Source organism: Nuphar pumila, chromosome 17, assembly GCF_984573655.1.
Source record: "Nuphar pumila chromosome 17, dmNupPumi1.hap1.1, whole genome shotgun sequence".
NCBI classification, from domain to species: domain Eukaryota; kingdom Viridiplantae; phylum Streptophyta; class Magnoliopsida; order Nymphaeales; family Nymphaeaceae; genus Nuphar; species Nuphar pumila.
This window is the reverse complement of record NC_143265.1, coordinates 41,841,743-42,418,458: the sequence shown is the minus strand read 5'-3', so window position 1 is coordinate 42,418,458 and position 576,716 is coordinate 41,841,743. Positions and strand designations below refer to the sequence as shown.

The 576,716-nt window shown below is 35.3% G+C and overlaps 3 non-coding genes across 3 annotated transcripts; all 3 read right to left on the bottom strand.

Annotated features, from left to right (window-relative positions):
* Positions 1-70,312: 70,312 nt before the first annotated feature.
* LOC149811915 (small nucleolar RNA R71) lies at positions 70,313-70,415 on the bottom strand. The gene has a single exon (XR_016428640.1). It is a non-coding gene; the product is annotated as a small nucleolar RNA R71 (small nucleolar RNA).
* Positions 70,416-119,611: 49,196 nt separating this feature from the next.
* Positions 119,612-119,714, bottom strand: LOC149811914 (small nucleolar RNA R71). Its single transcript, XR_016428693.1, has one exon. It is a non-coding gene; the product is annotated as a small nucleolar RNA R71 (small nucleolar RNA).
* A 43,145-nt stretch (positions 119,715-162,859) lies between these two features.
* Positions 162,860-162,962, bottom strand: LOC149811913 (small nucleolar RNA R71). Its single transcript, XR_016428692.1, has one exon. It is a non-coding gene; the product is annotated as a small nucleolar RNA R71 (small nucleolar RNA).
* Between the last annotated feature and the right edge of the window lie 413,754 nt (positions 162,963-576,716).

Below are 576,716 nucleotides of genomic sequence, written 5' to 3'. Positions count from 1 at the left end.
GAGTTCTGAAGGAGGTTGGAGGGTGTAAACACCCCAAATTTTCACTCACCCTCTCGACATCGCCCTCAATCGGCACGTGTCAGTTCTCCAGAAGCAATGAAGGGCAAAATAGTCATTTTCCAAGATTGAACCTTGAAGAAAGTCCTAAATCTCATTCTTGAGCCTCAAAATTTCTTTATTTAGGTTCAGAGACATCTTCAAATTGCAAAATTTCAAAATCCTCTTTCTGGACAAAAGTTAGAATTTTCAAGTCCGAGCTCAGAGTGACATTTCACTGAAACATGTCTTTGCATCGCATTGCATGAACACTTTGCATCATTTCATTACATAGCATATCAGTTTGAGATCCAGAACTCCTGATTTGCAAAATTATCCATCCAGATTTGATGTTTAAACTTTTTATTGATTTTTAAAACCCTGGGTATTCAAAACTACCAAATTTTCCCATTTTACCCCCAGGACTTTGAATTACAAAAATTTTCTCAACAAAACAATCTGGATATTTGGATATTGATTTTAAAGATTTTATCTCAAAACTGTTTTTGCAAAAGATTTTAAATCTCTTTACAAATTTTGTTTTTACATTTATCCATATTTTTGCCCTGAAAACCCAATTTTTCCAAATTCTTGAAAAAAACAAAAAAAAAAAACAAAAAAAAAAACAAAAACAAAAAAAAAAACAAATAAGGTTTTATCTCGTATCTTCAAATAAATGGAGCGGGACCCACCCGAAATCCATACCAATTTGCAAATTTTCTTTTTTTATTTTTCTCAATATTATTCATTTTTAGTTAGTGGGCCCACACACATGTGGCACCCCACTTGAAAATAAAAGATTTGCAAAAACAAAATAAAGCTTTATTTTCAAAAGGATTTTAAAAGTGAATTGAGGTGGCATTTCCATAAAAGCCTCTCATTTATTTCCTTTTTATTTTATTTGTTTTAATAATTTTTTTTTTTTTTTTTTAGAAAGAGGCAGCCTTAAAGTGGCACAACCGAACTTCCAAAAAAAAAAAAAAATATAATATAATAAATTTACCTAAAACTTAGGTAAATGAAGCAAAGTTTTGAAAAAAACCAAGATACGCTTTTTTTTTTAAAAAATAGCAAGTTTTAAAAATTCGGTTACAAAACTTTCAAAAAGTTTTCAAAAAAAAAAAAAAAGGAAGAGAAAAGGGTAACGGAAAGGAAAACCTGCGTTTTTTTTTTTTAAGAGGGGAAAGTTTCTTTTTAAAAAGGGGCAAAGGATTCACGAAAAAGGGGGGATTGACGGTTTTTCTTTTGGGGATTTCTGCAGGGATTTCATCCTGGACGTGTGCTGGCTTTCCCCGATTTTTTTGATTCAGCCCAGCCACCAAGCCTTGCAACGATTGCCATCACCCTTCAGCCAACAAAGACCCAGCTCATTCCCATCTTCTTCAACTCATTTCATTCAGCCTTCAGCCCACCATCCTTCAGTCGACAGAAGATCCAGCAGAAAAAGGGGCTGGGCCGATTGATTTTGGGGGATTTTCTGTTCTTATTGCAGGTGATTCACAAAGCTGGGGAGCATTTCCTTCAACCCAAGAGACTGCCATCATCCTGCAGCCCAGCCAACAGAAGCTATAGCCAGCTTGAACCGCCCAACAGAAAAGAACGACTCTCATTTGTTGTTTACAAGAGTTACACACTGCAGAACGTTGCTGCCCTTTTTCCTTCAGCCCACCAGCAGTAAGAAATCCAGCTGGCGATTCCTCCATCCAGTGTGAAGACTATTCACCTTTCAGTCCAGCACGGGTCTTCTTATCAAACGTGAAGCTGCCCTCTTCCTTCCCCTTCTCCGTCCCCTGACTCCTCTCCCGATTTCGTGGAAGTTTTGATCCATCCCAGCATACAAAGGAAGCATCTTCTTTCTGGTCTCAAGCCCAGCCAACTGTTGTCCGTCCCCTTTAATCCAGCCAGCGTTTCCCTCTTTCCTTCAACCTCAGCAGGGAATCAATCCCTGCTTGTTGGATGCAAAGAGCATCGATCCAGCATTGCCTCTTTCCTTCAAATCCAGCCATTAGCTCCTTCACGTTGCCTTCAGACAGCAATAAGCCCTACGTTGCAGCCTCTTCTTCAGCCTATCAACAGGGTATACAACAGAGATCAATCTAGCCATCAGAGCCTTGACATTGCCTTCATACAACAGGTCGTCTCATCCTTCACTAGTTCCAGCAGCAGAGAGCCATCTTTTCCTGCCATTTACAAACCCATTGGAAGCGAAAGATCTGCAGAGCTGCTGCTCATTTCTCCAGCCCAGCAGTAAAGCACGGTTTTTTTTTTTTTTTTGTCTTCATTGGCTGATTGCAAGGCTCATATAGTGCAGGAATTTACAAGGTAATGCAAAGTTCTGATTCTTTCATACTTGCATTCAATTTTATCAAATAAAAAAAAAAAAAATCTTATTTGCATTTGGTTAGCTTGAATAAACGTAAGGTGAATATCCATTTATGACTTTATCTTCAGCACAGTAGCAAAAATTCCTTAATGTATTTATTTGAAGGAAGAGCTGTATTTGATGTTTCTACTGGAAATAGATGATGGATTACATCTACAGCCACCTAATGCCAGCTTGTCTCATGCTTCTAGATTCATGTTGGTTTTCATAATTTCATCATTCATTTGTTCAATGGAACTGGGCATGATTTCATTCCAGGAATATGCTTGTGTTTTTCCTTGCATTTACTAAACATTTTTCAATGATATTGCTATCAACATTGTTTATCATGCTTGAGTTTTAAGAAGAGTCTTTGCAGCCAGCATTCTATGTTACAAGCTTAGTGGCAGTTGAGATTCTCTGTGCTCACGATGGAGTTCAACAAACAGTAGATACATTTGATGTCTCCTGTGGTCTAAGTTTGGGAAAATATACAACTCTTGTGTTGCTGAAATTTTTAGCTTCAAAGATGGGCTCAAGCTTGTGAAGTTGAGAGGTGAAGCTATGCAGGAAGCTGCAGATGAGTTCAATTATTATGTGATGTAGCAAATGAAAAGCCCATGACCAACCTTCATCAAATTCTTGCAGAATTTGAATCACATACCCATACTTAGATATATCATTTATATACACAACCTTGTTACAATTTTATGGAAGACAGCCCATTGTTCCCACAATGCAAATTTTTTTACACATCACATTATGTGTGGTATTTATCATCTTCTGCAGGTATGCAGTCTTGATAATCGGCTATGTTCATGAACGGATATATCCATATCCGTTCATGATCTATCTGCCCTCTTTGGCGTGCTTCATTACTGATATATGGAGAATCTCTATACCCGATTTTGTTGCGAAATATGTTGTAATTTGTGAAATATGACTGTGTAAAATTGCCTACAGAAAATGTATATATCTGTATTTTCTGGTTTTACCCATTATATGAATTTTCCATTTATATGTATATGTTTCCCATTACATGTATATATATTTATACATATATATATATATCTATTGTATATCTACCTATATGTATACGTGTATATGTATATATGGATATATATATGTGTATATATATGTATAGATATACTTATATATATATATATATATATATATATATATATATCCCTTCATGAGTATTTGCTATTACATGTATTTTTCTTTTCTCTTACTCTTGTAAATACATCATCATTTAATTTATGAAATTTTTGTTTAGCTGGATGTTTAAAATTCTGGTTTTATGAAGTTATGGCTGGAACTTTCTCATTTGATGTTCAAAATTTCTGTTTTATGAAGCTATGGCTGGAACATCACCCTTGGTTTTATGAAATTTTGCTTAGCTTAGTGCTAAATTCTTGTTTACTATATCACTCCATTTGCAGCACTAATTCTACATATAATTTCATCATTTTCCATGACATTTTCACCTATTCACCAAGCTTTCATCTCTTTTTCATGATATCTTTGAAATAGCCCATGATGCTTCTACAACCCATTTCATGCACATATTCATTTTCTGCTGCAAGTGTGCAGTCTTGATATTTAGCCATATTCATGAACGGATATCTCTATATCCAATCGTGATCTCCCAACCATCTTTGGTGTGCATCATTATGGATATATAGGGAGGCTCCATACCCATTTTTGCTGAAAATTGCATTATAATTTGAAAAGTATAGTTGTGTAAAATCACCTATAGAAACTGTATATACCTGTAATTTCTGGTTTTACCTATTATATGTAATTTCCATTAGTATGTACATATTTTCTTATTATATGTATATATATATATATCTATATATATATATCTATATATATTTATCTATATGTATACGTATATATGTATATATATATATATGTATATATATATACATAGATATATACTTATATATATATATATCTTCATGTGCTCTTATTTCCATGTATGAACATCCATATATTTTCTCATATAGTTACACCTCCATCGTTACATGACATTTAGCACCTATTTTAGCATTTTGATATATGTATATGTCTCTTCGTTGTATATATTATATATATATATGTCCATTTCCTTGTTTATTTTGTACTAACTCTCATTTTGCAGGAAAATCTAAAAGATGCAGATTCCTTGGATCCATTTCAATTTTATGTTACTTTATGTTATGCAATGTAACAATCTAATGTAAACCTTGGAATAAGATTTATTTTTACTGCTTAGATTAGGTCGCATCTCATATAGTTTGATTTCAGTAATATCCTGATTCTATGATGTATATATCTCAATTTTCAAAACCCACCGTGGATGAACACGAATGGCACGTGCACCAACTCTTAGAGAGTTGATGAACTCGGTGGAGTCCATATTTACGGCCCTAGTCGGAATATGGACGAGACCCAGATCCATCATCTCTCTACCAGTCACATTGAGCCTACACTCTTAGGCTATCTTGAAAATGCACCTCATATTTCCAATGTTTTCAAAATATTGTGAATTAACTCAAATAAACCCTGAATATATTCATGGCCACAGTCAGAATATATGAAGGATTTACTTTGGCTTAATCCACATTTTTCCAATAAAATTTTCAGAAATATTTTCAAAAGTGCATTCATTCATTCACATCATCTGAATCATTTGTTTTTTTTTTCTCATGATTTTCTCAAAAGATTTTCACTTCATGGAATCGATTTTCTCAAGAGACTATGATGATATTCGGAGTTGGATTTCCCAAATCAAATGTTTTCCTGTGATTTTCCTTAAAAAGTTATTTCCTTAAGATTCTTTTCAAAGGAGTTTCTCATTTTCTAAAAAATCCAAATTGATTTTCAGATATTTCAAAAAACCAGATTCTCAGGATTCCAATTTCCCAAGTTCTGAATTTCCTTCTCCAAAGAGTTTTCCTACAAATTTTCCATCATTTTCCTAAGAAAATTCTCAAAGTTCAAGTTTTCCTGAGAAGTTCTTTCCTTTCAAGTATTCATCTTTTCTCAAGAATTCCTTCCAATTTTCCCGAGATTCTCATTTCTTCATAATTTTCCAAGTCTTTATAACTTTCTCAAACTTTTCCTGAGATTCTCATTTCTTCATGGTTTTCCAAGTCTTTCCAAGCTTTCTTAAAATTTTCCCGAGATTCTTATTTCCTCATGGATTTCCAAGTCTTTCTAAACTTTCTCAAAATTTTCCTGAGATTCCCATTTCTTCATGATTTTCAAATCTGACAAACTTTCTCAAGATTTTCTCGAGATTCTCATTTTTTTCATGATTTTCCAAGTCCTTATAAACTTTCTCAAGATTTTCTCGAGATTCTCTCTTCTTCAAGATTTTCCAACTCTTTATAAACTTTCTCGAGATTTCAAACCTTCTTCGTCTGAGTTTTTCTGAGAGATTGATTTCCATCTTTTTCCTGAGAAATGCTTTTCAACTCCAAATGTTTTCTAAGCATACATCATATTTTCCAACTTGCATTTTACAAAATTGCATAGCACATGCCTGAATTCTCTGTGCATTTAGGATAGAACACCATTTCGATGATTTTACTAAGTCAAGCACAATTTTGGTCCTTGGTTCGATTACCCCTGTTAAAGGCGGCAGGAACGGTCGAACCTCGTACCGACAGGTCGAGCTCCATCCCATGGATTTTCCCGCAATTTTCAAAACGGAGGCGAGTATTTCAAAACATTTTCCAAAATTCGGTCAAGTTTGAATCGCGAAAGCATTTCCCTCTCTCTTTCGCAAGGAAGGGAAGACGGGAAAATTTTGCGACGATAACAGGTTTGGCGACCGTGATGGGACCTGTCCTTGTCTGACTAAAATTGTGCTTGACTTAGTTCAATTATCGAAATTATGTTCACAAAATGTCAGCTTTTACTTTCAATATCATGTGAGCCTAGGAGCCTAGATTTTGACCTAGCTGACACTGATTGCATATAGACTAGGCATGGTTTGGTAGGACCCGATTGAGGAGATATTTTCATGTTCCCATAGACTTAGGTCTAAATACAACTCTCCTCAATTTAGGATCTGAATGCAAACAATGTATGCTTCTTCAAAGATTTTCAAAGTCTATCTCTCTAGGATTTAGAGCCCTCTATTTCTGGCATGTGATCATTTTTCAAAATCTCCATTACCTATTATTACCCGGTCTTCACGTTGCTGGGCTCTCTTCCAGAACCCTAGTTCGGGACAGAGCCTCACAACTGGGCCAATGATTTGGGTTAACACCCCCCTACCACGTACCGCGGGCCACAGTCCGAAGTATATCGGTAGGCGCTCAAGGATGTTGGAAAACCTTACCTTAGAACCGGAGTTGAAATTATATGCCACGTACCTCGAATTTCGGTTCGGGTATATCGGCATAACTGGATTGGACGAAGATGATCTAAACCTAGAGTTAGGATTAAGGTCCTACAGCTATTTTTCAAATTGATGCATCTAGAGTCAGCCTTTTAGGGAATGTTGTATGCGCATAAATGTTTGTGCAGGATGTGATTGTATGGGTGTTATTTCTTCAATTCTTTATATTTCCCAATATTTTTTCAACTCATTAGGTCTTTTTCAAAATATCCTTATTTTCCACAAGGTCTTTTTCTCAAACCCTGGAAGATTTTCCCAAATATCTAATTTTTTTTTCAAAACCCCAGGTGATTTTACATTCTACCTTTCCACTGGATCTCAAATTTCTAGCTGCATTTTATCCTGCCTGCAAAATTTTTCAAAATTTCTCATATTTTCCTAAGTCTCATTCTGAGTCTTTCTCTGTTTTCAGTTCGATGGCATCCAGTCAAGTCGATCCTATCTTTCCTGAAGGTCACATCTCCTTCGAGGTGCGACAAGGTCGTCCTGAACATCGAGCCCTTAGCACCGGAACTTTCATTCCCCGGTGGTATTATTCCTGGCTAAAGAGCTTTTCCCGAATGTTCCCGGACCATTTGAGCGAGTGCGGATTAGAACTGGCGTCAGCAGTCGGAAAGCAGACCATCAATGGCAACTTGATCCATGCAATGGCGGAGCGATGGAATCCTCGGACGTGCACCTTCTGGTTCCCATGGGGAGAGATGACCGTTTTAATGGATGAATTTTCAGAAATCATGGGGTTGCCAGAACCAACCGGTCAACCAAGCGATCCATTAGAACATCAATTCTTGATCAATGTCAAGGGTTTAGACCCCCGAGACTCCTTAGCTCGTATGACAGGCCGCCGATCTTGGCCCCTGATCCAGTTAGAAGGAAATGAATATGTTGACCTACTAGAGTTATACCGCCAGTACGGGACCTTCGTCGAAGTCAGCTCGTTATCAAGAACAGCCAGAGAAAGGATTCAGAATGCAATGGTTCTGTGCACTGTAGGATTATCCCTCTTCCCAGATGGACAGAATTACATGGACATCAGAATAATCCAGCTTATGAGAAGATGGGGAAGTCGGCAAACCAATCGTCTTTCTATAGCCATGGCAGCGCTCGCCTTCCTATATCGAGGTCTGACTCGATTCTCACTTGGAGAATCTATCTTAGTTGAAGGATGTATCTATGCGCTTCAATCCTGGTTCTTTCAGCATGTTCCAGCCCGAGCAAGCTCTTTTAGATACAATGGACAAGAGCTCCTTCCAGTGGCCCAGTACCGGTCTATGATCAACAACATTCAAGAGGATGACGTAGTTTGGGACTATTTTGATCGACAACTATTTCCTCCTAGATACACCTATGCTTATGGTAAGAGGTTCAAGTTACTGGGCCCATTCTTCTGCACTTACTACCAACCAGAGAGGTGTGTCCGGCAGTTCTCCCAGAGACAGCAGTACGTCGAAGCCCGATTGTTATCAGGTGTTGTGGCAGAGTTTGATCTCACCTCCGCGCAATGGTTCGGGGCCTATCATTCTGCCCGCTACGGCTGGGATTCCTTTGTCTCTCTTAAAAATTTTCCTGGTCCTAGAGTGTCTGCTGATTATCGTGAATGGTGGCAAATTGTCTGTCCTCCACCTCTTTGTCAAGATCAATAAAATCATGTTTTCTCATTTTAATAAGATTCTCTCTTTTTCTATTATGGCTTGATGACCTCGCCTAGGTAACAAGGCATATTTTCGTTGTTTGTTTCTCGTGCCAAGAATTAACAACACAATTGTCGTGATTCTCGCGACGACTCTGTCCCTAGTAATGGGATATCTTCTTCAAATTGTCTACCATATTTTTCCAAAAGCCAATTCCTTCATAATCTAATCAGGTCTTTGCCCTACAGGAGAGCATCCACAGCAAAATCTGAGAGCATCCATAACATTTGATGGTTCAGACAAGATCAGGCAAAAGAACAACGGCATCGCAATACTCGTCAGCCTCAGAAGAAGAGATGGGCTCTCCCCGATTCGAGAAGAGTCAAGAGCAGCAACGAGAGGATGATGGCATAGACCCTCAAATGTACGCCATGTTCCGAAAGATGATGAATAAAATGATGAATGAACAGGCTGGAACTAGTGCAGAAAAAAATCAATTCAGAGAAAAGTTCCACGGACATAAGAATGAGAAAGCTCCCAAAAAGCAGATTCAGTCAGAAGAAATCTCAGATGAATCCGAATCAACTGAAGACACTGAGGAAGAATATGAGGTGCCTCCGGCATTTCAGAAACGTGGCCGAGAACAAAGGAGGAGCCGCAAAGCAAAGAATCAAGTCACAGAAGAACCTCTGCAGTCACAATTCAGGGAAATGGCCCGAGTTGTTAAGGATCTCCAAGCCCGCGACAAGGGCAAGAAAGTCTTCACCAGTGAGGACTTCTATGACGGCTTCGAAGGGGATGACGATCTCGAAAATCTTCCCCGAAAATTTATCAAGTTCGATGGTTCTGGCGATCCGAAAGCCCATCTCGCCACTTTCTTCGCAGAGTGCTCAAGATTCAAGAGAAATAACAGAGCACTGTTCCTGTGTTTCCCTCATAGCTTGGAAGGAGTTGCAGCTAAATGGTATGCTGAGCATATCAATCCCATCGAGCTCAAGGAGTTCGATAAAGTGGTGAATTTATTTATTGAACGCTTTTTGTTCAATACAGAAGCGCTCCCGACATTAAGTCATCTCTGCAGTCTGAGGCAGAATGAGAATGAAAAAGCACGGGATTTCATTCACAGGTGGAGGTCAGCCTGTAATAAAATGAGAGATCCCATTTCAGAAAGGCACGCCCTGTCCCTAATCCTCAATAACTTTTCGCAGCCGTTAAGAGGATTAATCTCTACCGCACCGTCCAGGACCTTCATTGAATTAACTGAGCGAGCAGAATGGCTCGAGCTGAGCGTAGAAAATGGAGTCTATGAAGGCTTCACTTTTTCCAAAAATAACCCCCAAGGTGAGCAGAAGAAGAAAGCTCACTTCACCTTCTCTGCCAACAATAATAACAACAATAGCCGAAATCAGTACAAAGGGCAGAAGAAAGATTACTGTTACGGCGCAGGCAATCCCAACAATAAAGGAGATCAGAAAATGAAGCCTGTTCCTCAGTTCAGCAAGCCTTCTTAGCAAGACCAAGGGCCTAAATTGCGTGAAAAAGTTAAACATGAAGGATGGAGTTATGATCGAAAATTCACTCCTCTCGATCAATCACTCGAAGATGTGCTCGAGTATATGTTGTCGAAGGAAATGGTCAAATTACCGAGGTTGGCTGATCCCCCTGTGCCTATGGGGAAATGGAAGGATCAATTCTGCAAGTTCCACAGAACAGTGGGACACAGCACTGAGAATTGTTTCGTTCTCAAGAACATTGTGCAGGATCTTATCGATAAAAATCTATTGGTAGAAGGAGAAGAAGAAGAAAAAATGGACATTCTTAAGCAGCCTTTTCCTTCACACACCACAGCAGTAGTATCTGCCCAACCATTTCTGCCACATGAGCGCATCAAGCCATGTTCTGCACAAGATCTTCAAGTTCAACATCAGGTATCAGTACTTCGACAAGCAACTCCTGATTCTAAGAAAATGGATCTAATCTCAGCATTGGGTAAGATGAAAGTCTCCGAAGCATCGGTAAAGTCAGTCCCCAAGGCAAAGGGACTTCCTGATTTTCTCAATCAAATCATCAAGCCCAAGCCGGGGAATTCAAGTCAGAAGCCTCTGACCGCTTTGTCCAATATTTCCATTTTTGACTTGGCCAAAAGTTCCTGCAAGCATCAGCAAGTACTGGACGATCTGCTCAGAAAAATCAAAGTTAAGCCCAGTACCACTCCTGAAGACATGGCACAAATTGTGAATTCAGCCATGACTAATGCGCCGATCACTTTCTCAGATGAGGACCTTCCAAAGCCTCATTCCTTTCACAATAATGCTCTTTACATCGTCGTTCGGGTCAGGGGAATGACAGTACCCCATGTGCTAGTAGATGGAGGTAGCAGCCTCAATATATGTCCTGAAATGACCGCAAAGGCGCTAGGCATTAAGGAAGAAGAATACATTCCAGACCCTATTACCATCTATGGGTTTGACAATCATGGTCAGATGGCTAAAGGGAAGATATTCCTGGAAGTATTCATTAATTATTCGGTACATTCCGTGCTTTTTCATGTGGTCAATGTGCCACCCACCTACAATTTGCTGCTCGGAAGGACATGGATTCATAATGCAAATGCAGTGCCTTCCACCTTACATCAATGCGTAAAATGGTCAAAAGGTGGAATGATTACAACTGTGCTCGGAGAGGACCCAGAAGAAAGGCTCCCACAGCCTATGATACCTCGACCATCATTTACTGCAGATATTCCTAGCATCAGAGAGAATGAAGAAATCAGTCTCAAAGAAAGTCAGGAGATACTCCAGGCAACATCAGAATTATCCCTGCACACTGTAGCCATGACCCGATGGAAAGGTCCCAAGTTCTTCAAGATTGGAGGTCGTGTCAGCTACGACATTGTCAAAGATCATCCATTGTTTCCCCAATTTATGAAAGCAAGAAAGGGATTTGATTTACTTCTGAAGCATGGTTATCAACCCTTTAAAGGACTGGGCAAAAATGAAGATGGTCGTGTCGAGCCAATGATCCAAAAGCATCATCCCCACAGGGCAGGACTAGGGTTTTTCGGCGGAAACTCACCAAAGAAGACTGTTTTTGTCAGAGGGGCACATTGAGAATCGTTGTTGCATTTCCTTCTATTCCTTTCAAAATAAATGTCTCCATGTCTTTTATCAATTCAAATCAATAAAATGTCAATTTTCTCTGTTTATCTGGGTGTCATCTGCCTCTTTTGTCTCTACATTCTCATTTTATAACTCAATGTCATTTTATGCATAATTCTTTTTGAGGGTGTGTCGTATGATGGACGATTTTTCCTGAATCACATTTCTTATCCAAAATTTCAGGAATGTCTTCCCGAGCAATCAAGAAACTCGTTATCAATCCAAAGGTTTTCCAGAAATCGGCAGCAATTCACCGAGTCAAAGCAAGCACAGGAGACAGCAAGGTTGCAAAGCAGTTAGATGATTATGCAGAATTTGACCCGTCTCTTCAGGAATTACCAGAATTCACCTCAGTTCAGAAGCAAGATGAACCATCTGCTCTAGTACAAGATCCTACTGAAGATGTCAATATCGGCTCAGAGGAATATCCCAAGATTCTCAAGATCGGTATCAGTCTAAGTCCGGAAGAGAAAGAAAGACTTACAAATTTTCTCAAGCAGCATGAAGAAGTGTTCGCATGGACATATGAAGATATGCCGGGTTTAGATCCCAAATTGGTCGAACATCGACTCGTTTTGAAGCCGGATGCTAAGCCAGTTAAGCAAAAGCTGAGAAAAATGGATCCTAGAATAGAGCAACAAGTCAAAGAAGGACTTGAAGATCTGCTCAAAGCAGGATTTATCCGACCTATTGACTATCCAGATTGGTTAGCCAATATCGTCGTTGTCCCAAAGAAAAGCGGCAAAGTCAGGATTTGTATAGACTTCAGAGATCTCAATAAGGCAACTCCGAAAGATGACTATCCACTGCCAAGCATTGATCTTTTGATTGACAGCACAGCAGGACACGCCATGTTCTCCTTCATGGATGGATATTCCGGCTACAACCAGATTAAGTTGGCCGCCCGCGACCAATCTAAAACTTCCTTTACTACGCCTTGGGGCACTTTCTGCTATACGGTTATGCCTTTTGGGCTCAAGAATGCTGGAGCAACATATCAACGGGCAATGGCTGTTATATTTCATGATCAAATGCGCAAAATCATGGATGCGTATGTTGATGATATTCTCGTGAAATCTAAAAAGGGAGAAGATCACCTCGAAGCCCTTGATCAAGTCTTTAAGAGACTCATTCTTTACAAGTTAAGGCTTAACCCGCAAAAATGTGTCTTTGGAGTCGAATCAGGCAAACTGTTGGGTTTTCTGGTCAGTAAAAAGGGAATTGAAGTTGACCCGGCCAAAGCCAAGGCTATCATTGATATGCCACCCCCGAAAAATCTCAAAGAGTTGCGTAGCCTTCAGGGACGCATGCAATCAATCCGGCGATTTATTTCCAACTTGGCGATGAGATGTGAACCTTTCAACCACTTGCTCAGAAAAGGAGTGAAATTCGAATGGGGACCAGAATGTCAGCAATCGTTCGATAGAATCAAGAAGTATCTTCTCAATCCTCCAATCCTGAAGCCGCCAGAATTGGGAAAACCTCTTCTGTTATACATCTCAGTCAATCAAGTCGCATGTGGCGGATTCTTGGCACAATACAAAGAAGGCAGCCTGATAGAGCACGCCATTTATTATGTGAGTAAGACTTTCATAGATTATGAAAAGAAATACTCTCATATAGAGAAGACCTGCCTAGCTCTGGTATGGATGTGTCAGAAGCTAAGACACTACCTGTTGGCATCAGAAGTCAAAATCTTGTCTAAACTCAATCCTCTCAAATACATCTTGGAGCAACCTTTTCTCAGCGGACGAGTCGCCAAATGGCAAGTCTTATTGATGCAGTATGACTTAGAATATGTTTCACAACAATCAATCAAAGGCCAAGCAATTGCAGATCAATTGGCAGATTTTCCTCTAGTAGAAGAGGTGAAAGCCGAAGATGACTTTCCTGATGAGCAAATTTGCAATATCCAGCAATCTCCAGTCTGGAATCTATTTTTCGATGGTTCTAAGAATATGGCCGGAATAGGCATCGGAATTTTATTAATCACTCCTGAGAAGGAGATGATTCCATTTTCCCTCAAGTTAGATTTTCAATGCACTCATAATATGGCTGAATATGAAGCCCTAATTCAAGGTCTAAAGATTCTACTAGACTTCAATGTCAAGAGAGTACATGCCTACGGTGACTCATTACTTGTTGTCAATCAAGTTCGAGCCGAATGGCAGGTCAAAGATCAGAAGTTGTTTCCCTATCAAAAGATTGTTTCAGCTCTTGTCAGCAAGTTTGAAGAATTTCAGTTATTCCACATCAAGAGAGATTTTAATCAAGTAGCCGATAGTCTCGCCAGTTTAGGCTCCATTATAGCATTCAAAAATGGAGAATCTTGTCGCTCTTTTGAAATTGGCAGACTTGACCAACCTGCTTTCATTCCAGCAGAACAAGTAAACCAAGCTGAGCAAAGGAAAAAGCCTTGGTATTACAACATCAAAAATTTCATAGAAACTGGCGAATTTCCTCCAGAACTCTCAAAGAAAGAGCAACGAGCAATCCAGCGTATGTCTACTCGATATTTTATTTTGGCCAATGTCCTCTATCGTCGTGGATTCAGTTCAGAGTATTCCAGATGTTTAGACGAAGATGAAGCCAAAGAAGTCGTGCGAGAAGCACACGAAGGCATTTGTGGTGGCCACGTCGGTTACCAAACCCTTGTCAAGCAAATCATCAGAGCAGGTTACTACTGGAAGACTATGCAACAAGACTGTTATCATTATGTGAAGAAGTGTGTGCAATGCCAGATACACGCACCTTCCATCCATGCTCCGGCAACTTATTTACAGTCTGTTGTCTCTCCATGGCCATTTTCTATGTGGGCCTTCGATGTCGTAGGTCCCATCACTCCTTCAGCTTCAAATGGCCATAAATATTTCCTTGCTGCAACAGAATATTTCACCAAGTGGGTAGAAGCTATCACTCTTCGCACAGTAGAAGGCCGACACGTGGTCTCTTTTATTCACAAGAACATCCTTTGCCGTTTCGGCATCCCACATGACATTGTGTCAGACAATGGCAGTCATTTCAAGAATGAAAAGATGAAAACATTCTGCTCAAAATTCAAGATCTATCACCATTTTTCCGCTCCATATTATCCTCAAGGGAATGGTCAGGCAGAGGCCACCAACAAGATTTTAATTCGTATTTTGGAGCGAACTGTGGAAACAGGCCGTGACTGGCATGAGAAAATCCACGACGCACTATGGGCCTATCGGACCACCATTCGTACACCAACGAATGCTACCCCATCAGAACTGGTCTATGGAACAGAAGTAGTGTTGCCGCTACACGTTCAAAAGCCCGCTTTGAAATTTGCATCGCTTCTGCAATTACCCCTTGATCAATGCCAGCAGCAGCGACTAGTGCAGCTAGACTTACTCGACGAGAGAAGGCTAAAAGCAGCAGAGCATGCTCAATCCTATCGCCAGAGAGTAGCCAGGCAATATGCGAAATCTATCATCGAAAGAAGATTCAAAGTCAATGAGTTAGTGCTTCGATCCACAGCTTATCTCAAGCATCATCCTGGCGGTAAATGGTCGCCAAATTGGGAAGGCCCATATGTCGTCAAAGAAGCATTACCCCGCAACGCATATCGGCTCATCAATGCCGATGGGGTAGAATTGCCAGATCCTATTAACGCGCGACATTTGAAAAAGTTTTATACTTGAAACATTTATTCTTCTCTTGTAAATCCTTCCTGTTTCCTTCAGATAATGATCCAACCTTCTTTCCCAGTTACACTAGGGGCATTTTTAAATTTTTGTTCTGTATGCAGGCAAGATAAACAAATTTCTCATTTCATGCACTTGTGCATTCATAGGCATCAATTCATATTCATTTGCATTCAACTGCATGAACAACAATCCAGTCAGTATTGGGATTTCAACAAACAGTCCCATCACAATTCCTAACGATTCAAAATCAAAAGGTCATCACCAATACTGAACCAAAAACCCAGCGCTCGGACTGGTATTATTCCAAAATCCAGTACTCAAACTGGCACATTTTCAAAAATCCCAATTTTTCAGAAAACCGAGTTCCGACTCGGGTTTTATTTCAAATCATTTTCATTGGTTGATCCGGGTTCCGACTCGTGATCTCTGTATTTCATTCGAGCTTTGACTCGAATTCATTATTCTCATTTGTTTATCCAAGTTATTTCGATCATCAGAGTCTGTCAGTTGCTCAAAATTCGATGTTTTGCCCTCTAAATTCCAATTTAAATATTCAAATCAGGCAATTCTCCAATTTCGACCTCTGGGTCACCCAATTTTCAATTCTCAATTTCAAATACCAATTTCCAATTTTGACCTTCGGGTCAATCAATTTCCTACCTTCAACTTTCGGGTCAATCAATTTTTGATCTGTTGGGTCGCCCAATTTCCGAAATTTCGACCTTTCGGTTAACCAATTCCAAATTTTCGACCTTCGGGTCAATCAATTCTCAATTTCGACCGTTAGGTCATTCAATTCCCAATTTTGACCCCAGAGTCACCCAATTTTCAATTTCAAATTCCAATTCTCAAATTTCGACCTTCGGGTCACTCAATTTCCAAATTTCGACCTTCGAGTCACATAATTTCGATCTTTTGGTCAACCAATTCTCAATTTCGACCGTCAGGTCATCCAACTTTGACCTTCGGGTCAATCAATCTCAATATCTAATTTCAATCATTTTCTCTTGCGAGAGACCCTTTTTAGGGAGAGTTCGAGGGAGCTCATTCTTTTTGCATGCTATCCAACTCGTTCACTTAGCCCCTTTTCAGGGAGAGTTTGAAGGGACTCGCGTCTTTGTGAACCGTTTGCAAAACAATTTCCAATTTCACACAAGAAACCCTTTTAAAGGGAGAGGCTTGACGGAGACTCGCTTTTCTTGTGACCCCCCAATTTCATACTAGGCCATTTTCGTCATGAAAGACCCTCTTTGCAGGGAGAGTGTGATGGACTCGTTCCTTTCATGACCCAATTTTCAGACCTCACTATTTTCGGCCCCCTTTCCATAAGAGAAGCCTAATATTAGGGAGCTTTGACGAAAGCTCAATTTCTCTTCGAAAGTTCGTTTTGCAAACACCTCCTCTTCAGGGAAGAGAGGAGTATTTCCCATTTCCCATTCAGGTAAGGGCCAAGCCTGAGTCTCTCTTTTTGGGGAAAAAGAGAGAAGAATCTTCGTCACGGATGTGTTGAACCGGACTTTAAATACTCACTTTCACCAAGGATTTCAAGAAAATTTTGTCAATTTGTCAATCAATTGTTGATCTCAGAATCTTTATTGCACAAATCTTTATTTCAGTTTACCTTCAGCATCATTTCCAAAAGAGTGAAGCTTTCGCGAAAAGAGATTCAAAACTCAAATTCTTTCTATCGGCCAGCCAAAAGGATGAAGGATAAATCCTCGATATGGCCAGCAAAGAAAATTCAATGTTTTGCAAAGCCATGGATGATCGATATTGATCGCAGTCAATGGCGCATCTTTAAAGGCTATTCTTGTAAAGACGAGGCAGTTGAAATATCCTGAGTGCTAGAAAAGAGAGCATTTACCCAAGCCTTGTCTCCTCAGAATCATCTAAGCTGCAATTAAGTATCCGCAAAAGGGATCTCTCACCTGTCATCAAGATGAAGGCGAATTAGGCGAGTCGACCCCCGGGGCCAAAGAAGATTCGAAACATCTCCAAGATGACGGAGTTTGTGACGGATCCTTCCAGGGAAGGTCCAAAGCACTGTCAAGATGAAGGCAGATGCGATGAACCTCTCGACAATCCCTAAAAGATATTTAATTTCAGCTATCATCCAAAGATCTCTAGCCAAGAAGCCAATATCGTCAAAGAAGGATCGAAACATCTCCAAGTTGAAGGAGTTTGTGACGTACCCTTCCCAAAAGAGAGCAAGAAAGGAAAAAGAGACAGAGAGAAAGTCAGAACATCTCCAAAATGAAGGAGAATATAGCCAAAACACCAAAGAGGCCCAAAAGAGTGCAGAAAGATTATCAAGAGAGAAGCTCTCAGGATATCAAACTGCCAAATCTATCAAGAATCCTCTTTAATCTTGTGAAATTCTATTATCAATACTCTTTCATCAACTGCTTTCACAATATCAAATTCTCTTTCTTGTTCATATCAAGGAAATTGATAGCTTCCTTGAAGAAGGTCAATTGCAAGCAATTTGGATTTCAAGTCTCGATTCTACGAAGTGAACCTTGTTTGGAGGTAATACTTTGGGTAGAAAAGAAAGAATATCTTTGCAACAATGTGCAACATTTTCAAAAATTTCGAATCAACAGCAAAATTTCCAACATTTTGACAATATTTTCTAGTCATCCTGACGTGAAGCGAGAGCTTGATGTTCGTTTTCGATGCATCCTGACACCAATTTTAATCCCTCTGAAGGACTTGATTCCTTCCCTTCTTTGAGAGCATGAACTCTCAGATTGCACACTTCCCTGTGTCCCCACTGTCCCATCATAGACAGTCCCATTTCGGTTCGAGGTCGAACCAACAATCATTTGTCGCAAAAGGTAATTTCAAAAGCTATTTAGTCTCAGCAATGAGACACCCAAAATCAATCCTTTTTCAAGCTTTAGGGACCCCATTTTCTTTCCTTTTGCAAAACCCCTGTCGGATTTATTGTGCAAAATCCGAAGGTTCCATCACGGTCTCTTCTTTCGAGGATTCCATCCATTTTCCACCCGATCAGGATAAGGGTATAAACCTGAGCCTCATTCAAAGAGGTATTCCATTTTTCCACCCGATCAGGTTAAGGGTATAAACCTGAGCCTCATTCAAAGAGGTATTTCATTTTTCGCCCAATCAGGTTAAGGGTGCGAACCTGAGTCTCACTTCGATGAGATATTCCATTCCCCAATCAGGTCAAGGGTTGAAACCTGAGCTTTGTTCCATACGAGATATTTCTGTCCCATCCAGGTTAAGGGCATAAACCTGAATTTCACTCTCACAGAGTGAGTCTTTTCTCTCCATTCTTCGCTTCATATCTACCATTTTCCTCGGGCTAATTTCCTCACACCCAGTCAGATCCTTCCAACTGGGGCATTTTTTTTTTATATATAGCCCAAATTTGGTGTGTTTTCTTTGCCACTAAGCTCGGCCATAAGCCGGCTTAGTAGCAAAGAGGGGCATCTGTAAACACCCCAAATTTTCACTCACCCTCTCGACATCGCCCTCAATCGGCACGTGTCAGTTCTCCAGAAGCAATGAAGGGCAAAATAGTCATTTTCCAAGATTGAACCTTGAAGAAAGTCCTAAATCTCATTCTTGAGCCTCAAAATTTCTTTATTTAGGTTCAGAGACATCTTCAAATTACAAAATTTCAAAATCCTCTTTCTGGACAAAAGTTAGAATTTTCAAGTCCGAGCTCAGAGTGACATTTCACTGAAACATGTCTTTGCATCGCATTGCATGAACACTTTGCATCATTTCATTACATAGCATATCAGTTTGAGATCCAGAACTCCTGATTTGCAAAATTATCCATCCAGATTTGATGTTTAAACTTTTTATTGATTTTTAAAACCCTGGGTATTCAAAACTACCAAATTTTCCCATTTTACCCCCAGGACTTTGAATTACAAAAATTTTCTCAACAAAACAATCTGGATATTTGGATATTGATTTTAAAGATTTTATCTCAAAACTGTTTTTGCAAAAGATTTTAAATCTCTTTACAAATTTTGTTTTTACATTTATCCATATTTTTGCCCTGAAAACCCAATATTTCCAAATTCTTGAAAAAAAAAAAAAAAAAAAAAACAAAAAAAAAAACAAATAAGGTTTTATCTCGTATCTTCAAATAAATGGAGCGGGACCCACCCGAAATCCATACCAATTTGCAAATTTTCTTTTTTTATTTTTCTCAATATTATTCATTTTTAGTTAGTGGGCCCACACACATGTGGCACCCCACTTGAAAATAAAAGATTTGCAAAAACAAAATAAAGCTTTATTTTCAAAAGGATTTTAAAAGTGAATTGAGGTGGCATTTCCATAAAAGCCTCTCATTTATTTCCTTTTTATTTTATTTGTTTTAATAATTTTTTTTTTTTTTTTTTAGAAAGAGGCAGCCTTAAAGTGGCACAACCGAACTTCCAAAAAAAAAATATAATATAATAAATTTACCTAAAACTTAGGTAAATGAAGCAAAGTTTTGAAAAAAACCAAGATACGCTTTTTTTTTTAAAAAATAGCAAGTTTTAAAAATTCGGTTACAAAACTTTCAAAAAGTTTTCAAAAAAAAAAAAAAGGAAGAGAAAAGGGTAACGGAAAGGAAAACCTGCGTTTTTTTTTTTTAAGAGGGGAAAGTTTCTTTTTAAAAAGGGGCAAAGGATTCACGAAAAAGGGGGGATTGACGGTTTTTCTTTTGGGGATTTCTGCAGGGATTTCATCCTGGACGTGTGCTGGCTTTCCCCGATTTTTTTGATTCAGCCCAGCCACCAAGCCTTGCAACGATTGCCATCACCCTTCAGCCAACAAAGACCCAGCTCATTCCCATCTTCTTCAACTCATTTCATTCAGCCTTCAGCCCACCATCCTTCAGTCGACAGAAGATCCAGCAGAAAAAGGGGCTGGGCCGATTGATTTTGGGGGATTTTCTGTTCTTATTGCAGGTGATTCACAAAGCTGGGGAGCATTTCCTTCAACCCAAGAGACTGCCATCATCCTGCAGCCCAGCCAACAGAAGCTATAGCCAGCTTGAACCGCCCAACAGAAAAGAACGACTCTCATTTGTTGTTTACAAGAGTTACACACTGCAGAACGTTGCTGCCCTTTTTCCTTCAGCCCACCAGCAGTAAGAAATCCAGCTGGCGATTCCTCCATCCAGTGTGAAGACTATTCACCTTTCAGTCCAGCACGGGTCTTCTTATCAAACGTGAAGCTGCCCTCTTCCTTCCCCTTCTCCGTCCCCTGACTCCTCTCCCGATTTCGTGGAAGTTTTGATCCATCCCAGCATACAAAGGAAGCATCTTCTTTCTGGTCTCAAGCCCAGCCAACTGTTGTCCGTCCCCTTTAATCCAGCCAGCGTTTCCCTCTTTCCTTCAACCTCAGCAGGGAATCAATCCCTGCTTGTTGGATGCAAAGAGCATCGATCCAGCATTGCCTCTTTCCTTCAAATCCAGCCATTAGCTCCTTCACGTTGCCTTCAGACAGCAATAAGCCCTACGTTGCAGCCTCTTCTTCAGCCTATCAACAGGGTATACAACAGAGATCAATCTAGCCATCAGAGCCTTGACATTGCCTTCATACAACAGGTCGTCTCATCCTTCACTAGTTCCAGCAGCAGAGAGCCATCTTTTCCTGCCATTTACAAACCCATTGGAAGCGAAAGATCTGCAGAGCTGCTGCTCATTTCTCCAGCCCAGCAGTAAAGCACGGTTTTTTTTTTTTTTTGTCTTCATTGGCTGATTGCAAGGCTCATATAGTGCAGGAATTTACAAGGTGATGCAAAGTTCTGATTCTTTCATACTTGCATTCAATTTTATCAAATAAAAAAAAAAAAAAATCATATTTGCATTTGGTTAGCTTGAATAAACGTAAGGTGAATATCCATTTATGACTTTATCTTCAGCACAGTAGCAAAAATTCCTTAATGTATTTATTTGAAGGAAGAGCTGTATTTGATGTTTCTACTGGAAATAGATGATGGATTACATCTACAGCCACCTAATGCCAGCTTGTCTCATGCTTCTAGATTCATGTTGGTTTTCATAATTTCATCATTCATTTGTTCAATGGAACTGGGCATGATTTCATTCCAGGAATATGCTTGTGTTTTTCCTTGCATTTACTAAACATTTTTCAATGATATTGCTATCAACATTGTTTATCATGCTTGAGTTTTAAGAAGAGTCTTTGCAGCCAGCATTCTATGTTACAAGCTTAGTGGCAGTTGAGATTCTCTGTGCTCACGATGGAGTTCAACAAACAGTAGATACATTTGATGTCTCCTGTGGTCTAAGTTTGGGAAAATATACAGCTCTTGTGTTGCTGAAATTTTTAGCTTCAAAGATGGGCTCAAGCTTGTGAAGTTGAGAGGTGAAGCTATGCAGGAAGCTGCAGATGAGTTCAATTATTATGTGACGTAGCAAATGAAAAGCCCATGACCAACCTTCATCAAATTCTTGCAGAATTTGAATCACATACCCATACTTAGATATATCATTTATATACACAACCTTGTTACAATTTTATGGAAGACAGCCCATTGTTCCCACAATGCAAATTTTTTTACACATCACATTATGTGTGGTATTTATCATCTTCTGCAGGTATGCAGTCTTGATAATCGGCTATGTTCATGAACGGATATATCCATATCCGTTCATGATCTATCTGCCCTCTTTGGCGTGCTTCATTACTGATATATGGAGAATCTCTATACCCGATTTTGTTGCGAAATATGTTGTAATTTGTGAAATATGACTGTGTAAAATTGCCTACAGAAAATGTATATATCTGTATTTTCTAGTTTTACCCATTATATGAATTTTCCATTTATATGTATATGTTTCCCATTACATGTATATATATTTATACATATATATATATATATCTATTGTATATCTACCTATATGTATACGTGTATATGTATATATGGATATATATATGTGTATATATATGTATAGATATACTTATATATATATATATATATATATATATATATATATATATCCCTTCATGAGTATTTGCTATTACATGTATTTTTCTTTTCTCTTACTCTTGTAAATACATCATCATTTAATTTATGAAATTTTTGTTTAGCTTGATGTTTAAAATTCTGGTTTTATGAAGTTATGGCTGGAACTTTCTCATTTGATGTTCAAAATTTCTGTTTTATGAAGCTATGGCTGGAACATCACCCTTGGTTTTATGAAATTTTGCTTAGCTTAGTGCTAAATTCTTGTTTACTATATCACTCCATTTGCAGCACTAATTCTACATATAATTTCATCATTTTCCATGACATTTTCACCTATTCACCAAGCTTTCATCTCTTTTTCATGATATCTTTGAAATAGCCCATGATGCTTCTACAACCCATTTCATGCACATATTCATTTTCTGCTGCAAGTGTGCAGTCTTGATATTTAGCCATATTCATGAACGGATATCTCTATATCCAATCGTGATCTCCCAACCATCTTTGGTGTGCATCATTATGGATATATAGGGAGGCTCCATACCCATTTTTGCTGAAAATTGCATTATAATTTGAAAAGTATAGTTGTGTAAAATCACCTATAGAAACTGTATATACCTGTAATTTCTGGTTTTACCTATTATATGTAATTTCCATTAGTATGTACATATTTTCTTATTATATGTATATATATATATATATATCTATATATATATATATCTATATATATTTATCTATATGTATACGTATATATGTATATATATATATATGTATATATATATACATAGATATATACTTATATATATATATATCTTCATGTGCTCTTATTTCCATGTATGAACATCCATATATTTTCTCATATAGTTACACCTCCATCGTTACATGACATTTAGCACCTATTTTAACATTTTGATATATGTATATGTCTCTTCGTTGTATATATTATATATATATATGTCCATTTCCTTGTTTATTTTGTACTAACTCTCATTTTGCAGGAAAATCTAAAAGATGCAGATTCCTTGGATCCATTTCAATTTTATGTTACTTTATGTTATGCAATGTAACAATCTAATGTAAACCTTGGAATAAGATTTATTTTTACTGCTTAGATTAGGTCGCATCTCATATAGTTTGATTTCAGTAATATCCTGATTCTATGATGTATATATCTCAATTTTCAAAACCCACCGTGGATGAACACGAATGGCACGTGCACCAACTCTTAGAGAGTTGATGAACTCGGTGGAGTCCATATTTACGGCCCTAGTCGGAATATGGACGAGACCCAGATCCATCATCTCTCTACCAGTCACATTGAGCCTACACTCTTAGGCTATCTTGAAAATGCACCTCATATTTCCAATGTTTTCAAAATATTGTGAATTAACTCAAATAAACCCTGAATATATTCATGGCCACAGTCAGAATATATGAAGGATTTACTTTGGCTTAATCCACATTTTTCCAATAAAATTTTCAGAAATATTTTCAAAAGTGCATTCATTCATTCACATCATCTGAATCATTTGTTTTTTTTTTCTCATGATTTTCTCAAAAGATTTTCACTTCATGGAATCGATTTTCTCAAGAGACTATGATGATATTCGGAGTTGGATTTCCCAAATCAAATGTTTTCCTGTGATTTTCCTTAAAAAGTTATTTCCTTAAGATTCTTTTCAAAGGAGTTTCTCATTTTCTAAAAAATCCAAATTGATTTTCAGATATTTCAAAAAACCAGATTCTCAGGATTCCAATTTCCCAAGTTCTGAATTTCCTTCTCCAAAGAGTTTTCCTACAAATTTTCCATCATTTTCCTAAGAAAATTCTCAAAGTTCGAGTTTTCCTGAGAAGTTCTTTCCTTTCAAGTATTCATCTTTTCTCAAGAATTCCTTCCAATTTTCCCGAGATTCTCATTTCTTCATAATTTTCCAAGTCTTTATAACTTTCTCAAACTTTTCCTGAGATTCTCATTTCTTCATGGTTTTCCAAGTCTTTCCAAGCTTTCTTAAAATTTTCCCGAGATTCTTATTTCCTCATGGATTTCCAAGTCTTTCTAAACTTTCTCAAAATTTTCCTGAGATTCCCATTTCTTCATGATTTTCAAATCTGACAAACTTTCTCAAGATTTTCTCGAGATTCTCATTTTTTTCATGATTTTCCAAGTCCTTATAAACTTTCTCAAGATTTTCTCGAGATTCTCTCTTCTTCAAGATTTTCCAACTCTTTATAAACTTTCTCGAGATTTCAAACCTTCTTCGTCTGAGTTTTTCTGAGAGATTGATTTCCATCTTTTTCCTGAGAAATGCTTTTCAACTCCAAATGTTTTCTAAGCATACATCATATTTTCCAACTTGCATTTTACAAAATTGCATAGCACATGCCTGAATTCTCTGTGCATTTAGGATAGAACACCATTTCGATGATTTTACTAAGTCAAGCACAATTTTGGTCCTTGGTTCGATTACCCCTGTTAAAGGCGGCAGGAACGGTCGAACCTCGTACCGACAGGTCGAGCTCCATCCCATGGATTTTCCCGCAATTTTCAAAACGGAGGCGAGTATTTCAAAACATTTTCCAAAATTCGGTCAAGTTTGAATCGCGAAAGCATTTCCCTCTCTCTTTCACAAGGAAGGGAAGACGGGAAAATTTTGCGACGATAACAGAGGGCTTTTTTTTTTGTCTACTGGGCCTTCCCACTGCTGAAGAAGAAGAAGGGAATAGGCGATGAGAAATCAGAAGGTGGTGGGTTGAAGCGCCGATGGATGCCAAAAGAAGAAAAACCGATCCCCCCAGGGATCCTGGAGAGCTCTTCCTAAAGGACCAATGGAAGGCTTCAGAGGACGGAGGTTTGTTGAGGATGAATGGAGGAGGGAGGCTCCCAGGCGATCGAGGGTGGAGAAGGGAAACTCGCGAAACCGTGGCAGTTGTGAACTTTTCTCTTTTTCAAAAAAAGGATTCCTTTATAATGACTTTTCAAAAAGTGGTTTTTAAAGAGGGGTTTTTAGCAAAAACAAGTTCCAAAGCGGGTTGGAGCTCCATATTTTCTCAAAAAAAATTGGTTTTTGTGTTGTTTTTCCATTTTTTTGTAGTTTTGTAATAGAAAACTAAAATTTATAAAAAAAAAACGAAAACACTAAATTTTTGTATTTTCCTGAGAAATATACATATATATATATATATTTTTTAAAATGTTTTTCCGAGAATTTTAGGCCATTTGGGAGAAAATTCTTCAAAAGAATGGGTTCGGACCAAAGTTTTGAGAAAATATTCGAGTTTTGAAACTCGAATCGAGAAATACAATGCAATGAATCTAAACGGATACAAGACGAATTGTCTGAGCTTTTCAAAAAGTTGTTTTGAAAATTTCGAGAATTTAATTTTAAACATTTGGACAACGAAGCTCAGATTTGGATCTTTTATCTGGATCCGGATCCAAAATTGAGTCAGATACACAAAATAAATTTAATTTCAGAAAACTTGAGAAATAAAATGGAATTTATATTTAAAAGTGACTCAATTACCCAGAAAACGAAGATAAAGGGCAAGAGGGAAATATTTACAAACTTTTGAAAAAATTGGGGTGTTCACACTGTTGAAGTAATCCCAAAGGATCTCTTCCTGATGCAGACTCTCGATCAAAGTTCGATACTGAATGGCAGACTTCGGCTTCTTGCTGCTGAATCTGAAGGAACTGACCTTCGATGGAACATGTTGCAGAAACCAAGACTACAAGGCATATGTGCACCCTTCTAACAAAATGGTCTCTCCAAGGGCGAAACGAGCTAAGCCTCGGTAGAGAAAGGCTAGAGCTGCCATAGACACTGAAAGCTGGTGGGTCTGCTTGCTTCCCCATCTTTGAAAGAGTTGGGCGACTCTGACATCAATGAAATTTTGACCGTCTTGAAAGAATGCTAATCCCACTGTGCATATGATCATGGCATGCTGAATTCTTTCTTTCGCTCCTCGAGACAAGGTGTCAACTTCCTCGTAGGCTCCATACTTGCGGTAGAGTCCGAACAGATCGATGAACTGAGTCCCGTTGATCTCAGTGAGAGGCCAAGATCTGCTCCATGTAGCCCTGGCTAACGCTTCTTGAACATCTATCCCCTTGATATTGATCAAGAATTGCTGCTCAACCGGATCATCTAGCTGACCAGCTGGCTCTGGCAGTCCCATGATGTCACTGAATTCGTCCATTAGCAGAGTCATCTTTCCCCATGAAAACCAAAATGTGCAGGTACGTGTATTCCACCATTCTGCCATAGCTTGAATAAGACTGTCGTTGATGGTTTGCTTGCCCACTGTTGATGCCATCTCCAATCCACAATCATCCAAGTGGTTCGGGAACATACGCGAGAAGGTGGCGAACCAAGAATAATACCACCGGGGGAAGAAAGGATGAGATTGGATGACCCAATGATCCGATGATCCGGGGATCCATCCTTCATTTGATAGAGGACATGATCTCTGGGAAAGACAATTTTGAGGGAATTGGACGCCATTGGAATGATACTGAGACAAAGAGGAAGAGAATTAGATAGAATGCAGGACTTACGGATAGACTCTTGATGAAAGAAAAGGATAGACACATCTCCTAAAAATTTTGAAAGATCAAGGATTTTTAGAAACAGGGATTTCTAGGGTTTTTAAAGAAAAGTTTGACACAAAAGAGAAAAAGAATGTAGGAAAAGGAAAAATATACACCTGGTGTTTTTGAAAATAAAGGGAAAATTTTGAATAATATACCCAGGGTTTTGAAGAGGTTTGATATATATAGGAGGATATAAGGAAACATCGCACAATTAGTGTTGCACAAACAAGGATGCACACACAGCACTCCCTAAAGGCTGACTCTAAATGCAATATTTTGAAATGGCTTATAGGACCTTAATCCTAACTCTATGGTTAAGATCATCTGATTCCAGTCAAGGTATATCGATATACTCAAGCCGAAGCTCGAAGTACGTGGCATAGAAATAATTCTCTGGTTCTAAGGTAATGACTTCCCAACATCCTTGAGCGCCTACCAATATACCTCGGACTATGGCCCTTAGGTATGTGGTAGGGGGGCACAAACCCAAATAAGTGGTCCAGTTGTGAGGCTATCTCCTGAACTATGGTTCAGTGAGACAGCCCAGCAATGTGAAGACCGGGACAATATAGGTAGGGATATTTTTGAGAACATGTTCAACATGCAATAAAACCAGAAAGCTCTAATGCAAGTCCTAAAAGAGATAGAATTTAAATGAAGAGATGCATACACTTGCATACATTATTTGCATTCAATCCCTAGATTCGAGAAGAGTTGTATTTCAGACCTAAGTCTAATGTGAACATGAAATAATCTCCTTAATATGGTCCTACCAAACCATACTTAGATCCTATATGCAGTATGTCAGCTAGGATAGAGTCTAGGTTCCTAAGGTTTACATGAAAATAAAGTTGACATTTGTAGAATAAAGATTTAGACAATATCAAATCAAAGCAAAGGCATAGATTCAACCGGACAAAGACGGGTCCCATCTCGGTCGCCAAAACTGTGATCATCGCAAAATTTTTCCTCTCTTGTATCTTTCTCTCTTTTCCTCCTCTTTTTCTTTTCTAACCTCTATATTCCTCCTTTTTGAAGGGAGAAAAATAAAAGACCGAAAAGAAGAGAGAAGAGAAAAGAAGAGAGAGAGAGAAACTCTTTTGCGGGGTCTCACTTGACCTTGATTTGAAAATATTTAGAAAATTACTCGCCTCCATTTTGAAAATATTGCGGGAAAATTGGGAGACGGGGCTCGCTCATCGGTACGAGGTTTGACCATTTCTGGTGCCTTTACCAGTAATCAAACCAAGGATCGAATTTATGCCTTTGGCTTTGCCTTAACATTATTTAAGAATTTATTCTAAGTCTAGATGCACAAAGAATCATGCTTATGCAATGCAAATGCAGAAATGTATGTTTTTGAGAGAACAATTTTGGAAATCTGAGACTTTCCAAGTGAAAATAAAGTGAATGTGATGATGGAAATGAAAAAATGATAAATAGTTGAATCTAACTTTAGAACTTGAGAGAGGTCGGAGAAGTTCTAAGTCTTTTGAAATAATCAGAGTTTGGAAGAATAAATCTTTGAATTTGGAAAGAATGATTTAAAGCTGAGGTAAAAGAAAAAGGAATGAAGTTTCAAAGTTAGAAATTGGCTTTGAATTTGAATTTTGAATCTGGTTTTAAGAAAAGGAGATGAAATTTGAAGTGATATTGAATTCTAAATTTAAAGTTTGAAATCAGGATGGATTTTAGAAATCCAAATGGTAAAAAAAAAATAGAAATGGATTTAGGAAGTTCAAATGAGATCTGAAAATGAAATTTGGATTTGAAATCTGGAAATCAAGATAGATTTGGATTTGAAATTTAGAATTAGGAATGGAATTTGTATCTGAGGTCTGATATCCAAAGATGGAACTGGATCTGAGATCTAAGATCCGATTTTAGGGTTGGATCTGGGTTCTGGAATGGAATTGGATCCGAAGTCTAAGATCCAAGATAAAGTTGGATTCTGAATCATAGATGGAATTGGATCAGAAGTCCAGGATCTGAGATAAAGTTGGAACTGAAATATGGATCCTAAAGGAGAATTGGGCTCTAGATCCTAAAATGGACTTTGGATCTGAAGTCTGAGATGCAAGAATGGATTGGATCCTGAACTTGAGATCCAAGAGGAAGTTGGATTTTTGGATCCTAAAGGGAATTGGATCTGAAGTCTGAGATCCAAGAGGAAGTTGAACTCTGAATCTTAAATGGAATTGGATCTGAAGTCTTAGATCCAAGATGGAGTTGGATTCTGGATCCTAAAGAAGGAATTGGATCCAAGATCTGGAATCCAAGATGGGATCGGGTTCTAACTTTGGATTTGGATTTTGAAAGTCCAAATGGGACTTTTGAAGATGGATCAGGGTTTTGAAAAACTAGATTGAATTTAAAATTTAGGAAGAGTCGGATTTTGAGATTCAGAATTAATCTCAAACTTTGACTTTGAATTTAAAGATAAGAAGATAAACTTGCTTTTGAATTTTTGAAATTCGAGGATGACTTCAAAGTTAAATTGAACTTTGAAGTTTGGATTTTGATTTGGAAATTGAAATTTGAATACAAAATGATTTTGAAATTTCAAAGTCAAATTGGACTTTGAAATTGAATTTTTGAATCTTGAAATGAGATAGAATTTGATTTTGAATCTATAAATAAGATTTGATCTGAGAAATGAAGAAAAAGGATCACCTGCAATTTTGAAAATATGATGCAATTCTATCCTAAATGATGAATGAATTTAAATAATTTTAAAATTGGATTTGAAAGTCCTATTTCATTCTTTAAATGAATATAAATAAGATTAATGATATAATACACTCCTGACTATGGTCATCGAATGTATTATATAATAATCATATCTAAATTCAAATGAAGAATAAAATACATTTTGGTGCTTTCATAGAGTTTAAAATGAAATTAATTCTCAATATATCTTGACTATGGCCATTGATATATATGTTGAATCAATTTTAAACTAAACTTCGATAAAAGAGAAAAATATTTGAAGAAAATATGATGAATTTCGAGAGAGATCTAGTGTAGATCCAGTGTTATTCCATAAAAGATGAAAGTCCTAAGTCTTGTTCACATCTTGGCTATGGCTATTGATGCAAATCATCAACTTAGGATTAATCACCTCCTATTAGAATGGTGCGCGTTCCATTCGTGTTTCAACATTGTGATTTTTCAGAAACAAAGGAAAATAATGAAACAAATGTTATTTACATGCTCATCCATTCTAATCTAAGAGCTGGAAATGTAACCTTCTCATTATATCTAGCTATTACAGATCTTTAATGGAATTGAAATTATAGAATCTCTAATCTCAAAGAGAAGCCACATCCTTTACACATTTCCTGCAAAGATCAAGTTAGCATAAGATAAACTTACAAAGCACAAAGAAAATGGCATAGACTATGCTCTAGATCAACGTATAAGTGATCATATGCCTATACTAGTGATAAGATGTGAATGAATCTATCTAACTATAGGGTTCATGGAGAATGCATATATATGAGCCTAAACGTGATGTGTAGGCTAATGCAAGAAAATATGTGCAACACTTTAGACTAGTAGAAAATATATTGATGGAAATGGGTATGGGACAAAAAAGCAACAACCAATGATGCTATGAATACACCAGAACACATTATATTCCTCAAAATATTCAAATTTCTGTGAGTGCTGGGAATGCAGATACGGTGGTGCGGGTGAGTGCTGGGGAATGCAATGCTTGTGCCAGGGTGTTGTTGAAACACCCACAACAAGGTTGGAGGAAAAGACAAAGTGGAAAAAAAAAGAAAGATTCTTGAATCCATAGGCTTCCTTACTTTACAAATTTATTGCAAAAGAGAGTTGTAAATCCTTGATATATTGTACCTTTTGCTTTAGGTAATCGCTTTCACTGTGTCGCTGTTGGGATAAAGTGATATGCATATTGTACATCACTTTTCGTTTTTTTGCTTTGAAATATCTAGTCAATACCTAGAGAGAAAACGATTCTCCAGGGAGGAAAACTGGAAGTTATGGGTAGGAGGGACCATAACTATGCAGGACATGAGGTGCATGTATAAACTGGAAAACATTTAGTTAGTAAAGATAAACTCATTGCTAATATACACATTAAAGATATAAAAAAAAAATTGACTCCTAACACACGAACTGGGAGATACTTACTACAAGTCTGGGAAATGTTCAGAAAATGCATCAGATAGAAAAGATGGGTGTGCAATAATGGAGATTCCCCCCCCCCCTTTTTTTTAGTGGAGGAGAACATGAAGATGCCAAATCACTGGAGCAAACAGGAGGTTTTTCATTATCTAGTGGAGAAGGTTGATGCACCAGTACTGAACCCTTTATTTCATAAGCTTTCTGAATGACTCCTCAGATTCCCGCATATCAGAGGAACTTTTCAACAATTCTGCAGATGGGTCACGCCCTCTGGGGTTGGATTCGATTTAGTTTGATACAGGGGCATCAGACTGCTTATCTGTAGAGATTTATATGCGACACTAAAAGGAAATCTGGTAGTGATTGGACATGCTGTGCAGGCCTGGGAATTGGTGGCGGCTAGTGCAGATCTTCTTGGTTGAGAGTAGCTCGGGCCAGATCCCAACATTCTCTCCAGCAAATCAGGATGAATAAAGTTTCACAGCAATTTCAAATATTGACCCATAACAAAAATAAATTCTGGAAAGAAAATATCAAAATATAACATAGACTGATGTAAACCAATAATATACAACAAATAGCCATTCACTTTCTACTGTGATACAGTAGATCAACAAATCGGAGGTAGACCTTGCTACTGGAGCTTCTTTTGCTCACGCGACCTTCAGGGGGATGGGTTGAGATGTACAAACCTGCTGTGGGCGAGCCTTGAAAATCTAATTTCAACCACTTCTAGTAATCTCTTGATACATCCAAAAATGTTGATACAGAATTTCCAAGTCTTGAGACTAAGAATGTCATTCTCTCTCAGACATGTCTGATGTTTTTTTTTTTACCCAATATAGAATACGAAAACCAAAATTCTCTGACATCAATACATCTATCTGGCGATTAAAATGTGCATGGCTGGCAAGAGGTCGAGAATATAACAGCAGGTTCAAGATAAAGAAGACAAGAAAGTAAAGCAACAAAAACGACTGAGATTATAAACAGGAGAAATTGACCATGTTCATGGGGATAGCTACAGGCACAGAGGTATGGACATTAAGATTAAATCAAAATGGCATATGCAAACCTGATTACACAAAAAGGATTGATAGAGTTCAACTATAAAATGACATGCAGAAGCTATTGAAAGTCATCACACTTGTGGGAAACTAAACATAAGTATACATACCAGTTGCAAATGCTAATGAAAATGGCGAAAAGAAAGAAGAAAGAGAGAAAAAGAAAAAGAAAAAAAGGGGTATGTCTATAATATGCTGAATATTAGTTAAAAGAAAAATGAGGCTGGGTCCCAAGATTTTGGTGTCCATGAAGGTAGAATACTTTGACTGATCATCCTGCAGTATACAAAATTTCTGCTGGCAATAGTTTTTTTTTTTGTTTTTTTTTTGTAACACATGGTATCAACAGGGGGTCAAAACGATGGCATCACACAATGGGAAGATAGAATCTGATATTTACACATCACGGTATTTAACACAAACAAATAAATGACTTGGCGATGCCGAGTACATTGCATTGATAAGGCTCGCAAGTAGGGCAGGGAGCCAAATCCAGGAAATGAACAGGAAGCACGAAATCGATGAAAATTCCTGTTTAAAGAACTCGATCTGATGCTGGATCAGATCGGGTGTCATAAAAAAAAATGATATAGACAGGTGTAGTTACAGAGATGGAATTGAAATATTAGCATATCACGACTTAGAGCACTAGAGCGAAAAGAAAGAAAAAATCATGCAGAGTACTAAAAGAAATTGCAATGATTAGAAGATCTTCATAACCCCAAACAACAATAATTGAAATACCATGATCTATAGAGCTGCGCAGTGGGAATAGGAGATCCAAAGTGAAAGCAAAGCTTAAGAATTTGCAACAATAACATAAATCTGGACCGAGATCTGGATGAATCCCATCGGATTATCGGATCCGATGATCTGAGCCCAACAAGAGTAAGATTTTGCAACATGAACAAAACAAAGATATATCAGGGATGTTGGGATGTTATCATCTCATTGCTATTGGCACGAAATACAGATCTTTAATGGAATTGAAATTATAGAATCTCTAATCTCAAAGAGAAGCCACATCCTTTACACATTTCCTGCAAATATCAAGTTAGCATAAAATAAACTTACAAAGCACAAAGAAAATAACATAGACTATGCTCTAGATCAACGTATAAGTGATCATATGCCTATACTAGTGATAAGATGTGAATGAATCTATCTAACTATAGGGTTCATGGAGAATGCATATATATGAGCCTAAACGTGATGTGTAGGCTAATGCAAGAAAATATGTGCAACACTTTAGACTAGTAGAAAATATATTGATGGAAATGGGTATGAGAAAGAAAAGCAACAACCAATGATGCTATGAATACACCAGAACGCATTATATTCCTAAAAAATATTCAAATTTTTGTGAGTGCTGGGAATGCAGATATGGTGGTGCAAGTGAGTGTTGAGGAATGCAATGCTTGTGCCAGGGTGTTGTTGAAACACCCACATCAAGGTTGGAGGAAAAGACAAAGTGGAAAAAAAAAGAAAGATTCTTGAATCCATAGGCTTCCTTACTTTACAAATTTATTGCAAAAGAGAGCTGTAAATCCTTGATATATTGTACCTTTTGCTTTAGGTAATCTCTTTCACTGTGTCGCTGTTGGGATAAAGTGATATGCATATTGTACATCACTTTTCATTTTTTTGCTTTGAAGTATCTAGTCAACACCTAGAGAGAAAACGATTCTCCAGGGAGGAAAATTGGAAGTTATGGGTAGGAGGGACCATAACTATGCAGGACATGAGGTGCATGTATAAACTGGAAAACATTTAGTTAGTAAAGATAAACTCATTGCTAATATACACATTAAAGATATAAAAAAAAAAATTAACTCCTAACACACGAACTGGGAGATACTTACTACAAGTCTCGAAAATGTTCAGAAAATGCATCAGATAGCAAAGATGGGTGTGCAATAATGGAGATTTCCCCCCCCCCCTTTTTTTTAGTGGAGGAGAACATGAAGATGCCAAATCACTGGAGCAAACAAGAGGTTTTTCATTATCTAGTGGAGAAGGTTGATGCACCAGTACTGAACCCTTTATTTCATAAGCTTTCTGAATGACTCCTCAGATTCCCGCATATCAGAGGAACTTCTCAACAATTCTGCAGATGGGTCATGCCCTCTGGGGTTGGATTCGATTTAGTTTGATACAGGGGCATCAGACTGCTTATCTGTAGAGATTTATATGCGACACTAAAAGGAAATATGGTAGTGATTGGACAGGCTGGGCAGGCCTGGGAAATGGTGGCGGCTAGTATCTTCTTGGTTGAGAGTAGCTCGTGCCAGATCCCAACATTCTCTCCAGCAAATCAGGATGAATAAAGTTTCACAGCAATTTCAAATATTGACCCATAACAAAAATAAATTCTGGAAAGAAAATATCAAAATATAACATAGACTGATGTAAACCAATAATATACAACAAATAGCCATTCACTTTCTACTGTGATACAGTAGATCAACAAATCGGAGGTAGACCCTGCTACTGGAGCTTCTTTTGCTCACGCGACCTTCAAGGGGATGGGTTGAGATGTACAGACCTGCTGTGGGCGAGCCTTGAAAATCTAATTTCAACCACTTCTAGTAATCTCTTGATACATCCAAAAATGTTGATACAGAATTTCCAAGTCTTGAGACTAAGAATGTCATTCTCTCTCAGACATGTCTGATGTTTTTTTTTTTACCCAATATAGAATACGAAAACCCAAATTCTCTGACATCAATACATCTATCTGGCGATTAAAATGTGCATGGCTGGCGAGAGGTCGAGAATATAACAACAGGTTCAAGATAAAGAAGACAAGAAAGTACAGCAACAAAAACGAATGAGATTATAAACAGGAGAAATTGACCATGTTCATGGGGATAGCTACAGGCACAGAGGTATGGACATTAAGATTAAATCAAAATGGCATATGCAAACCTGATTACACAAAAAGGATTGATAGAGTTCAACTATAAAATGACATGCAGAAGCTATTGAAAGTCATCACACTTGTGGGAAACTAAACATAAGTATACATACCAGTTGCAAATGCTAATGAAAATGGCGAAAAGACAGAAGAAAGAGAGAAAAAAAAAGAAAAAAAAGGGGTATGTCTATAATATGTTGAATATTAGTTAAAAGAAAAATGAGGCTGGGTCCCAAGATTTTGGTGTCCATGAAGGTAGAATACTTTGACTTATCATCCTGTAGTATACATAATTTCTGCTGGCAATAGGTTTTTTTTTTGTTTTTTTTTTGTAACACATGGTATCAACAGGGGGTCAAAATGATGGCATCACACAATGGGAAGATAGAATCTGATATTTACACGTCACGATATTTAACACAAACAAAGAAACGACTTGGCAATGCCGAGTACATTGCATTGATAAGGCTCGCAAGTAGGGCAGGGAGCCAAATCCAGGAAATGAACAGGAAGCACGAAATCGATGAAAATTCCTGTTTAAAGAACTCGATCTGATGCTGGATCAGATCGGGTGTCATAAAAAAAAATGATATAGACAGGTGTAGTTACAGAGATGGAATTGAAATATTAGCATATCACGACTTAGAGCACTAGAGCGAAAAGAAAGAAAAAATCATGCAGAGTACTAAAAGAAATTGCAATGATTAGAAGATCTTCATAACCCCAAACAACAATAATTGAAATACCATGATCTATAGAGCTGCGCAGTGGGAATAGGAGATCCAAAGTGAAAGCAAAGCTTAAGAATTTGCAACAATAACATAAATCTGGACCGAGATCTGGATGAATCCCATCGGATTATCGGATCCGATGATCTGAGCCCAACAAGAGTAAGATTTTGCAACATGAACAAAACAAAGATATATCAGGGATGTTGGGATGTTATCATCTCATTGCTATTGGCACGAAATACAGATCTTTAATGGAATTGAAATTATAGAATCTCTAATCTCAAAGAGAAGCCACATCCTTTACACATTTCCTGCAAATATCAAGTTAGCATAAAATAAACTTACAAAGCACAAAGAAAATAACATAGACTATGCTCTAGATCAACGTATAAGTGATCATATGCCTATACTAGTGATAAGATGTGAATGAATCTATCTAACTATAGGGTTCATGGAGAATGCATATATATGAGCCTAAACGTGATGTGTAGGCTAATGCAAGAAAATATGTGCAACACTTTAGACTAGTAGAAAATATATTGATGGAAATGGGTATGAGAAAGAAAAGCAACAACCAATGATGCTATGAATACACCAGAACGCATTATATTCCTAAAAAATATTCAAATTTTTGTGAGTGCTGGGAATGCAGATATGGTGGTGCAAGTGAGTGTTGAGGAATGCAATGCTTGTGCCAGGGTGTTGTTGAAACACCCACATCAAGGTTGGAGGAAAAGACAAAGTGGAAAAAAAAAGAAAGATTCTTGAATCCATAGGCTTCCTTACTTTACAAATTTATTGCAAAAGAGAGCTGTAAATCCTTGATATATTGTACCTTTTGCTTTAGGTAATCTCTTTCACTGTGTCGCTGTTGGGATAAAGTGATATGCATATTGTACATCACTTTTCATTTTTTTGCTTTGAAGTATCTAGTCAACACCTAGAGAGAAAACGATTCTCCAGGGAGGAAAATTGGAAGTTATGGGTAGGAGGGACCATAACTATGCAGGACATGAGGTGCATGTATAAACTGGAAAACATTTAGTTAGTAAAGATAAACTCATTGCTAATATACACATTAAAGATATAAAAAAAAAAATTAACTCCTAACACACGAACTGGGAGATACTTACTACAAGTCTCGAAAATGTTCAGAAAATGCATCAGATAGCAAAGATGGGTGTGCAATAATGGAGATTTCCCCCCCCCCTTTTTTTTAGTGGAGGAGAACATGAAGATGCCAAATCACTGGAGCAAACAAGAGGTTTTTCATTATCTAGTGGAGAAGGTTGATGCACCAGTACTGAACCCTTTATTTCATAAGCTTTCTGAATGACTCCTCAGATTCCCGCATATCAGAGGAACTTCTCAACAATTCTGCAGATGGGTCATGCCCTCTGGGGTTGGATTCGATTTAGTTTGATACAGGGGCATCAGACTGCTTATCTGTAGAGATTTATATGCGACACTAAAAGGAAATATGGTAGTGATTGGACAGGCTGGGCAGGCCTGGGAAATGGTGGCGGCTAGTATCTTCTTGGTTGAGAGTAGCTCGTGCCAGATCCCAACATTCTCTCCAGCAAATCAGGATGAATAAAGTTTCACAGCAATTTCAAATATTGACCCATAACAAAAATAAATTCTGGAAAGAAAATATCAAAATATAACATAGACTGATGTAAACCAATAATATACAACAAATAGCCATTCACTTTCTACTGTGATACAGTAGATCAACAAATCGGAGGTAGACCCTGCTACTGGAGCTTCTTTTGCTCACGCGACCTTCAAGGGGATGGGTTGAGATGTACAGACCTGCTGTGGGCGAGCCTTGAAAATCTAATTTCAACCACTTCTAGTAATCTCTTGATACATCCAAAAATGTTGATACAGAATTTCCAAGTCTTGAGACTAAGAATGTCATTCTCTCTCAGACATGTCTGATGTTTTTTTTTTTACCCAATATAGAATACGAAAACCCAAATTCTCTGACATCAATACATCTATCTGGCGATTAAAATGTGCATGGCTGGCGAGAGGTCGAGAATATAACAACAGGTTCAAGATAAAGAAGACAAGAAAGTACAGCAACAAAAACGAATGAGATTATAAACAGGAGAAATTGACCATGTTCATGGGGATAGCTACAGGCACAGAGGTATGGACATTAAGATTAAATCAAAATGGCATATGCAAACCTGATTACACAAAAAGGATTGATAGAGTTCAACTATAAAATGACATGCAGAAGCTATTGAAAGTCATCACACTTGTGGGAAACTAAACATAAGTATACATACCAGTTGCAAATGGTAATGAAAATGGCGAAAAGACAGAAGAAAGAGAGAAAAAAAAAGAAAAAAAAGGGGTATGTCTATAATATGTTGAATATTAGTTAAAAGAAAAATGAGGCTGGGTCCCAAGATTTTTGGTGTCCATGAAGGTAGAATACTTTGACTTATCATCCTGTAGTATACATAATTTCTGCTGGCAATAGGTTTTTTTTTTGTTTTTTTTTTGTAACACATGGTATCAACAGGGGGTCAAAATCATGGCATCACACAATGGGAAGATAGAATCTGATATTTACACGTCACGATATTTAACACAAACAAAGAAACGACTTGGCAATGCCGAGTACATTGCATTGATAAGGCTCGCAAGTAGGGCAGGGAGCCAAATCCAGGAAATTAACAGGAAGCACAAAATCGATGAAAATTTCTGTTTAAAGAACTCGATCTGATGCTGGATCAGATCGAGTGTCATAAAAAAAACAAAATAGACAGGTGTAGTTACAGAGATGGAATTGAAATATTAGCATATCGCGGCTTAGAGCACAAGAGGGAAAAGAAAGAAAAAATCATGCAGAGTACTAAAAGAAATTGCAACGATTAGCAGATCTTCATAACCCCAAACAACAATAATTGAAATACCATGATCTATAGAGCTGCGCAGTGGGAATAGGAGATCCAAAGTGAAAGCAAAGCTTAAGAATTTACAACAATAACATAAATCTGGACCGAGATCTGGATGAATCCCATCGGATTATCGGATCCGATGATCTGAGCCCAACAAGATTAAGATTTTGCAACATGAACAAAACAAAGATATATCAGGGATGTTGGGATGTTATCATCTCGTTGCTATTGCACGAAATACAGATCTTTAATGGAATTGAAATTATAGAATCTCTAATCTCAAAGAGAAGCCACATCCTTTACACATTTCCTGCAAATATCAAGTTAGCACTTCATGTTGGGATAACTAGAAAATATTGTCAATAAGATGCCAAAATTGTAGTTGATTTAGAATGATTGATTTGTGCTTAGGTGTAAAAATATCACCTCTTTCTACCTAGAATATTAGCTTCAATTGAGCTAACTCCGTAGAATCAAGAACCAAATTCAAATTTTGTTGTTGTTGAGTTTCTTCAAGGAAGATATCAATTTCCTTGATATGAAAAGAGAAGAAATATTCTTAGTTTCATAAAAGCACTTGAGTAAAAAGATATTGATAAAAGAATTTCACATAGATAAAGATGATTCCTGACAGTTTTGGGCAGTTTGATATCCTGGGCATTTCCCATGATGATCTTTTTGCACTCTTTTGAACCATAGAGCTCTTTTGGGCTTTTTACATCATCCTTCATTTTGGAGATGTCCGGACATTTCTCTCTTTTTCGGAGGAGGGTACGTCACAAACTCCTTCATCTCGAAGATGCTCTGATCCTTCTTTTTCTTTCTCAGGAATTAGGCTTGATGACATTGATTCTTTGGGTTAAAATATCTAGATGATAGCAGAAATCAAATATCTTTTAGGGTTTGTCGGGAGGCTCATCGCAGTCGCCTTCATCTTGACGGTGCTAAGAACGTTCCCTGGAAGGATCCTTCACAAACTCCTTCATCTCGGAGATGATCCAAATCTTCTTTGGCCCCGAGGGTCTAGCTCGCATATTTCATCTTCATCTTGACAACAATTGAGAGATCCCTTTTGCAGATATTTGATTGCAGCTCAAATGACTGAGGAGATATGGGTTGGGTAGGTTCTTTTTCTACTGCCCAGGATATTTCCGCTATCTTACTGCCAAAAGAATGATCTTTAAGAATGTGCCATAGCTATGATCAATATTGATTCGCTTATGGCTTTTCAACATCATTGAATTTTTCCTTTTCCAGTCATATCGAAGATTTTTCCTCATCCTCTTGATTGACCAACAGAAAAGCTTGAATTCAGTTCTTTATTTCGCAAAAGTCTTGCTCTTTTGGAAATAATACTAAAGGTAGTTGGAGGAAATTCTTTATGTGATGCAAATTTTGAGATCAACAATGACTTTTGATAACAAATTGGCAAAATATTCTTAAAATCCTTGATGAAAGTAATTGCTCGATATCGAATCAACACGTCCGTGACAAAATTCTCCTATCTTTTTCCCCAAAAAGAGAGACTCAGGCTTTGCCCTTACCTGAATGGGAAGTTGGAAATGCTCCTCTCTTCCCCAAAGAGGAGGTGTTTGCAAAACAGAACTTTCGAAAAGAAATTAAGTTTTCATCAAAACTCCCTATCTCTAGGCTTCTCTTATGGAAAGGCGGCCGAAAAACAAAGTTGAGAAAGTATCACAGAGGAACGAGTCCATCACACTCTCCCTAGAAGGGGGTCCTGTGTGAAGGGGTTGGCCAAAGACAAGAAAAACAGGGGCCACACAAAGATGCGAGCTTCCGTCGAAGCTCTCCCTAGAAAAAGGGTTTTTTTGTATAGAGTTGGTTATTGTTTTGCAAATTGTTCGCGAAGAAAATGAGTCACTTCAAACTCTCCCTGGAAGAGGGTTCTTGCGAACGAAAGATGGTTGCATACGAAAGGAACGAGCTCCCTCGAACTCTCCCTGAAGAGGGTCCTTCGCAAGAGAAAAAGTTTGATTTTTGATAGAATGGTAATCCGAGGGTTGAAATCGAGAATTTGGAGCTTGAATTTATGATGATTGGTTAGTACAAAGACTGAACCTGGAGGGCTAACTGATCAGTCAGCCAGACACTAGCATGAGCGCTAGATGTACCAGCACTGGGTTTTGAAAAAAACACACCAGTACGAGCACTGGATTTCAAAATGCCCCAGTACGAGCACTGGGTTTCAAAAATGCACACCAGTACAGGCACTGGGTTTTCGAATTGTACACCAGTACGAGCACTGGGTTTTCGAAAGTGCATACCAGTACGAGCACTGGTTTTTCAAAATGCCCCCAGTATGAACGCTGGGTTTTAAAAATACATACCAGTACGTGCACTGGGTTTTCGAAATACACACCAGCACGAGCACTAGATTTTGAAGATACACAAGTACGAGCGCTGGTTTTGCACCAGCACGAACACTGGGTTTTGAAACTACACCAGTACGAGCACTGGTTTTTCAAAATGCACCAGTACGAGCGCTGGTTTTTTAATGGGGGAATTTGAAGAAGAGTCCGACATCCGAAGATACTTGAGAATTAAGCAAAAATGATTGTCGGTGCTTCAGGATTATCCCTTATCTTGAAGGGGAAGTTCAGGTTTGTCCCTTAACCTGAAAGGGAAAAGCAAGGAGAATTTTTGGTCCAACACGAGCATTGGATGAACAGAAAAATTCGAGTTGAAACTCGAGAAAATAAGAATATACAAAAAGCAAAAATCTGAGTCGGAACTCGGTTTTTCAAAATAAAAGAATGAGTGAGAATCGAGTTTGAGAACTCGCATTCTCGACGCAACAATTGGTCCAATGTGAGCATTGGATAAAAAAAGGAAGTCTGAGTCGGAACCCGGAACTTCAAAAATAAGAATATACAAAAGGGAAAATCTGAGTCGAAACCCGTTTCTTTAAAAAAAAATAGAAGAAAGAATGAGAATCGAGTTTAAGAACTTGAATTCTCGACGCAACGATTGGTCCAACGTGAGCATTGGAAAAAAAAGGAAGTCCGAGTCGGAACCCGAAACTTCAGAAATAAGAATATATAAAAGAAGGGAAAATTTGAGTCGGAACCCGGTTTTTCAAAAATAAAAGAATGAATGAGAATCGAGTTTGAGAACTCGAATTCTCGATGTAGCAATTGGTCCAACGTGCATTGGATCCCAAAAGGAAGTCCGAGTCGGAACCCAGAGCTTCAGAAATAAGAATATACAAAAAAAAGAAAATCCGAGTCGGAACCCGGTTCTTAAAAAAATAAAAGAATGAATGAGAATCGAGTTTGAGAACTCAAATTCTCGACGTAGCAATTGGTTCCAATACGAGCGTTGGATCCAAAAGGAGGTTCGAATCGGAACCCGGAGCTTCAGAAATGAGAATATACAAAAAAAAGGGAAAATCCGAGTCGAAACCCATTTTTTCAAAAATAAAAGAATGAATGAGAATCGAGTTTGAGAACTCAAATTCTCGATGTAACAATTGGTTCCAATACGAGCGTTGGATCCAAAAGGAAGTCTGAGTCAGAACCCGAAACTTCAGACGAAGGATAAAAGGGGAAAACCCAAGTCGGGACTCGGATCTTCCTAAAATAAAAATAAAATGAAAACAAAACCTGAGTCGGAACTCAGACGGGAAGGAAATAACTCCTACCCAAGGGATCGGATTTTAGAAGGCTTGACAAAATGTATGAATAGATTCTGACAATGAAGAGAACTTATTCAAGATCCTCGACCCAAGGTGGCCAAAGATTTGAATTTTATTTAGGATGGTTTTCAGGACAATCCCTGATCCTGAAGTGTGACGCCCCAAAATCCCAACTTGGAAAATCCTTAAATTTTCAGAGTAAATTTTTTTTTTGAAAACATTGCACAAAAAGGAAAACTAGCAAGGAAAAACAGTTGGAAATTCTGAGCGGGTCACAGGAAGAAACAACAATGAGAAACATTTTATTTATTACAAATTGATATGTGAGCAATATACATCATTTCCCGTTTCCAAAGACCACTGCCAAGATCTTCAAGTTCAAGAGTGTGGGTTCAGTCCTCCGCCGCACATCGCGCTCCATCGCACCACTAGAAGCCAAACACTTGTATCCTGATAAAACGGGGTCAGTACTCTTGCGAGCTGGTGAGATAAACCATCCATACATTTATCATCTCTAAGGAAAAGCATAAGGTATAAAGCATGAAACAGGAGACAGATATGTCATGCTTGGAAACTACAAGTAACAGGCTATTGCTAACATGATGGAACAGTTAGAAACATTTAAACCAAAGTACAAGTGCGTGTGTCAAGTAAGCAAGTGTATGTGTTACAAGTCTAGGCAATAGTGAAAGTAGCAAGTACAACAACTACTACGAACTGAACAAGAAAAACAAGCCCAGCAACCACTGAACAACAAAACGAGGGAACTAAGCAAACCAAAGGATTGAGCCAAACAACTGCTGAGACAACAAAATGACTAAGGAACCAAGCACGAGACAAGTGCAAGAACAGTACCAACACAAGCAGTGAAGCAAAAATAATACTAAGTGATAAGCGATAATGTCAAGACTTAACACGTTTAGATAGTAACGTCAAACATCTGAGTAAGTAAGCAAGGTAACGAATACTTCCAAGTGATAAGCGATGGTGTCGAACACTAACAACTTAGACAGTGACGGCAACCATCTAAGCGAGTAAGCAAAGAAGCTACAACTCTAGCATCACGATCAAGGATGAGCAACACTATCGTGATCAAATGGTTAGCATTCACATTCCAAGGCAACGATGAATGTTCATTAATTATATATCCAAGGCACACAGGATATACTACAAGAAAAAATACACGTAACCACACATCCTTAGCACAGGTGAGCTCAACTCACGAGATGGATCTATCGCCCACAAGAACTTTCCACGGAGTTCATCACCTCCAAACTCGTCTCAAGACAAGCATATATTCTTAAAATACGTTATAAGTCCCCTTTGTACTTACGGGACAGATCACGAGGTAAGTCGTGTGCCTAATGCAAATGCATACGAAACTAATTCGATATTTAAGCAATAAAGCACTTAATTAAAGGAGCCATTACGATGATGAAAATCATCGTGTACACCAAACCATAATTTGCGTATCTAGTCACAATTCCTCCTTCCGAGGTACTTAGGTCCATCTGGCCTTGTGTCCCTCGCAGGGCAACACGAGCAGAAATGTCGAGGTCACACTCGAACATTTATGTGCTTCAGCACAACCAGCATAGTGGAGAGCCTTGCCGACAAAGGCGATAATCATACATTACAATCAGGGGATGCGACAAGCATTAGCTTGATGCCAAGAGGTGAACTACCACATATATATGTGTATCGATGTCGCATATGATCCATATGGCGTACATGTCAATAGGTGCAAAAGCAGAGTATAGTTGCTACACCATCAAACGTAAATGTTCATATTTACGTATCTCCTTTCTATCCACATGCGAATATGTGTAAGGGCTAAGTGGTGTTCAACAAAGCATAAAACAAGTGATCACACTGTGATGTTCGCACTATGACAATGCACGCATATCCAACACGTGCCCTTTTTGCATAAATTTAAAACTTCACAATTGCCTCGTCGTCCCCACGGGGTACGCATCGAGGTCTTAGCCATATCATTCACGTGCTCGTCCTCACATGACCCAAGAAAGAGCACGTCACCGGTAAAAGCGATCTCACACCATGATCCTTTCCATCTCCAGGGTATCACAGTGTGTGAGCTCTCTCACGATCCTGGGGCTAGTGCCCAGATACTCCAGCCGAGTCACAACCTTCAATAGGGGTTCTGTGCCAATACCCAGACGGTGATCCAGTTTCCAAGTGTATATCGCGTTGAGTGGGAAGCACGCCTCTGGTGTGTTAAACAGTCATTAATACATGAACATGAACCATGTAACACTCGACAAACCACAACTAGTGACATATATGTCAAGATGTGCTAAAGTGCACGTGCAAAAACAGGGAAAACTACGAAGTCTCAATTTTGCATAAGTATCGTGTGATGAACAACGATACCATAATATTTTATTAACATGGCACAGCTCATTATTTCTAAGTGGCACGAGGCTCAAAATGCATATACGATAGCTATTGTATATGCGACGAGTGTCTAGAGCCTGGAATATGTATTTTCCCAAATATGTGTATTTTAACCGTCATATCGCGGCAATTCTCGCATAGTGAAACCTTTTGTGAAGGACCTTCACAAAATTGACAATCAAGTGTGTCGAGAGCAAGACCTAACTTAATCCCACTCGTATGGAAATTACATTACCATATCCAAGTGCGTGGCCGCACTCTGCCTGCACCAAAAAGGGGCACGAACGATGCTATCTGCCTGAGGCGTCCGACGCAGGTGGGAAAGTACATGCAAGTGTGTAGCATGACACACGTCACAAGCTCAACACATCACTGTCACGATAGGACAATGAGGCACGGGCATCCGGTGCCCAAGATCGCAACTATCTCGTTGCTCACTAGCTAATTTCTCGCGTTATAGCTACTTCCTCGCCTTGCAGGTTCGCTGCGACGAAGGGGAAGTTGCAACTAGTCTGCTGAGCTCCCAAGAGATGCTAAGCTAGGTCTGGTCCCAGTGGGATCAGACCCGGCTAGGCCCACAAACCCACCTTGGTCTGAATCCAAGGTGGTTCGGACTGAACTGGTGCCACCACGGGGGACCAGTTGGTGGTGTCCCAACCGACCCAAAGGCAAAGTCGTAAGGTCTAGTCCTTTGAACCAGACCACTTGTGGTAAAAAAGACATAGGTCTGAGCCTGAGAATGGCTCAGACCATGGGCGGCCTACCCAGCCCCACCGGTTGCTAAGGGGGCGACAGGGTAGACGGTGCCTTAGCACCCGGTGCCAACTTGGCACCAAGGCAAAGATTGAGGCCCAAGTGGGGCATGCTGTATGACTGGGCCACTGGACCCAAGTCAAACTAGGTTTGCACCTTAAGTGCAGACCAACTGCTGCCTTGATGCAGCACTGGCCAAGGGCCAAAGCCCAGCTCACCCGGGTGCATCCGCATCCGGCTGTGCCTAGGCGAGCTCCCATAGTGGGGCTCGGCAGGGTCAAATGCCCAAGTGGGCAAGGGCTAAAACCCACACCAGCAGGGTCTGGTCCAAGGGTGACCAGACCCAGATGGGCCACAAGAAAAGCCCCTGGTCTGAACCCAGGGGGTTCAGACCAGGGGTAGCAGGCCCAGCCCGCACCCAAGGGGCGCGCGGCTAGCCCGCACCCAAGGGGCGCGCGGCTAGCCCGCACCCAAGGGGCGCGCGGCTAGCCCAAAGACCTCCCTCCGGGGGTCAAGCCAACCAGCATGGTCTGGACCCTGTGGGTCTAGACCCAGCTAGTTCAAAAGAGACAGGGTAGCACACAGAGGTGTGTGCTACTCCTGTATCCCTGGTCGGACCCAGGGAAGGGTCCGAACCAAGGCTGCAGACCGCTGCTCGCACTCGCACCTAAGTGCTCCCAAAAGAGGTGGGGGTGCCTAGCGCCCGGCGGCCAAAGGCTGCGCCAAAAGGTCCAGCTAGGTGCACTTGGTCGAACTCATGCTCGGACCAGTGTGCACCTAGTTGGGTCTGTCCCGAATGGTACAGACCGGACAGGTAGCACCATCCCACAAGGAACGGACAGGACGTTAGGGACTAAAAACACTGAACACTATATATATATATATATATATATATATATATATATATTTTCTAAACTGCAGCCAAAAAGGCTGCCATTTTTCGGTGGCCTACAGGCTGTTTCGGCGAAAATGCCAAACATACGAGTTGTGGAGCTACTCGTTATCTTTCCACAGACTCCAAAAAGTCAGCGTTTTGCTGAAAGGTTTGGGAGATATAGAGGAAACACCGGACAATATCCGGGTCGTTTCCTGACTGCTGATGAAACAAGGTATCCGCCAATGAATAGCGATTTTTGGCGACTCTACAGGCCGAGTCAGATAGAGTGATCAACTATAACATTTTAGATCTCTGTCTGATCTTTCTGAAATGCCCAAAAACTCTCCAAACCAACACGTATCCAGGGATATATGCTCATTTTACCGGAGGGTCCTCTGCCAACTCGGGAAAACGAGAAACGAAATCAATCAACTAGTTACGTTTTCAAGAGGCAAACCATAAACAAAATTTCTTTTGCATAACATATGGCTTCAAATGCAATCCTAGTGCTTTCTTAGCACAACCATGGCACGAAATTGCAATGGATTGGTTTGCACTTCGCAAGTGCAAACCGGATTCCATGCCTAAACCATTCACATTTTACCAAAGAAAGGAAAATGTAAGGAGGGCTTTACTCACCTTGCGAAAGAAGTCGGATTTTTCTTTCGGTTGGAGGGGATCTTCTTCCAGCTAGAGGCTGTGCCACAATCACCCACACAAAAATCTCAGCTAAGTGAGGGGGGAGAGAAAGAGGAGAGAAGGGAAGGGAGGAGAGAGAATGAAAAGAGGAGAGAAGGGAAGGGATGAGAGAGAAAGAAAAGAGGCGAGAAGGGCCAACCGGTTGGACCCCTTCTCCCTCTTCCAAGCTAAAAACCCCATTGGACAGTTGGGATAGCATGAGAAGGATGGAGGGTCCTCCATCCTCACGCCCCCCCCCCCCCCTCTCTAGGATGCCTAGGTTTGACCCTTGAAAGACCCCTTTCAAGGGTCCAACCACTCTTACCTAACCTTTCACCCACTTTCCTAAAATCAAGGGTCATTGTCCCTTGCTTGACTTTTTCAAACCTTTTTTTTTTTTTTTGAAATGACATTCATTAAATGGGGTATGGGCTACCCCCTAGAGGCTCCCAGCCCTTTTTGAAAGAAACGTTGGCTCTTTAGCCAGCTACTTCCTCTTTTTCCAAAATAAGCCCCAAATTTTGTTTTTTTTGCAAACTTTTCAAAAACACTTTACAAAGTGTATTTTTTTTTAGATTCTTTTTAATTTTAAATTAAAGTAGCATGGGATGAAGTGGGCCCCATGCCAACCACTCTCTAATAATTCCAAGAACAAGCTCTCCTTTTTAAAAAATTTGAAAAAGTCTCACTTATGTTTTGTAAAATTGCAATTTAGTTATTAAAAAAAAAAACTAATTGCTTTCTTAATTAGAAGCTAGGTTTTTACTATTCCAAATGTCTTATTTCAAACTTATTTTTCATAAAATACAACCTATGTGTTAAAATCATTTACATAGGTTTTCAAATCTGACAAATTTTATCCTCATTATGACTCATATTTTACCAATATACCCCTTTTTCGCCAATTACATAAAATAAGGAGGTAATATCCTCGTTTAGGTTCTAAATTCGAGGTAAGTCTAATCGGGTATAATATAAATCAGCTCTAGTAATATCGAGATTTAATTCATCGTGGTTTGCCCTGAATCACCTCGTAAAGCAAGTTTACACGATTCCGAACCTTAGAAAGCAATAAATGCATAAATTACGAGCAATTCTCGAGTTAAAGCAAGAGATCACCAACACAGAAATATATTACACATAAAATTTCCTCAGCAATACAGTGGGTCTTAGATCCTACCCTCCTTAAAGAGGATTTCGTCTGCGAAATCACAAACACAAAAGTCAGGATAGTCTTCCCTTATACACGCTTCAGGCTCCCATGAGCATTCTTCGATGCCATGGAGTCGCTAACACAACTTGACCAACAGAATGGTCTCGGTATACAAAACTTTGATCTTGATGATCAACGATCTTGAAAGCTTCCTCGTTCATCATCACATCATCTTCTGTCGATCGAGCTTAATCAGCATAAGCAAGGTCTCCAATAGACCTCTTCGGACAAAACTTAGCAATATGCCCTGGTTGTTCACACTTGAAACACTTGCCGTTATAGAGAGGGCAAACTCCGAAAGCATGATCTCTGTTGCACCGTCTACACTTTCGTTGAACACTTTGTTGTCGAGATCGACTTCGTGGTTGGCGATTCTGGTAGTCTTCTTAACGCTTTTGCTTCTTTGCAGGCGGTATGGACTCATCCCCTCTGGGATCCTTCTCACTGGTACATGCGAGAATCTTTGTCTGTGATCAGGATCCACTCCACTGGTTTTTCTGCTCTTCGATCTGAGCTTCTTCCAACAGTGTTGCTACCTCAATGGCCTCGTCAAGTGACTTTGGTCCGTTAGTAAACACGTTGGTTCTCAGAGTAGGCTTTAACCCATGAGCGAACTTTATTGCTCGATCCTTTTCCAGGACGTACACATTCGGACAATATCGCTCCAAACCACGAAACTTAGTGATATAATCGGACAGGGTCATTGTCCCCTGTTGCAGATCCAAAAACTCTTGCATCTTCTTTGTAAGATCCACGATTTTCATTTTCATGTATATTGTGTAATTATATGGAAATCGATGAATTTTTATGTTTTGGCAATTTCTGAAGATTTGCTTATTTTGAGAACTCGGTTAAATCGCGTGATTTTATGTAAATAGAGCGATTTCGGGAAATCTAGAGCGGATCAACCTCCGAAACTTTCAGGGTAAGTTTGGAATAGGGTTGTAGTGATACACCCCAAATTTGAGATCCGAATGACGAAAGGACCTCGTCAGTGCATGTGAATTACAAGTCTTGACTTAATTTTGGAGCTGAATCTTAGAACGCTTAACTTTACTAACGAGAGAATATTTTCTCAAGAGGCATCAACCATTTTACGTTAATTAAGGTTATAAAAAGAATAAAATAATTTGTTGGAATTAAATTATTATTTTAATGCATTAAATAAGCATTGTTTTGAAATATATACAATAGGTGATTTTGGATTTGGATCCGGAGCAACTAGAGGACCCAAACCCATTGGGCGACCCCTTTAGTGGATGTTCGTGTCCTTGGTTGACCAGCTGGTCAAGGCTGACCAGCTGGATGGCAATTTTGAAAAGGTTTTTGCATGAATTTCAAGCTTAGACCTCTATTGGCCATATATCATTTTCAAAACCTCATGATGGAGCTTGAAGGCCATCATGAGGGGCGTCATTTCCAAAAGGGAAGCATGGGGCTGGCGCCCCATGGCATTTTTGAAAAGTTTTTGAATGTTTTCTCATGATGCATGAAATGCACATCATGTAAACAAGTTTTTCATGCATTTTGTATCAAGTTTAAGGTTTTAAACCCATGTTTAGATGTGTTTTGATAGTAAGGGGCTATGGTTCGAATTTCAGAAAAATCGGAGTTAAAATGAGAGAGTTATGGCTATTTCAGTGTTTGGGCATGGATTTCGAGGTGGATCGGATCCATATCCGACCCAATTAGGTTAATTGGACCTTGGATCAACTCTTTAAAAGTCCAAAACCCAACCCACACGCCTATCCAGATCCATTTCAAAAAGTTTTTCTGAAAACCCCCCAAAAAGAGGCGCCTAGAAAATATTTTTTTTATAACATTGTTTTTGCAAATTCCAAAAAGTATAAATATACTTTTTAGAGAAGCCCTAGGCGTCTTTGGCTGTGTTTGGATGCCCCCTACAGTGACTCTACAGCAGCAGCTCCTTCCTCTCCATCTTCCCCACGTGTTGGCCATTGAAGATCGACCTATGCTTGATTTTCAAGCATATTTTCGAGCTTTCTTTTGTTGCTTTTCATTTCTTTCTTGTTCCTTGCTGTCTTTTCACCCATTTTTTGTACTTTTGCAGGTGTAGCAGAGGTGGAGACCACTAACCTTGGGCGGGAGTGCGCAACACACCACCAAGGTGAGCCGGCCCTACCTCCATCCGGCTTTCTACACCCTTCGATCGAGAATCGGCTCACATTCCATCATCGGTGGATCTCCAACGTGTAGCAGCTGCAATAGGTGCCGTTTTTGGTGAAGTACAGCATCCTTGAACTATATAGGACGTCCATCTCCAGCCACGGTCCGCTCTTCTTCATCCCCCCGGTCGTCGGATCTTCCAAAAGGTAGGTCTTCTTCTTTCTTCTCTTCTTGATAAAACCGATTTGTGTGTGGATTTTGTTTTGTTATTTTCTGTATGTTTCTTAGTTTTCTTTTTGTTTCAACCTTAGAGTAGCATTCGTGCATACACCAGCACGTTAGATTAGGTTTATGTGTTTGGTTGATTCGTTGGAATCGAGTTTTTATTACTTTTTTCATCCTTTTTATAAAAATCGGCTAGATCTTCATCTAGCCGATTCTTCAAGTTTGTCATAAGTGTTCTTGGTGTTGTTTTACAGAAAATCCAATAAAGAAAGTGTTCATTTTGATTCATCTTAATCGGTTTTGTGTGTGGGTTGCATTTGATTTTAATTGAAAATAAAAATTCAAAAATCGGCTAGACTTATTCTAGCCGATTCTTGATTTTTACAAAAATATTTTTCTGTTTTGATATTTTTGTTTTGTCCAGCATGTGTCTTGTATTGTGTTGCTGAAAATCTCATTAGGAAATTTCATTTTAGTTTATTCTAAGCCGTGGGTTGTGCTTGTGTTTCGATTTGATTTTATTTTTTTTGAAAAAGAAAAAAAATCGGCTAGAGATATTCTAGCCGATCTTTGTATTTTGGTTAAATGTTTGTGTTGATGTGAATACACCGTGGAGTTTGCTGTGTATTTGTATGTTAACAGTAGTATAAATTGGTGTTAGTCATTTCATTGTTTTAGGATTGATTTAATTAATTGTATTAATCATTTTTCATTTTTGTGTTTTGAGTCTATAGTAGAAAATTACAAAAATCAAGTTTTTGTTTTCTCTCATGTTTTTAATTCCAGCATAGTGCTGTTCTTGTTAGCTTTTGTGTAATTAGGTGTAAGACCCATAATTTTTCAGTATCTTTCTGAAGAAATTCACGAGGCATTTTCAAGTAAAAATAACATCTCAACCCGAAATACAAATCAGATCGATTTGTACGAACCAGTTATACTTGAGATATTCGTCGCTTTGCGAATATATGCTCAAACACTATGGAAGCCATAACCTCTTAACTAAACAAAAACAAAGGATTTCCTCGAGCCAACTTTCTTAGTTACGTCAATACGAAGAGAATGGCGTACTCAGAATTTTTCGGAAAAAAATCGCCGGAAACCCGAAATTCTTGCGGGACCCACGGAAATATTGGTGGGACCCACAGAAATATTCCTCAGAAAATATCTTGTGGGACCCACAAAATATCCTATGGAAATATCTAGTGGGCCCCACCTCAAAAAGAACCTCCTGGAATTAAAATAAAGCTCAGGGGCAAAAGGGGGATAAAAATTCCCAAGAGGAGGTGGGCTTGGGCTATAAATAGCCCTCCCCACTCTCTCTCTTCTCATAATTTCGACCCCCCTCTCTCTCTTGCCTCCTCTCTCTCTCCTAAACCTCCCCTAGTGAGCCCAAGTGAGTCTGAGCCCACCTGACCTGGCCTGAACCCACCTGACCTGGTCTAAGCCTGCCTGACCTGGGTCTGAACCCACTTGACCTAGTCCAAACCTAGTTGACTTGACTTGAACCTAGTTGGGTTTAAAGTCAAAGTCAAAGTCCGTTTTGGTCCAGATTCCGGTTTGGATTTCTGAACCCAGACTTAGCCTACTTGAGCTGAGTTCGAACCTGCTGAACCCAGTTGACTTGGATCGAACCCTGTTTGGTTCAAACCACTTAGGTTGAGTAGCTTGACCTACTCTACCTCTTTCTCAACTAAGTCAGCTTCATCTGACTTAGTCTGACCTCTCGAAGGAAGGCTCGAAGCCAAAGAAGCAACCCGGAGCCGTTTCTTCCACGATTTGAAGTAAGTTCGCTTCGTTGATCCATCTCTCTCAAGTATTTGATTGTTTGTATATAGAATATACTTTCTGAAGTAGTATCTTGCTTTAGTTCTTGGTTGAGCCCTCTAGGACGCTTCGGTGTTCACGCGCTCGCCTCGTAACTATCGTCGGATATATATGTTCGAATACGCAGTATATGCGTTCTTCAAAATAGTATCTCACCCTAGTTCTTGGTTGAGCCCTCTAGGACACTTCGGTGTTCACTCGCTCGCCTCGTAACTATCGTTGGATACAGATCTAGGTGTATATCTGCTGATTCTGCCGACGCGTCTTATATCGCACAGGCTATGTAATTTACCTTTGCCGTCGCGTCGTATGATGCCAAGGCTCCCTATTTTCTGCACTTCCGATTACTGCACTTCCGATTATGTATTTACTTACGCCGTCGCGTCGAACGATGCCAAGGCTTCTGCTTTGTTATATATGTAGAATATTTCGTTCAGTTACACACCCTGAACAATAGTATATGCATTTCTTTACGCCGCCGCTGTATAAAGCACAGGCTTCTGCTTATACTACATATATAGCGCATAAATGAGCGTTCAAATGGAGATCAACTCCAAATCGCCCAGGCGATTCCTTGACCGCTCCTCGTTCAAGATTCTGCTTGACGAATGAAGCCCCTATTGGAAAAGCTTCGGTTTTTGGCAAAATGCTCTTTACGTAATGACTAAGTCAATTTCGTATGGCCTGGCTATGGCCAAGGGTTCCTGCAACCTTGATGGATGCAAAGTACGCACAACGGTGCGCATCCATTTCCCGAATTAAGCGTGGCGATTTCCTACCAAAGAGGGGAGATGCCGCTGAAATGGATAAAAGAAACGCACACTTTCTCCGTAAAAGAGAGGAAGTGCTGCTGAAATTTCTGAAGAAGCTATGAATAGCTCAGAAAGAACGTAGCAGGATACTCTGACATATAGCAGAGTGCTACCCAGTTCATGGTTTGCCCTCTACAACGTGGAAGGGTTCGTCGCACCACTGCCGGTAGAGCAGGGGAGGTGCTGACGAAATGGTTGGCAGAAGAGCTGCCGGAACCAATGGAACGGCATAATGATGTCCGTTGATGGAACGACGCCAGATCGGCTCGTATCCTTGTGCCTGCAAGGGCACATTGCTCGTAAGGGCCGCTGAGCCGGAGTAGAGGTTGCACCTTGGCTAGGTTTGGACTCGTTGCGTAAAAATACGCCGAGTAGCCGATCTATTTAGATCGAGTCATATGCATGCTCATTGAGAACGGTTACACAACCAGACTCGTAAGGGCCGAAGAGCCAGAGTGTGTTGTTTCCACCCAAAGAGGTGTGATGCTCGTGGTGGCCGAAGTGCCAAAGAGCGGTGTTCTGCATGCATATGAATAAGACTTAAGGTCGCACATACCCCGCGGTTGAAGATCGTGTTAGGGGTACCCCCTCAGTAATGACTGTGTTGGGGAAGACTGAATGGGGTCGGGTACATACTCCCGTAGTGCTGAAAGCACGGGCTGCCTAAATGGCATGCAGATTCTATCCAAGTAATTGTAAGACTGGCAGACCCCTTCAGGAATTATGCTCACTGTGGAATGACAGTGATGGTACAGCCTTGAGTGACATGTATTTTACTTTGGACCTGATAGAGTCCACGATGGCCTCAGTCACTCATGGGTTTTGGGGTCGTGGTTATCGTTAAGATCTAAGGATTGAACCCAACTACTGCAAGTAGAGGATGCATCCGAATATGGGCCTAGTAGGATTCTCCCAGTTGAAACACACTGCCCTACTATGGATAGGGTCAACAGGCCTCTGGGGTATCTAAAATACATAGAATAATCAACCCCCAGAACGTCGCGTTGATGCCCGGACAATAGCTCTACCTGCGTACCAAAGGCGGGAGTGGTTAATTATCAAACAATGCATTAGTTCTAGGTACAGCGATGCTTTGAATGTATGAGTGGATGACGTGTTGAGTCAGTCCTGCATAACCTTTGTGAAGGTGTCATGTTCGGTATACTACTGGACCGACTGGGCAAAGACCCGTGTTGTATCCGCACGACTAAGCGAAGCTCGAGGAGTTGTCCTTAGATGCGTGGGATACGGATGCGCCAAGTATGAAGACTTGAGCTAGACATCACTTTGAGACCCGGAAGAGGTCATGGCTAAGTCGTGGAGACTTATGCGGCTATTCAAATCACAGCCCTGAAAAGGCTTGCTCTAAGTCATGAAGACTCGAGCGGATGTTCAACTCATAGCCCTGAGGAGGCTCCTGCGATATACGCTAAGTCTTGGAGGCTTGAGCGTCGTTATTGCGCATTGCGACCCTGAGTGGTCATTATCGTGCTTGAGTTGAATGGTTACATGATTGCATGCTTACCAGACCATCAGTGGTTCTGACCCCGTTTTATGGGGATTTTAGGTGTTGGACCTGCGTGGCGATATGCGGAGCAAGGCGGCATCGAGTTTCAGGGTTTCTCTAGACAGAGTTGTACTGCTTCCTTTTATTGAACCTATACTGCTTTTCTAAGCAGTAGTGTTGTAATAAACATATGTTTTCGATAAAATGGAACACTTTGGTGGTCAATGATTTGCTTGGCCACATACCTGCAACGTGCTCGGAGTTTTCTAAAACTGACGACTCATTATCGTCTGATTCCGCTGCTAAAAGCTTTTCTAAGTTCCGCTGCAAAGAAAAAAAAAAGAAATTCATGAAAATTTTAACTTAGCTTTGTTTTGGAAATCCGGGGCGTTACAGAATTGGTATCAGAGCATGAGTCTGAGAAACCTGGTTCGAGATCCGTCGTGTTTGCGGTATCGCACTGTAAGTATAAATTTTATACTTTCTCTGATTTGGGTGTATTTGTGTGAATAGATAAAATGGCTCCTAGGACGAGAAGAACCATGCCGAGTGAGGAGTCCCATACACAGGGCTTCCTGCTGGAAACACTCAACAGGCTTGTGTCTGTCATTCATGAATCAAGGCAAGCACCAGCCCCACCTCGCAATGAGAATCTGGGAGGAGTGACTTATGAAAAGTTCCTCAAACTCGACCCACCTGTTTTCGTTGGTAGTGCCGATCCAGAGCTCGCAGAAAGCTGGATCGAGGAGACGGAGCGTGCATTCCTGGTATTGGGAGTACCAGAGGATAGAAAGACTAACTTCGGCACATATAGGCTGAAGGATAATGCACGAAAGTGGTGGGATACCACTAAGATAATCCAGTTCTCTCAGCTTGAAGTCATCCCTTGGGATGATTTTCGGAGAACTTTCTTGGATAATTACTTTCCGATACACTCCAGAAATAAGAAGAAGATGGAGTTTCTGGAATTGGAGCAAGGTGTTATGAGTCTCATGGACTATACCACTAAATTTCAAAACCTTGAACGATATTGCTCCACGTTATTCGATACTGACCAAGAGAGGGCCGATAAATATATCAATGGATTTCGGGAAGGGCTACGATGTCGAGTCATAACTAGCATGCCCCAAACATTTCAAGCCGCTGTGGCAGCAGCTTCAAAGATTAGTGCAGACTGGGAGCGATGCAAAGGGGTCGTAGTAAAGCGACCGGTAGCAAGTAATGGGAACAACAAGAGGACGTTTCCCGGTGGCCAAGAATCACGACCAACTTTTTATAAGAGGGATTTTCAGGAGAACAACTTTACTCCACCGGCCGAGCGGCCATTACAGATGGTAGAAGCCAATCAGCCCTACCGACAGTCTAATTTTCGATGCCCGAGGTGTAGCTCAGATCATCCCGGAGGGGTTTGTCCTCGCGATACAGGGGGTTGCCTGTATTGCGGCAAACCAGGGCATCGTGTAACAGAATGCCGCAAGAAGGCCTCAGATCTTCAACGAAGAAATATGGGATATGGAGGACCCTCTCAACAACAACGTCTGCCATTACCTGGGGCAGAGCAGAAACCCATGGCAGGTCGTGTCTATGCGGTGACAGCCGAACAACTCACGAATAATGACCATATCAAGGAATCTGGATACCTTGATAGATAGAGTTGTAATGGGTAAAAAGCGATTGAAAGACAAGATCCAATGAATGCTTGAGACAAGTGGCTGACGATCTTGTGTACGGTCATCTGGATCAATATGTATCCTTGCTCTCTAAAGTAATATTGGATTTGTTAAAATTAAATCTTAAGTGCTTATGCCCAAAATTTATGGCTATAGACCACATGATTGAGAAATTAAGTTTGCGTAATTAGAACGTTAAAAGTTACTTAATAAAATAAACTATCGAGGAATTGTTCCCAAGAAGCGAGTCCTGTGAGGTTTTACATATTCAAGATCAGATCGTCTAGCCAGAGTGAGCCTGTGAGGGTATACAGCTCCGTGCGAGTGTATATGTTCCAAAACCAGTAGCTTGGCTAGTATGATTCTGTGAGGGTGTACTGATCCAATATCAGGTAAGTCTGACGAAGGCGAACCTGTGAGGAGGTACGTTTCCAATACCAGGTAGTCTGACAGGGGACTTATTCCAATATGGTTAATCTCTAGAAGAATGATCTGTGTACAAAATAGTTACACAGGATGGCTATGATAATAGCCGGTTGGAAGAACATTGATTCAACAAACTATCGTGGTTGTAGCATAATTTGAACTCAGATATGAGAAACATACCTCATTGATCAGGAATCATGATATGAGGTTATGATAGGAATAAATACGATGTTGAACTAAGTGAACAACATTATGAATCTAACATATGGGAGAAATATCCCGAGTTACGCACTTAGTACTCTTAACTGAATTTCGCGGACGAAATTCCTTTAAGGGGGTAATGATGTAAGACCCATAATTTTTCAGTATCTTTCTGAAGAAATTCACGAGGCATTTTCAAGTAAAAATAACATCTCAACCCGAAATACAAATCAGATCGATTTGTACAAACCAGTTATACTTGAGATATTCGTCGCTTTGCGAATATATGCTCAAACACTCTGGAAGCCATAACCTCTTAACTAAACAAAAACAAAGGATTTCCTCGAGCCAACTTTCTTAGTTACGTCAATACGAAGAGAATGGCGTACTCAGAATTTTTCGGAAAAAAATCGCCGGAAACCCGAAATTCTTGCGGGACCCACGGAAATATTGGTGGGACCCACAGAAATATTCCTCAGAAAATATCTTGTGGGACCCACAAAATATCCTATGGAAATATCTAGTGGGCCCCACCTCAAAAGGAACCTCCTGGAATTAAAATAAAGCTCAGGGGCAAAAGGGGGATAAAAATTCCCAAGAGGAGGTGGGCTTGGGCTATAAATAGCCCTCCCCACTCTCTCTCTTCTCATAATTTCGACCCCCCTCTCTCTCTTGCCTCCTCTCTCTCTCCTAAACCTCCCCTAGTGAGCCCAAGTGAGTCTGAGCCCACCTGACCTGGCCTGAACCCACCTGACCTGGTCTGAGCCTGCCTGACCTGGTCCTAGCTCACCTGACCTGGGTCTGAACCCACTTGACCTAGTCCAAACCTAGTTGACTTGACTTGAACCTAGTTGGGTTTAAAGTCAAAGTCAAAGTCCGTTTTGGTCCAGATTCCGATTTGGATTTCTGAACCCAGACTTAGCCTACTTGAGCTGAGTTCGAACCTGCTGAACCCAGTTGACTTGGATCGAACCCTGTTTGGTTCAAACCACTTAGGTTGAGTAGCTTGACCTACTCTACCTCTTTCTCAACTAAGTCAGCTTCATCTGACTTAGTCTGACCTCTCGAAGGAAGGCTCGAAGCCAAAGAAGCAACCCGGAGCCGTTTCTTCCACGATTTGAAGTAAGTTCGCTTCGTTGATCCATCTCTCTCAAGTATTTGATTGTTTGTATATAGAATATACTTTCTGAAGTAGTATCTTGCTTTAGTTCTTGGTTGAGCCCTCTAGGACGCTTCGGTGTTCACGCGCTCGCCTCGTAACTATCGTCGGATATATATGTTCGAATACGCAGTATATGCGTTCTTCAAAATAGTATCTCACCCTAGTTTTTGGTTGAGCCCTCTAGGACACTTCGGTGTTCACTCGCTCGCCTCGTAACTATCGTTGGATACAGATCTAGGTGTATATCTGTTGATTCTGCCGACGCGTCTTATATCGCACAGGCTATGTAATTTACCTTTGCCGTCGCGTCGTATGATGCCAAGGCTCCCTGTTTTCTGCACTTCCGATTACTGCACTTCCGATTATGTATTTACTTACGCCGTCGCGTCGAACGATGCCAAGGCTTCTGCTTTGTTATATATGTAGAATATTTCGTTCAGTTACACACCCTGAACAATAGTATATGCATTTCTTTACGCCGCCGCTGTATAAAGCACAGGCTTCTGCTTATACTACATATATAGCGCATAAATGAGCGTTCAAATGGAGATCAACTCCAAATCGCCCAGGCGATTCCTTGACCGCTCCTCGTTCAAGATTCTGCTTGACGAATGAAGCCCCTATTGGAAAAGCTTCGGTTTTTGACAAAATGCTCTTTACGTAATGACTAAGTCAATTTCGTATGGCCTGGCTATGGCCAAGGGTTCCTGCAACCTTGATGGATGCAAAGTACGCACAACGGTGCGCATCCATTTCCCGAATTAAGCGTGGCGATTTCCTACCAAAGAGGGGAGATGCCGCTGAAATGGATAAAAGAAACGCACACTTTCTCCGTAAAAGAGAGGAAGTGCTGCTGAAATTTCTGAAGAAGCTATGAATAGCTCAGAAAGAACGTAGCAGGATACTCTGACATATAGCAGAGTGCTACCCAGTTCATGGTTTGCCCTCTACAACGTGGAAGGGTTCGTCGCACCACTGCCGGTAGAGCAGGGGAGGTGCTGACGAAATGGTTGGCAGAAGAGCTGCCGGAACCAATGGAACGGCATAATGATGTCCGTTGATGGAACGACGCCAGATCGGCTCGTATCCTTGTGCCTGCAAGGGCACCTTGCTCGTAAGGGCCGCTGAGCCGGAGTAGAGGTTGCACCTTGGCTAGGTTTGGACTCGTTGCGTAAAAATACGCCGAGTAGCCGATCTATTTAGATCGAGTCATATGCATGCTCATTGAGAACGGTTACACAACCAGACTCGTAAGGGCCGAAGAGCCAGAGTGTGTTGTTTCCACCCAAAGAGGTGTGATGCTCGTGGTGGCCGAAGTGCCAAAGAGCGGTGTTCTGCATGCATATGAATAAGACTTAAGGTCGCACATACCCTGCGGTTGAAGATCGTGTTAGGGGTACCCCCTCAGTAATGACTGTGTTGGGGAAGACTGAATGGGTCGGGTACATACTCCCGTAGTGCTGAAAGCACGGGCTGCCTAAATGGCATGCAGATTCTGTCCAAGTAATTGTAAGACTGGCAGACCCCTTCAGGAATTATGCTCACTGTGGAATGACAGTGATGGTACAGCCTTGAGTGACATGTATTTTACTTTGGACCTGATAGAGTCCACGATGGCCTCAGTCACTCATGGGTTTTGGGGTCGTGGTTATCCTTAAGATCTAAGGATTGAACCCAACTACTGCAAGTAGAGGATGCATCCGAATATGGGCCTAGTAGGATTCTCCCAGTTGAAACACACTGCCCTACTATGGATAGGGTCAACAGGCCTCTGGGGTATCTAAAATACATAGAATAATCAACCCCCAGAACGTCGCGTTGATGCCCGGACAATAGCTTTACCTGCGTACCAAAGGCGGGAGCGGTTAATTATCAAACAATGCATTAGTTCTAGGTACAGCGATGCTTTGAATGTATGAGTGGATGACGTGTTGAGTCAGTCCTGCATAACCTTTGTGAAGGTGTCATGTTCGGTATACTACTGGACCGACTGGGCAAAGACCCGTGTTGTATCCGCACGACTAAGCGAAGCTCGAGGAGTTGTCCTTAGATGCGTGGGATACGGATGTGCCAAGTATGAAGACTTGAGCTAGACATCACTTTGAGACCCGGAAGAGGTCATGGCTAAGTCGTGGAGACTTATGCGGCTATTCAAATCACAGCCCTGAAAAGGCTTGCTCTAAGTCATGAAGACTCGAGCGGATGTTCAACTCATAGCCCTGAGGAGGCTCCTGCGATATACGCTAAGTCTTGGAGGCTTGAGCGTCGTTATTGCGCATTGCGACCCTGAGTGGTCATTATCGTGCTTGAGTTGAATGGTTACATGATTGCATGCTTACCAGACCATCAGTGGTTCTGACCCCGTTTTATGGGGATTTCAGGTGTTGGACCTGCGTGGCGATATGCGGAGCAAGGCGGCATCGAGTTTCAGGGTTTCTCTAGACAGAGTTGTACTGCTTCCTTTTATTGAACCTATACTGCTTTTCTAAGCAGTAGTGTTGTAATAAACATATGTTTTCGATAAAATGGAACACTTTGGTGGTCAATGATTTGCTTGGCCACATACCTGCAACGTGCTCGGAGTTTTCTAAAACTGACGACTCATTATCGTCTGATTCCGCTGCTAAAAGCTTTTCTAAGTTCCGCTGCAAAGAAAAAAAAAAGAAATTCATGAAAATTTTAACTTAGCTTTGTTTTGGAAATCCGGGGCGTTACAGAATTGGTATCAGAGCATGAGTCTGAGAAACCTGGTTCGAGATCCGTCGTGTTTGCGGTATCGCACTGTAAGTATAAATTTTATACTTTCTCTGATTTGGGTGTATTTGTGTGAATAGATAAAATGGCTCCTAGGACGAGAAGAACCATGCCGAGTGAGGAGTCCCATACACAGGGCTTCCTGCTGGAAACACTCAACAGGCTTGTGTCTGTCATTCATGAATCAAGGCAAGCACCAGCCCCACCTCGCAATGAGAATCTGGGAGGAGTGACTTATGAAAAGTTCCTCAAACTCGACCCACCTGTTTTCGTTGGTAGTGCCGATCCAGAGCTCGCAGAAAGCTGGATCGAGGAGACGGAGCGTGCATTCCTGGTATTGGGAGTACCAGAGGATAGAAAGACTAACTTCGGCACATATAGGCTGAAGGATAATGCACGAAAGTGGTGGGATACCACTAAGATAATCCAGTTCTCTCAGCTTGAAGTCATCCCTTGGGATGATTTTCGGAGAACTTTCTTGGATAATTACTTTCCGATACACTCCAGAAATAAGAAGAAGATGGAGTTTCTGGAATTGGAGCAAGGTGTTATGAGTCTCATGGACTATACCACTAAATTTCAAAACCTTGAACGATATTGCTCCACGTTATTCGATACTGACCAAGAGAGGGCCGATAAATATATCAATGGATTTCGGGAAGGGCTACGATGTCGAGTCATAACTAGCATGCCCCAAACATTTCAAGCCGCTGTGGCAGCAGCTTCAAAGATTAGTGCAGACTGGGAGCGATGCAAAGGGGTCGTAGTAAAGCGACCGGTAGCAAGTAATGGGAACAACAAGAGGACGTTTCCCGGTGGCCAAGAATCACGACCAACTTTTTATAAGAGGGATTTTCAGGAGAACAACTTTACTCCACCGGCCGAGCGGCCATTACAGATGGTAGAAGCCAATCAGCCCTACCGACAGTCTAATTTTCGATGCCCGAGGTGTAGCTCAGATCATCCCGGAGGGGTTTGTCCTCGCGATACAGGGGGTTGCCTGTATTGCGGCAAACCAGGGCATCGTGTAACAGAATGCCGCAAGAAGGCCTCAGATCTTCAACGAAGAAATATGGGATATGGAGGACCCTCTCAACAACAACGTCTGCCATTACCTGGGGCAGAGCAGAAACCCATGGCAGGTCGTGTCTATGCGGTGACAGCCGAACAACTCACGAATAATGACCATATCAAGGAATCTGGATACCTTGATAGATAGAGTTGTAATGGGTAAAAAGCGATTGAAAGACAAGATCCAATGAATGCTTGAGACAAGTGGCTGACGATCTTGTGTACGGTCATCTGGATCAATATGTATCCTTGCTCTCTAAAGTAATATTGGATTTGTTAAAATTAAATCTTAAGTGCTTATGCCCAAAATTTATGGCTATAGACCACATGATTGAGAAATTAAGTTTGCGTAATTAGAACGTTAAAAGTTACTTAATAAAATAAACTATCGAGGAATTGTTCCCAAGAAGCGAGTCCTGTGAGGTTTTACATATTCAAGATCAGATCGTCTAGCCAGAGTGAGCCTGTGAGGGTATACAGCTCCGTGCGAGTGTATATGTTCCAAAACCAGTAGCTTGGCTAGTATGATTCTGTGAGGGTGTACTGATCCAATATCAGGTAAGTCTGACGAAGGCGAACCTGTGAGGAGGTACGTTTCCAATACCAGGTAGTCTGACAGGGGACTTATTCCAATATGGTTAATCTCTAGAAGAATGATCTGTGTACAAAATAGTTACACAGGATGGCTATGATAATAGCCGGTTGGAAGAACATTGATTCAACAAACTATCGTGGTTGTAGCATAATTTGAACTCAGATATGAGAAACATACCTCATTGATCAGGAATCATGATATGAGGTTATGATAGGAATAAATACGATGTTGAACTAAGTGAACAACATTATGAATCTAACATATGGGAGAAATATCCCGAGTTACGCACTTAGTACTCTTAACTGAATTTCGCGGACGAAATTCCTTTAAGGGGGTAATGATGTAAGACCCATAATTTTTCAGTATCTTTCTGAAGAAATTCACGAGGCATTTTCAAGTAAAAATAACATCTCAACCCGAAATACAAATCAGATCGATTTGTACAAACCAGTTATACTTGAGATATTCGTCGCTTTGCGAATATATGCTCAAACACTCTGGAAGCCATAACCTCTTAACTAAACAAAAACAAAGGATTTCCTCGAGCCAACTTTCTTAGTTACGTCAATACGAAGAGAATGGCGTACTCAGAATTTTTCGGAAAAAAATCGCCGGAAACCCGAAATTCTTGCGGGACCCACGGAAATATTGGTGGGACCCACAGAAATATTCCTCAGAAAATATCTTGTGGGACCCACAAAATATCCTATGGAAATATCTAGTGGGCCCCACCTCAAAAGGAACCTCCTGGAATTAAAATAAAGCTCAGGGGCAAAAGGGGGATAAAAATTCCCAAGAGGAGGTGGGCTTGGGCTATAAATAGCCCTCCCCACTCTCTCTCTTCTCATAATTTCGACCCCCCTCTCTCTCTTGCCTCCTCTCTCTCTCCTAAACCTCCCCTAGTGAGCCCAAGTGAGTCTGAGCCCACCTGACCTGGCCTGAACCCACCTGACCTGGTCCTAGCTCACCTGACCTGGGTCTGAACCCACTTGACCTAGTCCAAACCTAGTTGACTTGACTTGAACCTAGTTGGGTTTAAAGTCAAAGTCAAAGTCCGTTTTGGTCCAGATTCCGGTTTGGATTTCTGAACCCAGACTTAGCCTACTTGAGCTGAGTTCGAACCTGCTGAACCCAGTTGACTTGGATCGAACCCTGTTTGGTTCAAACCACTTAGGTTGAGTAGCTTGACCTACTCTACCTCTTTCTCAACTAAGTCAGCTTCATCTGACTTAGTCTGACCTCTCGAAGGAAGGCTCGAAGCCAAAGAAGCAACCCGGAGCCGTTTCTTCCACGATTTGAAGTAAGTTCGCTTCGTTGATCCATCTCTCTCAAGTATTTGATTGTTTGTATATAGAATATACTTTCTGAAGTAGTATCTTGCTTTAGTTCTTGGTTGAGCCCTCTAGGACGCTTCGGTGTTCACGCGCTCGCCTCGTAACTATCGTCGGATATATATGTTCGAATACGCAGTATATGCGTTCTTCAAAATAGTATCTCACCCTAGTTCTTGGTTGAGCCCTCTAGGACACTTCGGTGTTCACTCGCTCGCCTCGTAACTATCGTTGGATACAGATCTAGGTGTATATCTGTTGATTCTGCCGACGCGTCTTATATCGCACAGGCCATGTAATTTACCTTTGCCGTCGCGTCGTATGATGCCAAGGCTCCCTGTTTTCTGCACTTCCGATTACTGCACTTCCGATTATGTATTTACTTACGCCGTCGCGTCGAACGATGCCAAGGCTTCTGCTTTGTTATATATGTAGAATATTTCGTTCAGTTACACACCCTGAACAATAGTATATGCATTTCTTTACGCCGCCGCTGTATAAAGCACAGGCTTTTGCTTATACTACATATATAGCGCATAAATGAGCGTTCAAATGGAGATCAACTCCAAATCGCCCATGCGATTCCTTGACCTTTCCTCGTTCAAGATTCTGCTTGACGAATGAAGCCCCTATTGGAAAGGCTTCAGTTTTTGGCAAAATGCTCTTTACGTAATGACTAAGTCAATTTCGTATGGCCTGGCTATGGCCAAGGGTTCCTGCAACCTTGATGGATGCAAAGTACGCATAACGGTGCGCATCCATTTCCTGAATTAAGCGTGGCGATTTCCTACCAAAGAGGGGAGATGCCGCTGAAATGGATAAAAGAAACGCACGCTTTCTCCGTAAAAGAGAGGAAGTGCTGCTGAAATTTCTGAAGAAGCTATGAATAGCTCAGAAAGAACGTAGCAGGATACTCTGACATATAGCAGAGTGCTACCCAGTTCATGGTTTGCCCTCTACAATGTGGAAGGGTTCGTCGCACCACTGCCGGTAGAGCAGGGGAGGTGCTGACGAAATGGTTGGCAGAAGAGCTGCCGGAACCAATGGAACGGCATAATGATGTCCGTTGATGGAACGACGCCAGATCGGCTCGTATCCTTGTGCCTGCAAGGGCACCTTGCTCGTAAGGGCCGCTGAGCCGGAGTAGAGGTTGCACCTTGGCTAGGTTTGGACTCGTTGCGTAAAAATACGCCGAGTAGCCGATCTATTTAGATCGAGTCATATGCATGCTCATTGAGAACGGTTACACAACCAGACTCGTAAGGGCCGAAGAGCCAGAGTGTGTTGTTTCCACCCAAAGAGGTGTGATGCTCGTGGTGGCCGAAGTGCCAAAGAGCGGTGTTCTGCATGCATATGAATAAGACTTAAGGTCGCACATACCCCGCGGTTGAAGATCGTGTTAGGGGTACCCCCTCAGTAATGACTGTGTTGGGGAATACTGAATGGGGTCGGGTACATACTCCCGTAGTGCTGAAAGCACGGGCTGCCTAAATGGCATGCAGATTCTGTCCAAGTAATTGTAAGACTGGCAGACCCCTTCAGGAATTATGCTCACTGTGGAATGACAGTGATGGTACAGCCTTGAGTGACATGTATTTTACTTTGGACCTGATAGAGTCCACGATGGCCTCAGTCACTCATGGGTTTTGGGGTCGTGGTTATCCTTAAGATCTAAGGATTGAACCCAACTACTGCAAGTAGAGGATGCATCCGAATATGGGCCTAGTAGGATTCTCCCAGTTGAAACACACTGCCCTACTATGGATAGGGTCAACAGGCCTCTGGGGTATCTAAAATACATAGAATAATCAACCCCCAGAACGTCGCGTTGATGCCCGGACAATAGCTTTACCTGCGTACCAAAGGCGGGAGCGGTTAATTATCAAACAATGCATTAGTTCTAGGTACAGCGATGCTTTGAATGTATGAGTGGATGACGTGTTGAGTCAGTCCTGCATAACCTTTGTGAAGGTGTCATGTTCGGTATACTACTGGACCGACTGGGCAAAGACCCGTGTTGTATCCGCACGACTAAGCGAAGCTCGAGGAGTTGTCCTTAGATGCGTGGGATACGGATGTGCCAAGTATGAAGACTTGAGCTAGACATCACTTTGAGACCCGGAAGAGGTCATGGCTAAGTCGTGGAGACTTATGCGGCTATTCAAATCACAGCCCTGAAAAGGCTTGCTCTAAGTCATGAAGACTCGAGCGGATGTTCAACTCATAGCCCTGAGGAGGCTCCTGCGATATACGCTAAGTCTTGGAGGCTTGAGCGTCGTTATTGCGCATTGCGACCCTGAGTGGTCATTATCGTGCTTGAGTTGAATGGTTACATGATTGCATGCTTACCAGACCATCAGTGGTTCTGACCCCGTTTTATGGGGATTTCAGGTGTTGGACCTGCGTGGCGATATGCGGAGCAAGGCGGCATCGAGTTTCAGGGTTTCTCTAGACAGAGTTGTACTGCTTCCTTTTATTGAACCTATACTGCTTTTCTAAGCAGTAGTGTTGTAATAAACATATGTTTTCGATAAAATGGAACACTTTGGTGGTCAATGAGTTGCTTGGCCACATACCTGCAACGTGCTCGGAGTTTTCTAAAACTGACGACTCATTATCGTCTGATTCCGCTGCTAAAAGCTTTTCTAAGTTCCGCTGCAAAGAAAAAAAAAGAAATTCATGAAAATTTTAACTTAGCTTTGTTTTGGAAATCCGGGGCGTTACATTAGGAGTCATTTGAATTTATTTCTAAGTTAGTTTTATCAAAATAGTGGTTATTTCGTTTATTGTTTTTTTGTTAATTTACAAATTTTATTTTTTTTATTATTTTCGTGTGGTTCTTCTTCCCCAAGGTGGGGCGGCAGCCATTAGAGCTCTCCTTGAGCTCTTGGTCGATTTTTTTTAGTAAGTTTTAATGGAGTTAGGTAGGTGTAATTAGGTTGTCTAGGTTCAATGTATTAGAGCTTAGTGTCTTAGCCGTTTTTAGGGGTTATTTAAGTTAAGTTTTGGGAATTAGGTTAGCATTAACTCCTAGGAAATCATTTTTTTTATTTAGTTCCTTTTATTCCCTAGGTAAATTTAATTCTTTTATTTAGAAAGTAGGATTTTTAGAAGTTGGCGATTTTTGAGAAGGGAGATAATTAAAGTAATTGAAACTTGGAAATCTTTTGGAAATAGGAGGTTCATCAAAAATCGTGTGAGGCATTTAATGGAGATTTGAATTTAGCATATGCATTAAAGAAGGAGTTACTCTTCCATTTTGGAAAGTGTTTTGAATTTACATAAAAATTCTAATTTAGGCTCCACAATTTTCATAAAGAATTAAAGGCATTCAATTCCATCGTCAAAAGCAAAAATCGTGGATTTCTATATTAGACCTTTCCATTTTCCAAAAGGAGCTTTAAAAGCAATTAAGGAGTGTAACCCCCACTTTAAATGGGGCGATTTTTGAGAATCCAAAGCATTTCAAAGTTTGGAATTTGGTAATTATTATATTCCTTTTCCAACCCTCTCCATTAAAATCGTTAACCTTGAATTAATTGTAGGAATTAATAGGTTACTACTTTAGTCTAGACCTAACCTAGTCAAACTGAGCCTAGGTCGAGTCAAACTCTAGTCTACACCCCCTTCGAGTCTAGTCAAACCCTAAGTTGGGTCCAACTTAGTTGAGCCTAAGTCAACTCGAACCTAGTTGACTAAGTCAAACTTAAACCGAGTTCAACCTAGTCTTAATAAGCCTAAGTCCAAGACCTAGACCTAGCCCTAGTCAAGACTAAGTCAAACCCTAACCTAGTCTAAGTCAAAGTCAAGACCAACCCGAGGTCGAGTCAACCTTAGCCAAACCCAACCCAACCTTAACTAAGGTCAAACCGAGTCCACCTAAGTCAACCGAACCTAGTTGACTAAGGCAACTCAAAACTGAACCCAATTAGTGAGTCAACCTTAGCTCGAGCCTATCTCTTTCAACCTAGTCAAAATCGAGCCTACCTAATCCCATCCGAGTGCATTTAAACCCAATCCGAACCTACTCAAGCCAAAACCGATCATAGTCGAGTCAACCGAGTGAACCCTAACCTTAACCTTCGTTCTTTAGTGAAGTAAGTTCATTTAGTATTATTTCTTTTGATTTCTATACTAATTAGTTTATTTATCTAATTTAGTTTTAGTGTAGAAGTGTGTGTACGTATAGCGTATTTGTTTAGTATGTGTGAAATGTGTTTTGTTGTAGTTTGAATGATAGTTAGATATTAGTTAACTTAGTAGTTAGATTGTATTTTATTATTTAGCATAGTTGCATTTCCATTGTTAGTTAACGTAGTTCTAGTCATAAATTGCTTGTCGTGTTTTGTTCGTCGTGCATTTAGTGTATTCATAATTATCAACTGCATATACACTGTTATACAGTGTCATTTAGATTGCATTAGGTGTAGATTGCATTTGATAGTGTTTACATAGGTTCATAAAGTGAATAGTGCACTCAAATAAAAACCAGATTTTTTCCCTGTTGCAACAGAATTATTTTCTCTGCAAAAATTCTGTGTTTTCCAAAAATTTTTCTTCTATTCACTTTATTGACGTGTTATTTAACTGCAGACCAAATTTCAGCTCATTCGGAGTTGATTTGGTCTGATTTTTAAGCGTTTTGCGAAAACCGCTTTTTTCTGGATTTTAAATTACAGGACTGGCGATATCCTGATTTTTCCTGGATTTGAAACGCTTATATCTGGATTTCCAGATACTGTTTTTCAATTCTGTAAAAACTGTCGTTTTGTTCAATCTGTCAGTTGCAGAACAGAACAAATTTCGGGAAAATCGGACCTCGTTTGCCCTGTCAAACAGTGGTTTTCCGATAACCTGTCAGAATGCTATTTTACACTAGTTAGGGGCAGTTTCGTAATTTTCTTAGTTTCGGCATTTTAGATTTGTTTTCAGTAGTTTCTGCATTTTAGGAGTTGCATCATCATCATACAGCATTAGTAGAGTTAAATTGGTTAATGTTAGCATTAATTTAGTATTTTATTTAATTTTTGCTTGATAAATAGTATTTGTTTTACAATTTTCGTAAAATTAGAAATAGTTTTAGTTATTGTTTTCATTATTAGAATAGAAAACTAACTTTGTATTTTTCTGCATTTTTAGGTTGAAAAACATATTTAGTGTCCAGGGGTATTGTCCAAGTGAGAAGATTCTCTAAGTGGCGAAAAGACGGAAATACCCTTGGCGTGGAGCAGAAGACTGATTGCTTGTTTACTTTTCTTTTAGTGTTTAATTGTAGTTGTATTACTTTATAATTGTAGGTTGACATTTGTCATTAATAAATTGAATTTTATAGAAATATTGTGTTTAATTCCTGTTCCCTGTGGATTCGACCCGTACTTACCACTTGGTGGAAAGTCGGTTTTTAAAATTTTTGGTTGACGATTTTCCAAAGTTTTATTGCAAATAAGTGTTTTAAAAAAAGAGCATCTCAAAATATCAACCAAATTTTGGTGCCGTTGCCGGGGAACGGCGAATTAATTACTTTATTTCTTAGAGTTTGATTTATTAATTGGTTTTAGTTAATTAATTGTTTTATTTTTAGTTAGTAGGATTAGTAAGTGAACATAGGATTAACATAGTTAGTAAATATAGGATTCACGTTCTGTCTTTCTAGGATTCACTTGAAATTCATTCTGCAAGGAGCGATTAGACAGGTGGGTTTTAGAAAAACTTAGTTTGTGATTTCCTGTATTTATCTTTTCAGTACTTTAGAGTAGTTTAATTTGTTATTTCATTTACTTAGTTAGATCATTCTGACATAATTAGTTTAGCATATTTGTTTAGTAGTTGTTTATTTTGTATTATTTACATTTTAGTACCTGTGTAGTTTAGATTTAGAGTTAGGTCGTTTGCTTACATCTGGTCTTAGCACCAGTGTATGCAGGGTCGACGAGGTCTAGGAACCCCATTACACCCATTTGTTGACAACCCAGAGAGAATTTTACATTCTCATCGAAGTTCGGCAACAATGGCTGACATGGATCCTCCACCTCCACCCCCAGTTCTTTCACGCCCTCTGCGGGAATATTTCATTCCCACAGACTATGTTCAGGCATCCTGCATTCGGAGACCCGATGTAGGAGCGCCACATTATGAGATTAAGGCCAGCATTATTCAGATGCTTCCATCCTTTTATGGCCTTAGTCATGAGGATCCCTACCGACATTTAGATGAATTCCTCGAAATCTGTTCTACTGTTAAGATACAGAATTTTGATGATGATGCTTTAAGGTTGACTCTATTCCCCTTTTCATTGAAGGACAAAGCCAAGTATTGGCTGAAGTCCTTAGATTCTGTAGAAATAGAGTCATGGGATCAATTGCAACAGGAGTTTCTTCGGAAATATTTTCCCATTGGTCATACGAACCAATATCGTAGAGCCATCACTAGCTTTTCAGAGCTAGATGGTGAGCGCTTTCATGAGACCTGGGAGAGAATGAAGGATCTCCTTAGGAAATGTCCCCATCATCAGGTGCCGAAATGGCAACTGGTGCAGAGCTTCTACGACGGATTGTCTGACAAGAATCGTCAAATGATCGACGCTTCATGTGGAGGGACATTCATGCTGAAGAGCGAGGATGAAGCATGGAGGTTATTTGATACATTGGCCGAGAATTCTTTCCACCATGCTTCGAGCTCTCATTCTGATAGAGCCAAACCCAGCATTCAGAAGAAAGCTGGTGTTCTTGAAGTTGCACTACAAGAAAATTGTTAATTAGCGACGGAAATTAGCGATAGATTTTTCCCGTCGCTACTTAGCGACAGATTAGCTAGAGATAGAATCTGTCGCTAATTTGCGACGGATTAGCGAGGAAACGACTTTTATCGCTAATCTGTCGCTACTTAGCGACGGATTAGCGACTGCATGTTTTTGTCGCTACTTTTTATTACAAGAACACCATTTTAGCGACGAATTTAGAGAGGGAACTCTATCGTCGCTAATCCGTCGCTAATTAGCGACGGAGTAGCGACAGAATATATTCCGTCGCTTTTTTGGTATTTTGGTTTCGCGACGGCTTAGCGACGGAATTTTTCCGTCGCTAAGCCGTCGCTAAATGTCGCGTAAATCCCTAATCCCATCCCTCTTTCTCTTTTCCCTGTTTCGCTGTATTGCTCCCTCCCGCCGCCCGTCAGCTCTCGCCACCGTCCGGCCACCGCCGCTCGCCAGCCGCCGCTCCCCGTCCACCGCTCGACAGCCGGCGCTCGCCAGCTGCCGCTCCCCGTCAACCTCCCGCCACCGTCCGGCGAAGCGCAGGTAATATTCTTCTTCTTCTTCTTCTTCTTCTTCTTCTTCTTCTTCTTCTAAACGCAGGGGGTACGCCCCTTCCCTGCCGGAAACGCAGGGGGTTTAACCCCCTGCCGTGCTTTCCGGCAGGCGGGGTCGACCCCCTGCCGGAAAGGCATGGAGGGTCGACCCCCTGCCGGAAACGCATGGGGGGTCGACCCCCCTGCCGTAAAGGCATGGCAGGGGGTCAACCCCCCATGCCGGAACTGCCTTTCCGGCAGGGGGTTTAACCCCCTTCCCTGCCGGAAAGGCAGGGGGTTTAACCCCCTGCCGTGCTTTCCGGCAGGGGGGGTCGACCCCCTGCGTTATGCTGCCTAAGTGACTTGTCAAAAAAAAAATTCTGTTTTTGAATGCCTATGCTGCCTATATGAATCGTTTGAAAAATAAAATCTGTAGTAGGAATAACATGCTGCCGATGTGTATTGCTTTTGAAAAAAACAATCTGTTATGAGATATATTATGCTGTCTATGTGAATTGGTTTAAAAAAAATCTGTTTTTTAATGCATATGCTGCCTATGTAAATCAGTTTGAAAAAAAAATCTTTAGTAGGAATACTATGTTGCCTATGTGTTTGTTTGAAGAAAAAAATTTGTTATGAGATACCTATGTTGCCTATGTGATCTGTTTTGAAAAGAATTTTTGTTATGGATACTTATGCTGCCCATGTGATCTCTTTTTAAAAAAAAAAAAGTTATTATGTGATCCCTATGTTGTCCATGTGATTAGCTTGAAAAAAAAATTGTAATATGTGTATATAAGATGTCCATATGGTTTTAAGTGTAGTTTGCATATATGTTGTCCATATGGATTTTAAGTTGAAATTTTTTTTGTAATGTATATATACAAGTTGTCCATGTTGTTCAATTTGTTAGTTTGTTAATGTCTACTGGTAGTTAGTTTTACTTCAATTTGTTTTCTTGAAATCTGGTTAGTTAGAGTATTTCAATCTATTAGTCTTTTATAATTATATTTTTCTTAGATAGATTGGTATTTAATGTTCTCACAATCAGTTAGTTAGATTAGGGCTATTTGAATTCTTTATGATAGTGGTGGTTAAACGGAGTTCACATCTTTTCTAGTAAACTAATTGATTGATTTACTATTCCTTTGCTAAGTAGTTCAGATTAGAAATTGTCTATGACTTTATGTTAGTCGACTGGTTCAACATGTTATAGCTGGTTTGTTAAATTAGCATCTTCTAGTTAGATTTGGCTTAACATATATACTATTTTTCTTTTCTCTTCTTTCAATTAGTTAGAGTTGTTTTAATTTGTTTTAATTTGTTTTAATTTTTTTAGTTAGTGTTTCATCTTGTTTCATGATTAGTTAGTTTGTTACTTAATTTGTTTTGTTTTTGTGCAGATTTTTCAACGGAACCAACTCGTGCTCGGCCACCTGTGGTAAGTAAATGACAAAAACAATGCAAATCGGGTAAATACCCATGGTGAGTAAGTGATGCAAACGTATGACATGTTATTTAATTTATTGAATGCAGCACTTTATTGTTCACACACTCACTTAGTTGTTGATATCTAGGACTGCTTTGTTGGAGTTCGGAGATCATGCTGAGCATGATTTTAATGTAGAAATATGGAAGTGTTCTTATTTTTGGAGTACGGAGTCCATGCTAAGCATGGTAGTAGTTAGTGAGATATTGAAGTGTGTTTGCTGCAGGTACATGTTTGCCATTTATTTGATATGAATGATTATGATGTATTGCAATGTTTGATGTAATTGTATCCATGCTTGCATGTAGTTACTTTCAATTTGATTTTGACTTCCATGTGAAATTTTATAATAAAAGCATGCTTCAAATGATTGTATCATGTCATTAATAGTTTGCACATGAAAATATTAAGTTATCAATGCATGCATCAAAATTCTTGTTATTGTTTGACATAGTATATTGCATGATAAATTTGATATTTTCTTCATCGTCGCATTCTGATTGTTTTTTTCTTAATTCGTTAGGATACTATTCGTAACATCATACAACAGAATGACTGCAAACCGTGAATGGATGTACCGTAGGATAGTGGACAATGAGTTATCGCATGAATATATGGATGGTGTCGATAGTTTTATTGAATTTGCAACGGCGAGTGTCAGTACGGTAGATCCCACAGGTCGGATTAGGTGTCCCTGCAAGATTTGTAAGAATAATCGATTTGTAGAACCTCATGGCGTTAGACATCACCTATACAGGAAGGGTTTTGTGAGTGATTATCAGAACTGGGCGTTTCATGGAGAAGAATTTAGAAACGATTTTGATGCACGGGTGAATGTGGTGCACGATAATCCATATACGAATTTGATATTTGATGCTGCAGGAACAGAACTGGGTTCTGCTATGAGTTCTAGTGATGTAAGAACTGTCGTAGATGAAGAATCACCAAACGATGCAGCTAGTAGATTTTATGATTTACTTAAAGATGCTGATGAGCCACTTTGGAACGGTTGTGAGAGTCACACTATCTTGTCTGCAGTTCTTCAACTAATGAATTTGAAGTCCGAGTATAATTTGAGTCAATCATGTTTTGACCGTTTGTGCATGATTGTGAAGAGTATGTTGCCTAAAGATGAGAAATTGCCACAAAATTTCTATCGTGCGAAAGTTATGGTCAACGCTCTAGGTATGGGTTACAAAAAGATTGATGCTTGTCCAAATCACTGCATGTTGTATTTCAAGGAGCAGGAAAACGACATATCATGCCCGTCATGTGGGCATCCTCGGTTCAAGCCAAAGACAAGAGGCAATGGTAGCACGAGATCAAAGGAAGTTTCATACAAGTCGCTCCGCTACTTTCCTATCACTCTTAGATTGCAACGATTGTATATGTCTTCAAAGACAGCTAAACACATGAGATGACATGCAAATAAAGTTCGACACGATGAAAACAAGATCACGCATCCTGTTGACGCTGAAGCTTGGAAGCACTTTGATCGTACTCATCAGAACTTCGCAATGGAAGTGCGAAATGTTAGACTCGGTCTATGTACAGATGGATTTAATCCATTTGGGGGTAGATCAACTCCATACTCATGCTGGCCAGTATTTGTAACTCCATACAACCTTCCACCAAGCTTGTGTATGAAACGTCCAAATCTTTTCTTGTCTCTGTTGATCCCTGGTCCGACCTCACCTGGCCAAAATCTTGATGTATATCTAAGGCCATTGATTGATGAATTAAAAGTACTGTGGGATGACGGTGTTACCACGTATGATGCCCACAAAAAACAAAATTTCAACATGAAGGCCGCTGTTCTATGGACAATCAGTGATTTCCCTGCATATGGTATGTTATCTGGTTGGAGCACACATGGGAGGTTGGCTTGTCCGTACTGCATGGAGGATTCCAAAGCTTTTAGATTGAGGCATGGAAGGAAGCCTTGCTGGTTTGATTGCCATCGTCGATTTCTACCCAGCGATCATCCGTTCCGACGTCAAAAGAATGCATTTACAGCAGGCACAACTGAAATGGAAGGTCCATCCTCAAGATTGTCTGGCATAGAGATTTTAAGAAGATTGCGATACTTTCCAGATGTATTAACAGATGCCCGCAGTCCTACACCCTTCCGTGGATTTGGGAAGGAACACAATTGGACGAAAAAATCTATTTTTTGGGAACTACCGTATTGGCCGACCCTATTGATACGACATAATTTGGATGTGATGCATGTAGAGAAAAATGTGTTTGATAATGTGTTCAATACAGTAATGAATATTAAAGGAAAAACGAAGGATAATCCTAAGGCCCGTATGGATTTAAAATTAATATGTAAAAGACCAGAATTGGAACTCAAAGAGTATAATGGCAAAGTACTGAAACCAAAGGCGAAGTACGTGCTCGGACCTGATCAAATAAAACATGTATGTCAATGGTTGAGACAACTGAGATTTCCAGATGGATATGTCTCTAACATTGCTCGGGCTGTGAAGATTGACGATGGACAGTTATATGGGTTGAAGAGCCATGATTGTCATATCTTTATGCAACGATTGATACCCCTAGCATTCCATGATATGTTAGACAAACCTATATGGGGGGTATTGTCTGAGTTGAGCAGATTTTTCAGAACATTGTGCGCATCGGAGGTCATTGTATCAGATGTAAAGAATCTCGAGGACTCTGTCATCACCACTGTTTGTCTGTTAGAAAAGATATTTACGCCAGCATTTTTCGATGTTATGGAACATTTGATCATACATTTGTCATATGAACTAAGGGTTGGTGGCCCTGTGCAATATCGATGGATGTACCCATTTGAAAGGTATATGTTTTTTTATATTTGTCTCTTTAATGACAGATATTTAAAATTTGAAATGTATATTCTTGTCAGATGCATGTTCGACCTAAAAAAAAAGGTTCGTAATAAAGCAAGAATAGAAGGCTCTATTTGTGAGGCGTACACTTTAGAAGAGATTTCAAATTTCTCATCTATGTACTTCGAACCTCATATTTCAACACGTTACACATGCCCGCCCCGTAACGATGATGGAGAACAAGTAACTGTAGCTGACAAGCTGTCGATATTTCAACGACTTGGGCATGCATTTGGTAGTTGCCAATCAAGGCTATTGACAGATCGAGAGCAAGATGCAGCACACATCTATATTCTTTTTAATTGTTCAGCGATCGACCCATACATCGAGTAAGTATATGTATATGCAACTCAATTATAAATCCTTTTATGTTCTATATGTGGATACATGGCTCGGTAATATAAGTATTTGTGGTTTGCAGACGATTTGATCTGGAGTTGCAAAGCAAAGTTTCACATCTCACTAATGCAGAAGTACAAAAAGAACATGAAACTAAGTTTGTGGAGTGGTTGAAACAGTTGGTAAAGAAGCTAACATAAATTTTGTACTTATAAACAACACTAAGTTACTTAATTGATCGTGATCACAATAATTGTTTATGTCTGTGCGTAGGTTCGCCATGGTGATGTTAAAGATCAAGGAATATGTGATTTAGAAAATGGTCCGACCAAAGTTGTGCAATGCTACAACGGGTATATCGTAAATGGTTATCGATTCCATACAAAAGACTACGGTATAAACAAATCAACGATAAATAGTGGCGTGTGTGTCAAGGGTAGCAGCTACGGTGAAAATGAACATGATTACTACGGTGTTATAGAGGAAATAATGGAGTTGACTTACTTAGGCATGAATAACAGGGTTACGGTATTCAAGTGTCATTGGTTTGATCCAACTGCAACAAGACTCGACAAAGCTTCAGGCATTGTGGAGGTGAATCATAAATCCAGGTTTGGAACATATGAACCATTCATATTAGCCTTGCAAGCTCAACAAGTTTATTATACTTCATATCCGAGTATAAAAAAGTCAGATAGAAATGAATGGTGGGCAGTTTGCAAGGTGAAATCCAAACTATACCCCGAGTATGATCAGTTACAAGAAGATGAGTTAGCTGAAGACAGTGATTACTATCAATCAGATGATGTCTGTGACTTCGCTTATGGTCACGATGTTGCGCATGATATGCATGTCATATCTCCATTGGCTGATGAAACATTCATAGAGGAATGTGATCCAAATGATGTACCAAGTGGATGGGCAAACAATGAAGAAGAAGAAGAAGAAGAAGAAAGTCAAACTAGTGACGAGGAAGAATTCTCAAGCTAGTGAGCAAAATCTTATACTACAAACCTCTATTTAAATGCATTGTAATACTTGATGTGAGTTGTATTGCAATACTTGGTGTGAATGATTAAAAATTTTATTTCAATGTATTGTAATACTTGATACGAATGATTCGAATGCATTGTAATACTTGATGTGAATGATTTCAATTATCTGAATGTATTATAATTTATGCAATTAACGAATGATTTGAATTAGTGCAATACTTGATGTCAATGATTTGAATTATTTGAATGTATTGCAATGCTTGATGTGAATGACTTGAATGCATTGTAATACTTGATGTGAATTATTTGAATGTATTGTATGACATATGTTATTTGTTAGAATATGGTTCGTGGAGGTTATAGTGGTCCCTCATCCAGTAGTAGCCAGGCTCAACCTTCATCTTCACGGGCTCCTGTGATAGGTATATCATATAACTAATTAGATGCTTGATTAGTTCAAATGCACATTCTGAGAACTTGGTGTGTATTTTTTTACAGATGATGTTGCGCCTGTACACGACCCACCTACACCAGTTGATCGCACAAGTCAACAGCCAACACAGGAAACAGGGTCTTCTCAGGCTGGCACAAGAAGACTCATTCGAATAGTGTATATCGATAATCGACCGTAAGTATTTTGTTTTCAATTATTGCATATCTTTTAAATATTTTATATTGATATTTACTGTGTAACAATTCATGTGCAGCACGAGGTTTGAGCCACAAGAAGTAGTACGGGAGATTAGGAATTCACTTCTTCAACATCTACCAGGACCAGTTGCTCAATGGAAAGAGTACCCAAAGGAGGTATTAGACAGATTGTGGTCCTCATTCATGGTATACAGTTGTTCCTCATAGTTAATGTGTTTCATATTTAATTTATTTAAGCAATGTCTACTAACTTTCTGAAAATATTTGTAGGCTTCGAATCGCTTTGCAACTACGGTGGAAGAAAATGATGCAAGGAAGGTGTGGCAGAAGGTGGCTGCCAATCGATTTGCAGACATGCTGCACACTATGAAGACTGCAGCAAAAAAAGCATCTGGCGTAGTAGATGATCCATTACTGTGGAAGGGCCATGGTCCTATTACTATCAGGAGAGATTACTGGGATGAAATGTGCGATATGTGGGCGGGAGATGCATTTAAAAATCGCTCTGCGAAGGCTTCACAAAATCGATCGAAGATGCCCGAAGCCCATCTACACACAGGTGGATCTAAGACATTTGGGAGCCACCTAAAGAAAATGGTAACTCATCAATATATAATATTAATTTTATAAGTATAGTTGCAAATTTGTGTACTAAATCTTTTGTCATTTAACTTCGCAGGAAGCAGAAAAAGGAGGCAGTGTACCATATAAGGATGTGTTTGTAGAAACACATAAACGGAAGACCACGGGAGTCTTCGTATCAGAGAAGGCGAGAACGACAACGGTATGTATTAATTCTATTAATAATCATTGCAATATATATGCAAGTCATCATAATGTTATCATTAATTATTAATGAATACTTTAAACATTATTTTGTAGGAGGCATATGAGCAACAAATGGTAGAGCGATATGGCGAAGACGCTACTCAGCATCCATCATTTGATCCTACAGCATGGGTGACTGCAGCAGGTGAACCCAAAAAAAGTCACGTGTTCGGGTTTGGGAGTAATATGAATACTTCACCAGTTATTGGTTCTTCCAGTTACGGCTCACCAACTTCTTGCTCCGACATAAGCTCCAAGCAGCCGACTATTCTTTCCGGTGATGATGTACGCGAGATCATTAATGAATCACTGAATAACTACTTCCAATACACCGTCGCCCCCTTTCTCCGAAATGAGATCAAGGCCGCTGTTCAGGATAGGGGATCTTCGATTCCAGGTCCCTCTCAGGTATAATCACATATATAGTTTTTTTGACTGTCTTAAAGCACATCTGAGCATGGTAGAATCACATATAGAGTTTTTCTAGATGCCTTAGAACACATATGAACATGCTATAATCACATATTCAATTTTTTTACTGCCTTAGCACACATATGAGCATGATAGAATCACATATATATATATATATATATATATATATATATATATATTTAACTTTTTGTCTGTCTTAGAGCACATATGAGCATGATAGAATCACATATAAAGTTTTTTTTATTGCATTAGAACACATAAGCATGCTATAATCACATATTCAGTTTTTTTACTGCCTAAGAACACATATGAGCATATTATAATCACATATTCTGTTTTTTGACTGCCTTAGCACACATATGAATATGCTATAATAACATATAGAGTTTTTTAACTGCCTTAGAACACATATGAACATGTTATATATCATTTATGATAGAATCACATATAAAATTTTTGGCTTTGCCTGCCTTAGAGCACATATGAGCATGCTATATTCACATATTCAATTTTTTTACTGCCTTAGCATACATACGAGCATGATCGAATCACATATATAGTTTTTTGCCTGCCTTAAAGCACATCTGAGCATGGTAGAATCACATATAGAGTTTTTTTATATGCCTTAGAACACATATGAACATGCTATAATCACATATTCAATTTTTTGACTGCCTTAGCACACATATGAGCATGATAGAATCACATATAGAGTTTTTTTATTGCCTTAGATCACACATGAGCACATGATAGAATCACATATAGTGTGTAATTTATTTCATTATATTTTGTTTATCAATACTGACTGTTCTTTTCTTGTGTAGGCTGCTAGCGATAATCAGGGTAGTGGAGCTGAAGGGACAGATAAAGACAATGAACAAGAAGACGCACAAAATCTTGGCGATGATTAGAGGACTGTGTTGAAGAAGTTCTATTTTTTTTATTTTTCCTAATTGTAATTGTTGAATTGTAAATAATTAAACTTCTTAGTTTTAAGGTGGAACGATTAATTATTATAGATACTTGTTATATGAATTTTTTTTTGTGGTTTGTTTTTTATTTACAGGAAATATAAATTATACAGGAAATATAAATTGTACAGTTCTCGGTAATTAATTTTTAAATAAAAATTTTTTTGATTTTTTTTCGTTTTTGCGACGGATTAGCGACGGATGATTCCGTCGCTATTCATATTAATCTAGCGATGGCTTAGCGATGGAATTAAATCCGTCGCCACGCCGTGGTCGCCGTTTAGTACCGGCGGATTGGCGACGGAATATAGCGCTCGTTATTCCGTCGCAATTAGCGACGGACTTGGCGACGGAATTATTCTGTCGCCAGTTAGCGTCGAAATATTCGCGACGTAAGCATACTGTCGCCGCGTTGTCGCTAATCCGTCGCTAACATGGTTAGCGACGGATTAGCGATGGATTAGCGACGGAATGTGGTCGTCGCTAATCTACTGCTTTGTTGTAGTGTTGGTCCATCTACTGCTCTACAGTGCAAGGTAGACATGATTGCTCAGAAGCTGGACCAGCTTCTCTCAGGACCATCCACCACACAGCAGGTGTGTACTCTTTGTGCCAGTCCGGCACACGAGATCACTGAGTGCCCTTCGGCAGCTCAGTACCCTGAATTTGTTCAAGAACAAGTTCAGGCAGCTCAGGGTTACGTGAGAACGCCGATAAACCCATTTTCATCGACATACAATCCGGGTTGGCGTAACCATCCCAATTTTTCATGGAAGAATCCACAGTCTTCCATGCAGATGCCTACATCCTCTCAGCCAGTTCGGCAACCATCTTTTACTCAGTCATTTCAAAGACCGAACTACGCTCAGTCTTCTTCTTCTTCTGTTACTCCCCCGATTCAGCAGGAGTCTGCCCCACAGACATCTTTTGAGGAGAGACTTCTCCAGGCATTCCAAGAGGTGAAAACCTCTAATCAGAACGCCTTCGAGAAGTGTAGCCAGATTTTGAGCTCGCATACGCAGTCCATTGCGAAGTTAGAGTCGCAAATGGGACAGTTAGCTGAGGCTATTAGTAGGAGACCCGAGGGTACATTGCCGAGTCAGGCTGTCATGAACCCGAAGGGTAAGGACCAGATGACTGGAGGCCTATTTCATACTGAGACACAGCAGCAAGGTAAATCAGTTATGGCCTTGAGGAGCGGACGTGAGTATCACGTCGAGAGCAGAGAGCGAGAGAGTAGAGAGAGGATAGAGGAGCCAAAGACCATTGTTTCACCTACGTCGGCTCAATCATCATCCCCATCCCCATCATCACCTTCACCATCTTCATCCTCAGAGAAGAAGAAGAATGATAGGAGTGAGCATTCTCACAAAAAGGAGGAGCCAGCAGAGTATATTCCCCCACCACCCTATCCCAAAGCATTAGAGTCTCCTGGTTATAGAGGGAAGCATGGTGCGAAGATCCAGGACATGCTTGACATCTTCAAGCATGTGCAGATCAACCTACCTTTGCTCGATGCTATTCAGCAGGTGCCGGCATATGCCAAATTCCTGAAGGAACTATGTACGCAGAAGCGTAAATCTAGAGAGCGAGTTCCTAACAGGGTCCATCTGACTGAGCAGGTGAGTTCAGTACTTCAGCATCAGACACCACCAAAGCTCAAGGACCCTGGAGCCCCTATCATTGCTTGTACTATAGGGAACATCCGGATAGAACGTGCATTGCTCGATCTTGGAGCAAGCATGAATATTCTGCCCGGATATTTCTTTGATTCTTTCGGGCTAGGAGAGATGAGATCGACTCTGATTACACTGCAGCTGACAGATCGTTCCATCAAGGTACCGAGAGGTGTCTTGGAGGACGTGCTAGTTAAGGTGGATGACTTTTATTTTTCAGTCGATTTCATTATTCTTGACATGGAAGGTGTAGATAGCCAACACCAGACTCCGATTATTTTAGGTAGACCATTCTTGGCAACTGCCAATGCGTGTATCAATTGCAGAACCGGAGCCATGGATCTCTCATTCGGCAATAGGAAGGTAAAGCTGAATATTTTCAATGCCGCAATGGGACCAGCAGGAGACATGGATTGCTTTCATGTAGACATTGCACAGGAGTTAGTGGAGGAGCAGCCCGAGTTGTACATTACTGAGGATTCTTTAGATTTGTACCATATAGAGAAGAATAGTAGTGTAGATAGTGTAGATGTGTCTAGAGTGTCGTCAGAGAGACCACCTTGGAGAGCGGTCAGGGAGCCTCTTCCACCACTTGCTGAGACCCCCGCCAAGTCTTCGATCGAGTCACCTCTGAAACTTGAGCTGAAACCCTTACCGGATTCACTCAAGTATGCATACCTCGGAGATGATGAGACTCTGCCTGTGATTATCTCGTCTTTGCTCACTAAGGAGCAGGAACAGAAATTGCTGACTATTCTTCAAGAGCACAAGGCAGCGATTGGATGGGGAGTTGCTGATCTAAAGGGGATTGATCCTTCATTCTGCATGCATAGGATCCATTGTAATGAGGAAGTCAAGCCATTTTGGGATATGCAGAGAAGGCTAAATCCCAACATGAAGGAAGTGGTGAAGAAAGAGGTGGTGAAGTGGTTGGATGCCGGAATCATTTACCCTATTTCTGATAGCCAGTGGGTCAGTCCGATTCAAGTTGTGCCGAAGAAGTCAGGACTCACTGTGGTTGAGAATGAGAAGGGTGAGAGAATTCCGATGAGGACCACTACAGGATGGCGAGTCTGCATCTATTATAGGAAGCTGAATGTGGCAACTAGGAAAGATCATTTCCCATTGCCATTCATTGATCAGATCTTAAAGAGACTCGCAGGACAAAGCTACTACTGCTTTCTAGATGGATATTCAGGATACAATCAGGTAGCTGTCCATCCTGATGACCAGGAGAAGACCACGTTTACATGTCCTTATGGCACCTTCGCGTTTAGACGTATGCCTTTTGGGCTCTGTAATGCCCCAGCTACTTTTCAGAGGTGCATGCTTGCTATCTTCTCGGACATGATTGATGATGTGATGGAAGTTTTTATGGATGACTTTTCAGTGTATGGCTCTTCTTTTGAAGATTGCCTCCAAAAACTTGCTCGAGTACTGAGTAGGTGTGCGGAGACCAATCTCGTCCTGAGTTGGGAAAAGAGCCATTTTATGGTCCAGGAGGGGATTGTGCTAGGACACATTGTGTCCAAGCGTGGTATTGAGGTTGACAGAGAGAAGGTGGAATCCATTTCCCGTTTGACTCCACCCACCTCTGTGAGGCAGATTCGATCATTTTTAGGGCATGCGGGATTTTACAGGCGGTTCATAAAAGATTTCAGCAAAATCTCTCGACCGCTTTGCACGTTATTGGAGAAAGACCAGCCCTTTATTTTCGGTGAGGATTGTATGAAGGCCTTTGAGATTCTCAAAGAGGCCTTGATTACTGCACCTATTTTGAGACCTCCAGATTGGACTCTCCCATTTGAAATTATGTGCGATGCATCTGATTATGCTATGGGGGCCATTTTAGGACAACACATTAATAGGAAGCCCTATGTGATCTACTATGCGAGTAGAACTCTGTCTGATGCTCAGATGAATTATACTACGACAGAGAAGGAACTACTTGCGGTAGTTTTCGCATTGGATAAATTTAGGTCCTATTTACTCGGTTCGAAGGTGGTTGTCTATTCTGACCAATCTGCATTGAAATATTTGTTGAATAAGAAAGACACCAAACCGAGATTGATTCGTTGGGTCCTACTACTACAGGAGTTTGATCTCGAGATTCGAGATAAGAAGGGAAGCGAGAATGTAGTAGCAGACCATCTTTCCAGACTGATCGTGGAGACCACGCAGGATCAGAGGCCGATCAGTGATTCTTTCCCCGACGAGCAGATCATGTCAGTCAGTACATTGCAGTTACCATGGTTTGCAGATATTGTGAACTATCTGGTTTCGAGGCAGATACCTGAGCATTGGAACAAGAATGAGCGTGAGAGATTCCTATCTCAGGTGAGGCACTATTATTGGGATGAACCAGAGTTGTTCAAATACTGTGCAGACCAGATCATTAGGAGATGTGTTCCGGAGGAAGAGTACCAGTCCATTCTGAATTTTTCTCATTCATTAGCCTGTGGAGGGCATTTTAGTAGTAGGAAGACGGCTGCAAAGGTTTTGCAGTCAGGATTTTATTGGCCCACACTCCACAGGGACGCGCATGAGTTCTGTAGGCGATGCCTGCGATGTCAGCAGATTGGAAACATGTCCAAGAGGGACATGATGCCCTTGCTTCCGATTTTGATAGTCGAGATTTTTGATGTTTGGGGCATTGATTTCATGGGACCATTTCCGCCCTCATTCGGAAATTTATACATTCTGGTGGCGGTTGATTATGTGTCCAAATGGGTCGAGGCTGTGGCAACCAAGACCAACGATCACAGAGTAGTGCTTAAGTTCATTAAGCACAACATTTTCAGTCGTTTTGGGGTGCCACGTGCGATGATTAGCGATGGTGGCAAGCATTTTAGGAATATACATATAGCTTCTCTATTGAGAAGATATTATGTCAATCATAGATTTACCACTCCATATCATCCACAGGCTAGTGGACAGGTTGAAGTGTCCAATAGGGAGATTAAGCGAATTTTAGAAAAGACAGTTCGTCCGGACCGCAAGGATTGGTCCCAACGCTTAGATGATGCACTTTGGGCATATAGAACTGCATTTAAGACTCCCATTGGCATGTCCCCGTATCGCCTTGTATTCGGGAAAGCATGCCATCTTCCTGTCGAGCTAGAGCATAGAGCGTATTGGGCTATCAAGAAATTGAATTTTGATCTCACCCAGGCTGGCAAAGAGAGAGCACTGCAGCTCTCAGAATTAGAAGAACTCAGGAATGATGCATATGAGAATGCCAAATTATACAAAGCTCGCACAAAAGCATTTCATGATAAGCATATTGTCAGAAAAGTGTTTGAGCCAGATCAGAAAGTGTGGCTATATAATTCTCGTTTACATTTATTCCCAGGGAAGTTAAGATCGAGATGGACAGGTCCGTACATTGTGAAAGAAGTATTTCCCCATGGAGCAATGACACTATTCGATCCTATGACCCAAGGTACATTCAAGGTAAATGGGCAAAGACTGAAGCCATTCATTTCAGATGCCTTGCAGGATGGTGAGTGTGAAATAGTGCATCTCACTAAGGCATGAGGGTTCGACCAGAGGGATGTATCATATGTACATTATTTCTTTTTCATTTCAGAGTTTTTATTTATTTAGTATTTCATTTCACATGTGCTAATTTGTGTTTTGATGTATGCAGGAAGAACTTAACAATTAGTGTATCAATTACCAGGTACAGAGAAGAGCTTTCAAAGAATTCAAGGATCAGAGGAAAATCAACTTCAGAAGCTTAGAGAAAATCAGGTTGTATCTATCCTTTCTCCCATATTTTTGTTAGTGTCTTTTAGTGTGCATTTGCATTACATTTTTATTCATTTTGTATGCTACTAGGGACAGTGTCATTCAAGCATGGGGGGGTGGTTTAGATGCATGCACACAAAAATTTAAATTTTTTTTTTATGACTGGTAATCAAAGTAGGCATTTGAGAACAAAGTGTAGCATATATGATTGTTTTTGGCATAATCTAACAGTTTATAAATTTTTAAGCCCCATAAAAATTTTATTTTCTGAACTGAGTCAAATAGAGTAGTTATTCATGAGAAAATTCAAAGAAAAGATAGTACTCGATTGTTAGAAAATTTTGAATCACTTTAGTATAAGTATGCACAGTATGTTTTCTGAAAGAAATAAACAATGGAAAGATGTGTTTGAAAAATGAGTTTAAAAGAATAGAGCTACGTTTAGTTGTTGATGTCTTCGTGAATCCTAGTAGTAGAACTCAGACACGAGATGAAGTGTTTGAGTATCTTAACGAAAAGGATAACGAAGGAGATCATCTTCTTGTCTAAGTCGATATCTGTGGCCTTTGTAGTTCGAGTAAGTAGAATCTGAAGGGTGTTTTACACCTGGTGCCCCAAAGCCAACTGGTTTGGGAGCCACTGGTTTGAAAGCTTGTTACATGGACTGCATAGAAAGCCTAAGAGATAGAGACATTGCACAGGACGAGAGGAAGACTATACGTAAACTATTAGAATAGAAGGTCTAGTGACTCGAGCAATTAAGTCTGAGGGATACTCTGTATCTAGTGCCCTAAGGTCGGCCGACTTGGGAGTCACTGACCCAAAGCTCGCTACACGGGTCACGAAAACTGACTATTCGAAATAGTGCTCATATGAGAAGAATGCACAAGAGATCAAAAGTTGAAAAAAAAAAAGAAAAAAAAAGAGTGAAAATGAAAGAAAAAAATGGGCTGAAGGAGAAAATTTTCATTGCTTAGGCATATATGTGTATTACTGTGCAGAAAATATACAACTGAGAATAAATGAGTAAAACATGAGAATACTTGACTTTCAGAGAAAAATCATGAACTAGCTACAATATTAGAAAAGTGAAGAAAAAGAATTTTTACTGTGGCGGCATGAGATTTTAAACTTGTTTTGAGAATGTCAATTACATGAAATATTTGTTCCAACTGCATTCTTAAGAGCCTCATATTTTTGAAAAATCATCCTCGTATTTCATTGATGTTTGTGGGTAGCGTCTCTGCAAACCCTCACGAGACCTTACTCGTCCACTAGTGTAAGCTAGGGGTTTAAAGGGCTTGTTGCATACGCTAAATGCAACCGTGATTCCTACGAAAGTGAGTTAGTATTATGCATTCATGCTTAGCATTTCTTGTCTTCAGTGCATATCATGATTAGGGTTTGTTAAGGGACTAACAAACATTCAAGCATGGGGGTATTTGATGATGCATAAAATGCACATCATGTAAACAAGTTTTTCATGCATTTTGTATCAAGTTTAAGGTTTTAAACCCATGTTTAGATGTGTTTTGATAGTAAGGGGCTATGGTTCGAATTTCAGAAAAATCGGAGTTAAAATGAGAGAGTTATGGCTATTTCAGTGTTTGGGCACGGATTTCGAGGTGGATCAGATCCATATCCGACCCAATTAGGTTAATTGGACCTTGGATCAACTCTTTAAAAGTCCAAAACCCAACCCACACGCCTATCCAGATCCATTTCAAAAAGTTTTTCTGAAAACCCCCCAAAAAGAGGCGCCTAGAAAATATTTTTTTTATAACATTGTTTTTGCAAATTCCAAAAAGTATAAATATACTTTTTAGAGAAGCCCTAGGCGTCTTTGGCTGTGTTTGGACGCCCCCTACAGTGACTCTACAGCAGCAGCTCCTTCCTCTCCATCTTCCCCACGTGTTGGCCATTGAAGATCGACCTATGCTTGATTTTCAAGCATATTTTCGAGCTTTCTTTTGTTGCTTTTCATTTCTTTCTTGTTCCTTGCTGTCTTTTCACCCATTTTCTGTACTTTTGCAGGTGTAGAAGAGGTGGAGACCACTAACCTTGGGCGAGAGTGCGCAACACACCACCAAGGTGAGCCGGCCCTACCTCCATCCGGCTTTCTACACCCTCCGATCGAGAATCGGCTCACATTCCATCATCGGTGGATCTCCAACGTGTAGCAGCTGCAATAGGTGCCGTTTTTGGTGAAGTACAGCATCCTTGAACTGTATAGGACGTCCATCTCCAGCCACGGTCCGCTCTTCTTCATCCCCCCGGTCGTCGGATCTTCCAAAAGGTAGGTCTTCTTCTTTCTTCTCTTCTAGATAAAACCGATTTGTGTGTGTGGATTTTGTTTTGTTATTTTCTGTATGTTTCTTAGTTTTCTTTTTGTTTCAACCTTAGAGTAGCATTCGTGCATAGACCAGCACGTTAGATTAGGTTTATGTGTTTGGTTGATTCGTTGGAATCGAGTTTTTATTACTTTTTTCATCCTTTTTATAAAAATCGGCTAGATCTTCATCTAGCCGATTCTTCAAGTTTGTCATAAGTGTTCTTGGTGTTGTTTTACAGAAAATCCAATAAAGAAAGTGTTCATTTTGATTCATCTTAGTCGGTTTTGTGTGTGGGTTGCATTTGATTTTAATTGAAAATAAAAATTCAAAAATCGGCTAGACTTATTCTAGCCGATTCTTGATTTTTACAAAAATATTTTTCTGTTTTGATATTTTTGTTTTGTCCAGCATGTGTCTTGTATTGTGTTGCTGAAAATCTCATTAGGAAATTTCATTTTAGTTTATTCTAAGCCGTGGGTTGTGCTTGTGTTTCGATTTGATTTTATTTTTTTTGAAAAAGAAAAAAAATCGGCTAGAGATATTCTAGCCGATCTTTGTATTTTGGTTAAATGTTTGTGTTGATGTGAATACACCGTGGAGTTTGCTGTGTTTTTGTATGTTAATAGTAGTATAAATTGGTGTTAGTCATTTCATTGTTTTAGGATTGATTTAATTAATTGTATTAATCATTTTTCGTTTTTGTGTTTTGAGTCTATAGTAGAAAATTACAAAAATCAAGTTTTTGTTTTCTCTCATGTTTTTAATTCCAGCATAGTGCTGTTCTTGTTAGTTTTTGTGTAATTAGGAGTCATTTGAATTATTTTCTAAGTTAGTTTTATCAAAATAGTGGTTATTTCGTTTATTGTTTTTTTGTTAATTTACAAATTTTATTTTATTTTTTTTTTCGTGTGGTTCTTCTTCCCCAAGGTGGGGCGGCAGCCATTAGAGCTCTCCTTGAGCTCTTGGTCGAATTTTTTTAGTAAGTTTTAATGGAGTTAGGTAGGTGTAATTAGGTTGTCTAGGTTCAATGTATTAGAGCTTAGTGTCTTAGCCGTTTTTAGGGGTTATTTAAGTTAAGTTTTGGGAATTAGGTTAGCATTAACTCCTAGGAAATCATTTTTTTTATTTAGTTCCTTTTATTCCCTAGGTAAATTTAATTCTTTTATTTAGAAAGTAGGATTTTTAGAAGTTGACGATTTTTGAGAAGGGAGATAATTAAAGTAATTGAAACTTGGAAATCTTTTGGAAATAGGAGGTTCATCAAAAATCGTGTGAGGCATTTAATGGAGATTTGAATTTAGCATATGCATTAAAGAAGGAGTTACTCTTCCATTTTGGAAAGTGTTTTGAATTTACATAAAAATTCTAATTTAGGCTCCACGATTTTCATAAAGAATTAAAGGCATTCAATTCCATCGTGAAAAGCAAAAATCGTGGATTTCTATATTAGACCTTTCCATTTTCCAAAAGGAGCTTTAAAAGCAATTAAGGAGTGTAACCCCCTCTTTAAATGGGGCGATTTTTGAGAATCCAAAGCATTTCTGTAAACACCCCAAATTTTCCTCCTCATTCAGTATTCATCGATTTCATGTGTCATTGCTTATCATTGCATGAATTCAGCATATCATTGCATGTCATTGCATAGCATTGCATCTCATTTTCGAGATCCAGCACTCCTATTTCAAAACATTCAATCCAGATTTGAATTTTAAAGCTTTTATAACAAAATCAATTTCAAAACCTGGGTTTTTATTCAATACTTTGTCATTTTCCAACCCCTGGACTTTATATTTCGAAATATTTTCTCAAGCAAACAATCTGGATTCATTTCAAATTCAAATTTTAATCGATTTCAATTCACAGATGAGACCCATTGAGGTGGTGTCGCTTCTGAATTCCTCTATTCATCAAATTTCTCAAAATTTTGAAAGTTTCAGTCCGATCAGGACTCTGTCTCAGAGACCTGATTCGGTCAGGAGTCTGTTTTGAAGTCTGTTTTACTTCCATTTTTAATCTTTTTCGTTTGTTTTCGAAATTTAGGTCATTTTACAGAGTCCAGTTAGTTCAGGATTCTATTTTAGAGTTCGGTCGAGTTGAGAGTCTAACCCTGACTGTGTTTTCTGACTTATTTCATCATTTCTTGATAAAATCTTTTGAAAATTCTTTCATTTAGCTTTTAAAATCTAAAAACTCAGAGTCCTAAGGGTTCAGGACTCTAACCCGGAGTTCCAGTTCGCTTGAGACCCTATTTTCAAAAATCTTGAATTTCAAATGTCAATTTTAACCCTTTTTCAAAGCCATTTTCAGTGTTTATTTCAAAATTTCTAAAACTCGATGTGGGCCCACTCAGTTGGCACCATATCCAGAGGAATTCTAACTCAGTTAGGACCATATGCCATTTCAAAAATCCTAATTTTAAGTTTACTTTTGAAAATCTTTTGAAAACTCCTTCAATTTCAAGTTTTAAAATCACTTTTTGAAAAACTCAAGTAGGGCCCACTCGGGGTGGCGCCATATTCGAGTAAGTCAGGGCTAGACTAGGGTTAGTTGATGTCTTGGTTAGTGTTAGAGGTTTAGAAGAGTCAAAACCATTTTGAAAACTCATTTTGAAAATTAGTTTTTAAAACTAGTGTTTTTAAATGTTTTTAAATGTTTTTAAAGGTGTTTTAAAAACCCAAATGTGAAAGATGCCAAGTGGCATCACATTTGGGGGTTTTCTACGTTTAGTTAGGGGCTAATTAGGGATTAATTAGAGTCCCACCTAGGTTAGAAAACCACAAAAAATCGTTGCCTTTAGTGGATTTATTAGAAAGAGTCCTAAAAAAATGAAAAACCTCTTAATTAACCCTAATTAAGTGACTTTTTGAAAAACTATAAAAAGGGACCTAAGGGGGGCCAAAAGGAGGGCTCTTTTCTCTCAAATTTTCGTGGCCTCTCTCTCCTCTCCAGAACCTCCACCTTTCTCCATTGCAGCTGCAAGCACCAAGGTAATATTTTTAATATTTTTTAGTTTTATTTAATACTTTTTCATGTTTTAAATCAATTTTAGCCATTGGTGTCATCCCCTTCATGGATTAAACCATGGATTCAACCTCAAGAATCAGCAAGAACACTCCAAGAAGGTGATCCAACCCTGTTTTGGATGATTTACAGAGATTTTAATCCATTAGAATTGATTTTAACATGATTCTTTGCATTATTAACCAATAAAATATATGATTTACCCTTTTTAATGGGTTAAATCTATGTTTTAAAGGTGATATCAAATTACAGCCATTGATTCCCTGTTTTTAATTTATTTTCATGGTTTATTCATGTTTGTTTTACGTTCTATAGCATAGAAATAAGTTTTATTTACTGTTTTATGGTTTATTTTATTTATTTACATTAGTTAATGCATGGTTTTTCAAGTTTCTTAAATTTCTGTGTGTTCTAGGTTTAGAACAGTAAAGATGATGTTATTTCGGATTGAAGCACTGGTTGTTTATTTCTGATTTTTTTATATGTGGTGCATGCATGAGTTATTGAGTTACTGTAGAAAAATCAGAGGTTTTGGATTTCGGGAACCCTGTCAAAAAAATCAGACATCAAATCGGGTTTTTAAAGCTTTAAAACCGTGGTTAAAATCAAGAAGGTAACTTGATGTGATGATATTTCTCTCATCTTATATCCGATTTTAAATCTGTAAAATGCTATGGATTCACATTGTGTAGATCTGTCTGTTGTGAAACTTTAAGATTTTTTTATCACTGTTTAGTATTTTTCCCCTTTTAGAGAATATGTTTTTAAAGTTTAAACTCGTTAGGGTTTACCAAAACCCTAATCAGACTTGTATTAGTCATAAATCCCAAACCACAGATCCGATTTTAGATATGTAAAAAGTGAGTATTGTTATTTTTCTGTCTACTGTTCATCACTAAAATTTCAGAGATTTTTTATTAGGTTTTCTATTTATTCCTGTATTTTCAATCTGAAGTAGCCGTTTTAATCCCTGTTAAGAGTGATATATTTTAGCCCAGGTTGCCGGAAGGGTTTCTCCCTAACCGGAGATGATTTTTCCAATATGTAAATTGGGAAATCTCTGTTTTTTTTTCTAGTTAGTCTCTGTAAAATTTTATAAATTTCTATGGAGATTTGACCCCTGATTCAGGTCTTGGATTGAAACTGGTTGGTGAATTAGGTCAAAAATTAGCATATTTTTAGGGTTTAATGCAATTTTCGGATTAATTTAATGTCAAAAAATTATTTTTATAATTCCAATTCGACATTAGGGTTATAAAAAGTACAGGTACCAATTTTTATGGATTTTGGAATCCATTTGATGGCTGAATTAAGCAAATTGCAAAACCGGGTTCCTGAAAGATCCAAAAACACTGCAAAAATCACAAAATTTGTGATATTATTGGATTTTCGTGCATAAGCATATATTTTTAGGGTTTAATCATGTTCATAATCATGTTAGGATGCTTTAGGTTTAATTTGATGCTCATTTGATTTCATTTAGTGCATAAAACCTAGGTTTTTACCAAAATCTATTTCAGAAAACCCTGATTTCAAGGCCATAGTCTTGCTATCGGGGGTAACTTGGTCATTTGACCTAAATTTCGAAATCCCTAACCCTAATTTCATATTTTTAATCATGTCATAGCATATTTGGTTTGGGTTTATTCCATTCAAATTTCAAAATTTGCATTTTATCAAAATATCTTTCTAAAAACCCTAATTTCAAGGCCATAGTCTTGTTATTAGGGGTATTTTGGTCATTTTGACCCCAATTTCGAAATTCCATATCTTCTCTTTCATATTTATTCAATTTTATTTCATACTTTATCATTTTTATTTAAGGGAATCAAGGAAGAGGCTTATATCTAGCAAAATGCAACAATTTCCTGATATTGTTGGATAAATCTAGAAAAGCCAACATATATTCATTAACCAAGTTTTCTAGTTTTGCAGGTGCATTGAAGACTTTATTTTTTATGTATTTAATTTTCAATAGTGATGTAATTTGTAATTAAACTTTGGAATAAGAATTTACATTTCCTGCATAGATTAGGTTGCATTGCATATAGTTTATTTTTATCATGTTAATGTGTGATGGATGATGATTCATGCATATTTTTACAAATTCACCATGGTCTACACGAATGGCACATGCACCAGCTTCTATGAAGTTTATAAACTTGGTGGAATTTGTATTTATGGCCATAGTCAGAATACGAATGATACTCAGATTTATAATCTTTACATTAGCCACATTCAGCCTACACTCTTAGGCTAACTTCAAAAATGCACTGCATTTCTCAAAAATACAAGAAGTATTTCTCAATTCCTCAAAATCATATTCATTCATTTCATGCATTTGCCAATTCCAATTCAAATTTCAATTCAAATAAGTTCATTTTCTCAAAATCTCCTAAGTCTTATAGCAAAATCGATTTTCCCAAAGACATTGAATTTCAAAGGATATTTCAAGTATTTCCCAAGTTCCAAATTCAAATTTTCTAAGTTAGAATTTCAATTTCAAAGTTTGAATTCAGAGAAACCAAGACTCAGAATCGATTTTCACCAAATGTCAAGGATTTCTCAAAATCGATTTTTATTTCTCTTAGAAGTATATTTCAAATCCCATTTCACGATTTCTCATGTGATATCATTTCCAAAATTTACATTTTCTGAATATTTCAATCATTCAAAGCAAACATCATGTTTTCAAATGTGCATTTTCTGAAAATTCATAGCACATGCCTGATTCTATGTGCATTTAGAAATTAGAATATGATTTAGACAAGTTGAATAGAGTAGAACATAAGATTGATCCTTGGTTCAATTACCCCTGTTAAAGGTGGCAGGAACGGTTGAACCTCGTACCGACAGGCGAGTCCCATTCTTCGAAATTTTCCCGCATTTTAAAAAACGGAGGCGAGTTATTTTCAAAAACTTTTTCAAAGGTCAGTTTGATTTGCAAAAGTTAAAATTTTGCGATGATAACAGGTTTGGCGACCGAGATGGGACCTGTCTTCGCCTGATCAATCTAATGCTCTACTTAGTTCAAATTGTCAAAATCGATTTCCATGGAATGTCAGCTTTGCTTTATGATATCATGTGAACCTAGGAGCCTAGACTTGAACCCAGCTGACATGGAATGCATATAGACTAGGTATGGTTTGGTAGGACCATATTGAGGAGAATTATTCATGCTCACATAGACTTAGGTCTAATACAACCCTCCTCAATCTAGGCTTGATTGAAAACAATGTTTGCTCCTTCAAAATTTTCAAAATCTCTATCTCTTTAGGTTTTAGAGCCTTCTGATTTGATTGCATGTGCTCATGTTTTCAAAAACCACCCCACCTATATTGTCCCGGTCTTCACGTTGCTGGGCTCTCTTCCAGAACCATAGTTCAGGACAGAGCCTCACAACTAGGCCACCTATTTGGGTGAAAACCCCCCTGCCACGTACCAAGGGCCATAGTCCAACGTATATCGGCAGGTGCTCAAGGATGTTGGAAAACTTGAACCTAGAACCGGAGAATTTGATTTTATGCCACGTACATCGAGCCTTGGCTTGAGTATATAGGCATAACTGGATTGAATACAGTTGATCTGAACCTTAGAGTTAGGATTAAGGTCCTACAGCCATTTCAAAATTTGTGCATCTAGAGTCAGCTTTTAGGGAATGTTGTATGTGCATACTTGTTTATGCAGAATTTGATTGAATATGTTATTTCCTTTTTATTTTTCATATTTTCTAAAAATACTGGACGATTTTTCAAAATTCCCCAGTCCATGTCCATGTACTGTCCATGTTTTAAATCCTGGACGATTTTCAAAATACTTCATTTTATAAAGTACTTCCTTATATTTCATTAAACCCTGGACGATTTTCATAAAGTTCCTCCATTTCCTTCAAAACTCCAGGTGATTTCCCATCTTTCCTGTCTTCTGGATCTCGAATTTCCTGCTTTATCCTGCCTGCATTTTCCTCAAAATTCCTGTATTTTCCAAGTCTTATTCCAATTTCCATGTCTTCCAGTCCGATGGCATCCAGTCAGCTTGATTCAGTCTTCCCTGAGGGTCACATCTCCTACGAGGTGCGACAAAGTCTTCCCGAACATCGAGTCCTCAGCACCGGATCTTTCTTTCCCCACTGGTATTATTCATGGTTCAAGAACTTCTCTCGTATGTTTCCAGACCATCTGGACGAGTGTGGATTGGAACTGGCGTTCGCAGTGGGAAAGCAGACAGTCAACGACAACTTGATCCATGCACTAGCAGAGCGGTGGAATCCGAGCACTTCTACCTTTTGGTTCCCGTGGGGCGAGATGACAGTACTGATGGATGAATTTTCAGAGATTATGGGATTGCCCGAGCCAGCCGGTCAGCCTGGAGATCCATTGGAGAAACAGTTCCTGATTAATGTTAAGGGTCTGGACCCTAAGGATGCATTAGCTCGCATGACAGGACGCAAGTCTTGGCCTCTAATTGAAGAAGATGGAAATGAATATGTGGATCTGCTCGAAATCTACAGACAGCATGGGGCATTTGTGGAAGTCAGTTCATTGTCCAGGACAGCTCGAGAGAGAATTCAGCACGCGATGGTTCTGTGCACGGTGGGACTAGCTTTCTTTCCCGATGGACGGAATTACATGGACATCAGAATAGTTCAGCTTCTAAGGAGATGGGGAAGTCGACAGACCAGCCGCCTCTCAATAGCCATGGTCGCACTCGCCTTTCTATACCGAGGGTTGACTCGTTTCGCACTCGGAGAATCGATTCTAGTCAAAGGATGCACCTATGCCTTGCAGTCTTGGTTCCTCCGGCATGTGCCAGTCCGAGCCAGTTCATTCAGATACAATGGAGAGAAGCTTCTTCCAGTTGCGCGATACCGGTTCTTGATCGACAACCTTCAGGAGGAAGAAGTTGTATGGGACTACTTTGATCGCCAGGAATCACCTCCCAGATATACTTATGCATACGGCAAGCGATTCAGGCTACTTGGCCCATTTTTCTGCGCATACTATCATCCAGAGCGGTGTGTCAGGCAGTTCTCTCAGAGGCAGAAGCGCGTAGAGATTCGTCCACTAGCCGGGGTTCTGCCAGAATTCGATCTCGCATCAGATCAGTGGTCCGGAGCATACCATTCTGCCAGACATGGCTGGGATTCCTTTGTCAGTCTTATTATTTTTCTTGGTCCTCGTGTGTCTTCTGATTTTGTAGAGTGGTGGAAAATTGTTCCTCCCCCTCCCCTCTGTCAAGTGTATTATTGATAAAATCATGTTTTTCCTCTCAATAAAATTCCTTTACATTTCACTTTGGTTTGACGACCTCGCCTAGGTAACAAGGCATATTTTCAGTTGTTTATCTTGTAAAGAATAGCAACGCAATTGTCGTAATCCCAGCGACGACTCAATCCCTAGTAATGGGATATTATTTCAATTGTCTACCAAAATTCTCAACAAATATTTTCCTCCAAACAAAATTTCCTTCAGAAGCCTAACCATCAGTTCTGCCCTGCAGAGAGCATCAACAACACCCAAGAGAACATTTGCGATACCTGATGGTTGATACAAGATCCAGAAAAAAAGCCGCATCAGTTGAAGGCGTCGCGTACTCAGTCGCTTCAGAAGAGGAAATGGACTCACCCCGTAGTCAGGGTCAGCAAGCAGAGGATGACGTGGATCCCCAGATGTACGTCATGTTTAAGAAAATGATGACCAAGATGTTGGCAGAGCAAGCTGAAGCTAGTGCTGAACAGACTCAGATCAAACAGAAAGATAAGAGTCATGCCGTCAAGAATGTGAAGATCAGTAAAAAGCAGAATCATCATGAGGAAATGTCTGATGAGTCAGAATCAGCAGATGATACTGACAAAGAGTATGAAAACAAGTAAGAATTCAAAAGGTCGACTCAAGGGCAGGGGTCGGCCTACAAATCCAAGAATCAGTCTGTTGACGACCCTACGCAGTCACAACTCAAAGATGTGATGAAAATAGTTAAGGATCTTCAAACTCGTGACAAGGGAAAAAGAGTCTTTACAAGTGAAGACTTCTATGATGGACTGGATGGGGATGATGATCTTGATAATCTCCCCAAGAAATTTATCAAGTTTGATGGTTCGGGTGACCCAAAAGCACATCTCGCCCTATTCTTCGCAGAATGTTCCAGGTTCAAGAGGAACAATCGTGCCTTATTTCTCTGCTTCCCTCGCAGCTTGGAGGGTATTGCGGCAAAGTGGTATGCAGAGCATATCAACCCGATAGAGCTGAAAGAGTTCGATAAAGTGGTCAATTTATTTATTGAGCGCTTTCTATTCAATGCTGAAGCACTCCCGACTCTCAGTCATCTTTGCGGCCTCAAGCAGAAAGAAAACGAGAAGGCCCGAGATTTTATCCACCGATGGAGGTCAGCTTGCAATAAGATGAGAGACCCGATATCAGAAGGGCATGCATTGTCACTAATCTTGAATAATTTTTCACAACCCTTGAAATGTCTCATTTCCACGGCACCGTCAAAAACCTTCATCGAACTGACAGAACGAGCCGAGTGGCTCGAGCTAAGCATGGAAAATGGAGTTTATGAAGGCTTCATCTTTACACAAGGTAACAATCAGAGTGAGCAGAAGAAGAAGGCTCACTTCACTCTTTCTGCCAATGATAGCAAAAGCAACAAGAAAAATCATGATCACTATTTAGAGGGATCCAAGGGCCAAAAAGGAAAGTTCTCCAACAATGATAGGCCTCTTCAATCTAGTCCTCAGCATAAAGAGAAAGATCAAGAAAAGCCAAAGCGCAAGGATTGGAGTATGGATCGAAAGTTCACCCCTCTGGACCAAACACTAGAGAGTGTTCTGGAATACATGCTTGCAAAAGATATGATCCGTTTACCTAAAGCAGCTGATCCCGCAACAATCATGGGTAGATTCAAAGAAAGATTTTGCAAATTTCATCGGGCAGTAGGGCATGACACTGAGAATTGTTTCATCCTGAAAAATATCATTCAAGATTGCATCGACAAGAATATCCTTATTGAAGATGAGGAAAATACCAGTCGACCATCCTGAGCAAGTTTTCTAAAAATTGACAATGTTGAGACTATGTCACTTTCATCATTTTGTCATTTTGAAGCAACAATGTAGTCTCAGTTCTTCTATCAATTTGTTATTTCCTTCTTCAATGCATTAATAAATTTGTCAATCTTCCTTATGGCCTGGCGTCATCTTTTATATTCTTCATTTGCAAATGTTTAAATGTATTCTTATAAGGGGTAACCTTTTTCAAAGTGCCTCTCTGATCAACCAAGAAGCTCATTGTCAGTTTTACCTCGTTATCCTCAGAGAATTCTCATCAAATATCAATTACTTATCCTTTCTTATTCCCCCATTACACCGAGGCATTACTTTGGAAATTGTCTTCAAAACATCCTGTATGCAGGCAGGATCAAACAAATCTCTCATTTTGCACGCATGTGCATCCATTTATATCATTTTACATACATTTGCATTCATTTGCATTTGCAGGCATTCATTCGCATTCATCTGCATTTGCATCAAGCTTCCTCGCTCAGGAGAAGGGGTTAATCCTGAAAACAGGCTTTGAAAAGCTAACTATGATGGTCCATTCAAATCATGAACCAAGAATTTTTATTTTCCAAATTCAAAACCCATAAGTTGAACCCTTCCTTCTTAAATTGTGATCCTTAGGTTAAATCCCTATGAAATTGATAGTTTGTAGGTCGAACCCCTGCAGAGTCAATGTGATTTATAGGTTGATCGCCTGTCAAACCAATACGGCTCATAGGTTGAACCCCTTTCGAACCAATCTCGTTCTCAAAAATTTCGATCTATAGGTTGAAGTCCTCCTGATCCAACATTCTTTACAGTCCTTAGGTCAAACTCCTTTTGGATTGGTATTTTTTAGATATATGATTTGTAGGTTGAAATCCTCCTGATCCACATTCTTAGGCTGAATCCCTATTGAACCCATGTCGTTCCCAGTGAACCAATGCCGCTCTCAATTGAACCAATGTCGTTCTTAGGCTGAATCCCTATTGAACCCATGTCGTTCCCAGTGAACCAATGTTGTTCTTAATTGAACTCATGTTGTTCCCAGTGAACCAATGTCGTTCTTAATTGAATCAATGTCGTTCGTAGGCTGAATACCTATCGAACCCATGTCGTTCCTAGTGAACCAATGCCGTTCTCAATTGAACCAATGTCGTTCTTAGGCTGAATCCCTATTGAACCCATGTCGTTCCCAGTGATCCAATGTCGTTCCCAGTGAACCAATGTCGTTCTTAGGCTGAATTCCTACAGAACCCATGTCGTTCCCAGTGAACCAATGTCGTTCTCAATTGAACCAATGTCGTTCTTAGGCTGAATTCCTACAGAACCCATGTCGTTCCCAGTGAACCAATGTCGTTCTCAATTGAACCAATGTCGTTCTCAATTGAACCAATGTCGTTCTTAGGCTGAATCCCTATTGAACCCATGTTGTTCCCAGTGAACCAATGTCGTTCTCAATTGAACCAATGTCATTTTTAGGCTGAATCCCTATTGAACCCATGTCGTTCCCAGTGAACCAATGCCGTTCTCAATTGAACCAATGTCGTTCTTAGGCTGAATTCCTACAGAACCCATGTCGTTCCCAGTGAACCAATCTCGTTCTCAATTGAACCAATGTCGTTCTTAGGCTGAATTCCTACAGAACCCATGTCGTTCCCAATGAACCAATGTCGTTCTCAATTGAACCAATGTCGTTCTTAGGCTGAATCCCTATTGAACCCATGTCGTTCCTAGTGAACCGATGTCGTTCTTAATTGAACCAATGTCGTTCTTAGGCTGAATCCCTATAGAACCCATGTCGTTCCCAGTGAACCAATGTCGTTCTTAATTGAACCAATGTCGTTCTTAGGCTGAATCCCTATTGAACCCATGTCGTTCCCAGTGAACCAATGCCGTTCTCAATTGAACCAATGTCGTTCTTAGGCTGAATCCCTATTGAACCCATGTCGTTCCCAGTGAACCAATGTCGTTCTTAGGCTGAATCCCTATTGAACCCATGTCGTTCCCAGTGAACTAATGCCGTTCTCAATTGAACCAATGTCGTTCTTAGGCTGAATCCCTATTGAACCCATGTCGTTCCCAGTGAACTAATGTCGTTCCCAGTGAACCAATGTCGTTCTTAGGCTGAATTCCTACAGAACCTATGTCGTTCCCAGTGAACCAATGTCGTTCTCAATTGAACCAATGTCATTCTTAGGATGAATCCCTACAGAACCCATGTCGTTCCCAGTGAACCAATGTCGTTCTCAATTGAACCAATGTCGTTCTTAGGCTGAATACCTATCGAACTCATGTTGTTCTCAGTGAACCAATGTCATTCTCAATTGAACCAATGTCATTCTTAGGATGAATCCCTACAGAACCCATGTCGCTTCCAGTAGACCAAATCACAATTTTGATCTCCAGGTCATCCAATATCCTATTTCCAATTTCTGAGTCTCTTCTTTGGGGAAAGGAGAGGAGAATCTAGCCACGGATGTGTCATTTAGATCTCAAGTGATTTCTTTCACCAAGGATTTCAGGAATATTTTGCCAATTTGTCATGAAAAATAGTTGTCGATCTCAAAATCTTTACTGCATAAAATTGTACCTCAGAATACCTTTAGTATTACTTCCGAAAGGACAAAGCTTTTGTGAAAAAAGATTCAAAATTCAAAATCTTGCTATTGGCCAACCAAAAGGATGAAGAATAAATCCGCGATATGGCCAGCAAAGAAAATTCAATGTTGTTGCAAAGCCATGAGTGATTGATATTGATCGCAGTCAATGGCACATTTTTAAAGACCATTCTTGAAAAATAAAACAGTCGAAATATCCTAGGTGATATAGAAAAATCCATACCATCTCTACATCTCCTCCATCACCTAAGCTGCAATTAAATATCTGCAAAAGGGATCTCTCAACTGTCGTCAAGATGAAGGCGAATTAGACGAGTCGACCCCCGGGGACAAAGAAGATTTGGATCATCTCCAAGATGACGGAGTTTGTGACGGATCCTTCCAGGGAAAGTTCAGATCACCGTCGAGATGAAGGCGAGTGTGATGAGCCTACCGACAAACCCTAAAAGATATTTAATTTCTGCTATCATCAAGAGATTCCCAACCAATGAGCTAATAACCGTCAATATAATCCCTGAGAGAGAAGAAGGATCGGAACATCTCTGAGATGAAGGAGTTTGTGACGTACCCTTCCAAAAAAAATAAAGAGAGAAAAGCCAGGACATCTCCAAAATGAAGGATGATGTAATTCCCAAAAAATCCAAGAGAGCTCCAATTCTGTCAAAAAAGAGTGCAGAAAGATCATCATGAGAAAAGAATCCCAGGATATCAGACTGCCGAATCTATCAAGAATCTTCTTTAATTTTGTGAAATTCTTTTATCAATATCCTTTCGCTAATAGCTCTCGCAATATCAAGAATACATTCTTTTCCGTCCATATCAATGAAATTGATAGCCTCCTTGAAGGAAAGTCAATTGCAAGTAATTTGAATTCGAATCTTGATTCTACGGAGTTAAGCCCAGTCGGAGGTAATACTTCAGGTAGAAAAGAGGGAATATTTTTCATATATATATGTGCTTATCATTCTTGAATTAACTACAATTTTTTTTATCTTATTGGCAATCTTTTTAAATTATCCTGACATGAAGTGAGAACTTGATGTTTATTTTGATGTATCCAGGCGTTGTTGTTATCCCTTTTAGGATCGGATGATGGGAGTTGTCCAAGATCCTTCCCTTCTTGTTTTGATCTGAGTGCCTGGGCTCTCAGATTCGCACACTTCCCTGTGCTCCCCACTGTCCCACCATAGACAGTTTCCGTTCAGGTTAAGGGTTAAACCTGAATTTTCCGCAAAAGGTCATCTGTCTTAAAAGCCATTCAGTCTTAGCAATGAGACGTCCAAGATCAATCCCTTTTCAAGCTTTAGGGAACCCAATTTCCTTCCTTTTGCAAAACCCCTATCGGATTCATTGTGCGGAAATCCGAAGGTTCCATCACGGTCTCTTCTTTCGAGGATTCCGTCCATTTTCTGCCCAATCAGGTTAAGGGTAAAAACCTGAGCCTCCTTTGATGAGGTATTCCATTTTCTGCCCAATCAGGATAAGGGTACAAACCTGAGCCTCCTTTGATGAGGTATTCCATTTTTTAACCCGATCAGGTTAAGGGTACAAACCTGAGCCTCCTTTGAAGAGGTATTTCATTTTCAACCTAATCAGGATAAGGGTACAAACCTGAGTCTCCTTTGATGAGGTATTCCATTTTCATTTCCCGGTCAGGTTAAGGGTCAAACCTGAGCTTCGTTTCTACACGAGGTATTTTCTGTCCCATCCAGGTTAAGGGCAAAACCTGAATCTCACTTCTTTTCGAAGCAAAATTTTCTCCTTATTCTTCATTTCATATCTATCATCATCACTTGAACTAATTATTTCATACCCAGTCAGATTCATCTAACTGGGGCATTTTTATGATCCAAATTTGGTGTGTTTTCTTTGCCACTAAGCTCGGCTTTCAACCGGCTTAGCAGCAAAGAGGGGCATCTGTAAACACCCCAAATTTTCCTCCTCATTCAGTATTCATCGATTTCATGTGTCATTGCTTATCATTGCATGAATTCAGCATATCATTGCATGTCATTGCATAGCATTGCATGACATTGCATCTCATTTTCGAGATCCAGCACTCCTATTTCAAAACATTCAATCCAGATTTGAATTTTAAAGCTTTTATTCCAAAATCAATTTCAAAACCTGGGTTTTTATTCAATACTCTGTCATTTTCCAACCCCAGGACTTTATATTTCGAAATATTTTCTCAAGGAAACAATTTGGATTCATTTCAAATTCAAATTTTAATCGATTTCAATTCATAGATGAAACCCATTGAGGTGGTGTCGCTTCTGAATTCCTCTATTCATCAAATTTCTCAAAATTTTGAAAGTTTCAGTCCGATCAGGACTCTGTCTCAGAGACCTGATCCGGTCAGGAGTCTGTTTTGAAGTCTGTTTTACTTCCATTTTTAATCTTTTTCGTTTGTTTTCGAAATTTAGGTCATTTTACAGAGTCCAGTTAGTTCAGGATTCTATTTTAGAGTTCGGTCGAGTTGAGAGTCTAACCCTGACTGTGTTTTCTGACTTATTTCATCATTTCTTGATAAAATCTTTTGAAAATTCTTTCATTTAGCTTTTAAAATCTAAAAACTCAGAGTCCTAAGGGTTCAGGACTCTAACCCGGAGTTCCAGTTCGCTTGAGACCCTATTTTCAAAAATCTTGAATTTCAAATGTCAATTTTAACCCTTTTTCAAAGCCATTTTCAGTGTTTATTTCAAAATTTCTAAAACTCGATGTGGGCCCACTCAGTTGGCACCATATCCAGAGGAATTCTAACTCAGTTAGGACCTTATGCCATTTCAAAAATCCTAATTTTAAGTTTACTTTTGAAAATCTTTTGAAAACTCCTTCAATTTCAAGTTTTAAAATCACTTTTTGAAAAACTCAAGTAGGGCCCACTCGGGATGTAAGACCCGCAATTTTTCAGATAACTCTGAATAAATTCCTGAGGCATTTTTCCAGTGAAAAATAGCATTTTTATCGTAAAACGAATCAAACTGATTCCTGCGATCCAAATATACTTAGGATATTCGTATCTTCACGAATATATGCTCAAACGCTCTGGAGATCATAACTTCCTCCCTGCTCGAAATCAAGAGATTCCTGCGAGCCAACTTTCTTAGTTGCATAAATACGAAGAAAATGGCCTACTCAGAATTTTTCGGAAAAAAATCGCCGAAAACCCGAAATTCTTGCGGGACCCACAGAAATATGGGTGGGACCCACAGAAATATTTCTGAGAAAATATTCTAGAAGATTCTAGAATATTCCAGCACCTTCCAGCACCTTCCAGAGCCTTCCAGCTCCTTCCAGCACCTTCCATGGAAGGGATTCTCAGAAAAGCCCAAGGGTAAAGAGGGGATTCTGAAACTTGGGGCCCAAGTTTCAGAACCTATAAATAGAGGACCCCCCCTCCTTTAGAAAATCGCCAACCCCTCTCTCTCTCCTCCTTTTCCAAACCTCCCCTACCTAGCCTAGCCCACCTGAGCCCACCTGACCTGGTCTGAGCCTGCCTGACTTAGCCTGAGCCTGCTTGACCTGGTCTGAGCCTGCCTGACCTGGTCCTAACCCACCTGACCTAGGTCTGAACCTACTTGACCTAAGTCTGAACCCAGTTGACTTGACTTGAACCTGGTTTGGTTCAAAGTCAAAGTCCAAGTCCTTTTTCGTCCGAAGTTCGAAGTTGATCCTTTTTCGAAGTCGAGCCTCGTTCGAAGCGTTTGAAGCAATCGGAGTCGTTTCTTCCTCAAATTGAAGTAAGTTCGCTTCATTAAACCATCTCTCTCAAGTATTTGATTGTTTGTATATAGCATATACTTTCTGAAGTAGTATCTTGCTTTAGTTCTTGGTTGAGCCCTCTAGGACACTTCGGTGTTCACGCGCTCGCCTCGTAACTATCGTCGGATATATATGTTCGAACACGCAGTATATGCGTTCTTCAAAATAGTATCTCACCCTAGTTCTTGGTTGAGCCCTCTAGGACACTTCGGTGTTCACTCGCTCGCCTCGTAACTATCGTTGGATACAGATCTAGGTGTATATCTGCTGATACTGCCGACGCGTCTTATATCGCACAGGCCATGTAATTTACCTTTGCCATCGCGTCGTATGATGCCAAGGCTCCCTGCTTTCTGTACTTCCGATTACTGCACTTCCGATTATGCATTTACTTACGCCGTCGCATCGAACGATGCCAAGGCTCCTGCTTTCTGCAATGTATTTACTTACGCCGTCGCGTCGAACGATGCCAAGGCTTCTGCTTTGTTATATATGTAGAATATTTCGTTCAGTTACACACCCTGAACAATAGTATATGCATTTCCTTTACGCCGCCGCTGTATAAAGCACAGACTTCTGCTTATATTACATATATGGCGCGTAAGTGAGCGTTCAAACGGAGATCAACTCCAAAATCGCCCATGCGATTCCCTTACCGCTCCTCGTACAAGATTCTGCTTGACGAATGAAGCCCCTATTGGAAAGGCTTCGCCTTTTGGCAAAATGCTCTTTACATAAAGACTAAATCAATTATGTATGGCCTGGCTATGGCCCAAGGTTCCTGCAACCTTGATGGATGCAAAGTACGCACAACGGTGCGCATCCATTTCCCGAGTTAAGCGTAGCGATTTCCCACCAAAGAGGAGAGATGCCGCTAAAACGGATAAAAGAAACGCACGCTTTCTCCGTAAAAGAGAGGAAGTGCTGCTAAAATTCCTGAAGGAGCTAAGAATGGCTCAGAAAGAACGTAGCAGAAGTGCTACCCAGTTATGGAACGCCTTCTACGATATAGAAAGGTTCGTCGCACCACTGCCGGTAGAGCAAAGAAGGTGTTGACAGAATGGTTGGCAGAAGAGCTGCCAAAACCAGTTAAGTGGCACAATGATGTCCTTTGTTGGAACGATGTCAGAATGACTCGTCTCCCTGACACCTGCAAGGGCATCATACTTGTAAGAGCCGTTGCGCCAAAGTAGTGGTAGCGCCTTGACGAGGTCCTGAGCTCGTTGCGTAAAAATACGCCGAGTAGCCGATCCGTAGAGATCGAGTCATGTGCATGCTCATTGAGAATTATCAGACAACCAGACTCGTAAGGGCCGCTGAGCCGGAGTGTGTTGTTTCCACCGAAAGAGGTGAAGTGCTCGTCAAGGCCGAAGTGCCGTGAGCAGAGTTAAGCATGCATATGAATAAAACCTTTGTTCCACGGTGAAAACCGTGTGGTTGATTGGGGTCGGGTACATACTTCTCAAAGGCTGCCCTATAGGCATGCAATGTTCGTCAAGTAATTGTAAGACCGGCAGGCCCCTTTCAGAATTTCTTACCGAGGAAGACGGTGATGGCGCAGCCTTGAGTGACATATATTTCACCCGAACCTGATAGAGTTCATTGATGGCCTTCGTCACTCAGAGGTATGGAGGTCGTGGTTATCCTTAAATATCTAAGGATTGAACCCAACTACTGCAGTAGCAGAATGCATTCGGATACCTAGTAAGGATCTCTTCTGGTATGCTGTACCGTCCTACTAGGGTGATGGGGTCAACAGGCCTCTGGGGTATCTAAAATACATAGAATAATCAACCCCCAGATCGTCGCGTTGTCGCCCAGATATGAGTCCCCTAAGCCCAGGGGGAGGTGCAATTATCGAAACAAAGCATTAGCTTAGGTACAGCGCTACTTTGAATGGATGAGTGGATGACGTTGTTGAGTCAGTCCTGCATAACCTTTGTGAAGGTGTCATGGTCGGTATACTACTGGACCGATTGGGAAAGAACCCCATTGATATCCGTACGACTAAGTGAAGCTCGAAGAGCTGTCCTTAGATTCGTAGGATACGGATGTGCCAAGCATAAAGGCTTGAGCTAGACATCCATTCGTGACTCTGAGGAAGTCAAGGCTAAGTCGTAGAGACTTGAGAGGTTATTCTAACTCACAGCCCTGAAGAGGCTTATGCGAAGTCATGACGACTTGCGTGGATGTTCAACTCATAGCCCTGATGAGGCTTTTGCGATATACGCTAAGTCATGGAGGCTTGAGCGTCGTATTACAAACTGCGACCCTGAGTGGTCTATGCATTTACTTGAGTTGAATAGATAGGTGTTTGCCTACTTACCAGACCATCAGTGGTTCTGACCCCGTTTTATGGGGATTTCAGGTGTTGAACCTGCGTGGCGATATGCGGAGCAAGGCGGCATCGAGTTCCAGGGTTTCTCTAGACAGAGTTGTACTGCTTCCTTTTTATTGAACCTTCACTGCTTTTCTAAGCAGTAGTGTTGTAATAAACATGTGCTTTCGATAAAATGGAACACTTTGGTGGTCAATGAGTTGCTTGGCCACATACCTGCAACGTGCTCGGAGTTTTCTAAAACCGACGACTCATTATCGTCTTATTCCGCTGCTAAAAGCTTTCTAAGTTCCGCTGCAAAGAAAAAAAAAAAGAAATTCATGAAAATTTTAACTTAGCTTTGTTTTGGAAATCCGGGGCGTTACAGAATTGGTATCAGAGCAAGAGTCTGAGAAACCTGGTTCGAGATCCGACTTGTCCACTATATCGCACTGTAAGTATATTTTATACTTCTTGTTCTGATCTGGGTGCATCTTTGTATAGATGGCAACTCACGACTCCCGAGGATACTGCTATCGTTGCGGGATCATGCACGATGAGTGGGTATGCCCATATGAAGTCCAAGACTGTCAATATTGTGGCGAAAAAGGGCATTCCGTCAACGAATGTCAAATGAAGCATACCGCCGATATGGGTCGGCGGGGATCGCTTGGTCTTAGGGATGAGACCTCGCATGTTAGTGGGCCACATTACTCCAGTAGAAGGAGTAGCCGTACTCCAGCAACTTCTGATGAACTACCGTCTCTGGTAGGATTTGACTTGAACTTCCTTGAGGGATTTGGTCAATCGCAAGGCTATCAACAGGCATCATGTACGCCTAGCTTGCACAGTTGGGAGGAGGGATGCAACAACTCCTTCTATAATCCCATTATGATTTCAGATTCCTCGAATCAAAGTACTATTATATGGGGAAACAGAGCGGCTACACCAACGCCGAGTCTGAATGGCCAGGAAGAGGGATACAACCTATATCATCCCGTTATGGTCTCGGATTCTCCGAGCCATGATGCCACTGAATGGGCAAGTGGACCGGCATCACTGATCTATCCACAAGAGTCGCTTGAGAGTGCGGAAGTGCCGCCCAAGCCAAAGCTAGTTGTGCCTGCACCAAGGCAATGTGGAAGTAAACGATACTTTGGGTTCTTTGGGTCAAGAAAGAAATCCAGTTCCTAGAAGAGACTGGTAGTGTTTTGGAGTCAATAGACTCATGTACCTAGTTTCTCAACGCCTAAAAGTCTGCCAGTGCGGCATGACGTTTTGTTTAAGGCGATGCTTGTGTAAATGTGATGTATATTAAGTAAATAAAACTTTGCTTCGATATATACATTGTGAAACTAAAACACGTTGTTTGTATGTGGTAGATAAATGGCTCCTACGACGAGGAGAACCATACCAAGCGAGGAGTCCCATACTCAAGGATTTCTGCTGGAAACACTCAACAATTTGGTTACTGCCATTCGAGAAACAAGGCCAGAACCAGTCGCACCTCGAAGCGAAAACCTTGGTGGAATAACCTATGAAAAATTCCTCAAGCTCGATCCACCAGTCTTCGCCGGTAGAGCCGATCCTGAACTGGCAGAAGGTTGGGTCGAAGAGACCGAACGTGCCTTTCTGGTGCTGGGAGTACCAGAAGAAAAGAAGACCAACTTTGGCACGTACAGGCTGAAAGACAACGCACGGAAGTGGTGGGATACCACTAAGATTATCCAGTTCTCGGGAGTTGAAGTCATTCCTTGGACTGACTTCCGGAGAGCTTTCATGGATAATTACTTTCCATTACACTCCAGAAACAAGAAGAAGATAGAGTTTCTGGAATTGGAGCAGGGTGGCATGAATCTGATTGACTATACCACCAAATTTCAAAACCTTGAGCGGTACTGCTCTCGGTTATTCGATACTGACCAAGAGAGGGCCGATAAATATATCAATGGATTTCGGGAAGGGCTACGATCTCGAGTGATAACTAGCATGCCCCAAACATTTCAAGCCGCTGTGGCAGCAGCTTCAAAGATTAGCGCAGACTAGGAGCGATGCAAAGGGGTCGTAGTAAAGAGATTGGTAACAAGTAATGGGAACAATAAGAGGACGTTCTCAGGTGGCCAGGACTCACGACCACCTTTTTATAAGAAGTACTTTCAGGAGAACAACTTTACTCCACCGGCCGAGCAGCCATTGCAGATGGTAGAAGCCAATCAACCCTACCAACAACCTAATTTTCGATGCCCGAGGTGTAGCTCAGATCATCTAGGAGGGGTTTGTCCTCGCGATACGGGAGGTTGCCTGTATTGCGGCAAACCAGGGCATTGTGTGAGAGAATGTCGCAGGAAGGCCTCAGATCTTCAACAGAGAAATATGGGATCTGGAGGACCCTTTCAACAAATACAACAACAACGACTGTCACTACCCAGAATAGAGCAAAAACCTGTGGCAGGTCGTGTTTATGCGGTGACAGCCGAACAACTCACGGATAATGATCGTATCAAGGAATCTGAATACCTTGATAGATAGAGTTGTAATGGGTAAAAAGCGATTGAAAGACAAGATCCAATGAATGCTTGAGACAAGTGGCTTATGACCTTGTGTACGGTCATCTGGATCGATATGTATCCTTGCTCTCTAAAGTAATTTTGGATTTGTCAAATTAAAATCTTAAGTGCTTATACCCAGAAAATGATGGCTATAGACTCCATGATTGAGAAATTAAGTTTGCGTAATTAGAACGTTAAAAGTTACTTAATAAAATAAACCATCGAGGAATTGTTCTCAAGAAGAGAGTCCTGTGAGGTTTTACATATTCAAGATCAGATCGTCTAGCCAGAGTGAGCCTGTGAGGGTATACAGCTCCGTGCGAGTGTATATGTTCCAAAACCAGTAGCTTGGCTAGTATGATTCTGTGAGGGTGTACTGATCCAATATCAGGTAAGTCTGACGAAGGCGAACCTGTGAGGAGGTACGTTTCCAATACCAGGTAGTCTGACAGGGGACTTGTTCCAAAATTGTTAAATCCTAGTAAGAAGGATCTGTGTATGAAATAGTTACACGAGATGGCTATGTTGATAGCCGGTTGGAAGAACGTTGATTCAACAAACTATCGTGGTTGTAGCATGATTTGAACTCAGATATGAGAAACATACCTCATCGATCATGAATCATGATATGAGGTTATGATTGAAATGAATACGATGTTGAACAAAGTGAATAAAATTATGAATCTAACATATGGGAGAAATATCCCGAGTTACGCACTTAGTACTCTTAACTGAATTTCGCGGACGAAATTCCTTTAAGGGGGTAATGATGTAAGACCCGCAATTTTTCAGATAACTCTGAATAAATTCCTGAGGCATTTTTCCAGTGAAAAATAGCATTTTTATCGTAAAATGAATCAAACTGATTCCTGCGATCCAAATATACTTAGGATATTCGTATCTTCACGAATATATGCTCAAACGCTCTGGAGATCATAACTTCCTCCCTGCTCGAAATCAAGAGATTCCTGCGAGCCAACTTTCTTAGTTGCATAAATACGAAGATAATGGCCTACTCAGAATTTTTCGGAAAAAAATCGCCGAAAACCCGAAATTCTTGCGGGACCCACAGAAATATGGGTGGGACCCACAGAAATATTTCTCAGAAAATATTCTAGAAGATTCTAGAATATTCCAGCACCTTCCAGAGCCTTCCAGCTCCTTCCAGCACCTTCCATGGAAGGGATTCTCAGAAAAGCCCAAGGGTAAAGAGGGGATTCTGAAACTTGGGGCCCAAGTTTCAGAACCTATAAATAGAGGACCCCCCCTCCTTTAGAAAATCGCCAACCCCTCTCTCTCTCCTCCTTTTCCAAACCTCCCCTACCTAGCCTAGCCCACCTGAGCCCACCTGACCTGGTCTGAGCCTGCCTGACTTAGCCTGAGCCTGCTTGACCTGGTCTGAGCCTGCCTGACCTGGTCCTAACCCACCTGACCTAGGTCTGAACCTACTTGACCTAAGTCTGAACCCAGTTGACTTGACTTGAACCTGGTTTGGTTCAAAGTCAAAGTCAAAGTCCTTTTTCGTCCGAAGTTCGAAGTTGATCCTTTTTCAAAGTCGAGCCTCGTTCAAAGCGTTTGAAGCAATCGGAGTCGTTTCTTCCTCAAATTGAAGTAAGTTCGCTTCATTAAACCATCTCTCTCAAGTATTTGATTGTTTGTATATAGCATATACTTTCTGAAGTAGTATCTTGCTTTAGTTCTTGGTTGAGCCCTCTAGGACACTTCGGTGTTCACGCGCTCGCCTCGTAACTATCGTCGGATATATATGTTCGAACACGCAGTATATGCGTTCTTCAAAATAGTATCTCACCCTAGTTCTTGGTTGAGCCCTCTAGGACACTTCGGTGTTCACTCGCTCGCCTCGTAACTATCGTTGGATACAGATCTAGGTGTATATCTGCTGATACTGCCGACACGTCTTATATCGCACAGGCCATGTAATTTACCTTTGCCGTCGCGTCGTATGATGCCAAGGCTCCCTGCTTTCTGTACTTCCGATTACTGCACTTCCGATTATGCATTTACTTACGCCGTCGCGTCGAACGATGCCAAGGCTCCTGCTTTCTGCAATGTATTTACTTACGCCGTCGCGTCGAACGATGCCAAGGCTTCTGCTTTGTTATATATGTAGAATATTTCGTTCAGTTACACACCCTGAACAATAGTATATGCATTTCCTTTACGCCGCCGCTGTATAAAGCACAGGCTTCTGCTTATATTACATATATGGCGCATAAGTGAGCGTTCAAACGGAGATCAACTCCAAAATCGCCCATGCGATTCCCTTACCGCTCCTCGTACAAGATTCTGCTTGACGAATGAAGCCCCTATTGGAAAGGCTTCGCCTTTTGGCAAAATGCTCTTTACATAAAGACTAAATCAATTACGTATGGCCTGGCTATGGCCCAAGGTTCCTGCAACCTTGATGGATGCAAAGTATGCACAACGGTGCGCATCCATTTCCCGAGTTAAGCGTAGCGATTTCCCACCAAAGAGGGGAGATGCCGCTGAAACGGATAAAAGAAACGCACGCTTTCTCCGTAAAAGAGAGGAAGTGCTGCTAAAATTCCTGAAGGAGCTAAGAATGGCTCAGAAAGAACGTAGCAGAAGTGCTACCCAGTTATGGAACGCCTTCTACGATATAGAAAGGTTCGTCGCACCACTGCCGGTAGAGCAAAGAAGGTGTTGACAGAATGGTTGGCAGAAGAGCTGCCAAAACCAGTTAAGTGGCACAATGATGTCCTTTGTTGGAACGATGTCAGAATGACTCGTCTCCCTGACACCTGCAAGGGCATCATACTTGTAAGAGCCGTTGCGCCAAAGTAGTGGTAGCGCCTTGACGAGGTCCTGAGCTCGTTGCGTAAAAATACGCCGAGTAGCCGATCCGTAGAGATCGAGTCATGTGCATGCTCATTGAGAATTATCAGACAACCAGACTCGTAAGGGCCGCTGAGCCGGAGTGTGTTGTTTCCACCGAAAGAGGTGAAGTGCTCGTCAAGGCCGAAGTGCCGTGAGCAGAGTTAAGCATGCATATGAATAAAACCTTTGTTCCACGGTGAAAACCGTGTGGTTGATTGGGGTCGGGTACATACTTCTCAAAGGCTGCCCTATAGGCATGCAATGTTCGTCAAGTAATTGTAAGACCGGCAGGCCCCTTTCAGAATTTCTTACCGAGGAAGACGGTGATGGCGCAGCCTTGAGTGACATATATTTCACCCGAACCTGATAGAGTTCATTGATGGCCTTCGTCACTCAGAGGTATGGAGGTCGTGGTTATCCTTAAATATCTAAGGATTGAACCCAACTACTGCAGTAGCAGAATGCATTCGGATACCTAGTAAGGATCTCTTCTGGTATGCTGTACCGTCCTACTAGGGTGATGGGGTCAACAGGCCTCTGGGGTATCTAAAATACATAGAATAATCAACCCCCAGATCGTCGCGTTGTCGCCCAGATATGAGTCCCCTAAGCCCAGGGGGAGGTGCAATTATCGAAACAAAGCATTAGCTTAGGTACAGCGCTACTTTGAATGGATGAGTGGATGACGTTGTTGAGTCAGTCCTGCATAACCTTTGTGAAGGTGTCATGGTCGGTATACTACTGGACCGATTGGGAAAGAACCCCATTGATATCCGTACGACTAAGTGAAGCTCGAAGAGCTGTCCTTAGATTCGTAGGATACGGATGTGCCAAGCATAAAGGCTTGAGCTAGACATCCATTCGTGACTCTGAGGAAGTCAAGGCTAAGTCGTAGAGACTTGAGAGGTTATTCTAACTCACAGCCCTGAAGAGGCTTATGCGAAGTCATGACGACTTGCGTGGATGTTCAACTCATAGCCCTGATGAGGCTTTTGCGATATACGCTAAGTCATGGAGGCTTGAGCGTCGTATTACAAACTGTGACCCTGAGTGGTCTATGCATTTACTTGAGTTGAATAGATAGGTGTTTGCCTACTTACCAGACCATCAGTGGTTCTGACCCCGTTTTATGGGGATTTCAGGTGTTGAACCTGCGTGGCGATATGCGGAGCAAGGCGGCATCGAGTTCCAGGGTTTCTCTAGACAGAGTTGTACTGCTTCCTTTTTATTGAACCTTCACTGCTTTTCTAAGCAGTAGTGTTGTAATAAACATGTGCTTTCGATAAAATGGAACACTTTGGTGGTCAATGAGTTGCTTGGCCACATACCTGCAACGTGCTCGGAGTTTTCTAAAACCGACGACTCATTATCGTCTTATTCCGCTGCTAAAAGCTTTCTAAGTTCCGCTGCAAAGAAAAAAAAAAAGAAATTCATGAAAATTTTAACTTAGCTTTGTTTTGGAAATCCGGGGCGTTACACGGGGTGGCACCATATTCGAGTAAGTCAGGGCTAGACTAGGGTTAGTTGATGTCTTGGTTAGTGTTAGAGGTTTAGAAGAGTCAAAACCATTTTGAAAACTCATTTTGAAAATTAGTTTTTAAAACTAGTGTTTTTAAATGTTTTTAAAGGTGTTTTAAAAACCCAAATGTGAAAGATGCCAAGTGGCATCACATTTGGGGGTTTTCTAGGTTTAGTTAGGGGCTAATTAGGGATTAATTAGAGTCCCACCTAGGTTAGAAAACCACAAAAAATCGTTGCCTTTAGTGGATTTATTAGAAAGAGTCCTAAAAAAATGAAAAACCTCTTAATTAACCCTAATTAAGTGACTTTTTGAAAAACTATAAAAAGGGACCTAAGGGGGGCCAAAAGGAGGGCACTTTTCTCTCAAATTTTCGTGGCCTCTCTCTCCTCTCCAGCATCTCCACCTTCCTTCATTGCAGCTGCAAGCACCAAGGTAATATTTTTAATATTTTTTAGTTTTATTTAATACTTTTTCATGTTTTAAATCAATTTTAGCCATTGGTGTCATCCCTTTCATGGATTAAACCATGGATTCAACCTCAAGAACCATCAAGAATCAGCAAGAACACTCCAAGAAGGTGATCCAACCCTGTTTTGGATGATTTACAGAGATTTTAATCCATTAGAATTGATTTTAACATGATTCTTTGCATTATTAACCAATAAAATATATGATTTACCCTTTTTAATGGGTTAAATCTATGTTTTAAAGGTAATATCAAATTACAGCCATTGATTCCCTGTTTTTAATTTATTTTCATGGTTTATTCATGTTTTTTTTACGTTCTATAGCATAGAAATAAGTTTTATTTACTGTTTTATGGTTTATTTTATTTATTTACATTAGTTAATGCATGGTTTTTCAAGTTTCTTAAATTTCTGTGTGTTCTAGGTTTAGAACAGTAAAGATGATGTTATTTCGGATTGAAGCACTGATTGTTTATTTCTGATTTTTTTATATGTGGTGCATGCATGAGTTATTGAGTTACTGTAGAAAAATCAGAGGTTTTGGACTTCGGGAACTCTGTCAAAAAAATCAGACATCAAATCAGGTTTTTAAAGCTTTAAAACCGTGGTTAAAATCAAGAAGGTAACTTGATGTGATGATATTTCTCTCATCTTATATCCGATTTTAAATCTGTAAAGTGCTATGGATTCACATTGAGTAGATATGTCTGTTGTGAAATTTTCGGATTTTTTGATCACTGTTTAGTATTTTTCCCCTTTTAGAGAATATGTTTTTAAAGTTTAAACTCGTTAGGGTTTACCAAAACCCTAATCAGACTTGTATTAGTCATAAATCCCAAACCACAGATCCGATTTTAGATCTGTAAAAAGTGAGTATTGTTATTTTTCTGTATACTGTTCATCACTAAAATTTCAGAGATTTTTGTTTAGGTTTTATATTTATTCCTGTATTTTCAATCTGAAGTAGCCGTTTTAATCCCTGTTAAGAGTGATATATTTTAGCCCAGGTTGCCGGAAGGGTTTCTCCCTAACCGGAGATGATTTTTCCAATCTTTAAATTGGGAAATCTCTGTTTTACTTTCTAGTTAGTCTCTGTAAAATTTCATAAATTTCTATGGAGATTTGACCCTTGATTCAGGTCTTGGATTGAAACTGGTTGGTGAATTAGGTCAAAAATAGCATATTTTTAGGGTTTAATGCAATTTTCGGATTAATTTAATGTCAAAAAATTATTTTTATAATTCCAATTCGACATTAGGGTTATAAAAAGTACAGGTACCAATTTTTATGGATTTTGGAATCCATTTGATGGCTGAATTAAGCAAATTGCAAAACCGGGTTCCTGAAAGATCCAAAAACACTGCAAAAATCACAAAATTTGTGATATTATTGGATTTTCGTGCATAAGCATATATTTTTAGGGTTTAATCATGTTCATAATCATGTTAGGATGCTTTAGGTTTAATTTGATGCTCATTTGATTTCATTTAGTGCATAAAACCTAGGTTTTTACCAAAATCTATTTCAGAAAACCCTGATTTCAAGGCCATAGTCTTGCTATCGGGGGTAATTTGGTCATTTGACCTAAATTTCGAAATCCCTAACCCTAATTTCATATTTTTAATCATGTCATAGCATATTTGGTTTGGGTTTATTCCATTCAAATTTCAAAATTTGCATTTTATCAAAATATCTTTCTAAAACCCTAATTTCAAGGCCATAGTCTTGTTATTAGGGGTATTTTGGTCATTTTGACCCCAATTTCGAAATTTCATATCTTCTCTTTCATATTTATTCAATTTTATTTCATACTTTATCATTTTTATTTAAGGGAATCAAGGAAGAGGCTTATATCTAGCAAAATCCAACAATTTCCTGATATTGTTGGATAAATCTAGAAAAGCCAACATATATTCATTAACCAAGTTTTCTAGTTTTGCAGGTGCATTGAAGACTTTATTTTTCATGTATTTAATTTTCAATAGTGATGTAATTTGTAATTAAACTTTGGAATAAGAATTTACATTTCCTGCATAGATTAGGTTGCATTGCATATAGTTTATTTTTATCATGTTAATGTGTGATGGATGATGATTCATGCATATTTTTACAAATTCACCATGGTCTACACGAATGGCACATGCACCAGCTTCTATGAAGTTTATAAACTTGGTGGAATTTATATTTATGGCCATAGTCAGAATACGAATGATACTCAGATTTATAATCTTTACATTAGCCACATTCAGCCTACACTCTTAGGCTAACTTCAAAAATGCACTGCATTTCTCAAAAATACAAGAAGTATTTCTCAATTCCTCAAAATCATATTCATTCATTTCATGTATTTGCCAATTCCAATTCAAATTTCAATTCAAATAAGTTCATTTTCTCAAAATCTCCTAAGTCTTATAGCAAAATCGATTTTCCCAAAGACATTGAATTTCAAAGGATATTTCAAGTATTTCCCAAGTTCTAAATTCAAATTTTCTAAGTTAGAATTTCAATTTCAAAGTTTGAATTCAGAGAAACCAAGACTCAGAATCGATTTTCACCAAATGTCAAGGATTTCTCAAAATCGATTTTTATTTCTCTCAGAAGTATATTTCAAATCCCATTTCACGATTTCTCATGTGATATCATTTCCAAAATTTACATTTTCTGAATATTTCAATCATTTAAAGCAAACATCATGTTTTCAAATGTGCATTTTCTGAAAATTCATAGCACATGCCTGATTCTATGTGCATTTAGAAATTAGAATATGATTTAGACAAGTTGAATAGAGTAGAGCATAAGATTGATCCTTGGTTCAATTACCCCTGTTAAAGGTGGCAGGAACAGTTGAACCTCGTACCGACAGGCGAGTCCCATTCTTCGGAATTTTCCCGCATTTTAAAAAACGGAGGCGAGTTATTTTCAAAACTTTTTCAAAGGTCAGTTTGATTTGCAAAAGTTAAAATTTTGCGATGATAACAATTTCAAAGTTTGGAATTTGGTAATTATTATATTCCTTTTCCAACCCTCTCCATTAAAATCGTTAACCTTGAATTAATTGTAGGAATTAATAGGTTACTACTTTAGTCTAGACCTAACCTAGTCAAACTGAGCCTAGGTCGAGTCAAACTCTAGTCTACACCCCCTTCGAGTCTAGTCAAACCCTAAGTTGGGTCCAACTTAGTTGAGCCTAAGTCAACTCGAACCTAGTTGACTAAGTCAAACTTAAACCGAGTTAAACCTAGTCTTAATAAGCCTAAGTCCAAGACCTAGACCTAGCCCTAGTCAAGACTAAGTCAAACCCTAACCTAGTCTAAGTCAAACTCAAGACCAACCCGAGGTTGAGTCAACCTTAGCCAAACCCAACCCAACCTTAACTAAGGTCAAACCGAGTCCACCTAAGTCAACCGAACCTAGTTGACTAAGGCAACTCAAAACCGAACCCAATTAGTGAGTCAACCTTAGCTCGAGCCTATCTCTTTCAACCTAGTCAAAATCGAGCCTACCTAATCCCATCCGAGTGCATCTAAACCCAATCTGAACCTACTCAAGCCAAAACCGATCATAGTCGAGTCAACCGAGTGAACCCTAACCTTAACCTTCGTTCTTTAGTGAAGTAAGTTCATTTAGTATTATTTCTTTTGATTTCTATACTAATTAGTTTATTTATCTAATTTAGTTTTAGTGTAGAAGTGTGTGTACGTATAGCGTATTTGTTTAGTATGTGTGAAATGTGTTTTGTTGTGGTTTGAATGATAGTTAGATATTAGTTAACTTAGTAGTTAGATTGTATTTTATTATTTAGCATAGTTGCATTTCCATTGTTAGTTAACGTAGTTCTAGTCATAAATTGCTTGTCGTGTTTTGTTCGTCGTGCATTTAGTGTATTCATAATTATCATCTGCATATACACTGTTATACAGTGTCATTTAGATTGCATTAGGTGTAGATTGCATTTGATAGTGTTTACATAGGTTCATAAAGTGAATAGTGCACTCAAATAAAAACCAGATTTTTGCCCTGTTGCAACAGAATTATTTTCTGTGCAAAAATTCTGTGTTTTCCAAATTTTTTTCTTTTATTCACTTTATTGACGTGTTATTTAACTGCAGACCAAATTTCAGCTCATTCGGAGTTGATTTGGTCTGATTTTTAAGCGTTTTGCGAAAACCGCTTTTTCTGGATTTTAAATTACAGGACTGGCGATATCCTGATTTTTCCTGGATTTGAAACGCTTATATCTGGAGTTCCAGATATTTTTTTTCAATTCTGTAAAAACTGTCGTTTTTTTCAATCTGTCAGTTGCAGAACAGAACAAATTTCGGGAAAATCGGACCTCGTTTGCCCTGTCAAACAGTGGTTTTCCGATAACCTGTCAGAATGCTATTTTACACTAGTTAGGGGCAGTTTCGTAATTTTCTTAGTTTCGGCATTTTAGATTTGTTTTCAGTAGTTTCTGCATTTTAGGAGTTGCATCATCATCATACAGCATTAGTAGAGTTAAATTGGTTAATGTTAGCATTAATTTAGTATTTTATTTAATTTTTGCTTGATAAATAGTATTTGTTTTACAATTTTCGTAAAATTAGAAATAGTTTTAGTTATTGTTTTCATTATTAGAATAGAAAACTAACTTTGTATTTTTCTGCATTTTTAGGTTTAAAAACATATTTAGTGTCCAGGGGTATTGTCCAAGTGAGAAGATTCTCTAAGTGGCGAAAAGACGGAAATACCCTTGGCGTGGAGCAGAAGACTGATTGCTTGTTTACTTTTCTTTTAGTGTTTAATTGTAGTTGTATTACTTTGTAATTGTAGGTTGACATTTGTCATTAATAAATTGAATTTTATAGAAATATTGTGTTTAATTCCTGTTCCCTGTGGATTCGACCCGTACTTACCACTTGGTGGAAAGTCGGTTTTTAAAATTTTTGGTTGACGATTTTCCAAAGTTTTATTGCAAATAAGTGTTTTAAAAAAAGTGCATCTCAAAATATCAACCAAATTTTGGCGCCGTTGCCGGGGAACGGCGAATTAATTACTTTATTTCTTAGAGTTTGATTTATTAATTGGTTTTAGTTAATTAATTGTTTTATTTTTAGTTAGTAGGATTAGTAAGTGAACATAGGATTAACATAGTTAGTAAATATAGGATTCACGTTCTGTCTTTCTAGGATTCACTTGAAATTCATTCTGCAAGGAGCGATTAGACAGGTGGGTTTTAGAAAAACTTAGTTTGTGATTTCCTGTATTTATCTTTTCAGTACTTTAGAGTAGTTTAATTTGTTATTTCATTTACTTAGTTAGATCATTCTGACATAATTAGTTTAGCATATTTGTTTAGTAGTTGTTTATTTTGTATTATTTACATTTTAGTACCTGTGTAGTTTAGATTTAGAGTTAGGTCGTTTGCTTACATCTGGTCTTAGCACCAGTGTATGCAGGGTCGACGAGGTCTAGGAACCCCATTACACCCATTTGTTGACAACCCAAAGAGAATTTTACATTCTCATCGAAGTTCGGCAACAATGGCTGACATGGATCCTCCACCTCCACCCCCAGTTCTTTCACGCCCTCTGCGGGAATATTTCATTCCCACAGACTATGTTCAGGCATCCTGCATTCGGAGACCCGATGTAGGAGCGCCACATTATGAGATTAAGGCCAGCATTATTCAGATGCTTCCATCCTTTTATGGCCTTAGTCATGAGGATCCCTACCGACATTTAGATGAATTCCTCGAAATCTGTTCTACTGTTAAGATACAGAATTTCGATGATGATGCTTTAAGGTTGACTCTATTCCCCTTTTCATTGAAGGACAAAGCCAAGTATTGGCTGAAGTCCTTAGATTCTGTAGAAATAGAGTCATGGGATCAATTACAACAGGAGTTTCTTCGGAAATATTTTCCCATTGGTCGTACGAACCAATATCGTAGAGCCATCACTAGCTTTTCAGAGCTAGATGGTGAGCGCTTTCATGAGACCTGGGAGAGAATGAAGGATCTCCTCAGGAAATGTCCCCATCATCAGGTGCCGAAATGGCAACTGGTGCAGAGCTTCTACGACGGATTGTCTGACAAGAATCGTCAGATGATCGACTCTTCATGTGGAGGAACATTCATGCTGAAGAGCGAGGATGAAGCATGGAGGTTATTTGATACATTGGCCGAGAATTCTCTCCACCATGCTTCGAGCTCTCATTCTGATAGAGCCACACCCAACATTCAGAAGAAAGCTGGTGTTCTTGAAGTTGGTCCATCGACTGCTCTACAGTGCAAGGTAGACATGATTGCTCAGAAGCTGGACCAGCTTCTCTCAGGACCATCCACCACACAGCAGGTGTGTACTCTTTGTGCCAGTCCGGCACACGAGATCACTGAGTGCCCTTCGGCAGCTCAGTACCCTGAATTTGTTCAAGAACAAGTTCAGGCAGCTCATGGTTACGTCAGACCGCCAAATAACCCATTTTCATCGACATACAATCCGGGTTGGCGTAACCATCCCAATTTTTCATGGAAGAATCCACAGTCTTCCATGCAGATGCCTATATCCTCTCAGCCAGTTCGGCAGCCATCTTTTACTCAGTCATTTCAAAGACCGAACTATGCTCAGTCTTCTTCTTCTTCTGTTACTTCCCCGATTCAGCAGGAGTCTGCCCCGCAGACATCTTTTCAGGAGAGACTTCTCCAGGCATTCCAAGAGGTAAAAACCTCTAATCAGAACGCCTTCGAGAAGTGTAGCCAGATTTTGAGCTCGCATACGCAGTCCATTGCGAAGTTAGAGTCGCAAATGGGACAGTTAGCTGAGGCTATTAGTAGGAGACCCGAGGGTACATTGCCGAGTCAGGCTGTCATGAACCCGAAGGGTAAGGACCAGATGACTGGAGGCCTATTTCATACTGAGACACAGCAGCAGGCTAAATCAGTTATGGCCTTGAGGAGCGGACGTGAGTATCACGTCGAGAGCAGAGAGCGAGAGAGCAGAGAGAGGATAGAGGAGCCAAAGACCATTGTTTCACCTACGTCGGCTCAATCATCATCCCCATCCCCATCATCACCTTCACCATCTTCATCATCTTCATCCTCAGAGAAAAAGAAGAAGGATAGGAGTGAGCATTCTCACAAAGAGGAGGAGCCAGCAAAGTATATTCTCCCACCACCCTATCCCAAAGCATTAGAGTCTCCTGATTATAGAGGGAAGCAAGGTGCGAAGATCGAGGACATGCTTGACATCTTCAAGCATGTGCAGATCAACCTACCTTTGCTCGATGCTATTCAGCAGGTGCCGGCATATGCCAAATTCCTGAAGGAACTATGTACGCAGAAGCGTAAATCTAGAGAGTGAGTTCCTAACAGGGTCCATCTGACTGAGCAGGTGAGTTCAGTACTTCAGCATCAGACACTACCAAAGCTCAAGGACCCTGGAGCCCCTATCATTGCTTGTACTATAGGGAACATCCGAATAGAACGTGCATTGCTCGATCTTGGAGCAAGCGTGAATATTCTGCCCGGATATTTCTTTGATTCTTTCAAGCTAGGAGAGATGAGATCGACTCCGATTACACTGCAGCTGGCAGATCGTTCCGTCAAGGTACCGAGAGGTGTCTTGGAGGACGTGCTAGTTAAGGTGGATGACTTTTATTTTCCAGTCGATTTCATTATTCTTGACATGGAAGGTGTAGATAGCCAACACCAGACTCCGATTATTTTAGGTAGACCATTCTTGGCAACTGCCAATGCGTGTATCAATTGCAGAACCGGAGCCATGGATCTCTCATTCGGCAATAGGAAGGTAAAGCTGAATATTTTTAATGCCGCAATGGGACCAGCAGGAGACATGGACTGCTTTCATGTAGACATTGCACAGGAGTTAGTGGAGGAGCAGCCCGAGTTGTACATTACTGAGGATTCTTTAGATTTGTATCATATAGAGAAGAATAGCAGTGTAGATAGTGTAGATGTGTCTAGAGTGTCGTCAGAGAGACCACCTTGGGGAGCGGTCAGGGAGCCTCTTCCACCACTTGCTGAGACCCCCGCCAAGTCTTCGATCGAGTCACCTCCGAAACTTGAGTTGAAACCCTTACCGGATTCACTCAAGTATGCATACCTCGGAGATGATGAGACTCTGCCTGTGATCATCTCGTCTTTGCTCACTAAGGAGCAGGAACAGAAATTGCTGACTATTCTTCGAGAGCACAAGGCAGCGATTGGATGGGGAGTTGCTGATCTAAAGGGGATTGATCCTTCATTCTGCATGCATAGGATCCATTGTAATGAGGAAGTCAAGCCATTTAGGGATATGCAGAGAAGGCTAAATCCCAACATGAAGGAAGTGGTGAAGAAAGAGGTGGTGAAGTGGTTGGATGCCGGAATCATTTACCCTATTTCTGATAGCCAGTGGGTCAGTCCGATTCAAGTTGTGCCAAAGAAGTCAGGACTCACTGTGGTTGAGAATGAGAAGGGTGAGAGAATTCCGATGAGGACCACTACAGGATGGCGAGTCTGCATCGATTATAGGAAGCTGAATGTGGCAACTAGGAAAGATCATTTCCCATTGCCATTCATTGATCAGATCTTAGAGAGACTCGCAGGACAGAGCTACTACTGCTTTCTAGATGGATATTCAGGATACAATCAGGTAGCTGTCCATCCTGATGACCAGGAGAAGACCACGTTTACATGTCCTTATGGCACCTTCGCGTTTAGACGTATGCCTTTTGGGCTCTGTAATGCCCCAGCTACTTTTCAGAGGTGCATGCTTGCTATCTTCTCGGACATGATTGATGATGTGATAGAAGTTTTTATGGACGACTTTTCAGTGTATGGCTCTTCTTTTGAAGATTACCTCCAAAAACTTGCTCGAGTACTGAGTAGGTGTGAGGAGACCAATCTCATCCTGAGTTGGGAAAAGAGCCATTTTATGGTCCAGGAGGGGATTGTGCTAGGACACATTGTGTCCAAGCATGGTATTGAGGTTGACAGAGCGAAGGTGGATCTCTCAATTGTCGGTAAGATAGTGGAAATATCCTGGGCAGTAAAAAAGAACCTACCCAATCCATACCTCCTCAGTCATCCCAGCTAAGCTGCGATCAAATATCCGCAAAAGGGATCTCTCAATTGTCGTCAAGATGAAGGCGAATTAAGCGAGTGGACCCCTGGGGCCAAAGAAGATTTGAAACATCTCCAAGATGACGGAGTTTGTGACGGATCCTTCCAGGGAAAGTTCGGATCACCGTCGAGATGAAGGCGGATGCGATGAACCTACCGACAAACCCTAAAAGATATTTGATTTCTGCTATCATTTAGAGATTTCAACCCAAGAACCAATGTCATAATTCCTGAGAAAGAAAAAGAAGGATCGGAGCATCTCCAAGATGAAGGAGTTTGTGACGTACCCTTCCTCGAAAAAGAGACAAAAGTCAGGACATCTCCAAAATGAAGGAGGATGTAAAAAGAACCCAGAAAAGATCCGTGATTCAAAAGAGTGCAAAAAGATCATCATGGGAAATGCCCAGGATATCAAACTGCCCGAAACTGTCAAGAATCATCTTTATCTATGTGAAATTCGTTATCAATATCTTTTCGCTTAATTGCTTTTATGAAGCTAAGGATGTTTCCTCTCTTTCATATCGAGGAAATTGATATCTTCCTTGAAGAAACTCAACGGCAAACAAATTTGAATTTGATTCTTAAATTCTACAGAGTTAGCCTTGTTGGAATTAATACTCTAAGTAGAAAGAGGTCATATTTTCACACATGAGCACAATTCAATCATTCTGAATCAACTACAAATTTTTGTCACCTTATTGGCAATATTTTCTAATTATCCCAACATGAAGTGTGAACTTGAGGTCGTTTTGACGTATCCTGACGTCATCCCTCCTTAGGACTGAAAGGTCCTTCCCTTCCGTCTGATCTGAGCGCTCTCAGATTCACACACTTCCCTGTGTTCCCCACTGTCTCTCCATAGACAGTTCCCGCTCAGGATAAGGGTTAAACCTGAACTTTTTGCAAAAGATCTGTTATTGTCAAAAGCTATTTTCAGTCTCAGCAATGAGACGCCCAAGAACAACCCCTTTTCAAGCTTTAGGGACCCCTATTTTTATCCTTTTGCAAAAACCCCTCTTGGACTTGTTGTGCAAAGTCTAGAGGCCCATCACCGTTTTCTCGCTCCTCGAGGATTCTGTATCCATTCAGGCTAAGGATTAAACCTGTTACCTCGCTCCTCGAGGTACCACCCAAACCTTCTGCGAGAGGTCGTCTATTTTTAGAAAGTTGATTTTTAGTCTCAGCAATGAGGCGCCCAAGATCATCCCTTTTCCAAGCTTTAGGGAATCCCATGATTTTCTCTTCTCGCAAAACCCCCTCTCGGATTTGTTCGTCCAAATTCCGAAGGTCCCATCATGGTTTCTTCATCCGAGGATCCCGTATGGTCGTCCCTTTCAGGTTAAAGGTTAAGCCTGAACCTCACTTCATGAGGTACGTTCCGTTCAGGTTAGGGTTAAACCTGAGTCCCATTTCGACTAGATATCCTTTCTAGTCCCATCACCGTTTCCTCGCTCCTCGAGGATTCTGTATCCATTCAGGCTAAGGATTAAACCTGTTACCTCGCTCCTCGAGGTACCACCCAAACCTTCTGCGAGAGGTCGTCTGTTTTTAGAAAGATGATTTTTAGTCTCAGCAATGAGGCGCCCAAGATCATCCCTTTTCCAAGCTTTAGGGAATCCCTTGGTTTTCTCTTCTCGCAAAACCCCTTTCGGATTTGTTCGTCCGAATTCCAAAGGCCCCATCATGGTTTCTTCATCCGAAGATTCTGTATCATCCCTCACTCAGGTCAAGGATTAAAATCTTAAATCTTCTTCTGATGATATATTCCTTCTTGTCTCATCACAGCGTCCTCGTTCGAGGGTTCTGTATGGTCACCCCTTTCAGGATAAGGGTGAAGCCTGAACCTCACTCCATGAGGTACCTTCCTTTCAGGTTTGGGTTAAACCTGAGCCTCGTTTCGACGAGGTAATCCTCCCCATCCCATCATGGTTTTCCCCCCACAAAGGAATCCATGCTCTGTATATCCATCCAGAAAGGGATCATGCTAAAGTTTCATCTCGCGAGGCATTTCTCTCAAGAAATATCCCATCGAGGTCTGCTTATATTCCTTTCCCCATCCGAATCATCTTGATATATCTTCGTCCCATCCAGGTTAAGGGCTAAACCTGAGTCATTCCAAAGGGCTGATCTTCTCTTACCCATGAGACTTGATCAAAATTCTTATCTTTCACCATCCCTGGGATTTTCACCTAAAGTCCCATCACGATTTCCTCATTCAGTCGTATCATTGTCAAGGATTTCATCCCCCCAGGACCATTCAGGATGAGGTTTTAAGCCTGAAAAGTCGTGTTTTCAAAATAAATTCTTCCACACCCAGTTCAGATCGGCTAACTGGGGCATTTTTCAAAATTTGGAGTGTTTCTTTGCCACTAAGCTCGGCTTTCAACCGGCTTAGTAGCAAAGAGGGGCATCTGTGAACACCCCAAATTTTTCAAAAAGTTGTAAATATCCCCTTTTTGCCCTTTTCCCCCATTTTCTGGGTAATTGAGTCAGTTTCTAATCTAAATTCCATTTTATTTCTCAATTTTTTCTGAAATTAAATTCATTTTACATATCTGACTCAATTTCGGAACCGGATCTAGAACAAAATCCAAATCTGAGCTTCATTATCCAATTTTTTTAATCAATTTCTAAAAATTACCAAAATAACTTTTGAAAAGCTCAGACACTTCGTCCGGTATCCGTTTGGATCCATCGAATTGTATTTCTCAATTCGAGGTTTAAAACTTAAACATTTTCTCAAAACTTGGGTCCAAACCCATTCTTCTGAAGAAATTTCCCCAAAATGGTCTGAAATTCTCAGAAAAATACTCTTGTAAATATTTCTCAGAAAAATACAAAAAAATTAGTGTTTAATCTTTGTTTTCGTGTAAAAAAAACTTAAATTTTGTCCCAAAAATACAAAAAAAATGGAAAATCATGCAAAAAACCAAAGAAATTAGGAAAAAAACTACGTGGTTTTTGAAGATTTTTGCCAAAAAAAACTCACCCTTAACCACCTTTTTAGAAAAACCTGAAAAGGAGGCCCCTTTTTGGAAAAACTGATTTTCAATGTTTAAGGGTCGAGTTAGGGTTTTGAAAACCCTAACTCGCCTTCCTCCCTCAGCCGCCGCTCTCCTTCCCTCTCCGTGATGCTCTCCTCTCTCGCCGGAACCCTCCGATCGCCTCCATCGTCCTCCTCCTTCGTTCATCACCTTCGCCCTTCATCTCCTCCATCCATCCCGCCATCACCAAGCCCCCCCCATGTGCGAAACCCCCTCTCGATGCCCCCATGGCCTCCATTCGCCCTTCATCTGCAACGGCTTCGCACGCCCCTTTTCTTCAACCCTCAGATTTTTTTTTCTGGGTTCTTCATCCGTCGATCTTTAACCAACCCTTGCTTCCAGACCTTTCCTCCTCTCTCTATAAGAGAGGCACAAAAGGAAAGGGAAAAGAGGGGGGGGACTATGAAACCCTTCGGGAGCCATTCTCTTTCCGACAATCCTTGAATCAAGCAAGGCGCTACCTCTTTCTACCCCTGGTACAAAGAGCTGAAGAAAGGTCCCTCATCCCAGCAAGAGATTCCTCGGCTATACCCGGAAAGAAGTTGACTCACCGTGGCCAGAGGTAGGCGAATCATCCTTTCCTCCCCCATCTTTCGCGCTGTTCATTTCTTCTGCCCCTTTATTGCATTCATCCTTTACTTTTCCCAGGCATCTCCTGTTGATTTTCCCCTTTGAACCTGTTAATGCACCCTTGAGGAAGTTGGGCTGCTCATAGTAGTATCAGCTCCTCTCTTGCGCAAAATCAAACAGAATGAATAATTCCAACACTTGTTTATCCATTTGATCCCAACTTCCATTGATAAAATGTAGCATCCCTTACGAAGTCATCATGTTATTTCATATACTTTCGTTTTCATGCCCAATACCAGAGAGTATTAGGCCTTCCAGTCTATCACCTCTGAAAATTCTGTCAGCACCTCGATGGCATCCGATCTAATCATGTATTGGATTGGGTTCATCAGGTAGGGATCCCCCATCGACATCACATCCCCTTCATAATTTTGTCATATTTTATTTAGTTACTTATTTATTTATCTTTTTCTTCTTCTGCGAGCTGGCCCTTTATATCTCTGTTAATTCCAGTCTGTTTATTGCCTTGTTTTGATTTCCTTTCCTGTTGAACCTACTTTGATGTTGGGTCTGCGTTTTCAATCTTCAGATTCTCTATCCTTCATGGGATGATTGGATCTGATGTTATTTTTTTTTTATGTTATTCTCTGTTCCCCATTTTGATTATTATCATTATCATCTGGTCTTGCTACGACCTTGTTGGAGAATGTCGTCTCTGTTCTGTCTTCCACATATTTATTTGTTTTTTTTTTATTCATTATGATCTTCGGAATCTCGTTCCAGTACGAGGGGAAGAGTATCACCATATATCGGCAGCCCACAGCGGCAGCTAACGATCTGGAACTCAGATCAGAGCTGCTGGAAAATCCAGCATCTGACCTGGGCCTGTTAAGCAAATGGAGTTGCCTAAATTCTAGTTTGATCTAAAAAAAAAAAAAAACTCTCTTCACAAGTAATAGCTTATGAATAAAGTCTGAGCCGCTGGGAATAATCCCACTCATAGTAACTGAATCTCTCTCGATCTGCTGCAAGAGACATCTTACTGATCGCAAATCTCTCTGCTAAAGGGGGTGGGGTATTCTGTTCTGAGTAGCCATCAGATTCATTGAATGATTTGTGTAAGATGCCATTTCCTCTTTTACTTCATCTGTTTTCATTGATATGTAGTTTAAAGTTGATCATTACGGTATATAAAGGTCATTCTGGTATGTATTTCTGATTCATGGTATCTAAATCCACGTGTATATGTCTCACCAATTTTTACCATCTTGTAAATATAAAATGCTCACTAGAAGTTTAGAATTAATGGTGAGATGAACCCATCTTCCTAGGTTTGATCATGGCCTGAGAGCAGGCCAGGCCCCAAATATAAATACTCATTTCATCATCAGTAGTCCAGCATTTTTTTTTTCTCCCTGTATCATAGCGTTCAAAATTTCGTTGTAGATGTTGGCTCATGCTTTTGATATTTGGTAATTCCAACGTAACTGGTTGCCTCTGTTTCATTAGGATCCATATATGTGTTGTGATCTGTTGGTAATTTCATTGTCATTTCTAACTCATTTGTATTATGCTTACAGGATTTCCTCATGGATGGTTGTGTTTATCTACATTGCAACACTCATAGCTAAACCCTGTATATTGTCAAATCCATTTAAGATAATTAGTTGCACTCTCTAAATCCAATCTGATTTCTCTTTCAGTAATATCACTTCTTCTTTACAGTTGGATTGTTCATTGTTATTTAGACTCCATTTTTTTGAGATATCTCTATAAGTAAACCTGTAAGCAATAGCCAGACCACGGACGTCTCCAGGGCATCTTGCCTTAACAAAAGGCACCATGGTTTAAGCTGGGGCATACATGTCACGGCTGTGTAAATCTGTCACTAGAAGTAGGCCTGGGGCAATTAGGCAGGATACAATAGCCACAGAGTCACTATCGCAGGGAAATGTCTTCAGTGATCCTGTATTAAATCTGATGTTGGGAACCCCTTTTCTCAATATCCTGGTTGGGTTAATCTCTCCTGAGTGTCAGGATTAGGTAGTCCCCGTTCCCCCACAGGTTACACCATTTTTTTTTTACCCCAGCCCTCCTGTTAAGAAAGGTGTAGTCCAGAATTCCAGGATTCTCGCAGCCTGTTCGACTGCCGAAGGCAGCCTAAGAAACATGTTTTTCATGGCAAATCAAATAAGAAGATATCTTACAGTTAAAAACCTGGTCACTGGCAGCAACCCTGGAGGTCAAGGGATCTCTAAGCTCCAGTTCAGTTCAGACTCCTTGACTGGTTGAAGGGATTAAGAAAGAAGTCTAGGACTGTTACTAAATTTGATATCCTTGACATAGGCCACGTTGAGTATGGTTTGTGGTAGTGGCGTATGCCTAAAAACCCTGGTTATGGACATCTGTGAGATGTGCGATTTCGTCTGGATAGGGCAGATTCAAATAACACTTTGTCCTATCAGTGGCCACAATTTTAAATTATGCTTTGTTGTTATCAATCCATCCTGTATAAATACGAGAGGAGTAATAATGCGATTTTTTTTTTTTGGTTACATAGCACCTCCCTCATCTCTGCATAAAACACTCCAGCACCCATGTTTACCTCTGTTACAGTAGGATAGGCTTTTGTGCATCAGTGACCTACTGTCTGTATCACATAGCACTTTACAAGAGGTCTTCCTATGCACATGATGTTGTAATCCCCTGGACACACCACCTCATTACCATAACACAGCATCTCCTGTAAAAAAAAAAAAACTTTTCTTGTCTCCTTCTTTTCCTGCAAACATGTTTTGACAGGTAAAACTGCTGTATGTATATATTCCTTAAAGTATGTCGTGTCCAAGTATTTATCTTATCTACAGTATATCTTCTAAAAAAAAAAAAAACCAAACCATTAGTTACAACACTCTTACTAGACACTGCCTTTATCCAACATCTTCTCACGGGGATGGCTTCAAGGGTTCTAAAAATAGCTTACAGGCTTCTAAATGGCAATAGCCTGACTGGAAATCACTCTGAGCAACCTTTGGGGAAATAAGTAGGCATGAGGAGATCACCACTAATGCTCGTAATTGATGGTGCCAGCCTTGTTTGTATAATGGCCAGTGATCTGGAAAATGTGCTTTTAATTTAGCAATTTTTAATTGCCTACTACTAACATCTTTTGTCTTGGATCATTATTTTCATATCTCCTGTTTACAATAGCATATGCTCTCTCTCTCTCTATCTCTTCAAGCCTCCCTGGTGAGTATATGATTCAATACATTTGGAAACTGTTAATTTGGGAATATAATAGATACTGACTTGGCTACTTGTTTCTTTGCAGGAGTATTTGATTACTCTCGGATATTGCGCATTTATCAGTTAAGTATCTAAGGTCGCCCCTGAAAATTTAATTTAATTTTTTTTTCTTTTTGCTATAAGATGTTGAACTTCGGTAGTCTCATCCTTCTTTCTTTCTGTGCACAAATGACTCTCCATATACAGCTAGGAAATTATGTTTGCCCTTAACAGATGTTACTTAGAGTATGGCAATTATCCTAGTATTTTCTGAATGATACTTGAAAGATGATGTTCCACATAAGGATACAAATCTGATGTCAAATTTGCCACAAAATTTTTTTTTTTTGCTCAGGACTAGTTGGTCAGTACCTCAAAACTAGCCTAAACCATGTTCGGGTCACTAATAAATTCAGGCACTTTAAAGATAATAGTCATTAGTATGTTGAATCAGGAAGGTATATAGGCGTGTTGGTCCAAAGCATTATCAGTATGCATAGACCTAAGGTCAGATCACTATTTGACTGCAAGAGGAAACTTTTTTTTTTTTTTAGTGATGGTGCTGTAAATCAGTGATTGATTATATAAATATGTCATTCGCAACCAAGAGAATTTGGCTGTGATAAATCTCGGTTCTTTGATACGTTAAATATTCCTATCTTAATAACCAACACGCTGGGATTTCTTTATAAACTCCCTGTGAGGTAGCAGTCCATTGCTGTATGGCTGGGACTATTGAACCAATTAAGGGTGGGACCAATAACTTGACATTGGCTGTAGCCAATGGGGCCAATAATGTATCAATGACCTAGATAGCTGGTGATAGAGTCAGAATATACGTGCCTCTTCATGAAACCACCCTGCGTATTCATTACAGGTTGTAGTCAGTCTGCATATAGGTATATCATCAAAAAGCATTAAACCCTATATAGGAGTGGGGCTGTTACGTTTCACAGTGGTCTATCTCGAACCATCCTAGCTCTTGACTTCACCTATTATACATACCTTTCTCATTTAGCATGAGCCTAGCACCTTGCATTAGGATCAATACAAATCACATACAATTTTGCTTTCAATAAAACATCTTTTTCCATACTCATTTCTTTGCAGGGAAGTCGTGGAAAACTTATACTGTTTTCTTAGATTAGAGATGTCATTATTTTAAATCTCAAGGATTGTAACAACTTAGATATAAATAAGAAATTCAAATTTCCAGCTCTTAGATAAAATGAATGAGCATTGTAAGATACCATTGAATTACTTGTTTTCATGCATCTTGCCTTTATTTTTATCGCAAATGGGAACACGAATGGCACGGACACCATCTCGTAAGAGGTAAATTAATACTAAGTTGATGATCCACATCAATGGCCATAGTCAGGGTGTGGACAAAACTTAGGATTTTTATCTTTTACAAAATAACACTGGATCCATTTTTCAAAATTCATCATATTTCCTTAAATATTTTCTTCTTTTATTAGAATTAAACTTAAAATTGACTCAAAATATATACCAATGGCCATAGTCAGGGTATATTGAGAGTTAATTTCATTTTAAATTCTATAAAAGCACCAAATGTATTTTATTCTTCACCTGAATTTAAATATAGATTATTATATAATACATCCAATGACCATAGTAAAGGATGCATTATATCTTCAATCTTATTTTAATTCATTTAAAGAATGGAATAGCTTTTCAAAATCCAATTTCAAAAATCTAGATTCATTCATCATTTAGGATAGAATTGCATCATATTTCCGAAATTCCCTCTTCAAAAACTCCAAGTAATGTAAATACTTTCTTCAAATCTGTCTTCAATCCTTATCAAATCCAATTCATTCTTTCAATTTTCAAAATTCTATTTCATTTTTAAAATCTCAAAGTTCAATCTAACTTTGGGATTTCAAATTCATTTTATATTCAAATTTCAAAGTTCAATTTGACTTTGAAATTCCAAATTCATTTTATATTAAAAAACTCCAATCAAATTCAAAGTTCAATTTAACTTTGAAATTCTTGACTCCAGATTCAAGCTTCAATTTCAAAGTCCAATTTGACTTTGGAAATTCAAAATCATCTCATATTCAAACTTCAAACTTCCAGCTCAATTCAAAATTCAATTTCAAAGTTCAATTTAACTTTGAAGTTATCTTCTGATTTCAAAGTCAAGTTCACCTTCTCTATCTTCAATCAAGATTTGAATTTGAATCTCAAAACTTAATTTTTGGGTTTTCTAAAAAACCCAAATCCATCTTTAAAGGTCCTATTTGGACTTTTCATAACCCAAATCCAAAGTTAAATCCTAGTCTCAACTTGGATCCAGATTTCCAAGTATCAATTCAATTCACCTTGGATCTCAGACTTCAGATCCAAATCCATCTTAGGATCCAGAGCTCAACTTCCACTTTTGGATCTCAGACTTCAGATCCAATTCTCCTTTAGGATCTAGACTCCAATTTCACTTTGGATCCCAGAACACAGATCCAAATCCATGTTAGGATCCAGAATCCGACTCTATATTGGACCTCAGACTTCAGATCCAAATCCATGTTAGGATCCAAAATCCGACTCTATATTGGATCTCAGACTTCAGATCCAAATCCATGTTAGGATCCAGAATCCAAACTCTATATTGGATCTCAGACTTCAGATCCAAATCCATCTTAGGATCCAGAACCCAATTTTATATCGGACCTCAGATTTCAGATTTTAAATCCATCTTTAGATCCAATTCCATTCCCAATTCTAGGTTTCAAATCCAATTCCATTTTCGTATCTCCTCCAAAAACTCTTTAAATCCATTTCTATTCTTAAATACCATTTGATTACCTCAGATCCATTCCAAACTTAAAAATTCAAATTCAATTCCATCTCAAGTATTCATTTCCTTTTCTAAATTCAAATACAAATTCAAAGTCAATTTTGACTTTTTATTTTTTTTCATTTCAAAGTTTCAAGTCATTCTTTATCATTTATTTTTCCCAACTCTGATTTACTTCAAAGACTTAGAACTCCTCTGATCTATCTCAAGTTCTAAGTTAAGATTAAATCATTTTCTTCACTCATTTACCAAGTTCATCTCAGAATACTTGGAAATTTCTAAATCAATTTTCAAAAGAGCATACATACATTGCACAAGCATGATTCTTTGTGCATTTAGAGTTAGATTAAATTCTTAGATTATATTTAGGCAAAGCAAAAGGCATAGATTCAATCCTTGGTTCAATTACCCCTGGTAAAGGCGCCAGGAACGGTCGAACCTCGTACCGACGAGCGAATCCCGTCTCTCCATCTTTTTCCCGCAAATTTTCAAAACGGAGGCGAGTTAAATTTCTAAATATTTTCAAATCAAGGTCAAGTGAGACCGCGCAAAAGAGTTCCTCTCTCTTTCTTTCTTTCTTTTTCTCTTCTCTCTTTCTTTTCTTTCTTCTTCCTTCAAAAAGGAGGAAAATAGAGGTTAGAAAAGGAAAAGAGAAGGAAGAGGAGAAACCGATGAAAGAGGAAATATTTTTGTGATGATCACACTATATCACCCCTGCACTTCACTACACTCAGCACATTTATTATATAATGTATAGCCTATGCAGTCACATCCCATTACATCCTGTTGCACTCACATTTCCCTGTGCATCTGCATATTCATTACATAGCAAGTATAATCCGGTATACCTCATATAACTACAATACCCTGTGGTTGATATTTTGAGATGCTCTTTTTTTAAAACACTTATTTGCAATAAAACTTTGGAAAATCGTCAACCAAAAATTTTAAAAACCGACTTTCCACCAAGTGGTAAGTACGAGTCGAATCCACAGGGAACAGGAATTAAACACAATATTTCTATAAAATTCAATTTATTAATGACAAATGTCAACCTACAATTACAAAGTAATACAACTACAATTAAACACTAAAAGAAAAGTAAACAAGCAATCAGTCTTCTGCTCCATGCCAAGGGTATTTCCGTCTTTTTGCCACTTAGAGAATCTTCTCACTTGGACAATACCCCTGGACACTAAATATGTTTTTCAACCTAAAAATGCAGAAAAATACAAAGTTAGTTTTCTATTCTAATAATGAAAACAATAACTAAAACTATTTCTAATTTTACGAAAATTGTAAAACAAATACTATTTATCAAGCAAAAATTAAATAAAATACTAAATTAATGCTAACATTAACCAATTTAACTCTACTAATGCTGTATGATGATGATGCAACTCCTAAAATGCAGAAACTACTGAAAACAAATCTAAAATGCCGAAACTAAGAAAATTACGAAACTGCCCCTAACTAGTGTAAAATAGCATTCTGACAGGTTATCGGAAAACCACTGTTTGACAGGGAAAACGAGGTCCAATTTTCCCGAAATTTGTTCTGTTCTGCAACTGACAGATTGAACAAAATGACAGTTTTTACAGAATTGAAAAACAGTATCTGGAACTCCAGATATAAGCGTTTCAAATCTGGGAAAAATCAGGATATCGCCAGTCCTGTAATTTAAAATCCAGAAAAAAGCGGTTTTCGCAAAACGCTTAAAAATCAGACCAAATCAACTCCGAATGAGATGAAATTTGGTCTGCAGTTAAATAACACGCCAATAAAGTGAATAGAAGAAAAAAATTTGGAAAACACAGAATTTTTGCACAGAAAATAATTCTGTTGCAACAGGGCAAAAATCTGGTTTTTATTTGAGTGCACTATTCACTTTATGAACCTATGTAAACACTATCAAATGCAATCTACACCTAATGCAATCTAAATGACACTGTATAACAGTGTATATGCAGATGATAATTATGAATACACTAAATGCACGACGAACAAAACACGACAAGCAATTTATGACTAGAACTACGTTAACTAACAATGGAAATGCAACTATGCTAAATAATAAAATACAATCTAACTACTAAGTTAACTAATATCTAACTATCATTCAAACCACAACAAAACACATTTCACACATACTAAACAAATACGCTATATGTACACACACTTCTACACTAAAACTAAATTAGATAAATAAACTAATTAGTATAGAAATCAAAAGAAATAATACTAAATGAACTTACTTCACTAAAGAACGAAGGTTAAGGTTAGGGTTCACTCGGTTGACTCGACTATGATCGGTTTTGGCTTGAGTAGGTTCGGATTGGGTTTAGATGCACTCGGATGGGATTAGGTAGGCTCGATTTTGACTAGGTTGAAAGAGATAGGCTCGAGCTAAGGTTGACTCACTAATTGGGTTCGGTTTTGAGTTGCCTTAGTCAACTAGGTTCGGTTGACTTAGGTGGACTCGGTTTGACCTTAGTTAAGGTTGGGTTGGGTTTGGCTAAGGTTGACTTGACCTCGGGTTGGTCTTGACTTTGACTTAGACTAGGTTAGGGTTTGACTTAGTCTTGACTAGTGCTAGGTCTAGGTCTTGGACTTAGGCTTATTAAGACTAGGTTGAACTCGGTTTAAGTTTGACTTAGTCAACTAGGTTCGAGTTGACTTAGGCTCAACTAAGTTAGACCCAACTTAGGGTTTGACTAGACTCGAAGGGGGTGTAGACTAGAGTTTGACTCGACCTAGGCTCAGTTTGACTAGGTTAGGTCTAGACTAAAGTAGTAACCTATTAATTTCTACAATTAATTCAAGGTTAACGATTTTAATGGAGAGGGTTGGAAAAGGAATATAATAATTACCAAATTCCAAACTTTGAAATGCTTTGGATTCTCAAAAATCGCCCCATTTAAAGAGGGGGTTACACTCCTTAATTGCTTTTAAAGCTCCTTTTGGAAAATGGAAAGGTCTAATATAGAAATCCACGATTTTTGCTTTTCACGATGGAATTGAATGCCTTTAATTCTTTATGAAAATCGTGGAGCCTAAATTAGAATTTTTATGTAAATTCAAAACACTTTCCAAAATGGAAGAGTAACTCCTTCTTTAATGCATATGCTAAATTCAAATCTCCATTAAATGCCTCACACGATTTTTGATGAACCTCCTATTTCCAAAAGATTTCCAAGTTTCAATTACTTTAATTATCTCCCTTCTCAAAAATCGCCAACTTCTAAAAATCCTACTTTCTAAATAAAAGAATTAAATTTACCTAGGGAATAAAAGGAACTAAATAAAAAAAATGATTTCCTAGGAGTTAATGCTAACCTAATTCCCAAAACTTAACTTAAATAACCCCTAAAAACGGCTAAGACACTAAGCTCTAATACATTGAACCTAGACAACCTAATTACACCTACCTAACTCCATTAAAACTTACTAAAAAAATTTGACCAAGAGCTCAAGGAGAGCTCTAATGGCTGCCGCCCCACCTTGGGGAAGAAGAACCACACGAAAATAATAAAAAAAATAAAATTTGTAAATTAACAAAAAAACAATAAACGAAATAACCACTATTTTGATAAAACTAACTTAGAAAATAATTCAAATGACTCCTAATTACACAAAAGCTAACAAGAACAGCACTATGCTGGAATTAAAAACATGAGAGAAAACAAAAACTTGATTTTTGTAATTTTCTACTATAGACTCAAAACACAAAAACGAAAAATGATTAATACAATTAATTAAATCAATCCTAAAACAATGAAATGACTAACACCAATTTATACTACTATTAACATACAAAAACACAGCAAACTCCACGGTGTATTCACATCAACACAAACATTTAACCAAAATACAAAGATCGGCTAGAATATCTCTAGCCGATTTTTTTTCTTTTTCAAAAAAAATAAAATCAAATCGAAACACAAGCACAACCCACGGCTTAGAATAAACTAAAATGAAATTTCCTAATGAGATTTTCAGCAACACAATACAAGACACATGCTGGACAAAACAAAAATATCAAAACAGAAAAATATTTTTGTAAAAATCAAGAATCGGCTAGAATAAGTCTAGCCGATTTTTGAATTTTTATTTTCAATTAAAATCAAATGCAACCCACACACAAAACCGACTAAGATGAATCAAAATGAACACTTTCTTTATTGGATTTTCTGTAAAACAACACCAAGAACACTTATGACAAACTTGAAGAATCAGCTAGATGAAGATCTAGTAGATTTTTATAAAAAGGATGAAAAAAGTAATAAAAACTCGATTCCAACGAATCAATCAAACACATAAACCTAATCTAACGTGCTGGTCTATGCACGAATGCTACTCTAAGGTTGAAACAAAAAGAAAACTAAGAAACATACAGAAAATAAAAAAACAAAATCCACACACACAAATCGGTTTTATCTAGAAGAGAAGAAAGAAGAAGACCTACCTTTTGGAAGATCCGACGACCGGGGGGATGAAGAAGAGCGGACCGTGGCTGGAGATGGACGTCCTATACAGTTCAAGGATGCTGTACTTCACCAAAAACGGCACCTATTGCAGCTGCTACACGTTGGAGATCCACCGATGATGGAATGTGAGCCGATTCTCGATCGGAGGGTGTAGAAAGCCGGATGGAGGTAGGGCCGGCTCACCTTGGTGGTGTGTTGCGCACTCTCGCCCAAGGTTAGTGGTCTCCACCTCTGCTACACCTGCAAAAGTACAGAAAATGGGTGAAAAGACAGCAAGGAACAAGAAAGAAATGAAAAGCAACAAAAGAAAGCTCGAAAATATGCTTGAAAATCAAGCATAGGTCGATCTTCAATGGCCAACACGTGGGGAAGATGGAGAGGAAGGAGCTGCTGCTGTAGAGTCACTGTAGGGAGCGTCCAAACACAGCCAAAGACGCCTAGGGCTTCTCTAAAAAGTATATTTATACTTTTTGGAATTTGCAAAAACAATGTTATAAAAAAAATATTTTCTAGGTGCCTCTTTTTGGGGGGTTTTCAGAAAAACTTTTTGAAATGGATCTGGATAGGCGTGTGGGTTGGGTTTTGGACTTTTAAAGAGTTGATCCAAGGTCCAATTAACCTAATTGGGTCGGATATGGATCCGATTCACCTCGAAATCCGTGCCCAAACACTGAAATAGCCATAACTCTCTCATTTTAACTCCGATTTTTCTGAAATTCGAACCATAGCCCCTTACTATCAAAACACATCTAAACATGGGTTTAAAACCTTAAACTTGATACAAAATGCATGAAAAACTTGTTTACATGATGTGCATTTCATGCATCATCAAATACCCCCATGCTTGAATGTTTGTTAGTCCCTTAACAAACCCTAATCATGATATGCACTGAAGACAAGAAATGCTAAGCATGAATGCATAATACTAACTCACTTTCGTAGGAATCACGGTTGCATTTAGCGTATGCAACAAGCCCTTTAAACCCCTAGCTTACACTAGTGGACGAGTAAGGTCTCGTGAGGGTTTGCAGAGATGCTACCCACAAACATCAATGAAATACGAGGATGATTTTTCAAAAATATGAGGCTCTTAAGAATGCAGTTGGAACAAATATTTCATATAATTGACATTCTCAAAACAAGTTTAAAATCTCATGCCGCCACAGTAAAAATTCTTTTTCTTCACTTTTCTAATATTGTAGCTAGTTCATGATTTTTCTCTGAAAGTCAAGTATTCTCATGTTTTACTCATTTATTCTCACTTGTATATTTTCTGCACAGTAATACACATATATGCCTAAGCAATGAAAATTTTCTCCTTCAGCCCATTCTTTTCTTTCATTTTCACTCTTTTTTTTTTTCTTTTTTTTTTCAACTTTTGATCTCTTGCGCATTCTTCTCATATGAGCACTATTTCGAATAGTCAGTTTTCGTGACCCGTGTAGCGAGCTTTGGGTCAGTGACTCCCAAGTCGGCCGACCTTAGGGCACTAGATACAGAGTATCCCTCGGACTTAATTGCTCGAGTCACTAGACCTTCTATTCTAATAGTTTACGTATAGTCTTCCTCTCGTCCTGTGCAATGTCTCTATCTCTTAGGCTTTCTATGCAGTCCATGTAACAAGCTTTCAAACCAGTGGCTCCCAAACCAGTTGGCTTTGGGGCACCAGGTGTAAAACACCCTTCAGATTCTACTTACTCGAACTACAAAGGCCACAGATATCGACTTAGACAAGAAGATGATCTCCTTCGTTATCCTTTTCGTTAAGATACTCAAACACTTCATCTCGTGTCTGAGTTCTACTACTAGGATTCACGAAGACATCAACAACTAAACGTAGCTCTATTCTTTTAAACTCATTTTTCAAACACATCTTTCCATTGTTTATTTCTTTCAGAAAACATACTGTGCATACTTATACTAAAGTGATTCAAAATTTTCTAACAATCGAATACTATCTTTTCTTTGAATTTTCTCATGAATAACTACTCTATTTGACTCAGTTCAGAAAATAAAATTTTTATGGGGCTTAAAAATTTATAAATTGTTAGATTATGCCAAAAACAATCATATATGCTACACTTTGTTCTCAAATGCCTACTTTGATTACCAGTCATAAAAAAAAAAATTAAAATTTTTGTGTGCATGCATCTAAACCATTTTCAAATGCTTAAAATCGATTGGGCTAATTGGGTGGCAGCCAAGGGCCCCCTTGTAATTTGTTCAAAGTTTTAATGGCTTTTCAAAATGGCATTTTTGAAAGTCTTTCTAAAAAGTTTAAAAGCATGACATGCATTGGCTATGGGGGGGCGTGGAGCACCCCAGCCCTCCATCTTGGAGGGGTAAATCTTAGCCGTCCATTCCCACTCAACCCCCTATAAGACCCTTTAGAAAAAATGGGCTCTTTTGTTGGGCGATTTTTCATAGGACCCTCTCTCTCTCTTCTCTCTCCCAAACCTCCTCTCTCCTCTCTTATCTCCTACTTCCAGTCGTGGGTGTCTCTTGAAGGAGAGAGCTGCAACTAACACTTCCTTCCCTCTCCAACCAAGGTGAAGTTTCAACCTTTCTTTTTTTTTGTGATTCAAGGACTTCAATATATATGAAACCCACGAAGCAATGCACTCCATGCATGCATGCTTCAAAGAGGTGGATTAACTCTAGAAAAAAAGTATTTTCTCTATGGGTGTTCATGTTGGTTTTTATTTCCCTAATGGCTGAATATTTTGAAATAGGCTTCCTCTATTTTTTTTTCTTCTAAGTGCGTTTTCAGCCTTTCTTTGCCAAATCATGTAATTTCTGATTAGTATGCTGTAATGAATGTTTTTACTTTTTTTTCCTTCGGTTTTGGTTTGTTCTTGAACATTGCAGTCAAGGTTGGGTGAGCTGGACTGAGTTGGGCCCATCCAGCACACACCCAACTCTTTTAGAGCCTGTTTAGGGTGCATGCAGGCCCAATCGTATGTTGTAGCCGACGCCCTTACCTTGGACACCCGTGCTTGGTAGTGATGTGCTCAGCCCAGTACCAAGTCGTTGGAACTGGTGCTTCAGCCATGGGGGTTGGCTTGGGTCATAGAGTGACCTGTTATCATCGCAAAATTTTTACTTTTGCGAGTCAAACTGACCTTTGAAAAAGATTTTGAAAATAACTCGCCTCCGTTTTAAAATGCGGGATAATTCCGAAGAATGGGACTCGCCTGTCGGTACGAGGTTCAACCATTCCTGGTGCCTTTACCAGCGGTAATTGAACCAAGGATCAATTGTATACTTAACCTTGCTTAAATTGTCTAAATCATATTCTATTTTCTAAATGCACAAAGAATCAGTCATGTGCTATGAATTTCTTGAAAATGTAGTTTTGAAAACATGATGTTTGCTTCAAGATTTGAAATACTTGGAAAATTTTAGAAAAGATAACACTTGGAAAATCGTGAACCATGTTGAAAGAATATTTCTGAGGAAAATGAAAATTGATTTCTGAAGAATCCAAGTGTTTTGTCAAAATGGATTTTTGAGGAATTTCAAATAACTTTGGAAAACTTGATTTTTCTAAATTTAAACTTTGAAATTGAATATATAACTTAGAAAATTGAATTTTGAACTTTGAAAAATACTTGAAATATCATTTGAAAACTTAGAGTTTTGAGAAAATCGATTTTAGAATAAGACATAGAACTTTTGAGAGAATTGATTTCTTTGAATTGAAATTTGCAAATGAATGAATTGAATGAATATGGATTTGAAAGACTTGATTTTGAGGAATTGAGAAATTCTTTTTGTATTTTTGAGAAATGCAGTGCATTTTGAAGATAGCCTAAGAGTGTAGGCTGAATGTGGCTAATACAAAGATTACAAATCTGGGTCTCATTCGTATTCTGACTATGGCCATAAATACAAATTCCACCAAGTTTTTCAACTCCATAAGAGCTAGTGCACGCGCCATTCGTGTAGACCATGGTGAATTTGTAATATGTGCATGAATTGGCATACATTGCAGTTATATATCAAAGTTTAAAATTATATGCAATGCAAATCCTAATCTAAGCAGAAATTGAAATTCTTATTCCAAAGTTTACATTTAATTTACATCACTATGTGAATTTAAATACAGGAATTTAGAGGAAAGTAAAGTCTTCAATGTTCCTGCAAAACTAGAAAAACTGGTTAATAAAAATATGTTGGCTTTTCTAGATTTTATCCAATAATATCTGAAAATTGCTGGATTTTGCTAGACATAAGCCTTTTCCATGATTCCCTGATATAAACTTAATGAAATATGAAATAAAATTTAATAAATAATGGAAATAAGATTTGAAAATTCGAAATTGGGGTCAAAATGACAAAAATACCCCTGATAGCAAGACTATGGCCTTGAAATCAGGGTTTTTAGAAAGATATTTTGTAAAATGCAACTTTTGAAATACAAATAAGGATAAATTAAATTAAATATGATATGATATGAATTGATCAAAAATATGAAAATTAGGGTATAGAATTTCGAAATTTAGGTCAAATGACCAAATTACCCCTGATAGCAAGACTATGGCCTTGAAATCAGGGTTTTCTGAAATAAATTTTAGTAAAAACTTGGGATTTATGAATAAAATAAACACAAAATCAAACATGAAACACCCTAAAATGATTCTAAACATGAACAAACCCTAAAAAAATGAAATTACACACGAAAATCAAGAAATATCTCAAATATCATGATTTTGACAGTGTTTTTGAATCTTTTAGGGACCCTGTTTTGCAATTTGATCAATTCAGACATCAAACGGATTCCAAAACTCATAAAAAATGGTACTTGCACTTTTTATGACCCTAAAATCAGATTGAAATCATAAAAATAATTTTTTGGCATTATTTTAATCCGAAAATTGCATTAACAACTTAAAATAAGCTATTTTTAACCTAGGTCACAAACCAGTTTCAGAGTTAGACCCAAATCAGGGGTCAATTCTCTATGAAAATTTCTGAAATTTCACAAAGACTAACTAGACATAAAAACAAGGGTTTTCCTTTTTATAGATCGGAAAACGCATCTCTAGTTAGGGAGAAACCCTTCCGACAATCTGAACCAAAATATAACAAATCTAACAGGGGTTAAAACAGATACTTCGAGTTGAAAATACAGAAATAAATAGTAAACTTAATTAAAAATTTCTGAAATTTTTGCCATGAATAGAAGATAAATAAATAATGAACCTCCTTTTTTACAAATCGTGAATCGGATCTGTGGTTTGAGATCTATGGTCATTACAAGTTTGATTAGGGTTTTGGTAAACCCTAACGAGTTTTAAATTTAAAATCAGACTCTCTGTCAGAGGAAAATTAATAAACAGAGTCTAAAAATTACCAAAATTTCACAGTAAATATATCATCTCAACACAAATTCATATCATTTTACGGATCTCAAATCGAATATAGGATGAGAAAAATATCATAACAGCAAGTTACCCTTTTGATTTTAACAATGATTTTAAAGTTTGAAAATCCCGATTTGATGTCTGATTTTTCTGACAGGGTTCCCGAATCCCAAAACCTCTTATTTTTTTAAAGTGGTTAATTCACACATTCATGTATCACATATAAAAAAATCAAAAATTAATACTGAATATTTCAATCCGAAACAGCATACTCTTTTATGTTCTAAACTAAAAACACATAGAAATTTGATAAAACCTAATAAATCATGCTTTAACTAATGAAAATAATAATAAAAAATACCAAACAGCAAAACAAAATTAATTTATATGCTAAAAAACATGTAATAAACATAAATAAGTAAAAAAATAAATAAACACAGGGAATCCATGGCTGAAATTTGATTTTACCTTAAAAAGCATGGATTTTACCCATTTAATGGGTAAATCACATGTTTTAATGGTTAAGAACATGAAAAACCACACTATAATTGATTCTAATGTATTAGAATCCCTGGAAAAACATTAAAACAGAGTTAAATCATCTTCTTGAACCTCTCTTGAGGTTCTTGAACTTGAATCCATGGTTTAATCCATGAAGGGTATGGCACCAATGGCTAAAATTGATTTAAAACATGAAAAGTAATGAATAAAGCTAAAAAAAATATTAAAAATATTACCTTGGTACTTGCAACAATGGAAGAAGGGATGAAGAGGAGAGAGAAGCTCCAAGAATCAAATAGGAGAGAGATTTATAAAATTGTCCCCCCTATGGAGACTATTTATAGAATTTTTTTTAGGTTTAAAAATTGGGAATTTTGGAAATTTTGGACTCTAAAGGGGGGGGGGGGGATTTTGGGGTGGATTTACCTAACTACCCCTAGTCTAAATTATCCTAATTAACCCCTAGCTAATCTTAAAAAGCCCCCATATGTGGTGCCACTTGGCATTTTCTCACGTTGGGTTTTTAAAGTTTTAACTAAAACTTTTAAAAACAACAATTAAAAAAACCAAACTTTAAAAATGAGTTTTCAAAATAGATTTTGACTCTTCTAAACTTCTAAAACTAACCAAGACACTGACTAAGCCTAAGCTAACCCTGACTTTCTCAAATGTGGCGCCACCCCGAGTGGGCCCTACTTGAGTTTTTCAAAAAATGATTTTAAAACTTGAAATTGAGAGAGTTTTCAAAAGATTTTCAAAAACAAACTTGAAATTAAAAGTTTTGAAATAGCATAGAGTTACAACTGGGTTAGAACTCCTATGGATGTGGCGCCAACTGAGTGGGCCTCCACCAGGTTTTGAAAAATTTGAAATAAACACTGAAAATAACTTTGAAAAGAGGTTAAAATCAATAATTGAAATTCAAGATCTTTGAAAATAGAGTCTCAAGCGAACTGAAACTCCGGGTTAGAGTCTTGGATTTATAGGACTCTGAGATTTTGGGTTTTAAAAGCCAAATGAAGGAGTTTCTGAAAAGATTTTATCAAAATGATGAAATAAATTAGAAAATACGGTCATGGTTAGACTCCTAACTCAATCAGAACTCTGAAATAGAGTCCTGGATTAACTGGACTCTACAAAATGACATAAATTTTGAAAACAAATAGAAAAGAACGAAAATGAAAGTAAAAACAGACTTCAAAACAAACTCCTGACTGGACTGGGACTCTGGGACAAAGTCCTGATCAGACTGAAACTCTAGATTTTTTGGTATTTTCTGAAAAACAAATGAAAGAACTTGTCAAAACAGAGAAAACAATAACAAATATTGGAATAAAACAGAGTTCTGATTCAACTGAGACTTTGAGGACAGAGTCCTAATTGAACTAAGACTCTCAGATTTTTGGATTTTCTGAGAAAACAAATGAGAGAATTTTAAAAAAATAGTTAAAAACAGGATGAAATTGAAGTTTTGGTTCAGAGTCCTGATCTGATTAGGACTCTGAGAAAGAGTCCTGATTCGATCAGAACTCTAAGAATTTTGGTTTTCTGATAAGCAAATGATGAAATTTGGGCAAAGCTTTTAGAAACCAGTGAAAATGAAGTATGAAAACCAATTTTGGATAGAGTCCTGATTCGATCAGGACTCTAGGGGTAGAGTCATGATTTGATCAGGACTCTGGGCTAAAACCTTAGAATTTTGAAATTCTTTGATAAAAGTATAATAGTTTTGGTAGATTGAAAGATTTCTGAAAGATTCTCTCAAAATTGAAATCAGGATCAGAGTCCTGATCTAACTAGAACTCTTCAAACAGAGTCCTGGTTCAACTAGAACTCTGAATTTTTTACTCATTTTGAAAGATTTGATTAAAAATGGATAAAATAGTTGTAAAAGATTAGAGTCCTAATCCGATTAAAACTCTAAAGAAGAGTATTGATCCGACTGGACTCTAGAAAAAGAGTCCTGATCCAACTAGGAGTCTAAGATTTTGGTCAGAACAGAAGATTTTAAAAGGTTTTCACCAAAAACAGGTAAAAAGGTAGTGAAAAGTAGAGTTCTGATCCGACTGGATTCTAAAAAAGAGTCTTGATCCAACTAGGACTCTAAAATTTTAGAGATTTTTGACAAGTAAATGAATCCAGAAGCGACACCAGCTAAATGGGTCTCATCTGAGAATTAAAATCAGTTGAAAATTGAGTTTAAAACGAGTCCAAATTGTTTTCTGAGAAAAACACTTCAAAATATGAGGTCCTGGGGGTGGGCGAATGACATAATGTTTATTAAAACCCCAGGTTTTAAAATTGATTTTGAAAGAAAAGTTTAAAAAGTTCGAATCTGGATTTAATATTTTGAAAACAGGAGTTTTGGATCTTGAAAATGAGATGTAATGACATGCAATGCTATGCAATGCAATGAAATGATATGTCGAATGCATGCAATGATATGCAATGACACATGAAATGTAAGCACTGGATGAGGGTGAAAATTTGGGGTGTTTACAGATGCTCCTCTTTGCTGCTAAGTTGGTTGAAAGCCGAGCTTAGTGGCAAAGAAAATACACCAAATTTGGATTATAAAAATGCCCCAGTTAGAAAATTTTGGCTGAGTATGAAAGAATTAATTCCGACGGTGATCATGATAGGTATGAAATGGAGAATAAAGAAGAAATATTCATTCTGCGAGATTGAAGTTCAAGTTTTGCCTTTATCCTAGATGAGACAGAAATACCTCGTATGAAACGACGCTCAGGTTTTATCCCTTGACCTGATTGAGGGAAAATGAAATACCTCATCAAAGGAGGCTTAGGTTTATATCCTTATCCTGACTGGGCAGAAAATGAAATACCTCATCAAAGGAGGCTCAGGTTTATACCCTTAACCTGATTGGGTAGAATCCTCGAAAGAAGAAACCGTGATAGAACCTTCGAATTTTGCACAGTAAATCCAATAGGGGTTTTGCAAAAGGATGAAATCGGGGTCCCTAAAGTTTGAAAAGGGGTTTGATTTTGGACGCCTCATTGCTGAGACTGAATAACTTTTGCATTTGATGACCTTTTGCGAAAAAGTGATTTATGACTTAACCTCAAGCCGAAATTGGACTGTCTATGGTGGGACAGTGGGGACATAGGGAAGTGTGCGAATCTGGAAGCCCAAGCACTCAGATTATACCAAAGAAGGGAAGGAATCTTGAAAACTCCTGTTATCAAGTCCTAAAAGGGATAACAACTGATGTCAGGATGTGCCAAAGATGAACCTCAAGACGTTGCTTCACGCCAGGATAGTTAGAAAGTATTGTCAAAATGTTAAAAATTATTGTTGATTCAAAGTAATTGAAAATGATACACATTGTTTTGAAGATATTCCCACTTTTCTACCTAAAGTATTACCTCCGACAAAGCTTAACTCCGTAGAATCAAGATTCGAATTCAAATTGCTTGCAATTGGATTTCTTCCAAGGAAGCTATCAATTTCCTTGATATGAACAGAAAAGAGAGTATTCTTGATATTGTAAAAGCAATTGGTGAAGGAATATTGATAATAGAATTTCACAAAATTAAAGAAGATTCTTGGTAGATTTAGCAGTTTCATATCCTGAGATTCTTTTTTCATGATGGTCTTTTTGTACTCTTTTGGGCTTTCTTGGGCTTTTGAGGATTACTTCATCCTTCATTTTGGAGATGTCCTTTTTTCTCTCTTTTTTTTTGGGAAGGGTACGTCACAAACTCCTTCATCTCAGAGATGTTCAAATCCTTCTTTTCTCTCAGGGATTATATTGACGGTTATTGGCTCTTTGGTTGGAAATCTCTTGATGATAGCAGAAATTAAATATCTTTTAGGGTTTGTCAGGAGGTTCATCGCATCTGCCTTCATCTCGACAGTGCTTTGGACTTTCCCTGGAAGGATCCGTCACAAACTCCGTCATCTTGGAGATGATCCAAATCTTCTTTGGCCTTGGGGGTCTACTCGCTTAATTCGCCTTCATCTTGATGACAATTGAGACATTCCTTTTGCAGATATTTAATTGCAGCTTAGGTGATTGAGGAGATATGGAGATTGTATGGATTTTCTGTATCACCCAGGATATTTTGACTAACTTATTTTCCAAGAATGATCTTTAAAAATGTGTCATTGACTGCGATCAATATCGATCACTTATGGCTTTGCAACAACATTGAATTTTCTTTGTTGGCCATATCGAGGATTTATTTTGCGTCCTTTTGGTTGGCCAATTGAAAGATCTTGAATTTTGAATCCTTTTTCGCGAAAGCTTTGTCCTTTCGGAAGTAATACTGAAGGTATTCTGAGGTAATGTTTTTGTGTGATAAAAATTTTGAAGTCAACAAATATTTAATAACAAATTGGCACAATTTTCTTCAAATCCTTTGTGAAAGCGAGCGTCTGAAGTACGACTCAATGCGTCCACGACAGAAATTTTCTTCTCCTTTCCCCAAAGGAGAAGATTCAATAATTTGGAAATAGGAATTACTTCTCTCTTCCATGAAGAGGAGGTGTTTGCAAAACGAACTTTCGAAGAGAAATTAAGCTTTCGTCAAAACTTCCTAACATTAGGCTTCTCTTATGGAAAGGGGGCCGATAATGGTGAGGTCGGTGAATTGGTCATGAAGGAGCGAGTCCATCACACTCTCCCTGAAAAGAGGGTCCTTCATGATGAAATGGCCTAGTACGAAATTGTAGTCACAAGGAAGGCGAACTTCCGTCGAAGCTCTCCCTGAACTAAGGGTTCCTTGTATGAAATTGGAATTTTGTTTTGCAAACGGTTCAGAAAGACACGAGTCCCTTCAAACTCTCCCTAAAAACGGGCTAAGTGAACAAAGGATAGCATGCGAAAAGAACGAGCCCCCTCGAACTCTACCTGTACAAAGGGTCTTTTGCAAGAGAAAATTATTGGAATCTGTATTGGGTGACCAAAAGGTCGAAATTTGAAAGTTGAAATTTTGAATTTTTGAAATTTGAATTTTGATATTTGAAATTGGAAGTTTGGAATTTGGACATTAATATTCGGAAATTGGAAATTGGAAATTGAAAATTGAAAATTGAAAATTGAAAATTGAAAATTGAAAATTTGGAATTTGGAAATTGATATTTGGAAATTGGAAATTGGAAATTGGAAATTGGAAATTGGAAATTGAAAATTTGGAATTTGGAAATTAACATTTGGAAATTGGAAATTTGGAATTTGAAAATTGATTGACCCAAAGGTCGAAATTTAAATTGATTGACCCGGATGTCGAAATTGACAATTTGAAAATTAGAGTTTTGAATTTTGATGAATGATCAGTGCGAAAACTGACCCCAAGAGGTTGACTGACACGACCAACCAGTGATAGACTAATCACGAGTGCTCAATTTGGAAAGAATACCGGTATGAATATCGGGTTTTGAGAATATGTCATCATGGACATTGGATTTTGAAAATATATCAGTTTGAGCACCGAATTTTGAAAATATACCAGTTTGAGCATCGGGTTTTAAAAATGTACTTTATTTTTAAATTGAATCTTTGAAATTCAGAAAGAGACCTAGGCTCTTAAAGTATTTGGAAATTGATAACGAGAATGACTGTCAGGGTCTCAGGATTATCCCTTATCCTGAATGGGTATTGAATTTGGTGCAAATGCATGCCAACGAATACCGACACAAATGAACGCAGATATATGCAGATATGAAAATGGTATAAATGAGTGCATATGCATGCAAAATGAGAGATTTGTTTATCCTGCCTACATACAGGGTATTTGTAGATAAAAACAAAATTTTAAAAATGCCCCAGTGTAACTGGGAAAAGAGAATCTTGATCATTATTTGAAGAAAATTTTGGAGGAATTACAAAGGATAAGACATGATTTAAGTATAGAATTTTTTCAAATGTTGAGCATTGATGGGATCTGGTAATTCCACTCCATCAGCATTGATGAGCCGATATGAGTTACGAGGTAATGCCTCTTTGACAACATAGGGACCTTCCCAATTTGGTGACCACTTGCCACCTAGGCGGTGTTTGAGATAAGTTGTTGATCTGAGCACTAGGTCATTGACTCGAAATTTTCTTTCAATAACACATTTTGCATATTGTCTGGCTATCCTTTGACGATACAATTGAACGTGCTCTGTTGCTCAAAGCCTTTTCTCATCTAGCAAATCAAGTTGTACTAGCCACTGTTGCTGATATTGATCAAGAGGTAATTGTAGAAGTGATGCAAATTTCAGAGCAGGTTTCTGAACATGTAGAGGCAGTACTACTTTAGTTCCGTAGACAAGTTCTGACGGAGTAGCATTAGTTGGAGTTCGAATGGTGGTTCTATATGCCCACAACGCATCATGAATCTTTTCATGCCAGTCACAACCTGTTTCCAAGGTTCGCTCCAGGATTCGAATCAGAATCTTATTGGTGGCCTCTGCTTGACCATTCCCTTGAGGATAATAAGGAGCAGAAAAATGATGATGGATTTTGAACTTTGTGCAAAATGTCCTCATTCTCTCATTCTTGAAATGACTGCCATTATCTGACATAATATCATGCGGTATGCCGAAACGACATAAGATATTCTTGTGGATGAATAAGACCACATGTCGGCCTTCTACTGTGCGTAGAGTGACTGCTTCTACCCATTTAGTAAAATATTCTGTTGCGGCAAGAAAGTATTTGTGGCCATTTGAGACAGACGAAGTAATGGGGCCTACAACATCAAAAGCCCACATGGAAAATGGTCATGGTGAGACGACAGATTGCAAGTATGTCGTCGGCGCATGAATATAAGGTGCATGCATCTGACATTGAACATACTTCTTCACAAAATGATAGCAATCTTGTTGCATAGTTCTCCAGTAATATCCTGCTCGGATGATTTGTTTGACAAGAGTCTGGTAGCCAACATGACCACTGCAAATGCCTTCATGTGCTTCCTGCATAACTTCTTTGGATTCTTCTTCGTCCAAACATCTGGAATATTCAGAACTGAATCCACGATGATAGAGGACGTCGACAAGAATAAAATATCGAGTAGACATGCGCTGAATTACTCGCTGCTCTTTCTTTGAGAGTTCCGGAGGAAATTTGCCAGTTTTAATGAAATTCTTGATGTCATGATACCAGGGCTTCTTCTTTTGCTCAGCCTGGTTTATCTGCTCTACTGGGACGAAAGCAGGTTGATCAAGTCTACCAATTTCAAAGGAGCGACAAAATTCTCCGTTCTTAAAAGACATGATGGATCCCAGATTGGCTAAACTGTCTGCAACTTGATTGAAGTCTCTCTTGATATGGAAAAGTTGGAATTCTTCAAATTTGTCAGCAAGAGCTGAGACGATCTTCTGATAAGGAAGTAATTTCTGATCCTTCACTTGCCATTCGGCTAGGACTTGATTTACGACAAGCAAAGAATCGCCATAAGCATGCACTCTTTTGACATTAAAGTCTTGTAGAATTTTCAGACCCTGTATCAAAGCTTCATACTCGGCCATATTGTGAGTGCACTGGAAATCCAATTTAAGAGAAAAGGGGATCATCTCTTTCTCTGGTGTGATTAGCAGAATCCCATTTCCGATGCCTGCCATATTATTGGAACCGTCGAAGAATAAATTCCAAATTGGGGATTGTTGAATATTGCAGATCTGCTCATCGGGGAAATCATCTTCGGCTTTAACATCCTCTGTTAGAGGAAAATCTGCCAATTGATCTGCAATTGCTTGGCCTTTGATAGATTGCTGAGAGACATATTCCAAGTCGTATTGCATCAATAGGACTTGCCATTTGGCAATCCGTCCACTGAGGAATGGTTGCTCTAGGATGTACTTAAGAGGATTTAATTTGGATAGAATCTTGACTTCAGATGCCAGCAAATAGTGTCTCAATTTCTGACACATCCAAACCAGATCTAGACATGTCTTTTCTATTTGAGAGTATTTTTTCTCATAATCAATGAAGGTTTTGCTTACATAGTAAATAGCATGCTCTATCAGACTGTCTTCTTCGTATTGTGCCAAGAATCTGCCACAAGCGGCCTGGTTAATTGAAACATAAAGCAAAGAGGCTTTCTCAATTCTGGTGACTTCAGAACGGGTGGGTTAAGAAGATATTTCTTGATACGATCAAACGATTGTTGACATTCTGGTCCCCATTCAAACTTCACTTTTTTTCTGAGTAAATGATTGAAAGGCTCACATCTCATGGCGAGATTGGATATGAATCTCTGAATTGATTACATATGTCCCTGAAGGCTACGCAATTCTTTGAGATTAGTCGAGGGTGGCATGTCAATGATGGCCTTGGCCTTAGTGAGATCCACTTTTATCCCCTTTTTGCTAACTAGAAAGCCTAACAACTTGCCATATTCGACTCCAAAAATACATTTTTGTGGATTGAGTCTTAGCTTGTAAAGAATAAGTTGCTTAAAAACTTGATTGAGAGCTTTGATGTGATCTTACTCTTCTTTGGACTTTACCAGAATATCATCGAAATATGCATCCATGTTTTTGTGTATCTGATCATGGAAAATAACAGCCATAGCACGCTGATAGGTGGCTCCAGCATTTTTAAGCCCAAATGGCATGACTGTATAACAAAAAGTGCCCCAAGGGGTAGTGAAAGATGTCTTGGACTGATCGCGAGCGGGCAACTTAATCTGATTATATCTGGAATATCCGTTCATACTAGAGAACATGGCATGGCCCGCCATGCTGTCAATCAAAAGATCAATATTAGGAAGCAGATAATCATCCTTAGGAGTCACTTTATTGAGATCTCTGAAGTTGATGCAAATTCGAACTTTGCCATTCTTCTTGGGAACGACGACAATATTTGCTAGCCAATCTGGATAGTCAATGGTTCGAATGAACCCTACTTTGAGTAGGTCTTCTAGACCTTCCTTAACTTGTTGTTTCACTCGGGGATCCATCTTTCTCAGCTTCTGCTTAACTGGCTTGACATCTGGTTTTAGAACGAGGCGATGCTCAACCAATTTGGTATCCAGACCTGGCATATCTTCATACGTCCATGCAAACACTTCTTCATGTTGCTTGAGGAATTTGATGAGTCTTTCTTTCTCTTCCGGACTCAAGCTGCTACCAATCTTGAGAATTTTAGGATCATCTTCTGATCCGATATTGATATCCTCAGTCGGATCTTGAACTAAGGATGATGGCTCATCTTGTTTCTGAATTGCTGCAAATTCTGGTAGTTCTTGAAGAGCTGAATCGAACTCTATAGGTTCTTCTGACTGCTTTGTATTTTGACTGCTTTCTGCTCTTATTTTAATTTGACGAATCACTGCTGACTTTGAAAAGGCATTTGGATTAAGAACAAACTTCTTGATAGATCGGAAAGACATTCTGAAAATTGGAGAATAAACTGATTCAGGGAAATCGCCTATCATAAAACAAATTGTTTTTATTGAGAAAATAATCGAAAAGATAAAATAGCAAAATAATGGTAATTTTGAAAAGATTTGATAATAAGAAGTATAGAGACAAAAGGCATCCAGACAGATAAAGAAAATCTACAACTTTATTGAAAGATTGAATTGATCATATGACGATGATGAAAATGAAATGGGATATCATCCCAACAAAAGAATAGAAATGAAAGGACAAGCAAATTCTTTTAATGTGTCCCTTTGACGAAAATAGTGCCCTTCTGAGATCTTCTGCCAGTGAAACCCAATCCGACTCCTTTAGGGTAGTGCTGAGGAATCACAGGTTCGAGATGACCATCTCCATTTTTGCTGAGGCCTTGAAAAGGTTGATAACCATGCTTCATTAATAGATCAAATCCTCTTTTGGCCTTCATAAACTGAGTGAACAAAGGATGGTCTTTGAATGTACTATAGTCAATTTGTCCTCCAATTTTGAAGAACTGTGGGCCTCTCCATCGAGTCGTAGCCACTGTATGCTCTGGTTGCTCTGTCATCTGCATTATTCCTGAATTTTCTTCAATGCTGACTTCATCAATGCCCCTAATGCTAGAGATATCGGTAGTAAAAGTGGGTCTATGAACCATAGGCTGTACTAGCCTCTGCTCTGGGTCTTCGCCCAAGACTGTTGTGATCATTCCGCCTTTTGACCACTTGACACACTGATGCAGAGTAGATGGCACATCGTTCGTATTGTGAATCCATGGTCTCCCGAGAAGCAGATTATAGGTAGGTGGCACATTGACCACATGAAAGAGAATTGAATGGTCCGAATAATCAATGAAAATCTCTAGGAAGATTTTTCCTTTCGCTATCTGGCCATGATTATCGAACCCGTAGATGGTGATCGGGTCTGGGATATATTCCTCTTCTTTGATGCCCAAAGCTTTGGCCGTCATTTCCGGGCATATATTGAGACTGCTACCTCCATCTATTAGCACATGAGGAACTGTCATCCCTCTGGTTCAAATCACAACATACAGAGCATTGTTGTGAAATACATGAGGCTTAGGGAGATCCTCATCTGAGAAAGTGATTAGAGCATTCGTCATGGCCTGATTGACTATTTGGGCCATGTCTTCAGGAGTTATGCTTGGTTTTACCTTGATTTTCCGCAACAGATCATCCAACACTTGCTTATGCCTGGTGGAAGCTTGGGCTAAATCCAAAATTGAGACATTGGACAATGCAGTAATTGGTTTTGGTGCAGATGTCTCACTTTTTTCTGGGGCGGGCTTAATAAAATGTTTGGGGAACCATGGCATTCTTTTAGCTACCATGGGAGACACCCCAGCGGGCTCGACAGATATTTTTATTTTTCTAAAGGCTGAGATAAGATCCATCTTCTGAAGTTTTGACTGAGCCTGCTGCAGTACAAGGACCTGATGATGAGCTTGCATATCCTTTTTAGAGCATGGCCGGATATGCTCTTGTGGCTGAAAAGGTTTCTCAGAAATAACTGCCGCAGAATGATGGGGAAATGGTTTCTTCAAAATATCCATGTTTTCATCTTCGGCACCCTCTACCAGAAGATTCTTATCAATGAGATCTTGAACAATATTCTTGAGAACGAAGCAGTTCTTAGTATTATGCCCTACTGTTATGTGGAATTTACAAAATTGGTTCTTGAATTTTCCCATGGGCATAGGGGGATCGACTAGCCTGGGTAATTTGACCATCTCTTTGGTCAACATGTACTCGAGCACAGTCTCGAGTGATTGGTCTAGTGGAGTGAACTTCCTATCATAGCTCCACCCTTCATGCTTTACTTTCTCTCGGGGTTTCGGTCCCTGCTCTAGCTGAAGTGGCTTGGTGAATTGCGGGATCGACTTTGCTTTCTGATCATTTTTGTTTGAACTTCCTGCCCCATAACAGAAATCTCCATTCTGCCCCTTGCGATGATTCCATTTATCATTTCTAGCAGAGTGAGTGAAATGAGTCTTCTTCTTTGACTCATTCTGATTGTTGTTCTTAGCAAAAGTGAAGCCTTCATAAAAACCGTTTTCCATACTTGACTCAAGTCATTCGGCTCGCTCTGTTAACTCAATAAATGTTCTGGATGGTGAAGTAGAGATGAGGCCTTTTAGAGGTTGTGAGAAATTACTCAAAATTAGGGACAAAGCATGCCCCTCTGATATGGGGTCTCTTATCTTATTGCAAGCTGACCTCCAGCGATGAATGAAATCTCTGGCTTTTTCATTTTCTCTCTGCTTGAGGCCGCAGAGATGACTGAGAGTGGGAAGCGCCTTAGCATTAAAGAGGAATCATTCTATGAACATGTTTACCACTTTGTTAAATTCTTTCAGCTCGATTGGGTTAACATGCTCTAAGTACCATTTGGCTGCTGGTCCCTCCAGACTGCGAGGGAAACAAAGGAAAAGTGCTCGGTTGTCTCGCTTTCCGTACTACTGCAGTAGCAAAGGTCCCTGTAGAGGGCAACCTTGACCTCCCTAACTCTGAGTGACTGGAAGTCAGAGGGCACATCGGCTCCTCAAAAGAACAGGTCGTAGTAACGACACGTCACTCGGGGTTATACCATTCACCCTCTCCCTAGGTGACCAAATTGTGAATGGGGCGCGACAGGTTTATCTTATTTAGGCTCAAACTTCAAGTCATACCTCCTCTCAAGGTAGTTGTGCCTTGTGGTCTCCGTGGGGTACACAAACAAGGACTTGGTCTGCCCATTCACATGCTCAGCCTCACACGGCCACCACGAGCACATCGCCTGAGAAGGCGATAATATACCATTTTCATTTTATGCCTAGGGTGAAACAATTACATGAGCACACTCTCACGAACCTGGGCCATTGCCCATAGACTCCAACCGTGTCTCAAAACCTCAACAGTTCAGAAGTGTCGAACCCTATAGTGTTTTCAGTTCTTTCAAATGTATGTCACGTCGAGTGCAAAGCATGCCACTGGTGCATCATATATCCATTGATATACAAATGACACCCAAACAAGAAGACACTCGGCAACTGATCTAGTGACATACGTGTCAGGATGTGCCAACGTGTATGTACGAAACAGGAAAAACCAGAAAGATATAATCTCGCACAAGTGTCGTGCTATGAGCAACGATACGTCAACAAGCTGGTAAAGTGGCATAACCCACAATTATGAGTGGCACAAGGCTCAAAATGCATATACAATAGTTATGGTATATGTGAGGAGCATCCAGAGTCTGGACTACGTATTTTCCAAATACACGTGCTCCAACCAGCGTATCGTGGTGAATCTCGCATAGCGAAGGCTTCCACGAAGAACTGTCACCAATTCAACACTCATGAGTGTCGAGAGCAAGACTCAACCAGAATCCATCCAAATATAAATCACACTACCAATTCCCAAAGCGCGTTCGCGCTCTGCCCGCATGACGGGGTACAAACATGACTATCAGCCTGTAAAGTCCGCTGAAAGGACAAACCCGTGCAAGCGTGTGTCGCGACACTGGTCGCGAGCTCAACCACCTTGCTACCCCTATGGGGCAGCGGGGCACGAGCAACGGAAACTTGAAGCTGCAACCTACGTTGCTTGCAAGCAAGGAAACTTCGATTCAAGGCTAAACTTCGTTTGTCGGTTGACGGTACGGAAGGGCAGTTGCCGCCATAGGTGAGTTCCCATGGGAACTTAATGGGCACCCTGCCAAGTCATTCAAGGTCTGCTAACCGCTCGGACAAAGAGCTGGGGTCTAGCCCCCAAGCGGCCCATAGGAAAAGGGTATCAGGTGCCTTTGCACCCGAGGCCACACTTTGGCGTCGAGGGGGAGGAGCAAGGCCCAGGTGGGGCCTGTTATAGACTGAGGCACCTGGCCCTGCCCCATCCATATGGCACCCCACTTGCAGCCCGACTACTGCCGGCTGCAGCGCTAGGCCAAGAACCACAACCCAGCCCACCCTGGTGCACTAGCACCCGGCTAGGCCCAGAGCCCCGGAATGGCTCGGTTTGGCTAAATGCCCAAGGTGCTGCGCTAAGGCCCACCAAGCGGGGTCTGGTCTGGAGATGACCAGACCTCGGCTTGGCCCTAACCACGACCCTAGTCTGAACCCTAGGGGTTCGGACCAGGTTGGCTTGCCCAAACAACTCCCCCAAAGGGGGAGCAGCCATCACACCCACCCCAACCGGGTGGGTCACAAGCCACCCGTCTAGACCCAGGCCCTGTGGGCCCCGATCTAGCTGAGCCAAGAGATGCAGAGGCACACCAGAGTGTGCCCCAGAGGTGCCTTTGGTCTAACTTAGACCAGGGCGCAGCTGGTCTCGCCCTTGCATCAAGGGCGCCCAAGAAATTTGGGGGCATCACCCAATTGGGTGATGCTGACCAGATTGTATGGTCTGGACCATACAGGTCCAGACCGTACAGTGCCAAGGGGGGGGGGGGGGGGGGGGGCTACAGACTAAGGGTATGTAGTCTCTTGGTTTGGCCGAACTGTGGGTCCAAACCAGGCTAAAAAAAGGGGTCCCAGGGCACCACCCGGTTGGTGCGCCCAACTCAACCAACCAAACCCAAACCGGGTGCCTTGAGCACCCAGTTCGAAGGTGCTGCCCAACACCACCAAGTCGAAGGGGAGGGGGAAGGGGCTACAGACGTGGGTCTGACCCAGATCCTGGGTCAGACCAGGTCACTGGTTGACGGTGCCTCACCAAGTGGGTGCGCCAAGCTGAACCCGGGTGTTCAAAGCACCCGCTTCACCTAAAAGGGGGAGGGGGTCAACCACACCCAAGTGGGTGCCAGCCATGGGTCAGGGTCCTCTTGTGGCTCAGACCAACTGGCCACAATACAAAAGAAGGGTTGCAGCAGCTGCTTGGCTGGCTGCTGCAGCAAAACCCCTTAACGCACCAAGGGGAGGGGAGCAGTCCAGCCATTGGGCCCGAACTGACCGACCCATGGTCTGTCTGTGGCCTGTGTCGGGCTTGCAGCAAGCCAAATAGGGCCCAACGTGGCCCCCAAGAGTCGGGCTAGCCATGAAGGTGCCCAGTCCGGCAACACTAGACCCTCAAGAAGGGGGTGTTACCCACCAAAAAAGAAGATTTAAAATTTTATTTTTTTTGTGAACATTGGAAACAAACATAGAATGGAGAAACCAGAGGTTTTCCCAGCACTTTGTGGGTTTGACCCACTGATGATGCATGAAATGCACATCATGTTAACACATTTTTCATGCATTTTGTAATGAGTTTAAGGTTTTAAACCCATATTTAGAAGTGTTTTGATAGTAAGGGGTTATGTTTCGAATTTCAAAAAAATCGGAGTTAAAATGAGAGAGTTATGGCTATTTTAGTGTTTGGGCACAAATTTCGAGGTGGATCGGATCCATATCCGACCCAATTAGGTTATTTGGACTTTGGATCAACCCTTAGAAAGCCCAAAACCCAATCCACATGCCTATCCATATCCAAATTAAAAAGTTTTGCAGAAAACCCCCCAGAAAGTGGCGCCTAGCAAAAATTTATTTTTTAACCCTCTTTCTGAGAAAGGTCAAAACTATAAATAGTTTTTTTTAAAGAACCCTAGGCGTCTTTGGCTGTGTTTGGATGCCTCCTACAGTGATTCTACTCCATCAGCTCCTTCCTCCCCATCTCCCTCACGTTTTGGCCATTGAAGACCAGTCTATGCTTGATTTTCAAGCATATTTTCGATCTCCCTTGTGTTCTTTTCCATTTCTTTCCTTCTCCTTGCTGTAGTTTCACCACTTTTCTGTATTTTTGCAGGTGTAGCAGAGGTGGAGACCATTAGCCTTGTGCGGGAGTGCGAAACACACCAACAAGGTGAGCCGGCCCTACCTCCATCCGGCTTTCTACACCCTCCGATCGAGAATCAGCTCACATTCCATCGTCGGTGGATCTCCAACGTGTAGCAGCTGAAAAGGTGCTGTTTTTTGGTGAAGTCCAGCATCCTCGAACTGTTTAGGACGTTCTACTCTAGCCACGGTCCGCTCTTCTTCATCCCCCCGGTCGTCGGATCTTCCAAGAGGTAGGTCTTCCTCTTCCTTCTCTTCTAGCCAAAACCGAATTGGGTGTTGGTTTTCTTTTTTTTATTTTCTGAGTATTTCTTGTTTTCTTTTTGTTTTCAACCTTAGAATAGAGTTCGTGCATAGGCCAGCACGTTAGCTTAGGTTTATTTGTTTGATTGATTCATTTGAATCGAGTTTTTGTTGATTTTTCATCCTTTTCATTAAAATCGGCTAGATCTTCATCTAGCCGATTCTTCAAGTTTGTCATAGGTGTTTTTGGTGCTGTTTTATAGAAAATCCAATTATAAAAGTTCATTTTAAGTCATTTTATTCGGGGGTTGTGCTTGTGTCTTGTTTGTTTTCATTTTTGAAAAAGAAAAAAATTCGGCTAGACTTATTCTAGCCGATCTTTACATTTTAGTTAAATTTGTGTTTTTAGGTTAGTAAGTTGTGTGGTTTGCTGTATGTTTTGGATGTTAACAGCAGCATAAAGTTGTGTTAGGTCATTTCATTCATTTAGAATAGTTCTAAATAATCGTTTTTAGCATTTTGTGTTTTTGGTGTTTTGGATCTATTGAAAACAAAAAATTACAAAAGTCGAATTTTTATTTCTTTATGTTTTTAATAAATTCCAGCATAGTATGGTTCATGTCTGCATTTGTGTAATTAGAAGTTTGTTTTTACATTTTCATTTAGTTTTATCAAATTGTTTGATATTTAGTTTAATCGATTTTTGATAGATTATATTTTATTTTTTGGTCTTCTTCTTCCCCAAGGTGGGGCGGCAGCCATTAGAGCTCCAATTGAGCTCTAGGTCAATTTTTTTAGAAAGTCTTAATTGCCATTAGTTGAATTAGGAAGGTGTCTAGGTTCAATGTATTAGGGTTTTCTTTCCTAGCCGTTTTTAGGGGTCAATTAAGTAGGTTTTAGGAATTAGAGTAGCATTTAATCTTAGGAAATCGATTTTCTATGTAAGTCATTTCATTCCCTAGGTGGCTTTAATTGCCTTAGTTTAGAAAGTAGCACCAATTGATGTGGGCGATTTTTGAGAAGGGAGATAATTAAAATAATTGAAATTTGGAAAGTTTTTGAAAAGAAGAGTTTCTTCAAAAATCATGTGAGGTATTTAAGGGAGATTTAAATCTTGAATGGGCATTAAAGAAGGAGTTACTCCTTAACTTTGGAAAATGTTTTTGGAATTAAACAAAAATTCCAATCTAGGCTCCACGATTTCCATAGAGCATTAAAAACACTTTAATTCCATCTTGAAAAGCAAAAATCGTGGATTTCTAGATTGGCCTTTTCATTTTTCCAAAATGAGCTTTAAAGGCAATTAAGGAATGTAACCCCCTCTTTAAATCGGGCGATTTTTGAGAATCCAAAGCATTTCAAAGTTTGAACATTGGTAATTATTACATTCTTTTTCCAACCCTCTCCATTAAAATCGTTAACTTTGAATTAATTGTAGGAATTAAGAGGTTACTACTTTAGTCTAAACCTAACCTAGTCAAACCGAGCCTAGGTCGAGTCAAACCCTAGTCTACACCCCTTTGAGTCTAGTCAAAACCTAGCCTAGCCTAAGTCAAAGCCTAGACCACGCCTAGGTCGAGTCAACCTTAGTCCACCTATTGAAACCTAACCTAACCGAGTTAACCTAGTTGACTTAGTTAGGTGTGCCTTGTGTCCAAGTCAACTTGAACCCTAGCCAAAGTCAAACCCTAATTTAAACCCAGGTCGAGTCCAAAACCAAGACCCAACTCTAGTCAAGCCTAGTTGAGTCAAACCTAAGCCCTACTTAACCCAACTCGAGCCTAGTCAAAGACCTAGACCTAACCCGAGTCAAGTTTTAGTCTAACTCAGGGTGAGTCAAAACCGAGTCTAAGTCAAGTCAACTCTAGTCTAAGTCAAACCTAACCTAATCTAAGCCAAGCATAGTTGATTCAAACTTAGTCCGAGCCCACCTAAACCCAATCAACCTTAGTTGACTAAGTCAACTCAAAACCGAGTCCAACCTAGTTTTAGTTAAACCTAACTTAGTCAAAACCCAAGACTAAGTCAAGTCATAGACCAAACCGAAACCAATCCTAAGTCAACCGAACCCAACTAGTTAGGTCAAGCCTAGCCGAGTCCACATTAGTCCGAGTCGAGTCAACCTTAGCTCGAACCTATCTCTCTCAACCTAACCCAAACCGAGCCTACCTAATCCAAATCGAGTTCACCCAAACCAACCGAACCTACCCAAGCCAACACCAAGCTTAGTTGAGTCAACCGAGTGAACCCTAATCCTATCCTTGTTCTTTAGTGGATTTAATGTCATTTAGATTTTATTTATGTTGATTTTAGATTAATTAGTTTAGTTATTTGATTTAATATAGTATAGAAGTGTGTGTGTAGAGTGTATTTGTTTTGCATGTGTGATTTGTGCATTGTGTGTCATTGACTTGTAGTTATTTAGCGTTTAACATAGTTAATTAGAATCACATTTCATTGAGTAGTATAGTTGCATTCGCATAATTAGTTAACATACCTTTAATCATAACTTGCTTAGCGTATTCCATTCGTCATACATTTAGCCTAGTTGTAATACTCATCTGCATATACACTGTGATACAGTGTCATTTAGACTGCATTAGGTTTAATTTACATTTTCTAGTGTTTAAATAGATTCATAAAGTGAATAGTGCACTCAAAGAAAAAACCGATTTTTTCCTTGTCGCACAAGCGTTTTTTTCTGTGCAAAAATTTCGTGTTTTCCAAACATTTTTGTTCTATTCACTTTATTTATGTGTTATTTGACTGCAGATCAAATTTCAGCTCTTTTGGAGTTGATTTGGTCTGATTTTTAAGCGTTTTGTGAAAACCGCTTTTTCTGGATTTCAAATTACAGGACTTTCGATATCCTGATTTTTCCCAGATTTGAAACGCTTATATCTGGAGTTCCAGACACTGTTTTTCCATTCTGTAAAAACTGTCAAATTTTTTAATCTGTCAGTTGCAGAACAGAAGAAATTTCGGGAAAATCGGACCTCGTTTGTCTTGTCAAACAGTGGTTTTCCGATAACCTGTCAGAAAGCTATTTTGCACTAATTAGGGGTAGTTTCATAATTTTCTTAGTTTCGGCATTTTAGACCTATTTTCAGTAGTTTCTGCATTTTAGGAGCTTCATAATCATCATACAGCATTAGTAGAATTAATTTGGTTAATTTTAGAATTAATTTAGTATTTTATTTAATTTTTGTTTGATAAGTAGCATTTGTTTTATTATATTCGTAAAATTAGAATTAGTTTTAGTTATTGTTTGCATTGGTAGAATAAAATACTAACTTTTTTTTTTTCTGCATTTTTAGGTTGAAAAGCATATTTCTTTTCCAGGGTTATTTTCCAAGTGCGAAGAACGAATAATTGGCGAAAAGACGAAAGTACCCTTGGTGTGGAGCAGAAGATTTAATTGCTTTTTCATCTTTACTTTAGTGATTAATTGTAGTTGTATGAACTTTATAATTGTAGATTGATATTTGTAATTAATAAATCAAATCTTTCTAGAAATATCTTGATTAATTCATGTTCTCTGAGGATTCGACCCGAACTTACCACTTGCGGAAAGTCGGTTTTTATATTTTTGGTTGACGATTTTCCAAAGTTTATTGCAAATACTTGTTTTAAAAAGATCATTTCAAAATATCAACCAAATTTTGGCGCCGTTGCCGGAGAACGGCGAATTAATTATTTTATTTCTTAGAGTTTGATTTATTAATTGGTTTTAGTTAATTAGTTGTTTTCTTTTTTGTTAGTAGGATTAGTAAGTGAATATAGGATTAACATAGTTAGTAAATATAGGATTCACGTACTGTTCTTTCTAGGATTCACTTAATTCTCATTCTGCAAGGAGCGATTAGACAGGTGGGTTTTAGAAAAACTTAGTTTGTGATTTCCTGTATTTATTTGTTTCAGTATTTTAGAATAAGTTACTTTGTTATTTATTTATTTAGTTATAGAATTCTGACATAGATAGATAGCATATCTGTTTCTTAGTACAATTGTTTGTTTTATTTACAGTTTAGTACTAGTGTTAGTTTAGATTTAGAGTTAGGTCGTTTGCTTACATCTGGTCTTAGTACCAGTGTGTGCAGGGGCGACGAGGTTTAGGAACCCCATTACACCCATTTGTTGACAACCCAGAGAGAATTTTACATTCTCATCGAAGTTCGGCAACAATGGCTGACATGGATCCTCCACCTCCACCCCCAGTTCATTCACGTCCTCTGCGGGAATACTTCATTCCCACAGACTATGTTCAGGCATCCTGCATTCAGAGAACCGATGTAGGAGCACCGCATTATGAGATTAAGGCTAGCATTATTCAGATGCTTCCATCCTTTTATGGCCTTAGTCATGAAGATCCCTACCGACATTTATATGAATTCCTCGAAATCTGTTCTAGTGTTAAGATACAGAATTTTGACGATGATGCTTTGAGGTTGACTCTATTCCCCTTTTCATTGAAGGACAAAGCCAAGTAGTGGCTAAAATCCTTAGATTCTGTAGAAATAGAGTCCTGGGATCAATTGCAACAGGAGTTTCTTCGAAAATATTTTCCCATTGGTCGTACAAACCAATATCGTAGAGCCATCACTAGCTTTTCAGAGCTAGATGGTGAGCGCTTTCATGAGACCTGGGAGAGAATGAAGGATCTCCTCAGGAAATGTCCCCATCATCAGGTGCCGAAATGGCAACTGGTGCAGAGCTTCTACGATGGATTGTCTGACAAGAATCGTCAGATGATCGACTCTTCATATGGAGGGACATTCATGCTGAAGAGCGAGGATGAAGCATGGAGGTTATTTGATACATTGGCCGAGAATTCCCTCCACCATGCTTCGAGCTCTCATTCGGATAGAGCCACACCCAGCATTCAGAAGAAAGCTGGTGTTCTTGAGATTGGTCCATCGACTGCACTACAGTGTAAGGTAGACATGATTGCTCAGAAGCTGGACCAGCTTCTCTCAGGATCATCCACTACACAGCAGGTGTGTACTCTTTGTGCTAGTCCGGCACACGATATCACTGAGTGCCCTTCGGCAGCTCAGTATCCTAAATTTGTTCAAGAACAAGTTTAGGCAGCTCAGGGTTACGTCAGACCGCCGAATAACCCATTTTCATCGACATATAAACCGGGTTGGCGTAACCATCCCAATTTTTCATGGAAGAATCCACAGTCTTCCATGCAGATGCCTACATCCTCTCAGCCAGTTCGGCAGCCATCTTTTACTCAGTCATTTCAAAGACCGAACTATTCTCAGTCTTCTTCTTCTTCAGTCACTCCCCTGATTCAGCAGGAGTCTGCTCCGCAGACATCTTTTAAGGAGAGACTTCTCCAGGAATTCCAAGAGGTGAAAACCTCTAATCAGAACGCCTTCGATAAGTGTAGTCAGATATTGAGCTCACATACGCAGTCCATTGCAAAGTTAGAGTCGCAAATGGGACAGTTAGCTGAGGCTATCAGTAGGAGACTTGAGGGTACATTACCGAGTCAGGCTGTCATGAACCCGAAGGGCAAGGACCAGATGACTGGAGGCCAGTTTCATACTGAGACACAGCAGCAGGCCAAATCTGTTATGACCCTGAGGAGTGGACGTGAGTTTCATGTCGATAGTAGAGAGAGGATAGAGGAGCCAGAGACCATTATTTCACCTACTTTGGCTCAGCTATCATTATCATCCCCATCTCCATCATCATCTTCATCATCTTCATTATCTTCATCATCATCATCTTCATCCTCAGAGAAGAAGAAGGATAGGAGTGAGCCTTCTCACAAAGAGGAGGAGCCAGCAGAGTATATTCCCCCACCACCCTATCCCAAAGCATTAGAGTCTCCCGGGTTTAGAGGGAAGCAGGGTGCGAAGATCCAGGACATGCTCGACATATTCAAGCATGTGCAGATCAACCTACCTTTACTCGATGCGATTCAGCAGGTGCTGGCATATGCCAAATTCCTGAAGGAATTATGTACGTAGAAGCGTAAATCTAGAGAGAGTTCCTAACAGGGTCCATCTGACTGAGCAGGTGAGTTCAGTACTTCAGCATCAGACACCACCAAAGCTCAAGGACGCTGGAGCCCCGATCATTGCGTGTACCATAGGGAACATACGGATAGAACGCGCATTGCTCGATCTTGGAGCAAGCGTGAACATTCTGCCCGAGTATTTCTTTGATTCTTTCGGGCTAGGAGAGATGAGATCGACTCCTATTACACTTCAACTGGCAGATCGTTCTATCAAGGTACCGAGAGGTGTCTTGGAGGACGTGCTAGTTAAGGTGGATGATTTTTATTTCCCAGACGATTTCATTATTCTTGATATGGAAGGAGTAAACAGCCAACACCAGACTCCGATCATTTTAGGCAGACCATTCTTGGCGACTGCCAATGCATGCATCAATTGTAGAACCGGAGCCATGGATCTCTCATTCGGCAATCGAAAAGTCAAGCTGAATATTTTCAATGCCGCGATGGGTCCAGCAGGAGACATGGACTGCTTTCATGTAGATATTGCGCAGGAGTTATTGGAGGAGCAACCCGATTTGTATATTACTGAGGATTCTTTAGATTTGTACCATATAGAGAAGAATGGTGGTGTAGAGAGTGTAGATGTGTCTAGAGTGTCGTCGGAGAGACCACCTTGGGGAGCCGTCATTGAGACTCTCCCACCACTTGCGGAGACCCCCGCCAAATCTTCGATCGAGTCACCTCCGAAACTTGAGCTGAAACCCTTACCAGATTCACTCAAGTATGCTTATCTCGGAGATGATAAGACTCTGCCTGTGATCATCTCGTCCCTGCTCACTGAGGAGCAGGAGCAGAGATTGCTGACTATTCTTCGAGAGTACAAGGCAGCGATTGGCTGGGGAGTTGCTGATCTGAAGGGGATTGATCCTTCATTCTGCATACATAGAATACATTGTGATGAGGAAGTGAAGCCCTTTAGGGATATGCAAAGAAGGCTAAATCCCAACATGAAGGAAGTGGTGAAGAACGAGGTGGTGAAGTGGTTGGATGCCGGAATCATTTAGCCTATTTCTGATAGCCAGTGGGTCAGTCCGATTGAAGTTGTGCCGAAGAAGTCAGGACTCACTGTGGTTGAGAACGAGAAGGGTGAGAGAATTCCGATGATGACCACTACAGGATGGCGAGTTTGCATCGATTATAGGAAGCTGAATGTGGCAACTAGAAAAGATCATTTTCCATTGCCATTCATTGATCAGATCTTAGAGAGACTCGCAGGGTAGAGCTACTACTGCTTTCTAGATGGATATTCAGGATACAATCAGGTAGCTGTCCATCCTGACGACCAGGAGAAGACCATGTTTACATGTCCTTATGGCACCTTCGCATTTAGACGTATGTCGTTCGGGCTCTGCAATGCCCCGACCACTTTTCAGAGGTGCATGCTTGCTATTTTTTCGGACATGATAGATGATGTGATGAAAGTTTTCATGGACGACTTTTCAGTGTATGGCTCTTCTTTTGAAGATTGCCTCCAAAAACTTGCTCGAGTACTGAGTAGGTGTGCGGAGACAAATCTCGTCCTGAGTTGGGAAAAGAGCCATTTTATGGTCCAAGAGGGGATTGTGCTCAGACACATTCTGTCCAAGAGTGGTATTGAGGTTGACAAAGCGAAGGTGGAATCCATTTCCCGTTTGACTCCACACACCTCTGTGAGGCAGATTCGATCATTTTTAGGGCATGTGGGCTTTTATAGGCGGTTCATAAAAGATTTTAGTAAAATCTCTCGACCGCTTTGCACTTTATTAGAGAAAGACCAGCCCTTTGTTTTCGGTGAGGATTGTATGAAGGCCTTTGAGATTCTCAAAGAGGCCTTGATTACTGCGCCCATTTTGAGACCTCCAGATTGGACTCTCCCATTTGAGATTATGTGCGATGCATCTGATTATGCTATGGGGGCTATTTTAGGACAACACATTGATAGGAAACCCTATGTGATCTACTATGCTAGTAGAACTCTGTCTGATGCTCAGATGAATTATACTATGACAGAGAAGGAGCTACTTGCGGTAGTTTTCGCATTGGATAAGTTTAGGTCCTATTTACTCGGTTCGAAGGTGGTTGTCTATTCTTACCATGCAGCATTGAAATATCTTTTGAATAAGAAAGACACCAAACCGAGATTGATTCGTTGGGTTCTACTACTACAGGAGTTTGATCTCGAGATTCAAGATAAGAAGGGAAGCGAGAATGTAGTAGCAGATCACCTATCCAGACTGATCGTGGAGACCATGAAGGATCAGAGACCGATCAGTGATTCTTTCCCCGACGAGCAGATCATGTCAGTCAGTACACCGCAGTTACCCTGGTTTGCAGATATTGTGAACTATCTGATTTCGAGGCAGATACCTGAGCATTGGAACAAGAATGAGCGTGAGAGATTCCTATCTCAGGTGCGGCACCATTATTGGGATGAACCAGAGTTGTTCAAATATTGTGCAGACCAGATCATTAGGAGATGTGTTCCGGAGGAGGAGTACCAGTCCATTCTGAATTTTTCCCATTCATTAGCCTGTGGAGGACATTTTAGTAGTAGAAAGACGGCTGCAAAGGTTTTGCAGTCAGGATTTTATTGGCCCACACTCCACAGGGATGCGCATGAGTTCTGTAGGCGATGTCTTCGATGTCAGCAAATTGGGAACATGTCCAAGAGGGACATGATGCCCTTGCTTCCGATTTTGATAGTCGAGATTTTTGATGTTTGGTGCATTGATTTCATGGGACCATTTCTGCCTTCATTCAGAAATTTATACATTCTTGTGGCGGTTGATTATGTGTCCAAGTGGGTCGAGGCTGTGGCAACCAAGACCAATGATCACAGAGTAGTGCTTAAGTTCATTAAGCACAACATTTTCAGTCGTTTTGGTGTGCCACGTGCGATGATTAGCGATGGTGGCAAGCATTTTAGGAATGTACAGATAGCTTCTCTGCTGAGAAGATATTCTGTCAATCATAGATTTACCACTCCATATCATCCGCAGACTAGTGGACAGGTGGAAGTGTCCAATAGGGAGATTAAGCGAATTTTAGAAAAGACAGTTCGTCCGGACCGCAAGGATTGGTCCCAGCGCTTAGATGATGCACTTTGGGCATATAGAACTGCATTTAAGACTCCCATTGGCATGTCCCCGTATCGCCTTGTATTCGGGAAAGCATGCCATCTTCCTGTCGAGCTAGAGCATAGAGCGTACTGGGCTATCAAGAAATTGAATTTTGACCTTACCCAGGCTGGCAAAGAGAGAGCGTTGCAGCTCTCAGAATTAGAGGAACTCAGGAATGATGTGTATGAGAATGCCAAATTATACAAAGCTCGCACAAAAGCATTTCATGATAAGCATATTGTCAGGAAAGTGTTTGAGCCAGATCAGAAAGTGTAGTTATACAATTCTCGTTTGCATTTATTCCCAGGGAAATTGAGATCGAGATGGACAGGACCTTACATTGTGAAAGAAGTATTTCCCCATGGAGCAGTGACATTATTCGATCCTATGACCCAAGGTACATTCAAGGTGAATGGGCAAAGATTGAAGCCCTTTATTTCAGATTCCTTGCAGGATGGTGAGTGTGAGATAGTGCATCTCATGAAGGCATGAGGATTCGACCAGAGGGATGTATCATATGTACATTAGTTTGTTTTTCATTTCAGTATTTTTCTTTATTCAGTATTTCATTTCATATGTGCTAACATTTGTTTTGATGTATGCAGGATGAATCAAACATTTAGTGTATCAGTTACCAGGTACAGAGCAGAGCTTTCAAAGAATTCAAAGATCAGATGAAATTCAACTTCAGAAGCTCAAGAGCAAATCAGGTTGTATCTATCCTTTCTCCCATATTTTATTGGATTTTAGGGTGCATGTGCATCGTATTGTTATATATTTTGTATGCCACTAGGGACAATGTCATTCAAGCATGGGGGGTGGTTTAGATGCACAAAAATTTCAAAAAAAAATTTATGACTGGTAATCAAAGTAGGCATTTGAGAACAAGTTGTAGCATATATGAGTGTTTTTGGCATAATCTAACAGTTTATAAATTTTTAAGCCCCATAAAAAAAAAAAAATCCCTGAACTGAGTCAATTAGAGTAGCTATTTATGAGAAAATTCAAAGAAAAGATAGTATTTGATTGTTAGAAAATTTTGAATCACTTTAGTATAAGTATGCACAGTGTGTTTTGTGAAAGAAATAAGCAATGGAAAGATGTGTTTGAAAAATGAGTTTAAAAGAATAGAGCTACGTTTAGTTGTTGATGTCTTCGTGAATCCTAGTAGTGGAACTCAGACACGAGATGAAATGTTTGAGTCTCTTAACGAAAAGGATAACGAAGGAGATCATCTTCTTGTCTAGTTGATATCTGTGGCCTTTGTAGTTCGAGTAAGTAGAATCTGAAGGGTGTTTTACACCTGGTGCCCCAAAGCCAGCTGGTTTGGGAGCCACCGGTTCGAAAGCTTGTTACATGGACTGCATAGAAAGCCTAAGAGATAGAGACATTGCACATGACGAGAGGAAGACTATACGTAAACTACTAGAATAGAAGGTCTAGTGACTCGAGCAATTAAGTCCGAGGGATACTTTGTATCTAGTGCCCTAAGGTTGGCCAGCCTGGGAGTCACTGACCCAAAGCTCGCTACACGGGTCACGAAAACTGACTATTCGAAATAGTGCTCATATGAGAAGAATGCTCAAGAGATCAAAAGTTAAAAAAAAAAAAGAGTGAAAATGAAAGAAAAAGAATGTGCTGAATGAGAAAATTTTCATTGCTTAGGCATATATGTGTATTACTGTGCAGAAAATATACAAGTGAGAATAAATGAGTAAAACATGAGGATACTTGACTTTCTGAGAAAAATCATAAACTAGCTACAATATTAGAAAAGTGAAGGAAAAAGAATTTTTAAGGTGGTGGCATGAGATTTTTAAACTTGTTTTGAGAATGTCAATTACATGAAATATTTGTTCCAACTGCATTCTTAAGAGCCTAATATTTTTGAAAAATCATCCTCGCATTTCATTGATGTTTGTGGGTAGCATCTCTGCAAACCCTCACGAGACCTTACTCGTCCACTAGTGTAAGCTAGGGGTTTAAAGGGCTTGTTGCATATGCTAAATGCAACTGTGTTTCCTACAAATGCGAGTTAGTATTATGCATTCATGCTTAGCATTTCTTGTCTTCGTTGCATAGAATAATTAGGGTTTGTTAAGGGACTAACAAACATTCAAGCATGGGGGTATTTGATGATGCATGAAATGCACATCATGTTAACAAGTTTTTCATGCATTTTGTAATGAGTTTAAGGTTTTAAACCCATATTTAGATGTGTTTTGATAGTAAGGGGTTATGGTTCGAATTTCAGAAAAATCGGAGTTAAAATGAGAGAGTTATGGCTATTTTAGTGTTTGGGCACGGATTTCGAGGTGGATCGGATCCATATCCGACCCAATTAGGTTATTTGGACTTTGGACCAACCCTTAGAAAGCCCAAAACCCAATCCACATGCCTATCCATATCCAAATTAAAAAGTTTTGCAGAAAACCCCCCAGAAAGTGGTGCCTAGCAAAAATTTATTTTTTAACCCTCTTTCTGAAAAAGGTCAAAACTATAAATAGTTTTTTTTAAAGAACCCTAGGCGTCTTTGGCTGTGTTTGGACGCCCCCTACAGTGATTCTACTCCAGCAGCTCCTTCCTCCCCATCTCCCTCACGTTTTGGCCATTGAAGACCGGTCTATGCTTGATTTTCAAGCATATTTTTTATCTTCCTTGTGTTCTTTTCCATTTCTTTCCTTCTCCTTGTTGTAGTTTCACCACTTTTCTCTATTTTTGCAGGTGTAGCAGAGGTGGAGACCATTAACCTTGTGCGGGAGTGCGAAAAACACCAACAAGGTGAGCCGGCCCTACCTCCATCCGGCTTTCTACACCCTCCGATCGAGAATCGGCTCACATTCCATCGTCGGTGGATCTCCAACGTGTAGCAGCTGCAAAGGTGCTGTTTTTTGGTGAAGTCCAGCATCCTCGAACTGATTAGGACGTCCTACTCCAGCCACGGTCCGCTCTTCTTCATCCCCCCGGTCGTCGGATCTTCCAAGAGGTAGGTCTTCCTCTTCCTTCTCTTCTAGCTAAAACCGAATTGGGTGTTGGTTTTCTTTTTTTTATTTTCTGAGTGTTTCTTGTTTTCTTTTTGTTTTCAACCTTAGAATAGAGTTCGTGCATAGGCCAGCACGTTAGCTTAGGTTTATTTGTTTGATTGATTCATTTGAATCGAGTTTTTGTTGATTTTTCATCCTTTTCATTAAAATCGGCTAGATCTTCATCTAGCCGATTCTTCAAGTTTGTCATAGGTGTTCTTGGTGCTGTTTTACAGAAAATCCAATTATAAAAGTTCATTTTAAGTCATTTTATTCGTGGGTTGTGCTTGTGTCTTGTTTGTTTTCATTTTTGAAAAAGAAAAAAATTTGGCTAGACTTATTCTAGCCGATCTTTGCATTTTAGTTAAATTTGTGTTTTTAGGTTAGTAAGTTGTGTGGTTTGCTGTATGTTTTGGATGTTAACAGCAGCATAAAGTTGTGTTAGGTCATTTCATTTGTTTAGGATAGTTCTAAATAATCGTTTTTAGCATTTTGTGTTTTTGGTGTTTTGGATCTATTGAAAAACAAAAAATTACAAAAGTCGAATTTTTATTTCTTTATGTTTTTAATAAATTCCAGCATAGTATGGTTCATGTTTGCATTTGTGTAATTAGAAGTTTGTTTTTACATTTTCATTTAGTTTTATCAAATTGTTTGATATTTAGTTTAATCGATTTTTGATAGATTATATTTTATTTTTTGGTCTTCTTCTTCCCCAAGGTGGGGCGGCAGCCATTAGAGCTCCAATTGAGCTCTAGGTCGATTTTTTTAGAAAGTCTTAATTGCCATTAGTTGAATTAGGAAGGTGTCTAGGTTCAATGTATTAGGGTTTTCTTTCCTAGCCATTTTTAGGGGTCAATTAAGTAGGTTTTAGGAATTAGAGTAGCATTTAATCTTAGGAAATCAATTTTCTATGTAAGTCATTTCATTCCCTAGGTGACTTTAATTGCCTTAGTTTAGAAAGTAGCACCAATTGAAGTGGGCGATGTTTGAGAAGGGAGATAATTAAAATAATTGAAATTTGGAAAGTTTTTGAAAAGAAGAGTTTCTTCAAAAATCGTGTGAGGTATTTAAGGGAGATTTAAATCTTGAATGGGCATTAAAGAAGGAGTTACTCCTTAACTTTGGAAAGTGTTTTTGGAATTAAACAAAAATTCCAATCTAGGCTCCACGATTTCCATAGAGCATTAAAAGCACTTTAATTCCATCTTGAAAAGCAAAAATCGTGGATTTCTAGATTGGCCTTTTCATTTTTCCAAAATGAGCTTTAAAGGCAATTAAGGAATGTAACCCCCTCTTTTAATGGGCGATTTTTGAGAATCCAAAGCATTTCAAAGTTTGAACATTGGTAATTATTACATTCCTTTTCCAACCCTCTCCATTAAAATCGTTAACTTTGAATTAATTGTAGGAATTAAGAGGTTACTACTTTAGTTTAAACCTAACCTAGTCAAACCGAGCCTAGGTCGAGTCAAACCCTAGTCTACACCCCTTTGAGTCTAGTCAAAACCTAGCCTAGACCTCGCCTAGGTCGAGTCAACCTTAGTCCACCTATTGAAACCTAACCTAACCGAGTTAACCTAGTTGACTTAGTTAGGTGTGCCTTGTGTCCAAGTCAACTTGAACCCTAGCCCAAGTCAAACCCTAATTTAAACCTAGGTCGAGTCCAAGACCAAGACCCAACTCTAGTCAAGCCTAGTTGAGTCAAACCTAAGCCCTACTTAACCCAACTCGAGCCTAGTCAAAGACCTAGACCTAACCCGAGTCAAGTTTTAGTCTAACCCAGGGTGAGTCAAAACCGAGTCTAAGTCAAGTCAACTCTAGTCTAAGTCAAACCTAACCTAATCTAAGCCAAGCATAGTTGATTCAAACTTAGTCTGAGCCCACCTAAACCCAATCAACCTTAGTTGACTAAGTCAACTCAAAACCGAGTCCAACCTAGTTTTAGTTAAACCTAACTTAGTCAAAACCCATGACTAAGTCAAGTCATAGACCAAACTGAACCCAATCCTAAGCCAACCGAACCCAACTAGTTAGGTCAAGCCTAGCCGAGTCCACATTAGTCCGAGTCGAGTCAACCTTAGCTCGAACCTATCTCTCTCAACCTAACCCAAACCGAGCCTACCTAATCCAAATCGAGTTCACCCAAACCAACCGAACCTACCCAAGCCAACACCAAGCTTAGTTGAGTCAACCGAGTGAACCCTAATCCTATCCTTGTTTTTAGTGGATTTAATGTCATTTAGATTTTATTTATGTTGATTTTAGATTAATTAGTTTAGTTATTTGATTTAATATAGTATAGAAGTGTGTGTGTGTGTAGAGTGTATTTGTTTCGCATGTGTGATTTGTGCATTGTGTGTCGTTGACTTGTAGTTATTTAGCGTTTAACATAGTTAATTAGAATCACATTTCATTGAGTAGTATAGTTGCATTCGCATCATTAGTTAACATAGCTTTAATCATAACTTGCTTAGAGTATTCCATTCGTCATACATTTTGCCTAGTTGTAATACTCATCTGCATATACACTGTGATACAGTGTCATTTAGACTGCATTAGGTTTAATTTACATTTTCTAGTGTTTAAATAGATTCATAAAGTGAATAGTGCACTCAAAGAAAAAACTGATTTTTGCCCTGTCGCACAAGCGTTATTTTCTGTGCAAAAATTTTGTGTTTTCCAAAAATTTTTGTTCTATTCACTTTATTGACGTGTTATTTGACTGCAGACCAAATTTCAGCTCTTTTGGAGTTGATTTGGGCTGATTTTTAAGCGTTTTGTGAAAACCGCTTTTTTTGGATTTCAAATTACAGGACTTTCGATATCCTGATTTTTCCTAGATTTGAAACGCTTATATCTGGAGTTCCAGATACTGTTTTTCCATTCTGTAAAAACTGTCAGATTGTTTAATCTGTCAATTGTAGAACAGAATAAATTTCGGGAAAATCGGACCTCGTTTTCTTTGTAAAACAGTGGTTTTCCGATAACCTGTCAGAAAGCCATTTTGCACTAGTTAGGGGCAGTTTCGTAATTTTCTTAGTTTCGGCATTTTAGACCTATTTTCAGTAGTTTCTGCATTTTAGGAGTTGCATAATCATCATACAGCATTAGTAGAATTAATTTGGTTAATTTTAGAATTAATTTAGTATTTTATTTAATTTTTGTTTGATAAGTAGCATTTGTTTTATTATTTTCGTAAAATTAGAATTAGTTTTAGTTATTGTTTGCATTGGTAGAATAAAATACTAACTTTGTTTTGTTTTTGTTTTTTTTTCTGCATTTTTAGGTTGAAAAGCATATTTCTTTTCCAGGGTTATTTTCCAAGTGCGAAGAACGAATAATTGGCGAAAAGATGAAAGTACCCTTGGTGTGGAGCAGGAGATTTAATTGATTTTTCATCTTTACTTTAGTGATTAATTATAGTTGTATTAACTTTGTAATTGTAGATTGATATTTATAATTAATAAATCAAATCTTTCTAGAAATATCTTGATTAATTCCTGTTCCCTGAGGATTCGACCCGAACTTACCACTTGTGGAAAGTCGGTTTTTATATTTTTGGTTGACAATTTTCCAAAGTTTATTGCAAATACTTGTTTTAAAAAGATCATTTCAAAATATCAACCACCCACCCACGAACCCACTGCACCATGTGTGCAAAAGAGAGTGGGCTGGGCCCAAGCCCCAAACCGAAAGCATAAAAAAAAGAATAAAAAAAAACTTGGAAGCTTTAACCAAAAATGGGAAAACATGGAGAAGGGCTCACCTTGTTGTTGGGGTTGATGCAGGATGCTCAGCTGGGAGGGCTGATGTGCCTTTCCAAGAGGAAGTGAGAGACGGTGGGGGGGGGGGGGAAGAGAGAGGAAGAGGAGAGAGGGTGTCGACCCTCTCTTCCTTCCACTTAAAAAGAAGGAGATGTAGATGGGTGGTGGGGAGTGAAGGAGAGGAGATGGGTGGCCTCCTTCTCTTACGCCCCACCCTAGTGGCTATGGGTCTAAAAAGGGGTCAAGGGTGGCCCCAACCACCCCCAACTACTCCCCTTGCTTCAAGGGGAGTGGTTGGCCTTGACCTCTCAAGGCCAAGGTCAACCCTTTTAAAAAAAAATCGATTTCTCATATTTTTTTTTTGAAACCATTACTTTTCTTCTTCTTCTTTTTGAAAATGGTAGGGGCTACCCCCTAAGGGGCGCCCAGCCTACCCCCTCAAAACGTGGCCTGAGCCCACTAACTTTTCAAAATGCCTTTTTAAGGCTCTGATGATGCATGAAATACACATCATGTTAGTTATTTATTCATGCATTTTGTGGTGATTTTAAGGTTTAAAACCCATGATTTGATGTATTTTGATAATAAGGGGTTGTGGTTCGAATTTCAGAAAAATCAGAATTAAATTAAGAGAGTTATGGCTATTTTAGTGTTCGGGCATAGATTTCGAGGTGGATCAGATCCATATCTGACCCAAATAGGCTATTTTGGACCTTGGATCAATGTTTAAAAAGCCTAAATCCAACCCACACATGAATCCATATCCATTTAAAAAAGATTTTCAGAAAAACCCCTCTAAAAGTGGCGCAGGGCAATATTTTTCATTTTAAACCCTTTTCTGAAAAGTGCCAAAATTATATAATCTCTTTTTCACTCAGCCCTAGACGTTTTTGGCTTTGGAATTTGCGCTCCTCTTTTGATTCTTGCTTTGGCCACCATCTTCCCCACTCATTCCACGCCACCTCCATTGAAGACTTGGGTTTTGCTTGAGATTCAAGCATTCTTTCGTGTCTTCGTCATATCTTTCATATGTTTCTTCTTATCCTTGTTGTTTATTCACCATAGTTGCTGTATTTTGCAGGTGTAGCAGAGGATGAAGACACCTTTTCTTGTGTGGAAGTGCGAGACACTCCAACAAGAAGGATCGGCTCTACCTCCATTCGATCTTCTAAGCCACCCGATCGAGAATTGGTTCCTTCTCCATCCTCGGTGGACTTCAAACGTGTTGCAGCTGTAAAAGGAAGTTGTATGGTGACATTCTAGCATTCTTGAAGAAGACGGAATGCAATTCCAAAGACATCTTCTTCTCTTTCCTTCCCCACAGTCGTCAAATCACCCTGGAGGTTGGTCTTTCTCTTTTCACCATTCATTTAGATAGATTCGAGTCCACCTAGTCAATTCTCTTTCTCTCAACCCATTTTCTGCATTTTTCTTGTTCTTTGATAGCAAACCACTGTCATTTTTATGTTATTTTCTGTTTTAAAATGTCGGTTTGAGTCTAGAGTAGATCTCCTTCGTGATTTGCAATTCAGTTTCATCAAAAAGTGAAAATCGGCTAGACCCTTTTCTAGCCGATTTTAATATTTTCAATTTTCGGTTCTTTGTGTTATTTTAACAGAAAAATGTGTTTCAAATTCCATTTTTGATCCAGGTTTGTCGTTGGGTTTGAGTTATAGTGTCGTTCTAGTATAAATCCAAAAATCGGCTAGATTCCTTCTAGCCGATCTTGGCATTTTAGGGTGTGTGTCTGAAATTTTTTCTTCTACAGATAGAACGTGTCAATCAGACCTCGTTCAAGTGTGTGTCTAAAAGATCTATACATGGTTTTGGGACTGGATTTAAATGTTATCCTTTCTTTCTAAAATAACCAAAAACGTGTTTAAGGTCTTGGGTAATGTTTTCAAAAATTGCCTAGTGCTTTTAATGCTAAATTGAAAACGTGTGGGACCCTCCTTCTTGCTGGACGGTTTTCTATTTTGAAGCTTCCTGTTTGATTTCATAAAGCATTTATAGTGAGTCATTCCATTGCCAAAATCGTTTTTCTTTTGCATTAATCCCCTACTCTTCTAACTTGCCATATTAACCTAGCTTAGAGTGGGTATTAATCTTTTTTAGTTAAGTTTGTATTAATCTTAGGTTAGTATTTGAATCATTATTTAGGTAGGTTAATTAGATTAATTGCAATTCATTTAGGCGTGGACTTTAATTAGATTCATTTAACTAATCTTGTCTTTTCTAAATTTTCGGTTTGCATAGGTAGTTGTTAGTCATTAATCGTCCATCTTAGGTAAGTTGCAATTAGAGTTAATATAGTGAGTCAGTAGAGGATGTGAACCTAGTCCAAGTCAAACTATAAACCGCACCCTCCATTAGTTCTTAGTTCCCTAATTGAATCTAGTTCTTGATTAACATTAGATAGTTTTGCAAGTTAGTTCAGTTAGTTAGTAAATTAAGTGAAAGATTCTGTATAAGTGCATGCTCATTTAGCTTTTAATTGTTCTTTGCATGTTTTATTTCAGTATTTTGTTTAGGTCATTGAATGAGATTTAATTAGTTTAATCTTTTAGGCATTGTAGTTAGTATTACATCTTTAGTTAGGTTATTTTATATTTGATGTGTTATTTAGATTAAATCTAACCTTGATCTGCATACTTTATGTGCTTTTTTGTGTATTCAGGTTAAGTGAATTCATTTTCTGTCTGTGGCAGGCATTTAGGGTTATTGACTCTGTTTTTGCATTTAATTCGCATTCATAGTGTCAAAAGTGTATTCCCAAAGTGAATAGTGCACTGAATTTGAAAACTGATTTTTTCCCTGCCTTGCATTTGTCATTTTATGTGCAACATTTTCCAGTTTTCTGAAAATTCTTGTTCTATTCTCTTTATTGGCGTGTTCACTATCTTCAGACCAAATTTCAGCTCATTTCGAGTTGATTTGGTCTGATTTTTAAGCGTTTTGTGAAAACAGCTTTTTCGGGTTTCTCAATTTCGGATCCTACGATTTTCAAAATTTTCCTGGTTTTGAAATGCTTATATCTGGAGTTCCAGAAAGAATTTTTCAAGTCCGTAAAAATTGACAAGTTTTTGAATCTGTTAGTTATAGAACAGAAGAAATTTCGGGAATTTTGGACTTCATTTTCTCTGTCAAACAGTCTGTTTGTGAAAAACTATCAAAAGTCATTTTTGTACTAGTTAGGGGTAAGATAGTCATTTCATTGTTTTATTCATTTTCGGTTAATTTTCAGTGATTTCTGTATTTTAATTAGTGCATCTGCATCCATTAACGTAGTTAGACCTAGATTAATTACTTTTTAGAATTATCTTGATATTTTATTTGATCCGTAAAAACTGTCAGATTCTTGAATCTGTTAGTTACAAAACAGAAGAAACTTCGGGAATTTTGAACTTTGTTTGCCCTGTCAAACAGTGCGTTTGTAAAAAGCTGTCAAAAGTCATTTTTGCACTAGTTAGGGGTAAGATAGTCATTTCATTATTTTATTCATTTTCGGTTAATTTTCAGTGTTTTCTGCATTTTAATTAGTGCATCTGCATCCATTAACGTAGTTAGACCTAGATTAATTAGTTTTTAGAATTATCTTGGTATTTTATTTGATCTTTAATGTTAATTAGGATTTAAGTTAGTCAATTTCTTTAGAATTAGGTTTATTTTAACTTTTAGATTAATTTGATATAACTGTTTACTAACTTTGTATTTTCTTTGTTTTAGGTTGAAAAGCATATTAAAGATTTCAAGGCTATTCTTGTCCAGCGTGAAAAAATTGATAATTGATGAAAGGACAGAATTGCCCTTGGCGAGCAGAAGAAGACTTCAATTGCTTTTCTAGTTAATTTTAGTTTTTAATTTATAATTTTGGTAGAATTGTACTTGTTGACTAGAATTATACAATTAATAAATTGAATTTCTCAGAATTAATTGAATATTTCCTGTTCCCTGTGGATTCGACCCGTACTTGCCACTTCGGTGGAAAGTCGGTTATTTACTTTTGGTTGACGATTTTTCCATTGTTTTGATTGAAAAATTATATTTTAAAAATTACCATTCCAAAAAAAAAAAGTCCAACCAGGCTCATATCAATTTTATTTCAAGCTTTTCAAAACTACCTTTAAAAGGTGAGTTTTTTGAAAAAGGTATTTGAGTTTTTTGTTTTTTTAAATATCATGGGCTGAGGTGGGTCCCATGCCAACCACCTTCCCTAATGCCCAAACCAACCCTTATTTAAAATATTTTTGAAAACCCACTTCAAGGTTTTATAGATTTTGCAATTCACTTTATAAAAACCCAATTCAATTGTTATTTAAATGGACATGATTAAATTAATCTAAAAACTAAGTTTTTTAATTACATTTCATGAATTAAAGTCTAAATTATAATAATGTATATTTAATTCCCCAATTCCAATGAAATTGGGCCTCAATATGACTCATAATTACCGATATACCCTTTTTTGCCAAAATACATGAAATAACGAGATATTTTTCTTGTTTAGGCTCCAAATTTGGAGCAAACCCAAATGAATATAATATAAATCTAATCTACAAGTATTGAGGATTGATTCATCATAGTTTGCACTGAATCACCTCGTAGAGCAAATCTACGTGATTCAAGACCTCAGAAAGCAATATATGCCAGATTTACGAGCAATGCTCATGCCGAAACAAGAAATTTCCCCACAATGGAATACATATCAATTAAAATTCTTTATAAAAATAGTGGGTCTTACATATTTTAATATTCAGGTTATATTTGAATTTTTGTCAGGTTTGAGACCAAATAGGGGGGGGGGGTTGACCTAGCCCATGGTCGACCATATGTGGATATGGATAACCCTGGAGACCAACTGGTCAAGTTGACCAAGCTAGGAGGTGGCTATTTTGTAATTTAAGGAAAGACTTTTTTCTGAAATGATTCTGATTGGTTCCAGCCATGGGACACTTCTTGAAAATTTTTAAAGGCAAGAGGGCATAATAGAACTTAATTAATGACATTCTTGAAAGACTTTTTAGAGAATTCAAATGAAATAAGCTTATTGGTGCTGGAAAAGTAAAACTAAAGTATTACAAGTATGTCATCACCTAGAAGTGTGTGACATACATCCTAGCCATTCATTTCTAACTTTTAATCTCATTCATCTACTTAAAACCCTATCATATTTAACCTTTGAGAAGAGAGAGAAAGTCATTCTCTCCTCTTCTTTCTCTCTCCCTCTTCTCTCCCCCCTCTCTCTCTCCCAAAATTGTGGGGCTCCCACCATAGCCAACCTTCTTTCTCTCCACCTTGCTAGTGTGTAGGGTTGGGTACCACGTGGGACTCCATCCTACACACCCAAGCAAGAGGAGATTCCCTCCATCATTCTGGAAGTCATTGAAAGTGAGTTTTCTTACATCTTCCATTTTCAAATAGTTTATTTTCATTTTAAAGAAATATATGTGATTGTATCTTCTTCCTTCATGAAACTGGATTTCTCAAATGCATGTATATGAGTTGTATGTGTATTAGATTTGTGTGTTGTTCCTTATATTCAGTTTATAGAACTTGTGTGAGATACGTCATGTGAACACACACACTTATATTTCAAAAAAAATATATGTATTTTGTAAAAACGAGTTTCCCAAATCTAGAGTTGTCAAAGACACCATCAAAGATTGGATCGTATCTCCCTAGATACTGGTTGGATTTTAGTGTTCTTGGACATTATGGAAAGCCCAAACAGAGTCCGCCAACTTTATAGTTAAGAACGTTTCCAGATACGGAATTAAAAGTTCTCTAAAAGCTCCGTAAAAAATGTTATTTTTGCATGCATTGATTCTTTCCCAAATCCAAAGTTGTCAGAGACACCTCTGATAAATCGACTGTATCGCTCTAGATACATGTCCAATTTTGGTGTTCTTGGACATTCTGGAAAGCTTAGATAAAAATCTATAACTTTTTAGTTGAAAATGTGGTTTGATTTGGTTTGCATAGTCCTCTATAATCTCTGTTATAAAATCTCATTTTTGCATGCATTGGTTTTTCCCGAATCCAGAGTTGTCAGAGACACCTCTGATAAATCAACTATATCGCTTTGGATACATGTTCGATTTTGATGTTCTTAGACATTCTTGAAATCTAAAATGCAAATATCTAACTTTTTAGTTGAAGGTTTGGTCTAATTTGGTGTGCATGCTTCTCTAAAATCTCTATTAAAAATGTCATTTTTGCAAGCATTGGTTTTTTCTGAATTCAGAGTTGTCAGAGACACCTCTACTAAATCGATTGTATCACTCTGGATACATGTACGATTTTGGGGTTCTTGGACATTCTGGAAATCTCAGATGCAAATATCTAACTTTGTAGTTGAAGTTTTGGTCTGATTCGGTCCGCATAGTCCTATAAAATCTCTGTTAAAAATGTCATTTTTGCATGCATTGTTTTTTCCCGAATCCAGAGTTGTTAGAGACACCCTTGATAAATTGATTGTATCGCTCTGGATACATGTCTGATTTTGGGGTTCTTAGACATTCTGGAAAGCTCAGATGCAAATCTCTAACTTTGTAGTTGAATGTTTGGTCTGATTCGGTCTGCATGGTCCTATACAATCTCTGCTAAAAATGTCATGTTTATATGCATTGGTTTTTCCCGAATCCAGAGTTGTCAGAGATACCTATGATAAATCGATTGTATTGCTCTAGATACATGTCATATTTTAGTGTTGTTAGATATTCTGAAAAGCTCAGATGCAAATATCTAACTTTGTAGTTGAAGGTTTAGTTTGATTCGGTCTTCATGATCCTCTAAAATCTCTGTTAAAAATGTCATTTTTGCATGCATTGGTTTTTCCGAAATCCAGAGTTGTTAGAGACATATCTGATAAATTGACTGTATCGCTATGGATACATGTCCGATTTTAGGGTTGTTAGACATTCTGTAAAGCTAAAATGCAAATCTCTAACTTTGTAGTTGAAGGTTTGGTCTGATTCGGTTTGCATGGTCCTCTAAAATCTCTGTTTAAAATATCATGTTTCATGCATTAGTTTTTCCCGAATCCAGAGTTGTCAGAGATACCTCTAATAGATCAACTGTATCGCTTTAGATACATGTCCGAGTTTAGTCTTCTTGGACATTCTGGAAAGCTAAGATGCAAATATTTAACTTTGTAGTTGAAGGTTTGGTTTGATTTGGTCCTCATGGTCCTCTAAATTCTCTGTTAAAAATGTCATTTTTGCATGCAATGGTTTTTCCTGAATCCAGAGTTGTCAAGGACACCTTTGATAAACTGACTGTATCGCCTTGGATACAGGTCGGATTTTCATGTTCTTAGATATTTTGGAAAGCTAAGACACAATCCTCCAACTTTGTGGTTGATGACTTGTCCTGATTAGGTCCGAAGAGTCTTTAAAATCTGCTGTTAAAATATTAAATATTCAGATTTTTGTCAGTCCCTGTTCAGTCTAGGATGCTATGGATAATGTCCCGTATTTTTGAGATTTCTCCTGACTCCCTCCATGAAAATTCGATTGTTTTGATTTTGTGGAAAGCTAAGAGATAACTCTACAACTTTTATATTTAGAGATAGGGCTGAATCTTCGTTTAAATATCTCAAAAATATCAATCTTTCTGTTGTTATAAGAAGTCATGATTTTCTTTAAACTTGTTTTAAATCTCTCTCCTTTTGGGGCCAAGTTGGGTGTAGCCCAGCTGAGACACCAAGTCACTGAACTCAAACGGCCTAATTAAGTTTGTTTATCATCTAATATGGTCGAAGTTGAGATTAGCTAACATGCGATATCATGCTTGTGTTATTTTGATTTAGGTACGCTTACACACTACATGAGAACAATGTGACATAAATGCTATGACACGATTAAGTACTTTCACTTGCACATCATGTCACCAAACTTAGAGTAATTGCGTAAATTATGTTGATAATGCAAGTGTCTTAGTATTTAATGAATATTTGATTGTGTTTCATGTACGTTTGCATTGATCACACGATTCACCTTTGGCACTTGATCTGTCCTGTAAGTATAAAGGGGACTTAAGGCACCTTGTAAGAGCGTATTTGTCTGTCAAATTTTATGGAATGCTAAAATCTCTATGGCGGGTTAGTGTGGACAATAGACCCACCTTGTGAGTTGAGCTCACTTATGTCAGAAATGTGCAGTTACCCGTACTTTCTTTCTTATGAATATCTCATGCGATATAATTCTAGAGAGGTCTTCCTTTGGTTAGATAATTAATGAAATATTCATTGTTGAATGCTAATGTCAATCATGTTAGTTGATTGATCATGATCGTACTGCGTATCTTTGATCATAATGCTAGAGCTGTATCTTTCTTGCTCACTTGCTAGATAATTGATGTTACTACCTAAGTATGTTAGTGGTTGACGTTGTCGTTTATTTCTTGGCATAATTTTATACTTATTGCAGTTACACTTATTTAATCACTTCAATTATGTTAATTGTCTCACCATGATGCACATATATGTTCACTTGTATATATGCATTGATTGCGATATTTTACTTGTTTTGTCATGATAAATTCACTTGTGCTATTGCTCTGGTTAATTATGTTATTAGATACATATCATGTTATGAATGCTATGATTTGCACAAATGGATTGTTGTGGTTGATTTTTCACCAACTCGCAAGAATACTGACCCCGTTTTATGGGGCTACAGGTGTTTTGACTTCTCGTGGTGCGATGGAGCTCGATGTGTGGCGGAGGACTGAACCCACACTTCTAGAACGTCAAAGATCTTGGTAGTTGGTTTTTGTAAAAAGGGAAATGTTGTATCATCTTATAAAATGTGGTTAATAAAATGTTTTATCTTGTTGTTCTATGTAACTCGCCCATAATTTTCACTTATTTTTTCCTTTTGGTTTTTCTGATTTGCACAATGTATTTTAAAAAAAAAAATTATCCTGAAAATCTAAAGGATTTTCCAAGCTGGGATTCTGGGGCGTTACAAAGGCAGTCAAAAATTTTTTATAGTGATTCAATCATTCATATATGTGTTCTAAGGTGGTCAAACAAATTTCATAGTGATTCAATCTTGCATATATGTGTTCTAAGGTTGTCGCAAAAATTTCATAGTGATTCAATCTTGCATGTATGTGTTCTAAGGCTGTCAAAAAAATTTCATAGTGATTCAATCATGCATGTATGTGTTATAAGGTTGTCACAAAAAATTCATAGTGACTCAATCATGCATATATGTGCCCTAAGGCTGTCATAGAAATTTTATAGTGAGTCAATCTTCCATATATGTATTCTTAGGCGGTCAAAAAAATTTAATAGTGATTGAATCATGCATATATGTGTTCTAAAACTGTTAAAAAAAATTCATAGTGATTCAATCATGCAAATATGTGTTCTAATGTTGTCAAAAAAAAATGATAGATATTCAATCATGTATATATGCATTCCAAGGGTGTCAAAAAAAAAATTCATAATGATTGAATCATGCATATATGTGTTATAGGCAGTCAAATTTTTTTTATAGTGATTAAATCATTCATATATGTATTTTAGGATGTTCAAAAAAATTCATAGTGATTTAAACATGCATATATGAGTTCTAAGGCTGTCAAAAAAATTTCATAATGATTTAATCATGCATATCTGTATTCTAAGGCTGTCACAAAAATTTCATAGTGATTCAATCATGCATATATTTGTTCTAAGGCTGTCATAAAAATTTTATAGGGATTCAATCATGCAAATATGTGTTTTAAGGCTATCAAAAAAATTATATAGTGATTCAATAATGCTTATATGTGTTCTAAGGCTGTCAAAAAAAATTGATACTGATTTAATCATGCATATATGTTTTATAAGTATGTCATAAATTTTTTATAGAGATTCAATCATGCATATATGTGTTCTAAGGTTATCAAAAAACTATATAGTGATTCAATCACGCTTATATGTGTTTTATGGCTGTCGAAAAAAAATCATAGCGATTTAATCTTGCATATATAAGTTCAAAGGCAGTAAAAAAAAAATCATAGTGATTGAATCATGCATATATGTTTTCTAAGGTTGTTATAAAAATTTCATAGTGATTCAATCTTGCATATATATGTTCTAAGGCTATCAAAATAAATCATGCATATATGTGTTCTAAGGCTATCAAAAAAATTATATAGTGATTCAATCATGCTTTTATGTGTTCTAAGCTGTCAAAAAAATTTCATAGTGATCCAATCACGCATATATGAGTTCTAAGGCTGTCAAAAAAAATTGATAGTGATTCAATCATGTGTATATGTGTCTAAGGCTGTCATAAAAATTTGATTGAGATTCAATCATGTATATATGTGTTCAAAGGCTGTCAAAAAAAATTCATAGTGATTCAATCATGCATATACGTGTTCTAAGGCTGTCAAGAAAATTTCAAAGTGATTCAATCACAAATATATGTGTCCTAAGCTTGTCAACAAAATATTATAGTGATTCAACAATGGATATATGTGTCCTACGGTTGTCTAAAAACTTTATAGTGATTCAATCATAAATATATGTGTTTTAAGTTTGTCAAAAAAACATTATTAGAGATTCAATCATGCATATATGTGTTCTAAGGTTGTAAAAAAAAATTAATAGTGATTCAATCTTGCATATATGTGTTCTAAGGCTGTCAAAAAAAAATTGTAGTGATTTAATCATGCATATATGTTTTCTAATGCTCTAAAAAAAAATTCATAGTGATTCAATCATGCATATATGTGTTCTAATGTTGTAAAAAAAAATCATAGTGATTCAATCTTGCATATTTGTGTTTTGAGGCTGTCAAAAAAACTTCATAGTGATTCAATCATGCATATATGTGTTCTAAGGCTGTCAAAAAAATTATATAGAGATTCAAAGTTGCATATATTGTTCTAAGGTTGTCATGAAAAATTTATAGTAATAGGCTGTCAAAAACATTTCGTAGTGATTCAATAATGCATATATTTGTTCTAGTTCTGTAAAAAAAAATTCATAGTGATTCAATCATGCATATATGTGTTCTAATCTTAAAAAAAAAAATTCATAGTGATTCAATCATGCATATAAGTGTTCTAATGCAGCAAAAAAAAATCATAGTGATTAAATCATGCATATATGTGTTCTAATGCTGTCAAAATAATTTTATAGTGATTCAATCATGCTTATATATGTTCTATTCTGTCAAAAAAAATTCATAGAGATTCAATCTTGCATATATCTGTTCTAGGGTTGTCAAAAAAAATTTATAGTGATTCAATTTTGTGTATATGTCTTCTAAGGCTGTCAAAAAAAAAATGGTGATTTAATCATGCATATATGTGTTCTAGTGCTCTCAAAAAATTTTATAGTGATTCAATCTTGCATATTTGTGTACTAAGGCTGTCAAAAAAAATTCATAGTTATTCAATCATGCATATACATGTTCTAAGGCTGTCAAAAAAGTTATATAGTGATTCAATCTTGCATATATGTGTTCTAAGGTTGTAAAATTTTTTTTTATAGTGATTCAATCATGCATATATGTGTACTAAGGCTGTCAAAAAATTTTTATAGTGATTCAATCATGTTTATATGTGTTCCCAAGCTCTCAAAAAAAATTCAAAGTGATTCAATCAAGCATAGATGGGTTTTAATGCTGTCAAAACAATTTCATAGTGATTCAATCAAGCATATATATGTTCTAATGCAGCCAAAAAAAATTCATAGTGACTTAATCTTGCATATATGTGTTCTAAGGCTGTCAAAATTTTTTTATGGTGTTTGAATCATGCATATATGTGTTCTAATGCTCTCAAAAAAAATTCATAGTGATTCAATCACACATATTTGTATTCTAATGTTGTAAAAAAAATTCATAGTGAGTCAATCTTGCATATTTGTGTTCTAAGTCTGTCAAAAAAAAATCATAGTTATTCAATCATGCATATTTGTGTTCTAAGGCTGTCAAAAAAATTATATAGTGATTCAATCTTGCATATATGTGTTCTAAGGTTGTCAAAAAAAAATTATAATGATTCAATCATGTATATATGTGTTCTCTAGCTGTCAAAAAAATTTCATAGTGATTCAATCATGCATATATGTGTTCTAATGCTGTCAAAAAAATCATAGTGATTCAATCATGCATATAGATGTTCTAATGCAGCCAAATAAATTTCATAGTGATTCATTCATGCATATATGTGTTCTATTGCTGTCAAAAAAAAATCTTAATGATTCAATCATGCATATATATTTCTATTCTGTAAAAAAAAAATCATACAGATTCAATCATGTATATGTGTGTTCTAAGGCTGTCAAAAATTTTTCATAATGATTGAATCATGGATATATGTGTTATATGCTGTCAAACAAATTTTATAGTGATTAAATCATTCATATATGTATTTTAAGGCTGTTCAAAAATTTTCATAGTGATTTAAACAAGTATATATATATATATATTCTAAGGCTGTAAAAAAAATTTCATAGTGATTCAATCTTGCATATCTTTGTTCAAAGGTTGTCGAAAAAAAATCATAGTCTATCAATCATGCATATATGTTGTCTAAGGCTGTTATAAAAATTTCATAGTTTTTCAATCTTGCATATATGTGTTCTAAGGCTGTCAAAAATTTTTTATGGTGTTTGAATCATGCATATATGTGTTCTAATGCTCTCAAAAAAATTTCATAGTGATTCAATCATACATATTTGTATTCTAATGTTGTAAAAAAAATTCATAGTGAGTCAATCTTGCATATTTGTGTTCTAAGTCTGTCAAAAAAAAATCATAGTTATTCAATCATGCATATTTGTGTTCTAAGGTTGTCAAAAAAATTATATAGTGATTCAATCTTGCATATATGTGTTCTAAGGTTGTCAAAAAAAAATTATAATGATTCAATCATGTATATATGTGTTCTCTGGCCGTCAAAAAAATTTAATAGTGATTCAATCATGCATATATGGGTTCTAATGCTGTCAAAAAAAATTCATAGTGATTCAATCATGCATATATGTGTTCTAATGCTGTAAAAAAAATCATAGTGATTCAATCATGCATATAGTTGTTCTAATGCAGCCAAATAAATTTCATAGAGATTCATTCATGCATATATGTGTTCTATTGCTGTAAAAAAAAAATCATAGTGATTCAATCATGCATATATATTTCTAATCTGTAAAAAAAAAATCATACAGATTCAATCATGTATATGTGTGTCTAAGGCTGTCAAAAATTTTTCATAATGATTGAATCATGGATATATGTGTTATATGCTGTCAAACAAATTTTATAGTGATTAAATCATTCATATATGTATTTTAAGGCTGTTCAAAAATTTTCATAGTGATTTAAACAAGTATATATATATATATTCTAAGGCTGTCAAAAAAATTTCATAGTGATTCAATCTTGCATATCTTTGTTCAAAGGTTGTCGAAAAAAATTCATAGTCTATCAATCATGCATATATGTTGTCTAAGGCTGTTATAAAAATTTCATAGTTATTCAATCTTGCATATATGTGTTCTAAGGCTGTCAAAATTTTTTTATGGTGTTTGAATCATGCATATATGTGTTCTAATGCTCTCAAAAAAATTTCATAGTGATTCAATCACACATATTTGTATTCTAATGTTGTAAAAAAAATTCATAGTGAGTCAATCTTGCATATTTGTGTTCTAAGTCTGTCAAAAAAAATCATAGTTATTCAATCATGCATATTTGTGTTCTAAGGTTGTCAAAAAAATTATATAGTGATTCAATCTTGCATATATGTGTTCTAAGGTTGTCAAAAAAAAATTATAATGATTCAATCATGTATATATGTGTTCTCTGGCTGTCAAAAAAATTTCATAGTGATTCAATCATGCATATATGGGTTCTAATGCTGTCAAAAAAATTTCATAGTGATTCAATCATGCATATATGTGTTCTAATGCTGTAAAAAAAATCATAGTGATTCAATCATGCATATAGTTGTTCTAATGCAGCCAAATAAATTTCATAGTGATTCATTCATGCATATATGTGTTCTATTGCTGTCAAAAAAAAATCATAGTGATTCAATCATGCATATATATTTCTATTTTGTAAAAAAAAAATTATACAGATTCAATCATGTATATGTGTGTTCTAAGGCTGTCAAAAATTTTTCATAATGATTGAATCATGGATATATGTGTTATATGCTGTCAAACAAATTTTATAGTGATTAAATCATTCATATATGTATTTTAAGGCTGTTCAAAAATTTTCATAGTGATTTAAACAAGTATATATATATATTCTAAGGCTGTCAAAAAAATTTCATAGTGATTCAATCTTGCATATCTTTGTTCAAAGGTTGTCGAAAAAAATTCATAGTCTATCAATCATGCATATATGTTGTCTAAGGCTGTTATAAAAATTTCATAGTTATTCAATCTTGCATATATGTATTCTAAGGCTGTCAAAATTTTTTTATGGTGTTTGAATCATGCATATATGTGTTCTAATGCTCTCAAAAAAATTTCATAGTGATTCAATCATACATATTTGTATTCTAATGTTGTAAAAAAAATTCATAGTGAGTCAATCTTGCATATTTGTGTTCTAAGTCTGTCAAAAAAAAATCATAGTTATTCAATCATGCATATTTGTGTTCTAAGGCTGTCAAAAAAATTATATAGTGATTCAATCATGTATATATGTGTTCTAAGGTTGTCAAAAAAAAATTATAATGATTCAATCATGTATATATGTGTTCTCTAACTGTCAAAAAAATTTCATAGTGATTCAATCATGCATATATGGGTTCTAATGCTGTCAAAAAAAATTCATAGTGATTTAATCATGCATATATGTGTTCTAATGCTGTAAAAAAAATCATAGTGATTCAATCATGCATATAGTTGTTCTAATGCAGCCAAATAAATTTCATAGTGATTCATTCATGCATATATGTGTTCCATTGCTGTAAAAAAAAAATCATAGTGATTCAATCATGCATATATATTTCTATTCTGTAAAAAAAAAATGATACAGATTCAATCATGTATATGTGTGTTCTAAGGCTGTCAAAAATTTTTCATAATGATTGAATCATGGATATATGTGTTATATGCTGTCAAACAAATTTTATAGTGATTAAATCATTCATATATGTATTTTAAGGCTGTTCAAAAATTTTCATAGTGATTTAAACAAGTATATATATATATTCTAAGGCTGTCAAAAAAATTTCATAGTGATTCAATCTTGCATATCTTTGTTCAAAGGTTGTCGAAAAAAATTCATAGTCTATCAATCATGCATATATGTTGTCTAAGGCTGTTATAAAAATTTCATAGTTATTCAATCTTGCATATATGTGTTCTAAGGCTGTCAAAATTTTTTTATGGTGTTTGAATCATGCATATATGTGTTCTAATGCTCTCAAAAAAATTTCATAGTGATTCAATCATACATATTTGTATTCTAATGTTGTAAAAAAAATTCATAGTGAGTCAATCTTGCATATTTGTGTTCTAAGTCTGTCAAAAAAAAATCATAGTTATTCAATCATGCATATTTGTGTTCTAAGGCTGTCAAAAAAATTATATAGTGATTCAATCATGTATATATGTGTTCTAAGGTTTTCAAAAAAAAATTATAATGATTCAATCATGTATATATGTGTTCTCTGACTGTCAAAAAAATTTCATAGTGATTCAATCATGCATATATGGGTTCTAATGCTGTAAAAAAAAATTCATAGTGATTTAATCATGCATATATGTGTTCTAATGCTGTAAAAAAAATCATAGTGATTCAATCATGCATATAGTTGTTCTAATGCAGCCAAATAAATTTCATAGTGATTCATTCATGCATATATGTGTTCCATTGCTGTAAAAAAAAAATCATAGTGATTCAATCATGCACATATATTTCTATTCTGTAAAAAAAAAATGATACAGATTCAATCATGTATATGTGTGTTCTAAGGCTGTCAAAAATTTTTCATAATGATTGAATCATGGATATATGTGTTATATGCTGTCAAACAAATTTTATAATGATTAAATCATTCATATATGTATTTTAAGGCTGTTCAAAAATTTTCATAGTGATTTAAACATGTATATATATATATATTCTAAGGCTGTCAAAAACATTTCATAGTGATTCAATCTTGCATATCTTTGTTCAAAGGTTGTCGAAAAAAATTCATAGTCTGTCAATCATGCATATATGTTGTCTAAGGCTGTTATAAAAATTTCATAGTTATTCAATCTTGCATATATGTGTTCTAAGGGTGTCAAAAAATTTTATAGAGATTCAATCATGCATATATGTGTTCTAAGTCTATCAAAAAAATTATATAGTGATTCCATAATGCTTATAAGTGTTCCAATGCTGTCAAAAAATATTCATAGTGAATCTATCATGCATATATGTGTTCTAAGGCTCTAAAAAAAATTGATAGTGATTCAATCTTGCATATATGTGTTCTAATATTGTCAAAAATATTTGATTGACATTCAATCATACATATATGTGTTCTAAGGCATTCAAAAAAAAATCATAGTGATTCAATCATGCATATATGTGTTCTAAAACTGTAAAAAAAAATTCATAGTGATTTAATCATGCATATATGTGTCATAAGCTTGTCAACAAAATTTTATAGTGATTCAATAACGCATATATGTGTTCTTCGGTTGTCAAATTTTTTTTATAGTGATTCAATCATGCATATATATGTTCTAATTTTGTCAAAAAAAATTTATTAGAGATTCAATCATGCATATATGTGTTCTAAGGCTGTAAAAAAAATTCATAGTGATTCAATCTTGCATATATCTGTTCTAAGGCTGTCAAAACTTTTTTATAGTGATTTAACCATGCATATATGTGTTCTAATGCTCTCAAAAAAAAATTCATAGTGATTCAATCATGCATATGTGTTCTAATGTTGTAAAAGAAATTCATAGTGATTCAATCTTGCATATTTGTGTTCTAAGGCTGTCAAAAAATTTCATAGTGATTCAATCATGCATATAAATGTTCTAAGGCTGTCAAAAAAATTATATAGTGATTCAATCTTGCATATACGTGTTCTAAGGTTGTAAAAAAAAAATTATATTGATTCAATCATGTTTATATGTCTTCTGAGGCTGTCAAAAAAAATTCATAGTGATTCAATCATGCATATATCTGTTCTAATGCTGTCAAAAAAATGTCATAGTGATTCATAAAAGTGCAGTAGGATCGAATCAACGAGCACTAGAGGGGGGGGGGGTGAATAGTGCTTTTAAAAATTGTCTGCGGAATTTTCACGGATTTTGCAATTCACAAAGCAAACACACAAAGAACACAGAAATTTATCCTGATTCGGTCTTGCCCAACCTACATCTAGTCCCCAAGCAAAACCCACTTGAGATTTCCACTATCAACCTTGTGTAACTACAAAATCATATAGACCAAATCTGGTTCCACTTCCAGTAACACACCTACTGAAAGCAAACAACTCCTTTAAACCAAGGAGTCCTTCCTTTTTAAAAAAATTGAAACAAGTAACAACTTACAATACAACCTATGGGCCCTTTTTTTGAATGCAAATGAGATGCAATTGGCTTTTGAGGTTGTTGAAATACTCTACTCACGAATTCACTATCTCTCAAAGGAATTTGAGTGAAAAACTAAAGTGAAAAATATCACGTGAGTAAGAAAATGAATATGAGTGAAAAGCAAAGAGTAATTGATTCAAATTGATTGAATTGCAGTGCTTTTGAGTGTAAAATGCACTTATATTTATAGTTGAAAGTTTTCATACGTTGAGGGTATGAAAGGGTGTCAAAACAACCCATTTTGAACGATCAAAACGTTTGAAAAATGAAAAGACACACCTTTTTAAAGTTTTAGGAAAAATAGCAAAATTAGTCGACTGGAAAACCAGTTAGTCGGCTAATAATTAGTTATTAGTAGACTGACAGTTATCGTCGGTCGACTGATCTGTTAATCGATTCGTTTAAAAATCTGAACTTTTCAAACTTAGTCAACTAGAGAAAAGTTAGTCGACTGATAATATCATCAGTAAAAAACACAAGTTCTGTCCGGTCGACTGATAAAAGCATTAGTCGACTGCTGCTAAATTTCTAAAAAACACATGTTATGTCCAGTCGACTGATAAAGTCATTAGTCGACTGCTGCTAAAATTTTCAAAAAACAACCATTTTGTCAGGTCGACTAATTTTATAAAAATGACTTTTTAGAAAATATGGCGCGAAAGGGTTAGTCGACTAGTGAGTCTATTGGTCGACTAATAAATACAAAAATTTAAGAAAAGAGTTTTCTAAAAAGATTTACATGAAGGGTTCTTTTAGAAAAGTTTTTCTAAAGACTTTTTAGGTAAAATGCAATCGAAATATGTACTCTAAATAAGACTCTTACAAGAATCTAAGACTTTAAATGAATTTTACATTTGCACACAAGTCTTCAAAGATTCTTCATCGCCTTAGCTGAAATGCAGTTGATTTACTTGTTCATCATAAAAGCCTTGTACTTTGAAGTATCATGTACGGCTTCATTGTTGTAACAATCTCCCCCTTTTTTATGATGACAAACTTAATCAAAGATGAAGCATTTAGATGCATAAATGGAGATTTTACTCCCCCTATCAATATGCTGCAAAACATTAAAAGTTAGCACATTTAAAGCACATATATCACATATTGTTTGGTTTGCATTTCTATCATTACTTCATGCATTTTTAAACTTTTTCAAGAATGCAATTTTCAATGCTTTCTCATGATGTAATTTCCATGTCATAATGCAATATTCAATTTCTATCTTTTTCTCTTAATTTCGCTTTTCTCATGCAAGCTTTTCTCATGCAAGGTCTATCTTTTACTCCTGCAATTTCCATCATGTGTCTACCAAGAGACACCAAGTTATCTTTTTCTCCCGCTTTGTCATAATAAAAAAGAGTAAGGGCAAAAATAGTATAAGCAAAATGTAAATTCAAGTTCAAAATATTACAACCCTTAAAGTATCAAAGTTCAGTAAAGACATAAAACAAAGATCAGAAAAGTGAGTTAAGCAAGTCCTTGATTGCAGTAATATCTTTCTGAATCAAAGAAAGTTGTTGAGTCACATCTTCACGAAAAGTGTGTTGATGTAGCTCCAAAGCTTCCAGTCACTGCAAAACTTCATCATGGTCTTGACTTGTAGAAAATTTCTTTCTTTTTGCTTGAGATGAAGGTGTCGCAGAAGAAGGTGAGGGTTCAGAAATTGATGGTTCAGTAGGATCAGATGGTTCAGTTTGATCAAAATTTAAAGGAGGCAGATATTTGATTTTCATTCGTTTAAAAATAGTTTGATCAAAGAACTCCTTTTGCTCAATATATTTTTCATTTGTTATGGGAACTTTGAAATGTCTGAAAATACGAGTTAGAAGACATCCATAAGGAAGAAATGGTTTTTGTTTCCACCAATTAATAAAATATACGTCGGCCCAATTTACAGAAATATTTCAAAATAATACATAAAGAGTCATAAATAGATTTGTGGAATAGTAATCAAAAGAACCAGTTTTAGGTAAAACATTGTGGGCAAGGATTCGTCCAGCAATGCGTGCACAAGTTTGAAGATTAGTATTTTTGAAAGGAGGGCAATGAGGTGCACCAGGAAGAAGAATTTGTTCAAAAATTCTTTCATCATTAAGTTCAATAGTATTGAAAAGAGTGTCTGAAGGTGGAATTTCTAGGATTTGTCCAAGTAGTTTAGAATCAAACTCAATTTTAACATCACGAACAAGCGAGGAAAGAACTCTAGTTTCATGATCAATTTATAAATTTGTATAAAACAAGTGAATCAAAAAAGGATAATGAAGGATGTCTGCACAGGCATCAAAAAGATGTGAAATACCTAGAAATAATTCTTTGATTTTGTAACGAGAAAACATGTGAAAGAGGACATTTTGGCCTGGTAAAATAGGAAGTGCATAAACCAATCCAAAAGTATCATATAAAAGAGGATTTCAGAGTAATCTGAGAGAAAATTCGTATTTTGCTAAAGGTGTAGGAGGAGAAGAACCTTTTGTGGATGCAGTCTTTTGACGAGGCATGGTTGAAACAAATTCACCCAAAAAAAATTCAGTTGCAGAGGACACAGTCGTTCAGAAGAATAGTTGATGTCGGCTTCCAAATGGCGTTCGGCGGGAAGAAGTTGTTGTCGTGTGTCGTGCAACAGAAATAGAGGAGGATACGGTGGCTGACGGCGAGTGAGAAGGCTGCCATAAGGGGATTCCAAGAACTGAAGATGCACTAAGCATGACAAGAGGATTCCGGCAAGAACTGAAGATACGACAGTCACTACAAGAGGATTCCGGCAACTCTCTGTCACGACCAGAAGGTTTCGGCGAGGAGAGGTTCGAACGACACTCCAAGGGTTTTTCGGAAGAGAGAGGAGAAAGAGAGAGAGAGAGGGTTTCGTTTTTCAAAGGGTTTCGTTTTTAAGAAAAATGAAAAGGTGCGAAAAAAAGGAAATGATGCTCTTTTTAAAAAAAATTGGGTGTAAAAAAAATCCAAGGGGTATCGGGTCCCTTCAGTTGATTTTTTTTTTTTTTTTTAAATTTAGTCGACTAAAATTTTATGGGTCGACTAATAAGGGGCGACTTATTCTAAATTTTTTTTTTAAAGCATTAGTCGACTAGAAATTTATCGGTCGACTAATATGGTGCGATTTTGAGATTTTGTTCAAAAAATCAGCATTTTATAAATCCAAAAATGAGCAAATGCCTAGTTCTCCCCTAATTCTCATAAAATCTTCATTTTTAAGTGGTTTAGTGAAGATATCAGCATGTTGTTCATTAGTGAAAATAAAATTTAACGAAATGTCTCCTTTTAACACATGATCTCTTAAGAAATGATGTCTAAATTCAATATGTTTAGTTCTTGAGTGCTGAACAAGATTTTTTGAAAGATTTATAGCACTAGTGTTATCACAATAAATGGTTGTTGTGGAGTAATTCAAACCAAAATCTTTTAAGGTCTTGTTTCATCCATAAAACTTGTGAACACGCTAAACTAGCTGTTATATATTCTGCTTCAGTTGTAAAGAGTGACACTGAATTTTGCTTTTTACTAAACCAAGAGACTAAGGAACTTCCTAAGAAATGACAAGTTCCGCTATTACTCTTGCAATCAGATTTACTTCCTGCAAAATCTGCATTACTATATGAAACTAAATCAAAGAAAAATGATTTTGGGTAAAACAAACCAAAATTTGAAGTATCTTTCAAGTAACGAAGAATTTGTTTTACTGTAGTTAAATGGGATTCCTTTGGATTAGTTTGAAATATTGCACACATACAAACACTAAACATTATATCAGGTCGACTAGCAGTTAAGTATAATAGAGATCCGATCATACCTCTGTAGAGCTTAGTATCTACATTTTTACCATTTTCATTTTTATCAAGAGAAGTAGTTGTACTCATAGGATTTCTTCTTAATTTTGATGAGTCCATCCCAAATCTCTTGAGAAGTTCTTTTGTATACTTAGCCTGATTGATGAAGATTTCTTCTTCAGTTTGCTTTATTTGAAGTCCAAGGAAGTAGTTTAATTCGCCCATCAAACTCATTTCAAACTCTTTCTGCATAGCTTGAGCAAATTCTTTACAAAGAGAATCATTAGTAGAACCAAATATTATGTTATCAACATAAATTTGCACAATAAGAATATCTGAATTAAGATTTTTAATAAATAAAGTGGAGTCTACCCGACCAATGGAAAAAACAGATTGTTCTAGAAAGTTCCGTAGTCTTTCTTACCATGCTCTTGGTGCTTGTTTAAGTCCGTACAAAGCTCTTTTCAATTTGTAGACTTTTTATGGATATTTCTCATTTTCAAAGTCTGGAGGTTTCTCTACATAAACTTCTTCATTGATGTATCCATTTAAAAATGCACTCTTAACATCAATTTGATATAAATTGAAATTCATGTAACTAGCAAAAGCAAGCATCATTCGAATTGACTCTAATCGAGCCACTGGTGCATAGGTTTCATCAAAATCTATGCCTTCTTCTTGATTATAGCCTTGTGCTACTAGCTTTGCTTTGTTTCGAATGACTTTGCCATTTTCGTCCAGCTTATTTCGGAAGACCCATCTTGTTCCAATTACTGGATGATCCTTTGGTCTATCAACTAGATCTCAAACATCATTCCTAGTAAATTGGTTAAGTTCTTCAGACATGTTCAAAAGCCAAAACTCATCATCACAAGCCTCATCGATATTCTTTGGTTCTATTTTAGATATGAAAGCAATATTTGCAATATATTTTTCTAATTTCCTTCTTGTTTGGAAACCACTCTTTATTTTTCCAATAACTTGTTCATGTGGATGATTGGGAACTTCTTTCCAAACAGGTTGAAGAGAAACATTATCTTGAGAAGTACTCTCTATCAAAGATTCTTCTTGAAGTATTACTTCTTCTCCTTCGCTTAGAGGTATAACCTGCTCACAATTCTCATCAAATGAAACATGTAAAGATTCTTCAATGCAAGATGTTCTTTTATTTAAAACACGATAAGCTTTACTTCTAGAAGAATATCCAAGAAATATTGATTCATCTGATTTTGAATCAAACTTATCAAGATTATCTTTGGTATTTAACAAGAAACATTTACTACCAAAAAATTTAAAATATGAGATCTTTGGTATACGATTATAATACAATTCAAAACATGTTTTATGTAAGATTGGTCGAATAAGAACACGGTTTAAAACATAACATGTTGTATTTATTGCTTCAGCCCAAAAGTATTTTGGTAAATTTTTATCTTGAAGCATGGTTCTAGCACATTCTTGCAAAGTTCTATTCTTTCTTTCAACAACTCCATTTTGTGGAGCCACTTTAGGAAAAGCAAAGTTGTGAGATATACCATGTAAATCACAATACTTTAGAAAAGATTCATTTCCAAATTCACCACCATGATCACTATAAATTTTAATAATAGATGTAGATTTTTCATTTGTAATTCTTCTACAAAGTTTGGAAAATTCAGAAAAAGCATCATTTTTGCTTTTTAGAAAAATCACCTATGTAAATCGAGAATAATCATCTACTATAACAAAAGCATACTTGCTACCATTCAAACTTTGAATTCTAGATGGTCCAAATAGATCTAAATGTAAAAGTTCAAGAGGACATTTTGTTGAAACTATATCTTTTGCTTTAAAAGAACTCTTGATTTGTTTACCCCTTTGACAAGCATCACATAAGTGATCTTTCTTATATGGTATTCTAGGTAGGCCTCTTACAAGATCATTCTTGGATAACTTGGAAATAATTTTAAAGTTAACATGTCCAAGTCTCTTGTGCCATAACCATTGAATTTCATTTAAAACAATAAGACAATTTTCATTAAAAGTGGGTAACTCATCTAGATAAAGTTCATACACATTGTTCCTTCTTTTACCTTTAAAAATGATCTTTTTAGATTGAAAATTAGAAATTAAGCATAAATCATGTTCAAAAGAAACAAGAAAACCTTTATCACATAATTGACTAAATGATAATAAATTCTGCATTAAACCATCTGTTAAAAGAACATTTTCTATCAAGGGAAATTTTGGATTACCAATACCTATTACTTTTCCCTTGTTATTATCACCAAAAGTGACAGTTCCTCCATCTTTATTTTGGAGGGTGGAAAATAACTCTGGCCTTCTAGTCATATGTTTGGAACAATCGCTGTCCAATATCCATTTGTTCCTTATTTTGTGTACCTACAACAAAATTAGAAGACAAAGCATTTGACCCCTTTCTATTTTTGGGTCCATGAGAGTTAGTCTTAGGAACCCATATCCATTTGGATTTTGGTTTTCTTTGATAATAAATATTTTTTCTATAAAAAGATTTAGCATTTATGGAGTAATCATGTCTAGGCTTATAAGCATTATAAGTTCCATGATTAAATGCATTTCTATTAGAACTGGAAAATTTAGTTCTATGAACAAATGGTTGAGAATATTGTTTTTGATTCTTCACCACATAGTTTGGTCTATTTTGAGTATCAAAGAAGCTATATCCCAAACCTGTTTTATTAACCGAGCATCTTTGAGAACCAAGAAGTCTTTCTAGATTCTCTTGACCATTTATGAATTTGGTCACTATAGAAAGAAGATCATTTGATTTTTCTTTTAGACTAGTTATTTCTTTTTGTAAGAGATTGGTTCTAATTCCAATTTCTTTTATCTCAAAAGCTTGACAAGAGTTTTCCTTCTTGAGATCTTCTATCTCTTAAAGTAACACTTTATTTTGAGAGTCAAGAGTTGAATTTTCAGTTTTTAACTCTTTGTTTTTAGAACTTAGACTATTAAATTTATCATATAAATCATTAAATACTTCTAATAAATCATCATACTCAAATTGACTTACCGAGTCTTCTTGTGCTACAAAGCACATGTTGGCGACTTCTTCATTTGATTCTTCATCGGAAGAAGAGTCACTATCATCCCAACATGCTTGAAATGCCTTTTTCTTCTTGAATTGGTCCTTGGGCTTGATTTTGAGAAGAGGACAATCTTTCTTGATGTGTCCTGCCTTTTTGCAGTTAAAGCACTTGACTTCATTGGGATTGGAAGAATCCACTTTCTTTACCTTTCTTTGAAATCTTCCCTTTTTGATGAATCTTTTGAATTGCATTGTGATAAGGGAAATATCTTTATCTTCATCTTCATATTCTTCTGAGTTTTCAGAGTCAGAAGTAGCCTTAAAAGCAAGAGATTTCTTCTTGGGTTCTTCTTCTTGTCTGTCTTGAAGTTGAACTTCATATGCCATTAAGTTACCAACCAAATCTTCAAGAGTGAGAGTGTTTAAATCATTTGCTTCCTCAATAGCTGTAGTTTTTCTCTCCCATTCAGGAGTTAAACACCTTAGGATTTTTCTGACTAAATCCACTTGTGAATATTCTTTTCCAAGGGATTTCAGAGTATTAGTGATATTAGTCATTTTTGTTACCATGTCCGATATAGATTCATTTTGCTTCATTTTAAACAATTCAAATTTATGAACTAAAGAAGTAATTTTAGATTCTTTTACCTTTGACGTACCTTCGTGAGTCACGAGAAGAGTATGTCAGATTTCATTTGTTGTAAAGCATTGAGAGATGTGATTGAACTCTACCTTGTCAACGGCACAATACAATGCATTCATAGCCTTGGCATTAAGTGAAGCAATCTTCTTTTCTTCATCGGTCCATTGACTGAAATCAGTTGATGGCATTTGGTACTTTTCTGAAACGATTCTCCAAATTTCGAGATCCATGGATTGTAAGAATATTGTCATTCTCACTTTCCAGTATCCATAGTTTGTCTCGTCGAAGAGAGGAGGATGAACAGAGGAGCATCCTTCTTTGTGCTGAGATGTTGTAGTTGTCATGCTAGATGATGGTTAAATCAAAATAATAGCAAACCTGCTCTGATACCAAATGAAAGTGCAGTAGGATCGAGGCAACGAGCACTAGAGGGGGGGTGAATAGTGCTTTTAAAAATTGTCTGCAGAATTTTCATGGATTTTGTAATTCACAAAGCAAACACACAAAGAACACAGTAATTTATTCTGGTTCGGTCTTTCCCGACCTACATCCAGTCCCCAAGCAAAACCCACTTGAGATTTCCACTATCAACCTTGTGTAACTACAAGATCATACAGACCAAATCTGGTCCCACTTTCAGTAACACACCTACTGAAAGCAAATAATTCCTTTAAACCAAGGAGTCCTTCCTTTTACAGAAAATTGAAACAAGTAACAACTTACAATACCACCTATGAGCCCTTCTTTTGAATGCAAATGAGATGCAATTGGCTTTTGAGGTTGTTGAAATACTCTACTCACGAATTCACTATCTTTCAAAGGAATTTGAGTGAAAAACTGAAGTGAAAAATATCACGTGAGTAAGAAAATGAATATGAGTGAAAAGCAAACAGTAATTAATTCAAATTGATTGAATTACAGTGCTTTTGAGTGTAAAATGCACTCATATTTATAGTTGAAAGTTTTCATACGTTGAGGGTATCAAAGGGTGTCAAAATAGTTTATTATGAATGATCAAAATGTTTGAAAAATAAAAAGACACGTCTTTTTAAAGTTTCAGGAAAAACAACAAAATTAGTCGACTGGAACAGTAGTTAGTCGACTATTAATTAGTTATTAGTAGAGTGACAGTTCTCGTAGGTCGACTGATCTATTAATCGAGCCGTTTAAAAATCTGAACTTTTGAAACTTAGTCGACTAGAGAAAAGTTAGTCGACTGATAATATCATCAGTAAAAAACACAAGTTCTGTCTGGTCGACTGAGAAAAGCATTAGTCGACTGCTGCTAAATTTCCAGAAAACACATGTTCTGTCCAGTCGACTGATAAAGTCATTAGTCGACTGCTGCTAAAATTTCCAGAAAACAACCATTCTGTCTGGTCGACTAATAAAACCTTCGGTCGACTAATTTGATAAAAATGACTTTTTAGAAAATCTGGCGCGAAAGGGTTAGTCGACTGGTGAGTCTATTGGTTGACTAATAAACACAAAAAATTAAGAAAAGAGTTTTCTAAAAAGATTTTCATGGAGGGTTATTTTAGAAAAGTTTTTCTAAAGATGTTTTAGGTAAAATGCAATCGAGATATGCACTCTAAGTAAGGCTCTTACAAGAATCTAAGACTTTAAAAGAATTTTACATTTGCACACAAGTCTTCAAAGATTCATCATCGAATTTATCAATTTCTTCATTGCCTTAGCTGAAATGCAGTTGATTTACTTGTTCATCATCAAAACCTTGTACTTTGAAGTATCATGTATGGTTTCATTGTCGTAACAATTCAATCATGCAAATATGTGTTCTAATGCTGTAAAACAAACTTCATAGTGATTTAATCATGCATATAAGTGTTCTAATGAAGCAAAAAAAAATCATAGTGATTAAATCATGCATATATGTGTTTTAATGCTGTCAAAAAAAGTCATAGTGATTCAATCATGCTTATATATGATCTATTCTGTCAAAAAAAATTCATGGAGATTTAATCATTCATATATGTGTTCTAAGGCTGTCAAAAAAATTTCTTAGTGATTCAATCTTGCATATATGTGTTCTAAGGCTGTCAAAAAAAATTTATGGTGATTTAATCATGCAAATATGTGTTCTAATGCTCACAAAAAAAATTCATAGCGATTCAATCATAGATATATATGTTCTAATCTTGTAAAAAAAAATCATAGTTACTCAATCTTGCATATTTGTGTTCTAAGGTAGTCAAAGAAATTTGATAGTTATTCAATCATGCATATATGTGTTCTAAGGTCGTCAAAAAAATTATATAGTGATTCAATCATTCATATATGTGTTCTAAGGTTGTCAAAAAAAGTTTATAGTGATTCAATCATGTATATATGTGTCCTAAGGCTGTCAAAAAAAATTCATAGTGATAAAATCATGCATATATGTGTTCTACGGCTATCAAAAAATTCGATAGTGCTTCAATTGTGCATATATGTGTTATAAAGCTGTCAAAAAATTTTGATAGAGATTCAATCATGCATATATGTGTTCTAAGGCTGTCATAAAAATTTCATAATGATTCAATCATTCATATATATGTTGTAAGTCTGTCAAAAAAAATTTATTGTGATTCAATCATGCATATATGTGCAGCAGGGCTGTCATAAAATTTTCATAGTGATTCAATCATGCATATATATGTTGTAAGGCTGTCAAAAAAATTATATAGTGATTCAATCTTGCATATATGTGATCTAAGGTTGTCAAAAAAAATTGATAGTGATTCAATCAATCATATATGTGTTCTAAGGCTGTCAAAAAAATTTCATAGTGATCCAATCATGCATATGTGTTTTATGGCTGTCATAAAAATTTCATAGTGATTCAATCATACATATATGTGTTATAAGGTTGTCACAAAAAATTTCATTGTGATTCAATCATGCATATTTGTGTTCTAAGTCTGTCACAAAATTTTCATAGTGATTCAATCATTCATATATGTGTTCTAAGGCTGTGATAAAAATTTCATTGTGAGTAATCATGCATATATGTGTTGTAATGTAGTAAAAAAAAATCATAGTGATTCAATCTTGCATATTTGTGTTCTATGTCTATCAAAAAAATTTGATAGTGATTCAATCATGTATATATGTGTTCTAATGTTGCCAAAAAAATTTGATTGAGATTCAATCATGAATATATGTGTTCTAAGGCTCTCAAAAAAATTTATAGTGTTTCAATCATGCACATATGTGTTCTAAGGCTGTCAAATAAGTTTCATAGTGATTCAAGCATGCATATATGTGTCCTAAGCTTGTTAACAAAATTTTATAGTGATTTAATAATGCATATATGTGTTCTACGGTTGTCAACAACATTTTATAGTGATTTAATCTTGCATATATGTGTTCTAATTTTGTCAAAAAAATATCATAGAGATTCAATTATGCATATATGTGTTCTAAGGCTGTCAAAAAAAATTCATAGTGATTCAGGCATGCATATATATGTTCTATTCTGTCAAAAAAATTTCATACATATTCAATCATGTATATATGTGTTCTAAGGTTGTCAAAATAATTTCATATTGATTCAATCATGCATATATGTGTTCTAAGGATTTAAAAAAAATTCAAATTCAATCATGCATATATGTGTTCTATGGCTGTAAAAAAATTTTCATAGTGATTCAATCATGCATATATGTGCTCTAATGCTGTTAAAAAAAAATTTAGTGATTCAATCATGCATATATATGTTCTAAGGCTGTCAAAAAATTTTCATAGTGATTCAATCTTTCATATATGTGTTCCAAGGCTGTCGAAAAAAAATCTTAGTGATTCAATCATGCATATATGTGTTCTAGGGTTGTCAAAAAAATTATATTGTGATTCAATCTTGCATATATGTGTTCTAAGGCTGTCAAAATAATTTCATAGTGATTCAATCATGCATATATGTGTTCTAAGGCTATCAAAAAAATGTCACTGTTATTGATTCATGCATATATATGTTCTAATGGTGTAAAAAAAAATTTATAGAGATTCAATGATGCATATATTTATTCTAAGGCTATCAAAAAAAATTTATAGTCATTCAATCATGCATATATGTGTTCTAGGTTGTCAAAATTTTTTTATAGTGATTCAATCATGCATATATGTGTTCTAAGGCTGTCAAAAAAATTTGATAGAGGTTCAATCATGTATATATGTTCTAAGACTGTAAAAAAAAATTGATAGTGATTCAATCATATATATGTGTGCGAATGCCATCAAAAAAAATTCTTAGTGACTCAATCGTGCATATATGTGTTCTAAGGCTATGAAAAAAAAATCATTGTGATTCAATCATGCTTATATGTGTTGTAAGACTATAAAAAAATTATATAGTGATTCAATCCTGCGTATATGTGTTCTGAGGCTGTAAAAAAAATTTCATTGTGATTGAATAATTCATATATGTGTTATAAGGCAGTAAAAAAAAATCATAGTATTTCTGGTGTGAGTTTTGAATTACCTTTTTTAAAACTATAATTATGAATTAAAATCCAGTGAAATCCAGACACCAAAAATATAAAAACCGGCTCACACGAGTGGTGGAGTCTAGGTCAATCTCAGAGAATGGGATATACTAGTATTTAGACACACAACTATGCTACTTTTTATTGCCACAATAAAGAAAATGAATTAATTGAATAAATAAATCACTAAAAAGTACTGTCCTACGCAAAGGGCTTAACGAATAAAAGAATGAAAAGGCCTTATTACAAACCAATGAATTGAATGGATGAAATAAAATCCTAGTCTAAAAAGAAAATAAAATGCTTCAGTGCTTCGAGTCTTTTTGTTCGTCCTTGAGGTAATGTATGTTTTCTTGAACTTTTGCTTTTCTGAGGGCTCCCTGAGGGGTACTTCTGAAGGTTCCTTGAGGGGTACTTCTGTGGGTCTGAGGATACCTTGAGGGACCGCAGAGGGCTCTCAAGGGGCAAGAAATAGCTTCTCCCGCAAGACCACCTGCTTCCCTACAACATAAAAACTTGAAGCATGCAACAGAAATGAGAAATCTACAAGAGAATCAAACAGAAATATGATGAAAAAACACAAAACATAAGTGCAAGAACTATGAACAACTATAATAAGAGTCCAGATATAAGAATGAATTCCTAACTACTAACAAATTCAACACTAACAATGACTATGATGCAAACAAGAAAACAAGGCAAAAATACTGAATGCACTCATAACTAATGAGAAAGACAAATAACAACTACAGAATTAACGTCTATTACTAATTATTCAATCATGCATATATGTGTCCTAATCCTGTCAAAAAAAATTCATAGAGATTCAATCATGTATATATGTGTTCTAAGGCTGTCAAAAAAAATTATAGTGATTCAATCATGCATATATGTGTTCTAAGTCTGTCAAAAAAATTTCATAGTGATTCAATCATACATATATGTGTTCTAAGGCTGTCAAAAAAAATTTATAGGGATTCATTCATGCATATATATGTGTCGTAAGGTTCTAAAAAAAAAATCATAGTGATTCAATCATACATATATGTGTCCTAAGGTTCTTAAAAAAAATTCATAGTGATTCAATAATGCATATATGAGTTTAAAAAAAAATCATAGTGATTCAATCATAAATATATGTATTCTAATGCAGTACAAACAATTCATAGAGATTCATTCAAGCATAATATGTGTTCTAAGGCTGTAAAAAAAAATCAATAGTGATTCAATCATGCATATATGTATTTTAAGGCTGTCAAAAAAATTTCATAGTGATTCAATCATGTATATGTGTGTTCTAAGGCTATCAAAAAAAATTTATAGTGATTTAATCATGCATATATGTGTTCTAAAGCTGTCTAAAAAATTTCATAGAGATTCAATCATGTATATATGTGTTCTAAGGCTGCCAAAAAAAATTTATAGTGACTCAATCATGCATATATGTTTTCTAAGGCTCTCAAAAAAATGTCATAGTGATTCAATCATACATATATGTGTTCTAAGGCTTTCAAGAAAATTTCATAGTGATTCATTCATAAATATATCTATCCTAAGGTTCTAAAAAAAATTCATAATGACTCAATCATGCATATATGCGTCCCAAGGTTCTAAAAAAAATTCCATAGTGATTCAACAATGCATATATGTGTTAAAAAAAATCATACTGATTCAATCATGCATATATGTATTCTAATGCAGTAAAAAAAAAATCATGGAGATTCATTGATGCATATATGTTTTCTACGGCAATAAAAAAAAATCATAGTGATTCAATCATACATATATGTGTTCTAAGGCTGTCAAAAATTTTTTAAATTCAATCATGCATATATGTGTTCTAAGGCTGTAAAAAAAAATTGTAGTGATTCAATTATGCATATATGTTTTCTAAGGCCATCAAAAAAATTTCATAGTGATTCAATCACGCATATATGTTTTCTAAGGCTATCAAAAAAATTTCATAGTGATTCAATCATGCATATATGTGTTCTAAGGCCATCAAAAAAAATTTCATAGTGATTCATTCATGCATATATCTGTCCTAAGGTTCTCAAAAAAAATTCATAGTCATTCAATCATGCATATATGTGTCGTAAGGTTCTAAAAAAAATTCATAGTGATTCAACAATGCATATATGTGTTAAAAAAAATCATAGTGTTCAATCATGCATATATGTATTCTAAAGCACTCAAATTTTTTTTATAGAGATTCATTCATGCATATATGTGTTCTAAGGCTGTCAAAAAAAATTCATAAGGATTCAATCATGCATATATGTGTTCTAAGGCTGTCAAAAAATTTTTAAATTCCATCATGCATATATGTGTTCTAAGGCTCTTTAAAAATTTTTATAGTGATTCAATCATGCATATATGTTTTCTATGGCTATCAAAAAAATTTCATAGTGATTCAATCATGCATATATTTGTTCTAAGGCTATCAAGAAAAATTTATAGTGATTCAATCATGCATATATGCATTCTAATGCTACCAAAAAACTTTCACAGAGATTTAATCATGTATATATGTGTTCTAAGGCTATCAAAAAAATTTCATAGTGATTCAATCATGCATATATGTGTTCTAATGCTGTCAAAAAAAATTCATGGAGATTCAATCATGTATATATGAGTTCGAAGGCTGTTAAAAAAATTTCATAGTGATTCAATCATGCATATATGTGTTCTAAGGCCATAAAAAAAAATCAATTTCAATCATGCTATATGTGTTCTAAGAATGTCAAAAAAAAATCATAGTGATTCAATCATTCATATATGTGTTCTAATGTTGTAAAAAAAATTGATAGTGATTTAATCTTGCATATATGTGTTCTAATGCTGTCAAATTTTTTTTATAGTGATTCAATCATGTATGTATGTGTTCTAAGGCTGTAAAAACAATCATAGAAATTCAATCATGTATATATGTGTTCTAATGCTGTAAAAAAAAATTCATAGTGATTCAATCATACATATATGTTCTCTAAGGCTATCACAAAAATTTCATAGTGATTCTATCATGCATATATTTCTCCTAAGGCTGTCAAAAAAATTTTATAGTGATTCAATCAAGCATATATGTGTTCTTTGGCTATCAAAAAATTTTATAGTGATTTAATCATGCATGTATGTGTTCTAATGCTGTCAAAAAAATTTCATAATGATTCAATCATGCATATATGTCTTCTAATGCTGTCAAAAAGTTTTTTATAGTGATTTAATCATGTATATATGTGTTCTAAGGCAGTCAAAAAAAATTTGTTGTGATTCAGTCATGCATATATGTGTTATAGGTCTGTAAAAAACATTATCGTGATTCAATCTTGCGTATATGTGTTCTATGGCTGTCAAAAAAAATTTATAGTGATTTAATCATGCATATATGTGTTCTAAGGCTGTCAAAAAAAATCCATACCTATTCAAATAGGCATATATATGTCCTAAGGCTGTTAAAAAAAATTCATAGTGATTCAATTTTGCATATATATGTTCTAAGGCTGTGAAAAAAATTTTATAGTGATTGAATCATGCATGTATGTGTTCTAAGGCAGTCAAAAACATTCATAGTGATTCAATCATGCATATAAATGTTCTAAGGCTATCAAAAAAATTTCATTGTAATTCAATCATGCATATATATATGTTCTAATGCTGTCAAAAAAATTTGATAGAGATTCAATCATGCGTAAATGTGTTCTAAGGATGTCAAAAAAAGTTCCTAGTGATTCAATCATGCATATATGTGTTCTAAGGCTGTCAATTTGTTTTTAATTCAAACACACATATATGTGTTCTAATGCTGTAAAAAAAAATTGATAGTGATTCAATCAAGCATCTATATATTCAAATGATGTCAGAAAAATTTCTTAGAGATTTAATCATGCATATATGTGTTCCAATGCTCTAAAAAAAAACTGATAGAGATTCAATCATGCCTATATGTGTTCTAAGGATGTCAAAAAAAATCATAGAGATTCAATCATGCAGATTTGTGTCTTAATCCGATCGAAAAAAATGTGTAGTGATTCAATCATGCATATATGTGTTCTAAGGCTATCACAAAAATTTTATAGTGATTTAATCTTGCAAGTATGTGTTCTAAGGCTGTAAAAAAAAATTCAAATTCAATCAGGCAAAAATGTGTTCTAAGGCTGTCAAAAAACTTTTATAGTGATTCAATCATGCATATATGTGTTCTAAGGCTGTCCAAAAAAAATCATAGAAATTCAATCTTGTATATTTGTGTTCTAATGCTGTAAAAAAAAATTCATAGTGATTCAATCATACATATATGTTCTCTAAGGCTATCACAAAAAATTCATAGTGATTCTATCATGTATATATTTCTCCTAAGGCTGTCAAAAAAAAATTATAGTGATTCAATCATGCATATATGTGTTCTTTGGCTATCAAAAAAAATTATAGTGATTTAATCAAGCATGTATGTGTTCTAATGCTGTAAAAAAAAATTCATAATGATTCAATCATGCATATATGTGTTCTAATGCTGTCAAAAAGTTTTTTATAGTGATTTAATCATGTATATATGTGTTCTAAGGCTGTCAAAAAAAATTTGTTGTGATTTAATCATGCATATATGTGTTCTAGGTTTGTAAAAAAACATCACTATGATTCAATCTTGCGTATATGTATTCTAAGGCTGTAAAAAAAAAATTTAGTGATTTAATCATGAATATATGTGTTCTAAGGCTGTCAAAAAAATTTCATACAGATTCAAATAGGCATATATATGTCCTAAGGATGTTAAAAAAAATTCATAGTGATTCAATCTTGCATATATATATTCTAAGGCTGTGAAAAAAAATCATAGTGATTGAATCATGCATATATGTGTTTAAAGGCAGTCAAAATTTTTTTATAGCGATTCAATCATGCATATATATGTTCTAAGGCTGTCAAAAAAAATTCATAGTAATTCAATCATGCATATGTATGTGTTCTAATGCTGTCAAAAAATTTTGATAGAGATTCAATCATGCGTAAATGTGTTCTAAGGATGTCAAAAAAAATTCCTAGTGATTCAATCATGCATATATGTGTTCTAAGGCTGTCAAAATGTTTTTTAATTCAAACACACATATATGTGTTCTAATGCTGTAAAAAAAATTGATAGTGATTCAATCATGCATCTATATATTCAAATGATGTCAGAAAAATTTCATAGAGATTTAACCATGCATATATGTGTTCCAATGCTCTAAAAAAAATTTGATAGAGATTCAATCATGCATATATTTGTTCTAAGGATGTCAAAAAAAATTCATAGAGATTCAATCATGCAGATATGTGTCCTAATGCTATCGAAAAAATTTTGTTGCGATTCAATCATGCATATATGGGTTCTAAGGCTATCACAAAAATTTTATAGTGATTTAATCAAGCAAGTATATGTTCTAAGGCTGTCAAAAAAAATTCTAATTCAATCAGGCAAATATGTGTTCTAACGCTGTCAAAATTTTTTTATAGTGATTCAATCATGCATATATGTGTTCTAAGGATAACAAAAAAAATTCATAGTAATTCAATCACGCATATTTGTGTTCTATGGCTGTCAAATTTTTTTTATAGGGATTCAATCATGTATATATGTGTTGTAAGGCTGTCAAAAAAATTTAATAGTGATTCAATCATGCATATGTGTTCTAAGGATGTCAAAAAAATTTCATAGTGATTGAATCATGCATATATGTATTTTAAGGCTGTCAAAAAAAATTCAAAGTGATTGAATCATGCATATATGTGTTCTAAAGCTGTCAAAAAAATTTCAAAGTGATTCAATTATGCATATATATGTTCTAGTGTTGTCAAAAAAAATTTATAAAGATTCATTCATGCATATATGTGTTATAAGGATGCCAAAAAAATTCTATAGTGATTCACTCATGCATATATGTGTCCTAATGCTCTCAAAAAAATTGTGTGGTGATTCAATCTTGCATATATGTGCTCTAAGGCTCTCACAAAAATTTCATAGTGATTTAATCATGCATATATGTGTTCTAAGGATGTAAAAAAAAAGTCAAATTCAATCATGCATATATAAGTTCTAACGCTGTCAAAAAAAAATCATAGTGATTGAATCATGCGTTTATGTGTTCTAAGGGTATCAAAAAAATTTCATTGTGATTCAATTATGCATATATGTGTCCTAATGTTGTCAAAACCATTTCATAGAGATTCATTCATGCATATATGTATTCTAAGGCTGTCAAAAACATTTCATAGTGATTCAACCATGCATATATATGTTCTAAGGCCTTCAAAAAAAATTCATAGTGATTCATTCATGCACATATGTGTCTGAAGGTTCTCAAAAGAATTTCATAGTGATTCAATCATGCATATATACGTCCTCAGGTTCCCAAAAAAAATTCATAGTGATTCAAAAATGCATATATGTGTTTAAAAAAAATCATAGTGATTGAATCATGCATATAAGTATTCTAATTCTGTCAAAAAAAATTCATAGGGATTCATTCATGCATATATGTGTTCTAAGGCTGTAAAAAAAAAGTCATAGTGATCCAATCATTCATATATGTGTTCTAAGGCTGTCGAAAAAAATTAAATTCAATCATGCATATATGTGTTAAAAGGCTGTCAAAAAAATTTCGTAGTGATTCAATCATGTATCTGTGTGTTCTAAGGCTGTCAAAAAACTTTTATAGTGATTCAATCATGCATATATGTGTTGTAAGGCTGTCAAACAAATTTCATAAAGATTCAATCATGTATATGTGTGTCCTAGGTTGTCAAAAAAAAATCATAGTGTTCAATCATGCATCTATGAGTCCTAACGTTCTTTAAAAAATTTCCTAGTGATTCAATCAAGCATATATGTGTCCCAAGGTTCTCAAAAAAAATTCATAGTGATTAAATAATGCATATATATGTTCAAAAAATAATCATAGTGATTCAATCATGCATATATGTATTCTAACGCAATCAAAAAAATTTCATAGAGATTCATGCATATATGTGTTCTAAGGTTGTCACAAGAAATTTATAGTGATTCAATCATGCATTTATAAGTTCTAAGGCTGTAAATTTTTTTTTAAATTCAATCATGCTTATATGTGTTCTAAGGCTGTCAAAAAAAAATTGTAGTGATTCCATCATGCATATATGTTTTCCAAGCCAATCAAAAAAATGTTATAGTGATTCAATCATGCATATTTGTGTTCTAAGGCTATCAAAAATATTTCATAGTGATTAAATTACGCATATATGTGTTCTAATGCTGCCAAAATATTTTCATAGAGATTCAATCATGCATATAAGTGTTCTATGGCTATCAAAAAAATTTCATAGTGATTCAATCATGCATATATTTGTTCTAATGCTGTCAATTTATTTTATAGAGATTCAATCACGTATATATGTGTTTTAAGGCTATAAAAAAAATTCATAGTGATTCAATCAGGCATATATGTGTTCTAAGGCTCAAAAAAATTTCATAGTGATTCAATCATGCATATATCTGTTCTAAGGCCATCAAAAAAAAATTCAATTTCAATCAAGCATATATGTGTTCTAAGGCTGTCAAAAAAATCATAGTGATTGAATCATGCATATATATGTTCTAAGGCTATAAAAAAAAATTCATAGTGATTCAGTCATGCATATATGTGTTCTAAGGCCATAAAAAAAATTCAATTTCAATCTTGCATATATGTGTTCTAATGCTATCAAAAAAATTTCATAGTGATTCAATCAGGCATATATGTGTTCTAATGCTATAAAAAAAATGATAGAGATTCAATCATGCATATATTTTTTCTAAAGCTGTCAATTTTTTTTTATTGTGATTCAATCATGCAAATATGTGTTCTAGGCTGTCAAAAAAAATCATAGTGATTCAATCATGCATATATGTGTTCTAAGCTTGTCAAAAAAATTTCATAGGGATTCAATCGTTGATATGTGTGTTCAAAGGCTGTCAATTTTTTTTTATAGTATTTCAATCATGCATATATGTGTTCTAAGGTTGTCAGAAAAATTTCATAGTCATCCAATCATGCATATAAGTATTCTAAGGCTGTCACAAAAATTTCATAGTGACTCACTCATGCAAATATGTGTTTTAAGGCTGTCTAAAAAAAATTAAATTCAATCATGCATATATGTGTTCCAAGGCTGGCAAAACAATTTCGTAGTGATTCAATCATGATTATGTGTGTTCTAAGGCTGTCAAAAAACTTTTATAGTGATTCAATCATTTATATATGTGTTCAAAAGCTATCAAAAAAAATTCATAGAGATTCAATCATGTATATAAGTGTTCTAAGGCTGTGAAAAAAAAATTATAGTGATTCAAATCTTCATATATATATGTGTTCTAAGGCTGTTAAAATAATTTCACAGTGATTCAATCATGCATATATGTGTTCTAAGGCTGTTAAAAACATTTTATAGTTATTCATTCATGCATATTTCTGTCCGAAGATTCTAAAAAAAAAATCATAGTGATTCAATCATGCTTATATGTGTCCTAAGGTTCCCAAAAAAATTTCATAGTGATTCAATAATGCATATATGTGCTCAAAAAAAATCATAGTGATTCAATTATGCATATATGTATTCTAATGCAGTAAAAAAAAATCATAGAGATTCATGCATATATGTGTTCTAAGGTTGTCAAAAAAATTTGATAGTGATTCAATCATGAATTTATGTGTTCTAGGGCGGTGAAAAAAAACTTAAATTCAATCATGCATATATGTGTCTTAAGGCTGTCAAAAAAAATTCGTAGTGATTCAATCATGCTCATATATTTTCTAAGCCTATCAAAAAAAAATTCATAGTTATTTAATCATGCATATATGTATTCTAAGGCTATCAAAAAAAATTTATTGTGATTCAATCATGCAGATATATGTTCTAAGGCTCTCAAAAAAAATTTATAGTGATTCAATCATGCATATATGTTGTAAGGCTGTTAAAAAATTTCATAGTGCTTCCATCATTCATGCATGTGTTCTAATGCTGTCAAAAAACATTTATAGTGATTTCATCATGTATATATGTGTTCTAATGCTCTAAAAAAATCATAGTGATTCAATCAAGCAGATATGTGTTCCAAGGCTATCAAAAACATTTTATAGTGATTCAATCCTCTAGATACGTGTTCTTATGCTATCAAAATTGTTTTATAGTGATTTAATCATGCATATACATGTCCTAAGGCAGTCAAAAAATTTAATAGTGATTCAATCATGCATATATGTGTTCTAAGGATGTCAAAAAAAATTCATAGTGATTCAATCCTGCATATACGTGTTCTATGGCTGTAAAAAAAATTCATAGTGATTCAATCATTCATTAATGTGTTCTGAGGCTGTTAAAAAAATTTCATTGTAAATCAATCATGTATATATGTGTTCTAACGCTGTCAAAAAAAATTCATAGTGATTCAATCATGCAATTATGTGTTCTAGGGCTGTGAAAAAACCCTAAAATAAATCATGCATATATGTTTTTTAAGGCTGTCAAAAAAAATTCGTAGTGATTTAATCATGCATATATGTTTCCTAAGCCCATCAAAAAAATTTCATAGTGATTCAATCATGCATATATGTGTTCTAAGGCTATCAAAAAAAATTCATAGTGATTCGATCATGCAGGTATATGTTCTAAGGCTGTCAAAAAAATTTCGTAGTGATTCAATCGTGCATATATGTGTTCTAAGGCTGTTAAAAAATTTCATAGTGCTTTCATCTTTCATGCATGTGTTCTAATGCTGTAAAAAAAAAAATCATAGTGATTTCATCATGTATATATGTGTTCTAATGCTCTAAAAAAAATCATAGTGATTCAATCATGCAGATATGTGTTCCAACTCTATAAAAAACATTTTATAGTGATTCAATCCTCTAGATACATGTTCATATGTTGTCAAAATTTTTTATAGAGATTTAATCATGCGTATACATGTTATAAGGCAGTCAAAAAAACTTAATAGTGATTCAATCATGTATATATGTGTTCTAAGCATGTCAAAAAAAATTCATAGCGATTCAATCTTGCATATACGTGTTCTATGGCTGTAAAAAAAAATCATAGTGATACAATCATTCATATATGTGTCCTAAGGCTGTCAAAAAAATTTCATTGTGAATCAATCATCCATATATGTGTTCAAAGGCTGTAAAAAAAAATTTAGAGTGATTCAATTATGCATATATGTGTTTTATGGCTGTCAAAAAAACTTCATAGTGATTCAATCATGCATATATGTGTTCTAAGGGTGTCAGAAAGTTTTCATTGTCATTCAATCATGCATATATGTGTTCTAAGGTTGTCAAAGAAACTCATAGTGCTTTAATCATGCATGTACGTGTACTTGGCTGTCAAATTTTTTTTATAGAGATTCAATCATGCATATATGTGTTCTAAGGCTATCAAAAAAAAATTATAGTTATTCATTCATGCATATTTCTGTCCTAAGGTTCTCAAAAAAAATTTGTAGTGATTCAATCATGGATATATGTGTCCTAAGGTTCTAAAAAAAAAATTCATAGTGATTCAATAATGCATATATGTGTCAAAAAAATCATAGTGATTCAATCATGCATATATGTATTCTAATGCAGTCAAAAAAATTTCATAGAGATTCATGCATATTTGTGTTCTAACCCTGTAAAAAAAAATCATAGTGATTCAATCATGTATTTATGTGTTCTAAGTCTATCAAAAAATGTAAATTCAATCATGCATGTACGTGTTTTAAGGCTGTCAAAAAAAAATTGTAGTGATTCAATCATGCATATATGTTTTCTAAGCCTATCAAAAAAATTTCATAGTGAATAAATCATGCAGATATATGTTCTAAGGTTGTCAAAAAAATTTCATAGTGATTCAATCATGCATATATGTGTTCTAAGGCTGTTAAAAAATTTCATAGTGCTTCCATCATTCATGCATGTGTTCTAATGCTGTCAAAAAAAAATCATAGTGATTCCATCATACATATATGTGTTCTAATGCTCTAAAAAAAATCATAGTGATTCAATCAAGCAGATATGTGTTCCAAGGCTGTCAAAAACATTTTATAGTGATTCAATCCTCTAGATACGTGTTCCAATGCTGTCAAAATTATTTTATAGAGATTTAATCATTCATATATATGTTCTAAGGGAGTCAAAAAAATTTAATAGTGATTTAATCATTGATGATGCATAAATATCACATTTTATTAATACAATTTCATTGCATAAATGCATCATCTATAGGTTAAAAGCATACACTTAGGTGCATAATGTTATTATAGAGCTGGGGTTTGAATTTCATTGAAATCGAACTTAAAACGAAGGAATTATGGCATTTACAGTGTAACGGGTCAAATCTCAAAGCAGAATTAGAAGATCTGGCTCCAGACGCCCTTTTGGACCTTGGATCTGAACCAAATTACATGGATTTAACCCTTCTTTAGCCCACTTAAGTTTTGTAAAAACATTTTCTAAAAACCCCATGCAGAAAGAGGTGCCCATAAATTATTTTTATTTTAATCCTGTTTTTGTAAAATAGCCAAAAGTGGCCAAATCGTCTAAAAGAAGAGGGGCGCCCATTGATGCTCTTGTCTTTGCCTTGGTTTTTGTGCCCTAGGGGAACGAATCTAACTCCAGCACCCTTCTCATCCTCCATCTTCACGCCATCTCCATTAGAGCACGAAAACAAGCTTGAGATCCAAGCTTTTTCTTGCCTTCTTTCACAACCTCTCCATTTCTTTATCTTCCATGTTGTTTAATCTCCATTGTTTCTGTGTTTTGCAGGTGCAGCAGAGGTGGGAAACACTTTTCTCGGGTGGAAGTGCGAAACACTCCAACGAGAAGGGCCGACTCTACCTCCATCCGGTCTTCTACGCCCCCCGATCGAGAATCGGTTTACATTTCATCTTCGGTGGATTTTCAACGTGTTGCAGCTGTAGGACATGGTACCATGGTGTATTTTCAGCATCAACGAGGTCCCGAATGGTGCGAAGCCAAGCAAAGTCCTCTCTTCTCTTTTCCCCCTCATTCCTCAGATCGCCCAAGAGGTAGGTCTTCTTCTCCCTTCTCTTCTAGCTAAAACCTATCATGTGCGTGTGTAATGTATTGTGTGTTTTTCTGTATTTTCATCAGCCTTAGTATAGGTTTTGTTCGTGCAAAGGCCAGCACGTAGAATGTTTAGGTTTTGGTGTTTCTAAAATAATGTTTTTTTATTCCATTGATGGTGCGTGGGGTGTGTGCGTGTATTTGAAGTAATGCTGCTATATGTCTGCGTCTTCCTATTGTTATCTCAGTTACAGATAGATCTTAATATGTTTTGTTAGCAGTAGATGTTATGGATCTTTTCCCATTTGATATTGTTAGTGATTTCCTAGTTGATTAATTGATTTTTGTACATAACGTGTCATGTAGGTTGTCCTAATTCATTAGTTAAAATTAGTTAGAATATTTTTTGTAGATCAGTAATGTAGATAGATTAAATTGATTTAAGTTGGTTGCTGTGTAGTTTTAAATTCGTTTCTCGTAATGTTTTAGGTTTAGGTTTAGATTAAATTATATTTTGTTTTAGCAAAAGTCGATTGTAATAGATTCTTGTTTAGCGATTTTCTGTTTTGTGTAGTTTAATTTCCTGCATGTTAATGATATTATGTTAGTGTTTCATAGATTAAATAGTCATGTCTAATCGTGTGATAATGTAGTGCATCGTGATTAAATAGTTGATTAGATTTGTATCTTTAGTTCCTTAGTCGAATTATGTGTTCTTTGTAGATTTCGTGCAATAGTATATTTAGTTTTGTGTGGATTTAGCTTAATTTTATTTCATAGATTCATGTAGAATTTTAGTTAACTATATTCAGTTTTTGATTTCTGTAGTGAAGTAAGATATGTTAATGTGTGCCTTAGAACATGTAGGATATTTAGATTTAGATAATTTCGTTTTACTCATGTGATATTTGCTTTAGCTAGGTCGAGTTTTAGTGTAGTCGTCTTCTCCAATTGTAGGGTGTCGGCCATTAGAGGTCCAGCAAAGTAATAAAGTCCATGTGGTAAGTTATTAATTTTTAGGAAATTTTAATTAATAGGTCTAAGTTCATTGTATTAGTTTTAGGTAATTTAGAATGTAGGATATCGATTTTGGTATAGTGTTAATTAGGTGGTTTTGCAATTCGTGATTTAGGTAGCTCATAATCTTTGCATTAATTGTAAATTTATTAATTTAGCTAAGGGTAGTCTAGTTTAGCCAAGTAATTCAACTTGCTTTGTAGATAGAAGGGCAATGTGGTCTTTAAATTGAGAATTCGATTTTGGTATGAAGACACCTATTCCCAATTCGTGGATAGCACTTAACAAGGTTACCTTTTCCAATCCAACCATAAATGAGTTATATTTTTAAAGTTGGAAACCGTTTGGAATTCCAAAGGGCCTTTTAAATAGGGTTACACGATTTTAGGAAAACCTTTGGAATTCCAAAGGTCCTTTATGTCTACACGTTTTTGGAGAAAGATTTGAAATTCTAAATGTGCATTTAAAGCTAACCCAAAAACGTGTAGAGGGCTTTGAAGAAGGTTTTCAAAAAGGATCTTTAGCTTTTAATGCTTTGGGGAATGTTTTCAAAAAGATGATTTAATGCTTGGAGGTTTCCAAAATGGTTTATTCGAGTTTGGCATAAATTTAAATGCTACTTCTTCTTTTAAGACTAGTCAAAATCGAGTAGTGTGATTTTGGAAGGTTTTCAAAAAGGATTCAATAGTTTTTAATGCCTATTTGGAAAAACGTGTGAATTAAATGGGTTGGATGGTTTTTGAATATTACACTTTCCCAATGTGCAATTAAACCAAGAAAATGGGGGAGGTAACTCATACCAAATTCGTTGTCTATCATTGAAAGCCCTATTTACTACTTTCGTTATTTGAATTAGCATTAATTAGGCGTAATTAATTTAGTAAGGTGTGCTTTAGGGTAGGTTTTATAAAATCGTGTAGAGTTATTTAGGTAGTGCTAATTCTAGTGTATATTTAATTTAGGAATTAATTTAGGTTTACTTTAGTGTATTAGGAAATACCAATTAGTTATTAGCCTAATTTAGAGTAGCGTGTAATCAATGCCTTATTCAAAATCGCCACTCTAATTCCCTTTAATTAGTCTAACCCTAGTTAATACTAACTAACCCTAGGTACCTACCCCAGTTAGTTAAACCCTAGCTAACATTAACCGTAGTTAGTATCTAACCTTTGGTAGTTAGTCTAGTTAATTAGTTAGCCCTAACCGTACCTTAACTACCCATGTTTAGTTAACCTTACCTTAGTTAGTTAGGAAGTAACCCAACTAGGGTGGCATGAACCCATTTGAATCCCATATCATTAAACCGCCACCTAGACTAACCCTAGTTAGTTAAACCTAACCCTAGTTAGAACAAACCTTAGTTAGTCACCCCAACCGTACCCTAGTTAGAATCTTAGTTAACCCTACCTTATCCCATCCGACCGTTGTTCATCATAGTAAACCCTAGTCAAACCTTAGTTAAACCTATCTACCTTAGCTAACCCTAGTGAATCCTAACTAACCTTAGTTAATAGTTAGTCCTAAGTAGATTAACCTTAGATAGTAGTTACTAACCCTAACCGACCCATATCAATCATAGTTAGACCCTAACCCACGTAGTTAGAACCCTAGTTTAACCTATAGTCAACCATAGCTAACCCTAGTTGACCTAATTTAGGAACTAACTGTAGTTAGTGTATAACTCTAGTTAATGTTAATTATCCTGACCTTAGGTTTCTAATTGTACTTTGTTGTTTACCCTTAGTTAACCTCGTTTGACCTTAGTTAACCCTACCTAATCCCAATCGCCCCCTAGTTAAATCCATACCCTAACCATACCTTAACTACCTTTAGTTCATATTTAACCCTTGTTAGTAATTAGTGCTAGTTAGAATAACTCTAGTTAAATACCTAACCTTAGTTAGTTACTAGACTTAAGTAGTTAGTCTAACCATAGTTAATTACTAACCCTAGCCTTAGTTAAACCCCTAACCTTAGTTAGTAAAATAACCCTAGTTAGTTAGTTAACATAGTTAGTGTTTAATTTAGTTAGTAAGTAATCTTAGCTAGTTAGACTAACCGTAAGTTAGTAGTTGTTTTAGTAAGTTAGAATTAATGTTAGAATAGATAGTTAATTTAGTTAGTGATATTAGATGTTATATATTATGTCTAGTTAGAGTTTATATTTATTTAGGTATCTTATTTAGAGTATTAGTGAGTTTAGGTTAGGTTATTTCTTAGATTTTATAATTTAGTTTAATTGTTATTGTTTGCTGTAGTTTAACAATAGGTTAGGTTCAGTTAGGACTGTTTTTTTACGTGGTTCAATGTCCAAATGTCAATTGTGGATTCAAAGGGATGAATAGTGCACTGAACCAAAACCCTAATTTTTACCATTTCGTGCATGCGTTATTTTATGTGGATTTTTATTGAGTTTTCCAAAAATTATTTTTCTATTCTCTACATCGGTGTGTTAACTGTCTGCAGACCAAATTTCAGCTTGATTCGAGTTGATTTGGTCTGGTTTTTAAGCATATTATGAAAACAGCTTTTTTGGATTTTGAAATTTCGGGTCCTGCGATTTTCCAAATTATCCTTATTTTGAAACGCTTCGTTCTGGAGATCCAGAACGTATTTTTAACTTATGTAAAATGTGTCAGTTTCTTGGATCTGTATTTTACAGAATAGAAGTTATTTGACGAATTTTGGAATTCGTTTGACCCCTCAAACAGTTGTTTTGCAAAAAGCTGTCAGAATCTAATTTTTGCCTTCTGTAGGGACAAAACAGTCTTTTACTTATTTGTCTGATTTCGTGTAGTTTTACTGTTTTCTAACATTGTAGTTAGTATATTAACAGTATTTAGAGTAATTAGAGTTGCTTAGCTTAGTTAGTTCACTTAGTTAGTATAACTTTAGTTTTATATATTTAAATTAACTGTAGTTTAATGTAGAAATAGTTTAGAATTAGTTATAGATGTAATTTAGCTGAATTCTGGATTTAGTTACTGACTTTTTGTTTTTATTATGTAGGTTGTTAAGTTAGAACAGGTCCACAGATGCAATTCAATTGTGATGTGCGACTGCACTTGATGTGAAAAGACAATTTTGCCCCTGGAGACCTGCTGAAGACTTAGCCGCCTATTGTAGTTTATTTTCATAGTTAGAATGTTATTTAATGTAACTTGTAAACATTGACATAGATTGTAAACTTTGTTTGATTAATAAAGTGTTATTTTAGAAGTATTTCAGAATTATCCCGTTCCCTGTGGATTCGACCCGTACTCGCCACTTCGGTGGAAAGTTGGTTTTTATATCTTTGGTTGACGATTTTCCTTTGTGTTTATTGAAAAATATTGTTTAAAAATATCACTTCCAAAAGTGCAACCAAATTTTGGCCGTTGCCGGGGAACAGCGATATATTATGAATATTTCTGAGATATCATTTTATTAATATGTGTTTAGTTTAATTTAGTTTGTTTTAATTGTTTTAGTTTGTAGAATTAACATAGAAAAATATAGGGTTCATTTGATGTTTTTCTTAAAGATTCACTGAATTCCATGCTTCAATGATTTATTAAACAGGTGAGTCTTAGATAAAATAGTTGTGAATTCCTGTATTTACTGATATTGTGTTTTAGATTATATTGTCTTTTATTTTATAGAGTAATTAGCTTAGTTTAACATTGTTAACATAGATTGCATAAACTAATTAGATAGTGTTAACATAGTTTAAAATAGTTTAGTGTTTAACTCTCTGATTTAGAGTAGATGCTTTTATTTCATAGATTAATTAGATTAGTTTAACATAGTTTAAAATAGAATAGTTGCTAACTTGCTGATTTAGATTAGCTTAATCTTCATAGTTTAATTCTAACATAGGTTAGCTGCTATTTTGTTCATTGTTTTACTGATTTAGACCTAGATTTAGGTTTACTAATTGCATTGATAGATTATTTTGACATAGTCTAGTCATTTTATGTATTAGTGTTCTTTTGTTATTAACTATAGTGTATGATGTATCATATGTAAATTAAAATAAAGTAGTAGTTGTTTATGTTTTTTATTTTGAATGTTGTTTTGATTTCATTTGAATTTCATGCTTGACATGTATGAACATCCGATCCATCAATGTATGAGTTCAAGTAACCGGATATGAAGAAGCCTTCAAGAGTAGAACATTGACCAAATGAGCAGAAAGCTATGCATTTGTACATGCATAGTGGTAGTGCAGAGTCCAGTCAATCGACAACTTCAGAAGTTTGAGTATGCCAGGTTGTATCAATCCTTCTTCCTTATTCATTTTATTGTTCTGTAGTGTGCATCTGCGTTGCATATTTGCATTATTCTATATGCCACTAGGGACAGTGTCATTCAAGCATGGGGGGATGGTTTAGATACACAAATTTAAAAAAAAAAATTCTTTATGTCTGATAGCTTAAAACTCATAAATGTAGGTCTTTAAGAATAAGTTGTAGCATTTATGATTGTATTTCTGCATGATCTGACAATTTAGAAATGTATAAGCCCCATGTGAAATTTTTTTTTCTGATCTTATTTAAATAGAGTAGTTGTTTATGAAATAGTTTAAAGAAAAGATAGTATTTACATGTTATAAAGTTTTGAATCACTGTAGTATAAGTATGCACAGTGTGTTTTATGAGAAAAGTGAGCAATTGAATTATGTTTTTGAAAAATGAGCTTAATAGAATAGAGCTACGTTTAGTTGTTGATTTCTTCGTGAATCCAAGTAGTAGAACTCAGACACGAGTTGAAATGTTTGAGTCTCTTACAAAATGGATAACGAAGGAGATCATTCTCTTATCTAGTCGACATCTATGGCCTTTGTAGCTCGAGTAAGTAGAGTCTGAAGGGTGTTTTACACCTGGTGCCCTAAAGCCAGCTGGTTTGGGACATCGGTTCGAAAACTTGTTACATGGACTGCATAGAAAGCCTAAGAGATAGAGACATTGCACGTGATGAGAGGAAAACTATACGCAAACAATTAGAATAGAAGGTTTAGTGACTCGAGCAATTAAGTTCGAGGGATACTTTGTATCTAGTGCCCTAAGATCGGCCGACCTGGGAGTCACTGACCCAAAGCTTGCTACACGGGTTACGAGACTGGATATTCGAAATAGTGCTCAATTTAGAAGATTGAAAAAGAGTGAAAATTGAATATCAAAAGAAAAAGAATGAGCTTAAAGAGAGAAATTCAATGCTTAAGAATAATTATTGAATTACTGTGCAGAAAATATACAGGTGAGGATAAATGAGTAAAACATGATAATACTTGATTTTCTGAAAAAGATTCATAAATAATTACAAGTTTAGAGAAGTGAAAGAAAAATGATTTTTACTGTGGTGGCATAGAAATTTCTGAATTTGTTTTGAAAATGTAGATTACATGAAATATATGTTTACAAAGAGTTCTTAATTGCCTATTATTTCTAAAAAAAAAATATTCATGCATGATTTTGATGTTTGTGGGTAGCATCTCTGCAAACCCTCACGAGACCTTACTCGTCCACTGGGGTAACCCAGGGGTTTAAAGGGCTTGTTGTATAAGCTAAATGCAACCGTGATTCCTATGAAAGTGAGTTAGTTTTTATTTCTTTAGTATTTTTTTTTTCATGTTAAATGGGTAGTCCATATTTTCATTGCATGGTAGAGTATATTGCTAGGGGCTACCAATTATTCTAGCATGGGGGTATTTCATGATGCATAAATATCACGTTTTATTAATACAATTTCATTGCATAAATGCATCATCTATAGGCTAAAAGCATACACTTAGGTACATAATGTTATTATAGAGCTTGGGTTCGAATTTCATTGAAATCGGACTTAAAACGAAGGAATTATGGCATTTACAGTGTAACGGGTCAAATCTCGGAGCAAAATTAGAAGATCTGGATCCAGACGCCCATTTGGACCTTGGATCTGGATCAAATTACATGGATTTAACCCTTCTCTAGCCCACTTAAGTTTTGTAAAAACATTTTCTAAAAACCCCCTGCAGAAAGAGGTGCCCAGGAATTATTTTTATTTTAATCTTGTTTTTGTAAAATAGCCAAATCGTCTAAAAGGAGAGGGGCGCCCATTGATGCTCTTGTCTTTGCCTTGGTTTTTGTGCCCTAGGGGCACGAATCTAACTCCAGCCCCCTTCTCATCCTCCATCTTCACGCTATCTCCATTAGAGCACGAAAACAAGCTTGAGATCCAAGCTTTTTCTTGCCTTCTTTCATAACCTCTCCATTTCTTTATCTTCCATGTTGTTTAATCTCCATTGTTGCTGTGTTTTGCAGGTGCAACAGAGGTGGGAAACACTTTTCTCGGGTGGAAGTGTGAAACACTCCAATGAGAAGGGCCGGCTCTACCTCCATCCGGTCTTCTACGCCCCCCGATCGAGAATCGGTTCACATTTCATCTTCGGTGGATTTTCAACGTGTTGCAGCTGTAGAACATGGTACCATGGTGTATTTCCAGCATCAATGAGGTCCCGAATGGTGCAAAGCCAAGCAAAGTACGCTCTTCTCTTTTCCCCCTCAATCCTCGGATCGCCCAAGAGGTAGGTCTTCTTCTCCCTTCTCTTCTAGCTAAAACCTATCATGTGCGTGTGTAATGCGTTGTGTATTTTTATGTATTTTCGTCAGCCTTAGTAAAGTTTTTGTTCATGCAAAGGCCAGCACGTTGAATGTTTAGGTTTTGGTGTTTCTAAAATAATGTTTTTTTATTCCATCGATGGTGAGTGGGGTGTGTGCGTGTATTTGAAGTAATGCTGCTATATGTCTGTATCTTCCTCTTGTTATCCCAGTTATAGATAGATCTTAATATGTTTTGTTAGCAGTAGATGTTATGGATCTTTTCCCATTTGATATTGTTAGTGATTTCCTAGTTGATTAATTGATTTTTATACATAACGTGTCATGTAGGTTGTCCTAATTCATTAGTTAAAATTAGTTAGAATGTTTTCTGTAGATCAGTAATGTAGATAGATTAAATTGATTTAAGTTGGTTGCTGTGTAATTTTAAATTCGTTTCTCATAATGTTTTAGGTTTAGGTTTAGATTAAATTATATTTTGTTTTAGCAATAGTCGATTGCAATAGATTCTTGTTTAGCGATTTTCTGTTTTGTGTAGTTTAATTTCCCGCATGTTAATGATATTATGTTAGTGTTTCATAGATTAAATAGTCATGTCTAATCGTGTGAGAATGTAGTGTATCATGATTAAATAGTTGATTAGATTTGTATCTTTAGTTCCTTAGTCGAATTATGTGTTCTTTGTAGATTTCGTGCAATAGTATGTTTAGTTTTGTGTGGATTTAGCTTAATTTTATTTCATAGATTCATGTAGAATTTTAGTTAACTATATTCATTTTTTGATTTCTGTAGTGAAGTAAGATATGTTAATGTGTGCCTTAGAACATGTAGGATATTTAGATTTAGATAATTTCGTTTTACTCATGTGATATTTGCTTTAGCTAGGTCGAGTTTTAGTGTAGTCGTCTTCTCCAATTGTAGGGTGTCGGCCATTAGAGGTCCAGCAAGGTAATAAAGTCCATGTGGTAAGTTATTAATTTTTAGGAAATTTTAATTAATAGGTCTAAGTTCATTATATTAGTTTTAGGTAATTTAGAATGTAGGATATCGATTTTGGTATAGTGTTAATTAGGTGGTTTTGCAATTCGTGATTTAGGTAGCTCATAATCTTTGCATTAATTGTAAATTTATTAATTTCTCTAAGGGTAGTCTAGTTTAGCCAAGTAATTCAACTTGCTTTGTAGATAGAAGGGCAATTTGGTCTTTAAATTGAGAATTCGATTTTGGTATGAAGACACCTATTCCCAATTCGTGGATAGCACTTAACAAGGTTATCTTTTCCAATCCAACCATAAATGAGTTATATTTTCAAAGTTGGAAACCCTTTGGAATTCCAAAGGCCCTTCTAATTATGTCTACACGTTTTTGGAGAAAGATTTGAAATTCTAAATGTGCATTTAAAGCTAACCCAAAAACGTGTAGAGGGCTTTGAAGAAGGTTTTCAAAAAGGATCTTTAGCTTTTAATGCTTTGGGGAATGTTTTCAAAAAGATGATTTAATGCTTGTAGGTTTCCAAAATGGTTTATTCAAGTTTGGCATAAATTTAAATGCTACTTCTTCTTTTAAGACTAGTCAAAATCGAGTAGTGTGATTTTGGAAGGTTTTCAAAAAGGATTCAATAGTTTTTAATGCCTATTTGGAAAAACGTGTGAATTAAATGGGTTGGATGGTTTTTGAAGATTACACTTTCCCAATGTGCAATTAAACCAAGAAAATGGGGGAGGTAACTCATACCAAATTCGTTGTCTATCATTGAAAGCCCTATTTACTACTTTCGTTATTTGAATTAGCATTAATTAGGCGTAATTAATTTAGTAAGGTGTGCTTTAGGGTAGGTTTTATAAAATCGTGTAGAGTTATTTAGGTAGTGCTAATTCTAGTGTATATTTAATTTAGGAATTAATTTAGGTTTACTTTAGTGTATTAGGAAATACCAATTAGTTATTAGCCTAATTTAGAGTAGCGTGTAATCAATGCCTTATTCAAAATCTTCACTCTAATTCCCTTTAATTAGTCTAACCCTAGTTAATACTAACTAACCCTAGGTACCTACCCCAGTTAGTTAAACCCTAGCTAACATTAACCGTAGTTAGTATCTAACCTTAGGTAGTTTGTAAGACACGCAATTTTTCAGAAAATATCTGAATAAAATTCATGAGGCATTTACCGCTAAAAATGGCATTTTTCTCAGAATGCGAAATGAATCAATTCCTGCGAGCCAGTTACACTTAGGATATTCGTCGAATCGCGAATATATGCTCAAACACTCTGGAAGCCATAACTTCCTATCTGAACAAAATCAAAGGATTCCTGCGAGCCAACTTTCTTAGTGGCATCAATACGAAGATAATGGCGTACTCAGAATTTTTCGGAAAAAAATCGCCGAAAACCCGAAATTCTTGTGGGACCCACAGAAATATGGGTGGGACCGACCGAAATATTTCTCAAAAAATATTCTAGAATAATCTAGAATATTCCAGCACCTTCCAGCATCTTCCAGAGCCTTCCAGCATGTTCTAGCACCTTCCATGGAAGGGATTCTCAGAAAAGCCCAAGGGTAAAGAGGGGAATCTGAAACTTGGGGCTCAAGTTTCAGAACCTATAAATAGAGGACCCCCCTCCTTTAGAAAATCGCCAACCCCTCTCTCTCTCCTCCTTTTCCAAACCTCCCCTACCTAGCCTAGCCCAACTGAGCCCACCTGACCTGGTCTGAGTCTGCCTGACTTAGCCTGAGCCTGCTTGACCTGGTCTGAGCCTGCCTGACCTGGTCCTAACCCACCTGACCTAGGTCTGAACCTACTTGACCTAAGTCTGAACCCAGTTGACTTGACTTGAACCTGGTTTGGTTCAAAGTCAAAGTCCAAGTCCTTTTTCGTCCAAAGTTCGAAGTTGATCCTTTTTCGAAGTCGAGCCTCGTTCGAAGCGTTTGAAGCAATCAGAGTCGTTTCTTCCTCAAATTGAAGTAAGTTCGCTTCATTAAACCATCTCTCTCAAGTATTTGATTGCTTGTATATAGCATATACTTTCTGAAGTAGTATCTTGCTTTAGTTCTTGGTTGAGCCCTCTAGGACGCTTCGGTGTTCACGCGCTCTCCTCGTAACTATCGTCGGATATATATGTTCGAATACGCAGTATATGTGTTCTTCAAAATAGTATCTCACCCTAGTTCTTGGTTGAGCCCTCTAGGACACTTCGGTGTTCACTCGCTCGCCTCGTAACTATCGTTGGATACAGATCTAGGTGTATATCTGCTGATACTGCCGACGCGTCTTATATCGCACAGGCCATGTAATTTACCTTTGCCATCGCGTCGTATGATGCCAAGGCTCCTGCTTTCTGCAATTTCCGATTACTGCACTTTCGATTATGCATTTACTTACGCCGTCGCGTCGAACGATGCCAAGGCTCCTGCTTTCTGCAATGTATTTACTTACGCCGTCGCGTCGAACAATGCCAAGGCTCCTGTTTTGTTATATATGTAGAATATTTCGTTCAGTTACACACCCTGAACAATAGTATATGCATTTCCTTTACGCCGCCGCTGTATAAAGCACAGGCTTCTGCTTATATTACATATATGGCGCGTAAGTGAGCGTTCAAATGGAGATCAACTCCAAAATCGCCCATGCGATTCCCTTACCGCTCCTCGTACAAGATTCTGCTTGACGAATGAAGCCCCTATTGGAAAGGCTTCGCCTTTTGGCAAAATGCTCTTTACGTAAAGACTAAATCAATTACGTATGGCCTGGCTATGGCCCAAGGTTCCTGCAACCTTGATGGATGCAAAGTACGCACAACGGTGCGCATCCATTTCCCGAGTTAAGCGTAGCGATTTCCCACCAAAGAGGGGAGATGCCGCTGAAATGGATAAAAGAAAATGCACGCTTTCTTCGTTAAAGAGAGGAAGTGCTGCTGAAATTCCTGAAGGAGCTAAAGAATGGCTCAGAAAGAACGTAGCAGAAGTGCTACCCAGTTTATGGAACGCCTTCTACGATGTAGAAAGGTTCGTCGCACCACTGCCGGTAGAGCAGAAAAGGTGTTGACAGAATGGTTGGCAGAAGAGCTGCCAGAACCAGTTAAGTGGCACAATAATGTCCTTTGTTGGAACGATGTCTGAATGACTCGTCTCCCTGACACCTGCAAGGGCATCATACTTGTAAGAGCCGTTGCGCCAAAGTAGTGGTAGCGCCTTGACAAGGTCCTGAGCTCGTTGCGTAAAAATACGCCGAGTAGCCGATCCGTAGAGATCGAGTCATGTGCATGCTCGTTAAGAATTATCAGACAACCAGACTCGTAAGGGCCGCTGAGCCGGAGTGTGTTGTTTCCACCGAAAGAGGTGAAGTGCTCGTCAAGGCCGAAGTGCCGAGAGCAGAGGTAAGCATGCATATAAATAAAACCTTTGTTCCACGGTGAAAACCGTGTGGTTGATTGGGGTCGAGTACATACTTCTCAAAGGCTGCCCTATAGGCATGCAATGTTCGTCAAGTAATTGTAAGACCGGCAGGCACCTTTCAGAATTTCTCACCGAGGAAGACGGTGATGGCGCAGCCTTGAGTGACATATATTTCACCCGAACCTGATAGAGTTCATTGATGGCCTTCGTCACTCAGAGGTATGGAGGTCGTGGTTATCCTTAAATATCTAAGGATTGAACCCAACTACTGCAGTAGCAGAATGCATTCGGATACCTAGTAAGGATCTCTTCCGGTATGCTGTACCGTCCTACTAGGGGGATGGGGTCAACAGGCCTCTAGGGTATCTAAAATACATAAAATAATCAACCCCCAGATCGTCGCGTTGTCGCCCAGATATGAGTCCCCTAAGCCCAGGGGGAGGTGCAATTATCGAAACAAAGCATTAGCTTAGGTACAACGCTACTTTGAATGTATGAGTGGATGACGTTGTTGAGTCAGTCCTGCATAACCTTTGTGAAGGTGTCATGGTCGGTATACTACTGGACCGATTGGGAAAGAACCCCATTGATATCCGTACGACTAAGAGAAGCTCGGAGAGCTGTCCTTAGATTCGTAGGATACGGATGTGCCAAGCATAAAGGCTTGAGCTAGACATCCATTCGTGACTCTGAGGAAGTCAAGGCTAAGTCGTAGAGACTTAAGAGGTTATTCTAACTCACAGCCCTGAAGAGGCTTATGCGAAGTCATGACGACTTACGTGGATGTTCAACTCATAGCCCTGATGAGGCTTTTGCGATATACGCTAAGTCATGGAGGCTTGAGCGTCGTATTACAAACTGCGACCCTGAGTGGTCTATGCATTTACTTGAGTTGAATAGATAGGTGTTTGCCTACTTACCAGACCATCAGTGGTTCTGACCCCGTTTTATGGGGATTTCAGGTGTTGAACCTGCGTGGCGATATGCGGAGCAAGGCGGCATCAAGTTCCAGGGTTTCTCTAGACAGAGTTGTACTGCTTCCTTTAATTGAACCTACACTGCTTTCCTAAGCAGTAGTGTTGTAATAAACATATGTTTTCGATAAAATGGAACACTTTGGTGGTCAATGAGTTGCTTGGCCACATACCTGCAACGTGCTCAGAGTTTTCTAAAACCGACGACTCATTATCGTCTTATTCCGCTGCAAAGAAAAAAAAAAAGAAATTCATGAAAATTTTAACTTAGCTTTGTTTTGGAAATCCGGGGCGTTACAGAATTGGTATCAGAGCATGTGTCTGAGAAACCTGGTTCGAGATCCGTCTTGTCCACCATATCGCACTGTAAGTATATTTTGTACTTCTTGTTCTGATCTGGGTGCATCTTTGTATAGATGGCAACTCACGACTCCCGAGGATACTGCTATCATTGCGGGATCATGCACGATGAGTGGGTATGCCCATATGAAGTCCAAGACTGTCAATATTGTGGCGAAGGAGGGCATTCTGCCAACGAATGCCAAATGAAACATACCGCCGATATGGGTCGGCGGGGATCGCTTGGCCTTAGGGATGAGACCTCACGTGTTAGTGGGCCACATTACTCCAATAGAGGGAGTAGCCGTACTCCAGCAACTTCTGATGAACTACCGTCTCTGGTAGGATTTGACTTGAACTTCCTTAAGGGATTTGGTCAATCGCAAGGCTATCAACAGGCATCATGTACGCCTAGCTTGCACAGTTGGGAGGAGGGATGCAACAACTCCTTCTATAATCCCATTATGATTTCAGATTCCTCGAATCAAAGTACTATTATATGGGGGAACAGAGCGGCTTCACCAACGCCGAGTCTGAATGGCCAGGAAGAGGGATACAACCCCTATCATCCTGTTATGGTATCGGATTCCCCGAGCCAAGATGCCACTGAATGGGCAAGTGGACCGGCATCACTGATCTATCCACAAGAGTCGCTTGAGAGTGCGGAAGTGCCGCCCAAGCCAAAACTAGTAGTGCCTGCACCAAGGCAATGTGGAAGTAAACGATACTTCGGGTTCTTTGGGTCAAGAAAGAAATCCAGTTCCTAGAAGAGACTGGTAGTGTTTTGGAGTCAATAGACTCATGTACCTAGTTTCTCAACGCCTAAAAGTCTGCCAGTGCGGCATGACGTTTTGTTTAAGGCGATGCTTGTGTAAATGTGATGTATATTAAGTAAATAAAACTTTGCTTCGATATATACATTGTGAAACTAAAACACGTTGTTTGTATGCGGTAGATAAATGGCTCCTACGACGAGGAGAACCATACCAAGCGAGGAGTCCCATACTCAAGGATTTCTGCTGGAAACACTCAACAATTTGGTTACTGCCATTCGAGAAACAAGGCCAGAACCAGTCGCACCTCGAAGCGAAAACCTTGGTGGAATAACCTATGAAAAATTCCTCAAGCTCGATCCACCAGTCTTCGCTGGTAGAGCCGATCCTGAACTGGCAGAAAGTTGGGTCGAAGAGACCGAACGTGCCTTCCTGGTGCTGGGAGTACCAGAAGAAAAGAAGACCAACTTTGGCACATACAGGCTGAAAGACAACGCACGAAAGTGGTGGGATACCACTAAGATTATCCAGTTCTCGGAAGTTGAAGTCATTCCTTGGACTGACTTCCGGAAAGCTTTCATGGATAATTACTTTCCATTACACTCCAGAAACAAGAAGAAGATGGAGTTTCTGGAATTGGAGCAGGGTGGCATGAATCTGATTGACTATACCACCAAATTTCAAAACCTTGAACGGTACTGCTCCCGGTTATTTGAGACCGACCAAGAAAGGGCCGACAAGTGCATCAATGGACTGCGAGAAGGGCTAAGGTCACGGGTTATCACCAGCATGCCCCAAACGTTTCAAACGGCTATGGCAGCAGCTTCAAAAATACAAGTGGATTGGGAGCGATCAAAAGTGATCATAGCAAAAAGGCCCATAGTTGATGGTGGGAACAAGAAGAGAATATTTCCAAGTGGCCAGGGTTCACGACAACCCTTTCAGAAGAAAAGGTTCCAAGGTGGGAACAACACTCAACAAGTTGTAAGGCCAAGGCAGAACATGGCTCCAAACAACCTGCAGTCCAACCCAAACTGCCCAAAATGCCATGTTAATCACGCAAGAGGACCATGTCCACGTGACACAGGGGGATGCTTCTACTGTGGCAAAGTGGGCCACATTGCAAGACAATGCAGGAAGAAGCTTATTGATGAGCAGAGGAGGAATGCCGGATCTGCCGGACCCTCTCAACAAGTACCACAACGAACACTAGTCCAACGACCCCCACCTAGAGTAGAACAAAGGCCTGCTGCAGGTCGTGTATACGCTGTAACGACTGAACAAGTCGAAACCGGTGACCTCATTGAAGGCACCGTACCTGTTAATGGACATGCAGCTTACGTCTTGTTTGATTGTGGTGCTACTCATACGTTTATCTCTGACGATTTCACCGAACAACTCCACGCCTCGGTGCAATCGATTGATAAAATGATCGAAGTATATAACCCGTTAGGTTTACGCACCAAATGTATCCGGTGTGTGAAAAAATTGGATATTGAGATAGCAGGGCAACACTTGCCTACTGACGCCATCCTGATCGATATGATACAGTACGATGTCATTCTGGGAATGAATTGGTTGGCTCAGAATAATGCCAAGATTCTGTGCCGCGAGGGCAGAGTAATTCTATCTCGACCCGGATTGCCTAAGATGGAATACCGGTTATCCAAACCAGTTCCACAAAAAAGGCTCATATCAGCACTTAAGGTACAAAAATACCTTAGGAAGGGTTGTGTGGCCTTCCTGTTGAGTCTCTCGGTGGAAAAATCCAACGACCAACCCCTTGAGAGTTTGGAAGTAGTGCAGGAGTTTCCCGATCTGTTTCCTGAGGAATTGCCAGGACTTCCGCCACTTTGTGAGGTTGAATTTGGAATTCAATCCTTACCTGGAACAACGCCGATATCCAAAGCCCCTTATCGTATGGCACCAGCTGAACTCAGTGAGTTGAAATGTCAGTTGGAAGAACTGATGGAACAAGGGTTCATCCGACCAAGTATGTCACCATGGGGAGCCCCAGTGCTGTTTGTAAAGAAGAAGGATGGATCCCTTCGGTTATGCATCGATTATCGGATGCTTAACCAGGCAACCGTTAAAAATAAGTACCCGTTGCCTCGGATTGAGGACTTATTCGATCAGCTCATAACAGCGAGAGTGTTCTCCAAGATCGACCTCAGGTTTGGATACCATCAGCTCAGAGTTAAGGAGGAGGATATACCTAAGACTGCCTTCAGAACGAGATATGGCCATTATGAGTTCGTAGTAATGCCCTTCGGACTTACTAATGCGCCTGCTGTCTTTATGGACCTGATGAACCGAGTGTTCAAGCCATACTTAGACACTTTTGTCATCGTCTTCATTGATGACATTCTCGTGTATTCAGAGAATGAGGAACAACACAAGGAGCACTTGAGAATCGTCTTGAAAACCCTTCAAGATAATCAGTTATATGCCAAGTTTTCAAAATGTGAATTCTGGCTAGACAAAGTAATGTTCCTTGGCCATGTGATCTCCAAAGATGGAATTGCAGTAGATCCTGCTAAGGTCGAAGCTGTGATAGACTGGAAGCAGCCAGAAAATATCACTGAGGTCCGCAGCTTCCTTGGACTTGCCGGATATTATCGAAAGTTCATACAAGACTTCTCCCGAATCGCCGTACCGATGACAAAATTGTTGAAAAAGGGAGTCAAGTTCGAATGGACTGACCAGTGTAAGGAGTGCTTTGAGGTTCTCAAACAGAGGCTTACCACTGCCCCTGTCCTTACCTTACATGTTGGTCAGGGAGGCTTCGTGGCTTATACCGATGCCTCGGGAACAGGTCTGGGTTGCGTATTGATGCAGTATGACAAAGTAATCGCCTATGCATCCCGTCAGTTAAGAATTCATGAGAAAAACTATCCAACCCACGATCTTGAGCTTGCCGCGGTAGTGTTCGCACTTAAAATATGGCGACACTACCTTTATGGAGAGAAATTTGAGGTCATGTCGGACCATAAAAGCCTAAAATACCTCTTTTCTCAAAAGGAACTCAATATGCGGCAACGGCGATGGCTGAAATTCCTCAAAGACTATGAATTCACGCTTTCTTATCACCCTGGAAAAGCGAATGTTGTAGCAGATGCCCTTAGTCGCAAGACTGTTGGCACTCTGGCCAGCCTCACCGGACAATGGAAGCTGATGGAGGATTTTGTCAGTTGGAAGCCATTCCTGGCTGACCCAGGAAAGATTCGATTGTCATGCCTGACAATCCATATCGAGATCCTCGATCGCATTGTAGCCGAACAGTTCAAGGACCCCCAGTACTTGGAATTAAAAGCTCGTGCTGAAAGAGATGACACTTTCTTCCATTTAAAAGAAGATGGAGGAATATGGATGGAAGAAAGGATTTGGGTTTCAAATAACCCTGAGCTAAGACAAGAAGTACTCCAGGAGGCTCATAACAGCAAGTACACCATTCACCCTGGAGGTACAAAAATGTTTCGGGACTTACAGAGAAAGTACTGGTGGAGGGGTATGAAACGTGATGTGGCTACATTTGTCTCAAGGTGTTTAATCTGCCAGCAAGTAAAAATTGAGCATCAACGACCTGGTGGAAAAATGCAACGGATCGAGATTCCAGAATGGAAATGGGAAGGCATTACGATGGATTTCATCGTTGGATTGCCTCGGTCCAAGAGACAACACGATTCAATATGGGTGATCGTGGACAGACTCACCAAGTCTGCTCACTTCCTGCCGATCAACACTCGATACTCAACTGAGCGGTTGGCAGAGATCTACATTCGGGAAATCGTTAGACTCCATGGAGTGCCGATTTCGATCATATCCGATCGTGACCCGAAGTTCACCTCTCACTTTTGGGAGCAGCTTCAAAGAGCCCTGGGGACGAAACTTAAGTTCAGTACAGCATTCCATCCCCAAACAGATGGGCAATCAGAACGAACCATACAGACTCTTGAAGATATGCTAAGAGCCTGTATGCTAGAATGGAAAGGTGATTAGGATTCCCACCTAGCGTTGGCTGAATTTGCTTATAATAATAGCCACCACGCTAGCATTGGGATGGCACCGTATGAAGCCTTGTACGGGCGACCCTGTCGATCACCAATCCATTGGGGTGAAGTGGGTGAGCGAACCTTGGACTCGCCCATAATGTTGCAGCATTATACTGAGCAGGTCCACATGATCAGGAAGAAGCTACTGACTGCTCAGAGTCGACAGAAGAGCTACGCTGATCAGCGGCGTAGGGAACTCACTTTTGCGGTTGGAGATAAGGTTTTTATCAAGGTCTCCCCAATCAAGAGTGTGTTTCGTTTCGGAAAGAAGGGGAAGCTCAGCCCCAGATTCGTTGGTCCCTTCGAGGTTTTGAGCCGGATAGGAGAGACCGCCTACAGAGTAGCATTGCCACCGCAGTATACACAGATACACAATGTATTTCACGTGTCAATGCTTAGAAAATACGTTCACGACCCTTCCCACGTCATCCAACATGAAGATATTGACATCCAGGAGGATATGACGGTGGAAGAAAGGCCAGTAGAGATCATGGACCGACGGGAGCAAGTGTTAAGGACAAAGGTCATTCCACTTGTCAAAGTGAGATGGCAACATCACGGAGTCGATGATTGCACTTGGGAGCCCGAATCGGATATGCGGGATAAATATCCTGAACTCTTCACCTTGTACTCTTAGCTGAATTTCGCGGACGAAATTCCTTTAAGGGGGTAATGATGTAAGACCCGCAATTTTTCAGAAAATATCTGAATAAAATTCATGAGGCATTTACCGCTAAAAATGGCATTTTTCTCAGAATGCGAAATGAATCAATTCCTGCGAGCCAGTTACACTTAGGATATTCGTCGAATCGCGAATATATGCTCAAACACTCTGGAAGCCATAACTTCCTATCTGAACAAAATCAAAGGATTCCTGCGAGCCAACTTTCTTAGTGGCATCAATACGAAGATAATGGCGTACTCAGAATTTTTCGGAAAAAAATTGCCGAAAACCCGAAATTCTTGCGAGACCCACAGAAATATGGGTGGGACCCACAGAAATATTTCTCAGAAAATATTCTAGAATAATCTAGAATATTCCAGCACCTTCCAGCATCTTCCAGAGCATTCCAGCATGTTCGAGCACCTTCCATGGAAGGGATTCTCAGAAAAGCCCAAGGGTAAAGAGGGGAATCTGAAACTTGGAGCCCAAGCTTCAGAACCTATAAATAGAGGACCCCCCCTCCTTTAGAAAATCGCCAACCCCTCTCTCTCTCCTCCTTTTCCAAACCTCCCCTACCTAGCCTAGCCCACCTGAGCACACCTGACCTGATCTGAGCCTGCCTGACTTAGCCTGAGCCTGCTTGACCTGGTCTGAGCCTGCTTGACCTGGTCCTAACCCACCTGACCTAGGTCTGAACCTACTTGACCTAAGTCTGAACCCAGTTGACTTGACTTGAACATGGTTTGGTTCAAAGTCAAAGTCCAAGTCCTTTTTCCTCCAAAGTTCGAAGTTGATCCTTTTTCGAAGTCGAGCCTCGTTCGAAGCGTTTGAAGCAATCGGAGTCGTTTCTTCCTCAAATTGAAGTAAGTTCACTTCATTAAACCATCTCTCTCAAGTATTTGATTGTTTGTATATAGCATATACTTTCTGAAGTAGTATCTTGCTTTAGTTCTTGGTTGAGCCCTCTAGGATGCTTCGGTGTTCACGCGCTCGCCTCGTAACTATCGTCGGATATATATGTTCGAATACGCAGTATATGCATTCTTCAAAATAGTATCTCACCCTAGTTCTTGGTTGAGCCCTCTAGGACACTTCGGTGTTCACTCGCTCGCCTCGTAACTATCGTTGTATACAGATCTAGGTGTATATCTGCTGATACTGCCGACGCGTCTTATATCGCACAGGCCATGTAATTTACCTTTGCCGTCGCGTCGTATGATGCCAAGGCTCCTGCTTTCTGCAATTTCCGATTATGCATTTACTTACGCCGTCGCGTCGAACGATGCCAAGGCTCCTGCTTTCTGTAATGTATTTACTTACGCCGTCGCGTCGAACGATGCCAAGGCTCCTGTTTTGTTATATATGTAGAATATTTCGTTCAGTTACACACCCTGAACAATAGTATATGCATTTCCTTTACGCCGCCGCTGTATAAAGTACAGGCTTCTGCTTATATTACATATATGGCGCGTAAGTGAGCGTTCAAATGGAGATCAACTCCAAAATCGCCCATGCGATTCCCTTACCGCTCCTCGTACAAGATTCTGCTTGACGAATGAAGCCCCTATTGGAAAGGCTTCGCCTTTTGGCAAAATGCTCTTTACGTAAAGACTAAATCAATTACGTATGGCCTGGCTATGGCCCAAGGTTCCTGCAACCTTGATGGATGCAAAGTACGCACAACGGTGCGCATCCATTTCCCGAGTTAAGCGTAGCGATTTCCCACCAAAGAGGGGAGATGCCGCTGAAATGGATAAAAGAAAACGCACGCTTTCTTCGTTAAAGAGAGGAAGTGCTGCTGAAATTTTTGAAGGAGCTAAAGAATGGCTCAGAAAGAACGTAGCAGAAGTGCTACCCAGTTTATGGAACGCCTTCTACGATGTAGAAAGGTTCGTCGCACCACTGCCGGTAGAGCAGAAAAGGTGTTGACAGAATGGTTGGCAGAAGAGCTGCCAGAACCAGTTAAGTGGCACAATAATGTCCTTTGTTGGAACGATGTCTGAATGACTCGTCTCCTTGACACCTGCAAGGGCATCATACTTGTAAGAGCCGTTGCGCCAAAGTAGTGGTAGCGCCTTGACAAGGTCCTGAGCTCGTTGCGTAAAAATACGCCGAGTAGCCGATCCGTAGAGATCGAGTCATGTGCATGCTCATTAAGAATTATCAGACAACCAGACTCGTAAGGGCCGCTGAGCCGGAGTGTGTTGTTTCCACCGAAAGAGGTGAAGTGCTCGTCAAGGCCGAAGTGCCGAGAGCAGAGTTAAGCATGCATATGAATAAAACCTTTGTTCCATGGTGAAAACTGTGTGGTTGTTTGGGGTCGGGTACATACTTCTCAAAGGCTGCCCTATAGGCATGCAATGTTCGTCAAGTAATTGTAAGACCGGCAGGCCCCTTTCAGAATTTCTCACCGAGGAAGACGGTGATGGCGCAGCCTTGAGTGACATATATTTCACCCGAACCTGATAGAGTTCATTGATGGCCTTCGTCACTCAGAGGTATGGAGGTCGTGATTATCCTTAAATATCTAAGGATTGAACCCAACTACTGCAGTAGCAGAATGCATTCGGATACCTAGTAAGGATCTCTTCCGGTATGATGTACCGTCCTACTAGGGGGATGGGGTCAACAGGCCTCTAGGGTATCTAAAATACATAAAATAATCAACCCCCAGATCGTTGCGTTGTCGCCCAGATATGAGTCCCCTAAGCCCAGGGGGAGGTGCAATTATCGAAACAAAGCATTAGCTTAGGTACAACGCTACTTTGAATGTATGAGTGGATGACGTTGTTGAGTCAGTCCTGCATAACCTTTGTGAAGGTGTCATGGTCGGTATACTACTGGACCGATTGGGAAAGAACCCCATTGATATCCGTACGACTAAGAGAAGCTCGGAGAGCTGTCCTTAGATTCGTAGGATACGGATGTGCCAAGCATAAAGGCTTGAGCTAGACATCCATTCGTGACTCTGAGGAAGTCAAGGCTAAGTCGTAGAGACTTAAGAGGTTATTCTAACTCACAGCCCTGAAGAGGCTTATGCGAAGTCATGACGACTTGCGTGGATGTTCAACTCATAGCCCTGATGAGGCTTTTGCGATATACGCTAAGTCATGGAGGCTTGAGCGTCGTATTACGAACTGCGACCCTGAGTGGTCTATGCATTTACTTGAGTTGAATAGATAGGTGTTTGCCTACTTACCAGACCATCAGTGGTTCTGACCCCGTTTTATGGGGATTTCAGGTGTTGAACCTGCGTGGCGATATGCGGAGCAAGGCGGCATCGAGTTCCAGGGTTTCTCTAGACAGAGTTGTACTGCTTCCTTTTATTTAACCTACACTGCTTTCCTAAGCAGTAGTGTTGTAATAAACATATGTTTTCGATAAAATGGAACACTTTGGTGGTCAATGAGTTGCTTGGCCACATACCTGCAACGTGCTCGGAGTTTTCTAAAACCGACGACTCATTATCGTCTTATTCTGCTGCTAAAAGCTTTCTAAATTCCGCTGCAAAGAAAAAAAAAAGAAATTCATGAAAATTTTAACTTAGCTTTGTTTTGGAAATCTGGGGCGTTACATAGTTAGTCTAGTTAATTAGTTAGCCCTAACCGTACCTTAACTACCCATGTTTAGTTAACCTTACCTTAGTTAGTTAGGAAGTAACCCAACTAGGGTGGCATGAACCCATTTGAATCCCATATCATTAAACCGCCACCTAGACTAACCCTAGTTAGTTAAACCTAACCCTAGTTAGAACAAACCTTAGTTAGTCACCCCAACCGTACCCTAGTTAGAATCTTAGTTAACCCTACCTTATCCCATCCGACCCTTGTCCATCATAGTAAACCCTAGTCAAACCTTAGTTAAACCTATCTACCTTAGCTAACCCTAGTGAATCCTAACTAACCTTAGTTAATAGTTAGTCCTAAGTAGATTAACCTTAGATAGTAGTCACTAACCCTATGCGACCCATATCAATCATAGTTAGACCCTAACCCACTTAGTTAGAACCCTAGTTTAACCTATAGTCAACCATAGCTAACCCTAGTTGACCTAATTTAGGAACTAACCGTAGTTAGTGTATAACTCTAGTTAATGTTAATTAGCCTGACCTTAGGTTTCTAATTGTACTTTGTTGTTTACCCTTAGTTAACCTCGTTTGACCTTAGTTAACCCTACCTAATCCTAATCGCCCCCTAGTTAAATCCATACCCTAACTGTACCTTAACTACCTTTAGTTCATATTTAACCCTTGTTAGTAATTAGTGTTAGTTAGAATAACTCTAGTTAAATACCTAACCTTAGTTAGTTACTAGACTTAAGTAGTTAGCCTAACCATAGTTAAACCGTAGTTAATTATTAACCCTAGCCTTAGTTAAACCCCTAACCTTAGTTAGTAAAATAACCCTAGTTAGTTAGTTAACATAGTTAGTGTTTAATTTAGTTAGTAAGTAATCTTAGCTAGTTAGACTAACCGTAAGTTAGTAGTTGTTTTAGTAAGTTAGAATTAATATTAGAATAGATAGTTAATTTAGTTAGTGATATTAGATGTTATATATTATGTCTAGTTATAGTTTATATTTATTTATGTATCTTATTTAGAGTATTAGTGAGTTTAGGTTAGGTTATTTCTTAGATTTTATAATTTAGTTTAATTGTTATTGTTTGCTGTAGTTTAACAGTAGGCTAGGTTCAGTTAGGACTGTTTTTGTACGTAGTTTAATGTGCAAATGTCAATTGTGGATTCAATGGGATGAATAGTGCACTGAACCAAAACCCTAATTTTTACTATTTCGTGCATGCGTTATTTTATGTAGATTTTTATTGCATTTTCTGAAAATTATTTTTCTATTCTCCACATCAGTGTGTTAACTGTCTGCAGACCAAATTTCAGTTTGATCCGAGTTGATTTGGTCTGGTTTTGAAGCGTATTATAAAAACAGCTTTTTCGGATTTTGAAATTTCGGGTCCTGCGATTTTCCAAATTATCCTGATTTTGAAACGCTTCGTTCTCGAGATCCAGAACGTATTTTTCACTTCTGTAAAATGTGTCAGTTTTTTGGATCTGTCTTTTACAGAATAGAAGTTATTTGACAAATTTTGGAATTTTTTTGACCCATCAAACAGTCGTTTTGCGAAAAGCTGTCAGAATCCAATTTTTGCCTTCTGTAGGGACAAAACAGTCTTTTACTTATTTGTCTGATTTCCTGTAGTTTTACTGTTTTCTAACATATTAGTTAGTATATTAACAGTATTTAGAGTAATTAGAGTTGCTTAGCTTAGTTAGTATAACTTTAGTTTTATATATTTAAATTAACTGTAGTTTAATGTAGAAATAGTTTAGAATTAGTTATAGATGTAATTTAGCTGAATTCTGGATTTCGTTACTGACTTTTTGTTTTTATTATGTAGGTTGTTAAGTTAGAACAGGTCCACAGATGCAATTCAATTGTGATGTGCGACTACACTTGATGTGAAAAGACAATTTTGCCCCTGGAGACCTGCTGAAGACTTAGCCGCCTATTGTAGTTTATTTTCATAGTTAGAATGTTATTTAATGTAACTTGTAAACATTGACATAGATTGTAAACTTTGTTTGATTAATAAAGTGTTATTTTAGAAGTATTTCAGAATTATCTCGTTCCCTGTGGATTCGACCCGTACTCGTCACTTCGGTGGAAAGTCGGTTTTTATATCTTTGGTTGACGATTTTCCTTTGTGTTTATTGAAAAATATTGTTTAAAAATATCACTTCCAAAAGTGCAACCAATCATGCATACATATTTTCTAAGGATGTCAAAAAAAATTCATAGTGATTTAATCTTGCATATATGTCTTCTCTGGCTGTCAAAAAAAATTCATAGTGATTCAATCATGCATATATGTGTTCTAAGGTTGTCAAAAAAAATTCATTGTGAATCAATCACGCATATATGTGTTCTAAGGCTGTCAAAAAAAAGTCATAGTGATTCAATCACGAATATATGTGTTCTAAGGCTGTAAAAATATATTTATAGAGATTTAATCATGCATATATATGGTCTGAGGCTGTCAAAAAAATTTAATAGTGATTCAATCATGTATATGTGTGTTCTAAGGATGTCAAACAAATTTCATAGTGATTCAATCGTGCATATATGTGTTTTAGGGCTGTCAAAAAAAATTCATTGTGATTCAATCATGCATATATGTGTTCTAAGGCTGTCAAAAAAAATTCATAGTGCTTCAATCATGCATGTACGTCTTCTAGGCTGTCAAAATTTTTTTATAGTCATTCAATCATGCATATACGTGTTCTAAGGCTGTAAAAAAAAAATCATAGTGATTCAATCACGCATATATATGTTCTAATGTTGCCAAAAAAAGTTCATAGAGATTCAATCATGCATATATGTGTTCTAATGTTGTCAAAAAAACTTCATAGTGACTCAAAAATGCATGTGTTGTACGACTGTAAAAAAAAATTCATAGTGATTCAATCATGCATATATGTGTACTAAGGTGTCAAAAAAGATTCATAGTGATTCAAACATGCATATATGTGTTCTATGGCTGTCAAAAAAGTTTCATCGTGATTCAATCATGCAGATATGTGTTCTAACATAGTAAAAAAAAATTATAGGGATTTACTCTCGCATACTTATGTTCTAATACTGTCAATTTTTTTTTACAGTGATTCAATCATGCATATATGTGTTCTAAGGTTATCAAAAAAAATTTATAGTGATTCAATCATGCATATATTTGTTCTAAGGTTGTCAGACAAATTTCATAGTGACTCAATAATCCATATATGTGTTCTAAGGCTGTCAAAAAAATTTTGTAGTGATTCAATCATGCATATTTGGGTCCTAAGGTTGTCAAAAAAAATTCATAGTGATTCAATCATGCAAATATGTGTTCTAAGGCTATCAAAAAAAATTCAAAGTCATTCAATCATGCATATATGTATTCTCATGCTTTAAAAGAAATCATAGTGATTCAATCATGCCGATATGTGTTCTAAGCCTGTCAATTTTTTTTTATAGTAATTCAATCATGCATATGTTTGTTCTAATGCAGTCAATTTTTTTTTATAGAGATTCAAACATGCATATATATGTTCTAACTCTGTAAAAAAAAATTAATATTGATTCATTCATGCATATATGTGTTCTAAGGCTGTCAAAAAAATTGTATAGTGATTCAATCTTGCATATATGTGTGCTATGGCTCTAAAAAAAATCATAGTGATTCAATCATGCATATATGTGTTCTAAGGCTGTCAAAAAAAATTCATTCTGATTCAATCATGCATATATGTGTTCTAAGGCTGTCAAAAAAATTTCATTGTGATTCAATCATGCATATATGTGTTCCAAGGCTGTCAAACAAAATTTCATAGTGATTCAATCATGCATATATGTTTTTTAAGGCTGTAAAAAAAATTTCATAGTGACTCAATCATGCATATATGTGTTCTAATGCAGTAAAAAAAAATTCATAGAGATTCAATCATGCATATATGTGTTCTAAGGCTGTCAAAAAAATTTCATCTTTATTCAATCATGCATATATGTGTTCTAAGGCTGTCAAAAAAATTTCAAATTCAATCTAGCGTATGTGTTTTAAGGTTGTCAAAAAAAAATTATAGTGATTGATTCATGCATATATGTGTTCTAAGACTGTAAAAAAAAATTCATATTCAATCTTGCGTATGTGTTCTAAGGCTGTCACAATTTTTTTGTAGTGATTCAATTATGCATATATATGTTCTAAGGCTGTCACTAAACTTTCATAGTGATTGAATCATGCATATATGTGTTCTAAGGCTGTCAAAAAAATTTCATAGTGATTCAATCATGCATATATGTGTGCTAAGGCTGCCAAAAAAATTTCCTTGTGATTCAATCATGCATATATGTGTTCTAAGGCTGTCAAAAAAAATTTATAGCAATTCAATCATGTATATCTGTGTTCTAAGGCTGTCAAAAAAAATTCATAGTGATTCAATTTTGCATATATGTGTTCTAAGGCTGTCAAAAAAACTTGATAGAGATTCAATCATTCATATATGTGTTCTAAGGTTGTGTAAACAAACTGAAATTTTCAAGTCCATTCCAGACATTCCTTTTAGCGGATGCCAAACCTCTACAGGGAAGGGTAGAGTCTCTCCCTTGGGTTCATTCCAGTCTAGAGGCCAGTTTACCTCATTTTGACAATAAATTTATCATTTTTCCCCTGAGTCACCTTAAGCCCTTCGTCTGTCCTTCGTAGCCAAACACATTCTAAAGTTCAGGAGAGTTAGAATGTCGGTCATTTCTAGCTCCACTGAACTCACGAATGAGCTTTGTCAGTTCATTCGAACTAAATTAGTTCTTTTCAAGCAAAATAAGCTTATTTTAGCTCAAATTCCATCCGACTGTCCTTGAGTCACCCAATTCTGGTAGATCCTATCCCTTTGTGTCTAATTTGAGCTCACGAGAAGTTTTAATAACCCAGTTTTAGTTCAAAGTCACCTTTCACACGCTCGGACCTTCGTTTCAACTAATTTTAGTTTGTCTGAGCTCAATTCAGTCCAAATTGAGCTAATTCAAGTCAGTTGAGCTAGTATTCAAGCTCCGAATTTAGTTAACCTAAGTATAACTGACTTCGAATTCAGTCCATTCCAAACCTATCCAGTTCAAGTTAGTTTAGACTTGTTTAGTACCATGTTTCTACCCCTGCAAGGCGAAAACAAAAAAATAAAATTTACTCAAGATACTGTTTTTGACAATTTTCTAAACTGGGATAAGTCTTAATTCACACTCGAATCAATTCCTTTATCTTCGATTTCATCAATATTCGAGATCCAATCCATTTCAAATTGGATTGGGGATCTAATGCTAGATCTGGTGTCTAATTTTCTTCCTAGACCTGGATTTTTTATCTGATTCATTCTATAATTCATATCCAGAGTCCAATTTATTCATCGAACATGAAATATCCCATCGGATGTCTAGGATCCAATTTATCATTTCAGATCCATTTCAGTCTGGATCCACCTTCTGATCCACTCAGAAGGTTAATTGAATCAATTTCTGAACTCAGATTCACTTCTGGGATTCTGATCCAGATCCAAGATCCAATTCTATTCTCTGAGCTGGATCCAAGATCCAAAGCCAAAATCCCAATTTGCATTATGAATTTAGGGTTTTTTATTTTCAATTCTTCAGAAATCTATATTCAGGGTTTGATTCCCATTTCAAACCAATTTCCTTCAAATCGAGATCCAGATCCAATCTTTTTCAAAACCTCCGATCTAGACCCTTTTCAAAATTTAATTTTTATTCTAATTTCAAAATCAATTATCAAAATTTAAATTCAAATCCATCATTTTATAAAAATCTTTTTAAAATATCCTGAATCCAATTCATAATTCAATCTGGATTTCAAAATACCAAAATGGATCCAGATCCGAATTCAAAATCTCATTTTTATTCAAAATCAATTCTTGGGTTTCAAATTCAAAATCAAAATCTAATTTTTATCTCAATTTAAAAAATAATCTTTGAATTTTAAATCCAAATTCAATATTTTTGCAAAAAATTCTCAAAATTCAATCTAGATCTAGTTCTAACTCAATTTGGATTTCGAAAATCAAAATTGGATTTTTGAATCCAATTACTTTCAAAATTCTCCTTTTTATTTCTCATATTTTATTTCACTTTTCATCTTAATTGTAAAATCAAAAAGACAAAAAAAAAACATTTTCAAAGGACTCCACTTGGCATTTTAAAGAATTATATCAAAATTGCTTTTTTTTAATCCACCTTTAAAACCCCCCTTTTGCTTTTAAAAACACACATGGTCATCACTTGCCAAGTGATGCCATGTGTCAAAATTTCCATCAAATTCCCCTTCTACCCATTTATAAAACCTAGAAAAGACTCATATGGGCACCCACTTGCAAGAGGGTGTCATGTGTCAACACTTTTTGCAAAAGGGCAATTATGCCCATTTAAAAATACAAAAATTACCCACATGGGGTTGGTGCCAACCCCATGTGATCCTTCTTGCCACCTCAGCCCTAGGCCTTCCAAATATCTAAAATTTGAAGTTCCTAAAAATCCCCCAAGTTGGGCTATAAATAAGACCCCTGGGGGTCTCTTTTTCATAAGTTGAAATTTTGAGAAATTGAGATAATCACAAGAATTCTCTCTTTCTCTCGTCTTCTCTCTCTCTCTTCTTCCTTCCTCCTTAGGATTGGCACCAAATAGGGAGAAAAATATCCCCTCTTCAGCCCAAACGTAAGTCCCTTCTTTCTTCTTTTGATTTTTTTTTCTTTCTCTTTCTTTTCTTTTATAATTTTTTATTTTTGTAGTTAGATCTTTTCTTTTCTTTCAATTTCTTTTCTTAAATAGCAATGTAGATTGGTTGATATTTTGAAATGATCTTTTTAAAACAATTATTTTCAATAAAACTTTGGAAAATCGTCAACCAAAAATATAAAAACCGACTTTCCACAAAGTGGTAAGTACGGGTCGAATCCTTAGGGAACAGGAATTAATCAAGATATTTCTAAAAAAATTGATTTATTAATTACAAATATCAATCTACAATTATAAAGTTACTACAATTACAATTAAGCACTAAAAGGAAAATGAAAAAGCAACTAAATCTTCTGCTCCACACCAAGGGTATTTCCGTCTTTTCGCCAATTAGAGAATCTTCGCACTTGGACAATAACCCTGGAAATTAAATATGCTTTTCAACCTAAACATGCAGAAAAATATAGAGTTAGTATTCTATTCTAACAATGCAAACCATAATTAAAACTAATTCTAGTTTTACGAAAATAATAAAACAAATGCTAATTATCAATCAATAATTGAATAAAATACTAAACTAAGTCTAAAATTAACTAAGTTAATTCTACTAATGCTGTATGATGCTTATACAACTACTGAAATGCAGAAACTACTGAAAACAGGTCTAAAATGCCAAAATTAAGAAAATTACGAAACTGCCCCTAACTAGTGTAAAACAGAATTCTGACAGGTTATCGGAAAACCACTGTTTGACAGGGCAAATAAGGTCCGATTTTCCCAAAATTTATTCTGTTCTGCAACTGACAGATTAAACAAACCGACAATTTTTACAGAATGGAAACACAGTATCTGGAACTCCAGATATAAGCGTTTCAAATCTGGGAAAAATCAGGATATCGAAAGTCCTGTAATTTGAAATCCAGAAAAAGCGGTTTTCGCAAAACGCTTAAAAATCAGACCAAATCAACTCTGAATGAGCTGAAATTTGGTCTGAAGTCAAATAACACGTCAATAAAGTGAATAGAATAACTTTTTTTGGAAAACACAGATTTTTTGCATAGAAATTACTGCTGGTGCGACAGGGCAAAAATCGGGTTTTTATTTGAGTGCACTATTCACTTAATGAATCTATTTAAACACTAGAAAATGTAAATCAAACCTAATGCAGTCTAAATGACACTGTATCACAGTGTATATGCAGATGAGTATTACAACTACGATAAATGCACGACGAAAAAAATACGATAAGCAAATTAGGACTAGAACTACATTAACTAACGATGTAAATGCAACTATGCTAAACAATAAAATGCAATTCGACTACTTAGTTAAATACTATCTAACTACCAATCAAACAATCACAAAACACATTTCACACATACGAAACAAATACGATATACGTACACACACTTCTACACTAAAACTAAATTAGATAAATAATCTAATTAGTATAAAAATCGAAATAAAGAATACTAAATGAAATTAATTCACTAAAGAACAAAGGCTAGGGTTAGGGTTCACTCGGTTGACTCAGGTTTGGGTTCGGTTGACTTAGGTGGACTCGGTTTAGCCTTAGCTAAGGTTGGTTTGACTTGGCTAAGGTTGACTCGACCTCGGGTTGGTCTTGACTTTGACTTAGGTTGGACTTGGGCTTGACTAGGATTGGCTAGGGTTTGGTCTTAGTCTTATACTTAAGCTAGACTCGGTTTTGGGTTGAATTAGTCAACTAAGATTGGTTGGGTTTAGGTGGGCTCGGATTAAGTTTGAATCAACTAGGCTTGACTTGGATTAGGTTAGGTAGACTCGGTTGACCTAAACTTAGGTTAAGGTTGACTAAGTCTTAACTAGGGTTATGTCTTGGTCTTTGACTTGGGCTTGGTAGACTCGGTTAGGTTGGATGTAGACTAGGGTTAACTTAGTCAACTAAGGTTCGGTTTTACTTAATTGGAATCGGTTGGACTTAGATAGGGTTGGACTAAAGCTTGACTAGGGTTAGGTCTAGGTCTTTGACTAGGCTCGAGTTGGGTTAAGTAGGGGTTAGGTTTGACTCAACTAGGCTTGACTTAGATTAGGCTAGGTTTTGACTAGACTCAAAGGGTTTAGACTAGGGTTTGACTCAACCTAGGCTCGGTTTGACTAGGTTAGGTTTAGACTAAAGTAGTAACCTCTTAATTCCTACAATTAATTCAAAGTTAACGATTTTAATGGAGAGGGTTGGAAAAGGAATGTAATAATTACCAAAGTTCAAACTTTGAAATGCTTTGGATTCTAAAAAATCGCCCCATTTAAAGAGGGGGTTACACTCCTTAATTGCTTTTAAAGCTCCTTTTGGAAAATTGAAAAGGCCAATCTAGAAATCCACGATTTTTGCTTTTCAAGATGGAATTAAAGTGCTTTTAATGTTCTATGGAAATCGTGGAGCCTAGATTGGAATTTTTGTTTAATGCCAAAAACACTTTCCAAAGTTAAGGAGTAACTCCTTCTTTAATGCCCATTCAAAATTCAAATTTTCCTTAAATGCCTCACACGAATTTTGAAGAACCTCCTTTTTCCAAAATCGCCAACTTCAATTGATGCTACTTTCTAAACTAATAGAATTAAATCTACCTAGAAAATAAAAGAACTTAAATGGAAAATCTATTTCCTAGGAGTTAATGCTAACCTAATTCCCAAAACCTACTTAATTGACCCCTAAAAACGGTTAGGAAAGAAAACCCTAATACATTGAACCTAGACACCTTCCTAACTCAACTAATGGCAATTAAGACTTTCAAAAAAATCGACCTAGAGCTCAATAGGAGAAGATCCACACCAAAAATTAGAAAAAAATATAAATTAACCAAAAAACAATAAAACTAAATAACCACTATTTTGATAAAACTAAATTAGAAAATAATAAAAAGAACTCCTAATTACACAAAAGCAAACATGAACAGCAATATGCTGGAATTTATTTTAAACATAAAGAAAAGAAAAATCGATTTTTGTAAAAAAAAAAAATTCATAGATCCAAAACACTAAAAACACAAGAGGATAAAAACAATTATTTAGAACTATCCTAAACGAATGACATGAACTAACACAACCTTATACTGCTGTTAACACCCAAAACACACAGCAACCACACGATTGACCAACATCAACACCCACATTTAACGAAAATACAAAGATCGGCTAGAATAATCCTAGCCGATTTTTTTTTTTCTTTTTCAAAAATACAATCAAAACAAGACGAGCAACACCCACGAATAAAATGAATTAAAATGAACTTTTAAAATGGGATTCTCAGCAAAATAACTCAATACACATGCTGGACATAAAAAATTCAAAACAAAAAATTATTTTTGTGAAAATCAAGAATCGGCTAGAATAAGTCTAGCCGATTTCTTTGTATTTTGCTTTTCAATTGAACAAAACAATCACAACACACAAACAACCGACTAAGGTGAATCAAAATGAACACTTTTTTATTGGATTTTCTGTAAAACAGCACCAAGAACACCTATGACAAACTTGAAGAATCGGCTAGATGAAGATCTAGCCGATTTTTATAAAAAGGATGAAAAATCAACAAAAACTCGATTCAAATGGATCAATCAAATAAATAAACCCAACCTAACGTGCTGGCCTATGCACGAACTCCATTCTAAGGTTGAAAACAAAAAGAAAACAAGAAACACTCAGAAAATAAAAAAAAGAAAACCAACACTCACTTTCGGTTTTAGCTAGAAGAGAAGGAAGAAGAAGACCTACCTCTTGGAAGATCCGACGACCGGGGGGATGAAGAAGAGCGGACCGTGGCTGGAGATGGACGTCCTACACAGTTCGAGAATGCTGAACTTCACCAAAAAATGGCACCTTTGCAGCTGCTACACGTTGGAGATCCACCGACGATGGAATGTGAGCCGATTTTTGATCGGAGGGTGTAGAAAGTCGGATGTAGGTAGGGCCGGCTCACCTTGGTGGTGTGTTTCGCACTCCCGCACAAGGTTAATGGTCTCCACCTCTGCTACACCTGCAAAAATACAGAAAAATGGTGAAACTACAGCAAGGAGAAAGAAAGAAATGAAAAGAAAACGAAAGAGGGATCAAAATATGCTTGGAATCCAAGCATAGACCGGTCTTCAATGGCCAAAACGTGGAGGGGATGGAGGGGAAGGAGTTGCTGGAGTAGATTCACTGCAAGGGGCGTCCAAACACAGCCAAAGACGTCTAGAGCTTCTCTAAAAAGTATATTTATACCTTTTGGAATTTGCAAAAACACTGTTATAAAAAATATATTTTCTAGGCGCCTCTTTCTGGGGGGTTTTCAGAAAAACTTTTTGAAATGGATATGGATAGGCGTGTGGGTTGGGTTTTGGGCTTTCTAAGAGTTGATCCAAGGTCCACTTAACCTAAATGGGTCGGATATGGATCCAATCCATCTCAAAATCCGTGCCCAAACACTGAAATAGCCATAACTCTCTCATTTTAACTCCGATTTTTCTGAAATTCGAACCATAACCCCTTACTATCAAAACACCTCTAAACATGGGTTTAAAGTCTTAAACTTGATACAAAATGCATGAAAAACTTGTTTACGTGATGTGCATTTCATGCATCATCATAGATCTACCTTAGTTCCATTTTAATCTTCATTTTATGCTTTTGCATTGCTATTTGATTTGTGTATTTTCATTCTAGCTATTAGAATTATGAGATCTAATCCTCAATAGATCAAATCTCATATTCAATGGGCTAAATCAATTTTAATTTTTGCCTCAATACTTTCAATTCTATTTTTAGATGCTTTTAATTTATTTTTACATCATTTTCATCATCATCTATGATTTGAAATGATAGATCTCATGTTTGATCATTAGATCAATTCACTAATGAGGTTTTATTCCATTCAATCATGTTTAGATGATATTTTCCATTCTTGTGCGATTTTAATTTCATTAATTCGCATAAAATTAAGCATCATTTTAATTTGATTTTTTTACTGTATTTTCATGCATATGTTTTCAGAATATCCAACAAAAATCAAATCAATACAGATCTAAAAAATGATCTCCCATTTGCGAGATATGACTCTAACAAAATGAGCTAAAAACTGAATTATTTAAATGATAGTATAACAGGGTCATGGTTTCTGACCAAAATTAGGCATAAAAGCACCATAAAAATTGATAAAAATTGGCATGAATAAACTAGATTCAATGTTGGAGACATCCCTTTTTACATATTGGAGATTTCATCTCTGGTTAGTGAGAAATCACTCTAACACGTTGGTCCAATTTTGGGTCAAATCTGGATGAGGCCAAATGATAAGGTCTGAATCCTGATTTTTAAAATAGGTTAAATCAATTGCCCAGGATTGACTTATTTCATTCATATCTCCCCAATGGGAGATTAATTTTCAAATATATAAAAAGGAGTTTCTTACTTAGAATGTCTGGTTATTCATGCCAATTTTTATAAACTTTTATTTCCTTTCCATCTACCATTCGGATAAAAAACTAGAACCCTGTCAATTTTCTTTGACAAGCTTTTCTTAGGTTTTGACCCAAATTGTTTGGATTGGATCTCCCTAATGGTAGATCATTTTCTAGATCTGTAAATTGGATCTTTATCTTTTGCATTTCTAGGTTATCGCTGCAAATTTTCAACTATTTTTATGGAATTTTCATGATTGATTCTGATAAAAAATCAAATTTTTGTCATTTTGCCTCATTGAGCATTACTTAAATTTTCTAGATCTGTAAATTGAAAACTCATTTTTAAAATCTATAAAAAAGGTTTATTTCCATTTTGAGTATAGTTTAGCCATGTTAAATTTCATAAACTTTTATGCTCATTTGGTATTCCAAATCTATTAAAAACCTGAACTGAGTACAAAACTTCAAATTTTGTAACAAGACCATTTCCTGAGATGAAACAGTGACTTCCCAAAGTCACCATTTCCAAACACGGATTTATTTTTCATTTTTATAATTTGGGATTGTTTCTTGGTTAAATTAAAAAATGTCTCCCATAAATTTAGAGGAAATTGAGTCGGTTTAACCTCTGAAACACTAAAATTACATAAACTTGTCTGTTAAAATCCAATTCCCTATTTCTAAAATTAATTCTCTAGTGTTTTAGTCATATCTCATGTTTTAAAAATAATTTTCAAGTTTTATAAAGGAAAAATGTTTCTATTATGTGTCATGAATCCATGGATTTATTTTGAGCTTCATTTGAGTTGTTTCCTTCATTCACCCAAAATACTCTGACAATGTCTGTTTATATATCCTGATTTTATAAAATCCTATTTTAATTAGATAAAAAGCCTCAATTCAGATTTTTCTTCAAACTTTCTTTACATTTTTCAATTTTAGAGTCTTTCTAAGGTTGTTAGGAGTCTTCAGATCAAATTTTTAAAATTTATATGGTCATTTGACCCTTCATTCATTGTAATTTTCAAAAACCAATTTTGTAAAAGGCATTATTTTGTTAAAATGAAGTTAAATTGGCCATTTTAATACTTTTAAATTTAATTTTCAAATATAATTCATATATTTCACGAATTGAAAATATCTTTTATCAACTTAGAATGCCTTAACTTCATTTTAAACAAATTTTGGAGTTTATTTCCCCTTTTATTTCAATCACTTTCAATATATTTTTCATAAAAACCTTAATTTCAAAGTTAAGTTCATTTTAAATTCAAGTTTCAAGATAAATTTACATGTTTTAAACCTCAATTTCTAAAATTAAAAATGCTAAAACATATTTTCAAAATGCTTTTCCAAAGGCCATGCATCATTTGTATTTATTTCTAATTTTTCTTTATTCTTTTTGTTTTTAGGCATAAAAGGCTAATTTAGATATTTTCTTCAATTTTTCAATAATTGAAGAAAATTCATAAATGTATACATTTATTTCTAACATGTTTGCTAATTTTGCATGATTTTTTTTTCAATTATTGTAATTAATTCAAGGGTTGTAATAATTCCATTAATGAGAATGTTATTTTATGCTTAGTTTAGAATGAATGAGCATATAGTTTAATTTTATATTAATTTGTTTCATTCTTTATTTTTCTTTTTAAATACACTATGGAAACACGAATGACATATGCACCATTTAATAAAGAATAAATAAAACTAAGTAAAGTTCATATTTATGGCCATAGTCAGAATACAAATAATACTTAAAATTATTATTCTTTATTAAATAAAAATTTGACCTACACTCTTAGGTCAATTTCAAAAATCATCATTTTCTTTTTCAAAATTAATTCACTTTTCTTTCTTTATTTGAATTTAAATATAGATTAAGTTAAAGTATATTTGTGGCCATAGTCATGAATAAATAAAAATTAATCTTATTTTAATTCTATAAAGGCACAAAAAATTATTTTCCTTCTTTATTCGAATTTTAATAAAGATTAATTCAAAGTATATTTGTGGCCATAGTCATGAATATATGGAAATTAATATTGTTTTAATTCCATAAAAGTACAAAAATTTCTTTAAAATTTAAATAATTTTTCAAAATTAGCATATTTATCATTTAAGATAGAATTGCATCATTTTTTTTTAAATTATTCAAGTTATTTTCAAATTTCCGAGTGATTTTCGAAATAATTTTTAAAAACAAATTCCATTTTAAAACTCAAAGTCATTTTCAATTTTATTCTCTAATTCAAAATTAAATTTTGATTTCATTTTCTAATTCAAAATTATTTGTTAATTCAAAATATTTTCAAAATTATTTTCAAAATTCCAAGCATTTTCAAAATATTTTCCATGTCACTTTCAATTCATTTCCAAACATTTCTCAAATTCTTAAAATTTTAAAACCTTATTTCAATTTCAAATATTAATTTCTATTTCCAAATTTTGAGTTTTACTTTAAATTCAAATATCAACTTTCCATTTTCAAACTCCAATTTTAATTTTAAGTTTCATCTCATAGTCAAATTTCAATTTTAAATTCAAAATTCAATTCTCAATTTCAATCTTAATTCCAAATTAAATTTCGAATTTCATTTGAATTTTCAATTCTAAATTCCATGTTCAAATTCCAACTTTTAGTTTTCAATTTAAACTTTCGAATTCAGTTACATTTTTAATTTCAAATTTTCAATTTAAAATCTTTAAAATTCAAAGTTCAAATTTTAATTTGCAATTTCAATTCTAATTCTGATTTTCAACTTCAATGTTAAAATTCTAAATTTAATTTCAAATTCCAATTTCGATTTCTAGATTCAATTCTAATTTCAACATTCAATCTCAAGTTCGATCTTAATTTTTAATCTCAATCCTGATTTTGAATCAATTTCAAAATTCCAAATTCTTAAAAATTCCAACTCTAAAACTTCAAACCTTAGATTTCAATCTCAAATTTAAACTTCAAATTCCACTTTCAAATCCATTTTCAAATTGAAACTCAAATTCATTTCAAAGTCCAAAATTCAGATTCAATTTCACATATGATTTCAAATTCAATTTTCAATCTCAAAACCGTTTTCTAAAGGATGTTTTCAAATCCATTTCAAAATCACTTAGAAAATCTAAATTTCTGAAATATTTCTAAAAATATACATATCTTCAAGTTCAAAATCATAGCACAAGCATGATTCTATGTGCATTTCTAGGACTTAGAATAATTTCTTGGACAAATTTAGACAAAGAAAAGGCATGAATTTGATCCTTGGTTCAATTACCTCTGTTAAAGGCGTCAAGAATGGTTGAACCTCGTACCAACGAGCGAGCCCCGTCTCTCTATTTCTCCATATTTTTTAAAAATGAAGGCGAGTTATTTTTCAAAATATTTTCAAAAAGCCAAGTGGACCTTGTGAGAATTTTTCTTTCCCTAAAAAGAAAGGAAATTTTTTGCAATGAATACAGTTTTGGCGACCGTGATGGGACACATCTTTGTCTGATTGAATTAATGCCTTTGCCTTGTTTAAATTTTTCTAAGTCATTATTCTTTAAAATGTCAGCCTCATTTCTTGCAACCTTATGAGCCTAGACTCTGACCCAGCTGACACGATACATATAAGCTTAAGTATGGTTTTGTAGGACCAAATTGAGGAGATTTATTCATGCTCACTTAGTCTTAGGTCTGAAATAAAACTCTCCTCAATCTAGGGATTGAAAGCAAACAATGTATTCAAGTGTATGCTTCTTACAAATTTTCAAAATTCTATCTCTTTAGGACTTTGCATTAGAGACATCTGATTTCTTGCAAGGTTGATCATATTTCTAAAAAAATCCTCTACCTATGTTGTCCTGGTCTTCACGTTACTAGGCTTTCTCACTAAACCATAGTTCAGGAAAAAGCCTCACAACTGGGCCACTTATTTGGGTTAATACCCCCTACCACGTACTAAGGGCCATAGTCCAAAGTATATCGGCAGACGCTTAAGGATGTTGAAAAACCATTACCTTAGAACCAAAGAAATTCTTATGCCACATAATACGAGCTTCAACTCAAGTATATCGACATATCTTGATTGAATTCAGATGATTTAAACCTTAGAGTTAGGGTTAAGGTCCTACAAACTTTTTCAAATATTGCATGTTAGAGTCAGCTTCTTATGGAGTATTATTTGCGCATCCTTGTTTGTATGGTTCGGCTGTAATTTTGCAATTCTTATTTGTTTCTTATATTTCTTTATATCTTCAGAATAATTTTTCTCAAACCTTGGATATTTTTTTCAAAATTTCCTTTCTATTTTTAAAATCCAAGTGTATATTTTCTTCTTTCTTCCTTTCTTTAGATCCATTTTCAAAAAACCCTGAAAATGTTTTCTAAAATCTCCTTTATTTTCCAAAAATTCCAGGTGTATACCTTTTTCTTCCCTTATGGATCTCGATTTTTTTCAATTCTACCTTCTATTTTCTTCAAAGCACTGCAGTTTATCATCATTGTGAATCCTTTCTATTTTTCAGCCCTAGTGTATCTCAAAGGCATCCTTTCTGAGCTTTTCTGTCAAAAGATATCCTTTTTCAAAACCTTTGGCATTTTCATCATGGTTGATGACCCTGCTTGAATAACAAGGCATATCTTAGTCATTTACTTTCTTTATGGGAATGATGACACAATTGTCACAACTTCTGTGATGACCCAATCCCTGGTAATAGGATATTCTCTCCAATTGTCAACCTGATTCTAACTCTTGCTTATTTGTCATTTTCTTTACCAAACTTGCTTTTTCAAAACCTTCTATCAGTTTAAACCATCCCCTTTGTTCTGCAGAGAGCTTTGGCATTGTCACAAGATCCGGCTAGAGGACTGCATCATCCAAGCGTGTCAATAGAAAGTAGGAGATGGATTCTCCAAGATTAGCCAGAGGGTAGAATCAGCCAAATGATGATGACATCATTACAATAATATACATAATGTTTCAGAAAATGATGGTTAAAATGATGTCTAAGCAAGCTGAAGCCAGTTTCAGAAATGCCCTCGCCAAGAAGAAAACACCTTTCACCTTCTCCAAGAACATCACTAGCAACAGTAGCAGCATGGAAGGTTGTAAGCCTGACAGAAGCAGTAATGGAGGCAAAAAGGGAGATACCTTTAAGCAAGATTACAAGCCATTTCAGTCAAGCTCTCACCAGAAATCCTTGTAGAAAGAAAAGATAAAGCGTGATGGTTGGGATAGCGACTGCCAGTTTACTCCTCTATATCAGCCACATAAAGAAATCCTTGAATACATGCTGACCAAGGGACTAGTAAAGCTCCCAAGAGCCACAGACCCTCCCACAATCATGGGAAGATTCTTGAATTAGTTATGTAAATTTCATCGGGCAGTAGGACATGACACTGACCAATGCTTTATCTTCAAAAATATCATTCAAGACTACATCGACGAGAGTTTCCTTGTCAAAGACAAAGAAGAGGATCATTCGGCCGTTTGGACCAAGCCTTCCCAATCCAACTCCCAACAGAAAGCAAGTACTCGGCAGAAACCAAAGAATGATGGTTAGGGTTACAGTCACAAATTCACTCCTCTAGATCAGCCCCTCGAGAAGGTTCTTGAATATATGCTGGTCAAGGGAATGGTTAAACTCCCAAAGGTTGTTGATCCTCCTATCACCAAGGGCGAATGGAAGGATTGATTTTGCAAATTCTATCAAGCAATAGGGCACAATGCTGAATGTTGTTTCATCTTTAAGAACATTGTGCAGGATTGCATCGACAGAAAGCTTCTTGCAATAGATGAGGAGGAGAGTCAGCCAGCTATCTTGCCGACACCTTCCCTGCCCACTTAAGAGGATGATGATGCCAATGCTCTCATTCCTTTTATTTTGTTTTTGCCATTTTTAAGGGACAGTGTAGTCCCAATTTCCTTTTTTATATGTCCTCCTTAGGATGCCATTTTTGTCCCCAATCACTTGTTAACATTTCATCAATAAAGTACCAATTTTTTGTATATCTTTGATATTCAATATCTCTTTCCTTTGCTATACCGGGGCATCTTTTATAATGAAACTCTATTTTCACTTTAAATGTTCTGTATGCAGGCAGGACCCAAAAGCAAAATCTTTTCATCATCAATTTTTATTAATTTCTATTAATTTTTATCAATTTTCTCCCCTTCAGGATAATGGACAATCCAGACATCACTCATAAGAGCGATAGGATTACCTATAGGGGTCTGTCCAAAATCATGAAGATTTTAAAAAAAATTGCAAAATCTCCATCATGATCATCAGAGCTTTTCAAAGCAACAGTTTTTTTTTCAAAATCTTGGGTTGAGTCTTTTTCGTCAAAAACCAGTTCTTACTGATCTCTTTTTAAAATTCAACCTTCAAGTTGAGTCTTTTCTTTAAAAAATAAATTTTTTGAAGATCGATTCTCGGGTTGAGTCTCTTACAAAAACTATTTTCGAACCGGTCCTTTCAAAATCAACCCTCGTGTTGATCTTCTCTTACCAAAACTATTTTTGAACGGGTTATTTCAAATCAACCCCGTATTGATCTTCTTTTACAAAAACTGATTTCAAACCGATCATCTCAAATCAACCATCGTGTTGATCTTCTTTTACAAAAACTGGTTTCGAACCGGTCATTTCAAATCAACCCTTATGTTGATCTTCTTTTGCAAAAACTGGTTTTGAACCAGTCATTTCAAATCAACCCTCGTGTTGATCTTCTTTTATAAAAATTGGTTTCAAACCGATCTTTTCAAATTAACCCTCATGTTGACCTTCTTTTACAAAAACTAGTTTTGAACCGGCCCTTCCAAAATCATCCCTCATGTTGATCTTCTTTTACAAAATTTGGTTTTGAACCAATCTTTTCAAATTGACCCTCGTGTTTATCTTCTTTTATAAAAACTATTTTTAAATTGATCATTTTCCAAAATCAGCTCCTGGGTTGATCATTTTTTAAAATCAACCGTCGTGTTGATCATTTTTCAAAATCAACCCTTCTGTTAATTAGCTAATCAAAATAAACCCTCATGTTGATCATTTTCCAAAATCAACTCGCATGTTGATCATTTTCCAAAATCAACCCTCGTGTTGATCATTTTTCAAAATCAACCCTCATGTTGATCATTGTCCAAAATCAACCCTCATTTTGATCATTTTCTCAAAATCAACCCTCGATCACGCATATATGTGTTCTAATGTTGTCAAACAAATTTCAAAGTCATTCAATCATGCATATAAGTGTTCTAAGGCAGTAAAAAAAAATTATAGTGATCAATCATGCATATATGTGTTCTAAGGCTGTCAAAAAAATTTCACAGTGATTCAATTATGCATATATGTGTTCTAAGCCTGTCACAAAAATTTCATAGTGATTTAATCATGAATATATGTATCCTAAGGTTGTAAAAAGAAATCATAGTAATTCAATCATGCATATATGTGTTCTAAGGCTATAAAAAACATTCATAGTGATTCAATCATACATATATGTGTTCTAAGGCTGTCAAAAAAAAAATAGTGAATCAATCATGCAGATATGTATTCTAAGGCTGTCAAAAAAAAATCATAGTGATTCAATCATTCAAATATGTGTTCCAAGGCAGTAAAAAAAAATCATAGTGATTCAATCATGCATATATACATTCTAAGGCTGTCAAAAAATTTTAATAGTGATTCAATCACACATATATGTGTTCTAAGGCTGTCAAAGAAATTTCATAGTGATTCAATCATGTATATATGTGTTTTATGGCTGTCAAAAAAAATTCATAGTGATTCAATCACGCATATATGGGTTCTAAGCCTGTAAAAAAAATTCATTGTGATTTAATCATGCACATATGTGTTCTAATGCTGTCAAAAAAAAAATATAGGGATTAAAACAAGCAATTATATGTTCAAATGCTGTCAAATTTTTTTTATAGAGATTCAATCATGCATATATGAGTTCTAAGGTTGTCAAAAAAAATTCACAGTAATTCAATCAAGCACATATGTGTTCTAAGGCTGATAAAAAAAATTCTTGGGATTAAAACACGCATATATGTGTTCTAATGTTGTCAAATCTTTTTTATAGAGATTCAATCATGCATATATGTGTTCTAAGGTTGTCAAAAAAATTACATAGTGATTCAATCATGCACATATATGATCTAAGGCTGATAAAAAAAATCCATTGTAATTGAATCATGCATATATGTGTTCTAAGGCTGTCAATTTTTTTTATAGTGATTCAATCATGCATATATGTGTACTAAGGGTGTCAAAAAAAAATTATAGTGATTCAATCATGCATATATGTGTTCTAAGGCTGTCAAAAAAGTTTCATAGTGATTCAATCATGCATATATGTGTTCTAAGGCTATCAAAAAAAAATCATAGTGATTCAGTAATGCATATATGTGTTCTAAGGCTGTCAAAAAAATCTCATAGTGATTCTATCCTGTATATATGGGTTCTAAGGCTGTCAAAAAAAATTCATAGTGATTTAATAATGCATATATGTGTTCTAAGGTTGTCAAACAAATTTCTTACTGATTCAATCATGCATACATGTGTTCTAATGTAGTCAAAATTTTTTTATTGTGATTCAATTATGCAATTATGTGTTCTAATGCTGTCAAAAAAATTTGATAGAGATTCAATCATGCATATATGAGTTGTAAGGCTATAAAAAAAATTTCATAATGATTCAATCATGCATATGTGTGTTCTAAGGCTGTCAAAAATAATTCACAGTGATTTAATTATTCATATCGTTTTCAAAGGCTATCAAAAAAATTTCACAGTGATTGAATCATGCATATATGTGTTTTACGACTATCAAAAAATGTTCTTAGGGATACAATCATCGATATATGTGTCTTAGGGTTGTCAAAAAAAATTATATTGATTCAATCATGCATATATGTGTTCTAAGTCTATCAAAAAAAATCTTAGTGATTCAATCATGCATACATGTGTGCTAACGCTGTAAAAAAAAATTCATAGTGATTCAATCTTGCAGATATGTGTTCTAAGGCTGTCAAAAAAATTTCATAGTGATTCAATCATACAGATATGTGTTCTAAGGCTGTCAAAAAAAATTCATTGTGATTCAATCATGCATATATGAGTTCTAAGGATGTCAATTTTTTTTTATAGAGATTCAATCATTTGTATATATGTTCTAAGGCTGTCAAAAAAATTTAATAGTGATTCAATCATGCATATATGTGTTCTAAGGCTATAAAAAAAAGTCATAGTGATTCAATCATGCATATAGGTGTTCTATGCCTGTAAAAAAAATCATAGTGATTCAATCATGCATATAAATGTTGTACGACTGTAAAAAAAAATTCATTATGATTCAATCATGCATATATGTGTTCTAAGGCTATCAAAAAAAATTTAATTCAATCATGCATATATTTGTTCTAATTCTGTTAAAAAAAGGTCATAGTAATTCAATAATGCATATGTGTGTTCTAAGGCAGTCAAAAAAATCTTATAGTGTTTCAATCATGCATATATGTGTCCTAAGGTTGTCAAAAAAAATTCATAGGGATTCAACAATGCATATATGTGTTCAACAGTTGTCAAACAAATTTCATAGTGATTCAATCATGCATATATGTGTTCTAAGGCTGTCAAAAAAATTTCTTAGTGATTCAATCATGCATATATATGGTCTAAGGCAATAAAAAAAATCAAAGTGATTCCATCCAGCATATATGTGTTCTATAAGGCTGTATAAAAAATTTCATAGTGTTTCAATCTTGCATATATGTGTTCTAAGGTTGTCAAAAAAATTTCACAGTGATTCAATCATGCATATATGTGTTCTAAGGATGACAAAAAAATTCATCGTGATTCAATCATACATATATGTGTTCTAATGCTGTCAAAAATTTTTGATAGAGATTCAATCTTACATAAATGTGTTCTAAGTCTGTCAAAAAAAGATCATAGTGATTTAATCAAGAATATACGTGTTCTATGCTGTAAAAAAAAATGTAATAGTGATTCAATCATGCATATTTCTGTTCTAATGCTGTCAAAAAAAATTTATAGTGATTCAATCATTCATATCTGTGTTCTATGGCTTTCCAAAAATTTCATAGTGATTCAATCATTCATATGTGTTCTAATGCTATCAAAAAATTTTTATAGTGATTCAATCATGCATATATGTGTTCGAAGACTAAAAACAAATTTCAAAGTGATTCAATCAAGCGTATATATGCTCGAAGGTAGTAAAAAAAAATCATAGTGATTCAATCTTGCATATATCTGTTCTAACATTTTTAAAAAATAATTATAGTGATTTAATCATGCATATATGTGTTCTAATGTTGTCAAAAAAAAAATAGTGATTCAATCAGGCATATATGTGTTCTAAGGCTGTAAAAAAAAATGATTGTGATTCAACCATGCATATATCTGTTCTAAGGCAGTAAAAAAAAATCATAGTGACTCAGTCATGCATTTATGTGTTCTAAGGCTTTCAAAAAAAATTCATAGTGATTCAATCATGCTTTTATGTGTTTTACGGATGTCAAAAAAAATTCATTGTGAGTCAATCATGCATATATGTATTCTAAGGCTGTCAATTTTTTTTATAGCGATTCAATCGTGCATATATGTGTCCTAAGATTGTCAAAAAAATTAAATAGTGATTCAATCATGCATATATGTGTTCTAAGGTTATAACAAAAAATTCATAGTGATTCAATTATGCATATATGTGTTTTAAGAACTTCAAAAAAAAATTCATAGTGATTCAATCATACAGATATGTGTTCTAAGGCTGTCAAAAAATTTTCATAGTGATTCAATCATACAGATATGTGTTCTAAGGCTATTAAAAAAAATCATAGTGATTCAATCATGCATATATGTGTTCTAATTCTGTTAAAAAAATTATAGGGCTTCAGTCATGCATATATTTGTTCTAAGGCTGTCAAGAAAATTAAAAGTTGATAGATATTTGTTCATAGTAATCACTATAATTTTTTTGACAGTAGTAGAACATATATATGATTTTTTTTTATCGCCATAGAACACCTATACCCATGATCGAATCACTATGATTTTTTTTTTACAGCCTTACAACACATATACGCATGATTGAATCACTATTCAATTTTTTCGACTGCCTTAGAACATATATACATATGATTGAATCTCTATAAAAAAAAGTTGACAGCATTAGAACAATATATATGTATGATTGTATCAATACCAAATTCTTTTGACAGCCTTAGAACACATTTTTGTATGATTGAATAACTATGATTTTTTTTTGATAGCATTAGAACACATATCTGCTTGATTGAATTACTATGAGTTTTTTCTGACAGCCTTAGAACACATATATGCTTGATTGAATCACTATGATTTTTTTTTATAGCCTTAGAACACATATATGCTTGATTGAATCAATATAAAATTTTTTTGACAACCCTAGGACAGATTTATCCGTGGTTGTGTCTCTATGAATTTTTTTGACAGGCGTAGAACACATATATGCATGATTGAATCTCTGTGAAATTTTTTTGACATCCTTTGAACACATATATGAATGATTAAATCACTATGATTTTTTTTTGACAGCCTTAGAACACATATATGCATGATTGAATCATTATGAATTTTTTTTTACTGCATTGGAACTCATATATGCATGATTAAAGCTCTATCATTTTTTTTTGACAACATTAGAACATATATATTCTAGATTGAATCACTATAATTTTTTTTTACAAGCTTAGAACACCTATATATATTTTCCCATTTCTCCATCCTTCTAACTGGAGCATCATTAGGCCTTCGCCGAATATGTCCAAACCACCGTAAATGATTCTCTCTCATCTTTTTTTCAATGGGTGCAATGCCTACCTTCTTACGTATCTCCTCGTTCTGAATCTTATCTTTTATTGTATTTCCACACATCCATCTCAACATACGCATCTCAACTACACTCATTTTTTGAATATGATGTCTCTTGGGAGCCCAACATTCCGTACCATATAGTAAAGTGGGCCTAATAGTTGTCCTATAAAACTTTCCCTTCAACCGCAATGGCATTCTACGATCGCACAACAATCCAGTTGCACTTTTCCATTTCATCCACCCAACCTTTATCCTATGATTTACATCTCCATCAATTTCTTCATACTTTTGAATGATAGATCCCAAATATTTGAAACAATCTGCCACCGGTATTTCTTGCTCACCAAGCTTTACTACACTCCCATCACTACTTCGTTGCTTACTAAACTGACATTCCATGTATTCTGTCGTACTCTTACTCAACTTAAAACCTCTTGCTTCCAATGTCTGTCTCCATAATTCTAACTTAGCATTAACCCCAGCTCTAGACTCATCAATCAAAACAATATCATCAGCAAACAATATACACCATGACACATTTTCTTGAATTGATCTCATAAGCTCATCCATCACTATAGCAAATAGGAAAGGGCTTAAAGCAGATCCTTGATGTATACCAACCGTTATAGGAAAATTGGTTGTCACCCCTCCACAAGTGCGGACATTGGTTACTATTCCTTCATACATATCCTTAATTATACTAATGTACTTGAGAGAAACACCTTTCTTCATCATTGTCCACCAGAGAACGTCCCTAGGTACTCTATCGTAAGCCTTCTCCAAATTAATAAAAATCATATGCGAACCTATGTTCCTCTCTCTATTTCTCTCAAAAAGTTGTCTAAGAAGACGTATAGCTTCCATAGTTGATCTTCTAGGCATATGTGTTCTAATGCTGTTAAAAAAAATTTATAGTGATTAAATCATGCATACATGTCTTCTAATGCTATCAATTTTTTTTTATTGAGATTCAATCATGCAAATATATGTTCCAAGGCTGTAAAAAAAAATCATAGTGATTCAATCATGCATATATGTATTCTAAGGCTGTCGAAAAAATTTCATAGTGATTCAATCATGCATATATGTGTTCTAAGGCAGTAAAAAAAAATTCATTATGATTCAATCATGCATATATGTGTTCTAATGCTGTCAAAAATATATATATAGGGAATTGAGCTTGCATATATGTGTTCTAAGGCTGTCAAAAAAATTTCATAGTTATTCAATCATGCATATATGTTTTGTCAAAATTTTTTTATAGTGATTCAATTATGCATATATGTGTTCTAAGGCTGTCAAAAAAATTTGATAGAGATTCAATCATGCATATATCTGTTCTAAGGCTGTCAAAAAAATTTAATAGGGATTCAATCATGCATATATGTCTTATAAGGCTGTCAAAAAAAATTCAAAGTCATTCAATCATGCATATATGTGTTCTAATGCGGTCAAAAAAATTTCATAGTGATTCAATCATGCATATATGAGTTCTATGGCTGTCAAAAAATTTTCATAGTCATTCAATCATGCATATATGTGTTCTAAGGCTGTTAAAAAAATTCATAGTGATTAAATCATGCATATATGTGTTCTTGACTGACAAAAAAAATTCAAAGTGATTCAATCATGCATATTCGTGTTCTAATGCTGTCAAATTTTTTTTATAGAGATTCAACCATACATATATATGATTAAAGGCTGTTAAAAAATTTTAATAGTGATTCAATCATGCATATATGTATTCTAAGGCTGTCAAAAAAATTTCATAGTGATTCAATCATGCATATATGTCTTCTAAGGCTGTCAAAAAAATTTAATTTTGATTCAATCATAAATATATGTGTTGTAAGGCTGTAAAAAAAATCATCATGATTCAATCATGCATATATGTGTTCTAATGTTGTCAAAAAAAATTTATAGTGATTCAATCATGCATATATGTGTTCTAAGGTTGTCACCAAAATTTCATAGTGATTCAATCATGCATATATGTGATCTAATGCTATAAAAAAATCATAGAGATTCAATCATAAATATATGTGTTCTAAGGCCGTAAAAAAAAAATCACAGTGATTCAGTTACGCATATGTGTTCTAAGGTTGTCACCAAGGTTTCATTTTCAATCATGCATATGTGTTCTAAGGCTAACAAAAAGATTTCATGGTGATTCAATAATGCATATATGTGTTCTAATGCTGTAACAAAAAATCATTTACATTCAATCATGCATATATGTGTTCTAAGGCTGTCAAAAAAATTTCATAGTCATTCAATCATGCATATATGTGTTCTAATGGGGTCAAAAAAATTTTAAAGTGATTCAATCATGCATATATGTGATCCAAGGCCGTCGAAAAAGTTTCATAGTGATTCAATCATGCATATATGTGTTCTAAGGCTATCAAAAAATTTTCATAATGATCCAATCATGCATATATGTGTTCTAAGGCTATCAAAAAAAATTTATAGATATTCAATCATGCATATATGTGTTATAAGGCCGTACAAAAAAATTAATAATGATTAAGTTATGCATATGTGTGTTCTAAGGCTGTCATAAAAGTTTCATATTCAATATTGCATATATGTGTTCTAAAGCTGTCAAAAAAACTTTCGTAGTGATTCAATCTTGCATATATGTGTTCTAATATTGTCAAAAAAAATGGATAAAGATTCAATCGTGCACGTATGTGTTCTAAGGTTGTCAAAAAAATTTCATAGTGATTCAATCTTGCATATATGTGTTCAAGGCTGTAAAAAAAAAATCATAGTGATTCAATCATGCATTTATGTGTTTTAATGCTCTCAAATTTTTTTTATTGAGATTCAATCATGCATATTTGTGTTCTAATGCTGTAAAAAAAAAATCCATAGTGATTTAATCTTGCAAATACGTGTTCTAAGGTTGTCAAAAAAATTTCATAGTGACTCAATCATGCATATATGTGTTATAAGGCAGTCAAAACAATTTTATACTGATTCAATCATGCATATATGTGTCCTAAGGTTGTCCAAAAAATTCCATAGTGATTCAATAATGCATATATGTGTTCTACGTTTGTCAAAAAAAAAATTTGTGATTCAATCATGCATATATGTGTCCTAAGGGTATAAAAAAAAATCATAATGATTCTATCGTTCATATAAGTGTTCTAAGGCTGTCAAAAAAATTTCATTGTGATTCAATCTTGCATATATGTGTTCTAATGCAGTTAAAAAATAATGTATAGTGATTAAATCAAGCATATATGTGTTCTAATGTTGTCCAATTTTTTTTATGGAGATTCAATCATGCATATATGTGTTCAAAGTCTATCAAAATTTTTTTATAGTGATTCAATTAAGCATATATGTGCTGTTAGGTAGTCAAAAAAATTTCATAGAGATTCAATGAAGCATATACGTGTTCTAAGGCTGTCAAAAAAAAATCATAGTGATTCAATCAAGCATATATGTGTTCTAATGCTGTCAAAAAAAATTGATAGAGATTCAATCATGCATATATCTGTTCTAAGGCTGTCAAAAAACTTTCATAGTGATTTAATCATGCATATATTTGTTTTGAGCTATGAAAAAAAATTCAAAGTGATTCAATCATGCATATATGTTTTCTAATGCTGTCAAAAAATTTTATAGAGATTTGACCATGCATATATATGTTCTAAGGCTGTCAAAAAAATTTAATAGTGATTCAATCATGCATACATGAGTTCTAAGGCTGTAAAAAAAAAATCATTGTGATCCAATGATGCATATATGGGTTCTAAGGTCGTAAAAAAAAATTCATTGTTATTCAATCATCCATATATGTGTTCTAATGCTGTCAAAAAAAAATTATAGTGATTAAATCATGCATATATGTGTTCTAATGATATCAATTTTTTTTTATTGAGATTCAATCATGCAATATGGTCTAAGGCTGTCAAAAAAATATATAGTGATTCAATCATGCATATATGTGTCCTAAGGTTGTCAAAAAAAATGTATAGTGATTCAATAATGCATATATATGTTCTACGATTGTCAAACAAATTTCATAGTGATTCAATCATGCATATATGTGTCCTAAGGGTATAAAAAAAAATCATAATGATTCTATCGTGCATATAAGTGTTCTAAGGCTGTCAAAAAAATTTCATTGTGATTCAATCTTGCATATATGTGTTCTAATGCAGTTAAAAAATAATGTATAGTGATTAAATCAATCATATATGTGTTCTAATGTTGTCCAATTTTTTTTATGGAGATTCAATCATGCATATATGTGTTCAAAGTCTATCAAAATTTTTTTATAGTGATTCAATTAAGCATATATGTGCTGTTAGGCAGTCAAAATTTTTTTATAGATATTGAATGAAGCATATACGTGTTCTAAGGCTGTCAAAAAAAAATTCATAGTGATTCAATCAAGCATATATGTGTTCTAATGCTGTCAAAAAAAATTGATAGAGATTCAATCATGCATATATCTGTGCTAAGGCTGTCAAAAAACTTTCATAGTGATTTAATCAAGCATATATTTGTTTTGAGCTATGAAAAAAAATTCAAAGTGATTCAATCATGGATATATGTTTTGTAATGCTGTCAAATAAATTTATAGAGATTTGACCATGCATATATATGTTGTAAGGCTGTCAAAAAAAATTAATAGTGATTCAATCATGCATACATGAGTTCTAAGGCTGTAAAAAAAAATTCATTGTGATCCAATGATGCATATATGGGTTCTAAGGTCGTAAAAAAAAAATCATTGTTATTCAATTATCCATATATGTGTTCTAATGCTGTCAAAAAAAATTTATAGTGATTAAATCATGCATATATGTGTTCTAATGATATCAAATTTTTTTTATTAAGATTCAATCATGCAATATGGTCTAAGGCAGTCAAAAAAATATATAGTGATTCAATCATGCATATATGTGTCCTAAGGTTGTCAAAAAAAATTTATAGTGATTCAATAATGCATATATATGTTCTACGATTGTCAAACAAATTTCATAGTGATTCAATCATGCATATATGTGTTCTAAGGCTGTAAAAAAAATCATAGTGATTCAATCATGCATATATGTATTCTAAGGATATTAAAAAAGATTCATTCTGATTCAATCATGCATATATGTGCTTAAATGCTAAAAAAAAGAAAATCATAGTTATTCAATCATGCATATATGTATTCTAAGGCTGTCAAAAAAATTTCATAGTGATTCCATCATGCATATATGTGTTCTACGCTATCAAAAAAATTAAAAGTGATTCAATCAACCATATTTGTGTTCTAATGCTGTCAAAAGAATTTTTTAGATATTGAACCATGCATATATATGTTCTAAGGTTGTCAAAAAAAAATCATAGTGATTCAATCATGCATACATGTGTTCTAAGGCTGTAAAAAAAATCATAGTGATTCAATCATGCATATATGTGTTCTAAGGCTGTCAAAAAAATTAAATAGTGATTCAATTATGCATATATGTGTTCTAAAGTTGTCAAAAAAAAATTATAGTGATTCAATCGTGTACATATGTGCTCTAAGGCTATAAAAAAAATTTCATAGTGATTCAATCATGCATATATGCATTCTAATGCTTTCAAAAACAATTGATAGAGATTCAATCATGTATATATGCATTCTAAGGCAGTCAAAAAAATTTCAAAGTGATTCAATCACGCATATATATGTTCTAGGTTGTCAAAAAAAATTCAAAGTGATTCAGTCATGCATATATCTGTTCTAATGTTGTCAATTTTTTTTTATAGAGATTCAATCATGCATATATATGTTCTAAGGCTTTCAAAAATTTTTAAAAGTGATTCAATCATGCATATATGTGTTCTAAGGCTGTCAAAAAAATTTCATAGTGATTCAATCATGCACATATGTGTTCTATGGATGTCAAAAAAAATTCATTGTGATTCAATCATGTATATATGTGTTCTAAAGCAGTAAAAGAAATTATATAGTAATTCAATCATGCATATATGTGTTCTAAGGTTGTCAAAAAAAATTCTTAGTGATTCAATCTTGCATTAATGTGTTCTAAGGCTGTAAAAAAAATTCATAGTGATTCAATCATGTATATATGTGTTCTAATGCTATCACAAAAATTTTGTTGTGATTCAATCATGCAAATATGTTTTCTAAGGCTGTTAAAATAATTTCATAGTGATTCAATCCTGCGTATATGTGTTCTAAGCTGTCAAAAAAAATTCATTATGATTCAATCATGCATATATGTGTTCTAAGGCTGTCAAAAAAATTTCATAGTGATTCAATCATGCATATATGTGTTCTAAGGTTGTCAAAAAAATTTAATAGTAACTCAATCATGCATATATCAATTCTAAGTTTGTAAAAAAAATTCATAGTGATTCAATCATCCATGTATGTGTTCTAAGGCTGTAAAAAAAAAATCATAGAGATTCAATCATGCATATGTGTGTTCTAATGCTGTAAAAAAAAATTATAGTGATTAAATCATGCATATATGCATTCTAATGCTGTTAAAAAAAATTTATAGAGATACAATTTTGCATATATGTGTTCTCCAGCTCTTAAAAAAAATTTATAGCCATATGTGTTCTACGGTTGTCAAAAAAAATTCATAGTGGTTCAATAAAGCATATATGTGTTCTACGGTTGTCAAAAAAAATTCATAGTGATTCAATCATGCATATATGTGTTCTAAGGCTGTAAAAAAAATCATAGTGATTCAATCATGCATATGTGTGTTCTAAGGCTGTCAAAAAAATTAAATAGTGATTCAATTATGCATATATGTGTTCTAAAGTAAGCCCCACTATTTTTCTGAAGAATTTTAAATGAGATATACTTCATTGTTGGAGAATTTCTTGTTTCGGCACGAGCAATACTCGTAATTTTGGCAATTATCGCTTTCTGAGGTTCTGAATCGCGTATATTTGCTCTACGGGGCGATTCGGGGCAAACCGCGACGAATCAAACCTCAATATTTGTAGATTATATTTATATTGTATTCACATGGGTTCGCTCTGGATTTGGAGTTTAAACGAGAGCAATCTCTTGTTATTTCGTGGATTTTGGCGAAATAGGGGTATATCGGTAATTATGAGTCATACCGAGGCCCAATTTCGCCGTAATTGGAAAATTAAATATACTTTATGAAAGCTTAAATCTTAATTCACATAAACTAATTTAAAATTTTGATTTTTAAATTAGTTTAGATTAGTCCTTTTTAATTACTCATTACATTGAGTTTTTACAAAAAAGAGGAAGTGAATCGCAATTTAGTAAAAACCTAGAGGAGGGTTTTTGAAACTATTTCTACATGTGGTGGGTTTTGGGTATTTAGAAAGGTTTGGCATGGGCTCCACCTCAACCCATGTCCTTTTTAGAGTTTATGAAAAGCATAATTTGCGAAAAAGCTCACTTTTCATAGGCATTTTTGAAAAGCTAGAAAAATTTCATTATGGGGCCTTAAAAAGGCATTTTGTAAAGTGGGTGGGCTCAGCCCACGTTTTATGGGGAGTAGGCTGGGTGCCCCTTAGGGGGTAGCCCCTACACCTTTCAAAAAAAATATATATATTAAAAAAAAAGAAAAAGAAAAGAAGAGGGGTGATTTTTTTGTGGGAGACCTTGACCTTGACCTTGACCTTGAAAGGTCAAGGCCAACCACTCCCCTTAGATTAAGGGGAGTGGTTGGGAGGTACTTGGTACCTTAGTCCCCCCCCCCCCCTAGGGTCTTTAGAGTAGGGTGGGGTGTGGGAGGGGGAGACCACACATCTCCCCTCCTTCACTCCCCACCACCCATCTCTTCTCCCCCTTTTGAAGCAAGGGAAGAGAGAGAGGGTCGACACCCTCTCTCTCCTTCCACTCTTCTCCAACTTCTTCTTTCTCTTCTACTCTCTCTCCCTCCCTCTTGGTGCAGTTGCTCAGCTGGGCCAACCTAGCACAAGGTGAGCTCCCCTTCCCTTTTTCATTTTAACTATGGTTTAAAAAAAAATGTGTTTTCTTGTCCATGCTTGTTTCCTTTTTTTCTTTCAATAGTGGTAGAACGCCTTTTTGGGGCTGGTGCTTGGTAGGGCGCTGGGCTGAGCCTTTGCACGGCTAGCCCAGGTCGTTTTGATGACCTTGCCGAGCCCACAGCTGGTGGGCTGGGCCGTTGTAGGCCCTGAAGTGAGCCCCGGACTGACCAAAAGTTGGTCAGTCCGGCTTTTCCTTTTTTTGGCTGGGCTGACTGCAGCCCACGGTTGGCAGGGTGGTCTGGGCCATCCTGGACCCAGACCCACCCGAAGCGGACCCATCCATGGGTGAGCCCCCCCCCCCCCCCCTTCCTTGGTTAGCAGCAAACGCACCACCCGGGTGCCTTAGCACCCGGGGGTTTTGGTTTAGGGTTTGACCTGCAGGGTCAAGGGCTACAGCCCTGGTTCAAGCCACCATTTGGCTCAAACTAGGGGCCTGTATGGGCCCCTTTTCTTGGTTTTTCCCCTGGTCGCTGCCTAATGGCAGCAGGAGGCCTGGTGCGCGTGGCACCTGGGCCACCTCCTTGGCGCACCCACTTAGTAGGCGCACCAGGTAGGTGCGGCCTGGCTCAGCCCATGGCTGGGTTGAGCCAGATGCTACAAACCTAGAGTCTGTAGTAGGTGGCTGACCCCCCCCCCCCCCGCCCCCCTTGACTTGGTTGGCTGCTGTGCAGCCTGGGCCTGGGTGCTTAGAGCACCCGGGCTTGGTGCTGGGCGCACCACTTGGTGGCGCGCTGGCCCCTTGTGGGCCTGGTCTGGACCCGTGGCTGGGTCAGACCAGGCGTGGCCTACCCCCAGCAACCTCAGTTGCTGGGGTAGTCAGGCTGGGTCTGGACCCTCGGTGGTCCAGACCACCACCTTGGTATGGCGCCACCTAACCCGGGTGGGCGCCCCACCTTAGTCCCTCCTTTGGCGCCCCTTGTGGGCTGGCATGCACCCGCTAGGTCCCTTGGTCTGGACCCACTCTTGGGCCAGACCAGGGGTGCCTGTGAGGCACGCCCCCATGTGCCCCTGCCCCCTTGCAGTCAGTTGAGCGTAGGCCAATAGGGCCCAGGCCAGATCAGTGGGGCTGACCCACTTGGTGGTGTGCTTGGGTTAGCCGTACCCTCAAGGGTGTGGGCTAAGGCCCAACACCCTAGTCCGAACCCACGGGTGGGTTCAGACCAGGGGGTTTTCGTGACCCAGCTAGGTATGATCACGTGTGGACCAGACCTCGCTTGAGGTCTTGGTTGGCCGTTCGGCCCTGGGCTAAGCCTAGCACCCTTGCAGGCGCTCTAGGCTTAGCCGGGTGTTGTTAAACCCGGTGTAAGACCCATAATTTTTCAGTATCTTTTTGAAGAAATTCACGAGGCATTTTCAAGTAAAAATAGCATCTGAGCCCGAAATACGAATCAGATCGATTTGTACGAGCCAGTTATACTTAGGATATTCGTCGAATTGCGAATATATGCTCAAACACTCTGGAAGCCATAACTTCCTAACTAAACGAAATCAATAGATTCGTACGAGCCAACTTTCTTAGTTACGTCAATACGAAGAAAATGGCGTACTCAGAATTTTTCGGAAAAAATCGCCAGAAACTTGAAATTCTTGCGGGACCCAAGGAAATATTTGTGGGACCCACAGAAATATTCCTCACAAAATATCTTGTGGGACCCACAAAATATCCTATGGAAATATCTTGTGGGCCCCACCTCAAAAGGAACCTCCAGGAATTAAAATATAGCTCAGGGGTAAAAGGGGCATGGAAAAACCCAAGAGGAGGTGGGCTTGGGCTATAAATAGCCCTCCCCACTCTCTCTCTTCTCATAATTTCGACCCCCCCTCTCTCTCTTGCCTTCTCTCTCTCTCCTAAACCTCCCCTAGTGAGCCCAAGTGAGTCTGAGCCCACCTAACCTGGCCTGAACCCACCTGACCTGGTCTGAGCCTGCCTGACCTGGTCCTAGCTCACCTGACCTGGGTCTGAACCCACTTGACCTAGTCCTAACCTAGTTGACTTGACTTGAACCTAGTTGGGTTTAAAGTCAAAGTCAAAGTCCCTTTTTGTCCAGATTCCGGTTTGGATTTCTGAACCCAGACTTAGCCTACTTGAGCTGAGTTCGAACCTGCTGAACCCAGTTGACTTGGATCGAACCCTGTTTGGTTCAAACCACTTAGGTTGAGTAGCTTGACCTACTCTACCTCTTTCTCAACTAAGTCAGCTTCATCTGACTTAGTCTGACCTCTCGAAGGAAGGCTCGAAGCCAAAGAAGCAACCCAGAGCCGTTTCTTCCACGATTTGAAGTAAGTTCGCTTCGTTGATCCATCTCTCTCAAGTATTTGATTGTTTGTATATAGAATATACTTTCTGAAGTAGTATCTTGCTTTAGTTCTTGGTTGAGCCCTCTAGGACGCTTCGGTGTTCACGCGCTCGCCTCGTAACTATCGTCGGATATATATGTTCGAATGCGCAGTATATGCGTTCTTCAAAAATAGTATCTCACCCTAGTTCTTGGTTGAGCCCTCTAGGACACTTCGGTGTTCACTCGCTCGCCTCGTAACTATCGTTGGATACAGATCTAGGTGTATATCTGCTGATTCTGCCGACGCGTCTTATATCGCACAGGCTATGTAATTTACCTTTGCCGTCGCGTCGTATGATGCCAAGGCTCCCTCTTTTTGCACTTCCGATTACTGCACTTCCGATTATGCATTTACTTACGCCGTCGCGTCGAACGATGCCAAGGCTCCTGCTTTCTGCAATGTATTTACTTACGCCGTCGCGTCGAACGATGCCAAGGCTTCTGCTTTGTTATATATGTAGAATATTTCGTTCAGTTACACACCCTGAACAATAGTATATGCATTTCTTTACGCCGCCGCTGTATAAAGCACATGCTTCTGCTTATACTACATATATAGCGCATAAATGAGCGTTCAAATGGAGATCAACTCCAAATCGCCCATGCGATTCCTTGACCGCTCCTCGTTCAAGATTCTGCTTGACGAATGAAGCCCCTATTGGAAAGGCTTCGCTTTTTGGCAAAATGCTCTTTACGTAAAGACTAAGTTAATTACGTATGGCCTGGCTATGGCCAAGGGTTCCTGCAACCTTGATGGATGCAAAGTATGCACAACGGTGCGCATCCATTTCCCCAAATTAAGCGTGGCGATATCCTACCAAAGAGGGGAGATGCCGCTGAAATGGATAAAAGAAACGCACGCTTTCTCCGTAAAAGAGAGGAAGTGCTGCTGAAATTTCTGAAGAAGCTAAGAATAGCTCAGAAAGAACGTAGCAGGATACTCTGACATATAGCAGAGTGCTACCCAGTTCATGGTTTGCCCTCTACAACGTAGAAGGGTTCGTCGCACCACTGCCGGTAGAGCAGGGGAGGTGCTGACGAAATGGTCGGCAGAAGAGCTGCCAGAACCAATGGAACGACATAATGATGTCCGTTGATGGAACGATGCCAGATCGGCTCGTATCCTTGTGCCTGCAAGGGCACCTTGCTCGTAAGGGCCGCTGAGCCGGAGTAGAGGTTGCGCCTTGGCTAGGTTTGTACTCGTTGCGTAAAAATACGCCGAGTAGCCGATCCATTTAGATCGAGTCATATGCATGCTCATTGAGAACGGTTACACAACCAGACTCGTAAGGGCCGAAGAGCCAGAGTGTGTTGTTTCCACCCAAAGAGGTGTGATGCTCGTGGTGGCCGAAGTGCCAAAGAGCGGTGTTCTGCATGCATATGAATAAGACTTAAGGTCGCACATACCCCGCGGTTGAAGATCGTGTTAGGGGTACCCCCTCAGTAATGACTGTGTTGGGGAAGACTGAATGGGGTCGGGTACATACTCCTGTAGTGCTGAAAGCACGGGCTGCCTAAATGGCATGCAGATTCTGTCCAAGTAATTGTAAGACTGGCAGACCCCTTCAGGAATTATGCTCACTGTGGAATGACAGTGATGGTACAGCCTTGAGTGACATGTATTTTACTTTGGACCTGATAGAGTCCACGATGGCCTCAGTCACTCATGGGTTTTGGGGTCGTGGTTATCCTTAAGATCTAAGGATTGAACCCAACTACTGCAAGTAGAGGATGCATCCGAATATGGGCCTAGTAGGATTCTCCCAGTTGAAACACACTGCCCTACTATGGATAGGGTCAACAGGCCTCTGGGGTATCTAAAATACATAGAATAATCAACCCCCAGAACGTCGCGTTGATGCCCGGACAATAGCTCTACCTGCGTACCAAAGGCGGGAGCGGTTAATTATCAAACAATGCATTAGTTCTAGGTACAGCGATGCTTTGAATGTATGAGTGGATGACATGTTGAGTCAGTCCTGCATAACCTTTGTGAAGGTGTCATGTTCGGTATACTACTGGACCGACTGGGCAAAGACCCGTGTTGTATCCGCACGACTAAGCGAAGCTCGAGGAGTTGTCCTTAGATGCGTGGGATACGGATGTGCCAAGTATGAAGACTTGAGCTAGACATCACTTTGAGACCCGGTAGAGGTCATGGCTAAGTCATGGAGACTTAAGCGGCTATTCAAATCACAGCCCTGAAAAGGCTTGCTCTAAGTCATGAAGACTCGAGCGGATGCTCAACTCATAGCCCCAAGGAGGCTCTTGCGAAATACGCTAAGTCTTGGAGGCTTGAGCGTCGTTATTGCGCATTGCGACCCTGAGTGGTCATTATTGTATTTGAGTTGAATGGATGTATGACTGCATGCTTACCAGACCATCAGTGGCTCTGACCCCGTTTTATGGGGATTTCAGGTGTTGGACCTGCGTGACGATATGCGGAGCAAGGCGGCATCGAGTTCCAGGGTTTCTCTAGACAGATTTTGTACTGCTTCCTTTTATTGAACCTATACTGCTTTTCTAAGCAGTAGTGTTGTAATAAACATGTGGTTTTCGATAAAATGGAACACTTTGGTGGTCAATGAGTTGCTTGGCCACATACCTGCAACGTGCTCGGAGCTTTCTAAAACCGACGACTCATTATCGTCTTATTCCGCTGCTAAAAGCTTTTCTAAGTTCCGCTGCAAAGAAAAAAAAAAGAAATTCATGAAAATTTTAACTTAGCTTTGTTTTGGAAATCCGGGGCGTTACAGAATTGGTATCAAAGCATGAGTCTGAGAAACCTGGTTCAAGATCCGTCATGTTTGCGGTATCGCACTGTAAGTATAAATCTTATACTTTCTCTGATTTTGGTATATTGCGTGAATAGATAAATGGCACCTAGGACGAGGAGAACCATGCCGAGCGAGGAGTCCCATACACAGGGCTTCCTGCTAGAGACACTCAACAGGCTTGCGTCTGCCATTCGTGAATCAAGGCAAGCACCAACCCCACCTCGCAATGAGAACCTTGGAGGAATAACATATGAAAGGTTCCTCAAACTCGACCCACCTGTTTTCGTTGGCAGTGCCGATCCAGAGCTCGCAGAAAGCTGGATCGAGGAAACAGAGCGTGCATTCCTGGTATTGGGAGTACCAGAGGATAGAAAGACTAACTTCGGCACATATAGGCTGAAGGATAATGCACGAAAGTGGTGGGATACCACTAGGATTATCCAGTTCTCACTTCACGAAGTCATCCCTTGGAATGATTTTCGGAGGGAATTTTTGGATAACTACTTTCCGATACACTCCAGAAATAAGAAAAAGATGGAGTTTCTGGAACTAGAGCAGGGTGGTATGAGTCTTATCGACTATACTACCAAGTTTCAGAACCTTGAGCGGTACTACTCTCGGTTATTCGATACTGACCTAGAGAGGGCCGATAAATATATCAATAGATTTCGGGAAGGGCTACGATCTCGAGTCATAACTAGCATGTCCCAAACATTTCAAGCCGCTGTGGCAGCAGCTTCAAAGATTAGTGCAGACTGGGAGCGATGCAAAGGGGTCGTAGTAAAGCGACCGATAGCAAGTAATGGGAACAACAAGAGGACGTTCCCTGGTGGCCAAGAATCACGACCAGCTTTTTATAAGAGGGATTTTCAGGAGAACAACTTTACTCCACCGGCCGAACGACCATTACAGATGGTAGAAGCCAATCAGCCCTACCAACAGTCTAATTTTCGATGCCCAAGGTGTAGCTCAGATCATCCTGGAGGGGTTTGTCCTCGCGATACAGGAGGTTGCCTGTATTGCGGCAAACCAGGGCATCGTGTAAGAGAATGCCGCAAGAAGGCCTCAGATCTTCAACAAAGAAATATGGGATCTGGAGGACCCTCTCAACAAATACAACAACAACGACTGCCACTACCCAGGATAGAGCAGAAACCTGTGGCAGGTCGTGTCTATGCGGTGACAGCCGAACAACTCACGGATAATGATCGTATCAAGGAATCTGAATACCTTGATAGATAGAGTTTTGTTGGGTAAGAAGCAATTGAAAGACAAGATCCAATGAATGCTTGAGACAAGTGGCTTATGACCTTGTGTACGGTCATCTGGATAGATATGTATCCTTGCTCTGTAAAGTAAATTTTTGGATTTGTCAAATAAAAATCTTAAGTGCTTATGCCCAAAATTTATGGCTATAGACCCCATGATTGAGAAATTAAGTTTGCATAATTAGAACGTTAAAAGTTACTTAATAAAATAAACCATCGAGGAATTGTTCCCAAGAAGAGAGTCCTGTGAGGTTTTACATATTCAAGATCAGATCGTCTAGCCAGAGTGAGCCTGTGAGGGTATACAGCTCCGTGCAAGTGTATATGTTCCAAAACCAGTAGCTTGGCTAGTATGATTCTGTGAGGGTGTACTGATCCAATATCAGGTAAGTCTGATGAAGGCGAACCTATGAGGAGGTACGTTTCCAATACCAGGTAGTCTGACAGAGGACTTATTCCAATATGGTTAATCTCTAGAAGAATGATCTGTGTGTACAAAATAGTTACACAGGATGGCTATAATAATAGCCGGTTCGAAGAACATTGATTCAACAAACTATCGTGGTTGTAGCATAATTTGAACTCAGATATGAGAAACATACCTCATTGATCAGGAATCATGATATGAGGTTATGACTGGAATAAATACGATGTTGAACTAAGTGAACAACATTATGAATCTAACATATGGGAGAAATATCCCGAGTTACGCACTTAGTACTCTTAACTGAATTTCGCGGACGAAATTCCTTTAAGGGGGTAATGATGTAAGACCCATAATTTTTCAGTATCTTTTTGAAGAAATTCACGAGGCATTTTCAAGTAAAAATAGCATCTGAACCCGAAATACGAATCAGATCGATTTGTACAAGCCAGTTATACTTAGGATATTCGTCGAATTGCGAATATATGCTCAAACACTCTGGAAGCCATAACTTCCTAACTAAACGAAATCAATAGATTCGTACGAGCCAACTTTCTTAGTTACGTCAATACGAAGAAAATGACGTACTCAGAATTTTTCGGAAAAAATCGCCGGAAACTTGAAATTCTTGCGGGACCCACGGAAATATTGGTGGGACCCACAGAAATATTCCTCAGAAAATATCTTGTGGGACCCACAAAATATCCTATGGAAATATCTTGTGGGCCCCACCTCAAAAGGAACCTCCAGGAATTAAAATTTAGCTCAGGGGTAAAAGGGGCATGGAAAAACCCAAGAGGAGGTGGGCTTGGGCAATAAATAGCCCTCCCCACTCTCTCTCTTCTCATAATTTTGACCCCCCCTCTCTCTCTTGCCTTCTCTCTCTCTCCTAAACCTCCCCTAGTGAGCCCAAGTGAGTCTGAGCCCACCTGACCTGGCCTGAACCCACCTGACCTGGTCTGAGCCTGCCTGACCTGGTCCTAGCTCACCTGACCTGGGTCTGAACCCACTTGACCTAGTCCTAACCTAGTTGACTTGACTTGAACCTAGTTGGGTTTAAAGTCAAAGTCAAAGTCCCTTTTTGTCCAGATTCCGGTTTGGATTTCTGAACCCAGACTTAGCCTACTTGAGCTGAGTTCGAACCTGCTGAACCCAGTTGACTTGGATCGAACCCTGTTTGGTTCAAACCACTTAGGTTGAGTAGCTTGACCTACTCTACCTCTTTCTCAACTAAGTCAGCTTCATCTGACTTAGTCTGACCTCTCGAAGGAAGGCTCGAAGCCAAAGAAGCAACCCAGAGTCGTTTCTTCCACGATTTGAAGTAAGTTCGCTTCGTTGATCCATCTCTCTCAAGTATTTGATTGTTTGTATATAGAATATACTTTCTGAAGTAGTATCTTGCTTTAGTTCTTGGTTGAGCCCTCTAGGACGCTTCGGTGTTCACGCGCTCGCCTCGTAACTATCGTCGGATATATATGTTCGAATGCGCAGTATATGCGTTCTTCAAAAATAGTATCTCACCCTAGTTCTTGGTTGAGCCCTCTAGGACACTTCGGTGTTCACTCGCTCGCCTCGTAACTATCGTTGGATACAGATCTAGGTGTATATCTGCTGATTCTGCCGACGCGTCTTATATCGCACAGGCTATGTAATTTACCTTTGCCGTCGCGTCGTATGATGCCAAGGCTCCCTGCTTTCTGCACTTCCGATTACTGCACTTCCGATTATGCATTTACTTACGCCGTCGCGTCGAACGATGCCAAGGCTCCTGCTTTCTGCAATGTATTTACTTACGCCATCGCGTCGAACGATGCCAAGGCTTCTGCTTTGTTATATATGTAGAATATTTCGTTCAGTTACACACCCTGAACAATAGTATATGCATTTCTTTACGCCGCCGCTGTATAAAGCACAGGCTTCTGCTTATACTACATATATAGCGCATAAATGAGCGTTCAAATGGAGATCAACTCCAAATCGCCCATGCGATTCCTTGACCGCTCCTCGTTCAAGATTCTGCTTGACGAATGAAGCCCCTATTGGAAAGGCTTCGCTTTTTGGCAAAATGCTCTTTACGTAAAGACTAAGTTAATTACGTATGGCCTGGCTATGGCCAAGGGTTCCTGCAACCTTGATGGATGCAAAGTACGCACAACGGTGCGCATCCATTTCCCCGAATTAAGCGTGGCGATATCCTACCAAAGAGGGGAGATGCCGCTGAAATGGATAAAAGAAACGCACGCTTTCTCCGTAAAAGAGAGGAAGTGCTGCTGAAATTTCTGAAGAAGCTAAGAATAACTCAGAAAGAACGTAGCAGGATACTCTGACATATAGCAGAGTGCTACCCAGTTCATGGTTTGCCCTCTACAACGTAGAAGGGTTTGTCGCACCACTGCCGGTAGAGCAGGGGAGGTGCTGACGAAATGGTCGGTAGAAGAGCTGCCGGAACCAATGGAATGGCATAATGATGTCCGTTGATGGAACGATGCCAGATCGGCTCGTATCCTTGTGCCTGCAAGGGCACCTTGCTCGTAAGGGCCGCTGAGCCGGAGTAGAGGTTGCGCCTTGGCTAGGTTTGGACTCGTTGCGTAAAAATACGCCGAGTAGCCGATCTATTTAGATCGAGTCATATGCATGCTCATTGAGAACGGTTACACAACCAGACTCGTAAGGGCCGAAGAGCCAGAGTGTGTTGTTTCCACCCAAAGAGGTGTGATGCTCGTGGTGGCCGAAGTGCCAAAGAGCGGTGTTCTGCATGCATATGAATAAGACTTAAGGTCGCACATACCCCGCGGTTGAAGATCGTGTTAGGGGTACCCCCTCAGTAATGACTGTGTTGGGGAAGACTGAATGGGGTCGGGTACATACTCCCGTAGTGCTGAAAGCACAGGCTGCCTAAATGGCATGCAGATTCTGTCCAAGTAATTGTAAGACTGGCAGACCCCTTCAGGAATTATGCTCACTGTGGAATGACAGTGATGGTACAGCCTTGAGTGACATGTATTTTACTTTGGACCTGATAGAGTCCATGATGGCCTCAGTCACTCATGGGTTTTGGGGTCGTGGTTATCCTTAAGATCTAAGGATTGAACCCAACTACTGCAAGTAGAGGATGCATCCGAATATGGGCCTAGTAGGATTCTCCCAGTTGAAACACACTGCCCTACTATGGATAGGGTCAACAGGCCTCTGGGGTATCTAAAATACATAGAATAATCAACCCCCAGAACGTCGCGTTGATGCCCGGACAATAGCTCTACCTGCGTACCAAAGGCGGGAGCGGTTAATTATCAAACAATGCATTAGTTCTAGGTACAGCGATGCTTTGAATGTATGAGTGGATGACGTATTGAGTCAGTCCTGCATAACCTTTGTGAAGGTGTCATGTTCGGTATACTACTGGACCGACTGGGCAAAGACCCGTGTTGTATCCGCACGACTAAGCGAAGCTCGAGGAGTTGTCCTTAGATGCGTGGGATACGGATGTGCCAAGTATGAAGACTTGAGCTAGACATCACTTTGAGACCCGGTATAGGTCATGGCTAAGTCATGGAGACTTAAGCGGCTATTCAAATCACAGCCCTGAAAAGGCTTGCTCTAAGTCATGAAGACTCGAGCGGATGCTCAACTCATAGCCCCGAGGAGGCTCTTGCGAAATACGCTAAGTCTTGGAGGCTTGAGCGTCGTTATTGCGCATTGCGACCCTGAGTGGTCATTATTGTATTTGAGTTGAATGGATGTATGACTGCATGCTTACCAGACCATCAGTGGCTCTGACCCCGTTTTATGGGGATTTCAGGTGTTGGACCTGCGTGACGATATGCGGAGCAAGGCGGCATCGAGTTCCAGGGTTTCTCTAGACAGATTTTGTACTGCTTCCTTTTATTGAACCTATACTGCTTTTCTAAGCAGTAGTGTTGTAATAAACATGTGGTTTTCGATAAAATAGAACACTTTGGTGGTCAATGAGTTGCTTGGCCACATACCTGCAACGTGCTCGGAGCTTTCTAAAACCGACGACTCATTATCGTCTTATTCCGCTGCTAAAAGCTTTTCTAAGTTCCGCTGCAAAGAAAAAAAAAAAAAATTCATGAAAAATTTAACTTAGCTTTGTTTTGGAAATCCGGGGCGTTACACCCGGGTTTGCAAGCGTGGGCTGAAGCCAATGTGGCTGTCAACCCCACTTGGACTGCCGCTGGGCTTGGACAAGGATGGCAGGGCCCCCGTGGCCTGGCCACTTGTTCAGCCCATCTGGGTTTTTGGTCCCTTGTCGGCGCCAATTCGGCACCGGGTGCCAAGACACCCGGCCACCTTGATGCCAGTGTGAGAAGCCCTTGTTGGACTCCGACATGGGGCCCGAACCACTCACAGATTTCGGCAAGATGGGCACGACTTCGTGGAGTCCCACGGGAACTCCCCCGTGGTGACGTTTGCTCATCCGTGTTGATAGGAAAAGTTCGAGCCTTATAGTGGAACGCGTCGCTTGTTAGCAACGTACTTGCCGCTTCAGGTTTTGGTTTCTTGTATCCCGCATTTCCCGTAGGGGTGGCCATGCAGTTGAGCTTGCAAGCAGTGTTGTGACACACGCTTGCGTGGGGTTGTCCGGTACTACGGACCTTTCAGGTTGCGGTTTTGTTCGTGCCCCAGTCGTGCAGCCGCGCTTCTGGATATGCCAATGTTATTCCCATTAGCATGGGATTAGGTTGGATTCTATCCCTTGACAATCGTCAGTGTCAGGCTCGTAAAGATCCCTAGCGGATGGCTTCACTACGCGAGATTCTGTCGCGTTATGATAATGGTACGCGTTTTTGGATGAACTTACACCTGTGTGAGTTGTTCGGGTTTAGTACGTGAAAGTCGGCACATTTTGACAAGTATGTCACTGGCCCAAATGTCGAGTGCTTCCCTGTTTGACTTCCGTTCGTATATCTACGGACATACACTGCACCAGAGGCGTGCTTTACACTCGACATGGCATACACTTGGAAATGAACTGGAATTATCGTAGTGTTTGACACTTTTTGACCTATTGAGGTCTTGAGACTCGGTTGGAGCCTACGGGCAATGGCCAGAAGTAGTGAGAATGTGCTCACAAGTTCGTGTCGCCCTAGGCATAAATAAAATGATATATTATCGTCGTCACAGGCGATGTGCTCGTGGTGGCCGTGTGAGGCTGAGCACGTGAATGGGCTGGCCAAGTCCTCGTTTGCGTACCCCGTGGGGACCACGAGGCGCGACTACCTCGAGAGGAGGTACAACCGGAAGTTTGAGCCTAAATAAGATAAACCTGTCGCACCCCATTCATATTTTGGTTACCCAGAGAGAGGGTGAATGGTACAGCCCCAATTGACGTGTCGTTACTACGACTTGTTCTTTAGAGGAGCCGATGTGCCCTCTGACCTCCATTCACTCAGAATTAGGGAGGTCAAGGTTATCCTCTACAGGGACCTTTGCTACTGCAATAGTACGGATTGCAATCATTTACCCCTGCGAAAGTTTCTCCTAGCTGCGTGTCGCCCGCAGGTGGTTTTCTCGTTCTGTAGCATCCCCGGTTACCATATTAGAAATTGAATAACAGACGTCGGGTGCATGACTCACAAAACTCAAGGGTTTTCCCTTCGCGTACCCGAATGAGGTAAAAAGATGAACATAAAGACTAACCAAACAGACTGACTTACTGTAGTTGTTACTCTAGAGCAGTACATACTTTTGTTCAGTTCCTACCCTGTTACTTTAGCTGCTACTATCTGTTGTTTAGTTTCTGTTTTGTTACTTTAGTAGCTGCACTGTTACTTACTTCCAGTTTTACTGTCTTGTGGCACGTGCACCTACCTGATACACACTTGTACTTTTGTTTCAAATGCTTTTAATTGTTCCATTATGATAGTTGTAGTTTGGTATTTAGCATACATGTGTCATGCTGCCTACTTTCTGTTTTTCCTTTAAAATGAAAATCTATGGATGGTTTGTCTCACCAGCTCGCAAGAGTACTGACCCCGTTTTATGGGGATACAAGTGATGAGTAGATGCAGCGCGATGCGAGGGCGCGCAGCAGGAGCCTTGAGACCCACACTTTGTAGTAGATTTTGGGCTTCTTCTGGTTTTGGGGTTTGAGGGGTTGTACCTCTCCTTTTTGTGAGACTGTCCCTTTTTGTACCCATTCTCGTTTTTGTATCATTGTAACTATTGTGGAAATGAAGAATATTTTACTTGTCTACTGTGATTTGGTTTTCTCACTGTGGCTCGCTCAGACTTGCGGCCTTTGCTTTACCCCTGTTTCCCTCATTTACTTCCGTTAGTTGTTTTTCACTATGGATATCCTTCAAAAAAAAATTTGCTCAAAAACCAAGGGTTTTTATAAGGTCGGGGTTTGGGGCGTCACAGAGATTGGTATCAGAGCTGTAGTTTATAAGTGTGGTCCAAGACTTCTGCGTGCATCGTCCATCGCACTGTAAGTATGTTCTGAATGATTTCTGTTGTATTTAGTTATGCATGCTTGATTAGTTGCATAACTTGTTAGATGCCTGCTGATTCGAGAAACGAGCGAATGCTCGGAGCTCTTATCGACTTGATTCGAGGCACAGAGGCCCTCGATCAAGCGGTTCAGCAAATTGTGCGGAGTGCCCGGATACTTGCATATCCGGCACCTCCTTGTGGGAGATGTGATCAGTATCACGCAGGACAGATTTGTCCTCGTGCCTTGAGCATATGCCCCTACTGTGGCTTTAGGGGGCATATTGAGATCGAGTGCCAGCGTAAGTTGGGCGACGAACTCATAATGGGTAACGCTGAGACTGAAGAGAACGAGTCTTCTGAGGGCGGTCGGGCACAGTCAGCAGTTGACCCAGCAGGAGATGCATAGGTTGCACCGGGTTCTCCCGAGTACACGCCAGCTTCCTACTCTCGATCAGTTTCTCCGGAATACACACCTTCTTCTCCTCCTCGTCCGATGCAGAGACGATACGGGAATCGGAACACCTACCGCAACTACTACACTCGTAGGCAGCGGTGATTGTGTTTGTTCATATGTGAACATGTGTGGTTGGAACACTGAGTCAGTGTTCATTTTGTAGCCTTGCTTTGTTTTGGCTTTTGTTGCGGAGGTTTATGTATGGTAACCCTGTAGTAGAGGGTAATATTTGGCTTGTACTGAAGATTTGTATGCATCTGCTTTTTAAGTAATGAAATTATGTTTTGACTTTTCTCATCGCTTATACGTGTCTTCTTTTGTTAAGATGGCTTGGCGTGAGCGTTGCGATCGTATCATGGACACCGTGAGCAACCTGGCTGAGGTTGTAGGCAGGCAAGCCGAGGCCATGCGTGCTATGGGAGAGAACATGCGGACCTCTCAGGAACAAGAGACTCTGCTTCCTACTCCCTCTCGAGTTCCAGCGACAGTCGTGCCCTATAAGCAGTTCATGGCTATGAACCCTCCCTCCTTCGATGGGAAGTCTACACCCGAGGCGGCCGAGGACTGGATACGAGAGATCGAGCGGATCTTTCGAGTGTTGCAGGTCAGTGACGACCGAAAGGTGGATTTCGGCACGTATCGGCTCCGAAAGGATGCTGAGAGGTGGTGGGCGACCACCTTGGATGTCAAGTTTGGAGGCGGAGCAGTTCATAGAAGTCTTCTACGCGGCCTATTTTCCGACCCACGAGCGCAGCCGAAAGATGCAGGAGTTCCTTGACCTTCAGCAGGGGAACTCTACCTTGGCGGACTACATCACGAAGTTCAGAAGCCTGGAGCGTTTCTGCCCTCATGTCTATGTGACCGAGAAGGAACGAGCGATGAAGTTCGCTCGTGGATTGAAGTTAGCCTTGCGCCTGAGAGTGTTCACGCGTGCTCCCTCGACTCTAGAGGAAGCCTTGGAGACGGCTACACTTCTGGAGCAGGAATGGACCGAATCCCAGAAGACTTGCAGTCCAAGGGTAACCAGCAGCAGCAAGGCCAAAAGAGTTGGCCTAAGAAGCGTCCATTTTAGCATAATTCGGGTGGAAAGAAGTCTGCCCCACCAGCAAAGAGGAATCACAACAACAACCGGCAGCGACAGAATCGCCAGCCCCAGTAGCAGCAGCAAAGATAGATGGTGGCAGCATCGGGTTGCCCAAAATGTCGGATGGTTCATCCTGGCCGACCGTGTCCACGGGAGCTCGGAGGATGCATCTACTGTGGCAAGATGGGCCACTACATCAAGGATTGTCGGAAGAAGCAGTCCGACGATCTAAGGAGGAACACGCCAGGAACATCGCAGCCGGCACCTCAACGACTTCCTCAACAGCAGCAGCAGCAGCAGCAACAGCAGTCATACCCGCCGCAGCAATCTTCCCAGCAGAAGACGGGTAACCAGAGGACGGTGGCAAGGGGGGCCTACGCAGCCACTATCGAGCAAGTGACCAAGGGAGAGTTGGTCCAAGGTACTATTCCAATCGTTGGTCATGCAACTTTTACCTTGTTTGACTGTGGTGCTTCGCATTCTTTCATAGCTTCGAGATTTGCTAGTTCTTTGCCTATATCTGCTGTATTGTTGAATTATCCTTTGGAAGTTCGCACACCGACTGGTGATCAATCTTTATGTACTTTGTACATTCCGAGCATAGTGGTGTTAGTGGCAAGTCAGAACTTGCCAGCTGACTTAATCCTGCTAGATATGACGGAGTTTGATGTCATTCTAGGCATGGATTGGTTATTTGAGTATCATGCCCAAGTTCTGTGCAGAGAAGACAAGGTGGTGTTGTACCCTTCTGATCGTCCAGTTTTGGAGATCAGCCTTGCTCGACCTATTCGAGACAGTCGTATGATTTCATCATTTAAAGTTCGGAAATATCTGCGAAATGGGGGTACTGCTTTCTTGGTCAGTTGTGAACACCCCAAAATTTTTCAAAATCTTTTAAATATTCCCTTATTGCCCTTAAATTCATTTTTTGAGCAAATGGGTCATTTCAAATCTAAATTCCAGTTCATTTCTCAAAGTTTTATTGAAATTAAATTCATTTCATATGTTTAAATTGATTTCGGATCTGGATCCTATGTCCAGATCCAAATCTGAGTCTCCTTGTTCAAATTTTAAATTAAAATTATAGAAAATACCAAAAATAGCCTTTAAACAGCTCGGATAGTCCATTCGACATCCGTTTGGATCCATCACATTGTATTTCTCGATTCGAATGTCAAAACTCGAACATTTTCTCAAAACCTGGGTCCAAACCCATTCTTCTGAAGAAATTTTCCCGAAATGATCTGAAGTTCTCAGGAAAATACTTTTGTAAATATTCTTTTTAGAAATATACAAAAAATTAGGGATTTAGTCTTTGTTTTCTCAGATTGTCATTCCCAAAAATACAAAAAAATAAAAATTCAAGAAAAGAACAAAAAATCAAAAATAATGAAAGAAAAATTACAAAAAATAGAAATGGTTTTAGGAGAAACCCGTTTTTGAAAAAGATTTTTTTAAAAGAGGCTCCTTTTAGGAAAAACTTTATTTTAAGAGTCGAGTTAGGGTTTTGAAAACCCTAACTCTCGCCTTCCCTTTTCACTTCCTCTTGCGAAACCCTCAGCCATCTTCCCCTCTTTCCTTCCCTCCATCCCCAAAAAACCTTCTGGAAGCCTCCTCACCATCGGACTCGATCGATCGCCATGGCCATTCGCCTCAATCGCTCATCTTCAACGGCCTCACCCTTCTCGAGCCTTCTTGTTTTCCCTTAAAAAGACATCCAGAAATCCATTTTCTCTTGACCCGTCTTCACCCCTCCATCTCGACATTTTTTTTTTCTACTTCTTTCTTCTTCCCCTCCCCCCTTCTTCTTCTTCTTTGTATTTGATCCCTCTGGTTTTCTCCCACTTGACTGAAGAAAGTTGATCACCCTCAAGCAAGCTAAGAAATCTCATCTCGTACAGAGGATCCCAAAGACTTCTTTCCTTTGTCTTGGGTTCTGAAGAAAACCCTACAGCCGAGGCTTCTTCTCTCTTTGGCCCTCATCTCCATCTTCTAACAGAAGTCGATCGGCCATTCCTGCAGTCGTAGGTAAGTAATCGCCCCTTTCTTTTTCTTTTTTTCCTCTTCCTCTTTCTTTTCTTTTTTTTCCTTTCTCTAATTCTTCATAGAAACTCGTTTTTCCTCCGTAACATTTTAAAATCCCATCTTCTTACAAAGCAAAGGGGTGGAATCGGTCTGCATATGCCAGAACCGACCCATCTGTGTGCAAAATCAAAGGAATATATATATTCCTACATCTTTTCATTCCCCTTTTATAATTTGTTTCTGAATTTATTAGTTCCAATATCTATTGATGCTATTATGCGTTAAATCCAGTATGTTTCTTCACCGATTTTTTTTTCTTCATTGTTGTTTTGCTTGTTCGTTTGTTTTCTTCTTTCCCTTTTACCTGTAGTATATTTCATTGATAGATTCTCACCTGCCTTTAGCTCATAAACATTTTATTTAGCATATCACTTTGTTCACCTTTTGACCCCGTAGCTCTCGGTGGAGCTCATTTCAGTCAATGTCCTGCTTCAATAGGGTTTAATGGTATTTTGTTCATCGAGTTATGGTTAAGTCCCTTGTAATCTTGAGTTGTATACCATCGACATTAACGTGATACACTGCAAGTGTTACGAGAAAACAACTCAAACAACTTCTGATATCAAGAAGTTTCTGAACTGATTCTGCCCCATCGGATCATTTGAAGATACCCCAGACAGAGGAGACATTAGGGCTGGCGTCTGAGGTAACAGATAACTCACCAGCATCTACCATCTCTTCTCACCTCTTTGTTACCTGATATTATTTGGTGATTAAGTGGCTTCACAGGTTGCAGGGTTTCGAGATCATTATATGCCTAAAGTCTGAAGCTTTTCTCGATCCATCTGTGCGAAATAAATTTTAGAGGATCAATTAGATTTTATGAAAATAAAATATTCCTGTTAAGTTGTTCATGCCTCTATGATGTCTTTGATTTGCCCCATAATATCTCTTTTTATAACAAGCATTGGGAATCTTGATGTCTCTGTCACGACCTTGGAGATATCTTTCCTAAAGACCGCTGAAGGTGATCTTGATAAAGTTAAGCTTGTTAACCTTGCTGAAGTCCATAATCAGAAATGGATGAGTACTTCCATGTGCTTCTCATTCTTGTTCTACACTGGAGGATTGGCATGAGAAGTCATTATTAGGGGGCTGTTAGTATTCAAATCACCATGTTGTAGCTGTGGAAGATTGTGACCCTGCTGAGGATAATCCAGAAAATTTCTTCTGAATGATTTAGTTTGATGAAACTAAGTCACTGGTGCCCATGGTCGTCTGGTGGTCCACCAGAAGGTTCATCCAGCCGTTTGACCAAAGGTAAGTTCTCATTGTTCAGCAAAATGAATATTGCATTAAGGTATTTCATACTAGATCCCTGTACATCCCATTCCCTTAGACCTACCACTCGATATATTATTGCATTAATGTTTCTTTTGAGCATTTCCTTCAAATGGTTTGCAGGGTTGACCACTCGAATTCATTTGCTTCTTATTCGTCATCATATTTTAGCATAGAAATTTTCTGCTAGATCTTGCAATATTCATCGGATGTAATTTTTCTTGTCCCTGTTATATCTGATATGACTTTCTCTTTTCTTTACATTGATGGCGTTTTTTGATCTACTGTGTTGGTTACAATGGCAGTTATGAGTTCTAAGGGATTCGTGTTGTCCATAGATCAGAGACGATAAAGCTCTGCTCATCAATTTCCTTGCTCATAGTTTGTTAGTTTATTTTCCAGAATTAGATCAAGTATATACATCCCCCCTTTAGATTGCTCTATTACAAGAATATTCCGTGCTTCTACATTTACCTATTTCCCATATTTAACATCATTTGTTTTGCACTATTGACATGACCAAATCAAGTTTGTTCATACTATGGAAGCATAAGTCGTTGGATTCAGTCAACCGAAGCCCACCCACTGCAATGGAGTGTACTGCAAAAGTAGCCAAGTGATATCCAGTTGTTTACTGCGTGGTATCCTTTTCACCTGCAAAAAGAAAAAGCACTGTTAAAAGCAAGGTGTTCAATTGAAAGAGCTCAGATGTTATTGTAAGATTGATACCACTACTGAACACCATCTCTATGCTTCCAACCATCCTTGCATCTCCACTCGCCATTTTTCACAGCACCAAGTCTGCTTTGAAAGGAACATTGTCATCTCTTCTTGGTGGATATTGCTGATCTAGAAATGGATTCCTGAATCTGGGCCTTACTATGAAATGCTATTGTCCTTAGGGTTGATTTTGCTATTAAACTGACCTTTTTAATGTGTATGAGGGACTGCCTTATGATTTACTCAAATTGATATTAGTAGAGTCATGTTAGCTATGTGTAATACCATACATGATTGGATGATAACTGTCATACTCAATTTCGGGTTTATATGTATATATTTTTTTTTTCGTTTTCTACAGTTTCTGCTAGCACCAACACTTACCAGGACAACATTCCTCAATTACACAGTCTGTGCACACTCCATTTATCTACTGTCCACCTACACCCACTATGCACATGCTTATCACTATGTCCATGTTGCATCCATTTTATTTCACCATCTTGTATGTCCACCTATAATTTCCCTGTTGCACCATCCCCTTTTCACTTAATACACAACACCCATCTTCATCATATTACAATGCTGCCTCCTTTTCTCTTGTCGCCATATGTGAGATCATTCAAGGGTAGGTTCTTCCCCGCTAATTCTGAGGCAACTGAAGCTGCAGTGACAAATGACCCGTGGCACTTGAAAAGTCTGTACCCGAAATTGAATGCCAGTACCTTAGCTTTTAAGGCTAAAGCTAAGGAAAAGTCGAATGTTTAGGGTCACGTTTTTGAAGAGCACCTGATGGGTATTATCTTTGAATTTTCAACAGGACTGGGCAAAGGATACTTTCAAAAGAAAGTGCCTCATTAGCCGACCTAAGCAAATCTCGCCAATCGGCTCCAAAAAGTTGTTTTAAAGTCACTTTCAAGGATTAAGTTGGCAATCAAGTTGTTATGATTGGGGGGGGGGGGGGCAACCCACATATCTGTTTCAGGTATTGTTTTAAACTCATTCTCTGAATAAATGTCTCTGTTAATACCCGCATACCAATGTAAATTATGGCATTAGTGTGTTAAATAAATATACTTGTTATGTCAAGACATTCCATAGCATATCGATGGATGTTACACATTATGCCCATCCCACATTCACATCTTTTATTTTTACCTTGGTATCACCTGCTGTGCAACATATGTCACCATATCCACTCTCAATCCCTGTGCATTACAAATAGCACCTGTATATTCACAAAAATGCACATTCCACCTGCTATGTCTACAATGGCCTTTGTATAGTGTAAATACCAAACAGCATGTCTCCTGTACATTTGAATATCATGATTAGCATCTCACTTATTACAGTAGCCTCACTCTATTTTGATATGTTCATATGATTTAGCTTATCACAGTATAACATATTCTTCATATTCTTTTATATTTTACTTATGTTTACTTAAAATTTTGCAGAAATCAGGTAGAGATGTCATTAGTTTAGAATTCTATAAAGAATTCAAAATTGTGATAGGCAGATATCAACGAAAAACTTTACATTTCCCAGCTTTTAGATAGAATAAATAAGCATTTAAATATCATAAATTATCTATTTTCATATTTTTTTTCTTTTATTTTCAAAATCTCACAAATGGTGAAACACGAATGGCACGTGCACCATTTCGTAAGAGGTAATTAATCCTAAGTTGATGATTTACATCAATGGCCATAGTCAGGATGTAAACAAAACTTAGGATTTTTGTCTTTTATAAAATACCATTGGATCCATACTGGATCCTCTTCAAAAATCATCATGTTTTTCCAAATATTTCCTTCTTTTATTAGAGTTTAACTTAAAATTAACTCAATATATATACCAATGGCCATAGTCAGGGTATATTGAGAGTTAATTTCATTTTAAACTCTATAAAAGCACCAAAAATGTATTTTATTCTTCACTTGAATTTAAATGTGATTATTATATAATACATTCAATGACCATAGTCAGGGATATATTATATCTTCAATCTTATTTTAATTCATTTAAAGAATGAAATAGCTTTTCAAAATCCAATTTCAAAAATTTAAATTCATTCATCATTTAGATAGAACTGCATCAAATTTTCAAAATTCCTTTTTCAAAAACTCCAAGTGATGTAAATATCTTCCTCAATCTATCTTCAATTCTTATAAAAACCAATTCATCCTTTTTCATCTTCAAATTCAATTTCATTTTCAATCTCAAAGTTCAATTTAACTTTGAGATTCCAAAGTCATTTTTATTCAAATTCAAATCAGATTTCAAAGTTCAAATTGACTTTGAAATTCCAAATTCATTTTATCTTCAAAACTCCAATCAAAATCAAAGTTCAATTTAACTTTGAGATTCTTGATTCATCTTCTGAATTTAACTCCAAATCCATTTTTAGGATCCAGGATTCAACACTCATATTGGATCTCAGACTTCAGATCCAATTCCTCCTTAGGATCCAGACTCCAATTTCACTTTGGATCTTAGACTTCAGATCCAATTTCCTTATAGGATCCAGAATCCAATTTCACCTTGGATCTCAGACTTCAGATCCAAATCCAACTTAGGATCCAAAGTCCAACTCTACATTGGATCTCAGACTTCAGATCCAAATCCATCTTAGGATCCAGAGTCCAACTTTGCATTGGATCTCAGACTTCAGATCCAAATCCATCTTAGGATCCAGAGTCCAACTCTACATTTGGATCTCAGACTTCAGATCCACTCCATTTCAGGATCCAGAATTCAAAGTCCATCTTGGATTCCAAATCTCGGACCCCATTCTGTTTAGGATCCAAAATCCAATTCCAATTCTAGATTTCAAATTTCATTTTCGGATCTAATCCGAATCTCTTAAATCCATTTCTATTCTTAAATACCATTTAATTTTCTCAGTCCTTTCCAAAATTCAAAACTTCAAAATCTAAATTCAATTCCACCTCAAGTATTCATTTCCTTTCCTAAATTCAAGTTCAAAATTCAAAGTCCATTTCCGACTTTGAAACTTCATTTCCTTTCATTTCAAAACTTCAAATCATTCTTTCTCAAAATCAAGATTTATTCTTCCAATCCTGATTTACTTCAAAAACTTAGAACTTCTCTGATCTATCTCAAGTTCTAAAGTTAGATTCAAATCATTTCTTCACTCCTTTATCAAGTTCATCTCGGAATACTTGGAAATTTCCAAAACATTCTTTTCAAAAGAGCATACATCCTTGCATTGCACAAGTATGATTCTTTGTGCATTTAGATCTTTTAGGATAAATTCTTAGATTATATTTAGGCAAAGCAAAAGGCATAGATTCGATCCTTGGTTCGATTACCCCTGTTAAAGGCGCCAGGAACGGTCGAACCTCGTACCGACGAGCGAATCCCGTCTCTCCATTTTTTCTGCAATATATTTCAAAACGGAGGCGAGTTAAATTTCTAAATATTTTTCAAATAAAGGTCAAGTGAAAACCCGCAAAAGAATTCCTCTTCTCTTTCTTTCTTTCTTTTTCTCTTCTCTCTTTCTTTTCTTTCTTTTATTTTTCTCCCTTCAAAAGGAGGAAAATAGAGGCTGGAAAAGGAAAAGAGAAGGAAGAGAGAGAAACCACAAGAGAGGAAAAATTTTGCGATGATCACATCAGTATTGCCCCAGTTGAATCGATGATAACCTCTATCGAGGATCTTGAAGTAGTTCAGGAGTTCCCCGATGTGTTCCCTGAGGAACTGCCTGGATTACCTCTGAAGCGTGAGATCGAGTTTTGTATTGAGTTGTTACCTGGAACGACTCCGATCTCAAAGGCACCCTATCGTATGGCTCTGGCAGAACTCGAAGAACTGAAGCGTCAGTTGGAAGAGTTGATGGAGCGAGGGTTTATCAAAAATAGTGCATCGCCGTGGGGTGCACCTGTTTTGTTCGTGAAGAAGAAAGACAGATCCCTGAGGTTGTGCATTGACTACAAAATGCTCAACCAAGCGACGATTAAGAATAAGTATCTGTTGCCGAAAATAAAAGATCTCTTTGATCAGTTGCAGAGAGCGAAGATATTCTCGATAATCGACCTCAGATCGGGTTATCATCAACTGCGGATCAGAGAAGAAGATGTCTCGAAGATGGCTTTTCGAACTAGGTACGAGTTGTACGAGTTCGTTGTGATGCCTTTTGGGCTCACAAATGCACCAACAACATTCATGGATTTGATGAATCGCATTTTCCGTCCATTTGTGGATACATTTGTGATCGTATTTATCGATGATATCTTGATCTACTCAGAGACCCCTGAGCAGCACCGAGAGCATCTGCGTATTGTGTTGGGAGTACTTCGGGAGCACAGATTGTTCGCCAAGTTCTCCAAGTGCGAGTTTTGGCTTCGACGAGTTATGTTTTTGGGTCATGTGATATCCAGTGATGGTGTGTCAGTTGATCCAGCAAAGGTCGAAGCAGTGTTGGACTGGAAGCAGCCTCAGTCTGTTACCGATATTCACAGTTTTCTCGGGTTAGCAGGTTACTACCGGCGTTTTATACAAGACTTCTCCAGGATTGCGCTTCCTTTGACGAAGCTCCTGCATAAGGGAGTCAAGTTCGAGTGGACTGACTCTTGCGAAGAGAGTTTTCAGATCCTGAAGACGAAACTGACTGCCTCTTCGGTGTTAGCTTTACCTTCTGGTAGAGGCAGTTTTGTGGTGTATACAGACGCCTCGGGTACAGGATTGGGATGTGTGCTCATGCAGCACGATCGTGTTATTGCATATGCTTCGCGGCAGCTGAAGATTCACGGGAGAAATTACCCGACCCATGACTTGGAGTTAGCAGCTGTGATGTTCGCCTTGAAGTCTTGGCGACACTATCTGTACGGAGATACATTTAAGGTCTTTTCTGACCACAAGAGTCTCAAGTATTTATTTTCCCAGAAGGAATTGAATATGAGACAGCATCGTTGGCTCAAGTTTATTAAGGACTATGAGTTTACGTTGTCTTACCACTCTGGTAAAACGAACGTCGTTGCAGATGCGCTTAGTCGCAAATCGAGCAGTGTTTTGGCTAGTCTTGTGTGGAGCCAGAAGTTGGTCAAAGATTTCATGGCTTGGAAGCCATTTGCGATCGGAGACAGAACGATCAGACTGTCTGGGTTGGCCATCTGATCAGAGTTCTTGCCTAAGGTTATCGAGGCACAGAAGCGGAACGCTCAATATCAGAAGTTTGTCGACCGAGCTCGTGAAGAGGGCTCAGTCTTTTGCTTAGACGATAGCGGTTGTATCCGCATGAAGGATCGACTTTGGGTGCCAAATGACCCCGAGTTGAGAAAGGAGATTCTTGATGAGGCACATCTGTCGAAGTACACCATCCATCCTGGTGGTACTAAGATGTTTAAGGATCTTCAACGAAGATATTGGTGGAACGGGATAAAGTGTGAAGTCGCAACGTATGTTTCGAGGTGTTTGACTTGTCAGCAAATCAAGACCGAGCACCAACGTCCTGGTGGCTCCATGCAGAGGATTGAGATTCCTCAGTGGAAATGGGAGGATATCACGATGGATTTCGTGGTAGGTTTGCCGCAAACCAGGCGAAAGCACGATGCGATATGGGTGATTGTGGACAGACTCACTAAGTCTGCTCACTTCTTACCTATCCGGATCAGTCAGCCGCTTGAGAGCTTAGCAGACTTGTATATCCGAGAGATTGTACGGTTACATGGTGTACCTACGTCTATCATTTCGGATTGTGATCCCAGATTCACGTCGCGACTGTGGGGACAGTTGCAGTCAGCTTTGGGAACGAAGTTAAAGTTTAGTACAGCCTTTCACCCTCAGACTGATGGTCAATCAGAGAGAACGATTCAGACGCTTGAAGATATGTTGCTGGCTTATATGCTCGACTAGAAAGGTGATTGGGATTCACACTTGTGTTTGGTCGAGTTTGCCTACAACAATAGTTATCATGCTAGTATCGGTATGGCTCCGTACGAGGCTTTGTACGGGAGACCTTGCCGATCACCGTCATATTGGGATGATATTACGATCGATCCAGTGAATCGTCGATTGTTCTTCAGCACTACACTCAGCAAGTGCAGAAGATCCGAGAACGTCTGAAGGCAGCTCAGGACAGACAGAAAAGTTACGCCGATAAGAGGCGGCGAGAGCTTCAATTTGATGTGGATGACATGGTTTTCGTAAAAGTATCACCGACGAAGAGCGTATTTCGTTTCGGAAAGAAAGGGAAGTTGAGTCCTAGATACGTTGGGCCGTTCAGGATCCTTGAGAGGATTGGTGGAGCAGCCTATCGGATTGAGCTACCGCAGCAGTATGCTCAAATTCATAATGTTTTTCTCGTGTCGATGCTGAGGAAGTACATTCCAGACCCATCGCACGTCATCCGATATGAAGATGTCGAAGTACAAGAGGACTTAACTGTGGCCGAGAGACCTATTGAGATCGTCGATCGTCGCGATCAAGTTCTGCGTACCAAGAGCATTCCGTTGGTCAAGGTACGATGGCAACACCATGGCATCGAAGAATGCACATGGGAGCCAGAGGCCAGTAGGAGGGAGAGATACCCTGACCTTTTTGTGGCCTAGCATTCGTGATTTCGCGGATGAAATCCCTTTTTAGGAGGGAAGGATGTAAGCCCCACTGTTTTTCTGAAGAATTTTAAATGAGATATACTTCATTGTTGGAGAATTTCTTGTTTTGGCACGAGCAATACTCGTAATTTTGGCAATTATCGCTTTCTGAGGTTCTGAATCGTGTAGATTTGCTCTACGGGGTGATTCGGAGCAAACCGCGATGAATCAAACCTCAATATTTGTAGATTATATTTATATTGTATTCACATTAGTTTGCTCCGGATTTGGAGTTTAAACGAGAGCAATATCTCTTTATTTCATGGATTTTGGCGAAATAGAGGTATATCGATAATTATGAGTCATACCGAGGCCCAATTTCGCCGTAATTGGGAAATTAAATATACTTTATGAAAGCTTAAATCTTAATTCACATAAACTAATTTAAAATTTTGATTTTTAAATTAGTTTAGATTAGTCCTTTTTAATTACTCATTACATTGAGTTTTTACAAAAAAGAGGAAGTGAATCGCAATTTAGTAAAAACCTAGAGGAGGGTTTTTGAAAATATTTCTACATGGGGGGGGGGGTTGGGTATTTAGAAAGGTTTGGCATGGGCCCCACCTCAGCCCATGTCCTTTTTAGAGTTTATGAAAAGCATAATTTGCAAAAAAGCTCACTTTTCATAGGCATTTTTGAAAAGCTAGAAAAATTTCATTATGGGGCCTTAAAAAGGCATTTTGTAAAGTGGGTGGGCTCAGCCCACGTTTTATGGGGAGTAGGCTGGGCGCCCCTTATGGGGTAGCCCCTACACCTTTAAAAAAATATATATATAAAAAAAAAAGAAAAAGAAAAGAAGAGGGGCAATTTTTTTGTGGGAGACCTTGACCTTGACCTTGAAAGGTCAAGGCCAACCACTCCCCTTAGATTAAGGGGAGTGGTTGGGAGGTACTTGGTACCTTAGACCCCCCCCCCCCCTAGGGTCTTTAGAGTAGGGTGGGGCGTGGGAAGGGGAGACCACACATCTCCCCTCCTTCACTCCCCACCACCCATCTGTTCTCCCCGTTTTTAAGCAAGGGAAGGGAAGAGAGAGAGGGTCAACACCCTCTCTCTCCTTCCACTCTTCTCCAACTTCTTCTTCCTCTTCTACTCTGTCTTCCTCCCCCTTGGTGCTGCTGCTCAGCTGGGCCAACCTAGCACAAGGTGAGCTCCCCCTTCCCTTTTTCATTTTAACTATGGTTTAAAAAAAAAATGTGTTTTCTTGTCCATGCTTGTTTCCTTTTTTTTTCTTTCAATAGTGGTAGAACGCCTCTTTGGGGCTGGTGCTTGGTAGGGCTCTGAGCTGAGCCTTTGCACGGCCAGCCCAGGTCGTTTTGATGACCTTGCCGAGCCCACAGCTGGTGGGCCGCGCCGTTGTAGGCCCTGAAGTGAGCCCCGGACTGACCCAAAGTTGGTCAGTCCGGCTTTTCCTTTTTTTGGCTGGGCTGGCTGCAGCTCGTGCTGCAGCCCACGGTTGGCAGGGTGGTCTGGGCCATCCTGGACCCAGACCCACCCGAAGCGGACCCATCCATGGGTGAGCCCTCCCCCCTTCCTTGGTTAGCAGCAAACGCACCACTCGGGTGCCTTAGCACCCGGGGGTTTTGGTTTAGGGTTTGATTTGCAGGGTCAAGGGCTACAGCCCTGATTCGAGCCACCATTTGGCTCGAACCAGGGGCCTGTATGGGCCCCTTTTTCTTGGTTTTGCCCCTGGCCGCTGCCTAATGGCAACAGGAGGCCTAGTGCGCGTGGCACCCGGGCCACCTCCTTGGTGCACCCACTTAGTAGGCACGCCAGGTAGGTGCGGCCTGGCTCAGCCCATGGCTGGGTTGAGCCAGATGCTACAGACCTAGGGTCTATAGCAGGTGGCTAACCCCCCCCCCCCTTGACTTGGTTGGCTGTTGTGCAGCCTAGAACTGGGTGCTTAGAGCACCCAGGCTTGGTGCTGGGTGCACCACTTGGTGGCGCGCTGGCCCCTTGTGGGCCTGGTCTGGACCCGTGGCTGGGTCAGACCAAGCGTGGCCTGCCCCCAGCAACCTCAGTTGCTGGGGTAGTCAGGCTGGGTCTGGACCCTTAGTGGTCCAGATCACCACCTTGGTATGGCGCCACCTAACCCGGGTGGGCGCCCCACCTTGGTCCCTCCGTTGGCGCCCCTTGTGGGCTGGCATGCACCCGCTGGGTGCCTTGGTCTGGACCCACTCTTGTGCCAGACCAGGGGTGCCTGTGAGGCACGCCCCCTTGTGCCCCTGCCCCCTTGCAGTCGGCTGAGCCTGGGCCAATAGGGCCCAGGCCAGATCAGTGGGGCTGACCCACTTGGTGGTGTGCTTGGGTTAGCCGTACCCTCAAGGGTGTGGGCTAAGGCCCAACACCCTGGTCCAAACCCACAGGTGGGTTCAGACCAGGGGGTTTTCGTGACCCAGCTAGGTCTGGTCACGTGTGGACCAGACCTCGCTTGAGGTCTTGGTTGGCCGTTGGGCCCTGGGCTAAGCCTAGCACCCTTGCAGGTGCTCTAGGCTTAGCCGGGTGTTGTTACACCCGGGTTTGCCAGCGTGGGCTGAAGCCATTGTGGCTGTCAGCCCCACTTGGACTACCGGTGGGCTTGGACAAGGATGGCAGGCCCCCCGTGGCCTGGCCACTTGTTCAGCCCCTCCGGGTTTTTCGTCCCTTGTCGGCGCCAATTCGGCACCGGGTGCCAAGGCACCCGGCCACCTTGACGCCAGTGTGAGCAGCCCTTGTTGGACTCCGACATGGGGCCCAGACCACTCACAAATTTCGGCAAGATGGGCACGACTTCGTGGAGTCCCACGGGAACTCCCCCGTGGTGACGTTTGCTCATCCGTGCCGATAGGAAAAGTTCAAGCCTTATAGTGGAATGTGTCGCTTGTTAGCAACGTACTTGCCGCTTCAGGTTTTGGTTTCTCGTATCCCGCATTTCCCGTAGGGGTGGCCATGTGGTTGAGCTTGCACGCGGTGTCGTGACACACGCTTGCGTGGGGTTGTCCGGTACTACGGACCTTTCAGGTTACGGTTTTGTTAATGCCCCAGTCGTGCAGACGCGCTTCTGGATATGCCAATGTTATTCCCATTAGCATGGGATTAGGTTGGATTCTATCCCTTGACACTCGTCAGTGTCGGGCTCGCGAAGATCCCTAGCGGATGGCTTCGCTACGCGAGATTCTGCCGCGTTATGATAATGGTACGCGTTTTTGGATGAACTTACACCCGTGTGAGTTGTCCGGGTTTAGTACGTGCAAACCGGCACATTTTGACAAGTATGTCACTGACCGAAATGTTGAGTGCTTCCCTGTTTGACTTCTGTTCGTATATCGACAGACATACACTGCACCAAAGGTGTGCTTTACACTCGACATGGCATACACTTGGAAAGGAACTGGAATTATCGTAGGGTTTGACACTTTTTGACCTATTGAGGTCTTGAGACTCGGTTGGAGTCTACGGGCAATGGCCCGGGGTAGTGAGAATGTGCTCACAAGTTCGTGTCGCCCTAGGCATAAATAAAATGATATATTATTGTCGTCATAGGCGATGTGCTCGTGGTGGCCGTGTGAGGCTGAGCACGTGAATGGGCAGGCCAAGTCCTTGTTTGCGTACCCCGCAGGGACCACGAGGCGCGACTACCTCGAGAGGAGGTACAACCGGAAGTTTGAGCCTAAATAAGATAAACCTGCCACACCCCATTCAGAATTTGATCACCCAGGGAGAGGGTGAATGGTACAACCCCGAGTGACGTGTCGTTACTACAACTTGTTCTTTAGAGGAGCCGATGTGCCCTCTGACCTCCAGTCACTTGGAGTTAGGGAGGTCAAGGTTACCCTCTACAGGGACCTTTGCTACTGCAGTAGTACGAATTGCAATCCTTTACCCCTGCAAAAGGTTTCTCTTGGTTGCGTGTCGCCCGCAGGTGGTTTTCTCGTTCTGTAGCATCCTCGGTTACCACATTAGAAATTGAATAACAGACGCCGGGCCGGGTGCATGACTCACAGAACTCGAGGGTTTTCCCTTCGCGTATCCGAAGGAGGTAAAAAGATGAACATAAAGACTAACCAAAAAGACTGACTTACTATAGTTGTTACTCTAGAGCAGTACAAACTTTTGTTCAGTTCCTACCCTGTTACTTTAGCTGCTACTATCTGTTGTTTAGTTTCTGTTTTGTTACTTTAGTAGTTGCACTGTTATTTACTTGCAGTTTTACTGTCTTGTGGCACGTGCACCTACCTGACACACACTTGTACTTTTGTTTCAAATGCTTCTAACTGTTCCATTATGATAGTTGTAGTTTGGTATTTAGCATACTTGTGTCATGCTGCCTACTTTCTGTTTTTCCTTTAAAATGAAAATGTATGGATGGTTTGTCTCACCAGCTCGCAAGAGTACTGACCCTATTTTATGGGGATACAGGTGACGAGTAGATGCAGCGCGATGCGACGGTGCACAGCAGAAGCCTTGAGACCCACACTTTGCAGCAGATTTTGGGCTTCTTCTGGTTTTGGGGTTTGAGGGATTGTACCTCTCCTTTTTGTGAGACTGTCCCTTTTTGTACCCAGTCTCGTTTTTGTATCATTGTAACTATTTTGGAAATGAAGAATATTTTACTTGTCTACTGTGATTTGGTTTTCTCACTGTGGCTCGCTCAGACTTACGGCCTTTGCTTTACCCATGTTTCCCTCCTTTACTTCCGCTAGTTGTTTTTCACTCTGGATATCCTTCAAAAAAAAATTTGCTAAAAAACCAAGGGTTTTTACAAGGTCGGGGTTTGGGGCATCACACTAAAGCTGTCAAAAAAAATTTATAGTGATTCAATAATGTATATATGCGTTCTATGATTGTCAAAAAAAATTCATAGTGATTCAATGATACATATATATGTTCTAAGGTTGTAAAAAAAATGATAGTGATTCAATCATACATATATATGTTCTAAGGTTGTCAAAAAGATTTCATAGTAATTCAATCATGCATATATTTGTTCTAAAGCTGACAAAAAAAAATTATAGTGAATCAATCAAGCATATATGTGTTCTAAGGCTATCAAAAAAATTTCAAAGTGATTCAATCATGCATATATGTGTTATAATGCTTAAAAAAAAATGATAGAGATGAAATCATGTATATATGTGTTCTAAGGCTGTCAAAAAAAAATTGAAGTGATTCAATCATTCATTTTTGTGTTCTAGGCTGTCAAAAAAATTTTAAAGTGATTCAATCATGCATATATGTCTTCTAAAGCTATAATTTTTTTTTATAGAGATTCAATCATGCACATATATGTTCTAAGGCTATCAAAAAAATTTAATAGTAATTCAATCAAGCATGTATGTGTTCTAAGGCTGTCAAAAAAATTTCATAGTGATTCAATCATTCATATATGTGTTCTAAGGCTGTCAAAAAATTTTGTATTGTGATTCAATCATTCATATATGTGTTCTAATGCAGTAAAAAAAATATATAGTGATTTAATCTTGCATATATGTGTTCTAAGGCTATCAAAAAAAATTCTTAGTGATTCAATCATGCATATATGTGTTCTAATGCTGTAAAAAAAAAATCATAGTGATTCAATCATGCATATATGTGTTCTAAGGCTGTAAAAAAAAATCATAATGATTCATTCATGCATATATTTGTTCTATTGCCCTCAACAAAATTTCATAGTGATTCAATCTTGAATATATATGTTATAAAGCTGTCAAAAAAATTCATTGTGATTCAATCATGCATATATGTGTTCTAAGGCTACCAAAAAAATTTCATAGAGATTCCATCATGCATATATGTGTTCTAATGCTGTTAAAAAAGTTATATAGTGATTAAATTATGCATGCATAAGGCTGTAAAAAAAATTCATTGTGATTCAATCTTGCATATATATGTTCTAAGGTTGTCAAAAAATAATTATAGTGATTCAATCATGCATACTTGTGTTCTACGACTGTCAATTTTTTTTTATAGAGATTCAACCTTGCATATATATGTTCTAAGGCTGTCAAAAAAATTTAATAGTGACTCAATCATGCATATATGTATTCTAAGGCTGTGAAAAAAATTTCATTGTGATTCAATCATGCATATGTGTGTTCTAATGCTGTCAAAACAAAATTATAGTGATTAAATCATGCGTATATATGTTCTAATGCTGTCAAAAATTTTTTTATTAAGATTCAATCCTGCATATATATGTTCTAATGCTGTCAAAAAATTTATACTTATTCAATCATGTATATATATGTCCTAAGGTTGTCAAAAAAAATTCATAGTGATTCAATAATGCATATATGTGTTCTACGGTTGTCAAAAAAAATTCATAGTGATCCAATCATGCATATATGTGTACTAAGGATGTAAAAAACAATCATAGTGATTCTATCTTGGATATATGTGTTCTAAGGCTGTCAGAAAAATTTCATAGCAATCCAATAATAGATATATATGTCCTAAGGTTGTAAAAAAAAAATCATAGTAATTCGATAATGCATATATGTGTTCTAATGCTATAAAAAAAATTCATTGTGATTCAATCATGCTCATATGTATTCTAAGGGTGTCAAAAAAAATTATAGTGATTCAATCATGCTTATATGTATTCTAAGGGTGTCAAAAAAATTTCATAGTGATTCAATCATGCGTATATATGTTGTAAGGTTGTCAAAAAAAATTCAAATTCACTCTTGCATATATGTGTTCTAATGCTGTCAGAAAATTTTCATAGAGATTCAATTATGAATATATGTGTTCTAAGTCTGGCAAAAAAAATTCATAGTGATTCAATCATGAAAATGTGTTCTACGGCTTTCAAAAAAATTTCATAATGATGCAATCATGCATATATGTGTTCTAATTCTGTCTAAAAAATTTGTGGTGATTCAATCATGCATATATTTGCTCTATGGCTGTCAAAAAAATTTCATTGTGATTCAATCATGCATATATGTGTTCTAAGGCAATCAAAAAAATTTCATAGTGATTCAATCATGCGTATGTGTGTTATAATGCTGTAAAAAAAATTATATAGTGATTCAATCATGCATATATGTGTTCTAAGGCTCTCAAAAAAAAATTCATAGTGATTCAATCATGCATATTTGTGTTCAAAGGTTGTCAAAAAAAATTCATAGTGATTCAATCATGCATATATGTGTTCAAAGCTGTCAAATTTTTTTTATAGAGATTCAACCCTGAATATATATGTTTTAAGGCTGTCAAAAAATTTAATAGTGATTCAATCATGCAAATATGTGTTCTAACGCAGTCAAGAAAATTTCATAGTGATTCAAACATGCATATATGTGTTCTAAGGCTGTCAAATTTTTTTTATTATGATTCAATCATGCATATATGTGCTCTAATGCAGTAAAAAAAAATTTATATGGATTAAATCATGTGTGTATGTATTCTTATGCCCTCGAATTTTTTTTATTGAGATTCAATCATGCATATATGTGTTCTAAGGCTGTCAATTTTTTTTATAGTGATTCAATCATGAATATATGTGTTCTAAGGCTATCAAAAAAAACTCATAGTGATTCAATAATGCATATATGTTTTCCAAGGCTGTCAATTTTTTTTTTATAGTGATTCAATACTGCATATATATGTCCTAAGGTTGTCAAAAAAAATTCATAGTGTTTCAATAATGCATATATGTGTTCTATGGTTGTCAAAAAAAAATCATAGTGATTCTATCTTGGATATGTGTACTATGGCTGTAAAAAAAAAAATCATCGTGATTCAATCCTACATATATGTGTCCTAATGTTGTAAAAAATATTTCATAGTGATTCAATCATACATATATGTGTTCTAAGGCTGTCAAAAAATTTTCATTGTGATTCAATCATGCATATATGTGTTCTAATGCAGTAAACAAAATTATATAGTGATTCAATCATGCGTATATGTGCTCTAAGGCTGTCACAAAAAAGATCTTAGTGATTCAATCATGCATATATGTGTTCTAAGGCAGTAAAAAAAAATTCATAGTGATCCAATCATGCATATATGTGTTCTAATGCTATCAAAAAAATTTCACAGTGATTCAATCATGCATATATGTGTTCTAAGGCTGTCAAAATAATTTCATAGTGACTCAATCTTGCATGTATGTGTTCCAAGTTGTAAAAAAAAATTCATAGTGATTCAATCATGCATATATTTTTTTTTTTTATGATTCAATCATGCATATGTGTGCTCTAATGCAGTAAAAAAATTATACAGATTAAATCATGTGTATATGTGTTCTAACGCAGTCAAATTTTTTTTATTGAGATTCAATCATGCATATATGTATTCTAAGGCTGTCAAAAAAAATTTATAGTGATTCAATCATGCATATATGTGTTCTAAGGCTATCAAAAAAAATTTCACCGTGATTCAATCATTCATATATATGTTCCAAGGCTGTCAAATTTTTTTTATAGTGATTCAATCCTGCATATATATGTCCTAAAATTGTAAAAAAAAAAATCATAGTGATTCAATAATGCATATATGTGTTCTACGGTTGTCAAAAAAAAATCATAGTGATTCAATCATGCATGTATGTGTTCTAAGGCTGTAAAATAAATTCATAGTGATTCAATCATGCATATATGTGTTTTAAGACTGTCAAAAAAATTTCATAGTGATTCTCTCTTGGATATATGTGTTCTAAGGCTGTAAAAACAAATTACTAGTGATTCAATGATACATATATGTGTCCTAAGGTTGTCAAAAAAATTTCATAGTGATTCGATAATGCATATATGTGTAATAAGGCAGTAAAAAAAAATCATAGTGATTCAATCATGCATATATGTGTTCTAACATTGTCAAAAAATTTATATAGTGATTCAATCATGCATATATGTGTTCTAAAACTATCAAAAATTTTTTATAGTGATTCAATCATGCATATATGTGTTCTAGGCTGTCAAAATTTTTTCAAAGGGATTCAATCAGTCATATATGTGTTCTAATGCTGTCAATTTTTTATTATAGAGATTTAATCATACATATATATTTGCTATGGCTGTCAAAAAAATTTAATAGTGATTCAATCATGCACATATGTGTGCTAAAGCTGCCAAAAAAAATTCAGAGTGATTCAAACATGCATATATATGTTCTAAGGGTGTAAAAAAAAAATCATTGTGATTCAATCATGCATATATATCTTCTAATGCAGTAAACAAAATTATATAGTGATTAAATCATACATATATATGTATTAAGGCTGTCAAAAAAAAATCTTAGTGATCCAATCATGCATATATGTGTTCTAAGGCTGTAATTTTTTTTTTATTATGATTCAATCATGCATATGTGTGCTCTAATGCAGTAAAAAAAATTATATCGATTAAATCATGTGTATATGTGTTCTAATGCAGTCAATTTTTTTTTATTGAGATTCAATCATGCATATATGTATTCTAAGGCTGTCAAAAAAAAATTATAGTGATTCAATCATGCATGTATGTGTTCTAAGGCTATCAAAAAAATTTCACCGTGATTCAATCATGCATATATGTGTTCCAAGGCTGTCAAAATTTTTTTATAGTGATTCAATCCAGCATATATATGTCCTAAAATTGTCAAACAAAAATCATAGTGATTCAATAATGCACATATGTGTTCTACGGTTGTCAAAAAAAAATCATAGTGATTCAATCATGCTTGTATGTGTTCTAAGCCTGTAAAATAAATTCATAGTGATTCAATCATGCATATATGTGTTTTAAGACTGTAAAAAAAAATTCATAGGGATTCTGTCTTTGATATGTGCTCTAAGGCTGTAAAAACAAATTACTAGTGATTCAATGATACATATATGTGTCCTGAGTTTGTCAAAAAAAATTCATAGTGATTCGATAATGCATATATGTGTACTAAGGCAGTAAAAAAAAATCATAGTGATTCAATCATGCATATATGTGTTCTAACACTATCAAAAAAATTATATAGTGATTCAATCATGCATATGTGTGTTCTAAAGCTGTCAAAATTTTTTTATAGTGATTCAATCATGCATATATGTGTTCTAGGCTGTCAAAAAATTTTCAAAGGGATTCAATCAGGCATATATGTGTTCTAATGCTGTCAATTTTTTTTTCAAGATATTTAATCATACATATATACTTTCTATGGTTGTCAAAAAAATTTAGAAGTGATTCAATCATACACATATGTGTTCTAAAGCTATTAAAAAAAATTCAGAGTGATTCAATCATGCATATATATGTTCTAAGGCTGTCAAAAAAAATTCATTGTCATTCAATCATGCATATATGTCTTCGAATGCAGTTAACAAAATTATATAGTAATTCAATCATACATATATATGTACTAAGCCTGTCAAAAAAATTTCTTAGTGATCCAATCATGCATATATGTGTTCTAATGCTGTCAAAAAAATATCATAGTGATTCAATCATGCATATATGTGTTCTAATGTTGTCAAAAAAAATTTATAGTGATTCAATCATGCATATAAGTGTTCTAATTTATAGTGATTCAATCTTGCATATAAGTGTTCTAAGGCTGTCTAAAATTTTATTGTGATTCAATCATGCATATATGTGTTCTAAGGCTATCAAAAAAATTTCATAGAGATTCAATCATGCATATGTGTGTTATAACGTATAAAAAAATTTATATAGTGATTCAATTATGCATATATGTGTTCTAAGGGAGTCAAAAAAAATTCATAGTGATTCCATCATGCATATTTGTGTTCTAAGGCTGTCAAAAAAATTTCATACTGATTCAATCAGGCATATATGTGTTCTAAGGCTGTCAATTTTTTTTATAGAGATTCAACCATGCATATATATGTTCTAAGGTTGTCAAAAAAAATTAATAGTGATTCAATCATGGATATATGTGTTGCAACGCTGTCAAGAAAATTTCATAGTGAATTCAATCATGCATATATGTGTTCTAAATTTGTCAAATTTTTTTTATTATGATTCAGTCATGCATATATGTGTTCTAAGGCAATTAAAAAAGTTTCATAGTGATTCATTAATATATACATATATATATGTGTTCCAAGGCTGTCAAATATTTTTTATAGTGATTCAATCCTACAGATATATGCCCTAAGGTTGTCAAAAAAAAAATCATAGTGATTCAATATTGCATATATGTGTTCTACGGTTGTCAAAAAATTTTTATAGTCATTCAATCATGCATATATGTGTTCTAAGGTTGTAAAAAAATTTATACTTTTTCAATAATGTATATATGTGTTCTAAGGCTGTCAAAAAATTTCATAGTGATTCTATCTTGGATGTATGTGTTCTAAGGCTGTCAAAAAAATTTCACAGTGATTCAATCATACATATATGTGTCCTAAGGTTGTCACAAAAATTTCATAGTAATTCGATAATACAGATATGTTTTCTAATGCCATAAAAAAAATCATAGTGATTCTTTCATGCATATATGTATTATAAATAAGGCTATCAAAAAAAATTCAGAGTGATTCAATCATGCATATATGTGTTCTAATGCTGTAAGAAAAAAATCATAGAGATTCAATCATGTATATGTGTGTTCTAAGTCTTTCAAAAAAAAATCTTAGTAATTCAATCATGCATATATGTGTTCTAAGGCTCTCAAAAAATTTTCCTAGTTATTCAATCAGGCATATGTGTGTTCTAATGTTGTAAAAAAAAAATTATAGTGATTCAATCATGCATATATGTGTTCTAAAGGCTGTCAAAAAAATTTCATTGTGATTCCATCATGTATATATGTGTTCTAAAGGCTATCAAAAAAATTTCATTGTGATTCAATCATGCATATATGTGTTCTATGGCACTGAAAAAAAAATTGTAGTGATTGAATCTGGCATATGTGTGTTCTAATGGTGTCAAAAAAAATTTATAGTGATTCAAACATACATATATCTGTTCTAAGGTTGTCAAAAGTTGTTTTCAGAGATTCAACCATGCATATATATGTTCTAAGGCAGTCAAAAAAATTTAATAGTGATTTAATCATGCATATATGTGTTCTAACGCTGTCAAGAAAATTTCATAGTAATTCAATCATGCATATATGTGTTCCAAGGCAGTCAAAGAAAATTATAGTGATTAAATCATCCGTATATGTGTTCTAGTGCTGTCAATTTTTTTTTATTGAGATTCAATCATGCATATATCTGTTCTAAGGCTATCAAAATAATTTCATAGTGATTCAATCATGCATATGTCTATTCTAAAACTATCAATAAAATTTCATAGTAATTCAATCATGCATATATGTGTTCCAAGGCTATCAAAATTCTTTTATACTGATTCAATCTTGCATATATGTGTTCTATGGTTGTCAAAGAAGTTTTATACTGATTCAATCATAAATACATGTGTTCTAAGGCTGTCAAAAAAATTTCATAGTGATTCGATCTTGCATATATGTGTTCTAAGGCTGTAAAAAAAAATTCATAGTGATTAAGTACATATATGTGTCCTAAGGTTCTAAAAAAAATCATAGCGATTCAATAATGCATATATGTGTTCTAATGCTGTCAAAAAAAATATAGAGAGATTCAATGATGCATATATGTGTTGAAAGGTTGTAAAAAAAATTTCAAATTCAATCATGCATATATGTGTTCTAAGGTTGTCAAAAAAAGTTCATAGTGATTCAATAATGCATACATGTGTTCTAATGCTGTCAAAAAATTTTCATTGAGATTCAATCATGCATATATGTGTTCTAAGCTTGTCAAAAAAAATTCATAGTAATTCAATCATGCATATATGTCTTCTAAGGCTGTCAAAAAAATTCAAATTCAATCATGCATAAATAGTGGTTCAATCACGCATATATGTGATAAAAGGCTATCACAAAAAATTCATTGTGATTCAATCAGGCATATATGTGTTCTAAAGCTTTGAAAAAAAAGTCATAGTGATTCAATCATACATATATGTGTCCTAAGGCTGTAAAAAAATTTCATAGTGGTTCGATCATGCAGATATGTGTTCTAAGGCTGTCAAAAAAAATTCATAGTAATTTAATCATAAATATATGTGTTTTAAGGCTATAAAAATAAATTCATAGTGATTCAATCATGCATATATGCATTCTAAGGCTATCAAAAAAATTTTATAGTGATTAAATAATGCATATATTGTTCTAAGTCAATCAAAAAAAATTCATAGTGATTCAATCATGCATATATGTGTCTTAAGCTTGTCAATAAAAAATCATAGTGATTCAGTAAAGCATATAGGACTTCTATTGTTGTCAATTATTTTATAGTGATTCAATCATTCATATATGTGTTATATGGTTGTCACAAAAATTTCATACTGATTGAATCTTGCATATATGTGCTCCAGGCTTTTCATAAAATTTTCATAGTGATTCAATCATGTACATATATGTTATAAGGCTGTCCAAAAAATTATCTAGTGATTCAATCTTTCATATTTGTGTTCTAAGGCTATCAAAAAAATTTCATAGTGATTCAATCTTGCATATATGTGTTCTAAGGTTGTCACAAAAATTTCATAGTAATTTAATCTTGCATATATGTGTTTTAAGGCAGTAAAAAAAATTTGTAGTGACTCAATCATGCAGATATGTGTTATAAGGTTGTCACAAAAATTTCACAGTGATTCAATCATGCATATATGTGCCCTAAGGCTGTCGTAAAAATTTTATAGTGATTCAATCAAGCATTTATATATTCTAAGGCTGTCAAAAAAATTATATAGTGATTCAATCTTGCTGATATGTGTTCTAAGGCTGTCAAAAAAAATTCATAGTGATTCAATCCTACATATATGTTTTCTAAGGCTGTCAAAAAAAAATTTGTAGTGATTCAATCATTCATAATTGTATTCTAATGTTGTCAAAAAAATTTGATAGAAATTCAATGATGTATATTTGTTTTCTAAAGCTGTCAAAAAAAATTCATAATAATTGAATCATGCATATATCTGTTATAGGCTGTCAAAAAAAAAATATAGTGATTCAATCATTCATATATGTACTTTAAGGCTGCTTAAAAATTTTCATAGTGGTTCAAACATCCATATATGTGTTCTAAGGCTGTCGAAAAAAATTCATAGTGATTCAATCATGAATATATGTGTCCTAAGCTTGTCTACAAAATTTTATGGTGATTCAATAATGCATACATGTGTTCTACGGTTCTCAAAAAACTTTTATAGTGATTCAATTATGCTTATATGTGTTTTAATTTTGTTAAAAAAAATCATAGAGATTCAATCATGCATATATATGTTCCAAGGCTATCAAAAAAATTCATAGTGATGCAATCTTGTATATATGTGTTCTAAGGCTGTCAAAAAAAAATTATAGTGATTTAATCACGCATATATGTGTTCTAATGCTCTAAAAAAAATTCATAGTGATTCAGCCATGCATATATGTGTTCTAATGTTGTAAAAAAATTCATAGTGATTCAATCTTGCATATTTGTGTTCTAAGGTTGTCAAAAATACTTCATAGTGATTCGATCATGCATATATATATTTTTAAGGCTGTCAAAAAAATTATATATTGATTCAATCATGCATATATGTGTTTTAAGGTTGTCAAAAAAAATTTGTAGTGAATCAATCATGTATACATGTGTTCTGAGGCTATTAAAAAAATTTCATAGTGATTCAATCATGAAATTATTTGTTCTAATGCTGTCAAAAAAATGTCATAGTGATTCAATCATGCATATAAGTATTCTAATACAGCCAAAAAAAATTCATGGTGATTAAATCATGCATATATGTGATCTAATGATGTCAAAAAAAAATCATAGTGATGCAATCATGCATATATATGTTCTATTCTATCTAAAAACATCATACAAATTCGATCATGTATATATGTGTTCTAAGGCTGTCAAAAAAAATTCATAGTGATTCACTCAAGCGTATATGTGTTCTAAGGCTGTAAAAGAAATTTCAAATTCCATCAAGCATATATGTGTTCTAAGGTTATCAAAAAAATTATATAGTGATTCAATCATGCTTATATGTGTTCTAGGGCTGTCACAAAAATTTCATAGTGATTGAATCATGCATGTATGTGTTCTAAGGCTGTTAAAAATTTTTTATAGTGATTCAATCATGCATATATGTGTTATAAGGCTGTCATAAAAGTTTTATAGAGATTCAGTCATGCATATATGTGTTCTAAGGTTATCAAAAAAACTATATAGTGATTCAATTATGCTTATATGTGTTCTATGGCTGCCACAAAAATTATATATTGATTCAATCATGCATATATGTGTTCTAAGGCTGCTAAAAAATATTCATAGTGATTCAATCATGCATATATGTGTCCTACGGTTGTCCACAAAAAATCATACTGATTCAATAAAGCATATAAGTCTTCTACGGCAGTCAAAAATAATTCATTGTGACTGAATCATTCGTATATGTGTTATAAGGTTGACACAAAAATTTCATAGAGATTGAATCATGCATATATGTGTTACAGGGCTGTCATACAATTTTCTTAGTGATTCAAGCATGCATATTTGTGTTGCAAGGCTATCAAAAAATTTATACAGTGATTCAATCATCCTTATATGTGGTCTAAAGTTGTCAAAAAAAATTCATAGTGATTCAATCATGCATATATGTGTTCTAAGGCTGTCAAAAAAATTTCATAGTGATTCAATCATGCGTATATGTGATCTAATGTTGTCAAACAAATTTGATTGAGATTCAATCATGCATATATTTGTTCTATGGCTGTCAAAAAAATTTCATAGTGATTCAATCATGCATATATGTGTTCTAAGGCTGTCAAAAAAAATTTATAGTGATTCAATCATGCATATATGTGTCCTAAGATTGTCAACAAAGCTTTATAGTGATTCAATAATGCATATATGTGTTTACGGTTGTCAAAAAAAAATTATAGTGATTCAATCATGCATATATGTCTTCTAATTTTGTCAAAAAAATTTCATAGTGATTCAATCATCCATATATGTGTTCTATAGCTGTCAAAAAAAAATTATAGTTATTCAATCTTTCATATATGTGTTCTAAGTCTATCAAAAAAAATGTATAGTGATTTAATCATGCATATATGTTTTTTAATGCTCTAAAAAAAATTCATAGTGATTCAATCATGCATATATGTGTTCTAATGTTGTAAAAAAAAAATCATAGTGATTCAATCTTGCATATTTGTGTTCTAAGGCTGTCAAAAAAATTTGATAGTGATTCAATCATAAGTATATGTGATAAAATGTTGTCAAAAAATTTTTATTGAGATTCAATCATGCATATATGTGTTCTAAGGCTGTCAAAAAAAATTTATAGTGATTCAATCATGCATATATGTGTCCTAAGATTGTCAACAAAGCTTTATAGTGATTCAATAATGCATATATGTGTTCTACGGTTGTCAAAAAAAAATTACAGTGATTCAATCATGCATATATGTCTTCTAATTTTGTCAAAAAAATTTCATAAAGATTCAATCATTCATATATGTGTTCTATAGCTGTCAAAAAAAATTTATAGTTATTCAATCTTTCATATATGTGTTTTAAGTCTATCAAAAAAATTTTATAGTGATTTAATCATGCATATATGTTTTTTAATGCTCTAAAAAAAATTCATAGTGATTCAATCATGCATATATGTGTTCTAATGTTGTAAAAAAAAAATCATAGTGATTCAATCTTGCATATTTGTGTTCTAAGGCTGTCAAAAAAATTTGATAGTGATTCAATCATAAGTATATGTGATCTAATGTTGTCAAAAATTTTTTATTGAGATTCAATCATGCATATATGTGTTCTAAGGCTGTCAAAAAAATTTCAGTGTTTCAATCATGTATATAGGTGTTCTAACGCTATAAAAAAAATTTCATAGTGATTCAATCATGCATATATGTGTCCTAAGCTTGTCAACAAAATTTTATAGTCATTCAATAATGCATATATGTGTTCTACGGTTGTCAAAAAAAATTCATAGTGATTCAAGCATGCATATATGTGTTCTAATTTTGTTAAAAAAAAATATAGAGATTCAATCATGCATGTATGTGTTCTAAGGCTGTCAAAAAAATTTTACAGTGATTCAATCATGCATATAGATGTTCTATTCTGCCATAAAAATTTCATACAGATTCAATCATGTACATATGTGTTCTAAGGCTGTCAAAAAAATTTCATAGTGATTCAATCATGCATATATGTGTTCTAAGGATTTAAAAAAAAATTCAAATTCAACAATGCATATATGTGTTCTAAGGCTGTCAAAGAAAATCATAGTGATTCAATCATGCATATATGGGTTCTAATGCTGTCAAAAAAAATTATAGTGATTCAATCATGCATATATATGTTCTAAGGCTGTAAAAAAAATTCATTGTGTTCAATCTTGCATATTTGTGTTCCAAGGCAGTAAAAAAAAATTCATAGTGATTCAATCTTGAATATATGTGTTCTAGGTTTGTCCAAAAAATTATATAGTGATTCATGCTTGCATATATGTGTTCTAAGGCTGTCAAAAAAAAATTCATAGTGATTCAATCATGCATATATGTGTTCTAAGGCTGTCAAAAAAAATTCACAGTTATTGAATCATGCATATATATGTTCTAATGGTGTAAAAAAAAATTTGTAGAGATTCAATCATGCATATATTTGTTCTAAGGCTGTCAAAAATTTTTTATAGTCATTCAATCATGCATATATGTGTTCTAGGCTGTCCAAAAAAAGTTGTATTGATTCAATCATGCATATATGTGTTCTAAGGCTATAAAAAAAAAATGATAGAGATTAACTCATGCATATATGTGCTCTAAGACTGTAAAAAAAGTTTGATAGTGATTTAATAATGTATATATGTGTTCAAATGATTTCAAAAAAATTTCATAGTGATTCAATCATGCATGTATGTGTTCTAAGGCTGTCAAAAAATTTGTAGTGATTCAATCATGTATATATGTGTTCTAAGGTGTGAACACCCCAAATTTTTCAAAAAATTGTAAAAATGACCTTCTTGCCCCTGGTTTCATTTTCTAAGAAAACCAAAGCTAATTTTTTATCATTCTTCAGATTTTCTGAATTAAAATCCATACTGATATATTCAAAATCAACTCCGGATCTGAATCCAGTACTTTAAATCCATATTTCCACAAAATCCGGATCAAAACCCATTTCTGAAGAAATTTTCTCAAAATAGCTTTTAAATTCTTAGAAAAATTCTCTTTTGTAAATATTTTACAAAAACACAAAAAAATTAGTTTTAACCTTTGATTTCTCATAAAACTTTAGGCTTTTATTTTAAAAATACAAAAAATTGAAAAATAACAAAAACCAAAAAAAAAAATTGGAAAAAAAAACTACAAGAAAAGCAAATGATTCTCAAGGTTTTAAAAAGCTTCTTGCTGAAAACCTCAATTTTTGAACTATTTTACAAAAATTTTCTTTTAAATGAACCTCCTTTTTGAAAAAGAGAAAATGGCAAATGGTCGCAGGCTCACCCTTTTCCCGCATATTTTGCCTCTGGAAGCATCCATTACAAGAGGGCCCTCACCACCGTCAATCTTCAACAGTCGTCACTGTTCTTCACCTTCCATCCGCAGCGGACTTCCTCTCGAACCCTCTAGTTTCACTTTAAGAAGGGGTCTCTGAGACTCTGAAAGGCAGCCAGCAACGGCATCGCTTCTCTGAAAAATCGTGAACCAACCTTTCCCCTTCCCCTTTCCCCTTTACATTATCTTCCATTTTCGGCATAATCAACGGAAGGAGACGGAGATTGCAGCAAAACCCTCTGGAGTCCAGTCAATCCGTGAATCCTCAATCGCAGATCTGATCATCCATTGCAACACGCAATCTTACCTCCTTCGGAGCATCTTGATTCCCCCTCATTTCCTCAGACTTGTGGTGAGCATCTCTACCTTCTGGTTTTCTCTCTTTTCTCCTCTTTCTGTTTTCTCTGAATCTTTATGTTCCTACTTCTTCAAACGCATCTTTGGTAAGCATCGATTTGCTTATAGCAAATCGATTTACCTAGATGCAACATCATCAGGAATGCTTATGTTCCGATATCCTTTTCTTTTGAATCTCATTTTTTTTTATCACCCTATGTATTGCAAATTTGTATCCTGTTTCTTTTTTTTATTTCTGTCCTGCATCTAATTTCCGATTCTAGTTTTGATAATAACGCTTGCGTTTTGATTCCCTTTTGTTCTTGATGTCCTAATTCTACTGTGATTTACATCCACATCGTTCATGATATCTTTTGCTTGTTATTGGGTGTATGCTTGTATATTCATATGTTTCCCATTCTATCTATCATCCCATAACGACCCATCAGATGTCCTCCATTGGGCGTTGGCATCGTTTCACCATTTCATTGAATGTCACTCATGTATATGGTATTTTGATTATCACTTTGCCTTCGTCACCATCTGGAATCGCACGCTCGTTGCTTACAGATAGCCTGAGTCCTCTGTAACCATCGCCTTATACCTTATACCCCTTTATTTCCCTACATTTCAAGCATTTTTTTTTCTTTCTTTCTTTCTTAAATTCCTTTTTTTTTTTTGGCATCGACTTTAGGTCTTTGCTCCCTTAGTGCAGGATGTGCAGCGGTGATCTGTTTGTTGCAGTATCAACCTGCATTATGCAACAAAGCATTGGTTTTCCTTTGCTTCAACTATTACTTTTTTTTTTTTTTGATTCGTTGTTTATTCTTGTTGATTTGCTTATTTATGTTTCCAATAGTTATCTCATTTGATTGATGATTTCTCTGATCCTATTTTCTTGGATCAATAACATTCTGTTTCAAAGATTGTTTAATCCAATTTGTTCTCACAAGACAGAAGCAGCAGAATGAGATCTACTGTGTATAATTCAGCAGAAATAGGTTCGATATGATTCGACCACTTCATCTCCTAATGGAGGTTAAGTAGTTAAAACCATATCAGACTCGCTATGGCTCTATTAATTCATGGCCTAGCAGAACTTCAACACATATTCTGATTGCTCTATGTCGTTTTGCCTTTCCTTGGGATTTTGATCAATGTTTGCACTCTTGAGTATTATGGCTTGTAGCCATAGCACCGTTAGTATTATTGCCAAGTAATTTAGCATCATATGTGGTTTTTATTCCCCCCCTCCATTCCCCCCTGGAGGAGTTTCATTTACAAGTGCAACAATCATCTGAACACAACCAGGAGCAATATCTGCCCACTCAAATTGACGATATACCACAGAATCTAGATCGCCGTTTTAGCCTCAATTCTTTCCCTGAAGTGATTCATTCCTTTTTAAGAAGTCAAAAGAAATTCTGTTAACTTCTGGAAGAGCATCCAAGATTGATGTAGATGTTTCTGGAGCAGCTGAGTTAACTGCAAGGAAATGAAGGGGTTAGTTGCCTAAGTAAAATCAATTCTCAAAACATTAACAGGATTTACTGTCTCCAGGTCCTGGGTGTTTTTATTGTTGCGAGCCATGAAGCAATACAAAAGATAAATGGGTGATTTAAGGACATGTGGTTTGCGTTTTCTTATTTCTCCTGAGTTTTCATCCAATTTAATATGCTTGGAAATATTTCATTTTCTGCTTCCATTTACAGGAAAAGATAGCTGAACATCTAGAAATGTTATGAATGGTAATGAGGCCTCGAGGATAGTAGCTTGATACAGACATCTAGAATTGGCCATCTGTGCATCCTCACTCACCATCATCTCTATATCCTGCGCACAGCAGATGCATTTTATGCTCAACTCCAGCACACCTTACTATTCACATCTGCTACACAGATGTAACTTTGAGTTACTACAGTTGCTAGTTGAAGTTTGACAGCAGCTGAATTTCTGCCGCTACAGCCCCATGGATGTCATATTTCACTGAAATCAACATCTTATACCCCTTTTACTTGTCTCATATCTGTTGCACGACATTCCCTCTGCATGTTCTACCATTTCAACACCAATGTCACCTTCTTTTGATTTGTATAACATCTATCATGCTCAAAAATCATTTCTAAAAAAAAAAAAAGCTGCACCCTGCAATACACGTTAAGCACCTCCCCATTTGCTGTAAGCTATGCGGCATTATGCTACTATTCATGGCAAAATCATACTAGCTCTCATACTGGGTACCTATCAACCATTTTCTCTATGAAAATCAGGTTGTACCTTCATCTTTGTCATATTGCACCCATCTTCACAACTGTGTGCCACAAATCATACAACCCTACCAACATTTCTCCAACAAGTTTACTCTGTCACCTAGGCCATCGTGGCATCAAGTTTTCCTAATCAGGTTAGGAAACACTTGATTTGCCACATCCTCTAGCACAACCACCTGTGAAGTGCCCACGTTCACTCCCATTGCCCAGCCCACCTTCATATCATCACATTTCCTGTTGTAAAGTGTATAAACATTATTGTGCATCCTCATTTGTTCCTGCCTGTATCACCTCCCCTTTGCTGTGTTTTCCTGCAAACAGCACCACCGACACAACCACCCACATTCCAGCACAGTTACAGCCACACCTCTTCACTCCCTTTCACTCCATCATACACCGCTACCTATCACCCCCTTTGCAGTGGCCTATGTGTGATCATTCACCCGGCTGCATACTACTGTGCATATACCCATCATCTTTCAATCTTCATAACTCACCTTATAGATACCTATAGACCCCTGTATACCAGTTCTTCACAGCAGCATTTAGTATTCCATTTCATCATGTATGTTTCCTGCAAAATCTGCATATCATCTATGGATCATGTTGAATTTCACATATTCATCTTGACACTCACCTAATATACTTAAGAAGTCATTCAATATATGTTATTATATGCCTGTGTTTTATCATATTAGCATTTGTCCTTCATAGTCATCTCCAAAAGTGTTGACTATTAAAGACCCATTTCATTTCCAACACTTTTCATTGGCTTCACCCATCTACCTTGAATATATGTTATACTCGGACATATGTATGTATGTGTATAAACTCTCATGTCTATACATAGGTATGCATATCTCTTTCTATCCTTTTTATCTTAACATATGGGCCTTTTCACTATTGATTTCCATATAATATATGTGATTTTCCTTCTCTTTTCATTACTAACCCGTTTGTTTTGTAGAAAATATGTGAAAGATATCATTACTTGGGGTTGTAAATTTGCTTTCACATGTTGTAATAGCTAGATTTGAATGAGAATTTACATTTCCTGCTTTAGGTAGAATGGATGAGCATTGTAAACAACATAAATTGCTTGTTCTCATGCATTTTTGCCTTTATTTCTCAAACTCTCACCATGGTGAAACACGAATGGCACGTGCACCATTTCGTAAGAGGTAATTAATACTAAGTTGACGATCCACATCAATGGCCATAGTCAGGGTGTGGACAAAACTTAGCATTTTTATCTTTTACAAAATAACACTGGATCCACACTGGATCCAATTTCAAAATTCATCATATTTTCCTTAAATATTTTCTTCTTTTATCAGAATTTAACTTAAAATTAACTCAAAATATATACCAATGGCCATAGTCAGGGTATATTGAGAGTTAATCTCATTTTAAATTCTATAAAAGCACAAAAAAATGTATTTTATTCTTCACTTGAATTTAAATGTAGTTATTACATAATACATTCAATGACCATAGTCAGGGATGTATTATGTCTTCAACCTCATTTTTAATTCATTTAAAGAATGGAATAGCTTTTCAAAATCCAATTTCAAACTCTTTAAATTCATTCATCATTTAGAATAGAAATGCATCATGTTTTTCAAAAGATCCAGCTTTTGCCGGTCATGTATTTCCAAATGATCCAACACTCGTTGGTCATGTATTCCCAAAAGATCCAGCATCTCGCTGGCCATGTATTTCCAAAAGATCCAACACTCGTTGGTCATTTCTTTCCAAAAGATCTAGCTTTTGCCGGTCATGTATTTCCAAAGGATCCAACACTCGTTGGTCATGTATTTTCAAAGGATCCAGCATCTCACTGGTCATGTATTTCCAAAGGATCCAGTTTTGGCGACCGTGATGGAACACCTCTCCGTCCGGTCGAATTATGCCTTTTTCTTTTGCTTTGACATTATCTAAGTTTTTATTCTTCAAAATGTCAGCTATATTTCCATGCAAACCTTAGGGGCCTAGATTTTTTTCTAAGCTGACATCATTATATATAGGATTTGAGTATGGTTTGGTAGGACCATATTGAGGAGATTATTCCATGCTCACATTAGACTTAGGTCTGAAATACAACTCTCCTCAATTCTAGGGATTGAATGCAAAAACAATGTATGCAAGTGTATGCTTCTCTTCATTTTAATCTATCTCTTTAGGACTTGCATTAGAGCCATCTGATTTCTTGCGTTTTGAGCATATTTTGAAAACCTCCTTACCTATATTGTCCCGGTCTTCACGTTGCTGGGCTGTCTCACTGAACCATAGTTCGGGAGAGAGCTTCACAACTGGACCACTTATTTGGGTTCGCGCCCCCCTACCACGTACCTAAGGGCCATAGTCCGAGGTATATCGGTAGGTGCTCAAGGATATTGGGAAGCCATTACCTTAGAACCGGAGAAATATTTCTATGCCACGTACTTCGAGCTTCGGCTTGGGTATATCGGCGTATCTTGATTGGAATCAGATGATCTGAACCCTAGAGTTAGGATTAAGGTCCTACAATCCATTTCAAATATTGCATTTAGAGTCATCCTTTAGGGAGTGTTGTATGCACATCCTTGTTTGTGCAGCTTTAGCTGGGTGATATTTCTCTTATTCTCTCATATGTATGTACCAAACCCTTTTCAAAAACCCTGGGTGTATTATTCAAAACTTCTCCTTATTTTCAAAAACCCCAGGTGTATATTTTTCTCCACCTACATTTCTTTTCTCTTATAGATCAAATTTTCTTCAAAAACTCTAGAAAAATCCTTTAAAATTTTCTTAAACCTTTTCAAAATTTCCAGGTTTGTATCTTCAAAGAGTCTATCCGTAAGTCCTGCATTCTATCTAATTCTCCTTATTTTTTCTTTACCCTAGTATCATTTCAATGGCGTCTGATTCTCTCAATGCGGTCTTTCCCCGAGATCATGTCTTCTATCAGATTCAGGATGGATCCTCGGATCTACGGGTCATCCAGTCTCGTCCTTTCTTCCCTCGGTGGTATTATTCTTGGTTCGCCACCTTCTCACGTATGTTCCCAGACCACTTGGATGATTGTGGGTTGGAGATGGCATCAGCGGCAGGCAAGCGAACCATCAATGAAGCTCTGATTCAGGCCATGGCAGAACGGTGGAATCCGCGTACCTGCACATTCTGGTTTCCATGGAGAAAGATGACTCTACTGATGGATGAGTTCAACAATATCATGGGATTACCCGAACCAGCTGGTCAGCTAGATGATCCTGTCGAGCAGCAGTTTTTAATCAACATCAAAGGGGTAGATGTTCGAGAAGCCTTGGCCAGAGCAACAGGGAGCAGATCCTAGCCCCTTATTGAGATTAATGGGAATCAATTCATCGACCTGTTCGAACTCAATCGCAAGTACGGAACTTATAAAGAGGTTGGCACTCTGTCTCGAGCAGCGAAAGACAGAATTCAACATGCCATGATCTTGTGCACAGTAGGGTTAGCTTTCTTCCAAGATGGTCAGAATTTCATAGATATCAGAGTCGCCTAGCTCTTTCGAAGATGGGGAAGTAAGCAGACTCGTCAGCTTTCAGTTTCTATGGCAGCCTTAGCCTTTCTTTACAGTGGCTTGGCTCGATTTGCTCTTGGGGATACCATTCTAGTAGAAGGATGCACTTACGCCCTGCAGTCGTGGTTCCTGCGACACGTTCCCTCGAAGGCCAGTTCTTTCAGGTTCAACAGTAAGTAGCCAAAGACAGCCATCCAATGTCGAGCTCTGATCGAGAAACTGCATCAGGAGGAAATTACTTGGGACTTCTTTGACAGAAGAGAGACCGTTCTTCAATACATCTACGCTCGCGACAAGCGCTACAGGTTGATGGGCCCTTTCTTTTGTGTCGATTATCAGCCAGAACGATGTCTCAAGCAGTTTTCGCAGCAGCAGATTCGTGCCAACACCCGCTTCCCGACAGGCAACATGCCAGAATTCAACCTGCAGTCGGATCAGTGGTCTGGGGCATATCATGTCGCTAAATATACCTGGGACTCCTTTATTTCTCTGTTTGTATTTCCTGGACCAAATGTATCATCTGAATATCGAGAGTGGTGGCAAACTGTCTGCCCACCCTCTCTTTGTCTTTGAATGTTAATATCAATAAAAATTACTTTTTGGCCAAAATTTTATTTCTTGTATTTTGTTTATAGCACAAATAGTCACAAATTTTTTGGTGATGACCTCATCCCGGGTAAATGGGACATTCCTCCCACATTTTCTTCAATATATTTTCTCATGGTTGACAACCTCGCCTAGGTAACAAGGCACATTTCTCTGTTATCATCAAATGATAACACAATTATCACAAATCGTGTGATGATCCAATCCCGGGTAATGGGATAATCTCTTGAAATTGTCTACCGAAATCCTTCATTCTTTTTCCTTAAAAGTTATAATTTTCAAAAAGCTTCTCCATACTTTAACCATTCCCATATTTTTACAGGAAAACTTTGGCATCCAAAGATGGTTCATACAAGGGCTGGTAAACAGGCTGCTCAGCGGCATATTGACAGCGAACCAGAGGAGATGAACTCTCCCCGATTATCCAAAAAGCATGACTCGGGAGATGAGAGCGATGTTGATCCGGCCATGTACCGGGTTTTTCAGAAAATGATGACCAAGATGATGGTTGAGCAATCCAAGGCTGTTCCTAAGAAGGCAGCTCCTAAGAGCAAAGCCAAAAAGAAGCCCATGAAGAAGTCAGTCAAAATCAGCAAGCAGAAAGTACAACGTGACAATACTTCTGAAGATTCTGAGTCAGCAGAAGAGAATTCTGAAAAAGAGCAGCTAATCTACATCCCGAAACATCTGCGGCAATCCAAGAGGCCAGTAGAAGAACCAGTGTCAGTAAACAAGCCCAAGTATGAGGCCCCCGCAGAGGATTCAATCCAGGCACTGACCAAAATTGTTAAAGACCTGCAAGTTCGGGATAAAGGGAAAAGGTCATACACTAGACAGGATTTTTACCTCGGCTTAGAAGGGGACATCAATTTGGAGAACCTCCCCAGAAAGTTCATTAAGTTTGATGGATCCGGGGATCCTAAGGCTCACCTTGCCATGTTCTTTGCGGAATGCGCCCAATTTAGCGAAGACAACCGTGCTCTATTTCTCTGTTTTCCCCACAGTCTGGAGGGGATAGCTGCTAAATGGTACGCTGAGCATGTCAATCCCATCGAATTGAGGGATTTTGATAAAGTTGTCAACATGTTCGTTGAACGCTTCCTGTTCAACACGGAAGCCCTACCTACCCTGAACCATTTATGCAACCTGAAGCAAGAGCCCAATGAAAAGGCTAGAGATTTCATCCACAAGTGAAGGAGCCTTTGCAACAAAATGAGAAACCCTATTTCTGAGGAGCATGCTCTCCAAGTCATTCTCAACAACTTCTCCCAGCCCTTAAAAAGCCTCCTCTTCCCATACCCTTCCAAATCCTTTATCGAACTAACAGAGAGAGCAGAATGGCTCGAGATGGGGGTAGAAAACGGGATGTATGAAGGTGTTGCTTTGGCCAAAAATATCTCGGACCCAAAGAAGAAGGCACACTTTACTTATTCTGCTGATGTTCCCAAAGATAATCAGGGCAGTAGCAGCAAGCATGGCAGCAACAGTGGCACGAAGCTCGAGCAGAACAGGGGAAGAAAGGGCAAATTCTTCAAGAGCAATGACTAACCTCTCCCAACCGGTCCTCAACAAAAGGGGGACCTTTAAGAAAAACCTAAGCATATAAACTGGAGCAGGGATCGAAAATTCACTCCCCTCGACCATCCTCTAGAGAACATTCTGGAATACTTGTTGTCTCACGAAATGGTGAAACTTCCCAAAGTTGCAGATCCGCCAGTGATCATGGGAAGATTCAAGGAACAGTATTGTAAATTCCACAAAGCAATGGGCCATGACACTGAATATTGCTTCATCCTGAAGCATCTGATCCAAGACTGCATCGATAAAAGCATCCTCATTGAGGATGAAGAAGAAGGCAAAATGGACATCCTGTCCGCCCCATTCCCAAAGCATTCAGCATCAACCATTTCTGAACATTCCTTCCTACCGCAGAACCACATACGTCCATGTTCTAGCGAAGAGATAAGTTTGCAGCATCAGGTGATGGTTCTACATTAGGATCAACCTGCATTTCAGAGACGGGATATCCTCTCATTTTTAAATATAAGAAACATGTCAGTTGAGAGTGGAAAAACCCAAGTTTTTCCAAAGAGATTTTTTAAAAAGGAAGCCTGCACAGAGAAAGCAGAAACCTCCGAGGCAGCAGAAGAGCGGGCCAAAAGCCTTCAGAAGCCTATTACAGCGCTCTCCAACATATCCATTTTCGAGTTGACTCATGATTCTCCCCAGCATCAGGAAAAGTTGGACGATCTATTAAGAAAGATTAAGGTGAAGTTGGGCACCACACCCGAAGATATGGCGCAGATTGTAAATCAAGGAATGACTAACGCGCCTATTACCTTCTCTGATGAGGATTTGCCTAAGCCTCATTCATTTCACAATAATGCACTATACATTGTAGTAAGAACCTGGGGCATGACTGTCCCGCATGTGCTCGTTGATGGAGGTAGCAGCCTCAACATTTTCCCAGAGATGACGCCAAATGCCCTGGGATTAAAAGAAGAAGAGTACGTGCCTGATCACATTACCATCTACGGCTTTGATAACCGCGGGCAGACTGCCAAGGGCAAGATCTTCCTAGAAATCTTCATTAATTACTCAGTGCATACGGTGCTATTCCATGTCGTCAATGTGCCACCGACTTACAATCTTCTGTTAGGACGAACGTGGATCCACAATGCCAATGTCGTTCCATCAACTCTCCACCAGTGCATCAAGTGGTCCAAGGGTGGAATGATTACTACCGTTTTGGGCGAAGACCCTGAAGAAAGGCTGCCTGTAAGACCCGCAATTTTTCAGAAAATATCTGAATAAAATTCATGAGGCATTTACCGGTAAAAATGGCATTTTTCTCAGAATGCGAAACGAATCAATTCCTGCGAGCCAGTTACACTTAGGATATTCGTCGAATCGCGAATATATGCTCAAACACTCTGGAAGCCATAACTTCCTATCTGAACAAAATCAAAGGATTCCTGCGAGCCAACTTTCTTAGTGGCATCAATACGAAGATAATGGCGTACTCAGAATTTTTCGGAAAAAAATCGCCGAAAACCCGAAATTCTTGCGGGACCCACAGAAATATGGGTGGGACCCACAGAAATATTTCTCAGAAAATATTCTAGAAGATTCTAGAATATTCCAGCACCTTCCAGAGCCTTCCAGCTCCTTCCAGCACCTTCCATGGAAGGGATTCTCAGAAAAGCCCAAGGGTAAAGAGGGGATTCTGAAACTTGGGGCCCAAGTTTCAGAACCTATAAATAGAGGACCCCCCCCTCCTTTAGAAAATCGCCAACCCCTCTCTCTCTCCTCCTTTTCCAAACCTCCCCTACCTAGCCTAGCCCACCTGAGCCCACCTGACCTGGTCTGAGCCTGCCTGACTTAGCCTGAGCCTGCTTGACCTGGTCTGAGCCTGCCTGACCTGGTCCTAACCCACCTGACCTAGGTCTGAACCTACTTGACCTAAGTCTGAACCCAGTTGACTTGACTTGAACCTGGTTTGGTTCAAAGTCAAAGTCCAAGTCCTTTTTCGTCCGAAGTTCGAAGTTGATCCTTTTTCGAAGTCGAGCCTCGTTCGAAGCGTTTGAAGCAATCGGAGTCGTTTCTTCCTCAAATTGAAGTAAGTTCGCTTCATTAAACCATCTCTCTCAAGTATTTGATTGTTTGTATATAGCATATACTTTCTGAAGTAGTATCTTACTTTAGTTCTTGGTTGAGCCCTCTAGGACACTTCGGTGTTCACGCGCTCGCCTCGTAACTATCGTCGGATATATATGTTCGAATACGCAGTATATGCGTTCTTCAAAATAGTATCTCACCCTAGTTCTTGGTTGAGCCCTCTAGGACACTTCGGTGTTCACTCGCTCGCCTCGTAATTATCGTTGGATACAGATCTAGGTGTATATCTGCTGATACTGCCGATGCGTCTTATATCGCACAGGCCATGTAATTTACCTTTGTTGTCGCGTCGTATGATGCCAAGGCTCCCTGCTTTCTGTACTTCCGATTACTGCACTTCCGATTATGCATTTACTTACGCCGTCGCGTCGAACGATGCCAAGGCTCCTGCTTTCTGCAATGTATTTACTTACGCCGTCGCGTCGAACGATGCCAAGGCTTCTGCTTTGTTATATATGTAGAATATTTCGTTCAGTTACACACCCTGAACAATAGTATATGCATTTCCTTTACGCCGCCGCTGTATAAAGCACAGGCTTCTGCTTATATTACATATATGGCGCGTAAGTGAGCGTTCAAACGGAGATCAACTCCAAAATCGCCCATGCGATTCCCTTACCGCTCCTCGTACAAGATTCTGCTTGACGAATGAAGCCCCTATTGGAAAGGCTTCGCCTTTTGGCAAAATGCTCTTTACGTAAAGACTAAATCAATTACGTATGGCCTAGCTATGGCCCAAGGTTCCTGCAACCTTGATGGATGCAAAGTACGCACAACGGTGCGCATCCATTTCCCGAGTTAAGCATAGCGATTTCCCACCAAAGAGGGGAGATGCCGCTGAAATGGATAAAAGAAACGCACGCTTTCTCCGTAAAATAGAGGAAGTGCTGCTGAAATTCCTGAAGGAGCTAAGAATGGCTCAGAAAGAACGTAGCAGAAGTGCTACCCAGTTATGAAACGCCTTCTACAATGTAGAAAGGTTCGTCGCACCACTGCCGGTAGAGCAGAGAAGGTGTTGACAGAATGGTTGGCAGAAGAGCTGCCAAAACCAGTTAAGTGGCACAATGATGTCCTTTGTTGGAACGATGTCAGAATGACTCGTCTCCCTGACACCTGCAAGGGCATCATACTTGTAAGAGCCGTTGCACCAAAGTAGTGGTAGCGCCTTGACGAGGTCCTGAGCTCGTTGCGTAAAAATACGCCGAGTAGCCGATCCGTAGAGATCGAGTCATGTGCATGCTCATTGAGAATTATCAGACAACCAGACTCGTAAGGGCCGCTGAGCCGGAGTGTGTTGTTTCCACTGAAAGAGGTGAAGTGCTCGTCAAGGCCGAAGTGCCGAGAGCAGAGTTAAGCATGCATATGAATAAAACCTTTGTTCCACGGTGAAAACCGTGTGGTTGATTGGGGTCGGGTACATACTTCTCAAAGGCTGCCCTATAGGCATGCAATGTTCGTCAAGTAATTGTAAGACCGGCAGGCCCCTTTCAGAATTTCTCACCGAGGAAGACGGTGATGGCGCAGCCTTGAGTGACATATATTTCACCCGAACCTGATAGAGTTCATTGATGGCCTTCGTCACTCAGAGGTATGGAGGTCGTGGTTATCCTTAAATATCTAAGGATTGAACCCAACTACTGCAGTAGCAGAATGCATTCGGATACCTAGTAAGGATCTCTTCCGGTATGCTGTACCGTCCTACTAGGGGGATGGGGTCAACAGGCCTCTGGGGTATCTAAAATACATAGAATAATCAACCCCCAGATCGTCGCGTTGTCGCCCAGATATGAGTCCCCTAAGCCCAGGGGGAGGTGCAATTATCGAAACAAAGCATTAGCTTAGGTACAGCGCTACTTTGAATGTATGAGTGGATGACGTTGTTGAGTCAGTCCTGCATAACCTTTGTGAAGGTGTCATGGTCGGTATACTACTGGACCGATTGGGAAAGAACCCCATTGATATCCGTACGACTAAGTGAAGCTCGGAGAGTTGTCCTTAGATTCGTAGGATACGGATGTGCCAAGCATAAAGGCTTGAGCTAGACATCCATTCGTGACTCTGAGGAAGTCAAGGCTAAGTCGTAGAGGCTTGAGAGGTTATTCTAACTCATAGCCCTGAAGAGGCTTATGCGAAGTCATGACGACTTGCGTGGATGTTCAACTCATAGCCCTGATGAGGCTTGTGCGATATACGCTAAGTCATGGAGGCATGAGCGTCGTATTACGAACTGCGACCCTGAGTGGTCTATGCATTTACTTGAGTTGAATAGATAGGTGTTTGCCTACTTACCAGACCATCAGTGGTTCTGACCCCGTTTAATGGGGATTTCAGGTGTTGAACCTGCGTGGCGATATGCGGAGCAAGGCGGCATCAAGTTCCAGGGTTTCTCTAGACAGAGTTGTACTGCTTCCTTTTTATTGAACCTTCACTGTTTTTCTAAGCAGTAATGTTGTAATAAACATGTGCTTTCGATAAAATGGAACACTTTGGTGGTCAATGAGTTGCTTGGCCACATACCTGCAACGTGCTCGGAGTTTTCTAAAACCGACGACTCATTATCGTCTTATTCCGCTGCTAAAAGTTTTTCTAAGTTCCGCTGCAAAGAAAAAAAAAAAGAAATCCATGAAAATTTTAACTTAGCTTTGTTTTGAAAATCCGGGGCGTTACACTGCCACAGCCTATGATTGGGACGAACGTGGATCCACAATGCCAATGCCGTTGCATTAACTCTCCACCAGTGCATCAAGTGGTCCAAGGGTAGAATGATTACCGTTTTGGGCGAAGACCCTGAAGAAAGGCTGCCACAACTTATGATTCCCCGTCCAACATTTACAGCAGATATTCCCAGCATCCGAGAGGCAGAGGAAATCAATCTCAGTGACAACCTAGAGATGCTGAAATTAAAAGATGTCATGGACGAAAAGAATGTTGCAGCCACGGTCCAATGGCAGGGACCCAGTTTCTTCAAACTAGGGGGACGAATTAATTACACCTCCTTCAAAGATCATCCTTTATTCCCTCAATTTTCTAAAGCAAGAAAGGGTTTCGATTTGTTGATCAAACATGGATATCAGTCATTCCGTGGCATGGGGAAAGATAAAGACGGCATGATAGAGCCCATCATTCCAGTTCGACATGCGGACAGTTCAGGGTTGGGGTTCACCGGCCAGGATTCCAGCAAGAAGACCATTTTTGTTAGAGGAAGCCAATGAAGTGATGATGCCTCACTTTTCCTGCTTTTCTGCTCTTATTTCTTTGTTTAAATCTTGTAGGGACAATACAGTCCCATCTTTTGTCAGTATCTTGTAAATACTTTGCTTCAATCAATGAAAGATCAATCTTTTTCCTCATATTTGAGCATCTATCATTTTTTTCTTATACTTTGTCTATGTCATTGTTCTTTACTTTATACAAAAATTTGATTTGGCTCGTACTTTCTCTTAAACAACCTTTCTTACATTTTCAGGACAATTAACTCCTGAATCAATGACAAGATTTGTTATCAATCCCAAATATCTGAAATTGGCAAGGTTTCCTGAGATGAAAGAAAGAGCAGAGGTCAGTCAGGCAACAGATAAGACCGAAGAGCCAGCCGAATCTGATTCCACCATTCAGGAATTGCCATAATTTGCTCACATTCAGAAGTTGGATGAACCCTCATCTTTGGTTCAGGATCCAACTGAGGATATCAACATTGGGTCGGAAGACCATCCGAAAATTCTCAAAATCGGGTCAAGTCTAAGCGAAATTGAAAAAGCTAGACTCATCCAATTCCTCGAAAAGCATCAGGAAGTATTTGCCTGGACTTATGAAGATATGCCAGGATTGGATATCAAGCTGGTTGAGCATCGACTCAAGTTGAAACCAGAAGCCAGACCAATCAAGCAGAAATTGAGGAAATTAGACCCTCGAATTGAGCAGCAAGTCAATGAAGGACTTGAAGATTTGCTAAAAGCAGGCTTCATCCGGGCCATTGATTATCCAGATTGGTTGGCAAATATCGTGGCAGTCCCTAAAAAGAATGGAAAAGTTCGGATTTGCATCGATTTCAGGGATCTCAATAAGGCCACCCCGAAAGATGATTATCCACTTCCTAATATTGACCTATTGATCGATAGCACAGCAGGTCATGCCATGTTTTCTTTCATGGATGGATATTCAGGTTATAATCAGATCAAGCTGGCTGTTCGTGATCAGTCCAAGACTTCATTTACTACCCCATTGTGATCATCACAAAATTTTTCATATTCTCTTATGGTTTCTCTCTCTTCCTTCTCTTTACCTTTTCTAACCTCTATTCTCCTCCTTTTTGAAGGGAGACGAATAAAAGAAAGAAAAGAGAAAGGGAAGAGAAGAGAAAAGAAAGAAAGAAAGAGAGAAGATGAACTATTTTGCACGGTCTCGTTTTTTAAAATATTACGGGAAAATCGAGAGACGGGATTCGCTCGTCGGTACGAGGTTCGACCGTTCCTGGCGCCTTTACCAGGGGTAATCGAACCAAGGATCGAATCTATGCCTTTTGCTTTGCCTAAATATAATCTAAGAATTTATTCTAACTCTAAATGCACAAAGAATCATGCTTGTGCAATGCAAGGATGTATGCTCTTTTGAAAGATGTTTTTTGAAAATTTCCAAGTATTTTTTAGATAAACTTGATAAGGGAGTGAAGAAATGATTGAATCTAACTTAGAACTTGAGATAGATCAGAGAAGTTCTAAGTTTTTGAAATAAATTAGAGTTTAGAAGAATGAATCTTGATATTGATGAAAGAATGATTTGAAGCTTTGAAATGAAAGAAAAATGAAGTTTCAAAGTCAGAAATGGATTTTGAATTTTGAATTTTGAACTTGAATTTAGGAAAGGGAATGAATACTTTAAGATGGAATTGAATTTAGATTTTTGAAGTTTGAAAATTGGAAAGGACTGAGAAAAACAAATGGTATTTAAGAAAAAATGGATTTAAGAGATTCAGATTAGATCCGGAAATGGAATGAAAATCTAGAACTGGAATTGGATTCCGGATCCTAAATAGAATGGGATCCGAGATTTAGAATCCAAGATGGACTTGGGTTCTGGATCCTAAAAATGGAGTGGATCTGAAGTTTGAGATCCAAAAGTAGAATAGGGTTCTGGATCCTAAGATGGATTGTGGATCTGAAGTCTGAGACCCAATGTAGAGTTGGACTCTGGATCCTAAGATGGATTTGGATCTGAAGTCTGAGATCCAATGTGAACTTGGATTCTGGATCCTAAAGGGGAATGGATCTGAAGTCTAAGATCCAATGTGGAATTGGATTCTGGATCCTAAGATGGATTTGGAGTAAAATTCAGAAGATGAATCAAGAATTTCTAAGTCTGATTTGAATTTTGGAAAAGGAATTTTAGAAATTGAATCTTGAATATACAAATGGATTTCAAAGTTAATTTGAACTTTGGATTTGATTTAGAATTTGGATTTTGAAATACAAGATTATTCTGAAGTTTCAAGGTCAAATGGGACCTTGAAATCGAATTCTTGAATCCTTTTGAGAAATAGAGTTGAATTTTGAATTTATAAATAGGATTTGATCTGAGAAATGAAGGAAAGACGATTCACTTGGAATTTTGAAAAGGAAATTTTGAAAATATGATGCAATTCTATCCTATATGGTGAATGAATTTAAAGAATCTTTTGAAATTGGATTTTGAAAAGCTATTCCATTCTTTAAATGAATTAAAACAAGATTGAAGATGTAATACATCCTTGACTATGGTCATTGGATGTATTATATAATAATCTATATTTAAATTCAAGAGAAGAATAAAATACATTTGGTGCTTTTATAGAATTAAAAATGAAATTAACTCTCAATATACCCTGACTATGGCCATTGGTATATATTTTGAGTCAATTTTAAGTTAAATTCTAATAAAAGGAGAAAATATTTAAGGAAATATGATGAATTTTAAAAACGGATCTGGTGTGGATCCAGTGTTATTTCGTAAAAGATAAAAATCCTAAGTTTTGTCCACACCCTGGCTATGGCCATTGATGCGGATCATCAACTTAGGATTGATTACCTCTTACGAAAATGGTGCACGTGCCATTCGTGTTTCACCATTCATGAGATTTTAGGAAAACAGAGGAGAAAATATGAGAACAAGTGATTCATGATATTTATAATGTTCATTCATTCTATCTAAAAAGCTGGAAATGTATATTCTCATTTAAAATCTAACTATTACAATACACGAGATTGAATTCATAATTCCGAGTAATGACCTTCTTCACATATTTCCTGCAAAACATTCAATTAAATATGGAAAATGGAATTGAATTATACATATCACCTGGATTTCAGAATATGCCAATGGTAAGAGAAAGTGCTCATATGTCAAGACATTTATGATGGAAAGATAGGAAGTGATGTATGTACCTATATACATACTTATATATATATATATATATATATATATGAGTGTGTATATATACATATACATACATAGGTATAGATTTATGTATATATATATACATATATTTATATAAATATATATATACACATATATATATATATATATATTACATATATACATTCAATATAGGTGGATGATAGTGGCGATATTGTGAGCATAATGGTGCTTGTGGGAGCTAGCAATACATGTGAGTGCCGTGGGGTAGATCACGACAGTGTCATTGAAAAATGTGAGCATGCTGAGGTATAATGCAGGAGGGATGTGTCCTGATAATGGGCGGATCCAGGCAGTTTGAGCCGATCCAGCAAAATATTTTCGATTAACACATTAGACAAGACTCAATCAACCATGTTGAAATGATCCTACTTGATGTATTAGGGCTTTAGAAATATGCAATTGCACATGATGAGGATTTTTCCCAGTGAATCAGATTTGCCATTCTTTAGCAAATCGAATCTAACTATTCCTATTCATTTTCCTTGTCCTAAGGCGAGAGCTTAATAGCTTTATACAACATTCAAACTTGATATAGCAGTGATGTGGGCTCTGATGTCACGAGTTCATAATAAATGCAAACCGAAATGCTAAATCAAAACAGATGCTAAGTGGTTACGTAACTAACTATGTATATCAATGAACGATGCAACCCAGAACTGCTGCTATACTAGAACTCCTTTTGTTTCCTGAAATGAATGCTGATGACTGTGAACTCTTTTACTATACCAACAGATTCCAAAAAAAAATCATACTTGAAGCATCAATGAAAATGCTATTGTCAGACTGAATCCTGAAATTCAGCCAAGAAGCTATTTGATTTATATCTCAGCAGATGCTTCAAAGCAAGTCCTGGCAGGCACAGAAAATGCATAAAGCTTTGGATAAACAAACATTTCAGTTGCATCCACCAAATGAGAGTTAATGCTAACCAGGTGTTATTAATGTGGATCTGATGGACTAAAATCAGCATTCCCGAGGTGAAACAACAAGGGGGGGGGGGGGGGAGAACTGTGGTGTGCACATAACCGGGGGGGTCACATACAGAAAATCGATGCTATTCAATAATACAGGTACAACCATAGAGTATATTATAGATGCTGATGTGATGCCTATGAAGTAATGGCATGGAGGGTGACAGGCACATACCGTGATTAGGAGAGATAGATATGTTGACTTATGTGCAGATATGCAAGGCTACGCTAATTGCCACCGCTTGACTGGCGACTTTATCCCGTAGTCCTGATGGGGTGGACTTCTCTTAATAGATCTTTGTCTGTTGTCATGGAACTTCAAAGCTTGAGGAGATAGAAGGCCAATGGAGATCGGATCGTGCCTTCTTTGCTGAGATTCTACTTAGGAGGGCTGGAGCTGATTGAATTCCTTCGGTTGAGGCAGAAGAAAATCAGAGAAAGAGGAAGTTGTGGTGATGATGGGTCGTTGAAGGAGAAGAAAGAGAAGGTGCAGGGTGGGGTGAAACGCGGTTGCGTGAAGGAGAAGAAGGGGAAGAAGAGAGGTAATGGTGGGGTGATAACGGATGAAAGAAAATGAAGAGGGGAACATGCGGGGGTGAAGAGCGATGGATTTAGGGTTCCCCTTTGCGTCCTTTAAAAGAGGGAGGCGATGGCTCTGGAAGAAGTAATGTCGTTGGTGATGGAGGGATCGGGTGAAGTAGGAGGAGGATGGACGAAAGAGAAGGGGGGAAGGCGAGATGGATGGTGGAGGAGCTCGGTGGTTTGTTGTAGATGGAAGGTGAAGAGGCGGTTTCGTGATGGGCGGCTTGGGTGAGGCCTCTGGAGGGTTCGGTGGAAGCCATGGAGGAGTGCGGCTGAAGGCTTCGAGAGTGAGAGGGGGAGAAAATGTTCGGCCTCCGACCTCTTGCGAGAAAAACCCTAAAAAAATGTTCAGTCCCTCAGATTTACGTAATTTCCAAAAAGAAGGCCCGTTCAACAAGATTTTTTTGTAAAAATGGTTTTGGAATGAGTTTTTTAGCAAAATTGACTTTAAAACTCATTCATTTTTCTTGTAATTTTTCCAATTTTTTTGGTTTTTATGTTATTTTCATTTTTTGTATTTTTGGAATAAAAATCTAAGATTTTATGAGAAAACTGAGATTAAACACTAATTTTTTTGTATTTTTCTGAGAAATATTTATAAAGGTATTTTTCTGAGAATTTCAGACCATTTTGGGGAAATTTCTTCAGAAGAATGGGTTTGGACCCAGGTTTTGAGATGTTCTAGTTTTGACACTCGAATCGAGAAATACAATGTGAAGGATCCAAACGAATGTCGAATGGACTGTCCGAGCCATTTAAAGGCTATTTTTGGTATTTTCTTTAATTTAAAATTTGAACAAGAAGACTCAAATTTGGATCTGGACAATGGATCCAGATCCGAAATCAATTTAAACATATGAAATGAATTTAATTTCAATAAAACTAGAGAAATGAACTAGAATTTAGATTTAAAAACGACTTATTTGTTAAAAAAATGAATTTATGGGCAAGAAGGGAATATTTAAAAGATTTTGAAAAATTTGGGGTGTTCACAGATGCCCCTCTTTGCTACTAAGCCGGTCGAAAGCCGAGCTTAGTGGCAAAGAAAACACTCCAAATTTTGAAAAAATGCCCCAGTCAGCAGAGCTGAACAGGGTGTGGAAGAACTTGATTTAAAAGACTTGGTTTTTCAGATTTTATCCTTGAATGGCTTTGGGAGGACGAAATCTTCGAAAATGATATGATTGAATGATAGAGATGAGGAAATCGTGATGGAATTTTGGGTGAAGATCCCGAAATGATGAAAGGTAAGAATTTTGATCAAGTCTCATGGGTGAGACAAAATCAGCTTTTCAGAATGACTCAGGTTTAGCCCTTAACCTGGATGGGACGGAGATATATTAAGATAAGCTGAATGGGGGAAGGAATATTGCGAGGACCTTGATGGGATATTTATGAGAGAATGCCTCGCGAGATAAAGCTCAAATAGGATCCTGTTCTGGATGGATATACAAAGCATGAATTCCTCGATGGGAAGAACCATGATGGGACTGGAGGAAGAAATACCTCGTCGAAACGAGAATCAGGTTTAACCCAAACCTGAAAAAGGAAGATACCTCGAGGTACAAGGTTCAGGCTTAACTCTTAGCCTAAAGGGGACAACCATACGGAATCCTTGGATGAAGAAACCGTGATGGGATCTTCGGAGTTTGGACGAACAAATCCGAAAGAGGTTTGCGAAAGGAGGAAGGAAATGGGGTTCCCTAAAGCTTTGAAAAAGGGATGAACTTGGGCGTCTCATTGCTGAGACTAAAAATAACTTTTGAATTTAATGACTTCTCGCAGAAAATACAGGTTTTGACCCTTAACCTGAGTGGGAACAACCATACAGATTTCTCGAAACCGTGATGGGACAGGAGAGATACTTCAACTGAATGAGGCAACTCTTCTGGAATGTGAGAGATGGAAAATAAGGGGATGTAAGAAAAAAATGAACGATGAGTAAGGTAACAGGAGGTGATTCTTTTGATGGGGTGAAAGATGAATAAGGCGAACTTTTTATCAAGGGGACGAATCTCTTGACAAGACGAAAAGATGGAAGAGGGCATATCCTTTGGACAGGAGAAGGTGAAAGCAAAATATGAAGATGGCGATGAAGATGGCAATCCTTTTAGCAAGGAGAAGGTAAAATATGAAGATATGAAGATGGCAATAGTAAGGAGAAGGCGAAATGTGAAATATGAAGAAGGCAATCCTTTTAACAGGGAGAAGGCAAAATGTAAGATATGAAGAAGGCAATCCTTTTAACAAGGAGAAGGCAAAATGTAAGATATGAAGAAGGCAATCCTTTTAACAAGGAGAAGGCAAGTCTCTCGACAAAGCGAAAGACGAGGAAGCCGATCATTTAATCAAGGAGAAAGGCAAATCTTTTGACAACGCAAAAGACGGGGAAGGTGATCCTTTTATCAAAGGAGAAGGCGAGTCTCTCGACAAAGCGAAAGACGGAGAAGGCAAATCCTTTTATCAAGGAGAAGGCGAGTCTCTCGACAAAGCGAAAGACGGAGAAGGCAATTATTTAATCAAGGAAAAGGCGAGTCTCTCGACAAAGCGAAAGATGAACAAGGCGATTCTTTAATCAAGGAAAAGGCGAGTCTCTCGACAAAGCGAAAGACGAAGAAGGCAACCCTTTTTAGAAAAGGAGAAGGCAAGTCTCTCGACAAAGCGAAAGACGAAGAAGGCAATCCTTTTTAGAAAAGGAGAAGGCAAGTCTCTCGACAAAGCGAAAGACGAAGAAAGCAATCCTTTTTAGAAAGGAGAAAGGCAAATCTTTTGACAACGCAAAAGACGGGGAAGGCAATCCTTTTATCAAGGAGAAGGCGAGTCTCTCGACAAAGCGAAAGACAAAAAAGGCAACTCTTATGAAAGAGGGAAAGGCAACTCTTTCGACTACGCGAAAGAAGGAAAAGGCAACACCAAGATATATCAATAACAGATGTCAAGTTCTTATTTCTCTATTAGGAAAGCTGGAAAATTTTGCCAAAAATGATAAAATTTATAGTTGATTCAAGGTAATTTTAAGGTAAGCACTTTTGAAAGATGTTCCTTCTTCCACCTAGAGTATTACCCCCAACCAGGTTAACTCTATAGAATCTAGAATCAAAGTCAAATTTTGTTGTTGGTTTTTCTTCGAGGATGCTATCAATTTCCTTGATATGAAAGGAGAAGAAATTTTCTTGGCTTCATAAAAGAAATTGGATGAAAAGATATTGATAAAAGAATTTTACATAGATAAAGAAGATTCTTTGCAGTTTGGGCAGTTTGATATCCTGGGCACTTTCCCATGATGATCTTTTTGCACTCTTTTGAGTTATGGGGCTTTCTTGGGCTTTTACATCATCCTTCATTTTGGAGATGTCCTGACTTTTCTCTCTTTTTCGGGGAAGGGTACGTCACAAACTCTTTCATCTTGGAGATGCTCTGATCCTTCATTTCTCTCAGGGATTATATATGATGGTATTGGCTCAAAGGTCTTTAGATGATAGCTGGAATCAAATATCTTTTAGGGTTTGTCGGTAGGTCCATCACATCCGCCTTCATCTCGATGGTGATCCGAACTTTCCCTCGAAGGATCCGTCACAAACTCTGTCATCTTGGAGATGTTTCAAATCTTCTTTGGCCCCGAGGGTCTACTCGCTTAATTCGCCTTCATCTTGACGACAATTGAGAGATCCCTTTTACGGATATTTGATTTGCAACTTAGCTGACTTGAGGAGACATGAATTGGGTAGGTCCTTTTTTGACTGCCCAGGATATTTCCACTGTCGTACTGCCAGAGAATAACCTTTAAGAATGTGCCATAGCTATGATCAATATCAGCTCATTTATGACTCTTCTGCATCATTGAATATTTCCTTTACCGGTCATGTCGAAGATTTTTCTTCATCCTCTTGGTTGACCAACAGAAAATTTGGAGTTTGAGCCTTTCTTAACAGAAGCTTCACCCTTTTGGAAGGAATACTTAAGGAGATTTGAGGAAATTCTTTATGTAATAGAAGTTTTGAAATCAACAACTATTTTATGGCAATTTGGCAAGATATTCCTGAAATCTATGATGACGAAACCTTTGCTTAACATCGAATTTTGATAATATCAGTGGGATTCTGGGGAAGAATCCAACATGAGGCTGAATTCTGAAGGTAAATCTAAATTTAAAGTCCTGAAGGCAAGTTTGGCATAAAACTAGGTTTTGAAGGTAAGCCTTTGAAAAGAGTATCCGAATCAGGACTCGGATTCTACAAGGAAAACAGGGAAATTCGAGTTTAAAACTCGAATTTTCAAAGGAAAACTGGGAGGTTCGAGTCGGGGCTCGAATCTCAAGGGAAAACTTGAAAATTCATTTATTGAAGGCAAGAAAACTCGAGATAAAACTCAAATTTTTGAAGGACAACCGGAAGGTTCGAGTCAGAGCTCGAATCTCAAAGGAAAACTTGAAAGTTCATTTATTGAAGGCAAGAAAACTTAAGACAAAAACTCAACTTTTTGAAGGAAAGTAGGAAGGTTCGAGTCAGGGCTCGAATCTCAAAGGAAAACTTGAAAGTTCATCTATTGAAGGTAAGAAAACTTGAGACAAGACTCCAATTTTTTAAGGAAAGTAAGAAGGTTCGAGTCAGGGCTCGAATTTCAAAGGAAAAACTTGAAAGTTCATTTATTGAAGGCAAGAAAACTTGAGATGCAACCCAAATTTTTGAAGGGAAGCAGGAAAGTTCAAGTCAGAGCTCGAATCTCGAAGGAAGACTTGAAAGTTGTTAGATTTTTAAAGGAAAGAAGACTCAAGTTAAGACCCAAATCTTCAAAGGAAAGCTGGAAAATTCGAGTCAGGGCTCGAATCTCAGGGAAAGAGTTGGAATTTCGAGTCGAAACTTGAATCTCCAAGGAGAATTTGATGAGAAGGGATAGAAGAAGATTGGCAGAATTTTAAGGAGAATTGAGGAAAGATTGTAACATGAAGGCTTGAATTTGAGATTTGAATGACCCGAAGGTCAACATTGGATTTAGAGCTTGGATTTTTTATGAAGGGTCAGTGCAAAGACTGATCCTGAGAGGCTAATTGAGCTGTCAGCCAGACACTAGCACGAGTGCTAGGCTTACCTGTATGAGTACTGAATTTTTCAAAAATGCCCCAGTATGAGTACTGGGTTTTCTGACGGAGATTTGAAGAAAAAAGAGACACCGACATTCTTTAAGATACTTGAGATTTGAGCAAGAATGATTGTCGGCGTTTTCAGGATTTTCCCTCATCCTGAAGGGGAAATGGAATAGATATTTGATGAGAATTTAGAAAGGAATGATTCAGGTTTACCCCTTAACCTGAAAAGGGGAGAAGAATAAAATTTATAAAAATGGAGAAGAAGAAAAGAAATTTATTTGAGAATTTATTTTGGAAAAGAATTCTCATAGGTAGCATTGTTGCTCCTATGAGGGGTTTCAGGATTAACACTTATCCTGAATGGGAAAAAGAATAAAATTTAAAGAGTCTTAATGAAGGGAAATTGATGTAAATCTAGAAAATCAACAAAGATTGATAAAACTTGTATTTACAAAAGAATCCTCATAGGTAGCGTCATCGCTTCTACGAGGGATCTCAGGATTTTCCCTTATCCTGAATGGGAGCAACTCAGACAACGAGGGTCAGGTTTATTCCTTAACCTGAGCGAGAAAAATAAGAATAAAGGAAATACCTCATGGGAAAGAGGCATCAGGTTTATCCCTTAACCTGAAAGGGTAGAAGAATTGATAAAATTTTAATGGAATTTGAGGAAATATTTGATAAACTTGATAAAACTTGATAAAATTGATATAAACTTGACAAAAATATGGATGAAACTGATAAAAATATAAAATTTAACTGAAATTTTATAAGATTTAAGAGGAAAAGGAGTTTTCTGATCCTGCCTGCATATGGGATCTTGAAAGGAAAATGTTCATTTAAAGGTAAGTCAAAAATCATTTTGGGAAGAGAATCTACCATAAGAAGAATGATCAGTGCGAGAACTGATCCTTCAAATCAAACACGAGAGATCATCATGAGGGTCAAATTTTGAAGGCAATGGTTTTGAAAATCTAATTTTTGAAAAAGAAAATCAACAACAAAATTGATTTCTAAAAATAACAGTTTGAAACTGATAACAAGATCAATACAAGGGTTGATCTTTGAAGATAATGTTTAAAAATCAACCTTGGAAGATAAGATCATTCACAGGGATTGATCTTTGAATATAATGATTTAAAACCCATTTTTGGAAGATAAGATCAATGCAAGGATTGATCTTTGAATATGACGGTTCAAAAAACCAAACTTGGAAGACAAGACCAGCACAGGGGTTGATCTTTGACTATAATGATTTAAAATCAATTTTTTGGAAGATGAGACCAATGCCAGGATTGATCGCTGAATATAACGTTTTGAAAAAAAACCACTTTTGGAAAATATGATCGACATAAGATTTGAGACCTATTTTGGAAGATAAGACCAACACAAGGGTTGATCCTTCAATGCAATGGTTCAAAAACCTATTTTTGAAAACATGATCAACACGAGGGTTGATTTTTGAACGAAGCTTGGACCGAAGAATATTTGAACTCTTTGGTCATAACAAAGACTTTTTGAAATTTCATGATTTTTGAAAAGGCCCTCATAGGTAATATCATTTCTCTCATGAATGATGTTAGGATTAGTCCCGCATTCTGAAAAGAACAGGAATTTAAATGTGTTTTTAATAGAAGCCGATGAAGAGATTTTTGAAATATAGATTTTCAAAAGCGAATGCCCCTATGTGGCAGAGGAAGAAAGTATTGTGATATTAGAGATATAAAGGAAAATTGACATTTCATTTGACGAGCAAAACTGATAACAAAGAACTAAAATATTTACAAGTATTTTGACCAAAAGGTCACAAAAGGACGGGACTGACTGCCCCCCTACAAGGTGACTTGGTAAAAAGGGAAAAAGTAGAAGAATTCTGACATCTTCAATCTTCTGAGTAGCCGGGGAGAGACTTGGTCATGACGGCTAGGTCATCTTCCTCTTCGTGTTCAATAAAGAGACTCTTGTTGACGCAGTCCTGAACAATATTTTTGAAGACGAAGCAGTGATCGATGTCATGCCCCACTGCTCGATGGAATTTGCAGAACTGATTTGTGAATCTTCCCATGACTGTAGGAGGATCTGCGACTTTTGGGAGTTTAACCAATCCTTTGGCCAACATGAATTCAAGGGCTTCTTCGAGCGTCTGCTTCAGAGGAGTGAACTCACGATCATTACTCCAACCTTCACGCTTTATCTTTTCCTTTTGCGGAAAGTTAGACTGAGATGGCTTGTTATTCTGCTTGGAAGACTTCTCCCTTTGAGCTGTGTCGTGGTTCTGACCATTCTTGTTGTCATTTTTGTTTCTTCTGCTGTTATCAAGATCATTGCTAGAGGTATCAGCTGCATGAGTGAACTGCGCTTTCTTTTTCTGATCTTGGATATTTTTGGTCAGAGGCATGCCTTCGTAAAGCCCACTTTCTATTCCTGCCTCGAGCCATTCGGCTCGTTCAATTAACTTGATAAAGGATTTTGCCGGAGAAGTGGCAATGAGGCTTCTCAGGGGCTGAGAGAAATTGCTGAGGATTATTTGCAATGCATGTTCCTCTGGAATGGGAACTTTCATCTTGTTGCAGGTGCTTCTCCATCTGTGGATGAATTCTCCTGCTCTTTCAGTCTCATTTTGCTTTAGGTTGTAAAGGTGATTGAGCGTAGGTGAAACCTCAGTATTGAATAGGAAGCGCTCAATGAACAAATTTACCACTTTATCGAACTCTCGTAGTTCGATAGGATTGATGTGGTCGGCATACCACCTGGCTGCTATACCCTCTAGACTGCGGGGAAAACAGATGAACAGAGCCCTATTATCTTTTCTGAAACGGCTGCATTCTGCATAAAATGTGGCTAAATGGGCTTTAGGGTTGCCAGTTCCATCAAACTTGAGAAATTTACGAGGAAGGTTCTCCAGGTTATCATCCCCATCTAGACCATCGTAAAAATCTTCGCCAGTATAGGTCTGCTTGCCCTTAGCCTTGGCTTGAATATCCTTAATAGCTCGATTCATCTCCTTTATCTGCTTGCTCATCAGGTCCTCTGCTGGAGCCCCAGACTTGGCCTTGTTGACGGATTCAGGCTCTTCTGCAGCTATTTTTACGGACTGCCTTGGAGGATTCTTCTTGTAGACAATCTGCTCTTCCTCTTCCGATTCTTCCTCGACTGACTCTGATTCCTCAGAAGTAGTGTCTGGTTGTACCTTCTTCCTGATGATTTTGACTTGCTTCTTTACAGGCTTCTTCCTCAGCTTGCTTTTAGGAACTGCCTCTTTCAGCTTGGCCTCGGCTTGCTCCGACATCATCCTTGCTATCATCTTTTGGAACATGTCATACATAGCGGGGTCGATGTCATCTTTCTTGTTCTGACCCTGTCCCCTGACTGATTTAGGAGAGCTCATCTCTTCTGCCTCACTGTCGCTGAGTTGAGGATCTGTTTCTTTTCCCGCTCTTGTCGTAACCATTTTTTAATATCAGTGCTCTCTGTAGAGGAAAGAGGAGGTTTTTAGACAGAAGAAACTTTTTGGAGAAGTTTTGACAAGAGGGAGTATTTAGGTTGAAATCTAAACAATTGTATCCCATTACTAGGGATTGAGTCACCACAAAATTTGTGACAATTGTGTTGTTTACTCCACGAGGGAGAGTAACCAACTAAAATATGAAAAAAATACCATTTTGAAAAGGATATCTCTTGACGGAAAGAGATTTTTATGAAAATATAAACAAGAATATAAAAACAGAAGAAAATAAAAGGAAAAATGGAATTTGAGAATGAATGGTAAGGATTTAAAATTTGAAGAACTTGCAGGCAGGATCAGAAGAATTTTTTTTTGAAGAATTTTTAGAAGAAGGAGAAAAGGATAAAGAAAAATACACCTGGGTTTTAAAAACAAAGAGGAAATTTTGAAATATATACCCAGGGTTTTGAAAAATATAAGGAAGATATATATATATAAAATATCACACAATCACAGATATACAAGCAAGGATACACAAACAGCACTCCCTAAAGCTGACTCTATATGCAATATTTGAAATGGCTGATAGGACCTTAATCCTAACTCTAAGATTTATATCCTCTGATTCCAATCAAGGTACGCCGATATACTCAAGCCGAAGCTCGAAGTACGTGGCATATAAGGTATCTCTTCAGTTCTAAGGTAAAGGCTTCCCAACATCCTTGAGCACCTACCGATATACCTCGGACTATGGCCCTTAGGTACGTGGTAGGGGGGCGCGAACCCAAATAAGTGGTCCAGTTGTGAGGCTCTCTCCCGAACTATGGTTCAGTGAGACAACCCAGCAACGTGAAGACCGGGACAATATAGGATGTTTTCAAAATATGATCAACATGCAATAAAATCAGAAGGCTCTAATGCAAGTCCTAAAGAGATAGAATTTAAATGAATAGAAGCATACACTTGCATACATTGTTTGCATTCAATCCCTAGAATTGAGGAGAGTTGTATTTAAGACCTAAGTCTAATGTGAGCATGGAATAATCTCCTCAATATAGTCCTACCAAACCATACTTAGATCCTATATGCAATGATGTCAGCTTAGGACAAAATCTAGGTTTCCTAAGGTTTGCATGAAAATGTAGCTGACATATGTTAGAATAAAGACTTAGATTATATAAAAGCAAAGCAAAGGCATAGATTCAACCGGACGAAGATGAGTCCCATCACGGTCGCCAAAACTGTGATCATCGCAAAATTTTTCCTATTCTCTTATGGTTTCTCTCTCTTCCTTCACTTTTCCTTTTCTAACCTCTATTCTCCTCCTTTTTGAAGGGAGACGAATAAAAGAAAGAAAAGAGAAAGGGAAGAGAAGAGAAAAGAAAGAAAGAGAGAAGAGGAACTATTTTGCACGGTCTCACTTGACCTTAATTTGAAAACATTTAGAAATTTAACTCGCCTCCGTTTTTGAAAATATTGCGGGAAAATGGAGAGACGGGATTCGCTCGTCAGTACGACGTTCGACCGTTCCTGGCGCCTTTACCAGGGGTAATCGAACCAAGGATCGAATCTATGCCTTTTGCTTTGCCTAAATATAATCTAAGAATTTATTCTAACTCTAAATGCACAAAGAATCATGCTTGTGCAATGCAAGGATGTATGCTCTTTTGAAAGATGTTTTTTGAAAATTTCCAAGTATTTTTGAGATAAACTTGATAAGGGAGTGAAGAAATGATTGAATCTAACTTAGAACTTGAGATAGATCAGAGAAGTTCTAAGTTTTTGAAATAAATCAGAGTTTAGAAGAATGAATTTGATATTGAGAAAGAATGATTTAAAGCTTTGAAATGAAAGAAAAATGAAGTTTCAAAGTCAGAAATGGATTTTGAATTTTGAACTTGAATTTAGGAAAGGGAATGAATACTTTAAGATGGAATTGAATTTAGATTTTTGAAGTTTGAAAATTGGAAAGGACTGAGAAAAACAAATGGTATTTAAGAAAAAATGGATTTAAGAGATTCAGATTAGATCCGGAAATGGAATGAAAATCTAGAACTGGAATTGGATTTCGGATCCTAAATAGAATGGGATCCAAGATTTAGAATCCAAGATGGACTTGGGTTCTGGATCCTAAAAATGGAGTGGATCTGAAGTCTGAGATCCAAAAGTAGAATAGGGTTCTGGATCCTAAGATGGATTGTGGATCTGAAGTCTGAAACCCAATGTAGAGTTGGACTCTGGATCCTAAGATGGATTTGGATCTGAAGTCTGAGATCCAATGTGAAGTTGGATTCTGGATCCTAAAGGGGAATGGATCTGAAGTCTAAGATCCAATGTGGAATTGGATTCTGGATCCTAAGATGGATTTGGAGTTAAATTCAGAAGATGAATCAAGAATTTATAAGTCTGATTTGAATTTTGGAAAAGGAATTTTAGAAATTGAATCTTGAATATACAAATGGATTTGAAAGTTAATTTGAACTTTGGATTTGATTTAGAATTTGGATTTTGAAATACAAGATGATTCTGAAGTTTCAAGGTCAAATGGGACCTTGAAATCGAATTCTTGAATCCTTTTGAGAAATAGAGTTGAATTTTGAATTTATGAATAGGATTTGATCTGAGAAATGAAGGAAAGAAGAATCACTTGGAATTTTGAAAAGGAAATTTTGAAAATATGATGCAATTCTATCCTATATGGTGAATGAATTTAAAGAATCTTTTGAAATTGGATTTTGAAAAGCTATTCCATTCTTTAAATGAATTAAAACAAGATTGAAGATGTAATACATCCTTGACTATGGTCATTGGAAGTATTATATAATAATCTATATTTAAATTCAAGAGAAGAATAAAATACATTTGGTGCTTTTATAGAATTTAAAATGAAATTAACTCTCAATATACCCTGACTATGGCCATTGGTATATATTTTGAGTCAATTTTAAGTTAAATTCTAATAAAAGGAGAAAATATTTAAGGAAATATGATGAATTTTAAAAACGGATCTGGTGTGGATCCAGTGTTATTTCGTAAAAGATAAAAATCCTAAGTTTTGTCCACACCCTGACTATGGCCATTGATGCGGATCATCAACTTAGGATTGATTACCTCTTACGAAAATGGTGCACGTGCCATTCGTGTTTCACCATTCATGAGATTTTAGGAAAACAAAGGAGAAAATATGAGAACAAGTGATTCATGATATTTATAATGTTCATTCATTCTATCTAAAAAGTTGGAAAAGTACATTCTCATTTAAAATCTAACTATTACAATACACGAGATTGAATTCATAATTCCGAGTAATGACCTTCTTCACATATTCCCTGCAAAACATTCGATTAAATATGGAAAATGGAAGAGAATTATACATTGCACCTGGATTTCAGAATATGTCAATGGTAAGAGAATGTGCTCATATGTCAAGACATTTATGATGGAAAGATAGGAAGTGATGTATGTACCTGTATACATACTTATATATATATATATATATATATGAGTGTGTATATATACATATACATACATAGGTATAGATTTATGTATATATATATATACATATATTTATATAAATATATATATATATATATAAACATATATATATATATATAAACATATATATATATATATATATATATATATATATTACATATATACATTCAATATAGGTGGATGATAGTGGCGATATTGTGAGCATAATGGTGCTTGTGGGAGCTAGCAATACATGTGAGTGCCGTGGGGTAGATCATGACAGTGTCATTGAAAAATGTGAGCATGCTGGGGTATAATGCAGGAGAGATGTGTCCTGATAATGGGCGGATCCACGTAGTTTGAGCCGATCCAGCAAAATATTTTCGATTAACACATTAGACCAGACTCAATCAACCATGTTGAAATGATCCTACTTGATGTATTAGGGCTTTAGAAATATGCAATTGCACATGATGAGGATTTTTCTCAGTGAATCAGATTTGCCATTCTTTAGCAAATCGAATCTAACTATTCCTATTCATTTTCCTTGTCCTAAGGCGAGAGCTTAATAGCTTTATACAACATTCAAACTTGATATAGCAGTGATGTGGGCTCTGATGTCACGAGTTCATAATAAATGCAAACCGAAATGCTAAATCAAAACAGATGCTAAATGGTTACGTAACTAACTATGTATATCAATGAACGATGCAACCCAGAACTGCTGCTATACTAGAACTCCTTTTGTTTCCTGAAATGAATGCTGATGATTGTGAACTCTTTTACTATACCAACAGATTCCAAAAAAAAATCATACTTGAAGCATCAATGAAAATGTTATTGTCAGACTGAATCCTGAAATTCAGCCAAGAAGCTATTTGATTTATATCTCAGCAGATGCTTCAAAGCAAGTCCTGGCAGGCACAGAAAATGCATAAAGCTTTGGATAAACAAACATTTCAGTTGCATCCACCAAATGAGAGTTAATGCTAACAAGGTGTTATTAATGTGGATCTGATGGACTAAAATCAGCATTCCCGAGGTGAAACAACAAGGGGGGTCACATACAGAAAATCGATGCTATTCAATAATACAGGTACAGCCATAGAGTATATTATAGATGCTGATGTGATGCCTATGAAGTAATAGCATGGAGGGTGACAGGCACATACCGTGATTAGGAGAGATAGATATGTTGACTTATGTGCAGATATGCAAGGTGATGTCTTCTTTTAAATCATTGTAATTTTGAAAAGATTTTTATATGAAAAACATGTGAAAACCAGACATCAAATAATAAAAACCGGTTCTCACTAGTGGATGAGACCGGGTCGAACTCAGGGAACGGGAATATATCGTATTCAAGCACACAAATCTAAACTAATCTTTGTTGCTGAATTATTGAAATGTAAAATGTTTCAAAAGAGGTAAAAACAACTAACTATTACAACAAATGAATACCCTTCGCAGAGGGCGTAAAGTGCAATATTTACAAACCCAATTTCAAATTTCTAATTCTAAACTAAAAAGTAAAATGAAGCTTTATTCTTCGTACTTCGTGTCATGTAATCAATTCCGCTCCAATCCTGTGCTATCCTGCACAAGTAGAAAGAACACGAGCAGTACCAGATCTAGAACATAAAAGAAATGATAAAAGACATCTAAATGACTAATTACAATTGAAAAACTAATTCTAATTAAATCTACTAACCAACTAATTAGAAAACATTTAACTAACAATTACTTAACTACTAACTAATGATTACTTAACAAAAGATGAATGTAAAAACAAAACAGGAAATTAGAAAAAAAACAGAAAATAGAAAATTACTAAATGACTAAAACATGAATTCAAGGATTTGTAAAACAGGAATTTGCTGAATGAAGGTATAGAAACTTAAAAATTTCAGAAAACAAAATATGAGAAAAAAAACAGGAAAATCAGGACATGAATTTCAGAAAAGAAAGTAAATGAAACAGAAATTTAACAAGTGAACAATAAAACCGAATGTTAATGCAATGCAAGACATATAAAAAAAACAAACAAACAGGAACTTAATGCAATGAAAAATATTGTAACATTACTAACAATTCAGGAAAAATATGAAATGGAAAACTTGAAAAATGAATTTAACGAAAGCATATAATGAATATAAAAGCAAGAAAAACAGAAAATTACAACATTCAGGAAAATAAGAACATGCTATGCTTCAAAAAAAAATTTAAAAACAGGAAATTCAAACAGAAATCTACTCTATGTGATGAATGAAAAACAGAATTCAATAACAAATAATGAACTACTTATGAAACTAAAATACAGATCTAAGTAACTACTTAACAAAATACAAATCAGAAAATGAACAGAAAAAGGAAAAAAATATGAAACATAACTATCGTTTTTTTTTTTCTTTTGTTTTAAATTTTTTTTATTCTGTTTTTCATAATCAATACAGCTGAAGAAAAAACATTAACAAAGCTGAAAAAGAAGAAGAAGAAGAGAAGAAGATTAAGAAGAAGAAGAAAAACTGAAAATCGGAGGAAGAAGAAGAAGAAGAAGAAGAAGAAGAAGAAGAAATAGAAGATGAAGATCGGATTGGAAAAAGAAGAAGAAGAAAATCTGAAGGAGAAGAAGAAAGAAGAAATAGGATGAAGAAGAAATAAAGAAGAAGAAGAAGAATAAGAGGAAAAATCGGGATAAGAAGAAGAAGAAGAAGATATCAGAAGAGAAGAACCAGACTTACCGTGAATCACACATGGAATGGTTAGAAAAGAAGTCGGTCATCCACCCTGCGCCATCGCCGGAATGAGGATCCATCACCACCGGCTGCTGGAGTTTCAATAGAGGAAAAAGGGAGAAGGGGAAGTTAGGGAAAGAAGCAGCTACCGGCGATGGTGGAAGAAATTGAGAAAAGAGGGAAGAGAGGGAAAGAGGGAAAAGAGGGAAGGTTCAAGCGTACAGGGGAGACAAATGAATTTTTTTCCTTCGTGGGTTTTAAAACCCCAAACCGGCTGGAACCGGTTTGAAACCGATTTTTTCAGTTTAAAAAAACGCAAACCGGTTCCAGCCGGTTTGCTATTATTTTTTTTTTAGTTTTTAAAATTCAAAAACCAAACCGTGTAAACCGGTTTATTAGAAAAATTTTTTTTTTCAAAAAGTTATAAACAAAACTTTATTTCATTTTTAAGGAAAATAAAAATTATTCTACTAATTTTTTCTTCTTTTCTAAAAAAAACAAACATTTAAAATGATTTTAAAAACTATTTTCTCTATTTTTTTATTTTATTTTTAATTAAAAACTAAAACTAAACTACTATGAATATAACAAAAACTAAAATATGTATAAAAATGTAAAATAAAACTATTTTTCATGCATTTTCTATTTTTAAATCATTTTAGCACATTTACTCGAAAACTAACATAAAATTGGGTTTTGAAACATTATTTTATAAAATCATGCATATTTAAATGTTAATAAACCCTGAATTATATGCATGATCAAATACCCCCATGCTTATGTTTTGCTAGTCCTCGAGCAAACTTAGGAAAATGCAAGAAATCAAACTATCACCTAACTCACTTTCGTAGGAATCACGGTTGCATTTAGCTCATGCAACAAGCCCTTTCAACCCCTGGGTTACCCCAGTGGACGAGTAAGGTCTCGTGAGGGTTTGCAGTGATGCTACCCACAAGCATCTCTGTCATGTATGCATAATAATACACATCCTCATAAGCAGTAGGTAATTAAAGACTTTGTTTTCACAAATATTTCCTATTATTTCAAAATCAAAATATAATTAGAATCTTTTATGTACCACCACAGAAAAAGAATTTCTTTCACTTTTCTAAATATCACAATTATTTATGTTTTATTCTTAGAAAATCCAATAAAAACATATTATTATTTACTTATCCTCACTCATATGTTTTCTGCACAGGTTTTCTCAATCATACTTCTAAGCACTGAACTTTTCTCTCTTCTTCAGCTCTTTTCTCGATTTTTTCATTCTCTTTTCTCGATTTTTTCATTTTTTTTCACGCTTTTTCTTTTTGCGCACTTATTTTTCTCTTATAGCTTGCGTGTGGTCTGCTTTTATGCCTTGTGCAATGTCAATATCTTTTATACTTTTTTCAATACATATCAAAAGATATCAACTAAGACATAAAAGTGACTTCCTTCATTCACCCTTATAACATGAGAGTCAAACATTTCAACTTGTATCTGTTCTCAGTTACTTAGGATCATGAAGTTTTCCACTCTCCTTTTCGAAAATGGAATTAAAAGTTTCAACTTACATCTAAGTTCCATCTACTAAGGATTGTGAAATTATCCAAACAACCTAACACATGCTATATTTTTTTCTTTTGAGCTCATTTTTTACGCTTTTGTTCATTTGCTTAGTTTTTCAAAAATAAAACTGTGCATATTCATATTTATGATTCAAAATAAACTTTAACATGTATCTATCATAATTTCCTCGAAATCCGCATAAACAACCATAATTTTTAGATCTATGTCAGAAAAAAAATTTCGTGGGGCTTAAAAATCCTCTAAAAACATCAGATTTGAAATAACATTCATATAAGTTCAAACTCTTTCTTTAAAAATCTACTTTTTATGAGAGATGTGTAAACATGTGTAAGAACGTAAACATAAATATCAAGGTGTGCACTCTACACCCTCCCCCATGCTTGAATGACACTGTCCCAGTGGCATTCCCCCATGCTTGAATGAAACTAAGTGAATGCACATGAGAGAAATAAATGAGGGAAAAGAGTAGAATGACCTGACATGAATTAAAAATGCACGTTCTATGAATGTAATGAATGCAATGTATAAATGACAAAACATGAAAACCATGAATGAAACAAAAAGAACCTGAAAAACTCATGAAAAAGTACAAGCAAAATAAAATCTATAAATTCTAAGCAAATCTAATAATATACAAGATATGGGTTGCCTCCCATAAAGCGCTAAGTTTCACGTCCCCAGCCAGACGGATCCCTGGAAAAACCTTCATCGTCCATGAGATCAATGGACATGAAGTCAGACTCAACCGGGCTCTATGAAGAAAAGAGTGTCATCTGTGACACTACGCACTGTGTTTCCATCCCGTCTACCTCTAACTGTAGGATCATAACTCTCTCGACGTGAAGAACAGAGATTAGTCTCATCTGAGAGACTGGTCAAGAATCGAGAGTCTAGGACCGACCGAGTATCAATGAATGCTACTTCAGACAAGTGGTGAATATGATCAGGCTTGACTTGGTCAAGCACCTTCTGCATCTGCACCTCTTGCTTACTCAAAACGATTGGTGATCCTAAAGGCTGAGAAAATGGGGCTTTATATGATGAAAATGTATGTTGTGAGTAAGGCCCCTTCTGTTGAGGTATCATGGAGATCGACTCGTCAGTAGAAATGATATGAGGTTCATGAGTCGATTCCTGAGTAGAGTGACACGCCCTCCCATACTGAAGGGATGTAACAGATTTGACTGGCTCATGATATGAAGTAGGTTGCAAGTCAAATGACATGGAATCCTCTCCCTTGGATGTGACAATAGACTGACTAGATGGGTTCCCCTCTCTTTGCCTACTGAAGGCCTCAACCAATTGTCCCATTTGAGTCTCTAGCTTGGCTATTGACTGCGTATGGGAACTCAAAAGTTGTAATATCCTATCTTGGAAGGATTGACTAAATGAAGGCTCATGAGGATGGGGTTGAGTATAAACAGGTTGGGCTGGGGGATGAACCTGTGAAAAAATGGGGTGCGAGTAACCTTGTGAAGGGTTACTGGGTCTATACTGTGTCTGGGAGGGCTGATGGGATGGGGAAATAGACTGGTTTCGCCAACCTAGGTTATATGAGGATGTAAATGAATCGGGCATGGGTTTAGCGAAACCTTGGGCAACATTCACCTGCTCCTGAACGAATTCAGGATATAATGACGCTGCCGGACAATCCGCAACACAGTGTGCAGGGCTAGCACATAGCTCGCACACTCTTTCTACTTGATTTCTCGAAGAATTGGCTAGGAATTGATCTAACTTCCTAGTCAACTGGTCAACCTTGGTACGCAATTCTAATTCGGACCCAACTTCGGAAATCCCAACCTTCCTAGGACCACTAGACAGAGATGTAGTCCTATCGAGCCGTGAAGACAAGTTATGATGCATCGTGTTTTCACTCAAGGTCTCGAATAGAGACCACGCCTCGTCCTCACTTTTGAGCATAAAAGTGCCCCCACAAGACGAATCAACCATTTGACGATGCTTTTCAGTAAGCCCGTCATAAAAATACTGCACCAACTGCCAACGAGGCACCTGGTGATGGGGACACTTGCGGAAAAGATCTTTCAATCTCTCCCAAGACTCGTGAAATTGTTCTCCCTCAATTTGAGAAAAACTGGTTATAGCTTTACGAAACTGGTTCGTCTTACCAATTGGGAAATATTTTTTTAAAAATTCTTTTTGCATTCCTTCCCAAGTAGTAATACGAACTGTCTCAAGAGATTTTAACCAGTGCTTGGCTTTATCTTTGAGAGAGAACGGAAACAAAGTTAACCTCATAGCGTCGTCTCCAAAATTATTGATTCGCACAGTCGAGCAAATCTCAAGGAATTCGTCGAGATGACGATATGGGTCCTCATTGCTAAGGCCATAAAACGAAGGTAACATTTGAATCACACTGGCCTTAATCTCAAAATGGCTCGCTCCTACATCAGGTCTCGTGATGCAGGAGGTGGGAGTATACGTATTTGGCATGAAGTACTCCCTCAAAGGACGGATCAATTGATGATCGTCAGCCATTGCGTACACCTTGGAGTATACCGGTGTAGCACACGTCCTAACTTTGGGTTTTCTACCTAACTAACGCACTAAGCGGCCAAACCACGCAAACCACAAAGCGAGTAAACTAAAAACCACAAAAACTAAAAAAACACCACGCACTTACATATAACAAAGATTATGCAAAAGAAATATAAAATTTATGTGTACGGTACCAATCGTACACAGTCACCTATAAGGGAATCCTAATAGGTGGGCTGTGCAGAAAAGTAAGCTCGTCTCTAAGATATGCACATACGTGGTTCTAAACCTAAATGCAACACAAACACTAGGCAATAAAGTGAATACTAATATTACGCCGTTCCCCGGCAACGGCGCCAAAAATTTGATGTCTTCTTTTAAATCGTTGTAATTTTGAAAAGATTTTTATATGAAAAACATGTGAAAACCATACATCAAATAATAAAAACCGGTTCTCACTAGTGGATGAGACCGGGTCGAACTCAGGGAACGGGAATATATCGTATTCAAGCACACAAATCTAAACTAATCTTTATTGCCGAATTATTGAAATGTAAAATGTTTCAAAAGAGGTAAAAACAACTAACTATTACAACAAATGAATACCCTTCGCAGAGGGCGTAAAGTGCAATATTTACAAACCCAATTTCAAATTTCTAATTCTAAACTAAAAAGTAAAATGAAGCTTTATTCTTCGTACTTCGTGTCATGTAATCAATTCCGCTCCAATCCTGTGCTATCCTGCACAAGTAGAAAGAACACGAGCAGTACCAGATCTAGAACATAAAAGAAATGATAAAAGACATCTAAATGACTAATTACAATTGAAAAACTAATTCTAATTAAATCTACTAACCAACTAATTAGAAAACATTTAACTAACAATTACTTAACTACTAACTAATGATTACTTAACAAAAGATGAATGTAAAAACAAAACAGGAAATTAGAAAAAAAACAGAAAATAGAAAATTACTAAATGACTAAAACATGAATTCAAGGATTTGTAAAACAGGAATTTGCTGAATGAAGGTAAAGAAACTTAAAAATTTCAGAAAACAAAATATGAGAAAAAAACAGGAAAATCAGGACATGAATTTCAGAAAAGAAAGTAAATGAAACAGAAATTTAACAAGTGAACAATAAAACCGAATGTTAATGCAATGCAAGACATATAAAAAAAACAAACAAACAGGAACTTAATGCAATGAAAAATACTGTAACATTACTAACAATTCAGGAAAAATATGAAATGGAAAACTTGAAAAATGAATTTAACGAAAGCATATAATGAATGTAAAAGCAAGAAAAACAGAAAATTACAACATTCAGGAAAATAAGAACATGCTATGCTTCAAAAAAAATTTAAAAACAGGAAATTCAAACTGAAATCTACTCTATGTGATGAATGAAAAACAGAATTCAATAACAAATAATGAACTACTTATGAAACTAAAATACAGATCTAAGTAACTACTTAACAAAATACAAATCAGAAAATGAACAGAAAAAGGAAAAAAATATGAAACATAACTATCGGTTTTTTTTTCTTTTGTTTTAAATTTTTTTTATTGTGTTTTTCATAATCAATACAGCTGAAGAAAAAACATTAACAAAGCTGAAAAAGAAGAAGAAGAAGAGAAGAAGATTAAGAAGAAATCGGAAGAAGCTGAAGAAGAAGAAGAAGAAGAAGAAGAAGAAGAAGAAGAAAAACTGAAAATCGGAGGAAGAAGAAGAAGAAGAAGAAGAAGAAGAAGAAGAAATAGAAGATGAAGATCGAATTGGAAAAAGAAGAAGAAGAAAATCTGAAGGAGAAGAAGAAAGAAGAAATAGGATGAAGAAGAAATAAAGAAGAAGAAGAAGAATAAGAGGAAAAATCGGGATAAGAAGAAGAAGAAGAAGATATCAGAAGAGAAGAACCAGACTTACCGTGAATCACACCTGGAATGGTTAGAAAAGAAGTCGGTCATCCACCGTGCGCCATCGCCGGAATGAGGATCCATCACCACCGGCTGCTGGAATTTCAATAGAGGAAAAAGGGAGAAGGGGAAGTTAGGGAAAGAAGCAGCTACCGGCGATGGTGGAAGAAATTGAGAAAAGAGGGAAGAGAGGGAAAGAGGGAAGGTTCAAGCGTACAGGGGAGACAAATGAATTTTTTTCCTTCGTGGGTTTTAAAACCCCAAACCGGCTGGAACCGGTTTGAAACCGATTTTTTCAGTTTAAAAAAACGCAAACCGGTTCCAGCCGGTTTGCTATTATTTTTTTTTTTAGTTTTTAAAATTCAAAAACCAAACCGTGTAAACCGGTTTATTAGAATTTTTTTTTTTTTCAAAAAGTTATAAACAAAACTTTATTTCATTTTTAAGGAAAATAAAAATTATTCTACTAATTTTTTCTTCTTTTCTAAAAAAAACAAACATTTAAAATGATTTTAAAAACTATTTTCTCTATTTTTTTTATTTTATTTTTAATTGAAAACTAAAACTAAACTACTATGAATATAACAAAAACTAAAATATGTATAAAAATGTAAAATAAAACTATTTTTCATGCATTTTCTATTTTTAAATCATTTTAGCACATTTACTCGAAAACTAACATAAAATTGGGTTTTTGAAACATTATTTTATAAAATCATGCATATTTAAATGTTAATAAACCCTGAATTATATGCATGATCACAAGGCTACGCTAATTGCCACCGCTTGACTGGCAACTTTATCCCGTAGTCCTGATGGGGTGGACTTCTCTTAATAGATCTTTGTCTGTTGTCATGGAACTTCAAAGCTTGAGGAGATAGAAGGCCAATGGAGATCGGATCGTGCCTTCTTTGCTGAGATTCAACATAGGAGGGTTGGAGCTGATTGAATTCCTTCGGTTGAGGCAGAAGAAAATAAGAGAAAGAGGAAGTTGTGGTGATGACGGGTCGTTGAAGGAGAAGAAGGAGAAGGTGCAGGGTGGGGTGAAACGCGGTTGCGTGAAGGAGAAGAAGGGGAAGAAGAGAGGTAATGGTGGGGTGATAACGGATGAAAGAAAATGAAGAGGGGAACATGTGGGAGTGAAGAGCGATGGATTTAGGGTTCCCCTTTGCATCCTTTAAAAGAGGGAGGCGATGGCTCTGGAAGAAGTAATGTTGTTGGTGATGGAGGGATCGGGTGAAGCAGGAGGAGGATGGACGAAAGAGAAGGGGGGAATGCGAGATGGATGGTGGAGGAGCTCGGTGGTTTGTTGTAGATGGAAGGTGAAGAGTGAAGAGGCAATTTCGTGATGGGCGGCTTGGGTGAGGCCTCTGGAGGGTTCGGTGGAAGCCATGGAGGCGTGCGGCTGAAGGCTTCGAGAGTGAGAGGGGGAGAAAATGTTCGGCCTCCGACCTCTTGCGAGAAAAACCCTAAAAAAATGTTCAGTCCCTCAGATTTACGTAATTTCAAAAAAGAAGGCTCCTTCAACAAGATTTTTTTGTAAAAATGGTTTTAGAATGAGTTTTTTAGCAAAATTGACTTTAAAACTCATTCATTTTTCTTGTAATTTTTCCAATTTTTTTGGTTTTTTTGTTATTTTCATTTTTTGTATTTTTGGAATAAAAATCTAAGATTTTACGAGAAAACTGAGATTAAACACTAATTTTTTTGTATTTTTCTGAGAAATATTTACAAAGGTATTTTTCTGAGAATTTCAGACCATTTTGGGGAAATTTCTTCAGAAGAATGGGTTTGGACCCATGTTTTGAGAAGATGTTCGAGTTTTGACACTCGAATCGAGAAATACAATGTGAAGGATCCAAACGAATGTCGAATGGACTATCCGAGCTATTTAAAGGCTATTTTTGGTATTTTCTTTAATTTAAAATTTGAACAAGAAGACTCAGATTATAAAAATTACCAAAAATAGCCTTTCAATAGCTCGGACAGTCCATTCAACATCCGTTTGGATCCATCACATTGTATTTCTCGATTCGAGTGTCAAAACTTGAACATTTTCTCAAAACCTGGGTCAAAACCCATTCTTCTGAAGAAATTTCCCCGAAATGGTCAGAAATTCTCAGAAAAATACTTTTGTAAATATTTCTCAGAAAAATACAAAAAATTAGTGTTTAAAACTTAGTTTTCTTTTAAAATCTTAGTTTTCTACTACAAAACTACAAAAAATGGAAAATGATGCAAAAATCGAAAAAATTGGGGAAAGCAAAAGGTTTTAAAACTTGAAAAATTGAATTTTTGCCAAAAACCTCTCTTGAACCACTCTTTTTACAAAAATTCTTTCAAAGGGGGCCTTCTTTTGGAAATTTGGAAAATCTCCAACAGCTTCTTCCCGTGCACTCGCCTTCTCCTACCACAACCTCTCATCTTCAAACAAACTCCTTCTCCCTCAGCCCCTGATCTTCAACCACCTCCCTCTCTCGAAGGCTCCTCTTCCCCTTTAAGAGGAGAGCACGCAGAAGGATCCAGGCCCCGTCTCCTACCTCTCCATCGGCATCCAGCATCCTTCCTCGCAGCCATCGTCTCATACCTCCTCTCTGCAGCCCGTTTCGGTAAGTATCTTTTCCTCTCTTTCCCTTTGAACTCTCTATTAAATGGCTGTGAATACGCTTTGTTCTCATAGATTTTGTTAATTTCCTCAGTTCACCTTGATTTTTCCTTTTTCCTTTTTTTTTTTTTTTGAAACACCTCTGTAACGCCGATTTATTACTCATGATAAAATCGGCTTACACAGTGTGAAATTAATGGAATGTTTATATTCCTACACTCTGATCTCCCTTCTCTTTTTTTTTTTTCTTTTTATGATTCCCTTTTGATTTTCATTTTTCTTTGCATTTCGTGATGTTTAAGACCTTGTTCCATCGTCTGAGCATCGTCCCATACCAGCAGCCCATGGCAGCAGTTAGTAATCTGAAACTCAGATCAGAGGGGTTTTGAGATCCGGCATCTAACCATGGGTCTGCTGGGCAAGCGGGTCTGCGTCAATCTTCATTTGATTTTACCTTTCCTCTTCTTTTTTTTTTTCACTTACGCACTTTAGTTTTACATGGCCATTTCTTTTCTTTTTTATCAATTTCGTTAATAGTTTAATGTCAGCATCTATTACCTGAGCAGTCTTGACCATACCTTCTCTTTTACACCCTGCGATATGTGCAAATCCCCTTGGTCGAGCTTTTGATTTTCTGTAGCTTTTACTTATTTTGTTTCATAGTATTAGATCATCCGGTATCTCTCATTCCAATCTCCCTATACTGTCTTTCTGTCCAGCCATTATAGTCACTCTAGCAACCGAGAATCGTTACAATAGTCCCCATGCCAAATTTGAAAATCATAGGGGTACTATGTTACATTTCCACAGCCGTTTCCCTCTTGTTCTGTTTAGCATCTGCTCTGTGATGCCTGGCATGCGTAAACAAGTTCCCCAGGGCAGAATCTCATGAGATGAAGAATGCCTGATATGTTTCAGAAGCCTTGGATGAGTATGTTTCAGAAGCCTTGGAACCGACATTATGTAAAGTTTGTTTTGTGTTTGAAGCCAAAATTATGAGAGTCGATCCTCATTTTTGCTCATAGTAAGAATAAAAAAAAAAAACTGGGCTTATCCCAGATGGGATAATCATATTCAATGCAAGTGAGATTGTAGATTTTGGGAATATCCAGGATATGTGTTTAAAACTACCCTTGGCAGATCAGAGTTCATAGATGACCAGATCGAATCAGGTAAGAAAGATACACTACAAACACCTATTTACCTGTTGCAATCATCTCGTCGCTATATCCATGCCCTCGCTGCGTCCCTTCATTTCATGAAGTATCTTTTTACTTGTTTCCTTGTTAATATTTTAGCCTGCCTAATTCAGTTGTATGATCCCATGATATTTCACTCATGTTATCCTTTTCTTCTCTCTTTCTAAAAGCAAGCTATTTTCCTTTTAGCTTTGGGTTAACTTTCCTCTGTTGTAGTTGTTGGCGTCATTAAATTGCAGTGCTCTGGGTGTTGATTTTTTTTTAATATCCCTCTATCACCTTGGCTTCTTCCACTGGTTACTCCAATGCAATCCCCCGCAAGATCTAAAATCTTGACCTGAGAGTGTCGCGTAAGAGCTATTGATTCGAGGGCATACCATTAAGGACTGGCGTTCAAACTTTGAAAGATCCCCAGTACATTTGAATTTGCTTAAGGATTTGCGCTGGGACAACTGCAGTTTGTTCATCGTCTTCTGATGCTCAGGTCTGGGATTTCGCATTCACGGATATCCAAAATTTCAAGGTAAACCGGAGTTGAAAGGATCACTTCCTCTGAATAGGCCACTGGGCACTAGAATGAATGATTTTGCTGTGTTAATTTTAGTAAACTTCAAATCTTTGTCCCCCTCCTTTTCAAAAGACAAACGAAAGAAAATATCACGGCACCGGTGGGATTGGAAAGGATATGTATTGGTCGGTGAGAACAACCTGATAAAATTATCTCACATACATTGATGCAGTATTATTCTTTATTTTGCCAGGTTGTATAAGTATCTTACTATTAAAAAGGTATTTGGCACCTGTCGCTGCTGATTTTTCATATCAGGGACTATCCATTCCATGTTGCCATTTTCATTACATTGATATCAGTATGCAGCATCTGCATATACTATCCCTTGTGCATCTATCATATAGATCTCCCTGATTGAGTCTATTATCTTCTGTAAATACCACCACCAATACCACCAACTCACTCCATCCATACATTCCTGCACAACTACCACTGCCCAGCACAACATTTTCCCTCTGTGCTTAGCATTGTGCTCAACCTCACCGACTACATCTTACCTTTACCCGTCACAAAATGTTTTTACTGCTAAAGGGCTGCTTACAGTAGCCTGAATATAACCTGTCCCTTCACAAGCATTTCCTTTCCAGCCACACCACAGTCCACCTGCGTACCCTGCTGTGTGGATATAACTATATTTACCTTCTGATAGCTATGCTATCTGTATAGCTGTGGCTATATTCCTGCACTTGCCCTACACAGCCTTCACCTTCCAAAAATGCATTATCACTACATCTACTATCCACCAATACAGTGCATTCTTGTTAATATTTTCCCAGCAGATGCCCCTGCATCTGCACATTGTTACATTCATAATATGTTCTTCACTTATCCTTGGTGTTTTATCACTTCCTATCCATTTATCTATCACTGTTCACCCATGGCTCATCTTTAGCCCACACTTACTGCATTCACTGCAGACTTTCACAGCAATACATCACTGCTGCCACACGTTTTCCCTGTTATCTTAGCAGACCAATACCCATTCGTTGTTGTATAACATGTTTCATTATCTCATCCACCATTTAGCACCCCACCACTACATGTTAGTCAGTTGCATTGCAACCATCAGTTGTATTCACCTCATTATGTCCCAGTCGATCCATCCCCTGTCACCTATCTTCATTCATATTTATATTTCATATCATATGGCCTTGCATAGTAGCACCGATTCATCATGTTGCAAACCAGCCACATTATTCCACTTATCTTAGATATGACTATATGTCTTTGTCAGCATCTTGGCATCCGATTCAGTCATCCCTTTTCCAACACATGCCTAACTTCCAGCAAGTCGTGTACTACCTATATAATTCCTCCCCATTTATCTATATACACACATATATATATATATATATATACATATATATACATATATATGTATGTATATACATTCATATGTATATAGACATACGTATATATAGGTGTACATATATACATATCTATGTATGTATATACGTACATAGATATACATCATCTTCATCTTTCCATACTTTAGATCTTAAATATCTTAGCATATAAATATTTTACCATTGACATCCAGGGGATATATACAATTCTCTTCTATTCTCATGTCTAACCAAGTATTTTGCAGGGAAACAAGTGGAAAAAGTCATTATTTGGAGTTATAAATTCAATTTCATGTATTGTAATAGTTAGATCTTAAATAAGAATTTACATTCCCTGTTTTAGGTAGAAGGGATGAGCATTATGAACACCATGAATTGCTTGTTTTCATGCATTTTTGCCTTTATTTCTCAAATTCTCACAATGGTGAAACACGAATGGCACGTGCACCATTTCGTAAGAGGTAAATCAATCCTAAGTTGATGATCCGCATCAATGGCCATAGTCAGGGTGTGGACAAAACTTAGGATTTTTATCTTTTACAAAATAACACTGGATCCACACTAGATCCATTTTTCAAATTCATCATATTTCCTTAAATATTTTCTCCTTTTATTAGAATTTAACTTGAAATTGACTCAAAATATATACCAATGGCCATAGTCAGGGTATATTGAGAGTTAATTTCATTTTAAATTCTATAAAAGCACCAAATGTGTTTCATTCTTCATCTGAATTTAAATATAGATTATTATATAATACATTCAATGACCATAGTCAAGGATGTATTATATCTTCAATCTTATTTTTAATTCATCTAAAGAATGGAATAGCTTTTCAAAATCCAATTCTAAAAATTTAAATTCATTCATCATTTAGGATAGAATTGCATCATGTTTATAAAATTCTTTTTCATAAATCCAAGTGATTCTTTCCTTCATTTCTCAGATCAAAACCTATTCGTGAATTCAAATTTCTCAAAAAGGATTCAAGAATTCAATTTCAAGGTCCCATTTGACTTTGAAAACTTCAGAATCAGCTTATATCCAAAATTCAAATTCTAAATTCAAAGTCCAAATTGACTTTGAAATTCATTTTATATTCAAAACTCCAAATCAAATCCAAAGTTCAATTTAACTTTGAGATTTTCTTCATCTTCTAAAATTCAAATTCAAAGTCTAAATTGACTTTGAAATTCATTTGTATATTCAAGATTCAAATTATAAATTTCAAGGTCAATTCAAATTCTTGATTCATCTTCTAAATTTAAACAACTCCAAAAATCCATTTTAGGATCCAGGATTCAACATTTACATCGGGTCTCCGAGTTCAGATCCAAATCCGTGTTAGGATCCAGAATCCAACTCTACATTGGATCTCAGACTTCAGATCCAAATCCATCTTAGGATCCAGAACCCAATTCTACATTTGGATCTCAAACTTCAGATCCAAATCCATCTTAGGATCCAGAACCCAATTTTATATCGGATCTCAGATTTCAGATTTTAAATCCATCTTTAGATCCAATTCCATTCCCAATTCTAGATTTCAAATCCAATTCCATTTTCAGATCTCATCCAAAACTCTATAAATCCATTTCTATTCTTAAGTACCATTTGATTATCTCAGATCCATTCTAAACTTAAAAATCCAAATTCCATCTCAAAATTCATTTTCTTTCCTAAATTCAAATTCAAAATTCAAAGTCCATTTCTGACTTTGAAACCTCATTTCCTTTCGCTTCAAAGCTTCAAAATCATTCTTTCTCAAAATCAAGATTTATTCTTCCAACTCTGATCTACTTCAAAGACTTAGAACTCCTCTGATCTATCTCAAGTTCTAAGTTTGATTAAATCATTTCTTCACTCCTTTACCAAGTTCATCTCAGAATACTTGGAAATTTCTAAATCAATTTTCAAAAGAGCATACATACATTGCACAAGCATGATTCTTTGTGCATTTAGAGTTAGATTAAATTCTTAGATTATATTTAGGCAAAGCAAAAGGCATAGATTCGATCCTTGGTTCGATTACCCCTGGTAAAGGTGCCAGGAACGGTCGAACCTCGTACCGACAAGCGAATCCCGTCTCTCCATCTTTTTCCCACAAATTTTCAAAACGGAGGCGAGTTATTGGCTAAATATTTTCAAATTAAGGTCAAGTGAGACCGCGCAAAATAGTTCCTCTTTTCTTCTCTCTTTCTTTCTCTTCTTTTCTCTTCTCTCTTTCTTTTTCTTTCTTTTATTCTTCTCCCTTCAAAAAGGAGGAAAATAGAGGATTAGAAAAGGAAAAGAGAAGGAAAAGAGAGAAACCCCAAGAGAGGAAAAATTTTGCGATGATCACAGGCCGTCATTTTCCACGATCAAATGCACAAGAATATGGATGCATATGTGGATGACATTCTGGTTAAGTCTAAAGAAGAAGAGGATCACCTTGATGCTCTTAGTCAAGTTTTTGAAAGACTTATTCTCTATAAATTGAGACTTAACCCTTAAAAATGTGTTTTTGGAGTGGAGTCCGACAAACTGCTCGGCTTCATTATCAACAAGAAAGGGATCGAGGTGGACCCAGCTAAGGCAAAAGCCATTATTGACATGCCGCCTCCAACTAATCTGAGAGAACTGTGAAGCCTTCAAGGGCGTATTCAGTCTATTCGCAGGTTCATCTCAAATTTGGCCATGAGATGTAAACCTTTCAATCATTTGCTAAGAAAAGGAGTTAAATTTGAATGGGGATCGGAATGTCAGATCTCGTTTGAGCGCATCAAGCAGTATCTCCTAAATCTGCCAGTCTTGAAGCCGCCTAAGTTGGGAAAACCTCTCCTACTATACATTTATGTCAATCAGAATGCCTGTGGTGGATTCCTCGTGCAGTATGAAGAAGGCAGCCTAATAGAGCACGCCATCTACTATGTGAGCAAAACTTTCATTGATTATGAGAAGAAGTATTCTCAGATGGAGAAGACTTGTCTAGCTCTGGTTTGGATGTGTCAGAAGTTAAGACATTACTTATTGGCTTCTGAAATCAAATTTCTGTCAAAACTTAATCCTCTCAGATACATTTTGGAACAACCCTTTCTCACTGGACGGATTGCAAAGTGACAAGTCCTTCTAATGCAATATGACTTAGAGTATGTTTCTCAAAAGTCAATTAAAGGCCAAGCGATCGCAGATCAGTTGACAGATTTCCCTTTGACGGAAGAAATTAAAGCAAAAGATGATTTTCCTGATGAGCACATTTGTAATATCCAACAGCCCCAGTTTGGAACCTTTTCTTCGATGACTCTAAAAACATGTCTCGCATCGGGATTGGAGTCTTGCTGATCACTCCAGAAAAAGAAATGATCCCTTATTCTCTTAAGCTTGGTTTTCAATGCACTCATAACATGGCCGAGTTTGAAGCTTTAATACAAGGCCTCAAAATTCTGCAAAGTTTCAATGTCAAAAGGGTGCATGCCTTTGGTGATTCACTACTTGTTGTCAGTCAAGTTAACACTGAATGGCAAGTGAAAGATTCCAAATTAATTCCGTATCAGAAGATCGTCCTAGCTCTTGTGGACAGCTTCGAAGAATTTCAGTTCAATCATATCAGAAGAGAGCATAATTAGTTAGCCGATGGTTTAGCTAGTTTGGGCTCCATTTTATCCTTCAAGGGCAGTGAATCATGTCATTCTTTTGAAGTCGGCAGACTTGAACAACCCACTTTCGATTTAATTATGCAAGTAAACCAGGTTAATCAGAAGGAAAAACCTTGGTATCAAAATATCAAAAATTACATTAAAACCGGTGAATTTCCACCAGAAATGCCAAAAAGGGAGCAACGTGTAATTCAGCGCATGTCTACCCGCTATTTTATTCTGGCCAATGTCCTCTACCGCCGTGGGTTCAGTTCTGAGTATTCAAGATGCTTAGACAAAGAAGAGGCTATGGAAGTTATCCAAGAGGCGCATGAAGGGATTTGTGGTGGCCATGTTGGCTATCAAACTCTCATTAAGCAGATCGTTCGAGCATGGTACTATTGGAATACCATGCAGCAGGACTGTCATAGATTTGTAAAGAAGTGCATCAAGTGCCAATTACACGCGCCTTACATTCATGCTCCGGCCGCATATCTGCAATCAGTTGTTTCTCCTTGGCCATTTTCTATGTGGGCTTTTGACGTCGTCGGCCCGATTACTCCTTCTGCTTCCAACGGCCACAATTACTTCCTGGCTGCGACATAGTATTTCACGAAATGGGTCGAAGCTATTACTCTACGCATAGTAGAAGGCCGCCACGTGGTTTCTTTCATTCACAAGAACATTCTTTGCCGCTTCGGCATTCCACACGATATTGTCTCAGATAATGGAACCCACTTTAAAAATGAGAGGATGAAAACATTTTGTTCTAAATTCAGAATTTCTCATCATTTCTCAGTTCCCTACTATCCTCAAAGGAACGGCCAAGCAGAGGCTACCAATAAGATCTTAATCCGTATTTTGGAAAGGACTGTGAAGACAGGTCGAGATTGGCATGAGCAGATTCATGACGCACTTTGGGCATATCGGACCACCAGTCGGACTCCGACTAATACCACTCCTTCAGAACTTGTTTACGGAACTGAAGTGGTGTTACCTCTCTATGTTCAAAAGCCCGCTCTCAAATTTGCTTCCCTTATAGAATTGCCACTCGATCAGTATCAGTAGCAGAGATTGGTGCAGCTGGATCTGCTAGATGAAAAAAGGCTCAAGGCAGTAGAGCACGCTCAAGCTTATCGACAGAGGATAGCTCGACACTATGCTAAGTCCGTCATTGAGAGAAAATTTCGAGTTAACGATTTGGTACTCAGATCGACAGCTCATCTTAAGCATCGACCACGAGGCAAGTGGTCACCCAATTGGGAAGGCCCTTATGTGATTAAGGAAGCGCTTCCTCGCAATTCATATCGTTTAATCAACGCAGATGGAATGGAGATGCCAGATCCCATCAATGCTCTGCATTTGAAGAAATTTTATACTTAGAATTTTTATTCTAAAGCCTTTTGTAATATTCAAAGAGCCATTTCAATAAAACAATAATCTTCTATCAATTCTTACATTCTTCTCCATGATACTGGGGCATTTTTATTTTAATTCATAATCATCTTCTTCCGTCATATGCAGACAGGATTAGACGAAAGCTCTTTTCCTCAAATTTTGTTAATTCTTAATTAATCTTGTGATCTTTATTTTTCATTTCATTTGATTCAGTTTTGGTTTGATCAAATTTACATCAAGCTGATGCTCATTTGTGTCAAGTTTTAACAAATTTTTCAATCTTATTAAAATTTCATCTACCTTTATCTTTAAAATGTACCCTTTCAGATTAAGGGATAAACCTGATGCCTCCTTTCAATGAGGTATTCTTTTTATTATTTCCCCTGTTCAGGATAAGGGGATAAATCCTGAATTATCTTCTAAAAACTCATTTTGAAAATCTAGCTCATCTTCAAAACCTAGTTCTCGCACTGTTTATTCATCAAAATTGAGCTCATTTGGAAAATTCGGTTCTCACACTGGTAACCTTCTAAAATCAGTCTTCTGACCAAAGACCTTTCTCCTTCTAAATTCAAGTTCTGACTTAAAACTCCCAAAACTTCATGTATTTTCAAAAGATCCAGCTTTTGCCGGTCATGTATTTCCAAATGATCCAACACTCGTTGGTCATGTATTCCCAAAAGATCCAGCATCTCGCTGGTCATGTATTTCCAAAAGATCCAACACTCATTGGTCATTTCTTTCCAAAAGATCCAGCTTTTGCCGGTCATGTATTTTCAAAGGATCCAACACTCGTTGGTCATGTATTTCCAAAGGATCCAGCATCTCACTGGTCATGTATTTCCAAAGGATCCAACACTCGTTGGTCATGTATTTCCAAAAGATCCAGCATCTCGCTGGTCATGTATTTCCAAAAGGACCCAACACTCGTTGGTCATGTATTTCCAAAGGATCCAGCATCTCGCTGGTCATGTATTTCCAAAAGATTCAGCATCTCGCTGGTCATGTATTTTCAAAAGGACCCAACACTCGTTGGTCATGTATTTCCAAAGGATCCAGCATCTCGCTGGTCATGTATTTCCAAAAGATCCAGCATCTCGCTGGTCATGTATTTCCAAAGGATCTAGCATCTCGTCGGTCCTGTATTCCAAAAGATCCAGCCCCCGCTGGTCATGTATTCCAAAAGATCAAACCCTTAGGGTGCGACTCCTCAATTCTATCATTTCCAAGATCTTCAATCTTTCAAATTCTATCAGTTTCCCAACCTTTAGTTGCAATATCTTCAAAATCTCATCATTCTCTCAACTCTCGGGTTATAACCTCCCAAATTCAATCACTTTCAAACCATCAGATTAAATCCTTCATTTTCAAATCCAATTTTATAATTGGCCGGGATTTTCAAATCCAGTGTTTTCACTGGTCGGGATTTTCAAATCCAGTTTTTATAACTGGTCGAGATTTTCAAATCTAGTTTTTTATAACTGGTCGGGATTTTCAAATCCAGTGTTTTCACTAGTCGAGATTTTCAAATCCAGTTTCTATAACTGGTCGGGATTTTCAAATCCAGTTTTTTATAACTGGTCGGGATTTTCAAATCCAGTGTTTTCACTGGTCGGGATTTTCAAATCCAGTTTCTATAACTGGTCGAGATTTTCAAATCCAGTTTCATAACTGGTCAGGATTTTCAAATCCAGTCTTCATAACTGGTCGGGATTTGAAATCCAGTGTTTTCACTGGTTGGGATTATCAAAATCCAGTTTCTCATAAACTGGTCAGGATTTCCAAAACCTAATGTATTTCATCAGTCCAGTTTTCTAAAGTCTGATTCTTACGCCATTTCCTTAAATTACAACTCAAGGTCTCATCAAAATCTATATTGAGTGATTATTTCACAAAGAATTCGTGAAGACTTTGCCAATTTGCTAAAAGCATTTGTTGATTCTAAATATTCTTACAACACAAAGAGAATTTTCTCAGATTACCTCCAGTACTTTCTTCCAAAAGGTGAAACTCTTTGCGAAAAAGAGGTAAAATTCAAATCTTTTCCTGTTGATCAACCAAAAGGATGTGAGAAATATCCTCGATATGATCAGTGAAAGAAATCTTCAATGATGTTGAAAAGCCAGAAGCGAATTGATATTGATCTTGGCTATGGCGCATGTTTTAAATAACTTTCTGGCAATCAGGCAGTGAAAATATCTTGAGCTATAAAAAGAATCCACTCAACCCATATCTTCTCATTTTCGTTTAAAAAGTTGCAATCAAATATCCGCAAAAGGGATCTCTCAATTGTTGTCAAGATGAAGGCGAATTAAGCGAGTAGACCCCCGGGGCCAAAGAAGATTTGAAACATCTCCAAGATGACGGAGTTTGTGACGGATCCTTCCAGGAAAAGTTCAGATCACCGTCGAGATGAAGGCGAGTGGGATGAACCTACCGACAAACCCTAAAAGATATTTGATTTCTGCTATCATCTAAAGACCTTTTGAGCCAATGTCATCAATAGAATCCTTGAGATAAAAGAAGGATCGGAACATCTCCAAGATGAAGGAGTTTGTGACGTACCCTTCCCTGAAAAAAGCGAGAAAAGTCAGGACCCATCCAAATGAAGGATGATGTAAAAAACCGAGAAAGCCCAATGACTCAAAAAGAGTGCAAAAAGATCATCGCAAGGAAAACACCCATATATCAAACTGCCAAAGTTGCCAAAAGTCATCTTTTCTCATGCAAAATTCTTTTATCAATATCTTTTCATTACTTGCTTTTATGAAATTAAGAATATTTCTTCTATTCTCATATCAAGGAAATAAATAGCTTCCTTGAAGAAAATCATCAGCGCTAAAATTTTGAATTTAACTCTTAAAACTGAGGAGTTAACCTCATTGGAGGAAATACTCTAGGTAAAAGAGGGAATACCTTCGCACATATGTGCACATTTTCAAGCATTTGAATCAGCTATAATTTTATCTTATTGGCAAAATTTTTTAGTTATTCCAAGAATGAAATAAACATTTGATATCTATTCTGATGCAACCTAGCGTTGTTTATATCTTCCAGAAGAGTTGCCTCATCCAGTTGAAGTATCTCTTCCTGTCCCATCGCGGTTTCTTCAATCAAGGATTCCATATGGTGTTCCCACTCAGGTTAAGGGTCAAAACCTGAATTTTCTGCGAGAGGTCATTGATTTCAAAAAGCTATTTCAGTCTCAGCAAATGAGACGCCCAAAATCATTCCTTTTTCCAAGCTTTAGGGAACCCTATATTTTCCTCCTTTCGCAAAACCCCTTTCGGATTTGTTCGTCCAAATTCTGAAGGTCCCATTATGGTTTCTCCATTTGAGAAATCCGTATGGTAGATTTCCTATCCAGGTTAAAAGTTAACCCGAAACCTCGTTTCGCGAGGTATCTTCCTTGCAGGTTTGGGTTAAACCTAAGTCTCGTTCCAACGAGATTCCTCGTTTGGACAAGATGATTTCTTTCAGTCCCATCATGGCTCTTCCTATCAAGGAATCCATGCTTTGTATATCCATCCAGGATAGGATTCCTACTTGAGCTTTATTTCACGAGGCATTTTTCAAAATGTCCCATCAAGGTTCTCATGTACTCCTTTCCTCATTCAAAACACTTTTTGATATATCTTCGTCCCATCCAGGTTAAGGGCTAAACCTGAATCATTCCAAAAAGAGTATCTTGTCTCATCCATGAGACCTGATCAAAATTCTCATTTCCCACCATTTTGGGATTTTCACCCAAAGTCCCATCACGATTTCTTCATTTCTATCATTTGATCACACCATCTTCAAGGATTTCGTCTCCCCAAAACCATTCAGGATAAGGTTTCAAAGCCTGAGAAGCCATGTTTCCCAAATAAATTCTTCCACACCCAGTTCAGATCTGTTGACTGGGGCATTTTCAAAATTTGGAGTGTTATTTTTGCCACTAAGCTCGGCTTTCAACCGGCTTAGTAGCAAAGAGGGGCATCTGTGAACACCCCAAAATTTTCAAAAATTTGTAAAAATGACCTTTTTGCCCCTGGTTTCATTTTCTGAGAAAATCAAAGCTAAATTTTGATCATTCTTCAGATTTTCTGAATTAAAATCCATATTGATATATTCAAAATCAACTCTGGATCCGAATCCAGTACTTTAAATCCATATTTCTTCAAAATATGGATCAAAACCCATTTCTGAAGAAATTTTCTCAAAATAGCTTTTAAATTCTCAGAAAAATTCTCTTTTGTAAATATTTTACAAAAACACAAAAAAATTAGTTTTAACCTTTGATTTCACGTAAAACTTTAGGATTTTATTTTAAAAATACAAAAAATTGAAAAATAAAAAAAACCAAAAAAAAAATTGGAAAAAAAAAAACTACAAGAAAAGCAAATGATTCTCAAGGTTTTAAAAAGCTTCTTGCTGAAAACCTCAATTTTTGAACTATTTTACAAAAAAATTCTTTTAAATGAACCTCCCTTTTGAAAAAGAGAAAATGGCAAACGGTCGCAGGCTCGCCCTTCTCCCACATATTTTGCCTCTGGAAGCATCCATTACAGGAGGGACCTCACCACCATCGATCTTCAACAGTCGTCATTGTTCTTCACCTTCCATCCGCAGCGGACTTCCTCTCGAACCCTCTACTTTCCCTTTAAGAAGGGGTCTCTAAGACTCTGAAAGGCAGCCAGCAACGGCATCGCTTCTCTGAAAAATCGTGAACCAACCTTTCCCCTTCTCCTTTCCCCTTTACATTATCTTTCATTTTCGGCATAATCAACGGAAGGAGACGGAGATTGCAGCAAAACCCTCTGGAGTCCAGTCAATCCGTGAATCCTCAATCGCAGATCTGATCATCCATTGCAACACGCAATCTTACCTCCTTCGGAGCATCTTGATTCCCCCTCATTTCCTCAGACTTGTGGTGAGCATCTCTACCTTCTGGTTTTCTCTCTTTTCTCCTCTTTCTGTTTTCTCTGAATCTTTATGTTCCTACTTCTTCAAACGCATCTTTGGTAAGCATCAATTTGCTTATAGCAAATCGATTTACCTAGATGCAACATCATCAGGAATGCTTATGTTCCGATATCCTTTTCTTTTGAATCTCATTTTTTTTTATCACCCTGTGTATTGCAAATTTGTATCCTGTTTCTTTTTTTATTTCTGTCCTGCATCTAATTTCCGATTCTAGTTTTGATAATAACGCTTGCGTTTTGATTCCCTTTTGTTCTTGATGTCCTAATTCTATTGTGATTTACATCCACATCGTTCATGATATCTTTTGCTTGTTATTGGGTGTATGCTTGTATATTCATATGTTTCCCATTCTATATATCATCCCATAACGACCCATCAGATGTCCTCCATTGGGCGTCGGCATCGTTTCACCATTTCATTGAATGTCACTCATGTATATGGTATTTTGATTATCACTTTGCCTTCGTCACCATCTGGAATCGCACGCTCGTTGCTTACAGATAGTTTTAGTCCTCTGTAACCATCGCCTTATACCTTATACCCCTTTATTTCCCTACATTTCAAGCATTTTTTTTCTTTCTTTCTTTCTTAAATTCCTTTTTTTTTTTGGCATCGACTTTAGGTCTTTGCTCCCTTAGTGCAGGATATGCAGCGGTGATCTGTTTGTTGCAGTATCAACCTGCATTATGCAACAAAGCATTGGTTTTCCTTTGCTTCAACTATTACTTTTTTTTTTTTTTATTCGTTGTTTATTCTTGCTGATTTGCTTATTTATGTTTCCAATAGTTATCTCATCTGATTGATGATTTCTCTGATCCTATTTTCTTGGATCAATAACATTCTGTTTCAAAGATTTTTAATCCAATTTGTTCTCACAAGACTGAAGCAGCAGAATGAGATCTACTGTGTATAATTCAACAGAAATAGGTTCGATATGATTCGACCACTTCATCTCTTAATGGAAGTTAAGCAGTTAAAACCATATCAGACTCGCTATGACTCTGTTAATTCATGGCCTAGCAGAACTTCAACACATATTCTGATCGCTCTATGTCGTTTTGCCTTTCCTTGGGTTTTTGATCAATGTTTGCACTCTTGAGTATTATGGCTTGTAGCCATAGAACCGTTAGTATTATTGCCAAGTAATTTAGCATCATATGTGGTTTTTATTCCCCCCCTCCATTCCCCCTTGGAGGAGTTTCATTTACAAGTGCAGCAATCATCTGAACACAACCAGGAGCAATATCTGCCCACTCAAATTGATGATATACCACAGAATCTAGATCGTCGTTTTAGCCTCAATTCTTTCCCTGAAGCAATTCATTCCTTATTAAGAAGTCAAAAGAAATTCTATTAACTTCTGAAAAAGCATCCAAGATTGATGGAGATGTTTCTGGAGCAGCTGAGTTAACTGCAGGGAAATGAAGGGGTTAGTTGCCTAAGTAAAATCAATTCTCAAAACATTAACAGGATTTACTATCTCCAGGTCCTGGGTGTTTTTATTGTTGCGAGCCATGAAGCAATACAAAAGATAAATGGGTGATTTAAGGACATGTGGTTTGCGTTTTCTTATTTCTCCTGAGTTTTTATACAATTTAATATGCTTGGAAATATTTCATTTTCTGCTTCCATTTACAGGAAAAGATAGCTGAACATCTAGAAATGTTATGAATGGTAACGAGGCCTCGAGGATAGTAGCTTGATACAGACATCTAGAATTGGCCATCTGTGCATCCTCACTCACCATCATCTCTATATCCTGCGCACAGCAGATGCATTTTATGCTCAACTCCAGCACACCTTATTATTCACATCTGCTACATAGATGTAACTTTGAGTTACTATAGTTGCTGGTTGAAGTTTGACAGCAGCTGAATTTCTGCCGCTACAGCCCCATGGATGTCATATTTCACTGAAATCGACATCTTATACCCCTTTTACTTGTCTCATATCTGCTGCACGACATTCCCTCTGCATGTTCTACCATTTCAACACCAATGTCACCTTCTTTTGATTTGTATAACATCTATCATGCTCAAAAATCATTTCTAAAAAAAAAAAAAACCTGCACCCTGCAATACACGTTAAGCACCTCCCCATTTGTTGTAAGCTATGTGGCATTATGCTACTATTCATGGCAAAATCATTCTAGCTCTCATACTGGGTACCTGTCAACCATTTTCTCTTTGAAAATCAGGTTGTACCTTCATCTTTGTCATATTGCACCCATCTTCACAACTGTGTGCCACAAATCATACAGCCCTACCAACATTTCTCCAACAAGTTTACTCTGTCACCTAGGCCATCGTGGCATCAAGTTTTCCTAATCAGGTTAGGAAACACTTGATTTGCCACATCCTCTAGCACAGCCACCTGTGAAGTGCCCACGTTCACTCCCATTGTCCAGCCCACCTTCATATCATCACATTTCCTGTTGTAAAGTGTATAAACATTATTGTGCATCCTCATTTGTTCCTGCCCGTATCACCTCCCCTTTGCTGTGTTTTCCTGCAAACAGCACCACCGACACAACCACCCACATTCCAGCACAGTTACAGCCACACCTCTTCACTCCCTTTCACTCCATCATACACCGCTACCTATCACCCCCTTTGCAGTGGCCTATGTGTGATCATTCACCCGGCTGCATACTACTGTGCATATACCCATCATCCTTTCAATCTTCACAACTCACCTTATAGATACCTATAGACCCCTGTATACCAGTTCTTCACAGCAGCATTTAGTATTTCATTTCATCATGTATGTTTCCTGCAAAACCTGCATATCATCTATGGATCATGTTGAATTTCACATATTCATCTTGACACTCACCTAATATACTTAAGAAGTCATTCAATATATGTTATTATATGCCTGTGTTTTATCATATTAGCATTTGTCCTTCATAGTCATCTCCAAAAGTGTTGACTATTAAAGACCCATTTCATTTCCAACACTTTTCATTGGCTTCACCCATCTACCTTGAATATATGTTATACTCGGACATATGTATGTATGTGTATAAACTCTCATGTCTATACATAGGTATGTATATCTCTTCCTATCCTTTTTATCTTAACATATGGGCCTTTTCACTATTGATTTCCATATAATATATGTGATTTTCCTTCTCTTTTCATTACTAACCTGTTTGTTTTGCAGAAAATATGTGAAAGATATCATTACTTGGGGTTGTAAATTTGCTTTCACATGTTGTAATAGCTAGATTTGAATGAGAATTTACATTTCCTGCTTTAGGTAGAATGGATGAGCATTGTAAACAACATAAATTGCTTGTTCTCATGCATTTTTGCCTTTATTTCTCAAACTCTCACCATGGTGAAACACGAATGGCACGTGCACCATTTCGTAAGAGGTAATTAATACTAAGTTGACGATCCACATCAATGGCCATAGTCAGGGTGTGGACAAAACTTAGCATTTTTATCTTTTACAAAATAACACTGGATCCAATTTCAAAATTCATCATATTTTCCTTAAATATTTTCTTCTTTTATCAGAATTTAACTTAAAATTAACTCAAAATATATACCAATGGCCATAGTCAGGGTATATTGAGAGTCAATCTCATTTTAAATTCTATAAAAGCACAAAAAAATGTATTTTATTCTTCACTTGAATTTAAATGTAGTTATTACATAATACATTCAATGACCATAGTCAGGGATGTATTATGTCTTCAACCTCATTTTTAATTCATTTAAAGAATAAAATAGCTTTTCAAAATCCAATTTCAAACTCTTTAAATTAATTCATCATTTAGGATAGAACTGCATCATATTTTCAAAATTCCTTTTTCAAAAACTCCAAGTGATGTAAATATCTTCCTCAATCTATCTTCAGTTCTTATAAAATCCAATTCATCCTTTCATTTTCAAATTCAATTTCATTTTCAATCTCAAAGTTCAATTTAACTTTGAGATTTCAAAGTCATTTTTTTTTATATATATATTCAAATTCCAATCAGATTTTAAAGTTCAATTTGACTTTGAAATTCCAAAATCATTTTATATTCAAAACTCCAATCAAACTCAAAGTTCAATTTAACTTTGAAATTCTTGATTCCTCTTCTGAACTCCAAATTCAAGCCCCGAAATTCAAAGTCCAATTTGACTTTGAAATTCATTTGTATATTCAAAATTCTAAATTTCATTTTCCAAGTTCAATTTGAACTTGAAATTTCTTAATTCATCTTCTGAATTTAACAAGTCCAAATCCATTTTAGGATCCAGGATTTAGCATTCATATTGGATCTCAGATTTCAGATCCAATTCCATTTTAGGATCCAGAATCCAATTTCACTTTGGATCTTAGACTTCAGATCCAATTCCCCTTTAGGATCCAGAATCCAATTTTGCTTTGGATCTCAGATTACAAATCCAAATTCCACTTAGGATCTAGATCCCCATTCTACATTGGATCTCAGACTTCAGATCCAAATCCATTCTAGGATCCAGAACCCAATTCACCTTGGATCTCAGATTACAGATCCAAATTCCATTCTAGGATCCAGAACCCAATCCTACATTGGATCTTAGACTTCAGATCCAAATCCATTCCAGGATCCAGAATCCAACTCTACTTTGGATCCCAGACTTCAGATCCGATTCCATCTTAGGATCCAGAGTCCAACCCTATCTTGGATCTCAAATCTCAGATCCAAATATCATCTTGGATTCCAAATCTTGAATCCAATTCCATTCAAAATTCCAAATCCAAATCCCACTTTAATTCCAATTCTTAAAACCGATTCCATTTCATTCCAGATTTCAAATCAAGTTCCCATTTCAGATCCTAAATTCAAAATTCAACTTTGAACCCTATTAAGAATCCAGATCTTGGATTCGGATTTCATCTTGAAATTCCAACTTTTAAATCAATTCCACTTCTCAATTTTATTCAGATTTCCCAATTCTATCTTTCCTTCTGATTCAATTCCATTTTCATTTCTATTCTGATTCAAAGTCCATTTATGACTTTGAAAAAATTCCTTTCTTCTTCTTTTATCTCAAGACTTCAAAATCATTTTCCAAAATCCAGATTTATTTTCCCAAGCTCTTGATTATTCTAAAAACTTAGAACTTTAATCTTAAGTTCTGAGTTAGAAATCATTTCTTCACTTTATCAGATTCATCTCAGAAACACTTGGAAATTCTTCAAAACATTTTCAAAAAGAGCATACATCTTTGCATTTCGCACAAGCATGATTCTTTGTGCATTTGGACTTAGAATAATTTCTTAGATAAATTCTCAGCAAAACAAAAGGCATAAAATTCGACCCTTGGTTCGATTACCCCTGGTAAAAGCGCCAGGAACGATCAAACCTCGTACCGACGAGCGGATCCCGTCTCCCAGTTTTCCTGCAAATATTTCAAAAATGGAGGTGAGTTATTTCAAAAAATTTCAAAATTAAGGTCAAGTGAGACCCGCAAAAGAATTCCTCTTCTTCTTTTCTCTTCTTTTCTCTTCTTTTCTCTTCCCTCTTTCTTTCCATCTTTTATTTTCTCCCTTCAAAAAGGAGGAAATAGAGGTTAGAAAGGAAAAGAGAAGGAAGAGAGAAAAATACACAAGAGAGGAAAATTTTTGCGATGATCACATAAGGCTGTCACAAAAATTTTATGGTTATTCAATCATGCATATATGTGTTCTAAGGCTATGAAAAAAACTTCATAGTGATTCAATCATGTATATATTTTTTATAAGACTATCAAAAATCTTATATAGTGATTCAATCATGCATATATGTGTTCTAAGGCTGTCAAAAAAAAATCATAGTGATTGAATAATGCATATATGCGTTATAAGGCAGTAAAAAAAAATTCATAGTGTTTCTGGTGTGTGTTTTGAAAAACCCTTTTTAAAATTATAATTTTGAATTAAAATTCAGTGAAAGCCAGACACCAAAAATATAAAAACCGGCTCACACGGGTGATGGAGTCCACGTCGATCTTAGAAAATGGATATACTAGTATTTAGACACACAACTATGCTACTTTTTATTGCCAAAATAAATAAAATGAATTAATTGAATAAATAAATTACTAAAAAGTACTGCCCTACGCAGAGGGTTTGGTGAATAAAAGAACAGAAAGGCCTTATTACAACCCAATGAATTGAATGGATGAAATAAAATTCTAGTCTAAAAAGAAAAGAAAATGCTTCAGTGCTTCGTGTCTTTTTGTCCCTCTTTGAGGTAATGTATGTTTTCTTGAACTTTTGCTTTTTTGAGGGCTCCCTCAGGGTACTTCTGAAGGTTCCCTGAGGGGTACTTCTGAGCATCTGAGGATATTGATGATGCATGAAATGCACATCAAGTTAGTAATTTATTCATGCATTTTGTGTTAATTTTAAAGTTTAAAACCCATGATTAAATGTATTTTGATATCAAGGGGTTGTGGTTAAAATTTCAGAAAAATTGAAGTTAAATTGAGATAGTTATGGCTATTTTAGTGTTTGGACATGAATTTCGAGGTGGATTGGATCCATATTTGACCCAATTAAGCTATTTTGGATCTTGGATCAATGTCTAAAGAGTCTAAATTCAACCCACACGCATATCCATACCCATTTAGAAAAGATTTTCAGAAACCCCCCTCAGAAAGTGGCACAGGGTAAAATATTTTATTTTAAACCCCTTTCTGAAAAAGGCAAAAAGTATAAAATATCTTTTTCACTCAGTCCTAGACGTTTTTTGCTTTGAAATTTGTGCCCCCCTTGTGATTCTTGATCCAGCCCCCTTCCAATCTCCCATCTCACACCATTTGCAATTGAAGATCAAGAGTGTGCTTGGAATCCAAGCATTCCTTCATCTCTTCTTCCCATCTCTTCCATTTCTTTTTCTTCCTTGGTGGTTCTAACTGTGTGTGCTGTGTTTTTGCAGGTGTAGCAGAGGTTGAAGGCACCTTCTCTTGCATGGAAGTGCGAGACACTCCAACAAGAGGGATCGGCTCTACCTCCATCCGTTCTTCTAAGCCCTCCGATCGTGAATCGACTCATTTCCCATCTTCGGTGGACTTCAAACGTGGTGCAGCTACAACACACATTTCCATGGTGACGTTCCAGCTTCCTTGAAGAAGACGGGACGCAAATCCAAAGACATCTTCTGCTCTCTCCTTCCCCACAATCGTCGGATCGCCCTGGAGGTAGGTCTTCTTCTTCCCCTTCTTCTAGTTAAAACCCAACGTGTGTGTGCATGTGTGCTGTTTTATTTTTTTTATGTGTGTTGTGTGTTTTGTATTTTCAACCTTAGTGTAGACGTGTGGTGCTTGAGACCAGCATCGTAGGATCTAGGTTTTCTTTCTTTGTTTTGTGCGTTTTCAGTTTTTAGGAAAAATCAAAAATCGATCTTGTGTTTTGCTGTTTGTTTTTTATTATTTTGTCGTTCAGCCACTAATTTTGTTTTTGCTGTTTGCTGGGTTATTTCAGCAGAAAACGTGTTTCAAATCCTATTCTAGTTCTAGATTTGTTGTTGGGTTGTGTTGTTCTTGTTAAAAGCTAGAAATCAGCTAGAATCTTTCTAGCTGATTTTGGTGTTTTAAGGAGAATGTGTTAGGTCCATCAAATTCGTGAGTTTTTATGGTTGTATGTTAGTATTGTTTGGGTTGAAAGAGAGTCTAGTGATAGGATTGTCTTAGTTCTTTATTCTGAAAATTTGTTTTATCCAGAAGAAAAATAAAAAAAAAGTATAGAAATCGGCTAGACATAGTCCTGCCGATTTGGGCGTGTTTTCGTTTTCTGTCATTTGAATTTTCGGGTAGCATAAGGTGCTAATTCATTGGAGTTCAGTAATTTAGTACTAATTTAGCTTGTAGATTATAGTGAATTTTGTTTGTGTTTTAATTATCATGTCATAGTGATTAACATGTTAATGTGTTTAGTTTGATGTTAGCATTTTGAGAGAGTTTGTTAGATTAAATTTAATTTTTCTTCAAATTTAATTGTTGTGCGTGTTGGATCTGTAGTTAGTGGATTTTAGATTCATTTGCATCTATAATGCTTTAGGAGTTGATTCAATAGAAAAAGAGCAAAAATTTCATTTTATTGGAATCGTTTTTCTCAATTAGGAGAATCGGTTTTTTTAGGTTAGGTGAGTCTTTTTCCCCAAGTTAGGCATCAGCCATTAGAGCTCCAATAGAGCTCTAGGCTTCATTTGGTAGATTTCATTGAATATAGAAGGTTCATTTCTTGGTCCAGATTCATTTGTGTGGAAACATTTTTAGTATTGTTTTAGGTAAGTCTTGATTTTAGGAGTAGCTCAATTAGATGTTTGAAAATATTATGTTTTTAGTATTAACTTTGTTCTTGATGTAGGTAGATACTAAGTACTTGAAATAGGATAGTATAATTTAATTAGTAGGTATTGACGTTTTTGTGAAAGAGGATAATTGAGTGATTTAGAAATTGAATTTGGAAACCTTAGATTTCCTCAATTTCGTGTGATCCAATTTAAGGAAGCTTTGAATTTGGGTGTCCAGCCTAAAGAGTAAGAATTGAGCTCGTGTATTTTGAGAAATAAAAATTGAAATCTTAAAGTGCTTTCCAAAAGGGTTGTCTACGGTTTTGAGAAAAGGATTTAATTGTTATATAAACTTTTTAGAAAGCTCCAACCATGTGGGTCCTCTATTATTGGACGGTTTCATCTCTTTACCTCCTAATTTGATGTTGAAAGCAATTAAGGTAAGTAATATTCTTTTGAGCTGGACGATTTAGCCTTCTCCAATTTCCTGAATTGGGTTTGAAAGCAATAAAGGAGAAGATTCTCCTTGGGTTGGATGGTTTTATCTTAATAAAGCTTCCTAAGTTGGTTTCTCAAGCAATTAAGGAGAGTTAAGGTTTTACTAAATCCATTTTTAGCATTTATAATCCTCTTTGCTAATTTTCTCTATTCACATATATTAGATTTATGATTAATTATTTTAGTTAATCGTGTTAACCTTAGGTAGTAATTAGGTCCTTAGTTAGGTAGGTCTTAATTAGGGTTTAATATATTTAAATTAGGCGTGTAAGGTATATAGAGTCATTATTCTTAATTGTCTTTGTTAGTTTTAATTAATTAGATTTTAATTTTTAGTTTTCTAATTTAGTAAGTGTCTACCCTAGTCCACCGAGTTGATCCATCTAGGTGTGGCGTGAGCATAGTCAAAGTCAAACCTCATTACAAACCGTCTCACCTACTCAATTTTAGTTTCATAGTTAATCCTAATTTGTAATTAACTCTAGATAGTACTTGTCTTAATTGAAGTAAGTAGTCTAATTGCAATTAGGTTCTTGGTGATCTCAATGTTTACTTAAGTTGAAAGGTGTATTGTGTGTCCTTCGTTTAACAATGAGTTATGTTAACGTGTTAATCTGATTTAATTCCAGTTTGTTAGTCGATTTAAATAGCATACCACATTAGTGAGGATAGCTTCCGTGTTGAGTGTTAGTTATATTACATTTAGCATCTAATTTGTATGGGATATTTACTTTGTTAAGTAGTTAATTTCATCGCATTTATTTTCTGTATCTTGACTGTTATTTAGCAGCATTTAGGCATGTATTTGCATTTAGTTAGCATTCATAGTGTCAAAAATAGATTTCCAAAGTGAATAGTGCATTGATTTTGAAAACCGATTTTTTCTCTGTCGCACAATCGTCATTTTATGTGCAAAATTTTCGGTTTTTATGGAAATTCTTTTTCTATTCTCTTTATTGGCGTGTTTACTATCTGCAGACCAAATTTCAGCTCAGTCCGAGTTGATTTGGTATGGTTTTTAAGTGTTTTGTGAAAACAGTTTTTTCGGATTTTCAAATTTCGGGTCCTGCGATTTCCAAAATTTTCCCGGTTTTGAAACGCTTATATCTGGAGTTCCAGATATCATTTTTTAATTTTGTAAAAACTGTCAGATTCTTGAATCTATTAGTTACAGAATAGAATAAATTTCGGGAATTTTGGACTTTGTTTGCCTTGTCAAACAGTCTGTTTGTGAAAAGCTGTCAGAAGTCATTTTTGCACTATTTAGGGGTAAGATAGTCATTTCACTATTTTATTCATTTTTGGTTAATTTTCAGTGTTTTATGCATTTTAGTTAGTGCATCTGCATCAATTAACATAGTTAGACCTAGATTACTTAGCTTTCAGAATTATTCTAATAGTTTATTTGATCTTTAGTGTTAATTAGGATTTAAGTTAGTAATTTCTCTAGAATTAGGTTTAGTTTTATTTTTAGATTTATTTGTTATAATTGATCACTGACTTTATATTTTTCTTTGTGTTAGGTTGAAAAGCATACTAAAAATTTCAGGATATTCTTGTCAGAGCGTGAAAAGTCGATAATTGGTGAAAGGACAGAATTGCCCTTGGCGAGCAGCAGAAGACTTGTATTGCTTTTCTATTTAGTTTTAGTTTTAATTTGTAATTGTTATTCAAATTGTACTTGTTGACTTAGATTTGTGAATTAATAAATTGATTTTTTTAGAAATAATTAAATAATTCTCGTTCCCTGTGGATTCGACCAGTGCTTGCCACTTTTGTGGAAAGTCGGTTATTTACTTTTGGTTGACGATTTTCCAAGTATTTTATTGAAAATTATCTTTTAAAAAGAGCATTCATAAAAACTCAACCAGATACCTTGAGGGACCTCAGAAGGCTCTCAAGGGGCATGAAATAGCTTCTCTCGCACGATCATCTGCTTCCCTATAACACAAAAACACGAAGCACGCAGCATAAACGAGAAATCTACAAGAGAATCAAACAGAAATATGTTGAAAAATCACAAAGCATAAGTGCAAGAACTATGAACAACTATAATAAGGGTCGAGATATAACAATGAATTCCTAACTACTAACAAATTCAGCACTAACAATGACTATGATGCTAACAAGAAAACTAGGCAAAAACACTGAATGCACTCATGACTAATGAGCAAGACAAATAACAACTACAAAATTAACGTGTATTACTAATGAATTAAATAATGTGACTGATAACTATGCAGAGGGAATAACTAAATAATGCACCTAATAGCTAATACAATGACTGCATGAATGCAATGCAACTAACCAAAATAATCCCTATGCATCTAGCATTAATTCTCTGTGATAAACAAATGATCTATGCAGTTAACAAACAGAAAAACATTGATTAATAGAATGACTAATAGCTTAGGAAACAGGAAAATGCTAACATGGCTGAACAAAAACGCCCAGCGAAAACCTGCTTAATGAATAGTGCATAAACTATAATAATTAAAGAACTACAGTCAATTACTTCTAAATAAAAGTGGTTGTTATGGACCTAACTATTAGACCTAAAATATTGATTGAACAATATAAATGAAAACCGACAAGAATGCATATAGACTACCAAGTATGACACTTAAATATAACAGACAACAACTAAAACTGAAACTACCCTAATTTAATCCCTAAACTAATCTGATGCTTGATAAAACAAACAAACTGTCAAAACTTAGAGCACAGCCAACAAACTACCTAAACATCATTAGTCTATGCAGGAATCAAGAAGAAAATGACTAACCTAACAAAACCTAGGCATGAAGAGAACCCACGGCTAAAACTTAACCTAATGGGCTAAAACTAACAAAAAAAAACCAATTAATAATATGCAGGACTGACCTAACCTTGTTGACCCCACAGACTCAATAGACTACCCGAACAATGTTAATCATGTTGAAACAAAACATGCTGACACACGTTGTCATGACTGATACTACCAAAAAGGGGGGGAAAATAAAGCAAGATCAACTAACTACACAAGACATTATCAATGCAACAAGGAAGCACCAAAAATGTTAAACAGGATGAAACTAAATACCAAAACACACAGACTCAATACTTAGACTGACTCAGTAGACCTAAACACTAATAAATGTTGTTAAAAGAAAAAAAACTAAGACATGCTGAAACAAAATAAAGGATTTAACTCTAGAAATAAAACTAAAGTTATTAGACAAACTCAAAGAATCAAGATTAGCCTCTATCTGCCTACAACCCACACATTACCATAAAAACACTGAAGTTTGGATTATTTTGATTTCCCTCTTTTTTTCTTTTCTTTTCTGATTTTTTTTGGAGTTTTTCAAATAATGGTTATTAAGTTGTGCAGATCTAAGATGCAATGCAACTAACTACGGTGAAGAAATGGGAATAAGGAGAAGGTTACTCACCGAGTGATTCTATGGACTGGTTGCAAAAAGAATGACTAATCTCGGGCTGCTGCTGCACCTTCCCAATGAAGAAGATGGAATAACCGGTGTTGGAGAGAATACAACAAGAAGAACAAGAAAAGGAAGAAGGAGAGGAAAAAGAAAGAGAGGGAGAAGAAGTGAAAACCAGTTTTTGAGATAGAAAGGAAGCAAGAGAGAGAGAAGAGGGGGGAGGCATGAACTCAGACGAAAAAAAAACGTGTTTTCCCTTTGGCAACTACTATTTATAATATAAAATTTAGGTTAACTACTTTTTTTTAAAACCAGTCCATAGTATTTTTGATAATTTCTCCAAGAGGCTTTTCTAAAAAAAAAAATATTTCCTAAAATGATTATTCCTACATTGATTAAACTAAACTAAGTAGAACCTAATCTAATTAAAATATAAATGAAAGAAAATTTCTAAACTACTAAAACACAAAAAAAACACAGGATATGGACTTGAAATTCATGATTTTTTTGATATTTCCCTTTTCTGCGTGATTTCTCAAAACTAACAATAAAATCGAGAATTCAATGCAATTTTCACTGGATCATGCATAAATTAATATAGATAAAATATGAAATGTATGTATGATCAAATACCCCCATACTTAGTGTTTGATAGTCCTCGAGCAAACTGAAGCAAAATGTAAAAAAATCATGCTACTCAAAACTAACTCACTTTCGTAGGAATCACAGTTGCATTTAGTATATGCAACAAGCCCTTTCGACCCCTGGGTTACCCCAGTGGAGGAGTAAGGTCTCGTGAGGGTTTGCAATGATGCTACCCACAAAAATCTTTATCGTGTATGCATAATATTACACATCTTCACCAGCAGTAGGTAGTTAAAGACTTTGTTTTCACAAATATTTCTTGTTATTACATAATCAAAACATAAAGTCATTTATATACCACCACAAAATAAAAAGATTTCTTTCACTTTTCTAAATATCACAATTATTTATATTTTATTCTTGAAAAACCAAAAAAAAACATATTATTTATTCATTCTCACTCCTATGTTTTCTGCACAGGTTTTCTCAAACACACTTCTAAGCAGTGAACTTTTTCTTTTTAAGCTCTTTTCTTTTTCTTGATTTTTTTTTCACACTTTTTCATTTTACGCACTATATATTTTATGGCTTGCGTATGGTCTGCTTTTATGCCCTACGCAATGTCAATATCTTTTATACTTTTTCAATATATGCCAAAGATATGGATTAGGGCACAAAAGTGACTTCCTTCATTTACCTTTTCATCATGAGATTTAAACACTTCAACTTGTGTCTACTCCCAACTGCTAGGGATCACGAAGATTTTCACTCGCCTTTTTGAAATGAAACTTAAACGCTTGAACTTGCGTCTGAGCCCAACTACTAGGGATTGTGAAATTATCCAAACAACCTAACACATGCTCTTTTACACTTTGGAACTCATTTTTGTGCTATTGTTCATTTGCTTAGTTTTACAAAAAAAAAATATACATATTCATATTTGTGATTCAAAATAAACTCTAACATGTATCTATCATCATTTCTTCAAAATCTGCATAAATAACCACAAATTCTAGATCCATGTCAGAAAAAAAAAATTGTGGGCCTTAAAAATCCTCTAAAAACATTAGATTTGAAATAGCATTCATATAAGTTCAAACTCTTTCTTTAAAAACCTACTTTTCATGAAAGATGTGTAAACATGTGTAAGAACGTAAACAGAAATATCAGGGTGTGCAAACTACACCCTCCCTCATGCTTTGAATGACATTGTCTCAGTGGCACTCCCCCATGCTTATATGATACTAAGTGAATGCACATGAGAACAAGATAATTGGGAGAAAAGAGTAGAAGTCACTCAATATGACATATGAATGCATGTCCTACGATTACACAAAAATTCATACCTGATCTAACAATATACTCATGAGATACAAGAAAGCAAAGCAAAATAAAGAAAACACCATCTATGAACATCTACTAGATCCTACTAAAGATACAACATACAAACCTGTTGCCCGTTTGAGAGTCCAAAAGATTTATCGCTCCATGTGGAAAAACTCTATGAACTATGAACGGTCCATCCCATCTGGACTTCAGCTTCCCTAAAAAAAGATGGAGACGTGAATGATAAAGTCAAACCTTTTGACCAGGCTCGAACTACTTCCTCACAATATGTTGATCATGAAAATACTTGGTTCGAGCCTTGTAAATCTTAGTACTCTCGTAAGCCTCATTGCACAACTCCTCAAGCTCACTCAATTGCAATTTTCTCTCAGCACCAGCTTGGGCCATATCAAAATTGAACTTTTTGATAGCCTAATATGCCCTTTGCTCCAACTCAACAGGGAGGTGGCATGGTTTTTCAAAAACTAGTCGGTATGGGGACATGCCAATCAGAGTCTTGAAAGCAGTCCTATAAGCCCAAAGGGCATCATAGAGGTGCTGAGACTAGTCCTTGTGGTCTGACCAAACTGTCTTTTCAAGAATTTGCTTGATCTCTCTGTTGGAGACCTCGACCTGGCCACTAGTCTGTGGGTGGTATGGTGTGAAAATTTGATGATGTACCGAGTATTTCCTAAGTAAGGAAGCTACTTGCATATTTTGGAAGTGCGTACCACCATCACTAATCATCACTCTCGGGACTCCGAACCTACTAAAGATATTGTGCTTGATAAATCGAAGCACCTCTTTATGATCATTGGTCTGGGTGGTCACGGCCTCGACCCACTTGGAGACATAATCAACCGCCACTAAAATATACACAAATCTGAATGAAGGAGGGAAATGACCTATAAAATCAATGCTCTATACATAAAAAATCTCAACAATCAAAATAGGAAGAAGGGGCATCATGTCACACTTGGCGATGCATCATGTCGGCTGACAACGCAAGCACCTCCTACAAAAATTATGGGCATCTCTATACAGTGTCGGCCACCAAAAAGTTGATGATATACGTGAACTAGGGCAGACACTTGACATGAAAGAGCTGCTCATCCAGAAATGAATCATCAATCTGTCCTGATTAGTGGATGTATCCACTGTTAGTCTAGACAGATGATCTGCTACAAGGTTCTCACATCCACTCTTATCTCGAATCTTGAGATCAAATTCTTATAGAAAAAGGATCCAATGGATGAGACACGGTTTGGCATCCTTTTTACTCATCAGATACCGCAGAGCGGCATGGTCTAAGTAAACGATAACCTTAGAGCCCAACAAATCATAACAGAACTTCTCAAAAGCAAAGACTACGGCTAGCAATTCCTTCTCTATGGTGGTATAATGCATCTGCGCATCAGAGAGGGTCCTACTAGCGTAATAAATGATGTGAGATTGTTGTTCTATCTTCTTGCCAAGAATGGCTCCAACCGCATAATCAGACGCATGCAAATAATCTCAAAAGGCACTGACCAATCGGGAGAACGAAGAATAGGAGCTGTGGTCAGGGCCTCTTTCAGAGACATAAATGCATTCAGACATGCATCATCAAAGACAAACGGCTAGTCTTTCGACAGCAAGTTGCATAACGGCCTAGAAATCCTACTGAAATCCTTGATGAACCGTCGATAAAAACTTTCATGCCCTAGGAATGAACGCACCTGCCGCACAGAGGTTGGTGAAGATAATCTAGCAATGGACTCCACTTTGGCCTTGTCAACCTCAATCCCTTTCTCGAACACAATATGCCCAAGAACAATCCCTAGTTGAACCATGAAATGACTCTTCTCTCAACTAAGCACAAGATTTGTCTCCCTACAACATTGAAGCACACGAGATAGCTTCTGGAGACAATCATCAAAGGAAGAGACATAGACCAAAAAATCGTCCATGAAAATCTCAAGGACGCCATCCATCATATGCGAGAAGATCACCATCATGCACCGCTGAAATATTGTCGGGGCATTACAGAGCCCAAACGACATTCTTCTATAAGCAAAAGTGCCATACGGGCAGGTGAACGTTGTCTTTTCATGGTCCTCGGGATGAACGACCACCTGATTGTATCCTGAATAACTATCCAGGAAACAAAAATATTGTTGGCCCACGAGTTTCTCCAAGATCTGGTCGATGAACGACAATGAGAAGTGATCCTTCCTAGTTGCACTATTCAAATTCCTAGAATCAATACACACTCACCATCCCGTGGTAGTTCTCATGGGGATGCTTTCTCCTTTTTTATTCATCTTCATGGTGAGCCCAGACTTCTTGTGGACAACCTGGGTGGGGCTCACCCACTGACTATCGAAGATGGGATAAATGATCCCCACGTCCAACCATTTGACTACCTCCTTCTTCACCACCTCATTCATATGAAGATTTAACCTCCTCTGCGCCTCTCTTGAGGGCTTGGCACCCTCATTCATGATGATCTTATGCATGCAAAAGGAGGGATTTATCCCCTTCAAATCCGCCACCGACCATCCAATTGCCTCTTTATATTCATGCAGGACCTACAAAAGCTGACACTCGTGGGGTGTTAGTCAGGTCTGCAAAAATGATGACGGGGAGAGTCCAATCCTTGCCTAAAAAGGCATACTTGAGTGTGACCAGTAAGGGCTTCAACTCCAGCTCGGATGAACTCTCTATGGATGATCGGGCTAGCTTCTCTGTCAACTCCGGAAGCGATTCAAAGTGCTAGGTCCAACTCATATCACCTGCCCGACTCTCCATCGACCCATGGCAATCTTCTTCGAGTGATTCATTAACCTCCTCCTGAGGTGGATCACTCAATAACTAGGCATGCTCTGCTTCTACCAGGTCCTAAATGAAGTTGACCTCGAAAGAAGACTCATCTTCGGCAGACCCCAACACCGCATGAAAAATGTTTAGCCTCATCTTTCTGTTGCCAAATGAGACATCCATCATGCATGTGCGGTAATTAATGCACGCATTGGCAATGGCTAAGAAGGAACGTCCAAGAATGATGGGGGTCTGCCACAGATCATTTACTCCCTCCATATCTAAAATGATGAAGTCGACACGGAAGTAGAAGTCCTCCACCTTGACTAGAACATCTTCAAGAATCCCTCGCGGGACCTTGATTGATCTATCTGTAAGCAGAGCCATAGGTGTTGGCTTTATCTCCTTTAATCTGAACTTGTCATAAAAGAAATCTGGCAAGATATTGACACTTGCCTCAAGGTCGAGCAATGCATGCTCAACAGTGATGTCTCCAATGACACACGAAATAATCGAAGTCCCTAGGTCCTTAAGCTTTGGTGGGGTTTGGTGTTGCAACACCACTCACCTGCTTAGTCAAGTATATCTTCTTTGGCACTTGAGACCTCAACTTCTTTTTCTGCGTGCAAATCTCCTTTAGGAACTTTGTGTATGTAGAGACTTGCTGGATGGCATCAAGCAAGAGGAGGTTTATCTAAAGGTGCTTGAATATCTCAAGCATCTCTTGCATGTTCACTTTTGGCTTGCCTAATGACCTCGGTCTCCCTAGCATCTCAGGAAAGGGGTCTTTGGGAGTATATGACTTTGAAGGCTTAGATGGTAGAGCCCTCTCGCTTTCCTGAAGTGGGATGGTAGGGATGAGCTGCTTCTCACTCGTACTCTCTCTTTCTTTTGTAGCCTCCCTCGCTTGGTATTGCTTCTCATTCCTAAGGGTGATTACCACTTGAGCTTGCTCTTGATGGGCATCTGTTATATGTGGCCATGCATTGGCTCCTTACCCCTAGGATTCACCACCGGCTGGCTAGGTAAAGCCCCCTCACTTTACCTACTAAGCACCTCGACGAGTTGTCCCATTTGCGTCTCAAGCTTTGCAATCAAATGTGTATGGGAGCTGAGATTTGCCTTGATATTTGAGAAGACTTACAACATCTTGTCCTCAAAGGACTGGTTGGACGAAGGCTCTTGGGACTGGGGCTAACTATAAGTAGGTTGAGCTGAAGGGTAGCTGATTCTCTAAAATTCAGACGCATAACCGCTTTGCCTGGGTTGGCTTTGGGAAGGGTTGGGAGGTTGGGCTTGTGTATTTCTCCACGAAAAATTGGGATGGTTCCACCAGCCCGGGTTATATGTACTGGAATATGGATTGGGTGCGGGCTTGAGCTTGCTCCTAGACAAACTCAAGCTACTGTGGCGCAATGAAGCAGTCAACAACATGGTGTGCAGAGCTAGCACACAACGCACACACCTACAAAGCTGGAGAGAGACCTGACAATAGTTGATCCAATTTTTGGGACAGCTGGTCGACCTTGTTTTGCACCAAAATATATTTTGCAAAAATTTAAACTATGGGCACGGTACCAATCATGCGCAGTCACCTCTATGGGTTGCCTAATAGGTGGGTCATGCAAGAAAGGTAAGCTGGTATCTAGAGTTTGCAAGCAACGTGGTTCTAAACCTAAATGCAAAAAGTAAACTAAGCAATTCTAAGTAATTAACTAAGAAAGTAAACAAAAAAATACCTACGCAAAGGGCTTAACGAATAAAAGAATAGAAAGGCCTTATTATAACCCAATGAATTGAATGGAAGAAATAAAATCCTAGTCTAAAAAGAAAAGAAAATGCTTCAGTGCTTTGAGTCTTTTTGTCCCTCCTTGAGGTAATGTATGTTTTCTTAAACTTTTTGCTTTTCTAAGGGCTCCCTGAGGGATACTTCTGAAGGTTCCTTGAGGGGTACTTCTAAGGGTCTAAGGATACCTTGAGGGACCTCAGAGGGCTCTCAAAGGGCATGAAATAGCTTCTCTCGCACGACCACCTGCTCTCAAATGGCTCATAGAGATTCAATCATGCATATATGTGTTCTAATGCTATGAGGTTTTTTTATAAATATTCAATAATGCATATATATGTTCTAAGCCAATCAAAAAAAATTTAATAGTGATTCAAACATGCATGTATGTGTTCTAAGGTTGTCAAAAAAATATAATAGTCATTGAATCATGCATATATGTGTTCTAAGGCTGTCACAAAATTTATATAGACATTCAATCAGGCATACATGTGTTCTGAGGCTGTCAAAAATTTTTAGTGTTTCATCCAAGCATATATATGTTCTAATGCTATTAAAAAAATTTGATAGACAATCAATCACGCATATATGTGTTCTAAGGATGTCAACAAAATTTCATAGTGATTCACTCATGCATATATGTGTCCTAATGTTGTAAAAAAAATTGTCTAGCGCTTCAATCATGCATATATGTGTTCTAAGGCTGTCAAAAAAATTCAAATTCAATCATGCATATATATGTTCTAAGGCTGTCAAAAAAATTTCTGAGTGATTCAATGATGCATATTTGTGTTCTAAGGCTATGAAAAAAAAATCATAGTGATTCAATCATCCATATATGTGTTCTAAGGATATCAAAAAAATTTCATAGAGATTCAATCATGCATATATGTGTCCTAACGTTGTCAAAAAATTTTCATAGAGATTCCATGATGTATATATGTGTTCTAAGGCTGTCAAAAAAAATTGCAGTGATTCAATCATGCATATATGTGTTCTAAGGCTGTCAAAAAAAATTTGTAGTGATTCAATTATGCATATATTTGTTCTAGGGCTGTCAAAAAAATTTCATAGTGATTCAATCATGCATATATGTGACCTAAGGTTGTAAAAAAAAATTCATAGTGATTCAATAATGCATATATGTGTTCTACGGTTGTAAAAAAAATTACACAGTGATTCAATCATGCATATATGTGTTCTAATGCTGTCAAAAAAATTTCATAGTGATTCAATCATGCATATATGTATTCTATGGCTATCAAAAAAATTCCAAATTCAATCATGCATATATGTGTTCTAAGGCTGTAAAAGAATTTTCATAGTGATTCAATCATGCATATGTGTGTTCTAAGGCTGTCAAAAAAAATTCAAATTCAATCATGCATATATGTGTTCTAAGGCTATCAAAAAAAATTCATAGCGATTCAGTCACGCATATATGTGTTTTAATGGAATCGAAAAAAATTCATAGTGATTAAATCAAGCATATATGTGTTCTAATGCTGTAAAAAAAAATTATAGTGATTCTAATGCAGTCAATTTTTTTTTATAGTGATTCAATCTTGCATATATGTGTTCAAATGTGTCAAACAAAATTCATAGGAAGTTAATCAAGCATATATGTGTTCTAATAATTTCCAAAAAATTCGATAGAGATTCAATCTTGCATATATGTGTTCTAAGGATATAAAAAAAAATCATATTCAATAATGCATATATGTGTCCTAATGTTGTCGAAAAAACTGTGTAGTGATTCAGTCATGCATATATGAGTTCTAAGGCTGTCACAAAAATTTCATAGTGATTTAATCATGCATATATGTTTTCTAAGGCTGTAAAAAAAAATTCAAATTCAATCATGCAAATATGTGTTCTGAAGCTGTCAAAAATTTTTTGTAGTGATTCAATCATGCATATATGTGTTCTAAGGCTATCAAAAAAAATTCAGAGTAATTCAATCATGCATATTTGTGTTCTAAGGCTGTCAAAAAAATTTTATAGTGATTCAATCATGTATATATGTGTTCTAAGGTTATCAAAAAAATTTCATAGTGATTCAATCAGGCATATATATATTCTAATGTTGTCGAAAAAAATTTATAGAGAATCAATCATGTATATATGTGTTCTAAGGCTGTCCAAAAATTTTTATAGTGATTTAATCATGCATATATGTGTTCTAAGGTCGTAAACAAAAATTCAAATGCAATCATTAATGTATGTATTCTAAGGCTGTGAAAAGAATTTCATTTTGATTCAATCATTAATATATGTGTTCTAATGGTATCCAAAAAATTTTATAGTGATTCAATCATGCATATATGTGTTCTAATGCTGTAAAAAAAATTCAGAGTGATTCAGTCATGTATATATGTGTTCTAATAATGTAAAAAAAAATCATAGTGATTAAATCAAGCATATATGTGTTCTAAGGATGTCAAAAAAATCCCACAGTGATGCACGCATGCATATATGTGTCCTAATGCTCACAAAAAAATTATGTAGTGATTCAATCAAGCATTAATGTGCTCTAAGGCTGTCACAAACATTTCATAGTGATTAAATCATGCATATATGTGTTCCAAGGTTGTAAAAAAAATTCAAATTCAATCATACATATATAAGATCTAAGGCTGTCAAAAAAAATTCATAGTGATTCAATCATGCGTATATGTTTTCTAAGGCTATCAAAAAAGTTTCATAGTGATTCAATCATGCATATATTTGTTTTAAGGCTATCAAAAAAAAGTCATAGTGATTCAATCATGCATATATGTGTCCTAATGCTGTGAAAAAAATTTTATGGAGATTCAATCATGTATATATGTGTTTCAAGGCTGTCAAAATTTTTTTATAGTGATTCAATCATGCATATATGTGTTTTAAGGCTATCAAAAAAAATTCATATTGATTCAATCATGCATATATGTGTCCTAATGCTGTGAAAATTTTTTTATGGAGATTCAAACATGTACATATGTGTTTCAAGGCTGTCAAAATTTTTTATAGTGATTCAATCATGCATATATGTGTTCTAAGGCTATCAAACAAATTTCATAGTGATTTAATCATGCATATATGTGCTCTAAGGCTGTCAAAAAAAATTCATAGTGATTCAATCATGCATATATGTCTATTAAGGCTCTCAAAAAAATTTCGCAGTGATTCAATCATGCATATATGTATCCTAAGGTTCTCAAAGAAAATTCATAGTGATTCAATAATGCATATATGTGTTCAAAAAAATTTCATAGTGATTCAATCATGCAAATATGTGTTCTAATGTAGTAAAAAAAAATCATAGAGATTCATTCAAGCATATATGTGTTCTAAGGCTGTCAAAAAAAAATCGTAGTGATTGAATTATGCAAATATGTGTTCTAAGGCAGTAAAAAAAAATTCAAATTAAATCATGCATATATGTGTTCTAAGGCTGTCAAAAAAAAATCATAGTGATTCAATCATGCATATATGTTTTCTAAGGCTATAAAAAAAAATTCATAGTGATTCAATCATGCGTATATGTGTACTAAGGCTATCAAAAAAAATTTATAGTGATTCAATCAAGTATATATGTGTTCTAAGGCTATCAAAAAATTTTCATAGTGATTCAATCATGCATATAAATGTTGTAATGCTGTCAAAAAAAATTCAAAGAGATTCAATCAGGTATATATGTGTTATAAGGCTGTCAAAAAAATTTCATAGTGATTCAATCATGCATATATGTGTTCTAAGGCCATCAAAAAATTTCAATTTCAATCAAGCATATATGTGTTCTAAGGCTGTAAAAAAAAATTCATATTCATTCAATCATGCATATATGTGTTTTAATGTTGTAAAAAAAATTTAGAGTGATTCAATCTGGCATATATGCGTTCTAATGCTGTAAAAAAAAATCATAGTGATTCAATCATGCATATATGTGTTCTAATTCTGTCAAAAAATATTCATATTAATTCAATGATGCATATATATGTTCTAAGGAAGTAAAAAAAATTCATATTGATTGAATCTTGCATATATATATTCTAAGGCAGTAAAAAATATTTCATAGTGATTCAATAATGCATATATGTGTCCTAAGTTTGTTAAAAAAAAATCATAGTGACTGAATAATGCAAATATTTGTTCTACGATTCTAAAAAAAATATATAGTGATTTAATCATGCATATATGTGTTCTAATGATGTCAAATATTTTTTATAGTGATTCAATCACGCATATACTTGTTCTAAGGCTGTCAAAAAAACTTATAATGATTCAATCATGCATATATGGGTTCTAAGGCTAACAAAAAAAAATCGTAATGATTTAATCATGCATATATGTGTTCTAAGGCTATCAAAAGAATTTTATAGTGATTCAATCATGCATATATGTGCTCTAAGGCTATCAAAAAAAAATTATATTGATTCAATCACGCATATATATGTCCTAATGCTGTAAAAAAAATTCATAGTGATTCAATCATGCATATATGTATCCTAAGGCTGTCAAAAAAAATTTATAGTGTTTAGATAATGCATATTTGTGTTCTACAGTTGTCAAAAACATTTCATAGTGTTTCAATCATTCATATATGTATTCTAAAGCTGTCAAAAATTTTCAAAGAGATTCAATCTTGCATATATGGGTTCTAAGGCTATCAAGAAAACTTCATAGTTATTCAATCATGCATATATGTGTCAGAAGGCTGTCAAAAAAAAATCAAATTCATTCAAGCATATATATGGTCTATGGCTATCAATAGAATTTCATAGTGATTCAATCATACATATATGTGTTCTAATGGAATAAAAAAAATTCCATAGTGATTAAATCATGCATATATGTCTTCTAATGCTGTAAAAAAAAATCATAGTGATTCAATCATGCATATATGTGCACTAAGGCTATCAAAAAAATTATAGAGATTTAATCATGCATATACATGTTCTAATACTGTGATTTTCTTTTATAGAGATTCAATAATACGTATATATCTTCTAAGGCTGTCAAAAAAAATTCATAGTGAATTAATCATGCATATATGTGTTCTAAGGTTGTAAAATAAATTCATAGTGATTGAATCTTGCATATATATGTGTTCTAAGGCTGTCAAAAAATTTTTATAGTGATTCAATCATGCATTTATGTGTTTTAAGGCTATAAAAAAAATTCATAGTTAATTAATCATGCATATATATGTTCTACTGCTGTCAAAAAAATTTGATAGAGATTCAATCATGCATATATGTGTTCTAAGGATGTCAAAAAAAATACCTAGCGATTCAATCATGCATATATTGTTCTATGGCTATCAAAAAAAATTCATAGTGATTCAATCATGCATATATATGCTCTAAGGCTATAAAAAAAAATTAAATTGATTCAATCATGCATATATATATATATATATATATCCTAATGCTGTAAAAAAAATTCACAGTGATTCAATCATGCATATATGTGTCCTAAGGCAGTCAAAATTTTTTTATAGTGATTCAATAATGCATATTTGTGTTCTACAATTGTCAAAAAAAATTCTTAGTGATTCAATCTTGCATATATGTGTTCTACAGCCCTCAAGAAAATTTCACAGAGATTAAATCATGGATATATGTATTCTGATGCTGTAAAAAAAATTCATAGTGATTCAATCATGCATATATGTGTTTTAAGGCTATAAAAAAAAATTCATAGTGAATCAATCATGCATATATGTGTCCTAATGCTGTCCAAAAAATTTCCTAGAGATTTAATCATGTATATATGTGTTCTAAGTCTATCCAAAAAAATTTATAGTGATTCAATCATGCATATATGTGTTCTAAGGCAATCAAAAAGAAATTTTATAAAGATTTAATCATGCATATACATGTGCTAATACTGTGATTTTTTTTTTACAGAGATTCAATAATGCATATATATCTTCTAAGGCTGTCAAAAAAAAATCATAGTGATTAAATCATGTATATATGTGTTCTAAGGTTATCAAAAAAAATTTATAGTGATTGAATCATGCATATATGTGTTGTAAGACTGTCAAAAAAAATTCATAGTATGTGGTCTATGGCTGTCAAAATTTTTTTATAGTGATTCAATCATGATATATATGTTCCAATGCTGTCAAAAAAAATTGATAGAGATTCAATCATGCATATATGTGTTCTAAGGATGTCAAAAAAAATTCCTAGTGATTTAATCATGCATGTATGTGTTTGAAAGCTATCAAAAAAATAGTGATTCAATTATGCATATATGTGCTCTAAGGCTATAAAAAAAATTCATATTGATTCAATCATGCATATATATGTCCTAATGCTGTAAAAAAAATTACAGTGATTCAATCTTGCATATATGTGTCCTAAGGTTGTCAAAAACTTTTTATAGTGATTCAATAATGAATATTTGTGTTCTACTGTTGTCAAATTTTTTTTATAGTGATTCAATCTTGCATATATGTATTCTAAAGCCCTAAAAAAAAATCATAGTGATAAAATCAAACATATATGTGTTCTAATGCTGTAAAAAAAATTCATAGTGATTCAATCATGCATATATGTGTTTTAAGTTTATAAAAAAAAAATCATAGTGAATCAATCATGCATATATGTGTCCTAATGCTGTCAAAAAAAAATCATAGAGATTTAATCATGCATATAAATGTTCTAAGGCGGTCCAAAAAATTTTGTAGAGATTTAATCATGCATACACATGTGCTAATATTGTGAATTTGTTTTTACAGAGATTCAATAATGCATATATATCTTCGAAGGCTATAAAAAAAAATTCATAGTGATCATATCATGCATATATGTGTTCTAAGGCAGTAAAAAAAAATCATAGTGATTGAATCATGCATATATGTGTTCTAAGGCTGTCACAAAAATTTCAAAGCGATTCAATCATGCATATATGTTTTCTAAGGCTGTCAAATAAAATCAAATTCAATCATGCATATATGTGTTCTATGGCTGTTAAAAAATATTCACATTGATTAAATCATGCATATATGTGTTCTAATTCTGTCAGAAAAATTTGATAGTGGTTCAATCATGCATATATATGTTCAAATGCTGTCAGAAAAATTTCATAGAGATTTAATCATACATATATGTGTTCTAATGCTCTAAAACAAAATTCATAGAGATTCAATCATGCATATATGTGTTATAAGGATGTCAAAAAAAAATCATAGAGATTTAATCATGCATATATGTGTCCTATTCCTGTCGAAAAAATTATGTAGTGATTCAATCACCCATATATGTGTTCTAAGGCTTTCAAAAAAATTTACAGTCATTTAATCATGCATGTATGTGTTCTACGGATGTAAAAAAAAATTCAAATTCAATCATGCAAATATGTATTGTAAGGCCATCAAAAAAATTTTGTAATGATTCAATCATGCATAAATGTGTTCTGAATCTATCAAAAAAATTCATAGTAATTCAATCACGCATATTTGTGTTCTAACGCTGTCAAATTTTTTTTATAGTGATTCAATCATGTATATATGTGTTCTAGAGTTATCAAAAAAAATTCATAGTGATTCAATCAGGCATATATATGTTCTAATCCTGTCAAAAAAAATTATTGAGATTCAATCATGCATATATGTGTTCTAAGGCAGTAACAAAAATTCATAGTGATTCAATCATGCATATATGTGTTCTAAGGTTGTAAACAAAAATTCAAATTCAATCATTCATATATATGTTCTAAGGCTATAAAAAAAAATTAATAGTGATTCCATTATGCATATATGTGTTGTAAAGATGTCATAAAAATTTAATAGTGATTGAATCATGCATATATGTGTTATAAGGCTGTCGAAAAAAAATCATAGTGATCTAATAATACATATATCTGTTCTAAACCTGCCAAAAAAAATTTATAGTGATTCAATCATGCATATATGTTCTAATGTTGTCAAAAAAAATTGAAAAAGACTCAATTATGCATATTTGTGTTCTAAGGATGTCAGAAAAATTCCATAGTGATACACTCATGCATATATGTGTCCTAATGCTCTCAAAAAATTTGTGTAGTGATTCAATCATGCATATATGTTCTCTAAGGCTGTCACAAAAATTTCATAGTGATTTAATCATGCATATATGTGTTCGAAGGCTCTCAAAAAAAATTCAAATTCAATCTTGCATATATAAGTTCTAAGGCTGTCAAAAAAAATTCATAGTGATTCAATCATGCATATATGTGTCCAAAGGTTCTCAAAAAAATTTCATAGTGATTCAATAATGCATATATGTGTTAAAAAAAAATCATAGCCATTCGAACATACATATATATATTCTAATGCGGTCAAAAAAGTTTCATAGAGATTCATTCATGCATATCTGTGTTCTGAGGCTGTCAAAAAAAAATCATAGTGATTCAATCATGCACATATGCTAAGGTTGTAAAAAAAAATTCATAGTGATTCAATCATGCATGTATGTGCTCTAACGTTGTCAAAAAAAAATTAAATTCAATCATGCGTATATGTGTTCCAAGGCTGTCAAAAAAAACTTATAGTGATTCAATGATGCATATATGTGTTCTAAGGCTATCAAAAAAAATTAATAGAGGTTCAATCATGTATATATGTGTTCTAAGGCTGTCAAAAAAAATTATAGTGATTCAATCTTGCATATATTTGTTCTAAGGTTCTAAAAAAAAATTCATAGTGATTCAATCATGCATATATCTGTCCCGAGGTTCTAAAAAAAAATTCATAGTGATTCAATAACGCATATATGTGTTCATAAAAAAATCATAGTGATTCAAGCATGCATATATGTATTCTAATGCAGTCAAAAAAATTTCATAGAGATTCATTCTTGCATATATGTGTTCTAAGGCTGTTAAAAAAAATTCAATGTGATTCAATTATGCATACATGTGATCTAAGGTTGTCAATTTTTTTTTTAATTCAATCATGCATATATGTGTTTTATGTCTGTAAAAAAAAATCGTATTGATTCAATCATGCATCTATGTTTTTTAAGGCTATAAAAAGAATTTCATAGTGATTCAATCATGCATATATGTGTTCTAAGGCTATAAAAAAAAGTTTATAGTGATTCAATCATACATATATGTGTTTTAATGCTGCCCAAAAAAATTTATAGACATTCAATCATGTATGTGTGTGTTCTAAGGCTATCAAAAAATTTTCATAGTGTTTCAATCATACATATATATGTTCTAATGATGTCAAAAAATATTCATTGAGATTCAATCATGTATATATGTGTTCTAAGGCTGTCAAAAAAAATCATAGTGATTCAATCATGCATACATGTGTTCTATGGCATTAAAAAAAAATCAATTTCAATCATGCATATATGTGTTCTAAGGCTGTCAAAAAAATCTCATAGTGATTCAATCATGCATATATGTGTTCTAATGCTGTCAAAAAGATTTCATAGTGATTCAAATAGGCATATATATGTCCTAAGGCTGTTAAAAAAAATTCAAAGTGATTCAATCTTGCATATATATGTTATAAGGAAGTCAAAACAATTTAATAGTGATTCAATATTGCATATATGTGTCCTAAGTTTTTTATAAAAAGATCATAGTAATTGAATAATGAAAATATTTGTTCTACGATTCTAAAAAAAAATACATAGTGATTCAATCATGCATATATGTGTTGTAATAGAGTCAAATTTTTTTTGTAGTGATTCAATCATGCATATACGTGTTCTAAGGCTGTCAAATAAAATTTATAGTGAATCAATCATGCGTATATATGTTCTAAGGTTGTCAAAAAAAATTCATAATGATTCAATCATGCATATTTGTAATCTAAGGCTATCAATAGATTTTCATAGTGTATCAATCGTGCTTATATTTGCTCTAAGGCTATAAAAAAAATCATATTGATTCAATCATGCATATATATGTCCTATTGCTGTAAAAAAAATCACAGTGATTCAATCATGCTTATTTCCTAAGGCTGTCAAAATTTTTTTATAGTAATTCAATAATAAATATTTGTGTTTTACAGTTGTCAACAAAATTTTTATAGTGATTCAATCATGCATATATGTGTTCTACGACTGTCAAAAAAAAAATCATAGTGATTCAATCATGCATATATGTGTTTTAAAGATGTCAAAAAAATTTCATTGTGATTCAATCATGCATATAAGTGTCCTAATGTTGTAAAAAAAAATTCATAGTGATTCAATCATGTATATATGTATTCTAAGGCTGTAAAAAAAAAATGTTGTGATTCAATCATGCATATATGTGTTCAAGGTTGGTAAAAGAACATCATGGTGATTCAATCTTGCGTATATGTGTTCTAAGGCTGTCAAAAAACTTTCATAGTGATTCAATCATGTATATATGTGTTCTAAGGCTGTCAAAAAAATTTCATAGTGATTCAAACCGGCATATATATGTCCTAAGGCTGTAAAAAAAATTCATAGTGATTCACTCTTGCGTATATATGTTCTAAGGCTGTAAAAAAAATTCATAGTGATTCAATCATGCATATATGTGTCCTAGGTTTGTTAAAAAAAATTATAGTGATTGAATAATGCATATATCGGTTCTACGATTCTTAAAAAAATACGTAGTTATTCAATCTTGCATATATATGTTCTAATGTTGTCAAATTTTTTTTTTAGTGATTCAATCCCGCATATACATGTTCTAAGGCTGTCAAAAAAATTTATAGTGATTCAATCATGTGTATATGTGTTCTAAGGCTGTCAAAAAAAAATCATAATAATTTAATAATGCATATATGTGTTTTAAAACTATAAAAAAAAATTCATAGTAATTCAATCATGCATATATGTGCTCTAAGGCTATCAAAAAAATTCATATTGGTTTAATCATGCATATTTGTATCCTAAGGCTGTAAAAAAAAATTTATAGTGATTCAATAATGCATATTTGTGTTCTACAATTTTCAAGAGAAATTCATAGTGATTCAATCATGCATATATGTGTTCAAAAGCTGTCAAAAAAAATTCATAGGGATTCAATCTTGAATATATGTGTTCTAAGGCTGTCAAAAAAAAAATCATAGTGATTCAATCATGCATATCTGTGTTCTAAGGCTCTGAAAAAAATTCAAATTCAATCATGCGTATATGTGTCCTAAGGCTGTAAAAAAAAAAATCATAGTGATTAAATCATGCATATATGTGTTCTAAGGCTCTGAAAAAAATTCAAATTCAATCATGCGTATATGTGTCCTAAGGCTGTCGAAAAATTTCATAGAGATTCAATTATGCATATATACGTTCTAAGGCTATCAAAAAAATCCATAGTGATTCAATCATGCATATATGTGTTCTATGGTTGTCAAAAAAAATTCAGAGTGATTCAATCATGCATGTATGTGTTTTAAGGATGTCAAAAAATTTTCATTGTGATTCAATCATGCATATATGTGTTATAATGTTGTCAAAAAAGATTTATAGTGATTAAATCTTTCATATATGTTTTCTAATGCTATCAAAATTTTCTTATAGTGATTCAATAATGCATATATGTGTTTTAAGCCTGTCAAAAAAAATCATAGTGATTCATTCAGGCATATATGTGTTTTAAGGCTCTTCAATTTTTTTAATAGTGATTCTATCATGCATATATGTGTCCTAAGTTTGTCAAAAAAAATTCCTAGTGATTCAATAATGCATATATGTGTTCTACGACTGTAAAAAAATTTCATGATGATTCAATCATGCATATATGTGTTTTAAAGGTGTCAAAAAAATTTAATAGTGATTCAATCATGCATATATGTGTTCTAAGGTAGTCGAAGAAATTTCATAGTCATTCAATCATGAATATATAGGTTTTAAGGCTGTCAAAAAAAATCTTAGTGATTCAGTCATGCAGATAGGTGTTCAAAGGCTGTCAAAAAAATTTGGTACGGACTCAATCAAGCATTTATGTGTCCTAATGTTGTCAAAAAAAAATCATAGTGATTCAATAACGCATATATATGTTCTACAGTTGTCAAAAAAAAGTTATAGTGATTCAATCATGCATATATATGTTCAAAGGCTTTCAAAAAAAATTTATAGTTATTCAATCATGCATATATGTGTTCTTTAAGGCTGTCAAAAAAAATTTAAATTCCATCATACATATACGCATAAGGCTGTGAAAAAATTTCATAGTGATTCAATCATGCATATATGTGTTCTAACGCTGTCAAAAAAAAAATTAGTGATTCAATCATCCATATTTCTGTTCTATTGTTAACTCAAAATTTTCATAGTGATTCAATCATGCATATATGTGTTCTAAGACAGTGAAATTTTTATTATTGTGATAAAATCATGCATATATGTGTTCTAAGAATGTCAAAAAAATTATATAGTGATTCAATCTTGCATACATGTGTTCTAAGGCTATCAAAACAACTTCATAGTGATTCAATCATGCATATATGTGTTCTAAAGTTGTCAAACAAATTTGATGGAAATTTAATCATGCATATATGTTTTCTAAGGTGGTAAAAAAAAATTCATAATGCTTCAATGATGCATGTATGTGTTCTAGGCTGTCAAAAAATTTTCATAGTGATTCATTCATACATATATATGTTCTAAGGCAGTTAAAAAAAAATCATAGTGATTCAATCTTTCATATATCTATTCTAAGGTTATTAAAACAATTTCATAGTGATTCAATCATGCATATGTGTGTTCTAAGGCTGTCAAAAAAAATTCATAGAGATTCAAAAATACATATGTATGTTATAATGCTATCAAAAAAAATTCATATAGATTCAATCATTTATATATGTGTTCTAAGGCTGTCAAAAAAAATTCATAGTGATTCAATCATGCATATATGTGTTCTAAGGCCAGCAACAAAATTTCAATTTCAATCATGCATATATATGTTCTAAGGCTGTCAAAAAAATTTCATAGCAATTCAATCATGCATATATGAATTCTAATGCGGTAAAAAAAAAATCATAGTGATTCAAACAGGCATATATATGTACTAAGGCTGTTAAAAAAATTTCATAGTGATTCAATCTTGCATATATATGTTCTAAGGCTGTCAAAAAAAATTCTTAGCGATTCAATCATGCATATATGTGCCCTAAGTTTGTTAAAAAAAAAATCATACTGATTAAATAATGCAAATATCTCTTCTACGCTTCTAAAAAAAAAATACATAATGATTCAATCATGCATATATGTGTTCTAATGCTGTAAAAAAAAAAATTAGTGATTCAATCACGCATATATGTGTTATAAGGCTGCAAAAAAAATTATAGTGATTCAATCATGCATATACGTGTTCTAAGGCTGCAAAAAAACATTCATAATGGTTAAATCAAGCATATATGTGTTCTAAGGCTATCAAAAAAATTTCACAGTGATTCAATCATGCATATATGTGCTCTAAGGCTATCACAAAAATTTCATATTGATACAATCATGCATATATATGTCCTAATGCTATAAAAAAAAGTCACAGAGATTCAATCATGCATATATGTGTCCTAAGGCTCTCAAAACAAATTTAAAGTGATTCAATAATGCATATTTGTATTCTGCATTTGTCAAAAAAAAATCATAGTGACAAAATCATGCATATATGTGTTCTACGACTGTCAAAAAAAATTCATAGTGATTTAATCGTGCAAATATGTGTTTTAAAGGTGTCAAAAAAAATCATAGTGATTCAATCATCCATATATGTGTTCTAAGGCTGTCGAAGAAATTTCATAGTCATTCAATCATGAATATATATGTTCTAATGCAGTAAAAAAAATTCTTAGTGATTCAGTCATGCAGATAGGTGTTCTAAGGCGGTCAAAAAAATTCATATTGATTCAATCAAGCATATATGTGTTCTAAGATTGTCAAAAAAATTTCATAGTGATTCAATAATGCATATATGTGTTCTACAGTTGTCAAAAATATTTTATAGTGATTCTATCATGCATATATATGTTCTAAGGCTATGAAAAAAATATAGTGATTCAATCATGCATATATGTGTTCTAAGGCTGTAAAAAAAGACCATAGAGATTCAATCATGCATATATGTGTTCTATTGGTGTAAAAAAAGATCATAGTGATTCAATCATGCATATATGTGTTCTAATGCTGTCAAAAAAATTTTATAGCGATTCAATCATGCATATATGTGTTCTAATGCTGTCAAAAAAAATTTATAGTGATTCAATCATGCATATATGTGTTCTAAGACTGTAAAAACAAAATCATAGTAATTCAATCATATATATATGTGTTCTAATGCTCTCAAAAAAAAATCAAGGTGATTCAATCATACATATATGTGTTCTAAGGCTATCACAAAAATTTCATTGTGATTCTATCATGCATATATTTCTTCTAAGGTTGTAAAAAACAAATTATAGTGATTCAATCATGCATATATGTGTTCTTTGGCTATCAAAAAGTTTATAGTGATTTAATCATGCATATTTGTGTTCTGATGCTGAAAAAAAAAATCATACAATCATGCATATATGTGTTCTATTGCTGTAAAAAAAAATTCGTCGTGACTCAATCATCTATATATGTGTTCTAAGGCTGTCAAAAAAACAATTGTGATTCAATCATGCATGTATGTGTTGTAAGGCTGTCCAAAAGACATCATAGTGATTCAATCATGCATATATGTGTTCTAAGGCTGTAAATAAAAAATTAGAGTGATTCAAACAGGCATATATATGTCCTAAGGTTGTTAAAAAAAATTCATAGTTATTCAAACAGGAATATATATGTCCTAAGGCTGTTAAAAAAATTTCATAGTTATGCAATTATGCATATATATGTTCTAAGGCTATAAAAAAAAATTCATAGTGATTCAATCATTCATATATGTGACCTAGGTTTTTAAAAAAAAATTCATAGTGATTGAATTATGCATATATCTGTTCTACGATTCTAAAAAAAATGCAGTCATTCAATCATGCATATATGTGTTCTAATGCTGACAAATTTTTTTTGTAGTGATTCAACCCTGCATATACGTGATCTAAGGCTGTCAAAAAAAATTTATAGTAATTCAATCATGCATATATGTGTTTTAAGGCTGTCAAAAAAAATTCATAATAATTTAATTATGCATATATGTGTTCTAATTGTATAAAAAAAAATCATAGTGATTTAATAATGCATATATGTGATGTAAGGCTATAAAAAAAATTCATATTGATCTATCATGCATATACGTGTCCTAATGTTGTCAAAAAAATTTCACAATGATTCAATCATGCATATATGTGTCCTAAGGCTGTCAAAATTTTTTTATTGTGATTCAATAATTCATATTTGTGTTCTACAGTTTTCAAGAAAAGTTCATAGTGATTCAATCATGCATATATGTGTTCAAAAGCTGTCAAAAAAAATCATAGAGATTCAATCTTGCATATATGTGATCTAAGGCTGTCAAAAAAATTTCATAGTGATTCAATCAAGCATATATGTCTTCTAAGGCTCTAAAAAAAAAATTCAAATTCAATCAAGCATATTTGCGTTCTAAGGCTGTAAAAAAAATGTCATAGTGATTTAATCACGCAAATATATGTTATAAGGCTATCAAAAAAAAATTATAGAGATTCAATCATGCATATATACGTTCTAAGGCTATAAAAAAAAATCCATAGTGATTCAATCGTGCGTATATGTGTTCTATGGTTGTAAAAAAAAATTCATAGTCATTCTATCAAGCGTATATGCGTTCTAATGTTGTCAAAAAAAAATTATAGTGATTAAATTATGCATATATGTTTTCTAATGCTATCAATTTTTTTTTACGGTGATTAAATCATGCATATATGTTTTCTAATGCTATCAAATTTTTTTACGGTGATTCAATCATGCATATATGTTTTCTAAGGGTGTCAAAAAAAATCATAGTGATTAAATCAAGCATCTATGTGTTTTAAGGCTATCAAAAAAATTCATAGTGATTCATTCATGCATATATGTGTTTTAAGGCTCTTCAAATTTTTTAATAGTGATTCAATCATGCATATATGTGTCCTAAGGTTGTCAAAAAAAATTCATAGTGATTCAATATTTCATATATTTTTCTACGGCAGTCAAAAAAATTCCATTGTGATTCAATCATGCATACATGTGTTTTAAAGGTGTAAAAAAAAAATCATAGTGATTCAATAACACATATATGTGTTCTAAGGCCGTCAAAAAAATTCTTTGAGATTCAGTCATGCATATAGGTGTTTGAAGGCTATCAAGAAAATTTCATATTGATTCAATCTAGCATATATGTGTCCTAAGGTTGTCATAAAAAATTCATAGTGATTCTATAATGCATATATGTGTTCTACAGTTGTCAAAAAAAATTTATAGTGATTCAATCATGCATATATATGTTCTAAGCCTATCAAAAAAAAATTATAGTGACTCAATAATGCATATATGTGTACCAAGGGTATCAAAAAAAATTCATTGTGATTCAATCTTGCATATACATGTTCTAATGCTGTAAAACAAAAATCAAAGATATTCAATCATGCATATATGTGTTCTAAGGCTTTCAAAAAAATTTCATAGTGATTCAATCATACATATATGTGTTCAATCATGCATATATGTGTTCTAAAGCCAAAAAAAAAAAATCAATTTCAATCATGTATATATGTATTCTAAGCCTGTCAAAAAAATTTCATAGCGATTCAATCTTGCATATATGTGTTCTAATGCTATAAAAAAAAATCATAGTGATTCAATCATGCATATATGTGTTTTAATGCTGTAAAAAAAAAAATTATGGTGATTCAATGGTGCATATATGTGTTCTAAGGCTGTCAAAAAAAAAATCATAGTAATTCAATCATGTATATATGTGTTCTAATGCAGTAAAAAAAATCATAGTGATTCAATCATACATATATGTGTTTTAAGGCTATCACAAAAATTTCATAGTGATTCTATCATGCATATATTTCTTCTAAGGCTATCAAAAAAAATTTATAGTGATTCAATCATGCATATATGTGTTCTTTGGCTATCAAAAAAACTTAGTGATTTAATCATGTATATATATGTTCTAATGTTGTCAAAAAAAACTCATAATGATTCAATCATGCATATACGTGTTCTAATGCTGTAAAAAAAAATTTATAGTTATTCAATCACGTAAATATGTGTTTTAAGGCTTTCAAAAAATTTTTTTTGTGATTCAATCATGCATATATGTGTACTAGTGCTGTAAAAAAACATCATAGTGATTCAATCTTGCGTATATGTGTACTAAGGCTGTAAAAAAAAAATCATAGTGATTCAATCTTGCGTATATGTGTTCTAAGGTTGTCAAAAAAATGTCATAGTGATTCAATCATGCATATATGTGTTCTAAGGCTGTAAAAAAAATTACATAGTGATTCAATCATGCATATATGTGTTCTAAGGCTGTCAAAACATTTTCATAGTGATTCATTCATGCATATATGTGTCCTAAGTTTCTTAAAAAAATTTATAGTGATTGAATAATGCAAATATCTATCCTATATGTGTTCTATGCTATCAAAAAAAAATTAGTGATTCAATCATGCATATATGTGTTCTAAGACCGTCAAATTTTTTTATAGTGATTCAATCTTGCATATATGTGTTCTAATGCTGTAAAAAAAAATCATAGTGATTCAATCATGCATATATGTGTTTTACTGCTGCGAAAAAAAATTTATAGCGATTAAATCATGATATATGTGTTCTAAGGCTGTCAAAAAAAATTCATAGTGATTCAACCATGCAGATATATGTTATATGGCTATAAAAAAAAATTCGTAGAGATTCAATCATAAATATATACGTTCTAAGGCATTCAAAAAAATCTATAGCGATTCAATCATGCATATATGTGTTCTATGGTTGTCAAAAAATATTCTTAGTGATTCAATGATGCATATATGTGTTCTAATATTCTCAAAAAAAAATTATAGTGATTAATTCTTGCATATATGTTTTCTATTGCTATCAAATTCTTTTTATAGTGATTCAATCATGCATATATATTTTTCTAAGGCTGTGAAAAAAATTCACAGTGATTCAATCATGGATATGTATGTTTTAAGGCTGTAAAAAAAAATCATAGTGATTCATTCATGCATATATGTGTTCTAAGGCTCCTCAAATTGTTTAATAGTGATTCAATCATGCTTAAATGTGTCCAAAGGTTGTCTACAAAATTTCAGAGTGATTAAACTATGCATATATGTATTCTGCGGCTGTCAAAAAAAAATCATAGTGATTAAATCATGCATATATGTGTTTTAAAGGTGTCAAAAAAAAATTCATAGTGATTCCATCATGTATACATGTGTTTTAAGGCTTTCGAAGAAATTTCATAGTCATTCAATCATGATATATTTGTTCTATGACTGTCAAAAAAAATTCTTAGAGATTCAGTCATCCAGATAGGTGTTCTAAGGCTATCAAAAAAATTTCATATTGATTCAATCAAACATATATGTGTCTTAAGGTTGTCGAAAAAATTTCATATTGATTTAATAATGCATATATGTGGTCTATAGTTGTCAAAAAAAATTTATAAAGATTCAATCATGCATATGTATGTTCTATGGCTATCAAAAAAATTTATAGTGATTCAATCATGCATATATGTGTTCTAAGGCTATCAAAAAAAGTTCATTGTGATTCAGTCATGCATATATCTATTCTAACGTTGTTAAAAAAAATTATAGTGATTCAATCATGCATATGGGTGTTCTAAGGCTATAAAAAAAAAATCATAGTGATTCAATCATGCAGATATGTATTCTATGGCTATCAAAAAAAATTATAGTGATTAAATCATGCAGCGAAAAAAATCCATAGTGATTCAATCATGCAGATATGTGTTCTAAGGCTGTCAAAAATATTTCATAGTGATTCAATCATGTATATATGTGTTCTATTGCTGTCAAAATTTTTTTACAAAGATTCAATCTTGAACATATATTTTCTAAGGCTGTCAAAAAATTTTAATAGTGATTCAATCATTCGTATATGTGTTTTAAGGCTGTCAAAAAAATTTCATAGCGATTCAATCAAGCATATATGTGTTTTAAGGCAATAAAAAAAGTTCATATTGATTGAATCATGCAAATATATGACCAAATATTGTCAAAAAAATGTCAGAGAGATTCAATCATGTATATATGTATTCTAAGGCTGTCAAAAAAAAATTATAGTGATTCAATCATGCGTATATATGTTCTAAGGCTGTAAAAAAAAATTCATAGTGATACAATCATGCATATATATGTTCTAAGGCTGTCAAAAAAATTTCATAGTGATTCATTCATGCATATATGAGTCCTAAGGTTGTCAAAAAAAATTCATAGTGATTCAGTCATGCATATATGTGTCCTAAGGTTCTCAAAAAAATTTCATAGTGATTCAGTAATTCATATATGTATTCTAATGCAGTCAAAAAAATTTCATAGACATTCATTCATACATATATTCGTTCTAAGGCTGTCAAAAAAAAAATCATACTGATTCAAGCATGCATATATGTGTTCTAAGGCTGTCAAAAAATTTTTAAATTCAAACATGCATATATGTGTTCTAAGGCTGCCACAAAAATTTTGTAGTGATTCAATCATGTATATATGTGTTCTAAGGCTGTCAAAAAAAATTTATAGTGATTCAATCATGAGTATATGTGTTCTAAGGCTGTCAAAAAAATTTCATAGAGACCCAATCATGTATATATGTGTTCTAAGGCTGTCAAAAAAAAATTTATAGTGATTCTGTCATGCATATATGTGTTCTATGGTTGTCATAAAAAATTCATAGTGATTCAATCATGCATATATGTGTTCTAAGGCTGTCAAAAAAAATTCATAGTGAGTCATTCATGCATATATGTGTCCTAAGGTTCTCAAAAAAAATTCATATTGATTCAATCATGCATATATATGTCCTAAGTTTCTCAATAAAAATTTATATTGATTCAATAATGCAAATATGTGTTCAAAACAAAATCATAGTGATTCAATCATGCATATATATGTCCTAAGTTTCTCAATAAAAATTTATATTGATTCAATAATGCAAATATGTGTTCAAAACAAAATCATAGTGATTCAATCATGCAAATATGTATTCTAATGCAGTCAAAAAAATTTCATAGAGATTAATTCATGCATATATTTGTTCTAAGTCTGTCAAAAAAAATTCATAGTGACTCAATCATGCATATATGTGTTCTAAGGCTGTCAAAAAAAATTTATAGTGATTTAATCACGCAAATTTGTTTTCTAAGGCTATCAAAGAAACTTATAGTGATTCAATCATGCATATACATGTTCTAAGGCTATCAAAAAAAATTCATAGTGATTCATTCAAGCATATATATGTTCTAATGCTGCCAAAAAAAAATCATAGAGATTCAATCATGTATATATGTATTCTAATGATATAAAAAAAAATTCATAGTGATTCAATCATTCATATATATGTTCTAATGCTGTAAAAAAAAATTCATCGAGATTCAATCATGTATATATGTGCTCTGAGGCTGTCAAAAAAATTTTGTAGTGATTCAATCATGCATGTATGTGTTTTAAAGCCATAAAAAATATTTCAATTTCAATCATGTATATATGTGTTTTAAGCCTGTCAAAAAATTTTCAAGGTGAATTAATCTTGCATATATGTGTTCTAATGCTGTAAAAAAAAATCATTGTGATTCAATCATGCATATATGTGTTTTAGTGCTGTAAAAAAAAAATTATAGTGATTCAATGGTGCATATATGTGTTCTAAGGTTGTCAAAAAAAAATCATTGTAATTCAATCATGTATATATGTGTTCTAAGCGGTAAAAAAAATCGTAGTGATTCAATCATACATCTATGTGTTTTAAGGCTATCACAAAAATTTCATAGTGATTCTATCATGCATATATTTCTTCTAAGGCTGTCAAGAAAATTTTATAGTGATTCAATCATGCATATATGTGTTCTTTGGCTGTCAAAACAATTTAGAGATTTAATAATGCATATATATGTATAATGTTGTCAAAAAAAATCTATAACGATTCAATCATGCATATACGTGTTCTAATGCTGACAAAAAAATTTCATAGTGATTCAATCATGTATATATGTGTTCTAAGGCTTTCAAAAAAAATTTGTTGTGATTCAATCATGCATATATGTGTACTAGTGTTGTAAAAAAACATCATAGTGTTTCAATCTTGCGTATATGTGTTCTAAAGCTGTTAAAAAAAATTCATAGTGATTCAATCTTGCGTATATGTGTTCTATGGCTGTCAAAAAAACTTCATAGTAATTCAATCATGCATATATGTGTTCTAAGACTGTAAAAAAAATTACATAGTGATTCAATCATGCGTATATGTGTTCTAAGGCTGTCAAAACATTTTCATAGTGATTCATTCATGCATATATGTGTCCTAAGTTTCTTAAAAAAAAATCATAGTGATTGAATAATGCAAATATCTATCCTATATGTGTTCTATGCTATCAAAAAAAAAAATTAGTGATTCAATCATGCATATATGTGTTCTACGACCGTCAAATTTTTTTTATAGTGATTCAATCTTGCATATATGTGTTCTAATGCTGTAAAAAAAATCATAGTGATTCAATCATGCATATATTTGTCGTAAGGATGTCAAAAAAATTTATAGTGATTCAATAATGCATATTTGTGTTCTATAGTCGTCAAAAAAAATTCATAGTGATTCAATGGTGCATGTATGTGTTCTAAGGCTGTCAAAAAAAATTCATAGTAATTCAATAATGTATATATGTGTTCTAAGCGGTAAAAAAAAATGGTAGTGATTCAATCATACATATATGTGTTTTAAGGCTATCACAAAAATTTCATAGTGATTCTATCATGCATATATTTCTTCTAAGGCTGTAAAAAGAATTTTATAGTGATTCAATCATGCATATATGTGTTCTTTGGCTATAAAAAAAAATTAGTGATTTAATAATGCATATATATGTCTAATGTTGTCAAAAAAAATTCATAATGATTCAATCATGCATATATGTGTTCTAATGCTGACAAAAAAAATTCATAGTGATTCAATCACGTATATATGTGTTCTAAGGCTTTCAAAAAAAAATTGTTGTGATTCAATCATGCATATATGTGTACTAGTGCTGTAAAAAAACATCATAGTGATTCAATCTTGCGTATGTGTTCTAAGGCTGTTACAAAAATTTTATAGTGATTCAATCTTGCGTATATGTGTTCTAAGGCTGTCAAAAAAATTTCATAGTGATTCAATCATGCATATATGTGTTCTAAGGCTGTAAAAAAAATTACATAGTGATTCAATTGTGCATATATGTGTTCTAAGGCTGTCAAAACATTTTCATAGTGATTCATTAATGCATATATGTGTCCTAAGTTTCTTAAAAAAAAATCATAGTGATTGAATATTGCAAATATCTATCCTATATGTGTTTTATGCTATAAAAAAAAATTAGTGATTCAATCATTCATATATGTGTTCTACGATCGTCAAAATTTTTTTATAGTGATTTAATCTTGCATATATGTGTTCTAATGCTGTAAAAAAAATCATAGTGATTTAATCATGCACATATTTGTCGTAAGGCTGTCAAAAATTTTTTATAGTGATTCAATAATGCATATTTGTGTTCTACAATTGTCAAAACAAAATCATAGTGATTCAATAATGCATATATGTGTTCAAAAGCTGTAAAAAAAATTCATAGAGATTCAATCTTGCATATATATGTGTTCTAAGGCTATCAAAAAAAATTCATAGTCATTCAATCACGCTTATATGTGTTCTAAGGATGTCAAAAAAAATTCAAATTCAATCATGCATATATGTGTTCTAGGGCTGTCAAAAGAAATTCATAGTGATTCAATCATGCAGATATACGTTATATGGCTATCAAAAAAATTTCATAGTGATTCAATCATGTATATATGCATTCTAAGGTTGTCAAAAAAAATCCATAATGATTCAATCATACATATATGTGTTCTAATGCTGTCAAAAAAGTTTCATAGTGATTCAATCTTGTATATATGTGTTCTAAGGCTGTCAAAAAAATTTTGTTGGGATTCAATCATGCATATATGTGTTCTAAGGCAGTAAAAAAACAACATAGTGATTCAATCTTGCGTATATGTTTTCTAAGGCTGTCCAACAAAAATCATAGTGATTCAATCATGCATATATGTGTTCTAATGGTGTCAAAAAAAAATCATAGTGTTTCAAACAAGTATATGTATGAAGTAAGGCTATTAAAAAAAAATCATTGTCATTCAATCTTGCATATATATGTTCTAAGGCTATCAAAAAAATTTCATAGTGATTCAATCTTGGATATATATGTCCTAAGTTTGTTAAAAAAAAATCATAGTGATTGAATAATTCAAATATCTGTTCTACGATAATAAAAAAAAATACATAGTGATTATCTTGAATATATGGATTCAAATGCCGTCAAAAATTTTTTGTAGTTATTCAATACCGCATATACATGTTCTAAGGCTGTCAAAAAAAAATTATAGGGATTCAATCATGCATATATATGTTCTAAGGCTGTCAAAAAAAAAAGCATAACGATTCAATCTTTCATATATGTGTTCTAAGGCTATCAAAAAAAAATCATAGCCATTTAATCATGCATATATGTGCTCTAAGGCTATAAAAAAAAAATTCATATTGCTTCAATCAGGCATATATGTGTCATAATGATGTCAAAAAAATTTCACAGTGATTCAATTATGCATATATGTGTCGTAATGCTGTCAAAAAAAGTTTATAGTGATTCATTAATGCATATTTGTGTTCTATAGTGGTAAAAAAGAATTCATAGTGATTCTGTCATGCATATATGTGTTCAAAAGCTGTAAAAAAAAAATCATAGAGATTCAATATTGCATATATATGTGTTCTATGACTGTCAAAAAACTTCCATAGTCATTCAATCACGCATATGTGTGTTCTAAGGCTGTCGAAAAAAATTCAAATTCAATCATGCATATATGTGTTCTAAGGCTGTGAAAAAAATTTCATAGTGATTCAATCATGCACATATAAGTTATATGGCTATCAAAAAAATTTAATAGTGATTCAATCATGTATATGTGCGTTCTAAGGTTTGCAAAAAAAAATCCATAGTGATTAAATCATGCATATAAATGTTCTATGGTTTAAAAAAAAATCATAGTGACTCAATCATGCATATATGTGTTCTAAGGCTCTCATAAAAAATTTATTGTGATTTAATCATGCATATTTGTGTTCTAATGTTGTCAAAAAAATTTTATAGTGAATAAATCATGCACTTATGTTTTCTAAGGCTGTCAAAAAGTTTTCATAGTGATTCAATCATGCATATATATGTCCTAAGTTTGTCAAAAAAAATTCATAGTGATTCAATAGTTCATATATGTGTTCTAAGGTTCTCAAAAAAATTTCATAGCGATTCAATCTTGCATATATGTGTTCTAAGGCTGTCAAAAAAAATTCATTGTGATTCAATCAGGTATATATGTGTTCTAAAGCTGTTTAAATTTTTTTATAGTGAACCAATCATGCAAATATATGTTCTAAGGCTATCAAAAACTTTTCATAGTGATTCAATCATGCATATATGTGTTCTAAGGCTGTCAAAAAAAGTTCATAGTGATTCAATCATTCATATATATGTCTTGCAATTGTCAAAATGTTTTTATACTGATTCAATAATGCATATATATGTTCGACAGTTGTCAAAAAAAATTTATAGTGATTCAATCATGCATATATGTGCTTTAAGGCTATCAAGAAAATGTCATTGTGATTCGATCATGAATATATGTGTTCTAAGGCTATCAAAAAAATTTTATGGTGATTGATTCATGCATATATGTGTTCTAATGCTGTCAGCAAAATTTCATAGATATTCAATCATGTATATATGTGTTCTAAGGCTGTCAAAAAAATTTCGTAGTGTTTCAATGGTTCATATATGTGTTCTAAGGCTGTCAAAAAAAAAATTATAGTGAATCAATCACACATATATGTGTTCTAATGCAGTAAAAAAAAAATTATAGTGATGCAATCATGCATATATGTGTTCTAATGTTGTCACAAAAATTTCATAGTGATTCAATCATGCATATATGTGTTTTAAGGATGACAAAAAAATTTATTGTAATTCAATCATGCATATATGTGTTTTAAGGATGACAAAAAAAGTTCATAGTGATTGAATCATGCATATATGTGTTCTAAGGGTGACAAAAAAAGTTCATAGTGATTAAATCATGCATATATGTGTTCTAAGGCTGTCAAAAAAATTTCATAGTGATTCAATCATGCATATATGTGTTCTAAGGTTGTCAAAAAAAACTCATAGTGATTCAATCATTCATATATGTGCTATAAGGCAATCAAAAAAAATTTAGAGTGATTCAATCATGCATATATGTGTTCTTATGATGCCAAAAAAAAATCAAAGTGAATCAATCATGCATATATGTGTTTTTAGACTTTCAAAAGAATTTAATTGTGAGTCAGTCATGCATATTTGTGTTCTAATGCTATCAAAAAATTTTCAAAGTGATTCAGTCATGCGTATATGTGTTCCTAGGATGTCAAAAAAAAATCATAGTGATTCAAACTTGCATATATGTGTTCTAGTGCTATTAAAAAATTTCATAGAGACTCAGTCACACAAATATGTGTCTTAAGGCTGTCAAAAAAAAATTGTAGTGATAAGCATGCTTATATGTGTTCTAAGGCTGTCAAAAAAAATTTGTAGTGATAAGCATGCTTATATGTGTTCTAAGGCTGTCAAAAAAATATCATAGTGATTCAATCATGCATATAAGTGTTCTAAAAATGTAAACAAAATTTCATAGTAATTCAATCATACATATATGTGCTCTTATGCTGTCAAAAAAAATCATAGTGATTCAATCATGCATGTATGTGTTCTTAGTATGTCAAAAAAATTTCAAAGTGATTCAACCTTGCATATATATGTTCTAATGCTGTCAACAAAATTTCATAGTGATTCAATCATGCATATTTGTGTTCTATGGTTGGCAAAAAAATCTCATAGTGATTCAATCATGCATATATGTGTTGTAAGGCAGTGAAAAAAAATTCACAGTGATTTAATCATACATATATGTGTTCTAATGCTGTCAAAATTTTTTTTTACAGATTCAATCATGCATATATGTATTCTAAGTCTCTGAAAAAAAATTTATAGTGGTTCAATCATGCATATATGTGTTCTAAGGTTGTCAAAAAAAATTTATAGTGATTCAATCATGCATATATGTGTTCTAAAGTTGTCAATAAAATTTCATAGTGATTCAATCATAGATAAGTGTGTTCTCTTGCTGTCAACGAATTTTTACAGTGATTCAATCATGCGTATATGTGTTATTTGGATGCCAAAAAAATTTCATAGTGATTCAATTTTGCATATATGTGTTATAATGCTGTCAAAAAAATTTCATTGTGATTCAGTCATGCATATTTTTGTTCTAAAGTTGTCAAAAAAGATTCATAGTGATTTAATCATGCATATATGTGTTCTAAGGCAGTAAAAAAAAGTGATAGTGATTCAATCATATATATATGTGTTCTAATGCTCTCAAACAAATTTTGTAGTGATTCAATCATTAATATATGTGTTCTTAGGCTATCAAAAAAATTTCATAGTGATTCAATCATTCATATATGTGTTCTTAGGCAGTAAAAAAACCTTCATAGTAATTCAATCATACATATATGTGTTCTAATGATTCAATCATGCATATATGTTTGCTAAGGCTTTCAAAAAAATTTCATAGTGATTCATATAGCATATATGTTTGCTAAGGCTTTCAAAAAAAAATCATAGTGATTCAATAAAGCATATATGTGCGCTAAGGTTGTCAAAAAAACTTTATATTGATTCAGTAATGCATATATGTGATCTACATTTGTCAAAAAAAATCATAGTGATTCATTCCTGGATATTTGTTTTCTAAGGCTATCAAAAAAATTTCATAGTTCGTTTATGGGTTCTTAAGATGAAAAAAATAATCATAGTCATTCGACCTTGCATATATGTGTTCTAGTGCTGTCAAAAAAAGTCCATAGAGATTCAATCTTGTGTATACGTCTTCTAAGGGTATCAAAAAGATTTCACAGTGATTAAGTCATGCATATATGTGTTCTAAGGGTGTCAAAAAAAATTCAAGGTGATTCAATCATGCATATACTTTTTTAAAGGCTGTCAACAAAATTTTATAGTAACTCAATCATATATATGTGTTCAAATGTTGTCAAAAACTTTTCATAGTGATTCAATCATGCATATCTGTGTTCTTAGGATGTCAAAAAAATTTCATAGTGATTCAATCTTGCAAATATGTGTTCTAATGCTGTAAAAAAAAAATCATAAAGATTCAATCATGCATATATGTGTTCTAAGGCTGTCAAAAAAAATTTATAGTGATTCAATCATGCATATTTGTGTTCTAAGGTTGTCAAAAAAAAATTCAATCATGCATATATGTGTTGTCTGTAAAAAAAAAATCATAGTGATTCAATCATACATATATGTGTTCACTCATAGTGATTCTAATGAGTGAATTTTATAGTGATTCAATCTTGCATATATATGTTCTAAGGCTATCAATTTTTTTTTACTGTGATTTAATCATGCATATATGTGTTCTTAGGACGTCAAACAAAAATCATAGTTATTCAATCTTAAATATATGTGTTCTAGTGCAGTCAAAAAATTTTTATAGTGATTCAATCTTACATATATGTGTTCTAAGGCTGTCAAAAAAATTTCATAGTGATTTAATCAAACAAATGTGTCCTAAGGTTGTCAAAAAAGATTCATTGTGATTCAATCATACATATATGTTTTCTAAGGTTGTCCAAAATTTTATAGTGATTCTATCCCACAGATATGCATTCTAAGGCTGTAAAAAAAAATCATAGTGATTCAATCATGCATATATGTGTTCTTAGGATGTCAAAAAAATTTCATAGCGATTCAATCTTGCATATATGTGTTCTAAGTTTGTCAAAAAAATTTAATTGTGATTCAATCATGTGTATATGTGTTCTACTGATATCAAAAAAATTTCATAGTGTTTTAATCTTGCATATATGTGCGCTTAGGATGTCAAAAAAAATTCATAGTGATTCAAATTTGCCTATATGTGTTCAAGTGCTCTCAGAAAAAATTCATAGAGATTCAATCATGCATATATCTTTTCTAAGGCTATCAAAAAAATTTCATTGTGATTCAATCATGTGCACATATGTTCTAAGGCTGTCAACAAAATTTTTTAGTGATTCAATCATAGATATATGTGTTCTAATGCGGTAAAAAAAATTTCTTAGTGATTCAATCATGCATATATGTGCTCTTAGGATGTCAAAAAAAATTCATAGTGATTCAATCTTCCATATAAGTGTTCTAATGCTGTAAAAAAAAAATTTATTGACTCAATCATGCATATTTGTGTTCTCAGCTTATCAAAAAAAAATTATAGTGATTCAACCATGCATATATGTGTTCTAAGGCTGTAAAAAAAAATTGTAGTGATTCAATAATTCATACATGTGTTCTAAGGCAGTCAAAAAAAAATCATAGTGATTCAATCAGGCATATATGTGTTATACAGCTATAAAAAAAACTTCACAGTGATTCAATCATGTATATATGTGCGCTAAAGCTGTCAAACAAATTTCATAGTGATTCAATCAAGCATATATATGTCCTAATGTTGTAAAAAAAAATTCATAGTGATTCAATCCTGCATAAATGTGTTCTAAGGTTGTCAAAAAAAATTCATAGTGATTCTATACTACATATATGCGTTCTAAGGCTATAAAAAAAATTCATAGAGATTCAATCATGCATATGTGGGTTCTTAGGATGTCAAATTTTTTTTATTACTGATTCAATCTTGCATATATATGTTGTAAGGCTGTCAAAATTTTTTTATTGTGATTCAATCATGCATATATGTGTTCTAATGCTATCAAAAAAATTAAATAGTGATTTAATCATGCATATATGTGTTCTTAGGATGTCAAAAAAATTTCATAGTGATTTAATCTTGCATATTTGTGTTCTAAGTTTGTCAAAAAAAAATTAATAGTTATTCAATCATGTATATATGTGTTCTAATGCTATAAAAAAAAATTCATAGTGATTCAATCATGCATATATTTGCTCTTAGGATGTCAAAAAAAAATCATAGTGATTAAATCTTGCGTATATGTGTTCTAGTGCTATCAGAAAAAAATCATAGAGATTCAATCATGCATATATGTTTTCTAACGCTGTCAAAAAAATTTCATTGTGATTCAATCAAGTGAATATATGTTGTAAGGCTGTCAACAAAATTTCACAGTGATTCAATCACACATATATGTATTCTAATGCGGTAAAAAAAAAATCATAGTGATTCAATCATGCATATAGGTCTTCTTAGGATGTCAAAAAAAAATCATATTGATTCAATCTTGCATATGTGTGTTCCAATGCTGCAAAAAAAATTATTAGTGATTCAATCATGCATAATTTTGTTCTAAGGTTGTCAAAAGAAATTTATAGTGATTCAATCATGCATATATGTGATCTAAAGCTATAAAAAAAAATCATAGTCATTGAATCTTTCATATGTGTTCTAAGGCAATCAAAATTTTTTTTTAGTGATTCAATCTTGCATATATGTGTTATAAGGCTATAAAAAAAACTTCATAGTGATTTAATCAAACATATATGTGTGCTAAGGCTGTCAAAAAATCTTTATAGAGATTCAGTCATACACATATGTGTTCTAAGGCTGTTAAAAAAAATTTATAGTGATTCAATCATACATATATCTGTTCTAATGCTGTCTAAAAAAATTAGTAATGATTCAATCATTCATATATGTGTTCTAATACTATTAAAAAAAATTTATAGTGATTCAATCATTCATATATGTTTTCTAAGGCAGTCAAAAAAAATTCACAGTGATTCAATCAAACATATATATGTTCCAACTCTTTCAAAAAAAATTCATAGTGGTTCAATCAAGCATATATGAATGCTAAGGTCATCAAAAAAGTTTTTATTCATTCAATAATGCATATATGTGTTCTACGCTTGTCAAAAAAACTTCATAGTGATTCATTCATGCATATATGTGATCTAAGGCTATAAAAAAAAATTCATAGTGATTAAATCATGCATATATGTGTTCTTAGGATGTCAAAAAAAATCATAGTGATTCAATCCTGCATATATGTGTTCTAATGCTGTCAAAAATAACACATAGAGAATCAATCAAGCATATACGTGTTCTAAGGCTGTCAGAAAGATTTCGTAGTGATTCAAACATGCATATATGTGTTCTAAGGCTGTCAAAAAAATTTCATAGCATTTTAATCACGCATCTATGTGTTCTTAAAAATTTCATAGTGATTCAATCTTGCATTTATCGGTTCTAATGTTGTAAAAAAAAAATCATAGAGATTCAATCATGAGTATATGTGTTCTAAGGCTGTCAAAAAAAATTCATAGTGATTCAATAAAGCATATTTGTGTTCTAAGGTTATCAAAAAATTTCATAGTTATTAAATCATGCATATTTGTGTTCTAAGGCGGTCAAACAAAATTCATAGTGATTCAATCGTACATATATGTGTTCTAATGCTATCAAAAAAAATTTGTAGTGATTTAATCATGCATATATGTGTCCTAAGGCTGTCAAGAAAAGTTCATAATAATTCAATCATTCATATATGTGTTCTAAGGAAGTCAAAAAAAATTCATAGTGATTTAATCATGCACATATGTGTTCTAAGGCTGTCAAAACAATTTCGTAGTGATTCAATCAAGCATATATGTGTGCTAAGGTTGTCAAAAAAATTTATAGTGATTCAGTAATGCATACATGTGTTCTACGGTTGTCAAAAAAAATTCATAGTGATTGATTCATGCATATTTGTGTTCTAAGGCTGTAAAAAACATTTCACAGTGATTCAATCAAGCATATATGTGTCATAATGTACTAAAAAAAAATTCATAGTGATTCAATCATGAATATATGTGTTCTAAGGTTGTCAAAAAAATTTCATAGGGATTCAATCTTGCATATATGTGTTCTAATGCTGTAAAAAAAAAATCATAGTGATTCAATCATGTGTATTTGTGTTCTAAGGTTGTCTAAAAAATTTAGTAGAGATTCAATCACAAATGTATGTGTTCTAGGGTTGTCAAAAAAAATTAATAGTGATTCAATCATTCATATATGTGTTCTAAGGCAGGTAAAAAAAAATTTGTAGTCATCCAGTCATGCATACATGTGTTATGAGGCTATCAAAAAAATTTCATAGTGATTCAATCAAGATATATATGTGCTAAGGATGTCAAAAAAAATTTGTAGTGATCCAATCATGCATATATGTGTGATAGGGATATCAAAAAAATTCATAGTGATACAATCATGCATATATGTGTTCTAAGGTTGTCAAAAAATTTTCATTGTGATTCAATCGTGCATATATGTGTTCTAAGGCTCTAAAAAAAATTTTATAGTGATTTTATCCTACATATATGCATCCCAAGGCTTTAAAAAAAAATTTGTAGTGATTCAATCATGCATATATGTGTTCTTAGGATGTCAAAAAAATTTCATAGCGATTCAATCTTGCATATATGTGTTCTAAGGCAGTCAAAAAAAATTAATAGTAATTCAATCACATATATATGTGTTCTAATGCTATCAAAAAAATTTCATAGTGATTCAATGTCTTATATATGTGATCTTGTGCTATCAAAAAAATTGCATAGAGATTCAATCATGAATAAATGTTTTCTAAGGATGTCAAAAAAATTTATTGTGATTCAATCATGTGCATATATGTTCTAAGGCTGTCAACAACTTTTTATAGTGATTCAATCATACATATATGCGTTATAATGCGGTAAAAAAAGTTTCATAGTGATTCAATCATGCATATATGTGTTCTAATGTTGTACAACAAATTATATAGTGATTCAGTCATGCACATTTGTGTTCTAAGGTTGTCAAAAAAAAAAATTGTAGTGATTCAATCAAGCATATATGTGTTCTGTGGGTTTCAGAAAGATTTCGTAGTGATTCAATCAGGCATATATATGTTCTAAGGCTGTCAAAAAAAATTCATAGTGATTCAATAAAGCATCTATGTGTTCTTAGGATGTCAAAAAAAACTCATAGTGATTTAATCTTGCATATATCGGTTCTAATGCTGTCAACAAAATTTCATAGAGATTTAATCATGCGTATATGTGTTCTAAGGCTGTCAAAAAAATTCATAGAGATTAAATCATGCATATTTGTGTTCTAAGGATATCAAAAAAAATTATGGTGATTCAATCATGCATATTTGTTTTCTAAGGTTGTCAAACAAAATTCAAAGTGATTCAGTCATACATATATGTGTTCTAATGATGTAAAAAAAAAATTATAGTGAGGCAATCTTGCATATATGTTTCCTAAGGCTGTCAAAAAAAATTCATAGTAATTCAGTCATTCATATATGCGTTCTAAGGTAGTCAAAAAAAATTTATAGTGATTTAATCATGCATATATGTGTTATAAGGCTATCAAAAAAAATTTATAGTGATTAATTCATGCATATAAGTGTTCTAAGGCTGCCAAACAAATTTCATAGTAATTCAATCAAGCATGTATGTGTGCTAAGGTTGTAAAAAAGCATTTATAGTGATTCAATAATGCATATATGTGTTCTACGGTTGTCAAAAAAAAATCATAGGGATTGATTCATGCATATATGTGTTCCAAGGCTATCAAAAAAATCATGTGTTCCAAGGCTATCACAGTGGTTTAATCATGCATATATGTGTTCTAAGGCTGTCAAAAAAATTTCATAGTGATTCATTCAAGCATATATGCATCCTAATGTTGCCAAAAAAAAATCATAGTGATTCAATCAAGCATATTTGTGTTCTACGATTGTCAAAAAAAATTCATAGTGATTCAATCTTGCATATATGTGTCCTAATGCTGTAAAAAAATTTCTTAGTGATTCAATCATGCATATTTGTGTTTTAAGATTGTCAAAAAAAATTTGTAGTGATTCAATCATGCATATATGTGATCTAAGGATGTCAAATAAAAATCAAAGTGATTAAATCATTCATATATGTGTTTTAAGGCAGTCAAAAAAATTTCATAGTGATTCAATCATGCATATCTGGGTTATAAGGCTATCAAAAAAAAATCATAGTGATTCAATTAAACATATATGTGTGCTAAGGCTGTCAAAAAAAATTTATAGTGATTCAATCATCCACATAATTGTGATAAGGATATCAAAAAAAAATTATAGTGTTTCATTCATTTATATATGTGTTATAAGGCTGTTAAAAAACATTTATAGTGATTCAATCATACATATATGTGTTCTAATGCTGTCTAAAAAAATTTATAATGATCCAATCATGCGTATATGTGTTCTAATACTGTCAAAAAAAATTCAAAGTGATTCAATCACTCATATATGTTTTCTAAGGCAGTCAAAAAAATTTCACAGTGATTCAATCATGCATTTATAAGTTCTAAGGCTTTCAAAAAAAAATCATAGTGGTTCAATCAAACATATATGTGTGCTAAGGTCATCAAAAAAGTCTACATTCATTCAATAATGCATATTTGTGTTCTACGGTTGTCAAAAAAAAATCATAGTGATTCATTCATGCATATATGTGATCTAAGGCTATCAAAAAAAATTCATTGTGATTCAATCTTGCAGATATGTGTTCTAGTGCTGTCAAAAACAATTCATAGAGATTCAATCATGCATATATGTGTTCTAAGGCTGTCAAAAAAATTTCATAGTGTTTTAATCATGCATCTATGTGTTCTTCGAATGTCATAAAAATTTCATAGTGATTCAATCTTGCATATATGGGTTCTAATGCTGTAAAAAAAAAATCATAGAGATTCAATCATGAGAATATGTGTTCTAAGAACGTCAAAAAAATTCATAGTGATTCAATCCTGCATATTTGTATTCTAAGTTTATCAAAAAAAATCATAGTGATTCAATCATGCATATTTGTGTTCTAAGGTGGTCAAAAAAAATTCATAGTGATTCAATCATACATATATGTGTTCTAAAGCTGTCAAAAAAAAATTTAGTGATTCATTCATGCATATATGTGTCCTAACGCTGTCAAAAAAAGTTCTTATTACTTCAATCATTCATATATGTGTTCTAAGGCTGTCAAAAAAATTTCGTAGTGAAATAATCTTGCATATATGTGTTCTAAGGCTGTCAAACAAATTTCATAGTGATTCAATCAAGCATATATGTGTGGTAAGGTTGTCAAAAAAATTTATAGTGATTCGATAATGCATATATGTGTTCTATGGTTGCAAAAAAAAAAAACATAGTGATTGATTCATGCATATATGTGTTCTAAGGCTGTCAAAAAAAAAAATCATACTGATTCAATCTTGCATATATGTGTTTTAAGGTTGTCAAATAAAATTCATAGGGATTCAATCTTGCATATTTGTATTCTAATGCTCTAAAAAAAATTCATAGTGATTCAGTCATGCATATTTGTGTTCTAAGCTTGTCAAAAAAATTTAGTAGTGAATAAATCATGCATATATGTGTTCTAAGGCTGTAAAAAAAAATTCATAGTGATTCAATCTTTCATATATGTGTTCTAAGGCATCCAAAAAAAAAAATTTAGTGATTCAATCATGCATATATGTATTATAAGGCAATCAAAAAATTTTTATAGTGATTCAATCAAACATATATGTGTTTTAAGGCTGTCAAAAAAAAATTCTAGTGATTCAATCATGCATATAAGTGTTCTAAGGTTGTCAAAAAAAAATCATTGTGATTCAATTATGCATATATGTGTTCTAAGGTTGTCAAAAAAAAATTATAGTGATTCTATACTACATATATGCATTCTAAGGCTGTAAAAAAAAAATACATAGTGATTCAATCATGAATATATGTGTTCTTAGGATGTCAAAAAAATTTCATAGTGATTCAATCTTGCATATATGTGTTCTAAGGCAGTAAAAAAATAATAATAGTGATTCAATCACGTATATCTGTGTTCTAATACTATAAAAAAAATCATAGTGATTCAATCATGCATATATGTGCTCTTAGGATGTCAAAAAAAAATCATAGTGGTTCAATCTTGCATATATGTGTTCTAGAGCTATCAGAAAAATTTTATAAAGATTCAATCATGCATATATGTTTTCTAAGGCTGTAAAAAAAAATTCATTCTTATTCAATCATGTGCATATATGTTCTAAGGCCCTCAACAAAATTTCATAGTGATTCAATCAGACATATATGTGTTCTAATGCGGTCAAAAAAATTCATATTGATTAAATCATGCATATAAGTGTTCTTAAGATGCCAAAAAAAATCATAGTGATTCAATCTTGCATATATGTGTTCCAATGCTGCAAAAAAAATTCATAGTGATTCGATCATGCATATTTGTGTTCTAAGCTTGTCAAAAAAAATTTACAGTGATTCAATCATGCATATATGTGTTCTAATGCTGTAAAAAAAAATCATAGTGATTCAATCATTCATATATGTGTTCTAAGGCAGTCACAAAAATTTCATAGTGATTCAATCTTGCATATATGTGTTATAATGCTATAAAAAAAAATTCATAGTGATTCAATCAAGCATGTATGTGTGTTAAGGTTGTCAAAAAAAATTTGTAGTGATTTAATCATGCATATATTTGTGATAGGGATATAAAAAAAAATTCATAGTGACTCAATCATGCATATATGTGTTCTAAGGCTGTTAAAAAAAAATTATAGCGATACAATCATACATATATGTGTTCTAATACTGTCAAAAAAAAATTGTAGTGATTCAATCATGCATATATGTGTTCTTAGGATGTCAAAAAAATTTCATAGCGATTCAATCTTGCATATATGTGTTGTAAGGCTTTCAAAAAAGATTAATAGTGACTCAATCACGTATATATGTGTTCTAATACTATAAAAAAAAATTCATAGTGATTCAATCAGGCATATATGTGCTCTTAGGATGTCAAAAAAAAATATTAGTGATTCAATCTTGCATATATGTGTTCTAGAGCTATCAGAAAAATTTCATAAAGATTCAATCAAGCATATATGTTTTCTATGGCTATAAAAAAAATTCATTCTTATTCAATCAAGTGCATATATGTTCTAAGGCCCTCAACAAAATTTAATAGTGATTCAATCAGACATATATGTGTTCTATTACGGTCAAAAAAATTCATATTGATTCAATCATGCATATAAGTGTTCATTGATGCCAAAAAAAATTCATAGTGAATCAATTTTGCATATATGTATTCTAATGCTGTAAAAAAAAATCTTAGTGATTCAATCATGCATATTTGTGTTCTAATTTTGTCAAAAAAAAATTTACAGTGATTCAATCATGCGTAAATGTGTTCTAAGGCTGTAAAAAAAATTCATAGTGATTCAATCATTCATATATGTGTTCTAAGGCAGTCAAAAAAAAATCATAGTGATTCAATCTTGCATATATGTGTTATAATGCTATAAAAAAATTCATAGTGATTCAATCAAGCATATATGTGTGTTAAAGCTGTCAAAAAAATTTTGTAGTGATTTAATCATGCATATATGTGTGATAGGGAACAAAAAAAAAATTCATAGTGATTCAATCATGCATATATGTGTTCTAAGGCTGTTAAAAAAAAATTATAGCGATTCAATCATACATATATGTGTTCTAATACTGTCAAAAAAAAATTGTTGTGATTCAATCAAGGATATATGTGTTCTTAGGATGTCAAAAAAAATTCATAGCGATTTAATCTTGCATATATGTGTTCTAAGGCTTTCAAAAAAGATTAATAGTGATTCAATCATACATATATGTGTTCTAATGCGGTCAAAAAAAATTGATAGTGATTCAATCATGCATATATGTGTTCTTTGGATGTCAACAAAATTTCATAGTGATTCAATCTTGCATATATGTGTTCTAATATTGTAAAAAAAATCATAGTGATTTAATCATGCATATTTGTGTTCTAAGGTTGTCAAAAAAAATTTGTAGTGATTCAATCATGCATATATGTGGTCTAAGGTTGTCAAAAAAAATTTACAGTGATTCAATCATGCATATATGTGTTCTAAGGCTGTAAAAAAAAATTCATAGTGATTCAATCATTCATATATGTGTTCTAAGGCAGTCAAAAAAATTTCATAGTGATTCAATCTTGCATATATGTGTTATAATGCTATAAAAAAAAATCATAGTGATTCAATCAAGCATATATGTGTGTTAAGGCTGTCAAAAAAAATTTGTAGTGATTTAATCATGCATATATGTGTGATAGGGATATCAAAAAAAATTCATAGTGATTCAATCATGCATATATGTGTTCTAAGGTTGTTAAAAAAAAATTATATCGATTCAATCATACATATATGTGTTCTAATACTGTCAAAAAAAAATTGTAGTGATTCAATCTTAGGATGTCAAAAAAATTTCATAGCGATTTAATCTTGCATATATGTGTTCTAAGGCTTTCAAAAAAGATTAATAGTGATTCAATCACGTATATTACTGTTCTAATACTATAAAAAAAATTCATAGTGACTAAATCATACATATATTTGCCCTTCGGATGTCAAAAAAAAATCATAGTGATTCAATCTTGCATATATGTGATGTAGTGCTATCAGAAAAATTTCATAGAGATTCAATCATGCATATATGTTTTCCAATGCTGTGAAAAAATTTCATTGTGATTCAATCATGTTCTTTTAAGTTCTAAGGCTTTCAAAAAAATTTCATAGTGATTCAATCATATATATATATGTGTTCTAATGCGTTAAAAAAAAATTCATAGTGATTCAATCATGCATATATGTGTTCTTAGGATGTCAACAAAATTTCATAGTGATTCAATCTTGCATATATATGTTCTAATATTGTAAAAAAAATTCATAGAGATTCAATCATGCATATTTGTGTTCTAAGGTTGTCAAAAAAAATTTGTAGTGATTCAATCATGCATATATGTGTTCTAAGGCTGTCAGAAAGATTTTGTAGTGATTCAATCATGCATATATGTGTTCTAAGGCTGTCAAAAAAATTTCATAGTGATTCATTCATGCATCTATGTGTTCTTATGATGTCAAAAAAATATCATAGTGATTCAATCTTGCATATATCGGTTCTAACGCTATAAAAAAAAATGGTAGAGATTCAATCATGCGTATAAGTGTTTTAAGGCTGTCAAAAAAAATCATAGTGATTCAATCATGCATATTTATGTTCAAGGGTTATCAAAAAAAATTTATGGTGATTCAGTCATGCATGTTTGTGTTGTAAGGCTCTCAAAACAATTCATAGTGATTCAATCATACATATATGTGTTCTAATGCTATCAAAAAAAATTTATAGTGATTCAATCTTGCATATATGTCCAAAGGCAGTCAAAAAAATTTCATAGTGATTTAATCAAGCATATATGTGTTCTAAGGTTATAAAAAAAAATTCACAGTGATTAATTCATGCATATATGTGTTCTAAGGCTGTCAACAAAATTTCATAGTGGTTCAATCAAGCATGTATGTGTGTTAAGGTTGTCAAAAAAAATTGATAGTGATTCAATAATGTATATATGTGTTCTACAATTGTCATAAAAAAATCATAGTGATTGATTCATGCATATATGTGTTCTAAGGCTATCAAAAAAATTTCACAGTGATTTAATCATGCATATATGTGCTCTAAGGCTTTCAAAAAAAATTCATAGTGATTTAATCAAAGATATATGCCTCCTACTATAGTAAAAAAAAATTCATAGTGATTCAATCATGAATATTTGTGTTCTATGGCTGTCAAAAAAATTTAATAGTGATTCAATGTTACATATATGTGTTCTAATGCAGTAAAAAAAATTCTTAGTGATTCAATCATGCATATTTGTTTTCTAAGGTTGTCTAATAAATTTTGTAGTGATTCAATCATGCATATATGTGTTCTAAGGTTATAAAAAAAAAATCATAGTGATTCAATCATTCATATATGTATTCGAAGGCAGTCAAAAAAAATTTGGTAGTGATTCAATCATGCATATATGTGTTATAAGGCTATCAAAAAAATTTCATTGTGATTCAATCAAGCATATATGTGTGCTAAGGCTGTCAAAAAAAATTTATAGTGATTCAATCATGCATATATGTGTGATCGGGGTATCAAAAAAAGTCATAGTGATTCAATCATGCATATATGTTTTCTATGGTTGTCAAAAAAACTTCATTGTGATTCAATTGTGCATATATGTGTTCTACGGCTATAAAAAAAAATTTGTAGTGATCCTATCGTGCATATAAGCATTCTAAGTCTGTAAAAAAAAAATCATAGTTAATCAATCATGCATATATGTGTTCTTAGGATGTCAAAAAAATTTCATAAAGATTCAATCATGCATATATATGTTCAAAGGCTGTCAAAAAAATTAATAGTGATTCAATCATGTATATATGTGTTCTAGTGCTATCAAAAAAAATTCATAGTGATTTAATCATGCATATATGTGTTCTAAGGTTGTCAAAAAAAATTCATTGTGATTCAATTATGCATATATGTGTTCTAAGGCTATCAAAAAAATTTTATAGTGATTCTATCCTACATATATGCATTCTATGGCTCTAAAAAAAAATTCATAGTGATTCAATCATCCATATATGAGTTCTTAGGATGTAAAAAAAATCTCATAGTGATTCAATCTTGCATATATGTGTTCTAAGGCTATCAAAAAAAATTAATAGTGATTCAATCATGTATATATGTGTTCTAATGCTATAAAAAAAAATTCATAGTGATTCAATCTTGCATATATGTGCTCTTAGGATGTCAAAAAAAATTCAAAGTGATTCAATCTTATATATATGTGTGCTAGTGCTATAAAAAAAAATCATTTTGATTCAATCATGCATATATGTTTTCTAAGGCTGTCCAAAAAATTTCATTATGATTCAATCATGTGCATATATGTTCTAAGGCTGTCAACAAAATTTCATGGTGATTCAATCAGACATATATGTGTTCTAATGCAGTAAAAAAAAAATCATAGTGATTCAATCATGCATATATTTGTTCTTAGGATGCCAAAAAAATTTCATAGTGATTCAATGTTGCATTTATGTATTCTAATGCAGTAAAAAATTTTCTTATTGATTCAATCATGCATATTTGTGTTCTAAGTTTGTCAAAAAAAATTTATAGTGATTCAATCTTGCATATATGTGTTCTAAAAAAATTCATAGTGATTCAATCATTCATACATGTGTTCTAGGGCAGTCAAAAAAATTTCATAGTGATTCAATCATGCATATATGTGTTATAAGCCTATCAAAAAAAAATCATAGTGATTCAATCAAGCATATATGTGTGTTAAGGTTGTCAAAAAAAATTTATAGTGATTCAATCATGCATATATGTGTGATAGGGATATGAAAAAAAATTCATAGTGATTCAATCATGCATATATGTGTTCTAAGGCTGTTAAAAAAAATTTATAGTGATTCAATCATCCATATATGAGTTCTTAGGATGTAAAAAAAATCTCATAGTGATTCAATCTTGCATATATGTGTTCTAAGGCTATCAAAAAAAATTAATAGTGATTCAATCATGTATATATGTGTTCTAATGCTATAAAAAAAAATTCATAGTGATTCAATCTTGCATATATGTGCTCTTAGGATGTCAAAAAAAATTCAAAGTGATTCAATCTTATATATATGTGTGCTAGTGCTATAAAAAAAAATCATTTTGATTCAATCATGCATATATGTTTTCTAAGGCTGTCCAAAAAATTTCATTATGATTCAATCATGTGCATATATGTTCTAAGGCTGTCAACAAAATTTCATGGTGATTCAATCAGACATATATGTGTTCTAATGCAGTAAAAAAAAAATCATAGTGATTCAATCATGCATATATTTGTTCTTAGGATGCCAAAAAAATTTCATAGTGATTCAATGTTGCATTAATGTATTCTAATGCAGTAAAAAATTTTCTTATTGATTCAATCATGCATATTTGTGTTCTAAGTTTGTCAAAAAAAATTTATAGTGATTCAATCTTGCATATATGTGTTCTAAAAAAATTCATAGTGATTCCATCATTCATACATGTGTTCTAGGGCAGTCAAAAAAATTTCATAGTGATTCAATCATGCATATATGTGTTATAAGCCTATAAAAAAAAAATCATAGTGATTCAATCAAGCATATATGTGTGTTAAGGTTGTCAAAAAAAATTTATAGTGATTCAATCATGCATATATGTGTGATAGGGATATCAAAAAAAATTCATAGTGATTCAATCATGCATATATGTGTTCTAAGGCTGTTAAAAAAAATTTATAGTGATTCAATCATACATATATGTGTTCTAATGCTTTAAAAAAAGTTTTGTAGTTATTCAATCACGCATATATGTGTTTTAGTACTGTCAAAAAAAATTTATAGTGATTCAATCATTCATATATGTGTTCTAAGGCAGTGAAAAAAAAATCACATTGATTCAATCATGCATACATATGTTCTAAGGCTTTCAAAAAAAAATCTTAGTGATTCAATCAAGTATATATGTCTACTAAGGTCGTCAAAAAAATTTATATTGATTCAATAATGCATATATGTGTTCTACGGCTATCTAGAAAATTTCATAGAGATCCATTCATGCATTTATGTGATCTAAGGCTATCAAAAAATTTTCATAGTGATTCAATCATGCATATATGTGTTCTTAGGATGTCAAAAAAAAATCATAGTGATTCAATCTTGCATATATGTGCTCTAGTGCTGTGAAAAAAAAGTCATAGAGATTCAATCATGCATATATGTGTTCTAAGTCTGTCAGAAAGATTTCATAGTGATTCAATCATGAATATAAGTGTTCTTCAAACATGCATATAGGTGTTTTAAGGCTATCAAAAAAATTTCATAGTGATTCAATCTTGTATATATCTGTTCTAATGTTGTCAAAAAAAATTCATAGAGATTCAATCATGCATACATATGTTCTAAGTCTGGCAAAAAAAATTTATAGTGATTTAATCATGCATATTTGTGTTATAAGGTTATCAACAAAATTTTTTGGTGATTCGATCATGCATATTTGTGTTCTAAGGCTGTCAAACAAAATTCATAGTAATTCAATCATACATGTATGTGTTCTAATGTAGTAAAAAAAGTTGTAGTGATTTAATCCAGCATATATGTGTCCTAAGGCTGTCAAAAAAAATTCATAGTAATTCAATCATTCATATATGTGTTCTAAGGCATTAAAAAAAAGTTTATAGTGATTTAATCATGCATATATGTGTTCTAAGGCTGTCAAAAAAAATTCATAGTGATTCAATCAAGCATATATATGTGGTAAGGTTGTCAAAAAAAAATTTATAGTGATTAAATAATGCATATATGTTTTCTACGCTTGTCAAAAAAACTTCATAGTGATTCATTCATGCATATATGTGTTATAAGCCTATAAAAAAAAAATCATAGTGATTCAATCAAGCATATATGTGTGTTAAGGTTGTCAAAAAAAATTTATAGTGATTCAATCATGCATATATGTGTGATAGGGATATCAAAAAAAATTCATAGTGATTCAATCATGCATATATGTGTTCTAAGGCTGTTAAAAAAAATTTATAGTGATTCAATCATACATATATGTGTTCTAATGCTTTAAAAAAAGTTTTGTAGTTATTCAATCACGCATATATGTGTTTTAGTACTGTCAAAAAAAATTTATAGTGATTCAATCATTCATATATGTGTTCTAAGGCAGTGAAAAAAAAATCACATTGATTCAATCATGCATACATATGTTCTAAGGCTTTCAAAAAAAAATCTTAGTGATTCAATCAAGTATATATGTCTACTAAGGTCGTCAAAAAAATTTATATTGATTCAATAATGCATATATGTGTTCTACGGCTATCTAGAAAATTTCATAGAGATCCATTCATGCATATATGTGATCTAAGGCTATCAAAAAATTTTCATAGTGATTCAATCATGCATATATGTGTTCTTAGGATGTCAAAAAAAAATCATAGTGATTCAATCTTGCATATATGTGCTCTAGTGCTGTGAAAAAAAAGTCATAGAGATTCAATCATGCATATATGTGTTCTAAGTCTGTCAGAAAGATTTCATAGTGATTCAATCATGAATATAAGTGTTCTTCAAACATGCATATAGGTGTTTTAAGGCTATCAAAAAAATTTCATAGTGATTCAATCTTGTATATATCTGTTCTAATGTTGTCAAAAAAAATTCATAGAGATTCAATCATGCATACATATGTTCTAAGTCTGGCAAAAAAAATTTATAGTGATTTAATCATGCATATTTGTGTTATAAGGTTATCAACAAAATTTTTTGGTGATTCGATCATGCATATTTGTGTTCTAAGGCTGTCAAACAAAATTCATAGTAATTCAATCATACATGTATGTGTTCTAATGTAGTAAAAAAAGTTGTAGTGATTTAATCCAGCATATATGTGTCCTAAGGCTGTCAAAAAAAATTCATAGTAATTCAATCATTCATATATGTGTTCTAAGGCATTAAAAAAAAGTTTATAGTGATTTAATCATGCATATATGTGTTCTAAGGCTGTCAAAAAAAATTCATAGTGATTCAATCAAGCATATATATGTGGTAAGGTTGTCAAAAAAAAATTTATAGTGATTAAATAATGCATATATGTTTTCTACGGTAGTCAAAAAAGTTCAAAATGATTGATTCATGCATATTTGTGTTCTACAGCTGTTAAAAAAATTTCATATTGATTTAATCATGCATATATGTGTTCTAAGGTTGACAAAAAAAATTCATAGTGATTCAATCAAGCATATGTGTGTGCTAAGGTTGTCAAAAAAATTTATAGTGATTCAATAATGAATATATGTGTTCTATGGTTGTCAAAAAAAATTCATAGTGATTGATTCATGCATATATGTGTTCTAAGGCTGTCAAAAACATTTCATAGTGATTCAATCAAGCATATATGTGTCATAATGGTGTCAAAAAAAAATCATAGTTATTCAAACATGCATATAAGTGTTCTAAGGCTGTCAAAAAAAATTCATAGGGATTCAATCTTGCATATATGTGTTATAATGGTATAAAAAAAATTCATAGTGATTCAATCACGCATATTTGTGTTCTAAGGTTTTCAAAAAAATTTAATAGTGATTCAATCATGCATATATGTGTTCTAAGGCTGTCAAAAAAAATTCTTAGTGATTCAATCATTCATATATGTGTTCTAAGGCAGTCTAAAACAAATTCGTAGTGATCCAATCATGCATACTTGAGTTATAAGGATATCAAAAAAAATTTATAGTGATTCAATCAAGATATATATGTGCTAAGGCTGTCAAATTTTTTTTATAGTGATTCAATCATGCATATATGTGTGATAGGGATATCAAAAAAATTCATAGTGATTCAATAATGCATATATGTGTTCGAAGGCTGTAAAAAAAAATTTATAGTGTTTCTATCATACATATATGCATTCTAAGGCTGTAAAAAAAATTCATAGTGATTCAATCATGCATATATGTGTTCTTAGGATGTCAAAAAAATTTCATGGTGATTCAATCTTGCATATATTTGTTCTAAGGCTTAAAAAAAAAATTAATAGGGATTCTATCACGTATATATGGGTTCTAATGCTATAAAAAAAAATCATAGTGATTCAATCATGCATATATGTGATTTGCTATGAGAAAACTTTCATAGAGATTCAATCATGCATAAATATTTTCTAAGACTGTCAAAAAATTTCATTGTGATTCAATCATGTGCATATATGTTCTAAGGCTGTCAACAAAATTTCATAATGATTCAATCATATATATATGTGTTCTAATGCGGTCAAAACAGTTTCATAGTGATTCAATCTTGCATATATGTCTTCTTAGGATGTCGAAAAAAATTCATAGTGATTCAATCTTGGATATATGTGTTCTAATGCTGTAAACAAAATTACATAGTGATTCAATCATGCATATTTGTGTTCTAAGGTTGTCAAAAAAAAATTGTAGTGGTTAAGTCATGCATATATGTCTTCTATGGCTGTCAGAAAGATTTCGTAGTGATTCGATCATGCATATATGTGTTCTAAGGCTGTCAAAAAAAATTCATAGTGATTCAATCATGCATCAATGTTTTCTTAGGATGTCAAAAAAATTCATAGTGATTCAATCTTGCACATGTCCGTTCTAATGTTGTCAACAAAATTTCATAGAGATTTTATCATGCGTATATGTTTTGTAAGGCTGTCAAAAAAAAATTCATAGTGATTTGATCATAAATATTTATGTTCTAAGGATATCCAAAAAAGTTTATGGTGATTCAATTATGCATATTTGTGTTCTAAAGCTGTCACGCAAAATTTATAGTGATTCAATCATACATATATTTGTTCTAATGCTGTAAAAAAAAAATTGTAGTGATTCAATCTAGCAAATATGTGTCCGAAGGCTGTCAAAAAAATTTCACAATAATTCAGTCATTCATATATGTGTTCTAAGGCAGTCAAAAAAAATTCACAGTGATTTAATCATGCATATATGTGTTCTGATTCATCAAAGAAATTTCATAGTGATTAATTCATGCATATGAGTGTTCTAAGGCTGCCAAAAAAAATTCCTAGTGATTCAATCAAGCATGTAAGTGTGCTAAGGTTGTCAAAAAAAATTTATTGTGATTCAATAATGCATATATGTGTTCTACGGTTGTAAAAAAAAATCATAGTGATTGACTCATGCATATATGTATTCTAAGGCTGTCGAAAACATTTCATAGTGATTCAATCAAGCATATATGTGTCATAATTTTGTCAAAAAAAATTCATAGTTATTCATTCATGCATTTAAGTGTTCTAAGGCTGTCAAAAAAATTTCATAGGGATTCAATCTTGCATATATGTGTTATAATGCTATAAAACAAATTCAAAGTGATTCAATCATGCATATTTGTGTTCTAAGGTTTTCAAAAAAAATTAATAGTGATTGAATCATGCATATATGTGTTCTAAGGCTGTCAAAAAAAATTCATAGTGATTCAATCATTCATATATGTGTTCTAAGGCAGTCAAAAAAAATTCGTAGTGATCCTATCATGCATTCATGTGTTATAAGGATATCAAAAAAAAATTATAGTGATTCAATCAAGATATTTAAGTGCTAAGGCTGTCAAAAAAATTTTGTAGTGATTCAATCATGTATATATGTGTGATAGAGATATCAAAAAAAGTCATAGTGATTCGATCATGCATATATGTGTTCGAAGGTTGTAAAAAAAAAATTATAGTGATTCTATCTTACATATATGTATTCTAAGGCTGTAAAAAATTCATAGTGATTCAATCATGCATATATGTGATCTAAGGCTATCAAAAAAATTTCATAGAGATTCAATCATGCATATATGTGTGATAGGGATATCAAAAAAATTCATAGTGATTCAATCATGCATATATGTGTTCGAAGGCTGTAAAAAAAAATTTATAGTGATTCTATCTTACATATATGCATTCTAAGGCTGTAAAAAAAATTCATAGTGATTCAATCATGCATATATGTGTTCTTAGGATGTCAAAAAAAATTCATGGCAATTCAATCTTGCATATATTTGTTCTAAGGCTTTCAAAAAAAATTAATAGGGATTCTATCACGTATATATGGGTTCTAATGCTATCATAAAAATTTCATAGTGATTCAATCATGCATATATGTGATTTGCTATGAGAAAACTTTCATAGAGATTCAATCATGCATAAATATTTTCTAAGACTGTCAAAAAATTTCATTGTGATTCAATCATGTGCATATATGTTCTAAGGCTGTCAACAAAATTTCATAATGATTCAATCATACAAATATGTGTTCTAATGCGGTCAAAACAGTTTCATAGTGATTCAATCTTGCATATATGTGTTCTTAGGATGTCAAAAAAAATTCATAGTGATTCAATCTTGGATATATGTGTTCTAATGCTGTAAAAAAAATTACATAGTGATTCAATCATGCATATTTGTGTTCTAAGGTTGTCAAAAAAAAATTATAGTGGTTCAATCATGCATATATGTCTTCTATGTCTGTCAGAAAGATTTCGTAGTGATTCGATCATGCATATATGTGTTCTAAGGCTGTCAAAAAAAATTCATAGTGATTCAATCATGCATCAATGTTTTCTTAGGATGTCAAAAAAAATCATAGTGATTCAATCTTGCACATATCCGTTCTAATGTTGTCAACAAAATTTCATAGAGATTCTATCATGCGTATATGTTTTCTAAGGCTGTCAAAAAAAAATTGATAGTGATTTGATGATAAATATTTATGTTCTAAGGATATCCAAAAAAGTTTATGGTGATTCAATTATGCATATTTGTGTTCTAAGGCTGTCACGCAAAATTTATAGTGATTCAATCATACATATATGTGTTCTAATGCTGTAAAAAAAAATTTGTAGTGATTAAAACTAGCAAATAGGTGTCCGAAGGCTGTCAAAAAAAATTCACAATAATTCAGTCATTCATATATGTGTTCTAAGGCAGTAAAAAAAAATTCACTGTGATTTAACCATGCATATATGTGTTCTAATTCATCAAAGAAATTTCATAGTGATTAATTCATGCATATGAGTGTTCTAAGGCTGCCAAAAAAAATTCCTAGTGATTCAATTCAGCATGTAAGTGTGCTTAGGTTGTCAAAAAAACATTATAGTGATTCAATAATGCATATATGTGTTCTACGGTTGTAAAAAAAATTCATAGTGATTGACTCATGCATATATGTATTCTAAGGTTGTCGAAAACATTTCATAGTGATTCAATCAAGCATATATGTGTCATAATGTTGTCAAAAAAAATCATAGTTATTCAATCATGCATATAAGTGTTCTAAGGCTGTCAAAAAAATTTCATAGGGATTCAATCTTGCATATATGTGTTATAATGATATAAAACAAATTCATAGTGATTCAATCATGCATATTTGTGTTCTAAGGTTTTCAAAAAAGTTTAATAGTGATTGAATCATGCATATATGTGTTCTAAGGCTGTCAAAAAAAATTCATAGTGATTTAATCGTTCATATATGTGTTCTAAGGCAGTAAAAAAAAATCGTAGTGATCCAATCATGCATTCATGTGTTATAAGGCTATCAAAAAAAATTATAGTTATTCAATCAAGATATTTGAGTGCTAAGTCTGTCAAAAAATGTTTGTAGTGATTCAATCATGCATATATGTGTGATAGAGATATCAAAAAAATTCATATGGATCAATCATGCATATATGTGTTCGAAGGTTGTAAAAAAAAAATTTTAGTGATTCTATCTTACATATATGCATTTTAAGGCTGTAAAAAATTCATAGTGATTCAATCATGCATATATGTGATCTAAGGCTTTCAAAAAAATTTCATAGTGATTCAATCATGCATATATGTGTTCTTAGGATGTCAAAAAAAAATCATAGTGATTCAATCTTGCATATATGTGCTCTAGTGCTGTGAAAAAAAAGTCATAGAGATTCTATCATGCATATATGTTTACTAAGTCTGTCAGAAACATTTCATAGTGATTCAATCATGAATATAAGTGTTCTTCAAACATGCATATATGTGTTTTAAGGCTATCAAAAAATTTTCATAGTGATTCAATCTTGTATATCTGTTCTAACGGTGTCAAAAAAATTTCATAGAGATTCAATCATGCATACATATGTTCTAAGTCTGGCAAAAAATTTTCATAGTGATTTAATCATGCATATTTGTGTTATAAGGTTATCAACAAAATTTTTTGGTGATTCGATCATGCATATTTGTGTTCTAAGGCTGTCAAACAAAATTCATAGTAATTCAATCATACATGTATGTGTTCTAATGTACTAAAAAAAGTTGTAGTGATTTAATCAAGCATATATGTGTCCTAAGGTTGTCAAAAAAAATCATAGTAATTCAATCATTCATATATGTGTTCTAAGGCATTAAAAAAAAGTTTATAGTGATTTAATCATGCATATATGTGTTCTAAGGCTGTCAAAAAAAATTCATAGTGATTCAATCAAGCATATATATGTGGTAAGGTTGTCAAAAAAAATTTATAGTGATTCAATAATGCATATATATTTTCTACGGTTGTCAAAAAAAGTTCAAAATGATTGATTCATGCATATTTGTGTTCTAAAGCTATTAAAAAAATTTCACAGTGATTTAATCATGCATATATGTGTTCTAAGGTTGACAAAAAAAAATCATAGTGATTCAATCAAGCATATGTGTGAGCTAAGGTTGTCAAAAAAATTTTTAGTGATTCAATAATGCATATATGTGTTCTAAGGCTGTCAAAAACATTTCATAGTGATTCAATCAAGCATATATGTGTCATAATGGTGTCAAAAAAAATTCATAGTTATTCAATCATGCATATAAGTGTTCTACGGCTGTCAAAAAAATTTCATAGGGATTCAATCTTGCATATATGTGTTATAATGCTATAAAAAAAAATCATAGTGATTTAATCACGCATATTTATGTTCTAAGGTTTTCAAAAAAATTTAATAGTGATTCAATCATGCATATATGTGTTCTAAGGCTGTCAAAAAAAATTCTTAGTGATTGAATCATTCATATATGTGTTCTAAGGCAGTCAAAAACAAATTCGTAGTGTTCCAATCATGCATACATGAGTTATAAGGATATCAAAAAAAATTTATAGTGATTCAATCAAGATATATATGTGCTAAGGCTGTCATATTTTTTTTATAGTGATTCAATCATGCATATATGTGTGATAGGGATATCAAAAAAAATCATAGCGATTCAATCACGCATATATGTGTTCGAAGGCTGTAAAAAAAAATTATAGTGATTCTATCTTACATATATGCATTCTAAGGCTGTAAAAAAAATTCATAGTGATTCAATCATGCATATATGCGTTCTTAGGTTGTCAAAAAAAATTCATGGCGATTCAATCTTGCATATATTTGTTCTAAGGCTGTCAAAAACAATTAATAGGGTTCTAATGCTATCAAAAAAATTTCATAGAGATTCAATCATGCATAAATATTTTCTAAGGCTGTCAAAAAATTTCATTGTGATTCAATCATGTGCATATATGTTCTAAGGTTGTCAACAAAATTTCATAATGATTCAATCATACATATATGTGTTCTAATGCGGTCAAAACAGTTTCATAGTGATTCAATCTTGCATATATGTGTTCTTAGGATGTCAAAAAAAATTCATAGTGATTCAATCTTGGATATATGTGTTCTAATGCTGTAAAAAAAATTACATAGTGATTCAATCATGCATATTTGTGTTCTAAGGTTGTCAAAAAAAATTTGTAGCGGTTCAATCATGCATATATGTCTTCTATGGCTGTCAGAAAGATTTCGTAGTTATTCGATCATGCATATATGTGTTCTAAGGCTGTCAAAAAAAAATCATAGTGATTCAATCATGCATCAATGTTTTCTTAGGATGTCAAAAAAAATCATAGTGATTCAATCTTGCACATATCCGTTCTAATGTTGTCAACAAAATTTCATAGAGATTCTATCATGCGTATATGTTTTCTAAGGCAGTCAAAAAAATTTTCATAGTGATTTGATCATAAATATTTATGTTCTAAGGATATCCAAAAAAGTTTATGGTGATTCAATTATGCATATTTGTGTTCTAAGGCTGTCACGCAAAATTTATAGTGATTCAATCATACATATATGTGTTCTAATGCTGTAAAAAAAAATTTGTAGTGATTCAATCTAGCAAATATGTGTCCGAAGGCTGTCAAAAAAATTTCACAATAATTGAGTCATTCATATATGTGTTCTAAGGCAGTAAAAAAAAATTCACTGTGATTTAACCATGCATATATGTGTTCTAATTCATCAAAGAAATTTCATAGTGATTAATTCATGCATATGAGTGTTCTAAGGCTGCCAAAAAAAATTCCTAGTGATTTAATCAAGCATGTAAGTGTGCTTAAGTTGTCAAAAAAAATTTATAGTGATTCAATAATGCATATATGTGTTCTACGGTTGTAAAAAAAAATTCATAGTGATTGACTCATGCATATATGTGTTCTAAGGCTGTCGAAAACATTTCATAGTGATTCAATCAAGCATATATGTGTCATAATGTTGTAAAAAAAAATTCATAATTATTCAATCATGCATATAAGTGTTCTAAGGCTGTCAAAAAAATTTCATAGGGATTCAATCTTAAATATATGTGTTATAATGCTATAAAACAAATTCATAGTGATTCAATCATGCATATTTGTGTTCTAAGGTTTTCAAAAAAAATTAATAGTGATTCAATCATAAGTATATGTGTTCTAAGGCTGTCAAAAAAAATTCATAGTGATTCAATCATTCATATATGTGTTCTAAGGTAGTCAAAAAAAAAATCGTAGTGATCCAATCATGCATTCATGTGTTATAAGGCTATCAAAAAAAAATTATAGTGATTCAATCCAGATATTTAAGTGCTAAGGCTGTCAAAAAAAAAATTGTAGTGATTCAATCATGCATATATGTGTGATAGAGATATCAAAAAAAATCATAGTGATTCAATCATGCATATATGTGTTCGAAGGTTGTAAAAAAAAATTTATAGTGATTCTATCTTACATATATGCATTCTAAGGCTGTAAAAAATTCATAGTGACTCAATCTTGCATATATGTGTTCTTAGGATGTCAAAAAAATTTCATGGTGGTTCAATCTTGCACATATGTGTTCTAAGGCTTTCAAAAAAAATTAATAAGGATTCAATCACGTATATATGGGTTCTAATGCTATCAAAAAAAATTTGTAGTGATTCAATCGTGCATATATGTGATCTAGTGCTATTAGAAAAATTTCATAGAGATTCAATCATGCATAAATATTTTCTAAGGCTGTCAAAAAATTTTATTGTGATTCAATCATGTGCATATATGTTCTAAGCCTGTCAACAAAATTTCATAATGATTCAATCTTGCATATATGTGTTCTAATGCGGTCAAAAAAGTTTCATAGTGATTCATTCTTGCATATATGTGTTCTTAGGATGTCAAAAAAATTTCATAGTGATTCAATCTTGCATATATGTGTTCTAATATTGTAAAACAAATTACATAGTGATTCAATCATGCATATTTGTGTTCTAAGGTTGTCAAAAAAAGTTTGTAGTGATTCAATCATGCATATATGTGTTATGTGGGTTTCAGAAAGATTTCGTAGTGATTCAATCAGGCATATATATGTTCTAAGGTTGTCAAAAAAAAATCATAGCGATTCAATCAAGCATCTATGTGTTCTTAGGATGTCAAAACAAATTCATAGTGATTCAATCATGCATATATCATTTCTAGTGCTGTCAACAAAATTTCATAGAGATTGAATCATGTGTATATGTGTTCTAAGGCTGTCAAAAAAAATTCATAGAGATTCAATCATGCATATTTGTGTTCTAAGGTTATCAAAAAAAAAAATTGGTGATTCAAACATGCATATTTGTGTTCTAAGGCTATCAAACAAAATTCAAAGTGACTTAGTCATACATATATGTGTTCTAATGCTGTAAAAAAAAATTATAGTGATTCAATCTTGCATATATGTTTCCTAAGGCTGTCAAAAAAAAATCATAGTAATTCAGTCATTCATATATGTGTTCTAAGGCAGTCAAAAAAATTTCATAGTGATTTAATCATACATATATGTGTACTAAGGCCATCAAAGAAATTTCTTAGTGATTAATTCTTGCATATACGTGTTATAAGGCTAACAAAAAAAATTCCTAGTGATTCAATCAAGCATATATGTGTTATAAGGCTATCAAAAAAAATTCATTGTGATTTATTCATGCATATAAGTGTTCTAAGGCTGCCAAAAAAAATTCATAGTAATTCAATCAAGCGTGTATGTGTGCTAAGGTTGTAAAAAAAAAATTCTAGTGATTCAATAATGCATATATGTGTTCTACGGTTGTCAAAAAAAAATCATAGGGATTGATTCATGCATATATGTGTTCCAAGGCTATCAAAAAAATCATGTGTTCCAAGGCTATCACAGTGATTTAATCATGCATATATATGTTCTAAGGCTGTCAAAAAAATTTCATAGTGATTCATTCAAGCATATATGCGTCCTAATGTTCTAAAAAAAAATCATAGTGATTCAATCAAGCATATTTGTGTTCTACGGCTGTCAAAGAAGTTTTATAGTGATTCAATCTTGCATATATGTGTTCTTAGGATGTCAAAAAAAAATCATAGTGATACAATCTTGGATATATGTGTTCTAATGCTGTAAAAAAAATTACATAGTGATTCAATCATGAATATTTGTGTTCTAAGGTTGTCAAAAAAAATTTGTAGTGGTTCAATCATGCATATATGTCTTCTATGGCTGTTAGAAAGATTTTGTAGTGATTCAATCATGCATATATGTGCTCTAAGGCTGTCAAAAAAAAATCATAGTGATTCAATCATGCATCTATGTGTTCTTAGGATGTCAAACAAAAATCATATTGATTCAATCTTGCACATATTCGTTCTAATGTTGTCAACAAAATTTCATAGAGATTCAATCATGCGTATATGTTTTCTAAGGCTGTCAAAAAAAAATTCATAGTGATTCGATCACGAATATTTGTGTTCTAAGGTTATCCAAAAAAATTTATGGTGTTTCAATCACGCATATTTGTGTTCTAAGGCTGTCACGCAGAATTTATAGTGATTTAATCATACATATATGTGTTCTAATGCTGTCAAAAAAAAATTATAGTGATTCAATCTAGCATATATGTGTCTGAAGGCTGTCAAAAAAATTTCACAGTTTTTTAGTCATTCATATATGTGTTCTAAGGCAGTCAAAAAAATTTCACGGCCATAAAAAAAAATTCATAGTGATTAATTCTTGCATATAAGTGTTCTAAGGCTGCCAAAAGAAATTTCCTAGTGATTCAATCAAGCATGTATGTGTGCTTAGGTTGTCAAAATTTTTTTATAGTGATTCAATAATTCATATATGTGTTCTACGGTTCTAAAAAAAAAATTCATAGTGATTGATTCATGCATATATGTGTTCCAAGGCTGTCAAAAAAAATTCACAGTGATTTAGTCATGCATATATGTGTTCTAAGGCTGTCAAAAAAAATTCATAGTGATTCAATCATGCATCAATGTTTTCTTAGGATGTCAAAAAAAATCATAGTGATTCAATCTTGCACATATCCGTTCTAATGTTGTCAACAAAATTTCATAGAGATTCTATCATGCGTATATGTTTTCTAAGGCTGTCAAAAAAAAATTGATAGTGATTTGATCATAAATATTTATGTTCTAAGGATATCCAAAAAAGTTTATGGTGATTCAATTATGCATATTTGTGTTCTAAGGCTGTCACGCAAAATTTATAGTGATTCAATCATACATATATGTGTTCTAATGCTGTAAAAAAAAATTGTAGTGATTAAAACTAGCAAATAGGTGTCCGAAGGCTGTCAAAAAAAATTCACAATAATTCAGTCATTCATATATGTGTTCTAAGGCAGTAAAAAAAAATTCAATGTGATTTAACCATGCATATATGTGTTCTAATTCATCAAAGAAATTTCATAGTGATTAATTCATGCATATGAGTGTTCTAAGGCTGCCAAAAAAAATTCCTAGTGATTCAATTCAGCATGTAAGTGTGCTTAGGTTGTCAAAAAAAAATTATAGTGATTCAATAATGCATATATGTGTTCTACGGTTGTAAAAAAAAATTCATAGTGATTGACTCATGCATATATGTATTCTAAGGTTGTCGAAAACATTTCATAGTGATTCAATCAAGCATATATGTGTCATAATGTTGTCAAAAAAAAATCATAGTTATTCAATCATGCATATAAGTGTTCTAAGGCTGTCAAAAAAATTTCATAGGGATGCAATCTTGCATATATGTGTTATAATGATATAAAACAAATTCATAGTGATTCAATCATTCATATTTGTGTTCTAAGGTTTTCAAAAAAATTTAATAGTGATTGAATCATGCATATATGTGTTCTAAGGCTGTCAAAAAAAATTCATAGTGATTTAATCGTTCATATATGTGTTCTAAGGCAGTAAAAAAAAATCGTAGTGATCCAATCATGCATTCATGTGTTATAAGGCTATCAAAAAAAATTATTGTTATTCAATCAAGATATTTGAGTGCTAAGTCTGTCAAAAAATGTTTGTAGTGATTCAATCATGCATATATGTGTGATAGAGATATCAAAAAAATTCATATGGATCAATCATGCATATATGTGTTCGAAGGTTGTAAAAAAAAAATTTTAGTGATTCTATCTTACATATATGCATTTTAAGGCTGTAAAAAATTCATAGTGATTCAATCATGCATATATGTGATCTCAGGCTTTCAAAAAAAATTCATAGTGATTCAATCATGCATATATGTGTTCTTAGGATGTCAAAAAAAAATCATAGTGATTCAATCTTGCATATATGTGCTCTAGTGCAGTGAAAAAAAAGTCATAGAGATTCTATCATGCATATATGTTTACTAAGTCTGTCAGAAAGATTTCATAGTGATTCAATCATGAATATAAGTGTTCTTCAAACATGCATATATGTGTTTTAAGGCTATCAAAAAATTTTCATAGTGATTCAATCTTGTATATCTGTTCTAACGCTGTCAAAAAAATTTCATAGAGATTCAATCATGCATACATATGTTCTAAGTCTGGCAAAAAATTTTCATAGTGATTTAATCATGCATATTTGTGTTATAAGGTTATCAACAAAATTTTTTGGTGATTCGATCATGCATATTTGTGTTCTAAGGCTGTCAAACAAAATTCATAGTAATTCAATCATACATGTATGTGTTCTAATGTACTAAAAAAAGTTGTAGTGATTTAATCAAGCATATATGTGTCCTAAGGCTGTCAAAAAAAATCATAGTAATTCAATCATTCATATATGTGTTCTAAGGCATTAAAAAAAAGTTTATAGTGATTTAATCATGCATATATGTGTTCTAAGGCTGTCAAAAAAAATTCATAGTGATTCAATCAAGCATATATATGTGGTAAGGTTGTCAAAAAAAATTTATAGTGATTCAATAATGCATATATATTTTCTACGGTTGTCAAAAAGAGTTCAAAATGATTGATTCATGCATATTTGTGTTCTAAAGCTATTAAAAAAATTTCACAGTGATTTAATCATGCATATATGTGTTCTAAGGTTGACAAAAAAAAATCATAGTGATTCAATCAAGCATATGTGTGAGCTAAGGTTGTCAAAAAAAAATTTAGTGATTCAATAATGCATATATGTGTTCTAAGGCTGTCAAAAACATTTCATAGTGATTCAATCAAGCATATATGTGTCATAATGGTGTCAAAAAAAATTCATAGTTATTCAATCATGCATATAAGTGTTCTACGATTGTCAAAAAAATTTCATAGGGATTCAATCTTGCATATATGTGTTATAATGCTATAAAAAAAATTCATAGTGATTTAATCACGCATGTTTGTGTTCTAAGGTTTTCAAAAAAATTTAATAGTGATTCAATCATGCATATATGTGTTCTAAGGCTGTCAAAAAAAATTCTTAGTGATTCAATCATTCATATATGTGTTCTAAGGCAGTCAAAAACAAATTCGTAGTGTTCCAATCATGCATACATGAGTTATAAGGATATCAAAAAAAATTTATAGTGATTCAATCAAGATATATATGTGCTAAGGCTGTCATATTTTTTTTATAGTGATTCAATCATGCATATATGTGTGATAGGGATATCAAAAAAATTCATAGCGATTCAATCACGCATATATGTGTTCGAAGGCTGTAAAAAAAAATTATAGTGATTCTATCTTACATATATGCATTCTAAGGCTGTAAAAAAAATTCATAGTGATTCAATCATGCATATATGCGTTCTTAGGTTGTCAAAAAAAATTCATGGCGATTCAATCTTGCATATATTTGTTCTAAGGCTGTCAAAAACAATTAATAGGGTTCTAATGCTATCAAAAAAATTTCATAGTGATTCAATCATGCATATATGTGATTTGCTATGAGAAAACTTTCATAGAGATTCAATCATGCATAAATATTTTCTAAGGCTGTCAAAAAATTTCATTGTGATTCAATCATGTGCATATATGTTCTAAGGTTGTCAACAAAATTTCATAATGATTCAATCATACATATATGTGTACTAATGCGGTCAAAACAGTTTCATAGTGATTCAATCTTGCATATATGTGTTCTTAGGATGTCAAAAAAAATTCATAGTGATTCAATCTTGGATATATGTGTTCTAATGCTGTAAAAAAAATTACATAGTGATTCAATCATGCATATTTGTGTTCCAAGGTTGTCAAAAAAAAATTGTAGCGGTTCAATCATGCATATATGTCTTTTATGGCTGTCAGAAAGATTTCGTAGTTATTCGATCATGCATATATGTGTTCTAAGGATGTCAAAAAAAAATCATAGTGATTCAATCATGCATCAATGTTTTCTTAGGATGTCAAAAAAAATCATAGTGATTCAATCTTGCACATATCCGTTCTAATGTTGTCAACAAAATTTCATAGAGATTCTATCATGCGTATATGTTTTCTAAGGCTGTCAAAAAAAAATTCATAGTGATTTGATCATAAATATTTATGTTCTAAGGATATCCAAAAAAGTTTATGGTGATTCAATTATGCATATTTGTGTTCTAAGGCTGTCACGCAAAATTTATAGTGATTCAATCATACATATATGTGTTCTAATGCTGTAAAAAAAAATTTGTAGTGATTCAATCTAGCAAATATGTGTCCGAAGGCTGTCAAAAAAATTTCAGAATAATTGAGTCATTCATATATGTGTTCTAAGGCAGTAAAAAAAAATTCACTGTGATTTAACCATGCATATATGTGTTCTAATTCATCAAAGAAATTTCATAGTGATTAATTCATGCATATGAGTGTTCTAAGGCTGCCAAAAAAAATTCCTAGTGATTTAATCAAGCATGTAAGTGTGCTTAGGTTGTCAAAAAAACTTTATAGTGATTCAATAATGCATATATGTGTTCTACGGTTGTAAAAAAAAATTCATAGTGATTGACTCATGCATATATGTGTTCTAAGGCTGTCGAAAACATTTCATAGTGATTCAATCAAGCATATATGTGTCATAATGTTGTAAAAAAAAATTCATAATTATTCAATCATGCATATAAGTGTTCTAAGGCTGTCAAAAAAATTTCATAGGGATTCAATCTTAAATATATGTGTTATAATGCTATAAAACAAATTCATAGTGATTCAATCATGCATATTTGTGTTCTAAGGTTTTCAAAAAAAATTAATAGTGATTCAATCATGCGTATATGTGTTCTAAGGCTGTCAAAAAAAAATCATAGTGATTCAATCATTCATATATGTGTTCTAAGGTAGTCAAAAAAAAAATCGTAGTGATCCAATCATGCATTCATGTGTTATAAGGCTATCAAAAAAAAATTATAGTGATTCAATCAAGATATTTAAGTGCTAAGGCTGTCAAAAAAAAATTTGTAGTGATTCAATCATGCATATATGTGTGATAGAGATATCAAAAAAAATCATAGTGATTCAATCATGCATATATGTGTTCGAAGGTTGTAAAAAAAAATTTATAGTGATTCTATCTTACATATATGCATTCTAAGGCTGTAAAAAATTCATAGTGACTCAATCTTGCATATATGTGTTCTTAGGATGTCAAAAAAATTTCATGATGGTTCAATCTTGCATATATGTGTTCTAAGGCTTTCAAAAAAAATTAATAAGGATTCAATCACATATATATGGGTTCTAATGCTATCAAAAAAAATTTGTAGTGATTCAATCGTGCATATATGTGATCTAGTGCTATTAGAAAAATTTCATAGAGATTCAATCATGCATAAATATTTTCTAAGGCTGTCAAAAAATTTTATTGTGATTCAATCATGTGCATATATGTTCTAAGCCTGTCAACAAAATTTCATAATGATTCAATCTTGCATATATGTGTTCTAATGCGGTCAAAAAAGTTTCATAGTGATTCATTCTTGCATATATGTGTTCTTAGGATGTCAAAAAAATTTCATAGTGATTCAATCTTGCATATATGTGTTCTAATATTGTAAAACAAATTACATAGTGATTCAATCATGCATATTTGTGTTCTAAGGTTGTCAAAAAAAGTTTGTAGTGATTCAATCATGCATATATGTGTTATGTGGGTTTCAGAAAGATTTCGTAGTGATTCAATCAGGCATATATATGTTCTAAGGTTGTCAAAAAAAAATCATAGCGATTCAATCAAGCATCTATGTGTTCTTAGGATGTCAAAACAAATTCATAGTGATTCAATCATGCATATATCATTTCTAGTGCTGTCAACAAAATTTCATAGAGATTGAATCATGTGTATATGTGTTCTAAGGCTGTCAAAAAAAATTCATAGAGATTCAATCATGCATATTTGTGTTCTAAGGTTATCAAAAAAAAAAATTGGTGATTCAAACATGCATATTTGTGTTCTAAGGCTATCAAACAAAATTCAAAGTGACTTAGTCATACATATATGTGTTCTAATGCTGTAAAAAAAAATTATAGTGATTCAATCTTGCATATATGTTTCCTAAGGCTGTCAAAAAAAAATCATAGTAATTCAGTCATTCATATATGTGTTCTAAGGCAGTCAAAAAAATTTCATAGTGATTTAATCATACATATATGTGTACTAAGGCCATCAAAGAAATTTCTTAGTGATTAATTCTTGCATATACGTGTTATAAGGCTAACAAAAAAAATTCCTAGTGATTCAATCAAGCATATATGTGTTATAAGGCTATCAAAAAAAATTCATTGTGATTTATTCATGCATATAAGTGTTCTAAGGCTGCCAAAAAAAATTCATAGTAATTCAATCAAGCGTGTATGTGTGCTAAGGTTGTAAAAAAAAAATTCTAGTGATTCAATAATGCATATATGTGTTCTACGGTTGTCAAAAAAAAATCATAGGGATTGATTCATGCATATATGTGTTCCAAGGCTATCAAAAAAATCATGTGTTCCAAGGCTATCACAGTGATTTAATCATGCATATATATGTTCTAAGGCTGTCAAAAAAATTTCATAGTGATTCATTCAAGCATATATGCGTCCTAATGTTCTAAAAAAAAATCATAGTGATTCAATCAAGCATATTTGTGTTCTACGGCTGTCAAAGAAGTTTTATAGTGATTCAATCTTGCATATATGTGTTCTTAGGATGTCAAAAAAAATTCATAGTGATTCAATCTTGGATATATGTGTTCTAATGCTGTAAAAAAAATTACATAGTGATTCAATCATGAATATTTGTGTTCTAAGGTTGTCAAAAAAAATTTGTAGTGGTTCAATCATGCATATATGTCTTCTATGGCTGTTAGAAAGATTTTGTAGTGATTCAATCATGCATATATGTGCTCTAAGGCTGTCAAAAAAAAAATCATAGTGATTCAATCATGCATCTATGTGTTCTTAGGATGTCAAACAAAAATCATATTGATTCAATCTTGCACATATTCGTTCTAATGTTGTCAACAAAATTTCATAGAGATTCAATCATGCGTATATGTTTTCTAAGGCTGTCAAAAAAAATTTCATAGTGATTCGATCACGAATATTTGTGTTCTAAGGTTATCCAAAAAAATTTATGGTGTTTCAATCACGCATATTTGTGTTCTAAGGCTGTCACGCAGAATTTATAGTGATTCAATCATACATATATGTGTTCTAATGCTGTCAAAAAAAAATTATAGTGATTCAATCTAGCATATATGTGTCTGAAGGCTGTCAAAAAAATTTCACAGTTTTTTAGTCATTCATATATGTGTTCTAAGGCAGTCAAAAAAATTTCACAGTGATTTAATCATACATATATGTGAACTAAGGCCATAAAAAAAAATTCATAGTGATTAATTCTTGCATATAAGTGTTCTAAGGCTGCCAAAAAAATTTCCTAGTGATTCAATCAAGCATGTATGTGTGCTTAGGTTGTCAAAATTTTTTTATAGTGATTCAATAATTCATATATGTGTTCTACGGTTCTAAAAAAAAAAATCATAGTGATTGATTCATGCATATATGTGTTCCAAGGCTGTCAAAAAAAATTCACAGTGATTTAGTCATGCATATATGTGTTCTAAGGCTGTCAAAAAAATTCATAGTTATCCAATCAAGCATATTCGCATCCTAATGTTGTCAAAAAAGGTTCATAGTGATTCAATCATGCATATTTGTGCTCTACGGCTGTCAAAAAAAATTCACAGTGATTCAATCTTGCATATATGTGTTCTAATTCTGTAAAAAAAAATCATAGTGATTTAATCATGCATAAATGTGTTCTAAGGCTATCAAAAAAATTTCATAGTGATTCCATCAAGCATATATGCATCCTAATGTTGTCAAAAAACTTCATAGTGATTCAATCATGCATATTTCTGTTCTACGTCTGTCAAACAAATTTCATAGTTATTCAATGTTGCATATATGTGTTCTAATGCAGTAAAAAAAATCATAGTGATTCAATCATGCATATATGTGTTCTAAGGCTATCAAAAAAAATTTCATAGTGATTCAATCATTCATATATGTGTTCTACGGCAGTAAAAAAAAATCGTAGTGATTCAATCATGCATATATGTGTCATAAGGCTATCAAAAAAATTTCATGGTGATTCAATCAAGCATATATGTGTGTTAAGGCTGTCAAAAAAAAATTATAGTAATTTAATCATGCATATATGTGTGATAGGGATATCAAAAAAATTAATAGTGATTCAATCTTGCATATATGTGTTCTTGGTTGTCAAAAAAGACTCATTGTCATTCAATTATTTATATGTGTTCTAAGGCTATCAAAAAAAAATTATAGTGATTCTATCATACATATATGCATTCTAAGGCTGTAAAAAAATTTCATAGTGATTCAATCATGCATATATGTATTCTTAGGATGTCAAAAAAAATTCATAGTGATTCAATCTTGCATATATGTGTTCTAAGGCAGTCCAAAAAAAATTAATAGTGATTCAATCATGTATATATGTGTTCTAAAGCTATCAAAAAATGTTTATAGTGATTCAATTATGCATATATGTGTTCTAAGGTTGTCAAAAAAAATCATTGTGATTCAATCTTGTAAAAATGTGTTTAGTGCCATCAGAAAAATTTCATTTTGATTCAATCATGCATATATATTTTCTAAGGCTGTCAAAAAAATTTCATTACGATTCAATCATGTGCATATATGTTCTAAGGCTGTCAACAAAATTTCATAGTGAATCAATCATACATATGTGTTCTAATGCGGTCAAAAAAAATTCTTAGTGATTCAATCATGCATATATGTGTTTTTAGGATGTCAAAAAAAATTCATAGTGATTCAATCTTGCGTATATATGTTCTGATGTTGTAAAAAAAAATCATAGTGATTCAATCATGCATATTTGTGTTGTAAGGTTGTCAAATTTTTTTTATAGTGATTCAATCATGCATATATGTGTTCTAAGGCACTAAAAAACAATTCATAGTGATTCAATCGTGCATATTTGTGTTATAAGGCTATCAAAAAAATTTCATAGTGATTCAATCAAGCATATATGTGTGTTAGGCTGTCAAAAAATTTTTATAGTAATTCAATCATGCATATATGTGTGATACGGATGTCAAAAAAAATTCATAGTGATTCAATCATGCATATATGTGTTTAGGTTGTTAAAAAAAATTTATTGCGATTCAATCATACATATATGTGTTCTAATGATGTCAAAAAAAAAAATTAGTGATTCAATCATGCATATATGTGTTCTAATACTATCAAAAAAAATTCATAGTGATTCAATCATTCATAAATGTGTTCTAAGGCAGTCAAAAAAAATTCACAGTGATTTAATAATGCATATATATGTTCTAAGGCTTTCAAAAAAAATTCATAGTGATTCAATCAAGCATATATGTGTGCTAAGGTTGTAAAAAAAAATTATATTGATTCAATAATGCATATATGTGTTCTACGGCTGTCAAAAAAATTTTATAGTGATTCATTCATGCACATATGTGATCCAAGGCTATCAAAAAAATTTCACAGTGATTCAATCATGCATATATGTGTTCTAAGGATGTTAAAAAAAATCATAGTGATTCAAACTTGCATATATGTGTTCTAGTGCTGTCAAAAAAAATTCATAGATATTCAATCATGCATATATGTCTTCTAAGGCTGTCAGAAAGATTTTGTAGTGATTCAATCATGCATATATGTGTTCTTCAATCATGCATATATCTGTTCTAATGCTTTCAAAAAAAATTCATAGAGATTCAATCATTCATAAATGTGTTCTAAGGCAGTCAAAAAAAATTCACAGTGATTTAATAATGCATATATATGTTCTAAGGCTTTCAAAAAAAATTCATAGTGATTCAATCAAGCATATATGTGTGCTAAGGTTGTAAAAAAAAATTATATTGATTCAATAATGCATATATGTGTTCTACGGCTGTCAAAAAAATTTTATAGTGATTCATTCATGCACATATGTGATCCAAGGCTATCAAAAAAATTTCACAGTGATTCAATCATGCATATATGTGTTCTAAGGATGTTAAAAAAAATCATAGTGATTCAAACTTGCATATATGTGTTCTAGTGCTATCAAAAAAATTTCATAGATATTCAATCATGCATATATGTCTTCTAAGGCTGTCAGAAAGATTTTGTAGTGATTCAATCATGCATATATGTGTTCTTCAATCATGCATATATCTGTTCTAATGCTTTCAAAAAAAATTCATAGTGATTCAATCATTCATAAATGTGTTCTAAGGCAGTCAAAAAAAATTCACAGTGATTTAATAATGCATATATATGTTCTAAGGCTTTCAAAAAAAATTCATAGTGATTCAATCAAGCATATATGTGTGCTAAGGTTGTAAAAAAAAATTATATTGATTCAATAATGCATATATGTGTTCTACGGCTGTCAAAAAATTTTTATAGTGATTCATTCATGCACATATGTGATCCAAGGCTATCAAAAAAATTTCACAGTGATTCAATCATGCATATATGTGTTCTAAGGATGTTAAAAAAAATCATAGTGATTCAAACTTGCATATATGTGTTCTAGTGCTGTCAAAAAAATTTCATAGATATTCAATCATGCATATATGTCTTCTAAGGCTGTCAGAAAGATTTTGTAGTGATTCAATCATGCATATATGTGTTCTTCAATCATGCATATATCTGTTCTAATGCTTTCAAAAAAAATTCATAGAGATTCAATCATGCGTACATGTGTTCTACGACTGGCAAAAAAAAATCATAGTGATTCAATCATGCATATTTGTGTTCTAAGGTTATCAAAAAAAATTTATGATAATTCAATCATGCATATTTGTGTTCTAATGCTGTCAAACAAAATTCATAGTAATTCAATCATACATGTATGTGTTCTAATGCAGTCAAAAAAATTTGTAGTGATTCAATCATGCGTATATGTGTCCTAAGACTGTCAAAAAAAATTCATAGTCATTCGGTCATTCATATTTGTGTTCTAAGTTTGTCACAAAAAATTCATAGTGATTTAATCAGGCATATATGTGTTCTAAGGCTATAAAAAAAAATTCACTGTGATTAAATCATGCATATATGTGTTCTAAGGCTGTGAAAAAATTTTCATAGTGATTCTATCAAGCGTATATGTGTGCTAAGGTTGTCCAAAAAATTTTACACTGATTCAATAATTCATATTTGTCTTCTACGGTTGTAAAAAAAAATTCATGATGATTTATTCATGCATATATGTATTCTAAGGCTATAAAAAAAAATTCAGAGTGATTTAATCATGCATATATGTGTTCTAAGGCTGTCAAAAAAAAATCATAGTGATTCAATCAAGCATATATGTGTCCTAATGTTGTCAAAAAAAATTCATAGTGATTCAATGATGCATATATGAGTTCTAAGGATATAAAAAAAATTCACAGTGATTCAATCATTCATGTATGTGTTCTAAGTCTGTCAAAAAAAATTCATAGTGATTCAATCAGGCATATATGTGTACTAATGTTGTCAAAAAAATTTTATAGTGATTTAATAATGCATATATATGTTCCACGGTTGTCAAAAAAAATTCATGGTGATTCATTCATGCATATATGTGTTCTAAGGCTGTGAAAAAAATTTCATAGTGATTCAATCATACATAAATGTGTTCTAATGCTATCCAAAAAAAAAAATTGTGATTCAATCATGCATATATGTGTTCTAAGGCTGTCAAAAAAAATCATATTTCTTCAGTTTTGCATATATGTGTTCTAAGGCTGTTAAAATTTTTTTATAGGGATTCAATCATGCATATATGTGTTCTAAAGTTGTTAACAAAATTTCATAGTGATTCAATTATGCATATATGTGTTCTAAGGCTATAAAAAAATTCATAGTGATTCCGTCATGCATGTACATGTTCTAATGCTGCTAAAAAAAATTGAGAGGGATTCAATCTTGCATATATGTGTTCTAAGGATGTCAAAAAAATTTGATAGTGATTCAATCATTCATATATGTATTCTAAGGCCGGCTAAAAAATTTCGTAGTGATTCAATCATGCCTATACGTGTTCTAAGGCTCTCAAAGAAATTTCAAAGAGATTCAATCATAAATATATGTGTTCTATTGCAGTCATAAAAACTTCATAGTGATTGAATCATGCATATATGTGTTCTAAGGCTGTCAGAAAAATTTCATAGTGATTCAATCATGCATATATGTCCTAAGGTTGTCAAAAAAAATCATAGTGTTTCAGTCATGCATATATGTGTTCTAAGGATGTCAAAAAAATTTCATAGTGATTCTCACTTGCATTAATGTATTCTAAGGCTATCAAAAAAATTTCATAGTGATTCAATCATGCATATATGTGTTCTAAGGTTGTCAAAAAAAATTTAAGGTGATTCAATCATGCATATATGTGTTCTAATGCTGTTAAAAAAATTTTATAGTGATTAAATCATGCATATATGTGTTCTAAGGTTGTCAAAAAAAATTCATAGTGATTGAATCACGCATATATTTGTGATAAGGTTGTCAAAATTTTTTTATAGTGAGTCAATCATGCATATATGTGTCCTATGGTTGTAAAAAAAAATTCATAGTGATTCAATCATTCATATATGTGTTCTAAGGCTATCAAAAAAATTTCACAGTGATTCAATTAGGCAATATGTGTTCTACTGCTTTCAAAAAAATTTCACAGTGATTCAATCATGTATATATGTGTTCTAAGGCTGTCAAAAAAAAATCATAGTGATTCAATCAAGCATATTTGTGTCTTAAGGTTGTCAAAACAATTTTTACAGTGATTTAATCATGTATATATGTGTTTTATTGCTGTAATAAAAGCTTCATAGTGAATCAATAATTCATATATGTATTCTTAGGCTCTAAAAAAAAATTCATCGTAATTCAATCATGCATATATGTGTCCTAAGGTTGTAAAATAAAATTCATAGTTACTCAATCATGTATATATGCCTTCTAAGGCTGTAAAAAAAAAATCAAATTCAATCATGCATATATGTGTTCTAAGGCTGTCAAAAAAATTTCATTGTAATTCCATCATGCATATATGTGTTCTAAGGCTGTAAAAAAAAATCATAGTCATTCAATCATACATATATGTGTTCTATGGCTGTCAAAAAAAAATTATAGTGATTCAATCATGCATGTCTCCTAAGGTTGTCAAAAAAACAATCATAGTGATTCAGTCATGCATATATGTGTTCTAAGCCTGTCAAAAAAATTTCAGTCAATCTATATTTCATATATATGTTCTAAGGCTGTCAAAAAAATTCATAGTTATTAAATCAAGCATGTATGTGTTCAAAAGCTGTAAAAAAAATTCATTGTGATTCAATCATGCATATATGTTGTGAGGCTATAAAAAAAAAATTGTAGTGATTCAATCATGCATATATGTGTCTTAAGGTTGTCAAAAAAAAATCATAGTGATTCAATCATGCCTATATGTGTTCTACGGTTGTCAAAATTTTTTTATAGTGATTCAATCATGCATATATGTGTTCTAAGGCTATCAAAAAAAATTCGTAGTGATTCAATCATGCATATGTGTGTTATAATGCTATCAAAAAAATTTCATAGAGATTCAATCATGCATACATGTTCTAATGTTGTAAAAAAAATCCTTAATGATTCAATGTTGCATATACGTGTTCTAAGGCTGTCAAAACAATTTTTTAGTGATTTAAGCATGCATATATGTGTTCTAAGGCTGTCAAAATAAATTCAGAGTGATTCAATCATGCACATATATGCTCTAAGGTTGTCAAAAAAATTTTATAGTGATTCAATCATGGTTATATGTGTTATAAGGCTGTCAAAAAAATTTGATAGTGATTCAATCACGCATATAGGTGTTCTAAGGATGTGAAAAAAAAATCATATTAATTCAATCATGCATATATGTGTCTAAGTCTATCAAATAAATTTTAGAGTGATCCAATCAAGCATACATGTGTTTTAATGCTGTCAAAAAAATTTGATGGAGATTCAATCATGCATATATGTGTTCTAAGGATGTCAAAAAAAATTCATAGTGGAATAATGCATATATGTGTTCTAAGGATATAAAAAAAAAATCATATTGATTCAATCATGCATATATGTGTTCTAAGGCTATAAAAAAATTTGAGTGATTCAATCATGCATATATGTGGTCTAGTGCTCTAAAAAAAATTTGATAAAGATTCACTCATGCATATATGTGTTCTAAGGCTGTCAAAAAAAATTCATAGTGATTAAATCATGCATATATGTGTTCTAGCACTGTCAAACAAATTTCATAGTGATACAATCTTGCATATCTGTGTTCTAAGCTTGTCAAAAAATTTGATAGTGATTCAATTATGCATATATGTGTTCTTAGGATGTCAAAAAAATTTCTTTGTGATTCAATCTTGCATATATGTGTTCTAATAGTGTCAAAGAAATTTCATAGTGATTCAATAATGCATATATGAGTTCTAATGCTATCATAAAACTTTCATAGTGATTCAATCTTGCATATATGTGCTATAATATTGTCATTAAAATTTCATAGTGATTCAATCATGCATATGAGTGTTCTAAGGCTGTCAAAAAAAATCATAGTGATTCAATCATGCATACATTTGTTCTAAGGCTGTCAAAAAAATTCCATAGTGATTCAATCATGGATATATGTGTTCTAAGGCTGTAAAAACAATTTTATAATGATTCAATCATGCATATGTGTCCTAATGTTGTCAAACAAAAAATCATAATGATTCAATCATGCATATATGTGTTCTAAGGCTATCAAAAAAAATTCATAGTGATTCTATCTTGCATATATGTGTTCTAAGGCTATCAAAAAAGTGTCATAGTGATTCATTCATGCATATATATGTTCTAAGGTTATGAAAAAAACTTCATTGTGATTCAATCATGCATATATATGTTCTAATGCTATCGAAAAAATTTCACAGTTATTTATTCAAGCATATATGTGTCCTAAGGATGTAAAAAAAAATTTATAGTGATTCAATCATGTATATATGTGTCCTTAAGTTGTAAAAAAAAATTTATAAGGATTCAATAATGCAGATATGTGTTCTACGGTTGTCAAAAAAATTTCATAGTGAATCATTCATGCCTATATGTGTTCTAAGGCTATAAAAAAAAATTCATAGTGATTCAATCTTGCATATATGTGTTCTTAGGATGTCAAAAGAACTTCATAGTGATTCAATCTTGCATATATATGTTCTAATGCTGTAAAAAAAAAATCATATAGATTCAATCATGCATATATGTGTTCTAAGGCTGTCAAAAAAATGTCATAGTGATTCAATCATGCACATATGTGTTCTAAGGCTGTCAAATAAATTTTAGAGTGATTCAATCATGCACATATGTGTTCTAAGTTTGTCAAAAGGTTTTTATAGTGATTCAATCATGCATATATGTGTTCTAAGGCTATGAAATAAAGTTTAGAGTGATCCAATCATGCATATATGTGTTCTAATGTTGTAAAAAAAATTTGGTAGAGCTTCAATCATGAATATATGTGTTCTAAGGCTGTAAAAAAAAAATCATAGTGATACAATCATGCATATATGTGTTCAAATCTTGTCAAAAAAAATTCATAGGGATTCAATCATGCATATGTGTGTTTTAAGGCTATAAAAAAAATCATATTGATTCAATCTTGCATATATGTGTTCTAAGGCTATAAAACAATTTCTCAGTGATTCAATCATGCATCTTCAAAAAAATTTGATAAAGATTCACTCATGCATATATGTGTTCTAAGGCTGGCAAAAAAAATTCATAGTGATTCAATCATGCATATTTGTGTTCTTCAACTGTCCAAAAAAATTCATAGTGAAACAATCAAGCATATATGTGTTCTAAGCTTGTCAAAATTTTTGATACTTATTCAATCTTTTATATGTATTCTAATAGTGTCAAAAAAATTTCATAGTGATTCAAAAATGCATATATGAGTTCTAAGGTTGTCATAAAAATTTCATAGTGATTCAATCTTGCATATATGTGTTTTTATGCTGCCATTAAAATTTCATAGTGATTCAATCTTGCATATATGTGTTTTTATGCTGCCATTAAAATTTCATAGTGATTCAATCTTGCATATGTTAGTTCTAAGGCTGTAAAAAAAAATCATTGTTATTCAATCGTGCATATATGTATTCTAAGGATCTCAAAAAAAATTTATAGTGATTCAATCATGCATATATGTGTTCTAAGATTGTCAAAACAATTTTATAATGATTCAGTCGTGCATATGTGTCCAAAGGTTATCAAACAAAAAATCATAATGATTCAATCTTGCATATATGTGTTCTAAGGCTATCAAAAAAAATTCATAGTGATTCTATCTTGCATATATGTGTTCTAAGGCTATCGAATAAAATTTATAGTGATTCATTCTTGCATATATGTGTTATAAGGGTGTCAAAATAAATTCATTGTGATTCAATCATGCATATATGTGTTCTAATGTTATAAAAAAAAAATCACAGTTATTAAATCAAGCATATATGTGTCCTAAGGTTGTCAAAAAAAATTTATTGTGATTCAATGATGTATATATGTGTGCTTAGGTTGTCAAAAAAAATTTATAGGGATTCAATAATGCATATATGTGTTCAATGGTTGTCAAAAAAAATTCATAGTGATTCATTTATGCATATATGTGTTTTAAGGCTATCAAAAAATTTTCATAGTGATTCAATCTTGCATATATGTGTTCTTAGGATGTCAAAAGAATTTCATAGTGATTCAATCTTGCATATATGTGTTCTAATGCTATAAAAAAAAATTCATATAGATTAAATCAGGCAAATATGTGTTCTAAGGTTGTCAACAAAATGTCATAGTGATTCAATCATGCATATATGTGTTCTAAGGCTGTCAAAAAATTTTCATAGTGATTCAATTATGTATGTATGTGTCCTAAGGCTGTAAAAAAAAATTCATACTGATTCAATCTTGCATATATATGTTTTTAGGCTGTCAACAAAATTTTATAATGACTCAATCATGCATATATGTGTTCTAAGGCTGTCAAAAAAATTTCAGAGTGATTCAATCCGGCACATATGTGTTCTAAAGCAGTCAAAAAACTTTTATAGTGATTCAATCTTGCATATAAGTGTTCTAAAACTATAAAAAAAATCATAGTGATTCAATCATGCATATATGTGTTCTAATGCTATCAAGAAAAATTGATAGAGATTCAGTGATGCATGTATGTGTTCTAAGGGAGTAAAAAAAAATTCATAGTGATTCAATCAAGTATATATGTGTTACAAGGCTGTCGAAAAAAATTCATAGTGATTAAATCATTCATATATGTGTTCTAAGACTGCAAAAAAATTTAATGGTGATTCAATCATGCATATATATGTTCTAAGGCTTTCAAAAAAATTTCATAGTTATTCAATCATGCATATATATTTTCTATTGTTGTCATAAAATTTTCATAGTGATTCAATCATGCATATATGTGTTCATAGGCTTTCAAAAAAATTTCATAGTTATTCAATCATGCATATATGTGTTCTAAGGCTATAAAAAAAAAATCATAGTGATTCTAACTTGCATATTTGTGTTCTAAGGCTATCTAAAAAAATTCATAGTGATTCAATCATGCATATATGTGTTCTAAGGGTCTCAAAAAAAATCATTGTGATTAAATCATGCATATATGTGTTCAAATGCTCTCAAAAAAATTTATAGTGGTTAAATCTTGCATATATGTGTTCTAAGGCTCTCAAAAAAAAATCATAGTGATTCAATCTTGCATATATGTGTTCTAAGGCTATAAAAAAAATTCATAGTGTTTGAATCATGCATATATATGTTATAAGGCTGTTAAATTTTTTTTATAGTGATTCAATCATTCATATATGTGTCCTAAGGTTGTCATAAAAATTCATAGTGATTCAATCATGCATATATGTGTTCTAAGGCAATCAAAAAAAATTCATAGTGATTCAATCATTCATATATGTGTTCTAAGGCAGTCAAAAAAATTTCACTGTGATTTAATAATGTATATATATATGTTCTAAGGCTTTCAAAAAAAAATCATAGTGATTCAATCAAGCATATATTTGTGCTGTGGTTGTCAAAAAAATTTATATTGATTCAATAATGCATATATGTGTTCTATGGCTGTCAAAAAAATTTTATAGTGATTCATTCATGCACATATGTGATCCAAGGCTATCAAAAAAATTTCATAGTGACTCAATCATGCATATATGTGCTCTAAGGATGTCAAAAAAAATCATAGTGATTTAATCTTGCATATATGTGTTCTAGTGCTGTCAAAAAAAATTCATAGAGATTCAATCATGCATAGATGCCTTCTAAGGCTGTCAGAAAGATTTTGTAGTGATTCAATCTTGCGTATATGTGTTCTTCAATCATGCATATATCTGTTCTAATGCTTTCAAAAAAATTTCATAGAGATTCAATCATGCGTACATGTGTTCTACGGCTGGCAAAAAAATTTCAAAGTGATTCAATCATGCATATTTGTGTTATAAGGTTATCAAAAACAAATTATGATAATTCAATCATGCATATTTGTGTTCTAATGCTGTCAAACAAAATTCATAATAATTCAATCATACATGTATGTGTTCTAATACAGTAAAAAAAAATTGTAGTGATTCAATCTTGCGTATATGTGTCCTAAGACTGTAAAAAAAAAAATCATAGTAATTCAGTCATTCATATTTGTGTTCTAAGGTACTCACAAAAAATTTATAGTGATTTAATCATGCATATATGTGTTCTAAGGCTATCAAAAAAATTTCACAGTGATTAAATCATGCATATATGTGTTCTAAGGCTGTCAAAAAAATTTCATAGTGATTCTATCAAGCATATATGTGTGCTAAGGTTGTAAAAAAAATTTTATAGTGATTCAATAATTCATATATGTTTTCTACGGTTGTCAAAAAAAATTCATGATGATTGATTCATGCATATATGTATTCTAAGGCTATGAAAAAAAATTGACAGTGATTTAATCATGCATATATGTGTTCTAAGGCTGTCAAAAAAAATTCCTAGTGATTCAATCAAGCATATATGTGTCCTAATTTTATCAAAATAAATTCATAGTGATTTAATGATGCATATATGAGTTGTAAGGATATAAAAAAAAAATCACAGTGATTCAATCATTCATATATGTGTTCTAAGGCTGTAAAAAAAAATTCATAGTGATTCAATCAGGCATATATGTGTACTAAGGTTGTCAAAAAAAATTTATAGTGATTTAATAATGCATATATATGTTCTACGGTTGTCAAAAAAAATTCATGGTGATTCATTCATGCATATATGTGTTCTAAGGCTGTGAAAAAGATTCCATAGTGATTCAATCATACAAAAATGTGTTCTAATGCTATAAAAAAAATTAGTGATTCAATCTTGCATATATGTGTTCTAAGCCTGTAAAAAAAAAATCATATTTCTTCAATCTTGCATATATGTGTTTTAAGGCTGTCAATTTTTTTTTTATAGTGATTCAATCATGCATATATGTGTTCTAAAGTTGTTAACAAAATTTCATAGTGATTCAGTTATGCATATATGTGTTCTAAGGCTATAAAAAAAATTCATAGTAATTCCATCATGCATGTACATGTTCTAATGTTGCTAAAGAAATTTGAGAGAGATTCAATCTTGCATATATGTGTTCTAAGGTTGTCAAAAAAAATTCATAGTGATTCAATCATGATTATATGTGTTCTAAGGATGTCAAAAAAATTTCATAGTGATTCAATCATTCATATATGTATTCTAAGGACGGCAAAAAAATTTCGTAGTGATTTAATCATGCCTATACGTGTTCTAAGGCTCTCAAAGAAATTTCACAGAGATTCAATCATATATATATGTGTTCCATTGCGGTCATAAAAACTTCATAGTGATTGAATCATGCATATATGTGTTCTAACGCAGTCAAAAAAATTTCATAGTGATTCAATCATGCATATATGTCCTAAGGTTGTCAAAAAAAATCATAGTGTTTCAGTCATGCATATATGTGTTCTAAGGCTGTCAAAAAAATTTCATAGTTATTCTAACTTGCATTCATGTGTTCTAAGGCTATCAAAAACAATTCATAGTGATTCAATCATGCATATATGTGTTCTAAGGTTGTCAAAAAAATATCAAGGTGATTCAATCATGCATATATGTGTTCTAATGCTGTTAAAAAAAAAATTAGCGGTTAAATCATGCATATATGTGTTCTAAGGTTGTCAAAAAAAATTAGTAGTGATTGAATCACGCATATGTTTGTGATAAAGCTGTCAAAAAATTTTTATAGTGAGTCAATCATGCACATATGTGTCCTATGTTTGTAAAAAAAAAATCATAGTGATTCAATCATTCATATATGTGTTCTAAGTTTATAAAAAAAAATTCACAGTGATTCAATTAGGCATATATGTGTTCTAATGCTTTCAAAAAAATTTCACAGTGATTCAATCATGTATATATGTGTTCTAAGGCTGTCAAAAAAAAAATATTGTGACTCAATCAAGCATATCTGTGTCCTAAGGTTGTCAAAACAAATTTTATAGTGAATTAATCATCTATATATGTGTTTTATTGCTGTAATAAAAACTTCATAGTGAATCAATAATGCATATATGTATTCTTAGGCTCTTAGAAAAATTTCATCGTGATTCAATCATGCATATATGTGTCCTAAGGTTGTAAAATAAAATTCATAGTTACTCAATCATGCATATATGCCTTCTAAGGCTGTAAAAAAAAATTCAAATTCAATCATGCATATATATGTTCTAAGGCTGTCAAAAAAATTTCATTGTAATTCCATCATGCATATATGTGTTCTGAGGCTGTAAAAAAAAAATCATAGTCATTCAATCATGCATATATGTGTTCTATGGATGTCAAAAAAATTTTATAGTCATTCAATCATGCATGTGTTCAAAGGTTGTAAAAAAAAATTCATAGTGATTCAATCATGCATATATGTGTTCTAAGCCTGTCAAAAAAAATGCAGTCATTCTATATTTCATATATGTGTTCTAAGGCTGTCAAAAAATATTCATAGTTTTTAAATCAAGCATGTATGTGTTCAAAGGCTGTAAAAAAAATTCATTGTGATTCAATCATGCGTATATGTGTTCTAATTATGTCAAAAAAAATTTGTGGTGATTAAAGCATGCATATATGCGTTCTAAGGCTGTCAAAAAAATTTTATGGTGATTCAATTATGTATATATGTGTTCTAAGGCTGTCAAAAAAAATTTATAGTGATTCAATCATGTATATATATGTGTTGTGAGGCTGTCAAAAAAAATTTGTAGTGATTCAATCATGCATATATGTGTCCTAAGGTTGTCAAAAAAAAATCATAGTGATTCAATCATGCCTATATGTGTTCTACGATTATCAAAATTTTTTTATAGTGATTCAATCATGCATATATGTGTTCTAAGGCTATCAAAAAATAATCGTAGTGATTCAATCTTGCATATATGTGTTATAATGCTATCAAAAAAATTTCATAGAGATTCAATAATGCATACGTGTTCTAATGCTGTAAAAAAAATTCTTAATGATTGAAACTTGCATATACGTGTTCTAAGGCTGTCAAAAAAAAATTTAGTGATTTAATCATGCATATACGTGTTCTAAGGCTGTCAAAAAAAATTCAGAGTGATTCAATCATGCACATATGTGCTCTAAGCTTGTCAAAAAAGTTTTATAGTGATTCAATCATGGTTATATGTGTTATAAGGCTGTCAAAAAAATTTGATAGGGATTCAAACACGCATATAAGTGTTCTAAGGATGTAAAAAAAAATCAAATTGATTAATTCATGCATATATGTGTCTAAGTCTATCAAATAAATTTTAGAGTGATCTAATCAAGCATATACGTGATTTAATACGTTCAAAAAAAATTGATGGAGATTCAATCATACATATATGTGTTCTAAGGATGTCAAAAAAATTTCATAGTGGAATAATGCATATATGTGTTCTAAGGATATCAAAAAAATTTCACAGTGATTCAATCATGTATATATGTGTTCTAAGGATGCCAAAAATTTTTTATAGTGATTCAATCAAGCATATCTGTGTCCTAAGGTTGTCAAAACAAATTTTACAGTGATTTAATCATCTATATATGTGTTTTATTGCTATAATAAAAACTTCATAGTTTATCAATAATGCATATATGTATTCTTAGGCTCTCAAAAAAATTTCATCGTTATTCAATCTTGCATATATGTGTCCTAAGGTTGTAAAATAAAATTCATAGTTACTCAATCATGCATATATGCCTTCTAAGGCTGTCAAAAAAATTTCATTGTAATTCCATCATGCATATATGTGCTCTAAGGCTGTAAAAAAAAAATCATAGTCATTCAATCAAGCATATATGTGTTCTATGGATGTCAAAAAAAAATTATAGTGATTCAATCATGCATGTGTCCTAAGGTTGTAAAAAAAAATTCATAGTGATTCAATCATGCATATATGTGTTCTAAGCCTGTCAAAAAAATTTCAGTCATTCTATATTTCATATATGTGTTCTAAAGCTGTCAAAAAAAATTCATAGGTATTAAATCAAATATGTATGTGTTCAAAGGATGTAAAAAAAAATTCATTGTGATTCAATCATGCAAATATGTGTTCTAATTATGTCAAAAAAAATTATGATGATTAAAGCATGCATATATGCGTTCTAAGGCTGTCAAAAAAATTTCATGGTGATTCATCTATGCATATATGTGTTCTAAGGCAGTCAAAAAAAATTTATAGTGATTCAATCATGCATATATATGTGTTGTGAGGCTGCCAAAAAAAATTTGTAGTGATTCAATCATGCATATGTGTCCTAAGGTTGTCAAAAAAAAATCATAGTGATTCAATCATTCCTGTATGTGTTCTACGGTTGTCAAATTTTTTTTATAGTGATTCAATCATGCATATATGTGTTCTAAGGCTATCAAAAAAAATTCGTAGTGATTCAATCATGCATATATGTGTTATAATGCTATCAAAAAAATTTCATAGAGATTCAATCATGCATACGTGTTCTAATGCTGTAAAAAAAATTCTTAATGATTCAATCTTGCATATACGTGTTCTAAGACTGTAAAAAAAAAATTAGTGATTTAAGCATGCATATATGTGTTCTAAGGTTGTCAAAAAAAATTCAGAGCGATTCAAGCATGCACATATATGCTCTAAGGTTGTCAAATTTTTTTTATAGTGATTCAATCATGGTTATATGTGTTATAAGGCTGTCAAAAAAATTTGATATTGATTCAATCACGCATATAAGTGTTCTAAGGATATAAAAAAAAATCATATTGATTCATTCATGCATATATGTGTCTAAGTCTATCAAATAAATTTTAGAGTGATCCAATCAAGAATATACGTGTTTTAATGCTGTAAAAAAAAATTGATGGAGATTCAATCACGCATATATGTGTTCTAAGGATGTCAAAAAATTTTCATAGTGGAATAATGCATATATGTGTTCTAAGGATATAAAAAAAAATCATATTGATTCAATCATGCATATATGTGTTCTAAGGCTATAAAAAAAAAATTGAGTGATTCAATCATGCATATATGTGTTCTAGTGATCTCAAAAAATTTTGATGAAGATTCACCCATGCATATATGTGTTCTAAGGCTGTCAAAAAAATTTCATAGTGATTCAATCATACATATATGTATTCTAGCGCTGTAAAAAAAAATCATAGTGATACAATCTTGCATATCTGTGTTCTAAGCTTGTCAAAGAAATTTGATAGTGATTCAATCATGCATATATGTGTTCTTAGGATGTCAAAAAAATTTCATTGTGATTCAATCTTGCATATATGTGTTCTAATAGTGTCAAAGAAATTTCATAGTGATTCAATAAAGCATATATGAGTTCTAATGCTGTCACTAAAATCTCATAGTGATTCAATCTTGCATATATGTGCTCTAATATTGTCAGTAAAATTTCATAGTGATTCAATCATGTATATGGGTGTTCTAAGGCTATCAAAAAAAATAATAGTGATTCAATCATGCATACATTTGTTCTACGGCTGTCAAAAAAATTCCATAGTGATTGAATCATGCATATATGTTTTCTAAGGCTGTCAAAACAATTTTATAATGATTCAATCATGCATATGTGTCCTAAGGTTGTCAAACAAAAAATCATAATGATTCAATCATGCATATATGAGTTCTAAGGCTATCAAAAAATTTTCATAGTGATTCTATCTTGCATATATGTGTTCTAAGGCTATCAAAAAAATGTCATAGTGATTCATTCATGCATATATGTGTTCTAAGGCTGTCAAAAAAAATTCATTGTGATTCAATCATGCATATATGTGTTCTAATGCTATAAAAAAAAATTCACAATTATTCATTCAAGCATATATGTGTCCTATGGCTGTCAAAAAAAAATTATAGTGATTCAATCATGTATATATGTGTCCTTAAGTTGTCAAAAAAATATTAATGGTGATTCAATAATGCGTATATGTGTTCTACGGTTGTCAAAAAAAAATCATAGTGAATCATTCATGCATATGTGTGTTCTAAGGCTATAAAAAAAAATTCATAGTGATTCAATCTTGCATATATGTGTTCTTAGGATGTCAAAAGAACTTCATAGTGATTCAATCTTGCATATATATGTTCTAATGCTGTAAAAAAAAAATCATATAGATTCAATCCTGCATAAATGTGTTTTAAGGATGTCAAAAAAATGTCATAGTGATTCAATCATGCACATATGTGTTCTAAGGCTGTCAAATAAATTTTACAATGATTCAATCATGCACATATGTGTTCTAAGTTTGTCAAAAAAAATTTATAGTGATTCAATCATGCATATATGTCTTCTAAGGCTATGAAATAAATTTTAGAGTGATCCAATCATGCATATATGTGTTCTAATGCTATCAAAAAAATTTGGTAGAGATTCAATCATGAATATATGTGTTCTAAGGCTGTCAAAAAAAATTCATAGTGATACAATCATGCATATATGTGTTCAAAGCTTGTCAAAAAAATTTCATAGGGATTCAATCATGCATATGTGTGTTTTAAGGCTATAAAAAAAATTCATATTGATTTAATCTTGCAGATATGTGTTCTAAGGCTATAAAAAAAATTCTCAATGATTCAATCATGCATATATTTGTTCTAAAGCTGTCAAAAATTTTTGATAAAGATTCACTCAGGCATATATGTGTTCTAAGCTTGTCAAAAATTTTGATAGTTATTCAATCATTCATATGTGTTCTAATAGTGTCATAAAAAATTCATAGTGATTCAATAATGCATATATGAGTTCTAAGGCTGTCATAAAAAATTCATAGTGATTCAATCTTGCACATATGTGTTCTAATGCTGCCATTAAAATTTCATAGTGATTCAATCATGCATATGTTAGTTCTAAGGCTGTCAAAAAAAATCATAGTGATTCAATCATGTATATATTTGTTCTAAGGCTGTTAAAAAAAATCGATAGTGATTCAATCACGCATATATGTTTTCTAAGGATCTCAAAAAAAAATTATAGTGACTCAATCATGCATATATGTGTTCTAAGGTTGGCAAAACAATTTTATAATGATTCAGTCGTGCATATGTGTCCTAAGGTTGTCAAACAAAAAATCATAATGATTTAATCATGCATATATGTCTTCTAAGGCTATCAAAAAAATTTCATAGTGATTCTATCTTGCATATATGTGTTCTAAGGCAATCGAAAAAAATTTATAGTGATTCATTCTTGCATATATGTGTTATAAGGGTGTCAAAATAAATTCATTGTGATTTAAGCATGCATATATGTGTTCTAATGTTATAAAAAAATCACAGTTATTAAATCAAGCATATATGTGTCCTAAGGCTGTCAAAAAAAAATTATTGTGATTCAATCATGTATATATGTGTCCTTAGGTTGTCAAAAAAAATTTATAGGGATTCAATAACGCATATATGTGTTCAAAGGTTGTCAAAAAAAATTCACAGTGATTCATTCATGCATATATGTGTTTTAAGGCTATCAAAAAAAAATCATAATGATTCAATCTTGCATACATGTGTTCTTAGGATGTCAAAAGAATTTCATAGAGATTCAATCTTGCATATATGTGTTCTAATGCTGTCAAAAAAAATTCATATAGATTAAATCAGGCAAATATGTGTTCTAAGGCTGTCAACAAAATGTCATAGTGATTCAATCATGCATATATGTGTTCTAAGGCTATCAAAAAAAATCCTAGTGATTCAATCATGTATGTATGTGTCCTAAGGCTGTCAAAAAAAAATCATAGTGATTCAATCTTGCATATATATGTTCAAAGGCTGTCAACAAAATTTTATAATGACTCAATCATGCATATATGTGTTCTAAGGCTGTCAAAAAAATTTCAGAGTGATTCAATCCTGCACATATGTGTTCTAAAGCAGTCAAAAAACTTTTATAGCGATTCAATCATGCATATAAGTGTTCTAAAACTATAAAAAAAAATCATAGTGATTCATTCATGCATATATGTGTTCTAATGCTATCAAGAAAATTTGATAGAGATTCAATCTTGCATGTATGTGTTCTAAGGGATTAAAAAAAAATTCATAGTGATTCAATCAAGTATATATGTGTTACAAGGCTGTCAAAAAAAGTTCATAGTGATTCAATCATTCATATATGTGTTCTAAGACTGCAAAAAAAATTAATGGTGATTCAATCATGCATAAATGTGTTCTAAGGCTTTCAAAAAAATTCAAAGTGATTCAATCATGCATATATATTTTCTATTGTTGTCATAAAATTTTCATAGTGATTCAATCATGCATATATGTGTTCATAGGCTTTCAAAAAAATTTCATAGTTATACAATAATGCATATATGCGTTCTAAGGCTATAAAAAAAAATCATAGTGATTCTAACTTGCATATTTGTGTTCTAAGGCTATCAAAAAAAATTCATAGTGATTCAATCATGCATATATGTGTTCTAAGGCTTTAAAAAAAAAATCATAGTGATCAATCATGCATATATGTGTTCTAAGGCTCTAAAAAAAAATCATTGTGATTAAATCATGCATATATGTGTTCTACTGCTCTCAAAAAAATTTATAGTGATTAAATTTTGCATATATGTGTTCTAAGGCTGTCAAAAAATTTTTAAGGCTATGTCTGTCAAAAAAACTTCATATAGATTAAATCAGGCAAATATGTGTTCTAAGGCTGTCAACAAAATGTCATAGTGATTCAATCATGCATATATGTGTTCTAAGGCTGTCAAAAAAAATCCTAGTGATTCAATCATGCATATATGTGTTCTAAGGCTGTCAAAAAAAATCCTAGTGAGTCAATCATGTATGTATGTGTCCTAAGGCTGTCAAAAAAAAATCATAGTGATTCAATCTTGCATATATATGTTCAAAGGCTATCAACAAAATTTTATAATGACTCAATCATGCATATATGTGTTCTAAGGCTGTCAAAAAAATTTCAGAGTGATTCAATCCTGCACATATGTGTTCTAAAGCAGTCAAAAAACTTTTATAGTGATTCAATCATGCATATAAGTGTTCTAAAACTATAAAAAAAAATCATAGTGATTCATTCATGCATATATGTGTTCTAATGCTATCAAGAAAATTTGATAGAGATTCAATCATGCATGTATGTGTTCTAAGGGAGTCAAAAAAAATTCATAGTGATTCAATCAAGTATATATGTGTTACAAGGCTGTCGAAAAAAATTCATAGTGATTCAATCATTCATATATGTGTTCTAAGACTGCAAAAAAAATTAATGGTGATTCAATCATGCATAAATGTGTTCTAAGAATTTCAAAAAAATTCAAAGTGATTCAATCATGCATATATATTTTCTATTGTTGTCATAAAATTTTCATAGTGATTCAATCATGCATATATGTGTTCATAGGCTTTCAAAAAAATTTCATAGTTATTCAATAATGCATATATGTGTTCTAAGGCTATAAAAAAAAATCATAGTGATTCTAACTTGCATATTTGTGTTCTAAGGCTATCAAAAAAAATTCATAGTGATTCAATCATGCATATATGTGTTCTAAGGCTTTCAAAAAAAATTCATAGTGATTCAATCATGCATATATGTGTTCTAAGGCTCTAAAAAAAAATCATTGTGATTAAATCATGCATATATGTGTTCTACTGCTCTCAAAAAAATTTATAGTGATTAAATCTTGCATATATGTGTTCTAAGGCTGTCAAAAAATTTTATAGTGATTTAATGATGCACATATGTGTTTTAAGGCTATAAAAAAAATTCAGTGTTTGAATCATGCATATATGTGTTATAAGGCTGTTAAATTGTTTTTATAGTGATTGAATCATTCATATAAAAAAAATTTTATTGTGATTCGATCATCCCTATATATGTTCTAAGGCTGCCAAAAAAATTTCACAGTGATTCAATCATGGAAATATGTATTTTAAGGTTGTCAAAAAAAATTTAGTGATTTAATCATGCATATGTGTGTTCTAATGCTCTAAAAAAAATTGTAGTGATTCAATCAAGCATATATGTGTTCTAAGGCTGTCAAAAAAATTTCATTGTGATTCAATCCTACATATATGTGTTATTAGGGAGCAAAATAACTTCTTAGTGATTCAGTCATGCATATATGTGTTCTAAGGTTGTCAAAAAAAATTAATAGTGATTCAATCATGCTTATACATGTTCTAAGGCTGTCACAAAAAAGTTATAGTGATTCAATCATTTATATGTGTTCTAATGCTCTCAATAAATTTTGTATTGATTCTAAGACTGGCAAAAAAAATTCATCGTGATTCAATCATGCATATATGTGTTTTATGGCTGCAAAAATACTTCATAGTGAATCAATCATACATATATATGTTCTAAGGATGTCAAAAAAATCTCATAGTGATTCAATCAGGCATACATGTGTTCTTTGGTTGTCAAAAAAATTTCAAAGTGATTCAATCATGTATATATGTGTTCTAAGGCTATCAAAAAAATTCCATAGTGATTCAATCATGCATGTACGTGTTCTAAGGCTACCAAAAAATGTTTAAACTGATTCAATCTTACATATATGTGCTCTAACATTGTCAAAAAAAATTCATAGTGATTTAATCATCCATATATGTGTTCTAAGGGAGTAAAAAAAATCATAGTGATTTAATCATGTATATATGTGTTATAAGGCTGTCAAAAAAATTTCATAGTGATTCAATCATGCTTATATGTGTTCTAAGGCTGTCAAAAAAAAATCATAGTGATTCAATCATGCATATATGTGTTCTACTGCCATAAAAAAAATTAGTGATTCAAACATGCATATACGTGTTCTAAGGCTATAAAAAAAAATTTATAGTGATTCAATCAAGCATATATATGTTCTAGGACTGTAACAAAGTTTTCATAGTAATTGAATCATGCATATATGTGTTCTAAGGTTGTGAAAAATATTTCATAGTGATTCAATCATGGATATGTGTGTTCTAAGGCAGTCAATAAGATTTCATAGTCATTCAATCATGCATATATTTGTTCTAAGTCTGTCAAAAAAAATTCATTGTGATTCAATCATGCATATATGTGTTCTAAAGCAATAAAAAAAATCATAGTGATTGAATCATGCATATATGTGTTCTAAGGTTGTGAGAATTCTTTTATAGTGATTAAATCATGCATATATGGGTTCATAGGTTGTCAAAAAGATTTCAAAGTGATTCAATCATGCAAATATGTGGTATAAGGCTGTCAAAAAAATATATTGATTTAACAAGCATATATGTGTTCTAAGGCTGTCAAAGAAATATTTATAATGATTTAATAATGCATATATGTGTTCTAATGCTCTCAAAAAAAATTTATAGTGATTTAATCTTGCAAATATGTGCTCTAAGCTTGTCAAAAAAAATTTATTGTGATTCAATCATTTATATGTGTTCTAATGCTCTCAAAAAAATTTGTAGTGATTCTAAGACTATCCAAAAATTTTCATAGAGATTCAATTAGGCATATATGTGTTCTTAGGCAACATGAAGAATTCATAGTGACCCAATCATGGATATATGTGTTCTAAGGCTGTCAAAAAAATCTTTAGTGATTCAATCATGCATATATGTGTTCTATGGTTGTCAAAAAAAATCATAGTGATTCAATCCTACATATATGTGTTATAAGGCTGCAAAAAAAAATTCATATCTATTCAATCATGCATATATGTGTCCCAGGGCTATCAAAAAAAATTATATTGATTCAATCATGCATATATGTGTTATAAGGCTATCAAACAAATTTCATAGTGATTCAGTCATGCATATATCAGTTCTAAGACTGTAAAAAAAAATCATAGTGATTCATTCAGGCATATATATTTTCTAAGTTTGTCAAAAAAAATTTATAGTGATTTAATCATGCATATATTTGTAATAATGCCCTAAAAAAAATTATAGTGATTCAATCAGGCATATATGTGTTCTAAGGCGCGCCAAAAAAAATCATGGAGATTCAATCATGCTTATATGCATTGTGAGGCTGCAAAAAAATTTCCATAGTGATCCAATCATGCATATATATATTCTAAGACTGTCAAAAAAAAATCATAGTGATTCAATCATGCAGATATATGTTCTAAGGTTGTAAAAAAAAATTATAGTGATTAAATCTTGCATATATGTGTACTAATGACCTCAAAAAAATTTTGTAGTGATTCAATCAAGCATATATGTGTTCTATGGCTGTAAAAAAAAATTCATAGTGATTCAATCATACCTATATATGTTCTTAGGTTGCAAAATATTTTCATAGTGATTCAATCATGCATATATGTGTTCTAAGGCTGTCAAAAAAAATTTATAGTGATTGAATCATGCTTATATGTGTTCTAAGGCTGTAAAAAAAAATTCATAGTGATTCAATCACGCATATATGTGTTATACTGCTCTCAAAAAAAAATTTGTAGTGATTCAATCATGCATATATGTGTTCTAAAGCTGTCAAAAAAAATTCATAGTGATTCAAGCAGGCATATATATATTCTAAGGTTGTAAACAAGTACTCATAGTGATTGAATCATGCATATATGAGTACTAAGGTTGTGAAAAAAAATTCATAGTGATTCAATCATGCATATATGTGTTCTATGGCAGTCAATAAGATTTCATAGTGATTCAATCCTGCATATATGTGTTCTAAGGCTGTCAAAAAAAATTTGTAGTGACTCAATCATGCTTATATGTGTTCTAAGGCTGTCAAACAAAATTCAAAGTGATTCAATCATGCATATATGAATTCGACTGCTCTCAAAAAAAAATTTAGTGATTCAATCATACATATATTTGTTCCAAGGCTGTAAAAAAAAATTCATAGTGGCTCAATCATGCATATATATGTTCTAAGGCTATAAAAAAGTTTTCATAGTGATTGAATCATGCATATATGTGTTCTAAGGTTTTGCAAAATATTTCATAGTGATTCAATCATGCATATATGGGTTCTAAGGCAGTCAATAAGATTTCATAGTGATTCAATCATGCATATATGTGTTCTAAGTCTGTCAAGAAAACTTCATAGTGATTAAATCTTGCATATATGTGTTCTAAGGCAGTAAAAAAAAATTCAGAGTGATTGAATCATGCATATATATGTTCTAAGTATGCCAAAAATATTTTTATAGTGATTCTATCATGCACATATGTGTTCTAAGGCTGTCAAAAAAAGTTTATATTGACTCAATCACGCATATATGTGTTCTATGGCTGTCAAAAAAAATTCATAGTGATTCAATCATGAATATATGTGTTTTAAGTCTGTCAAAATTTTTTTATAGTGATTCAATCAGGCATATATGGGTTCTAAGGCTGTCAAAAAAATTCATAGTGATTCAATCATGCAGATATATGTTCTAAGGTTGTCAAAAAAAATTTATAGTGATTCAATGACGCATATATGTGTTTTAATGTTGTCAAAAAAAAATTAAAGTGATTCATTCATGCATATATGTGTTATAAGGCTGGCAAAAAAAAATCATAGTGATTCAATCATGCATATATGTGTTCTAAGGGTGAAAAAAAAATCATACTGATCCAATCAAGCATATATATGTTCTAAGGCTCTAAAATAAATTTTGTAGTGACTCAACCATGCATATATGTGTTCTAAGGCTGTCAAAAAAAGTTCACAATGATTCAATCATGAATGTATGTGTTCTAAGGTTGTCAAGAAAAATTCCTACTGATTCAATCCTACATATATGTGTCCTAAGGTAGTAAAAAAAAAATCATAGTGATTCAACAATGCAGATATATGTTATAAGGTTGTCAAAAAAATTTAATACTGATTCAATGATGCGTATATGTGTTCTAATGCTCTCAAAAAAATTTGTAGTGATTCTGCCAGGCATATATTTGTTCTAAGGCTGGCCAAAAAATTTCGTAGTGGTTCAAACATGCATATATGTATTCTAAAGTAGAAAAAAAAATTGATAGTGATCCAATCATGCATATATATGTTTTAGGGCTGTCAAAAAATTTTCTTAGTGATTCAATCATGCACATATGTGTTATAAGGCTGTCAAAAAAATTGCATAGTGATTCAATCATGCATATTTGTGTTATAAGTCTGTCAAAAAAAAATTATAGTGATTCAATCTTGCATATACGTCTTCTAAGGCTGTCAAATAAATTTCATAGTGATTCAATCATGCAGATATGTGTTCTAAGGTTTTCAAAAAAAAAATCATAGTGATTCAATCATGCATATATGTGTTCTAGGTCTATAAAAACAATTTCATTGTAATTCAATCAGGCGTATAAGTGTTGTACGACTGTCCAAAAAAATTCATAGTGATTTAATCATGCATTTATGTGCTCTAACGCTGTCAAAAAAAAATCATAGTGATTCAATCATGCATATATGTGTCCTAAGGTATTAAAAATAAATCATAGTGATTCAAACATGCAAAAATTTGATCTAAGGCTGTCAAATTTTTTTTATAGTCGCTCACTCTTGAATATATGTGTCATAAGGCTGTCAAAAAAAATCACAAAGATTTAATCATGCATATATGTGTTGTAAGGCAGTCAATAAGATTTCATAGTGATTCAATCATGCATATATATAAGTTCTAAGGCTATAAAAAAAACTCCATAGTGATTCAATCATGCACATATGTGTTCTAAGGCAGTAAAAAAAAAATCATAGTGATTGAATCATGCATATATGTGTTCTAAGGATGTCAAAAATAATTCATAGTGATTCAATCATGTATATATGTGTTCATAGGTTGTCAAAAAGATTTTATAGTTATTCAATCAGGCAAATATGTGGTCTAAGGATATCAAAAAGTTTTCATATTGATTCAATCACGCATATACGTGTTCTAAGGCTATAAAAAAAAATTACAATGATTCAATCATGAATGTATGTGTTCAAAGGCAGTTAAAAAAAAAGTCCTTGTGATTTAATCACGCATATATGTGTCCTAAGGTAGTAAAAAAAAAATCATAGTGATTCAATCATATAGATATTTGTTCTAAGGTTGTCTAAAATTTTTTATAGTGATTCAATGACGCATATATGTGTTCTAATGCTCTCAAAAAAAATTGGTAGCGATTCAATCATGCATATATGTGTTATAAGGCTAGCCAAAAAAATTCATAGTGATTCAATCTTGCATATATGTGTTCTAGGGCTGACAAAAAAATTTCATAGTGATCCAATCAAGCATATATATGTTCTAAGGCTGTCAAAAAAAATTCATAGTAATTCACTCTTGCATATATGTGTTATAAGGCTCTCAAAAACATTTCATAGTGATTAAATCATGCGTATATATGTTCTAGAGCTGTAAAAAAAAATTCAAAGTGATTCAGTCCTACATATATGTCTTCTAAGGCTGTCAAATAAATTTTATAGTGATTCAATCATGCAGATATGTGTTCTAAGGTTTTTAAAAAAAAACATAGTGATTCAATCATGCATATATGTGTTCTAGGACAATAAAAACAATTTCATAGTGATTCAATCATGCATATATGTGTTATAAGGCTGTCCAAAAAATATCATAGTGATTCAATCATGCATAAATGTGTTCTAAGGCTGTCAAAAAAAAATTCCTAGTGATTCAATCATGCATATATGTGTCCTAAGGTAGTAAAAAAAAATCATAGTAATTCAAACATGCATATATGTGTCCTAAGGCTGTCAAATTTTTTTTATAGTGATTCAATCTTGCATATATGTGTCCTAAGGTTGTCAAAAAAAAATCACAAAGATTTAATCATTCGTATAGGTGTTCTAAGGCTCTAAAAAGATATTTATTGTGATTCAATCATGCATATATATGTTCTAAGGCTATCAAAAATTTTTATAGTGACTCAATCATGTATGTATATGTTCTAAGGATGTCAAAAAAAAATCATAGTGACTCAATCATGCATATATGAGTTTTAAGGGTGCCAAAAAAAATTCATAGTGACTTAATCAGGAATATATGTGTTCTATGGCTGTTGAAAAAAAAACATAGCGATTTAATCATGCATATATGTGTTCTATGGCTGTCAAAACATTTTCATAGTGATTCAATCATGCATATATGTGTTCTAAGGTTTTAAAAAAAAACTATATTGATTCAATTTTGCATATATGTGTTCTAATGATGTCAAATTTTTTTATAGAGATTCATAGTGACTCAATCATGCATATATGTGTTTTGAGGTGTCAAAAAAATTTCATAGTGATTCAATCATGCATATATGTATTCTAAGGTTATCAAAAAAAAATCACAGTGATTTAATCAAGCATATATGTGTTCTGAGGCTGTAAAAAAAATTTATAGTGACTTAATCATGCGTATGTGTTATAAGGTTTCCAAAAAAATATTTATAGTTATTCAATCATGCATATATGTGTTCTAAGGCTGTCCAAAAAATTTCATAGTGATTCAATCATCCATGTATGTGTTCTAAGGTAGTAAAAAAAAATCATAGTGATTCAAACATGCATAGATGTATTCTAATGCTGTCAAAACTTTTTTATAGTGATTCAATCGTGCATACATGAATTCTAAGGCTGTAAAAAAAATCACATTGATTCAATCATGTATATATGTGTTCTAAGGTTGCAAAAAAAAAATCATAGTGATTCAATCATGCATATATGTGTTCTAAGGTTGTAAAAAAAATTTATAGTGATTCAATCATGCATATATGTGTTCTAAGGCTGTAAAAAAAAATTCATAGTGATTCAATCGTGCATATATGTGTTCTAAGGCTGTCAAAAAAAAATCATAGTGATTCAATCATGCATTTATGTGTTTTAAGGTTATCAACAAAAATTCAAAGTGACTCAATCATGAATATATGTATTCTAAGCCCTCCGAAAAATTTCATAGTGATTCAATCTTACATATATGTGTTTTAAGGCAGTAAAAAAAATCATAGTGATTCAATCAGGCATATTTGTATTCTAAGGTTCTCAAAAAGATTTCTTAGTGAATCAATCAGGCAAAATATGTGTTCTAAGGTTGTCAAAAAAAAATTCACAGTGATTCAATCATGCCGATATGTGTTCTAAGGTTGTCAAAAAAAATTATAGTGATTAAATCATGAGGGTATGTGTTCCAAGGTTGTCAAAAAAAATTCAAAGTGATTTAATCAAGCATATATGTGTTCTAACGCTACAAAAAAATTATAGTGATTTAAACATGTGTATATGTGTTCTAAGGTAGTCAAAAAAAAATCATAGTGATTCAATCATGCAGATATGTGTTCTAAGGTTGTCAAAAAAAAAATTATAGTTATTCAATCCTGCATATATGTGTTCAAATGCTCTCAAAAAAAATTATAGTGATTCAATCAAGCATGTATGTGTTCTAAGGCTGACAAAAAAATTTGATAGTGATTGATCTTGCATATATGTATTCTAAGGCTACAAAAAAATTTTGTAGTGATTCAATCATGCCTATATATGTTCTAAAGCTGTCAAAAAACTTTCGTAGTGATTCAATCATGCAAATATTTGTTTTAAGGTTGTCAAAAAAAATTATAGTGATTCAATCACGCATATGTGTGTTCTAATGCTCTAAAAAAAATTATAGTGATTCAATCAAGCATATATGTGTTCTAAGCCTGTCAAAAAATTATAGTGATTCAATCACGCATATGTGTGTTCTAATGCTCTAAAAAAAATTTGTAGTGATTCAATCATTCATATATGTGTTCTAAGGCTGGCCACAAATTTTCGTAGAGGTTCAATCATGCATATATGTGTTCTAAGGGAGAAAAAAAAATCATAGTGACACAATCATGCATATATATGTTATAAGACTGTCAAAAAAATTTATGTGTGATTCAATCATGCATATATGTGTTATAAGACTGTCAAAAAAAATTTATAGTGATTAAATCATGCTTATATGTCTTCTAAGTATGTCAAAAAAAAATCATAGTGATTCAATCATGCATATATGCATTCTAAGGCAGTCAAAAAAATTTCAAAGTGATTTAATCTTGCATATACATCTTCTAAGGCTGTCAAACAAATTTCATAGTGATTCAATCATGCAGATATGTGTTCTAGGTCTATAAAAACAATTTCATTGTAATTCAATCATGCATATATGTGTTATAAGGCTGTCCAAAAAATTTCATAGTGATTCAATCATGCATATATGTGTTATAAGGCTGTCAAAAAAATTCCTAGTGATTCAACCATGCATATATGTGTCCTAAGGTATTAAAAAAATCATAGTGATTCAAACATGCACATATGTGTCCTAAGGCTGTCAAAAAAAAATCACAAAGATTTAATAATGTATATATGTGTTGTAAGGCAGTCAATAAGATTTCATAGTGATTCAATCATGCATATATGTGTTCTAAGGCTGTCAAAAAAACTTCGTAGTGATTCAATCATGCGTATATGTGTTCTAAGGCAGTAAAAAAAAATCATAGTGATTGAATCATGCATATATATATGTTCTAAGGATGTCAAAAATATTTCATAGTGATTTAATCATCCATATACGTGTATGTGGTCTAAGGTTGTCAAAAAAAATTCATATTGATTCAATCACGCATATATGTGTTCCAAGGCTTTCAAAAAAATTTCACAATGATTCAATCATGAATGTATGTTCTAAGGCAGTTAAAAAAAAATCCTTGTGATTCAATCATGCATATATGTGTCCTAAGGTAGTCAAAAAAAAATCATAGTGATTCAATCATGCAAATATATGTTCTAAGGTTGTCAAAAAATCTTTATAGTGATTCAATGATGCATATATGTGTTATAATGCTCTCATAAAAAAATTGTAGGGATTCAATCATGCATATATGTGTTCTAAGGCTGGCCAAAAAAATTCATAGTGATTCAATCATGCATATAGGTCTTCTAGGGCTGAAAAAAAAAATCATAGTGATCCCATCATGCATATATATGTTCTAAGGCTGCCAAAAAATTTTTATAGTGATTCAATCTTGCATATATGTGTCCTAAGGTTGTCAAAAAAAAATCACAAAGATTTAATCATTCGTATATGTGTTCTAAGGCTGTAAAAAAATATTTATTGTGATTCAATCATGCATATATGTGTTCTAATGCTATCAAATTTTTTTTTAGTGACTCAATAATGTATGTATATGTTCTAAGGATGTCAAAAAAAATTCATAGTGATTCAATCATGCATAAATGGGTTTTAAGGGTGTCAAAAAATATTCATAGTCACTCAATCATGCATATATGTATTCTATGGCTGTTAAAAAAAAAACATAGTGATTTAATTATGCATATATGTGTTCTATGGCTGTCAAAACATTTTCATAGTGATTCAATCAAGCATATATGTGTTCTAAGGTTTAAAAAAAAAAATTGTGATTCAATCTTGCATATATGTGTTCTGATGATGTCAAATTTTTTTATAGAGATTCATAGTGATTCAATCATGCATATATGTGTTCAAAGGCTATCAAAAAAAATTCAAAGTGATTCAATCATGCATATATGTGTTCTGAGGTGTCAAAAAAATTTCATAGTGATTCAATCATGCATATATGTATTCTAAGGTTGTCAAAAAAAAATCATAGTGATTCAGTCAAGCATATATGTCCTCTGAGGCTGTATAAAAAATTTATAGTGACTTAATCATGCGTATAAGTGTTTTAAGGCTGTCAAAAAAAAATTATAGTTATTCAATCTTGCATATATGTGTTCTAAGGCTTTCAAAAAAAATTCATAGTGATTCAATCATGCATATATGTGTTCTAAGGTAGTAAAAAAAAATCATAGTGATTCAAACATGCATATATGCAATCTAATGCTGTCAAAACTTTTTTATAGTGATTCAATCGTGTGCATACATGAGTTCTAAGGTTGTAAAAAAAAATCACATAGATTTAATCATGCATATATGTGTTCTAAGGATGCAAAAAAAAATCATAGTGATTCAATCTTGCATATATGTGTTCTAAGCCTGTGAAAAAAAATTTATAGTGATTCAATCATGCATATATGTGTTCTAAGGCTGTAAAAAAAAAATCATAGTGATTCAATCGTGCATATATGTGTTCTAAGGCTGTCAAAAAAAATTCATAGTGATTCAATAATGCAATTATGTGTTCTAAGGTTGTCAAAAAAAATTCAAAGTGGCTCAATCATGCATATATCTAATCTAAGCTCTACAAAAATTTCATAGTGATTCAATCTTACATATATGTGTTTTAAGGCAGTAAAAAAAAATTCATAGTGATTCAATCAGGCATATTTGTATTCTAAGTTTGTTAAAAAGATTTCTTAGCTAATCAATTAGGCAAATATGTATTTTAAGGTTGTCAAAAAAAAATCATAGTGATTCAATCGTGCTGATATGTGTTTTAAGCTTGTCAAAAAAATTTATAGTGATTCAATCATGAGGACATGTGCTGCATGGTTGTCAAAAAAAATTTAGAGTGATTCAATCAAGTATATATGTCTTCTAATGTTCTCAAAAAAAAATTATAGTGATTCAATCATGCATATGTGCATTCTAATGCTGCCAAAAAAAATTCAAAGTGATTCAATCATGCATATAAGTGTTCTAACACTACAAAAAAAAATTATAGTCATTTAAACATGTGTATATGTGTTCTAAGGTAGTCAAAAGAAATCATAGTGATTCAATCATGCAGATATATGTTGTAAGGTTGTCAAAAAAAAATTTATAGTTATTCAATCCTGCATATATGTGTTCAAATGCTCTAAAAAAAGATTTGTAGTGATTCAATCACGCATGTATGTGTTCTAAGGCTGACAAAAAAATTTGATAGTGATTCATCTTGCATATATGTGTTCTAAGGCTACAAAAAAATTTTATAGTGATTCATTCATTCTTATATATGTTCTAAGGCTGTCAAAAAACTTTCATAGTGATTCAATCATGCAAATATGTGTTATAAGGTTGTCAAAAAAATTTATTGTGACTCAATCAAGCATATATGTGTTCTAAGATTGCCAAAAAAAATTCATAGTGATTCAATCATGCATATATGTGTTATTAGGCTGCAAAATAATTTCTTAGTGATTCAATCAAGCATATATGTGTTCTAAGGTTGTCAAAAAAAATTCATACTCATTCAATCATACTTATAGATGTTCTAAGGCTGTCAAAAAATATTATAGTGATTCAATCATGCATAAATGTGGTCTAAGGCTTTCAAAAAAAAAATTTATTGATTCAATCAAACATATATGTATTTTAAGGTTGTCAAATAAATCTAATAGTGATTCAATAATGCATATATATGTTCTATGGTTGTAAAAAAAAAATCATATTGATTTAGTCATTCATATATGTGTTCTAAGGGTGTCAAAAAAAATCATAGTGATTCAATCATGCATAAATGTGTTCCAGTGCAGTCAAAAAATTTCCATAGTGATTCAATCATTCATATATGTGTTATAAGGCTATCAAAAAAATCTCATAATGATGGAATCATGCATATATGTGTTCTATGGTTGTCAAAAAAAATTCATAGTGATACAATCATGTATATATGTGTTCTAAGTACGTCAAAAAAAATTCATAGTGATTTAATCATGCATATATATGTTCTAAGGCTGACAAAAAAATTTCATAGTGATTTAATCATGCATATATATGTTCTAAGGCTGTCAAAAAAATTTCATAGTGATTCAATCATGCATATATGTTTTCTAAGGCTGTCAATAAACTTTTATAGTGATTCAATGATGTATATATGTGTTTTAATGCTCTCTAAAAAAAATTATAGTGATTAAATCATGCATATATGTGTTTCAAGGCTAGCCAAAAAATTTTATAGTGATTCAATCATGCATATATGTGTTCTAAGGGTGCAAAAAGGTTTCATAGTGATACAATCATGCATATATATGTTTTAAGGCTTTCAAAAAAAAATTATAGTGATTAAATCCTGCTTATAAGTGTTCTAAGGCTGTCAAAAAAATTTCATAGTGTCTCAAGCATGCATATATGTGTTCTAAGGCTGTCCAAAAAAAATTTGTGATTCAATCAAGCAAATATGTGTTCTAAGGTTGTCAAAAAAATTTGTATTTATTCAATCATACGTATATGTGTTCTAAGGCCTGCCAAAAAAATTTCATAGTGATTCAATCATGCATATATGTGTTCTAAGGCTATCAAAAAAATTGCATAGTGATTCAATTATGCATGTATATGTTCTATGGCTGTAAAAAAAAAATCAAAGGGTTTGAATCATGCATATATGCGTTCAAAGGTTGTTAAAAATATTCCATAGTGATCGAATCATGCATATATGTGTTTTAAGGCTGTCAAAAAGATTTCATAGTGATTCAATCATGCATACATGTGTTCTAAGGCTGTCAAAAAAAATTCATGTTGATTCAATCATACATATATGTGTTCAAAGGCCATAAAAAAAATCATAGTGATTCAATCATGCAAAAATGTGTCATTAGGTTCTCAAAAAAAATTTATAATGATTTAATGATGCATATATGTGTTCTAACGCTCTAAAAACAAAATTGTAGTGCTTCAATCACACAAATATGTGTTCTTAGGGTGGACAAAAAATTTCATAGTGGTTCAATCATCCATATATGTCTTCCAAGGATGCAAAAAAAAATCATAGTGATCCAATTATGCGTATATATGTTCTAAGGCTTTCAAAAAAAATTTATTGTGTTTCAATCATTCATATATGTGTTATTAGGCTGTCAAAAAAATTTCATAGTGATTAAATCATGCTTATATGTGTTCTACGGCGTTAAAAAATAATCATAGCGATTTACTCATGCATATATGTGTTTTAAGGCTGTCAAAAAAAAATTGTTGTGATTCAATCATGCATATATGTGTTCTAAGGTTGTCAAAAAAAAATTTATTTATTCAATCATACAAATTTGTGTCCTATGGTTGTCAAAAAAAACTTATAGTTATTCAATCATGCATATATGTGTTCTATGATTGTCAAAAAAAAATCACAGTGATTCAATCATTCATATAAGTGTTCTAAGGCTACAAAAAATTTTCATAGTGATTCAATCATGCATGTATGTGTTCTAATGCTAAAAAAAAAATTCATAGTGATTCAATCGTGCATATATGTGTTCTAAGGCTGTCAAAAAAAAATCCTAATGATTCAATCACGCATATATGTGTTCTAAGGCTGTCAAAAAAAAATCCTAATGATTCAATCACGCATATATGTGTTCTAAAGCTGTCAAAAAAAAATTATAGTGTTTCATTATGGTAGATTGTGTTCTAAGGTTGTAAAAAAAAAATTATAGTTATTTAATCATGCATATATGTGTTTCAATGCTATAAAAAAAAATTGATAGTTATTTAATCATGCATATATATGTGTTGTAAGGCTGTCAAAAAAATTTCATAGTGATTCAATCATTCATATATGTGTTACATATACATGTTCTAAGGCTGTCAAAAAGAATTCATTGTGATTTAATCAAGCTTGTATGTGTTCTAAGGTTGTCAAAAAAAATTCATAGTGATTCAATCATGCATATATGTGTTCTTAGGCAGTCAAAAAAAATTGTAGTTATTTAATCATGCAAATAGGTGTTCTAATTCTATAAAAAAAAATTATATTGATTCAATCATGCATATATGTGTTCTAGGGCTGTCAAAAAAATCTTAAAATGATTCAATCATGCATATATGTGTTCTACGGTTGTCAAAAAAAAATCATAATGTTTCAATCATTCATATATGTGTTCTAATGCTGTAAAAAAAAATACTAGTGATTAAATTAGGCATATATGTGTTCTATGGCTGTCAAAAAAATTCCATAGCGACTCAATCATGCATATATATGTTATAAGGCTGTCACAAAAAATTCATAGTGATTCAATACTGTATATATGTGTTCTACGACTGTCAAAACAATTTCATAGTGATTCAATAATGCAGACATGTGTTCTAAGGTTGTCAAAAAAAATTATAGTGGTACAATCATGCACATATTTGTTCTGATGTTGTGAATTTTTTTTTATAGAGATTGAATCATGCAAATATGTGTTCTAAGGTTGTCAAAAAAATATCATAGTGATTCAATCATGCGTATATGTGTTCTAAGTCTGCAAAAAAAATTCATTTTGATTCAATCATGCAGATATGTACTCCAAGGTTGCCAAAAAAAATTGATGGTGATTCTATCATGAAGATATGTGTTTTAAGGTTGTAAAAAAAATTTAAAGTGATTCAATCATGCTTAGATGTTTTCTAAGGCTGTCCATAAAATTTCATAGCGATACAATCATGCATGTATATGGTCTAAGGCAGTCATAAAAAATTCATAGTGATTCAATCATGCATATATCTGTTCTAAGGCTGCAAAAAAAAATCATACTGATTCAAACATGTGTATATGCGTTCTAAGGTTGTCCAAAAAAAATCATAGTGATTTAATCATGCAGATATGTATTCTATGTTTGTCAAAAAAAAATTATAGTTATTCAATCATGCTTATATGTGTTCAAATTTTGTTCAAAAACAAAATAGTGATTCAATCACGCATATATATCCTCTAAGGCTGTCAAAAAAAATTGATAGTGATTCATCATGCATATATGTGTTCTAAGGCTGCAAAAAAAATTCATAGTGATTCAATCATGCATATATGTAATCTAAGGCTGTCAAAAAAATTCATAGTGGTTCAATCATGCAGATATGTGTTTTAAGGTTGTCAAAAAAATTTATAGTGATTCAATCATCCATATATGTGTTGTAAGGCTGTAAAAAAAAATTCATAGTGATTCAATCTTGCATATATGTGTTATTAGGCTTCAACATAATTTCATAGTGATTCAATCATGCATATATGTGTTCTAAGGTTGTCAAAAAAAATATCATAGTGATTTAATTATGCTTATACGTGCTCTAAGGCTGTCAAAAAAAATTCATAGTGATTTAATCATGCATATATGTGTTCTAAGGTGGTAAAAAAAAAATTATAGTAATCATGCATATATGTGCTCTAAGGCTGTCAAAAAAAAATTCTAGTGATTCAATCAATCATAATCTAAGGCTGTCAGAAACATCTCATAGTGGTTCAATGATGCATATATATGTTCTACGGTTGTCAAAAAAATGTCATAGTGCTTCAGTCATTCATATATGTGTTCTAAGGTTGTCAAAAAAAATTCATAGTGATTCAATCATGCATATAAGTGTTCTAAGGCTGTCAAAAAAATTACATAGTGATTCAATCATGCATATAAGTGTTATAAGGCTATCAAAAAAAATTCATAGTGATTCAATTTTTAATATATGTGATCTACGGCTATCAAAACAATTTCATAGTGATTCAATCATACAGATATGCGTTATAACGTTGTCAAAAAATATTTATAGTGATATAATCATCCATATATCTCTTCTGATGCTGTCAAAAAAAATTATATTGATTCAATCATGCATATATCTATTCTAAGGTGGTCAAAAAAAATTCATAGTGATTCAACAATGCATATATATGTTCTAAGGCTGTAAAATAATTATTACAATGATTGAATCAAGCATATATGTGTTCTATGGTTGTGAAAAAAAATTATAGTGATTGAATCATAAATATATGTGTTCTAAGGCTGTGAAAAAGATTTCATAGTGACTCAATCATGCACATATGTGTTCTATGGCAGCAAAAAAAAATCATATTAATTCAATCATGCATATATGTGTTCTAAGGCTGTCAAAAAAAATTCATAGTGATTAAATCAATCATATATATGTTCTAAGGCTATCAAAAAATTTTCATAGTGATTCAATCATGCATATGTGTTCAAAAACTGTCAAAAAAAATTATAGTCATTCAATCATGCATATATGTGTTCTAAGGTTGTCAAAAAAATTTATAGTGATACAATCAAGCATATGCCTGTTCTGATGCTGTCAAAATTTTTTTATCGAGATTCAATCACACAAATATGTGTTCTAAAACTGTCAAAAAAACTTCATAGTGATTCAATCATGCATATATATATTCTAAGGCTGTAAAAAAAAATCAAAGTAATTCAATCATGCATATATGTGTTCCAAGTTTTTAAAAAATATTACATCGTGATTGAATCATGCATATACGTGTTCTAGGGCTGTCAAAAAGATTTCATAGTGATACAATCATGCATATATATGTTCCAAGGCTGCAAAAAAAAATCATAGTGATTCAATCATGCATATATGTGTTCTAAGGCTGTCAAAAAAATTCATAGTGATTCAATCATGCATATATTTGTTATAAGGCTGTCAAAAAAACTGATAGTGATTAAATCATGCTTATACGTGTTCAGAGGTTGTCAAAAAAATTATAGTGATTCAATCATGCATATATTTGTTCTAAGGTTGTTAAAAAAAAATTGAAGTGATTCAAGCATGCATATATGTGTTCTAAGGCTGTAAAAAAAAATTATTTATTCAATCATACATATACGTGTCCAAAGGCTGTAAAAAAAAACTCACTGTGAATCAATCATGCATATATGTGTTCTACGATTGTGAAAAAAATTTCTTTGTGATTCAATCATTCATATATGTGCTCTAAGGCTGTCAAAAAAAAAATCATATCCATTCAATCATGCATATATGTGTTCTAAGGCTATCAAAAAAAATTATAGTGATTCAATCAATCATATATGTGTTATAAGGCTATCAAAAAAAATTTATAGTGATTCATTCAAGCAAATATGTGTACTAAGGTTGTCAAAAAAAATTTATAGTGAATTAATCATTTATATATGTGTTCTAATGCTCTCAAAAAAAAATTATAGTGATTCAATCATAAATATATATGTTCTGAGGCTGGCCAAAAAACTTTATAGTGATTCAATCATGCATATATGTGTTTTAAGGCTGCAAAAAAATTTCATAGTGATCTAATCATGCATATATATGTTCTAAGGCTGCCAAAAAATAAATTCATGGTGATTCAATCATGCAAATATGTGTTCTAAGGTAGTAAAAAAAAATTATAGTCATTCAATCTTGCATATATGTGTTCTAATGCTCTCAAAAAAAAATTGTAGTGATTCAATCAAGTATATATGTGTTCTAAGGCTGTCAAAAAAAAATCATAGTGATTCAATCATGTATACATGTGTTCTTATGCTGCAAAAAAAAATTAGAGTGATTGAATCTTGCTTATATGTGTTCTAAGGATGTCAAAAAAATCCTTACTGATTCAATCATGCATATATGTTCTAAGGCTGTCAAAAAAAATTCATTGTGATTCAATCATGCATATATGTGTTCTAAGGCTTTCAAAAAATTTCCATAGTGATTTAAACATGCATATATGTGTTTTAAGGCTGTGAAAAATATTTCATAGTGATTCAATCATGCATATATGTGTTCTAAGGGAGTCAATAAGATTTCATAGTGAGTCAATAATGCATATATGTATTCTAAGGCTGTCAAAAAAATCATATTTATTCAATCATGCATATCTATGTTCTGAGGCAGTCAAAAAAATTTTATAGTGATTCAATCTTGTAGATATGTGTTCTAAGGTTGTCAAAAAAAAATTATTGTCATTCAATGATGCATATATGTGTTCTAATGCTCTCAAAAAAAAATTATAGTTATTCAATCATGGATATATGTGTCCTAAGGATGGCCAAAAAAATTTATAGTGATTAACTCATGCATATATGTGTTTCAAGGCTGCAAAAAAAAATCCTAGTGATCCAATCATGCATTTATATGTTCTAAGGCTGGTAAAAAAAATTCATAGTGATTCAATCTTATATATATATATATATATATATATATATATATATATATATATATATATATATATATATATATATGTGTGTGTGTGTGTGTGTGTGTTCTAAAGCTGTCAAAAAAATCTCATAGTGTTTCAATCATGCATATATGTGTTCTATGGCTGTGAAAAAAAATCATAGTGCTTCAATTAGTCATATATGTGTTCTAAGGTTGCCAAAAAAAGTTCATAGTGATTCAATCATGCATATATGTGTTCTAACGCTGTAAAAAAAAATCCATAGTGATTCAATCATCCATATATATGTTCTAAGGTTGTCCAAAAAAATTCATTGTGATTCAATCATGCATATATGTGTTATAAGGCTGTCAAAAAAAATCATAGTGATTCAATCATGCATATATGTGTTTTATGGCTGTGAAAAATATTTCATAGTGATTCAATCATGCATATATGTGTTCTAAGGGAGTCAATAAGATTTCATAGTGACTCAGTCATGCATATATGTATTCCAAGGCTGTCAAAAAATTTCATATTGATTCAATCATGCATATATGTGTTCTGAGGTAGTCAAAAAAAAATTATAGTGATTCAATCTTGTAGATATATGTTCTAACGTTGTCAAAAAAAAATTATAGTCATCCAATGACGCATATATTTGTTCAAATGCTCTCACAAAAAAATCTAGTGATTCAATCATGGATATATGTGTCCTAAAAATGGCCAAAAAAAATTATAGTGATTCAGTCATTCATATATGTGTTCCAAGGCTGCAAAAAAAAATCATATTCATCCAATCATGCATAAATATGTTCTAAGGCAGTCAAAAAAAATCATAGTGATTCAATCATATATTTAAGTGTTCTAAGGCTGTCAAAAAAATCTCATAGTGTTTCAATCAAGCATATATGTGTTCTATGGCTGTCAAAAAAAATCATAGTAATCCAATCATTCATATATGTGTTCTGGGGATGCAAAAAAATTTTATAGCGATTCAATCATGCATATATGTGTTCTAAGTCATTCAAAACAAAATTATAGTGATTCAATCATGCATAAATGTGTTCTAAGGCTATCAAAAAAATTTCATAGTGATTCATGCTTGCAGATATTTGTTCTAATGCTCTAAAAAAAAATTTGTAGTGATTCAATCATGTATATATGTGTTGTATGGCTGGCCAAAAAATTTCATAGTGATTCAATCATGCATATGTGTGTTCTAATGCTAAAAAAAAAATCATAGTGATCCAATCATGCATACATATGTTCTACGGTTGTAAAAAAAAATCATTGTGATTCAATCATGAAGATGTGTGTTCTAAGGTTGTCCAAAAACAAATTATAGTGATTCAATCTAGCGTATATATGTTGTAAGGTTGTCAAAAAAATTTTATAGTTATTCAATTCTGCATATATGTGTTCAAATGCTCTCAAAAAAGATTTGTAGTGATTCAATCACGCATGTATGTGTTCTAAGGATGACAAAAAAATTTGATAGTGATTCATCTTGCATATATGTGTTCTAAGGCTACAAAAAAAATTTATAGTGATTCAATCATGCTTATATATGTTCTAAGGCTGTCAAAAAACTTTCATAGTGATTCAATCATGCAAATATGTGTTATAAGGTTGTCAAAAAAAATTATTGTGATTCAATCACGCATATGTGTGTTCTAATGCTTTAAAAAAGATTATAGTGATTCAATCAAGCATATATGTGTTCTAAGATTGTCAAAAAAAATTCATAGTGATTCAAGCATGCATATATGTGTTATTAGGCTGCAAAATAATTTCTTAGTGATTCAATCATGCATATATGTGTTCTAAGGTTGTCAAAAAAAATTCAAACTAATTCAATCATACTTATAGATGTTCTAAGGCTGTCAAAAAATATTATAGTGATTCAATCATGCATAAATGTGCTCTAAGGCTTTCAAAAAAAAAATTTCTTGATTCAATCAATCATATATGTATTCTAAGGTTGTCAAATAAATCTAATAGTGATTCAATAATGCATATATATGTTCTGTGGTTGTCAAAAAAAAATCATATTGATTTAGTCATTCATATATGTGTTCTAAGGGTGTCAAAAAAAAATCATAGTGATTCAATCATGCATAAATGTGTTCCAGTGCAGTCAAAAAATTTCCATAGTGATTCAATCATGCATATATGTGTTATAAGGCTATCAAAAAAATCTCATAATGATGGAATCATGCATATATGTGTTCTATGGTTGTCAAAAAAAATTCATAGTGATTCAATCATGTATATATGTGTTCTAAGTACGTCAAAAAAAATTCATAGTGATTTAATCATGCATATATATGTTCTAAGGCTGTCAAAAAAATTTCATAGTGATTCAATCATGCATATATGTTTTCTAAGGCTGTCAATAAACTTTTATAGTGATTCAATGATGCATATATGTGTTTTAATGCTCTCTAAAAAAAATTGTAGTGATTAAATCATGCATATATGTGTTCCAAGGCTAGCCAAAAAAATTTATAGTGATTCAATCTTGCATATATGTGTTCTAAGGGTGCAAAAAGGTTTCATAGTGATACAATCATGCATATATATGTTCTAAGGCTTTCAAAAAAAAATTATAGTGATTAAATCCTGCTTATATGTGTTCTAAGGCTGTCAAAAAAATTTCATAGTGTCTCAAGCATGCATATATGTGTTCTAAGGCTGTCCAAAAAAAATTTGTGATTCCATCAAGCAAATATGTGTTCTAAGGTTGTCAAAAAAGATTTGTATTTATTCAATCATATGTATATGTGTTCTAAGGCCTGCCAAAAAAATTTCATAGTGATTCAATCATGCATATATGTGTTCTAAGGCTATCAAAAAAATTGCATAGTGATTCAATCATGCATGTATATGTTCTACGGCTGTAAAAAAAAATTCAAAGGGTTTGAATCATGCATATATGCGTTCAAAGGTTGTTAAAAATATTCCATAGTGATTGAATCATGCATATATGTGTTTTAAGGCTGTCAAAAAGATTTCATAGTGATTCAATCATGCATACATGTGTTCTAAGGCTGTCAAAAAAATTCATGTTGATTCAATCATACATATATGTGTTCGAAGGCCATAAAAAAAATCATAGTGATTCAATCATGCAAAAATGTGTCATAAGGTTCTCAAAAAAAAATTATAATGATTTAATGATGCATATATGTGTTCTAACGCTCTAAAAACAAAATTGTAGTGTTTCAATCACACAAATATGTGTTCTTTGGGTGGACAAAAAATTTCATAGTGGTTCAATCATCCATATATGTCTTCCAAGGATGCAAAAAAAAATCATAGTGATCCAATTATGCGTAAATATGTTCTAAGGCTTTCAAAAAAAATTTATTGTGTTTCAATCATTCATATATGTGTTATTAGGCTGTCAAAAAAAAATCATAGTGATTAAATCATGCTTATATGTGTTCTACGGCGTTAAAAAACAATCATAGTGATTTACTCATGCATATATGTGTTTTAAGGCTGTCAAAAAAAAATTGTTGTGATTCAATCATGCATATATGTGTTCTAAGGTTGTCAAAAAAAAATTTATTTATTCAATCATACAAATTTGTGTCCTATGGTTGTCAAAAAAAACTCATAGTTATTCAATCATGCATATATGTGTTCTATGATTGTCAAAAAAAAATCATAGTGATTCAATCATTCATATAAGTGTTCTAAGGCTACAAAAAATTTTCATAGTGATTCAATCATGCATGTATGTGTTCTAATGCTAAAAAAAAAATTCATAGTGATTCAATCATGCATATATGTGTTCTAAGGCTGTCAAAAAAAAATCCTAATGATTCAATCACGCATATATGTGTTCTAAAGCTGTCAAAAAAAAATTATAGTGTTTCATTATGGTAGATTGTGTTCTAAGGTTGTAAAAAAAAAATTATAGTTATTTAATCATGCATATATGTGTTCCAATGCTATAAAAAAAAATTGATAGTTATTTAATCATGCATATATATGTGTTCTAAGGCTGTCAAAAAAAATTTATAGTGATTCAATCATTCATATATGTGTTACATATACATGTTCTAAGGCTGTAAAAAAGAATTCATTGTGATTTAATCAAGCTTGTATGTGTTCTAAGGTTGTAAAAAAAAATTCATAGTGATTCAATCATGCATATATGCGTTCTTAGGCAGTCAAAAAAATTTTGTAGTTATTTAGTCATGCAAATAGGTGTTCTAATTCTATAAAAAAAAATTATATTGATTCAATCATGTATATATGTGTTCTAGGGCTGTCAAAAAAATCTTAAAATGATTCAATCATGCATATATGTGTTCTACGGTTGTCAAAAAAAAATCATAATGTTTCAATCATTCATATATGTGTTCTAATGCTGTAAAAAAAATACTAGTGATTAAATTAGGCATATATGTGTTCTATGGCTTTCAAAAAAATTCCATAGCGACTCAATCATGCATATATATGTTATAAGGCTGTCACAAAAAATTCATAGTGATTCAATCCTGTATATATGTGTTCTACGACTGTCAAAACAATTTCATAGTGATTCAATAATGCAGACATGTGTTCTAAGGTTGTCCAAAAAAATTATAGTGGTACAATCATGCACATATTTGTTCTGATGTTGTGAATTTTTTTTTATAGAGATTGAATCATGCAAATATGTGTTCTAAGGTTGTCAAAAAAATATCATAGTGATTCAATCATGCCTATATGTGTTCTAAGTCTGCAAAAAAAATTCATATTGATTCAATCATGCAGATATGTACTCCAAGGTTGCCAAAAAAAATTTATAGTGATTCTATCATGAAGATATGTGTTTTAAGGTTGTAAAAAAAAATTAAAGTGATTCAATCATGCATAGATGTTTTCTAAGGCTGTCTATAAAATTTCATAGCGATACAATCATGCATGTATATGGTCTAAGGCAGTCATAAAAAATTCATAGTGATTCAATCATGCATATATCTGTTCTAAGGCTGCAAAAAAAAAATCATAGTGATTCAAACATGTGTATATGCGTTCTAAGGTTGTCCAAAAAAAATCATAGTGATTTAATCATGCAGATATGTATTCTATGTTTGTCAAAAAAAAATTATAGTTATTCAATCATGCTTATATGTGTTCAAATTTGGTTCAAAAACAAAATAGTGATTCAATCACGCATATATATCCTCTAAGGCTGTCAAAAAAAAATCATAGTGATTCATCATGCATATATGTGTTCTAAGGCTGCAAAAAAAATTCATAGTGATTCAATCATGCATATATGTAATCTAAGGCTCTCAAAAAAAAATCATAGTGGTTCAATCATGCAGATATGTGTTTTAAGGTTGTCAAAAAAATTTATAGTGATTCAATCATCCATATATGTGTTGTAAGGCTGTAAAAAAAAATTCATAGTGATTCAATCTTGCATATATGTGTTATTAGGCTTCAACATAATTTCATAGTGATTCAATCATACATATATGTGTTCTAAGGTTGTCAAAAAAAATATCATAGTGATTTAATTATGCTTATACGTGCTCTAAGGCTGTCAAAAAAAATTCATAGTGATTTAATCATGCATATATGTGTTCTAAGGTGGTAAAAAAAAATTTATAGTAATCATGCATATATGTGCTCTAAGACTGTCAAAAAAAAAATTCTAGTGATTCAATCAATCATAATCTAAGGCTGTCAGAAACATCTCATAGTGGTTCAATGATGCATATATATGTTCTACGGTTGTCAAAAAAATGTCATAGTGCTTCAGTAATTCATATATGTGTTCTAAGGTTGTCAAAAAAAATTCATAGTGATTCAATCATGCATATAAGTGTTCTAAGGCTGTCAAAAAAATTCCATAGTGATTCAATCATGCATATAAGTGTTATAAGGCTATCAAAAAAAATTCATAGTGATTCAATTTTTAATATATGTGTTCTACGGCTATCAAAACAATTTCATAGTGATTCAATCATACAGATATGTGTTATAACGTTGTCAAAAAATATTTATAGTGATATAATCATCCATATATCTCTTCTGATGCTGTCAAAAAAATTTATATCGATTCAATCATGCATATATCTATTCTAAGGTGGTCAAAAAAAATTCATAGTGATTCAACAATGCATATATATGTTCTAAGGCTGTAAAATAATTATTACAATGATTGAATCATGCATATATGTGTTCTACGGTTGTGAAAAAAAATTATAGTGATTGAATCATAAATATATGTGTTCTAAGGCTATGAAAAAGATTTCATAGTGACTCAATCATGCACATATGTGTTCTATGGCAGCCAAAAAAAATCATATTAATTCAATCATGCATATATGTGTTCTAAGGCTGTCAAAAAAAATTCATAGTGATTAAATCATGCATATATGTGTTCTAAGGCTATCAAAAAAATTTCATAGTGATTCAATCATGCATATGTGTTCAAAAACTGTCAAAAAAAATTATAGTCATTCAATCATGCATATATGTGTTCTAAGGTTGTCAAAAAAAATTTATAGTGATACAATCAAGCATACGCCTGTTCTGATGCTGTCAAAATTTTTTTATCGAGATTCAATCACACAAATATGTGTTCTAAAACTATCAAAAAAACTTTATAGTGATTCAATCATGCATATATATATTCTAAGGCTGTAAAAAAAAATCAAAGTAATTCAATCATGCATATATGTGTTCCAAGTTTTTAAAAAATATTACATCATGATTGAATCATGCATATACGTGTTCTAGGGCTGTCAAAAAGATTTCATAGTGATACAATCATGCATATATATGTTCCAAGGCTGCAAAAAAAAATCATAGTGATTCAATCAAGCATATATGTGTTCTAAGGCTGTCAAAAAAAATTCATAGTGATTCAATCATGCATATATTTGTTATAAGGCTGTCAAAAAAACTGATAGTGATTAAATCATGCTTATACGTGTTCAGAGGTTGTCAAAAAAAATTATAGAGATTCAATCATGCATATATTTGTTCTAAGGTTGTTAAAAAAAATTTGAAGTGATTCAAGCATGCATATATGTGTTCTAAGGCTGTAAAAAATTTTTTATTTATTCAATCATACATATACGTGTCCAAAGGCTGTCAAAAAAAACTCACTGTGATTCAATCATGCATATATGTGTTCTACGATTGTGAAAAAAATTTCTTTGTGATTCAATCATTCATATATGTGCTCTAAGGCTGTCAAAAAAAAAAATCATATCCATTCAATCATGCATATATGTGTTCTAAGGCTATCAAAAAACATTATAGTGATTCAATCAATCATATATGTGTTATAAGGCTATCAAAAAAAATTTATAGTGATTCATTCAAGCAAATATGTGTACTAAGGTTGTCAAAAAAATTTTATAGTGAATTAATCATTTATATATGTGTTCTAATGCTCTCAAAAAAAAATTATAGTGATTCAATCATAAATATATGTGTTCTGAGGCTGGCCAAAAAACTTTATAGTGATTCAATCATGCATATATGTGTTTTAAGGCTGCAAAAAAATTTCATAGTGATCTAATCATGCATATATATGTTCTAAGGCTGCCAAAAAATAAATTCATAGTGATTCAATCATGCAAATATGTGTTCTAAGGTAGTCAAAAAAAATTATAGTCATTCAATCTTGCATATATGTGTTCTAATGCTCTCAAAAAAAAATTGTAGTGATTCAATCAAGTATATATGTGTTCTAAGGCTGTCAAAAAAAAATCATAGTGATTCAATCATGTATACATGTGTTCTTATGCTGCAAAAAAAATTAGAGTGATTGAATCTTGCTTATATGTGTTCTAAGGATGTCAAAAAAATCCTTACTGATTCAATCATGCATATATGTTCTAAGGCTGTCAAAAAAAATTCATTGTGATTCAATCATGCATATATGTGTTCTAAGGCTTTCAAAAAATTTCCATAGTGATTTAAACATGCAAATATGTGTTTTAAGGCTGTGAAAAATATTTCATAGTGATTCAATCATGCATATATGTGTTCTAAGGGAGTCAATAAGATTTCATAGTGAGTCAATAATGCATATATGTGTTCTAAGGCTGTCAAAAAAATCATATTTATTCAATCATGCATATCTATGTTCTGAGGCAGTCAAAAAAAATTTATAGTGATTCAATCTTGTAGATATGTGTTCTAAGGTTGTCAAAAAAAATTTATTGTCATTCAATGATGCATATATGTGTTCTAATGCTCTCCAAAAAAAATTATAGTTATTCAATCATGGATATATGTGTCCTAAGGATGGCCAAAAAAATTTATAGTGATTAACTTATGCATATATGTGTTTCAAGGCTGCAAAAAAAAATCATAGTGATCCAATCATGCATTTATATGTTCTAAGGCTGGTAAAAAAATTTCATAGTGATTCAATCATATATATATATATATATATATATATATATATATATATATATATATATATATATATATATGTGTGTGTGTGTGTGTGTGTGTGTGTGTGTGTGTGTGTGTGTGTTCTAAAGCTGTCAAAAAAATCTCATAGTGTTTCAATCATGCATATATGTGTTCTATGGCTGTGAAAAAAAATCATAGTGCTTCAATTAGTCATATATGTGTTCTAAGGTTGCCAAAAAAAAATCATAGTGATTCAATCATGCATATATGTGTTCTAACGCTGTCAAAAAAAATCCATAGTGATTCAATCATGCATATATATGTTCTAAGGTTGTCCAAAAAAAATCATTGTGATTCAATCATGCATATATGTGTTATAAGGCTGTCAAAAAAATCATAGTGATTCAATCATGCATATATGTGTTTTAAGGCTGTGAAAAATATTTCATAGTGATTCAATCATGCATATATGTGTTCTAAGGGAGTCAATAAGATTTCATAGTGACTCAGTCATGCATATATGTATTCCAAGGCTGTCAAAAAAATTCATATTGATTCAATCATGCATATATGTGTTCTGAGGTAGTCAAAAAAAAATTATAGTGATTCAATCTTGTAGATATATGTTCTAAGGTTGTCAAAAAAAAATTATAGTCATCCAATGACGCATATATTTGTTCAAATGCTCTCACAAAAAAAATCTAGTGATTCAATCATGGATATATGTGTCCTAAAAATGGCCAAAAAAATTTATAGTGATTCAGTCATTCATATATGTGTTCCAAGGCTGCAAAAAAAAAATCATATTCATCCAATCATGCATAAATATGTTCTAAGGCAGTCAAAAAAAATCATAGTGATTCAATCATATATTTAAGTGTTCTAAGGCTGTCAAAAAAATCTCATAGTGTTTCAATCAAGCATATATGTGTTCTATGGCTGTCAAAAAAAATCATAGTAATCCAATCATTCATATATGTGTTCTGAGGATGCAAAAAAAATTTATAGCGATTCAATCATGCATATATGTGTTCTAAGTCATTCAAAAAAAAATTATAGTGATTCAATCATGCATAAATGTGTTCTAAGGCTATCAAAAAAATTTCAGTGATTCATGCTTGCAGATATTTGTTCTAGTGCTCTAAAAAAAATTTTGTAGTGATTCAATCATGCATATATGTGTTGTATGGCTGGCCAAAAAATTTCATAGTGATTCAATCATGCATATGTGTGTTCTAATGCTAAAAAAAAAATCATAGTGATCCAATCATGCATATATATGTTCTACGGTTGTAAAAAAAAATCATTGTGATTCAATCATGAAGATGTGTGTTCTAAGGTTGTCAAAAAAAAAATTATAGTGATTCAATCTAGCGTATATGTGTTCTAATGCACTCAAAAAAATTTGTAGTGACGCAATCATGCATATATATGCTCTAAGGCTGTAAAAAAATTGTATTGATTCAATCATGCATATATGTGTTCTAAGGCTGTTAAGAAAATCTCATAGTGACTCAATCATGGATATACGGGTTCTATGATTGTCAAAAAAAAATCATAGAGATTCAGTCATTCATATGTGTGTTCTACGGCTGTCAAAAAAATTTATAGTGATTTAATCATGCATATATGTGTTCTAAGGCTGTCAAAAAAAATCCATAGTGATTCAATCATGCATATATGTGTTCGAAGGCTATAAAAAAAATTTTATAGTGACTCAATCCTGCATATATGTGTTCTACGGCTATCACAACTATCTCATCGTGATTCAATCACGCATATCCGTGTTCTAAGGTTGTCAAAAAAACATTATAGTGATACAAGCATGCATGTCTTTTTTGAAGATGTAAAAAAAAAATTATAGAGATTCAATCATGCATATACTTGTTCTATGGCTATTAAAAAAATCTCATAGTGATTCAATCATGCATATATGTGTTCTATGGTTGTCAAAAAATATTTCATAGTGTTTCAATCAATCATATATGTGTTCTAAGGCTGTCATAAAAATTTCATAATGATTCAATCATGCATATATGTGTTCTAAGGCTGTAAAAAAAAATTCATAATGATTCAATCATACATATATATTTTCTAAGGCTGTCAAAAATAATTTGTATTGATTCAATCATGCATATATGTGTCCTAAAGCTATCAAAAAATATATATAGTGATTCAATCATGCATATATGTGTTCTATGGTTGAAAAAAAAATATTATAGTGATTCAATCATGCATATATGTGTTCTAAGGCAGTCAAAAAAATTTCCTAGTGATTCAATCTTGCATACATATGTTCTAAGGCTATCAAAAAAAATTCATAGTGATTCAATCTTGCATATGTGTTCTAAGGCTGTCAAAAAAATTTTATAGTGAATCAATGATGCATATATGTGTTCTAATCGATCAAAAATTTTTTGTAGTGGTCCAATCATGCATATATGTCATCTAATGCTGGCCAAAAAAATTCATAGTGATTAAATCTTGCATATATGTGTTCTAAGACTGCAAAAAAGTTTTATCGTGATCCAATCATGCATATATATGTTCTACGGCTGTCAAAAAAAATTCATGTTGATTAAGTCATGCGTATATGTGTTCTAAGGCTGTCAAAAAAGTTCATAGTGCGTCAAGCATGCATATATGTGTCCTAAGTCTATCAAAAAATATTTGTAGTGATTCAATCATGCAAATATGTGTTCTAAGGCTGTCAAAAAAAATTTGTTTTTATTGAATCATATGTATATGTGTTGTAAGGCTTTAAAAAAAGTTTATATCGATTCAATCACGCATATATGTGTTCTACGACTGTCAAAAAAAATTCAAAGTGATTCAATCATGCATATATGTGTTCTAAGGCTGTCAAAAAAATTCCATAGTATTCATTCATACAAATATGTGTTCCAAGGTTATTAAATAAAATGTATAGTGATTTAATCATACATATATGAGTTCTAATGCACTAAAAAAAATTTATAGTGATTCAATCAAGCATATATGTGTTCGAAGGCTAGCCAAAAAATTTCATATTGATTCAATCATGCATATGTGTTCTAAGGTTTCAAAAAAAAATCATAGTGATCCAATCATGGATATATATGTTCTAAGTCTGTCAAAAAAAATTCATAGTGATTCAATCATGCAGATATGTGTTCTAAGGTTGTCAAAAAAAATTTAGTGTGATTCAATCTTGCATATATGTGTTCTAATGATCTCAAAAAAAATTTATAGTGATTCAATCATGCATATATGTGTTCTAAGGCTGTAAAAAAAATTGTATTGATTCAATCATGCATTAATGTGTTCAAAGGCTGTCAAAAAAAATCTCATAGTGACTCAATCATGCATATATGTGTTCTATGGATGTCAAAAAAAATTCATAGTGATTCAGACAATTATATATGTGTTATAAGTCTGTAAAAAAAATTCATAGGGATTCAATCATGCATATATATGTTCTAAATCTGTCAAAAAAAATCCATGGTGATTCAATCATGCATATATGTGTTCTATGGCTATCAAAAAAATTGCATAGTGACTCAATCCTGCATACATCTGTTCTATGACTATCAAAACTATTTTATAGTGATTCAGTCATACATATAAGTGATATGGGGTTGTCAAAAAAATTTTATAGCGATACAATCATGCGTATATCTATTCTAATGCTGTCAAAAAACATTAATAGAGATTCAATCTTGCATATATGTGTTCTAAGGTTGTCAAAAAAACTCATAGTGATTCAATGATGCATATATGTGTTTTATGGTCATCAAAAATATTTCATATTGATTCAATCATTCATATATGTGTTCTAATGGTATAAAAAAAAAATCATAATGATTCAATCATGAATATCTGTGTTCTAAGGCTGTGTAAAAAAAATTCATAGTGATTCAATCATACATATATGTGTTCTAACATTGTCAAAAAGAATTTTTATTGATTCAATCATGCATATATATGTTCTAGGGCTTTCAAAAAAATCTCATAGTGATTCAATCATGCATATATATGTTCTAAGGCCATAAAAAAAAATTCATAGTGATTCAATCATGCATATATGTGTTCAAAGGCTGTCAAAAAAAATTTGTAGTAATTCAATCATGCAAATATGTGATCTAAGGATGTCAAAAAAACTTTTGAGTAGATTTAATCTTGCATATATGTGTTCTAAGGTTGTCAAAAATATTTCATAGTGATTCAATCATCCATATGTGTGTTATAAGGCTGTAAAAAAAAATCATAGTGATTCAATCATGTAGATATGTGTTCTAAGGTTGTCCAAAATTTTTTATAGTGTTTCAATCATGTGTCTATCTGCTCTAATGCGCTCAAAAAATTAGTGTAGTGATTTAATCACGCATTTATGAGTTCTAAGGCTGTAAAAAAAAATCATAGTGCTTGAATCATGCATATATGTGTAAGCCAGCAAAAAAAATGTATACATTCGTATATATGTTCTAAGGCTACCAAATTAATTTCATAGTGGTATAATCAAGCATATATGTGTTCTAAGGTTGTCAACAAAATTTCATAGTGATTAAATCACGCATATATGTGTTCTAAGGCTCTAAAAAAAAAATCATAGTAATTCAATTATGCGTATATGTGTTCTAAGGGTGTCAACAAACCTTCATAGTGATTTAATCACACGTATAAGGCTATCAAAAAAATTTCATAGTGATTCAATCATGCAGATATGTCTTCTAAGGTCGTCACAAAAATTTTGTAGTGATTCAATCATGTATATATGTGTTCTAATTCTTTCAAAAAAAAATGTAGTGATTCTAAGGCTGGAAAAAAATTCATATTGACTCAATCATGCATATGTGTGTTCTAAGGCTGCAAAAAAAGTTCATAGTGATTCAATCAAGCATATATGTGTTCTAAGGCTATCAAAAAAATCTCATAGTGATTCAATCAAGCATATATGTGTTCTATGGTTCTAAAAAAATTTCATAGTGACCCAATTATGCATATATGTGTTCTAAGGCTGTCAAAAAAAATTCATAGTGATTAAATCATGCATATATATGTGTTCTAAGGTTGTAAAAAAAAGTTACTGATTCAATCATGCATTTATATGTTCTAAGGCTGCCAAAAAAATCCTATAGTGATTCAATCATGGCTATATGTGTTCTATGGCTGTCAAACAAATTTCATAGTGATTCAATCATGCAAATATGTGTTCTAAGGTAGTCATAAAATATTTGTAGTGATTCAATCATTTATATATTTGTTCTAATGCTCCCAAAAGAAATTGTAGTGATTCTAAGGCTCGCCAAAAACTTTTATAGTGATTCAATCTTGTATATATGTGTTCTAAGGCTGTCAAAAACATCTCATAGTGATTGAATCATGCATATATATGATCTATGGTTGCCAAAAAACATTTCATAGTGATTCAATCATTCATATATGTGTTCTAAGGCTGTCACAAAAATTTCATACTGACTCAATCATGCATATATAAGTTCTAAGGCAGTCAAAAAAAAATCATAATGATTCAATCATACAAATCTGTGTTCTAAGGCTGTCAAAAAATTTTGTATTGATTCAATCATAAACATATGTGTTCTAAGGCTATCAAAATAATCTCATAGTGATTCAATCATGCACATATATGTTCTATGGATGTAAAAAAAATCATAGTGATTCAATCATGTATATATGTGTTCTAAGGCCGTCAAACAAAATTCATAGTCATTCAATCATGCATATATATGTTCTAAGGCTATAAAAAAAAGTTTTGAATTGATTCAATCTTGCATTTATGTGTTCCAAGGTTGTCAAAAATATTTTATAGTGAGTCAATCATCCATATATGTGTTCTAAGGCTGTCAAAAAAAATTCATAGTGATACAATCATGCGTATAGGTGCTCTAAGGCAGTCAAAAAAATTTCATAGTGATTCAGTCATGCAGAAATGAGTGCTAAGGTTGTCCAAAATTTTTTATAGTGATTTAATCATGTGTCTATGTGTTCTAATGCTCTCAAAAACTAGTGTAGTGATTCCATCACGCATATATGTGTTCTAAGGTGGTCAAAAAAATTTCTTAGTGCTCGAATCATGCATATATGTGTTCTAAGGCAGTAAAAAAATTTCATAGTGATTCAATCATGCATATATGTGTTCTTAGGCTGTAAAAGAAAATTTGTAGTTATTCAATCATGCGTATATGTGTTCTAAGGGTGTCAAAACTCATAGTGATTTAATCACACATATATGTGTTCTAAGGTTATCAAAAAATATTCATAGTGATTCAATCATGCAGATATGTGTTCCAAGATTGTCACAAAATTTTTTTAGTGATTCAATCATGCATATATGTGTTCTAATTCTTTCAGAAAAAATTATAGTGATTCTATGGCTGGCCAAAAAAAATCATATTGATTCAATCATGCACATTTGTGTTCTGTGGCAGCAAAAAAAATTCATAGTGATTGAATCATGCATGTACGTGTTCTCAGGCTATCAAAAAAATCTCATAGTGATTCAATCAGGCATACATGTGTTCTATGGTTGTGAGAAAAAATTCATAGAGATTCAATCAGCCATATATCTATTCTAATGCTGTCAAAAAAAATTCATAGTGATTAAATCATGCATATATGTGTTCTAAGGCTGTCAAAAAAAAATTGCTGATTCAATCATGCATATATGTGTTCTAAGGCTGCCAAAAAAATCCCATAGTGATTCAATCATGCATATATGTGTTATATGGCTGTCAAAAAAATATGTAGTGATTCAATCATGCAGATATGTGTTCTAAGGAAGTCACACAAATTTTGTAGTGATTCAATCATTTATATATGTGTTCTAGTGCTCTCAAAAAAATTTGTAGTGATTCTAAGGCTGGCCAAAAACTTTTATAGTGATTCAATCTTGTATATATGTGTTCTAAGGCTGTCAAAAAAATCTCATAGTGATTCAATCATGCATATATATGTTCTATGGTTGTCAAAAAACATTTCATAGTGTTTCAATCATTCATATATGTGTTCGAAGTCTATCACAAAAATTTCATAGTGATTCAATCATGCATATATACGTTCTAAGGCAGTAAAAAAAAATCATAGTGATTCAATCATACATATATGTGTTCTAAGGATGTCAATAAAATTTGTATTGATTCAATCATAAACATATGTGTTCAAAGGCTATCAAAAAAATCTCATAGTGATTCAATCATGCACATATTTGTTCTATGGATGTAAAAAAAAAATCATTGTGATTCAATCATGTATATATGTGTTCTAAGGCCTCAAACAAAATTCATTGTCATTCAATCAGGCATATATATGTTCTAAGGCTATCAAAAAAAGTTTTGAATTGATTCAATTTTGCATATATGTGTTCCAAGGTTGTCAAAAATATTTCATTGTGAGTCAATCATCCATATATGTGTTCTAAGGCTGTCAAAAAAATTTCATAGAGATTTAATCATGCGTTTAGGTGCTCTAAGGTAGTAAAAAAAAATTCATTGTGATTCAGTCATGCAGAAATGAGTGCTAAGGTTGTCCAAAATATTTTATAGTGATTCAATCATGCATCTATGTGTTCTAATGCTCTCAAAAAAATAGTGTAGTGATTCCATCACGCATATATGTGTTCTAAGGCTGTCAAAAAAAATTCATAGTGCTTGAATCATGCATATATGTGTTCTAAGGCAGTAAAAAAATTTCATAGTGATTCAATCATGCATATATGTGTTTTAAGGCTGTAAAATTAAATTCGTAGTGATTCAATCATGTGTATATGTGTTCTAAGGTTGTGAAAAAAAATTTATGGAGATTTAATCAGTCATATATGTGTTCTGTCGCTGTCAAAAAAATTCATAGTGATTAAATCATGCATATATGTGCTCTAAGGCGGTCAAAAAAAAAATTGATTCAATCATGCATATATGTGTTCTAAGGCTGCCAAAAAAATCCCATAGTGATTCAGTCACGCATATATGTGTTCTATGGCTGTAAAAAAAATTTATAGTGATTCAATCATGCAGATATGTGTTCTAAGTTTGTCACAAAAAATTTGTAGTGATTCAATCATTTATATATGTGTTCCAATGCTTTCAAAAGAATCTCTAGTGATTCGATCATGCATATATGTGTTCTAAGGGAGTTAAAAAAAAGTCATATTGATTCAACCACACATATATGTGTTCTAAGGCTATCAAAAAAAAATCACAGTGATTCATTCATGCATATATGTGTTCTAAGCTTGTCAAAAAAACTTTTAAATTGATTCAATATTGCATATATGTGTTCTAAGGTTGTCAAAAATATTTCATAGTGAGTAAATCATTCATATATGTGTTCTAAGGCTGTCCAAACAAATTCATATGGATTCAATATTGTATATGTGTGTTATAAGGCTGTCAAAAAAACTTCATAGTGATTGAATCATGCAAATATTTGTTCTAAGGCCATCAAACAAATTTCATAGATTCAATCATGCATACATGAGCACTAAGGCTATCAAAAAAAAATCATAGTGATTTAATCATGCATATATGTGTTCTAAGGTTGTCCAAAAATATTTATAGAGACTCAGTCATGCGTCTATGTGTTCTAAGGTGGTCAAAAAAAAATTGTACTGATTCAATCATATATATATGCTCTAAAGCTGTCCAAAAAAATTATTATTGATTTAATCATGCATATATGTGTTCTAAGGTTGTCAAAAAAAATTCATAGTAATTTAATCATGCATATATGTGTTCTCTATTTGTCAAAAAAAACTCATAGTGATTCAATCATTCGTATATGTGTTCTAAGGCCATCACAAAAAATTCATAGTGATTCAACCATGAATATATGAGTACTAAGGCTGAAAAAAAAATCATAGTGCTTGAATCATGCATATATGTGTTCTAAGGCAGCAAAAAAAATTCATACTGGTTCAAACATTCGTATATATGGTCTAAGGCAACCAAATTACTTTCATAGTGGTATAATCAAGCATATATGTGTTCTAAGGCTGTCAAAAAAATTTCCTATTGATTAAATCACGCATATATGTGTTCTAAGGCTGTAAAAAAAATTTGTAGTAATTAAATCATGCGTATATGTGTTCTAAGGGTGTCAAAAAACTTTCATAGTGATTTAATCACACATATAAGACTGTCAAAAAAAATTCATAGTGATTCAATCATGCAGATATGTGTTCTAAGGTTGTCACAAAAATTTTGTATTGATTCAATCATGTATATATGTGTTCTTATTCTTTCAAAAAAAATTGTAGTGATTCTAAGGCTAGCAAAAAAATTTCATATTGACTGAATCATGCATATGTGTGTTCTAAGGCTGCAAAAAAAGTTCATAGTGATTCAATAAAGCATATATGTGTTCTAAGGCTATCAAAAAAATCTCATAGTGATTCAATCAAGCATATATGTGTTCTATGGTTCTGAAAAGATTTCATAGTGACTCAATTATGCATATATGTGTTCTAAGGCTGTCAAAAAAAATTCATAGTGATTGAATCATGCATATATATGAGTTCTAAGGCTGTAAAAAAAAAATTCTACTGATTCAATCATGCGTATATATGTTCTAAGGGTGCCAAAAAAATCCTATAGTGATTCAATCATGCATATATGCGTTCTATGGCTGTCAAACAAATTTCATAGTGATTTAATCATGCAAATATGTGTTCTAAGGTAGTCATAAAAATTTTATAGTGATTCAATCATTTATATATGTGTTCTAATGCTCTCAAAAAGAATTGTAGTGATTCTAAGGCTGGCCAAAAACTTTTATAGTGATTCAATCTTGTATATATGTGTTCTAAGGCTGTCAAAAAAATCTCATAGTGATTCAATCATGCATATATATGTTCTATGGTTGTCAAAAAACATTTCATAGTGATTCAATCATTCATATATGTGTTCTAAGAATGTCACAAAAATTTCATAGTGATTCAATCATGCATATATACGTTCTAAGGCAGTCAAAAAAAATCATAGTGATTCAATCATACATATATGTGTTCTAAGGCTGTCAAAAAATTTTATATTGATTCAATCAAAAACATATGTGTTCTAAGGCTATCAAAAAAATCTCATAGTGATTCAATCATGACCATATGTGTTCTATGGATGTAAAAAAAAATCATAGTGATTCAATCATGTATATATGTGTTCTAAGGCCGTCAAACAAAATTCATAGTCATTCAATCAGGCTTATATATGTTCTAAGGCTATCAAAAAAAGTTTTGAATTGATTCAATCTTGCATATATGTGTCCCAAGGATGTCAAAAATATTTCATAGTGAGTCAATCATCCATATATGTGTTCTAAGGCTTTCAAAAAAAATTCATAGTGATTCAATCATGTGTACAGGTGCTCTAAGGCAGTAAAAAAAAATTCATAGTAATTCAGTCATGCAGAAATGAGTGCTAAGGTTGTCCAAAATTTTTATAGTGATTCAATCATGTGTCTATGTGTTCTAATGCTCTCAAAAAATAGCGTAGTGATTCCATCACGCATATATGTGTTCTAAGGTTGTCAAAAAAGTTTCATAGTGCCTGAATCATGCATATATGTGTTCTAAGGCAGTAAAAAAAATCATAGTGATTCAATCATGCATATATGTGTTCTAAGACATTAAAATAAAATTTGTAGTGATTCAATCATGCGTATATGTTTTCTAAGGGTGTCAAAAAAATCATAGTGATTTAATCACACATATATGTGTTCTAAGGCTATCAAAAAATATTCATAGTGATTCAATCACGCAGATATGTGTTCGAAGGTTCTCACAAAAATTTTATAGTGATTCAATCATGCGTATATGTGTTCTAATTCCTTCAGAAAAATTTATAGTGATTCTATGGCTGGCCAAAAAAATCATATTGATTCAATCATGCACATTTGTGTTCTGCGGCTGCAAAAAAAAATCATAGTGATTGAATCATGCATGTACGTGTTATAAGGCTATCAAAAAAATCTCATAGTGATTCAATCATGCATATATGTGTTCTATGGTTGTGAAAAAAAAATCATAGAGATTCAATCAGGCATATAAGTGTTCTATTGCTGTCAAAAAAAAATTCATAGTGATTAAATAATGCATATATGTGTTCTAAGGCTGTCAAAAAAATTTTGTTGATTCAATCATGCATATATGTGTTCTAAGGCTGCCAAAAAAATCTCGTAGTGATGCAATCATTCATATATGTGTTCTATGGCTGTCAAAAAAAAATTATATTGATTCAATCATGCAGATATGTGTTCTAAGATAGTCAAAGAAATTTTGTAGTGATTTAATCATTTATATATGTGTTCTAATGCTCTCAAAAAAATTTGTAGTGATTCTAAGGCTAGCCAAAAACTTTTATAGTGATTCAATCTTGTATATATGTGTTCTAAGGCTGTCAAAAAAATTCCATAGTAATTCAATCATGCATATATATGTTCTATGGTTGTCAAAAAACATTTCATTGTGATTCAATCATTCATATATGTGTTCTAAGTCTGTCACAAAAATTTCATAGTGATTCAATCATGCATATATACGTTCTAAAGCAGTTAAGAAAAAATCATAGTGATTCTATCATACATATATGTGTTCTAAGGATGTCAATAAAATTTGTATTGATTCAATCATAAACATATGTGTTCTAAGGCTATCAAAAAAATCTCATAGTGATTCAATCATGCACATATTTGTTCTATGGATGTAAAAAAAAAATCATTGTGATTCAATCATGTATATATGTGTTCTAAGGCCTCAAACAAAATTCATTGTCATTCAATCAGGCATATATATGTTCTAAGGCTATCAAAAAAAGTTTTGAATTGATTCAATTTTGCATATATGTGTGCCAAGGTTGTCAAAAATATTTCATAGTGAGTCAATCATCCATATATGTGTTCTAAGGCTGTCAAAAAAATTTCATAGTGATTCAATCATGCGTATAGGTTCTCTAAGGCAGTCAAAAAAATTCATAGTGATTCAGTCATGTAGAAATGAGTGCTAAGGTTGTCCAAATTTTTTTTATAGTGATTCAATCATGCGTCTATGTGTTCTAATGCTCTCAAAAAAATAGTGAAGTGATTCCATCACGCATATATGTGTTCTAAGGCTGTCAAAAAAAATTTATGGTGCTTGAATCATGCATATATGTGTTCTAATGCAGTAAAAAATTTTCATAGTGACTCAATCATGTATATATGTGTTTTAAGGTTGAAAAATTAAATTCGTAATGATTCAACCATGTCTATATGTGTTCTAAGGGTGTCAAAAAAAATTCATAGTGATTTAATCACACATATATGTGTTCTAAGGCTATCAAAAAATATTCATAGTGATTCAATCAGGCAGATATGTGTTCTGAGGTTGTCACAAAAATTTTGTTCATGCATATATGTGTTCTAATTCTTTCAGAAAAATTTATAGTGATTCTATGGCAGGCCAAAAAAATCATATTTATTTAATCATGCACATTTGTGTTCTGTGGCTGCAAAAAAAATTCATAGTGATTGACTCATGCATATACGTGTTCTAAGGCTATCAAAAAAGTCTGAAAGTGATTCACTCATGCATGTATGTGTTCTATGGTTGTGAAAAAAAAATCATGGAGATTCAATCAGGCATATATGTGTTTTGTCGCTGTCAAAAAAAATTTATTGATTCATTCATGCATATATGTGTTCTAAGGCTGCCAAAAAAATCACATAGTGATTCAGTCATGCATATATGTGTTCTATGGCTGTCAAAAAAAAAATTGTAGTGAGTCAATCATGCAGATATGTGTTCTAAGGTTGTCACAAAAAATTTGTAGTGATTCAATCATTTATATATGTGTTCCAATGCTTTCAAAAGAATCTCTAGTGATTCTAAAACTGGCCAAAAACTTTTTTTGTGATTCAATCATGCATATATGTTTTCTAAGGAACTTAAAAAAAATCATATTAATTCAACCACACATATATGTGTCCTAAGGCTATCAAAAAATTTTCACAGTGATTCATTCATGCATATATGTGTTCTATGCTTGTCAAAAAATTTTTTAAATTGATTCAATATTGCATATATGTGTTCTAAGGTTGTCAAAAATATTTCATAGTGAGTCAATCATTAATGTATGTGTTCTAAGGCTATCTAAACAAATTCATAATGATTCAATATTGTATATGTGTGTTATAAGGCAGTCAAAAAAACTTCATAGTGATTCAAACATGCAAATATCTGTTCTAAAGCCATCAAACAAATTTTATAGAGATTCAATCATGCATATATGTGCACTAAGGCAATAAAAAAAAATTCATAGTGATTTAATCATGCAGATATATGTTCTAAGGTTGTCCAAAATTTTTTATAGAGACTCAATCATGCGTGTATTTGTTCTAAGGTGGTAAAAAAACTTTGTAGTGATTCAATCATATATATATGCTCTAAAGCTGTCCAAAAAAATTATTATTGATTTAATCATGCATATATGTGTTCTAATGTTGTCAAAAAAAAATCATAGTGATTTAATCATGCATATATGTGTTCTATATTTGTCAAAAAAAACTCATAGTGATTCAATCATTCTTATATGTGTTCTAAGCCCATCACAAAAAAATCATAGTGATTCAACCATGAATATATGTGTTCTAAGGCTGTCAAAAAAATTCCATATTGATTCAATCATGCATATATGTGTTATAAGGCTGTCAAAAATATTTCATAGTGATTCAATTATGCATATATGTGTTTTAAAGCCGTCAAAAAACTTTCATAGTGATTCAAGTATGCATATATGTGTTCTAAGCCAGTCAAAAAAATTCATAGTGATTCAATCATGCATATATGTGTTCTAAGGCTGCCAAAAAAAAATCATTGTGATTCAATCATGCATATATGTGTTCTAAGGCTGTCAAAAAAAAATCATGGTGTTTCAATCATGTAGACATGTGATCTAATGCTCTAAAAAAAATTCCAGTGATTCAATCACGCATATAAGTGTTCTAAGGCTGTCGAAACAATTTCATAGTGATTCAATCATGCATATATGAGTTCTAAGGCTGCAAAAAAAAATCATAGTAATTCAATCATTCATATATGTGTTCTAAGGCTGCAAAAAAACTTCATAGTAATTCAATCATGCATATATGTCTTCTAAGCCTGTAAAAAAAATCGTGTGGATTAAATCATGCTCATAAGTATTCTAAGGGTGTCAAAAAAATTTCATAGCCATTCAATTTTTCATATATGTGTTCTAAGTCTGTCAAAAAAATTTCAAAGTGATTCAATAATCTAGATATGTGTTCTAAGGTTGTCAAAAAAAATTATACTGATTCAATCATGCATATAAGTGTTGTAATGCCCTCCAAAAAAAATTGTAGTGATTCAATCATGCATATATGTGTTCAAAGGCTGTCAAAAAAAATTCATAGTGATTCAATAATGCATAAATGTTTTTTTGGCTTCAAAAAAATTTCATAGTGATTCAATCATGCATATATGTGTTCTATGGTAGCTAAAAAAAATTTATAGTGATTCAATCATTCATATATATGTTCTAAGGTTGTTAAAAAAAATCATAGTGATTCAATCATGCATATATGTCTTCGCAGGCTATCAAAAAAATTCAATAGTGATTCTAGCATGCATATAAGTGTTCTAAGGCTGTCAAAAGAAATTCATAGTAATTCAATCATGCATATATGTGTTCCAAGGCTGTCAAAAAAATTGATAGTAATTCAATCATGCATATATGTGTTCTAAGCCTGTAAAAAAAATCATGGTGATTAAATCATGCTTATAAGTGTTCTAAGGTTGTCAAAAAAAATCATAGTGATTCATTCATGCATATATGTGTTTTGAGGCTGTCAAAATAAATTAAAAGTGATCGAATCATGCATATATTTGTACTACAACCTCAAAAAAAATTCATAGAGATGCAATCTTGCATATATGTGTTCTAAGGCTGTCAAAAAAATTTTATAGTGATTCAATCATGCATATATGTGTTCTAAGGCTATAAAAAAAAATCATAGTGATAAAATCCTGCATATATGTGTTCTTAGGTTGTCAAAAAAATTTGTAGTGATTAAATCATGCATATATGTGTTTTAAGGCTGTCAAAAAATTTGTATTGATTTAAACAAGCATATATATGTTCTAAGGCTGCAAAAAAAATTCATAGTGATTCAATAATACATATATGTGTCCTAAGGCTGTCAAAAAAATTTCATAGTAATTCAATCATGCATATATGTGTCATAAGCTTGTAAAAAAAAAATCATTGTGATTAAATCATGCTGATAAGTGCTCTAATTCATAAATGTGTTCTATGGCTGTCAAAAAAATTAATAGTGATTCAATAATGCAGATATGTGTTCAAAGGTTGTCAAAAAAAATTTATAGTGATTCAATCATGCATATAAGTGTTCTAATGCTCTTCAAAAAAATTTGTAGTGATTTAATCATGCATATATGTGTTCTAAGGCTCTCAAAAAAAAATCATAATGATTTAATCTTGCATATATGTGTTCTAAGGCTACAAAAAAATTTCATACTGATCTAATCATGCGTATATGTGTTCTATGGTTGTTAAAAAAATTTCGTTGTGATTCAATCATTGATATGTGTTCTAAGGTTGTCAAAAAAATTTGATAGTGATTCAATCATGCATATATGTGTTCTCAGGCGGTCAAAAAAAATCCATAGTGATTCAATCATGCATATATGTATTTTAAGGTTGTCAAAAAAATTCATAGTGATTCAATCATGCATATATGTGTTCTAAGGCTGTCAAAAAAGTTTCATAGTGATTCAATCATGCATATATGTGTTCTTAGGCTACAAAAAAAATTCATAGTGATTCAATCGTGTATATATGTGTTCTAAGGTTGTCAATAATATTTCATAATGATTTAATCATGCATATATGTGTTCTAAGGCAGTAAAAAAAATCATATCCTTCAAATCATGCTTATATGTGTTCTAGGGCTATCAAAAAAATTCATAGTGATTCAATCATGCATATATGTGTTCTAAGGCTGTCAAAAAAAAATTATTGTGATTCAATCATGCATATTTGTGTTCTTATGCTGGAAAAAATTTCATAGTGATTCAATCGTGCATATATGTGTTTAAAGGCTGCCAAAAAATGTTCATCGTGATTCAATCATGCATAAATGTGTTCTAAGGCTGTAAAAAAAATTTAAAGTGATTAAATCATGCATATGTGTGTTCTAAGGCTGCAAAAAAAGTTCATAGTGATTCAATCAAGCATATATGTGTTCTAAGGCTATCAAAAAAATCTCATTGTGATTTAATCAAGCATAAATGTGTTCTATGGTTCTGAAAAGATTTCATAGTGACTCAATTATGCATATATGTGTTCTAAGGCTGTAAAAAAAAATTTCTACTGATTCAATCATGCATATATATGTTCTAAGGGTGCCAAAAGAATCCTATAGTGATTCAATCATGCATATATGTGTTCTATGGCTGTCAAACAAATTTCTTAGTGATTTAATCATGCAAATATGTGTTCTAAGGTAGTCATAAAAATTTTGTAGTGATTCAATCATTTATATATGTGTTCTAATGCTCTCAAAAAAATTTGTAGTGATTCTAAGGCTGGCCAAAAACTTTTATAGTGATTCAATCTTGTATATATGTGTTCTAAGGCTGTCAAAAAAATCTCATAGTGATTCAATCATGCATATATATGTTCTATGGTTGTCAAAAAACATTTCATAGTGATTCAATCATTCATATATGTGTTCTAAGTCTGTCACAAAAATTTCATAGTGATTCAATCATGCATATATACGTTCTAAGGCAGTAAAAAAAAATCATAGTGATTCAATCATACATATATGTGTTCTAAGGCTGTCAAAAAAAATTATATTGATTCAATCAAAAACATATGTGTTCTATGGCTATCAAAAAAATCTCATAGTGATTCAATCATAACCATATGTGTTTTATGGATGTAAAAAAAAAATCATTGTGATTCAATCATGCATATATGTGTTCTGAGGTCGTCAAACAAAATTCATAGTCATTCAATCAGGCTTATATATGTTCTAAGGCTATCAAAAAAAGTTTAGAATTGATTCAATCTTGCATATATGTGTTCCAAGGTTGTCAAAAATATTTGATAGTGAGTCAATCATCCATATATGTGTTCTAAGGCTGTCAAAAAAAATTCATAGTGATTCAATCATGCGTATAGGTGCTCTAAGGCAGTCAAAAAAAATCATAGTGATTCAGTCATGCAGAAATGAGTGCTAAGGTTTTCCAAAATTTTTATAGTGATTCAATCATGTGTTTATGTGTTCTAATGCTCTCAAAAAATAGTGTAGTGATTCCATCACGCATATATGTGTTCTAAGGCTGTCAAAAAAGTTTCATAGTGCGTGAATCATGCATATATGTGTTCTAAGGCAGTAGAAAATTTTCATAGTGATCCAATCATGCATATATGTGTTCTAAGGCAGTAAAATAAAATTTGTAGTGATTTAATCATGCGTATATGTGTTCTAAGGATGTCAAAAAATTCATAGTGATTTAATCACACATATATGTGTTCTAAAGCTATCAAAAAATATTCATAGTGATTCAATCACGCAGATATGTGTTCCAAGGTTGTCACAAAAAATTTATAGTGATTCAATCATGAATATATGTGTTATAATTCCTTCAGAAAAAATTATAGTGATTCTATGGCTGGCCAAAAAATTTCATATTGATTCAATCATGCACATTTGTGTTCTGTGGCTGCAAAAAAAATTCATAGTGATTGAATCATGCATGTACGTGTTCTAAGGCTATCAAAAAAATCTAATAGTGATTCAATCATGCATATATGTGTTCTATGGTTGTGAAAAAAAATTCATAGAGATTCAATCAGGCATATAAGTGTTTTAATGCTGTAAAAAAAAATTGGAGTGATTAAATCATGCATATATATGTGTTCTAAAGTTGTCCAAAAAATTTTGTTGATTTAATCATGCATATATGTGTTCTAAGGCTGCCAAAAAAATCCCATAGTGGTTCAATCATTCATATATGTGTTCTATGGCTGTCAGAAAAAATTCATAGTGATTCAATCATGCAGATATGTGTTCTAAGATAGTCACAAAAATTTTGTAGTGATTCAATCTTTTATATATGTGTTCTAATGCTCTCAAAAAAATTTGTAGTGATTCTAAGGCTAGCCAAAAACTTTTATAGTGATTCAATCTTTTATATATGTGTTCTAAGGCTGTCAAAAAAATCTCATAGTGATTCAATCATGCATATATATGTTCTATGGTTGTCAAAAAACATTTCATTGTGATTCAATCATTCATATATGTGTTCTAGGTCTGTCACTAAATTTTCATAGTGATTCAATCATGCATATATACATTCTAAGGACGTCAAAAAAAAATCATAGTGATTCAATCATACATATATGTGTTCTAAAGCTGTCAAAAAATTTTGTATTGATTCAATCATAAACATATGTGTTCTAAGGCTATCAAAAAAATCTCGTAGTGATTCAATCATGCACATATTTGTTCTATGGATGTAAAAAAAAAATCATAGTGATTCAATCATGTATATATGTGTTCTAAGGCCGTCAAACAAAATTCATAGTCATTCTATCAGGCTTATATATGTTCTAAGGCTATCAAAAAAAGTTTAAAATCGATTCAATCTTGCATATATGTGTGCCAAGGTTGTCAAAAATATTTCATAGTGAGTCAATCATCCATATATGTGTTCTAAGGCTGTCAAAAAAATTTCATAGTGATTCAATCATGCGTAAGGCAGTCAAAAAAAAATTCATAGTGATTCAGTCATGCAGAAATGAGGGATAAGGTTGTCCAAATTTTTTTTTTAGTGATTCAATCATGCGTCTATGTGTTCTAATGCTCTCAAAAAAATAGTGTAGTGATTCCATCACGCATATATGTGTTCTAAGGCGGTCAAAAAAATTTGATAGTGCTTGAATCATGCATATATGTGTTCTAAGGCAGTAAAAAAATTTTATAGTGATTCTATCATGCATATATGTGTTTTAAGGCTGTAAAATTAAATTCGTAGTGATTCAATCATGCGTATATGTGTTCTAAGAGTGTAAAAAAAATTCATAGTGATTTAATCACACATATATCTGTTTTAAGGCTATCAAAAAATATTCATAATGATTCAATCATGCAGATATGTGTTCTAAGGTTGTCACAAAAAATTTGTAGTGATTCAATCATGCATATATGTGTTCTAATTCTTTCAGAAAAATTTCTAAGGATTCTATGGCAGGCCAAAAAAAATCATATTGATTCAATCATGCACATTTGTGTTTTGTGATTGACTGCAAAAAAAAAATCATAGTGATTGACTCATGCATATACGTGTTCTAAGGCTATCAACAAAGTCTGAAAGTGATTCAATCATGCATATATGTGTTCTATGGTTGTGAAAAAAAATTCATGGAGATTCAATCAGGCATATATGTGTTCTGTCGCCATCAAAAAAATTTCATAGTGATTAAATCATGCATATATATGTTCTAAGGCTGTCAAAAAAAATTTATTGATTCAATCAGGCATATATGTGATCTAAGGCTGCCAAAAAAATCCCATAGTGATTCAGTCATGCATATATGTGTTCTATGGCTGTCAAAAAAAAATTGTAGTGATTCAATCATGCAAATATGTGTTCTAAGGATGTCACAAAAATTTTGTAGTGATTCAATCATTTATATATGTGTTCCAATGCTTTCAAAAGAATCTCTAGTGATTCTAAAGCTGGCCAAAAACTTTTATTGTGATTCAATCATGCATATATGTGTTCTAAGGGACTTAAAAAAAATCATATTGATTCAACCACACATATATGTGTTCTAAGGCTATCAAAAAAAATTTACAGTGATTCATTCATGTATATATGTGTTCTTAGCTTGTCAAAAAACCTTTTAAATTGATTCAATATTGCATATATGTGTTCTAAGGTTGTCAAAAATATTTCATAGTGAGTCAATCATTCATATATGTGTTCTAAGGGTATCCAAACAAATTCATATTGATTCAATATTGTATATGTGTGTTATAAGGCTGTCAAAAAAACTTCATAGTGATTCAATCAGGCAAATATCTATTTTAAGGCCATCAAACAAATTTTATAGTGATTCAATCATGCATATATGTGCACTAAGGCTATCAAAAAAAATCATAGTGATTTAATCATGCAGATATGTGTTCTAAGGTTGTCCAAAAATTCTTATAGAGACTCAATCATGCGTCTATGTGTTCAAAGGTGGTCAAAAAACTTTTGTAGTGATTCAATCATATATATATGCTCTAAAGCTGTCCAAAAAAAATCATAGTGATTTAATCATGCATATATGTGTTCTATATTTGTCAAAAAAAACTCATAGTGATTCAATCATTCTTATATGTGTTCTAAGCCCATCACAAAAAAATCATAGTGATTCAACCATGAATATATGTGTTCTAAGGCGGTCAAAAAAATTCCATACTGATTCAATCATGCATATATGTGTTCTAAGGCTGTCAAAAATATTTCATAGTGATTCAATCATGCATATATGTGTTTTAAAGCCGTCAAAAAACTTTCATAGTGATTCAAGTATGCATATATGTGTTCTAAGCCAGTCAAAAAAATTCATAGTGATTCAATCATGCATATATGTGTTCTCAGGCTGCCAAAAAAAAATCATTGTGATTCAATCATGCATATATGTGTTCTAAGGCTGTCAAAAAAAATTCATGGTGATTCAATCCTGTAGACATGCGATCTAATGCTCTAAAAAAAATTTCTAGTGATTCAATCACGCATATAAGTGTCCTAAGGCTGTCAAAACAATTTCATAGTGATTCAATCATGGATATATGTGTTCTAAGGCTGCAAAAAACAATCATAGTAATTAAATCATGCGTATATGTGTTCTAAGGCTGCAAAAAAAAATCATAGTAATTCAATCATGCATATATGTCTTCTAAGCCTGTAAAAAAAATCGTGTGGATTAAATCATGCTCATAAGTATTCTAAGGGTGTCAAAAAAATTTCATAGCCATTCAATTTTTCATATATGTGTTCTAAGTCTGTCAAAAAAATTTCAAAGTGATTCAATAATCTAGATATGTGTTCTAAGGTTGTCAAAAAAAATTATACTGATTCAATCATGCATATAAGTGTTGTAATGCCCTCCAAAAAAATTTGTAGTGATTCAATCATGCATATATGTGTTCAAAGGCTGTCAAAAAAAATTCATAGTGATTCAATAATGCATAAATGTTTTTTTGGCTTCAAAAAAATTTCATAGTGATTCAATCATGCATATATGTGTTCTATGGTAGCTAAAAAAAAATTATAGTGATTCAATCATTCATATATGTGTTCTAAGGTTGTTAAAAAAAATCATAGTGATTCAATCATGCATATATGTCTTCGCAGGCTGTCAAAAAAATTCAATAGTGATTCAAGCATGCATATATGTGTTCTAAGGCTGTCAAAAGAAATTCATAGTGATTCAATCATGCATATATGTGTTCCAAGGCTGTCAAAAAAATTGATAGTAATTCAATCATGCATATATGTGTTCTAAGCCTGTAAAAAAAATCATGGTGATTAAATCATGCTTATAAGTGTTCTAAGGTTGTCAAAAAAAAATCATAGTGATTCATTCATGGATATATGTGTTTTAAGGTTGTCAACATAAATTAAAAGTGATCCAATCATGCATATATTTGTACTACAACCGCAAAAAAAATTCATAGTGATCCAATCTGGCATATATGTGTTCTAAAGCTATCAACAAAAATTTATAGTGATTCAATCATGCGTATATATGTTCTAAGGCTATAAAAAAAATCATAGTGATAAAATCATGCATATATGTGTTCTTAGGTTGTCAAAAAAAATTGTAGTGATTAAATCATGCATATATGTGTTCTAAGGCTGAAAAAAAAATTTTATTCATTCAAACAAGCATATATATGATCTAAAGTTGTCAAAAAAATTTGTATTGATTCAAACAATCATATATATGTTCTAAGGCTGCAAAAAAAATTCATAGTGATTCAATCATACATATATGTGTCCTAAGGCTGTCAAAAAAATTTCATAGTAATTCAATCATGCATATATGTGTCATAAGCTTGTAAAAAAAATCATCGTGATTAAATCATGCTTATAAGTGCTCTAAGGGTGTCAAAAAAAATTAAGTGACTTAATAATTCATAAATGTGTTTTATGGCTGTCAAAAAAATTTAATAGTGATTCAATAATGCAGATATGTGTTCTAAGATTGTCAAAAAAAAATTATCGTGATTCAATCATGCATATAAGTGTTCTAATGCTCTTCAAAAAAATTTGTAGTGATTTAATCATACATATATGTGTTCTAAGGCTCTCAAAAAAATTTCATAATGATTTAATCTTGCATATATGTGTTCTAAGGCTGCAAAAAAAATTCATACTGATCTAATCATGTGTATATGTGTTCTATTATTGTTAAAAAATTTTCATTGTGATTCAATCATTGATATGTGTTCTAAGGTTGTCAAAAAAATTACATAGTGATTCAATCATGCATATATGTGTTCTCAGGCTGTCAAAAAAAATTTATTGTGATTCAATCATGCATATATGTGTTCTTAGGTTGGAAAAAAATTTCATAGTGATTCAATCGTGCATATATATGTTTAAAGGCTGCCAAAAAAATGTTCATCATGATTCAATCATGCATATATGTGTTCTAAGGCTGTAAAAAAAACTTAAAGTGATTAAATCATGCTTATGTGTGTTCTAAGGCTGTCAAAAAAAATTTATAGTGATTCAATCACGCATATATTTGATCTAAGGGGGTCCAAAAAAATTTGTAGTGTTTCAATCATATGTATATGTGTTCTACAGCTGTCAAAAAAATTTGTATTGATTCAATCAACCATATATGTGTCATAAGGCTGTCAAAAAAATCTCATAGTGATTCAATCATGCATATATGTGTTCTATGGTTGTCAAAAAAACTTAATAGTGATTCAGTCACTCATATATGTGTTCTAAGGCTATCAAAAAAAAATTCATAGTGATTTATTCATTAATATATGGGTTCTAAGGTTGTCAAAAATATTTCATAGTGATTCTACGATTGTCAAAAAAAAATTATACTGATTCAAGCATCCATATATGTGTTCTAAGGTTGTCAAAGAAAATTTATAGTGATTCAATCAATTATTAATGTGTTCGAAGGCTGTCAAAAAAATATTATAGTGATTTAATCATGAAGATATGAGTTTTATGTTTGTCCAAAAAAAATTATAGTGATTCAATCATGCAAATATGTGTTCTAAGGCTGTCAAAAAAAATTCTAAGTGATTCAATCATGCATATAATTGTTCTAAGGCTGTCAAAAAACATTCATAGTGATTCAATCATGTATATATGTGTTCTAATGCTATAAAAAAAATTCTAATGTTTCAATCACACATATATGTATTTTAAGGTTGTCAAACCAGTTTCATAGTGATTCAAACATGCATATTTGTATTCTAAGGCTCTAAAAAATGTCATAATGATTTAACCATTCATATATGAGTTCTAAGGTTGCCAAAAAAATTTCACAATCATTCAAACATTCATATATGTGTTCTAATGTTGTAAAAAAAAAATCATAGTAATTCAATCACGTATATATGTGTTCGAAGGCTCTCAAAAAAATTTATAGTGATTAAATCATGCTCATAAGTGTACTAAGGGTGTCAAAAAAAATTCATAGTTATTCAATCATGCATATATGTGTTCAAAAAAATTCATAGTTATTCAATCATGCAGATATGTGTTCTATGGTTGTCAAAAAATATTTATAAAGATTCAATCATGCATATATTTGTTCTAATGCTCTCAAAATAAAATTCTAGTGATTCAATCATGCATATATGTGTTCTAAGGTTGTCAAAACAATTTCATAGTGATTCAATCATGCTTATATGTCTTCTAACTATGCCAACAAAAATTGATAGCAATTCAGTCATGCATATATGTGTCCTAAAGCCTGTAAAAAAAAAATCATGGTGATTAAATCATGCTCATAAGTGTTCTAAGGGTGTTAAAACAAAATCATAATGATTCAATCATGGATATATGTGTTCTAAGGCTGGCAAAAAAATTTCATAGTGATTAAATCATGAATATATGTGTTCTAAGGTTGTCAAAAAAAATTATAGTGATTCAATCACGCTTATATGTGTTCCAAGGTTGTCAAAAAAATTTATAGTGATTCAATCATGCATATATGTGTTCTAAGGCGGTTAAAAAAAATCCATAGTGATTCAATCTTGCATATATGTGTTCTAAGGTTGTCCAAAAAATTTTATGGAGATTCAATCATGCATATATGTGTTCTAATGCTCCCAAACAAAAATTCTAGTGCTTCAATCATGCATATATGTGTTCTAAGGCTGTGAAAACAATTTCATAGTCATTCAATCATGCATATATGTGTTCTAACTATGTCAAAAAAAATTGATAGTAGTTCAATCATGCATATATGTGTTCTAAAGCCTGTAAAAAAAAATCATGCTGATTAAATCATGCTCATAAGTGTTCTAAAGCTGTCAAAAAAAATCATAATGATTCAATCATGGATATATGTGTTCTAAGGCTGTCAAAAAAAAATCATAGAGATTCAATCTTGCATATATGTGTTTTAAGGCTATTCAAAAAAAATCATTGTGATTAAATCATACATATATATGTTCTAAGGCTGTGCAAAAAAATTTGTAGTGATTAAATCATGCATATATGTGTTCTAAAGCTGTCATAAAAACAATTTATTGATTCAATCAAGCATATATCTTTCCTAAGGCTGTCAAAAAAATCTGATAGTGATTCAATCAAGCTTATATGTTGTCTGTGGTTGTCAAAAAAAATTCATAGTGATTCAATCATTAATATATGTGTTCTAAGGCTATCAAAAAAAATCATAATGATTCAAGCATGCGTATATGTGTTCTAAGGATGTCAAAAAAATTTCATAGTGATTCACTCATGCATATATGAGTTCAACGGCTGTCAAAAAAAAATTATAGTGATTCAATCATGTATATATGTCTTCTAAGGATGTCAAAAAAAAATCATAGTGATTCAATCATGCATACATGTGTTCTAAGGCTGTCAAAAAAATTTCATAGTGCTTCAATAATGTAGGTATGTGTTCTAAGGTTCTCAAAAAAAAATTTAGCGATTCAATCATGTATATATGTGTTCTAAAGCCCTCAAAAAAACTTCTAGCGTTTTAATCATACATATATGTATTCTAAGGTTGTCAAACTAGTTTCATAGTGATTCAATCATGCATGTCTGTGTTATTAGGCTCTAAAAAAAAGTCATAGTGATTCAATCATCAATATATGCGTTCTAAGGCTGTCAAAATAATTTCATAGCAATTTAATCATGCATATATGTGTTCTAAGCTTGTCAAAAAAAATTTAGTGACTAAATCAAGCCCATAAGTGTTCTAGGGGTGTCAACAAAAATCATAGGGACTCAATCATGCATATATGTGTTCTAAGGCTGTCAAAAAAAATTCATAGTGATTCAATAATGCAGATATGTGTTTTAAGGTTGTCAAAAAAAAATTATAGTGACTGAATCATATATATAAGTGTTCTAATGCAAATCAAAAAAGTTAATTGTGATTCAATCATGCATATATGTGTTTTAAGGCTATCAAAAAAACTTCATAGTGATTCAATCATGCATATATGTGTTCCAAATCTGCAAAAAAAATCATATTGATTCAATCATGCATATATGTGTTTTATGGTTGTTAAAAAAAAATCATAGTGAATCAATCATTCTTATATATGTTCTAAGGTTATCAGAAAAAATTCATAGTGATTTAATCATGCATATATGTGTTCTAAGGCTATCAAAAAAATTTCATAGTGATTCAATCAAGCATATATGTGTTCTAAGGCTGTCAAAAAAATTGCATAGTGTTTCAATCATGCATATGTGTGTTCTTAAGTTGCAAAAAACATTCATAGTGATTCAAACTTGCATATATGTGTTCTAAGGCTGTTAAAAAAAATCATAGTGATTAAATTATGCTTATGTGTTCTATGGCAGTAAAAAAAAATTTATAGCGATTCAATCTTGCATATATGTGTTCTATGGTTGTTAAAAAAAATTCACAGTCAATCAATCATTCATATATTTGTTCTAAGGTTGTCAAAAAAATTTCATAGTGATTCAATCATGCATATATGTGTTTTATGATTGTTAAAAAAATTTCATAGGGATCAATCTTGCATATATGTGTTTTAAGGCTATAAAAGAAATCATTGTGATTAAATCATGCATATATGTGTTCTAAGGCTGTACAAAAATATTTATAGTGATTAAATCATGCATATTTGTGTTCTAAGGCTGTCACAAAAATTTATAGTGATTCAATCATGCATATATGTGTTTTCGGGCTGTCAAAAAAACATTTGTTGATTCAATGAAGCATATATATGTCCTAAGGCTGTCAAAAAAATCTCATAGTGATTCAATCATGCATATATGTGTTCTATGGTTGTCAAAAAAAATTCATAGTCATTCAATCATTCATAATAGTCTTCTAACGCTATCAAAAAAAATTTATAATGAATCAAGCATGCATATATGTGTTCTAAGGCTGTCAAAAAAACTTCATAGTGATTCACTCATGCATATATGAGTTCTAAGGCTGTCAAAAAAAAATTATAGTGATTTAATCATGCATTAATGTCTTCTAAGGATGTGAAAAAATTTTCATAGTGATTCAATCATGCATACATGTGTTCTATGACTATCAAAAAAAAATCATAGTGATTGAATAATGCAGATATGTGTTCTAAGGTTGTCAGAAAATATTTTAGTGATTCAATCATGCATATATGTGCTCTAATCCCCTAAAAAAAAATTCTAATGTTTCAATCATGCATATATGTATTCTAAGGCAGTCAAACCAGTTTCATAGTGATTCAATCAAGCATATTTGTGTTATTATGCTCTAAAAAAAATTCATAGTGATTCAATCATGCATATATGTTTTCTAAGGCTGTCAAAATAATTTCATAGTGATTCAATCATGCATATATGTGTTCTAAGGTTGTCAAAAAAAATTATAGTGATTAAATCATGCCCATAAGTGTTCTAAGGGTGTCAAAAAAAATTCATAGTGATTCAATCATGCATATATGTGTTTTAAGGTTGTCAAAAAAAATCATAGTGATTCAATAATGCATGTGTCTTCTAAGGTTGTCAGAAAAAATTTATACTGATTGATTCATACATATAAGTGTTCTAATGATCATCAAAAAAGTTTATAGTGATTCAATCATGCATATATGTGTTCTAAGGCTGTCAAAAAAACTTCATAGTGATTCAATCATGCATATATGTGTTCTAAGGCTGTCAAAAAAAATTCATAGTGATTCAATCATGCATATATGTGCTCTAAGGTTTTTAAAACAATTTTATAGTGAATAAATTATGCTTATTTGTCATCTATGGTAGTAAAAAAAATCATAAAAATTCAATCTTGCATATATATGTTTTGTTGTTGTTAAAAAATATTTATGGTGATTCAATCATTCATATATTTGTTCTAAGGTTGTCAAAAAAAATTATAGTGATTCAATCATGCATATATGTGTTTTATGGTTGTTAAAAAAATTTCACAGTGATACAATCATTCATATAAATGTTCTAAAGTTGTCAAAAAAATTTCATAGGGATTCAATAATGCGTATATGTGTTCTATGGCTGTCATTAAAATTTCAAAGTGAGTCAATCAAGCATATATTTTCTCTAAGGCTCTCAAAAAAATTTCATTATGATTCAATCATGCAGATATGTGTTTTAAGGTTGTCAATAAAAATTTTATAGTGATTCAATGATGCATAAATGTTTTCTTTGGCTGCAAAAAAAATCATAGTGATTCAACCGTGCATATATGTGTTCTAAGGTTGTCAAAAAAAATTCATACTATTTCAATCATGCATATTTGTGTTCTAAGGCTACCAAAAAAATGTCATATATATTAAATCATGCTTATATGTGTTCTAAGACAGTCAAAAAAATTTCATAGTGATTAAAATATGCATATATGTGTTATAAGGTGGTCAAAAAAAATTTAAAGTGATACAATCATATATATATGTGTGTTCTGAGGCTGTCAAAAAAAATTGTATTGATTCAATCATCCATATATGTGTTCCAAGGCTCTCAAAAAAATCTCATAGTGATTCAATCATGGATATACGAGTTCTAAGACTGTCAAAAAAATCATAGTGATTCAATCATGCATATATGTGTTCTAAGGCTGCAAAAAAAAATCATAGTGATATAATGATGCATGCATTTATGTGTTCTAAGGCAGTCAAAAAAATTCATAGTGATTCAATCATGCATATATGTGTTTTAAGGCTATCAAAAAAAATTCATTGTGATTAAATCATGCATATATGTGTTCTAAGGTTGTTAAAATTTTTCATAGTGATTAAATCATGAATATATGTGTTCTAAAGCTGTAAAAACAAATTATAGTGATTCAATCTTGCGTATATGTGTTCTAAGGCTGTAAAAAAATTGTATTGATTTAATCAAGCATATATATGTTCTAAGGCTGTCAAAAAAATCTTATAGTGATTATTCATGATTATATGTGTTTTATGGTTGTTAAAAAAATTTCATAGTGATTCAATCATTCATATATGTGTTCTAAGGCTATCAAAAAAAATTCATAATGATTCAAGCATGCATATATGTGTTCTAAGGCTGTAAAAAAAAAATCATAGTAATTCACTCATGCATATATGTGTTCTAAGGCTGTTAAAAAAAATTATAGTGATTCATTCATGCATATATGTGTTTCAAGGATGTCAAAAAAAAATCATAGTGATTCAATCATGCATATATTTGTTCTAAGGCTGTCAAAAAAAATTCATAGTGATTCAATCATGTAGGTATGTGTTCTAAGGTTGTCAAAACAATTTATATTGATTCAATCATGCATATATGTGTTCTAATGCTCTCAAAAAAAATTCTAACATTTCAATCATAGATATATGTAATCTAATGTTGTCAAACTTGTCTCATAGTGATTCAATCATGCATATTTGTGTTCTAAGTCTCCAAAAAAAATTCATAGTGATTCAATCATCCATATATGTGTTTTAAGGCTGTCAAAATAATTTTATAGTGATTCAATCATGCATATATGTGTTTCTAAGCCTCACAAAAAGAAATTATAGTAATTAAATCATGCTCATAAATATTCTAAGGGTGTCAAAAAAAAACTCATAGTGATTTAATCATGCATATATGTGTTCTAAGGATGTGAAAAAAAATGCATACTGATGCAATAATGCAGATATGTTTTCTAAGGCTGCCAAAAAAATTCATAGTGATTCAATCATGCATATATAAGTTATATGGTTGTTAAAAAAAAATTATAGTGATTTAATTGTTCATATATGTGTTCTAAAGTTATCAAAAAAATTGCATAGTGATTCAATCATGCATATATGTGTTTTAAGGCTGTCAAAAAAAATTCATAGTGATTCAATCCTGCATATATATGTTCTAAGGTTGTCAACAAATTTCATAGTGATTCAATCATGCATCTATGTGTTCTAACACTGTCAAAAATATTTCATAGTGATTCCATAGTGCATATATGTGTTCTAAGGTTGTCAAAAAATTTTTGTAGAGAATTAATCATGCATATATGTGTTCTGAGGCTGTCAAAAAAAAAATCATATAGATTAAACCATGCATATATGTGTTCTAAGGCTGTCAAAAAATTTTCATGGTAATTCAATCATGCATATATGTGTTCTAAGGATGACAAAAAAAATCATAGTGATTCAATCAAGCATATATGTGCTTTAAGGCGGTCAAAAAAAATTCATAGTGCTTCTATAATGTATGTATGTGTTCTAAGGCTGTCAAAAAAAATTATAGTGATTCAATCATTCATATATATGTTCTAAGGATGTCAAAAAAAATTCATGGTGATTAAACCATGCATATATGTGTTCTAAGGCTGTCAAAAATTTTTATGCTGATTCAATCATACATATATGTGTTCTAAGGCTGTCAAAAAAAAATTATAGTGATTTAATCATGCATATATGCATTCTAAGGCTGTCAAAAAAATTTTGTATTGATTCAATCAAGCATATATACGTTCTAAGGCTGTTAAAAAAATCTCATAGTGATTCAATCATGCATATATGTGTTCTATGGATGTCAAAAAAAAATTATAATGATTCAATCATTCATATATGTGTTCTTAGGCTATCAAAAAAAATTATAGTGATTCATGTATGTATATATGTGTTTTAAGGCTGTTCAAAAAATTTTATAGTGATCGAATCATGCATATATATGTTACAAGGCTGACAAAAAAATTTCTTAGTGATTCAATCATGCATATATGTGTTCTAAGGCCATCAAAAAAATTCCATAGTGATTGAATCAAACATATATGTGTTCCAACACTGCCAAAAAAAAATTATAGTGATTGAATAATACATATATGTGTTCTATGGCTGTAAAAAAAAATCATAGTTATTCGATCATGAATTTGTGTGTTCTAAGGCTGTCGAAAAAAATCATAGTGATTCAATTCTGAATATGTGTGTTCTAAGGCTGTCAAAAAAAAAACGTAGTTATTCAAGCATGCATATACGTGTTCTACGACTGTCAAAAAAATTTCATAGTGATTCAATCATGCATATATTTTTTCTAAGGTTGTCAAAAAAAATCATAGTGATTCAATCATGCATATTTATGTTCTAAGGCTGTCAAAAAATTTCATAGTGACTCAATCATGTAGATATGTGTTCTAAGGTTGTCAAAAAAAATTATAGTGAATCAATCACGCAATATGTGTTCTAATGCTCTTAAAAACAATTCTAGTGATTCAATCATGCATATATGTGTTATAAGGATGTCAAAACAATTTCATAGTGATTCAATCATTCATACATGTGTTCAAAGGCTGTCAAAAAAATTTATAGTGATTCAATCACATATATATGTGTTCTAAGGCTGCCGAAAAAAATCATAGCAATTCAATCATTCATATATGTGTTCAAAGGTTGTCAAAAAAATTTCATAGTGATTCAATCATGTATATATGTGCTTTAAGCCTGTCAAAAAAATTTCATAGTGATTGAATCATGCATAAATGTGTTATAAGGCTGTCAAAAAAAATTCATAGTGATTCAATCGTGCATATATGTGTTCTAAGGGTGTCAAAAAAATTCTATAGTGATTCAATCATGCATTTTTGTGTTCTAATGTTGCCTGAAAAGTTTTATAGTGATTGAATAATGCATACATGTGTTCTATGGCTGTCAAAAAAATTTCATAGTGATTCAATCATGAATATATGTGTTCTAAGGCTGTCAAAAAAAATCATAGTTATTCAAGCACGCATATACGTGTTCTAGGGCAGTCAAAAGAATCATAGTTATTCAATCATCTAGATATGTGTTCTAAGGTTGTAAAAAAAATTATAGTGATTTAATCATGCATGTATGTATTCTAATGCTTTAAAAAAAAAATTCTAGTGATTCAATCACGCATATATGTGTTCTAAGGCTGTCAAAACAATTTCATAGTGATTCAATCATACATACATGTGTTCAAAGGCTGTTAAAAAAAATTATAGGGATTCAATCATGTATATATGTGTTCTAAGTCTGAAAAAAAGTCATAGTGATTCAATCATGCATATATGTGTTCTCAGGCTACCAAAAAAAAATCATAGTGATTAAATCATGCATATATGGGTTCTAAGGCTGTCAAAAAAATTTCATAGTAATTCAATCATGGATATTTGTATTCTAAGCCTGTTAAAAAAAATATTCATGGTGATTAAATTATGCTCATAATTTTTCTAAGGGTGTCAAAAAAAATTATAGTGATTCAATCTTTTGTATATATATTCTAAGGCTATCAAAAAAATTTCATAGTGATTCAATAATGCAGATATGTGTTCCAAGGTAGTCAAAAAAAATTATAGTAATTCAATAATGCATATAAGTGTTCTAATGCTCTCCTAAAAAATTTATAGTGATTCAATCATCAATATACATGTTCTTAGGCTGTCAAAAAAAAATCATAGTGATTTAATCATGCATATATGTGCTTTAAGGATGCAAAAAAACATCATAGTGATTCAATCATGCATATAGGTGTTCTAAGGTTGTCAAAAAAAATCATGGTAATTAAATCATGCATATATGTGTCCTAAGGCTTTCAAAAAAAATTTATAGTGATTCAATCAAGCATATATGTGTTCTAAGGCTGTCAAAAAAATGTATAATGATTCAATCATGCATATATACGTTCTAAGGCTGTCAAAAAAAAATTGTAATGATTAAATCTAGCATATATACGTTCTAAGGCTGTCAAAAAAATCTCATAGTGATTTAATCATGCATATATGTGTTTTGAGGTTGTCAAAAAATTTTATGGTGATTCAATCATTCATATAAGTGTTCTAAGCCTATCAAAATATTTTCAGAGTGATTCAAGCATGCATATATGTGTTCTAAGGCTGTCCAAAAAATTTTATAGTGATTCAATCATGCGTATATGTGTTCTCAGGCTGTCGAAAAAAATTTATAGTGATTCAATCATGCATATATGTGTTCTAAGACTGTCAAAACAATTTCATAGAGATTCAATCATGCATATATGAGTTCTAAGGCTGTCAAAAAAAATTCATAGTGGTTCAATCATGCATATATGTGTTCTAAGGCGGTCAAAAAAATCTCATAGTGATTCAATCATATGGATATGCGTTCTAAAGTTCACAAAAAAAGTTTGTAGTGATTTAATCATGCACATATGTGTTCTTAGGCTATAAAAACAATTTCATAGTGATTCAATCATGCATATATGTGTTCTAAGGCTATCAAAAAAAATTCATGGTGATTCAATCATGCATATATGTGTTCTAAGGCTGATAAAATAAATATTTTATTGATTTAATCAAGCATATATACATTTTAAGGTTGTCAAAAAAAATTGTATTGAATCAATCATGCATATATCTGTTCTAATGTTGTTAAAAAAAAATCATAGTGATTCAATCATGCATATATATGTTCTAAGGCTGTCAAAATCATGCATATATGTGTTATAAGGTTGTCAAATTTTTTTTATTGTGATTGAATATTGCATATATGTGTTCTATGGCTGTCAAAAAAAATTCATGGTGATTTAATCATGAATATACGTGTTCTAAGGCTATAAAAAAAAAATCATAGTTATTCAAGCATGCATATATGTGTTCTAAGGCTGTAAAAAATATTTCATAGTGTTTCAATCATGCATATATTTTTTCCAAGGCTGTCAAAAAAAAATCATAGTGATTCAATCACACATATATGTGTTCTAAGGCAGTCAAAAAAAATTCATGGTGAAGCAATATTGTAGATATGTGTTCTAAGGTTGTCAAAAAACAGTTATAGTGACTCAATCATGCATATATGTATTCTATTTTTCTCTAAAAAAAAATATTAGTGTTTCAATCATGCTTATATGTGTTCTAAAGCAGTCAAAACAATTTCATACTGATTCAATCATGCATACATGTGTTCAAAGCCTGTTAAAAAAATTTATAGTGATTAAATCATGCGTATATGTGTTCTAAGGCTGCTAAAAAATCGTAGTGACTCAATCATGCATATATGTGTTCCAAGGTTGTCAGAAATATTTCATAGTGATTCAATCATGTAAATATGTGTTCTAAGGCTGTCAAAAAAATTTCAAAGTGATAAAATCATGCATATATGTGTTCTAAGGCTGTCAAAAAAATCATAGTAATTCAACCATGGATATATGTCTTCTAAGCCTGTAAAAAAATATTCATGGTGATTAAATCATGCTCATGAGTGTTCTTAGGGTGTCAAAAAAATGTCAAAGTGATTCAATCATGTACATTTGTATTCTAAGGCTATCAAAAAAATTTCATAATGATTCAATAATGCAGATATGTGTTCTAAGGTTGTCTGAAAAAATTTATAGTGTTTCAATCATGCATACAAGTGTTCTAATGCTCTCCAAAAAAGTTTGTGGTCAGTCAATCATGCATATACGTGTTCTAAGGTTGTCAAAAAAATTTCATAGTGATTTAAACATGCATATATGTGTTTTCAGGCTGCAAAAAAAATCATAGTGATTCAATAATGCTTATATGCATTCTAAGGCTCTCAAAAACGTTCATAGTAATTAAATCATGCATATAAGTATTCTAAGGCTAATAAAGGAATTTATAGTGATTCAATCTTGCATATATGTTTTCTAAAGCTATCAAAAAAATTATAGTGATTCAAGCATGCATATATATGTTCTAAGGCTCTCAAAAAAAATTTGTATTCATTCAATCAAGCATATATACATTCTAAGGTTATCAAAAAAAATCTCATAGTGTTCAATCATGCATACAAGTGTTCTACGGTTGTCAAATAAATTCATAGTGATTCTATCATTCATATATGTGTTCTAAGGCTGTCAAGAAAATTTCATAGTGGTTCAATCATGCATATATGTTTTCTAAGGCTGTCAAAAAAATTTCATAGTGATTCAATCATGCATATATGTGTTCTAAGGTTGTCAAAACAATTTCATACTGATTGAATCATGCATATATGAGTTCTAAGTCTGCAAAAAAAAATTATAGTGAATCAATCATGCATATATGTGTTCTAAGGCAGTCAAAAAAATTCATAGTGATTCAATCATGCATATATATGTTATAAGGCTGTCAAAACAATTTCATAGTGATTCAATCATGCATGCATGTGTTCAAAGGCTGTTAAAAAAATTTATAGTGATTCAATCATGTATATATGTGTTCTAAGGCTGCAGAAAAAAATCATAGTGATTCAATCATGCATATATGTGTTCAAAGGTTGTCAAAAAAATTTCATAGTGATTCAATCGTGTATATATGTGTTTTAAGCCTGTCAAAAAAATTTCAAAGTGATTGAATCATGCATAAATGTGTTATAAGGTTGTCAAAAAAAAATATAGTGATTCAATCGTGCATATATGTGTTCTAAGGCTGTCAAAAAAATTCTATAGTGATTCAATCATGCGTTTATGTGTTCTAACGTTTCCTAAAAAGTTTTATAGTGATTGAATAATGCATACATGTGTTCTATGGCTGTCAAAAAAAATCATAGTGATTCAATCATGAATATATGTGTTCTAAGCTGTCAAAAAAAAATCATAGTAATTCAACCATGCATATACGTGTTCTACGACTGTCAAAAAAAAATCATAGTGATTCAATCATGCATATATTTTTTCTAAGGTTAATCATGCATATATATGTTCTAAGGCTGTCAAAAAAATTTCATATTGATTCAATCATGTAGATATGTGTTCTAAGGTTGTCAAAAAAAATTATAGTGATTCAATCACGCAATACGTGTTCTAATGCTCTAAAAAAAAATTCTAGTGATTCAATCATGCATATATGTGTTATAAGGCTGTCAAAACAATTTCATAGTGATTCAATCATGCATACATGTGTTCAAAGGCTATTAAAAATTTTTATAGTGATTCAATCATGTATATATGTGTTCTAAGGCTGCAGAAAAAAATCATAGCGATTCAATCATGCATATATGTGTTCAAAGGTTGTCAAAAAACTTTCATAGTGATTCAATCATGTATATATGTGTTTTAAGCCTGTCAAAAAAAATTCATAGTGATTGAATCATGCATAAATGTGTTATAAGGCTGTCAAAAAAAATTCATAGTGATTCAATCGTGCATATATGTGTTCTAAGGCTGTCAAAAAAATTCTATAGTGATTCAATCATGCGTTTATGTGTTCTGACGTTGCCTAAAAAGTTTTATAGTGATTGAATAATTCATACATGTCTTCTATGGCTGTCAAAAAAAATTCATAGTGATTCAATCATGAATATATGTGTTCTAATGCTGTAAAAAAAAAATCATAGTTATTCAAGCATGCATATACGTGTTCCAGGGCAGTCAAAAAAATTCATAGTTATTCAATCATCTAGATATGTGTTCTAAGGTTGTAAAAAAAAATTATAGTGATTTAATCATGCATGTATGTGTTCTAATGCTCTCAAAAAAAAATTTTAGTAATTCAATCACGCATATATGTGTTCTAAGGCTGTCAAAACAATTTCATAGTGATTCAATCATGCATATATTGTTGAGAAACTCTATTTTGATGACACATAATATGATACATTGTCTTATTTGATTTCATATGATATGATAATATGTCTTCTTGAAAAATTTTATATTATGACTGGATATGTTTTGCCATATATCTAACGAGTATTTGATGCAAGGATATCTTACCCAAAAAGGATGGAGACCTCCTGTTCAAGTACAACTATGATGCAATCATACTCCTTGAAGAAAAAGCTTGATGAGCCATGCATTCCTAAAGATCATCTAAAGAGATCGACTACCTCAAGATGAAGACCTTTTTTCTTCTTTAGAGTCATATGTAACAGAACCTTCAGATGCATACATATTGCATATTACATACACATTCATAAAAGCTATATTTCATAAAAGTATACGATAGTTTCAAAAAACTCCTTTTTGAAAACAAATAATTGTACCTTCTTACAACCCTTTATGAAAAAGGTATTTTGACATGATTTCAAAAAGTAATAATTGTACCTTCTATCATATACAAGACAACTTGAAAAGTAATGATTTTAAATAAGTAGGAAAAAGACAAAACATGGAAATCGGCTAGACAAAGAAAAACAAATATAATATGTTTTAAAAAGACTTTAGTTACCTTTTTACAAACCCATAGAATGTCGACTTACTTGAAGTCATCATTCTCTTTGTATAGCATTAAATACCTCCTCTAAAAAATCTTTGTTAATATCTATCTCAAGAATGTCGACTTGCTTAAAGTCTTCATTCTCTCCGTAGACATTGAAAAACACATCATAAAGAAAACTCTTGATATGACTATGTACAAATAAAGATCTCAAAGCATTTATTGTACTTACACTCATTTAAGTAAAGAAGTACTTATGTACTACAAATCATTAATTAGAATAAAGACAAAACTACATGATAGCCTACAATCCAACGTTCAATGTACTATTGTAAGAAATAGACTTTTTACATAATATATATAATACCTAAAATATTACAATGACTACTTGTAAACACCCCAAATTTTCACTCACTTCTTGACATTGCCCTCAATCGGCACATTTCAGTTCTCCGGAAGCAATAAAGGGCAAAATGGTCATTTTTTGAGATTGAACCTTGCAGAAAGTCCTAAATTTCATTCTTGTGCCTCAAAATTTCTATATTTAGGTTCAGAGACATCTTCAAATTGCAAAATTTCAAAATCCTCTTTCTGGACAAAAAGTTAGAATTTCCAAGTCCAAGCTCAGATTGACATTTCATAGAACATGTTGTTGCATAGTATTGCATCATTTCACTGCATAGCATGTCATTTTGAGATCCAGAACTCTTGATTTTCAAAATTTTCAATCCAGATTTGATTTTTAAACTTTTTCGAATTGATTTTTAAAACCCTGGTCTTTCAAAATTATCAAATTTTCCCATTTTACCCCAGGACTTTGAATTACAAAAAATTTCTCAAGAAAAACAATCTGGATATTTTGGATATTGATTTTAAAGATTTTATCTCAAAACTTTTTGCAAAAGATTTTAAATCTCTTTACAAATTTTTTTACATTTATCCATATTTTTTCCCTGAAAAACCAATTTTTCCAAATTCTTGAAAACAAATAATGTTTTTATCTCGTATGTTCAAATAAATGGAGCGGGACCCGCTTTTGAACTAGCATCATACTCAGACTCTCAGGTAAGTTTCTTATTCTCAAGCGGGACCTACCCGAAGTTCATACCAATTTGCAAATTTTTCTTAATTTCTCAATATTTATTTATTTATTTATTTATTTATTTATTTAGTGGGCCCACACACATGTGGCACCCCAATTGAAAAAAAAAACTTTCAAAAACAAAACAAAACTTTATTTTCAAAAGGATTTTAAAAGTGGAGTGAGATGGCGTTTCCATAAAAGCCTCTCATTTATTTCATTATCCATTTTTTTTTTTTACTTCTTTTCATTAATTTGCTTACCTTAAAATTGTAAAAGGAAACGGCCCAAACGGCGCCACAGCCATATTTTCAAAAAAAAATTCATTTTACCCAAAACTTAGGTAAATGAAGCACATTTTTTTGAAAAAAAGGCAGGAGGCGCCCTTTTGAAAACGACTACCTTTAAAGCTACGGTTTTAAAAAAAAATTTAACGAAAGGTAACGGATTTTCAAAGGGGAAAGGAAGCTGGATTTTTTTGAAAGAGGAGGAAAATCTTTAAAAAGGGGTCTGGACCGATTGAAAGAGAGGAGGGGAAAAAGATTGTGATTTGCGGTTTTTGTTGGGTTTTGCAGGGGCCTTCTTCTTAGCAGCAGAAGACACAGGGGATCCAACAGCCCATCCTTCTTCAGCCAACGTGTTCTTCATCCTCTTCAACCCCAGCCAGCGGGTTTACCATCTGCATCTTCTTCAGCACCAGCCGCAGGTCTTCCACCACCATCCGATACTTCTTCAGCAGCAGCCGCAAGAGCACCACCATCCAACGCCTACCTTCCTTCAACCCAGCCAACAGAGGACGCAGACTGTTGTTCATCCCCACTTCAAGCCAGCCGCAACCCACCAGCTCCTACCCATTTTCCTTCAGCCCAACGATTTCTGCTCCCTCTTTCCTTCAAGCCAGCCACAAATCACACGGCAGCAAGGGATCCAGGGGATCTCTCTTTTTCTTCAGCTTCACCAACAGAAGTTTTGCAAAACTGTTGTCTATTCCTTTCAGCCCGGCTGCAAAAAGTTGACCCCCAATCTGTTTTCTGCAGGGCATTTCAAACAGGGGATATACAAGGTAACGCATGGCTGTAGTTTATTTTCATTTCATTCTTTGTGATTTGCTATTTTGATTTTGTTGCTAATTGCTTTTGATTTCCTGCATTAACAGTTTCAATACACTGTTTGAGTTATTGTTATGTTTCAGTTTACAAGTAAATTTCTGTTTCAATACATTGTTTTCATTAGTTAATGTTGTGTTATTTTTTTTTTTTTATTTACTGAATTTCATGTTTGTTTCAATGTTATGTTTTCTTGTGGCTTTTACTTCTTGAATGTCATGTTTGTTTTATTTCCTGAATTTCCAGTTTTCTTTTTTTTATTGTTTTCTTTCAAATTCCTATTTTCTAAGCATCTTCCTATAGTGTTTTCGTTCATACTTCTTCCTTTATCCAATTTTTCTTTTTTTGTCATCACTTCCATATATCTCAGTTTTCCTGTTTATTGCAATTTTCATTTTGCAGTTAGTTCACGTTCATCAAATTCCTGTTTTGCAATTGCTCTTCTTATTTTCCTGTTTTTATTATATCTTTTTTTTTTTTTTTTACAAAACCATTTGCTGTGTTCATCATTTCATGGTTCAATTGTTGAAATTGATTCCAGTTTTCTATTGTATGTTTGTTTTTCTGATTTTTTGTTTTGTAGTGCCATTATCATTTACTCCACCATTCATTTGTAGTGACACCATCCTTCACAGCCGAAATGGCCACCTTCTTGGATGCATCTAGTGTTAGGTTTGCTCAGGGGAATTTCCATACTGGGGTTATCATGGATTGTTATTATATCTGCCATCATGTTCTATGGTTAAGTTTTATTATTTCCTGAAATGCATGGGACACTACCACATTGAAATGATGCCAATGTCTCTGTGTGAGAACATGTCCATCCTTAGATATCTCATTTATACACACAGCATTGTCACAATTTTCTTGAAGACAGTCCATTGTTCCCACAATGCACTTCTTACACATCACGTATGTGTTATATTTACCATCTTCTGCAGGTATGCAGTCTTGATAATCGGCTATGTTCATGAACGGATATATCCACATCCGTTCATGATCTATATGTCATCTTTTGCAAGCGTCATTACTGATATATAAAGAAGCTCTATACCCATTTTTATTGAAAATTACCCTGTAATTTGGGAAATACGGCTGCGCGAAATCACCTACAGAAACTGTATATACCTGTATTTTCTGATTTTACCCATTATACGGAATTTTCCTTTATATGTATATTTTCTTATCATAGGTATATATATATCGATATCCATTGTATGTCTACCTATATATATATGTATATATGTATATATATATGTATATATGTATATATATATGTATATATGTATATATATATATGTATATATATATATGTATATATATATATATATATATATATATATATATATATATATATATATATATATATATCCCTTCATGAGTATTTGCTATTACATATATTTTTCTTTTCTCTTACTCTTGTAAATACATCCTCATTTGATTTATGAGCTTGATGTTCAAAATTCTTGTTTTATGAAGTTATGGCTGGAACATCATCATTTGATTTATGAGCTCTGTTTTATGAAGCTATGGGCTGGAATATCATCATTTGATTTATGAGCTTGATGTTAAAATCCCTGTTTTATGAAGCTATATGGCTGGAACATCACCCTTGGTTTTATGAGATTTTGCTTAGCTTAGTGCTAAATTCTTGTTTGCTATATTGTTATAATATCACCCCATTTGCAGCACCAATTATACATATTGTTTCATCATTTTCCACGACATTTTCACCTTTTCACCAAGCTTTTCATATCCTTTTCATAATATCCTTGAAATAGTCCAGGATGCTTCCACAACCCATTTCCTGCACATTCATTTTCTTCTGCAAGTGTGCAGACTTGATATTTGGCCATATTCATGAACGGATATCTCTATATCCAATCGTGATCTCCCAACCATCTTTGGCGTGCTTCATTATGGATATATAGGGAAGCTCCATACCCATTTTTACTGGAAATTGCATTATAATTTGAGAAGTATGGTTGTGTGAAATCACCTACAGAAACTGTCTATACCTGTATTTTCTGATTTTACCCATTATATGGAATTTTCATTTATATGTATATTCTCTTATTATAAGTATATATATATTGATATGTATGTATATCTACCCATATGTATACATATATATGTATATATATATGTATATATGTATATATATATACATATATATATACTTATATATATATACCTTCATGTGCATTGGATATCACATATATTTTTCCTTTTCTTTTACTTTTTTGCAAATATATCTTCATTACCATATATCATTTAGCATAAATTCAAATATTTCTATATCTACATATATATATCTTTGTTGTATATAGTATATATGTCCATTTCCTTGGTTATTTTGTACTAACTCTCATTTTGCAGGAAAATCTAGAAGATGCAGATTCCTTGGCTCCATTTCAATTTTCTTTTACTTTATGTTATGCAATGTAACAATCCAATGTAAACCTTGGAATAAGATTTACTTTTACTGCTTAGATTAGGCCGCATCTCATATAGTTTGATTTCAGTAATATCCTGATTCTATGATGCATATATCTCAAATTTTCAAAATTCACCATGGATGAACACGAATGGCACGTGCACCAACTCTTAGAGAGTTGATGAACTCGGTGGAGTCCATATTTACGGCCCTAGTCGGAATATGGACGAGACCCAGATCCATCATCTCTCTACCAGTCACATTGAGCCTACACTCTTAGGCTATCTTGAAAATGCACCTCATATTTCCAATGTTTTCAAAATATTGTGAATTAACTCAAATAAACCCTGAATATATTCATGGCCACAGTCAGAATATATGAAGGATTTACTTTGGTTTAATCCACATTTTTTCAATAAAATTTTCAGAAATCTTTTCAAAAGTGCATTCATTCATTCACATCGTCTGCATCATTTGTTTTTCTCATGATTTTCTCAAAAGATTTTCACTTCATGGAATCGATTTTCTCAAGAAACTATGATGATATTTGGAGTTGGATTTCCCAGATCAAATGTTTCCTGTGATTTTCCTTAAAAAGTTATTTCCTTAAGATTCTTTTCAAAGGAATTTCTCATTTTCTCAAGAATCCAAGTTGATTTTCAGATATTTCAAAAAACCAGATTCTGAGGATTTCAATTTCCTAAGTTTTGAATTTCCTTCTCCAATGAATCTTTCCTATAAATTTTCTATCCTTTTCTTAAGAAAATTCTCAAAGTCTCAGTTTTCCCAACAAGTACTTCTTTTTTTCCAAATGTTCATATTTTCTCAAGAATTCTTACAGTTTTCCTGAGATTCTTATTTCCTCATGATTTTCCAAGTCTTTCTAAGCTTTCTCAAGATTTTCCTGAGATTCTCATTTCTTCATGATTTTCCAGATCTTTATAAAAGTTCTTAAGATTTTCTCGAGATTCTCACTTCTTCATGATTTTCCAAGTCCTTATAAACTTTCTCAAGATTTTCTCGAGATTCTCACTTCTTCAAGATTTTCTAACTCTTTATAAACGTTCTCGAGATTTCAAACCTTCTTCGTCCGAGTTTTCCTGAGAGATTTATTTCCATCTTTTTCCTAAGAAATGCTTTTTAACTTTAAATGTTTTCTAAGCATACATCATATTTTCCAATTTACATTTTTTAAGATTCTCATAGCACATGCCTGAATTCTCTGTGCATTTAGGATAGAACACAATTTCAATGATTTTACTAAGTTAAGCACAATTTTGGTCCTTGGTTCGATTACCCCTGTTAAAGGCGGCAGGAACGGTCGAACCTCGTACCGACAGGTCGAGCCCCATCCCATGGATTTTCCCGCAATTTTCAAAACGGAGGCAAGTATTTCAAAAACAATTTCCAAAATCCGGTCAAGTTTGAATCGCGAAAGCATTTCTCTCTCTCTTCCGCAAGGAAGGGAAGACGGAAAAAATTTTGCGACGATAGCAGGTTGGCGACCGAGATGGGACCTGTCCTTGTCTGACCTAAATTATGCTTGACTTAGTCCAATTATCGAAATTATGTTCACAACATGTCAGCTCTTTACTTTCAATATCATGTGAGCCTAGGAGCCTAGATTCTGACCTACCTGACATTTACTGTATATAGCTTAGGCATGGTTTGGTAGGACTATATTGAGGAGATATTTTCATGCTCACATAGATTTAGGTCTAAATACAACTCTCTTCAATTTAGGATCTGAATGCAAACAATGTATGCTTCTTCAAAGATTTTCAAAATCTATCTCTCTAGGTTTAGAGCCATCTATTTCTTGCATGTGATCATTTTTTTTCAAACCTCCATTACCTATCATTACCCGGTCTTCACGTTGCTGGGCTCTCTTCCAGAACCCTAGTTCGGGACAGAGCCTCACAACTAGGCCACCTATTTGGGTTAACACCCCCTACCACGTACCGCGGGCCACAGTCCGAAGTATATCGGTAGGCGCTCAAGGATGTTGGAAAACCTTACCTTAGAACCGAAGTTGAGATTATATGCCACGTACCTCGAATTTTGGTTCGGGTATATCGACATAACTGGATTGGACAAAGATGATCTGAACTTAGAGTTAGGATTAGGGTCCTACAGCTGTTTTCAAAATAATGCATCTAGAGTCAGCCTTTTAGGGAGTGTTGTATGTGCATGAATGTTTGTGCAGGATATGATTGTTTGTATGTTACCTCTATTTCCTTACATTTTCCCAAAAATATTTTCAAATACCTATATTTTTTCGTGTTTTTCCTTTATTTTCTCAAACCCTGGATGATTTTTCTAAATATCCAATTTCTTTCAAAACTCCAGGCGATTTTCCCCATTCTACCTTTCTACTGGATCTCGAATTTCTAACTGCATTTTATCCTGCCTGCAAAAATTTTCAAAATTTCTTACATTTTCCTAAGTCTCATTCCGAGTCTTTTTCTATTTTCAGTTCGATAGCATCCAGTCAAGTTGATCCTATCTTCCCTGAAGATCACATCTCCTACGAGGTGCGACAAGGTCGTTCTGAACATCGAGCCCTTAGCACCGGAACTTTCGTTCCCCGGTGGTATTATTCTTGGCTCAAAAGCTTTTCCCGAATGTTCCCGGACCATTTGAGCGAGTGCAGATTAGAATTGGCGTCAGCAGTTGGGAAGCAGACCATCAACGGCAACTTGATCCATGCAATGGCGGAGCGATGGAATCCTCGAACATGTACATTCTGGTTCCCGTGGGGAGAGAAGACTATTTTAATGGATGAATTTTCAGAAATCATGGGATTACCAGAACCAGCCGGTCAGCCAAGCGATCCATTAGAACATCAATTCCTGATCAATGTCAAGGGTTTGGAACCCCGAGATTCCTTAGCTCGTATGACAGGCCGCCGATCCTGGCCCCTGATCCAATTGGAGGGAAATGAATATGTTGACCTGCTTGAGTTGTATCGCCAGTACGGAAACTTCGTTGAAGTCAGTTCGCTATCCAGGACAGCTAAAGAAAGGATTCAGAATGCAATGGTGTTGTGCACTGTAGGATTATCCCTCTTTCCAGATGGACAAAACTACATGGACATCAGAATGATCCAGCTTATGAGAAGATGGGGAAGTCGACAAACCAATCGCCTCTCCATAGCCATGGCAGCGCTCGCTTTCCTATATCGAGGTCTGACTCGATTCTCACTTGGAGAATCCATCTTAGTTGAAGGATGCATCTACGCACTTCAATCCTGGTTCTTTCAGCATGTTCCAGCCCGAGCAAGCTCTTTCAGATATAATGGTCAAGAACTTCTTCCAGTGGCACTGTACCGGTCTATGATCAACAATATTCAAGAAGATGACGTAGTCTGGGACTATTTTGATCAGCAACTATCTCCTCCTAGATACACATACGCTTATGGCAAGCGGTTCAAGTTGCTGGGACCATTCTTCTGCACTTACTACCAACCAGAGAGATGTGTTCGGCAGTTCTCCCAGAGACAGCAGTACGTCGAAGCCCGATTGTTATCAGGAGTTATGGCAGAATTTGATCTCACTTCCGCACAATGGTCTGGGGCATATCATTCTGCCCGCTACGGCTGGGATTCCTTTGTCTCTCTTTTTGTCTCTCTTAAAATTTTTCCTGGTCCTAGAGTGTCTGCTGATTATCGTGAATGGTGGCAAATTGTTTGTCCTCCACCTCTTTGTCAAGATTAATAAAATCATGTTTTCTCATTTCAATAAAATTCTCTCTTTTTCTATTATGGTTTGACGACCTCGCCTAGGTAACAAGGCATATTTTCGTTGTTTGTTTCTCGTGCTAAAAGAGTCGACAACACAATTGTCGTGATTCTTGCGACGACTCAGTCCCTAGTAATGGGACATCTTCTTCAAATTGTCTACCATATTTTCAATAAATATTTCTTTCAAAAGCCAATTCCTTCATAATCTAATCAGGTCTTTGCCCTGCAGAGAGAGCATCCACAGCTACATTATAGCATCCACAGCATTTGATGGTTCGAACAAGGTCAGAAAGAAGAACCACATCACCTCAACACTCCTCAGCCTCAGAAGGAGAAATGGATCATCCTGTGAATCAAGATCAACAGCAAGAGGATGATGGCATAGACCCGCAAATGTATGCCATGTTCCAAAAGATGATGAATAAAATGATGAGTGAACAAGCTGGGACTAGTGCAGAAAAAAATCAATTCAGAGAAAAGTTCCACTGGCACAAGAATAAGAAGGCTCCCAAGAAGCAGATTCAGCTAGAAGAAATCTGAGATGAATCAGAATCAACGGAAGACACTGAGGAAGAATATGAGGTGCCACCGATATTTCAGAAACGTGGCCGAGAACAAAGGAAGAGCCGCAAATCAAATAATCAGGTCACAGAAGAACCTCTGCAGTCACAATTTAGGGAAATGGCCCGAGTTGTTAAGGATCTCCAAACCCGCGACAAGGGCAAGAAAGTCTTCACCAGTGAGGACTTCTACGACGGCCTCGAAGGGGATGACGATCTCGAAAACCTTCCCCAAAAATTCATCAAGTTCGATGGTTCTGGCGATCCGAAAGCACATCTCGCCACTTTCTTTGTTGAATGCTCAAGGTTCAAAAGGGATAACCGAGCATTGTTTCTGTGTTTCCCGCGCAGCTTGGAAGGAGTTGCAGCTAAATGGTATGCTAAGCATATCAATCTCATCGAGCTCAAGGAGTTCGATAAAGTGGTGAATTTATTTATTGAACATTTTTTTTGTTCAACATAGAAGCGCTCCCGACATTAAGTCATCTCTGCAGTCTGAGGCAGAATGAGAATGAAAAAGCACGAGATTTCATTCACATATGGAGGTCAGCCTGCAACAAAATGAGAGATCCCATATCTGAAAGGCACGCTTTGTCATTAATCCTCAAGAATTTTTCTCAACCATTAAGAGGATTAATCTCTACTGCACCGTCCAAGACCTTCATTGAATTAACTGAGCGAGCAGAATGGCTCGAGCTAAGCGTAGAGAATAGAGTCTATGAAGGCTTCATTTTTTCCAAAAATAACCCCCAAGGTGAGCAGAAGAAGAAAGCTCACTTCACCTTCTCTGCCAACAACAACAACAACAATAGCCAAAATCAGTACAAAGGGCAGAAGAAAGATTACTGCTACGGCGCAGGCAATTCCAACAATAAAGGAGATCAGAAAATGAAGCTTGCTCCTCAATACAGCAAGCCTTCTCAGCAAGACCAAGGGCCGAAATTGCGTGAAAAAGTTAAACATGAAGGATGGAGTTATGACCGAAAGTTTACTTCTCTAGATCAATCACTCGAAGATGTGCTCGAGTATATGTTGTCGAAGGAAATGGTCAAGTTACCGAGGCTGGCCGATCCCCCTGTGCCTATGGGGAAATGGAAGGATCAATTCTGCAAGTTCCACAGAACAGTGGGACACAGCACTGAGAACTGTTTCGTTCTCAAGAACATTGTGCAGGATCTTATTGACAAGAATTTATTGGTAGAAGGAGAAGAAGAAGAAAAAATGGACATTCTTAAGCAGCCTTTTCCTTCACACACCACGGCAGTGGTGTCCGCACAGCCATACCGCATGAGCACATCAAGCCGTGTTCTGCACAAGATCTCCAAGTTCAGCACCAGGTGTCAGTTTTACGACAAGCAACTCCTGATTATAAGAAGATGGATCTAATCTCAACATTGGGCAAGATGAAAGTTTCTGAAGCACCTGTAAAGTCAGCCCCCAAGTCAAAGGGACTTCCTGATTTTCTCAATCAAATCATCAAGCCCAAGCCGGAGAATACAAGTCAGAGACCTCTGACCGCTTTGTCCAATGTTTCCATTCTTGATTTGGCCAAGAGTTCCTGCAAGCATAGCAAGTACTGGATGATCTACTCAGAAAGATCAAAGTTAAGCCCAATACCACTCCTGAAGACATGGCACAAATAGTGAATTCGGCCATGACCAACGCGCCAATCACTTTCTCGAATGAGGACCTTCCAAAGCCTCATTTCTTTCACAATAATGCTCTTTACATCGTCGTTCGGGTAAGGGGAATGACAGTACCCCATGTGCTAGTAGATGGGGGCAGCAACCTCAATATATGTCCTGAAATGACCGCAAAGGCACTAGGCATTAATAAAGAAGAATACATTCCAGATCCTATTACCATCTATGGGTTTGACAACCATGGTCAAACGGCAAAAGGGAAGATATTCCTGGAAGTGTTCATCAATTATTCTGTGCATTCAGTGCTTTTTCATGTGGTCAATGTGCCACCCACCTACAATTTGTTGCTCGGAAGGACATGGATTCATAATGCAAATGCAGTGCCTTCCACTTTGCATCAATGCGTAAAATGGTCCAAAGGTGGAATGATTACCACAGTGCTTGGAGAGGACTCGGAAGAAAGACTCCCACAGCCTATGATTCCTCGACTATCATTCACTGCAGATATTCCTAGCATTAGAGAGAATGAAGAAATCAGTCTCAAAGAAAGTCAGGAAATACTCCAGGCAACATCAGAATTATCCCTGCACACTGTAGCAATGACCCGATGGAGAGGTCCCAAGTTCTTCAAGATTGGAGGTCGTGTCAGCTACGACACTGTCAAAGATCATCCATTGTTTCCACAATTCATGAAAGTAAGAAAGGGATTCGACTTACTTCTGAAGCATGGTTATCAACCCTTTAAAGGACTGGGCAAAAATGAAGATGGTCGTGTCGAGCCAATGATCCAAAAGTATCGTCCCCACAGGGCAGGATTAGGGTTTTCCGGCGGGAGCTCACCAAAGAAGACTGTTTTTGTTAAAGGGGCACATTGAGAATCGTTGTTGCATTTTCTTTCTATTCCTTTCAGAATAAATGTCTCAATGTCTTTTATCAAGTGAAATCAATAAAATGTTAAGTTTCTTTGTCTATCTGGATGCCATCTATCTTCCTTCTTTATCTCCTCATTATATAACTCAAATGTCATTTTATGCATAATTCTTTTTAAATAATTGTTTGTCATATGATAGACGGTTTTTTTTTCCTGAATCCAATTTCTTATCCAAAATTTCAAAAATGTCTTCCCAAACAATCAAGAAACTCGTTATCAACCCAAAAGCTTTCCAGAAATCGGCAGCAATTCACCGAGTAAAAGCAAGCACAGGAGATAGCAAGGTTGCAAAGCAGTTAGATGATTATGCAGAATTTGATCCGACTCTTCAGGAATTATCAGAGTTCGCCTCAGTTCAGAAGCAAGATGAATCATCCGCTCTAGTACAAGATCCTACTGAAGATGTCAATATCGGCTCAGAGGAAGATCCCAAGATTCTCAAGATCGGCACCAGTCTAAGTCCGGAAGAGAAAGAAAGGCTCACCAATTTTCTCAAACAATATAAAGAAGTTTTTGCATGGACATATGAAGATATGCCGGGCTTAGATCCCAAATTGGTCGAACATCGACTCGTTTTGAAGCCAAATGTAAAGCCAGTTAAGCAAAAGCTGAGAAAAATGGATCCCAGAATAGAACAACAGGTCAAAGAAGGACTTGAAGATCTTCTCAAAGCAGGATTTATCTGACCTATTGACTATCCAGATTGGTTAGCCAATATCGTCGTTGTCCCAAAGAAAAGTGGCAAAGTCAGGATTTGCATAGACTTCAGAGACCTCAACAAGGCAACTCCGAAGGATGACTATCTACTGCCAAGCATTGATCTTCTGATTGACAGCACAGCAGGACATGCCATGTTCTCCTTCATGGATGGATATTCCGGCTACAACCAGATTAAGTTGGCCGCCGGCGACCAATCTAAAACTTCCTTTACTACGCCTTGGGGCACTTTTTGCTATACAGTTATGCCTTTTGGGCTCAAGAATGCTGGAGCAACATATCAACGAGCAATGGCCGTTATCTTTCATAATCAAATGCGCAAAATCATGGATGCGTATGTTGACGATATTCTCGTGAATCTAAAGAGGGAGAAGATCACCTCGAAGCCCTTGATCAAGTCTTTAAGTGGCTCACTCTTTACAAGTTAAGACTTAACCCGCAAAAGTGTGTTTTTGGAGTCGAATCAGGCAAATTGTTGGGTTTTCTGGTCAGCAAAAAGGGAATTGAAGTTGACCCGGCCAAAGCAAAGGCTATCATTGATATGCCACCCCCGAAAAATCTCAGAGAATTGCGTAGCCTTCAGGGATGCATGCAATCAATCCGGCGATTTATTTCCAACTTGGCGATGAGATGTGAACCTTTCAACCACTTGCTCAGAAAAGGAGTGAAGTTCGAATGGGGACCAGAGTGTCAGCAATCGTTCGATAGAATCAAGAAGTATCTTCTCAATCCTCCAATCCTGAAGCCGCCAGAATTGGGAAAACCTCTTCTATTATACATTTCAGTCAATCAAGTCGCATGTGGCGGATTCTTGGCACAATACAAAGAAGGCAGCCTGATAGAGCACGCCATCTATTATGTGAGTAAGACTTTCATAGATTATGAAAAGAAATACTCTCACATAGAGAAGACCTGCTTAGCTCTGGTATGGATGTGTCAGAAGCTAAGACACTACCTGCTGGCATCTTAAGTCAAAATTTTGTCTAAACTCAATCCTCTCAAGTATATTTTAGAGCAGCCTTTCCTCAGCGGACGAGTCGCAAAATGGCAAGTCTTACTGATGCAGTATGACTTAGAATATGTCTCGCAGCAATCAATCAAAGGTCAAGCAATTGCAGATCAATTGGCAGATTTTCCTCTAGCAGAAGAGGTGAAAGCCGAAGATGACTTCCCTGATGAGCAAATTTGCAATATCCAGCAATCTCTAGTCTGGAATTTATTTTTCGATGGTTCTAAGAATATGGCCGGAATAGACATTGAAATCTTATTAATCACTCCAGAGAAAGAAATGATTCCATTTTCTCTCAAGTTAGATTTTCAATGTACCCATAATATGGCTGAGTATGAAGCCCTAATTCAAGGTCTAAAAATTCTACTAGACTTCAATGTCAAGAGAGTGCATGCTTACGGTGACTCATTACTCATCGTCAATCAAGTTCGAGCCGAATGGCAAGTGAAAGATCAGAAGTTATTCCCCTATCAGAAAATTGTTTCAGCTCTTGTCAGCAAGTTTGAAGAATTTCAGTTATTCCACATCAAGAGAGATTTTAATCAAGTGGCCGATAGTCTAGCCAGTTTAGGCTCCATTATGACATTCAAAAATGGAGAATCTTGTCGCTCTTTTGAAATTGGCAGACTTGACCAACCTGCTTTCCTTCCAGACCAGGCTGAGCAAAGGAAGAAACCCTGGTATTACAACATCAAAACTTTCATAGAAACCGACGAATTTTCTCCAGAACTCTCAAAGAAAAAGCAGCGAGCAATCCAGCGTATGTCCACTCAATATTTCATTTTGGCCAATGTCCTCTATCGTCGTGGATTCAGCTCAGAGTATTCCAGATGTTTAGATGAAGAAGAAGCCAAAGAAGTCGTGCGAGAAGCACACGAAGGCATTTGTGGTGGCCACGTCGGCTACCAAACCCTTGTCAAGCAAATCATAAGAGCAGGGTACTACTGGAAGACTATGCAACAAGACTGTTATCATTATGTGAAGAAGTGTGTGCAATGCCAAATACATGCACCTTCTATTCATGCTCCAGCAACTTATTTACAGTCTGTTGTCTCTTCATGGCCATTTTCTATGTGGGCCTTCGATGTTGTGGGTCCCATCACTCCCTCAGCTTCAAATGGCCACAAATACTTCTTTGCCGCAACAGAATACTTCACCAAGTGGGTAGAAGCTATCACTCTTTGCACAGTAGAAGGCCGACACGTGGTCTCTTTTATTCACAAGAGCATCCTTTGCCGTTTCGGCATCCCGCATGACATCGTGTCAGATAATGGCAGTCATTTCAAGAATGAAAAAATAAAGACATTCTGCTCAAAGTTCAAGATTTATCATCATTTCTCTGCCCCATATTATCCTAAGGGAATGGTCAGGCAGAGGCCACCAACAAGATCTTAATTCGCATCTTGGAGCGAACTGTGGAAACAGGTCGTGATTGGCATAAGAAGATCCACGATGCACTATGGGCTTACCGGACCACTATTTGCACTCCAACGAATGCTACTCCATCAGAACTGGTCTATGGAACAGAAGTAGTGTTGCCACTACATGTTCAGAAGCCCGCTTTGAAATTCGCATCGCTTCTGCAATTACCTCTTGATCAATACCAGCAGCAGCGACTGGTACAGTTAAACTTGCTCGACGAGAGAAGGTTAAAAGCAGCAGAGCATGCTCAATCCTATCGCCAGAGAGTAGCCAGGCAGTATGCGAAGTCTGTCATCGAAAGAAGATTCAAAGTCAATGATTTCGTACTTCGATCCACAGCTTATCTCAAGCATCATACCCGCGGGAAATGGTCGCCAAATTGGGAAGGCCCATATGTCGTCAATGAAGCATTACCCCGCAACTCATATCGGCTCATCAACGCTGATGGGGTAGAATTGCCAGATCCCATTAATGCTCGACACTTGAAAAAGTTCTACACTTGAAACATTTAGTCTCCTCTTGTAATCTTCCCGTTTCCTTCAAATAATGATTCAACTTTCTTTCCTAGTTACACTGGGGCATTTCTTTTAAAATTTTGTTCTGTATGCAGGCAGGATAACAAATTCCTCATTTCACGCACTTGTGTATTCATGTGCATCAATTCATATTCATTTGCATTCAACTACATTAACAACAATCCAGTCAGTATTGGGATTTCAACAAACAGTCCCATCACAATTCCTAATGATTCAAAATTGGAAAGTAATCACCAATACTGAACTAAAACCCAGTGTTCAAACTGGTATTGTTTCAAAATCCAATGTTTAAACTGATACATTTTCAAAATCCCAAACTTTTCGAAAAATCGAGTTCCAACTCGGGTTTTATTTCACATGATTTTCTTTTGTTGATCCGGGTTCCGACTCGTGATCTCTATATTTTATTCGAGCTCTGACTCGAACTCATCATTCTCCTTTGATCAATCCAAGTCATTTCAACCATCACGGTCTGTCAATTGCTCAAATTTGATATTTTGCCCACTAATTTCCAAATTCAATCTTTGGATCATGCAATTCTCTAATTCCGACCCCTAGGTCACCCAATTTTCAATTTCAAATCCAATTCTCAATTCTCAATTTTGACCTCCAGGTCATTTAATTTCTAATTTTCGATCTTCGGGTCACTCAATTCTCAATTTCGACCTTCGGGTCACACAAATTCGACCTTTTGGTCTATCAATTCCCAGTTTCGACCGTAAGGTCATTCAATTATCCAATTTCGACTTCCGGGTCATCCAATTTCCAAACAAGCAATTTTCCAATTTCCAATTTCCAATTTCGACCTTTGCGTTAATCAAATTTCAATATCCAATTTCAATCATTTTCTCTTGCGAGAGACCCGTTTAGGGAGAGTTCGAGGGAGCTCGTTCTTTTCGCATGCTATCCAATTTGTTCACTTAGCCCCTTTTCAGGGAGAGTTTTGAAGGGACTCGTGTCTTCGTGAACCGTTTGCAAAACAATTCCCAATTTCACACAAGGAACCCTTTTAAAGGGAGAGGCTCGACAGAGACTCGCTTTTCTTGTAAACCCCCAATTTCATACTAGGCCACTTTCGTCATGAAAGACCCTCTTTGCAGGGAGAGTGTGATGGACTCGTTCCTTTCATGAACCAATTTTCAGACCTCACTATTATCGGCCCCCTTTCCATAAGAGAAGCCTAATCTTAGGGAGCTTTGACGAAAGCTTAATTTCTCTTCGAAAGTTCGTTTTGCAAACACCTCCTCTTCAGGGAAGAGAGGAGTATTTCCCATTTCCCATTCAGGTAAGGGCTAAGCCTGAGTCTCTCTTTTTGGGGAAAAAGAGAGGAGAATTTTTGTCACGGATGTATTGAGCCGGACTTCAGATATTCACTTTCACCCAGGACTTCAAGAAAATTTTGTCAATCAAAGTATCTATTGATTTCAGAATCTTTATTACACAAATCTCTATTTACCTTCAGCATTACTTCCAAAAGAATAAAGCTTTTGCGAGAAGAGATTCAAAATTCAAATTCTTTCTATTGGCTAACCAAAAGGATGAAGGATAAGTTCTCGATATGGCCAGAAAAGAAGATTCAATGTTATTGAAAAGCCATAGATGATCGATATTGATCGCAGTTATGGCACATCTTTAAAGTCTATTCTTGTAAAGACGAGGCAGTGGAAATATCCTAAGTGCTGGAAAAGAGAGCATTTACCCAAGTCTTGTCTCCTTAAAATCACTTAAGCTGCAATCAAATATCCGCAAAAGGGATCTCTCACTTGTCGTCAAGATGAAGGCGAATTAGGCGAGTAGACCCTCGGGGCCAAAGAAGATTCGAAACATCTCCAAGATGACGGAGTTTGTGACGGATCCTTCCAGAAAAAGTCCAAAGCACTGTCGAGATGAAGGCAGATGCGATGAACCTACCGACAATCTCTAAAAGATATTTAATTTCAGCTATCCTTCGAAATCCCCAGCCAATGAGCCAATATCATCAACATGACCCCTGAGGCAAAGAAGGATCGAAACATCTCCAAGTTGAAGGAGTTTGTGACATACCCTTTTCAAAAGAGAGAAAGAGAGGAAAAGAAAAGAGAAAAAAATCAGAACATCTCCAAAATGAAGGAGAATGCAGCCGAAATACAAGAGAGCCAAAAGAGTGCAGAAAGATTATCATGAGAGAAGCCCTCAGGATATCAAACTGCCAGATCTATCAAGAATCCTCTTTAAATTTGTGAAATTCTATTATCAATACTCTTTCATCAACTGCTTTCACAATATCAAATTCTCTTTCCTGCTCATATCAAGGAAATTGATAGCTTCCTTGAAGAAGGTCAATTGCAAGCAATTTGGATTTCAAGTCTCGATTCTACGAAGTGAACCTTGTTTGGAGGTAATGCTTCAGGTAGAAAAGAAGGAATATCTTTGCAACAATGTGCATCATTTTCAAATATTTTGAATCAACAACAAAATTCTCAACATTTTGATAATATTTTCTAGCTATCCTGTCATGAAGTGAGAGCTTGATGTTCATTTTCAATACATCCTGACACCAATTTTAAATCCCTCTTAAGGACTTGATTCCTTCCCTTCTTTGAGAGCATGAACTCTCAGATTTGCACACTTCCCTGTGTCCCCACTGTCCCACCATAGACAGTCCAATTTCGGTTTGAGGTCGAACCACCAAACATTTCTTGCAAAAGGCAATTTCAAAAGCTGATTTTAGTCTCAGCAATGAGACACCCAAAATCAATCCCTTTTCAAGCTTTAGGGACCCCATTTTCCTTCCTTTTGCAAAAGCCCTGTCGGATTTATTGTGCAAAATTCGAAGGTTCCATCATGGTCTCTTCCTTCAAGGATTCCATCCATTTTCTACCCAATCAGGATAAGGGTATAAATCGGAGCCTCATTCAAAGAGGTATTTCATCTTCCGCTCGATCAGGATAAGGGTACAAACCTGAGCCTCATTCAAAGAAGTATTCCATTTTCCGCCCGATCAGGATAAGGGTACAAACCTGAGCCTTCTTCAATGAGGTATTCCATTTTTTGCCCGATCAGGTTAAGGGTCAAAGACTGAGTTTCGTTCCATACGAAGCATTTCCTGTCCCATCTAGGTTAAGGGCATAAACCTGAACTTCGCTCTCTCAGAGCAAATCTATTTTCTCTTTATTCTCCATTTCATATCTATCATATTCCTCGGGCTAATTTCTTCCTACCCAGTCAGATCCTTCTAACTGGGGCATTTTTTTTACATATAGCCCAAATTTGGTGTGTGATTTTTGCCACTAAGCTCAGCCATGAGACTGCTTAGTAGCAAAGAGGGGCATCTGTAAACACCCCAAATTTTCACTCACTTCTTGACATTGCCCTCAATCGGCACATTTCAGTTCTCCGGAAGCAATAAAGGGCAAAATGCTCATTTTCTGAGATTGAACCTTGCAGAAAGTCCTAAATTTCATTCTTGAGACTTAAAATTTCTATATTTAGGTTCAGAGACATCTTCAAATTGCAAAATTTCAAAATCCTCTTTCTGGACAAAAAGTTAGAATTTCCAAGTCCAAGCTCAGATTGACATTTCATAGAACATGTCGTTGCATAGTATTGCATCATTTCACTGCATAGCATGTCATTTTGAGATCCAGAACTCTTGATTTTCAAAATTTTCAATCCAGATTTGATTTTTAAACTTTTTCGAATTGATTTTTAAAACCCTGGTCTTTCAAAATTATCAAATTTTCCCATTTTACCCCAGGACTTTGAATTACAAAAAATTTCTCAAGAAAAACAATCTGGATATTTTGGATATTGATTTTAAGGATTTTATCTCAAAACTTTTTGCAAAAGATTTTAAATCTCTTTACAAAATTTTTTACATTTATCCATATTTTTGCCCTGAAAAACCAATTTTTCCAAATTCTTGAAAACAAATAATGTTTTTATCTCGTATGTTCAAATAAATGAAGCGGGACCCGCTTTTGAACTAGCATCATACTCAGACTCTCAGGTAAGTTTCTTATTCTCAAGCGGGACCTACCCGAAGTTCATACCAATTTGCAAATTTTTCTTAATTTCTCAATATTTATTTATTTATTTATTTATTTATTTATTTATTTATTTATTTATTTATTTATTTATTTTAGTTAGTGGGCCCACACACATGTGGCACCCCAATTGAAAATAAAAGACTTTCAAAAACAAAACAAAACTTTATTTTCAAAAGGATTTTAAAAGTGGAGTGAGATGGCATTTCCATAAAAGCCTCTCATTTATTTCATTATCCATTTTTTTTATTTCTTTTACTTCTTTTCATTAATTTGTTTACCTTAAAATTGTAAAAGGAAACGGCCCAAACGGCGCCACAGCCATATTTTCAAAAAAAAAATCATTTTACCCAAAACTTAGGTAAATGAAGCACATTTTTTTGAAAAAAAGGCAGGAGGCGCCCTTTTGAAAACGGCTACCTTTAAAGCTACGGTTTTAAAAAAAAATTCAACGAAAGGTAACGGATTTTCAAAGGGGAAAGGAAGCTGGATTTTTTTGAAAGAGGAGAAAAATCTTTAAAAAGGGGGCTGGACCGATTGAAAGAGAGGAGGGGGAAAAGATTGTGATTTGCGGTTTTTGTTGGGTTTTGCAGGGGCCTTCTTCTCAGCAGCAGAAGACACAGGGGATCCAACAGCCCATCCTTCTTCAGCCAACGTGTTCTTCATCCTCTTCAACCCCAGCCAGCGGGTTTACCATATGCATCTTCTTCAGCACCAGCCGCAGGTCTTCCACCACCATCCGATACTTCTTCAGCAGCAGCCGCAAGAGCACCACCATCCAACGCCTACCTTCCTTCAACCCAGCCAACAGAGGACGCAGATTGTTGTTCATCCCCACTTCAAGCCAGCCGCAACCCACCAGCTCCTACCCATTTTCCTTCAGCCCAACGATTTCTGCTCCCTCTTTCCTTCAAGCCAGCCACAAATCACACGGCAGCAAGGGATCCAGGGGATCTCTCTTTTTCTTCAGCTTCACCAACAGAAGTTTTGCAAAACTGTTGTCTATTCCTTTAAGCCCGACTGCAAAAAGTTGACCCCCAATCTGTTTTCTGCAGGGCATTTCAAACAGGGGATATACAAGGTAACGCATGGCTGTAGTTATTTTCATTTCATTCTTTGTGATTTGCTATTTTGATTTTGTTGCTAATTGCTTTTGATTTCCTGCATTAACAGTTTCAATACACTGTTTGAGTTATTGTTATGTTTCAGTTTACAAGTAAATTTCTGTTTCAATACATCGTTTTCATTAGTTAATGTTGTGTTATTTTTTTTTTTTTTATTTACTGAATTTCTTGTTTGTTTCAATGTTATGTTTTCCTGTGGCTTTTACTTCTTGAATGTCATGTTTGTTTTATTTCCTGAATTTCCAGTTTTCTTTTTTTTATTGTTTTCTTTTTTTTATTGTTTTCTTTCAAATTCCTGTTTTCTAAGCATCTTCCTATAGTGTTTTCGTTCATACTTCTTCCTTAATCCAATTTTTCGTTTTTTGTCATCACTTCCATATATCTCAGTTTTCCTGTTTATTGCAATTTTCATTTTGCAGTTAGTTCACGTTCATCAAATTCCTGTTTTGCAATTGCTCTTCTTATTTTCCTGTTTTTATTATATATATATATATATATATATATATATATATATATATATATATATATTTACAAAACCATCTGCTGTGTTCATCATTTCAGGGTTCAATTGTTGAAATTGATTCCAGTTTTCTATTGTATGTTTGTTTTTCTAATTTTTTGTTTTGTAGTGCCATTATCATTTACTCCACCATTCATCTGTAGTGACACCATCCTTCACAGCCGAAATGGCCACCTTCTTGGATGCATCTAGTGTTAGGTTTGCTCAGGGGAATTTCCATACTGGGGTTATCATGGATTGTTATTATATCTGTCATCATGTTCTATGGTTAAGTTTTATTATTTCCTGAAATGCATGGGACACTACCACATTGAAATGATGCCAATGTCTCTGTGTGAGAACATGTCCATCCTTAGATATCTCATTTATACACACAGCATTGTCACAATTTTCTTGAAGACAGCCCATTGTTGTAAGCCCCACTGTTTTTCTGAAGAATTTTAAATGAGATATACTTCATTATTAGTAATTCCTTGTTCCAGCACGAGCAATACTCGTAAATTTAGCAATTATCGCTTTCTGAGATTCTGACTCGCGTAGATTTGCTCTACGAGGCGATTCGGGGCAAACCGCGATGAATCCAACCTCAATATTGGTAGGTTATATTTATATTGTGTTTGCATGAGTTCACCCCGGATTTGGGGTTTAAACGAGAGCAATATCTCGTTATTCCATGGATTTTGGCGAGATAGGGGTATATTGGTAATTATGAGTCATACCAAGGCCCCAATTTCTTTGTAATTGAGAAGTTAAATATACTTTATGAAAGCTTAAACCTTAATTTACAAAATATAATTTAAAATCTTGAGTTTTAAATTGGTTTAGATTAGTTCTTTTCTTAAATACTTCTTGAGATTTTACAAAAGGAAAGAAATGAGGTAAATTGCAAAATCCTCAAAACCTAGTAGAGGGTTTATGAAAATGTTTTACAAGGGGTAGGTTTGTGAATTTAGAGAAGTTGACATGGGCTCCACCTCAGACCATGTCTCCTTTTAAAGGCTTATAAAAAGGCATATTTACAAAAAACCACTTTTCAAAATGGAGATTTTTAAAAGTTGGAAAATTTTCAACAAGAAGCCTTAAAAAGGCATTTATAAAAGTGGGTGGGCTCAGCCCACATTTTTGGGAGTAGGCTGGGCGCCCCCTTAGGGGGTAGCCCCTACAAGGTTTTTCAAAAAAAAAAAAAGGGGGCGATTTTTGGAGGGAGGCTTTGACCTTGACCTTGAAAGGTCAAGGCCAACCACTCCCCTTTGATTAAGGGGAGTGGTTGGGAGGTACATGGTACCTTAGACCCCCCACCCCCCTTTAGGGTTTTAGGGTAGGATGGGGCGTGGGAGGGGGAGACCACACATCTCCCCTCCTTCACTCCCCACCATCCATCTTCCCCCTCCCGCTTTTTAAGCAAAGCAAGGGAAGAGGGGGAGGGTCGATGCTCCCTTCTTCCTCCCTTCTCCTACTTCTCTCTCTCTCCTTCCACTCTTCTCCTTCTTCCTCTTCTACACTCCCTCCTTTCCCCTTGGAGCTGCTGTTCAGCTGGGCCAACCTAGCACAAGGTGAGCCCTCCTTCCCTTGTTTCATTTTAGCTTTTGTCAAAAAAAAAAAGTTGTAGCTTGCTCGTTTTTCCTTTTTTTTTCTTGTTCATAATGGTAGAACGCCCCTTGGTGGCTGGTGCTGGGCAAGGTCCATGGCTGGACCCTTGTACGCCCAGCCCAGGCCGTTTGGTGGCCTGGCTGAGCCCACCAGTGGTGGGCTGGGCCGTTGCAGGCCCTGGGGTGAGCCCCGGACTGACCCCAAGTTGGTCAGACTGGCTCCTCCTTTAGGATGGGCTGACTGCAGCTGGTGCTGCAGTCAGCGGTTGGTTTGGGTGGTCTGGGCCACCCTGGACCCAGACCTACCCGGGGTGAGCCCACCCAGGGGCGAGCCCACCACGGGTAAGCCCACCATGGGTGAACACCCTCCCTCCCCTTCTTTCCTTGGTTGGTGCACACGCACCACCCGGGTGCCTTAGCACCTGGGGATTTTTGGTTAGGGTTTGACCTGCCGAGTCCGGGCTACAGCCCTGGTTCGAGCCACCATTTGGCTCAAATCAGGGGCCTGTATGGGCCCCTTTTTCTTAGTTTTGCCCCTGGCTGCTGCCTAATGGCAGCAGGAGGCCTGGTGCGCGTGGCACCCGGGCCACCACCTTGGCGCACCCACTTAGTAGGTGCGCCAGGTGGGTGCGGTCTGGCTCGGCCCCTGGCTGGGTTGAGCCAGATGCTACAGACCTAAGGTCTGTAGCAGATGGGTGAACACACACACCCCCCCTTTGGCTTGGTCGGCTGCTGTGCAGCCTGGAGCCGTGTGCTTAGTGCACCCGGGGTTGGTGCTGGATGCACCACTCAGGGGTGCGCAGGCCCCTTGTGGGCCTGGTCTGGACCCACGGTTGGGTCAGACCAGGTGTGGTCTGCCCCCAGCAAATTCAGTTGCTGGGGTAGTCAGGCTGGGTCTGGACCTTTAGTGGTCCAGACCACCACTTGGGTATGGCACCACCCAACTCGGGTGGGCGCCCCCACCTCGGTCCCTCCTTCGGCGCCCCTTGTGGGCTGCGTGCACCCGCTGGGTGCCTTGGTCAGGACCCATCCTGGGGTCAGACCAGGGGTGCCTGTGGGGCACCTCAGCTAGTGCCCCTGCCCCTTTTTTTTTTTTAGTTGGTCGGGCCTGGACCAATCGGGACCAGACCAGAGCCTTTGGCTTGGCTCACCTAACCGGGTGGGTGGGTTAGCCGCACCCCTATGGGTGTGGGCTAAGGCCCAACACCCTGGTCCGAACCCACGGCTTGGTTCAGACCAGGGGTTTTTCATGACCTAGCTAGGTCTGGTCATGAGCGGGTTGGACCTCGCTTGAGGTCTCGGTTGGCCCGTAGGGCCCTGGGCTAAGCCTAGCACCCTTGTGGGCGTTTAGGCTTAGCCGGGTGCTGGCACACCCGGGTTGGCGCGTGCGGGCTGAGGCCAGTATGGCTGTCAGCCCCACTGAGCCAGTTGCTAGGTGGGGGCCAAGGGTGGCAGGGCCCCCGTGGCCTAGCCACTTGGTCAGCCCCCTCCCCCCCCCTTTTCGGTTGTTAGGTTCCCAAGTTGGCGCCACAGCGGCACCGGGTGCTAAGGCACCCGGTAACCTTGTCACCTTGTTGGGCAGCCCCTTGGAGTGCTTTGACCCGGGGTTTGAACCCCTTATGGGTAGCAACAAGGTTGGTGCAACCCCTGGGAGTTCCATGGGAATTCATCTGTGGCAGCGGTTGACTTTCCATGCCGTTAGGAAATGTCGAGCCTTAGGCGGAGTGTGTCTCTTGCTAACAACCTATGTTGCGGTTGGAGGCTTCCGTTGCTCGTACCCCGCAACCTCGTAAGGGAGGCAGTGCGGACGGGGTTCAAGCGGTGTGTGACACATACACGCATAGGGATGTCCGGTTCTATGAACCTTTAGAGTTGCGGTCACATTCGTGCCCGAGGCATGCGGACCCCACTTTTGGATATGCCAATGTTATTCCCATTAGCATGGGATAATATTGATTTCTTTTCCCCTGACACTTGTGAGTGTGGGACTCGCGAGGATCCCTGGTGGATGGCTTCGCTACACGAGAGTTTGTCGCGTTATAATTGTACGCATTTTGTTTGACGAACTTGCACCTATGCGGGTTGTCCCATTTCGTGAGAGCAAGTTGGCACGTTCGGACACTTACATCACCAACTCACTTGTCGAGCATCTTCGTGTTTGACCCCTCTCGTATATCGATAGATATACACTGCACCAGAGGTGCGCTTTACATGGCATACACTTGAAAAGGTACTCGAATTATCGTAGGGTTTGACACTCTTGCCCTGTTGAGGTTTTGAGACTCGGTTGGAGTCTACAGGCAGTGGCCCGGGTTCGTGAGAATGTGCTCACATGTTCGTGTCACCCTAGGCATAAATTAAAATGGTATATTATCGCCCTCACAGGCGGTGTGCTCATGGTGGCCGTGTGAGGCCAAGCACGTGAATGGGCTGGGTCCTCGTTTGCGTACCCCGCGGGGACCACGAGGCACGACTACCTCGAGAGGAGGTATGACCTGAAGTTTGAGCCTAAATAAGATAAACCTGCCGCGCCCCATTCACAATTTGGTCACCCAGGGAGAGGGTGAATGGTATAACCCCAAGTGACGTGTCGTTACTACGACTTGTTCTTTTGAGGAGCCGATGTGCCCTCTGACCTCCAGTCACTCGGAGTTAGGGAGGTCAAGGTACCCTCTGCAGGGACCTTTGCTACTGCAGTAGCGCGGATTGCAATCCTTTACCCCTGCGAAAGGTTTCTCCTGGCTGCGTGTCGCCTGCAGGTGGTTTTCTCGTTCTGTAGCATCCCCGGTTACCACATTAGAAATTGAATAACAGACATCGGGTGCATGACTCACAGAACTCGAGGGTTTTCCTTCGCGTACCCGAAGGAGGTAAAAAGATGAACATAAGGACTAACCAAACAGACTGACTTACTGTAGTTGTTACTCTAGAGTAGTATACACTTTTGTTCAGTTACTACCCTCTGTTGGTTGGTTCCTACTCTGTTACTTTAGCTGCTACTTTGTGTTGTTCAGTTTCTGCTTTGTTACTTTAGTGGTTGCACTGTTACTTACTTGTAGTTTTACAGTCTTGTGGCACGTGCACCTACCTGTCACGCACTTGTACTTTTATTTCAAATGTTTCTAACTGTTCCATCATGCTAGTTATAGTCTGGTACTTAGCACACTTGCAGCTTGTTGCTTACCTTTTGTTTTTCCTTACAAACGATAATATATGGATGGTTTGTCTCACCAACTCGCAAGAGTACTGACCCCATTTTATGGGGATACAGGTGACAAGTAGACGCAGCGCGATGCGACGGCGTACAGCAGGAGCCTTGAGACCCACACTTTACAGCAGATTCTGGCTTCTTCTGGTTTTGGGGTTTGAGGGGTTGTACCTCTCCTTTTTGTGTGACTGTCCCTTTTTGTACCCAGTCTCATTTTTGTATCATTGTAACTATTGTGGAAATGAAGAATACTTTACTTGTCTACTGTGGTTTGGTTTTCTCACTGTGGCTCGCTCAGACTTGCGACCTTTGCTTTACCTCTGTTTCCCTCCTTTACTTCCGCTAGTTGTTTTTCACTCTGTATATCCTTCAAAAAAAAAATTTGCTCAAAAACTCAAGGTTTTTACAAGGTCGGGGTTTGGGGCGTCACAGAGATTGGTATCAGACCTGCAGTTTATAAGTGTGGTCCAAGACTTCTGCGTGCAATGTTCATCGCACTGTAAGTATGTTCTGAATTATTACTTTCATTTGTTTCTTAATGATTTATGTTGTACTTAGCTTTGCATGCTTAACTTGTTGCATAACCTGTTAGATGCCTGCTGATTCGAGAAATGAGCGAATGCTCGGAGCTCTTATTGACTTGATTCGAGGCACAGAGGCCCTCGATCAAGCGGTTCAGCAAATTGTGCAGAGTGCCCGGATACTTGCACATCCGGCACCTCTTTGTGGGAGATGTGATGAGTATCACGCAGGACAGATTTGTCCTCGTGCCTTGAGCATATGCCCCTACTGTGGCTTTAGGGGGCATATTGAGATCGAGTGTCAACGCAAGTTGGGCTACGAGCTCATTATGGGTAACGCTGAGACCGAAGAGAACAAGGCTTCTGAGGGTGGTCAGGCACAGTCAGCAATTGACCCAGTGGGAGATGCATCGGTTGCCCCGGTTGCACCAGGTTCTCCCGAGTACACGCCAGCTTCTTTCTCACGCTCTGTTTCTCCCGAGTACACGCCAGCCTCACCTCCATGGTCTCAGGCAGTGAGTCCTCCTGAGTACACACCTGCTTCTCCTCCTCGTCCGATGCAGCGACGATACGGGAATCGGAACACCTACCGCAACTACTACACTCGTAGGCAGCGGTGATTGTGTTTGTTTATATGTGAACATGTATGGTTGGAACACTGAGTTAGTGTTCATTTTGTAGACTTGCATTGTTTTTGCTTTTGTTGCGGAGGTTTATGTATCGTAACCCTGTTATAGAGGGTAATTTTGGCTTGTACTGATGATATGTATGCATCTGCTTTTTAAGTAATGAAGTTATGCTTTGACTTGTCTCCTCGCTTACACGTATCTTCTTTTTGCACAAGATGGCTTGGCGCGAGCGTTGCGATCGTATCATGGACACTATGAGCAACCTAGCTGAGGTTGTGGGCAGGCAGGCTGAGGCCATGCATGCTATGGGAGAGAACATGCGGACCTCTCAGGAGCGAGAGACCCCGGTTCTTACTCCCTCTCTTGTTCCAGCGACAGTCGTGCCCTATAAACAGTTCATGGCTATGAACCCTCCCTCCTTTGATGGAAAGTCTACACCCGAGGCAGCCGAGGATTGGATACGAGAGATTGAGTGGATCTTCCGTGTGCTGCAGGTCAGTGATGACAGGAAAGTGGACTTTGGCTCATATCGGCTCCGGAAGGATGCCGAAAGGTGGTGGGCGACCACCTGGGATGTCAAGTTTGGAGGCGGACCACTTACGTGGGAGCAGTTCGTGGAGGTCTTCTACGCGGCCTATTTTCCGACCCACGAGCGCAGTCGTAAGATGCAGGAGTTCCTCGACCTTCAGCAGGGGAGCTCTACCTTGGCAGACTACATCACGAAGTTCAGAAGCTTGGAGCGCTTCTGTCCACATGTGTACATGACCGAGAAGGAACGAGCGATGAAGTTTGCTCGTGGACTGAAGTTAGCCTTGCGCCTGAGAGTGTACACGCGTGCTCCCTCGACTCTTGAGGAAGCCCTGGAGACGGCTACACTTCTGGAGCAGGAGTGGACAGAATCCCAGAAGACTCCGCAGACCAAGGGTAACCAGCAGCAGCAAGGCCAAAAGAGTTGGCCTAAGAAGCGTTCATTCCAGCAAAATTCGGGTGGAAAGAAGTCCGCCCCGCCAGCAAAGAGGAATCACAACAACCGGCAGCGACAGAATCGCCAGCCCCAGCAGCAGCAACAGCAGAGACAGGTGGTGGCAACATCAGGTTGCCCAAAATGTCGGATGGATCATCCTGGTCGACCGTGTCCACGGGACCTTGGAGGATGCATCTACTGTGGCAAGATGGGCCACTACATCAAGGATTGTCGGAAGAAGCAGTCCGACGATCTGAGGAGGAACACGCCAGGAACATCACAGCCAGCGCCTCAGCGACTTCCTCAGCAGCCGCAGCAGCAGCAGATGTACCCGCCGCAGCAATCTTCCCAGCAGAAGGCGGGTAACCAGAAGACGGTGGCAGGGCGTGCCTACGCAGCCACTATCGAGCAAGTGACCAAGGGAGAGTTGGTCCAAGGTACTATTTCAGTCGCTGGTCATGCAGCTTTTACCTTGTTTGACTGTGGTGCTTCGCATTCTTTCATAGCTTCGAGATTTGCTAGTTCCTTGCCTATGTCTGCTGTATTGTTGAATTACCCTTTGGAAGTTCGTACGCCGACTGGCGATCAGTCTCTATGTACTTTGTACATTCCGAGCGTAGATGTGTCAGTGGCAAGTCAGGACTTGCCAGCTGACTTGATCCTGCTATATATGACGGAGTTTGATGTCATTCTAGGCATGGATTGGTTATTTGAGTATCATGCTCAAGTTTTATGCAGAGAAGGCATGGTGGTTTTGTACCCTCCTGATCGTCCGGTTTTGAAGATCAACCTTGCTCGACCTATTCGAGGCAGTCGTATGATTTCGTCATTTAAGGTTCAGAAATATTTGCGGAATGGGGGTACTGCTTTTTTGATCAATATCGCCCCGGTTGAATCGGTGTTAACCCCTATCGAGGATCTTGAGGTAGTTCGGGAGTTCCCCGATGTGTTTCCTGAGGAACTGCCTGGATTACCTCCAGAGCGTGAGATCGAGTTTTGTATTGAGTTGTTACCTGGAACGACTCCGATCTCAAAGGCACCATATCGTATGGCTTCGGTAGAACTCGAGGAACTGAAGCGTCAGTTGGAAGAGTTGATGGAGCAAGGGTTTATCAGAAACAGTGCATCGTCGTTGGGTGCACCTGTTTTGTTCGTAAAGAAGAAAGACGGATCCCTGAGGTTGTGCATTGACTATAGAATGCTTAACCAAGCGACGATTAAGAATAAGTATCTGTTGCCGAGAATAGAAGATCTCTTTGATCAGTTGCAGAGAGCGAAGATATTCTCGAAAATCGACCTCAGATCGGGTTATCATCAACTCCGGATCAGAGAAGAAGATGTCTCGAAGATGGCTTTTCGAACTAGGTACGGGTTGTACGAGTTCGTTGTGATCCTTTTGGGCTCACAAATGCACCAGCAGCATTCATGGATTTGATGAATTGTATCTTCCATCCGTTCGTGGATACATTTGTGATCGTATTTATCGATGATATCTTGATCTACTCAGAGACCCCTGAGCAGCACCGAGAACATCTGCATAGCGTATTAGGAGTACTTCGGGAGCACAGATTGTTCGCCAAGTTCTCTAAGTGCGAGTTTTAGCTTCGACGCGTCATGTTTTTGGGTCATGTGATATCCAGTGATGGTGTGTCAGTGGATCCAGCAAAGGTCGAAGCAGTGTTAGACTGGAAGCAGCCTCAGTCTGTTACGGATATTCGCAGTTTTCTCAGGTTAGCTGGTTACTACCGGCGTTTCATACAGGACTTCTCCAGGATTGCGCTTCTTTTGACGAAGCTTCTGCGTAAGGGAGTCAAGTTCGAATGGACTGACTCTTGCGAAGAGAGTTTCAAGATCCTAAAGACGAAGCTGACTACCTCTCCGGTGTTATCTTTACCTTCTGGTAGAGGCGGTTTTGTGGTGTACACTGATGCCTCAGGTACAGGATTGGGATGCGTGCTTATGCAGCACGGTCGTGTTATTGCGTATGCTTCGTGGCAGCTGAAGATTCACGAGAGGAATTATCCGACTCATGACTTGGAGTTAGCAGCTGTGGTGTTCGCCTTGAAATCCTGGCGACACTATCTGTACGGAGATACGTTCGAGGTCTTTTCTGACCATAAGAGTCTCAAGTATTTATTTTCCCAGAAGGAGTTGAATATGAGACAGCGTCGTTGGCTCGAGTTTATCAAGGATTATGAGTTTACGTTGTCTTACCACCCTGGTAAGGCGAACGTCGTTGCAGATGCGCTTAGTCGCAAATCGAGCAGTGTTCTGGCTAGTCTTGTGTGGAGCCAGAAATTGATCGAAGATTTTGTGGCTTGGAAGCCCTTTGCGATCGGAGGCGGAACGATCAGATTGTTTGGGTTGGCCATTCGATCAGAATTCTTGCCTAAGGTTATTGAGGCGCAGAAGCAGAATGCTCTATATCAGAAGTTTGTCGACCGAGCTCGTGAAGAGGGCTCAGTCTTTCGTGTTGACGATAGCGGTTGTATCCGCATGAAGGATCGACTTTGGGTACCGAATGACCCCGAGTTGAGAAAGGAGATTCTTGATGAGGCACATCTGTCGAAGTACACCATCCATCCTGGTGGTACTAAGATGTTTAAGGACCTTCAGCGAAAATATTGGTGGAACGGGATGAAGCATGAAGTCGCAGCGTATGTTTCGAGGTGTTTGACTTGTCAGCAAATCAAGATCGAGCACCAACGTCCCGGTGGCACCATGCAGAGGATTGAGATTCCTCAGTGGAAATGGGAGGATATCACGATGGATTTCGTGGTAGGTTTACCGCGAACCAGGCGAAAGCATGATGCAATATGGGTGATTGTGGATAGACTCACCAAGTCTGCTTACTTCTTACCTATCCGGATTAGTCAGCCGCTTGAGAGCTTAGCAGACTTGTATATCCGAGAGATTGTACGGTTACATGGCGTACCTACATCTATCAATCATTTCGGATCGTGATCCCAGATTCACGTCACGATTATGGGGACAGTGCAGTCAGCTTTGGGAACGAAGTTGAAGTTCAGTACCGCCTTTCACCCTAAGACTGATGGCTAGTCAGAGAGAACGATTCAGACGCTTGAAGATATGTTGCGGGCTTGTATGATCGACTGGAAAGGTGATTGGGATTCACACTTATGTTTGGTCGAGTTTGCCTACAACAATAGTTATCACGCTAGTATCGGTATGGCTTCGTATGAGGCATTGTACGGAAGACCTTGCCGATCACCGTCCTATTGGGACGATATCAGCGATCGATCCAGCGAATCGCCGATTGTTCTTCAGCACTACACTCAGCAAGTGCCGAAGATCCAAGAACGTCTGAAGGTAGCCCAGGACAGACAGAAGAGTTACGCCGATAAGAGGCGGCGAGAGCTATAGTTTGATGTCGATGACATGGTTTTTGTGAAAGTATCCCCGACAAAGAGCGTCTTTCGTTTCGGAAAGAAAGGAAAGTTGAGTCCTAGATACGTTGGGCCGTTCAGGATCCTCGAAAGGATCGGTGGAGCAGCCTATCGGATTGAGCTACCACACCAGTATGCTCAAATTCATAATGTTTTTCATGTGTCGATGCTGAGGAAATACATTCCGGACCCATCGCACGTTATCCGATACGAAGAAGTCGAAGTGCAAGAGGACTTAACTGTGGCTGAGAGACCAGTTGAGATTGTCGATCGTCGTGATCAAGTTCTGCGTACCAAGACCATTCCATTGGTTAAGGTGCGGTGGTGTAAACACCCCAAATTTTCCACATCCATTCTCAAACAATCCTCCTCAGGCAGTGCCAACCCTATTAGGTCAGTGTAGGAGTCAAACCCCGAGTCAGTTTCAGAAAATCACCATTTTACCCATTTTCACTAGGAAAATTACCATTTTACCCCTAGGTCATCCCGGACCCCAGTTAGTCAGAGTCAACCAAACTTGTTGGTCAGTTTAGAATATTTAGAATATCAGTCATTTCAAGCTCATCTGAGCTCACAATGAACAGACCATTTTCATTTCTGACCATTCCTGCCAAAATGGGATCATTTCTTCAGAAATGAGCTCATTTCTCACTCAAATCCAAGCCAATTGTCTTTGAGTCAGTCATTCATAGTCAGTCATACTCCACAGAGTCTAACTTGAGTTCAGCAGAAGTTCAAGTGCTCTAGTTTCAGTTCAAAACCATTTCTAAGCGTCCAGAAGCCCATTTTAGTCCAGTTCAGCTCTTTCAGCTGAAATTGAGTTGAGTTCAGTCAATTGAGCTAGTGTTCGAGCTTTGATTTTAGTTCATGTCAATATTACTGACCTTTGTTACAGCTCAAACCCAGCTCAGATTCGTAATTCACTTCGCTTCAGTGACCATTCCGTACTATTTCTCTAAAAATGGCAGCTTTTCTTGAAAATTCAGTCAAAAAGGTCAGCTGAGTCAGTGCCTTGTCAGCTCATTGGAGTTTTGAAACTCTAAAACCCAGCTCAATCTGGCTCATCTCAGTTCAATCCAGCTCGAACCCCAATTTTCAGTGTCACTCTGACCCAGTAGAGTCCCGAAAACCATTTCTTGAGCTATTTTGCAAATTTTATCGGTTTTTATGCTTTTTGAACTGGTACAGCTGCCAATCAGGGTTTAAAATCTAAAATTCTTCATTCAAGGTTAGCATTTCACATGTCATTTCATGTCATTTCTCATCATTTCATATCATTTCTCAGCATTTCATCACATTTCATTTCATTTTCGAAGTCCAGAACTCCAGCTTTATAAATTTCAATCCAGATTGAGTTTTAAAAGTTTTCAGAAATCAATTTCAAACCTCGGGTTTCCAAAATTGACATTTTCACCCCAGGAGTCTAAATTTGGAAATATTTTTTCAAGAAAAATAATCTGGATTTATTTCAAAATCAAATTTTCAAATTTTACACTGGATTTGCTTCGCAATGAGCTATTGAACTTCAAAATCTGAGCTCATTTCAAAAACTGCCAAAAATAGCTCATTTTGTTGAAAGCATTTTCTCGAGAAAAACAATCTGGATTTCTTTCAAAATTACATTTTCAAATTCTACACTGGATTTGCTTCGCAAGGGTATTGAACTTCAAAATTCGAGCTCGTTTAAAAAACTGCCAAAAATAGTGCGCTTCGTCTGGAAACTTTCTGAAAAGACTATTTTACCCCTCTAATCTTCAAAATGAATTTCAAATTGAAATTTGGACCCGCTCTGAGATGGCCCATTCATTTGCATTTCTATTTTATTAAAAAAAAAAGATGCTTCTTTTTATTTGTTTATTTTTGTTTTTATTGATTTTTATTTATTTTTTATTTTTATTTTTTTTAGAGAGGTGGGACCCACAAGGTGGTCGCCCAAACCTCCAGCCCCTCTATTTCTCCATTTCCTTTCTCTCCTCCAATTCTTTCCCTTTCCTCCTTCCTTTCTTTCCTTCTTTCTTTCTTTTCTTTCTTTCTTCTTCCTTTTTCTTTTCTTTCTTTCTTTCTTTATTTCCTCCTTTCTTTCCTCTCTCTCCACTCGCGTATGGTTCTTCCAGCCCCCTCTTCTTCTTTCCCTCTCCTTTCTTCCCTTTTTTTTTCCTTTTCCTTCTTTCCCTCTTCTTTCCTTTTCCTTCCCTTCCTTCTTTCCCCTTTCTTCCTTACTTCCTTTGAAATTCTCTCAAAAGCCAAGGCTGCAGCTATTCACGGATAGCCATTCACGTATGGCTGTAGACAAAAAAATAAAGTCAGCTATTATTATTAGCAACTTAGGTTTTAATGAATAAAAACCTAAGTTACTAACCAAACAAAAAAAGAGAAAGGGAGAACGGCTGCAGCTATTCCTCTCATCTGACGACTCTCTCTCTCTCTCTCTCTCTCTCTCTCCCTTTACCTCTCTTCTTCTCTCCTTGGCTGCTACAGCCACAGCAATTCCAGCCTCTCCACAACAGCTCTCCCCTTGGCTGCAACTTCCTTCAGCCATTGAAGCCACCACCAGAGCTTCTCCTCCATGCCTAGCAGCACCAGCCATTGCCACCACTAACTGCAGTAGCCCTTGCACCTCTAGCAGCCTCAACAAGCTTTTTCTAGCAGCCATAAGGAAGCTCTACGCCCAGCAGCTCCAGACCATCTTCAACCTCCAGCCTAAGCAAGTGCAGCCTACTCCAGCCACTAGCACCCCAAGCTTGAAGCTCCAGCTCTACCAGTTCAACAGCAGGTCCATCATTGTTTCCAGCCATACAGCTGCAGTCACCACACAAAGGGGACGTCCAGCCGGCGACCACTTCCTTCAGCCGGCGCAGCCACCTTGGTTCCAGCCAGTCCAACTCCTTCAGCCGATGTATCAGCACCCTCCTTTTGCCTCCATCTTCTTTAACTGTTGCAGCTTCAAGCCTTCATCAACCCTCATCCTCCATTGTTCATACCACACCAAAGCATCGCACGTTAGCCTCCTTCAATCAACAATAGTTGCAGTCATCTTCCAGCAAACCCATGGTAAGAGCTTCATTTTTTTTTTACTTTTTTTTTATTTTTTTTTCTTATTTTCTTGCTTAAGGCTACATGGAGTATGGGATCCCTCCGATAGATGGATCGGATCCCCTATCACCATAGCCAAAATTAAGTTTAGATTATACCCCCTGATTATTTTTGTTTTATCATTGAATTCATGTAAATTTCGTATTATAGGCCTCATATTTAGATTATTTTAATGCTTTATAGGTATTTTGATTAGTTTCTTTAATATTTGCTTATTAGTTTATAGGTTTTGATTTTAAGCGCCAGTCCAGCCTTCGTTTCATGTTTAATTGTTCATCTTTAAATTTCAAAAATTTTATGATAGATGTATGGGTTAATCATTCATTTCTCTGCAAAAATTCGGATCGATTTGAGTTTAATAACTCTATCTAATAAATCCAAAGTCCAGATCAGGTTTTAAACCCTCTGGAAATTCCAGATTCCCATTTAGCAGGGTTGTCGACCCAAGATCGCCTCCATGGATGATTCAATTTTCCCTCAAAAAATCATAGTGGATTCATCATTGAATATACTTGTGATCTGGAAATTTTGAGGTTTTTCCAGTTATCTTTGACCTCTGTAAAAAAATCATATTTTCTCAGACCCATGGGAAAATATCGATTTTCTTTCGTCAGGGTATAGACAGACCCTAATGCACTGAGTCTATCCAATCTGTAATCCGTCTGCAAAAACTTTCAACATGAACGTTGTTTCTAATATAATTTCCTGTCATTTCCCAAAATTTGGGAATTTTTGAATCTGTTTCATTATTTTTCCCAGATTTTCGCTTTCTGTCTAACAGATTTCAATATCTTGAAATTCTAGAGATTTAGGTGTCTGATAACAGTGTGCCCTTTTCCAAACCATAGCTCGAATCCCAATGATGTCAAAAGATCAAATCTTCCTATGTTTGTCAGATACATTTTCCTACAATTTCATATTTTTTCCTATCTGTCTTTTATTTTTCCTATGTTTTCTACCGAAACCTGTCTGTTTCCCCTAAATCCTAGAGTCGCCAGATTCCGATCCGACTTGCCGAAGTGGCACAGCTCCGACCATAGGTCAAAACCAGAAAGTGTAAAAGGAAAAAATACTTTCCTTATTGTCCTCTATCACCCCATAAAATTTGGGAAATTTTTATGGAAATTTGATATCCTAAATCTCCTTTAGAATCAACATTTTAGGCAAAAATCACAAAATTTAGGGTTTTTATTTGAATTTCCATATTTAAAAATACAAAAAAATATATTTTTGAGCTTCAATATGTTTATAGGGTTATTTTAGGTGTCCATGCCAAATTTGGTTTAATTCCAAGTTCATTTTCTCCATGTGTTAGTTTATCTTTAAATTCAGAAGCGAAAATCAGGTTAAATTTGATAATGCTGATATTTTCGCCATTTTAGGGTTTTTATCATGTACATAAGCATGTAGAATCATATTAGGGTTAATTTCAATCTCCTTTGCATTTCATATTTTTCAATTTTGCAAAATTTATTTCAGAAAACCCTGGTTTCAAGGCCATAGTCTTGTTATCGGGGGTATTTTGGTCATTTTGACCTAAATTTCGAAATTTCAATTTCTAATTCTCCAAAATTTCATGCATATCATCATATTTTATCATATTATGTTTGATTTATTTCATTTGATTTTCAAAATTCCAAAATTTACAAAAATTCTTTCGTAAAACCCTGATTTCTAGGTCATCAGGGGCATTTTGGTCATTTTGACCCCAATTTCGAATTTCCAAGTTTATTTTCAAAATTTATTCATTATTTCTCATGTTTATATCAAAGGGGGTATGATTATGGGTTTATATCTGAATAATATCCGATAATTTCCCATATTTTCGGATAAATTCAGAAAAACCTACATTTTTGTGCTAACATTGTTTTCTAGTTTTGCAGGAATATTCAAGAAGAAGATTTTATTTTATTATTTTATTTCAATTCAATGTAACATCAAATGTAATAATTTGGAATAAGAGTTACATTTCTGCTTAGAATAGGGCTGCATTGCATATAGTTTAATTTATGCAAATTTCAATATATGATGTATGATTCATGAATAGTTATTTCAAATTCACTATGGTTTACACGAATGGCATGTGCACAAGCTTTTATGGAGTTTATAAACTCGGTGGGATTCGTATTTATGGCCATAGTCAGAATACGAAGAAAACCAAGATTTATGATCTTCATATTAGCCACATTCAGCCTACACTCTTAGGCTAACTTCAAAAATGCACTGCATTTCTCAAAGTTTCAAAAGGATTTCCCAATTCCTCAATGAAATTCCCTTTTCAAATTCATATTCATTCATTCATATCATTCAAATTGCATTATTTTCAAACTCATTTTCCAATTTCAATTTTAGAAAATTCAATTTTCTCAAGAATTTCCAAGTCTTTCTCAAGATCTGATTTTCTCAAAATCCTAAGTTTTCAAATGACATTTCAAAGCATTTCCCAAGTTCAAATCAAGATTTTCCTATGTTTTTAAATTCTCAAATTTCAAAATCCCAAGTTTTCAGAAATTCATTTTCTCATATTTTCCAGTTTTCTTGAGAATTCATTTTCCATTTCAAAAGTCATTTTCCAATGAATTTCTTAGATTTTCTCAGAATTCTCAAATCTATTTTCTCAGAAAAGCAATTCCAAATTTCAAAATCGTTTTTCTAAAGTTCAAATTTTCCTGAGAAATCACTTTCCAATGCAAATTTCTGATTTTCAATAAAATTCAATGATTTTCCCAGGAATTCCATTTTCAAGCGTTTTCCAGTCATTTTCTAAATGCATTTCAATTTTCCAAAGCAAACATCATAATTTCTCAAACTTGCATTTTTCAAAATTCTATAGCACAAGCCTGATTCTTTGTGCATTCTAGGAAAAATAGAGCATAATTTAGATATTTGAGTCAAGTTAAAGCACATAATTGGTCCTTGGTTCAATTACCCCTGGTAAAGGCGCCAGGAACGGTTGAACCTCGTACCGACAGGTGGATCCCATTCCATGGAATTTTCCCGCAAATTTTCAAAACGGAGGTGAGTAAATTTTCAAAACAATTTTCAAAACTTTGGTCGAGTTTGACTCGCGAAATTCGTTTCTCTCTCGCAAGGGGGGGAAAAATTTTGCGATGATAACAGGTTTGGCGACCGTGATGGGACCTGTCTTCGCGTGATCAATTATGTGCTTTAACTTAGCTCATTTATCAAAATTATGTTCTATGGAATGTCAGCTTTAATTCCTGATATCATGTGAACCTAGGAGCCTAGACTTGAACCCAGCTGACATGGATTGCATGTAGACTAGGCATGGTTGGGTAGGACCATATTGAGGAGAATTATGCATGCTCACTTAGACTTAGGTCTGAAATACAACACTCATCAATCTAGGACTTGTATGAAAACAATGTTTGCTTCTTCAAAAGTTTTCAAAATTCTATCTCTTTAGGACTTAGAGCCCTCTGTTTGCCTGCATGTGATCATATTTCAAAAACCACCCCACCTATGTCTACCCGGTCTTCACGTTGCTGGGCTCTCTTCCAGAACCATAGTTCGGGACAGAGCCTCACAACTGGGCCACTTATTTGGGCTAACGCCCCCCTGCCACGTACCAAGGGCCATAGTCCAACGTATATCGGCAGGTGCTCAAGGATGTTGGGAAAAAACAAGCCTAGACCCGGAGATGAGTTTTATGCCACGTACATCGAGCCTCGGCTCGAGTATATCGGCATAGCATGATTGGACACAGTTGATCTGAGCCTAGAGTCAGGATTAGGGTCCTAAAGCTCTTTCAAAATCAATGCATTTAGAGTTGGCTTCTTAGGGATTGCTGTATGTGCATAATTGTTTGTAATTGAATGTATGATATTCATTTTCGTCTTATTTTCTCATATTTTTCCCAATTTTTCCAAAATACCGAACAATTTTCCAAAATACCTCATTTTTCGTCTTTTGTGAAATATCTCCTTTTTCTCAAAAACCCTGGACGATTTTTCTAAATTATCCACCTTTTCTTTAAAACTCCAGGAGATTTTCCATTCTTTCGTTCCTCTGGACTTCGAATTTCCAGCTTTCATTTTATCCTGCCTGCAATTTTCAAAATTCTTGTATTTTTCCAAAGTCTAATTCCAGTCTTCTTGTCTTTCAGTCCAATGGCATCCAGTCAGCTCGATTCTGTTTTTCCTGAGGGTCACATCTCCTACGAGGTGCGACAAAGTCTTCTTGAGCATCGATCTCTTAGCACCGGACCCGTCTTCCCCCGGTGGTACTATGTCTGATTCAAAAACTTCTCTCGTATGTTTCCGGACCACTTGAGCGATTGCGGGTTGGAATTGACATCTGCAGTGGGAAAGTTGTCAGTCAACGGAATCTGATTCATGCACTGGCAGAGCGGTGGAATCTGCGCACTTGCACGTTCTGGTTCCCGTGGGGCGAGATGACACTACTGATGGATGAATTTTCAGAGATTATGGGACTGCCTGAGCCAGCCGGTCAGCCTGGAGATCCGTTAGAGCAGCAGTTTCTGATCAATGTCAAGGGTCTGGACCCCAAAGATGTCGTAGCTCGCATGACAGGGCACAAGTCTTGGCCACTGATTGAAGAAAATGGGAATGAGTACGTGAGCCTGATCGAGATCTATCAACAATATGAGGCATTTGCAGAAGTCAGCTCATTATTTAGAACAACTCGAGAGAGAATTCAGCATGCGATGGTTTTGTGCACTGTGGGACTTGCTTTCTTTCCAGATGGACAGAATTATGTGGATGTCAGAATAGTTCAGCTTTTGAGAAGATGAGGAAGTTGACAGACCAACCGTCTCTCGATAGCCATGGCCGCGCTTGCTTTTCTATACAGAGGATTGACCCACTTCACACTTGGAGAGTCCATCCTAGTCGAGGGATGTACCTATGCTCTTCAGTCTTGGTTCCTTCAGCATGTGCCGACTAGAGCTAGTTCGTTCAGATACAATGGCAAGGAACTTCTTCCAGTTGCGCGGTACCGATTCATGATCGATTATCTGTAGGAAGAAGAAGTAGTGTGGGACTACTTTGATCAAGAATTATCACCTCCCAGATACACCTATGCATATGGCAAGAGATTTAAGCTACTTGGCCCATTTTCCTGTACCTACTACTATCTAGAGTGATGCATCAGGCAATTCTCTCAGAGACAAAAGCGTGTAGAAGCTCGGCTACTATCAGGGGTTATGCCAAAGTTCGACCTTACATTAGCGCAATGGTCCGAAACATGCCATTCTGCTAGATATGGCTGGGATTCTTTCATAATTCTCACTCTTTTCCTTGGTCCTCGTGACTCTGCTGATCGTTAAGAGTGGTGGCAAACTGTCTATATGATCCCTCTTTCCCAAGTCCACTATTGATGCAATCATATTTTTCCTTCAATAAAAAAAAAATCCTTCAATTTTCATTCTATCATGGTTTGACGACCTCGCCTAGGTGACAAGGCATATTTGCAGTTGTTCGTTCTCCTTGCAAAGAATGACAACATAATTGTCGTGACTCTAGCGGCGACCCAATCCCTAGTAATGGGATGTTCTTTTAATTATCTACCAAATTCTCATCAAATATTCTTCTTATATTCATTTCTATCATAAATTTTCATCATCGAAATTTAATCATCTATCTCATTCTGTAGAGAGCATCAGTATTCCCAAGTGGTTCTGATCAGATCAAGCAAGAAGACGCCACTGTGTCAGTGCATCAGTGATTTTAGAAGCAGGCAAGAAGAAATGTATTCTCCAAGATCTGCCAGAAGACAGAGTATGAATGATAGGGATGACATTGATCCGGCTACATATCAGATGTTCAAGAAAATGATGATTAGGATGATGTCTGAGCAGGCTGAAGACAGTCTCAGAAAGGCTCCCATCAAGGAGAAGACATTTGTCTCCTTCTCTCAGAATATCACTGGCAAGAGCAACAAGTGATTTGGCGCGTGTCTGCTCGATATTTTATTCTCGTCGATGTCCTCTATTATCGTGGATTCAGTTCTGAATATTCCAGATGCCTAGACGAAGTTGAAGCCAAAGAAGTCGTGTGAGAGGTACACTAAGGCATTTGCGGTGGTCACGTCGGCTACCAAACTCTTATCAAGCAAATCATCTGGGCGGGATATTATTGGAAGACTATGGTACAAGATTGCTAGCATTTTGTGAAGAAGTGTGCTCTATGCTAGATACATGCACCTTTCATTCATGCGTCAGCATCATATTTGCAATCTGTTATCTTTCCATGGTCGTTTTCTATGTGGATCTTTGATGTTGTGGGCCCCATCACTCCTTCTGCTTCAAATAGCTACAAATATTTTCTTGCTGCAACAGAATATTTTACTAAATGGGTAGAAGCAGTCACTCTACGCACAATAGAAGGTCGACATGTGGTCTCATTCATCCATAAGAATGTTCTATGTCGTTTTGGCATACCACATGATATTGTGTCAGATAATGGCAGTCATTTCAAGAATGAGAGAATGAGGACTTTCTGTTTGATGTTCAAAATCCATCATCATTTCTCCGCTCCTTATTATCCTCAAGGAAATGGCCAAGCAGAGGCCACCAATAAGATTTTGATTCGAATCCTGGAGCGAACTTTGGAAACAGGCCGTGACTGGCATGAGAAGATTCATGATGCATTGTGGGCGTATCGAACCACCATTCGAACTCCAACTAATGCTACTCCGTCAGAACTTGTCTACGGAACCGAAGTAGTATTGCCTCTACATGTTCAGAAACCTGCTCTGAAATTTGCATCACTTCTCGAATTACCTCTTGATCAGTATCAGCAACAACGGCTAGTACAACTTGATTTGCTAGATGAAAGAAGACTCAGAGCAGCAGAGTACGCTCAATCATATCGTCAGAGGATAGCCAGACAATATGCAAAATCAGTCATTGAAAGAAAATTTCGAGTCAATGATCTAGTGCTCAGATCAACGGCTTATCTCAAGCACCGCCCAGGTGGAAAGTGGTCACCAAATTGGGAAGGTCCGTATGTTGTCAAAGAGGCACTACCTCGTAATTCATATCGACTCATCAATGCCGACGGAGTGGAATTACCAGATCCCATCAATGCTCAGCATTTGAAAAAAATCTATACTTAAACCATGTCTTATTCTTTGTAATTCCTCCAAATTTTGTTCAATAATAGTTAAATTCTCCTTTCCCAGTTATACTGGGGCATTTTTAAAATTTTGTTTTTATCTACAAATATCCTGTATGCAGGCAGGATAAACAAATCTCTCATTTTGCACGCATGTGCATTCATTTATATCATTTTCATATTTGCATACATCTGCATTCATTGGCATGCATTTGCATCAAGTTCGCTACCCATTCAGGATAAGGGATAATCCTGAGGCCCCGACAGTTGTCCAAGTCGTCGTGAGGGTAAAGATTGAAAATCTTCTATCAAAATCAATTAGTAATTCTTCAAAATCCAGTGTTCGTATTGGTAATTTTTCAAAAAACCAGTGTTCGTGCTATTAATTTTTTAAAAAAAATCCAGTGTTCGTGCTGGAAAATTTCCAGAAACCAGTGTTCGGGCTGGTAAATTTCCAAAACCCATTGTTCGTGCTGGTAAAATTTCAAAAAACCAGTCTTCGAGCTGGTAAATTTCCAAAACCCAGTGTTTGTGCTGGTAAAATTTCAAAAACCCAGTGTTCGTGCTGGTAAATCTCCAAAACCCAGTGTTCATGCTGGTAAATTTTTAAAAAATCCAGTGTTCGTGCTGGTAAGATTTTCAAAAACCAGTGTTCGTGCTGGTAAAATTTTCTAAATCCAGTGTTTGTGCTGGTAAATCTTCAAAATCCAGTGTTCGTGCTGGTAATTCTTCCAAAAACAGTATTCGTACTGATCCATTTTCAAAATCCAGTACTTATATTGGTTCATTTCCAAAATCCGGTATTCACACTAGTACATCTTTCAAAATCCAATTGTTATTGGTCGGACTTTCAAAATCCAATTTTTATTGGTCAAACTTTCTAAATCTGGTTTACTGGTTAATGTTTTCAAACCTAATCCATGCTAGTCTAGTTTTCCTTCGGGATTCGAGTTCCGACTCGAATTTTCTTTCCTTCTAATTAGTCTAGTTTTCCTTCGGGATTTGAGTTCCGACTCGAATGTTCTTTCCTTCTAACCGGTCTAGTTTTCCTTTGGGATTCGAGTTCCGACTCGAATTTTCTTTCCCTCTAACCGGTCTAGTTTTTCTTCAGGATTCGAGTTCCGACTCAAATTTTATTTCCTTCTAATCAGTCTAGTTTTCCTTCAAGATTCAAGTTCCGACTCGAATTTCCTTTCCTTCTAATTGATCTACTTTTCCTTCAGGATTCGAGTTCCGACTCGAATTTCTTTTCCTTCCACAATGGATCTAGTTTTCCTTCAAAGATTCGAGTTCCGACCCGAGTTTTCTTTTCCTTCTGAATCGGTCTAGAAAATTAGAGTTCCGACTCGAATTTTCTTCCAAATCCAATTCGATTGGCTTTTCTTTAAAGGTTTGAACTCCTACTCAAACTTTTCTATAATTTAGTAATTGGTCTAGAAGATCCAAGTTCCGACTTGAATTTTTCTTTCAAAACCCAATTCATTTAGTTTTTCTTTGAAGATTTGAATTATGATTCAAATCTTCCCTTAAAACCCAGTTTAACACCTGGTCCATTCAAAGCTCACAAGTTGAATCCTTACTTCTTAGACTGTGATCCCTAGGTTAAATTCCTATGGAATTGATAGTTCTTAGGTTGAATCCCTATTGAACCCATGTCGTTCCCAGTGAACCAATGTCGTTCTCAACAGAACCAATGTCGTTCTTAGGTTGAATTCCTATTGAACACATATTTTTTCCAGTATGGCAATTCTCAATTTTGACTTTCAGTTCATCCAATTTCCAATTTTCTAATTCCCAATTCTCTATTTCAACCTTCGGGTCACTCAATTTCTAATTTTGACCTTCGGGTCATTCAAATCCTCAATTTCGACCTTCGGGTTATTCAATCCTTCAATCTCAACCTTTGATTTCCCATTTCGACCCCTTGTGTCATTCGACTCCCAATTTCGACCTTCGGGTCATGTAATTCTCAAATCTTGACCTTCGGGTCATCCAATTTGATCAATCAGGCCTCTGGGCCGTCCACTCTATCAGATTCTCAATTCAAGCCTTCGGGTTACGATCTTACCAACATCAATCATTCTCCTGCCTTCGGTTTACAACTTTGTCAATATCTATCACTTTCCAAGCCTTCGGGTTACAATTTCATTAATGTCAATCATTTTTAAATCAACAAAATCCTGCTTTCGAGCTGGTCGGTCAACAAATCCTGCTTTCGAGCCGGTCGGTCAATAAATTCTGCTTTCGAGCTGGTCGATCAACAAATCCTGCTTTCGAGCTGGTCGGTCAACAAATCCTGCTTTCGAGCTGGTCGGTCAACAAATCCTGCTTTCGAGCTGGTCGGTCAACAAATCCTGCTTTCGAGCTGGTA